This window comes from Gorilla gorilla, chromosome 1, assembly GCF_029281585.2.
Source record: "Gorilla gorilla gorilla isolate KB3781 chromosome 1, NHGRI_mGorGor1-v2.1_pri, whole genome shotgun sequence".
Classification (NCBI taxonomy): domain Eukaryota; kingdom Metazoa; phylum Chordata; class Mammalia; order Primates; family Hominidae; genus Gorilla; species Gorilla gorilla.
The window spans coordinates 49,046,569-49,570,882 of record NC_073224.2 but is presented as its reverse complement, the minus strand read 5'-3'; the positions used below and the strand labels follow the sequence as shown (position 1 = coordinate 49,570,882).

The 524,314-nt window shown below is 39.0% G+C and overlaps 4 protein-coding genes across 23 annotated transcripts; all 4 read left to right on the top strand.

The window, feature by feature from the left end:
• The first annotated feature begins 134,612 nt into the window (after positions 1-134,612).
• On the top strand, positions 134,613-206,952 carry CD55 (CD55 molecule (Cromer blood group)). Of its 19 annotated transcripts, none has more exons than XM_063708900.1 (12): positions 135,194-135,627; positions 136,144-136,329; positions 138,228-138,419; positions 139,289-139,388; positions 140,417-140,502; positions 144,757-144,945; positions 150,328-150,885; positions 150,964-151,044; positions 153,069-153,089; positions 198,565-198,649; positions 198,915-199,099; positions 199,898-206,952. In XM_063708900.1, the coding sequence occupies exons 1-11, from the start codon at positions 135,528-135,530 to the stop codon at positions 198,961-198,963; spliced, it is 1,647 nt and encodes a 548-aa protein (XP_063564970.1). In that variant the 5' UTR covers positions 135,194-135,527; the 3' UTR covers positions 198,964-199,099; positions 199,898-206,952. The 19 variants fall into 19 exon arrangements, with proteins under 19 accessions (XP_004028355.2, XP_004028356.2, XP_018885544.2 ...); XM_063708908.1 differs by lacking the exons at positions 198,565-198,649; positions 198,915-199,099; positions 199,898-206,952 and adding exons at positions 154,064-154,181; positions 179,454-179,601; positions 181,105-192,339 and having other exon boundaries at positions 135,202-135,627; positions 150,328-150,453; XM_063708926.1 differs by having other exon boundaries at positions 135,215-135,627; positions 150,328-150,453.
• A 60,938-nt stretch (positions 206,953-267,890) lies between these two features.
• CR2 (complement C3d receptor 2) lies at positions 267,891-303,518 on the top strand. Of its 2 annotated transcripts, XM_004028313.5 has the most exons (20): positions 267,891-268,061; positions 280,137-280,523; positions 282,141-282,329; positions 282,414-282,513; positions 282,764-282,846; positions 283,309-283,716; positions 284,357-284,533; positions 284,614-284,704; positions 285,040-285,116; positions 286,392-286,799; positions 287,165-287,341; positions 287,421-287,505; positions 287,861-287,943; positions 288,444-288,836; positions 289,855-290,040; positions 291,508-291,693; positions 292,869-292,892; positions 293,590-293,665; positions 299,082-299,190; positions 302,764-303,518. In XM_004028313.5, exons 1-19 carry the CDS (start codon positions 268,004-268,006, stop codon positions 299,170-299,172), a joined length of 3,279 nt encoding a protein of 1,092 aa, XP_004028362.3. In that variant the 5' UTR covers positions 267,891-268,003; the 3' UTR covers positions 299,173-299,190; positions 302,764-303,518. The 2 variants fall into 2 exon arrangements, with proteins under 2 accessions (XP_004028362.3, XP_004028361.3); XM_004028312.5 differs by lacking the exon at positions 287,165-287,341 and having other exon boundaries at positions 267,913-268,061.
• A 6,344-nt stretch (positions 303,519-309,862) lies between these two features.
• CR1 (complement C3b/C4b receptor 1 (Knops blood group)) lies at positions 309,863-434,980 on the top strand. Its single transcript, XM_031014458.3, has 39 exons — positions 309,863-309,998; positions 319,509-319,688; positions 320,318-320,417; positions 325,209-325,294; positions 337,236-337,634; positions 340,376-340,552; positions 340,644-340,746; positions 342,350-342,435; positions 345,825-346,043; positions 347,053-347,232; positions 347,843-347,942; positions 353,354-353,439; positions 355,567-355,965; positions 358,691-358,867; positions 358,959-359,061; positions 360,656-360,741; positions 362,634-362,852; positions 363,939-364,118; positions 364,725-364,824; positions 370,487-370,572; positions 372,706-373,104; positions 375,143-375,319; positions 375,415-375,517; positions 377,065-377,150; positions 379,791-380,018; positions 382,535-382,714; positions 383,812-383,911; positions 402,364-402,449; positions 404,405-404,803; positions 406,791-406,967; positions 407,053-407,155; positions 409,520-409,605; positions 411,687-411,914; positions 413,117-413,293; positions 414,932-415,117; positions 417,025-417,048; positions 418,048-418,123; positions 425,530-425,634; positions 434,415-434,980. The coding sequence occupies exons 1-39, from the start codon at positions 309,863-309,865 to the stop codon at positions 434,425-434,427; spliced, it is 6,135 nt and encodes a 2,044-aa protein (XP_030870318.3). The 3' UTR covers positions 434,428-434,980.
• Positions 434,981-440,249: 5,269 nt separating this feature from the next.
• CR1L (complement C3b/C4b receptor 1 like) lies at positions 440,250-518,256 on the top strand. The gene is given in 12 exon segments (XM_031014464.3): positions 440,250-440,350; positions 472,382-472,561; positions 473,191-473,290; positions 478,850-478,935; positions 489,545-489,943; positions 492,697-492,873; positions 492,965-493,067; positions 494,390-494,475; positions 496,720-496,819; positions 503,370-503,455; positions 512,564-512,791; positions 518,175-518,256. Coding segments are annotated over 12 exon segments (1,710 nt in total). The 5' UTR covers positions 440,250-440,253; the 3' UTR covers positions 518,243-518,256.
• Positions 518,257-524,314: the final 6,058 nt, after the last annotated feature.

The window sequence follows — 524,314 nt, the reverse complement described above, 5'->3', positions numbered from 1 at the left end:
TATGGATATACAATTAATCTGGTACAATTTATTAAAAAGACCATCCTTTCTCCCATTGCTCTGCAGTGTCACTTTGTCATAAGCCAGTTAGCTATGCATATTTGGTGTTTGTTCTTGACTCACAGTTGTTAGCCCTTGGTCTATTTGGCTATCTTATACCAATACCACAATGTCTTCTTTACTACAGCTTCATAATGAGCCTTAATATCTGGCAATGTGGGTCCTTCTCCTATTCCTCCTCCACCGCCTCTTTAGATTACATTGACAACTTTGCTCCTTTGCACTTAAATGAATTTTAAAATCAGCTTGTCAATTTTCACCAAAATTCTTTTGAAATTTTTATTAGAATGCATTTTATTGATGTATGAATTTGGGAGGAATTGATATCTATACAACATTGTGCCTTCTAATCCATAAACATGGTATTTTCCTGCATTTATTTATATCTTTTATTTATCTCTAGCTTTCAGTGAAGAGCTCTTATACATCTCTCATTGAACTTACCTCTAGGCAACTGGCATTTTAAGTTTTACATTTATACAAAAATCTTTTTATATAATTTTTGGACAGTAGATAATTGTTTTTAATTGTTGATATTTTATTTGATAATCAGCTAATTCTAATTAATTTTTTATATGTCTTTGGCTTTTTAAAGTTCCTAATTATGTCACCTGTGAGAAATAACAGTTTGCCTTCCTTCCCACTCCTACCATTTATCTATCTATCTATCTATCTATCTATCTATCTATCTATCTATCTATCTATCTGCCTGCCTGCCTATCTATCTATTTACTTAGCTAACATTCTATTCCCATGAATGGGACCGCAATTCAATGTACAATGGAAGTGAATATAGCAATTGTTCACGTCTTCTTATTGATCTCAAGAGAAAAACTTTTAATGGCTCACTATTATGTAGTATATCTATGGCCATACCACCCTGAACATGCTCGATCTTGTCTGATTGAGAAAGTTTCTTTTCATTCCTAATTTTCTAAGAGGTTTCCATTTTTATCATAAATTGTTGTTGAATTTTATCAAGTATGTTTTCTGCATCTAGCGAAGTTATCAAAAACATTTTTTCTGTTAATGTAGAGGATGCTGTAATGCTATTTGTTGCTGCATAATAAATTACCCCAAAACTTGCTTAGTGGCTTAAAATGGTAACATTTACTTTGTTCATAAATCTGCAGTCTGGGCAGAACTTTGTGGAGGTTGACTTTGCTCTACTCAGCATCAGTAGAGGTGTCTCATAGACTGGGAGCTGGAATCATCTAAAGATTTGCTTACTCACATGTCTGGTATCTGAGCTGGGAAGACTTAACAAGCTGAGGGCTAGAACAACTGGGACTCCTCAGGCATCTCTGCCTTTATGTGATATCTGCCCTTTGGTTTACTAGTCTGGCCACTTCAGAATAGCTCCAACTATCAACTACTATTTTAGGAAATATATCGTATCCTGGCTGGGTATAGTATCCCACGCCTGTAATCCCAGCACTTTGGGAGGCCAAGGTGGGTGGATCTCTTGAGGCCAGGAGTTCAAGACGAATCTGGCCAACGTGGTGAAACCCCATCTCTACTACAAATACAAAAATTAGCTAGGGATGGTGGTGCATGCCTGTAATCCTAGCTACTTGGGAGGCTGAGGCACGAGACTTGCTTGAACTTGGGAGGTGGAAGTTGCAGTGAGCTGAGATTGTGCCACTGCACTCCAGCCTGGGTGACAGAGCAAGACTCTGTCTCAAAAGAAAAGAAAAGAAAAGAAAAGAAAAGAAAAGAAAATATACCATATGCTATAGGTCTATACTCCAAGTTCATAAGGCATTCTTTCTTAGCTTCTTGGGCATTCAGTAGACCATTGCACTCTTTCATAATGTCAGCTGCTTCTGTGAAGGAATACCACATAGGACCAGTGAATCTCAGGAACATCATTTCATTGACTTATATTATTTCATCATCAAGTGAATTCCTTGATCAGAAGTAATAATGTATGTCCTCCCATAACAGCAAATAAAGCATTTAGCAAGTCTGCAGATGGTATCGCTGCAAGAAGCCTTGCCATAGGGATGATAAATTCAAATCCATTCAAGAATCTACTGCTGCAAAGGAAAATCACTGTATCTTCCATGATAGGAACCCAAGTGATTGGCTGGCCTCCCTTGGATATGGTACCAAGATGGATGTTGGCAGATATAAATGCCAGCTTTCTTAATCCACAGGTAGGCAATCTCTGAGGCATGTTCTACACTCTCTACCTGAGGTTCCTTAAGGGGTTTAGCTTCAGTAAACCACAAAGGTAACTTGCTCGCCAATGTAAACTGTATTTATTTTCTTCTCTCCCATTTTTACATCCTTATTCCTTTAATGGTGTATTCTAGGATCTCATAAATTTCATAAAGTTCTTCCCAAGGACTGCATCTTGGTGGGCTAAGGCAAGTTCTTTTACATTCACATACTTTGTTCATTCAGTAGGGGTTGATATGGTTTGACTGTGTCCCCACCCAAATCTCATCTTGAATTGTAGCTCCCATAGTTCCCATGTGTTGTGGGAGGGACCTGGTGGGAGATAATTGAATCATAGGGGTGGTTTCCCCCATACTGTTCTCATGGTAGTAAATAAGTCTCATGAGAGCTGATAGTTTTATAAGGGGAAACCCCTTTTGTTTGGTTTTCATTTCTCTCTTGCCTGCCACCATGTAAGACATGACTTTCACCTTCTGCCATGATTGTGAGGCACCCCCCCTCCCAGCCACATGGAACTGGGAGTCCATTAAATCTCTTTTTCTTTATAAATTACCCAATCTCTGGTATTATCAGCACCATGAAAATGGACTCATACAGGTGTTAATATGATTATTTCATGGTGAGTTGAGCTATAGGAGTAAGGTTTTATATCTCATTATTGTCAACCCAATTTCTGCTTTTCTTGTCCTTTATTTAAGACAATAAATTCCTATTTTTTTGCACTTTATTTTTTCCATTACTGCACGAGCTTAAAATTTCTATACTGGAAATATCATAGAGACCGTTCTAATTCCAAGCTCTTCTTTAAACATATGTGGAGATGAAGGCGTGGGTCACAGTCTCATGACTAAGCCACATGATTCTTGGTAGGTTATATGAGGATTTGGTCTCCTGATAAAATGGGCAGTTCAGAGTCTTTTCCACCGTAGTAAAAGCAGAAAGTCCTTAGGCATACTCTCCTAAGTGATAGGCACAGAGTTCCACATAAAAAAGCTTAGTCTGATTTCATTAAATGCAATTAGTTTGACATAGTGAAAAGAGCTTGGGATTTGAATCAGACTTGGATTCAGAATCTGATTTTGCCACTGATCAGAAAGATTTAGAAAAGTATACTCAGTCTTTCTGAATAAGTTTCCTCTATAAAATACGTCTACTAATATCCATGTTATAGGTTTGCTTTAAGAAATTAAATGCAATAATTTATGTAAAAGTTTGGAACATGTTTAATAAGCAGAAGCTGTTTCTTAAAAACAATATTCTACTTAACTATTTAAATGACCTCTTTTATCTACATAGTCAGATTTTATTTTAGTTCCTGTTTATCAGATGAATCAAACCACATGATGGGTTCATTCGTTTTCCTTTCTTTCTAGGAAGGTTGAAATTCAATTGTGCTGTCAGCAATATTTACAAAGAACTCCACCCATTTATTTCTGGGAAATGTTCCTCTTTATTTTTGAGAGTTAAGCACTTTGGTTGTTATGTGCCTATTATACTCATTACCACTCAGCTTGGTGTTAAAGGTCATTTTTGGATATTTTTTCAGCGTTCATTGTCCTCTGTGGATGAATATTTGTGTATACTCAAGTAACAAATATACACAGCTTCTCCAAGGGGCAAAATATGAAATCCAAGCTGTTATCTTCACATTTTCACTTCATGGAGACTAAAAGAAATAATTCAGGCATATGACTTAGGTAGTTATTAATGGACCAGTCTTAACCCAGATAGTTATTAATAAACTAAGTCCTAGGTTTAACAAATACAACTTATTGTTAACGTTTTACAACTTATCTTTTTGCACTTTTGTCAGAGATATAATACTGGAAGGGAAGGGCCTCTACTTGGATCCAGCACCACTGAAAAGTTCTTAAAGTCATCATGATCCTTTCTATATTTATAATGCTTCATCCTCTACCATTTAATTTTCCACACAGGCTTTATCTATGCTGTACACACCACTCTGAGAAACTTTCCTTTACTTTCCAATTAGTGTGGATGAATAATTAGATATCAGAGATACATCGAGAAAACATAAATATTGAGGGAGTAATTGTTTGAACTATATTTTTGGATTTTTTTTACAATTATAAACTTGCATGCATTCTCTATTCCACTTAGGCTGTGAAGTGTTTAGGAAGAACATTTAACTATAGATTTTTTGAAATTTTTACCTGCCTATTGGGAGATCACAGTAGTGACTGAAGATCTGACACCTCTGGGAGATGGTGTAAAACATGTCTCAGCATCTCACCCTGATACCTGAAGAACATGACACACATCTAAACTGTGCCTTGATTACTTGGAAATAAATGATGTATATACGTAGACAACAAGCAATCAAGTGCCCCTGATAACAAGGGAAAAAAAGACAGTGAGAAAGTCTTGTGGTAATGAGTATAAATATCCACCAAATCCCAGAACTCTCATGTCCAGCTCATATTGTTCCCCCAAGATCTGGAGCTTTATTGGATTGCTCCCTATTGGTCTTGTCCTGAACCTGATCTACCCAACTCTGCCCTGCCCTTCAGTGACTCAAAGCTGTGGCCTTCCCAAGACTTAGTTTCTTGGTTCAGGCATCAATTTACTAGAGATTTGGAGCACCAACTTTCATCTGATTTAGGGTGTCTGAGAATGCTGAGCCCAGTGCTGTATCTGAGATTCTGCACAATGCCTCCCAAGTTGCAGGGAATCTTCCCAGCACTGCCTCCCCAGGGTCCTGTCTCTTCTGTGGTTTCTAGCTGTCCTGTGTGGTGAGTACTGAGGTTATGGGGAAGAAGAGAACAAGAGGGGTAGTTTAAATCAAGATATGGTGAAGAATTCCTGGTTAAAAATTAGTGCAGTATGATCAAATGGCAATAATTTGGTACAATTTTGGAGAAATACAATGAAGTACATTATGAAGAAATATATTTAAATAGTTTTAGTTCTTTTGATATAATCTTTAGTTATTTGGAAAGCAAAATATTATATAAATCTTTGAGAAGCTGATCTAACAAAAACCTTTAGTTTTTATATTAATGTATGTTACATAAAATTATGTTTAAATGGATACTGTCAAATAATTTAAAATTAGCTATTCTAAAGGGTTGATTTTTTCTATTGCATTAATAATTGAGTAGAAGATTTTTGTCATTTAGAAAGGAAAATTTTATGTTGTTACAAATAATGAGTGCATTTACTAAAGTAAAATTATAAAGCATTGAGTAAACTGAAAACATTATATAGGATGTAAGGTATTTTATTGTAATTTAGGGAATAATTCTACCTTACCAAGAGCACTGAAAGAGTCTGTGAGAACTTGTAGGTCCCACTAGCGTAGTGCTGGTTATACATGCACATGTAATTGTTTTAATTTATAAATTAAGAATGCTAATAAAAAGTAATTTTTTTCTTCTGATATGATTTCTTTTTTAAAAGACAACTTTCCTAAAAGTATTAAAAAAATTTTTTACACACATCCCTTATGCCATCTATCAGAACACTTAAAGTAGAGCATTTGCATAGAATTTCAAAATCACTCAACAGAGAAGAAAATACTTCACCAATAGCTATGTCCATCTCTATGGTGACCACATTTCATATTCATGTGCTGTCAGGGATTTTCCCAGTTCTGAAGATAGAAAGATTTTATGCTGATCAGAGAGAATGTGGTGTCCCACAATGCCATTCTGTCATCCTGGCAAAAGCATTGAGATAATTTGTCAAGATTAATTTATCTTTTTCTTTTTTAAATTTCAATAGTCTTTTGGGGAACAGGTGTTTGGTTACACGATTAAGTTCTTTAGTGGTGATTTCTGAGATTTTGGTGCACCCATCACCTGAGCAGTGTACACTGTACCCAATGTGTAGTCTTTTATGTCAAGATTAATTTCTAGTGCCCCAGAATGATCCCATGTTGTTCATCCTTTGAACTTTCTTAATATCACAAGGTGACTTCTGAATTTCTTCTAAGGCGAATTTTAAAATGTTTTACTTTGGAAGAGGTCTCTTTTTATTTTTAATCAAAATAATGGATATTTTAAGGGAAACTCTAAGGTTAAATGAATTCCTTTATCCCGGGTTATTCTTCTCTCCTGGAAAATGAAATGGCTAAATTTGTGATTCTTCCAAAGCCATACTCCACTCCAACCCTCTTACTGTTTTCCCTGGGCACCGTTACCGTGACCTTCCAGGTCTCCTCTTGTTTCTGAGGCAGTGAAGGTAGACTATGTCTAACAGGTCACAGAGAGTTGTTCCTCCGGGTTTCTCCATATTTATCCCCTGTTATTCTAGTTCCTCAAAATCCTACTTTGCCTGCAGTGTCACTTATGCCCAAATCTTTCACAATCTGGTTTCTAAGTTTGCCTCTTTTTCTTCTGTCAATAAAAACTTTCTGCTGCCTTTAAGCCTTTGCCTAAACCATTACTCTAACATGAAAAGCCTACCCACATCTCACCCATTTAAGCAGATTTTAATCTAAACTTCAAAATATATATTTCAAATCTCCTCCAAGAAATGTTATCTTATCCTTTTCTGTGTTGGTTCTCTCTCGTTCCTTCTTTCTTATTATATCCTTCTTGCTGGCTTCCCTTGTCTTTGGATATTACCATAAGCTGACTGGTATTATGGTTTTGCTATTCATGTGGTTATGACTTATTTTCCTTACAGTATCCAAAGATGTGCCTTGATGTCTGCTGAACAGTCTTATGGGGGTGAATTCACGTAAGTGTTTGCTGGACTCATCATAAAAAGACTTTTCCTAATGATGCGTTTGATCTGAGGCTCAGGACATTTCATTTGTGAGCCCTAGACTTATACATAGGTGAACATTTATTTTGAACCTATCATGTCAAAAAGACACAAAGATACTTGAGACATGTTCTCTACTGTCAAAACAGAAAAAAATTATTAATAAGGAGAGTATAACTCAGTTGTTAAATAGCAGATAGACAGTATAGACTGAAGCCATAGAGGATGTGAACTTTTGAGCAAAATAGACCTCAGTTCCAACTCTGTTTCTGTCACTCAGTAGCTGCTTAACATAGAGCAAAGTTCTTCTCCATGGAGATGTTTTCTTCTTTAAAAGGTAGGGAAGATGATAATGAGTATCTGTTAGGGGTATTGTGATCATTGGATGATATAATATATATAAGGTGTTTCAATTATGAATATATTATGTCTATAGTATCATAGTATATATGCTATATGTAGCATACATATACTATGTAGGACATATACAGTGTCATAGAATACACAGTATTCATACTATACATGTATATATATAAAAGATAAGTAATATACATACTATACATTCATATATATAAAATGTGTGATATATGCAATGTAGTATAGACTATAGTAAGATCTCAGCAAGCAGTTGGATATGATATATAATCTCTTCCTAATGACTGCTATAGGAGCTTAGAGAAATAAATGACGACTGCTTGCTGGAGAAGTAAAGAGAAGTCTTCACACAGAGCATTTGGCACTTGAGCAGCAAGGAGAAAAGAAAGGATGGCATTCTAGGTAGGAGAGATGATATGAGCACAGGTACCCCTGTGAAAATGTGTATGATGTATTTGGGGACCAATGGCTAGGTGGATTAGTCTATAAAGAGGACAAATTAAAAAATAGTGATGATTAAGGTTGAAGGATCCATGAGAAAGGCCAGGAGAGGGTTTTCTAAATGCCCATGTGTAGATAAATGTTTTAAATTTTTATTCCCAGTAAATAACAATTCGGAAGGCATTATTACTTGGTTTCAGCCTTAAGAGAAAATTCTTAACTTGGCATGGTACTTTGTCTGACATTCCTGCTGCTCTATTCTGTTCAACTTCCTCATGCAGTGTTTGTGGACCCTGACAGTGTTTCTTTTCAGTGAAGTGCTCTGTGCCATGTCCTATTTATTTCAATGTGCAAGTCACCATTTTTATTATTCCTATAAGTCATTTTCTAAAATATCTTAAAATGCAGTTAAGTATATTCTTGGTGAGGATGAATAAACAGTTTTTTTTTCTAATTTTGTTTTAGTTGCAGGGGTACATGTGCAGGTTTGTTATATAGGTAAATTGCATATGGAGGTTTGGTGGACACATTATTTTATTGCCCAGGTAATAAGCACAGTACCTGATGGGCAGATTTTTTATCTTCTCCCTCCTCCTATCCTTCACCCTCAAGTAGGATCTGGTGTCCATTTTTTCCTTCTTTGTGTCCACACGCACTCAATGTTTAGCTTCCATTTATAAGTGAGAACATGCAGTATTTGGTATTCCATTCCTACATTAGTTCACTTATAACAATGGCCTCTAGCTCCATTCATGTTGCTGCAAAGGACATGATTTCATTCTTTTTATGCCTGCATAGTATTTCATGGTGTATATGTACCATATTTTCTTTATCCAGTCTACTGTTGATGGGCATTTAGGTTGATTTCATATCTTTGCTATTGTGAATAGTGCCGCAGTGAACATACGCATGCATGTGTCTTTATGGTAGAACAATTTATATTCCTTTGGGTATACACCCCATAATGGGATTGCTGGGTCAAATGGTAGTTTTGTTTTAAGTACTTTTGGAAATCATCAAGCTGCTTTCACAGTGGCTGAACTAATTTACATTCCCACTAGCAATATAAGTGTTCCCTTTTCTCTGCATCCTCACCAGCATCTGTTATTTTTTGATTGGACAGTTTTGACTGGGGAGCAATGACTCAGGGATTGTGGATGATGTAACTTTCTCACAGTTTCTCACAGATGCACATCTCTGCATTTAGCTTGCAAGGGACTAAGGGTAGCATGAGTATAATATGACTTCAGGCTGAATCCAGCCTTCATGCCAAAATGGTTCCTAAACAATGTCAAGTTGAGTGAGCTTGTTAGTAAGATGGTGGAAAATGTAAGGTCTATAACTTGAGCCTTTCTACAGTTCCTCAGCCTGAGGCTGACAGGATGGCCACACAAGTATGAAGGTTTAGCCAAGTGATTTTATGGGCAGAGAGGATGGAAGGACAGAATAAAGCCTCCTACAAATAACATGCATTCTGGGATGTGCTATTTTGTACATTCTATAACCTCGTGCTCTGTCACATTTGTATCTCACCATCAAATTGCAGTTTTCCCCCTAGTTTTGCCCATGGGCATCCTAAACAAGTTAATTTATGCAACTGTTTCAAAAATGAAGCTGTATATAAATGTGATGAAGGCTACACTGTGATCGGACAGGTGAAACTCACCTGCATTTCTTCCTGCTGGTCATCTCCAGCCCCTCAATGTAAAAGTAACTCCAGCTCCCTTTTCAGTCCATGACTACGTGGGTGGAACTGTCATTAGAGCACTGAGAGCAAAGTTTCTCCTCTGCTAGAGGCAGCACAAAAACATTCTATTTGATTTATTTTAAATAATTAATATATGGAGATGATACCCAATGCAAAAACTACAAAGGACATCCAGCACCTATATTTCATTTAGGAGTCCCTGAGCAAGCACTCCCAGGCAGAAAACTCATGCAGTGTCTCCCAAACCCAGAAAATGTGAAAATGGTGCTGGAGGTGTATAAGCTGTCTCCAGAGATTGACCTACTGGAACTAGAGATACAAGGGAAGATGATCCACTCTGGAAAAATAACTATAATTTTTCCCAAAAGAGGGAAAAAAAGATGCCTTGTGGCCTTGTTGCTTTCATTCAATATGGATCACTTCTGTTTTGCATCTCTACCATACCTTTAGCTCCAATTTCATGGTGATTAATATTCACATATCAGAACTACTTTGTCTTTGTAATCATTTAAGAGCCCAGCAAATGAGAGTCCTAAAAAACTCACTTCATAAGTTAATACTTTTATTTTACTGTGTAGACCTTAGAAGTGCATACTTGGCTTTCCACCAATATGTGTCCCTGGACTGCCTTTACTCCACAGTTCCACGTGTGCACACCTCTCAGGTCCTCTATGTTCAGACTAAACATTAACACACCCTCAAAGACTCTTCCAATCTTTCTATTTGAGGGAGGCATGCCCTCCCCTGAACTCCTGTGCATGTTGCCTCTTTCATTCATGCCACATCTCAACTGTTGCCTTCCATGAAGGGGATTTTCATTTGTGTTTGACCTCCTTGTTTCAACTCCAAAGAAGGAACTCTAAAATAGGGATGAATATTGTCGTGGGTTGCAACTGGCTGGGGCCAGTCTTGCGGGTGGTAAACAAACTTACCAAGACAGTCTTAGGTGAAGAAAGGCAGGTTTATTACAAAAAATATGAAAATACGAAGATATGTTGCAAGAGAGCAACGGGTGAAGATGGCTGAATAGAAAGAGCTCCGGTCTGCAGTTCCCAGCGTGATCGACACAGAAGACAGGTGATTTCTGCATTTCCAACTGAGGTACCTGGTTCATCGCATTGGGACTGGTTGGACAGTGGGTGCAGCCCATGGAGGGTGAGCTGAAGCAGGATGGGGCGTCGCCTCACCCGGGAAGCACAAGGGGTCGGGGGATTTCCCTTTCCCAGCTGAAGGAAGCCATGACAGACTACCTGGAAAAACTGGACACTCCTGCCAAAATACTGCACTTTTCCCAAGGTCTTAAGCAACTGGCAGACAAGGAGGTTCTCTCCCATGGCTGGCTTGGCAGGTCCCACGCCCATGGAGCCTTGCTCACTGCTAGCGCAGCAGTCTGAGATCGAACTGTGAGGCAGCACCCTGGCTGGGGGAGGGGCGTCTGCCATTGCTGAGGCTTGAATAGGTAAACAAAATGGCCAGGAAGCTCAAACTGGGTGGAGCCCACTGCAGCTCAACAAGGCCCGCTGCCTCTAGACTCCATCTCTGTGGGCAGGGCATAGCTGAATAAAAGGCAGCAGACAACTTCTGCAGACTTAAACGTCCCTGTCTGACAGCTCTGAAGAGAGCAGTGGTTCTCCCAGCATGGTGTTTGAGCTCGGAGAACGGACAGACTGCCTCCTCAAGTGGGTCCCTGACCCCTGTGTAGCCTAACTGGGAGACACCTCCCAATAGGGGCTGATAGACGCCTCATATAGGCAGCTGCCCCTCTGGGACAAAGCTTTCAGAGGAAGGATCAGGCAGCAATATTTGCTGTTCTGCAATATTTGCTGTTCTGCAGCCTCTGCTGGTGATACCCAGGCAAACAGGGTCTGGAGTGGACCTCCAGCAAACTCCAACAGACCTGCAGCTGAGGGGCTTGATTGTTAGAAGGAAAACTGACAAACAGAAAGGAACAGCATCAACAAAAAGGTCATCTACACCAAAATCCCACCTGTAGGTCACCAATATCAAAGACCAAAGATAGATAAAACCACAAAGATGGGGAGAAACCAGAGCAGAAAAGCTGAAAATTCTAAAAATCAGAGTGCCTCTTCTCCTCCAAAGGATTGCAGCTCCTCACCAGCAATGGCACAAAGCTGGATGGATAATGACTTTGATGAGCTGACAGAAGTAGGCTTCAGAAGATCGGTAATAACGAACTTCTCCAAGCTAAAGGAGGATGTTTGAACCCATCAGAAGGAAGCTAAAAACCCTGAAAAAAGATTAGATGAATGGCTAACTGGAATAAACAGTGTAGAGAAGACCTTAAATGACCTGATGGAGCTGAAAACCATGGCATGAGAAATTCATGATGCATGCACAAGCTTAATAGCTGATTCGATCAAAAGGAAGAAAGGGTATCAGTGATTGAAGATCAAATTAATGAAATAAAGTGAGAAGACAGGGTTAGAGAGAAAAGAGTAAAAAGAAATAAACAAGCCTTCAAGAAATATGGGGCTATGTGAAAAGGCCAAATCTATGTTTGATTGGCGTACCTGCCTGAAAGTGATGGGGAGAATGGAACCAAGTTGGAAAACACTCTTCAGTATATTATCCATGAGAACTTCCCCAACCTAGCAAGACAGGCTAACATTCAAATTCAAGAAATACAGAGAACACCACAAACATACTCCTCAAGAAGAGCAACCCCAAGACACATAATTGTTGGATTCACCAAGGTTGAAATGAAGGAAAAAGTGTTAAGGGCAGCCATAAGCCCATCAGACTAACAGTGGATCTCTCGGCAGAAACCCTACAAGCCAGAAAAGAGGGGGCGCCAATATTCAACATTCTTAAAGAAAAGAATTTTCAACCCAGAATTTCATATCCAGCCAAACTAAGCTTCATAAGTGAAGGAGAAATAAAATCCTTTACAGACAAGCAAATGCTGAAAGATTTTGTCACCACTAGGCCTGCCTTACGAGAGCTCCTGAAGGAAGCACTAAACATGGAAAGAAACAACCAGTACCAGCCACTGCAAAAACATGCCAAATGGTAGAGACCATCAATGCTATGAAGAAACTGTATCAATTAACAGACAAAATAACCAGTGAACATCATAATGACACAATCAAATTCATACATAGCAATATTAACCTTAAATGTAAATGGGCTAAATGCCCCAATTAAAAGACACAGACTGGAAAACTGGATAAGGAGTCAAGACCCATCAGTGTGCTCTATTCAGGAGACCCATCTCATGTGCAAAGATGCACATAGGCTCAAAATAAAGGGATGGAGAAAGATCTACCAAGAAAATGGAAAGCAAAAAAAAAAAAAAAAAAAAAAAAAAAGCAGCGGTTGCAATCCTAGTCTCTGATAAAACAGACTTTAAACCAACAAAGATCAAAAGAGACAAAGAAGGCCATTATATAATGGTAAAGGGATCAATTCAACAATAAGAGCTAACTATCCTAAATATACATGCACCCAATACAGGAGCACCCAGATTCATAAAGCAAGTCCTTAGAAACCTACAAAGAGACATAGATTCCCACACAATAATAATGGGAGACTTTAACACCCCACTGTCAATATTAGATCAATGAGACAGAAGGTTAACAAGGATTTGAACTCAGCTCCACAACAAGTAGACCTAATAGACATCTACAGAACTCTCCACCCCAAAGCAACAGAATATACCTTCTTCTCAGCACCACATCACACTTATTCTAAAATTCACCACATAATTGGAAGTAAAGCACTCCTCAGCAAATGTAAAAGAACAGAAATCACTACAAACTGTCTCTCAGACCACAGTGCGATCAAAGTAGATCTCAGGATTAAGAAGCTCACTCAAAACTGCACAACTACATGGAAACTGAACAACCTGCTCCTGAATGACTACTGGGTACATAATGAAATGAAGGCAGAAATAAAGATGTTCTTTGAAACCAATGAGAACAAAGACACAACATATCAGAATCTCTGGGACACATTTAAAGCAGTGTGTAGAGGGAAATTTATAGCACTAAAAGCCCACAAGAGAAAGCAGGAAAGATCTAAAATTGATACTCTAACATCACAGTTAAAAGAACTACAGAAACAAGAGCAAATAAATTCAAAAGCTAACAGAAGGCAAGACATAACTAAGAGCAGAGCAAACTGAAAGACATAGAGACACAAGAACCCTTCAAAAAAATCAATGAATCCAGGAGCTGGTTTTTTGAAAAGATCAACAAAATTGATACACCACTAGTAAGACTAATAAAGAAGAAACGAGAGAAGAATCAAATAGACGCAATAAAAAATGATAAAGGGGATATCACCACCGATCCCACAGAAATACAAACTACCATCAGAGAATACTATAAACAACTCTATGCAAATAAACTAGAAAATCTAGAAGAAGTGGATAAATTTCTGGACACATACACCCTCCCAAGACTAAACCAGGAAGAAGCTGAATATCTGAATAGACCAATAACAGGCTCTGAAATTGAGCCTGGACCAGGACCAGATGGATTCACAGCTGAATTCTACCAGAGGTACAAAGAGAAGCTGGTACCATTCCTTCAGAAACTATTCCAATCAATAGAAAAAGAGGGAATCCTCCCTAACTCATTTTATAAGGCCAGCATCATCCTGATACCAAAGCCTGGCAGAGACACAAGAAAAAAAGAGAATTTTAGACCAATATGCCTGATGAACATGGATGCAAAAATCCTCAATAAAATACTGGCAAACCGAATCCAGCAGCACATCAAAAAGCTTATCCACCACAATCAAGTTGGCTTCATCCCTGGGATGCAAGGCTGGTTCAACACATTCAAATCAATAAATGTAATCCATTACATAAATAGAACTAATGACAAAAACCACATGATTATCTCAACAGATGCAGAAAAGGCCTTCAACAAAACTCAACAGGCTTTCATGCTAAAAACTCTCAATAAACTAGGTATTGATGGAAGGTATCTCAAAATAATAAAAGCTATCTATGACAAACCCACAGCCAATATCATACTGAATGGGCAAAAACTGGAAGCATTCCCTGTGAAAACCGGCACAAGAAAAGGATGCCCTCTCTCACCACTCCTATTCAACATAGTGTTGGAAGTTCTGGCCAGGGCAATCAGGCAAGAGAAAGAAATAAAGGGTATTCAATTAGGAAATGAGGAAGTCAAATTGTCCCTGTTTGCAGATGACACAATTGTATATTTAGAAAACCCCATTGTCTCAGCCCCAAATCTCCTTAAGCTGATAAGCAAATTCAGCAATGTCTCAGGATACAAAATCAATGTGTAAAAATCATAAGCATTTCTATACACCATTAACAGACAGAGAGCCAAATCATGAGTGAACTCCCATTCACAATTGCTACAAAGAGAATAAAATACCTAGGAATCCAACTTACAAGGGATGTAAAGGACCTCTTCAAGGAGAACTACAAACCACTGCTCAACTAAATAAAAGAGGACACAAACAAATGGAAGAATATTCCATGCTCATGGATAGGAAGAATCAATATTGTGAAAATGACCATACTGCCCAAAGTAATTTATAGATTCAATGCCATCCCCGTCAAGCTACCAATGACTTTCTTCACAGAATTGGAAAAAAAAAAACTACTTTAAATTTCGTATAGAACCAAAAAAGGGCCCGCATTGCCAAGACAATCCTTAGCCAAAAGAACAAAGCTGGAGGCATCACGCTACCTGACTTCAAACTATACTACAAGGCTACAGTAACCAAAACAGCATGGTACTGGTATCAAAAGAGATATATAGACCAATGGAACAGAACAGAGCCCTCAGAAATAACACCACACATCTACAACCATATGACCTTTGACAAACCTGACAAAGACAAGAAATGGGGAAAGGATTCCCTATTTAATAAATGGTGCTGGGAAAACTAAACTGGCTAGCCATATGTGGAAAGCTGAAACTGGATCCCTTCCTTACACCTTATACAAAAATTAATTCAAGATGGATTAAAGACTTAAATGGTAGAGCTAAAACCATAAAAACCCTGGAAGAAAACCAAGGCAATACCATTCAGGACATAGGCATAGACAAGGACTTCACGACTAAAACACCAAAAGCAATGGCAACAAAAGCCAAAATAGACAAAAGGGATCTAATTAAACTAAAGAGCTTTTGCACAGCAAAAGAAACTACCATCATAGTGAACAGACAACCTACAGAATGGAAGAAAATTTTTGCGATCTATGCTTCTGACAAAGGGCTAATATCCAGAATCTACAAAGAACTCAACCAAATTTACAAGAAAAAAGCAAACAACCCCATCAAAAAGTGGGCAAAGGATATGAACAGATACTTCTCAAAAGAAGACATCTATGCAGCCAACAGACAGATGAAAAAATGCTCATCATCACTGGTCATCAGAGAAATGCAAATCAAAACCACAATGAGATACCATCTCACACCAGCTAGAATGGCAATCATTAAAAAGTCAGGAAACAACAGATGCTGGAGAGAATGTGGAGAACTAGGAATGCTTTTACACTGTTGGTGGGAGTGTAAATTAGTTCAAACATTGTGAAAGACAGTGTGGCAATTCCTCAAGGATCTAGAACTAGAATTACCATTTGACTCAGTAATCCCATTACTGGGTATATACCCAGAGGATTATAAATCATGCTACTATAAAGACACATGCACACGTATGTTTATTGCGGCACTATTCACAATAGCAAAGACTTGGAACCGACCCAAATGTCCATCAGTGATAGACTGGATTAAGAAACTGTGGCATACATACACCATGGAATACTATGCAGCCATAAAAAAGGATGAGTTCATGTCCTTTGCAGGGACATGGATGAAGCTGGAAAGCATCGTTTTGAGCAAACTATCACAAGGACAGAAAACCAAACACTGCATGTCCTCACTCATAGGTGGGAATTGAACAATGAGATCACTTGGATACAGGGTGGGGAACATCACACACTGGGGCCTGTTGGGGGGTGGGGGCCTGGGGGAGGGATAGCATTAGGAGAAATAACTAATGTAATTGATAAGTTGATGGGTGCAGTGAACCAACATGGTACATGTATACCTATGTATCAAACCTGCACATTGTGCACATGTACCCTAGAACTTATAGTATAATAATAATAATAAAAACAAAAAACCTAAATATGCAACAACAGGTGAATGGATAAGAAAATTGTTTTGTATCCATACTAGAGAATGGCTGATTTTAATGTATGTGATGTCAATGAGTTTGCAGGATTCCTAAACATTTGAAAATTGTCTTTCTGTGAGCTGACTTTCTGTATATGCTGACTGTAGCACACCACTGGATATAATGTATATATGAAAAAAAAAAAGAGCAACGGGCAGTGCAGCTGAGAGAAGGCTGTCTGCCAAGAGGCAGGGGCTGGAGAGAAGTTCTACAGGGTCATGCTGGAGGGGCTATGTGTGGAATGAGGTATTTGGGAATAGGATGTTGTGCCAGAGAGTTGTTTGTGGCTAGAATTTCTCAGAAGAATTGCTCTTCCCCACCCCAGGGCCCCCTCCTCATTGTTGCTAACCTATCTTCTCAGGACTCCACAAAGATGAAGCCCACATGTCAGTCCTGAGCGTATTCCCAAGGCTTCCATCTGATTTAGTCACTGTTCCTTAATATTAAAATGGCTTGAGCAACTGTCATACACATGAGGAGAAACCCTGTATCAATCCTTATGTCTCTCAGTACTCTGGCGTCTATTCCTTCGAGTCATCACTTTTTCTGACTGTTGCTTCCTGTGAAGTCTCTTTCTCATTCTTATCTCAGCTTCTCTGGCTGTCTCTTCTCTCTCTGTACATAGAACTCCATAGGGGAATACCAGCCTCTTTGACTTGATTTCTGCAAACACACTCCATGGAGGCAATGGCGTATGGCAGGCTATCATTGAACCTCAGCTATAACAGAGGGGCTTGAACTGTTAGAGAAGCCCACTTAACATTGAAGCTGTCTGTTTATGGTCTTGAAAGCCATTGCCTGCTCCATCTGCTAGGAATTTTTTTTGTTGTTGATATTTATTTCGGGTTCCCCTGAGACAAGGATTTGTGAGCAACTGGTTTCCTTGGAAGGGGGTCTCAGAAAGTACTGATGGGCAGTAAGATGGGAAAGGAAGGAAAGCAAAAGAGGAAACATTGTTGAGGAGGTTCTCGTACTGCTAAGAGGGGCTCAAGCATGCTGAAAACCCACTGAGAGCTGGTGGCACACTCAACTCTGAGTTGTTCTCCTCAGGATGAAGACCTGGGTATATATCTACCTATTCTCTTCCCTCACTGGTGAAGTCTTGCTCTAGCAGCAATGGCTCCCAGACATGAGGGATCCACACTATTGGTTCGTTGAGCAGGCTCAGAGGATGGGGATCATGGTTAGGCAGACAGACATGGGTAGCCAGTGGCTCCTAATGGGCTCTCTATAGCAACCTCCAGAGTAGGCCAAGGGCACAAAGGTAGGGAAAAGATGGTCTCTTCTACAGTTGCCTTTTCTGTGTGGTCCTATCTGTTGACAGGTTGTTCTAGTCTTCCACTCTCTCCCTACTCATATCTCTCACTTCCCTTTGCCAGATCCCTGAAACATTGTGTTTTTCATTGCCTCTAATACAATTGTAAAATTAAATTGATATAATAGCTTTCATGATTTGAGGTCTGCTTCTGGGAGATATTAATATCTTAGCATTTCTGGCCTTCTCTGTAAGAAGGCAGAGTAGCTGTCAATGGTTCTGGTAAGAGCCTGGTCTAAATGAAGCAGATTTAGGGAAGTTGGAAGTTGTCCAGAGTGTGCTGAAGTGGCAGGGCCCTAATGATATTAACAGGACATTGACAGGGTCTGCTACACACTATAATATACAATGGATGCCCCCAAGTCTGTAGGCTCACCTTCTTGCCCTGTCTTTGCTTCTTGGACTCAAGTTCTCCTCTTTCTTGACTTATTCATTCATTGTACTGGAACACACCCTCCAGGAGCCACCTAAGAAATGATGCACAGGAAGTAAAATTTTGAGCTCCAACATATTTGAAACTGTCTTTATTCTCACACTTGATTGATAATTTGGCTGAGTGTAGAAAATTGGGTTAAAAACAATTTTCTTTTAGAACTTTTAAACAGTATCTTTTTTTGTATTATAGTTTCCAATATTATAGTAGAAAAGCCAGAACTATTTTAATTCTTGATCATATAGGATGTTTTTATCCTTGTTTTTCTGTAGGGAAACTCATATTTTATTCTGAGAAATGTTGTTGGTATAGTTTTTTTTGTCTTCTTTATATTTTTCTCTTATTTTTAGAGAAATCTTACTGGTCAGATATTGATCCTTTTTGTCAATCTAGTAATTTTCTTAAATTTTCTCTCTTTTTCCCATACATCATCTCTGTCTCATCCCTTCCCCACATTCTTTGGGGATCATTTCTTGATTTTGTATTTAACCATTTCAAAAATATTCCCTTCATTTAAAAAAGTATTCTGTTTTTATGGATACAGTGCCTACCTATATTTCTCAGAGGATAGTTTCTATGGAAGTTCTATTCTGCTCTCTGCAAACTTCTGTTGATGATGGTTCTAGGTTATATATTCATTTTAAAGAGTGAGACCCATATCACTGATTATTTAAGTTCTATGTACATGGTGAGATTGGGCAGTGAACTACTTTTTTCTTATTGGCAGTTGTAGCAGAAACTGCTGATTGCTTCCCAGTATCCATTTCCCCTACTTGTTTAGGTAATACAACTACCCTCACCCCTTTGAATATCAGCAGGGTACCTGCTGCTCTGTTAGATGCTCCCTTGGAGTAACTTCCCAATGTGCACAACTTCCTAGTTACTTTCTTAGGAAAGAAGTCACTTGCTTTCTTTTCTTTTCTTTTTTCTTTTTTTTTTGAGACGAGTCTCGCTGTGTCGCCCACGCTGGAGTGCAGTGGCGCGATCTCGGCTCACTGCAACCTCTGCCTCCCGGATTCAAGCAGTTCTCTGCCTCAGCCTCCCGAGTGGCTGGGATTACAGACGCCCACCACCACACCCGGCTAATTTTTTTGTATTTTTAGTAGAGATGGGGTTTCACCATCTTGGACAGGCTGGTCTTGAACTCCTGACCTTGTGATCCACCCGCCTCGGCCTCCCAAAGTGCTGGGATTACAGGCGTGAGCCACTGCGCCTGGCCCCACTTGCTTTCCACTTCCTCTTTCCCCCCGCGGTGGGCTGAAGTGCTGGCAAGAGTGATGGTGAGTCAGCCTCTGCCATTCTGAGGACAGTTCCTGCGGATGCTAGAGTAATGAAAGGGAAAGCATTTGGCCCTTGGATGACCTTGTCAACTTGGGTTAGAGCTCGTGACTGTTCTGAATGCACTTCCATCTCTGGACTGTCATATGAAAAAGAGATAAACTTCTGCCTCGTTAGCCGTTGTGTTTGAAGTGTGTTTGTTATAGCAGCTTAGCCTACGCCCTAACAAATTCAGAGGGATACCCAATATCAGTTTTTACTGGTATCTCTTCTGTTCTGTCCAGTTTCTCTAGAGAATGATTCTCCAGTCTCCTGCCTGCTTATTTATTAACTTGAATTTCTACCGTGCAACAAAGAAGATTACTGCTTCTATTTTCCTGTGGAACTCTGCTTCTCCCTCCACCTAGCACCCTGTTTCTGCTACAACGTTACTTTTGTATTGTCAACTTTAAAGCATTTACATTCTTTCTTGAAACAATTGTTCCTATTTCTAGAAGGCAGAGTCATTGCATTCATCAACTGCTTTTAGGTGACTTGTTTTTCCTTCTATTATGACTAGTTTATCTTTGTATTTGCCTCAGAGGTGTGTATACAGGATGTGCTTAATAATTATATCATGGGCAAACAGTACATGAAATTATGTGAAATACTAACTTGGTACTAATACAGTCCAGCAGAAGGTCAATTACAAAATTTCTGCTGCCAAATATTCTTCTCTGACTATAGCGAAACAAACTGTAAGTATGTGATTCAATCTCTCTCCAGGCTTAAAAAAAGAGCCTAGGAAAAAGGAAGCTGCTTAACTAGAAACTTTCAGATGAAAAATTATATGTGAATGGTGACTACGGGTTGAGCTGCCATTTTGTAATGTGGGAAATTAAGGTTCAAAAAAAGAATAAAGGTTTCCAATCCAGAAATAGCCCTGTGAATAGCTACCAGTCCTGTGTTCACATGACTTTTACCAAATTATCAATTTTCTAGACACTGATAATTTTAAGTTTAAAGATATGATAAATTGTTCCTCATTGTAAATATTAATATATAACCAATAATGGATATTTATACTGAAAAAAATTTTTCCAAATTTTATTTTTCCATTTTTTATGTCTACCTCAGTACCCAGTAGAAGCTTAATAATTTCAAAAAGTTTAAATACATTAGTTTGTAACAATATTTATAACTTAAATGTGCTAAAATAAAAATGGAAAATCAAAGTCATGTAAGAGAGATAAATTTCCCTAAATTTAAATTTATACAGTAATTGTAATTGAGTTTATTTTGAGTCAAATTAAAATGGGAACTATAATGTATCACATATTTACATTGTTTGACAAAAATAAACATATCAGTTCTGCTTACAGGAGAAACATTTTTTCTTGTTTTGAAAATAGAAAGCAATTTTCTTGCATGAGTTATTTTACAAGGGACAGTGAATAACATAATATATAATGCCTTTAACTTCAGTTGATAAGTTCTTCAAAAAGCTAAATATATCAATCCCCTATAAAACTGAGATGATGAGACATGTTGGGGGGTGGAGCCAAGATGGCCGAATAGGAACAGCTCCAGTCTACAGCTCCCAGCGTGAGCGACGCAGAAGATGGATGATTTCTGCATTTCCAACTGAGGTACCGGGTTCATCTCACTGGGGAGTGTCGGAAAGTGGGTGCAGGACAGTGGGTACAGCGCACCGAGCATGAGCCGAAGCAGGGCGAGGCATTGCCTCACTCGGGAAGCGCAAGGGGTCAGGGAATTCCCTTTCCTAGTCAAAGAAAGGAGTGACAGACGGCACCTGGAGAATCAGGTCACTCTCACCCTAATACTGAGCTTTTCCAACGGTCTTAGCAAATGGCACACCAGGAGATTATATCCTGCGCATGGCTCGGAGGGTCCTATGCCCACGGAGCCTCGCTCATAGCTAGCACAGCAGTCTGAGATCAAACTGCAAGGTGGCAGCGAGGCTGGGGGAGGGGTGCCCACCATTGCCGAGGCTTGAGTAGGTAAACAAAGCAGCCGGGAAGTTCGAACTGGGTGGAGCCCACCACAGCTCAAGGAGGCCTGCCTGCCTCTGTAGACTTCACCTCTGGGGGCAGGGTATTGCCAAACAAAAGGCAGCAGAATCCTCTGCAGACTTAAATGTCCCTGTCTGACAGCTTTGAAGAGAGCAGTGGTTCTCCCAGCACACAGCTGGAGATTTGAGAATGGACAGACTGCCTCCTCAAGTAGGTCCCTGACCCCTGAGTAGCCTAACTGGGAGGCACCCCCGAGAAGGGGCAGACTGACACCTCACATGGCTGGGTACTCCTCTGAGACAAAACTTCCAGAGGAATCATCAGGCAGCAACATTTGCTGTTCACCAATATCTGCTGTTCTGCAGCCTCCGCTGCTGATACCCAGGTAAACAGGGTCTGGAGTGGACCTCCAGCAAACTCCAACAGACCTGCAGCTGAGGGTCCTGACTGTTAGAAGGAAAACTAACAAACAGAAAGGACATCCACACCAAAACCTCATCTGTATGTCACCATCATCAAAGACCAAAGGTAGATAAAACCACAAAGATGGGGAAAAAACAGAGCAGAAAAACTGGAAACTCTAAAAATCAGAGTGCCTCTCCTCCTCCAAAGGAACGCAGCTCCTCACTAGCAACGGAACAAAGCTGGACAGAGAATGACTTTGACGAGTTGAGAGAAGAAGGCTTCAGATGATCAAACTACTCTGAACTAAAGGAGGAAGATCGAACCCATGGCAAAGAAGTTAAAAACCTTGAAAAAAATTAGATGAATGGCTGACTAGAATAACCAATGCAGAGAAATCCTTAAAGGACCTGATGGAGCTGAAAACCAAGGCACAAGAACTACGTGACGAATGCAGAAGCCTCAGTAGCTGATTCAATCAACTGGAAGAAAGGGTATCAGTGATGGAAGATCAAATGAATGAAATGAAGTGAGAAGAGAAGTTTAGAGAAAAAAGAATAAAAAGAAATGAACAAAGCCTCCAAGAAATATGGGACTATGTGAAAAGACCAAATCTATGTCTGATTGGTGTACCTGAAAGTGACAGGGAGAATGGAACCAAGTTGGAAAACACTCTGCAGGATATTATCCAGGAGAACTTCCCCAATCTAGCAAGGCAGGCCAACATTCAAATTCAGGAAATATAGAGAACGCCACAAAGATACTCCTCGAGAAGAGCAACTCCAAGACACATAATTGTCAGATTCACCAAAGTTGAAATGAAGGAAAAAATGTTAAGGGCAGCCAGAGAGAAAGGTCGGGTTACCCTCAAAGGGAAGCCCATCAGACTAACAGCTGATCTCTTGGCAGAAACTCTACAAGCCAGAAGAGAGTGGGGGCCAATATTCAACATTCTTAAAGAAAAGAATTTTCAACCCAGAATTTCATATCCAGCCAAACTAAGCTTCATAAGTGAAGGAGAAATAAAATACTTTACTGACAAGCAAATGCTGAGAGATTTTGTCTCTCAGGCCTGCCCTAAAAGAGCACCAGGCCTGCCCTAAAAGAGCTGCTGAAGGAAGCACTAAACATGGAAAGGAACAACCGGTACCAGCCACTGCAAAAACATGCCAAATTGTAAAGACCATCGAGGCTAGGAAGAAACTGCATCAACTAATGAGCAAAATAACCAGCTAACATCATAATGACAGGATCAAATTCACACATAACAATATTAACCTTAAATGTAAATGGGCTAAATGCTCCAATTAAAAGACACAGACTGGCAAATTGGACAAACAGTCAAGACCCATCAGTGTGCTGTATTCAGGAAACCCATCTCACATGCAGAGACACATAGGCTCAAAATAAAGGGATGGAGGAAGATCTACCAAGCAACTGGAAAACAAAAAAAGGCAGGTGTTGCAATCCCAGTCTCTGATAAAACAGACTTTAAACCAACAAAGATCAAAAGAGACAAAGAAGGCCATTACATAATGGTAAAGGGATCAATTCAACGAGAAGAGCTAACTATCCTAAATATACATGCACCCAATACAGGAGCACCCAGATTCATAAAGCAAGTCCTTAGAGACCTAGAAAGAGACTTAGACTCCCACACCATAATAACGGGAGACTTTAACACCCCACTGTCAACATTACACAGATCAACGAGACAGAAAGTTAACAAGGATATCCAGGAATTGAACTCAGCTCTGCACCAAGAGGACCTAATAGACATCTACAGAACTCTCCACCCCAAATCAACAGAATATACATTCTTCTCAGCACCACACCGCACTTATTCCAAAATTGACCACATAGTTGGAAGTAAAGCTCTCCTCAGCAAATGTAAAAGAACAGAAATTATAACAAACTGTCTCTCAGACCACAGTGCAATCAGACTAGAACTCAGGATTAAGAAACTCACTCAAAACCGCTCAACTACATGGAAACTGAACAACCTGCTCCTGAATGACTACTGGGTACATAAAGAAATGAAGGCAGAAATAAAGATGTTCTCTGAAACCGAGAGAACAAAGACACAACATACCAGAATCTCTGGGACACATTCAAAGCAGTGTGTAGAGGGAAATTTATAGCACTAAATGCCCACAAGAGAAAGCAGGAAAGATCTAAAATTGACACCCTAACATCACAATTAAAAGAACTAGAGAAGCAAGAGCAAACACATTCAAAAGCTAGCAGAAGGCAAGAAATAACTAAGATCAGAGCAGAACTGAAGGAAATAGAGACACAAAAAACCCTTCAAAAAATCAATGAATCCAGGAGCTGGTTTTTTGAAAAGATCAACAAAATTGATAGACCACTAGCAAGACTAATAAAGAAGAAAAGAGAGAAGAATCAAATAGACACAATAAGAAATGATAAAGGGGATATCACCACCAATCCCACAGAAATACAAACTACCATCAGAGAATACTATAACCACCTCTACACAAATAAACTAGAAAATCTAGAAGAAATGGATAAATTCCTTGACACATGCACCCTCCCAAGACTAAACCAGGAAGAAGTTGAATCTCTGAACAGACCAATAACAGGCTCTGAAATTGAGGCAATAATTAATAGCTTACCAACCAAAAAAAGTCCAGGACCAGATGGATTCACAGCCGAATTCTACCAGATGTACAAGTAGGAGCTGGTACCATTCCTTCTGAAACTATTCCAATCAATAGAAAAAGAGGGAATCCCCCCTCACTCATTTTATGAGGCCAGCATTATCCTGATACCAAAGCCTGGCAGAGACACAACAAAAAAAGAGAATTTTAGACCAATATCCCTGATGAACATGGATGCAAAAATCCTCAATAAAATACTGGCAAACCGAATCCAGCAGCACATCAAAAAGCTTATCCACCATGATCAAGTGGGCTTCATCCCTGGGATGCAAGGCTGATTCAGTATACGCAAATCAATAAATGTAATCCAGCATATAAACAGAACCAATGACAAAAACCATATGACTATCTCAATAGATGCAGAAAAGGCCTTTGACAAAATTCAGCAGCCCTTCATGCTAAAAACTCTCAATAAATTAGGTATTGATGGGACGTATCTCAAAATAATAAGAGCTATCTATGACAAACGCACAGCCAATATCATACTAAATGGGCAAAAACTGGAAGCATTCCCTTTGAAAACTGGCACAAGACAGGGATGCCCTCTCTCACCACTCCTATTCACCATAGTGTTGGAAGTTCTGGCCAGGGCAATCAGGCAGGAGAAGGAAATAAAAGTATTCAATTAAGAAAAGAGGAAGTCAAATTGTCCCTGTTTGCAGATGACATGATTGTATATCTAGAAAACCCCATCGTTTCAGCCCCAAATCTCCTTAAGCTGACAGGCAACTTCAGCAAAATCTCAGGATACAAAATCAATGTACAAAAATCACAAGCATTCTTATACACCAATAATAGACAAACAGAGAGCCAAATCATGAGTGAACTCCCATTCACAATTGCTTCAAAGAGAATAAAATACCTAGGAATCCAAGTTACAAGGGAAGTGAAGGACCTCTTCAAGGAGAACTACAAACCACTGCTCAATGAAATAAAAGAGGATACAAAGAAATGGAAGAACATTCCATGCTCATGGGTAGGAAGAATCAATATCATGAAAATGGCCATATTGCCCAAGGTAATTTATAGATTCAATGCCATCCCCATCAAGCTACCAATGACTTTCTTTACAGAATTGGAAAAAACTACTTTAAAGTTCATATGGAACCAAAAAAGAGCCTGCATTGACAAGTCAATCCTAAGCCAAAAGAACAAAGCTGGAGGCATCATGCTACCTGACTTCAAACTATACTACAAGGCTACAGTAACCAAAACAGCATGGTACTGGTACCAAAACAGAGATACAGACCAATGGAACAGAACAGAGCCCTCAGAAATAATGCCGCATATCTACAACCATCTGATCTTTGACAAACCTGACAAAAACAAGCAATGGGGAAACGATTCCCTATTTAATAAATGGTGCTGGGAAAACTAAACTGGCTAGCCATATGTAGAAAGCTGAAACTGGATCCCTTCCTCACACCTTATACAAAAATTAATTCAAGATGGATTAAAGACTTAAATGTTAAAGACGAAAACAATAAAAACCCTAGAAGAAAACCTAGGCAATACCATTCAGGACATAGGCATGGGCAAGGACTTCATGCTGAAAACACCAAAAGCAATGGCAACAAAAGCCAAAATTGACAAATGGGATCTAATTAAACTAAAGAGCATCTGCACAGCAAAAGAAACTACCATCAGAGTGAACAGGCAACCTACAGAATGGGAGAAAATTTTTGCAATCTACTCATCTGACAAAGGGCTAATATTCAGAATCTACAATGAACTCAAACAAATTTGCAAGAAAAAAACAAACAACCCCATCAAAAAGTGGGCAAAGGATATCAACAGACACTTCTCAAAAGAAGATATTTATGCAGCCAAAAGACACATGAAAAAATGCTCACCATCATTGGCCATCAGAGAAATGCAAATCAAAACCACAATGAGATACCATCTCATACCAGTTAGAATGGTGATCATTAAAAAGTCAGGAAACAACAGGTGCTGGAGAGGATGTGGAGAAATAGGAACACTTTTACACTGTTGGTGGGACTGTAAACTAGTTCAACCATTGTGGAAGTCAGTGTGGTGATTCCTCAGGGATCTACAAGTAGAAATACCATTTGACCCAGCAATCCCATTACTGGGTATATACCCAAAGGATTATAAATCATGCTGCTATAAAGACACATGCACACGTATGTTTATTGCGGCACTATTCACAATAGCAAAGACTTGGAAACAACTCAAATGTCCAACAATGATAGACTGGATTAAGAAAATGTGGCACATATACACCATGGTATACTATGCAGCCACAAAAAAGAATGAGTTCATGTCCTTTGTAGGGACATGGATGAAGCTGGAAACCATCATTCTCAGCAAACTATCACAAGGACAAAAAACCAAACACTGCATGTTCTCACTCATTGGTGAGAATTGAACAATGAGAACACATGGACACAGGAAGGGGAACATCACACACCGGCGCCTGTTGTGGGGTGGGGGGAGGGGGGAGGGATAGCATCTGGAGATATACCTAATGTTAAATGACAAGTTACTGGGTGCAGACCACCAACATGGCACATGTATACATATGTAACTAACCTGCATGTTGTGCACATGTACCCTAAAACTTAAAGTATAATAATAAAAAAAAGAACAGGAAAAAAAGTAAAACTGATATAGTAAAGCATCAGTCAGCATTTATATTTTTGTAAAACATTCAGCTATTGAGATCCAGGCAGGTGCATACTGGATATCTAATTTTATAACAAAGATAGATCCTGGAATACAGAGAGCAACGAATGAACAGTATCTCACTTAAACTAGAGGTCCCAAAATTGTCTAGTTTTACATTTATGTCCATGAGCCATTTGAATTAATTTTTGTATGTGGTGAAAAGTAAGAGTCAAGAATCTTTTTTCCCCCTTATATGGACATCCAAGTGTTCTGGCATCATTTGTGGAAAAGACTACCCTTTTTTATGGAATTACCATTGCAATTCATCTATAACCAAGTAACCTTTTATGTATTGGTGTATTTCTCTAGTCTATTTTTTCCATTGACCTATATGTCCATTCCTATGCCAGTTTCAAAATGTCTTGACTATTGTGGCTTTATAAATAAGCCTTCAAATCAGAAGTGTGAGTTCTTCAGCTTTTTTTTTTTTTTTTTTTTTTGCAAAATGTTTTGGTTTTCCAGGTCTTCGGCATATCCATGTACATTTTAGAAATAGCTTGTCAATTTCTACATAAATATCTACTGGGATTTGGATTAGAATGCTTTGACTCTGTAGATCAATTTGGGGAGAAGTGACTTAATAATATTGTATATAAATCCATGAACATGGCATATTACTCTATCTATTTTCTTTGATTTTTTTCATGAATGTTTTGGAGTTTTCATCTGCCATGCACCATAAAAAGCTTTAATGTATGTCCTTTTAAAAACTTTTTATTTTGAAATAATTATAGATTCATAGAAAGTTATAAAAATAATATAGAGAAATCATATATATGTGTCTATATAATATATATACATATAATATATATAATACATACATATATAATATATATGTGTATATATAATATATATACATATATAATACATACATACACACACATATATATATATATATATAAAAATACAGAGAAATCCCATGTACCCTTCACCCAGTTTCCTCTCTTTGGTTATATCTTATGAAACTATAATATGATACCAAAACTAGAAAATTGACATTGGTTTAATATGTGCTTATGGTTCTATGCTATTTTATCACATGCATAGACTCATGTAACCACCACAGCAATCAAAATACAGAATTATTCCATCACCACAGAGATTCCCCCTTGAGCTACTACTTTAAAATCACACCTGGCCCTCTCCCCTGGCCCACCATTCCTAACTCTGGCAATTAGTAATCTCTTCTCCCTCTCTATCATTTTGTCCTTTTGACAATGTTTTACAAATGAAATCACACAGCATGTGACCTTTTGAAATTTTATTTTCACCCAGCATATTGCCCTTACGATGGCAGTGCTTTTTAAATTTCAAGTTCCAATTGTTCATTGCAAGTGTATAGGAATATAACTGATTTTTGTATATTGATCATGTATCTGTGGCCTTATTAAATTTTCTCATAAGTACTATTAGGTTTTCTATAAATTCTCTGGGATTTACTACATAAATGATCATGTTGTTTGCAAATAAAAGGTTTTATTTCTACTTTCCCAAACTGCATGCCTTTTATTTATTTTCCTGCTTTATTGCATGGGCTATATATTCCAATAAATGTATTGGTGAGAGTAGAGATCCTTGCCTTGTTCCTAATCTTAAACATCTGTGTTTCAGCATAAAGTGATATTATTTGTAGATTTTCTGCATGGAGTTTCCTACCTCAATAGTTCTTTTTCTAAAGGTCAGGGAATTAATGTGAGTGTCCCACCAACTACTCTACATTGGGAACCATGGAAATGACCACCAGGTGGGCCATAGACACAGTGGAGATGGACATGAACTATGAATCCTTTTTTGCCTGGCCCCTGTAGCTCCTACTTGAACTATCTTACTTTCTTTTCCCAGGTACCACAGGTAGCTCAAATCCAACAAGTTTCTAAAAAGCACAGTGACCAATTACTTAAATCAATTACTGAAGGTTCCATTGCGGAAGGACCAGAGAATCACTACTATGTATACCTACTGTGGGGTTGCACAGTGCTTCCTCATATGGACCTGTTCTCACTTACTGCTGAGGAAATTGTCAGAAAAAAAAAGGGCAATCAGCAAGGTAAAAGGCAAGAGATCATGATTTTCTATTCTAAAAGATCTTAGAATCTTCTCTTCTAAGAGATCATGAGCCTGGAGTGGCCAGCCTCAGTCTTTGGATTGTTCATTCTTGATCTCTTTTTACATTAAGCAATCACCAGACTGGAGGGCCCTTGCCCTTAGGAACACCATATACTGTAGCCTTCTTCAAAAGACTCCCACAGGTCAGGACATCCTCACCCTCCCAGGCTGCAATCCCACCTTACTGCCCTAAATGCTTCACTCTTAAGGAGGCACTCACTCACAGTGTCATACAAGTGCAGAATCAGTACTTGCACAACCCTGAGAGCAAGTGCCTCCTTAAGTTTTGCATCCTAGGCACATTTTTTGAATCATGTCAGTCCTGACTATGCTGTCCAAAACAGGATTTTTCACCCACCTTTTGCTTCTGAAGATTAAGTAACTGCTATAAGCCCTGCTACTCTGGAATCTGTTATCCTCATTGCTATTGGGCAGGCAAATTTGGTAATAGCCCATCCTACCATAAGACGCAGCCTACAGAGGGCCAGCCACTATTGAGTTTTGCAGTGATGTTGGTCCCTGTCATGGGTGCATTCCTTGTTGGCTTGTTAAATGGTACATCCTCAGGGTTCTCATGAAGAAAATAGCTGGTGGGTCTATGGCCTTATAAAATAGATAGTTCTAACAAAATCTAATTCTCTGACACTGTGATTTCTTCCGACTTAGTTTGCCATGGCAGTTCTGGCATCTCTATCCCATTTAATATTGACCATCATTTTTCTTAAGCATCATATTAGAACTGACTCCCAGGGCACTTCCCAAGGTGTTAAATCCTGTGATATGGGAGGTTGCCCCTATGCTGAAAAACTCTACCTTATCTAGCTTTAGGATCCACTCCCAGGCATACTCTCCCAGTTCCTCAAGATCCATGCCCAGGAATAATCTCCCCGTTCCTGGCAACACATGCTAGCTAGATCCCATGGCTCCTGGGTTTAATTTCTCTCTTCTTTTAGCAGGAACAGCACTTTCTCAGTCAGTTCACACTGAGATTTGACCCCAGCTATTGGCCTGGTGACTAGTGATAAGGTGGGGACAGATCTTGAGGAGGGCAATTATGGCCTTATATAGCACTTGCTTAATTTGATCCTCTGCATAGTGTATAAGCATGGGGAAAGGACACTATTATAACAAGGTAAAATGGGCCAATTATCCATCAATTAGACAGTAGGAATAAGGTTTTTATTTGAAATATACTGCACAGTGTGGTGAATATAGTAAATAATAATGTAGTGTATATAAGGGCCCTGAGTTTCAGTAGGAGACTTGGAAAGGCTAAGAATTCATCCTTTGTTGAGGTCCTGCTGTTCTTTTTAGGTAAGGTCCTGAGCCTGGTCCTCAGCATAATTAACCCTCAGCTACCTGAGATAAGAGTTTCTTTTGATAGCAACAAGGAGACCTTCTGGCTTTCACTCTTGTATTTGCATTGTGATTGATTGCTTTGTGCCTTCATTTTCAGTTAAGGGGTGCTACTCAGCCACCCAATTTCACAATCCCTATTATTGCCATTTCCATCCTACCTCTCAAATGCCAGAGACATGGCACAAGCCAGTGCATCTTCCCCATCTATGTTCCGTGACAGCTCACCGGGTAAAAATGTGAATAGTTGCCCTGCTACAGCAAACGGGGCTATCGATACCCCACCTTTTACAAGTGATGGGGTCTTGATTGCCAGTTGGCTGGTGGGTGATACAATTCAAGAATCCCATCCTTAGAGTCTGCTTCCTAGTTCCAGGTGCATGTGACTTTTTAAGAATGTGCCCTTCAGGAAGAAAAATAAAATTTAAAGAAATGAAGCAGCCAAATAGGGAGGGGAAAGAACTGAGCAAGAACATGTTCACAGGAAATGCATAGCCTACACCAAATCAACAGGGGCTTGAGTACAAATTGCATCACAGGGTCATACAGACTTGAGTCAAGGGATTAGGGCTCTTGTACCCCAATACCAGTACGACATTGGTTGCTTCTTGGGGGGTGGGGCATAACTTCCTTGGTACATCAGGATTACATGGCTCCTATTATAACAAGGCATTCTCTGCAGAATGTCACAGGTATAACCCCTTAACTGCAGCACCAGCAGCAACTGGAGGGTGAGCATATCACTGGGTAAAACCCAACTGTGTTCATTTACTCCCAAGTGGCCCAGTCAGCAGACTCACAGGTAGTCATTTTGGCCAATGAGTGAAAATTATTTTTGTATAATGAAAAATCTTGGATTTTGGAATCATTCTTGGGCAGAATTTGGCTTAGTCACTAAAATATCTGAGAGATTTAGGGCAGCTTACATAATCTAGCTGAACCTGTCTCCTCATCTATGCAATGAGGAAGATTAGAGCCATGTCACAGGGTTGTTTGAGATCAATTATGATAATTTATGTAAAGTTCTGGTACATCTCATGCTCAAAAATTAAAGCCAGGTTAACAAACATTCTGGTTAATCATTTAAATTACTTATTTATTTATTTATTTTTTGAGACAGAGTTTCGCTATGTTGCCCAGGCTGGAGTGCAGTGGTGTGATCTCACCTCACTGTAAACTCTGCCTCCCAGGTTCAAGCAATTCTTGTGTCTCAGCCTCCCAAGTAGCAGGAATTACAGACTTTCACCACCACGCCCAGCTAATTTTTGTATTTTTAGTATAGACTGGGTTTTTCCATGTTGGCCAGGCTGGTGTCAAACTCCTCGCCTCAAGTGATCTACCCGCCTCAGCCTCCCAAAGTGTTGGGATTACAGGCATGAGCCATTGCACCCCGCTAAACTACTTTACTGTGTTCCTCTTTCTAAAGGAAGAAACCACTTAGTGGATTTGTTTTCTTTTCTCTCTAGAAAGTTGAGATTTAACTGTGCTTTCATCAATATTCCAAAGACGTTTGCTCAGTTATATTTGGTAGTTCTATTTATTTTTGAGAGATAAGCATTTTGGCTATTATTGGTATGTAGTAGTCATTCCAACTTAACTGGGTAATGAAGACCACTTTGGGACAAATTCCAGAATTTACTCTCTTGTTCGAACAGCAATCTTTGTCTCTTACAGGAACAGAAACCCACGACTGGTGGGCAAAAGATACAACTCAGATTGGTGGTTTTGTCTGTCTCACTTTAAGAGACTAAATTTAGGAAATGGTCTGGGTGAATAGCTAGGTAGTTGCAGATAGCTAAGAGAAATTTTGTCCTGTGGTTATCTTCCCGTGAAGAATAACAAATGTGCCTTTCAAAAACATATCTTTTGTTGCTTACAGGCAAAATGCTGGGTTTCACTCTGAACAAGCACCATTGAGATATTCTGTAGGTCACAATAAATCTTCCTTTCTTCCTAATTTATCATCCTCAAGCATTTAAATTTCAGGGCAAGCTTTTTCTGTGCTGCAAGCGCAAACTAGAATAGTTTTCAGAGTAAGACAGTATCACAGAGTGAATCATTTGGTACATCAGAAATTCCAGGAAGTAGGAAAACGAAGTTCCCACTTACGTATATTTCTTGTAAGAGTAATTATTGTTTGAACTAGATTCTTATTTTTAAAAGTAGAGACTTGTTTTACTCATTCTGGCTGGACTGTTTAGAAAAGTTTAACTTTGCAAACTTTAAAAAAAATGTTCATTCTTCTATGGGCAGTTTATCTGCCTCGGTGAGGATATTGCTTCCTGGACAGGAACTGCTTCTCAGCCTGGCCTTTCATGCTGCGACCTCTCCTTCCTGGAGACCCACCACTTACCCTGTGTGACAGGAGCTGCAGTCCTTTTGCCTTTTGCTCTTGTTCCCTCAGAGAAGAATTATGCATATACCCAGAAAGGGACTCATCACTGGCTCCACCTGAACAGTGATAAAGTCTCAGGGAGATACATACAGAATCTCAGAGGGTGCCCCAGACTCTTCTCCCCAAGAAAGGGCCATATCAGCTCCCCTCTGTCAGAACTGTGCTCAGCATCTGGTCTACCAGTCACACTCCTTGCCCCTCCCTTTCAGTGACCCATTGTTGGGACTTTGCCAACGCTGAACTCCTTGGCATAGGCATATTTCAATGGTTAGAGAACTTTTCTTCCTCTTGATTCAAGGTATCGCAGAAGGCCCCATTGTGTCCCCTCTGAGACTCTGCCATGTCCCTCAAGTTGCAGAGCATTTTCCCAGCACTAGGCTGGGAAATATAGTCAAATGGTGGTAGTTCACAAGATTTTCGAGAGAATAAAGTGACTATGTTATTAATAAAAATGAAGAATCTTAAAATGTCAAGGAAATTGTTCTAATTTAGATAGAAGCTGTTATTGGGTCTAAAACAACAAAGTGATCATATGCAAAAATCTTTGCAGAGCTGCTTTAGAAAGGAATAACCTTTAATTTTTAAATCAATTTCTTATATTTAAATAAACATTCCTAAATGCTTAAGACACAATTATTTTCCAATTAAGTTTGTTATACCATCTACAATCTCAGTTACTAATTGATCAGAAAAAATTTCCATCCTCAAAGCACAATATACTGCCTGCTATCACAAATTCTGAGTGAATTTGCTGAAGTAAAATTTGAGCACTTTGTAAACTATAAAGCCTTATACAAATGTAATGAGGCAGAAATTTAAATAATAATAATGATAATAAGTACTGCATTTATTTACTTTAAAAAAAGTAAAAGCTAAGGCCCAAAATGTGGCAAGGCAAGGGTTAAAAAAAAAGTTTTCCTTTGTCTAGCAGCTTATTTTAAGGATAGTTATAAGATAATGCTGTCTGAATAGCCAAGGCCAAAGGAATGGGTTCCAAACACCCCTCCATTTTAGAGCAAGGTTAAAGGAAAAAAAAAAAAAAGACAAATGCTTTTACTGTTACTCTTTTCCCAGGCTTCTTGAGCATTATGTTTCACAAATGTCTATATTTAGCCAGTTTTTATTTTTCTTTCGATGCAGCTACAAGGTCACCAGCTATGCAAGATCGCAAGTTATGTTATAAATTAAGTGACCTGTCACTGTATAATTAACTGCTTTTGTTTTGCTTTGGTAAGGCCGCTTATAAAAATGCCGCTCTATTTTTATTCAATGCACAGCTTTTTGGATATAAATCCTCTGAGCCGGTGCATACCTAAAAATAAACAAATCCTCCTGTACTCCGTATTGGTCTCTCCGTTCCTCAGTTTACCACAATGTTTATGGCAATCACGAAGGGACTGAAGACTGCAGGCTTACTGTCTCCTTTGGGTCTGGGGGTTGGAGCCTGGGCCTTGGGAAACCTGTGACCCCAGGCGCTGCTAGGAGAACTTCAGCCCAGAGGGGAGATCAGCTCTACCGTGACCTGGCGCCCCCTACCTAGCCGTGCAACAGAACCTAAAAGGAGCTACAGGACGATTTCAGAAACCGGACGCTTCAGGAAACGTGGTAAGGTTTTGGGAGCCCAAGGCAGGACCCGTCCCTTGGATGGAAGGGGAGCCTGATCACCTCCTGGGGTATGCCGAATAGTCCGACCCACAGGGGCTGGGGGCGAGGGGAGTGGCTGGTCAATTCAGATGAAACTCACACCCCGCCAAGACAGGACGAGAGTGGCTTGCTAAATCAGCTAGGAATCTGGAGGTGGCGAGAGTGGCTCACCACCCCAACTAGGAATCTAGAGGTGGCGAGAGTGGCTCACCACCTCAGTTACAAACATGGGAACTAAAAGTGTGTGAAAGTGTGTAAATGGAGGGGCCTAGTTAGTCACAACAGCTGCGAAGTGGGGAGTCACAGATCTCTTAATGTGGACTGTGTGCTCCAAGAAAGTGTGGGGCCGACTAAGACTAGTGTCTATCTGCATAGGGCTAATAGGAGCTGCGCTACAGCTCAGAGTTGTAGCAGGAATAGGGAAGTCTCCAAAGCCAAGCAGCATCTAAAAGTTTCTCCGTTCCTCAGTTTACTGCAACAGTAACACATTGTTATTCAAATATAGGGAAGTTTTTACGAATGAATGAGAAATGTATGAGATTGAGAGAACTTGCCAGAACTGGTTGAAGAGCTGTTGTTATGGAAATTAATGATTGTTATATTATTTAAATGGAATGTCCTTTTAGCAAAGTTGTAGTTTTCTCTGTCATTAGCCAACATTGTTTCTTGAGAGAACTAATTTTTATAACATGTTAAAGTATTTATAAACATATTCCCTGAAACAGCTATTGTAGCATCAAAAATGGAGGATTTGGATGGCTTAGGGGGGAAATCTTGACCCAAAAATAATAGCTGGGTGCTCTTCTGAGAGCTGGTAGATTGATATAAAGTGCGGAAGCCATGCTTTTTTGATCATTGAGGAAGAAAGCGTGATTTATTAAGGAAACAACTGTATTTGGAAGATAACTCTTCACATCAGAAGCATGAAAACTATTGAGGGATGGTGTTAATTTAGGTAACAGTGTCAGTACCGGATAAAGAGGCCAACTCCACCTCTGAGTTCCCTTCTTATATTCTGAGGAAATGGAGGAAGACTTTCTCCAATCTGTCAACAAGTCTTTGAATTATTTCTCCATGTTCCTATTTATTTTTTCTTTTATCTTCTGGTCCCTCAAATCTTCACATTACTTCTGATCCCAGCCCCCTGAAAGGGTGTTTAATGTCTTGTCAACCTTAGCCTCCCTTTCTGATCCTACCTCCCACTTCTCTTGCAACAGCAATCTGATGCCAGAGTTGCCTATTGCCTCAGTATATTCTATCTCTCCCATTTTTTTCAATGACTCAACTTTACTCACCCTTGAAGATGTACCTCCCCCTTACTCTGTGAAGCCTTCCCTTGACAATCCAGTCCTCTGTTCTGTCACCACCTTCTCCTATAGAACTCCTTTTCTGTCCTAATCTTCTGGCACTTGTGTGACTGGTTCTATGGTATGACTATTTATATGGCTATAGTTTAACTTTTCAAATACATCACAAGTATGTCCCTTAATATTACCCAAAAAGCCTAGCAAAGAGCTCTACATATGTATTTATTTATTTATAAAAATTAAAAGCTATGTTTTCTATTTCTATGGAGGTGTTTAATATGAGGGTTAGGAAACGCTGTGTGGAGGCTGTGGACTTATATACAGGTGAATTTCTATTCCTCGCTACAAAAACAAACATTTCCTTTGGACTGACTGTTGCTATGCTTTCTGAGCTCCCCTGAGTTGAAACTTTGGGAGAAGAAGTGAGAGAAACAATGTTTGACTTGAGCTAATCCTTGGCCTCCTGGGTGCTTCTGACTTGCTCTTTCTCTTGTGTTTTGTGTGTGTGGAGGGGTGGGGATGGGGTCCTCTACCATCACTGAGGATCTGTTAACAATTCCCTGGGTGTGGTCAAACCCATCTCCGATTCTGGTTGACCACTTGCTTTTTCCTATCTCCTCGATATCTGGTGACTCCTAGAGGTTTTGTTTTTGTTTTATTTTGTTTTTACTGAGGTCTTCCTTCCACCCTGGTGGCTCTTTTAGACACCTGAAGACAACTCCACCATGAATTACTTTCTCATGCATCTGATTTCTAATCCCCTGGAAGTACTCACCCCTCCATTTTTCTGAATAACGTCTGGAGTATAGGTTATTATACAATCTCAAAGCAGCAGAGATCTTTCATTTGTTCCCACTATCAGAACCACTGGACAGCCCATCTTTTGCATTTTAGATTTCCCTGGCAGGAGTCCAACACCAATCCACTGTGTCCCCCTGTCCAAACTGAGAGGAGCCATATTAGGCTTTTTCAGTGGGCTCCTTAGAGTCCCTCTCTCAATGTGAAGGAAAAGTGCACCCACACATTTTCCTCATGCAAGTGATGGAATGGGGCTCACAGGAAAACAAATGCTTCACTACAAAAAAAATCCTTCCCAAATATCCTTAAAATATCTTCTGTTTCTGTCATTTCAATGTTTTTTATTCAGGTGAGGGAGATAAGAGCTTTCTAACCGGTTATGGGTCACCTACTTCATCAGTGAGAGAGGGTTACTTGACTTTGCAAATAACAAGAATATTGTTTTTCAGCCAAAACTTCCATTTTACAGCCTTTTACACCTCTGAAGCTGCCACATAAAGTACTTACCCAATGCTTTCTATAGAGAGCAGAAAATAGTAGTATTCTAAGAAGGAGCAATGGGTTTTGAACTGATAGAAGCCTGAGTTTAATCCCTAAGTTTCATTCATGTCACTGGCACTTAGTAACTGTGATCTTATGCAGAGTAACTGACCTAAGGCTGTGTTTCCTTTTCTGTAGAATAAATATATGATAAACATATATAAAATGCAAGTGGCTAAGAACTCAAAATATCATTCCTATTGAGAGCCATAGGCAACCACAGGCAGGAATGATCACCGCGTGCCAGGATTGCATGTGGAGAAAGGTAGAGAGCATTGTAGTAGGGCAAATGGCAGAAGAAAAGGCACAGAAGTGAGAATGCACATGGCTTAATAGGAGAACACTGAACCGGTGAGAGTGCCTGAGAACAGTGCACACATGAAGGAGTAGTTCTTGGTGAGGATGGAGTCCATGAGAAAGGAGCCAGCAGTTTTAATTTGCTTTTTAGCAAATAAGTTGGAAACAGCTTTAACTTAGATTCAGTCCTTACAGGAAATCTTCCCTTAGTGTGGTGTTTATCAACATACTCAATGCTCTAAATTTATTAAATTGCACTAAATCTTGTCTGCAAAACTTTTGGCACTATAGATCATTCCTTTACTGACAGGCTAACTCAACAACTCAACATTGCATCTTTCTTTCTTTCTTTCTCTCTCTCTCTCTTTCTTTCTTTTTTTTTTTGAGGTGGAGCCTTGCTCTGTTGCCCAGGCTGGAGTGCAGTGGCATGATCTTGGCTCACTACAACCTCCACCTCCCAGGTTCAAGCGATTCTCATGCCTCAGTCTCCTGAGTAGCAGGATTATGGGTGTGCTCCACCACACTAATTTTTGTATTTTTAGTAGAGACGGGGTTTTGCCACATTGGTCATGCTGGTCTGGAACTCCTGACCTCAAGTGATCTGCCCACCTCAACTTCCCAAAGTGCTCTTTGCATATTTCTTACTTCCAAATATGCCATTGTTTTGCATTGTTTCAACAAACCTCTCTCCAAAAATTGCAAAATGATAAAACATTCTCTTTGTGGAGGGGGTGGTAGTTGGAAGAGGTGGGGGGACTCAACCGGATTCATTCACTCTTTACCCATTTTCAAAGATAATCAACTCTTTTTAAAAAAGCTTATTAGAATATAATACACATATAGAAAAGTATACAAAGTGAAAATGTACAGAAACATGATTCATCAAAAATCAAACACTTAATGAAAATATCACCCAGGTAGAGATGTAGGACATTGCCAGCCCCCAGAAGTCCCATGGAAGCCCTCCCATTTACTACTTCATCCTTCTTCAAATGTAACCATCATCCTGATTTGCAGAGTAATCATTTCCTTATTTTATTTATACTTGTTCTGTAGCTTAGTTTTGAATTTTTAAAAGCTTTAAAAATGGAATAGAATTATACATTAATGGTCTGTCTGCTTTTGCTCAATGTATTTGTGAGATTCACCCATTTTTTTGTAAATAGTATCTCATTCATTTTTATTGCTGTCTAGTACTCCATCAGTTGAATGTACCATAATTTGCTTATCTGTTCCAGAGTTGATGGATTTTTAGGCTCTTTCATGTTTGGTCACATTACAAATAATGTTGCTGAAAACATTTCTGAGCTTGTCTTTTAGTGCACATGTTTGTGTATTTCTGCCAAGAAAATATCCATGATTGTAATTGCCAGGTTCTAGGAGATTACCACAAACTGTTTTTGGAAGTGGCTGTACCAATTTATATTTCCTTAGGTAGTTCATTGGAGTTCCATTGTGTCCTACTCATAAAAACTTTGGTATTATCATAGTTTTCAATTGTAGACATTCTGGTGAGTGTGTAGTGATTTCTCATTGTGGCTTTTATTTGTATTTCCTGATGACCCATGTGATTAAGCACCTATTAATATGTCTGTTGACAATTTGTATAGCCCCTCTATAGGAACATCTATTCAAGTCTCTCAGCTGTTTTTAAATTGCACTGTCTGCTTTTTGAAAATTAATTTGTGGCCTTTCTTTTTATTTAGCCTCATGATTACTGAATATGATTCTGTTTTGGAGTAACTCCCTGTGGCTAAATTAATGTTTTTGTACCCAGAAGTTCATGAACAGTGTAAAAGTTTACTGATTTTGTCAAGGAGATGAAACGTACATCAGCAGTACAATAAGTTAATGACCTAGTTCTGCATAACGAGAAGGGTCGCTCACTGAATTGTTCATTAAATGAAACTCTAGCTCATTCTCCTCTACCTTCTCTCTCACCATTCAAGTTTGCAGAATGGTTCCTCCCATTGGCCATGGGTCCTATGAAGATGTGAGATCATTTTTTATTCTCTACTACTCTGGTGCACTGTCACTGTGATGATGGATATGTTCTAATTGGAGAGGCTGAAGTCACCTGCAGAAATTCACATTGGTCAGCTGCAGCCCCTCAATGTAAAGGTTAACTCCAAACTTACTGAGGGCCCTTGCTAAGAAGGTAGAGCCTCTATGACAGGTCAAACAAGAGTCTCCTCCTAGACAGAGGCAGCACTTAGAAATTTACACTTTACTTATTTATTTAATTTGCATAATTAATATATACACATGGTACAATATTTTAATAGCATGAATGATCACAGTTTATCACTCTTGAACACTACTGCTATCAATGTATCTTTCAGAGGTCATCTGGAAGGCCACTTTTTGCTTGAATAAAAGTTTTGATTTAAATATAACATACTACAACACTGTGTCCAAATCTTAGGTGTACAGGTCAATAAATTATCACAAAGTGAACCCACCGTGACAAACTACCACTCAAGTCAAGAAGCATCACCACTACCAGCATCCCAGAAGTGTTCCGTGTGCCCTCTCCTAGTGACTCCCCAACTTTCCTTCCCAATTAGTCTCACCTCTAGCATCACAGATTAGTTTTATCAACTTTTTAGCATTATATTTAGATTGGTGCAAAAGTCACTGCGGTTTTTGCCGTTACTTTGAATATAAAGGAAATCATGTATGTATTCTTTTGTGCCTGCCTTCTTTACTCAGTATTATGTTTTTGAAAATCATCTATGTATTCTTGCATGGGGTGATAGCTTATTCATTTTCATTGTTGTATAATCTTTGGATAAACATAACACATTTTATGTATCTTATAAAAGTTTAGGATTTTCATGTTATAGGCTATTATGAACAATGCTCTTATGAACATTCTTGCACATGACTCTTGATACAAATGTGCAAATATTTCTGTTGGGAATAAACTTAAAAGTGGAATTGCTATTTCATAGAGTATGCATCTATTCATCTCTTTTGTTTTTTTTTTTTTTGAGACAAGTTCTCATTTTGTCACCCAGGCTGAAGTGTAGTGGCGTGATTATAGCTCACTGTAACCTCCAACTCCTGGGTTCAAGGGATCTTCCTGCCTCAGTCTCCTGAGTAGCTGGGACTACAGGCATACACCACCATACCTGGCTAATTTTTAAAAAGTTTTTTGTAGAGATAGGGTCTTTCTTTGTTGCCCAGGTTGGTCTTGAACTCCTGGGCTCAAGTGATCCTCCTTTACCTGCCTTGTCCTCCCAAAGTGTGGGATTACAGCTGTGAGCCACCACACCCAGCCATATATTCATCTTTAGTAGATAATGCCAAATTTTGTTCAACGGTGATTGCAACAATTTAAATTTCCACAAGCAGTGTATGAGTGTTCTAATTTTGATAAATAGAAGTTCTAAGTTCTAATTTAGTTCTATTTATAATTTTTTTCCTTGATGTTGGCACCTTTCATATCCTGTTTAAGAAATATTTGCCTACAGCAAGGTCACAAAAAATATTTCCTTATGTTATTTTCCAGAGCTTTATTGTTTTAACTTTTCACATTAGTATCTCCAAATCACTTGGAATTCCTGTGTGTTTATGGTGGAAAGTAGTGGTTAAAATTTGTTTTTCTCCAACGGCTATTCAATTAATCATATACCACTTATTTAATAAACTATAGTTTCCACACAACTCTGCAGTGTGACCTTTGTTATAATTCAAGTGTCTGTATATACAGGGTTCTGTTAGTGGACTTAGAGATACAATTTTTAATTTGAGAGTATCAGTGAGGATTTGGCAAAATTTTAGTGGGCATCTACTTAAGTTTAAATGAGGAATCCTGTGGGTAAATTCCCAACATCTTTGAAGTATTCGATGTCTCCATTAGAACCCATGCATGCTCCCACCTTCTCATAATGAAGTTGACCTGATAGGAGATTTTTGGTCAACCACAAGGATAGGGTCAACCTTTTTTTTTTTTTTTTAACTAATCTATTAATAGCAACTCAAGGAGCTAATTCCCCACACTGTCTCCATTTAACCAGCAAGATATTAAGAATATGAGAATAAAAATTATATACTTAGGACCATGAAAAGATCAAGGTTTGGAAATACTGTACTAATTTTGAAAACTCTGACTCTAGGACCGCAGTGCCTAGGTTTACATCATAATCATGCCACCCAACGGCTATGCAATATTAGACAAGTCACATAAACTATCTGTACCTAATTTTTCTCTTTAGCAAAATGGAGGTAATAATGTTTTGCACTAGTACTTACGTTGACATATAGTATGTGCAATAACATTATTAGCATTATTATTAATCTTATTGTTATAATCATAAATAAATGGAGGTAAAGAACAACTCTCAGCATCCCATCCAGGTATAATTTATCAGTGTTTCATAACTCTCAATATTCTTACTATTATAAGATCTTATTCTGAGAATCATAGGATGATCAAAATTGTGTTTCCATTATAGCTCTGTGTCTGAAACCAGAGACAGAAAATGGAAAGCTGTCTGGGTAAGGATCTGTATGTTGAACTTGAAAATGTCACCATCCAGTGTGACTCTGGCTATAAAGTGGTTGGTTGGTCCTCAAAATACCACTTGATCAGAGCACAGAACATGGCAGGCACCCAGAGGTGCCCAGGTGTGAGTGGGTAAGTGGCACACATTTCAGGGCATCCTATCCCATTCTAAAAATGATAGTCTCCTCCAGAACACTGTCCTAGCCAACACCAGCGAGATCTGACTTTTGGCAAGATTTATTTCGGGCACATCACTTACAGAATTAGCACCGTCACCTTCGAAGCACTTTGGTGTGCTTGTTAAGGTAAGCTCAAGAAGGACCACACCCCTAGATAGGAAGGTCTCACAGATCCAGCTGACTTGACCCCCAGCCTCATACTTTCTATAATAAATGCTATGCTTTTGCTTCATTTCAGATGGGCCCATCGGAATTGTCCCTTCTGTCGCCCCTAACGAGGCCCCCTGGGTGTTGTCTGCAGCGTTGTTCCTTCCCTGCTTCACCAGCTACTGATTGCTGCCTGACAGCCGAGGGAGAATACTTTGCTGAGACCCTAGTTTCTTCGGGATTTTATTCATCTGTCCTGAGGAGGGTTTTGACATTCCGGTTTTGTGGTCATCAGTGATACATCCAGAAGAAATCTTACATATTCGGATTTCATTTGGAGAGAAGCCTCTCAAAAACTATCGCTTTATTTCATTTAGGTAATCTCTGAAGGTTGTGAGCAAGTGCTCACGGGTAGAAAGCTCATGCAGTGTCTCCCACACCCAGAGGATTCGAAAATGACCCTGGAGGTGTATAAGCTGTCTCTGGAGATTAAACGACTGGAATACGTGTGAGACTTGAAGAGGAACAATGCCAGTTAGAAACCAGTTAGGAAGGATTTTCCTTCCCTTTCCCCACAAAACAGAGAAGCAGTTATATTTCTCTCTTTAGCAATTCTGTGTTTCTCAAGTACTATTATTTACTGGGGAAAAATATCTGTGTTTAGGAGAATTCACTAATATTCTTAGTGGCACCGATCATATGAAACAATTCATAATTTTTGTCTTAGTTCAGTTTAAGTTCCTGCTTTCCTGGATTTGGTGGACTGGCTGAATAAATAATTACCTATCAAAAATCAAATTATCTTTGTTTTCACTTTGATTTCTGAGTAATGAAAAATTAGGGCTCTCTGCAAGTAATTTTCTGATGTTTCTCAGATTAACTTACTTTTCTACTTTATTGTGTATGTTGTCCTCAAAAAACACATACTTGCATCCTTTATCTGAAATATCTTTATCCTACATTTTCATTTCCTACTCTTCCTGACCTGTATCAGATCAAATATGCCATCTTCTTCTGAGTCTCCTCCATTCTGATTACTAGTATTTCTCTAGAGTAACTTCTTGTTTCCACTTTATACTTAAGGGATATTTGGTTTTGTTTGATATCCCTTTCACCCAATAATAACAAGCTTGAAAGTTATTCAAGCCATTCAAGATGGCTTGGCCATCTGCAAGCCAAGGAGAGAGGCTCGGAAGAAAACAAGCATGCTCATACCTTGATCCCAGACTCCCTGCCCCAGAACTGTGAGAATAAGAAAAACCAAAACTCTGTTGTTTAATCCCCCTAGTCTTTGATATTTTGTCATGGCAGCCCTAGAACACTGATATGGACACCAGTAAGAGAGTGAAAGGCAAGCTGCAACCTGGAAAGCACTATTTGCAAAGCTCATGTCAAACTAAGGGCTTGTGCCCCCCAAATATAAAGAACTTTTACAAATAAATTTAAAAAGATAATCAACCCACCAAGAGAATGGAAAAAGACCTGAAGAACCTTCACAAAAAATGATATCCAATTGGTTTTATAACCAAGACATAAGAAAACTTGGTTAACTTCATTAGTCATTAGGTAAATTAAAATCAAACACAAAGTACAATTTCAGAATTCATACTCAGAAGAATAGCTAAAATGATAAAATATCAAGTATTAGTAAAAATGTATTCCAACCGTAACTCTGAAAACCTGCTGGTGAAAGTATAAATTGGTCCAACTGCCTTACAAAATTCTTTGGCAACTAAGCTGAACATATGTCTACTCTATGATCCAGCAATTCTACCCCTAGAGATTACCTCTCAAAAATGCATCCATATCTATTCACCTATGGACATGTGTTAGAGTGTTTATAGCAGCCCTATTTACAATAACCCCAAACTGGAAATGATCAAAATGCTCATGAGTAGTAGAGGATAAATTAATGGTGATACATCATATGATGAAATATACCGCAACAATGAAATGAACGATTATACAGATGAATTTCAAAACAGAAAGTGTTTAGTGAAAGATGCCAGATACAAAAGGTGTACATACTGTTTTGTTTCATGTATGTAATGTATAAAAACAGGCAAAAGTAATTCATAGTGTTTAAGTCAAAATAGCAGTTTCCCCCGGGATAGGGGTATGAGGAAGGCTTTGGAAGTCCTGGTAATGTTTTGTTTCTTCATCTGGGTGATGTTACATGGGTATGTTCAGTGTGTGAAAAGTCAACTAGCTCTGCATTTGAGACAATGTGCTTTTTTGCATGTAAAATATTCTTCAATAAAAATTAAATTAAAAATTGTAAAGAAGGTGAGTCTTCTTTTTTTTCTTTTTTTTTGAGACAGAGTCTCACTCTGTAGCCCAGACTGGAGTGCGGTGGTGCAATCTCAGCTCACTGCAACCTCTGCCTCCTGGGTTCAAGCGATTCTCCTGCCTCAGCCTCCCAGGTAGCTGGGATTACAGGCACGTGCCACCACACCTGCCTAATTTTTGCATTTTTAGTAGAGACAGGGTTTCACCATGTTGGCCAGGCTGGTCTCAAACTCCTGACCTCAAATGATCTGCCTGCCTCGGCCTCCCAAAGTGCTGGCACTACAGGCGTGAGCCATTGCACCTGACCAAGGGTTTTCTATACCCCACTGATCTCGGGGCGGGGTAATGGCTGGTCTTCCCATTGACGTAGAATATCCTTACCCATAATGCAGTCAGATATAGGAGAAATTGCTATATTCCTTACAACAGGATTCATCTTTTCAGTGCTTATATTGGCCATATTTTTTTTTTGTTTACAACTACACCTGATATCCCCAAGGTTACTCTGTCCCCAGTTAGGTGGAAAATGTGAATAAGTCCCAGAATCTGTAAGTTTCATCTACACTGTTTTGGCTCCCTGCAGGAAAGAATAACCTAGGTGTTAGATTTTGTTGGTTTTTTGTCTATATTATTCCAATACTATTTCTCTGGACTAGATTCTTGGAAGCTAAAGGTATAGTTTTCATGCCCCATTGGTAAGGTCTACTTCCATCATGCCTCTCAAAGTGATATGGTTTGGATTTGTGTCCCCTTTGCCTTCCACCATGACTGGAAGTTTTCTGAGGCTCTCTCAGCAGTGCTTCCTATACAGCCTGTGGACTGTAAGCCAATTAAACCTCTTTTGTTTGTAAATTACCCAGCCTCAAGTTTTTTCTTTCTTTCTTTTTTTTTTTTTTTTTGTGACAGAGTTTCGCTCTGCTGCCCAGGCTGGAGTGCAGTGGTGTGATCTCGGCTCACAGCAAGCTCTGCCTTCTGAGTTCACACCATTCTCCTGCCTCAGCCTCCCGAGTAGCTGGGACTACAGGCACCTGCCACCACACCCGGCTAATTTTTTTTTGTATTTTTAGTAGAGACGGGGTTTCACCATGTTAGCCAGGATGGTCTCGATCTCCTGACCTCATGATCTGCCCACCTCGGCCTCCCAAAGTGCTGGGATTACAGGCATGAGTCACCGCGCCCGGCCGGTCTCAAGTATTTCTTTATAGCAGTGCAAGAACAGACTAATCCACGGGCTTTAGCTATCTCATAGTATCACATCTCTCCCCTTCATTGTCCTGTTTCCTCACAGAGACTTGGCTATAACGGGCATGGGGTCTTGCATGAATCCCATTGTCTATGCAATGATAGTATTTATAGTATTGACAAACGACAAGAGGAGGCTCTGATGGATGGGGACATCAGATGCTTGGGTATATCAAAAGATACAGAAATATGGGAGGACATTATCAAGGTCTGGATACAGGCAGAGAGATTAGTCACATTTTCCAGATTAGTTTCCAGGCAAGTTTCCAGCCTTCAAAATCTTCACAGCAGATTCACAGTTGAGATGATTTTATCTGAATGAGTGAGAGCCTCATGAGAACTTTGGAAATGCAAATATTCCCTTCTAAGCATTGCCTTATAAGACTAGAGCAATTCTAGACACGGGCTGCTTTTGATATAGGCTAAGCCAACTCAGCCAGGTCACGTGTACCTCATCGATATACACAATGACTTCAGGTGTAATGACTCAGCTTTCCTGGCTGATATAGCCCACACCCAGTACACTCCTTACCTAACACTGGGTAGTTACTCAAATGTCTCTTGACATCAGACTGATAGCCCATTAAGGCCTACCCTATATTTATTATCTGTACCTGAGTCATTATGTGTTTCTTAAATTGAACCAATGTCTTCAAGCCGGAAAACCACAGTTTCTTCACATCTTCTCTTTTCCTTGTATCTAATCACTCATTTAATTCATTTCCTTCTTACTTTGAAATGTTTTCGAGAGAATGGAAAAATGTTTGTGTTAGAATTATGGGATAATTTCTACAATATAGGTCTATTTTTAAAATTTCATTTACCCCAGTTCCAACTATTATTTGACCCAAAATGGATCTTCATCCAGTCCTTTGACTCTTGTACTTCCATTATTCTTCACGTCTCGTTTTACCAAGAAGGGTTAGAAATCTTTCAAACAAGCATGTTCAAGAATGATTTTTAAACAGGAGGTTGAGAGCCCATGCAAAGAAATGACTATAGAAATCAGTGACATAATCTAAATATATCCCCAATTCTGTCATTTCTAATCACATTTACACTATCACCCTGGCCTAAAACACCATCACTTCTGGACTAGATTACTACAATAGGCTTCTGGCTTTAGGCTTCTTCTCTTACTCCTTCATAGCAGTCATGGAGAGCTCAAGTGGTTGTTCCTCTACTCAGAATTCTTGATTAGTTTTTTCTTGAAAGACGAATTTTATATATTATTTTCTGACTTCTGTCATTTCTGAAGAGAAGTCAGCAGTTATTCAAAGTATTCCCTGTATGCAAGCACTGTCTTTTTCCTGGATGCTTTTAAGATTTCCTCTTTATTTTTGGTTTTCAGCAGTTTGACTATAATATTCCTAGGCATGGTTTTCTTCATATTTGTTCAGCTTGAGTTTCACTGAACACCTTGAACCTATAAATGTACCTCTTTTCTCAAGTTTGAGAAATCTATTTTTTCAGATAATTTTACTACTTCATTCTCTTTTTCCTCTTATTATGGAACTCCAATGACATGTTCATTTGGTTATCTGATATTGTCTTATAAGTCCCGAGTCTCTGTTTTTTATATAAATGTTTTGTCTTTCTCTACTTCAGATTGGACAATTTCTATTGATTTATCCTTAAGTTCATTGGCTCTTTCCTTTCATTTCCATTCAACTGCCAAGTTCCTCCACTGACATTTTTATTTCAGAGGGTACATTTTAGTTGTAGAATGTTTTGATGTCTTTTTTTTTTTTTTTTTTTTTTTTTTTTTTGAGATAGAGTCTCACTCTGTAGCCCAGGCTGGAATACAGTAGCGCGATCTCGGCTTACTGCAACCTCCGCCTCCCAGGTTCAAGTGATTCTCCTGCCTCAGCCTTCAGAGTAGCTGGGACTACAGGTGCATGCCACCATGCCTGGCTAATGTTTTGTATTTTTATTAGACACGGGGTTTTACCATGTTAGCCAGGATGGTCTCTATCTCCTGACCTCGTGATCCACCTGCCTCGGCCTCTCAGAGTGCTGGGATTACGGGCTGTGCTTGGCCAATGCTTTTTAATATTTTATTTTCTACTGAGATTTCTTATCTACCTATTCATTACCAAGCATATATACCTTTACATCAGTGAGCGTATTTATAATGGCTGTTTTAAAAAACTTGCCTGCTAATTCCAACATTTGGATCATCTTAAAGACAGTCACCATTGACTTTCCTTTCCCTTAACCGGAGTTCAGATTTTCTAGTTTCTTCATATGTCCAGTAATTTTGAATTGTATCCTGGACATTATAAATGGATTCTATTATATTCTCCCCAAAAAGAAAGTTATTTTTGTTTGTACTGTTTTTTGTTTTTCATTTAAACAGACAACTAACTTACTTGCATCCAACCTGAAAACTCTCTCTCTCTGGAGCAGCCCAAATCTCAGTTTACTTCTTTTATCCTTAGCTGCTCTGTTTTTAGTCTGTCCTGCTCATGGGTGATTCAGAGATCAGCCAGAGATTTGGGCAGAGTTTATACACAGGATGGGCTCTTCTCTTTGGTTCTTTAATTTTTAGGACCCCCATAATTTTCTAGTGGCTGTTGCTGCCCAAAGCTCTGTTTTTTTCAAACCAGGAAGACTTGGTTTTGTCTCAGAGTTTTAGCCATGCCACATCATGCCAACTTCGATATTCTCTCAGGCTAAAAGGCATAACAAATGGGAAGTTTGATCTATGGTGTCCTCTTCTTCTAAGACTTATTGCTCCTTTAGAATGTGTGGGCTTTTGTTCACTTTCTGGTTCCCTAAGGTAGGATTTTTGTTGTTTTCTTCCCTATTTTATTCAGAGTTTAGAATTGCTATCTGTGGGAGGGTGGGACCAGTAGACACTTACACAGCTATACTGAAAATGGAAGTCTTCATCCTCTTACCCATATTCAGTCTTTTGAGCTTGCAGAACATGATGTTCCCTCTTCAGACAAAACTTTTCTCCTTGGTATTTTCATGGCTCACTCCCTCACTCAATTCAGGCCTTTACTCTAATGTAACTTATTCAGAGAAGCCTTCCTTGACCATATCATCTAACGTGTGCTGCCCATCCCACCTCACACCTTACCACCCAGCACATTACTCTGTGTTATTTTTCGTCATACTACTTCTTTCCCTGACCTTGTATATATTTATTTATCTGGTTTATATTTATTTTTCTCACTAGACTATAAGCTCCTTGAGTATGGCATTTTTTGTCTGCTTTGGGTAGTGTGGCATTCCCAGCACCTAGAATATTGCTTGGCTCATCGTAGGGGCTCAAGAGATATTTGTTCAATGATTAGCTCATATTAGACACTTAAAAATACATCTACACACAAACATGTACAACCAATTTTTTATGAAGGTGCAAATGTAAATCAAAGGAGAAAGGATAGCATTTTTGAGAACAACTGAACATCTACAGGCAAATAAATAAATAAATCTTGATGTAAACCTCATACCTTATATAAAAATTAACTCAAAATAAATCCTGGACTTAAATTTGAAACATAAAACTAGAAAAAGAAAAAAAACACATGAGAAAAATCTATGAGATCTAAGAATTAAGTGTAAAGTATAAAACTATAGCACTTACAAAATCTTGGGAAATAGCATAGGGGTAGGCAAAGATTGTTTAGATTTGACACCGAAAGCACACTCCATTAAATGGAAAAATTGATGAATTGGATCTCATTAAAAGTACTCTGGGGTCAGGCGTGGTGGCTCGCACCTGTAATCCCAGCACTTTGGGAGGCCAAGGTGGGTGGATCATGAGGTCAGGAGTTCAAGACCAGCTTGGCCAAGATGGTGAAATCTCCGGTCTCTACTAAAAATACAAAAATTAGCTGGGTGTGGTGGCACATGCCTGTAATCCCAGCTACTCAGGAGGCTGAGGCAGAGAATTGCTTAAAACCCATGAGGCAAAGGTTGCAGTGAGCTGAGATCGCGCCACTGCACTCCAGCCTCAGGGACAGAGCAAGACTCCCTCTCAAAAAAAAAAAAAAAAAAGTACTCTGGTACACCCATACCCCATACTATGGAATACTATTTGGCAGTAAAAAAGAAAAAAAATGGATGATTGACACATATAAAATCTTAAATGAATGTCATAGGAATTATACTGAATAAAAAACATATAATCCAGAAAGTTTATATACTGTAAGTTTACATACTGTATAATTCCATTTATATAACGTTGAAAATGACAAAATTTTAGATATCAAAACCAGATTAGTGGCTGTCAGAATTAGAGGTGAGGGGGATGGGCATGAGGGAGGTGAGTGCATTATAAAAAGGCAACATGAGTAATCCTTGTGTTGATGGAATTGTTCTGTATCTTGACTGTGATGGTGGATACACCAATCTACGTATGTGATAAAACTGTGTAGAACTGAATGCACATGCAAACAAACATGAATACAAATAAAATGAGAAATTTGAATAATATCAGTGGATTATATCAATGTTAATATTTGTTTATTATTTCATAGCTCTTAATTATTTCCTTTCGTGATGACTTGGGGGGAAGGAAATAGTATCTCTGTTTTCTAGATATTAACCCCATTTCTTATCTTTTTTGTCTCTACCTAATTACCTAGTTTTCTGTGACAGTTATTTACATTATTTTAAAAGTACCAGATTTTAAATTAATGAGATTGAAGCCATAATAAAAAGTCTTCCAGTAAAGAAAAGCCAAGGACCTAATGGCTTCACTGCTGAATTCTACCAACATTTAAAGAAATGCTAATACCACTCATACTCAAATTATTCCAAAAAGTAGAGGACAGAATACTTCTAAATTCATTCTAGGAGGCCAATATTACCTCGATACCAAACCCTGAAAGAGACATGTCAAAAAAAGAAGAAAAAAGAAAAAAGAAAGAAAAAAGAAAACTACAGGGCAATAATTCCAATGAATATTGATGCAAAAATCCTGAACAAAATACTAGCAAATTGAATTCAACAATACATTAAAAAGATCATTCATCATGACCAAGTAGGATTTATTCCAGGGATGAAAGGATGGTTCAACATATGCAAATCAATCAGTGTGATACATCACATCAACAGAATGAAGGACAAAAACCATATGATCATTTCAATTGTTGCTGAAAAGGCACTTGATAAAATTCAACATCCCTTCATGATTAAAAAAACTAAAAAAACTAGGTATAGAAGGAAGACACCTCAATACAATAAAAACCATATATGACAGACCCACAACTAGTATCATACTAAATGGGGAAAAACTAAGAGCCTTCCCTCTAAGATCTGGGACATGACAAGGATTTCCACTTTAACCACTGTAATTCAACATAGTACTGAAAGTCCTAGCTAGAGCAATTAGACAAGAGAAAGACATAAAGGGCATCAAAATTGGAAAGGGAGAGTCAAATTACAATGATTTGCAGATGACGTGATCTTATATTTGGAAAAATCTAAAGCCTCCACCAAAAAACTATTAGAACTGATAAACAAATTCAGTAAAATTGCAGGATACAAAATTCACATACAAGAATCAGTAACATTTCTATATGCCAACAGTAAACAATCAATCTGAAAAAGAAATAAAAAAGTAATTCCATTTACAATAGCCACAAATAAAATTAAATGCCTAAGAATTAACCTAAGAAGTAAAAGATCTTTACAATGATAATTATAAAACACTGATTAAAAAATTTGAAGAAGACATCAAAAAATGGAAAGATATTCCATGTTCACAGACTAGAAGAATCAATATTTTAAAAAAGTTCATACTATCCAAAGCAATCAACAGATGCAGTGCAATTCCTATCAAAATACCAATGACATTCTTCATAGAAATAGAAAAAAACTATCCTAAAATTTATATGAAACCACAAAAGACCCAGAAGAGCCACGGCTATCCTAAGCAAAAAAAAAAAAAAAAAAAAAAAATGGAGGAATCATATCACCTGATTTAAAATTATACTACAGACTGATAGTAACCCAAACAGCATGATACTGGCATAAAAACAGACACATAGACCAATGGAAGAGAAAAGAGAACCCAGAAACAAATCCACAGACCTACAGTGAACTCATTTTCAACAAAGGTGCCAAGAACATACACTGAGGACGACAGTTTTGTCAGTAAATGGTGATGGAAAAACTGGATATCCATTTGCAGAAGAATGAAACTAGACCCCTATTTCTCAGCGTATACAAAGATCAAATAGAAATGGATTAAAAACTTAAATCTAAGACCTCAAATTATTTCACTGCAAGGAAACATCAGGGAAAATCTCCAGGACATTGGTCTGGGCAAAAATTTCTTGAGTAATACCCGAAAAGAACAGGCAACCAAAGCAAAAATGGGCAAATGGGATCATATTACATTAAAAACCTTCTGCACAGCAAACAAAACAGACAAGCCACAGAATAGGAGAAAATATTTGCAAACTACCGATCTGCCATGGGATTAATAACTAGAATATATAAGGAGCTCAAACAACTCTACAGGAAAAAAATTTCATAATCTGATAAAAAGATGGGCAAAAAGGTTTGACTAGACATTTCTCAAAAGAAGATACAAATGGCAAACAGGCATATGAAAAGGTACTTAACATTACAGATCATCAGAAAAATGTGAATCAAAACTAAAATGAGCTATCATCCCCAGTTAAAATGGCTTTTATCCAAAAGATAGGCAATAATAAATGCTGGTGAGGATGTAGAGAAAAGGAAACCCTAGTTCACTGTAGGTGGGAATGCAGATTAGCACAACCACCACGGAGAACAGTTTGGAGGCTCCTCTAAAAATAGAGCTACCATATGATCCAGCAGTCCCGCTGCTGGGTATATACCCCAAAGAAAGGAAATCAGTATATTGAAGAGATATCTGTAATCCCATGTATGTTTTTTTGGCAGTCCTGTTCACAATATCCGAGATTTGGAAAGAACCTAAGTGCCCGTCAACAGATGAATGGATCTATTGAAATGTGGCACATATACACAATGGAGTATTATTCAACTGTAAACAAGAATAAGATCCTATTATTTGCAACAACATGGATAGAACTGGAGGTCATTATGTTAAGTGAAATAAGCCAGGCACAGAAAGACAAACATCACATGTTCTCACTTCTTTGTGGGATCTAAAAAATCGAAACAACTGAACTCATGGAGATAGAGAGTGTAGAAGGATGATTACCAGAGGCTAGGAAGGGTATCGGGGGTGAGCTGGTGGGGGATGTGGGGATGGTTAATGGGTACAAAAAAATAGAATGAATGAATGAATAAGACCTAGTATTTGATATCACAACAGAGTGACTATAGTCAATAATAATTTAATTGTACATTTAAAAATAACTAAAAGAGTATAATTGGATTGTCTGTCACAAAATGGATAAACGCTTGAGGGGATGGACACCCGATTCTCCATGATGTAATTATTACATATTGCATGCCTGTATCAAAACACTTCATGTACCCTATAAATAAATATGCCTACTATGTACCCACAAAAATAAAATAATTCCAACATTTTTAAAAAAGCAAGAAAGGTAAAAGCACTAGGTTTTAGTGGAAAGCACAGATTTGATTCAGATTCGTGAACCAAATAAGTGGCTAAAACTTTACAGATAAGTGGCTGAACCACTTATTTGGGTACAGACAGGCCTGACAAAATTACTCAGACAATATTTGAGTGGGACATTCCTTGTTGTTTTTCCTGATTTACCTAAGTCACCTAATGAGTCACACTTGGTGCCATTCTGATCTGTTGAAAGAGGGAAGTGTGGTGCCTGAAGCACTGAAAAGCATGCAGGAGAAGGTGATAACAAGGCTCAGGTAATGAGGCTCAGCCACTTATTATCTGTAAAGTTTTGGCCAAACGTCACCTACACTTTTCTGAAAAGGTGATTTTAAAAAACCATAGGCTGTCATAAGACTAAATGCACTTATGGAAAGTGTTTAGAACATAGAGGTGCCTAATAGGTAAAAGAGTCATCTAACGAACGCTCTAAATTCCTTGTTTTTTCTAACTAATATTCAGTTATTGTCTTAGATTCTCTTCTAAAGTTAAGTCAATTCATGACGAACTTATGTGCTTTCCTTCTTTTTAGGGAGGTTAAAATTTAATCATGCTGTAATAAATGTTACATCATAATTTACTCAGTTACTTTTGGTAAATGAGAACTAAGTGCTTTGGATTTTGAACTCCTGTAACAGTCTTTGCAGCTGAACTAGGTAGGCAGGTCATTTTCAGGCCTTTCCCAAAACTCATCTTCTTGTAGTAAAAATCAGCATATTTATTATTATTATATTATTATTCAAGTATTATTTCCCATGAAATATAATTATGTACATAAACAGCTTATCTTTTACTGCCTTTTTTCAGAGACATAACACCAGGCTGAGTGTGGCTTTTGGCTGATTGAAAACCATGCAAGTATTCTTCAGGTCTGATGGAATCTTGCTGTCTGTGTATGTTCCCACTTGCAGCCACATGCTCCTGCATGCTTTTCAGTGCTTCAGGCACCACATTTCCCTCTTTTAACAGACCAGAATGGCACCAAAGTGTGACTCATTAGGTGACTTAGGTAAATCAGGATAAACAAAAAGGAATGTCCCACTCAAATATTGTCTGAGTAATTTTGTCAGGCCTGTCTGTATTCGTGAGGCTTTTTTTTTTTTTTTTCCGTATTTCTCTTTCCCCCTCAGGCTTTAGAACTTTTGGAAGGAAATGTAACTTTCTTCATCAATTTTGTTTTGTTTGTTTTTTAATTTCATCCTTCTGTTGGCAGTCCAAACTCATAACTGAAGCCGCACCTTGTCCTAAGTAGGCAGTGCTGCTCAGGATGGCTTTCTCTCACGCTGTGATTTCCTGACTCGAGTGGATCTCACACTCAGACTTATCACACTCAAGGTTTGCTTTAAGGGTGACTGAACCTGCCCACTCTGAACCAAAGTCCTTTTTTTCCATCCCTTATTTGTTTTGTCACTCAAAAATGAATTACTTAAATTCCTAGATAACAATCTCTTTTAAGTACAGCTCCTATCCTGTAAGGAAAAGATTAGCGTTCTATTGCTAAATGGCTTCAGAGTTCCACAAGGTTACTTACTCCTTGCATCAGAACCCCTGATGCTAAAATTGAAGTTTTGAGTGTCCTTTGACTCAGTTGATTCTAGGAACCCTGATTCCACCCTCTTGCCCTGAGCTCTTCCTTAATGCAGAGCTTGGTCTTGACCTGACTTTGCCCCAGGGTGTAGCTGCTACTGGCTATTGGACAGCTGACCTCCAGTTTGGCAGAGGCTGCTGCTAGTTCTCTCTCTTTCCTTTAGTTGTTTCTAGGTGGAATCTGTGACCTTCGGGCTTCTGTCAATGCAGGTCAACACGTACCATGAGGCCTGCGTCAGGGAGCAAACCACCCTCCCATCTCTGTATCTCATGCCTATCCAGCCTACACCGTGAGCCAGGCATTCCTAGTGCACAGGGCCCCAGGAAAGCCTGGGTAAAGTGCACAATCAATGAAAGGAAGGTAGTTTACATCAATCAATTGCAAAGATATTTATTCCATGTTAGGAATTTCATAAGTATGGTCAAATTGTAGTAATTTACACCAATTTGTGGGAGGCATAATAAATTATTTTATTCATGTTATTTATTAACAAATTAATTATTTTATTAATGGTATAATAAATTGTTTATTAACTTCCATTTTATTTAAGGAAGATTTAACTACAATTTTTTTAAGTTTTAATACTTTTAAGTATATGCTAATACCATTACTAGGGGATTAAAAAAACTTGGTTTGTGTATATTCCTGGGGATCTACTCTAGTAAACAGATAAAGAAGAAGTGCAAGCAACTTCGCTTCCTTACATATAAATATAAATATAAAAGTGCTTAAAATTCCTTTACCTCTTAAATGAGTTCATTATCGCCTGCTGTATTTTTGTTTAATAATTGGCTGTCACATTTTACCATCCAGAAAGCAAAAGTGAAATTTTTATTGTTGTCACAAATTCTGAGAAAACGAACTAGAACCTACATTTATAAAGTATGTGTAAAAGTTCTCTGTAAACCATAAAACATTATATAAATACAAGGTTTTATTTTTGCAGTTTGGTAAGTAATTTTCATTATTCAAGTACTTAAATTTTTTTCCTTAAAATTTTTGTTTGTTTGTTTGTTTGTTTGTTTGTTTTGAGACAGAGTCTCGCTCTGTCGCCCAGGCTGGAGTGCAGTGGCATGATCTCAGCTCACTGCAAGCTCCGCCTTCTGGGTTCACGCCATTCTCCTGCCTCAGCCTCCGGAGTAGCTGGGACTACAGGCGCCCGCCACCAAACCCAGCTAATTTTAGTGTATTTTTAGTGAGACGGGGTTTCACCGTGTTAGCCAGGATGGTCTCGATCTCCTGACCTCGTGATCTGCCCACCTCAGCCTCCCAAAGTGCTGGGATTACAGGCGTGAGCCACCGCAAATTGTTTTCTATAAATGCAAAACACAGGGTATTGCTGAGGTTGGTAGGTAGGGAAGTGCTTGTAGATTCTGAGTTTGCGCAGTTCTTGCAAGTTTTCACAGGGCAATGTCTCTTTATCACAAAACACTTCTCAAATAACTTCAGTTAAAAAAAAAAGTCTCCTCTGCTGCTGACTTTATGTCTAAAGGTCCTTCATTGCCCTCAAGTAGCACAGGCAGCAAGTTGTAAAGAACACAGACCATGTGGAGCAAAACTAAACTGACTGCTCCTCACTAGCTGTGTGACTTTGGGCAAGTAGCTTTACCTCTCTGTGGTTCTGTTTTGTCATTTGTAAAATGAGGATAATAATAATGCCTATCTCATGTGGTTGTTGGGGGAGTTTATATTTGTTAAATGGTTAAAACATTACCTGACAAATTATAGTAAGCATTTATACATACGTTTTTATTTACTTATTTATTTAGAGACAGGGTCTCGCTCCGTTGCCCACCCAGGCTGGAGTGCAGTGGTAAGATCTTGGCTCATTGCAACCTCTGCCTCCCAGGTTCAAGTGATTCTCATGCCTCAGCCTCCCAAGTAGCTGGAATTACAGGCAAGTGCCACCATGCCGAGTAATTTTTGTATTTTTAGTAAAGATGGGGTTTCACCATGTCGGCCAGGCTGGTCTCCAACTCCTGGCCTCAAGTGATCTGCCTGCCTTGGCCTCCCAAAATGTTAGGATTACAGGCATGAGTCACTGAGCCCGGCTTACATTTTTAAAATATTTTAAATTATTGAAAGAAATAGTTCTATAGAAGGTGAGAAGTCAATTCTGCTTCCTCCAAATACTTATACACATACCCACTTTCCTTAATTCTTAGCCACGTGGTAATGTGAGGGAAGGCATCCCCTTTGTGAATTATGTTGTGTTATTTTATTGGCAATGGCATTGATTGGGAAGCATAAAAGTCTTCCAATAAATCCCTTTAGTTCTGTGCTGCTTTCTTTAAAGAATCAGAAGAAAACACCCTTTCTCTCTCCCTCCCTCTCCGTCTCTTCCTCCCCTTCTCCCCTCTGCCCTCTGTCTCTCTCACTATCCAAGTTTGCAATTCGCTTCCCCGGATTACATACTGACACTATGAAAATATTAGTGAATTCCTCACTCAGCACTCTAATGCAGTGTGAATGCAAACAAGGATATGCTCTGACTGGAGCAGCTAACATCTGCAAGTTTGCAAGTTGTTCATCTCTAGCTTCTCAACGCAACGGGAATCCAAGCTCCCCAGCCAAAATAGTGCTGAGCAGCTAACCACTACAGAGTGGCTCAGAAGTGACTTGGAGGGAAGTGTTCCTCCCAGCCAGAGGCAGTTGCCATGGGTCAGTGCTTGAGTCTGAGTGAGGTGGGTCATGGTTCAATTTCAAATATCCAAGAAATAGCACCATTACTCCCCAGTTTATATGTAGTCCAAAACCTTTTGTGAGATAGTTGACCTATGGGGTTGATCCCCCACTGTTGGTCAAATGACTGTTATGACAGAATAAGCAAAATATTTCTTAAAAGGTTATTTACATTATTTTACCCAGAACAATTCCAGGAGCTAAGTCATCATCACTGCTTTTATTTTACACAGGGGAAAACCGAGGCAAGAAGAGAAGTCCTGTTGCATAGAAAGAGAGAGCTCAGAAACTGGAATTAGATGCCCTGGGTTCACATCTTGGCTCTGCGTCTTAAAAGGTGCTGTGTGATTCAGCTTCTCCATCCCTCAGCTTCCTTATCTCTACAGCAAATATGCTCATACAGGGTTGCTGAAGGCTTACATGAAATAATGCATGTAATACGCTTGACACGTAGGCTGACATCTGGCAAGTGTTCAGTAAATATCAGCTAGTAAATACCAGCTACCACTCAGCTAGTGGTAATGCTGGTTGACATGATGGGGTGGTGATAGCAGTGGTATCAAGAGTAGCGGAGAAAGAAAAGATAAAATTCAGCAAGATTTCTTATCCCTTTTATTAATTATCAGTGTCCAAATGTGTTTTTTCTGAGATTCATAAGATGCTAAGGTAATGTGTTTTGACTACAGCTCTGTACCTAAAACCAGAAATATTAAATGCAAAGCTGTCTGTGGAGAAGAATTGGTATACCAGTCTTGAAACTGTCACCACCAATATTATGACCCTGGCTATTGGATGTTTGGCTCCCAGAGTGTCTTTTGCTCAGAGAACAAATCTTGGAGTCTGGATGTGTCCAAGTGCAAGAGGATGAATAATATGCATTCAATGAATTTTATATATGATACCTCAAAATAAATGATAGGAAAATGGGATGGTTCATAAAATGGGAAAAGTAGTAATATCTCCTAAAGGATGGTCTCAGTTGTTGCGGTTAATTTATAAGGTGTTTACAGGTACTGGTTCTTTCTACCTTGAAGCATTGTGATAAATCTGTGGTGGTAGCAAAGTTTATTGCATTTGTTTTACAGGAAGTCAGCAGAGTCTTATTAAACAGTTGCCCTGGCCCTGGGCCTCAGTATTTCTCTATTATTTGATGTGTTTTTCTGGTGAATTAGTAGAACTGGATCCCCCTGCAGCTTAAGCTTCCTCTTTGTTTGTGCTGATTCTGATTATTGCCTAAGAACAGATATAGATTCAACTCTCAGGGAAATATTTTGCTAGGATCCAAAGTAATTTTCTGGAGTTTCCGGCCCATGCATCCTGGGGTCATTCCTTACCTTCTAATCCTCCTGTCACAAGCCTTCCTGAAAAGCTTTGATTTCCTCTTTCCATTCATTTCATTTCATTTTGATTTCCTCTTTCAGAAAGTCTCTGAAGGCTGTGACATAGTCATGGCAGGCAAAACCCTCTTACACCATCTCCCAGGTTGCAGGGTCTCAATAGTGGCCCTACAGTTACATACACTGTCTCTACAGATGGAAAAACTGAAGCAAGAGAGAGACAAGGAGAAAACCATTTAAATATATTATACCTCTATTCCCAAGAAGATGGAGAAAGGATTTGCTTTTCTATACAGTTCTTGAGAGAAAACCTCAGTTTATCAACTCCATTTAAGTATCATTATTTATGGCAATAAATAACTTTGGCAAAACTTGCTAATATACATGTGACCTTAGAATGTGAAATTATTAATTTATATCAGCGTAATTCAGCTGAAGATTTTACTTTTCTGAATTTGGCAGGCTAACTGAAATAAATAATTACCTAATAAAATCAGTTTGTCCTAATTTTCATTTGAATGTCTATGTCATATAATGTCAGTGCTCTATACAAGTTCACTCCCTAAAGTTTTTCTTTTCCATTTTATTATATCTCAGTGGTTGTGAAGGGTGATGAGTTACATAACAGTGTTCATGTGATTCTCTCTCTCTCTAGACATCAGTGCAGAGTTTAGTAAATCATATTCCTTAGTTCATAAGAGGCTATTATCCTTGGTCAAGGTAAAAGCCCTTCTCTGCTTTCTTCCCTTATCTCTTGACTGCCATTCTCCATTTTCCTCTCTCCACTCCCATAAGTACCTACTCTAATGTGTGTGATACATGACGTTTAGTGTGCACACAGATTGTGAATGTGTATATGCTTTTCACCTTCCTTGCTCCCAAGTACTACATAGTATTCTAATACATGCATCCTCCATATTTTGTTTATCCATTCCCCTTGGGATGAACACCTAGGTTGCCTCCAGCTTCCCTTTACTATAAATGACTTTGTGATGAGTATCCTTGTATATGTCTCTTTATAAAACTGCTTGAGGTTTTCTGTTGTATATATGCCCTAGAAAGTAGATGCAGTATCAATTTATTTTGCTGTGTAGAAGAGTTATTTTGTCTCCATTGTCACACAAACATATAGGATTACTTACCTTACTAATTTTTAATATTCTGATTTATTATCATCATTTTAATATCTGTAAAATCTGTAGTAATGCCACTTTTCTCCTTTTCTCATTCCTGAGATTAATAATTCACGTTTCTCTCTTTTTTCTTCCTGCTCAGTCTGTCTATAGGTTTTATAAATATTTTTTGATTTCTCAGATAATTAGCTTTTTGTTTTATTGATTTGCTCTACCGTTTTTCTTTGCTATTTCATTGCTTTCTGCACGGATCTTTATTTCTTCTGCTTACTTTGGGTTTAATTGGCTCTTCTTTCCAGTTTCTTAAGATGGAAACCAAGGTAACTGACTTAGACCTTTGTTTCCTTTCTAATAAAGCACTTTACTGCCATAAATTTCTCTCTGAGAACTGCCATGTGGCATTCCACAAATTTTAATATGTTGTACTTTCAATTTCATTCACTTCAAAATACATTCTAAATTCCTTTTCAATAAAAATAGTTGTTTTATGTTATGGTATGTTGGGATTGTTTTGCAGCAAAGCCAAACAAAAACTTCCTTCTACTTTGCTTGCAATTTGACAGGCTAAGGTAGAGAAAGAACTGCAATGGCACCCAAATTATCAGCCCCAGGCGTCTTGCAGGGCTCATTACATGTGTGACAGGTTCAACTTACAAAGAACTGATCTAGGTTTTGACATGTGAAATACTTCACTTTTTGTTGTTTTGTCGAGGTGATAGTAAGTGTAGCCTTTGTGGTAGACTGTTCTCAAGAAAAGCTGACAGAAATCTTCTAGGAAGAGATGGAGAACTTGACTGAGGATAGAAAGGAATGTGAGAGAGGCTTGTTTTCCTAATGCTGCTACAGACCCTCTGATGTCAGGGAGCTTCTCTTTTTTTTTTTTTTTTTTTTTTTGAGACAGAGTCTCACTCTGTCACCCAGGCTGGAGTGCAGTGGCCCGATCTCGGCTCACTGCAAGCTCCACCTCCCAGATCCACGCCATTCTCCTGCCTCAGCCTTCCAAGTAGCTGGGACTACAGGCACCCGCCACCACGCCCGGCTAATTTTTTTGTTTGTTTGTTTGTTTGTTTTTGTATTTTTAGTACAGATGGGGTTTCACCGTGTTAGCCAGGGTGGTCTTGATCTCCTGACCTCGTGATCCGCCCGCCTCGGCCTCCCAAAGTGCTGGGATTACAGGTGTGAGCCACCGCGCCCAGCCGGGAGCTTCTCTCTTATATGAGTCAGGGAGGGGCTCCAAAGGTGAGAAAGAGGATTTCCTCCACAGTTCTAATGAATCAGACCAAACAAGGAAGCAGGAAACAAGACAGGTGTCTGGGACTTTCCATGCAATGCCCCAGAAAACTGGTTCACAGTGGGGGCAATATGGGAAATGAGGGTATGTTTCAAAATAACTTTTATAATTGCCTTATTCCAGATTCTCTGAAAGCCATTGTATAACAGATTTGTTGGGGTAACAAAATCCTTTTTCAGAAGAAGGTAGCAATGGATAGAGAAATTTTTTCTCAGGAGAAGTCAGTCAGAGCAGATGTGGACAGGAAGGGTCGTACAAGGCTCATATACCTGCTGAGCCCTGGGGGGTGGGGAATGAATGAGGGACCCCACAGGATGCCTTCTTTTGTGATGTGGTCCTACCCTGTGAGTGTATTAGTTGGGAAAAACTAAGTTTATTGTCATGGCAAACAACCCCCAAATCTCACTGGCTTTAAAAATAAAGTGTTATTGGCCAGGCGTGGTGGCTCAGGCCTGTAATCCCAGCACTTTGGGAGGCCAAGGAGGGCAGATCACAAGGTCAGGAGATCGAGACCATCCTGGCTAACGTGGTGAAACCCCGCCTTTACTAAAAATACAAAAAATTAGCTGGGTGTGGTGGGCACCTGTAGTCCCAGCTACTTGGGAGGCTGAGGCAGGAGAATGGCATGAACCCCAGAGGCAGAGCTTGCAGTGAGCCAAGATCGCACCACTGCACTCCAGCCTGGGTGACAGAGCAAGCCTCCATCTCAAATAAATAAATAAATAAAAATAAAATAATAAAATAAAAATAAATAAATAAATAAATACATACATACATACATACATACATACATACATACATACATAAAGCTTTATTTCCTGTTAACACTACATGTCTATCTTGGGTTGCTGGGGAGCAGGGTTGGGATCTGCCCTGGGACCCACACAGCCTCTGCATCGGGGGAAGGAATATGAAAATCCCATGGCTCTTCATAACTTTACATTTTACTGCCAAAAGCAAATCACTTTAACGGAGCTATAAAAGGAAGAGGGAAGAACAACACTATCATGTGCCCGGAAGGAGAAGAATCAGAATCATTGAGGAACCACACTAATGACTAACACACTGCAACTACAGAGATTTCCTGCAAAACTTGCATAATCGCATATGCTCATTACTTTTGGATTTCTTGTGATTAGCAATCAAGGACAGTTTCTCAGCTAATCAGCACAGGAAGAAGAGCCTATGGTAACAGACAATAAAGGAACAGGTAAGACATAGATATAGGAACACAGGCAGGGGGAGTCAACAGGATGTGAGGACAGGGGATGCAGCTGAGAGGGCATGGCCAAGTTGATTTGTAATAGCAACAAACTTAAGACAACCCAAACATTTACCAACAGGGGACTGGTTTAAATATGATGTGCTTACAAACACTGGAATTTACTAATCCACCAAGTGTTCATAGAGAACCTACTCTGTGCCAGACACTGAGCATAGTGCTGTGAACAATAAAAACCCACTAAAATGAAATGTAGTCATGAAAAAATGAGGTATATTTGCATGCACTGATGTGGAAAGATATCTAAAATGTATAAAATGAAAAATGCTTGTTTCAGAACAGCATGTATCATATGATCCCCCTTGTGTAAGAAATTCTTACATATCTAAGTATACTGTTTACATAATCTCATAGTGATTATCTCTGGGGTATGTATTTGAAGAATGGTTAGGAAGGCCAAGAATTTATTTGACACTTTATAATCTTGTGTTCTATTTGTAACCTCAGCATATTTATACATATAACATAGATGATATATAATGTAATAATAGTAATTTTAATTTTTATCTTTGGAATAATAGAAAACAGTAGTATAATTTTAATAATTTTTACAACTAACAATGATATATTTGGCTGCTAAAGAAAGGAAAGACAGGGAGTAGGCAGTAGCTGGAGCAGGACATCAGGTTAAGGGATAAGTTGACTATAATAGACAGGACAGGTGGGATAGGGGAGACTGGGATGGGAGAGTAAGCAGTGTACGTTTTTCCTGATAAAGCCATAGGGGATGAGATTTGGGGCTGAGTTGGGAGAAAATAACCTCAGATTGGATGATGGACATCTCGATTTTATAGAAGGGGGAAAAAGGAAAGAATGGGTATGGGGGCTGTCTGGCTATATAATAGGCATCCTTTATAATGGCTTCTGTTTTCCCACTGAGCTAGAAATAAGAGCACTTCCTCAGAGAGAGGGAAAAAGTAGGAAACTTTGCATTTCAAGAAAGATAGACAAGCGTTGAAAATGTAGTAAATATAAAAACAATCTTACTAAATAAATTTAAAATTTTCAGAGAGTCAGAGTTGAGGGCCCTGCTGAAATTGGTAACCACAAATTTATAGTGGTACCAGTCTGCTTAATTTTATGGGTATTTTTCTAGAGTTCTGCTAACATGAAACAGCAGATTCCTGATTCATTTAAGGCTGGGATTTTATTAGGTGGATATAATGAAGGGTCATAAGGGGCAAAGAAGTTTAAAATATTGATAAAAGGCTAAAATGGTGCCTCATTGCCCCTCAGTTGGGAAGGGAAGAAAAGAAATGAAAAGAAGAGGGGTCGGTGGACGGTGATTTTCAAGAAAAAGTGTTTGATGGCAGGGGACTGTCAAGAAGGAACAAACTTGAAAGACAAAAGGGTGTGGTCACAGAGTGTGGTATCTGAATATTTTATTCTTCAGCTGGAACAGCCCTGGGTAGTGACAAAGTCTAGGATGACCATTGGAGAGGTGCTAAGTGAGCAGGAGGATGTCACTGGAGATGTGGGGCTCAAGGAACTGAAAGGCCAGGCCCTGGCTGGTGTCATGTCCTGACCACATGTCTCCCAGTTAGGAAGCCAGGTCACGGAAGCAGGAATGAAGACCCAGTGATGACAGGGAAGGGAAGGAATATTTGTCAAGGCATAATTCAGGTGTTCCTGAGTCCCCTGGCCATACTGCTATTTATTGCCATCCAAATCCCTGTGTATTATCTAATAATGAGATCTCTGGCCCTCTGGAATCAGAATGCATTGCCTTAGCTTCTGCCTCCTGGGATCTAAAGTTCCATCACTGGCCTGAATGATCAGTGTTCCAGGTGCCCTAAAGGAGAGGGCTCAGAGAATTTGCTGTATATCTCTGTTTCCTTCGTCATGCCATTTGCTAGGTCCAGTTTATGGCCACTGTCTACTCACTGTCCCTGAAAAATATGGTCCCAAGAGAGGATCAAGCTTACTGCCTCCAGGAAGTAGCAGCCCTTGAGGGCTAATTTGCAGAGGTTCTGCAAGAGATATTTTCTCTCTCACACAGGCTCTGCTTTTCATAACCCTCCCAACCCTCCTTGTTGTCTTCCACCCCCCCAGGACTGGCCCTATTCCAAACTGCAGAATTTGTATCAGAGTAATCTAAAGTAATTGTAACTCTTATTATGCAATTTCTATCATTTATGAGTAATATGAGTTCTTGAGATAATTGGAAGACATGGTATTTCTATTGTCCCACCTTCCATGGAAAGTGGAACAAATACATGGGCATCTGCAGGAAACCTAACATTCCGCACCCAAACACACAATGGTTCTGAACACTACTGGGGGTATGTCTAACTTAGACATCTTGGCTAAATCTATCCTTTTTTATTTCTACTAAAGTGGAGAGAATTTTGGTAGCCTGGGATCTGACTGCTTACCCAGAGCTTGTCTAGAGATAATCCAAGCAGTTAGGGTACACTTCTAAGATGTTGAACAAGGCCTATGAGTCTCTGGTGACGTGTCTATAACTGACATCCTTCAATTCACTTGTGGCACAGGTACCTAGACCAGGAATGCATGCACCAGCCTTGCTCATGTGTCCCAGGTAAACAAATCATTGTTATAAAGTCACTCTAGGTTTTATAACAGAGCAACTCTCCTTCCAGCCCAATAATACCATTTTAAAGGTATAAACACCAAAAATGTACTAATAGCCTTAGTTTGACCTAATTTGCTATTCGGCTTCTTCATGTGGAAAGTCAAATAGCTGGATGCCACCTGCATTATTTCATTTAAATTTTTTTTAATTTTTAATTTTTGTGGGTGCATAGTAGGTGTATATATTTATGGGTTACATGGGATATTTTCATACAGGCATACAGCAAGTAATAATTGCATCAGGGTAAATGGGATATTCATCACCACAAGCATTTATCCTTTGTGTTACAAACAATCCAATTATACTTTTAGTTATTTTTAAAATATACAATTAAATTATTTTTGACTGTAGTCACCTTGTTGTGCTAGAAAATACTAGGTCTTATTCATTCTTTCTAACAATATTTTTGTACCCATAAACCATCCCCATTTCCCACTCCCACCCCCACTACCCTTTTCAGGCTCTGGTAACCATCCTTCTACTCTCTATCTCCATGAGTTCAATTGTTTTAATTTTCAGCTCCCAGAAATAAGTGAGAACATGCAAGATTTGTCTTTCTGTGCTGTCTTATTTCACTTAATATAGTGACCTTCAGTTCCATCCATGTTGCTGTGCAAATAACAGGATCTCATTCTTTAGAGAGACTGATTTCTTTTCTTTTGGGTATGTGCCCAGCAGGGTGTTGCTGGATGGTATGGTAGCTCTATTTTTAAATTTCTGAGGAACCTCCAAGCTGTTCTTCATAGTGGTTGTGCTAATTTACATTCTCATCAACAGCATACGAAGGTTTCCTTTTCTCCATATCCTAGCCAGCATTTGTTATTGGCTGATTTTCAGATAAAAGCCATTTTAGCTGGGATGAGATGATATTTCATTGTAGTTTTGATTTGCATTTCTCTGATAATGATATTAAGCACTTTTTCATATACTGTTTGCCATTTGTAGGTCTCCTTTTAAGAAATCTCTATTCAGATCTTTTGCCCTTTTTAACTCAGATTATTTGATTTTTTCCTATAGAGTTGTTTGAGCTCCTTATATATTCGGCTTATTAATCCCTTGTCGGATGGGTAATTTGCAAATATTTTCTCCCATTCTGTGGGTTGTCTCTTCACTTTGTTGATTGTCTTCTCTGCTGTACAAAAGCTTTTTAATGTAATGTGATCCCATTTGTCCATTTTGCTTTGGTTGCCTGCGCTTCTGGGGTATTACTCAAGAAATCTTTGCTCACTCCAATGTCCTGAAGTTTTTGCAGTGTTTTCTTCTAGTAGTTTAATAGTTTGAAGTTTTAGATTTAAGTTTTTAATCCATTTTGATTTGATTTTTTAATATGGTGAGAGACAGGGGTCTAGTTTCATTCTTCTGCAAGTGGATATTGAGTTGCCCAGCACCATTTTTTAAGACTGGTTTTTTCCTAATGTATATTCTTGGCACCTTTATTAAAAGTGAGTTCACTGTAGATGTATAGATTTATTTCCTAGTTCTCGATTCTATTCCATTGGTCTATGTGTCTGTTTTTATGCCACCACCATGCAGTTTTTGTTACTATAGCTCTGTAGTATAATTTGAAGTCAGGTAATGTGATGCCTGCTGTTTTGTTCTTTTTGCTCAGGATGGCTTAGGCTCTTCTGGTTCTTTTGTGGTTCCATATAAACTTTACGATTTTTTTCTATTTCTGTTAAGAATGTCATTAGTATTTTGATAGAGATTGCATTGAATTTGTCAATTTCTTTGGGTAGTGTAGACATTTAAACAATATTGATTCTTCTAATCCATAAACATGGAATATCTTTCCAATTTTTGGTGTCTTCTTCCATTTCTTTCATCAATGTTTCATAGTTTTCATTGTAGAGATCTTCACTTCTTTGGTTTAGTTTAATTCTTAGGTATTTATTTGTAGCTATTGTAAATGAGATTACTTTCTTGATTTCTTTTTCAGAATGTTTGCTGTTGGCATATAAAAATGCTACTGATTTTTGTATGTTGATTTTGTATCCTACAACTTTACTGAATTTGTTTATCAGTTCTAATGGTTTTTTGGTGGAGGCTTTAGATTTTACCAAATATAAGATCATATCATCTGCAAACAACAAGTTGACTCCTTCCTTTCCAATTTGAATCCCCTTTATTTATTTCTCCTGTTTGATTGCTCTAGCTAGGACTTCCAGTACTATGATGAATTACAGTGGTGAAAGTGGGCATCCTTCTCCTGTTCCAAATCTTAGAGGAAAGGCTTTCAGTTTTTCCCCTTTTAGTATGGTACTAGCTCTGGGTCTGTCATATGTCGGCTTTCACTGCATTGGAGTATGTTGTTTCTACACCCAGTTTTTTGAAGGTTTTTATCAAGAAGTGATGTTGAATTTTATCAGCACCAGTTGAAATGTTCATATGGTTTTTATTCTTAATTCTGTTGATATGATGTATCACATTGATTGATTTGCATATGTTGAACCATTCTTGCATCCCTGAATAAATTTCAGTGGTCATGATGAATATTCTTTTTAATGTGTTGTTGGATTCAGTTTGCTTATATTCTGTTGAGGATTTTTGGATCAATGTTCAGCAGAGATATTGGCCTGTAGTTTTCTTTTTTTGATGTGTCCTTGTCTGGTTTTGGAATCAGGGTAATACTGGACTCAGAAAATAAGTGTAGAAGTATTGCCTTCTCCTCTATTTTTTGGAATGGTTTGAAAGTAGAATTAGTATTAGCTCTTTGTATTAGTCCATTCTCATGCTGTTAATAAAGACACATCTGAGACTAGGTAATTTATAAAGGAAAGAGGTTTAATTGACTCACAGTTCAGAATAGCCAGGGAGGCCTCAAGAAACTTACAATTATGGTGGAAGGGGAAGCAAACACATCCTTCTTCACATGGTGGCAGGAAGGAGAAGTCCTGAGCAAAGGGGTAAAAGCCCCTTATAAAGCTATCAGATCTCGTGAGAACTCACTCACTATCATGAGACCAGCATGGAGGAACTGCCCCCATGATTAAATTACCTCCCACTGGGTCCCTCCCACCACATGTGAGAATTATGGGAACTACAATTCAAGATGGAATTTGGGTGGGGACACAGCCAAACCATATTATTCTGCCTCTGTCCCCTCCCAAGTCTCATGTCCTCACATTTCAAAACACAATCATGCTTTTAAAACAGTCCCCCACAAAGTCTTAGCTCATTCCATCATTAACCCAAAAGTCCAAGTCCAAAGTCTCATCTGAGACAATGCAAGTCTCTTCCAACTATGAACCTGTAAAATCGAAAGCAAGTTAGTCACTTCCTTGATACAATGGGGTACAGGCATTGGATAAAGACATCCATTTCAAACAGAAGAAATTGGCTAAAACCAAGGGGTTATAGGCTCCACACAAGTCTGAAATCCAATAGGGCAGTCATTAAACCTTAAAGTTCCAAAATGACCTCTTTTAACTCTATATCTCACATTCAGGTCATGCTGGTGCAAGAGGTGGGCTCCCATGGTCTTGGGCAGCTCCACTCCTGTGGCTTTGCAGGGTACAGCTCCCCTCCTTGTTGCTTTGATGGGCTGGTATTGAGTGCCTGCGGCTTTTCCAGGCACATAGCACAATCTGTCAGTGGATCTACTATTCTGGGGTCTGGAGAACAATGGCCCTCTTCTCACAGCTCTACTATGCAGTGCCCCAGTGGGGACTCTGTGTAGGGGCTCCAACCACACATTTCCCTTCCACAGTGCCCTAGTAGAGGTTTTCCATGAGTGCTCTGCCCTGTAGCAAACTTCTGCCTGGACATCTAGGTGGGTGTTTCCATACAACCTCTGAAATCTAGGTGAAGGTTCCCAAACCTCAATTCTTGACTTCTGTGCACCTACAGAAGCCTACAGGCTCAACAACCACGTGGAAGTTGCCAAGGCTTGGGACTTGCAACCTCTGAAGCAATGGCCCAAGCTGTACATTGGCCCCTTTCAGCCACAGCTGGAGCTGAAGAAGTTTGGACGCAGTGCCCCATGTCCCAAAGCTGCACAGATCAGAGGGGCTCTGCACCCAGCCCAGAAAACCATTTTTCCCTCTCTGTGAAGGTCTCTGACATGCCCTGGAGACATTTCTACATTGTCTTGGTGATTAACATTTGGCTTCTCATTACTTAAGCAAATGTCTGCAGCTGGCTTGAATTTCTCCCCAGAAAATGTTTTTTGTTTTTTTTTCCTATTGCATTGTCAGGCTGCAAATTTTCCAAACTTTTATGCTCTGCTTCCTCTTGAATGCCTTGCTCCTTAGAAATTTCTTCTGCCAGATACCCTAAATCATCTCTCTCAAGTTCAAAGTTCCACAGATCTTTAGGGCAGGGGCAAAATGCTGCCAGTCTGTTTGCTATCACATAACAAGAGTCACCTTTGCTCCAGTTCCCAACAAGTTACTCATCTCCATCTGAGACTACCTCAGCCCAGACTTCATTGTCCATATCAGTATCAGCATTTTGGGCAAAGCCATTCAACAAGTCTCTAGGAAGTTCCAAGCTTTCCCACATCTTCCTGTCTTCTGACCCCTCCAAGCCTCTTGGAAGTTCCAAACTTTCCCACATTTTCCTGTCTTTTTCTGAGCCTTCCAAATTGTTCCAACATCTGCCTGTTACACAGTTCCAAAGTCACTTCCACATTTTTGGGTATCTTTATAGGAGCAACCCACTATCTGAGGTACCAATTTACTGTATTAGTCCATTCTCACACTGTTAATAAAGACACACCCAAGACTGGGTAATTTATAAAGAAAAGAGTTTTAATTGACTCACAGTTTAGCATGGCTGGGGAGGCCTCAGGAAACTTACAATCACGGCAGAAGGGGATGCAAGTACACCCTTCTTTACATGGCAGCAGGAAAGAGAAGTGCTGAGCAAAGGGGGAAAATCCCCTTATAAAACCATCAGATCTTGTGAGAACTCACTATCATGAGAACAGCATGGGGGAACTGCCCCCATCATTAAATTACCCCTTGCTGTGTCCCTCCCATGACATATGGGGATTATGGAAACTACAATTGAAGATGAGATTTGGGTGGGGGTGGGGGCACTTATTGTTATAAACTTTCCTCTTAATACTTTTGCTGCATTCCATGTTTTTGTCTTGGAATCTATTTTGTCTGATATGAGTATAGCTACTCTTGCTCTTTTTTGGTTTCCATCACCACAGAATATCTTTTTCCATCCCCTTATTTTCAGTCTATATGTGTCTTTTTAGGTGAAATGGGTTTCTTGTGTGCAACAGATCATCGAATCCTCTTTTTTTCATTCATTCTGATACTCTGTCTTTTTACTGGAGAGTTTAGTCCATTTACATTCAATATTATTATTGATAAGTAAGGACTTACTTCTGCCTTTTTAAAAATTTGTTTTCTGGTTGTTTTGTGGACTTCTCTTTCTTTTTTCCTTCTTTTCTGTCTTCCTTTTAGTGAAGGTGATTTTCTCTGGTGGTATGATGTAATTTCCTGCTTTTTATTTTTGGTGTATACATTGTATTTTTTTTATTATAGGTTGCCATGAGGCTTGCAAATACTGTCTTATATCCCATTATTTTAAGTTGATAACATCTTAACACTGTTTGCATAAATAAACAAGCAAAAAGAAAACTAATAGAAACTCTGTTTTTTAACTTTGTGCCCTGCTTTTTAACTTCGTGTTGTCTCTATATCTTATTGCACTACGTATTGAAAAGTTGTAGTTATTATTTTTGATTGGTTCATCTTTTAGTCTTCTACTTAAGATAAGACTTGTTTACATACCACAGTTACAGTGTTATCATACTGTGTTTTTCTGTGTACTTACTACTACCAGTGAGTTTTGTGCTTTCAGATGATTTCTTACTATTCATAATGTCCCTTTCTTTCTGGATGAAGTGTTCCCTTTAGCATTTCTTATAGGACAGGCCTGGTGTTGATGAAATCCCTCAGCTTTTGTTTCTCTGGGAAAGTCTTTACATCTCTTCATGTTTGAAGGATACTTTTGCCAGATATACTATTCTAGGGTAAAAGTTGTTTTCCTTCGGCACTTTAAATATGTCATGCCACTCTCTTCTGGCCTGTAAGGTTTTCACTGAAAAGTCTGCTGCCAGACGTATTGGAGCTCCACTGTATATCATTTGTTTCTTTCCTCTTGCAGCTTTTAGGTTCCTTTCTTTATCCTTGACCTTTGGGAATTTGATTATTAAATGCCTTGAGATAGTCTTCTTTGAGTTAAATCTGCTTGGTGTTCTATAACTTTCTTGTACTTTGATATTAATATGTTTCTCTAGGCTTGAAAATTTCTCTATTCTTATCCCTTTGAATAAATGTCCTACCCTTATCTCTTTTTCTACCTCTTAAGGCCAATAACTCTCAGATTTGCCCTTTTGAAGCTATTTTCTAGATCTTGTAGGTGTGCTTTGCTTTTTGTTATTCTTTTTCTCCTCTGACTGTGTATTTTCAAGTAGGCTGTCTGCAAGCTCACTAATTCTTTCTTCTGCTTGATCTATTCTTCTGTTAAAAGATTCTGATACATTCTTCATTGTCAACTGCATTTTTCAACTCCAGAATTTCTTCCTAATTCTTTTTAATTATTTCTATATCTTGGTTAAATTTATCTGACAGCATTCTGAATTCCTTCTTTGTGTTTTCTGTAATTTCTTTGGGATTCCTCAAAACAGGTATTTTGAAAACTTTTCCTGAAAGGTCACATATCTCTGTTTCTCCAGAATCAGTCCCTGGTAACTTACTTAGTTCATTTTGTAAAACCATGTTTTTATGGATGGTCTGGATGCTTGTGGATGTTTGTCAGTTTCTGGAAATTGAAGAGTTAGGTATTTATTGAAGTCTTTGCATTCTGGGCTTGTTTGTGCCTGTCCTTGGGAAGGCTTTTGAGATATTCAAAAGGACTTGGGTGGTGTAACCTAAGCCATGTCTGCATTAAGGGGGACCCCAAATCCATTAATACTGTAGTTATTGCAGACTCATAGAGGTACCACCTTGGTGGTCTTGGATAAGATCTGGAAGATTCTCTGGATTACCTGTTCTCTTTTCTTATTTTCTCCCAAACAAACAGGGCCTCTCTCTTTCCATGCTGAGCTGTCTGGAGCTGGGGTTAGGGTGACACAAGCACCTCCGTGGCCACCATCACTACTGTGCTGGGTCAGGCCTGAAGCCATCACAGCACTAGGTCTCGCCCAAGGCTCACTGTAATGACTACCTTTCTACTGCCTATGTTTGGTGAAGGCTCTAGGGCTCTACAATCAGCAGGTGATGACTCCAGCCAGGCTTGTGTCCTTCTCTTCAGGGAAGCAAGTTTTCCACGCCCTTGGTAGGTATAGAGATGGCATCTAGGAGTCAGGGACTGGAGTTGAAAACCTTAGGAATCTACTTGGTATTCTATTGTCCTGCAGCTGAGCTGACACTCAAACCACAAGACACAGTGCTTCCCGTTCTTCTCTCCCCTTTCCATAGGCAGAGGAGCTTCATTCCACGGCCACCACCACCACAGGCCCACAGTGAGTCCTGCCAGGCTACCACCAATGTTCACTAAAGGCACAAGGACTCTTCAGTTAGCTTGTGGTGAATGCTGCCAGGCCTGGGACTCACTCTTCAGGGAAGTGGGCTCCCCTCTGGTCCAGGGAATGTCCAGAAATGCCATCCAAGAGCCAAGGCCTGGAAATAGGGACCCCCAAGAGCCTGCTTGATGGTTTACCCCTGTGGTTGAGCTGGTATGTAAGGTACACGACAAAGTCCCCTTTACTTTTCCTTCTGCTTTTCTCCAGCAGGAGGAGTCATTCCATAGCCACAACAACTGGGAATGTGCTGGGTCTCACTTGAAGCCAGCATGTCTCAGAGTCTTACCCAAGGCCCAGAGTGTACTACATGGGTCTCACTACTGATTATTCAGGGCCCAAGCCTCTTTAGTCAGCAGGTGATGAGTACTGCTGGAACTGGGTCCTTCTCTTCAAGGCAGCAGTTTCCCTTCTGGCCCAGGGTATGTCTAGAAATGTCATCCAGGAGCTAGAGCCTCGAGTGGGGTCTTCACAATTCTGACTGGTACCCTATCTTACCGTAGCTGAACTGGTATCCAAGATGCAAGACAAAGTCCTTATTACTCTTGCCCTTCTTCTCCTCAAGCAAAAGCAAGAGGTCTCTTTTGGAGCCACGAGCTGTGCTGTCTGAGGTTTGGGGAGGGGTAGCACAAGCCCTGGCTGCCCTGGCTGCCCTGGCTGATGTCTCAGTAGGTCACATGCCCCCCAATTCCACGGGCTCTGAGCCCAGCTCAGAACTAGGACTTGCCTTGGAGTTGCAATCCTTGTGGCCCAGGTTACATTTCAAGTTTATTTAGGCCTCAAAGCACTTTAGCCTGTGGTGGCAAAGCCTGCTGGAACTCAAGTTCCAACTACTGGGATGGGTGATTCCCATCTGGTGAGGGCTCCTCAAACTGCTTCCTCTATAGGTGGGCATCTGCTGAGTTCAGCCTTATTTTGCTTTTCGCTGTGACAGGGGAGCACTGAGGTCAATGCAAAGTCTCACAATTGCTGCATTCTCCCTCTCCCAAGCACACAGATTCTCTCTCTGCCTCATGTGGCCACTGCCAGGGTATGGGGTAGTGGTGTCAGCAATTCAAGACTGTCTTTCCTATTGTCTTTGGTGCCTCTGTCAGCAATAGGAAGTTAAAACCAGGTACTGTGAGTGTTCACCTAGTTTTTGGTTCTCACGAAGATGCTTTTATTGTGTAGGTAGTGTTAAATTTGGTGTTTCTGTAGGAGGGACAATCAGTGGAGATGTCTATTCAACTATCTTGCTCCTCCCCTCTTCCCAGATCTAATTTTTAATTTTTTATTGCTATACTATGGTTGTACACATTTGGGGGTGCATGTAATATTTTGACACATGTATATAATGTGTAATTATTCAATCATTGTAATTGGGATATCTATCACCTTAAACATTTATCTTTGTGTTGAAAACATTACAATTCTCTTCTAGCTATTTGGAAATATACAATAAATTATAGCTAACTATCAAATACCAGAAATTACTCCTTCTATCAATCATATTTTTGTATCCCTTAACCAACTTCTGTTCATCAGTCTCCCCCTACTTCCCTTGCAATGTAATTTCTGACATTCCTGACTGTCATATCTAATCACTTCTAATCAGAATAACAATGACATTAAAAATGTCATTTAGGCCAGGCACGGTGGCTCACACCTGTAATCCCAGCACTTTCGGAGGCCGAGGCGGGCAGATCACCTGAGATCAGGAGTTTAAGACCAGCCTGGACAACATGGCGAAACCCTGTCTCTACTAAAAGTACAAAAATTAGTTGGGCATGGTGGCGAGTGCCCGTAATCCCAGCTGCTCAGGAGGCTGAGGCAGGAGAATTGCTTGAACCCAAGAGGCGGAGGTTGCAGTGAGCTGAGATCACGCCACTGCACTCCAGCCTGAGCGAAAAGAGAGAGACTCCGTCTAAAAAAAAAGAAAAAGCCCTTCAGATTTAGATTTACTAGTGAACCTTTTCAAAGAACCTAAGTATATATTCTAGATGTGGCACAGAGTGAGAAGTCTCCTTATGTGCTTTATATTAAGATTCTGTCAGTTGATGAATAAATATATATTTGTATTACTATAAATATATCCTATATGTACACTACTATGATTAATGATGATTGTTAAAGCTATTTATTGTATGTGCAAAAAAACTTTTTAATATTTAAATAAATAGGAAAATTGTTTCACAGTTAATATAAATATCAATAGTGCATTATTTAGAGAACGTTAAGAAAAACATAATTTTTCTGCCAACAAACATATAACAAAATTAAATAATTGTACATGTCAACATACAAATACCTGTAGCATTTCTATACAACAATATCAAACTAGCTGAAAAGGAAGTCAAGAAACCATTTACAATTGCAACAAAAAAATTAAATACCTAGGAATAAATGTAACTAAGGAGGTGAAAGACATCTATAAGAAAAATTACAAAACACATTGATGGAAGAAATTGATGACACAAAGAATTGGAAAAACATCCCAAGCTCATGAATTGGAAGAATTAATATTGTCAAAATCACCACACTGCACAAAGTAATCTAAAGATTCAGTGAAACCCGAGCAAAAAATATCAGTGATATTCTTCACAGAAATAGCAACAACAATCTAAAATTCACATGGAACTAAAAAAGAGCCCTAGTAGCCAAAGCAATCCTGAGCAAAAAGAACAAAGCTTGAGGCATCATGTTATCTGATTTCAAAATATAATACAAGGCTATAGTAACAAAAACAGCATGGTGTTGGTAAAAAAATAGACCTGTGGAATAGAATAGAGAACCCAGAAATAAAGCCACATATTTGCAGCTAACTCATCTTTGACAAAGCTGACAAGAATTTACACTGGGGAAAAGACATCCTCTTTACTAAATGGTGCTGGGTAAACTGGATTGCCACATGCAGAAGAATGAAACTGAATCCCTATCTCTCACCATATTAAAGAATCAACTCAAAATGGATTAAAGACTTAAATGTAAGACCAAAATCTATAAAAATACTAAAAGAAAATCTAGGGAAAAGTCTCCTGGATATTGGCCTAGGCAAAGAATTTATAACCTCAAAGAACCTCAAAGTACAGGCAGCAAAAACAAAAATAGACAAATGGGATTTAATCTAACTAAAAAGCTTCTACACAGCAAAAGAAAACATCAACAGAGTGAAGAGACAACTTGTAGAATGAGAGGTAATATTATTCATCCAACAGAGGAGTAGTATCCAGAAAACACAAAAACATCAATACAAAGAACACAAATACAAAGAACAGCAAAACCTCCTGAAATAATCCCATTAAGAAATTGGCAAAAGATCTGAATAAGCACTTATCAAAAGAAGACATACAAATGGACCAGGCATGGTGGCTCACGCCTGTAATCTCAGCACTTTGGGAGGCCAAGGCGGGCGGATCACCTGAGGCTAGGAGTTCGAGACCAGCCTGGCCAACATGGTGAAACCCGTCTCTACTAAAAATACAAAAATTAGCTGGGCGTCGTGGTGGGCATCTGTAATCCTAGCTACTTGGGAGGCTGAGGCAGGAGAATCACTTGAACCCAGAAGGTGGAGGTTGCAGTAAGCCAAGATTGCACCACTGCACTCCAGCCTGGGTGACAAAGCGAGACTCCATCTCAAAAAAAAAAAAGACATACAAATGGCCAGCAGTTTTATGAACAAATGCTCAACACCACTAAGCATCAGAGAAATGCAAATCAAAACCACAATGAGATATTATCTCACCCACTTTAAATGACTATTATTAAAAAGTCAAAAAATAACAGATGTTGGCAAGGATGCAGAGAAAAGGGAACTCTTTTTTTGTTTTTTTAGATGGAGTCTTGCTCTGTTGACAGGCTGGAGTGCAGTGGCACAATCTCAGCTCACTGCAACCTCCGCCTCCGGGGTTCAAGCGATTCTCCTGTCTCAGCCTCCCAAGTAGCTGGGATTACAGAGATGCACCACCACACCCAGCTAATTTTTTGTATTTTAGTAGAGATAGGGGTTCGCCATGTTGGCCAAGATGGTCTTGATCTCCTGACCTCATTATCCACCCGCCTGGGCCTCCAAAAGTGCTGTGATTACAGGCGTGAGCCACCGTGCCCAACAGCCACACTGCTGTTGGGAATGTAAATTAGTATAGCCATTATAAAAAACATTATAAAGGTTTCTTAAAAAATTAAAAATAGAGCTACCATATGATACAGCAATCCCACTACTGGGTATTTATCCAAAAGAAAGGAAATCAGAATATCAAAGGGATACTGGCACCTCCATATTTATTACAGCACTGTTCATGATAGCAAAGAGATAGAATCAACCTAAGAGACCACCAACAGATGAATAAATGAATAAACAATATGTGGTGGCCGGGCACAGTGGCTCACACCTGTAATCCCGGCACTTTGGGATGACAAGACTGGTGGATCACCTGAGGTCGGGAGTTCGAGACCAGCCAACATGGAGAAACCCTGTCTCTACTAAAAAATACAAAAATTAGCCTGGCGTGGTGGCACATGCCTGTAATCCCAGCTACTCGGGAGGCTGAGGCAGGAGAATTGCTTAAACCCAGGAGGCAGAGGTTGTGGTGAGCCGAGATCGCGCCATTGCCATTGCACTGCAGCCTGGGCAACAAGAGCAAAACTCCACCTGAAAAAAAAAAAAAAAGAATATGTGGTATATGTGCTATGTGTACACAATGGAATATTATTCAGCCATAAAAAGAATGAAATCCTGTCCTTTACAGCAACACTGAATGGAACTGGTGTTCATTATGTGAAGTGAAATGAGCCAGGCACAGAAAGACGAATGTTGCATGTTCTCACTCATAGGTGGAAACTAAGAAGTTGAACTCATGGAAGTAGAGAGTAGAACAATAGTTACTACACATTGGAAAAGGTTCCGGGAGAAGAATATAGAGAGGTTGGTTAATGGGCACAAATATACAGTTAGACAGAAGGAATAAGTTCTAGTGTTCCATAGCACAGTAGGGTGAGAACAGTTAACAATAATTTCATGTATATTTCAAAATAGCTAAAAGAGAAGATTTAAAATGTTCCCAACCCAAAGAAATGATAAATATTTGAGGTGAGGGATATCCTAAATACCCTGATTTGACGATTACACATTGTATGCATGTATCAAAATATCACATGTATCCCATAAATATGTATAATTGTTATGTATTGTGATGGTTAATATTTGGTGTCAACTGGATTGGATTGAAGGATGCCTAGATAGCTGGTAAAGTATTGTTTCTGGGTGTGTCTGTAAAGGTATTGCCAGAGGAGACTGACATTTGAGTCAGTGGACTGGGAGAGGGAGACAAACTCTCAATGTGGGTGGGCACCATCCAATCTGGCTGCCAGATTGGCTAGAACACAGCAGGTGGAAGAAGGTGGGATATAAGCTGGCTTGCTGAGCCTTCTGGCTTTCATCTTTCTCCCCTGCTGGATGCTTCCTTCCATTCCTCCTTCCCTTGGACATTGGATTCCAGGTTCTTTGGCCTTTGGACTCTTGGACTTAACACCAGTGGTTTGCCAGGGTCTCTCAGGCCTTCAGCCACAGACTGAAGGCTGCACTATCGGCTTCCCTGCTTTTGAGGCTTTTGGACTCAGACTGAACCACTACTGACTTCTTTCTTCCCCAGCTTGCAGACGGCCTATCGTGAGACTTCGCCTTGAGATCATGTGAGTCGATTCTACTTAACCCATTTATGCCTGAGGTTGCAATTTTTTTGTGTGAAAAATCAGACCTTGGCGATGACCTTGTGCTCAAGGATATAAATAACTCCCACATGCTTAGCATTCCAATAATGGAACATTAGGCATATGTAAACTCCCTTCCAGATATACATATATCCTATTAGTTCTGTCTCACTGGAGAACCCTGGCTAATGTATGTATCAATAAAAGTGTTGCTTGTTAAAAATTAATTATACGACACAGAGTAATAGATTAGATATCAAAGTGATAACTTTTACAGAATTTTTTATATGCTGGCACTCATTGTATTAAACATAATGAGCTCTAATAGCTGTATTTTACTTAATTTAGGCTACTATGCTTTTAGAAACTAGTTCTACAGGGATTCATCAAAGCAGAATGGAAAAGAGAATGTCAAATATTATCACCTCAAAATTTGACAAAGGAAAAACTTCCAAATCATATGTAACAATCATGATAAATTGTCATCAATCTGAATATAATACATTATTATAATATGTATAAAGAAATAAAGAAATTATTAAGGAAAAATGAAGCCACAACTGAATAGCTAGCTCTTCCTCTCACCTCAGTTGAAACTGAGGGTTTACAGAGTATCATAAATAAGTGGTATAGCAATCATAAAAGCAATCAAGCAGCTGGCAGTGCTAATAAATTTCTGTTTCTGCATGAGAATATAAAACTTTTAAAATTTGAATATTAAACTTTCATAATATATTTGTAATAATTATTCATCTATTTTGGGTGAGACTTCTAATTTTCTTCCTGCAGCTTCCAAGTGCATTTCATGATACTATTGTAAACCTCATCTTCTACTTTGAGAAAATACTATGCTTTAATACTTGGCCATCTGCTATTAGGACAAAATGTATATTTGGTGCACCTCTAGAGACCTTTTACTAAATGGTCACCTCTAACTTTAAACTTCAAGCTTTTCCAGGCATAGTTCATTCTACTTCCAGGGCCACCTTGCCACTGGTATAAATTCTCTTTCCACGGCTCAAAATTTATATCAAGATTCTTATTTATTTATATATTTAATGGGTACAACATGGTGCTTGGATGTACATATACACAGTGAAATAACTACTACAGTCAAACAAATGTAAATATTCATCACTTTCCATGGTTACCTATGTGTGCTAAGAGCACCTAAAATCTATTCTGTTAGCAAATTTTCAGTATACAATACAATATTATTAACCATAGTCTCCATGCTGTATTTTAGAGCTCTAGACTTATCATCCAATTTAACTGCAAATTTGTACCCTTTGACATACCTCTATTTCCTCCCCCTCCTTACCCCTGGTAACCACTGTTCTACTCTCTGTTTTTATTTAAAACTCCTAGAAGAAAACATGGAAAGAACTCTTTGATACTGGTCTTGGAAATGACTTTTGGCTATCACCCCAAAAGCACAGCGACAAAAGCAAAAATAACCAAGTAGGATTACATCAAACTAAAAAGATTCTGCATAGCAAAAGAAATAACAAAATGAAAAGGCAGCCTGCAGACAGAGAAAATATTTGCAAACCATATATCTAACAAAGGGTTAATATCCAAACATATAAGGGACTCACACACCTCAATAGCAAAAAACCCTCAATAATTCAATTTAAACATGGGCAAAGGAATGAAGTAGACATTTTTCCAAAGAGGGCATATGAATGGCCAACAGGTATATGAAAAGGTACTCAGTATCACTAGTCTTCAGGGAACTGCAAATCAAAACCACAATGAGATTATCACTTCACCCCTGTTAGGATGGCCATTATAAAAAAGTCAAGGAATAAGTGTTGGAGAGAATGTGGAGAAAAGAGAACCCTTAGACACTATTGGTGTGAATGTAAATTGGTATAGCCATTATGAAAAAAACACGGATTTTCCTCAAAAAATTAAAACTAGAACTACTATATGACCAGGCAATCCCTATGCTGGGTATATATACCCAAAGGAAAGGAAATCAGCACTTTGTAGAAATATCAGTGCTTCCATGTTCACTGCAGCATTATTTATGATGGACAAGAAATGGAATCAACTTATGTGCCCATTAATGGATAAATGGATAAAGTAAATGTGATACATATACACAATGGAATATTATTTGGGCTTAAAAAAGAGGGAGGTCCTGCCATTTGTAACAACATGGAGAACCTGGTGGACATTATGCTAACTGAAATAAGGCAGGCAAAGAAAGACAAATACTGCATGATCTTACTTATATGTGGCATCTAAAAACTCAAGATTCCCTTTAAAAGTCCTCTTCAATGCTCCCCACATCTGTGTTGACTGAAAATGTATCAAGTTGATCCTGAAATAACTCCTTCACTGCTTCCCAATGTGCAGGCAATAAAAATTAGGTATCAACTCACCTGCACGGTGTTTTTTCTATATCATCTTTATCCTCTCACCCACAACACACCCATTTTATAAAGTACTGTTTTCATCCTTGACACCACACCAAACCAATGAACACTGCCAAAAACTTCAGCTTCTTGTAAATATGTGATAGATCTTTCTGGAAGATCTTCAGAGCATTTTCTAAAAGGTGAAAGAATGGGATACAATGCATGTTCCTTCAGTTCCTAAGACCCTGAAGAGAAGGAACCAAGTCAGAAAACTCATGGGCTCACCTGCAGATGCATATGCATATGCAAAATGCAACTCTGGTGAGTCCAAAATAGTCCACTCAATGGCTTCTGTTCATGCAGCACCCCGAGTCACAGGCTGAAACCAGGGTGAGGCAAGTGAGGTACTCACCTTGAGCATAAAATGTAAGGGGGACATCAACAACTTGGTAACCAACATAAATAATATTTTAGTGTAATATTTTGAAAAATCAAAATTATTGCCCCCCAAATCATGATGAACAGTTCATGAAGGAATTGATGAAACTAATAAATAGAATTAGACATAAATAAACATGAATTAATAACCAATTAATTCAGTAACCAATTTACGGGGATTAATGATTCTAAATTGTAAATTGCGGGTTGTAGGATAGGAAATGAGGACTGAAAAGAAAAAAAAGAAAACACTAGGATTTCAAGGCTGCCTGAAAATAGCATCATTATCGAGAGAATGGCCATCCAATTTGGGAGTAAATTGACAGTTCAGTTCCAGACCTATAATGAAAAATAAAAGTAGAACTTAGAGAATTTTATATTGAAAGGAAGAAGAAAAACAGGATGTAATATGAGGGGGCACCAACTACCAGCAAAATCGATTTCATGTTATAGAGTGTTTTAAAGTCAATTAGTGATGATAGGTTATAATGGAGGGATGAAACACCCAAAGGAAGACAAAGAGAAAGGAAATAAGAGAGGTATTGTCACATAGTCACAGACATAGAAATAATAGGAGGAAGAAATATGGGTGGGGTTGCACTGAATGCAATCCACTTCCGCCAAGTAGGAGGGTAATAATCCAAGGGTGGATGCAGTGAGAAGGGCAGGGTCATAGCTTGAGTACAGCAAGAAATCATGACCCAGCCCTGTGGAATAAACAGAGGAATCATAAAAAAATGCATAAGCTTTTTGGAATAAACAGAGGACTCCTGAAAATTGCATAAGTCTTGGAAAGTAGATGAACTGCAAGAAAAAAAAGATGAAGAAAAAAACAACGAATTTATATTACAATCCACCACCACCACCACCACAAAATGGCCAAAATGTTTTGTTTTTGTGGTCTGGGCTCTATAAAAGTTGTTTTCCTCCTATTCCTTCCTTCTCCCCTCTTCCACTGTTTCCAATCCTTTCTTAGAAGGTACTGTGTGATAGCAATCAGAACAGAGGACAGTATATGCCAAGGCGTTGTGGGCGACTTTCCCTGTTGCTGTTTTCTGTGGCTGTGCTTTCCTATTTTAGACATTGACCACCATCCATCAATGCTGATTTGCTTCCGGGTAGCCACTGACGACCTGGTGCATTTTGTTACAATGCTGCTCTGGTTATGATTCCCACAGTTCCCATCTTGTTGTATGCAACTGCTTATCATAAGTCCTTCTCTGAGATCCCCAGTTCTCTCCACTCCGAATAAATAAACATTTATTTCCCCATGAAGTATCACATCTTTTATGTCCAATTTAGGTAATCCAACCTCTAAGCAATCATATATCTTTTGATACATAAAAAGGAGCCTTACTTTTTAAAAAGATCTGGTCTCTTCTGTCTATGACCAAATTCCCCAAGACAAGGAAGTCTGAGTGAGGGATATTTGAATTAAACCACTCTGTCATACAACCTGAGCTTTCCTCATGCCTGTGAGCAATGTTAAGGGTGGCCTTCATCTTTTTATGTAGGTTATAAATGTAGGCATCCAGGAGCCTCATGAAGTCAAGACTCCCTCCTCCCTAGCTTGAATTCACATTTGACCATCCTTTGGCTAACTCATGCTCTCTCTCTCTCTTTTTTTTTAACTTTTGTTTTAGGTTTAGGGGCACAAGTGCAGGTTTACTGTATAGGTAAACTTGTGTCATGGAGGTTTGTTGTACAGATTATTTTGTCACCCAGGTACTAAGCCTAGTACCCAGTAGTTATTTTTTTCTGCTCCTCTCCCTCCTCCCAACTTCCACCCTGAAGTAAATCCGTTTCTGTTGTTCCCCTCTTTGTGTCAATGTGTTCTCCTGTTTCACTCCCAATTATAAGTGAGAACATGCAGCATTTCATTTTCTGTTCCTGTGTTAGTTTGCTAATGATAATGGCCTACAGCTCCACCCATATTCTTGCAAAAGACATGATCTTGGTTTTATGGCTGCATAGTGTTTCATGGTATATATATCACATTTTCTTCCAATCTGTCATTGACGGGCATTTAGGTTGATTCCATGTCTTTGCTACTGTGAATAGTGCTGCAATGAACATTCACATGCGTGTGTCTTTATGGTATTAATAAAGACATATTATTAAATATATATGGCATATAATAAAGCCATATACTGCATTTATGGGCATATACGCAGGAATGGGATTGCTGGGTCAAATAGTAGTTCTGTTTTTAGCTGTTTGAGGAATCACCACACTGCTTTCCACAATGGTTGAAATAATTTACATTCCCACCAACAGTGTATAAGCACTCCCTTTTCTCCGCAGTCTTGCCAGCATCTGTTGTTTTTTGATGTTTTAGTAATGACCACTCTGACTGGTGTGAGATAGTATCTCATTGTGGCTTTGATTTGCATTTCTCCAATAATCAGTGATTCTGAGCTTTTCTTTATATGCTTGGGCAAATTTATTCTCAGTTTCCATCAATCTCTATTGGCATTTACCCCAAGGGACTAAATGGTCTGTCTTGGTACCCCAAAGTTCCCTGCAAAATATCTAAATCAGATCCCACTACAACTCCTGATACAAAAAATACTTTAAGCAACAACCAAAGTCTAATGGGAAAATGAATGTTAATTAGATATATTAAGGCATGCTAACTGCTATAACAAGCCCTTAAATTTCAATAGTGTAACACAATAGAGGTTTCTTTCTTCCTGTTGTAAAGTCCAAAATCGTTGTTCCAGTCAGATCTCCTCTAGACAGTGACTGGGGACTCAGACTCCTACTCTTTTGTCTCCACCATTTTTAGCATGTGCTAAAAGTCACCATATTTATCTACATCAAAGAAAAGGAAAGAGAGAGTATAAAGTAGACCTCTTATTAACCACCTCTTTCTGGAAGTAACACACCTCAACTATGTTCACATTCCCTTGCCTTTAAAGCTGTTGGAGCAGCTGCTTCATGGCTAATACTGCTTTCTAAGGAACAGAATTACAGATCTTTGGTAGGCAGTTAGTCATCTCTACCACACATCAAGTGAGTGGGATTTTCACGATTCTAGATCTTTCTTTGGGACTACTATAGCTGGGCCCAAGTGCAGAGTAAATAGACATAGATATGACATGAAGGGTGATGCTGAGTTGGAAAATGGGAGAGCAGGCATGGCAGAGGGTGGGCAGAACTGCCTCTTTGACATCTCCACTTGGGAACTCTCATAGGCATCTCCAATTTAACATGTTCCCAAAGGAGCCCTTTGCCTACTCTGTCTGCCATGCCTGGCCTATAGCTACCAACTCTCTCTTCTCCCCACCATGACCTTGTTAGTAATTACCACTATCAGCTACCCAGGGCCCAGGTGAGAATCCCAGGGATCACCCTTTCTTTCTTTCCCTCTTTTGGATTCTCAATTTAATCTATTCTCAAATTCTGTTGACTCTACTTCCTTCTACACTATATTTAAAATATGTCTGGTTCTTCCTATCTCTTCTGTCATTGCTCTAGTCTAAGCTGCCATTATCTCTAATTCATAATATCTGCAACAGCTTCCTAGTGGTTCTCACTGTGTCTGCTCTTGTGCCCTTTAATTCATTTCCTACAAAAGGAACCAAGAGATCTTTTTAAAGATTTAATCACATTTAATTTAAATGTGATTTATTTAAAAATAAAAAATCAAATTTAATCACATTAACCTGCTCCTGAATCTCTTAATAATGTTCCATTGCACCTAGAACAAATTTCAAATACCATAACATGGGCTAGAAGATTTTTCTAGGATGAGAGTCCTATCTGATCTTCCAACTTCATCCAGGACCACTTTGGGTTTTTTCGAGGTGGGGTAGTGGGGGCGGGTATTCATCCCCTCAAGCATTTATCATTTCTTTTTGTTACAAGCATTCCAATTATACTTAGTAATTTTAAAATATACAATGAATTGTTATTGATCATAGTCATCCTGTAGTGCTATCAAATACTAGATCTTATTCATTCTGTCTAACTATATTTTTGTACCCATTAACTGTCCCCACTTTCCTTCCTCTCCCCACCACCCTTCCCAGTCTCTGGTAACGAGCGTTCTACCGTCTATCTCCATGAGTTCAATTGCCTTAATTTTTAGCTCCTACAAATAAGTGAGTACATGTGAAGTTTGTCTTTCTGTGCCTGGCTTGTTTGACTTAACATAATGACCTCCAGTTCCATCCATGTTGTTACAAATAACAGGATCTCATTCTTTTTATGGCTGAATAGTACTCCATTGTGTATATGTACCACATTTTCTTTATCCATTTGTCTGTTGATGGACACTTAAGTTGTTTCCAAATCTTTGTCATTGTGAATAGTGCTGCAGTAGAAATACAGGTGCAGATATCTCTTCAATATACCATTTCCTTTCTTTTGGGCATATACCTATCAATGGGATTGCTGGATCACATAGTAGTTCCATTTTTAGTTTCTTGAGAAATCTCCAAACTGTCCTCCATAGTGGCTGTGCTGATTTATATTCCCATCAACAGTGTAGACAAGGGTTCCCTCTTCTCCACATCCTCACCAGCATTTGTTATTGCCTGTCTTTTGGATAAAATCCATTTTAACTCAAATGAGACCACACCTCATTGTAGTTTTGATTTGCATTTCTCTGATGATCAGTGATGTTGAGCAACTTTTCATATACCTGTTTGCCATCTGCATGTCTTCTTTTGAGAAATGTTTAGTCAGATCCTTTGCTCACTTCTTTCTTTTATTTTTTTAAAATAATTTTTATTGTTAATGTTGGTGGGTACATAGTAGGTATATATACTTATGGGGTACATGAGATGTTTTGACATAGGCATACAATGCATAATAATCACATAATGGAAAATGGGGTATCCATCTCCTCAAGCATGTATCCTTTCTATTACAAACAAACCAATTGTTACTCTTTAAGATATTTTTACATGTACAGTTATCATTGACTACAGTTACCCCTTTGTGCTATCAAATACTAGGTATTATTCATTCATTCATTTTTTTTTTTTTGTACTCATGAACCACCCCCCACCTCCCCCTCAACACCTAGTCTCCAATGCCTTTCTCAGCCTCTGGTAACCATCCTTCTACTCACTATCTCCATGGGTTCAATTTTGATTTTTAGTTCCACAAATAAGTGAGAACATGTGATGTTTGTCTTTCTGTGGCTGGCTTATTTCACTTAACACAAAGACCTCCAGCTCTATCCATGTTGTTGCAAATGACTGAATCTCATTCTTTTTATGGCTGAATAGTACCCCATTGTGCAAAAGTACCACATTTTCTTTATCCATTCATCTGTTGAAGGACCCTTATGTTGTTTCCAAATCTTGACTATTGTGAACAGAGCTGCAGCAAACATGGAAGTGCAGATATTTCTTCGATAGACTGATTTCCTTTCTGGTAGGTACATACCCAGGAGTAGGATTGCTGGATGGTATGGTGGTTCTATTTTTAGATTTTTGAGGAACCTCTAAAGTGTTCTCCATAAGTGACTGTACTAATTTACATTCCCATCAACAGTGTATGAGGGTTCCTTCTTCTCCACATCCTTGTCAGCATTCATTATTGCTTGTTTTTTGAATAAAAGCCATTTTATTAACTGGGATGAGATGACATCTCATTGTAGTTTTGATTTGCATTTCTCTGATCAATGATGTTTAGCGCCTTTTCATATACCTGTTTGCCATTTGTATATCTTCTTTTAAGAGATGTCTATTCAGATCTTTTGTTCATTTTTAATCAAATTATTAGATTTTTTTCTTCTAGAGTTGTTTGAGCTCCTTATATATTCTGTTTATTAATTCCTTGTCAGATGGGTAGTTTGCAAACATTTTTTCCCATTCTGTGGGCTACCTTTTCACTTTGTTGATTGTCTTCTTTGCTGTGCAAAAGCTTTTTAACCTAATGTGATCCCATTTGTCCATTTTGCTTTGGTTGCCTGTGCTTCTGGGGTATTACTCAAGAAATCTTTGCCCACTCTAATGTCCTGAAGAGTTTTTGCAATGTTTTCTTCTAGTAGTTTCATAGTTTGAAGTTTTTGATTTAAATTTTTAATCCATTTTGATTTGATTTTTTAATATGGTGAGAGATAGGGATCTAGTTTCATTCTTCTGCAAGTGGATATCCAGTTGCCCCACACCATTTTTTAAGACTGTTCTTTCTCTAACGTATATTCTTGGCACTTTTACTGAAGTGAGTTCACTGTAGGTGTATAGATTTATTTCTTAGTTCTTGATTCTATTCCATTGGTCTGTGTCTGTTTTTATGCCACCACCATGCTGTTTTGGTTACCATAGCTCTGTAGTATAATTTGAAGTCAGGTAATGTGATGCCTGCTGCTTTGTTCTTTTGCTCAGGGTGGCTTTGGCTCTTCTGGGTCTTTTGTAGTTCCATATAAATTTTAGGATTATTTTTTCTATTTCTGTGACCAATGTTGTTGGTATTTTGATAGAGATTGCATTGAATCTGTTGATTTCTTTGGGTAGTATGGAAATTTTGAACAATATTGATTCTTTTAATCCATAAACATGGAATGTCTTTCCATTTTTTGGTGTCTTCTTCAATTTCTTGCATCAATGTTTTATAGTTTTCATTGTAGAGATATTCCACTTCTTTGGTTCAGTATATTCCTAGGTATTTTATTTTATTTTATTTGTAGCTATTGTAAATGAGATTACTTTCTTGATTTTTCAGAATGTTCACTGTTGGCATATAAAAATAATTTTTGTATGTTGAGTTTGTATCCTGCGACTTTACTGAATTTGTTTATCAGTTCTAATAGTTTTTTGGTGGAGTAGTTAGTATTTTCCAAAGATTAGATCACATCATCTGCAAACAATAATAATTTGACTTCTTCCTTTCCAAGGAAGGAAAGGGCTTTTTTTGCATTCCCTTTATTTCCTTCTGTTGTCTGATTGCTCTAGCTAGGATTTCCAGTACTATGTTGAATTACAGTGATGAAAGTGGGCATCCTTGTCTTGCTCAAGATCTTAGAGGAAAGGCTCTCAGTTTTTCCCCATTTAGTATGATACTAGCTGTGGGTCTGTCATATATGACTTCTATTGTGTTGGAGTATGTTGCTTCTCTACCCAGTTTTTTTTAAGTTTTAATCATGAAATGATGTTGAATTTTATCAAATGCTTTTTCAGCATCAATTGAAATGATTTTATGTTTTTTGTCCTTCATTCTGTTGATGTGATGTAACACACATTGATTTGCATATGTTGAACTGTTCTTGCATCCCTGGGATAAATTCCACTTAGTCATGGTGAATGATCTTTTTAATGTGTTGTTGAATTCAGTTTGGTCATATTTTGTTGAGGATTTTTGTATCAGTATTCTGATATCAGAGATATTGGCCTGTAGTTTTCTTGTTTTGGATGTGTCCTTGCCTGGTTTTTGTATCAGAGTAATATCAACCTCATAGAATGAGTTTGAAAGTATTCCCTCCTGCTCTATTTTTCAGAATGGTTTCAATAGGATTGGTATTAGCTCTTCTTTAAATGTTTGGTAAAATTCGTCAGTGAAGCCATTGTGTCCCAGGCTTTACTTTGCTGGGAGAATTTTTTATGGCTTTGATATTGTTACTTGTTATGGATCTATTCTGATTTTGGATTTCATCATGGTTCAATCTTGGTAGGTTGTATGTATCTATGAATTTATCCATTTCTTCTAGGTTTTCTAATTTTTTGACATATAGTTGCTCATGTATCTAATGATCCTTTGAATTTCTGTACTATGAGTTGTAATGTCTCCTTTTTCATCTCTGATTTTTTTTTTATTTGGGTCTTCTCTCTTTTCCTCTTAGTCTGACTAAAGGTTTGTTGATTTTGCTTATCTTTTCAAATAGCTAACTTCTCATTTCATTGATATTTTGTATTTCGTATTTCAATTTCATTTATTTCTGCTCTAACCTTTATTACTTATTTTCTTCTATTAACTTTGAGTTTGGTATGCTCTTCCTTTTTCAGTTCTTTAAGATGCATTATTAAGTTGTTTCCTTCTTTTTTATGTAGGTACTTATTGCTATAAACATTCCTCTTAATACTGCTTTTGCTGCAGCCCATAGGTTTTGGTATGTTGTATTTCTATTTTCATTTGTTTCAAAAAATTTTTAAATTTCCTTCTTAATTTCTTCTTTGACTCACTGGTCATTTTGGAGCACAATTTTGGAGCACAATTTCCAAATGTTGATATCGTTTTCAAAATTCCTCGTTTTTTATTTCTAGTTTTATTCCATGTGGTCAGAGAAGATACTTGATATGGTTTCAATTTTTTTTGAATTTTTTAAGACTTATTTTGTGGCCTAACATATAATCTATCCTTGAGAATATTCCATGTGCTGAGGAGAAGAATGTGTATTCTTTAGCCATTGGATGAACTATTCTGTAAATATCTATTAGGTTGATTTGATCTATAGTGAAGATTCAGTCTGATCTTTGTTGATTTTCTATCTGAATGATCTGTCCAATGCTGAAAGTGGGGTGTTGAAGTCTCCAGCTGTCATTGTATTGGAGTCTATTTCTCTCTGCAGCTTTAATAATATTTCCTTTATATATCTATGGGCTCCAGTGTTATATTCTCTTGCTGAATCGACCCCTCTATCAATATATAATGACCTTCTTTGTCTCTTTTCATGGTATTTGCCTTGAAACCTATTTTATCTGATATAAGTATAGCTACTCCTGCTCTTTTTTAGTTTTCATTTACACCGAATATCCTTTTCCATCCTTTTATTTTCAGTCTATGTGTCTTTATAGCTGAAGTGTATTTCTTGTAGGCAGCAGGTGGTTGAGACTTGTTTTTTATTTCCATTCAGCCATTCTATGTCTTTTGCTTGCAGAGTTTAGTCCATTTACATTAAATGTTATTATGGATAAGTAATGACTTACTACCTCTATTTTAAAAAATTGTTTTCTGTTTTTTCTGTGGTCTTCTTCTCCTTCCTTCCTGTCTTCCTTTCTGTGAAAGTGATCTCTGGTGGTAGGTTTTAATTTTTTGCTTTGTATTTTTTGTTCCTCTATTGCAGGTTTTTTGATTTGAGGTTACCAGAGGCTTTCAAATAACATCTTCTAATCAATTATTTTAAAGTAATAAAAACTTAACATCGACTGCAAAAAACTAATAAGCGAAGAGAAAACTAATAAAAATTCTACACTTTAACTTCATTCCCTGACCCCCACTTTTTAACTTTGTGCTGTCTCTATTTATATCTTATTACACTGTCTATATCTCAAAAAGTTATAGTTATTATTTTTGATAGATACATCTTTCAGTCTTCCTACTTAAGATATGATTAGTTTATACACAATTGTAGTGTTATAATATTCTGTATTTGTCTGTTACTATTTCCAGTGGGTTTTGTACCTTCAGATTATTTCCTTTTATTTGTTTACTTCCTTTTCTTTCAGATTGAAAAGCACCCTTTAGCATTTCTTGCAGGACAGATTTGCTGGCGTTGAGGAAATCCTTCAACTTTTGTTTGTCTGGGAATGTATTTCTTCTTCAGATTTGAAGTATATTTTCCCTGGATATGCTATTCTAGGATAAAAGTTGTTTTCCTTCAGCACTTTCAATGTGTCATGCCACTCTCCCCTGGCCTGTAAAGTTTCCACTGAAAAGTCTACTGCCAGACATACTGGAGCTGCTTTATATGTGATTGGTTTCTTTTCTCTTGCTACTTTTAGAATCCTTTATCCTTGACCTTTGGGAGTTTGATTATTAAATGTCATGAGGTAGTGTTTTTTGGATTAAATCTGCTTGGTGTTCTATAACTTCTTGAGTATTGATATGTTTCTCTAGATTTGGAAAGTTCTGTTACTATTTCTCTGAATATAAACTTTCTACCCTGATCTCTCTCTGTACCTTCACTTTAAGTCCAGTTACTTTTAGATTTGCCCTTCTGAGGCTATTGCCTAGATCTTGTAGGCATGCTTCATTCTTTTTCTTTTTTTTTTTTTGACAGTCTTTCTTTGTCACCCAGCCTGGAGTGCAGTGGCGCGATCTCGGCTCACTGCAACCTCCGCCTCCCGGGTTCAAGAGATTCTCCTGCCTCAGCCTCCCAGGTAGCTGGGACTACAGGCATTTGCCACCACACCCACCTAATTTTTTTTTTTTGTATTTTCAGTAATGATGGGGTTTCACTGACTTAGCCAGGATGGTCTCAATCTCCTGACCTTGTGATCCACCTGCCTTGGCCTCCCAAAGTGCTGGGATTACAGGTGTAAGCCACCATGCCTGGCCACTCTTTTTTTTTTTTAATCTCCTCTGATAGTGTATTTTCAAATAGCTTGTCTTCAAGCTCAGTAATTCTTTTTTCTGCTTGATGAATTCTGCTGTTAAGAGACTGATGCATTCTTCAATATCTCAATCGAATTTTTCAGCTCCAGAATTTTTACTTATTAAAAAACTATTTCAGGCTGGGCATGGTGGCTAACGCCTGTAATCTCAGCACTTTGGGAGACCAAGGTGGTGGATCACTTGAGGTTGGGAGTTCGAGACCAGCCTGACCAACATGGTGAAACCCCATCTCTACTAAAAATACAAAATTAGCTGGGCGTGGTGGTGTGCACCTGTAATCCCAGCTACTCAGGCGGCTGAAGCAGGAGAATCACCTGAACCCAGGAGGCAGAGTTTGCAGTGAGCTGTGATCGCACCATTGCACTCCAGCCTGGGCAACAAGAGCTAAACTCCACCTCAAAACAAATAAACAAACAAACTATTTTATTCTTTTCGTTAAATGTATCTGTTAAGATTCAGAATTCCTTCTCTGTTTTCTTGAATTTTATTGGGCATCCTTAAAACAGCTATGTAGAATTCTCTGTCTGAAAAGTCACATATCTCTTTGACTCTGAAATTGACCCCAGGTGCCTTATTTAGTTCCTTTGGTGAGGTTATGTTTTCCTGGATGGTACTGATGCTTGTGGATGGTTGTTGATGTCTGGGCCTCCAATAGTTAGGTATTTATTCTAATCTTTGCAGTGTTGGCAAAGATTAGAATATGATGGATGTTTGTACTCATCCATCCCTCTTGACAAGGCTTTCCAAGTATTCAAAGAGAATTGAGTGTTGCGATGTAAGTCTTTAGTCATTGCAGCCATATCTGCATTATGGGGCACCCCCAAACCCAGTAATGCTGCAACTTTTGCAGACTTCTAGAGTACTGCTTCAATCATCTTGGGTAAGATCCAGGATAATTACTTGAATTACCAGGCAGAGTCTCTTCCCTCACTTTCCCCCAAACAAACAAGAGTTTCTTTCTCTTTGTGCTGAGCTGCCTGGAGTTAGGGGAGGGGTGATGCAAGCACCCCTGTAGCCACCAGCACTGGGACTGTACTAGGTCAGACCTGAATTCAGCACAGTACTGGGTCTTCCTCAAGGCCTGTGGTGACTATTGCTTGACTACCATTGATGTTTATTCAAGGCCCAAGGCTCTTTAGTAAGCAGGTGGTAAATCCAGCCAGGCTTGTATCATTCCTTTCAGAGTGGCAGGTTCCCTTCTGGCACAGAATGGGTCTAGAAATGCTGTCTAGCAGCTATAGGACCTGGAGTCAGGAGCTTTAGGAATTTACTTGGTGCTTTATTTGTGCTGTGGCTGAGCTGTTACCCAAGTTACAAGGCAAAATCCTTTTTACTCTTCTCTCTCCTTTCCTCAAGCAGAGTCTCTCCCCATGGCCACCACAGCTGAGAATGCACTGGGTCACATGGTACTGGGTCTTGCCCAAGGCTCTTGGTAAATACTGCTTGGCTATCCCCGATGTTAATTCAAGGCCTAGGGCTCTTGTCTGCAAGTGATGAATTCTGCAAGGACTGGGTCCTTCCCTTCAAGGAAGCAGGTTCCCTTCTGCCCCAGAGTGTGTCTAGAAATGTCATCCAGGAGCTAGATCCTGGAATGGGGACTTCAGGACTCTGCTTGGTGCTTTATTTTACTGTGGCTGAGCTGGTATCCCAGTCATAAGACAAAGTCCTCTTTACTTTTCTGGAGCTGTGAGCTGCACTGCCTGGAGTTGGAGGAGGGTGACACAGCATTCCCTTGGCCACCCCAACTGGTGTCTCACTAGGTTACATATACGCTGTGTCCATTGGCTCTAACCCCATCACAGCACTAGGACTTGCCCAGGAATTGCAGTCCTTTTGGCCTAGACTGCCTTTCAAATTTATTTGGAGCCCAGAGCCCTTTAACTCACAGTGATGAGACTTGCCGGAACTCAAGGTCTGGCCACTGGGATGGAAGAGTCACCTCTGGCTAGGGCTTGTCTAAATGCTCCCCCCATGAGCACCAGCTGAATTTCACCCTGTGTTGCCTTCTGCTGTAACAGGGCAGCTCTGAGTTTTAATGCAAAATCCCACAGTAACTGTGCTCTCCCTCCTCCACACACCATGTGGCTGCTGCCTGAAGAAGGGGATGAAGGAGGGGTGGTGTAGACAATTTGAGTGTCTGTCCCATACACGTGGCCAGCAAGCATATGAAAAAAATGTTCAATATCACTAATCATTACAGAAATTAAAATCAAAACCACAATGAGATGTCATCTCACACAAGTCAGAATGGCTATCATTAAAAAGTCAAAAAATAACAGATGCTGGTGAGATTGTGGAGAAAAGAGAATATTTATACACTGATAGTGGGAATGTAAATTAGTTCAGCCACTGTGGAAAGCAGCTTGGTGATTTCTCAAAGAACTTAAACCATGCAACCCAGGAATCCCATTATTGGGTATATATACAAAGGAATATAAATCATTCTACCATAAAGACATATGCACACATATGTTCATCGCAGCACTATTCACAAAAGCAAAGACATGGAATCAATCTCAATGCCCATCAATGGTAGACTGGATAAAGAAAATGTTATATACCGTTGAATACTATGTAGCCACAAAGAAGAACAAGGTCATGTCCTTTGCAGCAACATGGATGGCGCTGGAGGGCATTGTCTTAAACAAACTAATGCAGGAACAGAAAGCCAAATACCACATGTTGATCACTTTCTGTGAGCTAAACATTGACTACACATGGAAACAAAGAAGGGAACAATAAATCCTGGGGCCTACTTGAGGGTGGAGGGTGGGAAGAGAGCAAGGATCAACAAACTCTATCGGATACTATCCTTATTACCTGAATGGTGAAATAATCTGTACACTAAACCCCTGTGACATGCAATTTACCTATATAACAACCTGTACATGTACTCCTGAAAGTAAAAGTCAAAAAAAAAAAAAACAAAACTGTCTTTCCTACCCTCTTCAATGCCTATTTCCTTGATAGGATGTTAAAACCTGTTGCTGAGATTGCTCATCTAATTTTTGATTTTCATGAAGGTGCTTTCTTGTGTGCATAGTTGTTCAATTTGGTGTTCCTGTGGAGGGGGAAGATCATTGGAGGGTCCTATTCAGCTATCTTGCTCTGCTTCCTCTCAGAACCACTTTCTTGCTTGCTCCTGCCACACTGGCCTTTCCTGTCCTCAAAATTGCCCAGCACTTTCCTGTCTCAGGCACTACATACATGCTATTGCTCCTGTTTTGTACTCACTTTCTTCTCTCACCTGGTTAATTCCTACCCATCCCTCGCACCTTAGCTTCAATGCCACTTCCTCAGAGGGCACTTCCATGACGCCCCTAATAGACAATTGGTTCCTCATTATTCTCTCTTAGTATTCTTCATAGAGCCTCATTTGTAATTTATTTTGTAATTACATATTTATTTGTACATTTGCTTGTTTATATGGCTCTTCTGTTAGATTGTGAATTTCATGAAGGCAGACATCCTGTCTGGTTTCTTTCTGAGCCACATCCCAGCACTTAGCACAATGCATCGTACTTGAAATGAGTGCCTGAGACATATCTGTTCAAAGAATGAATGTATGTGTGGATTATAGGAAATGATTGAAAAAAACCTGGATTCTGTTAAATTACAAATTGTGTAACTATAACGGATTGAGTGAAAAATTATTGACTGAGACATCAGAGATCCTGTTGACAGTCAAGAGTTGGTTCAGTGGTTATGGCAAAATGGCACCAGGTCAGTAAAGAAAGAAAGAAGCGAGGGGATGGTTCAATAGGGAGATGTGGGGACGGAGTGCTGGGGCTCTGAGATGAGCAGGGTGAGGGTGCACATGCTGGTAGGAAATGCAGATCTGATGAAGACTGGTGAGCTGAGAAACAGGAATTGGGACAAAAAGCTGTCAAAGAAGTCAACACAGTGGATACAAATAGTCTTGGCACGTAGTGGGGTGCTGTATCCATGAAACGAATAATAACAGCAGAAATCCAGATAAAGAGGAAAAATGGGAGAGCATTTTGAATGCTCTCTCATTCTATCCCATGGATTCTACTTTGAATCTATGTTTATGAAGTCTGTGGAGTCAGTGAGTCATAAGACCATATCCTGCTTTTCTCAGGCTTCAGAGACCAAACATGAAAAACAACATCTTTCTTTTCAGCCCAGTTGTCACTATTTTTAAAAGAGGAGGAAGTTCTTACTGTAATTCAACAGATTCTGTTTCCTACTCATTAGTTTTCTAATATTCGTCACGCAGTTAGAATGACTGAATTTATAATGATAAATATGCCTGCCCTCAATAAAAGTCATGAGGATCATGGATTTACATTCTGGAAATAAGTAAATGTAGGGGTCAAGGCTTGGAAAAATTTTGAATAAAAATAAATTGATGGGCTGAAAGGTACAGCAATATAAATTTCTCTTCCACCATAAAACATGTAGGGGTGGAAGGTGGAGATTTTGCAGGAAAGGCAGTGAGGCAAGAAGCATCAAGATAGCTGGGTTTCTGTTTTATCTGTAAAATAAGAGTAAAGGCAAACCTGTCCAACAAGGCCAGGTGTGGGCGTGGACAGGGCAGGGTTGGAGTCACTCAGATTATTTTGAACAGAAAGCAAAGGTGATGGTTTTGATTGGTCTGTTTCCAGTTTTGTTTTTTCAGGTAGTAGGAGTAGATAGCAGACATGAAGGAAACTGAAGGCTTAAGGAACAGGCTGGGAACAAAATTCAGCAGGAGGGCAGGGAAGAAGCAGATAGGGCAATTCCTGTAACTTAAGGGAGTTTGCCCTGAGCAGCATGGAAATGAGGAGTTGATTCATGTAGCCTTGGTTTATTGCAATTAGACACTCCCAAGTTTTAGTAGATATTCAACAGCTAGGCAATAAATGCATTCTAGAACTGTTTCCTTTTCCAATGAAGAGAAACTACTTTGAATCCATGTTTATGAAGTCTGTGGAGTCAATAGGTCATAAGACCACATCCTGCTTTTCTCAGGCTTTAGAAACCAAACATGAGAAATAACACCTTTGTTTTCAGCCAGTCGTCACTATTTTTAAAAGAGGAGGAAATTCTTACCATAATTCAACAGGTTATTTTCCTTCTCATTAGCTTTCCAGTATTCATCATGCAGTTAGAATGACTGAACTTAGAATGACAAATATGCCTGCCCTCAGTCATGACCAAAATATCAAATGCTCTATTTTGGTAATTTGAGCTTGTGCATTGCAAGCCCAGTTTCTCCTGACTCCACAGGTCTTCTCCTTGCAAAGACTCATCCAACCTTAACAGATAAATCCAGGGTTCTGTATAGCCTTGGGCAAGTTGATCTCATAAGAATAGAGACTTTAGTGGCTAAAATCTTATACAAATAAGTCAGTAATAGTCATTTTATATAAAAAGTATAGTGGTAAAAAACTCATCAAGCCTCTTTGCTTCAATAAGCACTCCAATGACGTAAACCCATTGATGAGCTACTGGGAAAGGAAAAACTATGTAGTTCTCAGTGTTAATTTGGGGGAGGGGATGGCTCATCCTGATTTTTACAGGGCAAGGTACAGGTCTTGAACAGCCCCCATCTCCTCACTCACTCTCACCGTATGGACACAGGAATGTTATGTTTATTAATCATTTGTGGTATTTTATATTACTGAACCTCTACAGGATGAAGGCATCTTCTGGTGTGTGGGGTTGAGGAAATTTCACCTAAAGATTGGGGCCATTTATGGCATCAATCATCTGGCTAAAATATGTATTTCTGTGGCCAGAACACTGAAGGAAGCCCTACTTGTGCTGACTGGGGAAGAGAAGAGGAAGGCCCTGATGGTTGTGTGGAAACCAGTCTCTCTTGATCTTCACCACAATGTAGCCAAGATGTCTAGAAGGAGTTTTAGGATGTTCAGATGGTCCCCTCCATAGGAAGCTGAGCCAGAACTTTGGAAGTAAGAACACAGGTACAAGGCTGTAAATTTGTCCCAGCCATTTAGGGTTAAGTAAAACCACTCAGATAGAGCATAAACTAGGACAAGGTCTATAAGCCCTGGGTACACACCACCATATACAAAATCAGAAAATGATAGTTTATATGCCAGAGAGTTTTCATATATTTATATATTTTGTGTTCCTTTTATTTGTTTGTTTGTTTTACTTGGTATAAAAAAAAAAAACCTTTGTGAAAGGTCTTAATTGTGCTAAGGGGGAAACAAAGAAATGAGTTTGTGCTCACACTTTGGCCAAAATTAAAGGGCACAGTGTTCAACTAGGGATCAGTATGAGTGACAGCAACAATTGAAATGTGAGAGCCTTAAGTAGAATGTGGATCTGGGAGACTAGCTGTTGGGTTCCATTTGAAGATTCTCTTATAAAATAGAAGCATAGTCATGCCATGTTTCCTTTTACTGAGGAATTTGGTTTTCACTTTCCAGGTAAAGCCAGACCTTTAAAGTGAAAGCATCATCACAGTCTCAGGAATAAGATTCAATGCTGACCTTTAGCTGTTTTCATTGCAGGATATTAGCTCACCAGACAGCTGGGTGAGATAACCTCTCTTTTAAAATAAAGCAACCCTAAGGGATTGGAGCAGCAATAACTACCCTCTTATTTCTGCAAGAAACATTTATTACATTTGAAGCTGGCCTCATGATAGTCAGTATTTGCTTGAAAAACAGATGTGTCAGTTCCATCTGGACTGGGCTAATGCTTGAATCTTGTCATTAACAATGTATTTGTGTTCATCATTCCTCGTTTTCTGCATATTTTTAAGGAATTTTTCCTAATAAGGGAAAAGTTATCGAGCCACATTTGCTTGTAGCAGATTTTTTTAAGAGTCAAGAATAACAATAAAGAACTGGACAATTTATGTTGGAGAAAGCAATGGAATTGTTAGTGGGAATAGGAGAGTGACTATGTGAGTACATTTAGGACAAACATTACCTACATCCAATATGCCTAGAATTGGCCATAATTGGTTTTTGTGACCAAATTTCTTTTCATTTTGCAAATGGGAATGGCCTTTAAGGTTGAAATCAGAGTGCCACAGGAATATTATTTAACAAGCTTCTAACCCCAACTTTTAGCAAAATTTATATAACTAGCACATTATGTGTTTTACTTAGCTTTCAATGTCACTGCAGTTGGAAAATAAGTTTCGCCTTCTTTCTTCCATGGCCTGCTCTTCCCCAAACAATGCCTGTTTGATTTTTACTGAAGTCAGTCTTGTGAAGATTAATAGCCAGAATCACAAAAACAGTTTGCTAGTTGGGCTCTAGAGTCCAAAATGTTGAGGGAATCAATTTCGTCTGATGGGACCACCAGAAGAGAAGAGAGGAAGAATTGTTCATTAATTAAGCAAGTATTTAATGAGAGTGTAATATGGGCTTATTGAAGCAGATGTCACTAGAACATAAAGGGAAGGCTAAAACAAGGCCTCCACCCTCTCACAATTCAAATCCACTTGAGGAGATGAGATATCAATATCAGAATAACTAAGTGGAAGCAGACAGTATTTTGGTTGAATGTCAGTGCAATGTATAGGAATTTGGGGTCAAGAAAGACCATGAATTTCCTTCCATGGCTGGAAGGATTTGTAGAGGAGGTAAGACTTTACCCTTAAACTTTACACTTAATAATTTCTTCTTTCCCTTGAGTTTGCCTAAGAATTTTGAATAATTTTTCAAGACCCCTATTAGTCTAACTAAGGACAGAAAAAAATCAACATGGCAGGCCTGCGCGTCAATGAGATTTCTGAAAAAAGGTTAGCCGTCACTGACATGATTATTTTACATTTGCTGAACCCTGTTGATACTCAAACCTCAGGAGAAAAGGTTGTTGTCTTCTGTAGGGTATCCAGAACCAAGCAAAAGTCTGCCTTTGTGACTCTGGGAGTATCATTATATACAGCTGATGCTTTTCCATTTCAGTTTCATCCAGTTATGCCTAGAGCCCAGCCAAAGGCATTTTAGGATACCCGGCAGTCTCTTTCCACAGTAGGGAATTAAGATCAGATACTTCTTTTCATTCTTCACAGGAGCCTGTTTCCATGTGAAACTGGGCAGAGTTGAGCCTGCCTAAAAGGCATGCTCTCTGGATGTTGAAGAGAAATTTGCAGAAAAAGGAACGCATCAACTCCACAAGATTTCAAAATACGGTGGGCACAGGGAATGGAAATTCTAAGGATGTAGAGAATGAAATATATATGAAAAAAACAAAAACAAAAACAGAACAAGGACTTGTCCTGCAGAGGGAATGCCCATGAATTCTCTCATACTCATAGAACAATGAGTGCTGTGTGGAAGGTAACGGTCTCAGTGGTATCTTAGTTCTTAGCTGCGCACCTGCCTTTCATCTTCCTGTGTGGCTTTTTCTCTCTAGCTCCAGTAAGGAAGGTTTCTAGAGGTTTGAGTTGTTCAGATGTGTGTAATACACATCCTGCATGGTACACTTTATAAGCACTTTTCCTGAAGCAGCAGGTAGCTCTTGTGTCCCTCTTTCCCCCTTCACTAGCAAATCCTATTTCTTTCCTGCAATATTCTTGGCAAGACCCAGAGAGAGGAGTTTGTCAGGAACTCATTGGGTTTAGCACTGACCAAGCCACTATGAGATGCCTAGTTTAAGGGGCATGGCTGTTTTGGCCAGAATATGCCCTCTCCAGAGCTTCCCACTTTTAGTATTTGCAGTAAGGGATTTCTCAGGCAGTCAGTAAGTTGTTTCCAGTTATGAGAAAATATTAACAGCATCAGTGAAATGAAAAGATGTGGCACTTGGTCAGTAATTTCTTTGTGGCTCAGAATCAACAGTCATCACATTCTCAGCTTTCCATTTCTGGCAGCAAGAATGCAAAGTCTAAAACATAGCTCTGTAAAGTATTTCCATAGACGTAACATGGGTGTGTGTCTCTCTCTTCAGATTCCCTCCTACAGAGCGCTCATTTCTTGTTACTCATCCTCTTTTGGATTTTAGCGTATTTGTTTTAAAGGATTGCAAATGAAAACCAACCCCTCCCCATGAATTCACCATAAAAGTCACAGACTTTTTTTAATGGAAAAGATGTTTTTCCTGCAGATTTTCATCTGGTTCACACATTTAAAAAGACTTGCTCAGCATAATTGTCTTTGGGTGGGCTGGTCACATTCAGGGATTCTACAAGTGAAAGGAGGATGCTATATCTGTTCTGAAATAATTTATATTTCAATGTTGCATCAGCTATGCTTAACGAGAAAATGAATGTTTTAGTGCCATTGGTGTGTATAGCTTCTTTCCTGCTCTAAACTAATAATGCTTCTAGACTTTGTAACAAAATTTATCTGCAAAGCAGATGCTTTGTTGTAGAATGGGGAGAGATTCCAAAGTCATTTATTGCTGATAGCAAAGAAAAACAGCGGCTGCCCGGCATTTGCAAATTGCATTAATCCCCTTAATATGGACTAGATGGATTTGGGCATTTAGAGATGATACCATCATATTATGCCATTCTGTATTCCTAGATCAACAGATAATTTAACAATGTTCCTTCTCCTTAAAGCCCTCCTCTCAAGAAAAAATAAGTTCACTAATGCATTTCCCATTTTTTCCAGGAATATTTTGGGAAATATTCTATAAAAATCTGAACAGTTTGTGGGCCTTGAAGTATCCTAAAGATTTTTAGAAGCTGCTAGTTAATACTGGCATGATACCTTTCAGTGATCTGTATCAGAGATTATTAATGAAATGTGATAATGCTAATAAGTCAAAAAAAGCTCCAATTTGTGATGTGGGCAGTTGCACTTGAAATTGATGCACCAATCTTCCCCGGACACTCACACACACATATGGTGCATTTGAGCCAGTGGTTAAGAGTTTGAATCCATGCATTAGCCTCGGGTTAATCAAAGACAAAAATTGCTTCTCTTGCCCTTAAATCTTCCCCTCAGGCTGCTGCTGAGCAACGTCTGAGGATCCCAAGGGCTGAGGCAGCTAGCTGGGGTAGGGAATCCATTGAGCATTTGTACCACGGGGACTCTGCAAAGAAGTGCAGCTTATAATTCCCAAAGTGAGGGTCCAAGAGAGAAAAGGGAAATAAATAGGTCTCAACTTGAAGCACATTCTAACCAGTCATAGCTCCCTTTGGAGGAAGCCAGCTCAAAATGTCCCTGGGAGTTACTGGAGTTAAGAGTCCAGTGATTACCCCCATGAGAGTACAGCAAACATAAAGGTAAGGTAAAATTTGGGTGACATGCTCTTCCCATGGCCAAGGTCATTTCCCAAATAGGCAATTGAATGGAGACAAGTTTTACAAGTGTGGTCTATGTGTAAATGGGAGATTTACATTTTAGCCTTTAAAAAAATTGTTCCCAGTGGTGACCATCTCAGGAGCCAGACCGAGAGTTGCCAAGCAACAAGAAAAACAAAGGCAAGTTACAAGAAGTTCATTAAAATCCGCAACTGCAGAGCTTTATTCTAATGTTCTCCACCCTGGTGGAAAAGACAACCCAGTCAAAATTGATGCCTCCTGTCTGTTTCCATCCTCCGCCCTTCCTCCTTTGAGCTCCAAAAGCACACTGGTTACACTGTCAACTTTAGCAGAAAATATATTTTCTCTTATACCATAGTTTTTCATACATCTATATGTTTCCCAGTTAGATCACTGACTGTTCTAAGGCAGGAACCATGTCTTATTTGTCTTCTTACTACTAGCTTAGTGCCTAAAACAATTCCTATACATAGTAGGTTGACAATAAATTGAATGTTAACTGCATAGTAACAATCTCTGCCTATTGAAGTTTTAGCTTTTCTTTAAGGCTGATTTCAAATGCTCCATTTCTTCAGAAGCCTTTTCTTATCTCTGTTGTGCTGTCATTTATCCTCAAATTCCTACAGCATCTTTTGTACCTCTTTTGTGAAACTTACTTTGTCTTGTATTACAGACATTCTAGTTCGGCCTTACTTTGTCGGGATAAGAATCAGGTTTTACTTGGCTCCATATTCTTGGATACAAAGTCTTGCACACAGGCTTGCTTATTCATTTATTAATAAAACTGAGCATCAACTATGTGGATTCTGTAGGACTGGGCATATAAAGCAAATTAAGTAGACATGGCTTTTATTCTCACTGAACTTAAAATCTTGTGGGGAATTTGGACAAGCAAATAGGAAATCAAAGCTCAGTGCTTTGATGAAAAGGTATAAAGATCATGGGGTCACTTGACCTAATTCAGGGGATCAGAGAAGACATCCATGAAGAAGTGGTACTCACACAAAGTCCTGAAGAATGAAAAACAATGCATATGCAAAGGCCAGGAACTGGTACATTTAAGGAGCTGAAAGTTCAGAAGTTCTAATGAGCTCAAGTGAAGAATACTTTAAATTTATATCACACCTTTCCCTCTAGAAAACTGAAGTGTAGAGGGACAAGACATAAAAAGGGGAAATCCAAGTTCACATGATGGCTAAACTAGCAAGAAGCTCACATATTTTGTCTTCCAGATCAGTTCTTTTTCCACTAAATATTTGTTTCTGCGTTTCTTTCAAGGCCAAGACCTTCTTTCCTCATTAAGTCATGAAAACCTGCTAATGCAGGAACTACATGCATGCAAGCATTTGATGTAGTTTATTTCTCCCTAAGTCATTCATATATTTCTATGCTGTAGTAAAACAGTGTTGCCTCTGATAGTTCATCCTTAAGAAAGAGAAAAACAGAAGTCCAAGTATGTTGGCTGGAACTCTGCTACAGTAAGTTGGCTCTCTACATGTGGGGAACAACCTCACAGTCTGTGAGCATATACCCCTCAATGTGACTTAGGCAACGCTGGTTATTGGATGGAAATCAGCATTTAGAAGGCTTTTGTTTTGCTTATCTACATAGCTTCAACGAGGAAGGAGGAAATGAGACTATAAGTACCATGACCATATAATTTATTACCCATACTAGAACACTTTAAGAATGAAAAAGAGGACTCAATAATTATGCAAAGAAAACTGGTGTAAACTGGGACCACCCAGGTAAATTGGGACATATGATTATGCTATCTATAACTAAAACACCTTTACAGATTTACACATTAATGTTCAAGGTTTCCCTTTCCTTTGCCTTTATTCTAGATCATTTTTTATAGAAGATGTTCTGTAAATAGTTGATGTTCAAAGAGTCATCTAGAAAGCAGGAGAGCCATTTCACCTTCTCTCATCCCTAGAAAACTGGGTCTTAACATATAATTACAACATTTGTAAATCCTGGCCAACTGCACAATCAATTTTCTTGAGCCTATGTAACTACCTCACAATTTTCTTGAGCTTACATAACTCCCTGACACTGGATCAGCACTGTCCAGTAGAACTCTGCAATGATGGAATGTCATATATGTGCTCTGTCCTACATAGCAGTCACTAGCCACATGAGTCATTGAGAAATGGAAACATGGCCAGAGCAACTGAGAAACTATATTTTAAATTTTGCTTAATTTTTCTTAATTTAAAAATAAATTAAATAGCTACGTGTGGTTAGCAACTAACATAGTAAACATCTCTAGATCATTGGAAGTAAAAAGAGGCACCAGTTGATATGGCTTGGCTGTGTCCCCACCCAAATCTCATCTTGAATTCCCATGTGTTATGTGAGGGACCCAGTAGGAGGTAATTGAATCATGGGGGTAGGTCTTTCCCATGCTGTTCTCAGGATAGTGAATAAGTCTCCTGAGATCTGATGGTTTTAAAAAGGGGAGTTTCCTTGCACAAGCTTTCTTCTCTTGTCTGCTGCTATGTGAGATGTCCCTTTCACCTTCTGCCATGATTGTGAGGCCTCCCCAGCCACATGGAACTGTAAGTCCATTAAATCTCTTTCTCTTGTAAATTGCCAGGTCTCAGGTATGTCTTTACTAGCGGTGTGAAAACAGACTAATACAGTAAATTGGTACTGGTAGAGTGGGGTGCTGCTGTAGATACTCAAAAATGTGGAAGCAACTTTGGAACTGGGTAACAGGCGGAGGTTGGAATAGTTTGGAGGGCTTAGAAGAAGACAGGAAAATGTGGGAAAGTTTGGAACTTCCTAGAGACTCGTTGAATGACTTTGCCTGCCCCAAATGCTGATAGCGATATGGACAATAAAGTCCAGGCTAAGGTGGTCCCAAACAGAAATGAGGAACTTGTTGGGAACTGGAGCAAAGGTGACTCTTGTTATGTTTTAGCAAAGAGACTGGCAGCATTTTGCCCCTGCACGAGAGATTTGTGGAACTTTGAACTTGAGAGAGATGATTTAGGGTATCTGGCAGCAGAAATTTCAAAGCAGCAAAGCATTCAAGAGGCGAGTTGGGTACTGCTAAAGGCATTCAGTTTTAAAAGGGAAACAGAGCATAAAAGTTTGGAAAATTTGCAGCCTGACAATGTGATAGAAAAGAAAATCCCATTTCTAAGAAGAAATCTAAGCAGGCTGCAGAAATTTGCATAAGTAATGAGGAGCTGAATGTTAATCCCCAAGACAATGGGGAAAATGTCTCTAAGGCATGTCAGAGGTCTTCACAGCAGCCCATTCCATTACAGGCCTGGTGGTCTAGGAGGAAAAAGTGGTTTCGTGGGCTGGGCCCAGGGTCCCTGTGCTGTATGCCCCCTAGGGACTTGATGCCCTGTGTCCGAGTCACTCCAGCCATGGCTGAAAGGGGCCAACACAGAGCTCAGGCCATGGCTTCAGAGTGTGCAAGCCTCAAGCCTTGGCAGCTTCCATGTGGTGTTGAGCCTGCCAGTGCATAGAAGTCAAGAATTGGGGGTTCCCAAAGGAACCTCTGCCTGAATTTCAGAGGATGTATGGAAGTGCCTGGATGTGCAGGCAGAAGTTTGCTGCAGGGATGGGGCTCTCATGGAGAACCTCTGCTACGGCAGTGTCGAAGGGAAATGTGGGGTCAGAGCCCCCACACAGAGTCCCTACTGGAGCACCACCTATGGAGCTGTGAGAAGAGGGCCACAGTCCGCTAGACCCCAGAATGGTAGATCCACTGACAGCTTGCATTGTGAGCCTGGAAAAGCTGCAGACATTCAATACCAGCCCATGAAAGCAGCCAGGAGGGAGGTTGTACCCTGCAAAGCCACAGAGGCAGAGCTGTCCAAGACCATGGGAACCCACCTCTTACATCAGCATGACCTGGATGAGGGACATGGAGTCAAAGGAGATCATTTTGGAGCTTTGAGATTTGAATGCCCCACTGGATTTCAGACTTGTGTGGGGCCTGTAGCCCCTTTGTTTTGGCCAGTTTCTTCCATTTGGAATGGCTGTATTTACCCAATGCTTGTACCCCCATTATATCTAGGAAGTAACTAACTTGCTTTTGATTTTACAGGCTTATAGGCGGAAGGTACTTGCCTTATCTCAGATGAGACTGAACTGTGGACTTTTGAGTTAATGCTGAAATGAGTTAAGACACTGGGGGACTGTCGGGAAGACATGATTGGTTTTGAAATGTGAGGACATGAGATATGGGAGGGGCTGGGGTGGAATGATGTGGTTTGGCTATGACCCCACCCAAATCTCATCTTGAATTCCCACGTGTGGTGGGAGGGACCCAGTGGGGGGTAATTGAATCATGGGGGCAGGTCTTTCCTGTGCTGTTCTTGGGATAATGATAAGTCTCATGAGATCTGATGGTTTTAAAATGGGGAGTTTCCCTGCATAAGTTCTCTTCTCTTGTCTGCCACCATGTGAGACATGCCTTTCACCTTCTGTCATGATTGTGAGGCCTCCCCAGCCACGTGGAACTGTAAGTCCATTAAACCTCTTTTGTAAATTGCCCAGTCTCAGGTATGTCTTTATCAGCAGCATGAAAATGGACTAATACACAAGTGAATGTCACTAAGATAAAACCAGAAAAGCTTTCATTTACTTTTTGTCCCATTTAGATGTACACAGAGCTGGGATCCTAGTAGGCCAAGGTCTCAGCCTTTACCTTTGTTTGACTCCACCTCAAGGATCAATTTCATCTCTATTAAATATAGAGAAAGGAAAGAACATAAAATATATATCAAATCAACACCATTTGATTCAAGCAGAACATTGATATGTTAATCCATTTTACTTGAAACACCACAGTAAGTATTTATACTAGTGGGAATAGTAATGAACATAATCACAGGACTTCATTCCATGGTGTACAATGCATTAAAGAAATCCACAGCCTGGCCAACATGGCAAAACTCCATCTCTACTAAAAATACAAAAATAAGGCAGGCATAGTGGTACACACTTGTATTCCCAGCTACTCAGGAGGCTTAGGCAGGAGGATCACTTGAAAACCCAGGAAGCAGAGGTTGCAGTAAGCTGAGATCATGCCACTGCGCACAAGCATGGGTGACAGAGTGAGACTCTGTCTCAAAAAAAAAAAAAATTCAAAATTTCTAAAGAAAGTCCTACTTCTGCCAGAGCCTTCGATAAAGGGATATTAAGGCCCCAAAGCTCTATCTTCAGCATTTTGTATTCCTCTTAATACAAAAAGCATAAGGCCCAAAGCAATTGATATTGGATCTCCTTATCTCATCAAACGTTTCCTTTGTTCTGCCCTCTCATTAAACTATTTGTAACTCCTCTATGGCTCTTATTACTTTCCATTTTGTATTAGCTGTGTAACTAATACAAAAGAGCAAAAAGTGGACACTGTGGTAGACAGGTATAATTTTACTTCTCCTACTGAAGAGTAAGTACTATAAGGACAAATACAGTTCATATACCTGTACTATATTTTCTACAACGCCAGGCACAGTTCTTTACACACAGTAGATGCTCAGGAAATGTTTGCTTGTTTATTTGGAAACATTTTGTATTAGTACCTCGCATTGTGTTAAGAATTAAGTTTCTGGAACCTGAAATGAGATAAAATATAAATTCTTAGGCAACAATGTCAATTCTTATGCAGATAGAGTAACTGAATATAAATTGGAGGGTGTGGTAAGACTGATTTTTTTTTCTCTTAGGATTGCAAGCTGATATAATTATATTGGAAAGCAATATAGAAATTTGTATCAAAAGGCTTGGCTGTAATAATTTTGTATTTGAGACTCCATTCCAATTAAGTTATTTTTAGACTATTACATTGAGGTTATGAATTGACATACAAAAAGTTGTACATATTTAACATATACAACTTGATGAGTTTGGAGAGAAGGATACACCTGTGGAGTCATCATCATAATCAATGTCATAAACATATTCATCATCTCCAAGTTTCCTCCTACCCTCTTTATCATTGTTACTTGTACGTGTGTGATAAGATCACTTAACATAAGATCTACCCTATTAGCAAGTTTTTAAGTATGCAATACAGTATTGTTAACTATAGGCACTATGCTGTACTGCAAATATCTAGGGTTTATCTTGCATATTTATCCTGTACTTACATTTCCACCAACCAGTGTACCTGAAACTTTGTACCCTTGACTAATATACTTCCCCATGACCTCCAGCCCTTGGCAATTATCCTTCTCTACCCTATGCCTCTATGAGTTTGACTATTTTAGATTTCTCATATGAGTGGTACCATGCAGTATTTGTCCTTTTGTGTCTGGCTTATTTCAATTAGCATAATGTTCTCCAGGTTCATCTATGTTGATGAAAATGACAACATTTCCTTCCTTTTAAAGGCAGAATAATATTCCATTGTTTGTATATGCCACATTTTATTTATCCATTCATCAGTCAATGGACATTTAGGTTGCTTTCATGTCTTGGCTCTTGTGAATAATGCTGAAATGAATGTGGCAGTGCAGATATCCTTTCAATACCTTGATTTTAATTCCTTTGGATATATATTCAGATGTGAGCTTGTTGGATCATCGGTAGTTCTACTTTGAATTTTTAAAGAAACCTCCATACTGTTTTCCATAGTGGCCATTCCAATTTACATTCCCACCAACAGTGTACAAGGGATTCCTTTTCTCCACATCCTTGCCAACACTTACTATCTTTTGGTTTTGTTTTAAAAATAGCCATCCTAATAGGAATAAAGTGATATCTCATTGTGGTTTTGATTTTTGGTTCCCTGATGATCAGTAATGTAGAGCACCTTTTCATGTACCTGTTAGCTATTTGTGTGTTTTCTTTGGAAAAATGTCTATTCAGTTCCTTTGTCCATTTTTAAATTGGGTTGTGTTTTTGCTATTAAGTTATAGGAGTTCCTTATGCATTGTGGATATTAACCATCTATCAGATATATAGTTTGCAAATATTTTCTTCCAATCCATCCATAGGCTGCATTTTCATTTTGTTGTTTCTTTTGTTGTGCACAAACTTTTTCATTTGGTGTAGTCCTACTTGTTTATCTTTGCTTTTATTGCCTGTTCCTTTGGTATCAAGTCCAAGTAATCATTGCTAAGACAAATTTCATGAAGCTTTTTCCCCAATGTTTTCTTTTTCTTTTTCCCCAATGTTTTTAAAGTTTCGAGTCTTGTATTTAAGTCTTCAATTCATTTTGAGTTAATTTTTGTGTATGATGTATCCGCCAATGAAATAATTTAAATACTAGGAAATATACATACAGGATGTTCATCTCTGCCTTGTTTATAGTAGTGAAAAACTGGAAACAACTTAAACATCCAACAAGAATGATTAATAAATCACTGACCAACTAGAAATAGACTATTATACAACTATTTTAGAAGAGGTTTTATTTGTTTAAGAATGTTCACAATATTAAGTAAAAAAAAAAAATGAGAGAAAAAAGTTGGGAGGAAATACAGCAGGATACTGAGTGGTCACTTTTGATGGTACAATTAGGATTGATTTTCTCCCTCAGTTTTTCTCTTTTTATTTTTCAAATTTACTTACTGTCAACAATACGAAACCCACATTAGTATGTAATACGTGATTTTGACACTAATTGATTCCTCTATTTCGAGGTAATTCTAACTAGCAGAGACTTAGGACAAAAATCAAACTTTTAGACAGCTAAGCACACCTAGATTAAAGCATGTTTTTTCTTTTCTTTTTTTTTTTTTTTTTGAGATGGAGTCTCGCTCTGTCGCCCAGGCTGGAGGGCAGCGACGCGATCTCTGCTCACTGCAAGCTCCGCCTCCCGGGTTCGCGCCTCTCTCCTGCCTCAGCCTCCCGAGTAGCTGGGACTACAGGCGCCGGCCACCACGCCCGGCTACTTTTTTGTATTTTTAGTAGAGACAGTGTTTCACCGTGTTAGCCAGAATGGTCTCGATCTCCTGACCTCGTGATCTGCCTGCCTTGGCTTCCCAAAGTGCTGGGATTACAGGCGTGAGCCACCGCGCCCGGCTGTTTTTCTTTTTGGTAGAGGGCATGAGAGGTAGCTGGCTTGCCACATGCCGATCCAACATCCTGATTTTTCATCAAGAGGCTGAATAGCCAAGATTTTTGTGGCTAGATGAATGAGAATTGGTCAGAGGTGAGTTCCAAACAAAATTATTAAAAATATTCACACAAAAATGTATCTTAATGTTTATACGATTAATTTTTAAATTGATTTTGTAAAAGCATATATTAGCTCTCTTAGGAAAACTATAGTCAATGCAATAGGATTTATTTATAGCCTATAAATATGGCTATATTCATATCATTATGTGAAACATACTCCAGCATAAGTCATATATCTTCATACCTCTCTATGACAAAACTTCGATTGCTTTTCTGTCCACCAGATTTAAAAAGTGGTCAGTATTTGTGTAGGACATAGGTGAAAAGAAAAAGAAAGTAGCGAGTGGAGAAAGGGAAGTTTGGGAAAGTCCAGATGTAGGTGATGTTGTAGCTCTCTGACAGTCTATTTGGGAGTCAGAATCGGTGTGAGTGCCAAGTTCACTACGCATAGCTTTGCACATAGTAGACAAGTGATAAGTATTAAATGAATCAAAAGCATAGGGGGTTCATAGTTCACCTACTCAGAATATATTCTTTAGAGTTTTTGTTCAGATGGATTCTACCTTTTCTAAAAAGGGGCAATTGAAAGAGTAACAACTAAAAAGGAACTAAATATTGTAGAAAAATCTGAGAAAGGTATAAACACAGTCTTTTCCTGGAGGATTTGCCATTTAAAGCCACAACTGTTTTTAATGCCAAGTATCCTTGGTGGCCAGTGCCTAGTGAAAGTGTAGAAACTACAGAGAGCAGGATTCAAGTGCTCCCTGAGGGCATGGCTTGTAGCTTTCCATTCATTATGGAATCAAGCCTGGAGAGCCAGTCTCCTGTTTGAGCTCATTGGTACTGCTCGCCAGAGAGGGACAGAAGAGGTAAGAGGATCTGAAGAATATAAAATGGAAGATACGTGGATGGTGATAAAATTTAAGGGATTTGGTGATTTACAAATTCATGCCTTATTTGGATATGAAGAAAAAAGCTAGAGAACATAGTTTAGGCCAGTAACTAGCCTAAAGAAAGGAGTAGAATATAAGGTTGAATGAAATTTCCTGTGCAGTGCCCAGGGACTACAAGATATATAATAATTTTCCAGTTCTCTCACAGTTGGTTTTAATATTATCAAAAGGCTCACTCTTTCTTTGCTTTCTCCTGAGTTTTCCTGCACTCATCTCCTAGGTCCCTCGGGGAAATACAATGGTTATTATAGTTATGCCTAACATTTCAAAATCATTTTAACTTAATCAAGCATGTTTGCATGGAAAAGTAAAGGCTGTGGTGCCAGAGAAATTTGAGTCTGGTCCCTACTCCACTACTTTCCAATTGTGTGTTCTTGGGCAGCTCCTCAACCTCTCTGGCCCTCAGCTTCCTTAGGTGGATCAATGCTATCAACTTCTAAGGATTGTTATACACAGTAGCCTAGTACCTGGTGTATAATAACCACATAGTCAAGTTCAGTTGTTACCAAATGCTCTACAGATGTTATGTTTTGGGCTCTTTATTTTCAACTTAATATAGGTTCTTGCCTTCAAAATCAAGGTGAGACCAAAAGGTATGCAAATGCAGTGTAACAAACAAGCCTAGACAATTAAAAAACAAAACAAAAAACCTGAAACAGTAAGACTAACATTGAATAGCAAAGCAATTTAGTGAAGAAAGAGGTTATGAGAGTGAGACACTCTCAAACCTCCTCTTTCTTTTTATGTTAAGTTCCGGGATACATGTGCAGGATGTGCTGGTTTGTTACATAGTTAAACGTGTGCCATGGTGGTTTGCTGCACCTATCAACCCATCCCCTAGGTATTAAGCCCAGCATGCATTAGCTCTTTTTCCTGATGCTCTCTCCCCATTGCCGCTCCTGCCCCCAAGCACCAGTGTGTGTTATTCCCCTCCCTGTGTCCATGTATTCTCATTGTTCAGCTCCCACTTATAAGTGAGAACATGCAGTCAAACTTCCTGTTTCATTTGGACCTCTCTACAATTCTGTGATAGAGGCAGGGGAAGTGATTAACGCATTCAACAAACTGGAAAAAGCAAAGCACAGATGGGTCTCAGCTCCATTACAGCTGCTATAAAATGAAATCATAGGATTAAGAAAATTTTAAAGTTTCTTTTAAGGCTGTAATTCTATTATTCTTTGGCTTTCCTAAAGTAAGCCTACTAGTTAATGTGAGATCTGATACCAGAACTTGCATTTCTTGATTCTCAGCTCAGGACTTTGTGCTAGACTGGGAAGTGTTGGGGACATAAGAGAACCTCGTTTCAAAGAAAAACGAAAATCTCAGCTGGGCAGAAATGCCTTCCTTCCTTTTCTACTGGCAGCATTTTAATACAAGCTTAAAATGTCAATAGAACAGCTTTGGCAATGTTTGCTCAAACATACTCATACCTGAATAATGATTTCCGTCTTCACACATTAGTACTTTCGTTCTTGAAACTGTACCCAGTTCCTGCATACTTACTGCTGCTTCATCAGTTGAAACTCTTCCATACTTAAGCCTTTCCTCATGCCAGAAAAACCACAGCTTTTCACCTCTTAGACTTACTTCATTTCTTTTGAGTTGTTTACTCCATTATTACAAAAAGCCAATCATGCTTTGCAAGATAAATATTTACTCTCAGAGTTCCACTCTTCTTTCAGAAGACAAAATAGACACCTTAGAAGAAGAGCAAATAATGCATGTAGAATACTAACAGTGGAAGCCACATATTTCTATTTGTGGGCACATAAGTGCATATATGCCTCTGGTGTGCTTTGTGGTTGACTTCTTTAGACTCCAATTTGATCTGAAGTCCAAAGTAGCCTCAGCTCCCTGAAGACACTGGGGCCTTATTTTGTTTGAAGAGACAATGCCATGGCAATGTGGTGTTTGCCTGGTTACAAGGACTTCCACAGAGGCCACATATTCCTGGCAAGATGTTAGCGGGTGCTGAATTTGAAATAACTATAGCATCTCTACAATTTGATCCTGCATGCTTTTATTCTATGAATCTGGTTATATATAGTAAATCCCTATTATGTGAATAAGAGGGAACTATACTTGACTAACTGTTTAGAATGCTAGATAAATTACATTTGCAATAACAGGTCGCTTTTATATGTGCCCAGTCATCTTTTTAACTCATTTCCTGTTTAGAAAAAAAAAACTGCAGCTTGCTGCCCATGCTCATTTAATTTTACATAAACATGCTCTTTGAGGCTGAAGCAAATCTGACTGATTTTCAATATCAAAATAAAATATAGAAACTGTTCTTGAAGTTATTTCTAAATAGAACTTGTCTCTAATCCTAATGCAACAGAAATGTATACGATGTTATAAGGATTAGAGACAAGAGTATTCTCAGGGCAAACGGGAAATGGGTTAAAAAATCTACAACTTCATTATATTTATTAGATTATAAGAACCTTGATGTGTGGAACTTGATCTTATTGCTCTCATCTGGCACCTGGTCTAGAAATTGGTACAGAAGAGCTACTACATTGATATGTGATTCACATAGGTGTTGAGAGTACTATGACATACAATAGCAGATTCTGTACTGTGGAAATACTAGAGGCCTCCAAGGTAGTGTTCGGGATTCAGGTTCCTTTACTTACCAACTTTGCAACCTGAGCAAGTCATTAATTTCCTCCTATCTAAAGTTGTGATACAATAACATCCTCAAAGTGTTACTGTGAAGAATTATTGTGAGGTTAAATGAAATTATGCATGGATGTGCCTAGCACAGTACTTGACACATAATAGGTGCTCAATATGTTAAATCTAAACTTATTGAATTAAAAAGAACATACTGAAGAATGGGCATGAGAAGTTTCATGAGGATGAAAGTGCAATTGAAAGAAATAAAGGAGAATGGGATTTTGTAGTCTGCATGAAGGAGACTGGCAGTATCTCAGAGGTAAATGAAGACTGAAAGAAAAAGAAAAGAAGAGGGCAACCTTTAGTCCCAATGAGGGGTTGCAGGAATTTTAAGGAGTCTAGGAATTTTCATGCTTGGTTAAACTATTTTCTGTAGGACAAATTAATAGACTAATACTTATGAAAGTATATGGATGCTATTTTGATTAATAAGCAGAATACATTTAAAAGTATTGTATTTCTGAATCTGTGTTAGCTTTTTATCATTATATATTTTTTAATCAAAGGGCACTAAAAAGTAAACCTACTATTTATACAAGGATCCAGGTTTTGATATTCAAAATGAGTTGTAATACTGGGTTGGAAACCGCTAGTTTAGACTGATAGCAATTGAGGGACTGACTATAAAACCCAATATAAGACCTGTCATGCTGGCCCAGGAAAATCCTTGGATCAAGTTATGAGAGTCAGTGTGCTTCCCAATAAATCCAATAACAATTTTATAACAACATGCACAAATTCTATGTTAACTTTACATATTTATATAGGAAATTTAAAAATTCTCCCATACCAGCAATGTGAAAACGGTGTCACATCATTATTATAACACATAGCAAACACACACAGAGCCACATGTGGAACTGAGACCAAAAATAGTTTTTAAGACAGAGAAAAAATGGAAACTTCAGGCAAACTGTGGTCTAAGAGTGAAGTAATTAGAAAATAGAGATGTTGAAAAGCCCAGAATTCTGAAAAAAAAAAAAAAATCTCTCTTTAAAGCAGATGATTCTCTGTGTCTCTGTCTTATACAGACATAGCTCAGCTAGTTCCTCTGAGCTAAAAGGTTGTTTGTTTATTTTGCACAAGTTCTAGTAGGTCACAGTGGGAGTTTCTGGTCTGACAGTTAGAGCAGACATTTGGGAGCCAAAAGCTATGGGCTCTATTATCATGTATAATGCTGTTACTGACACCCTTTTCTCCATTCCCTTAGTTTATCCATTAGTTAGATATGGAAAAGAATTGCTGCCTCTCAAAATGTTAAGCTTCTTTAATGAAGATGTGTTTGTATGCTACCAGGGAGGGAGTAGTGCTCATAAATTATAGGGGAATGTTAACATTAATTTGTTTCCTGTTGTTCAACTATATATTAATTTACTATTAAGTATAGGGTTGGGGGTAAATGTCAGGAATATAGCACTCTGCAAGGATGATTGATAGGTGGCAGAGTCCACAATTATTCTGCTAGTCATAGGTGGTCCAAGAACTTCAGGGCCAAGAATAAATGGACATTTGTAGGAGGTTCACTTGAACTCCAAAGGAACTAGATGGGAGGCTAAGGAAAAGGAGATGAAGTCAAGGACTGGCTGCATTTGCCATAAGAAAATACAAAACATACTCAATACGTAACTTAGGCAAAGTCAGCATTGAGACTGTCTTCATTATTGTCTTCTTTCTTCGTTGCCTCAAATGCTTATTGAAATCTTACTATCTCTCAAGCTTTGTGCTGGATTTTAGATTAGAAGACTGAATAAGATAGACATGACCTCCTTCCTCCTGGACCTGACAATTCTTCCTTCAAATCACTTCCACACATGCATTGCCTGGGGACGGGGGACTGGGGTCTGGATCCCATGGCCAGACCAAACCCCAAAGGTGGGTACTGGAGCATCCTTAAATTGGGACAGATATTCACACTGCAAAGGTTTGAAGAAGCAGGAGCTCTCGAAAGGTAGGACTGATCTGTAGCTCTGTAGGACAATGGACCAATGCTATTAAATGGGATCTGACCATGAGGGTACCTCTTGAGAATAAGTTGACTTTTTTCTTATTTTCTCTTGGACTATGGTTACCAGTATATTTAGCCAAGTGCTGTTGTTATTGTTTTTATTTTATTTGCATTTTTAATTTCCCTCATATAATAGAGTATCTACCACCAACTCTTCAGAAAAATCTAATACATCAGGATAGCTTTACCTGATACCATTGCAAGGAATAAATGTATGAAGTTTAAAAAAAAAGTGTGGCCTGCCTTATATCCACCCCTCTGCTGAAACCCAGGCAGGACTTTGAGGAGACTGTACCCAGGTATTCTGGGAGGCAGCCAGCAGTAAGGGAGGCTTTTCCTTGATGGAGTTTGGAAAGAAGAGGAGACTCAGGCAATGCATGAAAAACAACTTCCAGAAGCCTGAGAGGCAAAACCTTCCTTCTCCTAAAAGTCTAGGGAAATTAAGCTTTTAAGAGCATGTTTGTAGGAAGGCTGATGCTCGCCTTACATCTGCTAATTAGAAGGGGAAATCTATGGAGACTCAGTGAAAGGTGTATTGAGAGGAAGGGTGGAAACTTGAGAAAAGCGAAAAAAGTGTGAAATAGGTGAGGGGGAGGATGGGACAGAGGGTTGATGAAGAAACATATACTGTGTTCAAAGTTCAGTTAAGATGGTTTAGTGTCCATTTGGTTGTCTTATTTTCTCCAGCAGATCATCTGAAGATTTAGAAATGGGCAACAGTAGGGTTCATCTACCTCTGGTATTTTGCCAGGCAGGTACAACAGAAAAACGAGACAGGAAAGATAAGGGCATTGAAAAGAAGGAGGAAGTGATGGGCCATAGAATGTCAATCTGGAGAGGAAGAAATGAAGACAGACAGGAACTGAGAGGAAGATACAAAGTAAAGAATCTATGAATTGGAAGATCTCAATGAAGACAAAGAATGATAGGTTGAGAGTCATTTGATTAAAGGTTATGCAGAGAGACTGACGTTTGAAAAAATGTTTTTGGAGTTGGAGCAATTCCAGACAATGACATGTTCCAGGGTGTGTCTATGGGAATGACTGGCTGATGTGGAGGAGGTCCATGGAAGTTAGTAAGTCAAGGCAGTAAGTGACCAGAGTATCAAATAAGGATACGATGTCATCCTGAAAATGGGTGGATGTTGGACAGACAGGAGGACTCTGAGGGTGCTGAAGTTTTTATAAATCAAAAGCAGGGTTGAAGAGAGGTCAGTACCTAACAGCAAGCAGAAGGTGTTGAACAGCAGCATTGCTCAATGGAACAATTTCCACAGAAGCTGGGAAACTTTATACGAGAGGGAAGATAAGAAATAATCTGAAACTGACAGAGTGGAAAAAGCATAGAGTTTTCATTTACTAATAGAAACCACAGAACTGGTAAGGCTGGATATCGGGGGAAATTTAGCCAGATATCGGGCAAAATTCACCCCCGATATTTCATGTAGGTTCTTTTCTATATTACCTAAATGTCGGCCGGCCTGATAAATAAAGGGAAAGAGTACAAAAGAGAAATTTTAAAGCTGGGTGTCTAGGGAAGACATCACATGTTGGCAGGTTCCGTGATGCCCACTGAGCCGCAAAAACAGCAAGTTTTTATTAGTGATTTTTAAAAGGGGAGGGAGTGTACGAACAGGGTGTGGATCACAGAGATCACGTGCTTCACAAGGTAATAGAATATCACAAGGCAAATGGAGGCAGGGCAAGATCACAGGACCACACGACCAGGGTGAAATTAAAATTGCTAATGAAGTTTCGGGCATGCATTATCATTGATAACATCTTATCAGGAGACAGGGTTTGAGAGCAGATAGCCGGTCTGAGCAAAATTTATTAGGCGGGAATTTCCTTGTCCTAATAAGCCTGGGAGCGCTACGGGAGACTGGGGCTTATTTCATCCCTACAGCTTGACCATAGAAGACGGTCACCCACCGAAGCGGCCATTTTAGAGGCCTACCCTCAGGGACGCATTCTCTTTCTCAGGGATGTTCCTTGCTGAGAAAAAGAATTCAGCAGTATTTCTCCCATTTGCTTTTGAAAGACGAGAAATATGGCTCTGTTCCACCTGGCTCACTGGCTGTCAGAGTTTCAGGTTATCTCTCTTGTTCCCTGAACATTGCTGTTATCCTGTTCTTTTTTCAGGGTGCCCAGATTTCATATTGTTCAAACACACATGCTCTACAATTTGTGCAGTTAACGCAATCATCACAGGGTCCTGAGGCAACATACATCCTCCTCAGTTTACGAGATGACAGGATTAAGAGATTAAAGTAAAGACAGGCATAGGAAATCACAAGGGTATTGATTGGGGGAAGGATAAGTGTCCATGAAATCTTCACAATTTATGTTCAGAGATTGCAGTAAAGACAAGCGTATGAAATTATAAAAGTATTAATTTGGGGAACTAATAAATGTCCATGAAATCTTCACAATTTATGTTCTTCTGCCATGGCTTCAGCTGGTCCCTCCATTTGGGGTTCCTGACTTCCCGCAATAGCTGGATTGGTATTTTTTAACCATTTCTTTTATTTTAAATGGAATTTAAATAGAATTTAAATTTTAAATGGAAAATGAACTATAATCTGGTAAATGGCATGTAGTTTGTTACCTTGCTTGCATATTTTGTCTTATTTTCTGCCCTTTGAGTTTATGTTAGTCTTAGGCTCTACATCATTCTTCTCTGTGCCTGATAGAATGGTTTGTTTGTACCGCCCTGCAATATATTTAATATTATGATGGGACATATTATGTACTATGCCCAGATCCTATGACTCACAATTAATAGGAAAGATTGAGACATTACTCATTCATTTATAGCTAAGTGACGTGTTATTTTATTGTTTTATTTATTTTATTATAAGCCCATAAGATGATGGCTGTTATGTACATAACACCTAGACCAAGATTGCTAATCAAAGGAAAGGGAACTAAACTAAATCTCTGTTCTTGGCAGTGTCACTCATTGTCCATTCATTCATATGTTTATTGACTCTATCTTATATGTCATGCACTGTATTAGTTGAGCAGTAATATGACTCATTCCTAAGCTTTGTCCTTGAGAGGCCATGGTCTAGTGGCAAAAACAAATAATTACAGATCTTTGTTAAATGTTGTAATAGAATATTGTTCAAGGTGTGTGGGAAGGTTACGGAAGACTTCCTGAAGCTGATAATAGTTAATCTCCATCCTGAAGTAAAATGAGTTAGGCAGGTATGTAAATAAATCACATCTTAGGTAAGGGGCAAAGCAGCTGAGGTGGAAAGGCTGGAGCCTAGGCAAGCAATGCACATCACGTTCTGGAAGCAGCATGCAGACTGCCAGTTTGCACCCTCCACACATCATATCTGCTTATCCTGAAATTACACTGGACTTTGTGGATCCTTCGCAGTAGAAAAGGCTTCACTAAGAAACACTGAAACATATTCAGATTTCAGCTGCTAAATTAAAACTACTGACATTTCTCAAAGAATCTGGTTTGTCCATTAAGTGCAAGCTGATATCATCACAGAAATTTTTTATCTTGGGAGCACCTTTTGGAAACTTAGACTCCAGTTACGTATTTGAAATAGCGAAAACCTTTGTCAAACAGCCCTTCAATCATATGCAAAACCATTAGTGCTTTGTGCACACATTGGGCAAATGTGATCCTTCGGGACTGGCTGCTCTCGAGAAAGAAAACTCCCTATGGGCCACCACACCCCACTACTTTATCCATGGGGAAGCAGCGGTATCAAATGGCCAATGGTCCTAGTTCCTGGCACAAAGTAGAAGCATGATAAACATTAGTGATTAAACATATTAAACATGGAAAACATATAAAATTAGTGATTAAAAATTAGTCTAAATCTACGTCTTACCAGGTGGATTGTTATCTCCAGCAAACCCTGGGCCTTGAATTCACTTTTTGTCAAGGAATTTTATTAAGAAACATGAGTCAAATCTGAATATTTTTAAAAATATAAATTACAAGTTAATTGGCTTTGCAAAAGACATATGTTGATGTACTTTGTTGCATTTTAGGTAGCATTTTGGTTAAGAAGAGCCCCCTCTTTAAGCCATTTAAGAGGGAAAAGCTGATTCACAGTTTGCCTTATTTGCTAGGTATTTCTATCCCAGGGGCAAAGAAGATTATTCAACATATACTTCTGTTCTCTATTTTGACATATCCAGTTTTTCCAAAGTTCCTAGCCGGATGCTAAATTCATATAGGCTGATAAAGGAGTCTCTGTTCTTAAGATGATAATAGAGAGCATTTCATGAAATGGTTAAGCAGTAACACATATACATAGTATATGTATATATATATATAGTGACTTCTGTTGAAAAAATGGTAAGTGACTATTCATATTTATTTCCACTGTTTCTCAAAATGCCACTAAAATTACAGTGTCATTTTAACTAAAATTAAAAATAATTTTTTAAAGGCATAAAAACACAAAAGAATAAATGGCAGAGGAGATGCAGAAAGGTGTTTGAATTGTTACCGATTTAGCAGAAAGTAGAAAGCTAAAACCTTCCTGCCTGTAGCCAGTCTGTTTATGCTGCAGAACCCCAGAAAGGCTCAGAAATTGGAGGCACAAAGAACCTTTGGAGATGAGGAATTAAACTGAAAATAGGAGGATCAGTTGAAAGTGTATATAAAGTTGACAGACCTGAGGGACCCTTCTCATATGCAGAGCATTTAGGAGACTATTATCATGCTTTTACTTTGTGCCAGGAACTAGGACCATTGGCCATTTGATACAGCTGCTTCCCTATGGATAAAGTAGTGGGGTGGGGTGTGGTGACCCGTAGGAAGCTTTCTTTCTCGAGAGCAGCCAATCCTGAAGGATCCCAGTTGCTCAATGTGCGCACAAAGCACTAATGGTTTTGCTTCTAATTGAAGTGCTGTTTGACAAAGAAGGTTTTTGCCATTTCTCCTATCCAGAGAGGAGGCAAGGGGCATTAAATGGAAAAATCAAAATCAGAGTAGTTCTCAACTCTAGGAAAACTGACAGTGAAAGAAGAAGGGTAGGAAAGACAAACATTGAATGGTGAGACCCGTAACTCCCTGGTGAGACTAAGATCCCAGAATGTTGGTAGCCAGGCTTATACCTCTCTGTTCCATTCCAGGTGAGACTTCAGAGGACTTCTTTTTAGGGAAATGAATGAGACTAAGAGAAAATACTTTCAGATGCTAACATATGGGGTTGTTTCCCACACTGTCAAGTTCCCAACCCAATAACCCTACACTGAAGCCAACCAGGAAACACACACAGTTTACAACTAGCTTTTTGGAGTCTCATTTGTAAATATTGAAGGAAACATTATAGATCATAAGACGCTTGAGGAGGCCTCCAACATGAAATACAGAGAACAAAACTAACAAACACGGACAAAAAGAAACTCGGAAGACAGACAATGCAAACAGAAAAAGAAAACAAACCACCGTCAAAACAAAGCAAAATCCTGTATATTTAATATCATCACATATAAAAGAAGATATTATATATGTTAAATGAGTAAATAATGCTGGTTAAAAACATTCAGAGAATAAGTAAGAGTTCATGGAAATTACAAATATTATAGCAATAATAAAAGTTCAACAGAAGCACTGGATAAAAGTTGAGAAATTTTAAGAAAATATAACAAGATGAGAAACAAAAATAGAAAAGATACAAGGTTTAGAGAACTAATAGGAGTTCTAAGATTAACAGTCTGACTAATAAGAGTTCTAAAAAGAGTATACTGAAAAAAATTATCAAAATAATAATATAATAATAGTTTCCAAAATTGGAAGGCACAAATTTCTAGACTGAATGGTTCAGCATAGTGAATGGAAACAGACTAACACAAGGCACATTGTGATTAAAATTTCGGAGTTCCAAGTTTAGAGACAAAACCATAACTTTCAATAGAATAAAAGTGGATCAAACATAAAGAATTAAGAATCAGAATGACATTAATATTCTGAAAGTAATTCTGAAATTAGATGTCAATGGAGAAATGCCTTCAAAATCCTACGGAAAATGGTTTCAACTTAGATTTTAAGACCTGGACAAACTATCAATCAAGTTTGTGGGCAGAATAAAGCCTTTTCAAAATTTAAAAAAATCTAAAAAAGAAAATTACCTCCCCATGCCCCTTTTTTTCTAGGAAGCTATTGGAGAATACACACCTTCAAAATGCAGACAAATATAAGAAAAGGAAGACAAGAGTTCAAGAAGCCAGGCATCCAACAATAATAACTAAAGAGGCAAGGTAATTCTCAGGATGATGTAACAGAAAGTCCAGATTGGTGAATGACAATGAAGAACTACAAGAGGTTTGTACTCTGAAAAGAAGAAGGAAAAAAATGGAACTCACAGTTTGTCTAAAGTTTTTGACCATGTTTCAAGGAAGTATATGGTTCTGTGCAAAGTTAGCAAAAGGTACATTAAAAAAATGAGAAAACAACAAAATCAGGCAATTACCAACTAAAAGTATAAAGAATTTGGTACAAAAAAGGAAATTAATAATACACTAGATGCTAACTTGTTAACAATTTTTACATAGTACCAATACGATAAATACAATGTTAATTTCAAACTGCAATTAATTATGCTGGAAGGATGTGGGAGTGTTAAGAGAGTTAAATTATAATCTTCATAACAGGAAGTCAACAGATAATACCTACTGAATATTCCATCATTTTGGAGGGATGTTGGGTTGGGGAACTACTGTTTCATTTCCTTAAAGTACTATTTGGCTTTTTAAATTGCCTGTGCCCATGCATATGCATACATAGTCTAAAGTTAAATTTTTAAAACCACATATAAAAGCCATGTGGGAAAAGAATTATTGTGAATGCTTAGTAAAAGAATGTATGCACAGCACATAATACAATGTTGATACATCATAGAGTATTAATAAAGTCCCCAAGATTTGCCCGCTTGGGATAGTCTTATTAACAAAAGTTAATCTTGTTAATAAAACAGTCAACAAATATATAAATCTTTACTCATCAGTCCCTAGTAAAATTTTCCAACTGTTGTGGAAGATATAAAGAAATATGAAACATAATCCTTACATTAAAATACCTTCTAATAAGTTATGGCAGTTAATATTTAATTGGTGTTATATGTACAGTAGGCACTGTCCCAAGTTCTTTACATATTATCTCTTTTAATTCTATGAGACAGACATTATTATCTCCATTTTATTATATAAATGAGGAAACTGAGGCACACTAAAATGAAGTAACTTGTCCAGGTCATGGAGCTCATAAGAGAGGGAGGTAGGATTCTAGTCCAAGCAGAAGGCTTGGGAGTCTCAAATTGCTTTATAATCTAATTGAGGGGAAGAAGAAACAGAGCTAAACAACCTTATATGATTTAAGGAGGAGTTCAACATAATACTGGAAGAGATGTCACAAACAAATGCAAGCATACTTTAGGGGAAATCGCTGTATTACACTAGGAGATCAGAAGAGAGTGCAAACCCTTCAGACTGATAGCCAAGGAAGCATTTAATTGGACCAGATGGGTGGGGAGGGCATTCCTTGTAAGTGAATCAACATGCAGAGGTGGTAACCATAGCATGCCAGGGATCAGCGAGGAAGGTAATTTGACTAGAGCATAGCACATTTTGTTCATCCACATATAAAACCTGTGAGAGCAAAGCAGGAAAGGCCTAATAACAAATTATAAATGGCCTTGAAAGCAGACTAAGAAGCTTGGACTTTATTTTGTGAAAACGGGAAGTGATTGCTGAGCATGTGCACTTAATTTGGACATTGTACATGTAATCGACTGACAGGAAGAGAACAAGTAACGGCTTATTGTGGCAGTCTGGATAAGATTTATCAAAATCTCAAACTAGCCTGGGGTAAGTGAGAGTGGAATTGGCTGGATCCTGGATGAGAAGTCCCACAAGGTCTTACAGAAACAATTTGCATTTTATCTTTCTACCAAGGAGAAAAGTTTTTCAAACTACAAAGGCTAGATATAATTAAAAGGGAATCAAATTTCAAAAAGTTCAAGTAAGAGTATCTGCTTTGAAAAAATGAGTTTTTAGGTTTCAACAAGTTACAACATAGCATAATCAAATACTTAACTATTATGATTATGAATTGGCTGGCAGGATTTCTTTTAAAATGAAAGTAAAGCTTTCTAGATGTAACAATAAAGCATGCTCAATATGGAAAAAATATACAAAGAAAAAATCAGTAAACTTATTCACATACCCTTAGTTTGGTTATTTTTTTTCAGTCTTTTCTATGAATAACTTTGTTTCCATGTTGATACAAAGTTACAATTGATCATCATATTATATATAGAAGATATAATTTTCTTCTTGCTTAAACATTTTAATAAAACATTTTTCAGTCTTTTCTTTGAATAACTTTGTTTCCATGTTAATATACAGTTACAATTGAATTTTCTTCTTGCTTAAACTTTTTTTTTTTTTTTTTTTGAGACGGGGTCTCACTCTATCGCCCAGGCTGGAGCGCAGTGACCCGATCTCGGCTCACTGCAAACTCCACCTCGCAGGTTCATGCTATTCTCCTCCCTCAGCCTCCCGAGTAGCTGGGACTACAGGCGCCCGCCACAACACCCGGCTAATTTTTTTGTATTTTTAGTAGAGACGGGGTTTCACCGTGTTATCCAGGATGGTCTCGATCTCCTGACCTTGCGATCCACCCACCTCGGCCTCCCAAAGTGCTGGGATTACAGGCGTGAGCCACCACGCCTGGCCTTGCTTAAACATTTTAATAGAACATTTCATATTTCATTACAAATTTATTTGTATACATAACTAATAATTGCATAATACTTAATAATGTGTATATATGTACTAAAAGGTTTTTAACCATTCCTGTGTAGTTGGATATTTAAGCACATTCTAAATCTCTGTTTACATAAGCCTAATATCTCTTTGCTCAAAATCAATTTTCTGTATTGTGGATTACCTCCTCAGGCCAGCTTTCCAGCTAAAAATCTTAAGAAAAACAATGGAGAATGAAAGAAGTAAACAGTTTAAACATAACTTCTATTTAAGAGGGCATGAAATGGTTAAATTGCAAAACCTTAGTGAGTCACCAGAGTGATTATTTTTAACCACACTGTCCCTGAAGGATGACTGATAATGATATATGGGAAGTAACTATAGTGTAGAAAATATCTAAGTTTTCTAAACACTAGCATAACTAGTGTTTAGTAATTAACATCAGAATGACATTATAGTTTTCATTATTATTAATTTTCCAGCCAGAGTCTTACTCTGTCACCCAGGCTGGAGTGCAGTGGTGTAATCTCGACTCACTGAAACCTCTGCCTCCCAGGTTCAAGCGATTCTCCTGCCTCAGCCTCCTGAGTAGCTGGGACTACAGGCGCCCGCTACCATGCCCAGCTAATTTTTATATTTTTAGTAGAGATGGGGTTTCACCATATTGGGCAGGCTGGTCTCGAACTCCTGACCTCATGATCTACCCTCCTCGGCCTCCCAAAGTGCTGGGATTACAGGCATGAGCCACCGTGCCCGGCCGCAGAATGACATTATAGTTACATCTACACTTGAATGTATTTTATATCGCATTTAAATTTATTTACATGTATTTTAACTTAACTGGTAAAATAGACTTAACTGGTAAAATTCTGAAGCATGGGTATAATTATTCTCTTAATGCACCTTATTTTTTTAAATTTCTGAATTAATGGAATCTGTAGACATTATTAGAAAGATATATCTGAGCCAGTTATATTACTGAAATCACCTTTGCAAAAATTATGACAGTGAGAAAAATATGACATAGGAAAATTATGACAGTAAAGGAAATCTGACCTAACCAACTCCATCTTGGTTCTAACCTCCAAGCTGTCCTTGTTCATTCCTGGGTACAGGCTGAACTAACTTTGAGAGGAATTTAGCTCACGGTTTAACTTTGAAACAAAGATGACAACAGCCTTCCCCAAAACAAATCCCCTCCTTGTTTGGGGACCAGATTGCCTTTGTAAAACTAACAAAATTACCCACAAGATTAGGAATTATGGAGTCATGCAACCAGAGATCACGAGATTCCTAACCTCAATTGCTCTGATAGATAACATTACTGTTGTAAAACCTAAGATTGGTGTTCGAAGCATTTTTCAGACCCTGCATTCTGATAGACCAGCTGGTGCCACCCAGACTGGTAAACTGGCTCATCTGGTTTTGTGGCCCCCACCCAGGAACTGACTTAATGCAAGAGGACAGCTTGGACTCCCTGTGATTCCATCCCTGAGCCAACTTATCACCATTCCCCATTCCCTAGCTCCCTACCCGCCAAACTGTCTTACAAAAATCCTAGCCTCTGAATTTTTGGGGAGGCTGATTTGAGTAACAATAAAACTCCAGTCTCCCATTTAGCCAGCTCTACATGTATTAAACTTTGTCTACTGTAATTCCCATCTGGATAAATCAGCTCCATCTGGACAGTGGGCAAGAAGAATCTGTTGGGCAGTTACATTACCCACTGACAAGAAGAATCTGTTGGGCAATTACATTACCCACTGACAAAGTAAAAATCCGGTGCTTGGAGTGAGCAGACCAAATACACAACACCCTTTAAAATATGGTGCTTGCAGGGATCTGCTTTTTATTTTGTAGTTTATTGTGAAGTGTGGGTGGTGTGATGGGCCAAGCACAAAACCTGCAGACAGTTGATGATGTGGGTTCATGCTTTACCCTGATTATTATTAGGTATATGACTTTGGACTTGTTAGAGAATCACTGAAATTCATTTAGAGGTTAATAATAACACCTATCTCACAGAGTGGATCTGAGAATTAAGTGAGATATTAGTGAAAAACACCCCAGAGATGATAAGTCCTTCATTCATCTAAATTGTTGCTGTCATTATTTCTGTCTGCCACATTATCCTGGCACAAGATTTAGTGGGGATTCATTGAGCAGGTGAGAGGTGATGTGGAAAAGATCCATAAAATTACCTCACTAGCTCTGAGAATCTATCACTAGCTCTTCAGATGGAGCAGTGAGAACAGGCTGGGATCAAACAGTATGGAGAAAAGAATCTCCTTGGTTCTCTTTTCATGGGAAATTGCATCAGAAGTTCCTGTGGATGGCTTGGTAATTGGTGAGCATTCTGATTCAACACTGTGTCTCTCAGAATATAGTAAACAACCAAGTTTACACTATCCACATCAAATGATTAATGCAATATGCTTATAATTGTTTTGTGATTTTGCCAATTTTCTCATATATATATAACAACTCAGTGTTTTGCAAGTCAGCAAAGCCCATTGATATTGTTCTTTATGGGCTCAAATTATTTCACATCCATGGTTAACACTACTTCAAACTGATTGACAAAATTAGGGGGCAAAACGAGAAAAGGTGTATTTGGTTGTGCTATTCTTGACACATAACCCAGTTGATTCACTGTTGCCAAAGCCCACCAACTCCACATCTGAGACCTTTGATTCCATTTTATGATTTTTAATCAACTTCATTGAGGTATAATTTACATAAAACAAATGGAAACATTCAAATTATCCAGTTTCATGAGTCTTGACAAATGTATACACCATGTAACCACTACTCCAATAAATATATAGAACATTTTCCCCCAAAAGTTCCCTTTTGCCATTTTGCAGTAAATTCTCCTACCCTCTTGCACTCCCCACTCCCGATAGTCATTACTTTGATTTCTATCATCATAAGTTGATTTTGCTTGTTCTGGAACTTCATATAAATGAAATCATATAATACCCACTCTATGTGCCTAGTTTCCTTTGCTCAGCAAGTTTTTGAAATTCATCCCTATTGTGTGTATCATTAATTTGTTCCTTTTTAATGTGAAGTAGTATTCATTGTATGGAAGTGCCACAATTTGTTTAACCATTCAGCTACTTATGAATTGTTTCCAGCTTGTAGCTGTTATAAATAAAGCTTCTATAAACATTTATGTACAAATCTTTGTAGACATTTTTATTTTTCCTGGGTCCATACTTGGAAATATAAGGTCATATGGTAAGTGTCTGTTATGTAAGAAGTTACTGAAGTATTTTCTAAATTGGTTCTTTTCCATGCAAACCTGACACACACACAAACCCTGACATAATTATTATAGACCTTTGGGCTAATGGACTAAGTGACATCAAAATGAGGCCACATGCTCTGGAAACATGAGGGGGAAAGGATGTTACAGAAGTAGTAGAGGAGGTGGTATCAGATGGGGGACTTGAGAAAACAGAAGTGTTTTCAACAAAACCTGCAATTATTGTTTGTCTGAAGTAAATTACCTTCTTCATAGCAGAACATTTGGCTATATGAGAAAGTACTATTTATCCTAGATAAATGATCATCATATAGGTAAATGGATTTTATTTGACATCTGAAAGAACAGTGCTAGGAAAATACTCACCGATGAACACTTTGAGAAAGATCGAGGAACCCTTTAGTCTTCATTATGCACCAACAAATAAAAGGTAACACGTAGAGTGGACGGAGCATAATTTTAAATCTCCCCAGAACTGGGTTCAAATTTTGCTTGGCTTTGCCATCTGTATTGTTTTATCCAATCATTTCCCCCTCTGAACCTGTCCCAACATGTGCAATTGTAAGTAATAATAGTTTACTCATGGCACTGCTGGATGGTTAACCAAGATTAAGTCTCAAAGTGAGAGTATCAATGGAAGGTGATCCCTTCAGTGTGAATTTCTTCTTTCTTCCCTCCTTACCCCTGTGCAATTCTAGTAAGCTTAAATTGTAAATCTGCTTAACCTGCAAGCTGTTAAATCAAGGGAAACAAACTGCAGATGGGACTAATTGGAGTTAAAGAATCCAATGTTTATACAATTCTGAATCTTGGTAAATGACCTAATCTTTGCTAAAGGAAAAATACTACTGGGTGGGGAAAGAATAAGGAAAACAACTAAATGATCTCCACATTGCTAATACATGAGAATTTCATATTGCTTTTACAGAATTTTTAAACTGTATGTCATGACATGGCTGTATTTATAGATTTCATGAAAAGTGGCCAAGTCTTGTTATAGGAAACATTCATTCATGTCATCACCCATGATCATTCATTATTGTTAATATTTATTGAGTACTGTGTGCCAAGCAATGGGCCAAATGCTTTACATACATTATTTCCTTTATTCCTCACAAAACCTCTATGAGGTAATATCATTACACCTGTTTTATAAGTGAGAAATTTGTGTTTCAGAGCGGTTGGGTGCTGGACCACACTCTCACATGCACACACACTCTCACATGCTCACACACATTCATACATGCACATACACTCTCACATGCTCATACACATTCATATACATGCACACACATGCTCACACAGGCTTTCATACACACACTCACATGTTCACACACATTCATACATGCACACACATGCACTCATTCATACATGCACACACGTGCTCAGACTTTCATACACACATACATGCGCACACACATTCATACATGCACGCACACTCTCACATGCTCACACACATTCATACATGCACACACTCATGCTCACACATATACATGCACACACTCTCACATGCTCACATTCATACATGCACACACGCTCTCACATGCTCACATTCATACATGCACACATGCTCTCACATGCTCACATTCATACATGCACATACTCATGCTCACACACATTCATATATGCACGCTCACACACGTTCATAATGCACACACGCATGCTTACACACTCATACATGCATACACTCACATGCAAACATATTCTCAAATTCTTGCACACACATACTAAAATGAACAAACTAGCCACAAGATTAAAAATTATGGCTCAGGAGTCATGCAGCTAAAGGCTACAAGATTCCTAACCTTCCCAATTGCTCCTATAAATAATGTTACTATTGCAAAACCTAAATTTGTGTTTGAAGTTCACACATGAACAGTCTCACATGTGTGCACACACACATTTTCTTGTTCCTGCCCCTACCTCCAAAGTGGAGGTAGCAAAAATTCACTGTTGTCTCAGAAAGTTAGATCTTGGCAAGTAAATATTTGCTCACATAAGTCAGGCATTGCATTTCCCCCTGGCTGCTGAGCCTGTTCTCACACACACAGGGAAGTCAGCTGCAGGGCAGGATGCCATTTCATAGGTGAACATGTCACATGGAATTAGACCACTTTTTCCCAGGTCCTGCTGAACCTGCACCTAGTGAAAAAAAACTACTATGTCTGCTGCAATACACTGATACCTTGATTAGTGAATTCCTGAAGAACTCATGTATAAGAAATGGGAGAGTCCACTCATTTGTTTTCATTTATTAAAAAATACCCTTATTCTGTGAAGCAGAATTACCTGCATTTGCAGCTGCATGACAAAAATGCCTCAATATAAAGCTCCCCCCAACCCCCACCCCCCGCCCATTGGCTATTTTAAGATAAGTTGGCAATACATTTAGGCTGAGTTAGAATGTAAATATGAAATAGACTGGTTCCTCAGATGTGAGGCACAGATAGGCACATTACATACTTTGGTAGCATAGAGGAAGGTACCAGGTATGATGCCATGGTAAGGGAGATTTTCTGGAGGAATGATGCCTGGCCAGTCTAACAGAGGTGTTAAGATTCTAAGCACTAGTTCTACTGCCAGCAAGCCATGTGGTTTGGGGCTAGTTTCTTAACTTCCCTAAACACCAGCTGGTTCACTTGCAAAGAGGGTGATAATATTTGCTCACAGTTTTGTATTCCTTGGCTTTCAGGAAATTGCACGATCCTCTTTCCTTTCCGCTACCTTCTCCTTTCCCTTTCTCTGTCATTTGTACTTTCTAACGTGGGGCTCCTCAAGTCTCATACCTTGGGCTTCTCTATTTCCACATGCTATGCTCCCTTGGTTCAAACCTTGCCTGCAGTCACATCTCTACCCACTCCACCTCAATCTTGCCTCCGTTTCAATCGCATGCTGGACATTTCCACGTAGACACTCTGCCAAGGCATTTGAAATTCAACAAGTGTAAAGCTGAATATGGATAGTTCTTTTAAATAGGGCCGCTAATCTCACAAACTCCAAACTTCCGAGTCCTCTTCAACATCTTTTTCCCCACTGTTCCTTATCTAATCAGTTGCCAAATTCTGTGGCTTATTACTTTGAAACTTGTTTGGTCAGAGCAGGAATGGAAATTCAAAAGTCTATAATAATTGTGTCAGGAGTTTTACAGAGCAACAGGACTGGAACTCCTTAATATAGATTTATTAATTTTAAAACTAAAAGACATTTTTGTTCTCTAAACACCTGGACTGTTGTAATTAGCTAAACTGGATCTTTGCTTACACAGCCATTCCCATTCCAGCATCTTAGATGCAAATTCCAAATTACCCAGGTGCTTCCTCCTTACAAGTGTCAACCGTCCTTTAATGCTTCTGAATGGTGTAAAAGCCACAGGCCTTGCCTTTAAGGCTCTCTCAAATCTCTTTCCAGCCTCTCTTACCCTCTTGTTCCATTGCCTCAATTCAGTTCTCCATACTCTCCCTAAACTAAACTCCTTACTACTCCTGGAATCAACAGGACTTTTCCTGACCCCAAACCTTTGTTTGTATCTCATCTCTTTCCCTATTTTTGCCCTATTGCATTGACACTTGTCATATTTAGTTGAATCCCTGGGCCTTTAGCCTCCTCCGCCCCAATTACCACACTCCCTTCTTTCCTTTCTGAAGCCCCATACCACTTTGGTTGTGATATTTGTATAGCATTTATCATGGAAAACCTCCCTACTAGATTGTAGATTCTCAAACACAAGTATTGACACTTAGTGGGTTTCTGTGTACTAGGGAAGTTTATTAAACAGTCTTTGATTTAGTCATTGTATGGTTCCTGGGATAAGAGTAAGAACCGTGGTCCCTTGCTCTGTCAAAATCATAAACCTATTTTCTTTGTATTTTGACCTAATTACATAAGCTTGTTTTGGATTGGAAGGTCTATAGAGACTATTTTAGTGCCAAATGCTATTTAATCAATGCAGAAATAAGCCCTTGAGAGGTGCAGTGACTCAGCTGAGGACACACTGATAGTTTCTGGTAGATAAGTATGAAGCCTTGGAACTACTGCTCATATCATAAGCCCCTGGGTTCCCAAATCACCTCCCCAAGTACCTAATTCATCATCCTCTGTATACAAGAAATTTTTGCTCATTCCAATAAAAAGAATGTAGTATGGCAGGACAGGAGAAGTATAGGTTTTGGAATCAAACTAGGTTTAGATTCTGACCTGGTCGCTAGTTAGTGCATGGGCTTTGGTAAACAGCCTCTCAGCCTGTTTCCTTGTCTGCAAAATATGGATAGTTATCTTCACTTCATGAAGTTGTGTTGGTGAAATGGTATAATGTGTATAAAGCAACTGGAACACAACAAATGAAGCCATTTATTTAAAATAATCTTTAGTAAGTTATAAATTCACATATTTGCTTTTTTCTGAGGAATGCTTAGATTTTATCATAGATCTCTTTTCTAAATTGAGTAAATACATAGTGGATTTCTTTGTTTCCTTCCCCTCAGAATGTTGAAATTTGGCTGATTGTAACTATTACTTAAGACTTTATCCAGTAATTGTTCATAAAATTTCTTTTTTTTTTTTTTTTTTGAGACAGAGTTTTGCTCTCGTCCCCCAGGCTAGAGTGCAATGGTGCGATCTTGGCTCACTGCAACCTCCGCCTCCCAGGTTCAAGTGATTCTCCCGCCTCAGCCTCCCAAGTAGCTGGGATTACAGGCGCCTGCCACCACGCCCAGCCAATTTTTGTATTTTTAGTAGAGACGGGGTTTCACCATGTTGGCCAGGCTAGTCTGGAACTCCTGACCTCAGGTGATCCTCCTGCCTTGGCCTCCCAAAGTGCTGAGATTACAGGTGTGAGCCACCACGCCCGGCCAAAATTTCCTTTTAAAAAAAGTTATTGCCAATAACTAAGTATGCTGGAAGATGAATGCTTAGGACATTTAGTGTCACTGAGCTGCGTGATAGAGATAATATTTTTGACACTTTGCAGAGCTCGTTGTTTTCTCTCCATATAAAGCTATGACATTCACATAATAAACACGTAGAGAGCTTTAACAGACTTCAATGTTAAGTCTTCTAACAGCTGCATAACTGGTCTTGCTTGAACCTGTCTTTTTCATAATGCTACCTCGCCTTTCACACCAATTCTGTGAGCCCAAGCAGGAATGAAGATTACCTATCTCTAATGGCAGGACAGAAGGGAGTGGTGGTTAAGGTTACTGGAGGTTATTGGGGGAATAAATGAAGACCTCATGCCACTTCTAAACACTGCCAGGACCTAACATACCTTGTGTTTTTATATCCAATATGGGAGTAAAGGTTAGATATTTTAACATCAAATATGAGGATGACACTAGATGGTTTTAAAAGCCCCCCACCATAACTTCTAAACTCCACAATGTTCGAATATTGTTAGGTTTCAATGAAATCCTACAGTAGTCCCTTGCTTGGAATCACTGTAGGATTGGCTCCAGCAATGGGCAACACAAGGTTTGGTTCTATACAGTAGGTATGGGTCAAAGAAAATGCTATGATTGAAAAATTGTTGTTTTCCTCCTCAAAAAGCTCATACCAACCAGTAAAGAGCTATCAGAAAACCTTCAGGAAAGAATACCATGATAGGATATAACAAATACCCCCACAGCTGGTCCATAGACCAAAGTATAATTCCAAGTAGGGAATTTCACTTAACGAGGTAAGGCATTTAAGGGAAAAGGAATCTAGGCTAGGACTCTGCTAGCCAGACTCAGATAAATTATTACAGGGAAGCATGTTCTTCAGGCTATTCTCTATGAAGAAGGGCAACCCACCTTGCCATCTATATCCTTTCTGTTTTTGACAGGGGTGGTCCTAAGCTGGATAGATCTTTACTCTGACCAGTACCATATAGGTCTGTGGTTCTCAAACCTGGCTGCACAGTGTGGCACTTTAAGTAATCCTGATACCCAGTCCCATCCCCAAAGATGCTGATTTAATTTGTCTAAGGTGCAGTTTGGGCCTCTGGATTGGAACCAACCCATATGCCCATCAATGATAGACTGGATAAAGAAAATGTGGCACATATACACCATAGAATACTACACAGCCATAAAAAAGGATGAGTTCATGTCCTATGCAGGGACATGGATGAAGCTGGAAACCATCAACCTCAGCAAACTAACATAAGACCAGAAAACCAAACACTGCATGTTCTTACTCATAAGTGGGAGTTGAACAATGAGAATACACGGACACAGGGAGGGGGAAAATCACACACGGGGGCCTGTCGGAGGGTGAGGGTTAGGGGAGGGATAGCATTAGGAGAAATACCTAATGCAGATGTTGGGTTGATGGGTGCAGCAAACCACCATGGCACGTGTATACCTATGTAACAAACCTGCATGTTCTGCACATGTATTCCAGAACTTAAAGTATATATATTTATATATGTATAAATATATATGAATATATAAATATAAATATATATATAAGCTCCCCACGTGATTCTAATGTGTGGCCAGTCTTGCAAACCTCAGGCTATTTATTCTAAAGGGTTTGTAACAAGCCTTCCTCTTAAAATCTACCCCATCACCATTCAGCGTTTTGGGGTCTGTTTGTTTTTGTTGTTATCCCACCCCACACCGCCCCGAGGCGCGCGCGCACACACACACACACACACACACACACACTTACACTGGTGAATTTCTCTCTACAGTCAGTCTGGAGTAATCCCAAAGTGGTGTCTTTGGTAAATAAGGAGAACCCGGGTGAAGAAAATGACTCCCACCCGAACAAGGCATGAACAATGTTCACTCCCTACTGTGTTACTCAACCTGTTTCCCCAGGTCTCTGTTTTCACATTAGAGAGTGTTCTAGGAGATAACGCCCTTCCTCCTTAGTTACTTCCCCTCCTTCCCTAGTTATTTCCCCACCCTCGTGCTGGCCTTTGACAGACCTCCCAGTAGAGGGCCCAAGACCCGGGTAGGGCACCGCGTCTCAGCGCCTGAGTCTCACACCTGCAGGTCCGCTTGGCAGCACTCAAGCGCGGGGATGCTCCGCTTAGACGAACTCACGTTCGGGCAGCAAGGCCTGCGATACTTGAGCACCCCTCCCCCTCTCCCGTTTACACCCCGTTTGTGTTTACGTAGCGAGGAGATATTTAGGTTTCTGGAAGGCAGGTCATCGCAGGCCCCACCCAGCAGTGGAGAGAGTGAGTCCCAGAGGGTGTTGCCAGCGAGCTCCTCCTCCTTCCCCTCCCCACTCTCCCCGAGTCTAGGGCCCCCAGGGGCGTATGACGCCGGAGCCGTCTGACCGCACCTCTGACCACAACAAACCCCTACTCCACCCGTCTTGTTTGTCCCACCCTTGGTGACGCAGAGCCCCAGCCCAGACCCCGCCCAAAGCACTCATTTAACTGGTATTGCGGAGCCACGTGGCTTCTGCTTACTGCAACTCGCTCCGGCCGCTGGGCGTAGCTGCGACTCCGCGGAGTCCCGGCGGCGCGTCCTTGTTCTGACCCGGCGCGCCATGACCGTCGCGCGGCCGAGCGTGCCCGCGGCGCTGCCCCTCCTCGGGGAGCTGCCCCGGCTGCTGCTGCTGGTGCTGTTGTGCCTGCCGGCCGTGTGGGGTGAGTAGGGGCCCGGCGGCCGGGGAAGCCCCTGGGCTGGGTGGGAGGTCCAAGTCGGTCTCTGAGACACGCACAGGGGCCGGCGACTTGGCAGGTGGGGAGCTTGGCCCGCGGTCGTGGTTCCCGCCGTCCTGTGCCTTTAAGGCTCTCGCCGCTCACCAGCATTTGGGGCTCCTGCTGTGTCGGCCCCCAGCTGACTTGGCTTTAGGGGTCGGCGTGGAGGGTTAAAGAGGCCCCGGCTGGGTTTGCGGAGCAGCCAAGCCTGGCAAAATCGAAAGGGAGGGCTCAAAGAGAGTGTATCCTTAACCCCCAAAAAGCTGGTCTAAAAGGATGGGAGGCCAGACCGCTGACCGCTCCCCACTCTCGACAGAGTCCAGCCGTGTGGAGCACACGATGCTGCAAACTTGCATGTCATCTCTTTCAGGTGTGGCATTTCAAGGGGGCATGTGTCTTGAAAACAGCAACTGTGAGGACACTTGATAGTCATTTCCTTCAGTTCTGCTTTTGTCTCCCTAGGTGACTGTGGCCTTCCCCCAGAAGTACCTAATGCCCAGCCAGCTTTGGAAGGCCGTACAAGTTTTCCCGAGGATACCGTAATAACGTACAAATGTGAAGAAGGCTTTGTGAAAATTCCTGGCGAGAAGGACTCAGTGATCTGCCTTAAGGGCAGTCAATGGTCAGATATTGAAGAGTTCTGCAATCGTAAGTTCTTCATCTTTTTAGAAAAGTTCTGGGAATGGAATGTATCTTAAATTTATTTTTATATACCTTTGGAGTGACTAGTAATTGATAGTTCTCTAGCGTTACTAAACCCCAGGGTATACCCTGTTGGCACTTCACACTCCAGCTAGTTGAAGACATTTACCACCCTGAGTAGGTCCTGCTGCTTCATTAAGAGTTTTTCTTCCTAACACTGTACCTCTTGAACGAACTAGTAGAGAAAATAAACAATAGGTATTGTTTGGGGAGTAAACATATAAAATATATTTGGCAATTGCCTTGAGACACATAGCGTAAATGATATGTTTTCTTAAGTATTTTATAAAGTAGGACTTACCAAATACACCTCTGTGGTGGCATTTTTAAAAGCTCTCAATATTTACTTCAAAATCTGTTATACTTGTACATATTTATAAGGTACATGTGATATTCTGGCACATGCATACAGTGTGTCATGATCAATCAGGGTAATTGGATAGCCAGTACCTCAAACACTTGGTGTTTGTGTGGAGAATATTCCAAATCTTCTCTTCTTGCTACTTTGAAAAAATATATGTATATATATATAAATTGGGATATATATATAGGGAGATATATATATATATAATTGGGATATATATATATGGAGATATATAATTGGGATATATATATATAGGGAGATATATATATATAGGGAGAGAGAGATGTATAAACTGGGATATAGACAGGTAGATAGGTTGATTGTTAAAAATGAATAAGAGGCCCAGTGAAGAGTTGTTTGGGGGCTAACACAGTAACCGTGTTTGATACTGATACCTAGTAGAATTAAAAGAAATGAAGATTTCTCGTTTTAGGTGAATATACATACAGTCATCCACACCTTATATGCCCTTTGGTTTCATAAAATATATATTGGCATTATCTTGGAGGAAAAAAATCTGTTACTTACATAGCCCTGTATTAGCTTTGAGATATATGAGTAGAGATAAAGATAAAGAGACCCGATAACCTGACTTTGAACAACTTAAATCAATAGAAGCTACGGTAAATACAGAAATTGGCACAAATACCTTTAGAAGCCATGCGTGAAATAGGCTTTAACTTTTTATTTTTATCCACAATAGAGGCAGTAGGATGAAGTACATAGTCTTTGCACTTGTATCATGTTTTAACTCTTCCCCATGTTATTACTTTATCCAATCCTCCAAACAACCTCATGAGGTAAGTTGGGGCTCTTACACTCTTTTTATGGCGGAGGAGACAGACCCCAGTAGTTTAATAACTTCCTCAAGAGCAGCAGCTTTTACGCCAAAACCAAGGTGTAAACTTGGGTCTTCTGACTACAGATCCAATGATGACCCTTCCACTTGACCATGCCTCTCTAGATTCACATTTGTGGGCAATCTGTTTACAGGTGTAAATACTTTATGTATACAATTGACTCATCCTTGCCCCCAGGGCTCGTGGGAATTAAATGAGTTTGTACGTAAATAAATATTAGCCGCTATTATTGTTGTGCAGGACATTAGTCCAGAGGTCTGGAAATACCCTATTCCTGTACTGTATGGTGCTGTGTAGTTCTTTAGGGCAGGGTAAGGAAACCAACATTTATTGAATGCCAGAACTGGGCCAGGCAACTTAAATTTTTTTTTTTTTAAGTGGGGATAGTGATATGTGTGTACCAACTCTACTTCCTAAGCCTCTAGTAACTAGGAAATAAAGTATACATGTGAATACATTTGCTACATTGCAAGTGCCATGGTGATATTAATACAGTTAAGTACTAAATATGCGCAAAGCAGTAAAGAAAGGGGGTTATTAGGGTCCAGGTAATTAAGTATAGATTATAAAACAAAAATGGATACTACATTTTTTGTTGCTGCTTTTGTTAATACTTTTAGGTAGCTGCGAGGTGCCAACCAGGCTAAATTCTGCATCCCTCAAACAGCCTTATATCACTCAGAATTATTTTCCAGTCGGTACTATTGTGGAATATGAGTGCCGTCCAGGTTACATGAGAGAACCTTCTCTATCAACAAAACTAACTTGCCTTCAGAATTTAAAATGGTCCACAGCAGTCGAATTTTGTAAAAGTGAGTAAAATTTTTTAAAGTATTTTCAATCATGTGGTGTTTGGGGGAAATAGTATCCCTTCCTTCATTCATGCTAGAACTCTATGTGTATATATTATTATATAGGATGTTTCTTGATAGGACCATGAGTGTCAATTTATTTTGAATTAGACTAAATATTTATGTGGTAGGAATACTTATTCATTCAAAAATTTCACATTTAATTAGTTTGAGGTTACCTAAAATAAAACAAGTATATATTCTAAATTCGTTGCTTTTTCAAAACTTATTATAAACAGAAATTAGAATTAAAGAAGTCTAAGGGTCAGGCATGGTGGCTCATGCCTGTAATCCCAGCACTTTGGGAGACAGAGGCAGGTGGACCACTTGAGGTCAGGAGATTGAGAGTAGCCTGGCCAACATGATGAAACCCTGACTCCACTAAAAATACAAAAACTAGCTGGGTGTGGTGGCGCATGCCTGTAATCCCAGCTTCTTGGAAGGCTGAGGCAGGAGAATCCCTTGAACCTGGGAGGCAGAGATTGCAGTGAGCTGAGATTATGTCACCGCACTCCAGCCTGGGCAACAGAGCAAAACTCCATCTCAAAAAAAAAAAAAAAAGTCTAAGGATAAGAAATATCAGTGGTTCAGATGATGAATTTACATATATGTGCTTGATAATTTTTTCAAAATTTTTTCCCGAGCTTTATTGAGGTATAATCGACAAATATTATTTTAGGTGTACAACATGATGTTTTGATATATGTGCACATTGTGAAATGATTAACACAGTCAAGCTAATTAACATATCTACCACCTCACATAGTTACCTTCTTTGTGTGTATGCCTGATAATTTAATTTTAAAGAATCAATTTGTATTCTATTCTAGAGAAATCATGCCCTAATCCGGGAGAAATACGAAATGGTCAGATTGATGTACCAAGTGGCATATTATTTGGTGCAACCATCTCCTTCTCATGTAACACAGGGTAAGTTTGGGCATACTCAAACCCTGTATTTAGGAAATGAGAAAACAAATTAGGACTTAAGGTGAGATTGTTAGTTTCATGACTGGTATTCACAGCTAGTAGCAACTAAAACAATCCCTCTCCTCAAAGACCCTTCATCATGAGCTCATCACAGTTAAATTTAGTAAAATGGGGCAAGAAAGGAAGATTTCTTATACCACCAAAATTCTCTAAATTCTGATTTCAGTAAATATGTGATTCAATATAAAATTTTAAATGTGATTAATAAAAAAATTTGAGATGACGATACTTGCAGAAATAATTCTTCAAATGTTAAATACTAAACCAATCTTTAGTTGACCTAAGTAATGAATTTGCATGAGTTTTTCTGTATGCAAACAAGCTGTTACAAAACAGCACGAGTTAAAGACATTCCTAGTGTGAAAGTATTCTAAGTTCTTTGATAAGTTCTCTGTATAGGGAGAAGGAACTCATTCATTGAGTACCATCAATGTCTCAGACACTGTTGAAAACTTTACATTTATTTTCTCATTTCATATCTGTAAATTAAATAATTCTATTTTACTCTGTGTGTGTCCCTATTCTTTATGAAGTAAAAATATCTATCACTTGTCTCCTATACGAAACACAGATATTGGTTAGGTCATGAACACAAAATCTGGGAAGTACTTTGAACCCTTTAAATATAAGTACATTCTATTCTGTGAAGCCCATATTTAGAACTCAGAAGTATAAAATGTTCAATCATCTATGTCATTTAAAAATGTTTAAAACACTTTTATGCTTTCTAACATATTCCCCATGCAAATAAAAAATGTACATGTCTTATCTGTTTTTACTCTTTGGATGTCACCTTTTTAAACTTAATTTTTCTTTTCCTTTAAACTACTGTGTGGATTTTTATCAACTACTGTTTTATATTCACCTAATTGTGTAGTAAATATTTTAAGATAATAACCTGGAGAATTTGAGGAAAGTCAAATATGTGTGAATGTAACAAACTCTTTTTTCTTCCCCTGTTGCTTTAGGTACAAATTATTTGGCTCGACTTCTAGTTTTTGTCTTATTTCAGGCAGCTCTGTCCAGTGGAGTGACCCGTTGCCAGAGTGCAGAGGTAAGAGTTAAAAAATCTAAGCACTCAGATTGTGAGGCTGAGTACTCAATGATAAATTAATTTCTGCCCCTTAAGAATTAGCAGTGTGTATTTGTAGCAAACCCACCTTTCAATATATGAGTGCTTTGCTAATTTTAAGACCTTTTCTAGTGATGTTCCTTCATTTAGCAGCTGTGAAGATAAACCAGCAAGTTTTCTGAGTCCCAATTCCCAAACTATAGAATGAGGATTAAAAACAATCTTAGGTTTGTATTGCTCTTGGTCATTTATTGTCTAACCATTACTTCTAAAGTCAAGTATGATAGGTAAAAGATTTCCGCCCCACAATTTTATGTAAGAAAATAGTGTCAATCAGAGGGTCTATAAGACTTGACCCTATATCCTGAAACAAGTGGCAATGGAAGGCGTTTAACCCAGGTCTCTTATTTCAAACCCAGCGTTTTTCTAAAATCCATTGTTGCCTACATGCTGCTTCTTAGGATTAAAATAATTAACCGAGATAATTATCTAGAGGGGTTTTAAGGTGTGATATATTCTTATCATTAGAGAGATAAGCTTATACCGTCAAGAAGAAATACTGTGTCTGTATTTGAGAATCTTCTCAAAGAAAGATATGGTGCAGAAATAATATTTTAAATGGATATATATCCAGTCAAATTTATGTCAGTTAGAGACACATGTCTCTTGGAAATTGAGAGGAATAAAATACATGCAACATTTTAAAATGTAGGCTTGCTTTCTTTCCATCCTTCTCTCTCTCCACACACAATGTGCCCTCCTGCAAATGACTTCTGAAGGCCCTATTGTCAAAATTAATAAGTTAAAGTTTTTGTATGTTACTAGGGGAAGAAAACTAGAGTAGATTTAGTGTAATTTATCAAGCATTTATCGATTGACACTCTGGTAGGCAACGTGTAGGGTCAACTGATATGAAGACAAATAAAATGAAGCCGTGCCATCAAGGAGCCTATCCCTGCCACACCCACCATGTGCCCTTCTTTTTGAGATGTCATACTACTACCATTTTTTTCTCATTGTAGTTGTTTTTAAATTTTTCATCATTGCTACCCAGTAGCACCTTTCCCATTTTCGTTGTCCAGTAAGAGACATTGTAAATGATAGTGAATTAAAGATAGAAAACAAGGAAAAGCTGGGCCATATCTTTTGTTTGACCCAGGCAACATGTCACAAAGTTCAGACAAACAGTCTCCCATCTGAAGCCAGTATTTTCACAAGCACCTGCTGTGTCATGAATTTGACAGAAATGCAAACCCACTTTGTCTTCCTGCTTGCACATCTAGGCCACAGCCTTGCTTCCCTATCTGGTGTCTTGAACTCCATGCTGAATATTCTGATGTTCATGTTTTCCTCCTTGACTCTTCTATCCTCTCTGTGACTCAGCAACCACTGACATCTGCATCCTGTAGGAAAGAGCCCCTGTTCTTAAGCAATCCCAGTGCCTTCAAATATCCCTATAAGGCCTTACTTCTTTCAGGATCATTTTGATTTTCCACATAACTTGTTTTGACCATACCAAAAAGATTGAATGGAAAGTAAATTCTTAAACAATGTACTGCTTCACCTCAAGTATGTAGCCCTAGACTATAAACACATGAGGTTGCTTCAATGTCCATGCGTGAATATGGATACGAAGAAGGAAAGAACAGTGGACACATTCACTAATTGTCTATAGTTATACAGAAAACAGAGGTGCTGCTAGTTTACCTCTGAATGGAGCCTCACTGTCAGAGGACCTGTTTGCTTATCTCTCTGCCAATGTTTTCTTTTTCAAAATTTTAGTTGACTGATGGTATCTGCTAACCTAGAATCAATCCCTGCTATATAATGACTATCATGCCAGACCCTTCTCTTTATCTTAACTCCCCACATCTCATCCCTAAATCATTGTGCTTTACGTCCTCAATCTGTTTTTCAAACTTGTGTTTTGCTCTCCATCTGTATACTTCTAGCATAGTTTATTATTCCTCCTGTGGACTATTGCAATTAGGGCCACCCCTAACATTTTCAGGGCCCAGGCAAGAATATAAATGGAGGTTGCTGGCCTAAGACCCACCTTGTTTCAAATAGCCCTTCCTCTTCCCACACTGTATGGGTTCTCTGGTGCACATAAGCGGACAACTCGGCCTACATACCCAAGTCATGTCCACCACATCCACCATAACTTGTATCCACCCTCCATTGTCTGTTGGGTTAGAGGTGAGTATATCAGCAGGATAGACCACCCTCAAGAACATGGACCAGTGGGAGGGACCCTCTCAGGCCCTGGAAGGGGTGTTGGCACAGGGAATTCTGGGTGCTAGTTCCTGGAGCATGTTCTGGAATGGAGGAGAAGTCGTAGGACAGGCTGTCATTGAGTATATGCTATCAGCCTACAAACATCCCACCAACAGGGGAGAAATGCATCCAGAGGAGGGCCAGAGCACAGCCTTTTAAAATGTGGGGTCTGAGGCAGCAATCTTAGTTGCCTGGGTTCAAGAGTGACACTGATAGCAATGGCCTTCTGCCTCCATTCTTTCACTCTATTAATGTTTCATCCATATTTTACCCAGAGCGATCTGAAACACAGATGTGACTTAGACATCTATTTCCTCCTTAGAGCTTATTCATATCTCCTATCACTTAAAAAGCCCAAATTCCTTAGTATAGTATACAAGGCAGCCATGGTCTACCTACTGCTTGACACTCAGGTCTTGCCTTCATGTTTTATGCCTTATACATGCAAACTGCTGTGGTTTCCATGTACCTCTTTTTTTTCTTTTTTTTAAATTGAGACAGGGTCTCACTCTGTTGCCCAGGCTGAAGTGCAGTGGTGCGATCACAGCTCACTGCAGCCTCAACCTCCTTGGCCCAAGTGATCCTCCCACCTCAGCCTCCCTTGTAGCTGGGACTATAGGTGCACACCACCATGCCCAGCTAATTTATGTATTTTTTTGCATAGATAGGGCTTCCTCATGTTGTCCAGGCTGGTCTCGAACTCCTGGGCTCAAGCAGTCTGCCCGCCTCAGCTTCCCAAAGTTCTGGGATTACAGGTGTGAACCACCATGCCCCGCTGCCCCTTCTTTACTTAGCTATATTTTCCTTATTAAGAGTTAGTTCCCTAGCCCATCAGAAAGATTCCCAGGCTGGCTACTTCGGGATGACCCTTGCATTTTTTATTGAAATCATTTCTGAATCTTTTTTCCCACTAGCTTTTAAGACATGGGAACTATATCTTGTTCAGCTTTGCACTTCCAATTATAAAAAAATGCCTGGCGTGTGTTAGGCACTCGGAAAATGTTTGAACTGAACCAATGGTGTGTGTGTCTTTGCACACTCTAAGTTAGTGTAAATCAGAACAGCTTGTTGTTGCTGCTTGTTTTGATCCAAGACCGAAGAGTGATTGATAAATGTGCTAAGTATTTTCTGTGTTCTTAAGTATGTTTGGTGTAACATAATTTGGCATACACACATATTAAATTGCCTTCATTCTTAAAAAAAAAAAAAAGGACAACAACATCATGCCTTTAGATTATGTGGAACCATTGATTTTTTTTCTCAGGGTAACTGCCAGGGAGTGGTCCCTTTTTACACTATAACTAAAAAAACCTCTGCAAGTTCAGCTGCTCAGTAAGACTGTTTTGAATGAAGTCTCTGTGAGTCCATATGTGCTAAAAATTTTTACTCTAGAAGTCAAAATGTAATCCTGACATTTAAGATCTCTGCTCTATCCAAAATGATCTGTACTTAACTCTTAAACATGCTGCTTGAATTTTCAACTCCTTGCATTTGCTAGCGTTTCCCTCTTAGAGTGAAGAGCAATGCTTTCTCCGCTGTTCTCTCTCAAAAGAATGGTACATATTAGGTTTAAACTCAAGTTCTATTTCCCTGCCCAAGTCTTCTCTGACTACACTGCTTTCATCTCTAAAATCCTGCAGCATTCACTTTTCCTAGCACCGTTTTGATATGCACACATCTTACTATAATTTTTCTTTTACATACATGTTCTGAATCTTATTATTTCTATGAATTGGTCTCAAGGTTAGCATTTGTCTTCTACACCATTTGCATTCAAAGCTCCCACATACTACCAATTACTTAATAGGCATTTATAAGCATCTCTTGTTGGTAATGCTGAATTTAGAAAAATGATATTTTGATTTCTTTAAAATATAATCTTTAACATGTTTTGATTTTATTTGTAAAAATACTTTACTAGTTTTATTTATTTAAAAGATGTTGGAATTGTTTTTTAAGAAATTTATTGTCCAGCACCACCACAAATTGACAATGGAATAATTCAAGGGGAACGTGACCATTATGGATATAGACAGTCTATAACGTATGCATGTAATAAAGGATTCACCATGATTGGAGAGCACTCTATTTATTGTACTGTGAATAACGATGAAGGAGAGTGGAGTGGCCCACCACCTGAATGCAGAGGTAATCACTTTGGATAGTTATATTTTTGCTTTATTCTTACCCTCAGGTCTATATGTGGGTTGCAGACATTCAATAAACCCCCTAAGAAAAAAATGTAAAATGTTTACATATACATATTTGTATTTTTCTGTGGGACACAATTTTTCTACAGCTTCTCAGAAGGGTCTATGGCTTGTATACACACATACACACACATATTATGATGTGTATATATAAAATAGGCCTCATATTTTTGGCAAATTTGCTTAAATTTGCTGTTTTATACCATGTTGCTTTCAGTAAGTTAATATAGGTACTTTGTTTATACAAAGAGATATAAAGTGGTTTATTGGAGGGAGAATCTTAGATTGAAGGCTCTAGATAGTGATCATACCTGTTGCAACAACTGAGAAACTCTTGCCATCTGTTGACTTCACTGAATTAACATTCAATTCTTTTCTGCCTCCAGAATTTCTATTATTATCCATTCTCCTACATCCTTCTAGACGTTTTTCTTTCAATGTCTTTTTATACCCAGAAGGTACTCTCAGAATCCGTCGAACTGCTTTTTAAATATATTTTAAAAGAAATATTTAGACGATCAGTGAAGCTGGACTAAACATTGCCTAGTATCAATAGGTGGCGTTTAAGTAGTGGTGAATACCAACATGACTCAAGCATTTGAGTATTTACTTTTATAATTATAATTGAAATTTTATTAGTATGAATTTTAAAAATTCCTTATTAAAATAGGTTTTTATTATAAGTATTATACATAGACATAATGACATAATATTAAAGCCATGGAGATGAGTACAAAATGGGAAGTGAAAGTCTCTTCTCTATCACTAGTCCTACTCGGAGAGGTAACAATTTTTTACAAATTCTTTTGTTTTATTCTAGAATATAAATAAACATACAAATATTTTATATTTGTTATATCAATGGTGTGGGTATTCATTTATCTAACCAGTCCTCTATTGATGGCAATTTAGGTTTTTTGTTCTAGTTTGGTTTTTTTTTATGAACTATTATTACAAATGATGCTATAATATTCTTGTACATCTGTCACTGCACATGTCTGCAAGTACATTTGTACAATAAATTCCTTGTAGTATAATTATTTGTAACAAAGGTATGTGAATTACATTTTTCATACCCGTTAGTAGCACTGCTTTTTAAAAGACTGTACCAATTTAGTCTCCCACTGATACAACATCATTGTGGTGTTTGCACCTTTAATGATAATGATTATTAGGGAGATTTGACAATGTAAATGGTAAAAATTGTTTTTATTTGAATTCATTTAATTATGAAGTTTAGTGTGTGTGCTTTTTTAATTTGGCCATTTGATCCAGTTCATATTTATTTTTCCGAGTTTTATTAAATGATCAGTTATTTAGAGCTTAAAAAACCATGTGGAAGTACCCAGGTAGGTCATGGCAGGCTGATGCTTCCATTAAAACGACTATAAAATCTCAATAGATTACCAAAAAATTATATTTTTTAAGGCATAAGATACAGCTGTGGAAGCAACAAGGTCTGAATGAACTAAAATTCCTGGGGGCAGGTGGTGAAGGCAACCCATCCTGATGTAAGGCAGTTTTCCCTAGGGACCTTTGCTGATTCTGAACCTGGACTAAGGATTCACCTTGACCCAGACAAAAGACCACTTCTAGGAAACAGAAACCAGCAAAGCTTTAATGGTTATGGAGGGATAGGGTAATACACTGGAAATTGAGGCCCTCAAATGCAGAACCAATTTTTCCTAAAGGCCATTTGCAAATTTTGGGGCTGCATGTGAGGCTGGGAAGGTTGACCCAGAGCTTCTAAAGTACAAAATGAAATCTCTCAGAACCTGATGGTATTTGGATAGCATATACCCACCAGAGGAACAGGCTTTTATCTAGCATACCACAGGTCTCCCCTTTAGCACATCTGTGCTCGTTTTGAAACTGTATAGGGAAGGACATTAGATGGCAGGGAGAACTCTGAAGGACAGACCTGGATCTCCTGCCATCTTCCAAAGGTGAAACAACAAAAATCCGCCAGACTTTCAATCAGAAGCCCGGAAGGGCCACTCCCAAGGAACAGAGGCAAGAGCAGAAGTAGATGGAGTCTTACTGAAACTGAAACCCAGCTCAATTCCTAATAGGTTGAAGATATGATTACCTCAATGCAGTCTGCTTATCAGAAAGGCATATCATATCATCCGGATGTTTTATATACAATGTTTGGCATAACAAAAGACTGTTAGATATGGAAGGAAGCAAGAAAATGTGACCAAATCAAGAGAAAACAAAACCAAATAAAGAATATCCAGATAATTGAGTTAGCAAATGAGAACCTTAAAATAACTGATTAACAAGTTTAAGATGATAAAAGAAAAGAGAACTTCAGTTGGAATCTGCAAAAATGGAGTAAAATGAATATTCTACAACTGGAAAATATCTGAAATTAAGAACACAATAGATAGGTTTAGCTATTCAGACAGAGCAGGAAACAGTATTAGGAACTGAAAGATCGGTTAAAAATACCCAAACTGATGCACAAAGAGAAAAAGGAATGTGAAATATAGATAAAACTTTGAGACATTTGAGACATGTTAAACTGTGCTAACACGTTAGGAAAAAGAGAAAGTGAGACAAAAAGGAAGAGGGGAAGGAGGAGGAGGAGAAGAGAAATAGGAGCAGAAGAAATATTTAAAATGATACTTACTCAGAATTTTCCAAAACTGGTGAAGTACATTAGCCAACAGATTCAAGAAGCTCTCTGACTCTAAGCTGAATAAAAATAAAACCACTTTAGCAAAAAATCTAACTCTAAGCTGAATAAAAATAAAACCACTCATAGCAAAAACAAACAACAAAAACTTCAAAGAAGCAACAGTATAACTGATTACTGCTCAGCAAAAAATGATGCAAACCAAAAGACAATAAGAAGAAATCTTTAAAATACTGTAAGAAAATTACTGTTCACCTAGAATTTTATACCCAATTAATATATCATTCAAAACTGAATGCAAAATAGAGATGTATTCAGACAAAAACCAAGAAAACTTTGCATTAGCAGACCGAACATGCACAGAATGAGAAACTAAAGGAAATTCTTCAAGTAGAATGAAAATAATGCCAGGTAAAACATGAAAATACAAAAAAGGAAATGAACATTGACAAGGATAAATGAATACTGAGTTTACAAACAGTGAATGTAATGTCCTGTGGGGTCTGAATTATACATAGAATACAAATGCACAATAACAATGCGAAAGGCAGGAAGAGGTAAATTCATTTAAAGGTTACACAGTTCTAGCAGTACTGAAAAGGTGGTAAAAGTGATAGTTTGCGTAATTGACTTATAGTCTAATAAATATTGTGATCTCTAGGGTTGCTACAAATGAATGACAGAAGAATACATAAATCACAAGCTAATAAAAGAATAATAATGGATATTTAATCCAAAAGAGAACGAGAGAGAGAGAAGCAGAAAGGAACACAGAATAGATGGGAGAAATAGAAAACTAATAAGGTTGTTGATATAAACCCAAGTATGTCAGTAATTATGTTAAGTGCAATTTGACCAAGATTGTCAGACTTAAAAAGATTTTAAAAAGAACCTAGTTCTTTACTATTTACAAGAGACACAGTTTAATTACAAGAACACAGAATAGTTGAAAGTAAAGGATAGAAAAGTATACCATGCAAATATTAACCCTTCAAAATAAGCTGACACAGTTACATTAATATCAATGTATATTTTAAGATGAAACAGTTCATAATGATAAGGAGGCCAACTCAACAGTAATATATCATAATCTGGAATCTATATGTACTTGATAAAATAGCTTCAATCTATATGTAGCAAAAATGGACAGAAAAAATAGACAAATACACACTCATAGTTAGAAAATTCCACACCTATCTCAATAGCTAATAGGACAAGCAACCAAAAATCAGTGAGACTAAAGATCTGAGCAACAATTAAACATACATACATATGAGACCATTGAATCTATTAGGACCGATGACAAGTATGTTTTTTCAAGTGCGCATGGGATATTTACCAAAATTGACCCTATGCTGGGCTCTAAGCTACAATACGTTGCAAAAGATTGAAGTTATTCAGAGCATACCTTCTAGCCACAGTGGAATTAAACTAGATGTCAGTAATGAAAAGATAACTAAAAAATTAACTTCTAGGAAATTTAAACTCTAAGGTAGTATATACATTCTCTGGATCAAAACTGAGAACTAACTTGATAGAACAAAATAATTTAGAATAGTTTTTATATAGGAGGGTCTTAGAATGAAAAGTTCATAAAAAAACTTTACTTATTTTAATAATGATTATCATTGTTTGAGCGCCTGCTAAATGCTGTTACCTGCTGGGCGTTTTACTCAATTTATCCCTTATAGCAGCCTGTGAGATAGGTTAGGAGGCAGAAAAAAATGACCGATACCATCTGAGTTCCTAGGGCATCCCGTGTGTGATGGGGCTGGCAACAGTCATCCTGGATGATGTAATCTCTTGCTTCAGGGACAGACACTGTGAAATAGCTTACTCAATTATTTCCCTTAATCCTTCCTCAATAATAATTACTCAATCTGTTCTGCTTTTATCCTCATTTTACAGATGAGGAAACTATAGCTTAGAAGGGTTAGGGACTTGCTAGAGCTCACTAATACGTGGTGAAATCAGGCTTCGGCACTACCCAATACTGCCTCAACAGGGGACTTTGTATAAGTGACCCAATGGCAGATGGCCTCTGAAGACTGAAAAAGTTGCTCTGCTGTTAGATTTATGCTTTTCAGAATATGTTCTTAATGAAAGTTTCACCTGACTTGTTATCTAGTCTGAAATCTGAAGAGGAACTGGTGTATGGAAAGTTGGTAACCAGCACAAGAGAATTAAAAGGAGTTATTTTTACTCAGACTCAAGTATCACTTTAAACAAGACGTGAAACAAAACAAGTTCTCAGGCTCATTAAGGTTAAGTGATAGAAAAGGCTGTGACTGTCTCTGTTGGCTTAGTTGTTCTAGAACAACATCCTGTTCTTTAGTATTAGCACAAAAGATAATTTGGGAGACAAAATAGAGATGTGCCACAGAATAAGATCACTAGTGACTCTTTGATTTGTTTATTTCACAAGAAGCAGCTTAAGCACCTCAGTATACTTTGGTATAAGTCTTCTTTAGTTACCCATAGGTATAATTTATATCAAAGCAAACACAACTTAGAACTTCAGCTCCTTGAGAAATACTCAATAAGAGTTGGTTTCCTGAAAGTCATACCTAGGTGTTTGTGGGGAGAGAGAAAGGATAGCCACAGAGCAAGCAATGGCTAAGAATGTTAATGTGGCCAGCAATATTTAGCTAACTTGTTTCTCAACCTTTTCTTTCACAGGAAAATCTCTAACTTCCAAGGTCCCACCAACAGTTCAGAAACCTACCACAGTAAATGTTCCAACTACAGAAGTCTCACCAACTTCTCAGAAAACCACCACAAAAACCACCACACCAAATGCTCAAGGTACAGAGACTCCATCAGTTCTTCAAAAACACACCACAGAGAATGTTTCAGCTACAAGAACCCCACCAACTCCTCAGAAACCCACCATAGTAAATGTCCCAGCTACAATAGTCACACCAACACCTCAGAAACCCACCACAATAAATGTTCCAGCTACAGGAGTCTCATCAACACCTCAAAGACACACCATAGTAAACGTTTCAGCTACAGGAACCCTACCAACTCTTCAGAAACCCACCAGAGCAAATGATTCAGCCACCAAATCCCCAGCAGCAGCTCAGACATCTTTCATATCAAAAACCCTATCTACAAAGACCCCTTCTGCAGCTCAGAATCCCATGATGACACATGCTTCTGCTACACAGGCCACACTAACAGCCCAAAGATTCACCACAGCAAAAGTTGCATTTACGCAGAGTCCTCCAGCAGCACGTAAGTCCACTAATGTACATTCCCCAGTGACTAATGGTCTCAAGAGTACACAAAGATTCCCTTCTGCTCATATTACAGCAACACGGAGTACACCTGTTTCCAGGACAACCAAGCATTTTCATGAAACAACCCCAAATAAAGGAAATGGAACCACTTCAGGTCAGTTGATACTGTTCAGGTTTACTGAGTATGGATCTAATGTGCTATGGTGGAAATATGAACTTGACCAAGATTGCAGGATTAAATGGTCTCTAATTTATTGTAGCCAGGGTTTTTCATACTAATACTTTTTACTTTATTTGGAAGCGGACTTGGATTGTACTAGGGCAAATCTTTAAAAAAAGAAACATTTACAATAATAGAGAAAAAGACTGTGGCCCCATTAAAAAAATGCTAAATTAAGATTGGTAAAAAAAAAAAATTCTGTTTTCTGTAGTAGTTTTAGGGAGTCAACAAATTATTCAAGACCCCTTCAAAGAACCAAATATGTACTGTCTTTAAGGCTGAGTCCTGGGTCTGGTTCATTGATAGAGATCCATCCCTCAAAGCATGCTAAGGAATCTTCCCGGATTCCCTAGAGTTGCAGATCTGCTAAAGCATCTCAATAGTATCGTCTAAGTAATTGAAAATACAGAGATCCTTTCAAATAGTTCGTATTATTACAAGGCTCTATAAACGATAGGTTCTCAGTGGCACCAAGTAATTGTGTTTTATCTATAGTTTTACCCATTATGACCGTATTTTCAAAATGATTTTATATATTTCATAATTGTTACCTTGAAGCCTATTTTGCCAGCACCTGGATATTTTTAAGAATTTAAACATTATGGATGTTATCGTTAAAGTTCCCTTAAAACATTTCCCCAGCCCATTTTTCTCCCTCTAAGGCAATTACTGCCCTGAAACTGATGTGCTTACTTCCTGTCTGTTTTCATTCTTATACTCCATGTTTCCATAAGTAGTACATAATAATGTTTCATATTTTTAAAATAATTTACAGAAACTGTGTATGTTTCATTACCTTTTAGCACTCAGCATTGGTTTTGTGGCTTACACTGATTAATTTAGATTTACTATACTAATTTTAATTCTTTATGTGGTTTTTTTACTTCTTTACAATTTTATGACATCTCTTGGTCTAAAATTTCTAGGTTGAACACGTCCAGTTTTTAATAGGGCAAGGCAAAGAGAAATAAGCATCACTTATAAATTTGTTATAGAACTAACTTTATTGACATATTTCCTTCTGTAAAAAGTATAAGATAATTTAAGACATTTAAACTGAACCTGATGAGTCAATTATAATATATCAATATTTGGGATCAAATTTTACTCTTAGGTACAATTAATTTACTCTTTCAGGGCACAATATAAAATGCCATATTTAACTCTTTTTTTTTTAATTGAAAAAAAAATTGTAGCCACCACTTACTGAGTATATACTATAGTGATATGTTCCGTTCACCTTCTATTTGATGCCACTCGTCTGTACCACAACGTTGCAAAGTATCTTCAGATTGATTTTATAGATGAGGAATTAGAGGCTTAGAGATTAATTCATCCAGTTCATATCCAGTGCACAGTTTAATCCTGCACTTTTTCTGCTGAGTAATATTGCTTGTTCTAAATGGCACTCTTGAGTCAATGTGTTCACCTCGCTTAGGAGAGCAGCTTATTTATTGTTATAAATATGCTTATCTGAAAGTAAATTTATTTTTGCAATGCCCCATCCATAGTCATTGAAAGATATAAATAATAAGGTGATATGGCATTTTTGAGTTTTGATACAGTCTTTTAAAAGGGACTTAGTCGTCTTATAGTTTCTTGTTAGTAGGATTGGATCAGCAATTATTTACTGTTTAAGTTTTCAAACATGTTTCTTGCCCTCAAGTCTTATAACCAAATTTAAATGGCATTTGTTTTGGTAGTCAATAACTCTTTATCATAATTTATATTTACAGTGTTGATTCTGTTGAACAGGTATAGACAGTAATGTTTACATTCTACTTGATAAGTTAATAATGTGTAATTGTTTTTATAAATTTATAATTATTTCATTTATGGAAATTTGAGTTGCTTTCGAGTTTTCTAGTGTAGTTTATTGATAGTATATGAAATTGCTAGCAAATCAATGACTTTAACAAATTTTTGTTGTTAATCCTTTTTTTCCCCTTCGTCTGTAGGTACTACCCGTCTTCTATCTGGTAAGTTTGGCTCTCAGGCCATTAAAAGAAATTGTTTTCACTGTGGGATATATAATCCATATTCCTGGGAGATAATATTGTCTTCTTGTTTTTAAAAAAATGTATCCTGCAATTTATTTTTAAACTTTTTAGTATGGAAAACTTTAAACGTCACTCAAATAGGGAAAATAGTACAGTGAATCCTCATATACTCGTTCGGATTCAGCAATTTTCAACTCATGGATACCCACTTCACCCACACTCCCTGGATTATTTGGAAGATAATCCCAGACATCGTATCATTTCCTTCATAAACATTTCACTAAGTAACCTTTATAAAAACATAACCATGTAGCATACCTAAAAAAATCCAGTAATTCCTTAATATCAGCAAATATTTAGTCAATATCCAAACTTCCCTGATTATCTTATAATTTTTTAATTGATACATAATGTTTTATATATTTATGAGGTACGTGTGATATTTTGTTACATGCATGGACTGTGTGGTTCTCAAGTTGGTATTTGGGGTATTCATCACCTTGAGTATTATTTTTGTGTGTTGGAAACATTTTAGGTCCTTTCTTCTAGTGACTATGAAAAATATATCACACATTATTGCTAACTATACTCACCCTACTCTGCTATTGAATATTAGAATGTAATCCTTCTATCTAATTGTATGTTTATACCCATCGGCCAAAGTCTCTTCATCCTCCCTCCTACTCACACACTTTTCTCAGCCTCTGGTATCTAACATTCTTCTCTCTACCTCCATGAGACCTTTTTTAGGTCTCACATGTGAGTAAGAGCATGTGATATTTGTCTTTTTTGCTTGGCTTATTTCATTTAATATAATGGCCTCTAGTTCCATTCATGTTGCTGCAAATGACATGATTTTATTCTTTTTATGGCTGAATGTATTTCATTCTATATATGCTAGATTTGTTTTCTTTCTTTTCTTTTTTTTATTTTTTATTTTTTTTTTGAGACAGGTTCTCGTCCTGTCACCCAGGCTGGTATGCGGTGGTGTGATCGTAGCTCACTGCAGTCTCGAACTCCTGGGTTCAAGCGATCCTTCCACTTCAGCCTCCCAAGTAGCTGGTACTACAGGTGTGTGCCACGACACCCGGCTAAGTTTTTGAAATTTATTTTTTGTAGAGACAGGATTTTCCTATGTTGCCCAGGCTGGTTTCGAACGCCTGGCCGTAAGCGATTTTTCCGGCCTCCCAAAACATTGCGATTATAAGTGTGAGCCACTGCACCTGGCCCCACATTTTCTTTATCCATTTGTACATTGATGGACACTTAAGATGATTCCATATCTTTGCTATTGTGAATAGTGCTTCAATAAATATGTGAATGCACATATCTTTTTGATATATTGGTTTTATTTTCCTTTGGATAAATACCCAGTAGTGGGATTGCTGGATCCTAAGATAGTTATATTTTTTTATGTTTTCAGGAACCTCCATATTGTTTTTCACAGTGGCTGTACTAATTTACATTCTCACCAACAGTATATAAGATTTCCCTTTTCTTCACGTCCTCACCAGTGTGTAATTTTTTGTCTAAAAATGGCCATTCTAACTGAGGTTAAGAACTGATAGCTCATTGTGGAGCTTGATTTGCATTTCCATGATGATTAGTGATGAGCAGTTTTTCATATACCTGCTGGTCATTTGTATGTTGTCTTTTGAGAAATGTCTGTTCATGTCTTTTGCCCACTTTTTAGTGTGATTATTTGTTTTTCGCTAGTAAGTTGAGTTCGTTGTATATTCTGGATATTAGTACCTTTACAGATGAATAGTTTATAGATATTTTCTTCCATTTAGCAGGTTGTCTCTTCACTCTGTTGATTGTTTCCTTTGCTGTACACAAGCTTTTTAGTTTAATATAGTCCTATTTATCTATTTTTGTTTTTATTGTCTATGCTTTTGAGGTTTTAGCCATTAAACCCTTGCCTAGACTAATGTCCTGTAGCGTCTTCCTGATGTTTTCTTCTAGTAATTTTATAGTTGTGGATCTTATGTTTAAGTTTTTAATCATCTCGATTTGATTTTTGTACATGGTGAGGGGCAGAGGTCCAGGTTCATTCTTCTGTATTTTCCCAGCACTATTTATTGAAGAAGGTATCCATTTTCCAATGTATGTTCTTGGCACCTTTGTAAAAAAATCAGTTAGCTATAAATATGTGGATTTATTTCTGGGTTCTCTATTCTGTTCCATTATTCTGTGTGCCTGTTTTTATACCAATACCATGCTGTTTTTGGTTACTATAACCTTATATTTTGAAGTCAGGTAGTGTGATGCTGCCAGCTTTGTTTTTGCTCGGGTTGTGTTAGCTCTTTGGACTGTTTTGGTTCCACAATCATTTTAGGACTTTTTTTGTTCTATTTCTGTGAAAAATGACATTGATATCTTGATAGGGGTTGTACTGAATCTTTCGATTGCTTTGGCAGTATAGTCATTTTAACAATAATAGCTCTTCCAGTCCGTGAGCATGGGATGTCTTTCCCTTTGTGCCCTCTTCGATTTCTTTTATCTGTGTTTTGTAGTTTTCCTTGTAGGGGTCTTTCACCTCCTTGGTTAAATCTGTTCCTAGGTATTTTATTTATTTTTTTAGTCATTGTCAATGGAATTGCCTTCTTGATTTCTTTCTCAGTTTGTTCATTATTGTATAGAAATGTTATTGATTTTTGTATGTTGATCTTGTATCCTGCAACTGTACTGAATTTATGAGATCTAAGAGTTTTTGGTGAAGTCTTTAAGGATTTTTTTTTACATATAAAATCATATCATTAAAAAAGAGGGACAATTTGACTTCCTCTATTCCAGTTTGGATGCCTTTTATTTCTTTCTTTTGCCTGGCTGCAAGTTAATGAAATGAAAACTTGGTTATCTATGAGCCAAATGAAACTTGGTTCTTCAATGAAATGGAAACTAGGGCTTACAGCACTATGTTGAATAGAAGTGGTGAAAGTAGACATCCTTCTCTTGATCCAGTTCTTAGAAGAAAGGCTTTCAGCTTTTCCTCATTCAACAGAATATTAGCTGTGGGTTTGTCATGTATGACCTTTATGATGTTAATATGCTTCTTCTATGCCTAGTTTGTTGAGAGTTTTATTGATTTGTATGTGTCATCCTTGCATCCCTGGTCGAAATCCCACTTGGTCTTGGCATACTAATTTTTTGATGTGGTATTGGATTTGGTTTGCTAATACTTTGCTGAGAATTTTTGTGTCTATATTCATCAAGAGTATTGGCCTGTGATTTTGTTGTTCTTGTTGTGTTCTTGTCTGGTTTTGGTATCAGGGTAATGCTGGCCTTATAGAATGAGTTAGGGAAAGTTTCCTCCTCTTCAGTTTTTTGGAATTGTTTCAGGAGAATTGGTATTAGTTCTCTTTTGTGTGTTTGGTAGCATTTGGCTTTGAATCCATCCAGTCCTGGGCTTTTCTTTGTCAGGAGACTTTTTATTACAATTCAGTCTTACTACTCATTATTGGTCTGTTCAGATTTTCTGTTTCTTCCTGACTCAGTCTTGATAGGGAGCATGTCTCCAAGAATTTATTCATTTCCTCTAGGTTTTCCAGTTTGTCAGTGTATAGTTGTTTATAATAGTCTCTGATATTTTGTATTTCTGTGGTATCAGTTGTAATGTCTCTTTTTTCATTTCTGATTTTATTTGGGGCTTCTCTCTTTTTTTCTTGGTTAGTCTAGCAAGTACTTTATCAATTTGGTTTATCTTTTCAAAAAAACAAGTTTTCACTTTATTGTTTTTTAGTCTCTATTTTGTTTAGCTCTGCTCTGATTTTTCTTATTTCTTTCCTTCTGCTAATTTTGGGGTTGGTTTGTTCTTCCTTCTCTAGTTCCTTAAGATGCATTGTTAGATTGTTTATTTGAAATCTTTCTACTTTTTTGATGTAATCATTTATTGCTGTAAACTTCCCTGTTAGCACTGCTTTTGCTATGTCTGATAAGTTTTGCTACACTGTTGCTATTTCTATTTTTTCAAGAAATTTTTTGTCTAATCCTGAATTTCTCCCTTGACCTAATGGTCATTCAGAAGCATGTTGTTTAATTTTCATTTATTTGTACGGTTTCCAAAGTTCCTGTTGTTATTAATTTCTAGTTTAATTCCATTATGGTTTGAGAAGATACTTGCTACAATTTTGACTTTTTCAAATTTATTGAGACTTGTTTGGTATCCTAACATATGTTCTATTCTGGAGATTGTTTCATGTGCCATTGAGAAAATTCTGTAGCTATTGGGTGAACTCTTCTGTTAGTGTCTGTTAGGTCCATTTGGTTTAATGTGCAATTTAAATCCAATGTTTCTTTGTGAATTTTTTGTCCAGATGAGCTAATGCTGACAGTGGGATGTTGAAGTTCTTAACAATTATTGTATTGGAGTCTATCCCTTTAGATTGGACAATATTTGCTTTATATGTTTGGGTACTCCAGGATTGGGTGCATACATACTTAGAATTGTTATATCCTCTTGCTGAATTGATCTCTTTGTCAATTATATAATGACCTTCTTTGTCTCTTTTTACTGTTTTTTTACCTAAAGTCTGTTTCATCTGATATAAGTACAGCTACTCCTGTTTGTTTTTGGTTTGTGTTAGCATGGAGTATCTTTTTGCATCTCTTTACTTTCAGTCACAATGTGTTTTCACAGATGAGATGAATTTCTTCAAAGAAACGTATAGTTGGGTTGTGTTTTTGCATCCATTCAGCCAGTATACATCTTTTAAGAGGAAAGTTTAATCTGTTTACATTCAGGGTTATTGATATGTGAGGAATTATTCCTGTCATCTTATTAATTGATTTCTGGTTGTTTTGTTCCTTTTGTTCTCTCTTATTATTGTGATGTAGAGTTTTTCTTTCATAACATTTTAGTCTTTTCTCTTCTTTGTGTGTTTGCTCTACCAGTGGTTTTTAAAATTTCTGTGTGTTTTCATGATTGTAGATATCATTCTCTCTTCTGGGTATAGCACTCCCTTAAGCATTTCTTGTAAGCCATCTCATGGTGATGAATTCCATCATGGTGATTAATTCCATCAGCTTTCTTTTGTCTGGGAAAGACATTGTTTATCCTTCATTTATGAAGGATAACTTTCCTAATCCTTGGTTGGTAGTCTTTTTCTTTCAGCGCTTTGAGTATATCATCCTGTTCTCTCCTGGCCTGTAAGGTTTCTGCTGAGAAATCCATTGTTAGTCTGATGGGTTTCCTTTATAAGTGACTAGATGCTTTTCCGTTGCTGTTTTTAGAACTCTCTCTGTCTTTGACTTTTGACAGTTTGAGTATAGTTTCTCATGGAGAAAACCTTTTTTTTTTTTTTTTTTTTTTTTGATTTTGAGACAGAGTCTCATTCTGTCACTCAGCCTGGAGTACAGTGTTGCAATCTCAGCTCACTGCCGCCTCTGCCTCCCAAGTTCAAGCGATTCTCCCACCTCAGCCTCCCGAGTAGTAGCTGGGATTACAGGTGTGTGTTACCATACCCATCTAATTTTTGTATTTTTAATAGAGACAGGGTTTCACCATGTTGGCCAGTCTGGTCTCGAACTCCTGACCTCAGGTGATCCACCCGCCTCGGCCTCCCAAAGTGCTGGGATTACAGGCATGAGCCACCGCACCGGGCCAGAGAAGACCTTTTTAAATTGTATCTACTTGGTGATCTCTGGGCCTCCTGTGTCAGGATGTCTACATTTCTTGTTAGACTTGAGAAATTTTCCTCTGTTGTTTTAGTAATAGATTTTCTAATCCTTTCACTTTCTCTTCACCTTCTGAGACTCCTAAAATTTGAATAGTTGGCCACTTTAGGGTGTCCCATATGTCATGTAAACTTTGCCCATTTTTTTATTCTTTTTTCCTTATTCTTATCTGACTGTGTTATCTCAAAAGACCTGTCTTCAAGTTCTGAGATTCTTTCTTCTGCTTGATCTAGCCTATTATTGATGCTTTCAAGTATATTATGTATTTAATATTTCATCAAGTATATTATGTATTTCATCAATAAATTATTTCCAGAAGTTGTTTGGTTCTTTTATATGTATCTTTTTTTGATAAACATCTCATTAATATCCTGAATTGTTTTTCTGATTTCTTTGTATTTTTTTAAAACAAATTTTAAAGTTTGTATCTCACCTCCCTGAGCTTTTTTAATATCACAACTTTGAATTCTTTTCCCAGAATTTTGTAAATTTACTTTTGATTGGGATCTGTTGCTGGAGAATTATTGTGTTCCTTTGGTGGTATCATATTTTCTTGTTTTTTCACGTTTCCTGCATCCTGAAGTTGATATCTGTGCATCTGATGTGATATTTGCTGTTTCTAATTTTTCAAATTTGCTTTTGTAGGGGAGGACTTTTCCTGAAGATGTATTTATGGTGTCAGTTAGGTGGGGCACTTTGGCTTTGATTCTGGGTGCATGCAGTAGTGTAGTTTCTGTATGACTTTCAGCTGTAAATATCATCAGTGGTATCTGTCATTTCCTCAGTGCTTTAGGATGCAGTTACTAGTGGAGATTTGCTAGGGAATAGGATGCCATGTGGGCCAATCTTCGGACCCAGGTGTTGGCAGTGGTGGGCTGAGTTTGCCTGTCCTTGGGCCCAGGGTGATGTTGCTGGCACCAGTGTTAGCAAGCCCAATCAGTCCAGTTATTGGGTCTCCAGGTGGCTCACTTGCGTGCCAGAAATGGCAGGTGACCTGGTTCTCAGGCTACTTGGCAGCAAGTGGGGGCATGGGTGATGGCAGTAGTAGTGGTGGGACAACCCTGTGGGACACAAGCAGTCTGTGCCAGTGTTGGCTGTGGGTGCGGTGATTGGGTGGATCAGTTTCCAGGTCTGCAGGTGGCTTACCAGCTGTGATGTTAGTGGCAGGTTGAGTGGGCCTGACTTCAGACACCAGGAAGAGTGCTCAGCTGCTATTGGTGGTGGACTGGCTGAGCATCCGGGTACCTAGATGGCAGGCTTGTGTACTGAGAGGGTGAGGCTGGGCCAGATGGACTTGTCCTCAGGCCTCCCTGTGGTGCATGTGAGTGCTGGCTGTGGTAGGAAGAGGTAGAGTATTCCTAGGCTACTGGTGGAATGCTTAGGTGAGGACAGTGTGGCTGTGCTGTGGACCAGCTACTTGGGACAGCAGTGTTGTTTTCAATTGGGAGCAGCCACAGAGAGGTGGCTGGGGCACATGCAGTTTGCTCATGCCTCAGGAGCAGCCATAGCCGCATGCATTGGAATTTGTCCTCAGGGAACCAGAAAATGCCTGGCTGCTCCTCTATTGGGGGTGTCAGGTCGCTCCCAGTGGCTCCTGCTTTGGCTCGGGCAACAGTGGCCACAGAGCAAGATGCAGTCTGGGAGGGGCTGGGCTCTCAAAATAGTCTTGTGCTGTGGCTGCTTAGGACTCAGTGGTTTGTAGTACTCAGTGTGAACTTACTCTCTGGAGTAATGCCATCACACTGTCTCCAGGCAGCTTCCTATGTTAGATCTAGGGCCTACGAGAATCAAGGGACTCCTGTAGCTAGGATTGTGGGAGTCTTCAGAGGGAATGTGGACTGCTGGGGTTCTCTCACTTACTCTTTTCCTGCATTAGGGAGTCTCTCCAGGCTTCCAGGCAATCTCAGCCAAACAGGCTGCCTGGCTTCTGTCTCCTTCCTTGCTTTGGTGCATCCTGTCACTTGTTTGTTAAATTCTAGTGTTCTCTCTTTGATGATCTCTTCAAAATGTGATTATGTAATTCCTGCTTAGGTTTCTCTCCATGGAAGAGGAGAAGACCAGAGGCATCTAGTCAGACATCTTGAAGCCACTCCCTATGATACTGTCTTAGGAAAACAATCAACATGTAGCGTTCATGGATACCAAAGGGAAAATGGGTAAACACATTTTTTTTTTTTTTTTTTTTTTAGACGGAGTCTCGCTCTGTCGCCCAGGCTGGAGTGCAGTGGCGCGATCTCTGCTCACTGCAAGCTCTGCCTCCCGGGTTCACGCCATTCTCCTGCCTCAGCCTCCCAAGTAGCTGGGACTACAGGTGCCTGCCACCACACCCGGCTAATTTTTTGTATTTTTTAGTAGAGACAGTGTTTCACCGTGTTATCTAGGATGGTCTTGATCTCCTGGCCTCGAGATCTGCCTGCCTCGGCCTTCCAAAGTGCTGGGATTACAGGCGTGAGCCACCGCACCTGGCCAGGTAAACACATTTTTTTTCTTCCACCTTTTATTTTAGGTTTGGGAGGTACTGGTGAAGGTTTGTTACATGGGTAAATTGTGTGTCATTAGGGTTGAGTGTACATAATATTTCATCACCCAGGTAGTGAGCTTAGTACCCAATAGGTAGTTTATTGATTCTCACCCTCCTCCCACCTTCCATTCTCAAATAAGCCCTGGTGGCCATTGTTCCCTTCTTTGCATCCATGTGTACTCATTGTTTAGTTCCCACTTATAGATGAGAAGATGCAGTATTTGGTTTTCTGTTCCTGCATTAATTCACTTAGGATAATGGTTTCCAGCTGCATCCGTATTACTGCAAAGGACATGATTTCATTCCTTTCTATGTTTGTGTAATATCCCGTGGTGTATATATATACCACATTTTCTTTATCCAGTCCACCACTGATGTGCATCTAGGTTGATTCCATGTTATTGTGAAAAGTGCTGATGAACATATGTGTGCATATGTCTTTATGGTGGAATGATTTTTGTTGGTTTAGGTATATACCCAATAATGAGATTGCTAGGTCACATGGTGGTTCTAAGTTTTTTGAGAAATCTCCAAACTGCTTTCCACAGAGGCTGAACTAATTACATTCCCACCAGCAATGTATAAGTGTTCTCTGTTTTCCACAACCTTACCAACATTTGTTATTTTTTCACTTTTTAATAATAGCCATTCTGTCTGCTATGAGATGGTATCTCATTGTGGTTTTGATTGCATTTCTCTAATGATTAGTGATGTTGAGCATTTTTTTCATATGCTTGTTGGCCTCATGTATGTCTTCTTTTGAGAAGTGTCTGTTTATGTCCTTTGCCCATTTTTTAAGGGTTGGTTTGATTTTTGTTTGTTGATTTGTTTAAGTTCCTTAGAGATTTTGAATATTAGAACTTTATTAGATGCATAGTTTGCAAATATTTTCTCCTTTTCTGTAGGTTGTCTGTTTTCTCTGTTGATATATATTTTTTTGCCATGCAGAAGCACTTTAGTTTAATTATGTCCCACTTGTCAATTTTTGTTTTTGTTGCAATTGCTTTTGGAGACCTCATCATGAAATATTTACCAACACCTATGTCAGAATGGTATTTCCTAGGTTTTCTTCTAGAGTTTTTATACTTTTAGGTTTTAAGTTTAAGTCTTTAATCCATATTGAGTTGATTTTTGTATATGGTGAAAGGTAGGGGTCCATTTTCAATCTTCTGCATATGGCTAGCCAGTTATAGCATTTATTGAATAGAGAATCCATTCCCCATTGCTTGTTATTGTCAACTTCATTGAAGATCAGATGGTTGCAGGGGTGTGGCTTTATATCTGGGTTTTCTAACCTCTTCCATTGGTCTGTGTGTCTATTTTTGTACCAGTACCATGCTGTTTTGGTTACTGTAGCCTTGTAATATAGTTTGAAATCAGGTAGTGTGATGCTTCCAGCTTTGTTCTTTTTACTTAGGGTTGTTTTGGCTATTTGGGTTCTTTTTTGATTCCATATGAATTTTAGAATGTATATTTTTTAATTCTCTGAAAGATATCATTGGTAGTTTGATAGGAATAGCATTGGATCTATAAATTGTTTTGGGCAGTATGGCCCTTTTTAAAAATTTTGTATTAATTTTTTTTTTTTTTTTGAGACAGAGTCTCACTCTGTCACTCAGGCTGGAGTGCAGTGGCATGATCTTGGTTCACTGCAACCTCTGTCTCCTGGGTTCAAGCGATTCTCTTGCCTCAGCCTCCCAAGTAGCTACGATTACAGGTGCACACCACCACACCCAGCTAATTTTTGTATTTCTAGTAGAGATGAGGTTTCACCATGTTGGCCAAGCTAGTCTCAAACTCCTGACCTCAAGTGATCCACCTGCCTCAGCCTCGCAAAGTGCTGGGATTACAGGCATGAGCCACCATGCCCAGCAGTATGGCCCTTTTAAAAATATTTATTCTTCCTATGCATGAGCATGGAATATTTTTCCATTTGTTTGTATTGTCTCTGTCTTCTTTGTTTTGTATTTCTCTATAGAGATCATTCACCTCCCTGGTTAGCTGTATTCATAGGTATTTTATCCTTTTGTGGCTATTGTGAATAGGATTGCATTCTTGATTTGGCTGTCAGCTTGACATTGTTGGTGTATAGAAATGCTTCTGATTTTTGTACCCCGAAGCTTTACTGATGTTGTTTAACAGTTCTAAAAGCTTTTGGGCAGAGACTGTGGAGTATGCTAGGTTTAGACTCATATCATCTGTGAATAGAGATAGTTTACTTCCTCTCTTCCTATATGGATGCCTTTTATTTCCTTGCCTGATTGCTGTGGCTAGGATTTCCAGTACCATGTTGAATAGGAATGATAATAGTGGACATCCTTGTCTTGTTGTGGTTTTCAAGGTGAATGCTTCCAGCTTTTGCTCATTCAGTATGATGTTGGCTGTGAGTTTTTCCTGGCGGCTCTTATTATTTTGTGGTATGTTCCTTTGATGCCTAGTTTGTTGATGACTTTTAACATGAAGGGATGTTGAATGTTGTCAAAAGCCTTTTCTACAACAATTGAGATGATCATGTGGTTTTTTTGTTTGTAGTTCTGTTTATGTGATGAATCACATTTATTGATTTGGATATGTTGAGCCAACCTTGCATCCCAGGAATAAAGCCTACTTGATTGTGGTAAGTTAGGTATTTGATGTGCTGCTGGATTCGATCTGCTAGTATTTTGTTGAGGATTTTTGCATTTACTTTCATCAGGGATGTTGGCCTGAAGTTTTCTTTTTTTGTCCTGTCTCTTTGCCAGATTTTGGTATCAGTGTGATGCTGGCCTTATAGAATGAGGAGTCCCTCCTCCTTGATTTTTGGCATAGTTTCAGTATGATTGGTACTGGCTCTTGTTTGTATGTTTGGTGGAATTTGTCTGTGAATCCATCTGGTACAGGGCTCTTTCTGGTTGGTAGGTTTTTTAAATTACTGATTCAATTTAAGAACTTGTTATTGGTCTGTTCAGGTATTTAATTTCTTCCTGGTTCAATCTTAGGAGGTTGTATTTTTCCAAGAATTTACCATTTCTTCTACATTTTCTAGTTTATGTACATAGAGGTGTTCAAAATAGTCTCTGAGGGTGTTTTGTATTTCTGTGGGGTTGGTGGTAATGTCCCCTTTGTCATTTGAGATTGTGTTTATTTGGATTTTCTCTCTCTTTATTAGTCTAGCTAGTTGTCTATCAATCTTATTTATTCTTTCAAAAAACCAGCTTTGGTTTTGTTGATCTTTTGTATGGATTTTTGCATCTCAGTTTTATTCAGTTCAGCTCTGATTTTGGTTATTTTTTTTCTTCTGCTAGCTTTTGGGTTGGTTTGCTCTTGTTTTTTCTAGATCCTCTAGAGGTGATGTTACTTTGTTAATTTGAGATTTTTCTAACATTTTGATGTAGGTGTTTAATGCTACAAACTTTCCTCTTGACATTGTTCTGGCTGTGTCCCAGACACTCTGGTATGTTGTATCTTTGTTTTCACTAGTTTCAAAGAATTTCTTGATTTCTGCCTTAATTTTCAGAATGCCAAAAGTCATTCAGGATTAGGTTGTTTAATTTCCATGTTATTATATAGTTTTAAGAGATCTTCCTGGTATTGATTTATATTTTATGCTGTGGCCTAAGAGTATGGTTAGTATGATTTTGGTTTTTTGAATTTGTTTAAAATTGCTTTATGGTTGAGCATGTGGTCAATCTTAGAGTATGTGCTATGTGCAGATGAGAAGAATGTATATCCTGTTGTTCTTGGGTGTAATGTTTTGTAGATGTCTGTTAAGTCCATTTGGTCAAGTGTCAAGTTTAGGTCATGAATATCTTTGTTACTTTTCTGCCTTGATTATGTGTCTAACATTGTCAATGGGGTGTTGAAGTCTCCCACTGTATTGTGTGGTTATTTCCATCTCTTCATAGGTCTTTAAGAACTTGTCTTATGAATCTGGATGATCCAGTGTTGGATCTGAAAAGAGTAATAAAAACATTATCATTACTATCATTATTATTTATTGTGGTTATTTTATATTTTGAATGAACTTCTAAGCTAAAAGATTTATCTTGAAAGATTCCAACTGTTGGAATTCACTTTGTTTTAAATAGAAATAAATGTGTTTCAAATGAAAGTCTGATGATTTAATGATCACAAAAGTGATGAGTTTAATAAATGAGTTTTTTCTCACCTGCTCAATGGCACTCAATGAAGGTTTGAAATGCCTTTTTTTCCTGAAATTCTTTAAGTATTTATACCCTTTGATTTTCTAGAAAACTTCCCTTAGTCTTAGTTGGCATTCCAGCTTGTGTTAAAAAATAAAGAGGAAGTCCTTCCTTCTTAAACTGGACATATGGCAACATTTTTTGTGTGTGATTTCATATTTGTAGGAAATAAACCTGAAAATTATATTCATTAAATTTATTATGTGAATGAGGTTACTCTTCTTTAAAGATAAATTAACTCTACTGCAAGAAAATTGTTTCATCAATTACACTGCAATGTAAGTAAAATGATACAGATGATCTTTGAATTTTGGAAGTATTTGATTTTTTTTTTCCTATTCTGCTAAGGAAGAAAGACTGACTAATGTTACAGAACTTTCTAATTTGCCTTGTAAATGAAGCATGTGTTGTGAATTTTAAATCTATTCTTCCGTTGGCTTTGTATAAGTGTTTCCCAATTTTTTTTTGTGGGGGGTGGGGGGGTGCGTTAATTCTTGCTCTCTCCTCACCAAAGACCTTTTTAGACATTTTTTCTTGATCATCCTCCACCACACATATACTGTAAATCAGTTTATGTATCACATATATATCTGCACTCTGTACTTAAAAAAGGAAAATTTTTTTTTAACTTTCATCAGGTATCACCCCCATTGAGAATGCTTGCTTTCTGTTGGTTTTGTTTTTATTGTTTTTAAAGACAAAATCATATAGAAGAAAGAACTTAACCTCTGGAGTCAAACCAGTCGGATGTTGGTTTGAATCCTGTTTTTTTCACTTAGTAATTATTCAACCCAAGTGATTAACTTAATCTCTCTGAGACTCAGTTTTCTCATGTAAGAGATAGAGATTGTGATTCCTGTGAAGTATTTGAAGCTTAATGTGATTAGTGGGTATGAAAACTCCAAGCACAGTCCTAAAAGTTGAATAAATATTAGCTTAAGGAAGTCACTGCATGCAATCACTATTATTTTCCTAAGCTGGATTTCTGATAATTTCATCACTCCCTCTGGCCACACCAAAGAATAAGAACAGTCTTTTATTCAGGTAATATTTACATGTTTTCTCTGTGGCAAGTACTGTACTGATTTTTTTTAATGTATTATTTCATATTCTTCTCACAACAATCTTATAATGTAGCATTTATACCCCATTTTCAGCTAAGAGAACTGTGGTTTTGCAAGATTTGTAACTTGCCTTTCACAGAGCTAGTAGGCAGTAAATAGAGGCCGATGACTAGTTTCTCTGTTACCAGGTTTATTGTTTTTTTTTTTTTTTTTTTTTTTTGGAGGGGGGACAGGGTCTCACTCTGTCACCCAGGCTGGTGTGCAGTGGTGCAATCTCGGCTCACTGCAACCTCTGTTTCCCAGGCTCAAGTGATCTTCCCAGGTACTTTAAAAGATAGAAAGATGCTCATCCTAGTGACAGACCAAGAGACAATACAACCCAAATTGGACAATTAAGGTGCCGTGATTCCCTACAAGTATTGCTTTATTCCCCTCTGTTGCTAAAGTCCTATACTGAGACATTCATAAGTCCCTCATGGGGACTAATAGATCAATTTAAAGAATAATAAATAAGAAGTCAGGAAATATTCAATGAAATATAGAAAATATTTTTTCTCTATCCCCTAACAATTGTGTACTTATTTATCCTTTAAACTTGAATATGGCATATATTACAGACTAGCCCAAATCTAAATGTACTTTCAAGAGTCTTGACTCTTAAGTAGCTATTTGAAGTTAATAAGATGTGGTTACAGGGGTCTTTATGTCTTATTACATGCCCCTATACATGACAAACTTAAATCCCATTATAAAGTGACATCAGTTATCTGCCTGTTATTCAGGTTTAAGTCAGATAATATAATCATATAATCTTTCTGTGATACGTTTAGTCTGGAAAAGGAAGTATGTGAATTTCCCTTATTAAAAAAATTGAAGAAATACAGAGGTACAGAAAATCCAACGATGATGGCAAGACACTTAAAGGGTCCTGTGGATGTCTCTCTGAGGAAGCAGAGTTGAATCTGCATTTACAAAATGGAAAATTTAAGGGTTACTCAAGCATACTGTTTTTCAAATCATCTATGAAAATCTCTTCCCAGGGTGACTTCACTTGTCCACAGGCCCTTTATTCTGTTACATTAAGTATGATATAAGCAAGAACAAAACCTTTCCATAACTTTTTGTTTTCATAGCACATGCATTGCATTTCCACTTTGTTAGCTCTGCAAGTTAGACCTTTTGAAGTGTCTGGGTCATCCCACATTTCTTCAAAAAAGATGATGTGCATCCTCTAGGTCACTCCAGTTCTTGGAGGTAGGTAGATAGAATTCTAAGTTGGGTTCTTTGGCAGTGAAGATGATACCCTATATATTAATGTAGTATCTGTCTAATGTAAATTTTGTTTGATGAATATCAGGTATTTTATTGAAAATATTTCAAACAGTTACAATTATGGCCTGAATCTGGGGCTAGAAGTGAGTTTTTCTATGGCAATAAACTGTTTGACTTACCCTTTCTTGGTCTCAGTTTTCTTATCTGGAAACAAGATATTAAGTGCAATTTAATAAATATTTGTTAAACACTTTCTACTGTTCTACTGTTTGCCATGCACTGTGTTAATAATGAGAGGTGATCAATGAGATAATAGGTGGCAAACTGCTTTGCAATGTTTTCAACACTGCAATACAGTTCTACATGATGGGGAACCTTACTAAAATACTCCTTTTGTGGGGGAGAAAACCTTTTTCTAACATTATGTTATTTTCCCACCTAAGAGCTCTTCGGTTTAATCTTAGGAACATTGGAATCATAAATATTATTTCATTCATTATTTCATACTTTCATTTTTCCCAAGTTGTATAAATCTTAATGTTGATTCACCTTTGGTTTTCTGTAGATAACAAGTGAATTTTGAGATCATAAACAGTTGCCTTTGAACCTGAAAGTTTTGTTTCTAATTTGGGAGATAATATGCTCTTATTAATTTACTGAGAAGATATGTAGAATTTTGTTTTTCATATTTCTGTGTTTTGCCTTGGTTTTCTGTTAAACCATCAGCCTCTACACTTTCTTCTAGAACTATGTATATGTGTTGAGCATTGTTCTGGGAATAGCCTTTTACTTCTGTCATCCGGATGTTCTAGATCACTCTGAATTTTCTGTCTTGATTTAGTATTCAAATAAAAAGTAAGATATTGAAAATGGTGGAATTAGTGGGAACTGGTGACAGAAAGGGGGAAACCCAAAATTTTTTAGGAGCTGTGATTTATTTCATGGATAATCTTTCTAAGTTAATGATACAATTCTAGGGGATCAGTTAAATAAACTTCTAAAGTAAAATACTGTAAAAACTTACCTGTGGTAGAAATAGCTGTTTTTTAAATCACAATTTTCACATGGCAGTGCAATTGTACAGTGTCTCTATTTTGCTGATTTGGAGCCAAATACACTCATTAGTCATGTTAGATTCAGTTACTATTCTAGTGTCATCTGTCATTTCGTTTGTAGTACAGACCAATAGAGTTGAGTCCAAGGACACTCGGCAGGGTTGGTGGGGGTGGTGGTGGGAGGGGGGCTGTTGGTGAGGAAAGAGAGAATGAGGATGGTGAGAGAAAAGGGCAAATGGGTGCATTTGAGAAGAAAGATTGTGTAAGCTATAAAAATGATTTGATGTTGACCAACTTATTTGGCCAATTATTTGCTGTTGTTCAGCTCAAAATAGTGCTTTGAATCTTAAAAGTGAATATAACTTTTTGAAATGAAATTTAATCTACCATAGACTGAACACTAAAAAGCATATTCTGTAGGCAAAGTAAATATAGTTTGCCCTCCAATCTCAGATGATAATAGTACAGGCATATTTCCTGTGATGGAGAAATGTCTACATATCTGTTATATCTACTATAAACTAGGTAAATGTCCTTCCCATTAACCACATATGTTAATGTTCAACTTCCTTCTGAGACTCAATTTACTCATCTAAAAAATGAAAGTGAGCTCTAAGATGCTTTCTAGCTCTAAAATAACATAATTCTGTCACCATATTTGAATGCTCAACGATCAAAACATTTAAAATCGAGCATGATTGGGTTGAAACACTTTAGAAGCCTCTCAAACCTGTCAAAAAATTTTATTTGAGCATTGTGATACTCTAAATATATTTCTTCATTTTTCTTTCAAAGAAAACAGGACAAATAAAACATGCATTTGTCAAAAATTTGTGACATAAGGAAGCCATATACAAAATGCAATTAATATCTCCTATTTGTAACTCACTTCATAACCAGTATGTATGTCATTGTGAAACTATAATGTAATTTTAATTGCTCATGTTTCTATTAACTGTGTTACCATATCTTTCCCCTTCAAGGATTTCTTGCTGGTACTCTATTAATTACCCTAATTCTAGTCATTGGACTATGGAAAATCAGAGTGAGCAGAAATTCTGATGATTTTTAAAAATTTATTCCCAGTTTATTTCCAGTAAAATTTGGTACTGTATCAGTAGATGACTCTCTTAGCTTTATTTAAATTTTGGCGTGTCTCTGTATTCATTTTTGTCTGTAATTACTATCCTGGATTAACAGACTTCATGGCTATTTTTTCTCAATATATTCAAAGGCGCATTTCAAAGCAAAGTGACTTGAAGTCTCATTTTGTGATCTATTAATCCACTGATTTTTTTTCCACTCAGTGTAATTTATGATAGTATCTAGTGTTGCACAGAAGCAAAGAAATCTAGGAAAAATCAACCTCTAACATACTGTGAAATTGCCTGTGATTAGGGCTTTTTCTCACTTATATTAATAGATGCCAGTCCAGCTCAAAACAGCGCAGTGGTTTAGCAGCAGACAAATGGGGGAAATATAGTACCTACCTCATATGATTGTAATCATATATCAAATGAGTTGCCACCTGTCAAGTGCTTAGAACATTGCTTGGCACATAGTAAGCACTCAGATATTAAAACAACAACAGCACACACACACATCAGTATTATTTAAAATATCTAATCTGCATTGAATATACATAATGTTAAGTATAAATGTCACGATTGGCTCTGATGTGTCCTGTAGACAGAGGGTGATTTAAATTGACCCTCTTCTGTTTTGTAGTTTTAACTGTTCAGAAAACTAGTTGTGGAATTTATACAAACTTGAGTTATTTCTAAGCTGCCCTAATGCCTGTCCATTTTTCCCATTAATAAGAAAACTATTAATTTAATGCTGTTATTAAATTGCCTGTTTTAATTCTTTAGATGATGTGACCTATCTCCTTTTTACCCTCTACAATTTTTCTGCTTAAATTAAGAATATTACTTAAGCCTATTATAAGTTAAAGCATGTAAATATTCTTTAACTCACTAAATGAGTCAGTCTTGTAGAAAAATATTTGACCATTAGGTCCAGGGGAGTGATTAATAATTTTTACAGGCATTTGTTTAATATCAACAAAATATTCTAGCTGTCATGATAGCAAATATAGTAAGACATAACTTTTTCTCCAGATATATCGGAAACGTTTGAGGAATGTGATTTAGAGCCTAGCAAAAACTCACAGTTAGTACTAAGTCATCTGAAGTGAGTTGGTATGGAAGCATCAGCAAAGCTACTCTGAAAAAAAATAAAACCACCAATCTTACGTACTTTCTTGTATTTGTTCCAATTCTCCTTTTGAAATACTGTTATCAGTTTATCAAGTTATAAAGTATCAATGTATAGAGTATTATCAATTTACCAAAGCTACTGCTTTGAGACTCCCTGGATGGGTGGGAATGGAGACTGGGCGGGGGAGGGCGGAGGGCGGAGGGCGGGCGGGGGCAGGGCAGCAAGATGTGATAAGTTTACCAGGTGCTGTCTCTTGGCTTTCATCAGTTTCTTTACATACTTTGGTAAGGTGATTGGCTGTGATACTTGTATGTCCTATTAAGGACATAAAGTACTGGAACATAGAAGGAGGGAATACAGTAATTTCTGCTTATCCTCGGTTGGGGGGCAGGGTGTTTCAAGAACCCCCAGTGAGTGCTTGAAACAACAGATAGTGCCTAACCCTATATATGCTGTGTTTTTTCCTGTATGTACATACCTATGAGATAAAGTTTAATTTATAAATGAGGCACAGTAAGAGATTAACACCAACGAATAATCAATTAGAACAATTTATTGTAGCAAAAGTTATGTGAATGGGGTCTCTCTCTCTCTCAAAATATCTTATTGTATTGTACTCACCTATTTTCAGATTGCAGTTGACTGTGGGTAACTGAAACCACAGATAAGCAGACTAATGTATTTGTTTTGAATTGTATTTTGGGGTTTTGCAGTGAACTTAATTGCTTATTTTCTGAATTAGAGGGAAAGTCATGCAAACTCCTAAGAAAGAATTTGTCTTTTTTATGTGCACATAAAAAACACTCCACTTGCCTTATTTTGGAAACAAGCTGTTGAGGGTAAGAGCTAGCTTTATATATGTTTGGCTAGCCTCCTGATTTCATATTGATTTAATTAAATATTTGATCTTAATTAAGACAGGATATAGTTAATGTGCAAGTGATAATGTGGTTTCATTTAATGATTCTTCATGTTTGCCTATCAGAGGATTGATTTATTTCTTTTAGAAGAGTTAGGTCTGTATGATAAATTTTAGTTTAGGGATGGAAGTGTAAGCAGATGCCTGACTTCGTTTTTTGATTGAAATGACAGTTACATAATTCAATTCAATAGTTTTTTTCTTCTCTACTATTCAGCTCTTATAATGCACATGAGAGCAACAAAGTACTCAATGTTGTGTTTGACCATTTAAGTGTAACTGGTGGTACCTCAGAAATAAGACTTTCTGGTAAATTATAAAAGGTATATATGGTTTAATAAAATTACATTTCTGTATCTTGCAAAATATCCATTAATACCCTTGGCTAGGGGGTTCTTCATGACTTTTAAAGGATAATAGAGGCTTAAGTCTCTGCTGTCACTAGAGTTGTTTTTTTCTTTGTTGAATGAATGACTAATACATTGAATCTCTCATTACTATGACACATCGTCAGTTCTGGACTTGGTAGCAGTAATGCTTATCATCTCATCCTACATTTTGAACTCAGTTTATTGTAACGATTAGATGCTATAATGCCACAAATATTCGGGGGGAAAGGGATGATACATTAGGACTTAAAGAGAATGCCTTCATTATGATAATTTGCATCATGAGATGGTTGACCTACCTTGTATTTTTCCTTTTGCTTGGTGGCTTTTAGAGTTTTCATTGTTTAAGAAAAATTATAGTATGTGCTAAGATATCCTTTTATAGGTCATGTTTATAGATCTTAAAAGACATCTCGTATCTTTATACAAAATTATCACACAAAAATAACTTGGTGTAAATGTATCTGTAAAACTTTCTGAGTGTCTTCATCTCTTAATCTTCTCTTCCACGTGTAGTAGTATTCAGGGGTTTTTATTTATTTTTATATTTTTTTAACATCTCCCACACTTAGGAATTCATTGACTTTTAATCTGAAGGTACCTTAATTCATTCAAGCTTAGCCACTATTCAACTCGAGAAACTAAAAACTCCATGTCACATTTTAGTTGTTGCTGTAGCTGATAAACCCCACCTGTAGAATCTTGTCCATATTCTATTACTCATTATTTTTTTTGTTTTGCACCCCAAATTAACTGATTCTTTTTGGTGATTTATCACATAGTAACTAAAAATTTATATTTATCACTAGTAAATAAAATCATTTTGATTTTAACTTTTTTTTTTTTTTTTTTTTAATTTTCAGGGCACACGTGTTTCACATTGACAGGTTTGCTTGGGATGCTAGTAACCATGGGCTTGCCGACTTAGCCAAAGAAGAGTTAAGAAGAAAATACACACAAGTATACAGACTGTTCCTAGTTTCTTAGACTTATCTGCATATTGGATAAAATAAATGCAATTGTGCTCTTCATTTAGGATGCTTTCATTGTCTTTAAGATGTGTTAGGAATGTTAACAGAGCAAGGAGAAAAAAGGCAGTCCTGGAATCACATTCTTAGCACACCTACACCTCTTGAAAATAGAACAACTTGCAGAATTGAGAGTGATTCCTTTCCTAAAAGTGTAAGAAAGCATAGAGATTTGTTCGTATTTAGAATGGGATCACGAGGAAAAGAGAAGGAAAGTGATTTTTTTCCACAAGATCTGTAATGTTATTTCCACTTATAAAGGAAATAAAAAATGAAAAACATTATTTGGATATCAAAAGCAAATAAAAACCCAATTCAGTCTCTTGTAAGCAAAATTGCTAAAGAGAGATGAACCACATTATAAAGTAATCTTTGGCTGTAGGCATTTTCATCTTTCCTTCGGGTTGGCAAAATATTTTAAAGGTAAAACATGCTGGTGAACCAGGGGTGTTGATGGTGATAAGGGAGGAATATAGAATGAAAGACTGAATCTTCCTTTGTTGCACAAATAGAGTTTGGAAAAAGCCTGTGAAAGGTGTCTTCTTTGACTTAATGTCTTTAAAAGTATCCAGAGATACTACAATATTAACATAAGAAAAGATTATATATTATTTCTGAAGCGAGATGTCCACAGTCAAATTTGTAAATCTTATTCTTTTGTAATATTTATTTATATTTATTTATGACAGTGAACATTCTGATTTTACATGTAAAACAAGAAAAGTTGAAGAAGATAATGTGAAGAAAAATGTATTTTCCCTAAATAGAAATAAATGATCCCATTTTTTGGTATCATGTAGTATGTGAAATTTATTCTTAAACGTGACTACTTTATTTCTAAATAAGAAATTCCCTACCTGCTTCCTACAAGCAGTTCAGAATGCCGTGCCTTGGTTGTCCTAGTGTGAATAATTTTCAGTTACTTTAAAATTATATTGTACTTTCTCAAGCATGTCATATCCTTTCCTATTAGAGTATCTATATTACTTGTTACTGATTTACCTGAAGGCAATCTGATTAATTTCTAGGTTTTTACCATATTGTTGTCATCTTGCCAATTACATTTTAAGTGTTAGACTAGACTAAGATGTACTAGTTGTATAGAGTATAACTAGATTTATTATGGCAATGTTTATTTTGTCATTTTGCTTCATCTGTTTTGTTGTTGAAGTACTTTAAATTTCATACGTTCATGGCATTTCACTGTAAAGACTTTAATGTGTATTTCTTAAAATAAAACTTTTTTTCCTCCTTAACCACAGTTATCACAACTAGCAGTTGTGATAGTTTCTAATTTCCTAATAGTTTCTAATATTAGGAAATTCTTTGAACTTTCCTAGAAGTTCTAAGAGTAGGCACATATCCATCCACCTATTCATTCATTCATTTGTTAAATATGAGGGCCCGCTCTGCCTATTCTATAATAACCCAGTGCTTCCAGGGATAGCAATAACACTGGCTCAGCTATTCAGAAAAAAAGCTGAGTGCCTACTATGTGCAAGTTGTCATATGCTAAATGTGAGCTTACCAAGATAACTGCAAGTGTCTGCCCTCAAGTTGCTTATAGTTTGCCACAGGAAGACCAAAATATATACTTATTGAGAGAAAGAAGATTAAGTTACGAGTGTTACAGCCCCGAATATGGTGGGTGCTTAAGCTGTTTGTTAAGCAGTTGAGTGGCAGGGAGGGAGATATTCAAGGCAGGAAGCTGATTGAGAAAGCAGTAATAGATGAGATTATAATGGCAGGATGGTCGAAGTAGGAAAGGCTTAGAGCAAGGGCTAGACTATGTCATGTGTTCTGTGTAGAAGTGAAAATTGTAAGCTCTAGACTTTTTATTCTGCTCGATCAAATCAGAATCAGTGAGCATAAAATAGGTTTCTAATAGCAAGAACTTGCTATTTAGATAAGGGTAAAAGCGGAAATACTATTAAACAGTCATTTACCTTGAAGAAAACATAAACAGTAGGCTTGCTGAGGGTAAAGATATTTTCTTGTAGGATTTATATTTACCGTGTATCCTGTAGTTATGAGGTTGAGTGGTTTTATTTTTGCTTAAGATAACCTCTCCTGTGAGATTTTACTTTGATTGCAAAGGTTGTATTGCCTTTCCTCTTGAGACTGATGTATTTGTTACAGCAAGTTATACCTGCTCACTGTAGAAATTTGAGTTTTATAATATTTAGCCCACTATCACTGTCACTTTTCTGGGAATACTTGAACATGAATAATTTTTGTCTTGTCACACCCTAGCCCTGTTTGCTTTGGTTAATGTCCAATGTGCAAATGCCTCATTTTCCTCCCACCCATCCTGAGTGTTTTCTTCCTCCTTACCGAAACTAAAAACAGCCCCTTCCCTCAAGGTACTGCTTCCTTTGCAGCCTATTCCAGTGGCGGCTGGTTTATTTTCATGCATATGACTCATTGTTAAGAGGTGGTGGTGGTGTTTTCCTTGTTCCTTTGTCATGTCTTCCATCTCAACCCCCACACACATCTCTTTAAAAAGAGTAAACTGTCCATTCACTCTGGTAGGGTAATTTACTAAAATGTCAAATGTTTTCCCTATAATTCTCCTTGGTGAAAAGCATGGATTCTGGAGACAAATCGGAGCCCTGGCATTTATCAGCTGCAGGACTCAAGGGATGTTCCTTGTCAGTGTACCTTAGTTATCTATGTGTAAAGTGGGCCTAAAATCAGTACCAGCCTCATAGGATTTGCAATGAGAATTAAGTTAATACATGTAGAGCTTAAAATAGTGCCAGCCATGTAGTAAGTGCTCAGTAAGTTTTAGCTCTTTTTAGTGCACAGGTGGAGAGATTGCCTTAGGTGGAAGCATGCAGGGCTTCAGTACATACTAGGAGGGAACTATTGCAGGTGGGTTGGAGATGCCCATGGTGGCAGCTTTTGGAAATTGATTTCACATTTCTTCTGTTTTCTCAGGGACATATACATCAAGGTCATCATAAAAATGATGACACATGAGGAGGTGTTATGTTTGAAGACAGGCAGAGAAGGAAAGGACTAGAGACATTTAGTTAATTAGCAGGCAATGCTAAAGACCCAGTTGAGGTGAGTGCTCATGAATTTCGAGTGCAATCATCAAGCTTGGTTCTGAGTTTTTCTGCAGTCATATTTAGCTTTCTAGATACAGTCTCAGAAAAAACCAGTTGCTTGGATTTAATCATGATTGGGTGTTCCCAAGTGAATTTGATGACGTGAGTTGAGCATGTGCACAAGGGAGTGATTAAAATGATGGACCATAGAATTTAAGCTATGTGAGAAGGGAAGTGAAGACATATGAGTGGTAAGAAACAATGAGTAACAGGATCAATATTTTGTAGACCTTAATGGGGTCATGTCATTGTTAGACTTGGGGTACTATTTAGGATGAACTAGAATGGTAATATGCAGTAGTGAGAAATAAGAATGCGTCAATTGAGGGTAAAACAGAATTGGCAACCAGAGGACAAAGCTTTCTACAAATACACTTCCCCTTCATTTTGGGCACAAAGTTAGACACATTTCCTGGCACTCTTGCAGTTAAGTGTAGACATAGGACTGAGTTCTGGCCAAAGGAACATGATCAGAGATGTGTAGCATTTCTGGGTCTGGCCCTAAAACATCCCCATATGTGATCCTCCTTGCCTCTTTCCCTACACTGAGTTGATGAAAGTGACTGTAGTAACCTAGTAAGTCATGTGCTAAAGATAACAGAACCACAGAAAGGAAGGAGCTTGAGTCATTGCTTTGAGGAGAGCTGTCTGCTGATCAAGAACACCCACTTTAGATTTCATGTGAAGAAGAAATAAACTTCTGTAATGTTTGAGTTCTAACATTTTGGGGATTGGTGTGTTACGTTATTGTGGTTGACATTATCTAAACTAACACTGAAGCCTTCTAGATTTTGGTGATGCAAGGGTTTAAACAGAACTGTGGTTGTGAGAAGTTGAGATAAAATGGTGGACAAAAGTATTGGTGCGGAGGAGGCCATGGAACATCTTAATTGATACTGAAATCACCAAGAAGCATGGGGATTCATGTTAGAGAGTGATACTGAGTCAGGGGCTAAAATCTTCACGAAATGAGTGGCTTGTACATCTGAAGATGATTGCAAACCAGAAGATAGCAGGTGCTATATTCTGATGATACGTGACTCGAAGGAAAGGGTTTTGTGGAAAGGAAGGAGGACTGGTCTGCAAATAGCAATGATGAATAAAATAGGGCACCAACTTCACCTCTATGCCTGGTACTATGTGGAATGAAAGTGCAATGAGATATTTTTGCCTATCAGAGATTTGTTTGCACATTCAAACCCACTGTATGATCCTCTTCCACCCCTTGTTATTGCAATCCCCCTACTTTCTGGTCACCCACCCCTGTCTGTCGAGGGATTTGGAACTGGCTCACTGTCTCCCAACCATCCTACAATCTGGTATTATCCATAATTATTTCACATTGACAAGGATGACTCCTTATAACATCTGTGCCTCTGGTTTTATTGACCTTTTGATTTCTAATGACCTCCTTCACTCTACCTGAGTCACTCATCTCCATGGAACCTTCTTAAATCACTAATTCAGGCATATTTTCTTGCTCAATATAATCTTTTCCGCTTTCTAGTTTAGTTACTGCAGTATGTTCATCAACTCTCCACTTTCTTCCTATTTATAAGTCTCCTACTGTGATGGATATTTTCTGTTTGTTCATCCAGGACCACTCTCTAGCACACTCCCAACTTGCTGTGACCTCAGAGGCTGACCTATAATGGAAGCTGTGGAGGGGAGAGCTGCATTCCTTCTAATTTTTGTTTTGTCTCAAAACACTCCACAACTTCTTATTTTATTTCATTTTTTTTTCTACCATCCTATCACCAATGGATGGCTCCCCTTCCTTTTGACCTTTTCCTCTTTTAGGAACTACACCTTTCAAAGGCTATCAACTCAGATCATATTATGTTTATGGCCCTTTCCTGAAGGTAGTGCTTGTAGTTAGTGCTCTGGTCTACAAGGACACCTTTTCAGCATTTTCATTTTTACGGCAGACTCTTACTTTCTGGCAATGGTTTTGGAGCAATTTGAGGACTTTGCTAGCTCAGCTTTTTTCACTTTCATTGAAGTCTTTCCACAGACTGCCCTTGCTCACCACAGAGGCTTCTAGGAGCAGTGTGAAGGACTCCTGGGTTGTTTTTGTTTTGTTTGTTTTCTTATAGGCAATTTGAAGTAGGTGCTTTGTCTTCTAGTTATGTTGAGAATGTGGTTTTCATGTGACCACACTTCCTATTGGTGTGGCTATGGAAAATCAGATGTTTTTATATATTATTGGTGGGAATGCAAACTGATACGGCCATTTTATAGGGGAATTTTCCAATATCTAAAAAAAAATCCACACATACGCATTTACCCTTTGATCCACCAATCTCACATCTAGAAATGAACTCTGAAGATATACCTCCAACAATATGAAAATATACAGTACAAGGATATTCACCAAAACATTGTTTGTCATTGCAAAAGACTGGAAACCACCTAAATGCTCATATGTAGGACTTGCTCAATAAGCAATGTTATATCCAAACAGTGGAGCATTATGCAGCTCTGAAAAAAGAATGAGGAATATCTCTATGAACTATTATGAAGTATTTCTAGGATATATTATTAAGTGAAAAAAGTAAATACAAAAGACTGGTATGCTACTTTTCATGTGAAAAAGAAGAAATAAAAAATACACATCCTCGTTTGTACAAAAAGAAACATAGGAAGGATAAACTAGAAACAATGAGATAGTTATATACAAGGTGTAGGTGGAAATGATGGAGAAGATGGGAATTCCTTCTAATTTTTGTTTTGTCTCAAAAATTTTAGAATCATTGTCTCACATATTAAAAAGCCAAGTAAATATAAGCAATGAAAATAGGGAGAGAGGGGAGAGAAAAAAATTCAACAGAATACAAACACAACAAATGAACCTTTATATATATATATATATATATATATATTTTTTTTTTTTTTTTTTTTTGAGATGGAGTCTCACTCTGTCGTCCAGGCTGGAGTGCAGTGGTGCAACCCCCATCTCGGCTCACTGCAACCCCCATCTCCCAGGCTCAAGCAAGTCTTCTGCCTCATCCTCCCAAGTAGCTGGGATTACAGGCATGTGCCACCATGCCCAGGTAATTTTTATATTTTTAGTAGAGATGGGGTTTCACCATGTTGGCCAGGCTGGTCTTGAACTCCTGACCTCAAGTGTTCGGCCTCTCAAAGTGTTGGGTTTACAGGCGTGAGCCACCACACCCCACCCCTTACTGTATTTCAAATGAATAACGACCACAGTTAAGAGGGAGCTGTGAGGTAGAATTGAATTAACCTCGGAACACAGTATTTTGATTATACAAACAGGGCTAAAGACAAGAATATGAACAAATGTTGGATTTTGTCTAGTGGGTTTGTTTTTCATAGTAGTATGGGTTAGCAGTTTCAACACTGCATTCTAAGATGGGGTAGGTAAGCAAATATATTGCAAATAATGAGTCAGGATTCTCACTGTTGAAGGGAATTACAAATAAGGGAACACTAGCATGGAGCCTGTGGTATTTGTAATTTGAGTTATCAGTATAAACTCATGATTTGGAACATAACTGATAGAGAAACGTGTATACACACACATACATGTGCATATCTGTATTAGGTTCTCCAGAGAAACAGAATCATTAAGATATATATAGATATATGAAAAGATTTACTGTGGGAATTTGCTCATGCAATTATGGAAACCTAGAAGTCCCATAATATGCCATCTTCAAGCTGGAATCCCAGGAAAGCAGGTGGTGTAATTCTGAGATTGAAGTCTTGAGAACCGGGGGAGTCAATGGTGTAACTCCCAATCTAGGGCTTAAGGCCCAAGGAGCAGGGCTGCTGGTGTGCAGATGCAAATCCTGGAGTTCAAAGGATTGAGAACCAGGAGCTCTGGTGTCTGAGGGCAGTAGAAGATGGATGTTCCAGCTCAAGAAGGGAAAGTAAGAATCTGTCCTTCCTCCACTTTTTTGTTCTATTCAGATGAGCCCTCAATGGACTGAACGATGCTCACCCACACTGTGAGGGTTGGTCTTCTTTATTCAATCCACTGACTTAAGTGCACATCTCTTCTGGAAACACCTTCACAGACACACCCAGAAATAATGTTCTACCAGCCATGGGCCTGTTACTTAGCCCAGTCAAGTTGACACACAAAATTGGCTATCACAACATCTGTGTGTGTATATACATATGTATTTGCATGTGTGTGTATATATATGTATATATATTCATGTGTGTGTATATGTGTGTATGTTGTGACTGGGTGTATACACATCCATATACATAAAATATTTCAATATATTATATTTTGTATATATGTTATATGTTATATATTATATAGTGATATAAAATATATTTATATAAGACATTTTTATAATCTATATTGTTATACATTATATAAATATATGTATATATAAATTATATACTTATAAATATGTTATATGTTATGTATATTATATATGCTATATGTATTATATGTTATGTCACATATAATTTATTGAATATATTTATAGTATATGAAACATATATAGTCTGTCTTCTTGGAAAAGCATACAAACAATGAGACTCCAGATCCAGATTTCTTTTTTTTTTTGAGACAGAGTCTTACTCTGTCACCCAGGCAGGAGTGTGGTGGTGTGATCTTCGCTCACTGCAACCTCTGCCTCCTGAGTTCAAGCAATTCTCCTGCCTCAGCCTTCGGAGTAGCTGGGATTACAGGCAAGCACCACTACGCCTGGCTAATTTTTGTATTCAGATCCAGATTTCTAAATGTCTTTCTCCAGTTAAAAAAAAAAAATAGGGCTCCTGGGAGAAATGGCTGATCTCTGGGCTAGGGTAGGGAAAGTAAAAGATGAACCTGGAATATCTTGTGGTATCACAAATTAAGTGTTCTGAAAATAAGTGCTGAAAAAATTATAGTGACATGTCAAATGGATTCAGAAGCCAACATGAACAAGCTCCCACTGACCAAATCTGAAACAATTACAGCAAATAAATAAATAAATAACGATGGCAATGGATCATAGCACATAGAATAAAATAAGAATTTGAGCCCATACTGATATAATTGAATAATAAAGAGAAGAAAGACACCTTTATAGCAAGATTCCAATTACCTACATGTAGTAAAAATGATGCAATTAGAAAGTCAGCATTTGGCAACCATCACAGTAATAATTATTTCAGGCAAGAATCAATGAATGCTAAATCAGTAAAAGTCTGATGAGAAATAATTATATAGTCTTCAATTTTTTCTCCACAAAATACTTAATTGCAAATAATAACTTTGCAGAAGAAAAACCTGACAGACACTATTTTAGCCAAGTGATCAAAACTAACATCACTGATATTGGGACAAATAACACCTAGTTCCTCCTGATAAGATACATTGAAAAGAACTCTGTCATTTCTGTGGTATTGTTGCCAAAAATCATAATCTGAATCAAAATATGAGGAAGTATCAGAAAAAAGACAACTTGACCGTCATCCTACAAAATACCTCTTCCAGAGTGGAAAGGTAGTGAAAATCAAGTAGAAGAAGGGAAATAAAAATTAATTTAAAAAATTAAGAAATGAAATAATAAAGATAAGTGTAAAAATTAAAATAGAAAACAAAAATAATAGTGAAAATGAAATCAAAAGCTGGGTCTTTAAAAAAATAAAATTGATAAACTTCTATTTAGATGGGTAAAGAATAAAGAGATAAGACAGAAATTGCCACCCATGAACTTTTAGTAATGCAACAGAATACATCACTCACTGCAGAGCATAATCATTGGAAGAAAAATATGAGAATATGGCAGGCAACTTTATGCCAATAAAGTCAATAAACTGGGGATCACGATTATGATCAACATACACTTTTGAAAGGGCCATGGAGGAAAATGAACCAGGAAGATCCTTCCTGGGGCAGAGCTACCACTGAATGAAATGAACAATTCATTGAAAAACACAAATTACCAAAACTAACCCAATAAGCAATATAAAACTTGAATTGCCCTATTAATTCAAGAAATTGCATTTTTAATTAAAAATCTTTCCAAAAAGAAAAATTCATGCCTAAATGGCTTCACTTGTAAACTCTAGCATTTAAGGAAGAAATAAAACCAATTGTACACAAACTCTTTGAGAAAATAGAAAATACTTCCAAACTCATTTCATGAGGCCAAATATATAAAAAAACTACAGACAAATATCCCTCATGAATATAGACACAAATATACTTAACAAAATTTTAACAAAACAAATTAGTGTATGTAAAAGAATACTTATTATACATCATGATGGAATGAGGTTTATCTGGGGAGTGAAAGGTTGGTTTGACATCCAAAAATTAATCAATGTAATTCACCATATTAGAATAAAGAAGAAAATATAATCATTTCAATAAATGCAGGAAAAGCTTTTTGTAAAGTTCAACACTAATTTGTGATTTTAAAAAATCTATCAGCAAACTAAGAATAAAAGAAACATTTCTCTTAATCTAATTAAGGGTATCTTCAAAAACCTACATCTTTCACTGTACTCAATATTGAAAGCCTCAATGCTTTCTACCTAAGATAAGGAACAAGGCAGGGATATCTATTCTGCCATTTCTGTTCAACATTATACTGGAAGTTTTAGCCAGTGCAGTAAGGCAAGAAAAAGAAATGACAGTCAATAAATTGGAAAGGGAGAAGTAAAGTCGTTTTTATTGGTAGATGACATGACCAAGTATTAATACATAGAAAGCTTAAAGAGTCTACTAGAACTAATAAGTGAATTTATTGAGGTCAGAATACAATGTTAATGCACAAAAATTATAATTTTATGTATTAGCAATGAACAATTAGAAAATGAATTTCAAAAACAACTTCATTTCCAACAGCACCCAAAAACATGTTAGAGATAAATTTTACAAAACATGGAAGATAGTTTCTTGTCCTGTGCAGAAGCGCTTTAGTTTAATTAGATCCCATTTTTCATAAAAAAAAGAATGAGATCATGTCCTTTGCAGGGACATGAATGAAGCTGGAAGCCAACATTCTCAGCAAACTAACACAGGAACGGAAAACCAACCACCACATGTTTTCACTCATAAGTGGGAGTTCAACAATGAGAACAGATGGACACAGGGAGGGGAACATCACACACCAGGGCCTGTCAGGGAGTGGGGGGCAAGGAGAAGGAGAGCATTAGGACAAATACCTAATACATGCGGGGCTTAAAACCTAGATGACAGGTTGATGGCTGCAGCAAACCACCATGGCACATATATGCCTATGTAACAAACCTGCATGTTCTGCACATGTATCCCAGAACTTAAAGTAACATTTTTTAAAAATGGAAGAATTCTATTTAAAAAAAAAAAACTATAAATTTTGCTGAGACAAATTACAGACTTAAGTAAATGTTATTAACATCATTTTCATGGGTTGGAACACTCAATATTGTTAAGATAGCAATTCTCCACACATCAATTTATAACTCCAATAGACATTTTTAAAAAGTGATTCTAAATTTATATTAAAATGAATTGCCTCTCTTAAACCTCCCTTATAATTTTTTTAAAAGATTTCAGAAAACTAAAAACTATATTGCACAGACTCCATTGAAGCTAGGAGTCTAGGAGAAAATTTGATGTACAACGTAACAAGCAGTTATGTGATATTTATTTGGAGGTCAGAATTAAGGTATAGGTCAACTTCCTACTGCTGCTTCTATTTCCAGCAAGATAAGATCAGCCACAGGTGATTGTTTGTGGTGATCTTTTTCTACTTTCATTTATCTAGTCATCAACTTTATGGGAATAAAAATCTGAGGTAGTGTGTCTGGAATTGCTGGGTTCTTGGTCTCGCTGACTTCAAGAATGAAGCTGCAGACCTTCACAGTGAGTGTTACAGCTCTTAAAGGCGGTGCGTCTGGAGTTGTTTGTTCCCTTCAGTGGGTTCGTGGTCTCGCTGGCCTCAGGAATGAAGCTGCAGACCTTCGTGGTGAGTGTTACAGCTCATAAAGGCGGTGCGGACCCAAAGGGTGAACAGCAGCAAGATTTATTGCGAAGAGCAAAAGAACAAAGCTACCACACACTGGAAGGGGACCCAAGTGGGTTGCCGCTGCTGGCTCAGGCAGCCTGCTTTTATTCCCTTATCTGGCCCCACCCACATCCTGGCGATTGGTCCATTGTACAGAGAGATGATTGCTCCATTTTACAGAGAGCTGATTGGCCCATTTTACGGAGAACTGATTGTTCTGTTTTGACAGGGTGCTGATTGGTGCGTTTAGAAACCTGGAGCTAGACACAGAGTACTGATTGGTGCATTTACAATCCTTTAGCTAGACACAAAAGTTCTCCAAGTCCCCACTAGAATAGGTAGACACAGAGCACTGATTGGTGTCTTTACAAACCTTGAGCTAGACACAGAATGCTGATTGGTGCATTTACAAACCTTTAGCTAGACATTAAAATTCTCCAAGTCCCCACCTGACTCAGGAGACCAGCCGGCTTCTCCTAGTGGATCCTGCCCTGGGCGGAGCTGCCCGCCAGTCCCACGCGGCGGCGTGGGCACTCAGCCCTTGGGCAGTCCATGGGACCGGGCGCGGCAGAGCAGGGGGCGGCACCCATCAGGGAGGCTCAGGCCACGCAGGAGCCCACCGGTAGGGGTGCTCGGGCATGGCGGGCTGCAGGTCCCGAGCCCTTCCCTGCAGGGAGGTGGCTGAGGCCTGGGAGAATTTGAGCGCGGCACGGGTGGGCCGGCAGTGCTGAGGGACCTGGCGTACCCTCCACAGCTGCTGGCCCGGGTGCTAAGCCCCTCACTGCCTGGGGCTGGCAGCACCAGCCGGCTGCTCTGAGTGTGGGGCCCGCTGTGCCTTACCCACCCAGAACTCGCGCTGGTCTGCGAGCGCGGCATGCAGCTCCTGTTCCTGCTTGCGCCTCTCCCTCCACACCTCCCGGCAAGCAGAGGGAGCCGGCTCCGGCCCCGGCCAGCCCAGAGAGGGACTCCCACAGTGCAGCGGCGGGCTGAAGGGCTCCTCAAGCATGGCCAGAGTGGACACGGAGGCCGAGGAGGCGCCGAGAGTGAACGAGGGCTGCTAGCACGTTGTCACCTCTCAGTAGGAGAGCGATTGTAGCAGCAGCAGATTCCTGAACTCCGTGATTTCAATGGTGTGATCCTGAAGTCAGTTGTTCAGAGGCAGTTCTCTAACATTTCCAGCTTTCTTTCAAAGAAACTAAGGGGGATTTTTGTTTTCTTCACTGAAATGTGGCTAATCCAATATTCCACAACTCTTAACTATTTTTATTTCAGTTTCCTTCCCCTTAGCTAATCAATTAAGTTAATCCACTAAGTTCATCAGTGCCTTCCAGTCCACTGATTCTCTCTCAACATTCACTTTTGAAAGGGCCGTGGAGGAAAATGAACCAGGAAGATCCTCCCTAGGGCAGAGCTACCACACTAGAGGCACACAGTATTGAGTATAATGAGACTTACAGAGAAGAATATAGCAATCTGGGGAAGCAGACCACACTTACTGAAAGTAGCACTGCAGAAGTAGTGTTTATTAATTTAGATTGTAATTTGAAATTGCCACATTATTCATTTCTAAGATTTCAAATTGCTTTATATCTGACAGTTTGTACTTCAGACCTGCCTATTTTTGTTTTACAGGTCCTATTTAGTTACTAATGGATATTTATCCTTTATTTCTCAGATTTGTTTTGATATGTTTATCACATTTTTCTATTAAGAGAAATTCCACTTAGAGTCAGTTCCTTTCCAAAGTTGATTTTGTTGGCTCTCTCTCATGGCATTGCATTTCTTCACATTTTACAGTTGTGATTTGCAAGTTTTTTAAGTAGACTTTTTAGTTTGTTTCATTCTTTGGTAGATTGTATTAATGTTTCTAATTCTTTACTCCTTCCCTTTTACAGAATTATAACTGGACATCTTTTGCCAGGTGACTTTTCAGTGCCTTCCACTATAGTAGATGGAATATACTTCCCCACTCCATTGAGCCCATTTTTTGTTGGCTAACCTATAGTTTTAAGATTGTAATTTTTTTAAATCTAGTTACCTTGATTGCTTTTTAGAGAGCTATTAGTCCCAATAACTTAGACCACCATTATTTAAAAATGGAATTCCTAACCACAATGTATGCACCTCATCATAGGAAGGAACACAAATGGGGGAGTAGAAGAAAACAGAAATGTATTAATAGGCGACAGTGAGTACTTCAGCTTTATGTGTAATGTTTTATTTCTTGTATTACAAAGTAAAAGATATGAAGCATTTGACTAAAAATGTTAATTTATATAATTTGAATGATGGGTACATGGGCAGTTGTTATATTTATATATACTTTTACGTATTCTAAATTTTTTTCTCAAAAAAGAGAAACAGTCAAGCGTTAGTATTGTGTCATCAAACTCATTACAGACCTCAATTCATTTTGTTTTATTTCTGAACAACATAATTTGAGGAAGTACAGCATACTTTAAGGAAATCGGTAGAAGGGCAAAGTAAAAACATTTGAAAAAGTCTCATTACCTGAAAAAGGCAGAGAAAAAAAGAACAAAAGGAAGAAGTGTTCTAGAGGTCTCATCTAGTTTGTATAGGGAAGAAAGTTGAGGTAATACAGCTGTGTGGGAAAAGGGATAGATTCATATATACTTGTTCTTGAGAGCAGACATGTTGTTAACAATGAATGAAATGGAAACACAGCTAATCTTTGAAAGAATGAGATGAACCTGAAAAAAAAAAAAACCACAAAAATAAGAAAAAAAGGAAATAATGATTTAAAATAGATAATGAAGAAACTAAGATACAGACATTAAATAAAATGTAAATGGATTATTTTCTTTCACTAAAGCTTAAAGACGTAGTTTGGATTAGAAAACAAAAGCTGTGTATGAGGGACATGGTGAAATAGTAAAGAAGGGTGGAAAATAAAAGGTAAGCAAAGATAAAATGTAAGGTCAGACCAATTATAAAAGGCAAAGATTTATGAAAAAGGTAACTAACATTCATAAATATGTATATATCAAACTACATGCAACTAGCTAAATACATAAAGCAAAATCATTAGGAATTTGATAAGCCTAATAAAATATAATTATGACTGAAGACTTCAATACATCTCTGCCAAAATCAAACAGATTTTGTAGAGAGAAAGAAACCCAGGACAGGGAAAAACAACCTTATATTATCTAGAGACAATATGTTGGCTTTCCTCTACACTAAGACACTTTGATACTGGTGCTTTCTTGATTTCTTGATCTTACCAGAACATGTCAAGTGAAGGTTATACACAACTACAATGCCACTCCTATGGGCTGACAGCTGTAAAGAGATGCATCCCAATTCTAGAGATGTTAACATGTGAGAAAAATGTTTCTTAGAATCAAAGATATGAGGGGTTTTTCCATATATCAATGAAACATTTGCTCAAAAACGTCATATACTTGGCCATAAAGTATATTCACTTTTTTAAAAGGCCGTGTTGATAAATATGAAAAAGAAAGAAGGTGATCAACAAAATCTTCACCACTTGAAAATTAAGATGCTCCTAGATCACCCTTATATCAAAGATAAAATTTAAAAAATTAAAAACTATTTAGGAAAGAGTGAAAAGAAGAACAATTCACACTAAGTTATTTGGAACACAGAGAACTTTTCAGTGGAACTTGCAAGCTTTAAATGCCTTCATTATTAAGGAAAACATTAAAAATAAAGGAATTTGAACTCATCTGTGGAAACTAAAGAGCAACAAACTAAATAAAAAGTTTTAACATATTAGTCAAGATACATATATAAACATAGAATATCAAATAAAACCTGACACCTCAATCTAAGGTCTGTAAAAAACTTTAAAACAAAGATTGGAATAGTAAGAGTTAAAGAAATATAGACATTTTTGACAATGCAAAAAATGTAAATAATGGATAGAAAGAGTGGAAATAAATTGCTAAAACACAAAAGAGAGATTAATGGTTTGTGTCTATAATAGACAAAAAGCTCTTACATTGATAGGTAAATGACATAAAACCCAATACAACATGGACAGGTATACTGATAGGAAATTTTTAGCAAGGTAAATCAGATTGATCAAGAACATATGAAAAGATGTTGACATTCACTAGGAGTCAGAGTAAAGAAAATCAAAAAAATTTTTTGGAGGTGTGAAGCATTAGAATGAACACAGAATGATGGCATTTCAGGGCTAAGGCTGGAAATGGCCCCTCTAAGTTGCCATGGGAACTGAGTAAACCTGGTCTTAACCATGTATTGGAGAAGGAATCTATCCACAAACCAAGGAGGAGTGTGGGTGTGGGTTGGGACTGGGCAGACCAAAGGCCACTGGAGAGGAGGAGGCCTGGGGATCACAAAACGCTTGAGGATGGCACTGCGCCCTGGGTCTGTACAGTATGGTTTGCAATAAAACTCAAAATCTTCCAGCCGAGATAAGAAAAAAAATAATTACAAATTACATGAATACCTACCTAGACAATCCAATTAAACTCTAACAACATATGTTGGATTTAACAATGGACCTAATATTAGGTAAATAGTGACAATAATAAATTGGATATGACAATGCAAAAATAATCCTGTTTATGAGTGATAATCATCTTAAAATATCGAAGAATGTAGGTACCCAGAAAGATTCTTCAAATATGTGAAGGAACTATTCACATTTCTTTAAAAATTGTAAGAACAGCTCTGAAAATTTAAGGTAAGTCATTTCCTTGTTGAAAAATGTGAAAATAACTAGTCATCACAAATTTAAAAATAAAATCAATGCAATTCCAAACAAATTCCAATGAAGTTTTTGTTGAAGTGAGCTGGACAAAAGATAATGAAGGTTTGTATGTGTGAAAGAAATAATTCAATTGTATTATTGATTATATAAGGAAAATTCATTATTTCTGAAAAATTATAATTTACTTTAATCATTAGCTTTTTAATCATAAGTGTTACTACTATATGAACAAAAACAGGTGAGGTTATTATTCATAAGTCCAAGAAATGACGTTGAATTTTGTTAGTTCTCAAAAAAAAGTAACTTTTAGGAATGAAGTTCATGCAGTGTTCTAATTTATAAAACAAACATTAGTTTTCAGTCAGCCATTGGCATATGATATGGTACCCAGATATTCTAATTGTAGTAATTTTTTAGTGCTACATAATTTGTAATATAGTCTAAGATTGATGAGAAGTAATTTAGAATGACACTGCTTATGTAAATTGTTAATCATTTTAGTTGAGCATATATATTAAATTTACATAAATTCAAATAGTATCATAGATAAGTTATCAAATATTTATGTTTCATTTAATTTAGGCTTTTTTAATGAAAAAAAAAAGTTTTGGCACATACTAAAATCAAGACCAGCTACATAATTTGTAGAGCCCAGTTCAAAATGAAAATACAGAATCCCTTGTTCCTAAATCATTAAGAATTTCAAGATGGTGACCACAGGGCTCTAAACCAAGGGCCCTTGTGAGCATGAGTCCCAGTGTGACTATAAGAGTTGCATGCCCATGAAGCCAGCCCTGACTAACATACCATGCATGCATTTATTTTTACACTGAAACAGCTGAGAGAAGACATAGAGCTTTTTAATACCCCAAATACATAAAACGATACAATTTATCCAAGGGTTTACCTTGATTAAGGTTATGATGAACTTGGACTATAAATGTAATTATTTAGCATGTAAGAGTAAAGCTTTGTAATTCCTGGTTTAAAATACTTATTTCAGAAGTTTTCAGTCTTTAAAGATACAAATTTAGGTTTAAAATTTATTTACCTTTTTACAGAAAAAATGGATGAGAACTTAAATTTCCATTTTTCTTGTTTAAATACTTTCTGAAGGACAGAAAGAGTTTAAATTTGGGAAAATAAATTTTCAATTAATCATTTAGATGTTTTTATGTATAGACTTATGAGTATTTTTCTTTTTTCTTGCCAAAAATGTGACATCTATTTTTAACTCAATATCATTAACTAAAGGGCTTAAAACTCAATTGAATAATGTCCTTTTAAAATGAATTTGGCAGGAGCTGTTTCCAAGGAGAAAAGACTTTTGAGATACAGTTCTCTAATAAATTAGTCTATTTTATTTATAAAAACTACATTGACCTGGTGACTGTAGAGCCTTTACTTTTTCCCCAGCAGGTGTGTTTTCTTATACCATGACCAAATATGAAGAATTAGAAAGTTTTGCTTTGTTTCTTAATTTTTTGCAAATTTTTAGAGTCATTCTATATTTAGACAACTATTAAGTGATTTTTAATGCCAATTAAAGCAGGGATTCCATTATTTAAGGGACTTATCAGAATTATCTAAAAACACACAAACTAGTCTAGATTTTAAAAATCCTCCAACCATAACCTGTACCTACCCTGGAATTATTTCATTTCTGAAGAAGTCTGCAGTAATAGGTGCCTCATCATCAAATGCGAAATCTCTTTTTGGAGTTCTGGGAATTCCCCATTCCTCAGGGAAGATTCCAATTTTGTTGGAACTAAAAATTATACAAATGTTGAGGGGAGGGATAATAATTTTTAAGAAAAAAATACAAAACCATGAATTAAAATTTAGTTTCTACTGCCTTGGAAGGAACCATACAAGGAAAGCCCCCTGAAGCATTAACATCAAGGGTAAACCTTCCTCTGGCCACATCCCACCTCTCAATTCAGGTTGGCATTCATAAAGGGGAGGAGGTAATTACCCTTAATCAATGTCTACAATACTTTTCTTCCACGGAAAATAAAGAACTGTACATATTCTGAACAAGTTTAGGTAAGCTGATAGAAGGTTGTCTTTCTGATTGCCTGCTTGGCACAAGGTTCAAGAGGGAAGCACATACTCGGAAAAAAAAAAAAAAAATCCTTCCATTCAGCTACCCTGAGCTTCCACTTCTGCTCAACCAGACCTTCGTCTGCCCTATTCTCCAGATGGTGGCAGTTCCTTGCAATGAGGAACGCCATCGATCTACTAAGGAGAGGGCTCTGCTTTTTACTGAAATGTCATATTGAGGCAGGAGAATAGAGTCTGGAGACAGGGAGCCTAAGGCCAACCCACTGCTGACTTCTTGGAATTGGACCAAAAGGAAAACCCCACCTCTTCATGCCCAAGTGATAAGGGGCCAGAGGCCCCCTTCTTCTACAAAACCCCCTTTCTCCTTTGTCACAAACAACAAATGCCTCTAATTAGTCCCAGGCCGAACCTTCACTTCAGCCTCTGATTAGTCGGGGATCAATCCTTCATTTGCATAGGGTGTAACCAATTGGAGACCTCTAAAGTGTACCTAGTGGTGTTACCAAATTCTTTTAGCTTAATAAAAACCCTAAAGAACATTGCAATTGGGGCTCTTGAGCTGCTTGTTTGAGCCTTCTCCCGCTCTGTGAAGTGTACTTTCTTTTCAATAAATCTGTGCTTTCGCTGATTCCTTCTTTTATTGCTTTGGTTGTGGGTTTTAATTATTTGTTCAGCCAGCCAAGAACCCAACTTGCAGTCAAGGCTTTCCATCCAGTAACAATATTTTGTTAGCTGGCTTACTTATGTTAAGTGTTGCTCACTTTCAATCCATGAATTTTATTTTACGACATTTTAAGATTCACCAATTTGGCAAATTTTTAAAGTTATTTCCATTTTTAATTTTTGTTAACAAATGTATTTTCACAAAATTCATCTGATGTTTTTCTCTTAAAATTAATTCTGTTCTAGAGTATATCACATGTATTTCTGTCAATAGCTTTTACTTCTCATAATTTTGTTTTATATGTGCATTTTTATTGAATTAATCTTTCATTTTGATAACTATGTACTTAATAATAAAGGACTTTTGGACATTGCTTTTAGTGTATCGTGTTAAAGCTAAATGTCTTATTTATTTATTTTATTATACTTTAAGTTCTAGGGTACATGTACACAAAGTGCAGGTTTGTTACATATGTATACATGTACCATGCTGGTGTGCTGCATCCATTAACTCGTCATTTACATTAGGTATTTCTCCTAATGCTATCCCTCCCCGCTCTCCCCACCCCACAACAGGCCCCCGTGTGTGATGTTCCCCACCCCATGTCCAAGTGTCCTCATTTTTCAATTCCCACCTATGAGTGAGAACATGTGGTGTTAGAATTCGTTTTTTAGATGTTTACTGCTCCTATTGCAAATTAGTATTGACGTGAATTCACAGAGCTTGAAAGACTTCCAAGCTGCATTTTCAGCTTTCGCTCCTCAGCCTGCTCACCAACATCCAAATAATCCTTCAATTTTCATTATTTAGATGTCTGCGTCTTTTCTTTTGTCATTATTTTATATAATGTTTACTGGATTGTGAAAATGAATAAATAATTGTTGAGAAATGATTTGTGGTGCTTTGTTTGATTTCAGTTTCCTATTGAATCATTCGGAAACAATTAAATATTTTGGCTTGTAGTGCCAAAGTAAAATATCTGAAATTTTTCTAGAATTTTGGACAAAGTTCCAGACATTTCTACTAGCATGCACTGATGACACCAGTTCTCTCTGTATAGAATTCAGTGACATTTTCAAATAAATATTTCTAATTGACACAACTTTTTGTTTTAGGAATATTTGTGTGTGTGTGTGTGTGTGTGTGTGTGTGTGTGTGTGAAGAGACAAGGTATCACTCTGCTGTTGGAGTGCAGTGGTGCAATCATGCTCACTGCAGCCTTGAACACCTGGGCTCAAGCAATCCTCCCACCTCAGCCTCCTGAGTAGCAAGGACTATAGGTATGAGCCACCATGCCCCACTGGCTTTTTTATTTTTATTTTTGTAGAGACAGGGTCTTGCTGTGTTGCCCAGGCTGGTCTTGAACTCCTGGCCTCAAGCGATCCTCCCACCTCGTCCTCCCAAAGTGCTCGATTACAGGCATAAGCCACCAAGCACAGCTATCAATACTATTTTTATCAATAAATAAGTATCAATTTTGCTTTAATTCAGATGTTACATTAATTACATTAATTCTAGCACTACCAAATCATTAAATTGCAAGGAATTTTACATTTAAAGTAAGTAAATAAAATATATATTTATGTCAAATAAAATTTGGAAATAGATTCAGTTCTATAAGAGATTTTAATATATGATGAAGAAATAATAGATTATGGTATGGTTTGTTAAATTAATAGTGCTGCCATAATTGATAATTGATTAAAACAATAATCCCTTGCTTTGTAAGTTTTCATAAAAGTTATTTTCTCATTTTAATAGAATGTGTGTTGTGACAAGTGGTCCACAACCCTAGATAACAATGAAAAACATATCACTATTATTTTTTGAAGTGATATTAAGCATTTTACTCTGAAATTGCTTTAGTATTTTTAACTAATCATAGTGTTTAAATTGTGATGGTTTATTCTCAGTTTTAAAATTCATTTCATCAATACATTGATAAAAGATTGTTTCAGAAACTTTATTTAAAATATTTTAAGGTAGAACTTATTTAATATGTGCTTTTAATTATGTCTCTTGATGATTATAACTATTCTTTATTTCAGCATGAGTTTTACAAAATTTTAGTCCTGTTTTGGTGAATCTATGAATGTTCCCACTTTTAAAGATACAACATATAAGTGCCATTTGCATCCATTTTCTTTTTCAGTATTTTTTTCCTCAATATGAAAGGATGCTTAAGAGTTTTCTGGCATTTCCTGATGTTTCTCAGTTAAGACTTTTACTGCACTTTTTTTTTTTTTTTTTTTTTTGAGATGGAGTCTCGCTCTGTCGCCCAGGGTGAAGTGCAGTGGCATGATCTCAGCTTACTGCAACCTCCGCCTCCTGGGTTCAAGTGATTCTCCTGCCTCAGCCTCCCAAGCAGCTGGGACTACAGACGCATGCCACCAAGCCTGGCTAAGTTTTTTTTTTTTCTGTATTTTTAGTAGAGACATGGTTTCGCCATATTGGTCAGGCTAGTCTTAAAACTCCTGACCTCGTGATCTGCCTGCCTCAACCTCCCAAAGTGCTGGGATTACAGGCATGAGCCACCGCACCCGGCGACCTTTTCTACTATATCAGGTGATGTTCCAGGCTGTAGCACACTAATATAATCTTATTTTCTCAGAGATTCAGAAGATTCATATTAATAATAGTAAAAAGAGGAAGATTAAGAAACATTCAGAATTTGTTGGATGTTTATTTTCAATATTAATACACATTATTCACTAAGTATCAAAGTACTACATATTTACTAGTCACATATAAATCTCACTCTAAGAACCATAATATCAAATCAAACTAGTTAGAAACAAGCAGGTATGAGCAAAAGAAGTGTTATGATTTAAATTATCATTAAAAAGATAGTTAATATGCATATTGGATAAATATCCACATTAAAACAATTTTAAGAGTGAGGCAAATCGAGTTTTAAAATTTTTACAAGCTATTATTTTATTACACAGGAATCTTATTCCTGCACCAAGGAGAAAGGAAGCTCAATTAGCTCATTCAGAACTTTTCTTCCTTAAGTTCATGTGACTATTACTTCAATTATATCATGAATTTAAAGGAGGACATCTCAAAAATATTATTCATCGTTAACAAATTCCAGGTCATTGGCATTATTATATGGCTCTGTGTTCAATACAGGTTATTCTATTGATTTAATTTGCTTAAATGTTTTCACTCATTCAAAATAATGACAAATTGAAATTAAATATATCTTATTTGAAAAGAATTGACATATTTCCACTAAGGATTCTTCTTTTCCAAGAACAGGAATAAGGACAACTTGACACTTTGATCTTCTTTACCAATAACTGATCTGTTAAAAATAACTTGGGTACTATGCTTACTACGTGGGTGACAAAATAACCTGTACAACAAACCCCCATGACATGAATTTACGTATATGACAAACCTGCACATGTACCCCGAACCTAAAATAAAAGTTTAAAAAACAAATAAATACTTTGGAAGGCTGAGGCAGGTGGATTGCCTGAGCTCAGGAGTTCGAGACCAACCTGGGCAACACGGTGAAACCCTGTCTCTACTAAAATACAAAAAATTAGCCGGGCATGGTGGTGTGTGCCTGTAGTCCCAGCTACTCAGGAGGCTGAGGCAGGAGAATTGCTTGAACCGGGGAGATGGAGCTTGCAGTGAGCCGAGATCACGCCACTGCACTCCAGCTCTGGGTGACAGTGAGACTCCATCTCTAAAAAAATAAAAAAATAAGTAAATAAATAAAAATAATTGGTCTGGTTACACATTTTTTTCACTTCTTTCATAAGTTTTGGTAATTTATTTTTCTTAGAAAAATTGCTTTTGAATCCATTTTTTCATTTATAAGAATAATTTGTGCCTGTAATCGCAGTACTTTGGGAGGCTGAGGCAGGCAGATCACTTGAGGTCAGGAGTTCAAGACCAGCCCGGCCAATATGCTAAACCTCGTCTCTACTAAAAATCCAAAAACTAGACAGGCATGACGGTGCATGCCTGTAATCTCTGCTACTTGGGAGGCTGAGACAGGAGAATCACTTGAACTTGGGAGGCAGAGGTTGCAGTGAGCCGAGATCACACCACTGCACTCCAGCTTAGGTGACAGAGAGAGGCTCCACCTCAAAAAAGAAAAAAACAAAAAAGAATAATTTGTTATTTTATAATTATTTCAATTTCCTCCCTTTTTTGCTCATTTGTTTTTTCAATGAAAATCTACTGAGGGCATAGCAAGTTTCTAGGTACTGTTCCAATATTTAGTATATATTGGTGAATAAAATGGATGAAGTTTCTTCTATTATGGGTCTTCAATGTTAGTGAGGAAAGACATGGGAAAAAGCAGCAAAGTGATTTCAGGTAGAGTAAGTGCCATAAAGGTAATATAGCAGTGTGATAGGAGAGAGAATAAATGGTAGAAGGAATTTTTTTAGAGTGGTCAGAAAAGGATATTTTGAAAAATTGACATTTAAGCTGAGACCTGAAAGATGAGGAGGAACCAGCAACACAGATGTGGGAAGATCTAGGAAAATAATATCTCCGGAAGAAAGAAAATACCAAAAGCTCTGAAAAGAAAATGAGGTTAAATTATATTTATTTCTATATTTTCTTTGCTAATTCACTGTATTTGTGGTTTGCCTCTTTTTTCTCATTGCTTGTGGTTTAATTTTTATTCCTAAGTCAGAGAATTAGCATTGAATTTGTTTCTTCATTCTACTACTTGTTTTCTTTTTCTTTATTTTAAGGCGTTATTAAAATATGATTGACAAATTGCACTTGTTTAAAATGTACAATCGGATACATTTTTTACCTATTTATACCCCCATGAAATCATCATCTTCTGTTACTATGAAGATACCCTTTGTGCTCTTTTCCTAAGCAGTCCCTCCACTTGGTGCAATCAATGCCATCCACTCTTGCCTACTCCAGGATGTGTTCTTGCAATCATTCCTCCTCTTTCTCCTCTGGAATCAGTTTCTTGTTTCTATATTCTCCTCCACTTGCAGCCCCAAACTTTCCAAAGAAGTTCTCTATTCTCATTATCTCTGCTTTCTCACCTGCCTTTCTCTCTTGAATCCAATCTAATTAAGCCCCCTTTCCCATCACCCCACCCAAAATGGCTCTTGTCAAAATTACTGATGACTTCCATGTTACCAGACTGGATGGCCAATTCTTGAGATTCAACTCTCAGCAGCTTTTATTATATATAAATTTCTTTATTTGTTAGTTGTTACAACGCATAGAATATAAGGTCTTTGTTTTGTTCACTGCTATATTCCTAAAATCTATCATAGTTTGTAGCACATAGTAAGGGCAAGTTAACTATTTGCTGAATGAATGTTAATTGAATCTCCTTCATGTGTAGTTTTCTAGTGTATAATCTTCTCTATAATATTTTATGTTCCCTTTCTCCACTGGGAAGGGGAGGCATGTCAGTATCATTTCATAGGTCACATGAGTTTTTTTTCCTAGTTACTAATATTCTTAAAAAGATAGGATCTTTAGGGCATATACTGAGTGGGGTGAGTCAAGGAGAGTGCTTCAGTATTGTTGACTCTAATCATCTCAGTAATTTTTCATTTGTTTGTCTGAGACAGAGTCTGACTCTGTCGCCCAGGCTGGAGTGCAGTGGTGCTATTTCTGCTCACTGCAACCCCTGCCTCCTGGTTCAAGTGATTCTCTTGCCTCCACCTCCCAAGTAGCTGGCATTATAGATGTGGACCACCATCCCCGGCTAATTTTTGTATTTTTAGTAGAGGTGGGGTTTCACCTTTTTGGCTAGGCTGGTCTCGAACTCCTGGACTCAAGCATTCCACCCACCTCAGCCTCCCAAAGTGCTGGGATTACGGGCATGAGCCACTGTGCCCAGCCTAATCATCTCAGTAATTGGACTCTAGGCTAACAGGAAGTCTTTCTAAGTCATAAAGTATTGTACAGTATGTTTCCTCATGGAAATTTGTATAACAGCTATTTCAAAGCTGTCTGCTCTTCACTTTTTCTCCTTCACTCTAATGTACTCAAACCTGATTTTTGCAAAGAAGGCATGACATTGCTTTTTGTTACTTTTGTTACTGCTAAGTCCTTCTTCCCTTGACACTCCAAAGTCTCAAATAGGCTATCGATACTCCCTACTCCCAATCTATTCTATTTATTTACCTGAAATATTATATTTTTGTTTACTTGCTATTTTACGTATCCCCCAACTAGAACATAAGCATCATGAGGAGCTCTGTTTATTTTATTCGTTGCTGAATTCTTTGTGGCTAGAAAAGTGCCAGGCATGTTATTGGCTCAGTAAATGAATGTATGAATCTACTTAAATATCAGGTGTTATATGTGCCTCAGTAAGGGATATGAAAAGGCCACAGGTGCGATCCATCCAAAATTACTTTCTCTCAGCAAAAATTCCATCTTGGCTTCCATAGGTTTATTGGGGTTTGTTACACATGCATTCTATTCAATACTGTTCATTGAAAAGAAAGCTTCAGTTAGCCTTTCTACCTTCTTTATTATCTGTGAGATTTGTTATAATTCCACTTTGCGGGGAACATGGGTGATTTTTAACGTAATTTGTTACCCATTGTTTTGTTTTCAAAATAATGTTTTCTTTTGTTTCTAGATTTAAAAGGTGTAAATAGGTTGGAGTTTACTAAGAGGAACAATGTATATTTCTTAATGGGGGGAAGAAGAAGACAAAGATACAGGTATGTTTGTGTATTTCATGGTGTGAAAATGAGAGTATTCTTTACTGTTGCCTGCCATTTTCTTAGTGAATTAAAAAGTAAATTATCACCTGGATGTGGAACATCATGGAAAAGAATATGACATATTTTAGAAGAACAATGGCATGATACAGTAATCTAATGAATACCTTAGGACGCGTTGGCAATGCTGAATACCAGTTTAAGGTTTCTAAACATTAATATGTAGTGAAAACAATCAACCCAGATGTGTGGATTTTTTTTCCAGCAATTTTCAGCTGCTAAAGTCCACATACGTAGAAAGAGTAGATGATTGAATTCATCCAGGGTTGGAGCATATGTATGCTAGAGAGAAATTGAGACAACGAATACAAGCAAATTTGCAAGAGTGATTATGACGTACTACACCATCAAAACTGAGAAAGAAGAGTGTGTAGAAGGGACTAATGGATGGTGAGTAAAGTGCTGGAATCAATCTGAAGATCTTATTTAGATTAAAAACATTCTGAGGTGGAAAGTGTTTTAATAAATGAACTGGAAGTTTAAGAGGTAGTAGATGTAGGATGTTTCAGATCACAAGAGGTAAAGAGTCAAGAAACTTTAAGGTCAGAATATTCAATGGATTATTAAGTGAATGGTGATAGCATAAAGATATTTCTTTGTCTGTACACAACCTGTCAAATCTTGCATGTTCTGGCCCCATCTCTCACTCAAGATTTATCTTAAGCTGCCTCATTCTTGCTCCATAAGTTTTAGCCACATCAGTCTGTTCTCAGTTGTTTCACTCCTAAGCGCCTTCTCACAAGATGCTAGTTGTATTGTACAGGTTTCTATCTTAGAGGCCCTTTATGACCTGCCTCTCTTCCCCACATCTTACCTGTCACATCTCTTCTCTCTGTGTTTCTTAATTTATGCTGTATCAAAAGCAAACTCGCACACCCCACACACACTATTTTCTATTCAATATTTTCTATTCAATTACATATCACTTCTTACTGTTATAATTATATATTTTGCTTCATATAGATATTTGTGATATTTATCCTATTTTGTTGTTGACTGCGTATGCTAGTTTTACAGCTGAAATTATTAAAGGATCAGTGAAATTCTTACGGTGGTAAGAATTAACTCATTATTTTATAAGCTAGTTTCATCAGTTATGAGTAGATGTTTAACTGTTACTTTATTTTTATGTGAGATGCTGAATTCTGTTGTTGGTTTCCTGATAAATATTTCTTTCTTATTTTTCAGATTATCATATCTTCCTTTACATTAATTTATCAGACTTAGCCTCTTCTTCTGCTGGTAGTATTAATCTCAAGGACAAAGTCAAAAGTATTTATAAGGATTCAAAGAGGTGCTCATAGAGTATTGAGAATTTTTTTTTAATTTCTTGCTAGCATTTAGAAATATTCCACTTTAAAAGGTAAGATAAATAAAAGAAGAGATGAAAAAGGAGACATTACAACCAATACCACAAAAATTCTAAAGATCATTAGAAGGTATTATGAGCAACTGTATGCAAATGAATTGGAAAACCTGAAAGAAATGGATAAGTTCCTAGACATATATACCTACTGAGGTTGAATCATGAAGAGATAGACCACCTAAATAGGCCAATAACAAGTAATAAGATAGACACAGTAGTAAAAAGTGTTCCATCAAAGAAAATCCCAGAACCTTATGGCTTTCCTGCTAAATTCCACTAAACATTTCAAGAAGAACTAATATCAATCCTACTCAAACTATTTCAAAAAATTACAGAGAAGAAAATACATCCAAATTCATTTTATAAGGCCAACATTACCCAGATATCAAAAACAGACAAAGATACACAACAATGAAAAAACCAAATGCCAATATCTCTGATGAACATAGATGGGAAAACTGTCAATAAAATACTCGCAAACTGAATTCAACAACACATTATAAAGATTATTCATCATAATCAAGTGGGATTCATTCCAGAAAAGCAAGGATGGTTCAATATATGCAGATCAGTAAATGTAATACATCATATCAACAGAATGAAGGAAAAAATTATTTCAATAGACACCAAAAAAGTATTCAATAAAATTTAACATTCTTTCATGATAAAAAAATAAAACTCTCAACAAAGTGGGTATAGAAGGCAAATACCTCAACACAAAAAAGGCTGTATGTGACAAACCTGTAACTAGTATTATACTGAATGGGGAAACACTGAAAGCCTTTCCACTAAGGTGTGGAACAAGACAAAGACTTCCACTTTTACCACTTTTATTCAACATTGTAATGTAAGTCTTAGAGCAATTAGGCAAGAAAAAGAAATGGCAGTTAAATAGAAAGAAAGAAATCGACTTATTCTTACTTGGATATTATAGTTAAAAAAGCCTAAAACCTTCACTAAAAAACTATTTGAACTAATAAACAAATGCAGTAAAGTTACAGGATAGAAAATCAATTCACAAAAATCAGTAGCATTTCCATATGCCAACAGCAAACAAGCTAAAAAAAGAGAGAAAGCAATTCTATTTACCATAGCTACAAAAAAACCCATAGAAATCTACTTAAAGAAGTGAAAGGTCTTTACAATGAAAACTATAAAACTCTGATTCAAGAAATTGAAAAAGACATAAACATATGAAAACATATTCCATGTTCATGCATTAGAAGAATCAATATTGTTAAAATATCCATACTACCCAAAGCAATCCACAGATTCAGTGCCATTCCTATCAAAATATCAATGATATTCTTCACAGAAATAGGAAATACAATCCTACAATTTATATGAAATCACAAAAGGCCCAGAATAGACAAAGCTATCCTGAGCAAAAAGAACAAAGCTGGAGGCATCCCATTAGTTGGCTTCAAATTATATTTCAGAGCTATAGTAACCAAAACAGCATAGTATTGGCATAAAATCAGACATGTAGACCAATGGAACAGAATAGAGAACCCAGAAATAAATCCTTGCATTTACAGTCAATTCATTTTCAAAAAAAGGTGCGAAGAACATACATCGTGGAAAAGACAGTCTTTTCAGCAAATGATGCTAGAAAAACTGGATATCCATATGCAAAAGAATGAAACTAGATCCCTATCTCTCCACATATACAAAAATCAAATCGAAATAGATTAAAGACTTAAATCTAAGACCTGAAGCCGTAAAACTACTAGAAGAAAGCATTGAGGAAATTAATTGAGGCAAAGATTTCTTGAGTAAGAGCTCAAAAGCACAGGCAATGAAAGCAGAAGTGGACAAATGGGATCATATACAGCTAAAAAACTACACAGCAAAGGAAACAGTCAACAAAATGAAGAGACAACCCACGGAATGGGAGAAAATATTTGTAAACTATTCCAGTGACAAAAGATTAATAACCAGAATATATAAGGATCTCTAATAACTCAATAGCAAGAACCAAATAACTGGATTTAAAAATGGGCAAGAGATCTGAATAGTCACTTCTCAAGGGAAGACATATAAATGGTCAACAGATATCTGAAAAAAATGCTCAACATCACTAATTATCATGGAAATGCAAATCAAAACCACAATGAGTTACCCCAGTTAAAATGGCTTTCACTGAAAAGACAAAAAACAATGAATGCTGGCGAGGATGCAGAGAAAGGAATGCTGATACACTGTTGGTGAGAATGTAAGTTAGTACAGCCACTACGGAAATCAGTATGGAGGTTCAGCATGGAAAAAAATAAAAAACAGAACTACCATATGATCCAGCAATCCCACTGCTGGGTATATATTCAAAAGAAAGAAAATCAGTATATCAAAGAGATATCTGCACTCCTATGTTTATTGCAGCACTATTCACAATAGCCAAGATAAAGAATCAACATAAGTGCCCATCAACAGATGAATGGATGAAGAAAATTTGGCACACATACACAATAGAATATTATTCATCCATAAAAATGAATGACATCCTGTCACTTGCAACAACATGGATGGTAATGGAGGTCATTGTGTTAAATAAACCAGGGACAGGAAGAAAAATATTGCATGTTGTTGCTCATATATGGAAGCTAAAAAAGTGATCTAATGGAGGTAGAGAGTAGTCACTGGAGGCTGGGAAGGGTATTGGGGAGGGATGATAAAGAGAGATTGGTTCATGGCTACAAAAATACTGTTAGATAGAAGGAATAAGATACTGAGTTCAGTAGCACAATAGTGAAAATATCGTATATTTAAAAATAACTAGAGAAGTGGATTTGGAATATTCCCAACACAAAGAAATGATAAATGTTTGAGGTGATGGATATACCAATTACCCTGCTTTGATAATTATACATTGTGTTCTTGTATCAAAATATGACATGTACAGTATAAATATGTACAACTATTATGTATCTATAAAAATCAAAACATTTTTAAAAGGTAAGAAATAGTTCTCATTAAAAAATCACTGAGATTATTTTTCCATTATAAATTATGTTTCAAAGAACCCAACACAATAAGAACATTCAAAACTCATTTGCAACTTCTGTGGAGGTTTTATCTCTAACCCTCTCTCATTTATTTTATCATACTTTTCTAGCTTTAAAACATATTTCCTTTAGATGTCCTGGGATAAAAAAGACAGAGGTCATATACCCATTTTGCTTTATATTTAATAAATCTAAATAGAATCAACTGCTAATCATTTCCTTTTACACCTAATGCTTTTATATATACAAAATTATTGGATCAAGGCAAAGGATTCTATAAGGTAGGGAGTGATTCCCTAAGTTGGGCTGTGTATTAGTGTCACTTCTTCAGACATACAGATGCCTGGTATAAAAGTTGGTCACATGAATTGGGTCATTTTTATCATATCCAACTAAAACAGTCAATTGGCCAGGGGGAAAAAGCATTCAGAACACATAACATTGATCAAAGAATGCAATTCTATGCAAGCCTGGTTGCTGAAACTGCCTTCTGTAACCTGAAATTGGTTTTTCTAATTACTGAAACAACCTGCTGTGACTCTAAGACTAGTTTTACCCAAGGCTGTCACTCACCAATCAGAAGTTGCCAGCTCCCCCAAACTTTACTAGTGCCAATAAACTTTCCTACAAAATAATATGCAACATTTCTCGTTTTTGTTTTTGTTTTTGTTTTTTTATAAAACCTCTAACCTCTTTGTTTTACAGACATACCATGGACCACCCAGTCTGTGTGTATGCCCCAAATTATAAGTCTTGCTTCCCAAATAAAACATTTTAAATTTAGAGATTCATCTCTAGTTTTATTTGACTTTGACACTAGTCATAGATCCAGATCACCTGAGTTAGATTTTCCAGCGGTGAAAAATAAAACCCATGATTTGTCACAGGTGACTCACATATAGCCAAGTGTGAGAGCCACTGTTTTAGACATGAGTATATGCACAGAATGAGTAGCTGCTTACATGTAATGAGTATATAATGAATAGCTGTTTAAATGAGTAGAATGTTTTAATGTCTTCTATTAAAGTCTGAAATATTCTGGTAGATTTACCAGAGGTCTACCTACTCTAATTTCTGGATACAAGACGCTGAATTACAATAAATCAGTATTTATGATGTCACTGTAATTGAGTTTGAAATCTAATTAACTTTACATTTTTACATTTTGCCAAGTCTATTTTTAACATTAAATGCTCCTGGCTCAGTGATATGAAGAAAAATAGCATCTTAAATCATTCAGTAAAACCTAATTATAATTTTAATAAATACATTGTCACTTTTATCAAAGTAGGTTATTCACTAAAATTTTAACCTTTATTAGTTTGCTTAGAATCTTAATGAAATAATAAATCAAATGTAGTATTTTACATCTTAAAATTTTTAGTATTTAAAAAATCTTGGAAGCAATTAATAGAAGAAATTTTTATATGTTGACACCAATGGTTTATAATTATTGGATTTTATTTTTCTTGACATGATTATAATAAAAGAAACTTAGTAGTAGTGATCTTCATTGTTGTAGTTGTGGATTTGTTAAAACTCCTTTCTGGTAGGTAAAATAAATCAGCCCATTTTAGCTTTAGGAAAATTCAATGTATATGTATGTGAAGGGTGTTTTATAAGGATATAGGAGTCTCACAGACCCCACTGACAGTACTATAGCTGCCTTCAGATGGGCAGTGGAGCCAGGCCCTGGAAGGCAGTCAGGGTCTTCTCTGCATCTTTCTTCTTTTTTCTCTTTGGGTGCCTGCTTACATTTTTGTTGTTTGTTGTTGTTGGGTTTTTTTTTCTTTTTTTGTCTTTCTTTGGACTGTTCTGCTACATTGTCTGTATACAGCAGGAGACATGATAACCAATTGTTTCCAGGTGTTGCATTTCTATTCAGGAGATACATCCAGACAGAAGCTAGAATCTCTTAGACATAGCCAGATTCCAGGAATTTAACTCTAGTATTGGTCAGTGAAGGGCCAAGCAACCCTGAAGTCAGTTTCTATGGCTAGAGTCATAAGGTCATCATGAAAAAAAATTTCAGCCAGAATCTAGTCTGGTAACCTTGTAGATTGCCTAAGTCAGTTTCCAAGGAAGAAGATTACTGGCAGAAAGTTTAGTAGATGTCCACTTGTATTAGTCTGTTCTCACACTGCTATAAAGAACTACCTGAGACTGCATAATTTATGAAGAAAAGAAGTTTAATTGACTCAGTTCTGCAGGCTTAACTGGAAGCATGACTGGGAGGCCTCAGGAAGCTTACAATCATGGTGGAGGGTGAAGGGGAAGCAAGCACATTCTCACATGATGGAGCATGAGAAAGAGAGCAGGAGCAAGGGGGGAAGTGCCACACACTTTTAAAACCACCAGATCTCCTGAGAACTCACTCTCTATCATGAGAACAGCATGAGGGAAATCTGCCCCAATGATCCAGACATCTCCCACCAGGTCCCTCCTCCAACATTGGGAATTACAATTCAACATGAGATTTGGGTGGGGACACAGCCAAATTATATCACCACTTCCAAGCCTAACTGAACGCATGTGGCTAAAGGGTAACTTTTCTTAATGTTTTGGGTATACTTCATTATTTAATGTACACATTGATGCTGGATTAATATTTAGGGGTAGAACTTCAACAATGTTATTTTTGGAACTTTTAATAAATTGAAGATTTCTCTACTTAAATCTCTTGAACTATCTAGAGAATAAATTTCAGAACCGTATCCTTATTTAATAATTACTAAAATCTGGCTCTAGCCTTCCAATCAAGTACTATTTTGCACTCCTCCTTGTTTCTTCAGCCAAACTGGAGAACTCCTTAATCACAACCCACTCTCCATGCTTTAGCTATCTGTTTAGTTCACTCAAAGGGTCTTCCCACTCATATACTAATATGCCCAAATCTTATACATTTTTCACAGTTGAAATGTCAGCCCCTACAATGACCAACTCCTCACACCAAAAGGTGGCATTATTCTATCATTAAACAGTAACTTTCCCACTGTGTACCTTCACGGCTGCACCAAGGAGACAGTACTGAAGATGATATGCTCCTTTCCTCGAGAGGCAAGTGTTAGCCCTATGAGTATGGGTTCAAAAAAAGGAGCAGCACATGCAAAGCCCTGGGGGTCAGAAGAAGCAAGCATAGCAAGATAAAATGTATGAACCAGGCTACAGAGTAGGTCAGACATGTAAGCAGAAACTATTAATACATAAGTCATTTTAGATAGCCTCTACTTTGTCATGAAGACAATAGTATAATCAATCATAGAATACTTTGATGCAGGAAAGTAAAATGTGCCCTTGCAATGGTTTCCAAGCTATCTACACAAACTAACAATCATGCATATTCTGCAAATTATAGCTTGATCATCACTTTAAAATACTTAATATGAAAATGCTTAATATGCATTATCACAATAACCATATTTATTATTGCAAGAAAAAGGACAGCTGATAGATTAAGTGTGATTTCAAGTGCTATGACTTATCAATAGCTTAAAACAGTCTAAATTTTGCAAAAAGAGTGTTTCATTGACAGTGACCGTCAAGAATATAAGATCTTCATTGAAGGCTCTTGATCAGGAATTATATGGAGCATTTTAAGCACAAAACTGTATATGAAAAGTCACGTAGAACTTCCAATTTCCAGTTCTACATATAAGGAGATGGGAAGTTACCACTTTGTCCCAATAACAAGTAAAACATAATAAATCTAAAAGAATATAAATCATATAATGTCTGCTCTCAGACTGCAGTGGAATTAAACTGCCAATCAGTAACAGAAAGATAGCTAGGAAATCCCAAAATCCCGGGAGATTAAACAACACACCTCTAAGTAACACAGCAAAGGACAAAAATAAAAGAGCAAAAAAAAAAAAAAAGACATCTCAAGGGAAATTTTAAAATATTTTGAACTAAATGAAAATGAGAGTGTGACTTACCAAAAACAAGCCAAAGGCCTTACCAAATGCTTTTACCAGAGAATATATACAGATGGCAAATAAGCATGTGAAAAGATGCTCCACATCATATGTCCTTAGGAAAATGCAAAATCAGACAAGGAGTTGTCATTGCACACCTATGAGAATGGCTGAAATCCCGAACACGGATAACACCAAATGCTGACGACAATGTGGAGCAACAGAAACTCTCATTTACTGTTGGTGGGAATGAAAAGTGGTACAGCCACTTTGGAATATAGTTTGGCAATCTCTTGCAAAACCAAACAATCCAGCAATTGTGTTCACTGGTATTTACCCAAAGGAGTGAAAACTTATATCCACACAAAAACTTGCATACAAATGTTTATAGCAGCAGCTGTTGGAGGCGGAAAGAATGAGGGTTTTGATCAACTCAGTATGCCACTGGAGGCTGTATGAGTAAGCAGCAAACTGTTTCTCATAAATGCAGAATGTTGGCAAACTGACAAACTGCATATGCCACCCAGAAGGAATGCTGAAGGCAGTCACGCCCCTAATCTTGTGATTAAGTACATCTGAAGTCTGTTAGTAATAACATGAACCTGTGATCAATTAAGCAGCTGACCAATCGTTACCTTCTCCTCCCTGCTCTTGCTACCCAATAAATAAGAAGGGCTATAGAAAGCTCAGGGTTGCTGCCTTTGCTCACTAGAAGCGGGGAGCTCTCTTCTTCTTCCTCTGACCCCTGCCTTTAAAACAGTTTTGCTTTTTTTTTTTTTTTTTTTTTTTTTTTTGAGATGGAGTCTCGCTCTGTCGCCCAGGCTGGAGTGCAGTGGCGCGAACTCGGCTCACTGCAAGCTCCGCCTCCCAGGTTCATGCCATTCTCCTGCCTCAGTCTCCTGAGTAGCTGGGACTATAGGCGCCCACCACCACGCCCATCTAATTTTTTGTATTTTTAGTGGAGACGGGGTTTCACCATGTTAGCCAGAATGGTCTCGATCTCTTGACCTCGTGATCCGCCCGCCTGGGCCTCCCACAGTGCTGGGATTACAGGCATGAGCCACCACGCCCGGCCTAAAACAGTTTCTTTTGTCTTAAGTTTTCATTTCTACGTTCGTCTGTCTTCATTCAGTCTTGACGGTCTCAAGTAATAACAGTAGTAACTGTTGTAGTGACAGTTTCAAGAAGTAATTGTGGCAGTCAGCCACAAGCAGCTTTATCCATAATCATCAAAACTTGGAAGCAACTAAAATGTTTTTCAGTAGGTGAATGGATAAACTGTGGGACATCCAGACAATGAAATATTATTCAGTGCTTAAGAAATGCGCAGTGTGGTAAACGGATCCAAATCTTTGAAATGAAGGGTTTTTTTTTCTATCAACTAATGAGCAAAAATGTTGCTTTTCAACCATTTCTGATTTTCACATACTTCACATGTTCCTTATGCATTAATTCAAGAATGGTTAAAAAAAAAAGAAAGAGAAAGAAAAAAAGGAAAGAAGGGAGAAATGAGTTACCAAGCCATGAAAAGACATTGAGGAAACTTCATTAATTTAAAGACGCCAATTCGAAAAGGCTACACGCTTATGATTCCAAGTATATGACATTTTGGAAAAGGCAAAACTATGGAGACAGCAAAAGGGTCAGATGGTGTTCGGAATCAGGAGGCAGAATGAATAGGCAGAGCACAGAGGATTTTTAGGGCAGTGAAACTACTCAATGTGATAATACTATAACGAAGGGCTTGGGTTTACTATCTGGTTTGCATGGTTTTGTTGGATCATTAGCTGTTGTCATGTAGATAAGAGGCTCACATGTCATTACACATTTGTCCAAATCCATAGACTGTACAACACCAAGAATCAACCCTAATATAAACTGTGGACTTTGAGTAATAATGATACGTCCATGTAGGTTCATTGATTGGAACTAATGTACCACTCTGGTGGAGAATGTTGATAATAAGGAAGGCTATGGATGTATAGGGGCAGGGAATACATGGAAACTCTCTGTAACTTCTGCTCAATTTTGCTGTGTACCTAAAACTACTCTAAAAAGTAAAGCTTATTTTCCTTTTGCTATGCAAAGCAAAGAAAAAGTTATATAAAACTCTACATAAGTGAGAACGCTGATGCTTCTCATTTAAAATTTTAAAAATCTTTGGAAATTTTATATAATTCAATATATGAGGCCTTTCCTAATTCATGTTTTTTTAAAATAATGGCTATATGATATTTTTAACGTAATGAATTTTTTCATCAAGCCCCAAATAGGGGCGCCAAAATACTTCCCATTTATCCCAGGATGACATAGACATATCACTGTTTTCTATTTGTGCTCAGATTGAAAACAGTTGAAGTATTTGGGGGAAGAAAGAAATCCAGACCCAAAGGAATATACCATTTCATAAATACAGAATTAACTGATTTTGTTACTGAATAAAGCAAATATGATTCAGGTAGAAATGCATGTAGGTAGCCAGCAAATGGCTACAGATCTACAGAGTATTGTCTGTTTTTTTAATATAAAATTTGAGTTATTTTAATGAACTGAACTCTCACTCATACATAAAATGCCTTTCTCAGGATTCGGAACTCCTGGGTTTTTACACTATCTTTCTCCTTGCTAATTCAAATGCAAGAAAGGTATATTCCTCTGACATCTTGCAGAACTCCTTAGGGCATTGGAATCACAGCAGGTCAAATGGCAAATGCAGAAGCCAGAGGCAGAAGGAAGATGGGTGTGTTCAGCAGCCTGTCAGAAGGCAGGTGGCTGATTGTCTCAGGGATTAGCAGGGAGTGAAATGAGCCCAGGGAGGTGGTAGGGGCCAGTAATAAGGGATCTTGAATGTCACCTTAAGAATTCTGAAAGTGATGAGAAGGCCTTCAAAGTCATGCAGGCAGATGAGCCCTCAAAATTGGGGTTTAACCTAGAAGGGTTCTTGGCTTTGCCCAGGAAAGAATTCAAGGGCGAGCCGGTGGTGTTAGACAGCAACTTGTACTGAGGTAGCAGTGTACAGCAGCAGCAGAGGTATTGCTCCTTGCAGAGCAGGTCTGCTCCACAGGCAGTGTGCCCAGAATAGCAGCTCAGAGGCAGGGCTGCAGTCATATTTATACCTATTTTTAATTATATGCAAATTAAAGGGTGGTTTATGCATAATTTCTAGGATAAAGGTAGTAACTTCTGGGTTGTCAGGTCATTGCCATGGAAAAGTTTGGTAACCGCTGGGTGTTGCCATGGCAATGGTAACTTGATGCACTGGTGGGGTTCTTATGGATAGCTGCTTCCACCTGGGTCCTGTTTTAGCTAGTCCTCAATCTGGTCCAGTGTGTGAGTCCCCACCTCCAGAGTAGATTCCCACCTATTATCTTAAAAGGGATAGTTCCAGGGGGTTACAAGATAACATTTGACTTTTAGATTAAAAACAGGCTGTTCTCCTTCATCATATAGTCCTCAGATGGTGATTTCAGTGTTAGAGGACTGGGTCGCTTGAGGTTGCTATAGTTGATTGTTAGAGTACTGGGAGTAAGGAGGTATTTAGTGGGCCAGTGAGGAAAAAGTAAGACCCTGGTAACAGAATGTGGCTAGTTGAAGACTTTTTTTCCTTACAAACACAACTCCCACCTCTCTTTCTTGTATGTAGGGTGTATCTGTAGATTGGTATCTTGGCCACTTTCTAGTGCCTGCAGAGAAACATAGCTCTGCCAGCACCTTGATCTTGGACTTCAAGCTTCCAGAATTGTGAGACAGTAACTTTCTGCTGTTTAAGTCCCCAGTTTGTAGGACTTTGTTATGGCAGCCCTAACAGATTAATACAGTGACAGCAAACCACAGTACTATTTGCAGTATCTAGAACTTCATCATCAATATAAATCATGGATATTTTCAAAAAATGTTCCAGGTGTTACAGATATTTCAAAATATCATTTATGAGTATCAGTACTTTGAAATCACAGTTAATAAACCACTGCTAAATCATATCATTTAAGGTGTTAGTAAAGGAGTGCATGTATTTTATATCAAATACAATTAAAGCTGCAGTGCTTACACATCATCCTAGTTTTAGTAAATGATCTGCAAATACTTACTTTGCATTAGTAGATATCTGAGGCTTACTCTGGCACTCTATTCTTTTGTAATTCTTTATCAGGCTTGCTCTGACATTCTGTTCTTCACAATTCTTTATCAAAATCTCCTATATTTACCCCTGACAGTGTAGCTAGTCCATATGATTAGTCACAACCTTCAACATTCCTCAGTTACTGAAGGTTAGATTAACCTTCAGTTTCACTACAGAACCACTGTTTGGGGCAGCTGCTCTGAGCCCAACTGCTAAGTGACACAGAAGAACAGGCTCAACTCCCTGACGTGGAGGAGCACCCTTCCCTGGAATGTGTCACAGTTTTTATCCATGGCTTGGTAATTGCCACAAACACTGTAGCCTACTGTATACCCTGAATGAGGTGCCAGCAGCTGCCAGCTTTTGTTGATGTTTTGGAAGAGAGGATGGCTGTGGAAGCCTAGTAGGAATGATGCAGACTAGGGGGAGCTGTAGCTCGAACATGCACAGAGACAGCGGTGAGGAGCCACTCTTCCTGGAGGAAACTACAGAGATTCCCATACTAGAGATGGCAGGCAGGGATTAGGGGACTGGGAAATGGAGCAGAAATCAGGCTGATCAATGAAAGGACTCTCCACAGAGGCTCGATGCTGTGGTTCCCCTTCTCTACCCCAGCAAACATTAGTGGGGTAGAGATGCAGCACTGACTTTTCTGTAGACAGGGCCATCCTTAGGGCATGCAAGGCCCCAGCAAAGTGTGTGTGTGTGTGTGTGTGTGTGTGTGTGTGTGTATTCTTTGTCTATGAAAACAATTTGATTAAAAATGCCTTACACAACTCATGGTCCCATGTGAGGTATAGTCATTTATGAATAAAAATTTTTTAATGAGTATCAAAAGACACTAATTTGTTCATTGCCTAATCATTCCACATGAAGATTCTTCATCGTGTCCAGGCACCGTCTCTTCCTTTTTGGAGTCTAGCTCCTCTGTGTTTTTTATTGTCAAATGTGCACAATATGCTGTTCTTGGTTAATTTTATATCTTCTCCGACCAGACAAAAATGACAACACTGCTATTACAATGCGTGGCCCTTTAGAACCTGTTTATACAAGTTGAAAGGATAGAGATTTTCTTGCCCTTCTGTTTTCTTAATACCATGTATTCATTATTAATTATATCATTTCCCACAGTGTTGATCATCTATTGTACCACCCATGAACAATGGCTTCCTTCCAATGACACTCAAAGGTTGCTTCTGTGCTTCATTGATGATAACCACAATTACAAATATTATCCAAGCGGGAAAAATCTAAATAATATTTCCTCTTCTAGTCTTGTTAAATTTACCATTTGGAATCTATAGTATGTCTTCATCTGAACTCTTTAGGCCATAATCAACACATGGCTAAAATGGGATTTCTTTCCATGGGGCCTGCATCCCTGCTTTCTACCCCTTGTACCCAGTGGGAGGTCAGATCTTATGAGGAGTGATAGAGCAGCTCCATCCCCACAAGAAATGTCCACCCATCTGCTAGCATGGCTTAAGATGAGCCCAGGAGAATGCCGCATTTCTATATGCATTGGAGGCAGGGCATTGAAAGGAGGGGCCCATTGGTGTTTTAGAAATCTCTGGGGAGAGAACAGCCTGATACATGGGCTGGAGCCAGTGGTGGGGGTGGGGTTGGGGGTGGGGGCTGGGAGGCTGAAAGAGGAGGTGACTGGCCTGGGTGCCATAGTAGGAGCACACAGTATAAAGGACATCTGTTACCACCCTCCCCATCCTCATGTGTCATAGTCCACAGGTGCCAGATGTAGCATCACAGTTGGAACACCAGGCAAGGGCTGTCACAAAGGCCCACACATATTTGCAAGCCCCAGAGTTGGGAATGTACAATTGGTAGCCTAGAGCCCTGAACTGGAAACATGTAATAATCTCTAGTAAATCTAATGAAAAAAATAAAAGAATCTCAGTTGCTTTAATACAGTATAATAAAAAGAAATACCATTTCATAAAAACCATACCCCAAATAATTGGACCTTGGTGGATTCAGGAGGAGCTGCCAAATGGAGTAGGGTCATTTCATCATATGTCAAAGTATCACTTGTAAGATGGCTGGGATAGACTGAATCCTGCCCCCCCAAAATTCATATGCTGAATCCTGAATCCTCAGTGTGATAGTATTTGGAGGTGGGGACTTTGTGAGGTGATAAGGCTTAGCTGAGTTCATGAGGGTGAGGTCCTCCTAATGGGATTAATGCCCTTGTAAAAACAGACCTAAGAGCTTTCTCTCTCTCTCTCCCTGCTCCATGTGAGCACACAACCAGAAGGTGGCCGTCTGCAAGCCAGGCTGTCTGTCAATAGCTGTAGGATGCTTAGAACAGTTCCTGGCGTGTAGTAAGCTATGTGTTTATCAAATTAAATATACACAAATAAAAGTAAAGCACCTTTGAACTGTCTTTTATGTGTATATTATCAGTTTAAATATTATTTTTTGATGACAGAAAACAGTTTAGATCTAATGCCTCAGGTGTTAGTTTTTCTCCTTTTCCTTTTCTATACTATTACTCGGTTGTTGTTAATTTATATATTATTTTTCTCTGCCTCGTAATTCATCAGTGATACTGAAGCCTTTATGTCATGGTTGGTTTCCCTTCCCTCATCCAAAAACTTACTAAAGAATAGAAAGCATTTATAATAAGAAAGAAAAATATTCATTAATAATTTAGATTTTCCTATACACCTATGTGTGTGTATTTTATTTTCCCTTTTGTCAGAGTGCAATTTTATCTTTAACCAATGATGTTATCACACAATTGAATAAATCAGCATTTTTATTTAGAAGACAACATTTTTCAAGTACAGAAAACTTGATCCTCTGTATATTCATTTCTTTATCTTAAATAAATAATGGTTATCCTTGCAAACACAGTGATTGCAAGACATGTACTTCTGCTTTCTCTTAACCTAGAGGAGTTTTGTTGTTGTTATTTCATTGGTTTGGTTTTGTTTCATAGATAGCACATTTAGAACATTAGGAATGTTATCTTGATTTTGTCCAAATCTTTGAAGGTCCTCCCAGATTCATATATGCAATTAGTGGCCTTTTTATACTATACTAATACTATGGAAATTGCATTGCATTTGAGAGATATTATTGCCTTTGTATTTAAGAATTAAATATACAAACTGATCTTCATCAACTTTTTCTCTACGGAAACTGGGTTCTATTCAAAATATATCAGGGTTATTTTCAATATACTCATTTCCTATCTCAGGAAATATGGAGATGCCAAACTGCCTCTATGCCTAAAAAGCTACAGCCCCTGTTTAGGATGCCTGGATTTCACTTGGACTCCCCATTCCACATCTTTTAATTCATGGGCTTTTATTTAGTGGGGAAGAACTGATTGCCTTTAGTGAAAGAATTTCACTAAAAGTGAAGCTTCAAATGCTTGGTCAAAGTGGAGGTTATAGCTATCTTTTTTTGTACAAGGAAAAGAAAGAAAAGAGATAGTGTAGTAGCCTGTTCTCACACTGCTATAAAGAAATACCCAAGACTAGGTAATTTATAAATGAAAGAGGTTTAATTGACTCACAGTTCCACATGGCTGGGGAGGCCTCAGGAAACTTACAATCATGGTGGAAGGGGAAGCAAGCACATTTCACATGGCGGCAGGAGAGAGAAGAAAGAAAAGTTCAGGTGAAACTGCCATTTATAAAACCATCAGATCTCATGATAACTCCATCGCTATCACAAGAACTGCATGGGGGAAACTGCCCCCATGATCCAATCACCTCCCAACAGGTCTCTCCCTTAACACCTGGGGATTACAATTCAAGATGAAATTTAGGCAGGGACACAAAGTCTCACCATATCAGATAGGAACCTGAACCACAGCAGGTAGAGGCTGGTCTTGGGAACTGTCCCATCCAGAGCTCCCTCACTTCCCTGAGTGAGCTTTGGGGAACCAGAACATGGCTTTGTATTTATCCACCAGAGGGTGGCCATGCCCTGTTACTGATGGAAGAATCTGGGGAGGTCAGAGATTTGCCTACAGAGCTGCAGGGCTCTGCTGCTGGTCACCCACGCTGCAAAACCCAAACCTCCCTCTACTGGGCCCTCAGTTTGCGCACATAAGGAAACCCATTGCCTTCCTTTAATCGGACTAGGGCTCTAACCTAGTGAACTATCAAAACAGAAACGTAGACCACTCTTCCTTAAGTTTGAAGGTGTGCAGTCTTCCTCCTGTCATTAAAAAAGAAAACCTGTGTCCTAAGGATCCAACCTTGGTAACAACCAGCAACAGCCACACATACGTGAAGTTCTCTTTATTCTCATGGCTCTGCAGATCTTCTCAAGCATGGACAGCTCATTGTCAATGATGTTCTGAGCAGGTTAGGCACAGAAGGCAGGGGGCGCTCCTCCTCCTGAACCACAGGTAGAGGTTAACTTTACCTCTGTTTGTCATTGTATATCCCCATCAGAGCTGAATTATATAGTCCCCAGGCAACTATTAATTTAAAAGAGACAAGGAATATTTAATTCGCCGAATAAGAATCCAACAAAGCAGGGCCGGGTGCGGTGGCTCACGCCCGTAATCCCAGCACTTTGGGAGGCTGAGGCGAGTGGATCACGAGGTCAGCAGTTCGAGACCAGCCTGACCAACATGGTGAAACCCTGTCTCTACTAACAATACAAAAAAATAGCTGGGCGTGGTGGCGGGCACCTGTAATCCCAGCTACTTGGGAGGCTGAGGCAGGAGAATCGCTTGAAACCGGAAGGCGGAGGTTGCAGTGAGCCGAGATTGCACCACTGAACTCTAGCCTGGGCAACAAGAGCAAAACTCCGTCTCAGATTAAAAAAAAAAAGAAAAGAATCCAACAAAGCTATGGATTTTATCTTATCCTTTTTGTTTGTTTTTGTTTTGAGTCAGATTCTCACTCTAACCCAGGCTGGAGTGCGATGTTGCGATTTCGGCTTACTGCAACCTCCACCTCCCAGGTTCAAATGATTCTCTCGCCTCAGCTTCCCGAGTAGCTGGGACTAGAGACGCCTGCCACCATGCCCAGCTAATTTTTGTATTTTTAGTAGAGATGGGGTTTCACCATGTTGGCCAGGCTGGTCTCAAACTCCTGATCCCAAGCGATCCTCCCGCCTTGGCCTCTTAAAGTGCTGGGATTACAGGCATGAGCCACCGCACCGGGCCTTATTTTATCCTTTGAAAATGAGAAAGAAAAATCTAAAGCTTTTCCTTAAATCTAAGACTCACAAGAATTATATCTTTGATGAAACAGATATGTGAATTTAAATATTTTATCCAGGGCTAAAAGTATTAAAACTACCAATCAGAAACCCATATTTTCAGGAGACAGGTTGCCAACGATGGGATGACTTTTACACAGTAGTGGTTCTGAGTGTTTGTAGGAGGAACCGGGAGAAACACATTTTAACCAGGCTAGCATACAGTTAAGCAGCCACTGCAGGCTTTCCCTTACTGGAAGTCCCACTCAGAGAAAAAGGCCTTTGCGCTAAGTTTAGGTAATTTGCAATGAGACAATATGCCACACTGCTACCAAGGAAACAATGATTTATTGTAGGGAAAAAATTCAAATCAAAACAATAGAACTATTCATTGTGGAAAAATTATTAAAACAAAAACCTCTGTGTTATGTTTAGGTTTCAGGAAAAATAGTAATCTTCTCGATTTATAACTTCTGATGCCTCAGAAAGAGGAACAAGTAATAATTGTTCATCTTTACTATGGGAAGTACAGGAATTTTACTAAATTTGAGAGTTCTGTCATTAATTTTTAAGACTACTTATGGTTTTATATCTTTAATTCCTTAAAACAAGATGTCTCAAACTGTAAAATTCAACATAAAGGGTACTGATATATATTTCATAATAGATAAGCCAAGAGTGAAATAATACAAAAACAGATACAGTGCTATATGAAAACTTAATTTAGGATGAACTTAATATCTCAATTTATTAGAAATTAATGTTCTATTTTAAAAATGAGGCCAGCATAAACGTATACAGTTTTGGAAGAAAGATTGCTGCACACACCATTTGTATAAGGAAAATTCAGGTGGACTATATACTAAAACTTAAATACACATATATGATTTTATTCCCTTTTGTGTGTGTGTATCACAGTAAAAATTGAGAATAACAATTGTATAAACTTCAACATAATAAAACTCAGAAAATATAAAGAAAAATAATAATGTAATATTAAAAATTATGTGGCAAAAGTAAATGTAAGCCAGAGAGAAAATATTTGCAACTGATTAATAGTCAATATAAAATGAATTCTACAAACTGAAAAGAAAAAGACAGTCAAATAAAAAATTGGACAAAAATGAAGCAATAGACAATTACAGAGGGAAAATTGCCTATAGCTAACAAATATATGGAAAGAAGTTTAACCTTACAGGCATTTAGAGATATGAAAATAGAAAATTATAAATTAGTCTTTATTAATCAGATTGGCAAAATTTTAAGCATTCAATGTTGAAAAGATTTTGGTAAAACAAAGTATACATCAGTGGTAGAGGTATGAATTTCTACAATGGAAAGTCATTGGAAAGTAATCTGGCAGTTTCTGATAACATTTAAGTATATATAATGCTTAATCTATAAATCTCACTTTTATGATACACATTCTATAAAAATATAGATACATATAAGTGTACACATACATATATGCATGATATAGTCTGGATATTTGTCCCCACCCAAATCGCATATTGAATTATAATCTCTGATGTTGGAGATGGGACCTGGAGGGAGGTGACTGAATCATGGAGCCCGATTTCTCACGCATGGTTTAGCACCATCCACTTGGTAGTGTTCTCATGATAGTGAGTGAGTTTTCATTAGATCTGTCCATTTAAAAGTGCATGGCACCACCCCACCACCACTCTCCCTTTTGCTCCTGCTTTTGCCACGTGACATGTCTTTTCCCCCTTTGCCTTCCGCCATGATTGGAAGCTTCCTGAGGCCTCTCCGGAAGCAGATACGCTATGCTTCTTGTACAGCTTGCAGAACCATAAACCAATTAAACCTCTTTTCTTATAAATTACCCAGTCTCAGGTATTTCTTTATAGCAATGAAAGAATGACCTAACATAGTACATACATAAGTACATCATCACATATATAAAACATTTTCATTGTAGACAATAAACATATAAATAATAAAGGAAATTGTCCCTAGTTTGAAGATAACCTTGAATCTATAGAGTGAATAGGGTCACAGACTTTCAGGCAGAGTTGATAAAGCAAATACATCTACCTAGGATTATTCTGGAAAAAAAAAATCTCTGAATTCAGAGGCAGAAAGTTGTACTTTATAGAAGTTTTCGGTTACTAGGTTTATTAGATCTTTTCATGTTCCTTAATAGAAAATACATTCTTCACACTTATTCTAAAAACTATATATATACTTTTTTACATTATTTTGCTTTTATAACTGACTGTCTTCTGCTACCCAGTTCCAGAGATTTGAGGTATAAATACGCCATCCAGAAAGCACTTGGAACCTTCACAGCTGACAATAGTTCACATTTCTGAAATACTAAAAATTCAAGCAAGTGTATCAAAATATCAAAGAAAGTTATCACATTGTATTGCTAATGAATATGTACTTTTTCATATATGGTTATTGGAGGGTAAGGTATTTTTTTCTTTTAAACAGCTAAGTGGACTTTGATCAGTTATGGCTATGTCTCCATCTAGTGGTAGGTAAGTACTCTAAGGATTTGCACAGTAAGTGAGGCCATTGTCACACTGAAACAGCTGAGGTGCTGAATACATAGGAATTCTGTGGTTTTTATTGGGTACACATCATCAGGGTCACCACAATTTGTCTTTTTTTTTTCTTTTTAAGACAGAGTTTTGCTCTTGTCACCCAGGCTGTAGTAGTGCAATGGTGCAATCTTGGCTCACTGCAACCTCCACCTCCCGGGTTCAAACAATTCTCTTGCTTCAGCCTCCTGAGTAGCTGGGATTACAGGCACCTGCCACCATGTCCAGCTAATTTTTTTTTTTTTTTTTTTTTTAGTAGAGATGAGGGTTTCACCATGTTGGCCAGGCTGATCTCGAACTCCTGACTTCAGATGATCTGCCCGCCTCGGGCTCCCAAAATGCTGGGATTCGAAGTGCAAGCCACCACACCTGGCCTTGCTTTTAATACAGGATGAAATAATATTTTCTGCTGATGATAACTTGCATTTAAATTCCTACTTGCAAATTTAGTAACATCAAGTTTTTGAGGTATTCACAAAGTCTCTTCCAACATTAACTAAAATTCAAAATTTTAAATATATATTTAAAAGACTAGTGGCCCTTATTTATGGATTAGTTAGCTATATAGGCCTCTTATCTGTTCTTCCTGAACTTCAGAGCCAAGACTTCTTATCCACACTTATTTATAGCCCTCAGACCTTTTTAAATATGAAGAGTCCCAGGTATAACATTTATATACCTTTGTGATGACTCTCCATTTACTAACTGAACCTTTTGAGCCTTCATTCTGTCATCTGTAACAATGTCAATAAACACTTCACAAACCTATAATACTTTCTGCATTTATATACATTGTCTCATGTAATCCTTCCCACCACCCCCTGAGGGGGATAGAGAAAGTGTTTACTGTCTCTATCTTATGATGAGGAAGATGTAGTTCAAAGAGATCTTATAACTCATCCAAACTCAATAAACTGGCAAATGGAAGAGCTAGAAATTTATATTAGATTTCTTGATTCCAAGTTCAATGTTCTTTGTAAGATTTGCCCCATTTACAACTATGATGATTAAGGGAGCTAATGTTTGTATAAATGCTTAAGTCCAATAGAACCATAATTTATTGTAAAATTACATAATAAAGATAATGAGGTCCCTGAATGTGAGACACTTATGGGGAGATCAGAGAATCCTTCATAAAAGCATATATATCAGGCTGAATTTAGCTGACCCTCAAAATGAAAATTCTCCAGAAATTTGAAGCCTATATAATCTATTAGATATATATTTTTCTATCTTCCCACTCTCTTTCTGTGGCCATCTTCTTAAAACATTACTGGGTGAATTATTGCTAAGTTTTCTTACATAAATTAGATGAATAACAAGAAAAAAGCTACATAACTTAACAAACTATGTCTTAATAGCAAACAACAACAACAAACCCAAACTAACTGAATGCCTGTCTGTGTTGGTTGTGTGTATAAGGCGCTGTATGTAAGAAGTGTGTATGTTGGGGCTGGAGTCTGCTATAACGAACAGTAATGTCAGATTCTTTCCCTTGAAGTTTTTGTTTCCCCTTCTCCACCACTTCTTTCCCATTTCACTCTATTCCCATCGAAAGGATTCTGACTTGCATAAAACGACAGAACCACAGGAATGGGAAAGGGAAATAAAAACGGAGTCACATTTTTTTGCTTCTGTTTCATGACATCTGCACAAGTCTCCTTCCAGTCTTTAATTTCAGTGGTACCTTTAAGTACTTGTTATATGTCTTTGTAGAAAAGCAGACTTTGAGCATATGCTCTATGTAGAAGGGAAGCTGAATTGCAACCTCAATTTCTCCTAATTTCTGCCTCCTGACCACCCCCTCCCCACCCAATCCATGAACATCTTTACAAGTATCAGAAGCAGGCCAGGCATAGTGGCTCATGCCTGTAATCCCAGCACTTTGAGAAACCAAGGTGGGAGAATTCCTTGAGGCGGGGAATTCAAGACCAGCCTGGACAACATAGAAAGACCCACCCCCCTCTGCCGCCGCCCCACCACAGGAAGTTTTTTCTTTTTCTTTTTCTTTCTTTCTTTCCTTCTTCTTTTTTTTTTTAATTAGCCAGGCATGGTAGTTCACATATGAGGTCCCAGCTACTGGGGAGGCTTAGGTAGGAGGATTGCTTGAGCCCAGGAGTTTGAGGTTAAAGTGAGTCGTGCCACTGTACTCCAGCCTGGGCAATAGAGTGAGACCCTGTCTCTAGAATAATAAGGAGAAGAAGAAAAAGAAAAAAAAGAAGAAGAAGCAAAACCCAAAGAACTAATCTCATACTTGCTCTCTTTCTTTTCTGCCACTACAGAAAACAGAAGAGGACTAGAATTACCTGTGGTCCTAATAATCTAACCAGGCATACTCAAAACTAATCGCAAATATTTCTTTTAGGATGTATACAAGGCCTAAAATTGACTTTGGAAACATTGAGTATCTTCCCTTCCCATCACAGGCAATAAACAAATGTGGGCTGGTGCACATCTTTTCCTGCCCCTGAAAAGGTTTTATTACCTCTAGACAAGTGATTTCCTGACCTGAGGTCAATATTATCTTAATCATATTTCACAGATAGGCCAATGCTTAGCATATTCTCCAAATCACAAGAAATTTTGAGTTGTACTTAGAAAAGACATTAGGTGGAGTGTCAGGAAATCAGATTCCAGCCCCAGCTGTCATTGGCAGATATGATCCTGGGTGGGTCATTTACCACTCAGGACCTTAATTCCCTCTCTTGAGAATTTAAGGACTTAAAGTAGAGAATCTCAAAGCTGTCTGCTAACATGACTATACTTTAAGCAAGAGCTGGAAATGAGTTGCTGACCTTTCTTTCATAGTTCCTGGTAGTGAAATGAATCAATTCTATTGAGCAATCATTGCAGAAGAACCTGCTGTGAAGATAACTGATGCAAGCTTGTTAAAAGCTCTTCCAAGAGTGGATCCCACATTTCCCTTACATTTAACGTGTCATTTAACATAGTTAATCTTTGTTTTCTCAAGAGCCAAATGGATAAACACTCAACTTCAGAGGTGTTTTTTTCTGCCTCTTGAGAATCACAATTATCATTGCTGGTCTTCCTTTTTCTTTTTCTTAGTAAACTTTAATCTAGATTTTAAAGTTTCATGGAAATAGATATTTGGGTTCTTTCAGGTTTTTTTCCAATATACAATTTGAGTTTTTTCCTTTGAGGTACTCTTCTGGGCTCCCTGTCCGAAAGAGGAGTTGCCTATGGATAGAACGTTGCTCTCTGTCCTCAATTAGCCAACAAGGCCCATCAAGGCTGCCCTGCTCAGTGCTAAGGCCATCTCGCTCCCAAAACCTGCCCTCACCCCTTGCTACTTGTCCCTCCAGTGATCCCGGATCCTTTTGGAGACAGGCTGTCCTAAGAGCCCAATAGAGGAATCAGGCACCCGGATCAGTTGTTTCCCTGCTGTGTTCCCTAAGTTAATGTCATGCTCTCCTACACTCACATTTTTGTCCCCTCACACTTTTACAAAAACTCTCAAAAACAATATCCAGAGTGCCATGGTTTCCAACTGATTTATTATACCTTTGCAGAAGACCCCAAGAAGTCCCATCTTCTTCAGGGAAATCTGGGACAATCCAATTGCATAAATTTCCAGCTAGGGGTATCTAGGGATTTTCTTGAAGCAAGGAGTTATGAAGTGCTTCCAACTGCTCCTGAAGTTTCCAACTATGAGGCCACCCAGAGACTCTTTCAGTCCCACACTACACAAGCCCTCTGGGAGATACCCACTCCTTCTGGAGCCATAAGCAAGCAGGAAGAGGTTTTAGGGCACTCACCAGCCCCCACCTCCTTCTCACAGAAGGGTCTTCCTGCCCCTGCATCCCACTCTACTGTGGCTTCAGATTCTGATACTGTCCCTGGGTGGTCCCATGACAGCCACCTGAGAGTACCACCATTCATTTCTCCTCCATTCCTACTCCCATTTATAAGGTTTTGTTTATTTTGCTGGTTGTTATATGTTTATTATATCAGTGTCAATACATCTTTGTATATCTGAATTAATTATAACAAATAAAATGGAAAAGGATTGGAATCACTTTATCATTTTCCACACTAGCTAATGAAAGCATTGCTTCTTCGAGGAGATATAACTTCTTACTGAGTTTTTCTAATGCTATATTTCTAATCGGATTAACAGAGAAAATAAAAAATAGCTTCTAGTCGAGAGATCATTTACACACTTGAATATCTAACAATTATCTTGAGGCAAAAAGGTAAAATTTTGTCTTAAGTTTCATTTTAAAGAAATTAAACAGGTGCAGTGGCTCACGCCTGTAATCCCAGCACTTTGGGAGGCCGAGGCGGGCAGATCACCTGAGGTCGGGAGTTCAAGACCAGCCTGACCAACATGAAGAAACTCTGTCTCTACTAAAAATACAAAATTAGCTGGGAGTGGTGGCACACGCCTGTAATCCCAGCTACTCGGGAGGCTGAGGCAGGAGAATTGCTTGAACCTGGGTGGCGGAGGTTGCAGTGAGCCAAGATCGCGCCATTGCACTCCAGCCTGGGCAACCAGAGTGAAACTCCGTCTCAAAAAAAAAAAAAAAAAGAAAAAAAAAATTAAACTTAATATCATTTCTTGTGTTCTTTTCAACAGATATTCATTCATAACTGTATTAGGCTGGGATTCCATTAGGAGCCCTGGAGCGTACAAATTAAAATAGCATGCTCCATGCCAGTACTTTACAATCAAATAAGGAGATAATAAATTCCTATACTAGCACTTGAAATTTACTTGGGAAACAAAGCATAACATAAATAATATATTCATGAAAAGTTAAAGACTAATGGGAGAAAGTACTTACAAACTATGCATCCAACAAAGTTCTAATATCCAGAATCTATAAGGAACTTAAACAGCTAAACAGGCAAAAAATAACCCCATTAAAATATGGGCAAAGGACAAGAACAGATACTTCTCAAAAGAAGACATACAAGGCCTGGTGCGGTGGCTCATGCCTGTAATCCCAGCACTTTGGGAGGCCAAGGCAGGCGGATCACGAGGTCAGGAGATCAAGACCATCCTGGCTAACACGTGAAACCCTGTCTCTACTAAAAATACAAAAAATTAGCCGGGCGTGGTGGCGGGCGCCTGTAGTCCCAGCTACTCGGGAGGCTGAGGCAGGAGAATGGCAGGAACCCGGGAGGCGGAGCTTGCAGTGAGCCGAGATCGCACCACTGCACTCCAGTCTGGGTGACAGAGCGAGACTCCGTCTCAAAAAAAAAAAAAAAAAAAAAAGACATATCAGTGGCCAAGAAACGTATGAAACAATGCTCAACATCACTAATCAACAGAAAAATGAAAATCAAAACCACGATGAGATACCATCCCATACCTGTCAGAATGGCTATTATGAAAAACTCAAAAAACAACAGATGTTTGCAAGGCTGTGGAGAAAAGGGAAATCTTATACACTGTTGGTGGGAATGTAAATTGTTTCACCCACTGTGGAAAGCAGTTTGAAGAGTTCTCAAAAAACTTAAAACAGAACTACCATCTGACCCAGCAATCCCATTACTAGGTATATATCCAAAAGAAAATGCATAATCTGATCCTGCAACCCCATTACTTAGGTATATATATCCAAAAGAAAATAAATCATTCTACCAAAACACACATGAACTTGTATATTTATCACCATGCTATTCACAATAGCGAAGACATGGAATCAACCTAAGTGTCCATCAATGGTGGACTGGATAAAGAAAATGTGGTGCATATACGCCATGGAATACTACACAGCCATTAAAAAGAATGAAACCATGTTCTTTGCAACAACACAGATGCAGCTGGAAGCCATTATACTAAGCAAATTAATGCAGGAACAGAAAACCAAATACCGCATGTTCTCACATATAAGTGGGAGCTAAATATTGAGTACTCATGGACATAGACACTCGGGACTAATAGAAGGGGGAAGGAGGCAAGGGTTGAAAAACTAACTGTTGAGTATTATGCTCACTATCTGGGTAATGGGATAATTCAAATCTAAGCATTCCATAATATACCCATGCAATAAAACTGCACATCCCTTGAATCTAAAATAAAAGTTAAAATTATTTGTAAAAAGGAAAAAAGAATGTAACCATTAATAATAAAAAAAGAAGTTAAAGACTATCGACAGTTCCTGAAAATGTATGACTCGAGAAATACTATGTTGTACTTAACACTACATATACGTACACATCAAGGCAACATCATGACAAGGCTGACTTTTGAAGCCATCTCATCCCACACAAAATAATTAGAAAAATGGATACAATGAATCCAAATTAATTTTTAAATGTATCACTGAAATATGTAGAATTATGTGTCAATTATAAATTTAAAAATTAATTTAAAAATACATAACTGAGATTGAAATTAAGAAAGAGAAATCCTGGGCCAGTTGTGATGGCTCACGCCTATAATCCCAGCACTTTGGGAGGCTGAGGCAGGCAGAGTTTGAGACCAACCTGAGCAACTTTACAAAAAAATACAAAAAATTAGCAGGGCATGGTGGCACATGCCTATAGTCTCAGTTACTTGGGAGGCTGAGGTAGGAGGATTGTTTGAGCCTGAGAAGTTAAGGCTGTGGTAAGCTGAGATCAGGCCACTGCACTCCATCCAGCCTGAGAGACAGAGTGAGACCCTGTCTCAAACACACACACACACACACACACACACACACACAGAGAGAGAGAGAGAGAGAGAGAGAGAGAGAAGTGGGGGAGAGAGAGAGAGAGAGAGAAATCCTCAGGGAGAGGGAATAAATAGAATATTGAAAATCAATGTAGTGAGTAAGAGCTAAACCCAGTGACTTATGGAGGAGACAGAATGGGGTAAATCCCTAGGAGGGGGGGCCATGATTTTAGCACATACCAGGGTTCTGGATTTGAGTCTAAAGTCCCATGCAACACTGTCACCTAGAAATGGGCTCTTTAATAAATCTGACAGCCAGTCCATAAATGAAAATTAGAATACCCTTACCACTAAGCCAATGAAGCAGCAAAGAAGCAAGTCAGCTACTCTGCGCTATGGGAGAAAAAAAGACACAGGAAGAACATCTCTGAACCTTGCTAAAGCTATTGTATGAATTTACATTATCCTGTCTATGTGGAAAACCCCAACTGAGAAATTCTCATATAAATTGAAACTACTGGGCCCTTGGTAGAATGAAGTGTGCCCCTTGTCACAGGAAACCACCACAAACCAGTGCACTTGATGCCTGTGGAAAAAACTCCCACTGAAGACGAGTTCCTAGAAAAAATGTACAATCCTCAAGAGGAGACAAAGAACTAGGGAAGAGAGAGCTCTGGGATGCAATGAATTAGAGAAACCACATCTAAAGAAATACAGAGAATAGAAAAATACAAAAATGCTTTAAATTAAGGATATCTACAATATTCAAAGAGAAGAAATGAGGAGAAATCATAATAGACAGACATATTGCAAAGGATCGGGCATATTTAAGAAAGAACAGAACAGAAATTCTAAAAGTGAAAAATAAAGTAATTCACACTTCCACATCCAGACAGCACAATTAGAATCAGACTTTCCCTGCTATCATAAACAAATTAACTGGATAAAATATAAAGTGATTGTTTTCATACATTAATTGCCCCAACAATTGTGCTGCTTTCTGCATAGAGATGAGTTTTGGACCACAACCGAGACAGGGAAGACCCAAGCAGAGCACAGTGGGCTCCTAGACTTTAAGAGATAGAGATCAAGGTTCAGGGAGTCTGAGGTGGCAGGACTTTCCTGGGGAAAGTACATAATAGAGCCAAAGACAGAAAGAGCTCCAGAAATCTGTCTAAGGGCCACCTCAAGTCATTGTGTAAGAGGGAGCACAGGACTGTGACCTTAGGAGAAGGAAAATAAACAAGGTGAGCTGCATGCATCACAGGAACAACTCGTTACCTACAGACAGTTACCAGGTTACAGCCCAGAGAGCCAGCAGTCTGGAGTTGAGTGGTCAGAGGCTGGGGTTTGGTGGACAAGGGCAGAAGATCAGAGAAGGAGGTGCTGCACAGAGACCTGCAGAGGGGTACTCTCAAGTTTTTGGATGAGTATATCTACATATGTAGAGGAAGTTACCTGAGGCCAGAGACATAGTCACCAGGAAGACAGGCAGAAAACTCCTGAAGCTCAACTAGGCTGGGAATATTTGGTGTTCTCACTAGCTAGAGTGGAAAGGCCTTATAGCACATGGGGCATCAGGTAGAAAACTAAAGGGGTATTGTCTTAGTACTGAGGCTATGTTCACTCTAGACCAGGGGTGTCCAATCTTTTGGCTTCCCTGGGCCACACTGGAAGAAGAATTGTCTTGAGCCACACATAAAATACACTAACACTAACGATAGCTGATGAGCTATAAAAAAAAATAGCCAAAAAATTTACGAACTTATGTTGAGTTACATTCAAAGCCATCCTGGGCCAGATGTGGTCCACGGGCCGTGGGTTGGACAAGCTTGCTCTAGACTAAAGGCTGTTCTGAATCTCTTTAACAAACTTCAGAACAGGGGAAAAAAAGCTAACATTTAATATTTTTAAACTGTGGTAAAATATATGTCACATAAAATTTAACATTTTAACCATCTTTAAGTATACAATTCTATGGCAATAAGAACATTCACCATGTTGTGAAACCATCACTGCTATCCATTTCCAGAACTTTTCCATTATCCCAAACAGAAATGCTACCCATTAAACAATAAGTCCCTGTTCCCACTGCCTCCATCCCCTGGTAACCTCTACTCTAGGTTCTGTATCTATGAAGTTTCCTATTCCAGCTACCTCGTGTAAGTGGAATCATACAGTATTTGTCTTTTTGTTTCTGGCTTATTTCACTCAGCATGTTTTCAAGGTCCATCCATGCTGTTGCATTTATTAGAATATCATTCTCTTTAAGGCTGAATAATATTCCATGGTACATATGTATCATATTTTAATCCACTATCTGTTTATGGAAATTTGAGTTGTTTCCACTTTTTGGCTATTGTGAAAAATGTTGCTATTAACATTGGTGTCCAAGTATCTGTTAGAGTTCCGCTTTCAATCCTTTTGAGTATATACCTAGAAGTGGAATTGCTGAATTATATGTTATTTCTGTGTCTAACTTTAACTTTTTGGGGAACTGCCAAACTGTTTTCCACAGCAGGTGCACCATTTTTAATTCCTATCAGCAACACATAAGGGTTCCAGTTTCTCCACATCCTTTTAAAAAATGCAAGTTAATTTAAGTGTTTAAATTTTTCTTGTTCAGATAGTGAAAAATTCCATTTCATTCCTTCTTCTGCCCCGCACACCCAACCGAAGGCTGTGTGTCAAAGTCCAAGGGACTTATACAAATTGTTGGGGCTTGAGCCCTTGGGTCCACAAAAGTTATCACTGACATGTTATTTTCTGCTGTCTGACACTTTCCGAGTTGGCAGGTTTCTGTGGCTTCTACACCACACGTGAGACATGAGTCATTCTCATAAGGCAAAGGCACCCAGCACCTGTCAGTTCTACTCTCCAGCTGTAGCATGCTGCCATTTCCCTCTGAGGTCATGCAAGACCCACCACCAGCAAAGTCAATCTCAGGTCCCTTCTACTCTGAAATGCACAAGCCTGTCTCTCAATCCCTGGGAATCATTTCGTTCTCTGGAGGGAGTTTCACTGATCCCCTTCTGTTTCTTCCAAACTCCCAATTTCTCTTAAAAATTTTGAAAACATTTATACTCACAAATAAAAGACCGGAAATCTTGCAGATAACTTCTGCTTTCTTACCAACCTTATGCCTTCCCAGAAGTTATGAAGTGCAGTCACAGTGATCAATTGAATGAGGAAGGAAATGGGGGAAAATGGTAGGGCAGGGGTAAGGAGGTCATTACACTCAAAATACCTAGACAAATAACAAGATTTTAAGCAAATACAAATATAAACACTTAGACCTGTTCTGGGAGAAAACTGGAGAAATGTAGCAAGTATAAAGAAACAGAAATTATTCACAATCACACCACCTGAAGTTAACATTTTGATATATAGTCTTTTAATCTTTTCTCTAAGAACAGAGATGTGCCTTGAAACTTGAAGTTTAGGACAGGCGTGGTGATGCACATCTATAATCCTAGCATTCTGAGTGACCAAAGTGGGAGGATGGCTTAAGGCCAGGAGTTTGAGACCAGCCTAGGCAACATAGCAAGACCCTCTCTCCAAAGAAAATTTAAAAATTAGCCAGGTGTACTTGGCACATGCCTGTAGTCTCAGCTACTCAGGAGGATGAGGCAGGAGGATTGCTTGAGCACAGAAGTTTGAATTTGCAGTGAGCTATTGTAGCAGGACGAGCCATGGACAAAACCTCTCAGACACCAGGTTAAGGAAGGATTTGGCTTTATTTGGCCGGGAGCTTCGGCAGACTCACGTCTCAACGTCCGGGAGCTTCGGCAGACTAGCGCCTCAAGAACCCAGCTCTCTGAAGAATTTATTTGGCCAGGAGCTTCATCAGACTCACGTCTCAAAAACCGAGCTCTCAGACAGTGGGTTAAGGAAGGATTTGGCTTTATTTGGCCGTGTCTGAGAGGTTTTGTCCGTGGCTTGTCCTGCTACACTATGATCATGCCACCACACTCCAGCCTGGGCAACAGAATGAGACCCTATCTCAAAAAAAAAAAAAAAAAAAAAAAGAAAAACAAAAAAAAAAACATACAATATATATTGCTTGTCTTTCAGAGTCACCCTTTCTTAAGTAATTAAAGAAAATATTTTATGTGATTTCCAGAAGCCCAGAGCCCTTTCTACTGGTTTTGAGTTTTCTGAATGAAAAAGAACATGCTTACCTTCTTCTGATTCCTCATTTTTTACCCACTGCTTTTGATTTTCTATAGATGTTCTATGCCCTCCAATACCAAGCCATAAGTTACATGTGGCTATTTAAATTTGAGCTAGTTAAGTCTAAATAAAATGGAAACTTCAGCTCCCAGTCACACTAGCCATATTTTAAATATTCAGTAGGCACATATGGCTAGTGGCTATTGTATTAGGTAGTGCAGATCTAGAACACTTCATTGTTGTAGAAAGTTCTATTAAACAGTGTGTTCTAGCTGACCTTGACTCAATCTGACTCCTCCTATGCACCTGCTATCATTTCCTTTTATCATCTAGCTCCCATTCCTGTATTTCCCCAAATACCAAAAACACATTGCTGCTGGACATGTTTTTTAAAAAGCATTTTTAAAGGTTTAGCAATAGCAGAAGATTATTGCCAAAAGAAAGCAGAAAAACAAGTTAAAAACAAATAGTAGGTGTCAATGTTGCACAAATTTGCTAACCTGCACTGACCTAGTGTATACATCCAACCAACTAGTTAACCAGTTGGGCCTCAGTTCAGCAACTGATAGGTAAGATAATCATTATTTTTTATCCAACCATTACCTGACTTGGAATAACTATCACGCTCTTTTCTTCTAATTAAAAACATCATATAATATGTAGAATATAAAGGTAAAAATCCAGAGCAGCGAGGCGGGAGGATCACGAGGTCAGGAGTTTGAGACCAGCCTGGCCAATATGGTGAAACCCTGTCTCTACTAAAAACACAAAAATAGCCGGGTGTGGTGGCGGGCGCCTGTAATCCCAGCTACTAGGGAGGCTGAGGTGGGAGAATTGCTTGAACCTGGGAGGCGGAGGTTGTATTGAACCAGAGATTGCGCCATTGCACTCCAACCTGGGCGACCGAGTGAGACTCTGACTCAAAAAAAAAAAAAAAAAAAAATCCGGAGCAGGTATTCTCATGCAATTAGGAGATGTTTATTGTCACTACAGAAACCACCTTTCACTGGTCCCTGGCCTACTACAATCTTGTTGATCTTTTTGCTGCCTCTCTTTCCTGATCATGTGCTCCAGCATTCTATCTTTCAGGCCATCAGCGTAAAAACTAAAAACTCTTGTTATTCTGTCACGCTGAATAATTTGGCTCCTGATTTTTTGAAACCTCTCCCTATCTAGACTGGCCTGTGGCCTTGCCTCCCAGAGCAAAAGAACTTCCTTCATCAAGCTTCCCTAAACAAAAGAGCAGTTTTTCCCCAAGAAGAATTTTGCTATTCTGTCATTCTTCTAAAATGCTGAAGTAGCCACTAGAAAATTTGGTTTTATAAATGACTTTTTCTTGTTTCATGCGCTTTTTTACTTCTCAATGTTTCATAAGTATTTTATTATTTTTGTAAAGGCATGTAATAATATTCCATAGATATACCCTACTTTACTGAACTATCTCTTATGGTTGGGTATGTTTGCAGTGGGCTATGATCACACCATCACACTCCAGCATGGGCAACAGAGCAAATCCTATTGGCTTTACTGTTGAAACATGGTAGTAATGATCCACATGAAGATACCTAAATAACTTTGCTACAAACCCTACCTACTTAGCATACAGTGGGCAAAGCTGATTAATCTCATATTTAGAAGTTGTATGAACAAGCGCAACATTGCACCTCCTACAACTGTGAGTAAAATAAATGTTGTTCTCATCTTTGCATCTGCCTATAAAGCTTATTTTAATAGAAATGAAGATAACATAAAGACTATATGGTTTACTGACTGATTCTGAATCAGAGAACTTGGAGAAAGAAAATTATATGATCAAGACTTTAAATTCTCAATTCAAGCTTGAATAAAGAACAAGAAATTTTTTGAAGGCCCCCCCAAAATTATCTCACGTAGCCAATGAGTAAACATTTCTTAAAAGAAAAACAAAACAAAAAAAAGAACTAAAGTTATATCCTGTGGGTAACAGACTTACAATGAGAAATGTTTAGTTTGAAGAGGCTTTAATGAACTTCCCAAAGAAGTTACCTTGGAGGGGAATGCTGATCCTCATCAAGACCCACCTCCAGCAGCTCTCATTGGTTCTAGATCTATAATTATTTTTAAGTTCTCTCAGCTCCCCAGGCTTGATTTTATGTGTGACCTGGGAGGAAGTATTATATACATGGAAAGAATTTCCAGATTTCTCTTATTTATGTCCGTAGAAATCCAGGGAATATAAATGGGAGTGGATCTTAAACATGTTAGATCAGAGTGAAAGAAATATGTCATATGTATATTTTTACCAGGTGAGTGCTAGCATTAGTGCATTTTCAGCATGAGAGCAGTAACAAAAGATTCTGGGTTTGATGCATTAGCTTAGACAACTGGGAGTGGCTCTAAAAATCTGCTCCACTGGTTGACTAAAACCTAAACTCAAAGGTGACCTATGCTGAATAGACTGGAGATGTCAGAGCTTTCTAAGTATATTGTAGAGGAAGGTATCTAACCATAAAGGAAATTTCTGCTTCCAGCAAAGGTGGAAAAGAGGAACTGGGTTTATCCTCCCACCTACATAACAAAAAAATAGATGACATATAGGAAACAATTATTTGAAAGACATTGGACATCAGATAATGAAGGACTGGGATCCCTGTGAGATAGGAAACAAATGATGTAAGACTTATGATTGCCCTACTTTACTGTCTTGAAAGAATCTCCAGACTGCTGCACAGGGAAGGGGAATCAAAGTGGAGGGCAGTGAACTACCTAAGTTGAGACAATACTGAGAGAATGGGGAGATCAAGGAAGCTAGGAAGGTAAAGTTCACAGGACAGAGACATAGAAGAGAACTGCAGAAAAAGAGAACTTTGGAGATCTGCAAAAGGTGCTCTTGAGTATTTAGCTGAATACCATTCAATGCATTCATGTGAGAAAAATATTCATGGTTAGAGAAAAGGATTACTTGTGACAGTGCTTGCCATTCACAAAAGGGCAGTGGTATGGTTTGAATATGTGTCCCTTCCAAATCTCATGTTGAAATGTAGTCTCTAGCGTTGGAGATGGGGCCTGGTGGGAGGTATTTGGGTCTTGGAGGAGTATCCCTCGTGAATAGCTTATCCCATTCCCTTGGTGATGAATGAGTTCTTGTGAGATCTGGTTTTGTAAGAGTTTGTGGCAGTCCCTTGTCCCCCACTCTCTTGCTCCTGCTCTGGCCATGTGAGACATCAACTTCTCCCTTTGCCTTTCATCATAATTGAAAGCTCCCTGAGGCTTCACGAGAAGCCAAGCAAATGCCAACACTATGCTTCTGTAAACCCTGCATGAGCCAGTTATTCCTCTTTTTTTTTCCTTTCTTTTCAGACAGGGTCTCACTCCTGTCACTCAGGCTGCAATGCACTCCTGTCACTCAGGCTGCAATGCAGTGGTGTGATCACGGCTCATTGCAGCCTCAATTTCCCAGGCTCAGGTGATTCTCCCATCTCAGCCTCCTCAGTAGCTGGGACTACAGGTGCATGCCATAATGCCCAGCTAATTTCTTTTGTATTTTTTATAGATACAGGGTTTCACCATGTTGCCCAGGCTAGTTTTGAACTCCTGCACTCGAACAATTCACCTACCTCACCCTCCCCAAAGGGCTGGGATTATAGGCTGAGCCACTGCACCCAGCCTAAACCTCTTTTCTTTATAAGTGATCCACTCTCAGATATTTCTTTATGGCAATGCAAGAACAGCCCCTAACGCAGGCAGAAACTGTGCCTGTTTTCACCAGCTTGACTGAAAATTAACAATTCATGGGGGTTTATGTAGCATGCCAGAAGATTTTGGCTCTGGAATTGGAACAATTATCTCCAGATTGAGCACTGCTCTGGCCTTACCTAAAAAAATATTAAAATCAAGACACCAAAAGATCACATATTTTAGGTAAACTGCACAAAAGCATGAAGTGCAAGAATGTTTACAGAAGTACAAAAATATTCAGCACCCAATAAGGTAAAATTCAGAAAGTCTACTATCCAATAAAAAAATTAGCAGTCATGTGCAGAAGCAAGAAAATACAGTCCACAATGAGGGGATAAATCCATCATTTGAAACCTACTCAGACTGGCACAGATATTGAAGTGAGCAGATAAGGACATTACACAGTTATGACCATAGGTTGTATGTTCTAAAAGGTAAGTAAAGGCATGGAAAGTACAAAAAAAAGACCTAAGTTTAACTTTTGGAAGTGAAAACTACAACATCCAAAATGAAAAATACACTAGATAGGATTAAGAGTGGATTAGACATTTCAGGAAAAAAGATGAGCAAACATGAAGACATAGTAATAGAAAGTATCTAAAATGAAACATAGAAAGAAGAGAAAAAAGGACAGAGCATCAGTGAGCTGTGGGATAATTTCAAGTGGTCGAATATATATATGGAATTGGAGTCCTCAAAGATAAGGAGAGGGAAGGGAAGACAGAAAAAAAAACTATTTAAAGAAATAATGGCCAAATATTTTACTAATTTGTTGTAAACCATAACACACAGACCAAAGAAACTCAACAAATTACAGGCACAAGAAATATGAAAAAAAAGTCACCAAGTCACATTTTAATCAAGTTACTCAAAACCAATTTAAAAAATTATAAAAGTAATCAGAAATAAATATTTATGTACAGACGAAGAATGATATGAGTGAGAACACATTTATTGTCAGAGAAAATACGTATTCATCTGTTCTCACACTGTTATGAAGAAATATCTGAGACTGGGTAACTTATAAAGAAAAGAGGCTTAATTGATTCACAGTTCCACATAGCTGAGGAGACCTCAGGAAACTTACAATCATGGCAAAAGGCAAAGGAGAAGCAGGCACCTTTGTCAGATCCGGGGGTCTGGGTCTAGCCCATGCTGAAGTATGAGGGAAGTGGGTGGATGGGCAGAAAGAACACTCAGGGGGCCTTAGGCAGGTGAATATGGTTTTATTCAGCAGCAGCTCTCATTAACAACTTTCTCACACTAGCTCTTTATGCTGTCTTCCCTGTCTCAGCTGCTTGAGCCAGCGGCTCCCACATACAGCTGCACAGCCGGCTCTGCCCTGCCTTTCGGGTCAGCAGCTTAACTCTTTCTGTCTCTGGGCACAAGCCAGTCGAGCTATGTCCTGGCTCCCTCCTGTTCATCTGCAAGATGGATAGCTCTGACTCTCTCTTTCTCTGGGCACAAGTGCACCTGCTATGTTGAGTCAAGCCGAGCCCACGAGCCCCTGTATAGCATTAGCAGGGCAATTATATCTTTCACAGGCAATAGTGGCTCAGAGCAAAGTACGAACTTATACAAACAGGTTATATAACAAGTGGAGGTTTGCATCTGTGCACCAAACTTGCTGATTCCTGCAGGCCTGGATATCCGCCTTGGTCTATTCTTTGACCAAAGCACATCCGTGTACCTTACGTTCCATCCCCTAGGCCGAGGGAGACATAGGCCTTGGACACACAGGTTTGATACACAGGTTTGGCACACAGGCCTGATATATAAACTTTGGGCATGCAAACCCAATACATACACATAGGCTTGACACATAAGCCTGACCCATAAGCATTGGGCACGCAGGCCCAATGTATATACACAGGTTTGACACATACACAAGCTGTGATAAACTGCCCAGCTATTGGCACAGATTACCATAAGTGTTACCTTCTTGGTGATTACCATTTACATTGCCGTGAGTTTAGCTCATTAGCTACTTTGCATACACTGGTTTTAAACCATATGGTGTCAGTACTAGGCTGGACTGCAACAACAGTCGAGGCAGCAGTAGCACCTTGGCTAGACCCATCTGTATACCATGCCCTATTAGGAATGGGGGGACGCTCTTCCTAATGTTGAAAGCATAGGGTCTAGGGATGCCTTAGGCCCCACAGTCTTATTTTGCATTAGGACTACAGGTCCCAAGACTTTTTGCAACTTTGCTGCTAAGGGACTTGGCATACTTTGCTGCTCCAAGTAGGCACCCCACTTCGCTAAAGTGGATGTCTGTGCCTTCCCTGTCTGGGGGGTTGTTCCCCATGATCACACCCCTCCCGCTACTAGGTAAGTGGCCCATACGATGACTGTAACCCATCCTGCCACACTTTTGTGAGCCTAAAGGGCAGCATATGCAGTTACTGTTTTCCCAGTTGAGGGGGTGGTTACCCATGAACACACCCATCCTGCTGTTACTAACTGCTTCTCTACCAAGAAATACTGGAGCTCAGCTCCCTACCATAGTTGGGACCAAAAGCCTATTGGCATGCTCAGGCACTCCATGTGCTGCTATAAGCCCTAACTGAAACTCATCTGTGGTGACATGCACATCTAGCTTAAATGGGCACCTCTAGTCGACTACCCATTGGGCTTGTGCCTGCTAAATAACCTATGTGCCAGGAAGACTCTCTCAGCCACATCATCCAATCCCAAGCAAGAGTGGTGTTGCCACTTCTAAATCTGCAAGAGAATCAGAGGTTAGCATAACATCATTAATAAGACCGTGATATATGGTGGGGCTACGCATATAGCCCTGCAGCAACACTGTGAAAGTCCATCATCGCCCTCCTATGAAGACAAACTGTTCCTGGCTCTCTGGAGCAATGTTTATTGAGAGGAATGCATTGGTCAAGTCCACCACACAGTGGTACTGTCCCAGTTCTGTTGTCAAGCGATTCATCAAATCTGTGATGGAGGGTACAGTTGCATGCAGTGAGGGTGTTATTTATTCAGTTTCCAATAATCCACTGTCATCCGCCAAGTCCCATCAGGCTTTCTGACCGGCCATACCGAGGAATTGTAGGGGCTATGGGTGCCACGCACTATTTGCACCTCCTCTAACTTCTGAATAGTCTCAGTTATATCGGTATGCCTCCCTGGCAAAAGGTATTGACGAGTGGAGGTAACCCATCGGGGTTGTGGCAGAACTTGGGGCTAATGATGTGTATGTCCCCGCAGTACCAGCTTTGCTCCATGAACTGGGAGTCTGAATTCTCCGGCCATGGTGTATAAGTCCAGACCATGCAAAATGTTCACCCCCAGAATATATTCAGGTATGGGAGAGACATACACAGTGTACAGGTGGGGGGCCAAGCAGCCAGTGCCAAGATGCAGGAACGCAGGTTTCACCTTCACCGACTGGCCCCCATAACAGTGAGTGAAAGCGGCTTTGCCCGGAAACTTATCCGGGTTCCCATAAAGAAGACAGCAGTGTGCACCAGTATCTACCAGTGCTAGGACCCACTGTACATTAGTTGGGGACGAGTGGATTACCAGCTCCACATATAGACTAGGGTCATCAGGCGCCCGCTCGGGCCGGGCACCTGGGCCAGTTCCCTAATCAAACAGGAAAGGCCCTGTATCTCCACCTGTCTGCAAATAGTCCTTGAGTTGCAGTGTCCAGGCGGGAGTAGGTTGAACAACATTGTTTTGTCTCTTCTTGGGCATTCTCTGAAATTGTTGCTCCGGGGACAATTGCCTCCACAGAGCCAACAGCATTCCATTGGGTCGCCTGTCAGTTTTCTCCCAAGCAACCCCAGCGGCAATTAAATCCACATCTGCATGAAAGCCACCCACTGGGGCCCCTTTTTATCTCGTGGGGTGGCTACCGGTGGGGGCGGGGCACCTTCCCCTTCTTTATGGCGCGGACTTTCCGGTTCCACAGACCGCCTTCTGCCTCCCCAAGGGCTGCCACAGCAGTAGTCATTTCATGTATGCAGCGCCCCACATATGGAGTGAGAACAGCAGCGACAGAGCCAAAAGCACTGGGGGGCGCTGAGCCCAGCACAAGAACCCTCATGTGGGAGGTAAAGCGTTCATTATTTGGCCCCTGGGTTTGCAGATCAAACACAGCCTGCCGCATCTCCCTGAGTATCTGCACCAAATCAGTACACGATTGCCGTTTACTCACAGTTTTTGGTATCTCTCCGGCATTATTCTAAAAAGTCCGTATGGCTGCCATTAGCCACTCAATTAACGTGTGGTCACCTTGCCTTTGTGACAACCGTTGGCGCAGCTGTAGCCGCTGATGAAGGGAGGAGTGAGTTGTGATAGAAGCCAGATTCTCCTTCCTGGAGGAGGCGCAAGAAATGCCATCAGCTCCTTCGGACACTGCCGGCACTGTTTACCTAACTCCCACAACTCAGCAGGGGTATAAGCACAATAAGAGGTGTGTTCAGGCGGGCGCGCGTTGGCTCACGCCTGTAATCCCAGCACTTTTGGGAGGCTGAGGCGGGCAGATCACCTGAAGTAAGGAGTTTGAGACCAGCCTGGCCAACGTGGTGAAACCCTGTCTCTAGTAAAAATACAAAAATTAGCCGGGTGTGGTGACAGGTGCCTGTAATCCCAGCTACTCGGGAGGCTGAGGCAGGAGAATCTCTTGAACCCGGGAGGCAGAGTTTGCAATGAGCCGAGATTGCGCCACTGCACTCCAGCCTGGGTGACAAGAGCAAAGAAGAGATGTGTTCCACCACTTTGCTGGGGCGGGCGGGGGCGGGGGTCGTCCCTGGGTTCTCCACTGGGGTCCCATCGGCTGCTTATGTTCTACCTTCTGACGGATTACAGGGTGAGCCCACAGTGGTGGAGGAGCCTTCTCCCTGTCAGCATCAGACGGAACGGGAGTCTCCGGCCAGGAGGACAGGCTCAAGGTCGAGCTGACAGCTGTTTCCATCTCCTGCTTCAGGCTGTTTGTCTGAGCCTCCAAGTGCCCTGTTTGCACCTGAAGGTCCCCCACCCCCAGGTCTTGCTCCAAGCTGTGCACTTGGGGCCCCAGGCGTGGGCTTGTGCCGGAAGGTCCCTTATCTGTGGGACTGGGCATGTACTTCCCTCAGTGCAGTCAGAAACGCCCATCTGACTCTGCCATCGAAGGTGCGTTCCTTCTTGGTGCTGTGTGCTTCCAGCTGCTTTAGTGCTTTATCCACACTCGGGGAAGACCTATCCCACTGCCTTCCTCATTTCTACTGGGGCTCATCCAAGCAGCACCTCTGCCACCGGGTACCACAGCCCACGCTAGTGCCTCATAGCCGACCCAGGAGCCCTCAGGGGCTAAACACCCACTCACCTCATCCTGCTGAAGACTCTAAATGTCAGGTCCACGACTACACCAAATGTCACGCTCAGGGGACTGTAGGCAGGTGAATATGGTTTTATTCAGCAATAGCTCTCATTAACAGGTTTCTCACACTAGCTCTTTACACTGTCCAGCCTGCCTCGGCTGCTTGAGCTCGTGGCTCCCACATACAGCTGTGCTTCTGGCTGTCCCCTGCCTTTAGGGTCAGCAGCTTAACTCTTTCTGTCTCTGGGCACTAGTGGGCCAAGCTGTGTCCTGGCTCCCTCCTGTCCATCTCAAGACAGACAGCTCTGACTCTCTCTCTCTTTGTTTGGGTGCAAGTGTGCCTATCATGTCAAGCCATGTTGCACTGAGCCAAACCCCAAGAGCCCCTGTAGAGCGTTAACAGGGCAGTTATACCTTTTACAGACAATAGTGGCTCAGAGCCAAGTATGAACTTACACAAACAGGTTATATAACAAGTGGAGGTGTGCACCTGAGCACCAAACTCACCAAGTCATGCAGGCTTGGATATTCAACTCGGCCTATTCGTTGACCAAAGCACATTCATGTACCTACAACCTTCTTCACAGGGCAGCAGGACAGAGTGAGTGCAAGCAGTGGAAATGTCAGATGCTTGTAAAACCATCAGATCTCGTGAAACTCACTATCACGAGAACAGCATGGGAGAAACTGCCCCCATGATCCAATTACTTCCACCTGGTCCCACCCTTAACACATGGGGATTATGGGGATTACAATGCAAGATGAGATTCTGGGTGGGGATACAACCAAACCATATCACATATTCAAAAACTGAATTAATCACCAGCAGATTTACCTCACAAGATAATAGTAGTTAAAGTTTTTTTAGGAAGAAGGAAAATACCAGATGGAAATATTGACCTATCCAAAGGAATGAAGAGCACCAGAAATGGTAACTACATAGATAAACATATAAGGCTTTTTTCTTATTATTCAAACACTAAGGATATTGGAATTCTGAAATGAAATATGTTCAAGCTATGCACCTGCCACCTAATTTTGCCCCACCCCATGGAATCTGAAGGCTACAACCTTCCCAAGAGTTTGAGGAATACATTGAGAGGAATTCCAGCATTCTTTAAGTCCGCTGTACTAGATTTCGTTTACAGGCCAGAAATTAGAGTGGGAAATTCTGTCATCAAAAGGCCTTGGCTGCGTGAGGTGGTTCACACCTGTAATCTCAGCACTTCGGGAGGCCGAGGTGGGCTGATTGCTTGAGCCCAGGAGTTCCAGACTGGCCTGGGCAACATGCCAAAACCTGTCTCTACAAAAAAAAAAAAAAAACAAAAACAAAAACAAAAAAAGCCAGTCATAATGGCACTCACCTGTGGTCCCAGCTACTCAGGGGTCTAAAGCAGGAGAATCACCTGAGCCCAGGAGGTCTAGGCTACAGTGAGCCATGATCATGCCTCTGCACTCCAGCCTGAGTGAAAGCACAAGACCCTGTCTCAAAAAAAAAAAAAACAAAAGAAGGAGAGGGGAGGGGAGGGGAAGGGAGAGGAGGGGAAGGAAAGGGAAGGGAAGGGAAGGGAGGGAAAAAACCTCTTTGAATCCAGTGGAGATAATTTGATCCTGAAGGGGTAAAGGCCAAGTGGTAGCACTTACTCAACAGACCAGATGGAGGAGGTTATTGTAATTAACACCCAGGCAAAAAAGCAGTACTCAGAGTGGCTGATCCACAAATATACTTGGCATTGGCTAATTGAGTAAGTTGTCCCTTTGACTGATACAGGTAAATGATGAGTGGGCACATGTGGTCCCTGAACTTTTATGGCTATTTTCCAATTCAGGAATGCATAGTTGGAATACATATGCTCAATAACTTGTAGACTACAAATATTGTTTTCCTACACAGTTTATTTTCCTGGTAGGGAAGGACAATGGAAACCCTTAGAACTTCCTCTACTTACCAAAAGACTAAACCAAAAACAACACTACTTTCCTGGATAAATTGCACAGATTAATGTAATCATCACTTATGATTTCTGCAACATATTCATTCATCTCACCTGCTTGGCCAGTGCAGAAAATGATATTGGCTTAACATTAACTTAATGAAAGCCTGAATCCAATTAGAGCCAATAAGCTGTACCCTTCTACCTGCAATGCAGCTGTTGATTCAAAGTATTTTTCTCTTGACCTATTAATAAAATACACCAGAAACAGTTTCTTTTCACCTGGCATGGTTATTAACACATCTTTTCTGTTCTACTTAGGGTTGTATCAATTCTCTGTCTGTCTTAATCTATCTGTAGGGACCTTGTTCACCTCTTCATTCTAAAGAATATTATAGCCCTACGGCACGACTAGGGCAGAGAGAAACCCAGGAGGATAGTATAAGGAGAGCTACAATGATCATCAAGAGCCCGACAATGCAGCTTCTTGGAACCAAGAACTTTGAGGATATTAAGGATGTTGGTCCATAGCTTAAAAACAATGGAAAGCCTTTAACAATTTTGAAAGCTTCAGGGATAGATAAAATTGTGTGTGCATGGGGAGGGGGGGGTGACTTTTTTTGTGATTTCAATAACGAGGAGGAATTTATTCTATCAAATAGAACAAAATGAGATTTGCATTTTGAAGATATCACTGTCTGTGTGATGTCAAAAATGAATATGAATGGGAGGCACAAAAATTGAAGGGACATCAATTAAAAGAAAAGTGCGTTATTTTAAGATAGAGATGGTAGCTTGGAATATGCTGGCAGAAGATATGAGAAGTATGGATAAAGAGGTATTTTGAACAAAAAATAGATGGATCTCAAAGATGGATTAGATATTGGAGAATGAAAAGCATGAGATATCATGGATGAACCTGAGATTTGTAAATTAGGTGACTGGATGCATGATGGTACTATTCAATGAGATTAGAAACATTGGCAGGAACCAATAACTTTGGAGGGAGTGTAAGAATTAAAGAAAGAGGAAAGATACATGAAAGGTGGCTTGACAGTTAAGGACAGGTTTATTTTAGAGAAAACAAACATGAGAGGGGCTTCTGGCTGAGTTAGGTTAGAGCCTACTTTCTTAGAGACTAAGAGTTTTTAAGGATTCAGGGTGGAAGAGTTTATCAGAGGCTTGTACTGCTTCTGTGTTTCTTTGTTGCACTTATCTGGGAGGGAGAGCTTTGTGTCTGTTCCCATACATCTTCCTGCAGCTGCAGGCATACCCACCCTCCTCCCAAGTCTGCTTTTAGCTTCCCTTAGTGCACTTAAATGGAAAGGAATGTGCTTATTAAGGCCCACTGTTTTACTGGGGCCCATTGTATGAGGGTGAAGTTTGGCAGTTACCCAAGAGACTTCCCCACCACCTCCCTCTGTGCCCCAGCTGTCTTATCTGTATTTTACTGTCTGCTTTTTCTGGGCACTTGTTGTTAGAAGAAAAGTGATTTCCTTGAAATGCATGAGGCTAGAAAAAGAGCTGGAACTTAAAGTGGCAGTGTTTGTCCAAGATGATGGTGCTCCTGCTCTGTCAGGGAGGACTGAGTTTGGTTTTTGACATATTGATGCTGAAGTATCCACATGGAGAGGCAAAATAAGGTATACAGGGTCTTAGGCTTAGAAGACAGGTGTGAGCTCAATTTAGAATTTTTCAAGTCATAGACATAATGGATACATTTGCCTGTGGAGATATAATAGAATGTGAAAAGAGCCCAGGATTCAGCCTCGAGAAACTCCAACATTTAATCACCAGACAGAGGAGGATAAACTGGAAAAAAAAGATATATATGTATAGAGAGAGGAAGAATGACCAGAGAGCTAAGCACATAACCAGCAGATAATGATATCTGGGGAAGACAGCAGAACAAATTGTTTCAAGAAGAAAACAGTGGTTAATGTCAAATTCCACCAAGAACTGAAAAATGTTCATTTGCTTTGGCAATATGAAGGTGATCGTTAGTCATAAGGAGAGAGACACAGGCTAAATCAAAGTAGGTTGAACATTAGTAAAAGGTGTTGAAAAGGACAGGCCATCTGTAACTCTTTCAAGACATTAAGAAATTTGGCTCAGGCTGGGCACAGTTGCTCACACCTGTAATCCCAGCACTTTGGGAGGCCGAGGTGGGGAGATCACGAGGTCAGGAGATTGAGACCATCTTGGCCAACATGGTGAAACCCCATCTCTACTAAAATACAAAAAAATTAGCCGGGTGTGGTGGTGCGTGCCTGTAATCTCAGCTACTTGGGAGGCTGAGGCAGGGGAATCACTTGAATCCAGGAGGCGGAGGTTTCAGTGAACTGAGATCAAGCCACTGCACTCCAGCCGGTGACAGAGCAAGACTCCATCTCAAAAAGTTAAAAAAGAAAAGAAAAGAAAAGAAAGAAAGAAAGAAAGAAATTTAGCTCTGAAAGTGAGGCGAAAGGGTTAGAAGTTGGGGGAAGAAAGTCTTTTGAGGTTTTTTTAGCTCTTTTAAATGTCACGGGGAATGATCCAATGTTAGAACACAGTTGAAAATACAGGCAAGAGTGGAATTGTTTGATAGTTAAATGTTTCTGAAAAATCAGGAAAGAGTAGAATCCAAGACCTCATGTGAAAGAACTGACCTTCAATAAGAGAAGAGAGAAAATGGAAAAAAGAAAAGATGAATGCAGATGGAGGTTCCTAGAGTTGCTAGCAGGAAATTGGGAGACTAGATCTCCGACGGCTTCTCAGTGAAGAAGGAGGTGAGAAGATAGGCAGAAAAGGATCAGTTATGGTTGGAAGGGTGAGGAGTATAAAGAAGATACAAAGTAATGATTGATAAAGTGAATTAAAAAGAGGAAAACAATGGTAAGGTTGCCACACAAGGTTGAGAGTCTATTTGAAATTAGTTATCCTGAATTTATCCACCAGTGCAACCTGCCACGTGGCTCTATCTCAGTGCTTAGGTAAGGAAAGCAGAAAGTAACAATGATTGAGGTTTGGGATTTTCTAAACAGTTGCCATCAGGAAACAGGCAAAGGAGTTTGTTACTGGCAGGAGTGCTGTTGAACTTGTGGTATAGACTCTAGACTGATTAAGGAAGGAACTGAAGAAAGAGTGGGCAAGTAGATTAGAATAAGGGGAAAGGCGACAGAAAGTTCTCATGAAGTCAAACGAAGGTCAAGTAGTTTGTCCCTGAAATCGGTAAGCTGAATGCTGTGGAGGTTGTATGTAGACAGCAGGATGTCTGAATTAGAGATTTTGGAAGTGGTGCCATATTAGGACATGACAAAGTCTAGGGTGTTACCAAGGGGGTATTTTGCTGGAAGTATCTGCTTGAAATCATGTTAAATTTAAACCTCACCCTCCAAAGTCAGTATAATTACACTTATAATTTTTAATCCTGGCATTGGCATTTATACTGTCAAAAATAAATAAATCCAATAGGGATAAGTTTGCATATTCCGTCTCTAAATCCATTCCCACAAATTGCATTTACATGTCTTCAACTGATAGCAACTGTAACAATTTATATTTAGGGTTGCAGACTTCCTCTTGATGACATTCAAATTTTTTACCCATTTATCAGAATTTCCTAAAACTGTGGTTCACAACCTTGGTTGGTTATCAGAATCACCTGGGGAACTTTTAAATTCATAAATTCTCAGCCTGTTCTGATTCAGTGAACAGTGAAACTGATTCAGTAGTTCCCAGGTGGGGCATGTGAATCTGTACATTTAAAAAAAAAGCTTCCCAGGTGATTCTGACAATTGGTCAGGGATGACAAGCATTGCCCTCAGAGATGAGTGAGTATTCCTCAGTTGATCTGCCACTGACTTCTCAATTCCTCAATACAAATTTCTGGAGCTACACATCCCAAAGGAACCAGCTTGAATGCTGGAAGAAGGAACCACAAACTATAAACTAATGGAGCTAAAATTTACCTTTTTAGGGCTAATTTATGGGTTTTGAATACTTTAAAAATATTAAGACAATTCTATTATGTTACCATCTGGTTTTTTTTTAAAGGGGCTACCTATTTCATGATTTCTCTTTTATAAGAGTAACACTTAGATGATAATTTTATTGCAAGACTATTATATTATAATTGTGTGATATACTTTACTGTAAAAATAGTATAATTATTTGTGATGTCAATTGCCAAGTTTTCTTATCTACACTCCCATATCTGAGTTTTGGAAATTGGAAAAAAGAGAGAGAGCTTGGGAAGCTATTGTAGAAGCCTAGGTTAGAGGTGACGATGGTGAAAACTACAAAAATAGCAGAATGGACCCAAAAAAGAGAAAAAAAGTTGAAAGAGGTTTATAAGATAGAATAGAAAAAGTTGGGATTAGGAATAATATCTTCACATTTCTGTAGGAGTTTGAAAACTAACTTTCTATTAATCATATCTTTAAGTGCCACAAAGTAGAAGTCTTTTTAATTTTGGTTTAAAGACAATATATTTAGTCTTATTTCAAGTTATATGATTATTCCTAATATTAGCTTATATTTTAACCAAAAAATAATCAGAGACTTAAAACCAACTTTCAAATTTGCAGTTGTAACAAACATACTTTAACCTAAAAGAAGAATTGAAAGACAAGTGCAATGTACCTTGGTTCCTATTTCCTATGGGAACTTTTGTGAGAATTTAAGACAAAACCCATGGGGGAAGGGAGGAAGTGAATTCAATTATGTAACACAGACAAACCAGAGAATAGCAGATTAAAACAGGTGTAAAATTCACCAACTCTAGGTGAAGGAAATTAAACCCTTTTAAAGTCCATATGTTTAGAAATATAGCTCAACTGCAACAACGCTACTGGAGCCTATGCACGATCTATAAGTGTGTGCATTCATTTTACTTCTAATCTCACAAAATAATTATTCCTAGCAATTGATAGTTTATTCCAAAAAGAAGCCTGACTTTGGCCCTCTCACTGACCTGGAAGAATTTTTGATGACATGTGTGTTAAATGTGTGATTGAGGTGAAGTAGGGATGAATAGCCAGAGCTGGTTAAAAGGATAAGCATCCAAAATAATACTGACCTAGGAAAGCTTTAGGTCAAATCTGCCATATAGAAATACTACAAATATAACTATTTGTTAATATAAGTACTGTTGCATTATTAATTTTATAAAAATCCTCAAATGTTCAAATGTGTAAATTCAATATGGATACCAGGATGGCTTATGAACAGCACATGAGAAAACAACTTCATGATGTAATTAACTCAATGAGTCAATAATGTGATAGAACTGTCTAAATCACTTCTGTCATGTTGGACCACATTAGTACAAGTTCAGTGTGCAGGAAAAAAGAGACGATAATCTCATGCTTTTCTTTGCTGATTGCACTGTACAATATTGAGGTCAGCTTTGCCCCCCACATTTTAGAAGGAGAGTGATCAAAATATGTTGTATCCACCAGCAAGTGAAGAAACTGGTACAAGAACTTAAATCCATAATATAATTAATGAAAGAAGTAAAATGCTTGGCCTATAGAAGGGCATGATAGCTGGTGTCAGATATGGGAATTAGCAAATGACAGGATTCAGTAAGGCCAATGGTTGAAAACAGCAGGTGGGCAAATTTTGTCTCCATGCCAAAACAAGTAAAGAGAGAGGCCGGGTGCGGTGGCTCACGCCTGTAATCCTAGCACTTTGGAAGGCCGAGGCGGGTGGATCACGAGGTCAGGAGATCGAGACCATCCTGGCTAACATGGTGAAACCCCGCCTCTACTAAAAATACAAAAAAAATACAAAAAATTAGCCGGGCGTGGTGGCAGGCCCCTGTAGTCCCAGCTACTCAGGAGGCTGAGGCAGGAGAATGGCGTGAACCTGGGAGGCGGAGCTTGCAGTGAGCCGAGATGGTGCCACTGCACTCCAGCCTGGGCGACAGAGCAAGACTCTGTCTTAAAAAAAAAAAAAGTGAGGAGAGAATGCCTTAACAGATTTCAAGTCAAGAGGGGACTAATAAAGCTCTTTGCAAATAATGTTAAAACAGAGTGTATTGGTTTCAAAAAAATAAAATAAAATAAAAGAGAGTGTATTGCATAAAGCACAGGAAAGACATGTTCAAAAGCCCCAGACATTTTCAAATATGGGTGCCAAGCTGACTATATTAAAATGACCACCTGGAAAATCATCAAAAACACAGGTTCTAGTTCCTTTATCTGGGAGATTCTAAGTTCTTTAGCCTAGATTCAGACACAGAATCTGTCTTTAACATGTTCCCGGGTAATTGTGATGACCAGCCATGTTTAGAAATCACTGAATCATGTTGTATCTAAAATTCTATTCCAATCTAAATCCTGTAATTCCAGTGCTTATGAAAGATTATGCTATTGGCCAAATGGCCTAAGAAAATATTCAATGAGGTTAATATTTGATTTATATTTATTTTATCATGCTTGATTTATAAGAGTATCCTAGAAATATCACCTGAAAGAGAATTTGGAAGCATGAAGAAACAAGAACAAACACTAGTTTGTTTATTGTCTAGTTATTCCACTAGATTGACTAAGAACACTGATGTGTGTCAGATGTCATGGAAGTCCCAGGGTCAAATCTAATACCCCTTTACCATCCTGCAGAAAGCACCGGTCTTTCTTGGTTTGATTAGAGGGATTTTCCAAAAAGGAGAAAAGGGTCTTTTGTCCAAATATCCAGCTGTACTGTCTGATGAGCACTCATTTAAAAAACATATTAGAAAGAACATTGCTTACGATGAAAAGTTTTACAAAGCACAAAAGTCCTTCAGTCAGCATGAACATTAGCCAGTAATGCTCAAGAATTGTTTCTGTGATATTCATTATCTAGTTCTGGATTCTTCTTTCACTGTGTATACTCAAACATGTGGCACTGGATTTTGGAGAGTAATTTGTTTCCTTAGAGCAGGGATTGCTGAACTGAAAAAGCAGGACAAAGGCAGAGTTTCTATGGATGAGGCTGTAGGCCGATTTTCAATAGATCAGTCTCAAAAGTGCTAAGGAAGACACTTTAAAAAATCATAAGACACAAGAGCTGAAACAGCCCTTAAGGATTTTAGAGTTCAACCCCTCCTTTTATAAATGAGGAAACCAAGTCCAGAGAAAGAATGTGAATTGACCAAAGTCCTTCCCTTAGTGATGGAATTGGCACGAGAATGTGAGCCTCCATTCTCAGGCAAGTAGTAGAAGAAATTCCAAGAGTATCGACCTCAGACACCACTCAGGAAAAGGAGCCCCATCAAAGTGAAGGGAGGCAGTGGTGATGGGAGATGTAATTAACAGTTCATTTAGCCTGTGCTGACAGTGAGAACTGGATGGCAATTTGCTCTGCATGTAGAAAACGTGCATAGGATGACAGTGGTAGGGAATCAACGATTGCGGTAATTCATGAGCAAAGCACTGGAGAAAGAAAATGTAAGAAAAGAACTAAAGGCTAAATTCAGGTCATTGGGATAAAAATTAAACCTGGGATCTCTAGATTAGTATTTCCTGAGGTGCTGTTTCTATTATAAATAGAACATAAGAACTAGGAAAAGAACCAGAAACAGCATATAAAGAAGGCAATATTGCTAAGAAAGAGATTTAGATGCATAGAACATGCTGTGGATTCAGGGGAAGCTGCAGAGGGAAAGATAACACCTAGATAGAAAGCAATGGCTTCCCCTCTAACACTACCCTGGGATCACATTATTGGCACGAAAATAACGTAAGGTCAGAAAAATTTTTAAGTTAGGATAAATGTTAGAAGAGTCCTCAAATGAACTCGTGTCTGGGAGGAAATATTATGGCACATATAAGAAGGGAATTGGGACTTTGGTCTCCCTATCAAATTGGAAAAGAACAAAGTCTTGAAAAATAAGACTTTACGGAAGGGATATAAAGCTAAAATTTAACTAGTTGTGATTCAGTTTTTTCTAATAGGAGTCTGGAATCATAGTTAAGCTGGGTAAATGATTAAGTAAATTTTGTTCAGTAGAATATTATGTGATTATTAAAGTGATACATATGAAGATTTTGGAAATACATTAACGAAAATTTATGACCTAAGTGAAAAAAACGTGTATCATAGGGTTATTTTGATAATTGATATGGAAATAATTTTAAATGATAAAGTGTATTTATACTACACAATATATAGAAAATTTATTTTTTCATTGGGATGAAGATTAAGAATCAAATAATCAAGATTAAGGTCACAGAATACATGTAGCTGTTGTTTTAAGAAGAGTGGCTTATGGGCCTAAATTTTTATAAAGTGGTTCAAATAATGAGCATTAAAAATACGGTGAAATCAGATTCTTGGCTAAAATTGAGAACCCATATATAAGGTAAACTTCAAAGTCTTGGTAGAAGGAACTTAATGAATAAAATATGATTTTACTATACCATAAAATATTTACAAAGAATGATGGTTTATCAATAGGAAACATATAGGAAAAATATACATTGTAATTGTGTAATGGGCTTATTGAAAGTGAAGGAACTGTGGAAATTTTTTAGTGAAACTTCTTTAAAGTATAGAAAAAAGATCAGAGAGCACTTGACTGGGAAAACAAAGTAGACTCCCAAACTCCAAATTAGTTTGGAAAGGCTGAGAAAAGTGACAAGATGTAGAATATTGGTTTTGTATGAGATAAATGGCAACTTCCAAAATCAGGTGATCAAAATCACAAGGAAAGAAATTCACGCATGTACATGTTCAGTTTTGCTGAGAGAAGTCTTCTTTCCTTGTCTTCTCAGAATCCTATCACAGTAAATGCTCAGATAGAAGTTTTTGAATAAGAAGTCCTTTACCCATTGCTTGTTTTTGTCAGCTTTGTTAAAGATCAGATAGTTGTAAGTGTGTGGGCTTATTTCTGGGTTCTGTATTATGTTCCATTGGTCTATGTGTCTATTTTTGTGCCAGTGCCATGCTGTTTTTGGTTACTGTGTTCCTGTAGTATAGTTTGAAGTCAGGTAGTATGATGCCTCCAGCTTTGTCATTTTTGCTTAGGGTTGCTTGGTGCTGGGATAACTGGCTACCCATATGCAGAAGAAGATTGAAACTGGACCCCTTCCTTACACCTTATACAAAAATTAACTCAAGGTGGATTAAAGACTTAAGTGTAAAACACAAAACTATAAAAACCCTGGAAGACAATCTGGGCAATACTGTTCTGGACACAGGAATGAGCAAAGATGTCAAGACGAAGATGCCAAAACAATTGCAACAAAAGCAAAAACTGACAAATGGGATTTAATCAAACTAAAGAGCTGCTGCACAGCAAAATAAACTATCAACAAAGTGAACAGACGGAATGGGAGAAAATTTTTGCAAACCGTGCATCTGATAAAGTTATAATATCCGGAATTTATAAGGAACTTAAGCAAATTTACAAGAAGAAAAACAATCCCATTAAAAAGTGGGCAAAGGACATGAACAGACACTTTGCAAAAGAAGGCATACATGCAGCTAACAATCATATAAAAAAAGCTCTACATGACTGACGAATAGAGAAATGGAAATCAAAACCTCAATGAGATACCATCTCATGCCAGTCAGAATGGCGAATATTAAAAAGCCAAAAACAACAGATGTTGGCAAGGTGGCAGAGAAAAAAGAACACTTACACACTTTTGGTGGGCATGTAAATTGGTTCAATTATTATGGAAGACAGTGTGGCAATTCCTCGAAGACCAAAAACAGAACTACTATTCGATCCAGCAATCTCATTACTGGGTATATACCCAAAGGAATATAAATCATTCTGCCATAAAGACACATGCACATGAATGTTCACTGCAGCACTGTTCACAGTAGCAGAGACATGGAATCAACCTAAATGCCCATCAATGGTAGACTGGATAAAGAAAATGTGGTACATACACACTGTAGAATACTATGCACACATAAAAAAGAAGAAGAACTATGCACCCATAAAAAAGAACAAGATCATCCTTTGCAAAAACATGAGTGGAGCTGGAGGCCATTGTCCTTAGCAAACTAATGCGGGAACAGAAAACCAAATACCGCATGTTATAACTTGCAAGTCGTGGTGAAACAATGAGAACACATGGACACATAAAGGGCAACAATGCACAGTATTGGACCTATTGGAGGGTGGAGGGTAGGAGGAGGGAGAGGATCAGAAAAAATAACTAATGGGTACTAGGCTTAATATCTGGGTGATAAAATAATCTGTACAACAAACCCCCATGACACAAGTTTACCTATATAACAAACCTGCCATGAACCCATGAACTTAAAATAAAAGTAAGATTTAAAAAACACACAGAAGTTTTTGGGTTGTCTTGCTCCTACTACGAAAACCCTATGCAGTTTAAACATGACTGAGGACATTCTCCTTTTTAATAATACTTCTCTAAGTCACAGACATCTCAGTGTCCCAAGTTTCTAAATTACCCTTACAAGCTTCTTTCATTAGCTCCTATCTCGCTTTGGGCTCTCCCAGAGGCAGATTTGGGTGTAAGTAGTCTATAGGGAACGCGATGCCGGGAAGTACTGGTAGCGGCATGGTGAAAGTGAGACAGGGAAAAGAAGTAAACTGACAAAGTGTGGGTGCTCGTACTAGTTACCACTGAACACAACTGCTGGCATTCAGCCTTACTGGGGACCTCTGAGGGATGGTGAAGAATCCACCTCATACTTATCCCAAAGGAGGGGCAGAGAAGTGGGAGTATTTTGCCACCAACTTCCCATTTGCCATTAGTTGAGAACTGCTTATGGGAGCATGACTCTCCAGCAGTTCTGACTTGTCCTGTACTGGCCCAACATGCTCCCATGGTGAGGCAGAGGGTCCCAGAGTTTGCCATAAACAGCCTTAGGTGGGTGTGTAGAGGAGAATGCCAAGGGGCACTTACAGCTATCTATAGCATCTTCTGCCACAGCTCCTTTCACAGAGACCAAAGGATATGTGCCAAGACACAACCTCTGTGCTTCTGCTTTTCTCTCTTTATGTGCATTTATCAAGAGAAGTCATTGTATTACCCATCACTTCATTTAGCTTCCCTGTGCTGAAAATTTTTCGTCTGTATTTCATATTCTGTTTTCTCCCCCAGACTGTTTTCACATTCCTGGTTGTCAACAGCATAAGTCCACTTGGATATCTCATTGTCAACCTTCAAAATCCCAAAGACTTTCTCATTGTTATAGGAAAATTTCCATCATTCCACATATATTTTTTGAGCCCTAACTAGGATGCCAGGCATTGCCTAGGTAGTAGGGATATGCCAATCAATAAACTAGATTTGCCTTCACAGATTTTAATGTCTGAAGGCACATATAGGAATACAAGCAAATAAGCAGGTAATCCTAGATCAAAAAGCCCTGGGATATGGGGCAGGCTAGAGTGCTATGGGAGACAGTGGAAGGGCCTATGACCTGTGCATGAGGATTCAGGAAAGCTTCTTGAAAGAAGTGAGGCTCACAGTTCACAATTGCAAATATGTGGAACCAACCTAAGTGTCCACTGACTAATGAATGAATAAAGAAAATGTGGGGGCCGGGTGCGGTGGCTCATGCCTGTAATCCCAGCACTTTGGGAGGCCGAGGCGGGTGGATCATGAGGTCAGGAGATTGAGACCATCCTGGCTAACATGGTGAAAACCTGTCTCTACTAAAAATACAAAAAATTAGCTGGGCGTGGTGGCGGGCACCCGTAGTCCCAACTACTCGGGAGGCTGAGGCAGGACAATGGCGTGAACCTATGTATACACCATACTACTCATACCAATACTACTCAGCCATTAAAAGGAAAGAAAGACTGTCTTTTGCAGCAACTTGGATGGAGCTGGAGGCCATTATTCAAAGTGAAATAACAGAGGAGGGGAAAACCAAAAACCGTATATTCCTACTTATAAGTGGGATCTAAGCTATGAGTATGCAAAGGCATACAGAATGATATAATGAACTTTGGAGACTCAGAAGGGGGAAGGTGGAAAGGAGGCCAGGGATGAAAAACTACACATTAAATACAATATATGCTATTTGGGTGACAAGTGCACTAAAATCTCAGAATTCACCACTATATAATTCATCTATGTAACAAAAAACCACTTGTACCCCAAAAGCTATTGAATTTTTTTTTTAAAAGGCCCAGAGTGACACCAAAAGCATAAACAGAAAGTAGTGATTGTTATCATGGTTATCTTCCCAAGACTCAGCACAGGGCCCAGAGCAGACTAAGTTCCCAATTAATGTTTGACAAATGCATGAATAACGAAAAAACATTTTGGACAGAGAAAAAAATAGATGGGAGACTCAAAGTTTTGAAAGGAAGTGCTTTGCATTTTGCCAAATAGAAGGACTATTTGTTTGTTTGTTTGTTTGTTTGTTTTTTTTTTTTTTTTTTTTTTTTTTGAGACAGGTTCCATCTGTTGCCCAGGCTGGAGTGCAGTGGCATGATCTTAGCTCACTGCAACCTCCACCTTCCGGGTTCAAGCAATTCTCCTGCCTCAGCTTCCCAGGTAGCTGGGACCGCAGGTGCCTGCCACCATGCCCGGCTAATTTTTGTATTTTTAGTAGAGACAGGGTTTCGCCATGTTGGCCAGGCTGGTCTCAAACTCCTGACCTCAAGTGATCCACCCGCCTCGGCCTTCCAAAGTGCTGGGAGTACAGGCGTGAGCCACTGCGCCCAGCTTAGAAGCACTCTTGTATGGATAGGAAATTGATTAATCTTCATCTGGGCTGAATAATAGAGGAGAAATATTCAGTCCAATAGATAGAAATGTGACTGCAAAGTTGTAGCATCCACTGTGCACTCCCTTCTAGCTCCAATAACATTTCGAGCAGTTAAGTAGTAAAAGCACTAATCTAGTCTTGGGGAGTAGAGAAGGATCCCCAGGAAATGTGAGATTCAAATTGAGACCTGATGGATTCAGAAGATGTCCTAAAGAGCAGTGGTGATGGTAGTGGCAGACAAGGAGGTGGAAGACTATCCCAGGCAAGGAAACAACTCATTCAAGGATGAAAGCTCGGAGACTTGGCAAGTTCAGGTGATAATGCAAGCAATTCAGTACTTCGGCAGGAAAGATGAGGCAAGAGGCTGAAGGATCTTGATATTTAGTCTTACAGTTCATGTTAACATATTTGGGGTACATGGAATGATGGGATCAGGTAGAAGAAAGGGTAAGATGGTGAGAAAATCAGGCTGGCTAGTCACCCACAAAAGATTTCTCAAGGTTAACATATGTGTTCCCATGTTCCAAGCCTCATCCCTGTCTTCACAGTGTTAGAAAGTGGCTTCCATCAGCATAAGGACCAGGAATTGTTTTCTAGTGGAGAGATTCACAGAAACAGAACTCCCAAGCAACCATTTTTATAAATCGTATGACTTTTCCAGTGACCAGTACCTTCATGTCTCCTACATGGATCCTCTCCTCTTTTTTCCTAACCAGCAGCTAGGCATCAATCAGAAGGCTACTTCTCAAGTTGGAATCAAAGAAAAGATACAAGGAAAGTATATTGAGAGAAGTTTCACCCAATTTCATGCAAGGCTGTGACTCTTAACCCTGACTGTACATTAGAATCACTTGGGGAGCTTTTTAAAGTTACGGATTCCCCTTCGAAACCAATGATCAGGTTGGTGCAAAAGTAATTGCAGTTTTAATTAAAAGCAATTGCACAAACTGCAATTACTTTTGCACCAACCTGATGGATCAGACTCTCTGAGAGTGAGCCCCAGTTTATTTTTGTGAGCCTCTTCCATGATTCTAATGCTCAGCCACTGATCTCACCAGCAAAGCTGTCTCATCAGGTTACAGCAGCGTCCAGATCAAAACCGCAGTTACTTTTGCACCAACCTGATAATTGGTCTTGGAAGGGAATCGGTAACTTTAAAAAGCTCCCCAAGTGATTCTAATATACCGTCAGGGTTAAGAGTCACAGCCTTGCGTGAAATTGGGTGAAACTTCTCTCAATATACTTTCCTTGTATCTTTTCTTTGATTCCAACTTGAGAAGTAGCCTTCTGATGCCTAGATGCTGGTTAGGAAAAAAGAGGAGAGGATCCATGTAGGAGACATGAAGGTACTGGTCACTAGAAAAGCCATACAATTTATAAAAACGGTTGCTTGGGAGTTCTGTTTCTGTGAATCTCTCCACTAGAAAACAATCCATGGTCCTTATGCTGATGGAAGTCACTTTCTGAGACTGTGAAGTCAGGGATGAGGCTTGGAACATGGGGACACATATGTTAACCTTGAGAAATCTTATGTGGGTGACTAGCCATCCTGAATACACAATGCCAACTTTCTTGTCTCTGGCCCCAGGTTTTCTAGTTTCTGTTGCAAACCACCTCTGTTTCATTGAAATATTCTTTCTTTTTTATTATAAAATATTTCAAATATACAGGAAAATCAGAAGAACAGTGACCAACTATAAGCCCAATACCAAACTTTGCCATGTCTCATCATTTAGTACATGCACTTCAGAATTTTTACAATAAAATAACAGCTATAAAGCCCCTTGTCCAATCCAAGTTCCCTCCTTCTACACTTGGAGGTAAGCACTATCCATAAAGTGGCATTCATCCTTTCTATGAATGTTTTATCATTTTACCAAAATTAGATACATTTTAAAACAAATGCATGTTGTTAAAAATGTATGCAAAACAGTACTGTTTCATATAGTCGTGATTTTTATATAAATGGCATCATCCTTCATGTATCCTGCAATTTGCCATCTTTGCTTCAGTACGACTTTGAGTGCCATGCTAATACATGTAGCTTTAATTCAATCATTTTCACTGATGCATAAATCACTAAAAATTGTATAAATGCTTGAGTTTCTCTTGGGTGTATATAGAGGTGTAATTGTTGGGTCAATACATGTATACATCTTTAAATTTACTAGATATGAATAAATTATTTTCCAAAGTAGTTCTAATTTTATGAAACTCCTTGATAATTCTCAAAATTCTATAACACTTTCCCTTCTACAATATGTGAATGCTGGCAGAAATCATTGATAAAGCAGCATATACAGACACAGAATATTGAGACAAGGAAAGGGACTAAAAGTAAGTTAGCCATTAAAGAAGATGTTATGCTAAGAGAAATAGTGTACTACATTATTGCATGATGAAACTGGAAACTGCCTTTCAACTCAGTGGAAGCATCCTTATTTTTCGAAACAGACTTCAGCAAAGAGAAGTGGAAGAATTATGACAAAATTTACTGACAATTTAATGAATTTTCAACAGTTTAACATTAAACTGAAGTGAGAGAGTGATACAATGTGAGAGTAAATGATAATTAATCCAGTAGAAGAGAGACATAAACAAGCAACAACAATGAAACCTTTTACTGAGCCCTGAAGCAGAGCTTCTTTGTGAGATTATGTGCTTTCCCTCTTCTCAAAAGCTAAGGTAGAGACTGAAGTCCAGTCCAAATTAGGCTTCCCAGCACTGGGCTCTTTCTGCCTGGAGGAAGGGCCCTATTCTAGAAGTTATTGCAAGGTGCTACAAAGTACATCAACAAATTTTCATAACTGCTATTAAGCTTTCAAAACCACCAGACAAAGAAATAGGAATGGATTGTAAATTCCCTAGAGAAAAACTACATGTCTAATTACTTCGAGCAACTCCATGTTTTATTACTTATGGCACTTCTTATACAAAATGCTTTGGAGAAGTAAAATTGTTAGGATGTATGATGGACAATATACTGGGGAATTATTACCTGTAATTTAGGATGGCTGAAAACATTCACTATGTTAAAGGAGAAATAGTTACTAATAGAAGTAGTAAATATCTTTAGATACAATGCTTTCTTAATATTTTCATGCATTATTTAACTTTGACATATGAACTATTTTCTAAAACTTATGAAGGAAGAAAGATTTTCTTTCCTTTGATTGGCCATATACTGGCAGTGGAACTTGAAATGACTACTAATTACCACTTTAAATTATACGTTATCTGGCAAGAATTTATAGATTTTCTAGGAGGCTAATAATTGGGGAATGAAGTCGATTTCACGTATCTTTGCTCCCTGTTAATTGGAATTAAAAGTGATATTGAATGTGTGTAAATGTATTTCAGTATATTGACTAACTATTGTCTTGTGATTATAAGTTACAGACCCTTTCTGAACTTTGACCTTTTCATATATTTGCTATATTTCCAAATATTAGCTGTTATTGTTCTACTTCTATTCTATATATGGTATTTTTATATAAATGGCATACACACACACACACACACATATATATATATATATAGAGAGAGAGAGAGAGAGAGAGAAATCTCAAATTGTTTTGTGTTACCAATGATCTAGAAAGTTTGGAACTGTTTATAAAATAAAGGTTTTATTAGGTATATTGTCGCTGTTGTTTTTATTGCTTTTAAGTTTAGAGGCTTTTTTTTTGTCTTCAAATCATGTAAGCTAAAGTGAATATACTCATTTGGAGCCTTTCCCAATGTGTTAAACTTGCTTTAATAAGTTTATGAACTTTTAATGTATATTGTTACTCCTGTAACAGAGAAATTCTATTTTTAGCTTGGTTAGTTGTGTTGTCACATATTAATAAGTAACTTTACAGCTTATTAATTCTGAAGAAATTCAAAAGTACTTCACTTGATTACACTGTCGTATTTCCAGTATTGAGAATAAGTCTTTCTAATGCCTCTTAATACTCAAATTGAACTCCAACATATGAAAATCATTTTGCTTCCTATCAGAATACCTAGTACTCTTGCACTTTAAAAATGCTTCTGCAAGTTCTTACTTTAGGCTGGGCATGATGGCATGAGTTTGAGGCCAGTCTGAACTACATAGCAAGATCCCATTTCTAAAAAAATTAATTTAATTAAAAAAAATTTTACTTTGTAAAATTGTAAAATTTCACTTGGTAAACTTGTATGTATATTTCAATTAACTACCAATTATCTGTATATCTTGGCAGTGTCTTTTCTCAATCTTCAGTGAAAAAGTTTTTAAAAACTTGATTGCTGATAAATTAGGGAAGGGAAAGTAATTTATTTTTAATAAAATACTATTCTAAATGTTTCAGATTTAGTTTTGTGTCATCACTAAATTATATTAAGTTACATCACTAAAGTAAATTAGTTTATTAAAGTTCTTTTAAACTGAAGTATCGGTAAAGAAGATCAACTATAGGACTTCTCCACGTGTCAGGGAGAAGTAGAAATAAAGATGATGAGACATGACCAATCCTGTGTCTTCTTGAAGCCAAAGATATTTGTTTAAATGAAGATTTGGATAAACTCCAAGGTAAACAAAAGGGCTATTAAGGAAAGGTAGGGAATTCTGGAAGGAGTGTGAAAGGACACCCTCTTCCACTACTTACTGGCCCCTCACTGTTCTTCAGTATCACAGCCACCTCTGGAGGCAGACATAGGATGACCCGATGACAGCAATCCATCTCTGTTCCCAAAGGGTATTCTGCATCCCTTAAAACTGTGAGGGGTCAAGCCTTTGTTTCACTACCTCATAAACACAAAATCTGAAATAAGTAAAATATGATATTCAAATCCATGAGTTTTGCAGGAAGACAGGTCCAAATGGCAGGAAAATCTCTTTCTGCTTTGACTGGAAGGAATGAAAACAGAAATGGTGATGAAAATGCCTGCAAAGCATTAGGCAGTTTGGAAAGTCCCTGCAAATGTCCCTGTCCCCCATCCTCCAGACCACCCCACACCATTATCACGACTAGCAACATGACCAGGTCACACAGATGTTTGACCATTTTTGTGGACTGCTCATTGATTAGCATTATGTGACAGAAGTATTCCGAGGCAGCTTACTGCTTACTGTAGAGGGTGCTGGTTTTCAGCGAAGATAGTCAAGTGGTTTGGAAGGGGAAAGAATTATCTTAGCCAGAATCTAGACACTGATTCTACTCATTCTGATACTACATTAATTCTGCTTTGCAAAGGGGAAAGAATATTCCTTCTTATTTGACTCCTAAATGAACTTCTTTCACTATTTTGAGGGCCCAACATCCCACACACCCCAGGCCAGTGCGGAAACCCCCTAAAGGAAGCAGTTCCTCTTCTTTTTGGATAACTGGCCAGATTTTTTTCCAGGAAATCTCTAGGATTCATTTTGGTTTTTTACATATGACTTTTATGTTGTATTCAAGATACCCAAACTCTAAGTAATGTAAGTTTATTAGATTGCAAAACATTGCAACTGTTTTAAAACTCCATATTAGTGTCATGACAGGAAACCATAACTGATTTTTAAAATACTTGAATTGGGAAAAATTAAGTCTCATGGAAAGTGATTCTCTTCTCTTGCAGCCACCTGCATGGTCTCTACCATGCCCCTACACTTGCTATGTGTTCTTGGCAATACCCCAGGAAGTTCAGACAATAGCTCATCAACACTGAGAACCACAACTTGCAGATGTGGTAGCCCCATTTACACAATGGCAATTGCTTTGTGCTGGAGCAAGGATGTCGTCCACAACCTATGGCCTACGGGTAACTTGTGCATAAATAGAATTCTGCTGTAAGGCAGGAGGACTAGAGATGGTTTAGAATGGCTTGATATCAATCTCCTTTATAATTCAGCAGAAGCTAGGAAGTTCCAAAGTTGATCATGGAAACAGATACTATCTTTGGATAAATCATAGATTGGGAAACATTTTGCTAAGGACTTCTGGTTGGTTCATTCTGGTTGCTGTTGACAGCAAACATACCCTCTCTTCTTGATCTATCTGCAGTAATGGCCCCTTATACTTTTCTAATATTCATCATTACTTTTATTTTTGTCCCTCTGTTTATTCTTGATCATTCTCACTGGTCATCTGACAAATTAATTAGATTTTTTAAGAACCCAACTTGGCTCCTGTTTTTGATTTCACTCATTTTTTGTTTTAATTTTAGTATCTCCTTTCTTCTACTTTCTTTGGATTTTTTTTTCTGACCTCTTAAGAGAATATATCTAATATCTCTTTCTAAAATCCGCATTAGATGTATCCCATAAATTTTAATATGTTTTTTTCTCCTATGGCTCAGTTTGAAAAACACACTAATATATGTTCGTTTCTATTATGATTTTTTTCTGCCCTATGTATAAGTTAGACATGTCTATCTTAATTTTCAAACATACAGTTTTTAAAAAGTATTTATTGATTATTACTTTCTAGCTCAATGGCATAGAGATCAGAGAACATATTCTGCATGATTTCAATCTTTGAAGTTTTTTGAGACTTGCCCTATGATCTAGCTTGCAATCAATTTTTGTACATTAGCTTTCTGTATCTGAAAAAGGATGTCTTCTGCATTTATCAGGTGCAGTGTTCTATAAGTTCCCTATGCCTTGCATGTTAATCATGTACAAATTTTCAATTTATTTGCTAATTTTGTCAACTTATTCTATCAATTATCAACAGATAAAATGTATCTGTGAATTTAAATTTGCATTGTAAATTTGTCTGTTTCTTCTTGTAGTTCTGTTGAATTTGTCTTAAATGTTTTGAAGATACACTATTATATGTAGAAAAACTTAAAATTATTATATCATCTAAGTGAATTGTTCTTAAATTTTCTTTTGTCAACAATTGATATAATTACATATATCTTTTACTACTGTTTACATAACATATCTTTTTCCATTACTGATTTTCAAGTTTTCTTTATCTTTAGGGTTTTTTAAATACAGTTTTATTAAACCATAATTCATATACCATGCAATTCATCCATTTAAAGTATGCAATTCAATGACTTTTAGTATATTTACAAATACATTTAGTCATTACTAGAGTCCATTTTAGAACATTTTCATCACCTGAAGAATACTCTTTTAGTGTCATCCTCTATCCACTCCCTATTATCCATCCTCCCTTTATCCTCCCCTCCGCTGCTAAGCAATCACTGATCTATTTCCTGTCTCTATAGATTTTCCTGTTGCGGACTTTCACGTGAATGGAATCATATAATGTGTGGACTTTTGTTACTGGCTTCCTCCAGTTAGCATAATGTTTTCATGGCTCATCCAAGTTGTAACATATCAGTACATCATTCCATCTTATGGTTTTTTCCGTTATATGGATGTGCACACTTTGTTTATCCATCAATCCGTTGATTGACATTTGAGTCATCTCTACCTTTTGACTGTTATGAATAATGCTGCTATGAACATTCATGTACAAGTTTTTGTGTGAACATACGCTTTCATTTCTATTGGGTATTTACCTAGGAGAGGAATTGCTGGGTTTAATCATTTGAGAAACTACCATATTGCTTTCCAAAGTACCTGCACCATTTGACATTCCCGCCAGCAGTGTACAAGGGTTCCAGTTTCACTACATCCTCATCAGCACTTTTTATTATCTGATTGTTTAATTTCAGCCATCCTCGTGAGCTTTGATTTCTGTTTCTAGCGGCCTGAAATTCTACAAGAATCAAAGCTCAAATTCTCCCACACCCCTAAAATGACCTAGTAGATTTCCACTTTCTCTTTTATGTTGCCCTAATAATTTCACTTATACATTCTGATTATATATATTTATAGGGATATCTAGATAGATGATAGGTAGATAGATATATAGATAGATAGGCAGGATGGATGGATAGATAGGATAGATAGATAGATCGATCTAAACACACACACACACACACACACACACACACACACACGTATTTCAGCACTTAGGGTTGTTTTCAGTGGAATAATTCATCCAGTTAACCTAGGACATAACATTACTGAAAATAGAATTCCATTCTTTTACCCATTTTAATTGGTATATCGTTCCTATGGGTATGTAGCAGTTCTTCACATGTTCTACATAACAGTCTCTTTTTTAGTTATATGTGTTGCAGATGACTTATGTCTTATGTAAGTCATGTGGTTGTGCTCTTGTAATAATATATTTTAACAAATGAAGTTTTTAGTGTTAATATACTTGAATCCATCAAACTTTTCCTTTATCATTTGCATTTTCATGTCTATTATAAGAAATATTTCCTTACCCCAAGGTCATAAAAGTACTCTCATATATAGGTTCTTCTACATTTTTTAATGTCTTGCCTTTCATGTTTAAGCCATCATCCATTGGGAATAGAATTAATATGTATGAGGTTTGGATTGATTTTATGATTCCATTATATGTAATGAATTGTCCCCAAATTATTTGTTGAATAGTCTCTCTCATCTTTCACCAGCAATCTTCAGCACTACCCATGCCATGAAGCTAGTTTCCATATATGAGGTCTTTCTCTTTTTTCTTATTAATCTATTTTTCTACTCATTCATCAATACCACACTATCCTAATATTAAGAATTTAGGTCTTGATACCTACTAGAACAAGTATCAGCAAGTGTCACGTTTACTGTTTGTGTCCCTTTGCTATGATGTATTTTAGAATGACATTGTCAGGTTCCTTTAAAAATGTTAAATTTTGACAAAAATTGCATTGACTATACATTTGATCAGTTTGTAGAGAGCTCATATATTTTTTAATCAAGTTGTCCTATACATGAATGTGCTTATTTCTTGATTTATTTAGGTCACATTCACTTTACCTGAATAAAATGTTATAATTTTCTCCATAAAGATTCTTCAACTATTCTGTTAGATTTATTTCTATTACGCACTTTTAGTAAGCATCCTCTTCTTAAGATTTAAAATGAGCTCAGTTTAAAACAGAATGCTTCTAATATTTCACCATAAGGAAAGATATCTGCTGCAGGTATTTTTTGCAAATATCTTTATAGGGCTAAGGGAACTCTTTTCTATTTCTCTGTAGTTTAAAGGGCTTTTAAAAATCGGTTAAATTTTATTAAATCTTTTTTTTTTTTTTTTTTTTGAGACGGAGTCTTGCTCTGTCGCCCAGGCTGGAGTGCAGTGGTGCAATCTCGGCTCACTGCAAGCTCCGCCTCCCGGGTTCACGCCATTCTCCTGCCTCAGCCTCCCAAGTAGCTGGGACTACAGGAGCCCGCCACCATGCCCGGCTAATTTTTTGTATTTTTAGTAGAGATGGTGTTTCACCATGTTATCCAGGATGGTCTCGATCTCCTGACCTCATGATCCGCCCGCCTGGGCCTCCCAAAGTGCTGGGATTACAGGCGTGAGCCACTGCACCCGGCCAAATCTTTTATGAGTTTATGTTTGTGGTAGATTTTAATCTGTTGAAAACTATCTTTGTAATCCTAGCACTTTGAGGACATGGCAGGAGGATTGCTTGAGGCCAGGAGTTTGAGACCAGCCTGGGCAACAAGGGAAACCCTGTCTCTACAGAAATCTTTAAAAATAGCCATGCATGGTGGCATGTGCCTGTAGTCCCAGCTACTGCGGTGAGGCAAGAGGATCACTTGAGCCCAGGAGTTCGAGGCTGCAGTGAGCTATGATAGTGATACTGCACTCCAAACTGGGCAACACAGCAAGATACTGTCTCTAACAAAACAATACAAAAAAACTGAAGGATGGTTCCTCTGAAGAAGAATGTGTTTCCTTCAGTCAGAAGCCAGAGGACCACAACAGCACTCGGCTTAATTCAAGTATCTTAAGTCAAATTGCCTACCTTATGCAACTCCCTGCATACAAAGCTTAGTCAATTGTAGTAAAAATTAACACAGGACAACCTCCTTTGTGTACACCTACAAATCACTGCTCCAATTTTAGTTCCATTTACCTTTTTTACAAAATTGTCCCCACTGGCACCAACATGTATGTACTCTGGATTTTCTTTATTTTAAACAACTACAAAATCCTTTTGATGTATGTCTAATGTCTTAAGCATATTACAGGATGAAAACTCTGTGCAGAATCCCCATTTTCTCATGAGATTTGTGTATTTATTCATTCAAAAAATTTCTATGAAGTGTCTACCATGGATCAGGCAATATTCATGGAACTAGGGGGTTTGAACATAGAGAAACAGACAAACAAAATATTTCCTTCATGGATCTTACATTGTAAGAGAGACAAACACAAATAAGGTCATTGTAAAATATATAATGTGTTCAATGGAGCTAAGTAGTAAGAGAAGAAAAATAGACCAAAGAAGGGGATATGAATGGAAAGAGAGGTAAAAGTGTAAGAGGATATCTAGGAAAGATCTCACTGAGAAGGTGTCTTCGAGTAAAGACTAGAATGAAATGAGGGAGCTGGCCACTGGGGCTATTCAGGAGAAAAACAATCTGGACAGAGCAAACAAGACCCTCCGAGGGCAAAGGACCCCAGTCAGAGTGCAGAGGGTGAATACTAGAGAAGCAAAGGCCATTGTGGCCAGAGGGAGAAAAGAAGGAGAAAAGGGTCAAAGATGAACTCAGAGAAGTTAAAGGAAAGCAGATCACATTGGACTGAATGGATCATAGTTATGACATTGCCTTCTACTTTGAATGAGATAGGAAATTATTGGAGGGTTTGGAGCAGAAGGCAGTGATTTCTTTTTTCCTGACAAACATGTAAACAGGATCACTGCAAGATACTAGACACCAACACACTCATCTACAGAGGAGTTGAGTTTTTGTGTTGCTGAGAAGTGTTTATTCATAAAAATATATTTGGGAAATTTATGAGGGCAGACAAGAATAAGCATGAAAAGAATCATGAATCTAACTGTAAAATAAATGAAACAATACAAGTGCAAGAAGAAAACATCGATGAATTATTGTGTAACCTGGAGAATGGTTTTTAAAACCATGGCTCCTAATCCAGATGCAATAAAAGAAAAGACTTATCAACTTGACTGCATTAAAACAGACAATGCTTACAAGGCAAAACGATGCCATAAACAAAGTCAAAAGACAACTGACAAACTGGGAGGAAACACTTGCAAAACACATCCAGAATAACAATCCTAATATATATAAATAAGTCTCAAACACTGAGAGAGGAAAAGGCAAATATACATGATAAAAGTATATTTTATAAATGTTCAGCGTTACTCATAGTAGGGAATGCAAATTAAGCTACACTGAGATAAAATGTCTCATTTATTAGATTGACTAAAATTTAAAACCATGATGACAGCACATTAGATTAATGAGCTGCTCTCACACAGTTTTGTAGGAATATATGTGGTACAACTCTTATTAAGGAAATTTGGCAATATCTAACAAACCTACATATGTGTTTACCATTTGACCCAGCAATCCCATTTCTAGGAATTTGAACTGAAGACACGCTTCTAACAGCAGAAAAATAAATATTCACAAAGTTACTCTTTAGAGCATTAAAAACAACCAAACTGTCCATACATAGGGAGATGGTTGAATAAACTATGGCATATCCACACAGTGAAGTATTGCATGCAACTGTAAAAATGAATGAGGAATATTTGAATTTGTAGGAAATAGTGGATTCCAGCATATTTGTTAAGTTAAAAAAGAAAAGTGCAAAAGAATACCTATAGCATGCTTTTAAAATGTAATAAAAAAGGAGAACTAAGAAGACAAATGTGTAGCAGCTCATTTGAGCAAAACTAAGGACAAACCAGAAACTACTGAAATTGAGTACCTATGGTGGAGAGGATAGAGGTGATGGAGAGAAGTGACATTTCCCTTTTATTGTGTCTTTTTATATCAATCTGACATTTGGGACAATGTTAATGTTTTATTTAAGCAAAAAAAATCAAAAAGATTGAGGGGAAACTAAAATAGAATACAAAGAGAAACAAATTAACAGTATTTTGAATGAATAACAATCACACTGAAGAGGGGGAATAATCTGAGTAACTTTTGAACACAACAATGCTGTTTTTATATTTTCGGGTTATAAACAAAATAAAACTTTAAAAACGAGTAGATCTGATTTCCATCATGGTATAGAATTAGCAATTTTAAACTTCTTTCTGTGTATTCTAGGATTAAGCAAATAAGTAAATATATTGTGGATCTAGGTGTCTCACTGTTGAAGAAGGGAGTTACACATGCAGAAAGAGGGAAGGATAGAATGAACTCTATGCTAACGGACTGAAATTGGAAGAATCGCTGTGAATTCATGACATATATAAATATAGATATGGGAATGGATATACATATATATATATAATATATATATATAATACATATCCTTGCTCTGTCTGCTGAGAGGGTGCGGAAACAATGATACTCCAATAAAAATGAACACACTTAGCATCCAGTTCTGGCATCTAAATGCCATTCTCTGCCAGAAAGAACCAGCATTCCTTGGAGAAACAGCAAATTCCAGTGTCAGGTCTAGAGGTGAGTCTGGAGCATTTTTTTGTGTGTGTGCCAGAAAGTAAGGAAGTGCTCAAAGAACAATAAGAACAAGTCAAAATGACATAGGAACTATTTTGAGGGCTCCCACTGGCCCGATCAGGGAGAATTTAAGCATCAAAATAAATAATAGTAGCCATGAATTATGACCCATTGAGTAAATAAATAAAATTCATATTGATATAGTTTATGCTGATATAGATAAATGAATAAATAGAGAAGGGAAAACTTTTATTTACAGTAAAATGCCAACAGATGAATATAGAAGTAATTATTAAATTAGGAAAAAACACCCTTTGACAACCATCATAGTAAAAATTGATTCAAGAAAGGATCATCAATAGACGCTAAAATTTGTGGGTAAAAATTTGATGAAAAATGAGGAATTTACATAGTTTTAAAGTATCTCCCTATAAAATACTTATTAATTACAAAGGGAAAAATACTGAGTCTACACTAAGAAACATGGCAGGCACCATCTTAACTAAGTGATCAAAGTTACCACCACCAGTAATAGGACAAATAGACAACATATGCCTCCCCATAAGGATAAGACATCCTTTCTGGTATTCCTGTCAAATAATTAGATTCAATAACCTGAATCTATCATGAAGAAATGATAGACAAATCCAAATTGTGGGGTGTGATCCTGTCTCCTGACATTACCATCCACGTATACTGCCCTCTTACACTGAAAAGGGCTGATCTGTACAATCAATAGGACATTCTGGAGATAACATATTGTGATTTCTGAGGACAGGTCACAAAGGACATTATGGCTTCTTCTTTCTTGTTCTCAGAGACCCTAGCTGCCATGTCACGAGGACACTCAACACACAAGCAGCGAGCCCTATGGCAAAATCCACGTGGTGAAGAATGAAGCTTCCAGCCAAGGGCTGGTAAGTGAGCCATCTTAGATGTGGATTCGCCTATCCCAGTTAACCCTTCAGATGACTGCACCTCCAGCTGATATCTTAACTGCAATCTCCTGAGCGATCCCAAGCCAGAACCACCTGACCGACCCACAGAAACTGTGAGATCATAAATGTTTATTCTTGCTTTACACCACTAACTTCAGGGTAATTTGTTATTATAATAGATAACGGACTTAAAAGTCATTCTCCAAAAATAATTGTGGTGTATTCGTCAAAAATGTAAAGGTCATGCAATACCAAAAATGCTGAGGATATTTTTCCAGAATAAAGAACTGGGGGTGGGGGGAAGGCATAATGATCAAACACAATACATGATCCTGAAATGATTCTGGACCAGGAAAAACAAAGGTTGGTTTCTATTGTTATTGTTTTTACCATAACACAGGTTATTGAGATGATTGTCAAAATTTAAATACAGATGGTAGCTTATAGTCTTGTGTCAATGTTAAGTTCTTATTTTTGATCATTGCACTCTAGTTATGGAACAGAAAGTCCTTAGTGAACCATTTAGAGTAGGAATAAATGCTAGATGGTTCCAAAGTAATAATTATATAATTATAATTATATAATCACATATATGTACATATATGTCTATAGAGAAAGAATAGAGAATGGTAAAGAAAATATAGTAAAATGTTAACATGCAGAGAATCTGGGTGACAAGTATATGGGAATTCTCTGCAGTACTCTTGAAACTTTTCTGTAGAGATTACTTCAAAATAAAAAACAGAGCAGAAGTGGCTGCTGTTCCTAAATTCCCTAAGTAAACTTACACTGTTTTTTCAAACTGGGAGATGAATCCACTAATAGGTTTTGAAATGAGTTTGGTGGATTTCTAATAAGAATAGGATAGCCTAGCCTAGTCTAGCATAACACAGCACGGCACAGAGGACGAACATTGTAGATTACTAAGGGTGAGTACTAACTTGTGAAAGTTTTGTTGAAGTCCTAGAAAGAGAAACAAGTGAGTGTAGTGGGTTGCGTGGTCAAAAAAGTGGGGAAGCCACCGCAACGAGGGGCGAGTCTGAGCCAAAGAGTGGCTCAGAGCTCCCCGCCCACCTCGTGCCGGGCCGTCCCTCCCGCTTGTCCCACCCTCACCGGCGCCGCGTCAGCCCCCAGGCCGCCTGCAGGTGTGCGCTCAGAACTAGCACGTGTGCCGGACACTATTTAAGGGCCCGCCTCTCCTGGCTCACAGCTGCCTGCTGCTCCAGCCTTGCCCTGCCAGAGCTGCCGGACGCTCGCGGGTCTCGGAACGCATCCCGCCGCGGGGGCTTCGGCCGTGGCATGGGCGCCGCGGGCCTGCTCGGGGTTTTCTTGGCTCTCGTCGCACCGGGGGTCCTCGGTGAGCTGGGAGGGGGAGCACGGAGGTGGGGACGCGTCCCGGGCAGGGAAAGCTTCTGTGCCGCGATGCAAAGCAGGGGGCCAAAAGCGAGACGGTGGGGGCAGTGCTCGACGCGTGTCCGCCTGCCGCTAGCTTTGAGGGACCACTGCAATAAACCGCCTGGTCCTGATTGTCCCCACTGGCTCCTGCGGGAGCTGGGACCTCCAGAATTGGAGGCTGCGCCACAGAGGGGCGCTGTCTGGTCGGCCCGGTGTGGCTGGCGGCGTGCGGGTGCTCGCGGTCTCCTGCCGGGCTCCCCGCCCCCAGGATTCTGCAGGTGCTCATCGCTCTCTGGCCGGCGGTCAGCGCTACCGCTCGCCACGGGAAACCTACCCACTGCATGAGGCACCAGCTAGCCACGTGAGGCCGTTTCTGTACATCCCGAACTGCGCTCCTGCCCAGCAAAAGCGGCAGAACCTCGGCTCCCTTCCCTAAATAAGAGTAAGACCTGGTTCCCAAGCATGGGTCTCAGATTTTCTGAACTCTAATGTGATATTGGTAGAGATCCTAAACATTAACCATCCGTAGTTATTTTTGAGACATGGATTAAAACTATTGTTTTCTTCTTGTTATTAACCTTCTGTAATGGTGTGGACGTCCGCAAAGGTCTCATTCACCGTTTATTATATCTTTTTTTCCTCCAGATTGGCTTGATTCTAAAGAAAGATTATAATTAAGATTAGCGTCTCTTGGCTACAGGATGGGTCTAAGTTTCTAATTATCTCCACGGTACCGTGCATTCCTAGTTTATAAGACATTTACTGTGTGCAGACCTCAATAACTGGGTGACTTTTGGCAAGTCATTTAGCTCCCTGATCTTCAGTTTCTTCATCTGTAAAATGAAACTAGTGATTAACTGGCCTTCCACCTCACTGAGCTGCCCTGAGCACAGATGAAACTAAGCAAAGAAAGTTGGATGTTAGTCGTTACTACTAAATATCAGTAATAAGCCTCCTGTACAGACTTGATTTTATGGAGCCAGCATTTAAGCTAACAAGCTGGGTGTCCAGTTGTTTCTATGGACATCCAGCTTGTTGAGGTGTCTGGAATACAGCACGTATTAGTTTATTACAACTTTTTGCTTTCCTGACATTTTACTGTCTCCTGACCCTTAAACCTTTCTCCAGACCATTATCTTCATCTCTCTTTTCTTTTTCTGCATATTAATTCCCTTTGAACAAATGTATATTCACAACTTTTTCTAAGAGCAGGGTACGTCCCTGACTTCTCACCTATTTCTAAATTTCAGAGAGGATATTATCAACTGAAAATCAAATTCTTCACCAGTCCTGCCAATTCAGGGCCGCAGCAGCAGCATCATGTAGATCACTTAACTGGAGCCCCATGAAATACCAGGTCTACCTATCTGTCAGCCATTCAAGCTACTGTGCTTCTGTTGTTTGTCCATTTCTCATTTTTGTACCAGTATTCCCATCCTAAGCATTATAATTACCTGTGTAACAGCCTCATCTCTTTTAAGAGATTTTGGTTCTCATGATTGGAAAGGTTAAAGAGTGACCTATAGGTCACTTTCCAATTATGAAAACAAAAAATTAAGAAATATATATATTTTCATTATTTCACTCCATTGTTCAAAAATCTAAAAGGCCTCCAGTGGAAGAAAATCTGGTGTCTTCAGCCTTTCTAGCCCTTTGGAATGGGATCTCACTGAAGCTCACACCCCCTGATTTCTCCAGCTGCCTGTCTTGTATGCGCTGCTCATGGTCTTCCCCACCTGTCTCCTATGGCTCATGCTTTGCCCACTCTCCACTGCTAACTTTTACTGCTACTGCGTGCTCTCCACACATCATCTCTTGGCCAGTTCCTGCACTTGAGCGTGCTTAAGAAACTACTAAAGTACCTTTATAAAATGTAGGTTCCTGGTTCCACCTCCCCCTCCAGAGGTTCATAGGTTTGGAGTTAGCACAGGAAAGCTGAGGTTTAACAATCACTCTAGAAGATTCTGCAACAAGTATCTATAGGGCACACTGCTATAAGCAAAGTCAATGGGAGCAAATTTCCTTTTTAGTGTTTTCCTATTTTTCCTTTTGTCTATTTGCATAAACAGATTCAAATTTCCTACACTTCTAGATTTTACTCAAGCCCTCAGTGGCCACCTAACTTTATCCTATGCTGAGAAAACAAAACCATGAAACAAGAATGCTCCCATTTTCTAATCAGCTACAAACCTACCAACTTACAAACTTACCTCCATCTGGAATCAGATTTTGTTCTCCACTGCAGAAAACCTGCTGAGGCCTTCCCGTCACATTAGAATAAAACACATGCCCCTTATTCTCCAATCTGAGGCCTTCTACCTCTCCCTGAAATTCTCTGTACCCCACTCACTCTCTCTGCCCCAGCCACACTGGCTTTCTCTTTATTCTTTGAGCACAATTGCACTAGGTATTCTCTCTTTTGAAATACTCTTCCTACAAATTATTCTTTGCCGGTCTCCTTGACATTCAAGGCTCAGCCCTCTGTTGCGCTTCTCTGACTCTTGTCTGAAGTATCCATATTCCAGGGTACTCTCCAATACAAAACTGTGTTCTATTTTCTAAAGACCACCTATCACCATCTAAAACCTTCTTGCTTATTTATTTACCTGTTTGTTGTTTGTTCCCTCGCTGGAATACAAGTTCCATGAGTGCAAGACCTTAATCTGCCTTATTTCCTGATTTGAGTTCCTATCAATAGCCTGTAATTTGGAATTCAATAAATATGAATTGAAATCTTGGTATGTTTCCTCCTATAATAATGAAAGAGGTATGCTTTCTGCTGACAAATTCAGCTCCTCTTCCTGTATTCATGATCATGTTCCATACCCTCTTGCCTTTGCAATGACTTTACTTCTGCAGATATCTCCTACCTTGCATCATCAATGTACCTCTTTCTGTATGATCATCCCCACCAGCATTTAAGTATACCCCAGGAAATCCTTTATGGACCTTCTCATGACCCACTGGAACTCTCTTTTCCTGTCCCTCTTCTTGTCCTTCTCAGCAAAACTTTTCATTGACTACTTACTCAAATTTCGTTATCTCCTTCTCCACTTCAGACAGGCTTCTTCCCCACAGTCTTCTGAAGCTGTTTCTTGCAATGTCGCTACTGACCCTTATGCTGATAAATCCAATGGTCATTTTTCTATGTTAATCTTTCTCAGTCTTTCAGCAAAAACTGATGACTTCCTTTCCCTTGAAACCGTTATCATTCTCATCTTCCAAACCAAGACATTCCTACCTGTTTTTTCCATACTTCTCTGTTGACTCTTAGTCTTTTTTGTTCTATCTCCAAATATTAGAGGGTCTTGGGGCTCAGCCCTGAGCCTCTTCTTTCTTCATTTCTTCTTCCTAAAAAACCTCAACTCATCTTGTCTCATGGCTTTGAATACTATTTATATGTTGACGACTCATATTTATTATCTATAGTTCTGTCCTCTCTCCTGAGCTGCAAACTTGTACATCCATCTTCCTACTTGGCATCTTGATGTGGATGCCTAGTGTGTTATATATACCAAGTCTGAATGGAAATGATTCTGAACACAATTCCCTACCTCAAGGCCACAACACACACACACACACACACACACACACACACACACACACACACACACACACACACTCCTTTTTCAGGCTTTCCATCCTCAGAACAGGGTAATTCTATCAATTGTGTAGCCCAAGTCAGAAGTCTAGAAGTCAGGAATCCTCCCATTTCCTCAGCCCCACATGTAAAACAGCAAAAAGTCTTGCCAATTCTATTTCTAAAATATATCCACTGCTCAATCCTTTGGTCCAAGCTTCATTTTTTTTTTTTTTTGGCCCTAAACTGTACTCTTTGCTTCTAAAAGTAAGCAGTTCGATCCACTCTCTACCCAATTTCCAGAATATTCCTTTAAAAATGTAAGTCAGGCCTTGTGATTCTCCTGCTTGAACTCTCCAATGACTTCTACTCAGGATAACATTCACATATCTGTGGTCTAAGAAGCCCTTCATGATCCCTCCTGCTGAGTTTTCTGACTTGATCGTGGACCATTCTGCTTTGCTCATTGCATCCCAGCCACACTTGCCTTCTGTCTGTCCCTGGAGCATACCAAATCCATTCCTCCTGTTAGGCCTCTGCCTAAAATGCTTGTACCCAGCAATTTGCCTGGCTGCTTCCTTCTTGTCCTTCAGTCACAACTTAAATGTTGCCTTTTCACAGGCCTTCCTTAACCATCATAACTGAAGTTGCATGCCACCCTGTCCCTTCTCCTTCCAGTGCATTACATTGTGACATATCACTCTATTTCATATTTCATGTTCAGCACCTTCTTATTTATTTCCTGGTATCTATTTACAGTCTGTCTCTTTCTGTTGGGTTATAAATTCTATGAGAGTGGGAACCTTGTCTCTGATTTTCACAGATACGTCTCCTGTGCTTAGGACTGAACTTTGGTTAATATGTATAACTGTTGTTAAACTAAATAACAAACAGGGAAAGACTCTCTAAAAAAAAAAGATATTTGTTTGGGAATAGAACATTGCAATGGGAATATGTGTGTGATTATGAATTGTGTGTATATTCAAGGAAGTAAAAGAAGACAAAGATTTTTAAAGGAAAAATACGAGGATTACATAATTGTTTTAGAATAATTATCCTTGGCTACAAAGACCAATAACAAGGGTGATGGCAGTTTGAGGTTATACAGGCAGATGCCGGAAGGATGTTCTTGTAGGGTTGCAGTGGCTTTTGTGCACGGTTGTGGTTTTTCAGTCTTTTATGATAGTTTGGGTTAACAGGTATACAAGCATGAGAACCCTGTTTTCATGGCCTTCCCTGGCTTTGTCAAGGTGTTTTTTGTTTTTTTTTTTTTTATTACATTAGTGACTCTATTTTGATTCTGACAACTTTCACATCATCATTCAAAACTTGCTTATCAAATAGGCAGGAAACCCAGTATTAAGGTATTTGATTATATGAATTATCAGTCTCGATAATGATTTTCCCTCCTACCTGCTTTCTGACTAAAATTTCAGTTTTATTTTTATTATCCTATATGTTTGTTTTTCATCCATTTCAAATGGATTTCCAAGCCATTCCAGGTAAAGTCCCTGGGCCCAAGTAATTAAATATATCCCTGTTCATTTAACTCAGAAACTGCTTCGCCTGGTAGTTTTAAACATGGTTGGAAGGATATGTGTCTGAATGTCAAGTCACCATCTTTGATCTTCAATCCAGTCATGATCTCCTCTGAGTTTTACTCCTGGCTACAGAAAGATGTGAAGAGGGTCCAGTGACCCTCAAGAAAATTTGTATTACTTGATGGCCCATGGCTTAACCTTCCCTTTTCTGATATGATCTGCCTTGTGACTTGGGACTCTGGCTTTCGTTACTAATGAGGATTGATGTTCCCAAAGGAAGATAGCCCTTAAGTCTCCTTATTGGAAATGAGACCCTCCCATTTTTTATCATCCAGAAAGTGTGATCCGTATCTCCTTTCATCATGGAAAGTTATGCTGTGAAGCACCCTTCTGCTTTTGCTATTTCTGGATCTTCATTCCATCTTCGTCCATGTCATTGCCACTGATTAAATCTTGTAAATTTAAATTGGTTTTCCAGCTTGTGGAGGATAATTTGATATTGTCCTTATTTACATTTGATAATTACAGATTAAGTCACTTGACTAGAGTCACTAGTACAAGTAGTATCAGGATCATGAAGTTTGTCTTCATTGAGGTCAAACCCTGATATTCCTTATAGAATCTTGCTATTTTGCACAGAGTAAGCACTTGGAGACTTTTGTAGTTGTTAATGGAGAAAACTAAAGAAACTGAGGAAATAAATAGAAGGGGACGTATAGTGATATCTGGCTCCCAATAATGATGCCTATTCTTAGAACCAGTCTTTGTGACTTCTCCAGTAGTAGTTTGGGGTCACAGCTAAGGTCTGGCTGTGTTTTGGGAGCTTTGTGTGTGACCTTGTGTGAGTTCATCCATGTTTATACTTTGACTTTCACCCGTACCTGTCTCAGACCTGTTTGAAAAAGGAGATTATAAATTTTATATTTAAATACACTGCTATTCTAGGAGGGCCTTACAACTGAGTACTTTCTTTTTTTGCCTGGACTACCATCTGATCTGGAAGAAGAGTTAACTTCTTGTTTTCTGCTTGTCAGTTTAGGGCGTTGAAACTTGAGCTCGTTCTCATACATAGAAAAATGACTTTTCCAGCTATATCCCTAAGGGTATCATTGCTATAGTTTCTTACCTATCTCCTAGAATAACTTCTGTTCCATTATTAATAATAATATTGTTACTTTAAGTCACAGGAATCTGCGTTGAAATGACTGTCCCTTTATCTAGTTCCCATCAGAAAGTATTTACTGAGTTCTCTTTGGTGGCATACTACTCTACTAGATTAACAGAATAAAATAATGAAGAATAATAAACATTTTCTCCTCTCTAGGCATTAACGGTTTAATAGCTAAGATAGTTATGTAAATTCATTAAAGTAATTTTCAGGATCATATGTGTACTGAGCTTTTACAAGATCTCTTATATACTTTAGTTTCTTATGCTATCCTGGGAAATTTTGTATTTAAAGATTTTTACCTTTTTGTCCCACAAATTCACAAATAGTGTACATTAGTTATGTGCAGTTTTTTGTGTATAAATAATACCTCATTGAAGCTGGGAAAAATATTAATATCCGCTCCCCCTACCACCCTTATAAAAAAAAATCAAAACATATGTACTCATCCTTCAAGGCCCTTGCCACATGCCTTTCCTGTTTTCCCCAGACTCTGACCTCACTGTGAAAAAACAAGCAAACAAACTAAAACCACTAATTTTTACTTGTAAGGGTGAAGGAGATGGAACAATTCTGAGGATTTTCTGAAATTTTATGAAAAATTACTTTCTCCATCTCTGAAGTCTACCCTAAAAATTCTCTGAACCTCTGAGCTTATTTCTGTGTATATTCACCCTTACTGCAATGATATGCATTCTTCATTCCATAAAATATTGCCCTATCTTAGACTTACATTCTAAAGATCAAAGTTTTCAGGATAATTGGTAACAAGGCAGAAGCAGAGAAGAGGTTTTAGCCTCTCTTGGTTTTTATGTTTCTGTAGCCTTTGTCTCAGGTCCTCAGGTCGGGGTAAGTTTCTGCCAAGGTTTCTTTTTGCTAAGCCTAAAATTCAGAGTAACCAATCTTAAGTTTGCTGTTGAGATATCTTGCAAATACAAATGCTTTCTTGGGTATATCAAGAGGCATTCTTTATCACCTCCCTAGAGATCTTCAAGTGGTCAGATGCTCAGCAGTTCTGTAAAGGTGAGTAATCCTGTAATAGAGGCATATTTGGGTCTGTCGCTGTATCTGCATGAGATAACATGTTATGTTTAAGATAAAAGACCAGTAAATTCACATGTCATCTCAAGTGAAGAGGGCTCCTGAGTGCTCCATGCTTCCTTTTACTCCTAGGGGCACTGGGTATGAGGGTTAAGTCATGATAGCTGGCCAAACCTATTCATCCTGTGATCTTTATGACTTTGATCTATGGTATCCATACTGTGTTAGGGTGAGGTTAGAAGTTAGAGACAAGGGATGTTAATATTACCTCATCCTCATCCCATTCAATTCAAAAAATACTTTTAAGTAACTACTAGATACTAAGCTCTAGACCAGACAGTGGGGCCTGGGAGTGACATAAAAAGGAATCTGATAGTCTTTGCCTTTGAGAAACTCCTAAATATATAAAGGCCGACTCTTAAATATATATTGTACTATGAGGTAGTTCTCTTATTTAAGAAGTGCTATGAGGTCATAGAGAAATAAATCATAAATGCTACCTAGAAGAATTAGAGAAATATAGGCCCTCTGAGCAGAGGAAACAGCATTTGCAAAAGCATAAGTGTGCAAGAACATGATGTCTTTGGAAAAAATCAGTGTTGTTGGAGTATAGGCTACAAAGTGAGGAATGGTAGTTGATTAAATGGATTGGAGCTTACTTGTAAAAAAAATATGCATTTTTTCCCTATAAACAGTGATAAGTCATAGTAAGTTTTTAAATGTGCAGAGTGGCATGCCACATTTGTGTTTTAGAAAGATAAATGTGCAGTAGTATAGAAGATGTACCAGCCCAAGGGAGAACAATTAGAAAAGTAAATTATGTCATTCAATGATCCAATGAGAGACTACTGCAATGACAAAATACTTGGTTTGGAGAGAGATTTCTGGAGTCCAGTCACTAAACTTCGGTAAGTAACTGAATGAAGAGAAGAGAGTAGAGGATGAGTTAGAGGATGAGTTACAAAAAGGAAATGATCACTGTGAGTTTTTTAAGGCAGAAGACTTGGTAGATGATATCATAGATTAACAGAATATGTATAAAAATGGAAAATGAAGACTATAAGTTATAACTGACCACAAATAAAGTTGGCATCCATGCACAGAAATGCAGACTGTGTGCATTAAACAAGTAGTGTTCTAGAGTTGACTGATCCGTTGGAAAGTTTTGTAAATGTAAGAATTTCTGTGAGTAAACATAAGCAGGCCTGTCAGCAAGTCCAGTCAGGTTGAGATTTAATATAAAACACAAAAAGTCTCCTGAATCCCAGCCCCAAATTCTGTTTGGGTTGATTTGGTTTTCTTTTATGGATAAATCATGTGTGAGTCCTAGAGAACTCCTTTAGGACTCTGTGATTACACACATGTGTATTGCATTTGGGTCGACAATGACATATTCTTGTAATAAAGGGTGAGTTGGCAGGAGACAGCTCCAGGGTACATGGATACCAGAACAGCAGTTCCAACCAGAAACCATCACTCTTCCAAAAGAGATCTGAGTAATTGCCGCATACTTTTTAAAATAAATAAGCAAAAAGGAATCACCTCCCTGATCCACTCCAGAGACACTGCTTCAAGATTACCAGCTAGAGAGGATCCCTAGAAGAGAAGGAAGTTTTGGCTGCTCTCTTCCAGTTTTAAGTCTCCAGTGCTACTGACCAGGAGCTTGAATTTCATTTGGCTTTAAATTGTATGAGTCCTTAATCTGTCACCCCTGCTTGTCATAAATGATGTTCTATTCTCTGCTATTCTTTCAGTAGAGAAAGAGCTAAGTTTTTCTAAAATGTAAGTCTAGCTGGGAGATGATCACTCTTTTTTATTTTTATTTTTATTTTAAGTTCTGGGGTACATGTGCAGGATGTGCAGTTTTGTTACAGGGTAAACGTGTGCCGCGAGATTTCTCATCTCTTTGTCTTTAGATATCTACTCTTTGGTGACTCATCTGCTACATGTATTATCTCAGACAATATTATAACCTGGGATAATGACATGCCTTTTAATGAATGTAAGTAAAACAATCTCTTTATTGCACCCTATTTAATTCCTCTTGTCCCCTTCCAGAGGGAAATTGAGCATCTGCACACCAAAGTGAGTAGCCAGGAGGGTTTACACTTGGTTTGAGTAGCTGTAGGCACACAGCTATGACTTACCCATCTTCCTCATGGCCCCCAATCCTACCACACTTTCCTTTGTTTACTGTCCTTTGATTATAAGTTATTTCATAGTGAGTAAATGCTTACATCTAAAACATTCCAGGAGATTACACACTGCCAACTTTAATTCATGCAAAAAGTAAGCCACCCTAGGTCCCTTCTATAACAATTTATCTGTGATCTGGGGCGGGTACTGGTGACCAGCTCATAGCTTTTCGGTTTTTATCAGCCAGTTCCATATATCTTTTTGACCTTGCTACTTCCTATTTAGAATCATCTTTGAGATCAGGATACAGAATTTCAACAAAATAGGTAAATTGTAGGCTGAGTTGCAGTTTGGATTGCAAGAATGAAGAGAAAATTCTCAGAAAGTATAATATTCTCTCTTTCCCCACCTACTCCTTAAAAAGGTATTCCTTGTAAGTCACTTCCAGCCATCCCCCATGGGACTTTGACAGCAGCAGCAGGGAGAGGGGTTTGCTATGAAATCATCAGTGCCATATTGGATGTAATAGGGAAAAGCTGTTTGACCTCTTGGATGAGAAGTCAGTGCATTGCACCAGCAAAGATAATCAAGTTGATGTCTGGAGCTCTGGAGCAACCCTCCTCTTCAGTGTATTACTCTTACTTGAATGCTCAATTATAGAAGTTGAAAATGGAGTTGTGGAATCTGGATTATGTTCATTTTGTAAAAATGATACATGATATTTAAGTGTAAGCTTGGTTTTACCCTGAAAGGCAGCAATGTAATATGGTGTCAACTAAACAGCAAACAGAATCCTCTACTGCCAAAGTGCTTCAGGGGTGAGTTGGGCTGAAACTTCAGGATCTAGAAATAAAACAAGGTTTTTTTGGGAAGTAGATATATGGTACCTATGGAAAGAGCAGAAGGAAGATAGTATATGTGGTTGAGTTTTCTAGTTAAAGAGTTTTTTATTGTTGTTTGTTTTGTGTTTCTGTTTTTGGTTTTTTGAGATGGAGTCTCGCTCAGTCGCCCAGGCTGGAGTGCAATGGCGTGATCTTGGCTCACTGCAACCTCCACCTCCTGGGTTCAAGTGATTCTCCTGTCTCAGCCTCCCGAGTAGCTAGGATTACAGGCATCCAACATCATGCCTGGCTAATTTTTGTATTTTTGTAGAGATGGGGTGTCACCATGTTGACCAGGCTGGTCTTGAACTCCTGACCTCAGGTGATCCACCTGCCTCAGCCTCCCAAAGTGCTGGGATTACAGACGTGAACAACCACACCCTGCCTAGTTACAGAGTTTAAAAGTAAACTTTGAAAGTAATATCTAAATGTTGCAGATGTAGGACTTTTTTTTCTTTTGCATTTTGGGGCAGTGCTAGATCTGTGTTATTGTAGGGGAAATTAAAAGATGCTTTTTTAAAAAAGCACATAGCACCAAAGTCAATGATTAGAGATTTTTTCATACATATATATATATATATATATATAATTATCACATCTTATCCATAGGTGTGCTTTGAACATATATATGCCACTCTTCTCTGTCTTCTGGAATGCAGACCAAAGATGTTAAATTGATTCAGTTGAGTATATATTATACAGCAGATTCTATATGTATAAAGACAACAGTTCTCGAAAGTCACCCTTACTGAAACCAAGTATAGCACTGATGTGATGAAACAGTTTGGCTGTATATTCTTATGTCAGTTTTCACTGAAGACCTCCTCTTGGAGCCAAAGGGAAGTTAACTGAAAGTTCTAGAGGTTGGCAATTTTCCCTTTATTCTGAGACTCCCTCAGAAAAGGCGTGCATAACAAAGTAAATGTAAACAATATCCTTCATGGTTATTAGGACAAGTAAGTGAAGAATATGAGGCCATTATTCAAAACCTCTGTTCACTTCCTGTGGCTTTTACAAAGTGTTCCGGCCTCAAGTCAGGAAAAATCACCTGTACTGAGGCTCTAATATCTTCAGCAGCAGGACCAAAAGTGGTCATCTCAGCCTGTACCCCCAGTTGTGTGTTTGAAGCAGCCATTGAATAATTAGTATGTTCCAGGTATTGTACTTTCTCTGTTCATGTACTTTTAGCACTGGATTCTCACTATACCTTATGAAGTAGTTTGCGTTATACTATAGACTAAGAAACTGAAGCTTAAAGAGAGTAAGACTTGCCTGAGGTCACACAGCTATTGAATGACTGTGGGGAGTTGAAACTAGGTTCACTGAGCTCAAATTTCCCTAATCCATGGTACCTCCCCACATGTAACTATCGTGCCACTAATATGTTATTTTCATGTGCTAAATTTGCCTTTTGTTTCATTATTAAAATTGATTAGACTCAGAACTTCTGGATACATTCTTTTCATTATTATTGTTTGGTCAAGATGATTTATGTTGATCTGTTTGCTGAGGATCAAGAAAAAGGTAAGAATTTAGGAGTTTGGGAGTAAGCAGGGAATAAATAAACTATACATATTTCTAAGTCTGTTTCTGAAAAAGTTATGTGATCTATATTTGGATATTTTACCTACATTTGAATATTTTCTCACCATGATCAGTATGCCTACCAAGTTCCTTTTCTACTTTTCAGGGATTTCTTGTGGCTCTCCTCCTCCTATCCTAAATGGCCGGATTAGTTATTATTCTACCCCCATTGCTGTTGGTACCGTGATAAGGTACAGTTGTTCAGGTACCTTCCGCCTCATTGGAGAAAAAAGTCTATTATGCATAACTAAAGACGAAGTGGATGGAACCTGGGATAAACCTGCTCCTAAATGTGAATATTTCAATAAATATGCTTCTTGCCCTGAACCCATAGTACCAGGAGGATACAAAATTAGAGGCTCTACACCCTACAGACATGGTGATTCTGTGACATTCGCCTGTAAAACCAACTTCTCCATGAACGGAAACAAGTCTGTTTGGTGTCAAGCAAATAATATGTGGGGGCCGACACGACTACCAACCTGTGAAAGTGGTGAGTATGAAAAGAAAGCTGGGTTGGGAGGTTGCGGTCTTGCCTTTCTGTGCAGACCACGTTTTGTACCCTCCTAAAAGACAAACAGTATGAACATGTAATGATGAGGGTGGAAGAAGGAAACAAGGGAAAAGGTGAAAATTATGGCTTCTTCATGGAGGAATATAACTGCTCGTTCAAAAAACATCAATTGAGCAAAGGAGTTTAAAGTACATGGAAAAATGTAATTAAACATACCTAATAATTGAGTAGGGTAAGTTTTGCAAGGATGGGGCCAGAGTTTGTTGGGGATGTGGGAATGGGGTGGTTTTCAACTGTATATCTGTGTTACTGTTAAAATGAGAAGAACGGTGGGATCTTATAGCAAAAATACACCCAATGGATTTGAAATTAATGTATAAGTAGCTGCTAATACAGTCTGGCACAGGTGATATCCTGCTCTCTGTGGTCTCTGTAAACATGTTTTGAAGTTATCCACTATTTTCCCAAGTCATCTTCTGAGCCATCACATTTCAAATAAATGCCTTTGAAAATAGGGACCTACTGTAAATTATTCATTCCTTCTCTTTTGGTTTGGTTTATGTTGCTGCTGAAATATAAATCTGAATTTGAATTCCACAATTACAAGAAATGGCAATATTTGACAAAAATTATACTATCAAATTAGGTATTTTCTTAATAAAGAACAATATTGACAAATTTTAAGCAGATTAAAGAGCTGACAAAACTGTTAAATTAGTATAAAATGGGATTCTATTTATTGATCGATTGATTGATAAATAGATAGCCTTGGAGGAAGGAGATCTTAACGATAGTTACAAAGTGTAATGGCTGCTGAAAACAGTTAAGCCTTTGTAACAATTTAGACAGACATATATGTATGGACATGGAAGGATATCGTATACATGTCGCTAAGTAGAGGAAGTAAGGCATAGAATATGTATTAGTTGTACACACACACATAATATAGGTGTATATATGTATCATGCATAGGATCCCAATAAACTATATTGCCAATATCTACCAGGATAGCCCTTGAAATGATAGCATGCTACTTTTGGAACAGAGAATAAGCTTAAGGATAGGGTGAGAATATAGGTGAAAATTGACTTTTTTTGGTAATTGAAATTTTTCACAAGGCAAATGTAATTCATATAGTGTAACTAAAAATGAAAAATAATGTACTATTTATGGCTATTTGTGGCATAAAATGGATACACTTAAACCACACCTGTTTGATCTTTAAAAGACTAGGTTGAAAGTTAATACCAACTGGCTACCATAGATCATGTGTCATTTATTTAAATCCATATCCTAAGTCAGCATCTCGATCAAGCTTGTCCAACTCGCTACCTGTGGACAGCATGTGGCCCAGGATGGCTTTGAATGTGGCCCAACAGAAATTCATAAACTTTCTTAAACCATTATGAGATTTTTTTTTGCAATTTTTTTAGCTCATCAGCTATCATTAGTGTTAGCGTATATTATGTGTGGCCCAAGACAATTTTTCTTCTTCCAATGTAGCCCAGGGAAGCCAAAAGATTGGACCCCCTTGATTCTAGATTGTGAAGGATGCATCATCTGACGGCTTTTTTTTCCTGGTATGTGTGTGTAAAGTTTTCCCTCTCGAGTGTCCAGCACTTCCTATGATCCACAATGGACATCACACAAGTGAGAATGTTGGCTCCATTGCTCCAGGATTGTCTGTGACTTACAGCTGTGAATCTGGTTACTTGCTTGTTGGAGAAAAGATCATTAACTGTTTGTCTTCGGGAAAATGGAGTGCTGTCCCCCCCACATGTGAAGGTACCCTAAATTTACAATCTATTTTAAGAATCTGGGCTGTTCTGTTATTTGCCATGCATTTCTCGTCTTTGGTTTGTTTTTTAGAGGCACACTGTAAATCTCTAGGACGATTTCCCAATGGGAAGGTAAAGGAGCCTCCAATTCTCCGGGTTGGTGTAACTGCAAACTTTTTCTGTGATGAAGGGTGAGTGTCAGGATTATTTATGAGATTTAATTCATTTGGCTTGTGTGTGCGTGGTGTGGACTGTGAAACCTGCAGAAGTCTCCTCTGTGAGGATCTCTGGGCAGTCTGGGGTAGGGTTGTGAGAGGTAATGCTGATAAAAGGAACAGATGCACACTGATTGAAATGAACTTGTCTTGAATTGTAAGTAGAGGCTGCTGTTCTTCAGCACAAACTGCCTAATAGTTCTGAATGACAACCTTCTGTCTCCAGGTATCGACTGCAAGGCCCACCTTCTAGTCGGTGTGTAATTGCTGGACAGGGAGTTGCTTGGACCAAAATGCCAGTATGTGAAGGTAGGCTAGGCAACTATGGTCTGACAGCACTGCATTCTCAGCTTAACTAAAAGCTTTTGGTTCAGTCATTACCTTACAGACTCTTACTGAACACAGAACTCCTAGAGATCTTTAAGGATATGGGCTTCACCAAAGCATCCTTATTTTTTGTTTCCTCAAGTAAAATGGGGTTCCTAGGCTTTCCCTCCTCTGAAAGCTATGTAGACCTTCTAAGTAGGTGGACCACGTGCGTAAAGAAAATAGTGTATTTGGTAAAAGAAATCAAAGGATCAGCAGAGTACATATACTCAGGAATGAAGCTTGAGAATCAATCTTCTAAATTATGTTGCTTTAGCTGCCTTGATTGATTCATTATAGACTCAGATATCACTGTCCTAGGATAGTGGTATCAAGCAGCATCTGGGGCATTCTTTGTTTTCAATACACCTATGATCTTGTCATTTCTTTCCGCAATTTCCCTAGAAATTTTTTGCCCATCACCTCCCCCTATTCTCAATGGAAGACATATAGGCAACTCACTAGCAAATGTCTCATATGGAAGCATAGTCACTTACACTTGTGACCCGGACCCAGAGGAAGGAGTGAACTTCATCCTTATTGGAGAGAGCACTCTCCGTTGTACAGTTGATAGTCAGAAGACTGGGACCTGGAGTGGCCCTGCCCCACGCTGTGAACTTTCTACTTCTGCGGTTCAGTGTCCACATCCCCAGATCCTAAGAGGCCGAATGGTATCTGGGCAGAAAGATCGATATACCTATAACGACACTGTGATATTTGCTTGCATGTTTGGCTTCACCTTGAAGGGCAGCAAGCAAATCCGATGCAATGCCCAAGGCACATGGGAGCCATCTGCACCAGTGTGTGAAAAGGGTGAGTGTTCCGGTACTCAGAAAAGGTGCTTCTGATTCGTTTTCTGAAAAATTAGAAGAAGGGGTTGTGGGCTTTAAGTAGGGCCTTGTCCAGTTTATACTCCCCTCGAATCTACTAAATCTAATCAATATAAATTTTGTAGAGGGCATTCTTATCACTAGCCCCCCACCATTGTTTTATTTTGTGGGAATATGCTTGGAAAAAATGTTAGGAATCACTAAGTTTCCCATTTCTATAGGGGAAAAAATGAGGAGAAAAATGCTTGTTTGTCTTAATAGTGACTTCTTAAAAGAGAAGTCATTCAAGCCCTCATTCCTAGGGATATATCAGAATCTCCCATAAAAAACATACAAGATGATTCCTTACGAAGGGAAGAGGCAGGAGAGGAGTTGCAGCACCCAGTGGAAACTGAACAACATCTGCAGCAGCCTCAGTGCAGAAAACAACAACAACAACAACAAAAGATTGGGAAACTGTGATCTAAAATTACCCAAAGCTGGTCGGCAACATATGTTCTGTATCATACAGCTGACACCAGAGTGGAATTATAGCATGAATATCAATTTCTTTGGCTCAGTTTCTTTCTGTGGTTGTTTACTTAAGCAGTTATGTTATGTTTTGTTTTTGTCCTTTCATTTAGAATGCCAGGCCCCTCCTAACATCCTCAATGGGCAAAAGGAAGATAGACACATGGTCCGCTTTGACCCTGGAACATCTATAAAATATAGCTGTAACCCTGGCTATGTGCTGGTGGGAGAAGAATCCATACAGTGTACCTCTGAGGGGGTGTGGACACCCCCTGTACCCCATTGCAAAGGTGCCAGGCGTCAAATGTAGACATTTTGTTAACTTTAAGATTGCCTTGAATTAAATTCTCATCCTAGTCTCTTTTCTTAGTGGCAGCGTGTGAAGCTACAGGAAGGCAACTCTTGACAAAACCCCAGCACCAATTTGTTAGACCAGATGTCAACTCTTCTTGTGATGAAGGGTGAGTGAAGGCTGACTTAGTCTGACCCAAGTCCAGTGTATTAGCACACACTGCAGGCTCTATGTAAGAGTTTGTATCAGTACCCCCTGCAAGCTCTATGTAAGAGTTTGTCTCATAGGTGCTTGCCTGTCACATGGTCATGGAAGTGTCTATCATACTATTTTTCCATGCATGGAAATTATGCCTGTGCAATGAGAAGTTGGTGCTGATGTTGGCTACATTTTTGTTGCTATTGCTTCTTGGCCTGAAAGTAGTGAGTCTGCTTGGGAGCCATGGCTCTTGCCTAACTTAATGGTCACCTGATGGCAAAATGACATACATGACTCTGTCTCTAGGTACAAGTTAAGTGGGAGTGTTTATCAGGAGTGTCAAGGCACAATTCCTTGGTTTATGGAGATTCGTCTTTGTAAAGGTGAGTAGCAAAAATGATATAGGAGCTGAAATAATGTGAGATCTATACATTTCCTGGGAGATTTTTGTTTTGGGACATGTTATGAGAATTAGAGTATTAGATTCTGTTCTATTGATTTTGCCAATAGTTATGGTTGCACAGTTTTACCGTGTCTTTCTTTTGCTACCTTTTTCTTCATCAATAACTTAAATCTACTTTGTTACTGATTCTATTTTGTGGTTTACGATTATGGGAATAATGACAGCGGTGAGTATATGAGCCACCATCTTAATTTTGGGTATACCACAGTTTAGTGGAGCGAGTAAGGGATAGGTGTCAGATCTGAATTCACATTCTGTCTCTACTGCTTACTAGTGTGAGACCTTGGACCACTTGTACAACTCCTCTGAAACTCTAGCCTTTCTTCTGTAAAGTTTGCATAAGACTACAGACTAGGAGGTCCAGAGAATGTAAATAAAAAGTAAAAAGGACCAGGCACAGTGGCTCACGCCTATAATCCCAGCACTTCGGGAGGCTGAGGGGGGCAGATCACAAGGTCAGGAGATCAAGACCATCCTGGCTAACATGGTAAAACCCCGTCTCTACTAAAAATACAAAAAATTAGCTGTGTGTGGTGGCATGCATCTGTGGTCCTAACTACTTGGGAGACTGAGGCAGGAGAATCACTTGAACCCGGGAGGCGGAGATTGCAGTGAGCTGAGATCACACCACTGCACTCCAGCCTAGGCAACAGCGTGAGACTCCATCTCAAAAAAAAAAAAAGTAAAAAGAAACATAGAAAATTTAAAAAACACTACAGACTTCAAATTATTCAAATTAAATTGTACTATTGCTACTTTCTGGATGAGGAAACTGCCTATCACAAAGTAGGCGCTCATTCAACAATAAGTTTTCTCAGCTAGCCATATAAACCATCATATCACCTCAGCACAGAGTAACCAAGAAAGCATAATTCTATTATCCTGTGTCTTTTATTCTCCTATTGCCTAATTAAAAAGAATTCTTCTTTTAATTAGCAGTTTACTACTGGGCCTAACTAACTCCTAATGTGATGTTGATCAACCACATTCACTTTTAATAAAGATTTTCTTTCCTATGAAATGTGTTTAAATTGAATTTTACATACTTAATGAGCTTTCACACAACTCACATCATGAAAATGTACCCATACCGTCCAGGAAACAACAGATTCATAACCAGCTTCATTTGGTGGTTCTTTGTTCTTTGGTGTCTAATACAGGAACTCAATTCTACAGTATCTTTTCATCTCTCTAGAAATCACCTGCCCACCACCCCCTGTTATCTACAATGGGGCACACACCGGGAGTTCCTTAGAAGATTTTCCATATGGAACCACGGTCACTTACACATGTAACCCTGGGCCAGAAAGTGGAGTGGAATTCAGCCTCATTGGAGAGACCACCATCCGTTGTACAAGCAATGATCAAGAAAGAGGCACCTGGAGTGGCCCTGCTCCCCTATGTAAACTTTCCCTCCTTGCTGTCCAGTGCTCACATGTCCATATTGCAAATGGATACAAGACATCTGGCAAGGAAGCCCCATATTTCTACAATGACACTGTGACATTCAAGTGTTATAGTGGATTTACTTTGAAGGGCAGTAGTCAGATTCGTTGCAAAGCTGATAACACCTGGGATCCTGAAATACCAGTTTGTGAAAAAGGTAAAAACCCAATAAGGGGGAAAAAAGGAGAGATTTACTTAATTATTCTTGTTTATTATCTCCCACCCAAAACTGCATCATGGAAAGAGGCAAGAGGGGCACAGATTACTTTCTGTTTCTTCCATCCTATAATAGATGTTCTCTGTGTTGTGTGTGTGCATGCAAATGCCCCCTTGGATCTGGGATCTATTCAGGGTAGATAATGAGAGAGCCTTTTTAAAGAGCAAACAGCATTCAGTAGTGAATTTGAGCTTCATGATCTTTGGCATCAGAGTTTCAGACTCTCTGTCCAATGTTGTACACTTAGTGTTCTTGAGTAGAAATTCCTCTGTGTTGGTATTTATGTAGGGAGTTTTTCTCTTCAGGCTGCCAGCCACCTCCTGGGCTCCACCATGGTCGTCATACAGGTGGAAATACGGTCTTCTTTGTCTCTGGGATGACTGTAGACTACACTTGTGACCCTGGCTATTTGCTTGCGGGAAACAAATCCATTCACTGTATGCCTTCAGGAAACTGGAGTCCTTCTGCCCCACGGTGTGAAGGTACTTTAAGTTCCAGAGTTGTCCTTCTCTTTGATATGAGACATCTATAAATACTGTAATTCCATCCTTGCTTCTCCAGAAACATGCCAGCCTGTGAGACAGCGTCTTCAAGAACTTCCAGCTGGTTCACGTGTGGAACTAGTTAATACGTCCTGCCAAGATGGGTGAGTATGAAGTGGTCTATTCTGAGAAAAGGTCTCAACCTTGTTTTGTGGATTAACTTGACCTTCAACTTGTCTTGGTGGCATCCTTTAGAGGCTCCTCATTGTCACAGGCATGGAGAATATGAGGTTCCAATGGCCTAAATAGCAACTCTGACTCTTCAGTCATCTCTTGACATGGAAAGGGCTTTGCTTAACTCAAAAGTAGTTTTTTTACTTGGAGTAAAAAAAAGTAGATTTTTACTAGAATTTCAACTCCTCTCTGCCAAAGTTCTTATTTAGAAGTCCCTTTTTGCATGCAGTTTGAAGAGATATGATATTGGGAACAGGAAATGCATTATAATCTGTCTCTCTGTAGGTACCAGTTGACTGGACATGATTATCAGATGTGTCAAGATGCTGAAAATGGAATTTGGTTCAAAAAGATTCCACTTTGTAAAGGTAAGTTAGAAAAAATAAAAACCTGACAATGGTAATGGAGGATTAGAGAGGGCAGGCCACTGAAGAATTAGTCTACTGCTGCTTCAGCAGTCTTAGGCGTCTCCCTCATTGGAGGTTAGATAAGAAAAATTTTATGGTGTTGGTCAGCATTGACACTGAGAAACAACATTGTCAAATAGGTACTGTTTTTCATGCATCTGCTAATTTTGCTAACAATAACAAAATATATAGCCCATATTCCTAGGTCATGGGAACATAGCTGTATTTCTTTCTTCCTTCACACTTTACTCTATTTTCTGAATTTTTATGGAATATATAGTACTCATATAATCACATTTAATAAAGCTGTTTTTAAAAAAAGCATAATCCATATTCCAAAATTTAAGTTATTTTCTAGTTATGTGAAATACATGCAGTTGCATATTGTCATTTGTACCTGAATGAAGACCGCTCACCTTGAGGTACTAGCTGAAGTAGAACTCCCTAAATCTCTTCTGCAGTTATTCACTGTCACCCTCCACCAGTGATTGTCAATGGGAAGCACACAGGCATGATGGCAGAAAACTTTCTATATGGAAATGAAGTCTCTTATGAATGTGACCAAGGATTCTATCTCCTGGGAGAGAAAAAATTGCGGTGCAGAAGTGATTCTAAAGGACATGGATCTTGGAGCGGGCCTTCCCCACAGTGCTTACGATCTCCTCCTGTGACTCGCTGCTCTAATCCAGAAGTCAAACATGGGTACAAGCTCAATAAAACACATTCTGCATATTCCCACAATGACATAGTGTATGTTGACTGCAATCCTGGCTTCATCATGAATGGTAGTCGCGTGATTAGGTGTCATACTGATAACACATGGGTGCCAGGTGTGCCAACTTGTATCAAAAAAGGTAAGATACTTGGAAGGGATAAGTTATGGGATGTTGTACAGAATAAAGAAAAGAGGTTTTGAATCTGCACTTGACATTCTGCCTAAAGAAAAGCATCTAAGAGCTAAGGCAGTTATATTGTTTTACAAGATATCTGCCTTTTCCTATCTTCTCACTTGATTGATTGTTTTCTCCTTCCTTTCTCAGTGTATTGAGCAATAAATAGTACATGAAAGGATAATGGCTAACTTCCAAATTGATAGCATCTCCAAAAATTGTTATTGTTATGACTTTAGTGTAAGAAAAATGCACATACATTTTTGGCAAATGTTTGGCAGTAATATTGCTAATAATTTGATATTTAAGGCTATGTTGCTAGCCAGAAAGAAAACTTTGGGTGTTCTGGAGAATTAATTGGCCCTCCAACCCATTGAATTGTCTTTCTTGTAATTGTAGTTATCATTTGGCAGCCTTATTCCTGTCCATGACTATCTACAGCAGAGGCTGTTTGGCAACGGTTGTCTTTGGCCAGCACAGTAATCTTAAGTGAAACCCATCTTCAGTTTAAGATAAATAGTGAGCTTGCGAGCTACAAGAGCCCCCTTTGCTTCCCAGCAAGGCACCAGTAACTTAAGCTGAGCAGTGGCTGCCACTTTTAGAAGGACAGGGGCTCTCTGACTTGTCGTATCTGGTGGCTTCACTTCCTAGCTCTCGTAGACATTTGAAGGTGTAACCATGTCTGCTATTTAAAGGGAAAAGAAAAGAAAACCGTTGGCTGATGGATTACCACTGTGAACTGTATCCATTAATGTTTCATTATCTTACTTTTTAACATTTTTCTTCAAATCATATTGGCTATCAGTAGGAAATGCAGATCTCCATCCAGTGTTGCTGGTCTGGGTGGAATGAATGAATGTTTTTGGATACCAGTTAGTTGGCTTGTTGCTTCTGGCCTTCCTGTATCGCTGTCACCCAGAGATAGTGCAGGCTATGTGTTCCTTTGTGCTGAGTTAAAGACCCTTTCTTATTGGTGTCTAAGCCTTCATAGGGTGTCAACCTCCGCCTAAGACCCCTAACGGGAACCATACTGGTGGAAACATAGCTCGATTTTCTCCTGGAATGTCAATCCTGTACAGCTGTGACCAAGGCTACCTGCTGGTGGGAGAGGCACTCCTTCTTTGCACACATGAGGGAACCTGGAGCCAACCTGCCCCTCATTGTAAAGGTGCTTTGTCTATTTTTTATTCTTATTTTTATATCAAATTTGTGCCAAATAGATATATTCAGTTGGGTACTTTCAACTTAAAATAGCCAAAGAAATGAATTAACTGTCTGATTACGTTAAAGGCTTTAATTAGATTAATACAATCATTAATCTAAATATCTCAAAATAAGAAAAAATGTCTCAGGCTGTAGTCTATCTGGTGAATGACCACTTATGTAGTCATTTACACATAGAAAGTTGGAGTTATGTCTGTAAATTAAACAACCAAAGCACAGATTGTATTTACACACTGTAGTTACAGTTATGTTAAGTGTGTATTTGATAAAGTACCAATAAAAAGCACAGCAATCTTTTGAGAATATTTACTGAGTGTTGGGATTATGGGTACATTTTTAATAAAAGTTTCAGAAAGTCATTTTCATTGTCATAAACAGTGCATATGAAATATGACTAGTAAATTAGTATCTAGTATTTGTTGAACACTTTTTACTCTATGCCAGACACTGTGCACAGCACCTGACATGCATTATTTCATTTAGTCTTCATGAGAGCCACATGAGGTTGGTGCCATGATTATCCCTGTTTTATAGATGAGGTTTCAGTAGCATGGAGAGATTTGGGACTTACCCAAAGTCACACATCTAGGAAGTACTAGAGCCAGCCTTCAAATCCAAGATCTCACTGTGTTAATCCATTCTCACACTGCTAATAAAGACATATCCGAAACTGGGTAATTTATAAAGGAAAGAGGTTTAATGGACTCAGTTTCACATGGCTGGGGAAGCCTCACAATCATGGCAGAAGGTGAAGGAGGAGCAAAGGCACATCTTACATGATGGCAGGCAAGAGAGCGTGTGCAGGAGAACTGTCCTTTATAAACCATCAGATCTCATGAGACTTATTTACTATCACAAAAACAACACAGGAAACCCCACCCCCGTGATCCAATGACCTCTCACCAGATCCCTCCCATGGCGCATAGGGATTATGGGAGCTACAATTCAACATGAGATTTGAGTGGGGACACAGCCAAACCATATCACTCACACTATTGATGACTACACTGAAAAGAAGAAAGAAATGAGAAAGCATGCACATGTATGCAGAATTAGAGAGTAAAACTAGAAGCAGAAAAAAAAACAGTAATTCAGAATACTTCATAATATTACCCATTCGGCCCTCACCATTTCTCCAAGAAGCCATTAAAATTATCCATCACTGTTTGGATAGAAACTGAAGCAAAAAACACAAATATAATCTGGCTTAAATTACCCAGAGGTTATTGAGATAGAGGGCTGACAGTAAAAGATTGTGTCTAGGATATAGTCTTATCCTATTTCAGTGCAGCTTTCCTTACTGAGAGTGAAACAGGTTGGTTTTATAAATCTTTCTATTAAGGGAAATTTCTGCTTTCTTGGTAAAAGGCCAAAATATGACTGTGCTTGAATTAGATTTCTTTAATTTCAGAGGTAAATTGTAGCTCACCAGCAGATATGGATGGAATCCAGAAAGGGCTGGAACCAAGGAAAATGTATCAGTATGGAGCTGTTGTAACTCTGGAGTGTGAAGATGGGTATATGCTGGAAGGCAGTCCCCAGAGCCAGTGCCAATCGGATAACGAATGGAACCCTCCCCTGGCAGTTTGCAGATCCCGTAAGTACCAAGGGCTTCACCGCCGCTTGTAACTGGCTAACGGAGAGAAGAGAGTGAGAGTTTCCCTCAGTGTGGAGAGTCCTGGGTTTTAAATTGACATAGGTTTGTGACCAGTTGTATAATTACAGAGGAACTTGAAGTCAGTGGTCTATTCTAGAAAAAGCACAGCTTGGCCAGGTCCATGACTTCTGCCTGTGATACCAGAATTTTGAGAGGCTGAGGCAGGAGGATTGCTTGAGCCTAGGAGTTTAAAACCAGTCTGGGCAATGTAGTGAGACCTGGTCTCTACCAAAAAAAAAATAATAATAATAACCAGGCATGGAGGTGTGCACCTGTGGCCCCAGCTACTCGGGTAGCTGAGATAGGAGGATCACTTCAGCCCAGGAGGTTGAAGCTGCAGTGAACCATGATTGCACCACCGCACTCTAGCCTGGGCAACAGAGTAAGACCCTATCAAAAAAAAAAAGAAAGAAAGAAAGAAAGAAAGAAAAATTAAAAAAGAAAAAGGAAAAGAAAAAACACAGCTTTCTTAGGATGGGGAAAGTGAAGAAAAGAAAATAGAAACACTAATTTAAAAGGAGCAAAAATGTGAAACAAGCAACCTGAAATTTTGAAAGGAGTTGCTGCATAGACCACCCTACATGCTGAATCTGAGTTAATAAGCGCTTACAATTTGACAGGGAACTCCAGAAATAGGTTAAATAAATAGTTGTTACAGTTAATATTTGCATTATAACCTGAGAAATCTCTGATTATAAAGTTGAGTGTATTGGTTTTGTCATTGGTGGACTCCCCCAATCTACTTAGAGTGAAAAAAAAAAGGCCAGTGAGTTGCTACATAAGAAACAAGTGGATATAACTCAAGGTTCCAATACGTCTTTTTTATCTGTTGTTTTTTGTTTTTGTTTTTGTTTTTGTTTTAAATAGACACAAGGTCTCACTATGTTGCCCAGGTTGGTCTCAAACTCCTGAGCTCAAGTGATCTTCCCACCTTGGCCTCTCAAAGTGCTAGGATTACAGGCATGTGCCACTGTGCCTGGCCCCAATACATCTTTTAAATCGACTTGGAAGGGAGCTAGAGTGTTGATTTCTGGGACATTACCATGAAACGTGGGGCTACATTGAATTATGACACTATACTGATAATCATTTTCATGATTTTGTACTATTTTTAGGTTCACTTGCTCCTGTCCTTTGTGGTAAGTCTTCTTAAATACTTGAAGAAAAGCTCTTATAATATTTTTTAAAAATATGTAATGCTAGAGGTCCTATATCCTATCTGATGATATATTTAACTCATAGGGAATGTTCTCTTTTTGGTGTTTTAAAGATACTTCAATGTACATGTCACATTACAAAATGTCACTTTGGCATAGAGTTGGATAAATTATATGAACAGCCAGCTCTTTCTTCTTTTTAAATTGATATTTTAGTTTTTATTAACTGTTGGTGTTTGGCTTGATTTGGTCTATTGAAATAGGCAGGCTTCTTCTGCTGTAGAAAAATATATTTCACAGCTGAGAGTTAAATGTTATGCAAAATTATAAGAACCTGGTGTCCTGTGCGCCTAATTTCTATTCTTGAGATTTCTCTCTTGTCACCTCAGTGACAAGACTGTTACTAATAAAACTAAAAGGAACAGAAAAACTCAATGAAAAGTTGACTGGAACCTTGTGGTCATGTGGTTGGTGCTTTAGATTAAAGGTGGACTGGATCAAATCAGAAAAACCTTAAGCTCAACTATGATTATTCAGGAATTCAGCATTTATGTCCAAGAAGAGTTAAGTATGAGTCACATAACATTTTCCCCACCACTAGCAATAGGCCCTACAATCAGTCAGAACAATGTAGGTGATCGTCTTCTGGCATTTGATACTTGCTGGATTTTTCTTCTAGGTATTGCTGCAGGTTTGATACTTCTTACCTTCTTGATTGTTCTTACCTTACACATGATATCAAAACACAGAGAACGGTAAGTTCAAATGCAAATACTTGATTGACCAACATGCACAGATGGTTTTGGCTTCTTGTCTGAAACTAAACACAGAAGCACAAGTTATGTGAAATAAATACTGCAATGTGATAACTAAATGAAGTATCTCGTGCTATACAAAAGGAAGCCCTTTCTGTAGGACTTAAGAGATATCAAACACTTAGCTTATTTTATTGAATGATGTTTATTCAGATAGTATATTGTAAACAAATCTAGAGAATAGGAAAAAAATCCCAGTGGGAACGACTGCAAATACTTGGGTGTATTCTTATCTGATCTTTTTCGTATATTTTTTCTCTCTTTAAACTGAAATTTTGTCATTTTCATCTTCTGTCTTGATTTTTTTCATTTAGACTCATGTTTATGTTTTTATGTCTTTAAGTCATGTTTTCAGTTACTAAATAGCATATTATTCTATTCTGTGTATTTATGTATGTATTTATGTGTTTTAAGTTCCTTCCAAATTTACTTTGATAATATATAAAGATAGGAGTAACACCTTTGGCTAAACCTTTTTTCATACCCACTTATTTCCTTAGAATAGATTTCTAGAATTACTAAAGATAAGTGCATGAGCATTTAATATACTTGATAACTATTGTCAGATGACTTGCCAGGAAGTTTGTTCTTAGTAATATTTAATGTACCGGGATATGTCGTGTTTCTCAACCCCTTTTCCTGCTTCATTGATTTGCCTGTTCCATTACAAACCACTTTGTGTTTAATTAATACCTTTATGTTATTATATCTGGTAGGGCAAGAATTCACACTACAATTTTATAGGACTTTCCTCTCTATTCTCTTCTGTTTGTTCCTATAGGTGATTTTTAGAATCATTTGTAATTTCAAAAAAAAATTGTGATTACATTTAAGTCTATAGATTAATTTGTGAGAAATTGGCATCTTTTCTGTAATGTCTTCTCATTCAGAAACATACTAGGTCTTTCCATTTGATCAAGTAATCTTTTCTCTCCCTTAGTCATTTTCATGATTACTTAATATTAACTATATTACTACGTTTCTATGTTTTGGTATGTTATGTTTTCTTATCCAGAAATTAGATATATTTTTGCATATTATTTTTAATTATTTTTAAACATCTGAATCCATTAGGAATTTATTTTACGGTATGGTAGTTGAAGTAAATCCACTTGTACTTTTTCCCTATATATTCAATTTTTTCAAAACCTATTTTGAGTAAACCATCCCTTCACCATTTGTCATAGTTTTCTTTATCAGATAAATCACACCTATTCAATTCTTATGTACACTGGGGCTTATGTCAGAGATATCTGACATAAATATGCAAGATAGATTATATTCCACTGATTGGCCTGTCTCTATGAGCCAGAGCTACTCTATTAATAAATGTAGCTTTTTCTGAGATGTGTTCCTCCTCTTCAAAACTATTTTGAAATTTTCTTCTATTTATTTTTGCAGATAGGCTATAGAATTATTTGCACCACAACTACACCTCCCATACTCTAGAAAAATAAAATAAAATGTTAGATCATTGATAGGAAGTGCCTTAAACCTATATATTTATTTGGGAAGAACTGACCTCTTCATGATATTCACTGTTTCCTTCCAGAAATACCAGATGACTAATTATTCAGATGTTTTGTTATATCTCAGTTAAAATTTAATAGATTACCTTATATAAGCTACATAGCCATAAAAGTATCTTATTTTTATTGCTTTATAAATAGAATCATTTTTGGTTATGTCTTATAAGTAATTGCAAATGATATCTAGGAAAGTCTATCTTTATACAGTCATTAATTCTAATAGCTTTTCAGTGAGTTACCCAATCATCTAAGTAGAAAACTGTATTTTCTACCAATTATTATTATTGGTAGAAATAATTTCTACCTCATATCTACCGATTATACACTTTCATTTATTTGTTTTTGTCTCATTTTACTGAGAAGAATTTTAAGGAAAATCTTCAGTAATATTAGGGAATATTGGCATATTTTAACCTTTATTTTTAATATAAAGCCTCCAGTGTTTTATCACTAAAAATGATACTGCATCCTTTTTTCTTTTCTGTATTACAAAAAGTGTATTTCTAGTCACAAAAGTTGTTTTTCCCTATTTAAAATCACTGAAAAATCTTGTTTCCCTTCTTTAAACATATTTTTATATCACTATAAATATTTGCATAAGTTTTTAAAATACGAAAGTAAATATGCTTGTTGTAGCAAATTAAATAGTTTATAAAGATACTGAATAGTCTCTTCCACTGCACAACTGCTGGTGCCTTCGAGTCCAACATATTAAGTTGATGGATGTCAGCAATTTGCTGTAGATACTTTCATATGTTGCTCTATCTAGTATATACATGCATGGCTTTTAAAACATTTGAGCAGTAATGTTAGAGAAATAGAAGTCATGCGAAAAGAGGAATGACCACGTCCATCCATTCTTTTCTTGTACAACAACGGCTGAGTGCCTACTATGCCTTAGCACTATACTAGGCTAGAATCACAAAGCCTAGTAGCATATGGCCTCTGTCATCAAGGAGGTCACAGCCTGGTAAAGGAGGACAAGCATGTCGCTAAACAAGTACCATAAAATAATGTCGCCATGGTGGATTATATGATATCTGGTGAGGATGCAAAGCAAATGGTCAATATTTGGGAGTTTTAATCAGGAAAAGTTTCAACGTGGAAGAGATGTTTCATGTGAGCCTCAAGAGAGTGTAGACAAGGAGAGAAAGGCATTCCAGACAGAAGGAGCAGTTTGAATAAAGGCCCAGAGGCTTGGCTTTCCATCAGGTATTGTGAGAACTACATAACCCATTTGAAATGGCTAGGAAATAGTGTGTGTGTGATGGTGATTGAAGGCGAAAGTGGCATAGCTTTAGGTGGAGACATGCCATTAAAGAAAAAAAAAACAAAAAAACCCTGACACGTAAATCTTGTGGAAGCTACAGAATACTAATATGTGCAAAGGATACATTTTTAACAAAGCATACCATCAGGTGTTGGCCTCGGATGTTATGTGTGCATAGGTTCGTGAGTCTTTGTACATGCTAGTGTTAGGGCGTATAATCCAATGAAGTCTTACCAACTCTCAGGTAGCTCCGAGTGGGGAGATGACCAAGTCATGCCACCTAAAACATGTCACCAAAAAGCTCTAGCAAAATTTCTTTCGCGTGCCAAGTCCCCTGCATCTATCATTTACCCTGCCACCAGTGCCATCTGATGCCATGGCTCAGTTATGTAATTCCTAGAATAGGCTCAGACATGAAGAGGTTGCACTGAAACTATGTACTGAGGGTATCTACGAACCTGGGCAGTTTGTTCTAGGCTGGAGGCGGGAGGGTGAGGGCTGCCTATGGGGTTCTGGCTGTCCTGTACAGTTAGTGTGTACTTAGAGTGTAGAGTTTACCAGAGTGTGTACCACACAACCCTGCTTTCATGAATGACTTCAGAAAAAAAGGGTGTTCTATGGCAAATAAGATTTGGACATACTGCACACTGTATTTTTTTCTTGTGGAGAATCACAAGGACCATGAGAATATTTAATAAGAGGTTCTTTGCTATCAAGAGGACAGGACTTCCAGGACTTGGTGACATGCTGGATGTGGGGAGAAGGAGGCACATAGAATGGCTCACATGAAGGTGATGAGGTGGACCCCCTGACTCACTAAAAGAGGAGAGGGGCAGGTTTGTGGGGGAAGATGAGGAGTTCAGTTCTGACCTGGTACTTTGAGGTACTCATGATTTAGGACTTGGGAGAAGGGTCTGGACTCGGGTGGGTGACACTTAAATCACAATGAAAGCTGTGGAACCAAAAAGAACAGAATAGATAAAAATTGGGATGAGAACAGCCCTCAGAAGAACAGTAATGTTCAAAAGGCAGAAAGTGAAGGAAGAGAGGCAGGGGGAAAACTAGCAGAGAGTAGCGTCACAGAATTCAAGGAGAAAAGGGTCTCAAAAAAAATTAGGGATGTCATTTGCAGGGCCTTCCTCATAGGAAGTCACAAGATAATTTCAGCCAAGAGGAATTAGAAACATAAATACATAGAAAATACAGTCTCTATCTCTTTCCTTCATGCTACTGAGTTTGCTATCAGAGCACTGCATTGTATAAAAATTTGCAAATTTGGGGAATGCTTACAAGTGCAAATAATTTATAATATTCCAGTCTAATTACTGTTTATTAATATGGTTATATCATGTACTATACTTAAGTGCCTCGACTGATATGAAGCAAACATACCTGTTTAACCAGATTCCTAGTTGTCATTCATTTATTTCCATTTGCTAACCCACTTCAATTGATTTTCCAATAATTGATAAAGACATTTGAACGGCCTGAAATGCTTTTTTAAATGAGATGAGTAATCATTTAAAAATGAATGTCTAGTGACAATATTAAATATTTTGAAAAGCCATCTAAACACTTGAAAGATACTATGCTATTCTTTTCTAGTCATCTAAGATATTGTAACAAAGCTTAAATCTCACATTGACCTAAAAATTACTGTTTTATAATCTTCTTAACATATCTCCTATACACGGAACTCTTCAATATTCTAGTGAGTGACATGCTGTCAGTGTCTTTAGCAGTATTCTTTCTTCCCCAGTAATTTTGTATTACGTTATTTTAGAGCTTTACATGGTAGTATAATCACATTTTATTGTCTTTTAGTAATTCTGGCAAAGTGGTTTTAGAAGCACAATGAAATATGTGTACTTTCAAAGAAGGAAAGTAAAAACATTCTCTTCAAACTCGTTTAAAGCTTTTAAGTCAGAGTAGAACATTGAGTCCCAAAAGGGTAAAGTTATGATCTAAAATAAGAACTTATTTTTGCTTCTTTTCTTCAATTTGGAAGTTGTAGTTGTTAGTCATTAAGCGTCCTGGATCCTAGGATAAAGCTGCTTAGTGTCAGCCTCTGACTTGAACACTTACAAGCCTAGATCATTAATTTTTTATGTGCCTTTCCAAAAAAATGGAGTTACAGTGTTTACACTTCATAGGATAAAAACAATAAAAATGAAATAATCACAGAAAACCAAACACCGTATGTTCTCACTTGTAAGTGAAAGTTGAACAATGAGAACATGTGGGCACAGGGAGGGGAACATCATACACTGGGGCCTTTCACAGGGTTGGGGGTTAGGGGAGGGATAGCATTAGGAGAAATACCTAATGTAGATGACGGGTTGATGGGTGCAGCAAACCACCGTGGCACATGTATACCTATGTAACAAACCTGCACATTCTGCACATGTACCCCAGAACTTACAGTATAATTTAAAAAAATGAAATCATTCACAAAAGTACTTACCATGTGTTGGGAATTATGGAAAGCAAACAACTGCTACATTGAAACATGGTCAATGAGTAAAGATATTACATTTTTCTTTCTTCTTCTGTTTAGCAATTATTATACAAATACAAGCCAGAAAGAAGCTTTTCATTTAGAAACACGAGAAGTATATTCTGTTGATCCATACAACCCAGCCAGCTGATCAGAAGACAAACTAGTGGTATGTAATGAAATGGAAATATTATTAATTTACATAATAAAATTTCCTTCAACTTGTATTTATCAATAAGCATAGCATTCACGGTGTATATACATGCTTCTTACTATTGCACAAGTCTTCAGTAATCATGCATGGCAATTGTTCATTTACCTACTTCATTTTGCCAACTAATGTTCCAGTTTTTTAATCCATTCATCCATTCAACAAATATTAAACTAAATAGCAAAACAACTAAGAATAAAATCAATAAGATGATAAGCATTATATAGAGACATAATAAAGCAGGCAAGGGGGATAAAGAGAACAGGGTGGTCGCAAGGGGGAAGCTCTTACTAAGAGAATGTCATTTGAGAAAAAACTCAAGGGAAGTAAAGAGCCAGGGCCAGCCTTGGTGGCTCACGCCTGTAATCCCAGCACTTTGGGAGGCTGAGGCAGGCAGATCATTTGAGGTCAAGAGTTCGAGACCACTCTGTTCAACATGGTAAAACCCTGTCTCTACTAAAAATACAAAAATTAGCCAAGCGTGGTGGTGTGCACCTATGGTCCCAGCTACTCGGGAGGCTGAGGCAGGAGAATCACTTGAGCCTAGGAGGCGGAGGTTGCAGTGAGCCAAGACTGCACCACTGCACCCCAGCCTAGACAACAGAGCTAGACTGCATCTAAAAAAAAAAAAAAAAAAAAAAAAAAAAAGCCAGCCATGTGGCCATATGGGGGAGGAGGATTCCAGAAAGAACAGTAGGTGCAAAGGCCATAAGGCAGTGTGTGCCAGCTGTGTTGGCGGCACAGCAAGGAGGCCAGTGTGGCCTAGAGTTGTAGAGATGAAGTCACAGAGATGGGGGTGGGATGTGGGCGAGAGGATAATCGTACAAAGTCTGCTATGTCATTGTAATGGGATGGTGGGCAGGAGAGGATGATTGTATAAAGTGTGCTAGGTCATGGTAAAGAGATTGGTTTTTATTTGGAAGCTTTTAAGGAAAGGAGCAACACATTCACCTTAACTGCTGTGTTAAGAACAGACTGTAGGAAGCCATGGGTGGAAGATGGGAGTCAATGAGGAGGCTGCTGCAATCATCCAGGCAAGAAATTGTCAGTGGCTACCACCAGGTTGTGAGAAGAGGCCAGATTCTGCATGCATTTTTAAGACAGTGACAGTAGGATTTGTTGATAGTTTGTATCAGAATATGAGAGGAAGAGAGCTGTCAATAATGACACGAGGGCTTTTGCCTAAGCAACTGGAAGGATAGAACTGCCATTAATTACATGATTGAGAATGCAAAGAGCAGGACTGGGGAGAAAAATCAGGAGTTCCACTGTGGAGATGTTAAGTGTGGATGTCTAATAGACTTGGCAAGAAGACAGCTGATGTACAAGTCTGTATTTTGGGCAATTGGTCCAGGCTGGAGATAAAAATTTGGGCTTTGTCATCATGTGGATGTACATAACAAGGAGACTGAATAAGATCTCCGAGAAGTGAAAGAGGCTAGCAAAAAGTAAAGGTCCAAGTATTGAGCCCTGGATCCTCCAACATTAGGAGTCATGGAGTGAGAAGGCACCCACTAAGGAGTGAAGGAGCAGCCTCTGATACTATCCAGAGAAGAACCTTAAAGTCAGGCAAAGAAAGAATTTTAGGGAGGAGGGAGTGATCAACTCTGTCCAGTGTTGCTGGTAGGCCAAGAAAATAAGCCCTGAAAACTGACCATTGAAATTCAGTAGCACAATTTTTTTGTTGTTGTTGTTTGAGACAGGGTCTCACTCTGTCACCCAGGCTGGAGTGCAGTGGTGTGATCTCAGCTCACTGCAGCCTCTACTTCCTGGGTTCAAGTGATTCTCATGCCTCAGTCTCCTGAGTAGCTGGGATTATAGGCAAGCAGCACAAAATTTGCTGCTGAACTTGACAAGACAGTTTTTGAAGAGAGGAAGGAGGCAGGAGCCTGACTGGATGGAGCTTAAGAGAGAATGAAAGGAGAGAAATTGCAGCTATCAACTATAGACAACTCTTTCTAGGTTTTTTTTTCTATAAAAAGGAGCAAATAAAGTGCTAGTAAGAGTAAAACATAAAGTCAACAGAAATATTTTTTAAGATTGGAGAAATAGCAGCTATGCCCTATTCCTACATGCTGATGGGAATAATTTAGTAGAAAGGGAAAGAGTGATGGCGGAAAGAGAGAGAAGAATTGCTTGAACAAGGTCTGGGTAAGCTAGGAGGAACAGATTAAGCAGAGGAGCTCCTAGCTGCGTGGGCTTAGTAACAGGAGGGAGGGCAGAATCTGCAGGTGCAGATGAAGGCAGGTTGGGAGCTGTGATGGGGAGTGAACATGTGGAAGTTCTCTTCCGATGATTCAGTCTTCTCAGTGAATAGAAAGCAAATTATTCAGCTGAGAGTGAGGCTCAGAAAGGAGGTATTAGAGAGTTAAGAAGAAAAAGGAAGGCATTAAATCATCAACTAAGAATTGAAGACTGAATTATAGGGAGTACAGAAAGGCCGACAGGCCACATGAGATGTGCACCTGAGTTTCCCATGAGAAAGTGGGGATGAACATTTGAAGGTTTACTCTGTCCGGGGATTATGTGACAGTCTTTTATGCCCTCTCTTACTTAGCCCTCAGTACCACTTTGAAAGGTGGGTGTTCTCCCAAGTTAATACCAAGATGAAGAAATAATATCCAAGAAAACCTTGGGCAAGGTCTCAGGGTCAATCATTGGCAAAGGTGGAATGCAAGCTCATGTCTGAGTTTAAACTGCTTTCTCCTACATAATCTAGAAAATAAAGATACCAGCCGGGAGTGGTGGCTCACGTCTGTAAACCCAGCACTTTGGGAGGCCGAGGCAGGCAGATCACGAGTTCAGGAGATCGAGACCATCTTGGCCAACATGGTGAAACCCCATCTCTACTAAAAATACAAAAATTAGCCGGGTTTGGTGGCATGTGCCTGTAATCCCAGCTACTCGGGAGGCTGAGGCAGGAGAATTGCTTGAACCAGGGAGTTGGAGGTTGCAGTGAGCTGAGATCACGCCACTGCACTCCAGCCTGCCGACAGAGCGAGACTCCATCTCAAAATAAAATAAAATAAAAAAGATACCACCTCTGTCCTCTTGGAACTTATTTTAATAAGATAAATAAGACCCATAGATATCATAGGTAATAATACATACCATAAACAAGGTATAGAAAATCTGTGATGGCAGTTGAGGAAGAAAAGGTAACCTGCTGCTGGTGAGTCATGACAGGGGGACCATACTAGTGACCTCTAAATCCAAACCAGTTGAGGTACAGAGTACACCTAGCACATAAATATTTGTTGAATGAGTTTATGAATGAGAAAGATTAGTACTTTCATTTCTCATTTAGTTTAATTCATGTTTATATGAATGTATATAAAATGTAGTTATTTGTTCCAGAGCATGTTATATGAAGAAAGGCCTTTCAATAGAATGATATCTTCTAATAGACTTGATGCTTTGTTGGTTATACCAGCTGTAACTGGTATGTAAAAAGAATGTTAGCATTATTTAAACTTCGAGTTGCACCACTGCTATTCATGCTGCCTCCTAAACAGAAATGATCTATTTCAGTGTGCCTCATTGCTTGGAATTCAGCGGAATATTGATTAGAAAGAAACTGCTCTAATATCAGCAAGTCTCTTTATATGGCCTCAAGATCAATGAAATGATGTCATAAGCGATCACTTCCTATATGCACTTATTCTCAAGAAGAACATCTTTATGGTAAAGATGGGAGCCCAGTTTCACTGCCATGTATTCTTCAAGGACTTTCTGAAGCCTCACTTGTGAGATGCCTGAAGCCAGGCCATGGCTATAAACAATTACATGGCTCTAAAAAGTTTTGCCCTTTTTAAGGAAGGCACTAAAAAGAGCTGTCCTGGTATCTAGACCCATCTTCTTTTTGTAATCAGCATACTCAATGTTACTATCTGCTTTTGGTTATAATGTGTTTTTAATTATCTAAATAAAGTATGAAGCATTTTCTGGGGTTATGATGGCCTTACCTTTATTAGGAAGTATGGTTTTATTTTGATAGTAGCTTCCTCCTCTGGTGGTGTTAATCATTTCATTTTTACCCTTACTTGGTTTGAGTTTCTCTCACATTACTGTATATACTTTGCCTTTCCATAATCACTCAGTGATTGCAATTTGCACAAGTTTTTTTAAATTATGGGAATCAAGATTTAATCCTAGAGATTTGGTGTACATTTCAAGCTTTGGATGTTTCTTTAGCAGTTTTGTGATAAGTTCTAGTTGCTTGTAAAATTTCACTTAATAATGTGTACATTAGTCATTCAATAAATTGTAATTGTAAAGAAAACATACAACACTTGCCTTATTTTGGTTTTTTTTGGAGTCAATGAACTCTTGGATAACAGAGAGTCTTAGGGCTTTAAAGTCCACGATTTAACAGTTATTCATTCAGGATCCCATCACTTGGTCATTTTAGCCAAACTTTTAACCCACAAATTCAATTTCCTCACCCTCAAGACTTTCTCTTATATTTGTCCAGCCAATACCTTCCCTGGCTCACTCATCCTCTCCCACCACACCCTTGATATATAGCTGTTAATTTTCTCTGTTCCAACATTTAAACTATTGAGAAAATAAAACCTTGCTCACTGGTGACCATAAATTTACTCTGTACCTTCCCCTAGACTAGGTATGCTGTTCAGCATCTTTTTTTTTCTATTTTTTAAAATTGTGATTAAAAACACATAAAATTTACAATCTTCACCATTTTTAAGGGTACAGTTCAGTAGAGTTAGGTACATTCACATTGTTGTAAAGCAGATCTCCACAACTCTTTTTCTCTTATAAAACCAAGACTCTATATCCATTATATAGTAACTCCACATTCCCCCATCCCTTCAGTCCCTGGCAACCACCATTCTGTTTTCTGTCGCAATGAATTTGACTACTCTCAGTACCTCATATAAGTGGAATCATACAGTACCTGTCCTTTTGTGACTGACTTATTTCACTTAGCATAATGTCCTCAAGGTTCATTAATGTTGTAGCATGTGTCAGAATTTCTTTCCTTTTTAAGGAAAGAAAGAAATTCATTGTGTGTATATGCAATTTTGTTTACATTTTGTTTATCCATTTATCTGTCGATAGACATTAGGTTGTGTATTAGTCTGTTCTTACATTGCAATATAGAAATACCTGAGACTGAGTAATTTATAAAGAAAAGAGTTTTAATTGGCTCACGGTTCCACAGACTGTATGAGAAGCATGACACTGGCATCTGCTCAGCTTCTGGGGAGGCCCCCAGGAAACTGACAATTATGGCAGAAGATGAAGAGGGAAGCCAGGCATGTTTTACATGGCAGAAGCAGGAGCAAGGGAGAGAATGGGGAGGTACCACACACTAGAACAACACCAAGGGGATGGTGCTAAACCATTCATGAAGGATCCACCCTCATGATCCAATCACCTCCTACCAGGTCCCACCTCCAACAACTGAGGATTACAATTCGACATGAGATTTGGATGGGAACACAGCATTTTTCTGAGCCCTCCATATTTTTCCAACCTCTGCTTGTTACCCAATTCCAAAGTTGCTGCCACATTTTCAGGTATCTTTATAGCAATGACCCACTCCTGGGTACCAATTTTCTGTATTAGTTTCTTCCCACATTGCTATAAAGAAATACCTGAGACTGGGTAATGTATAAACAAAAGAGGTTTAATTGGCTTATGGTTCCAGGGTCTGTACAGGAAGCATGCTGCTGACTTCTTCCTGCCTTCTGGGGAGGCCTTGGGAAACTCACAACCATGGAGGAAGGCAAAGGGGAAGCAAGGCATCTCATACGATGGGAGCAGGAGGAAGAGAGAGAGGGGGCAGGTGCTACACACTTTTAAACTACTAGATTTGGTGAGAACTCACTCCCTATATGGTACCAAGCTAATCTATTCATGAGAAATCCACCTTCATGATCCAATCACCTCCTAGTAGGCCCCTCTCCAACACTGGAGATTACAATTTGACATAATATTTGGTGGAGACACAGATCCAAACCATATCAGGTTGTTTCCATCTCTTTACTATTGTGAATAGTGCTTCCATGAGCATGGGTGTGCAGATGTCTTTTCAGACATTGCCTCAATTCTTTTGGATCCATACCCAGAAGTGGGATGCTCTTCAGCACCTTTTATTTGTGTACAGTCAGCAACACTTTCATTTCCCCACCATTGTCTGTTCACTCACCTCGAGCCATCTACTCTATTCTACATTCATTCATTCTTCCTTCTATTAAGGGATGATGAAAACATCCGAAGGTAATTCTCTCAACTTCCTCTCCCTCCACCTTCCATCCTATCTACATCCACTCACCCTTACCCTCATGTCTGTCTTCCACTTTTCACAGCCTATATCTTTCTCTCTTCATCCCTTTCTGTCTTTTCCAGGACATTGTTCCTTCAGTTAGACCCTCTCTCATCATTGGCTCCTTCGTTCCACCTCCAAAACTCCTGAAGCCAAGACCTGCTGAGCTGCATGTGACAGAAATCCACCTCACAGTGGCTTAGACCAAAAATGAATTTTGCTAAATCACATGACAGAAAAGTCCAAGCGTGTAGCTGGCTTTTGTCAAAACAGGAATAGTCAAAGCGTGCCTTCAGGAATATCTTCTCCTTCTGCTTTGCCTGGCTGGCTTCGTTCTCTGGAAGAAACTCCCTAAAAACTGGCAAAATATTTACTGATGATGCGACATGCACGTCTCATCAGCTTAGCCTTCCAGTACAAAGAACCTCTCGTCCAATAAGTCTTTCAAAAGTCCCTTCAATAGCTTTCATTCTCCAAATAGGGTTACATGCCCCCAAAGGAAGCAATAACTAGGAGCAGGACAGTGAAATAAACACAGGGCAAGGCCTGAGTTGCCTGCCCAGCCTTGGAGATGGGGGTAGGGTTGGTCTACCTCATTGGTTCTCAGGCGGGATGATTTTGCCCTCCCAAGGATATTTGGCAGTGTCTAGAGACATTTTTGGTTGCTACAACTGGAGGAGGGAAGGGCTTCCGGCCTCTAGTAGGTAGAGGCCAGGGATACTGCCAAACATCCTCCAAGGCAAAAGACAGCCCTCCAGAACAAAGAATTATCTGTTCCACGATGTCAATAATATTGAGGTCGAGAAACCATAGTCTTCCAGAATCACATTGAACTATGGGAAAGAGGGGATTTCCCAGTGGAAAAATCTAGGGGCAAATCCCAGAGGAAGGGACCCATTTAGAGGAACAGATATCCACCTTCACCTCCATCTGAAAAAAAATCTTCCCCCAAACCATCTATGTTTCTCGTTTAAACTACCTCTCTTACACCAAATTTTCTGAAAGACCTTAGCTGTCTCAACCACTGTAGTCATTCATTCAAGTAATAATTATGGAGCTCCTTCTCTGTGCTAAGCATTATTTTAGGTCATGGGATTTGGCAGTGGTAAACTGACATGTTCTCATGCAGCTTTTATTCTAGTGGGAGAGACACACAATAAGCAGATTTTCAGTTGGTAATAAAATGAAAAAATGATAAGTATAATTTTTTAATCTATATAAAACAGGCAAAAAGGAAAGGAAGTTCTGAATTAATGTGCAATTTTAAATAGTGGCCAAGGAAGGCTCCATTAAGAAGGTCTCATTTGAGCCAAATAACTCAAGGAGATGAGGTAGTAGCCATGCAGACAGATATCTGAGCAAAGAGCATTCTAAGCAAAAGGAATATTAAATGGGAGGAAAAAACTGAAGAGAAAAATACACCTGCTGTACTTGGAGAAATAATTTGTTTGCAAGCTGATGGTAAAAATCCAGCAGAAAGAGGTGTATGATAATGCTGGAGGAAGTGAGAATTGCTGGTTTCCTTGAGTGAGTGAGAGCAAATCGAATCTAGGGCACAAGTGGAGAGATCACCCTTAGACTTAGACTATGAACAGTATAATTATATTAACAGGAGAGAAGGAGGTTTCATGGGCCAAATACAAGAATTTGGGTGGAATGATGGTAGAAAATTGTAGATCTATTTGATTTTTCTATTTTCTCAATAAAAAAGAAACAAAGCCATTCACAGAAATTAAGAATGTTGGAGAAGGTGTCAGAAATAAATGTCAAAATAAAAATAAGAAATAGTCATTTAGGAGAATGGGAGAATAAATGGATTAGACAAACAATAGTGGGAATGTCAGGCAGAAGTATAATGGTCCATTTGAAATTATTTGTTACTAAAGTAAGGCTAGTCATTTTGGCTATGTGTCTTTTCCAGCCACATTCAGTTTCACAGGTATGAGAGCAAAATAATGGAGAATTGATTCTAACCAGGAATGTTGTTTTGTCTAATGGCTATAATAACCCAAGAGAAGGGTGAGGGAGCTAACGGTGGGTGCAAGATGGTGATTATAATGACAGAGTATGGAATTTGACCTGGTAGTGATGAAAGTGAAGACACAAAGGAGGTGAGAAGCTGAGAGAGATAGCGGTAGGATCAATGGGCTGCAGGCACTAAGACAGACAAAGATTGCTGGATTCAGTTTAACGTTACTAGGGTAAAAGAGAAGAGTTGGATTGGTGGTTAGAGAGTGGGATCATTGAAATCACTGAGAGGTTGAAAGTGACAAGTTTCCAAGCATGCACATGAGCATTAGAGTCAGAGAAGAGTGGAGGACAAGACCACAGGCAGAGAAGAGGTCAAGGCACTGGAAGGCCAGGGATTTGAAAATAGTATTGCTGTGAATGTTGAAATCACCAGGGACTGTGGCAGAAGTAACAGTGGAGAAGGTGGCCATGAGCCAGGAGCTCAAACTTTCAAGGAATGAGGGGAGAAAGTAGATACTAGGAGATGGATACCAGCAGAAGTGGTAAGGAGTGGCACCTTCTGATAGCATGTGATGTAAAACTGGGGAAATGAGACTTCTCCTCTTCTCTTTTCCTAAGCCTACTACAATCTGGCTGCTACTGCCATTACTCTGTTGAGAATAACTTGAAATGATGATAGCAAATCCTTAAAAGAATGTCACTGGATGTATTAAAAACTGTGATAAGTGATATGATCAAAGTAGACATTTCTTTCACTAGAATTTTGGGAGAAAGCCTAATGGAAACCAATGCACACAGAAAGACAAATCCTGTATGTTATCAGTCATATGTGGACTCTAAAAAACTCATCTCATAGAAGTAGAGGGTAGAATACTGGTTACCAGAGGCTGGGGAAGGGAGAGACAATGGGAGATGGAGAGAGATTGGTTAAAGGGCACAGGATCACAGATAGATAGGAGGAATACATTCATCCTTGAATACTTAACCCTCTGCCCTAAATCTGTCAGTCCTACATCCATATTTCTTATTTCAATAAGTAGCACCACCATTCATTTCTAATCCTGGGGCTAACTTTTTTTTTTTTTTCTGAATCATGTCTCCTTTTAATGGTTAAGGAAAACAAGTTTAACATAAAATTAGCAACAACAACAACAATAACAAAATCAAGGTTTAAACTCAAAATTATTTTAAGGGAAAAACCCAGGATAAGTAGTAAAACAGCCTACCTACAGACAGGCAGTACATGTCAGAAGGACAGGCCACCCCCAATAAAAAAGATAAAATATTATTTTTTTCTACCTTTTTTAAACTTAATTATTTAATTATTTCTTTCTTTTTTCTTTTTTTATTATACTTTAAGTTTTAGGGTACATGTGCACAACGTGCAGGTTTGTTACATATGTATACATGTGCGACGTTGGTGTGCTGCACCCATTAACCCGTCCTTTACATTAGGTATATCTCCTAATGCTATCCCTCCCTCCTCCCCCCACCCCACAACAGGTCCCGGTGTGTGATGTTCCCCTTCCTGTGTCCATGTGTTCTCGTTGTGGAAGCTGGAAACCACCATTCTCAGCAAACTGTCGCAAGGGGGCTAACTCTTGATTGCTTTCTTCTCACCACCAACCTTAAGAAAGGAAGTAACCAAAATCCAATACATGAGCAACTGTTCATTCCATCTCCAATATCTTTGTTAATTGTCCACTTTATCCACCCAGTCAGGGCCGCCATCAAACCTCACTTGGATGTCGGCAAAAGCTCCCTGACTGGTCTTCGCAGTCCATTATTGCCCTATTCTAATCTACCTTCCATACTATACACAGATTTACATTTTTAAATGTGTATCTAATTGTCCCTCCCTTTTAAAAAATCTTACAATGGCATGACGTCTCAATTCAGGGTAAGGAAATTGTTTCTTCACATTCCCTGTACACTGTACACATCGCCTGCAATTGCCCTTCAACACGGAGAGCAGGCATTTCATTAGCTAACTTCCCACACACATTCTTGCAAAGAGGAAAAGTTAAGCAGCGGGTTTGGAGGCGAGCTGCCATCATCCACCGCCTTTGTCTGGAAGCGCAGGGCCTCACACGCGGGATCCATCGGAAGCCCAAGCATTGTCAAGCTCTGCTGCTGCACCTGGGTCAGCAAGGTGGGCGCTGCCAGCGAAACTCGTTAGAAACAATGCAAATGGGGAGTAAACATGACCTCGCCCATGAAGGGGAAGCTGTGGTCAAAAGCATTTTGTCCCGGAACCCCGCAGCCCTCCCCATACTCTGGGCGCGGAGCACAATGATTGGTCACTCCTATTTTCGCTGAGCTTTTCCTCTTACTTCAGTTTTCTTCGAGATCAAATCTGGTTTGTAGATGTGCTTGGGGAGAATGGGGGCCTCTTCTCCAAGAAGCCCGGAGCCTGTCGGGCCGCCGGCGCCCGGTCTCCCCTTCTGCTGCGGAGTATCCCTGCTGGCGGTTGTGGTGCTGCTTGCGCTGCCGGTGGCCTGGGGTGAGACGCGGGCGGGCGTGGGGAGGCGCCCGGGCGGACGAGGAACCCGGGGCCCCGCAGAGAACTCGCGTGCAGCGCTGGGCTGCGCTGCTCTGCGTGCCCGGGTCCGAAGGCAGCGCGATGGGTGGGCTGAGCGCGCGACCCGGCAGGGCGGCGGGTGTAGGATCCTTCTGCTCACTGGAGACCCTCGCTGCTTCTGGGTAAGCGTGGAGTTCCCACGTGCAGGGGCTTAAGCCGTGACCAGCGCAGAGGAAGGCGCAGATGCTGAGCGGGTGCCGCACGAAATTCCGTGCCTTTGTGTATTCACAGTCTAGGCTGGCTATAGCCAAGACGTGGCGTTGATCCTAGCGAAAGGGAACTTGGGGATCCGACAAACCTGAGTTCTGGTCCTAGAAACTTAACTGTGAGGCAACTTAGCACACCTGAGTCTGTTTGCTCTTCTGTAAAATGGGGACACTGGTATCTCTGCATCGTGGAGTTGCTGCCTCAGTGGCATAAAGCCTGTCGAGTATCTAACACAGGGCTATGTGTCCCCGAGTCCATTTCTATCCCCCAACCGTTACCTCTGCACTTTGCTCCCAATGGTGTTTAGACAAGCAGTCCTAGGGATGCAGGTATTACCTGACAACTGCCCCGCATGGAACTGTCCTCGTCCCCCACACCAAGCCACCACGGCCATCATCACCATGCACTTAATCGACAGCATACTTTAAGACAGATGCATGCCAGGCACTTGGGGATTAGAAGAGCAAGGGAAGCCCCAGAACATGCAATGTAACCGTTGCAGGTAGAAGGGACGGTAGATATGTTTACAGTTCGCATTTTAGTGATGTGTTTAGTACAAAATAACGCCTATTATAATTATTATGGAAAGTTTGAGGCCACATCTCTTCCTTTTTCTTAACTTCAAATAGGTAAACATCTTCAGTTAGAACCCTTCTATTATTATTTTTCGGCTCCCCAGAAGTCTTCTTGGTTGCCTAGACTCACTGGCAACATCTCATTTGAAGTGACAGTCTTGGTTGTTTTTGTCCAGCCTATTCCTGACAACTCCGGGTTCGCCCTTCTCTGCCACTAGACATTTTACATTCATTATTTGAGTGTTCCTTCTTCTCTAAAAGAGTAAGTAAAATAAAATAAAATAAAGTAGAACCAAGTCCCGCAAGAGTTATTAATATCTGATCTCCTTAGGCACCGGAAAGTAACCTGTCAGGTGCAGAGATGTGATAAAACGTACAATTTTATTTTTAGGAGAGAAGCATGCCCAGTAAGTTAAGCAATCTGTTGTCAACGCTTAGGAATTTGTGTCGTCTTTGGGAGTACTGGCCCTCTTCTTACTAGAATGTTGTTTTACTTAGCCTATGTTGATTAAGTTACTGTTATAAACAATCCCAGACACTATTAATTGCAAACAAAAAATTTACTGAGGTTATCACAATAACCTCCAAATGTGAAACAGCCTAAACTAAACTACTTAGAAATTTTGTTGCTGACATAATTTAAATTTTAAAATGCTGATGGGTGCTTCCAGTGTGCATGGTCCTTTGGAATTTTAAAGAAGTATAAGAGCTGTGCACCCAAGGTGTATGCATATAGAAGTAGGTGGTGGAGTTTTATGAAATCTACTTATTAGGAAGCCAGCGTTCTGCTTTTTCCAGCCTCTGCTACTTACCAGCTGGTGTCTTGGACCCAGTAAGTTAAGTCACATCACTGAACTTCAGTGTCCACGTGTATAAAATGAGCATAACTGACATCCTGATCTCTGAGAGAGACGTTTTGAAAATCAGGTGGTTTAATGCATGTGACAGTGTTTTGTAATCTGAAAACCCCCATACATGTCTGAAAAACCATGACTAAGAAGTTGTGCAAGACTGCAGGATCACTGAAAAGCGAGAAATCTCAACTCCTATGATCAGGAAAGGATGAGTGAAAGGTATATGGCTTTACTAGCACTTAAAGAGTGAATCCAGAAACAGATTGCATACGACAAAAAATAGCAGAGGAACTAGGATTGTTTTGTTATTATGAGTTACTCACAGTACCCGTAAAGTGATATAGTGCTATTTGAAAGAGGACTTGGATTAGCTGCAAACAGATATTGCAAATGTAGGACAACCACTGAAAAATGTGAAAAAAGAACTGTAATTTATATGTTAATAAGTAAGAGAGAATTGCATCATATAAAATGCTCAGTTAAAACAATAAAGAGGGCTGGGGACAGTGGCTCATGCCCATAATCCCAGCATTTTGGGAGGCTGAGGTGGGTGGATCACCTCAGGTCAGGAGTTCAAGACCAGCCTGGCCAACATAGTGAAACCCTGTCTCTACAAAAACACAAAAATTACCAGGGCATGATGGTGGGTGCCTGTAGTCCCAGCTACTCGGGAGGCTGAGGCATGAGAATCGCTTGAACCTGGGAGGCGGAGGTTGCAGTGAGCCGAGATCGTGCCATTGCACTCCAGCCTGGGTGACAGAGCGCAACTCCAAATCAAAAAAAAAAAAGAAAAAAACAAACAAACAAAACAAAAAACAATAAAGGGCAGGAAAAGAATGGAAGACAAAAAATAGAAACAGAGAACAAGAGAACAAAAGCAACAAATAGAAACCAGTAACAAAACTAAAGCAACTATATCAACAATCATTTTGAGTGTCAATGATCTAAATGCATCATTTGAAACAGATCATCAGAGTGGATCAAGAAACAAGACCCAACTATATACTGTGTACAACAAGACCATTTTAAATATAGACAATATATATTAAAAGTAAATGGATAAAGATATACCATGCTAATGCTAGTCACAGAAAGCAGGAATAGCTGTGTTAATTTCAAACACAGCAGACTTCAGACCAAGAAAAATTATTAGGGATAAAGAGAGGCATCATATAATGATAAAGGGGCCAATTATCGAAGAAGACGTAACAATATCCCATATGTATGCACCTGATGGAGAGACAAAATATGTGAGGCAAAACCCATAGAACTGCAAGGAGAAATAGATGGATTTACTATCATCGTTGGAGACTTCTATGATATCTTTCTGATATCAGAAAAGGTGCTGAAGTCTCCTTATCAGAAATGGGCAGATTCAGCAGGCAGAAAATCCGTAAGGACATACTTGAATTCAACAGCACCATCAATCCACTTGGGTATAATTGACATATATAGATGACTTCATCCACAACAGCAGAGCACATATTCTCCCGCTCACATTCATGGGGATAGACCACATTCTGAGCCATAAAATAGTACACGAATTAAGCTTTACCAGGCAGTGTTTAATATAGGGTGGACTCTGGCGCCCTCACGTGGTCCTCATATAGGATCTGGTTTGGTTATCCCTGCTAGATAAAGGTGCAAGATACAAGGGAAGTTCCAATTTGCTTTCTGTGCTTTGTGGTGTATTTTGGTTTACATATGCTCAGATGAGTGGATGTGTGATTTATATTATCTATTTTAATCTAAAATAACCTTCACATTTGGACAGGTAACATCAAAAGTGTCCTACACAGAAATACTGGGTGAAGATCCCGGTAATAAAACCAACTCCAGAAAACAAGAAAATGGCAGAGTTGACAATCCCTCTCACCCTCTCCGCAAAGACACATGTATACACATTTTTTGTCAGAGGTATTAAGTAGAAGAAATGCTGTCAGTCTAATCACAACTGATCACAACTTGATGAAACCAAAAAACCTAGAAAGTATCATGAAGACTGTCGAAATAAGCTTTACATTCACTATTGTGAACAGAGAGACTCAATGTGACTGTTTTTTGTCCCGTTAGATGTTAGCTAATGATTGTGCTAAGTCATGATGATTAACAAAGCATTTAAAATATTTATCTGTATTTCAAAAATTTATATTGAGGCATATAATTTATGTTTGTGTACATATATAATTTATAAATTTATATTTGAAAGGGCATGCTCTTTTTTTAAACTGATAGAGGTGCCTAAGCAAAGCAAGTATAAATCTATTCCTTAAAAGGTAAGTATGCAGAATGGAAAGCAGAGTGTTCTTTAGGTTGGCAGCTCATATTGCAACAGACATGAAAGTGATGATGTGTTAATTGTGCATATAGCACAGAATAAATCAGCTTGCTTTGAATGGAATATCTGAACCACGAGAATGTGAAAGTGGGCTGAGTCATACAAGACAAAACCCAAAATGAGATAACAATATATACCCACTAGAATGGCTAAAATGAAAAAGATTGACCAAGCCAAGTGTTGGCAATAAGGTGGAGTAACTGGAATTATAATATACTGCTATTTGGCAGGTAAAATTATAACATTAACTTTAGAAAATAGTTCAACAGATTCTTAAAACCTTAGACACACACTCAACATTTTACTCTTAGGTTTTTGCCCAAGAGAAATGAAATCATATGTCCACACAAAGACTTGCACATGAATTTTCATAGCAGTTTTGTTTGTAATAGCCAACACGTGGAAACAATCCATATGTCCCTCAACAAGTAAATGGATAAACTAAATTAAGATATATTTATGCAGTTGAATATTACCCAGCAACTAAAGGAAATAATTTGTATACATGCAGCAACCTAGATGGATCTCTAATTATGCTGTGTGAAGGCTAAACCATAAAAAAAAAACCTGAGTGATTTCCTTTATACAATAGGATATAAATGAAGTGATTTAGGTTATATGAAATTTTAGAAAGTCAAATCAATCTGTAGTAAGAGAAAACCACCTGAGTTATTTCCTTTATATGATAGGATATAAACGAAGTGATTTGGGTTATATGAAATTTTAGAAAGTCAGATCAATCTGTAGTAAGAGAAAACACATTGAAGGTTGCCTAGAGAAGGAAGTGGATGTTTGGATGGATTACAGAAGGGCATGAGGGAACTCTGTGTGGGTGGGATGTATGATGGAAACGTTTATTGTCTTCATTTTGGTGATGGTTTCACAATGCATACGTATGTTATAAGTAATCGAATTGTACACTTCAAATACTCATCAATCATTTTATGTAATACATCTTGATAAAGCTATAAAAACTTTTAAAATTATGGTAGGTCTTCAGTTTGTGGATTTTATATTAATATATTTATCATAGGAACTAGTCACAATTGAGGGATTGGTAATAAAGGAGAGAAAGGAAACTACATCAAGCTTTCTTTGTTGAAGGCTCATATATTCCTTTTTTGAGCTATTATACAACTTTGCTTTTTATAATTACCTATACTATTCATATACTACTATGCAGGTAAGAATATTATGTAATTAAGGGGAAGGAACTTCTTTCCAAGAATGGTTTATTCAATTTGTTTTGTTACTTTAGGTCTCATTCCTTCCTCTCGTTGCAAGCTTTGCTGTGACATTTACCCTCTCTCAATACAGCTTTTGGCGCTAGGCACTTCACATGGAATCTCTTCCTTTGTCCAGCATCAATGGATAAGACAAATATCAAAATTGTATTTCATCCCACATATCAACTAGAGGAAAGGTGAATGCATAACACTGAAAATAACAGGAACTGTTTTACTCAGTTTTTTTTTTTTTTTACAGTATCCTCAAAGTGCTGTTATCTATCAAAATCAGCTGTGAAAATTTTTAAAAATAGACTCCTGGGCCCTAACCTAGACCCACTAAATCAGAGATTTGGGGGACATAGCTTGGATTCTTGATTTTTTTTTAAGTTTTATAAGCAATTCTTCATTTTTTGTTCATTGCAACAAATATGCATTGAGTTCTTATAATTGAGTGTTAAGCACCAGGACTAAGTATTAATTTAGAGGTACAAAAAAACACATCATCTCTTGCCTTTAAATTATGCATATCTAATATCTATTGAGAGAAATAGATACTTCTAAAAGCACACAAAGATAAAAAGCACAAATTGTAATAACAAACAATTATTGATATGAAAGGAAAAGCAAAGGGTCTGACTAGAAATTATTATAGGGTGGGGCAGAGGGAAGTAGTTTAGATTCCAAATCCCTAAGAGGGTCAGGGAAGGCTTCAGATGAGATTGGGTGTGTTCAGGGTGGTATGGCCATAGGCAGGCTGGGGAAGGCTTCGATAAGAAAGTGACATTTTAGCAGATGCCTGAAGGAAGAATTGAAGTCAGAGTGAAGACAAAGGTGCGTCACATAGAAGGAATGTCATAGACGGGAAAAATGTGTGTCTTTGGGAAACTGAAAAAGGGGAAAGGGCCACACCTTGGTGAGGGGACCAAGGAGCACGAGATGAGGCAGGAAACATAGACAAGGGCTTCCTTGCTTAACAACTGCTGGCTTAATAAAGCAAATGTGTGATGACGGATACAGGCTGTCTGGGAAAAATAAGTAAGAAATATGAGCTTTCTTGGAGCATCATCCTTTGCTTCAGTAGAAAGCACAGAGTTAGGCTTCCAATTCTGACTAAAGCCATTGACAACAGGGAAAAGGCAACCTTAGGAATTCTCTGTGTCCGGGGTCCCGTGGGCACTATGATGGAGCTCATGAGATGCAGATGAGAAGTCCCAGGCTGAATCCGGGGCACGTTCACTCAGGAGAGTTGAGGTCACCAGTCACTGAAGTCATCCAGTGCATTCCCGACAGCACAGGCTCATTCCAAGCTAGTTCTGCAAAGGAGCAGAAAATGAACTCTTGGAAGCAAAGCAAGCACTTCCACTTTAGCGGAATAATCGAATTTAACTCTTAGAAGTCCCCCTACCCTTTTCTAAGGGTAATAATCGTAAGTATAATTTATGAAGTGCCTTCTGTGTATGTGGCAGCATATACTGCTTTTGATTCTCCCTGCAAACCTGGTAGGAAAATATTATTCCCTTTATGAAGATGAAACTGAGGCTCAGCAAGATTAAGCGGTTTGCCTAAGACCTCATAGCTATTAAGTAGAAGACATTGGGTTCAAGCTTCAATCTATGAACCCAACACTTTTAATACTATATACCATTCTCTTTTTGTATTAATTTCCTATTGCTGCTGTAACAAATTCCACAAACTTAGTGGCTTAAGACAACAGAAATGTATTCTCTTCCAGTTCTGGAGGCCGACACCTAAAATAGATCCATAGGGCTGTGTTCCTTGTGGAGGCTCCAGGGGAGCAGGGGTTTTCTTGCTCTTTCCAGCTTCCAGGGGCTGCTTCCATCCTTTGGCTCATGGCCTCCTTCCTCTACCTTCCAAACCAGCACCATAGTGTCTCTGAATATCCTTCTTCTGTCTCCTTTCACCCTCTTGCCTCCCTTTTATAAGGACCCTTGTGATCACATTTAAGGTCCACCTAGATAACCCAGGATAATCTGCCCATCTCAAGATTCTTAATCACATCTGCAAAGCCCTTTAGCCATTACAGGTAACATTCACAGGCTTCAGGGATCAGAACATGGATATCTCTGAGAGGTCCTTACTTAGCCTACCACACCTTTCCATATAGATTCTCGAAATTTTAGCTGAGCCTAATAAGGGAGTTCATTACCATTAGGGTCCGGTTTAGTAACAAGTGCTTCCTTTAAGTGAAAAGGTGAAAGTTGTCCACTTAATAAGGAAAGAAAAACATTGTATGTTGAAGTTGCTAAGACCTAAGGTAAGAAGGAATCTTCTATCGATGAAATTGTGAAGAAGGAAAAATAAATTTGTGCTAGTTTTGCTGTCACACTTCAAACTGCAAAAGTTAAAACCACAGTGCATGCTAAGTGCTTAGCTAAGAGGGGAAAGGCATTAAATTTGTGGGCAGAAGATGTGAACAGAAATGTGTTCTAATTGACAGCTATCAGGTTTGGTACTATCTGAGGTTTTGGGTATCGGCTAATGTCTTGGAACATGTCCCCCACAGATAAGTGGGTGACTACTGTATATTCAAAATAAGCATTTATATACTGGGGAGTAAATCTCCCATGTTATTTGTGTTTTATTTGTCCCACAAATAAAGTAAACAAAGTAGAATTTTAGGCAAGATTCATTTCTAGAGGCAGAGATATTTTATTATAATAAAGAAGGTTGCTCTACCATAAAATATAGCAATTTAAATTTTTATAATCCTAATAACCTCAAAATATATAAAATAAAAGATGGACAACATTATAAAAAGAAATAGACAAATGTACAATAAATAAAATATTTTAACACAACTCATTTAGTATCTAGTAAGACAAGTACTCCCCCCAAAATCAGTAAAGTATCTAGAAGATTTGAATAAATATTAACAGATTGGATTCACTGACTGATCTTGTTACAAGAAAGAATTATACATGATGATGGGAGAGAGGAAGCCACAGCACAGGCACTTACTGATTAACTAAATTTTGAAGCTGTGAAATGCACCTTATCCTTTAGTGAAAGATGATATAAATAGCTTAGTTGCCTTCAAACTGGCAGAGACTTTTTGAATGGATGGATGCTGATTTTTTAAAAAGGAGCCCATTTCTGAGGCATCTTTTAAAGCAGGGGTCCTCAACCCCTGGGCCATGGACTGATACTGTCCAGTGGCCTGTTAGGAAATGGGCAGAACAGTAGGAGGTGAGCAGCCAAGCATTACTGCCTGAGCTCCACCTCCTGTCAGATCAGTGGCAGCATTAGATTCTCATAGGAGCAGAAACCCTATTGTGAACTGTGCATATGAGGGATCTAGGTTACATGCTCCCTATGAGAATCTAATGACTGATGATCTGAGTGGAACAGTTCCATCTCAAAACCATTCCCCTGCACCCTCCATTCACGGAAAAATTGTCTTCCTCAAAACCAGTCCCAGGTGCTAAAAAGGGACTACTGTTGTAAAGGAATAAGTCCCTTTGCTATTATCATTGTTATTAAGATGGAATCTTGCTCTGTCACCCAGGCTGGAGCGCAGTGGCACAGTCTTGGCTCACTGCAACCTCTGCCTCCTGGGTTCAAGCAATTCTCCTGCCTCAGCCTCCCAAGTAGCTGTGCACAGGCATGTGTACAGGCAAGTGCAATCATGCTCTGCTAACTTTTTGTATTTTGGGAGAGGCAGTGTTTCACCATGTTGGCCAGCCTGGTCTCAAACTCCTGACCTCAAGTGATCCACCCACCTTGGCCTCTGAAAGTGCTGAAATTACAGGCATGAGCCACCACTCCTGCACCCCTTGGCTATTATTGAAGTGTTCTTTTTCTTTTTTGATCAGATCTATGAAGTATATTGGAGAGAAAGAGAAGGTAGAATGGGAATTTCAACAGGGTCACGGTGGCTCACTCGTGTAATCCCAACACTTTGGGAGGCCAAAGTGGGTAGATGACCTGAGGTCAGGAGTCGAGACCAGCCTGGCCAACATGGTAAAACCCCGTCTCTACTAAAAATACGAAAATTAGCCAGGTGTGGTGGTGGGCACCTGTAATCCCAGCTACTCAGGAAGCTGAGGTAGGGACAATTGCTTGAACCCAAGAGGCGGAGGTTGCAGTGAGCCAAGATAGCGCCACTGCAATCCAGCCTGGGTGATGGAGCCAGTCTCCGTCTCAAAAAAGAAAAAAAAGTATGGTAATTTCTCCATTAACTTTGATGCTGCTATGGTCTTGATCTCCAGGTCAATGCAATGCCCCAGAATGGCTTCCATTTGCCAGGCCTACCAACCTAACTGATGAGTTTGAGTTTCCCATTGGGACGCATCTAAACTATGAATGCCGCCCTGGTTATTATGGAAGACCGTTTTCTATCATCTGCCTAAAAAACTCAGTCTGGACTGGTGCTAAGGACAGGTGCAGACGTAAGTAACTCTGGAGTGGGAACCCGCCTGTTAGTCAAACATCTGTAAGATCTGATTCAATTTGTTCAAATTTTGTAACTGAGTTGCATATGACAATTAGTTTGCCAAGGTGCAATACATATGAGAATTATTCTTGTAGATCATACCTTGTTACTGCTTTGAGTTCCTGGCGCCTTCATTACAAGTTTATTTCATGAGAAACAGTCATTGCGGGACATGATTGAGGGAAAATCCCCATTCACTGGGGGTCTCCCATTTTCATGACTAAAATTAAGTAATGAATGACTTGGGACAAGAAAGAGAAGTGGATTAAATAACTAAAAGATGCGACAGTCTTGGGCTTTGAGATCTTTGGATTATACCAGTTGAACTGAATTACAGATAATAACGAAGTTTACATTTTTCTGGGAGGCATAATATGGGGATGAAACAGATCTGAAAGGAAAGTTTTTTTGAAAGGGAGCTGATCCTGAGGCAGTCTGGTGAGTTTCCTCAAGGTAGCAAAATCTGTGGAACCATCAGAACTGCATGTGTTCCTCAGTAAGCTACAGGCAGGTTGAGACCTTATGTACTAAAAAAAGTTTTTAGTTTACTCTACTTGGCTCCAAAATTCTGTTTCTTTCCTGTAGGTAAATCATGTCGTAATCCTCCAGATCCTGTGAATGGCATGGTGCATGTGATCAAAGACATCCAGTTCGGATCCCAAATTAAATATTCTTGTACTAAAGGGTGAGTTGGCATCTCTTGAACCAACATCTCTTGGTTCAAGAGTTCTAACACAGCCACACTACCTTCTAGTCATATCTCAGAAAGGACAACTAAACTATTACCATCTGCTCTTTAAAGGCTTCAACACAGATGTTTAGCTCCTGACTGAAATGAGCAAAGGTATGACAAGATCGGGGGAAAATCATCTGTATCCTTGCTGGAAACCAAGGCGGAGCATATATGAAAAGTGTGGCATTCATTGGGTGGGAAGGAAGAAAATGGGGGAAGAGTATAGTCAAATCACACAAACAGCCTTAACCCAGAGGGGACATTGCTGGAAGAAAGGGAAGGCCATTGAGCAGCTGTGTGAGAGAAATCTTAATGGTCATAGCACAAGTAGTTTGCTAGGGCTGCTGTAACAGAGTACTCCAAAACGGGTGGCTTAACACAAATGAAGTTTTTAAAATTCTGTTCCGGAGGCTGAAAGTGCAAAATCAAGGTGTTGGCAGAGCCATGCTCCCCTCTAAAACCTGTAAGGATGGATCCTTCTTTGCTTCTTCCAGCTTCTGGAGCCCCAGGCCTTCCTTGGCGTGTGGCAGCAGAACTCCCGTTTCTGTCTCTGTCCTCACATGGCCGTCTTCCCTCTGGGTCTGTGTCCTCACATGCTGTTCTCCTGTCTGTGTATGGCTGTGTCAAAAGTGCTCTCTTTTAATAAGGACACCAATCATATTGGATTAGCGCCCACACTAACGACCTCATCTTAACTGGATTTCCTCTCCAAAGACCATATTTCCAAATAAGATCACATTAATAAGCACTGGGGATTAAGACATCAATATATTTCGGGGTAAGGGGGACACAATTCTCATTCATTGCTGGTAGGAATGCAAAATGGTACCACGACTTGGAAAGATAATTTGGCAGTTTTTTATAAAACTAAACATACTCTTACCATGTTATCCAGCAGTTATCCTTCTTGGCATTTATCCAAAGGAATTGAAAACTCATGTTCACACCAAAAAAAAAAAAAAAGAAATCTGCACACAGATGTTTATAACAGCTTTATTCATAATTTCCAAAACTTGGAAGCAATCAAGATGTCCTTTAGCAAGGGAATGGATAAACTGTGGTACATCCATACAATAGAATATTATTCAATACCAAAAAGAAATGAGCTATCAAGCCATGAAGAGACATAGAGGAACCTTAAATAGTGAACCTTTTTTCACCATCACTAAGTGAAAGAAGCCAATCTGAAAAGGCTACATAACATATGATTCCAACTATATGCCATTCTGGAAAAGGCAAAACTATGGAGACAGTGAAAATATCAGTGGTTGTCAGGGGTTAGGGAAGAAGGGGATGAATCGGAAGAGCACAGAGGATTTTGAGGGTAGTGAAACTACTCTGTATGATGCCATAACAGTAGGTACATGTCATAATAAATCTATCCAAAGTCATATGATGTACAATACCAAGAGTGGACCCTAAGATAAACTATGGACTTGGGGTGACCATGATGTGTCAGTGTAGGTTCCTCAATTGCAAAAAACATACCACCCTGGTGAAAGATGTTTATAATAGGGGAGGCTATCCATGTATAGGGGCAGGGAGTACATAGGAAATCTCTGTATCTTCTGTTCATTATTGCTGTGAACCAAAAACTGTGTTGAAACACAAAGTCTATTTTTTAAAACTGCATAGACATAAATACATGGGCATATGTGCATAAACAGACACGCACACAAATAAGTGCAGGTAAAACAGGAAATTTGAACAAAATTTGTGGATTATAACTGTATCAATATCTTAATGTTGATGTTGCACTATTGTTTTGCAAAATGTTATTATTAGGGGAAAATTGAGTAAATAGTACCTGGGATCTCTCTGTACTATTCCCTGCATGTGAATCTGATTATCTCAAAGTAAAAAGTTTTTTTTTTTTTTAAAGTTCCTACTAAATTTCCAAGGGGATGGGCTTCCCCTCAGATCACTACCCCTTTTCAGGGAGCAATAAAGTAATCTTCCTTGGAATGTAGCAATCTGTAACCAATCAAAATGCTGTAACTATGCATGGTCCCATATGGAAAATATAATCCTGCTAAAATTTCTCTGTCTCTGCCTATGTAAGTGATACCTTACGTCCTCCACTTTGGAGTGCTGACCCCATTCATTTGGAGTTGGTGTCTTCCAGGTGTCTACCCTTAACCTTTGTGCTCAAATAAACTCTATCCTTAAATATATTTTCTGAATCTCATTATTTAAGGTTGAAAATGTGCTAACCTAAATAATTCACAGGATTTGTTTTTTATTCTCATTTTTTCCTAACCTATCCACCTGGTTCAAGGCACATAGATTAAGAAGGAAAATGGAAATGGGACTAATATCCCAGGCTTCACTGTCCCTCTGCGGGGCCCTGGGGAGGAGACTCCCAAAAGTCTAGACATGTTCACCCACATCCTGTATGTGGTTTCTGGAAACGAAATGATCATGGCTTTTCCTGAACCATGGCTTAACTTTGTGAATCCACAACTCTCTCTTCCCCAAGAGATCCAAAAAGGTAGGGTAGGATGTAAAGGCTTCAATCTGTTCAAATGGATATGAGAGTCCCTGGCTCCCCTTACAATAAGTAGCATGGATTTTGTCTCTCTGCCTTACTTCCTCACAAACATTCTGAATGAGAAGTGTTCAAACCATTATTTGTTCAATTGCTTAATCTACTTTGGGACACAAGTTTAATAAATTAAAATATTCTTCTATCTGTTCCCCTTGATCAGTGAACATAAAGTTATCTTTTGACTCATATTTAAAATGTTCAGTATTACAACACTGAACAATAGTATGGAGGAAAAAAAATGCCAACTTAAGTTTGAACTTGCTTCACCATTCCTATCCCAACCCCCATGATTAGAAAATCAAAAAGAACACTTTGAGAAATAACCTCAGTGGGGTCAAAAGCCAGAGGAGCCTCCAGGATCCCTTGTTCCTAAGACAAACAGGCAGGAGGAGGTGCACATATAGGATTGCAGCTCTTCTTCACTTCATTTGTTCACATACTTCATACTTGTGTTTATGTCTGTTGGCAGTGCAATAGAAAATGATTTCATTTTTGGTGGTATACTAGAAGGCACTAAAAAACAAAATAAGGCCGGGTGTGCTGGCTGTAATCCCAGCACTTTGGGAGGCTGAGGTGGGTGGGTTACCTGAAGTCAGGAATTCAAGACCAGCCTGGTCAATGTGGTGAAGCCTGTTTCTACTAAAAATGCAAAAATCAGCCGAGTGTGGTGGCAGGCACCTGTAGTCCCAGCAGCTAAGGAGGGTGAGGCAGGAGAATCTCTTGAATCCGGGAGGTGGAGGTTGCAGTGAGCCAAGATCGCACCATTGCACTCCAGCCTTGGCGACAAGAGTGAAAATCCATCTCAAAAAAAAAGAACAACAACAACAGCAACAACAAAAATCCCAAATGATATAGAAGTCATTAATAATTACATCATAATCACTAGTATAATGTAATAGTGCATCAAGTATCTTCAAAAGCACCCACTGTTGTCTCACTATTTATTTGATCTCCATTTGTCACTGTTTTGTTGTTTGAATAAAGCTTTATGTTGCCAGGTTTTCTTACATACTCATAAAGCAAAGTTCTCAGCTATACCAATAACCGTGACTGTTATTTGACATTGCTTCATTCCTTCATGTATAGTACTATCAAGTTTGACCCTACCCTCACTATGACTAGTTTCACCCAACCATCTATCACAACAGAGAGTCTAACGTGAAGCAAAATAAATGTCATAAATTATTCCAAATTTATGGCACACTGTGAACAGTTTGAGACATACTAATTGAGAATTGCTGACTTTAATATTTTAAGTATAAAATGAGTGTTCAATTCTTTTTGATCAGCCTGGATTTCCTTTGGTTCTAGTTATGAATCCCCTTCCTTCCTTCCTTCCTTCCTTCCTTCCTTCCTTCCTTCCTTCCTTCCTTCTTTCCTTCCTTCCTCCCTCCCTCCCTCCCTTCCTTCCTTTCCTTCTTTCCTTCTTTCCTTTCTTTCTTTCCTTTTTACTTTCTTTTTTTTTGATACAAGGTCTTGCTTTGTTGTCCAGGCTGGAGTGCAGTGGCATGATCAGCACTCACTGCAGCTTCAGCCTCCCTGACTCAAGCGATCTTCATGCCTCAGCCTCCTGAGTAGCTAGGACTACAGGAATGTGCCACCACGCCTGGCTTTTTAATAAATTTTTTGTATAGACAGCATCTCACTATATTGCCCAGGCTGGTCTCGAACTCCTGAGCTCAAGCAATCCTCTTGCCTCAGCCCCCCAAAGTGCTGGAATTACAGGGGTGAGCCACTGTGAAGGGCCTACTTTGACCTTCTTTGATGAATCTTATTGATAAAAGCCCATCCATGCATCCATGCATCCATAATTTTAAGGCAAAGAAATACATACAACAGGACTGTATACACACATATACATGTGTATATATATGACAGCTTCCCTGCACTCAAGAACTTTGTGCTATCTTTTAAAAAATGAAATTTATAGGAAAAACTACAATTCATCTTAGATTTGCATAAAAAAGTGTCATAAGGTAATAAAGAAGAGAAAGCTTATCCAATTGAGAAGGTATGAAAAAGAAAGTCAAAAAGTCCCAAGAAGAATGTGAAACTTGGGAAAGTGATAGATAGTCCTTTGACAAGTGGAAAATGTCCCTCTGAATCCTATAAGAGTGTAATCTCTGGAAGTAGTAATTTAATTGGGTAGTTGACCTGTGTCTTTAGAATGTAACATTCTTATTTTTTGCCTCTAGATACCGACTCATTGGTTCCTCGTCTGCCACATGCATCATCTCAGGTGATACTGTCATTTGGGATAATGAAACACCTATTTGTGACAGTGAGTTGAAATATCCCTTCCTATTTCTTTTACCGACACATTCTAATTTTTCTCTGGAATAATAAAAATCTTAACTGAATTCCTTCTGTGCAATCTGTCCTTCACACGGCTGAAGACAGCGGTAATGTTCTCGAATATTCCTATGGGGTTCCTGGCAACTCTTTCTTTAAGTTCTTCCTTATCCTGGGATGTGTCTTTTCTAATTCCAGAAGTTTAAATACATAAAAGCCTTCAAACTTGATTTTACTTCAATAAACTTGAAATTATGTTGGTTCTACCACCTCCAGTATAATAATCATCTTGCTTGGCAAATCAGTAAAGATTTTTAAAACTGATACTCTTCAAGGTTAGCGAAGCTGTGGAAGAACCTGGACTCTCATGTACCACGAGATCAACACATCCTCTTGAAAGGCCCCATGCACTATAAACCTCAGAAGTGAACATATATTTTAACCTACTTCTTAAAATTTATACTTAGGAAATAATCACACACTTTTTAAAGTAGTTTGGTATAAACTTTTCATTGCAGCATTATTTATATTAGTTAAAATGTTAGAGTAACCTAAATATTTTAAACTATGGTTTGGAAATAATCTACTAGTAGGAAAAAGATGTGTACAAATGACCATTATAAAGAATTCCCTAAGAAACATAAAATAGCTATGCAGAATGAAAATAAGTATATCCATACACTGGCATGGTATTCAGCCATAAAAAATGACAGCATAAAGAAGCACTTAATGACTAGAAAGAGATGTGTTTTATGTGGAAAAAGAATCAGATGAATGGCATATATGGAAAGATCTCACTTTATTAAAAAATAATACACCTATGGAGTGAGGGCCAGGCTGAGGCTGAGAGAAATACAGTGTATAACATCTTTGTCTTACTCTTCTCTTTGGATAACCGGACTTCTTTACTTTTCTTCTTGGTATTTAAAAATGTTACTTTTACTAGAAAGTTTACGAGCTTCAGAATCTAAGTTTACAAATGACATTGGTCACACATTTATTGCTGTTTATCCACTTTAAGAAACAGTTTTGCTATTTTCTAAAACAAATTGGGAAACCTTCCATCTTATTTGAAATCTGTAATAAACATGGAATTGGAATAGGAATTTTCCTGGAAATATGAAAAAGATTAGTAAAATAGAGAAAACGAAAAATATAATAATACACCTATACCTATATCTGTTTTTTATCTCTGTTTCTAGTTCTGTAACCTCTCTGTATCCAAATCCTGGTAAATGGCTTCAAGTCTTCTTGGAAAAGGCTAGGGGAAGATTTACAATACATGCTTTTGACTGCGTAGCATGGTGCTTCCTCAAAAGAATCCAGTCTCCCATCCGTTGGTGCTGCTCTGGGTCTATAAACTATTCAAGTCTAGGAATTGTTGATGAACAATGAACTTCTTTTGCAATAATTCAAGTCAGACTTCAATTCACTTGACCTAAATCTCTTACGCTTATACAAATCAAGTAAAACTTTAGTCGGCTATCCGTCTACTCTGGTTTTAGAGACTCCATGATCAATTAGCCCAATAACAATGTCCTCTTCAATCAAATCATTCTGATTGCTGTTTCAGCTCAAATATGCATTACAAGAACCCCCATTGTCTCTGGCAATTAAGTGCTGCCACTTGGACTCTGCCACCCTGAGGTCCTTTGGTCCCCAAGTGAATTCAGAGAATCCAGTTCAGTGGCAACAGTTCCCATTGTCATTCCTGGCCTACAGAGAATGAACCATTGCAGAGGATGCTGAAACTCCCCATGTGAATGTATTTCTCAAGCCTCTGGTAAAAGGTCTGTCTTCTGAACCCTCCACTCCTGCACTGTGCCTCACCAGCTCTATCCAAGGATACAACTTTCAGAGTGGAATGGCTGTTGCTTAACTTCTGCCTCTCAAATATCAGGCTAATTTCTCATGCTATAACCCTAGTCCAGAACCGTACAGAGAAAGTAAGTCTGGAAAACTTAATTCCAAACTGGCCTGGTTGACACGGTGCCAAACCACCAAATAATTATAATTTTATTTAACTCTTTGTCTTCTTTTCTTTCTTTCCTTCCCTCCCTCCCTCCTTTCCTCCCTCCCTCCCTCCCTCCCTCCCTTCCTTCCTTCCTTCCTTCCTTCCCTCTTTCCTTATTTTCTTTCTTCTTTACCACGCTGGCTAGGACCACCAGTATAACATTGAACACTGGTAGCAATAGATGTCATCCTTGTCTTGTTCCACATCTCAAAGTTAAAGTTTAAAACATTTCACCATTAAGCTGGTGTTTACTGTAGGCTTTTTGTAGATAACCATTTTTGAAATAAGGAAATTATCTTATATTCTTCATTGCTAAAAAATTTTTGTCTTTGAATCATGTTGAAGTTTATCAAACACTTTAGTTACATATATTGATGTAATCATATCTGTTTCTCTTTTTCTGTTAATGCAACAAATTGTTTTGAGTACATTTTTGAAAGGCAAATGATTTTAAATTTCAATTTTACATTCTTAAAATAAATCAACTCAGTCATAATATTTACTCATTTTTATATATGGCAAATATGCTTTTATGATATATTTTAGATGTTTCTATTAAAATATAATTCATGTATCATAAAAGTTACCTTTTTAAATTATACAATTTAGTGGTGTTTAGTATATTCACAAAGTTGTGTGTTATGGTCTGAACGTTTGAGTCTACCCCAAATCCATATGTTGAAATCCTTACCCCTAAAGTGATGACATTAGGAAGTGAGGCCTTTGAAAGATGTTTAGGGCATGAGAGCAGAGCCATCACGAATGGGATTAGCGTCCTAATAAAAGAGGCCCGGAAGAGCTCCTTTGGCCCTCCCACCATGGGAGGAGATGCTGAATCTGCCAGTGTTGGTCTTGAACTCCCCAGCCTGCAAAACTACAAGAAATAAATCTCTGTTGTGTATGAGCTAACCAGTTTATAGTATTTTGTTATAGCAGCCCAAATAGACTAAGACATTGGGCAACCAGCACCGCCAATTAATTCTAGAACACTTTCATCATCCCATTCCTAACATATTTTAGAGATAAGACTATAATTTTCTTTCTTGTAATGTCCTTAATAAGATTTTGATATCAAAGCCATGACAGTCTTATAAAGCCAGCTGGTAGTGTTTCATATATTTGTTTCCTTGTAAGGGTTTATATAAGATTGGCATTATTTCTTCTTTAAAAATAATTCACCAGAAAAGGCATGTGGCCTGGAGTTTACGTTCTTGGGAGGTTTTTTTTTTCCAACCATTTTCCTGTACCATGTAGACTTTTGGCTGAAGTATAACATATATATATACACACACACACACACGCACACACACACACACATATATATATCTATATACTTATATGTATATATATACATATATACATATATACCTATATAGGTATATATACGTATATATACCTATATAGGTATATATACGTATATATACCTATATAGGTATATATACGTATATAGGTATATATGTATATATAGGTATATATGTATATATATACATATATACGTATATAGGTATATATATACATATATACCTATATATGTATACGTATACATATACATATATAGGTATATACGTATACCTATACATATATAGGTATACGTATACATATATACACACACTTATATATATACACATATATTATATATATAGTGTGTATATATGCACACATCTTAATCATGCAGTTCAATGGAGTTTTACAAAGTAAATGTATCCATGTAAGTGGCACTCAGATTAAGATATAGAACATTATCAGCACCCCAGAAGCCTTCCCGATGCCCTTTCCCAGTTATCTTCCCAAAGTAACCACTATTCTGATTTATAACACTAATAGTTTTGTTGCTTCCTAAATTTTATATTAAAGGAATAAAAAAATAGATACTCTTTTGTGTCCAGCTTCATCTCAATGTTATATTCGGAAGAGTCATTTTTGTTTTTGCAGGAAGGATTGTTGGGTCTTCTTTATTATTATGTTGTATTTCATTGATGGTCTTGAGTACCTTTTCACGTTTGTGAAGTGCTATTCCAAACTTTTGCCTATTATTTACTAATTTGTCTATTGTTTTGCAGAAGTTCTTTAAATATTCTCATGTTTTCTAATAAATGTAACACAAATATTGTCTTTCAGGCTGTGGCTTTTCTTTTTTCCTTCTTAATGATGTCTTTTGTTTATGAAAGTTCTACATTTTAATAATATTCAATTTATGAGTCTTCTTTTTTCCAGTTACTGCTTTTTCTATTCTACTTAAGCAATTGGGCCAAGTGAGGTGGCTCATGTCTATAATCCCAGCATTTTGGAAGGCCAAGGCAGGAGGATTGCTTGAAGCCAGGAGTTCAAGACCAGCCTGGGCAGCAGAGTGAGACCCTGTCTCTACAAAAAAATAAATATATAAAATTAGCTGGGCTCAGTGGCACATGCCTGTAGTCCCAGCTACTTGGGAGGCTGAGGTGGGAGGATCCCTTGAGCACAGAGGTTCAAGGCTTCAGTGAGTTATGATGGTGCCACTGCACTCCAGCCTAGGTGACAAAGCCCTGTTTCTTATGGATAGGCAATAGATCTAGTATCATCTATTAAAAAGACTATTCCTTGCATAGTGCAATGCGACAGCACCATGACCATAAGTCAGGTGACCTTATGATCTCATTCCAGAGAGCTTGTGTTTCACTGGTTTATTTGCCATACTATAAGCACTACATTAAGATTTTAATTACTATAGCATTACATTAAGATTTGATATCTGGTGGCATATATCTCCTAACTGTGTGCATCTTCAAGATTTACTTGGTGATTCTTGGCCCTTTGCATTACCATATAAAATTTAGAATCAGCTTGTCAATTTCCACATAAAGAATCCTACTTGAATTTGTATTAAGTTTCTGTTGACTCAGTAGATCAATTTGTGGACAAGTAACAAATTTACAGTTTTGAAGTTTAAAATTATGAATATGATATATCCTCCCATTTTGAGGTCTTCTTTAATTTCTTTTAATAATATTTGTTAATGTACATTACAGAAGTCATGTACCTATTTCATTATCTTTATTCTTACATATTATTTTTAAAATTTCATTATTTAATTATTTACTTCTTAGATATGCACCTGTTTCATCTCAGCTCCAGCAATTTTGTTAAATTTACTTACAAATTGAATAGTTTATCTGTAGATTCTTTTGAATTTGCTGAGTAATTATGTCATCTATGAATCTGACAAAGTTTTTACATCTTTTCCTTTCTTATGTCTTTTGTTTATTTCTCTTGCTTTATTGCATTGGCTAGAACCTCCAGTACAATATTGAATAGAAGAGATGATACAAGGCTTTTAATAGTCATCATAAATCATGATGTATGCTGTAGATTTTTGCATGATATCCTTTATTAGATTAAGGAAACTCCCCTTTATTTCTAATTACTAAAAGATTTATGAATGTTTGTTCTAATTGATCACTGCATGTATTGAGATTATCATGTTTCTTTTTCACTCTGTTAATGTAATATATTACATTGATTGATGTTTAAAAGACAAACACTGAATTCCTAGAATAAACCTATGTTGCTTGTGATGTGTTATAGATGATTATCCTATGTATGGGGGGTATGCGTGTGTGTGTGTGCAGGATTGCTCGTATTTTTATTGTAACATTGTAACATTGATTTAATATTTAAAATCAGTCAAGGTAAACCTCACTTTGATCATTGTATCATCCTTTGGAAATATTGCTGGATTCAGTTTCATAATATTTTGTTCAGAAAATTTGCATTTATATTCTCAAGAGATCTTGGGTTATAATTTGCTTTTATTTTAATGTCCTTATCAGGTTTGGGCATCAAGATTATGTTGGCCTCGTAAAATGTGTTAAAAATTATTTATTTTTTCTAGTGTCTGGAACAATTTGTGTAACATTATTTTTCCTTATATGTTTGGAAGAATTCAGCAGTGAAGCAATCTGGACCTGAGGGTTTGTTGTTGTTGTTGTTGTCAGGATTTAATTTCTTTAATAGCTGTAAAACTATTATTTTATATCTTATTGAATTAGTTTGGGTAAGTTATATTTTTCAAGGAATTTACTCATTTTATTTAGATTGCCTAGGTTATCAGCATAATGCTGTTTATTATAGTCTCATATTAGCCTTTGGATGCCTGTAAGTTCTGTAGTGATACCCTTACACTCATTAATTTCTGATATTGGTAATTTCTTTTGCTTCTTTTTCCTTGATTAGTTTTACTGGGGCTTTATCAATTTTACTAAGCTTTTCAGAAAAACAACTTTTAACTTTCTTGTTTTTTCTTTAGTTTATGACTATTTTCTCTTTTATTGATTTCTGCTTTAAGCTTTGTGTATTCCTCCAGTCCTAAATTCTTGACACTAATTAGTTTCCAACCTTTATTTTTCTAATATGTACATTTAACCTATCAATTTTTCTCTAAAACTGTTTTATTTATTTCCAACATCTTTATGTTTTTATTATCATTGTACATAAAAGCTTTCTAATTTCACTTTTAATATCTCCTCTGACCCATAGGCTATTTAGAAGGGCATTGCTTAATTTCTAAATATTTAGAGATCTTCTAGTTATCATTCTTTCATTAATTTAATCATTTGAGACATGGTTTATTGCCCAGAATATGGATGATTTTGGTAAAATGTTACGTATGCACTTGAAACAAATGTACAGTTATTTTGCTTCATTTTCTAGAAATGTCATTTAGGAAAATGTGGTTTAGAACAGTCTTTTTTTTCCCCCTCCACTTGTTCTCTCAGTTATGGAGAAGCATGTGTAAAATATCTGTATTAGTTTCCCAGGGCTGCTGTAACAAATTACCACAAACTTGGTGGCTTCAAAGAAGAGAAATTTACTCTCTTAACAGTTTGGAGGCCAGAAATCCAGTTAAGATGTCAATAGGATTGGTTCCATCTGCAAGCTGTTCTGTGCCTCTCTCCAGGCTTCCTTCCAGTGGCTGCTGGCAATCTTTGATGTTCCTTGGCTTGTAGATGCATCATTTCCTTCTCTGTCTCCATCTTCTCGTCGCCTTCTCCTCTGTGTGTGTCCTTTGCTCTTCTGTCTCCTATAAAGACACTGGACATGGATTTAGAGGCCACCCTGGCAATCCAGAATGGTCACAGCTCGAGATCATTAACTTGATTGTATCTACAAAGACTCTCCAAATTGGGTCACATTCACAGGTTTCAGAGATCAGGACACAGATATTTTTTAAGGAGGACAGTGGTTATTCAACCCATTACAATCCCCAACTACAACTATGAATTTGTCTGTCTTTCCTCTTTGTTCTAGCAATTTTTACTTTATGTATTTTAAACATGTTATTAAATGCATGAAATTTTTGGTTTATTCTTTCTGCTGAATTGACTATTTTATCATAATGAAATGTCTCTCTTTACCTCTCATAATACTTCTTACCTTAAAATCTACTTTGCATATTAATACAGCTATATAAGCTTTCTTTATTGTTTTTATATTATATGTGTTTTAAATCTTTTACTTTCAGCCCTTCTTTGTCTTATATTTAAAGCTTGTCTCTTATAAACATCATAGAGTAAGGTTTTGTTGTTTTATTCAGTCTTAGTTGTTCATTGGTGTGTTTGGAACATTAAAACTTAATAATAAAAATTAAAAATAAATAAATTTAATATAGTTACTGATATAAAGTCTAAGTCTTGGTATTTGTTTCATGTGTTTGTTCCTTTATTCCTCATTTCTCACATTTTTTAATTCATCAAGTATTTTTATTATTCTATTTCCCCAGTAGCTTTTAAGTTATATTCCATTTTTTATTCTTAAATGACTACTCTAGAGATAGACATCCTTGATTTACTATAGTCTGCTAAAATTGTACTTTTACCACTCTCCAAACAACGCAAGTACCGAAACTATTAATAGTTAATTCCATTTATGTCCTCCCCCTCTTTTTGTATTGTTGCCATACGTTTTGCAAAAAGAAAAGCTTCAGCTGAATTAAATTTAAAAGAGTTTAATTGAGCAATGAACGATTCGCAAATCAGGCAGCCTCCCGAGCCAAAGTAAGCTCAGAGACTCCAGCCCAGCTGCGTGGGGGAAGAGGATTTACGGCCAGAAAAAGGAAACTGACGTACAGAAAACAGAAGTGAGGTACAGAAACAGCCGATTGGTTATAGCTCAGCGTTTGCCTTATTTGAAAACAGTTCAAACAGTTGGCCACATTTGATTGGCCAAAACTCGGTGACTGGCGTAAGAGTAGTCTGCGGTCTGTTTACATCTTCACTTGTTATAGTTTGCAGTGTAGGGAGAAACCTTTAGGCTGAGCTTAAACTACGTTAAGGCTTTAGGCTAAACTTGATTTAACAATTTACATGTATTCTATATTTCAAAGACACTGTTGTCTTTATAAAAACAGTATTTATTTATATTTACACCGTAGTGAATTCTTAGAATTTTTATGTTGCCTCAGCATCCATTTAGAATATGTTTAGCTTTCGCATGCCAGAAGCAGGATTTAGTCACCCTTAATGCCTTTTATAGTTCTGTACCTCCTCCCAATTTTTCAACGTGGTCGAGCCAGATATCTGCCTTATACAACTGCCTCCTGGTGACCACCTCTCTATGGGACAGCTAGATAAAACCTACTTGACTAGCGTCCCTGCCCTCTGTGCCCTGCATGGACTTCGCAGATATGCTGCCGTGACCACCTCTCAGTCGCAGCATGACTGCCTGGAACATGTGCCTGCTTTCTTTAAACTCACCAATTAGAACTCCCCATGGGAGATACCTGAGCTTGTAGATGCAAGATGCTGGGTCATACTCTGGTCCCCAATAAAGGCATTGGCCGATGGATCCCCTTCTCTCTCTCTCTCTACATTCCTCGCACTGACCAACCTCTTTGTGATCTTCAGGCGTGCCATACCCCCAGCCCGTAATAAAATCTTTACTTCCATCTTGTGTTTCTTGTAATGACTGAAGAGGTTTTCTCTATCATAAAGACCCTAAATGAAAACATACCCGCATATGAGCTCTTTCTGGTGTGTTTCCTTCTTATTGCAATTCTGTCAATTCTATATGAAACTATTTTCCTTCAGCCTGAAAAAGTCTCTTTGGCATTTTTGTATTGTAGAGCTTCTGACAACAAATTCTTTAAACATTTTTCTAATTGAGGTTCCTCTGAAGGTTATTGTCCATGTTTCCTGGCTGCTTTTAAAATGGATTACACTTTAAAACAGATTTTTTACAATATTATTGTGTTGTGTCTAGGTAAGAATTTCTTTGTATTGCTTGGGTTTGCACAGTTTTTTTTTTTTGTTTTGTTTTGTTTTTTGACAGAATTTCACTCTTATCACCTGGGCTGGAGTGCAGTGGTGCGATATCTCAGCTCACTGCAACCTCCGCCTCCGGGGTTCAAGTTATCCTCCCACTTCAGCCTTCCAAGTAGCTGCAATTACAGGCCTGTGCCTCCATGCCTGGCTAATTTTTACCCTTTTAGTAGAGATGGGTTTTCACCATGTTGACCAGGCTGGTCTCAAACTCCTGACAAGAGGTGATCTGCCCACCTCGGCCTCCCAAACTGCTGGGATTATAGGCATGAGCCACCACGCCAGGCCTGTATAGCCTTTTGAATCTGTAATTTAATGATGTCTTGCATCAGTCTTGGAAAATTCTCAGTTATTAATTCTTCAAATGTTGTTTATGCTCAGTTCTCTCTCTCTTCTCATCGAGGGACTTCAGTTAAACATGCTAGGCTTTATTCTTCTATGTATTTAGTCTGTATTTTTTAATCTTTTTATATATTGGTGCTTGGTTTTGAGTATTTTCTTCTGTCCTAGCTTCCAGTTCATTGATTTTCTTTCAGAGTCTAACCTGCTATTAATCTCACACAAATTCTTAATTTCAGCAATCATATTTTACTTTTACAATTCTAGACTTTTTATTTTCCAAATCTGCCCTCTTCCTTTTTTTTTTTTCTTTTTTTTTTTTTTTTTTTTGAGACAGGGTCTCACTTTGTTGCCCAGGTTGGAGCACAGTAGCATAATCATAGCTCACTGCAACCTCAACCTTCACAGGCTCAAGCAATTCTCCCACCTCAGCCACCTGAGTAGCTGGGAATGCAGGTGTGCACCACCACACCTGCACATCTGGATTATATATATATATATGTATATATACTTTTTTTTTTTTTGTCGAGACAGGGTTTCGCCATGTTGCCCAGGCTGGTCTCAAACTCCTGAGCTCAAACGATCCACTCTCCTCAGCCTCCCATAGTGTTAGAATTACAGGCGTGAGCCACCACATCCCACCCTGTTCTTTTTAATAGTTTCTAGTTCTTACAAGTTTCAATTATACCCTTGAACAGGTCTGTAGTTCTAATGGGTCAGTTTCTGTCATCAGTAATTGTGTGTGTTATTTTATCTCTCCAAATATCTGATTATCTTTGATTGTGTATCAGGAATTATATTTGAAAACTGTGTCTGTAGAAATAATTTCAAGGCCTTAGATAACCCATCTTCTTCCAGATGGAATTTTTGTCGTTGTTTCTGCAGGCATCTGGGGACATTAGCAATCTAGGACCACTCTAATTCAGTCTCAGGAACTGTGATTTTCCAGGGCCACCCACAGTACCAGTACTTGAAGTACTAGTTCCAGTCTCTGAGACAGCAGATTTATTTTCAGTTAACCCTGATTACCAGGGCCTAGTTCTTGTGGCCTCAGAACACATCAGAAGGTATTACCAGGTCTTCCATTTGGGGCAGGCCCTGGACTTCCATTGTTGTCCCTTAACTTCATGAGAAAATCAAAAGTCTGTTCAGCCTCTCAGTTGCCCTGTCCTGATTCAGCTGCCCATTCCCAAACAATAAGCAGCCCAGTTGCCAAGCCCAAATACCCAGCTCTCAACTGGATTCTCATCTTCTCCTAGATCATGGCCCAGGAATGCTTCACTAGTTTGTTAGCTTTCTGATGCTTTAACAGATAAATATTTTTAATTCTCTAGTATTTCTAGCCTTTCTTGAGGGTGGATGGTTGGAGCAATATTTTATTTGAACTGTTGAGATTACTATTACTAGAAGCACAGCCTGAAAAATTTTTATTTTTAATTTTAATTCATTCATTTCTAAATTTATCCAATTAAATTCACTCAGTTTTAATTTCAAGTGTTTTGGGATTTGGGTTGAAGAAATTTTGTTCTAGTTTATAGCAACACAGTATACTATGTACTACTGCTATATTTTAAAATGTATTTAGGGGTTTTTGTGGACTAATATATGATCACTTTTACACAGATATCATCTTATGATATCAAACTTAGATTTGATGAAATGAGTTGGTAAGCTTCATATCTTTTATATGTTGTGAAACCTTGAAATTACATTTGGAAGTATATTTTTGAATGAATTTTGGTAATTTATATTTCCATTTATATCATTTAGGTTTTCAAAATATTTAACCCCCTGTAGTCTACAGTTTTATAAATATTCTCATATACATAAAAATATGTTTAAATTCTTTTTCCTACTGTGTATATTTGTGTTTTCTCTCATCCGTTATACTTTATCTTTTAGCAAATGTTTTTGTATTTTATTTTTCTAAAAAAGCTAACCTTGGTTAATAACAAAAATGGAAATTAAGAAAGCAAATGGAAAAGAGTAGGAGAAAACTGTATAAATACTATAACACTATGATCAAAGAGCTATTTAAAATGAAAAGAATGTGGATTGAGTTAATACATGCATGCAAATACTATAGGAAATCATATCAGTAAGAAAGGCAGGAAACATCATATTATGCCCATTGAAGCTACAACTTTATAAAAATGTACCTATGTGTTAGCAAAGATTAAAAGCAAATAATGAACGTAAAAATAGCTATAGCTTAGTGACTCATGAGATTTCTGTCATTCATTATTTAAACTCACTGTTATTTATCCTGCTCTTCCTTTTTCCAGGAATTCCTTGTGGGCTACCCCCCACCATCACCAATGGAGATTTCATTAGCACCAACAGAGAGAATTTTCACTATGGATCAGTGGTGACCTACCGCTGCAATCCTGGAAGCGCAGGGAGAAAGGTGTTTGAGCTTGTGGGTGAGCCCTCCATATACTGCACCAGCAATGATGATCAAGTGGGCATCTGGAGTGGCCCGGCCCCTCAGTGCATTATACCTAACAAATGCACGCCTCCAAATGTGGAAAATGGAATATTGGTATCTGACAACAGAAGCTTATTTTCCTTAAATGAAGTTGTGGAGTTTAGGTGTCAGCCTGGCTTTGTCATGAAAGGACCCCGCCGTGTGCACTGCCAGGCCCTGAACAAATGGGAGCCAGAGCTACCAAGCTGCTCCAGGGGTGAGTCTGACTGAGGCCTAGAAGGGCCCTGCCAGTGACATGCATTGCTGTTGGATCAGGAGACTAGTATTTGTTCAGGTGGAGGGATTTGTGCTGAGCAGGGTCGAGGAGCAAATTTTCTAGGTAGTGAACATGAAATTCAGAAGGTGTGTGTACATGCACATGTGCTGAAATTGAGAAGCAAAGCTCAACCTGGGCAAGGGATATGATGTTTCTTTGGGGTTCTTATAAACAGATCTATCAATTACCTTTGAGTATAATAATGGTTGATACAAAATGAGTGATTCCTCTGGTCGGGCACTATAATACAGGCTATGTGTGAATTTTAATCCTTAAAACAAAGTTATTAGGTAGTTACCAGTTGTTCTATGTTTGTCTGTTTTGTTTTGCTTGAGATACTGTCTTGATCTGTCACTCACGTTGAACCACTGTGGTGCCATCATGACTTAGTTCAACCTCTGCCTCCCTGGCTCAAGCAAGTCTCCTGCCTGAGCCTCCCAAGTAGCTGGGAATATAGGTGCATGCCACCATGCCTGGATAAGTTTTTTATATTTTTTTTGTAGGGATAGAGTCTCACTATGTTGCCCAGGCTGGTCTCGAACTCCTCAGCTCAAGCAATTCACCCACCTTGGCCTCCCAAAGTGCTGGGATTATAGGCATGAACCACCGTGCCCGGCCTCTATGTTTTACAGAGAATATGTGCCTTAGACACATCAGATAACTTTCTGAGACAGTAACTTGCAGACAAAACTGGATTGCAAGTCCACCTCACTCCAGAGCCTTGGCTTTGCTAATCAGCATTCAGTCATGAAATCAAAACTTACTCTAGATACTTTCAAGGAGGGAGGGATTTCATGCAGGTTGTATTAGTCTGTTCTCACATTCCTATAAAAAACTACTTGAGCCTGGGTAATTTATAAAGAAAAGATGCTTAATTGACTCAGAGTTCTGTAGGCTGTACAGGAGGCATGGCTAGAGACCCCTCAGGAAAGTTACAATCATGGTGCAAGGTAAAGAGGAAGCACGCATATCTTCATATGCTTGGCAGGAGAGAGAGAGAGCAAGGCAGAGGTGCTACACACTTTGGAACAAGCAGATCTCGAGAGAACTCTATCACAAGACAGCACTAGGGTGATGGTGCTCAACCATAAGAAACCACCTCCATGATCCAGTCACCTCCAACCAGGCTCCTTCTCCAACACTGGGAATTACCATTTGACATGAGATTTGGGAGGGGACATAGAGCCAAACCATATCGCAGCTAATAGGTCACAAAAATGTTAGAAGGGCAGGAAAAGCAATAGGACAAAGGCAAAGTTACGAGAGATCAGGGAGCTGCTGTGGCTCCCAGTCTACAGCACAGGAGCCTGGACTGATGGTGAAATGGCCAGCCCCTCCCACTGAGCAGGCAGCTCCCTGTAAGCTGCTAATGCAGCAGGAGCCACCACGGCTGCCAGAATGCAGCTGATATTGCTGGAGCCAAAGTCATTGGCATCGTTACAATTGAAGCTGTAGCTACTCACTGAAGCCATCTATACTGCCACTGCCCGAGCCACTTCTAGAAGTAGAACAGATTCTGCCATTATCCTGCTTTTTAATTTGGTATATATGCCTCCAACTGGCAGAACCTAACCAGAGCCCAGCTATCAAGGAAGATGAACAATTGTAGTTTTAAGGCTTCCTTTGCTAGCTGTCAAAAGACAGTGCAGAAGTGTGAGGCTGGGGGCCAACAGAAATTTAACCAGCACAGCACCTCAATATTACATGACCAGGCATTGATTAGTCAAGGGAAACACTGGGTGATGAGCCCTGAAAATGGACATTAGAGCATCAGAGTATTTACAAACTCCCTAAAGAAGTCATTTTTCTATTCCAGTCCCCCATTTGATGCTTGAGAAAGCTGAAGTCCAGAAAAGGGAACTGATCTGCTCAAAGACAAACTGAAATTACTTTTTCCATTTTATAACAGTTTTGTGTAATTTAGTTGAGATCCAAATGTGTTCTGATTTCCCAAGATCAGATCAACTATATTAAGAGAGAGCCAGCACTGCCCTTACAATATGTTGCGTAAATACACACTCTCATCATGGTGACAGTAGGTCTTTCAGATTTTGTTCGACAGTTTCCCACCTTCTCACTGAAGTGAAATGAATGACTAGGCAGCACCTTGCTACATAGCATGAGGAGAGGAGACCCATAGTTCTTTACCACCCTATGTCAGGTGGCCACTGAGAGAAGACTTGAAAGGAGATGAGCATAGATATATGGACGCTATTTGTTGCACCAGTGTGATAGGTGATGGAGGGACCTATTAGATGAGACATGGGCAGGGGCACTCCTTCATGGCCTAAAATGCAAGGCTAAATTGGTGATGTATTTCTAGACAGGAAGCATGAAGATATAAAAATCCATCATCCCTCCCAATTTTGTACTGGGTGAACAGTAATTGGAAGCATTCTAGAAGGAACTGTCCATTGCGAAATCTTAGTTGCATACTTTAGATGAAAAACAATGAATTGGGGATACCTCTGTTTTAGTCACAGTTGTGCAATGTGTCAGTTCTGTGACTGATGGCAAGACATCTTCCTCGCCCTGTGTATTTAGTTTATCAATGTAATAAGGCTGTTATTCTAACTTTATTATTATATATAGATTCGTAATTATTATTCCCTTGGCCAGTTTAACAGTGAGAAAAAAGTTGTTTTCACACAATTAGCAGTACTTTGTTTCTGTCTCCCCAGTATGTCAGCCACCTCCAGATGTCCTGCATGGTGAGCATACCCAAAGGGACAAGGACAACTTTTCACCCGGGGAGGAAGTGTACTACAGCTGTGAGCCCGGATATGACCTCAGAGGGGCTGCGTCTCTGTGCTGCACACCCCAGGGAGACTGGAGCCCTGCAGCCCCCACATGTGAAGGTGACTAGACTCTTATCTGGCTTGATATTTTTAGCTTGCATCTTTTTTCTCCACATGCCAGTGATTTCTGTTCATTTTTCTTTTTCTCCAGTGAAATCCTGTGATGACTTCATGGGCCAACTTCTTAATGGCCGTGTGCTATTTCCAGTAAATCTCCAGCTTGGAGCAAAAGTGGATTTTGTTTGTGATGAAGGGTGAGTATGAGCTTGCCTGACCTGCTGGACATTGAAATTGGGGTTGGGAATCAGTCTAAAAAGGGGAGATTTGGTGTGGCTTAAAAGAAAGACACACACACACACACACATTCAGAGAGATGAACTTTCAAAGTACACACAGGAAGAAAGGAAAGAAACATATAGAACTAATAACATGAGATATGAAGAGGAAACTGGAACATATATTAACTGGCAAGTTCAAAGGCAAGTATAACTACTGGTTATGAATATATAAGTAACACATTAAGCAAAAAATATCAGCCAGAAACGGTGGCTCACGCCTGTAATCCTAGCACCTTTGGGAGGTTGAGGCGGGCAGATCACCTGAGGTCAGGAGTTGGAGACCAGCCTGGACAACATGATGAAACCCTGTCTCTACTAAAAATACAAAAGTTAGCTGGGTGTGGTGGCATGTGCCTGTAATCCCAGCTATTCCGGAGGCTGAGGCACCAGAATCACTTGAACCTGGGAGGCGGAGTTTGCAGTGAGCCGAGATGGCACCATTGCACTCCAGCGTGGACAATAAGAGTGAAACTCCATCTCAGGAAAAAGAATCATATTTTACAAGCAAAAAGGAATATGAGTAATTTAGAGAGTCCCAGAAAAAACTGGAAGTAACAAAAGCTTATTATAAAAAGCTAGGATCCTTTAAGAATCATTTCAGTAAATTCTTTAAATCATCAACAGTGAAATTTGTAATAGGACTGAAAATGTAAAAATCAGCAGTTTTAAAAAAAATCCAGCCATATATCATTTGGTTAGTCATGGGCTCTGGGCTCTGAGCTGGGGTCCTGATGGCTGCTGTTAATATTTCCAGCAAGGTCATTACCTTGTTTATGTCCACCTAGTGCTCTTCGCAGGGTGCACATCTCTACACGGGAGCTGACCAGCATAGGCAACAAAGCACCTGATCCCAAAATGTAACACAGAATCTTGGCAGCCTCCAAATGCCAGCACCCAGTAAGAGTTAGGAGGGCATCGGGGTCCAGCAGACATTGAGAATTTTCGACAATTGCATGCAAAAAATAAGTCCTCTCTTCTTTCCTTTTTCCCCTAGAATATTCACGCTTACTCTTCAGCAGCCCAAACTGCCCTTTTGAGCCTTCTTCACGCCATCACAGATGTGGAGATGAAAGGACAATCTGTTCTCTCGCCAGCTATTTCCCACTTTTCCACTCCAAACTGGGAGCTGTTTTACTTGTTGTTCCAGGGTCAGAGTTAGGAAGGCATTGCATTAGAAGACTGGGTTTCTAATAACAACAATGAGTGATTTATCAGGTTATCATGGAGTAATCAGTGAAACTCCAAGCCTGGGTCCTGGGTCAAGGGGATGGCGCCTATGTCATGACCACCTTTTTCAATTCAAGCAGGACTATCATGTGACCAAGCTACTGCATTTTGCCATTCTATATTGTTCCCTTCTGGAGGCTGTGATTTTTCCAGAATAAGGTAGCCTGTGCAACTCTGCCACCTGCTGGCTTCAGGTCCTCATAATCCTGAAATTGGGGCTGGGCGTTAGATTGTGAACTAAGTGTCCTCTTGGCTGAAACAGCTCACTATTCACTCCTATTTTCTTCTTTAGATTTCATTTAAAAGGCAGCTCTGCTAGTTACTGTGTCTTGGCTGGAATGGAAAGCCTTTGGAATAGCAGTGTTCCAGTGTGTGAACGTGAGTAGCAGGAGTAACATTTCAGGCCAGTCTCTCCCCTTCATCTGTTCAGTATTTGACCCATGACCTCCCCTAATGTGGTTCTTCAATTTTCTAGTCTGAATTATTGATTTGAAAATTGCTTATTTTAATAATGTTTGGTTGTGAATCAAATGTATACATCACCTGTCTTTGGAACCATCTGATCTGTCTCTGTCCTTCTGTATTCTGTGTTCTAGTGCGATAAATCCTATGGTAGCGTGCTTCTAGGTCAGGAGAGATTAGATAATGTGAAGGCTTAACAATTTGCTTTCTTTCTCTTTCTTTTCTTTCTTTTTTCTCTTCCTTCCTTTCTTCAGTTCTTTCTTCCCTTCTTCTCTTTGTCTCCCCTTTCTTCCTTCCTTCCTCCTTCTTTCTTTTCCATTTTGTTCTTCCATCAGGTGCAGTCAGTCTACAATTTTTGTATATATTTGATAATACACAAATATTAAACATGGCTTTATTTAATCAATATTTATTGTTCACATACTTTGTGCCTGATGTTCATCTAGCCACTGGAGTTATATCAGTGAACAAGATGAATGAATTCCCTGTCCCCATGTTGTTTCTACTCAGTTGGGGAGAGGGACAAGAAAAAAAAATAAATACAATGCTATGAAGATAGTAGAGCAAAGCATTTAGGCATGAGGGAAAAGTGAGGAGCAACATTAGACAAGGCGAGCAGTTTGAGACTCCTTAAATTCTCAAAACATGTACCTAAATAATTTATGCTGAGAGATTCATAAATAATAAGTCATTTTTAAAAATTTATTATACTTTAAGTTCTAGGGTACATGTGCACAACGTGCAGGTTTGTTACATATGTATACACGTGCCGTGCTGGTGTGCTGCACCCATTAACTCGTCATTTACATTAGGTATATCTCCTAATGCTATCCCTCCACGCTTCCCCCACCCCACAACAGGCCCTGGTGTGTGATGTTCCCCTTTTTGTGTCCAAGTGTTCTCACTGTTCAATTCCCACCTATGAGTGAGAACATGCAGTGTTTGGTTTTTTGTCCTTGTGATAGTTTGCTGAGAATGATGGTTTCCAGCTTCATCCATGTCCCTAAAAAGGACATGAACTCATCATTTTTTATGGCTGCATAGTATTCCATGGTGTATATGTGCCACATTTTCTTAATCCAGTCTATCATTGATGGACATTTGGGTTGGTTCCAAGTCTTTGCTATTGTGAATAATGCAGCAATAAACATATGTGTGCATGTGTCTTTATAGCAGCATGATTTATAATCCTTTGGGTATATACCCAGTAATGGGATCGCTGGGTCAAATGGTATTTCTAGTTCTAGATCCTTGAGGAATCACCACACTGTCTTCCACAATGGTTGAACTAGGTTACAGTCCCACCAACAGTGTAAAAATGTTCCTATTTCTCCACATCTTCTCCAGCACCTGTTGTTTCCTGACTTTTTAATGATAGCCATTCTAACTGGTGTGAGATGGTATCTCACTGTGGTTTTGATTTGCATTTCTCTGATGGCCAGTGATGATGAGCATTTTTTCATGTGTCTGTTAGCTGCATAAATGTCTTCTTTTGAGAAGTGTCTGTTCATATCCTTCACCCACTTTTTGATGGGGTTGTTTTTTTCTTGTAAATTTGTTTGAGTTCATTGTAGATTCTGGATATTAGCCCTTTGTCAGATGAGTAGATTGCAAAAATGTTCTCCCATTCTGTAGGTTGCCTGTTCACTCTGATGGTAGTTTCTTTTGCTGTGCAGAAGCTCTTTAGTTTAATTAGATCCCCTTTGTCAATTTTGGCTTTTGCTGCCATTGCTTTTGGTGTTTTAGACATGAAGTCCTTGCCCATGCCTGTGTCCTGAATGGTATTGCCTCTGTTTTCTTCTAGGATTTTTATGGTTTTAGGTCTAACGTTTAAGTCTTTAATCCATCTTGAATTAATTTTTGTATACAGTGTAAGGAAGGGATCCAGTCTCAGCTTTCTACATATGGCTAGCCAGTTTTCCCAGTACCATTTATTAAATAGGGAATCCTTTCCCCATTTCTTGTTTTTGTTAGGTTTGTCAAAGATCAGATGGTTGTAGATGTGTAGTATTATTTCTGAGGGCTCTGTTCTGTTCCATTGGTCTATATCTCTGTTTTGGTACCAGTATCATGCTGTTTTGGTTACTGTAGCCTTGTAGTATAGTTTGAAGTCAGGTAGTTTGATGCCTCCAGTTTGTTCTTTTGGCTTAGGATCGACTTGGCAATGCAGGCTCTTTAAATAATGTCATTTTTAAAAAATGAGCCCCATATGTTCAATAATCAGTAGACTACTGATTTCTCCTAGTCTCCCCATTTATAATTTCCCCAATAGAAGATAGAAATTTGCTTCATTTCTTGATTCTAATGATTGGGAAACGTGTTTCTTTAGAAAACCATGAAATTTTACTAAAATGTTTATGTCGTTAGAAATATACTTGGACATCTTACAGTGCTTTTTAGAGTAAAATTTTGGAAGAACATAACTTATATAGAGATTCTTGCTGTCTAAGAAATTCAGTGCTCCTTGAAGCAGCATGACAAATTTCTGTTCTACCATCATGAATGAAAGCTCATTGATTGGACTATTCAAGCTTTCTCTTATTTTTCATAACTGTTGCTAGTTAAAGTAGCTTCTTCCAAATTCCAGTTCTAATGAAAAATGCCAATTAGAAATGAGGAAGAAACTGTTCTAAACAAATCAGCAGATGCTAGAAAGGAGAAACAACTTGAAACCTGACCCAGAAAGTTAAAAGAGAAAATAAATCATCAACAGACCTAGACGTTTTCAAAAGCAAAGCCATCTGAATCCATTTGGAGTTTTTTATAATGCCCTGAATATGTTTCAATTCACTGTGACAGGGCTATTGTTATCACTGAGATTGATGATCAATATCAATAAGTAATCAGCAAAAGGTTTCACCTATTTAAGATGATTAGCACATATATATACATTTGAGAAATATTTCCTAAGAACGTAGGCTCCTTCCTCAGCACTGTGTCCCCAGGATCCTGATGAGTGGCTGACACAGGACAAGTGCTTAATTAATATATATTGACTAAATGAATGAGCAACTCTTCAAAATGGCTATTTTTCTTTTTCAAATGTTTTGCTACTTCATTAAAGTTGTAAAGTTTCCATTGTCCAGGAACCATTACTATCCGGAAGATTCAGGATAGACAAGTCTCTTTTGTACTTTGCAATACACTTTCATTGACATCTCATTTAATCCAACTCTTCAAAGTCCTAATGTCTACTGTCATCTCCTTAGCATATTTTCAGCAACACCAATCATAGCACCCTGTAATTGCAGAATACCTCTGGTGAAACTCCTGAATGAAACTTAGAGCTTTTGCGTTTTTTCTAGAAATCTTTTGTCCAAGTCCTCCAGTTATTCCTAATGGGAGACACACAGGAAAACCTCTGGAAGTCTTTCCCTTTGGAAAAGCAGTAAATTACACATGCGACCCCCATCCAGACAGAGGGACGACCTTCGACCTCATTGGAGAGAGCACCATCCGCTGCACAAGTGACCCTCAAGGGAATGGGGTTTGGAGCAGCCCTGCCCCTCGCTGTGGAATTCTGGGTTAGTGCTCATTTCCCCACAACCCTAATGGGTTCAGAATATCTAACCCAGGCCCTCCATATTTCCATAATTACAATGTGGTATTTATTTGTGCATTTGCCACAGTGGAATGCCAAACCAATGATAGATGGTTCTAAGGTAGGTCAACACATAAGATCTTGATGACCTTTGCTGATGGAGGGACTGATGAAAAAGAGGGAGGCGGTGAGTGGTGGGAAAGTCCTTCATTAGAATCATATGAATTAAAAACACATGCCTGTGAATCTCCTTATTGAAATGTTTGGTTTAGAAATCTGACCTAGAAAATCGGTGGCTCCTTCTGCCAGGAAATGTCTTGAGTTCCCTCCCATGCTTGTCAGCCTCTCATTGGAGTTTTGATGACTTGAAGTACAAGGAAACCATACCCGAAAGGTGGAACCTGGGCAGAAAAACTCTTTCTGGCTTCCTAAAAATGTGAAAAATTAAATTGGAGCTATCTTTACATTAAATGATATAAGCATTAGCTGAGCGTGGTGGCAATTGCCTGTGGTCCCAGCTACTCGAGAGGCTGAGATGGGAGTATCACTTAAGCCTGGGAGGCAGAGGTTGCAGTGAGCCAAGATTGTGCCACTGCACTCCAGCCTCGGTGACAGAGCGAGACCCTATCTCAAAAACAATAAAAATAGGCTTTGGGAGGCCAAGGCTGGTGGATCACTAGAGGTCAGGGGTTCCAGACCAGCCTGCAAACACAGTGAAACTCCAACTCTACTAAAAATAGAAAAAAAAATTAAAAATAAAAATAAATTATATGAGTAGAAAGACCAGATAGCAGGCTAGTCTTCCAGATAATATACTTCCTTATAAGCCTATGCTAATGGAACTTTCCTTTCTATTTTACAGGGAAGTTTTTTTTTTTTCATAACTAAAATTTTCTTTTCTTCTGGCATCAAATCTACCAAGGAAGAGAAAAGAGGAAACACATTGGGTATCTTTTTATTAACTCAAATATTCTTGATTTCTTGGTCTCTAGGTCACTGTCAAGCCCCAGATCATTTTCTGTTTGCCAAGTTGAAAACCCAAACCAATGCATCTGACTTTCCCATTGGGACATCTTTAAAGTACAAATGCCGTCCTGAGTACTATGGGAGGCCATTCTCTATCACATGTCTAGATAACCTGGTCTGGTCAAGTCCCAAAGATGTCTGTAGACGTGAGTAAACTTGCGTTGGATCTTTCCCATGTCTGCAAAAGCTTCTTATGGAATTATTTCAAATGTGGGATATGAGAAACCTTTTCTGAAAAGTGTTCGGATAGATGGATGTAAGAGTTTTTCTTGTAGGTCATCCTTGATTGTTGCTTGAAATGTTAACTTCATGAGAATGTTTCAAGAAATAGTTATAGAGAAAATCTTCATTCCCTATGGGAAAGAAAATAATAAATGACTAGATCAGGAAAAAAAATGGTGTAGGAAGACAAATTCTGTTTGAATTATAAGGTGGGAAGAAATCCTTTGCAAACTTTGAAATATATTGATAGTAAATAATGCCATAAATGACCTTTACATTTTGATAAGGGATGCAAGGTCTCTGCACAGATCTAAATCTAGATCTAAATAGATCCGGAGGGAAGGTATTTTTGAAAGTGGGGCTTAGTAGGTGGCTGATCCTCAGCACTCTGATGAGTTTTCTCAAGGTGCCAAAATCCGTGGAACCGTCAGAACTGGGTGTTTTCTTCAGGAAGCTACATGCAGGTTGAGACCTTACGTACTGAAGAGAGTTCAGATTACTCTACCTGGCTCCAAAATACTTTCTTTCCCACAGGTAAATCATGTAAAACTCCTCCAGATCCAGTGAATGGCATGGTGCATGTGATCACAGACATCCATGTTGGATCCAGAATCAACTATTCTTGTACTACAGGGTGAGTTGGCAGCAACATCTCTTGGTTCAAGAGTTCCAGCACAGCGATAGTACTTTCTAGCCACATCTCAGCAAGGAAACTAGGCTATTGCCACCTGCTCTTAAGAGGCTTGAACACAGGTGTTAACTCTTGATTGAAATGAACAAAGATAGGAGAAGATTAGGGAAAAAATCTGTATCCTTGCTGGAAACCAGGGCAGTGCACATATAAAGAGTATGCTGTTCACTGGATGGGAAGGAAAAAAAATTAGAAGTGTAGTAGTCAAAGCACACAAACAACCCTAACCCAGAGTAGACATTGCTGGAAGAAAGGGAAGACCATGTAGCAGCTGTGTGAGAGAATGAATCTTAATGATAACAGCATGATCCCTTGCTAGGGCTGCCATCAACAAGTACAGGCCTTCCTCGTTTTATTGTACTTCGCAAATGTTATGCTTTTTACAAATTGAACGCTTGTGGGAACGCTGTGATAAGCATGTTCGTCGGCATCATTTATCCAACAGCGCATGTTGACTTCGTGTCTCTGTGTAGCATTTTGGTTATTCTCACAATATCCCAGATGTTTTCATTATTATCATGTCTGTGATAGTGATCTGTCATCAGTGATCTTTGATGTTACTATTGTCATTGTTTGGGGTCCCTACAAACCGCACCCATATAAGACAGAAAACTTAATCAATAAATGTGCGTGCTTTGACTGCTCCATGGACTAGACATTCCCCTTCTGTCTCCCTCTCTTCAGGACTCCCTAATCCCTGAGACACAATAATACTAAAATGAGTCCAATTAATAACCCTACACTGGCCTTTAAGTGTTGACATGAAAGGGGGAGTCATGCATCTCTTACTTTAAATCAAAAGCTAGAGATGATTAAACTTACTGAGGAAGATATGTTGAAAGCCAAGATAGGCCAAAAGCCATTCTTTGTGTGCCAAACAGCTAGCAAGTTGAAAAAGGCAAAGCAAAAATACTTGAAGGAAATATAAAGTGCTATTCCAGTGAACATATGAATGATAAGAAGGTAAAACAGCCTTATTGCTGATACGGAAGAAGTTTTAATGGTCTAGATACAAGATCAACCTAGAAACATTTCTTGAAGCCAAAGCGTAATCCTGAGCAAGACCCTAACTCTCTTCAATTCTGTGAAGGCTGACAGAGATGAGGAAGCTGCAGAAAAAAAGCTGGAAGATAGCAGAATTTGGTTCCTGAGGTTTAAGGAAAGAAGCCCTCTCTATAACATAAAGGTCCAAGATGAAGCAGCCAGTGCTCATATAGAAGTTGCAGCAAGTTATCTAGAAGATCTAGCTAAGATCACTGATGAACGTATTACACTAAATAACAGATTTTCGTGTAGACAAAACAGCCATCTATTGGACTTTCATAGCTAGAGAGGAGAAGACAATACCTGGGTTCAAAGCTTCAAGGGACAGGCTGATTTTTAGGAGCTAATACCGCTGGTGACTTTGAGCTGAAGCCAATGCTCACTGACCATTCTAAAAATCCTAGGGCCCTTAAGCATTAAGTTAAATATACCTTGCCTGTGTCTATAAATGGAATAACAAAGCCTGATGACAGAGGTATGTTTGCAGCATGGTTTACTGAATATTTTAAGCCCACTGTTGAGATCTAGTGCTCAGAAAAACAGATTCCTTTCAAAATATTACTGCTCATTGACATTGCACCTAATCAGCCAAGAGCTCTAATGGAGATGGACATGGAGATGAATAGAATTTTCCTGCCTGCTAACAACAGCAGCCATTCTGCAGCCCATGGCTGAAGGAGTAATTTTGACTTTCAAGTTTCACTATTTAAGAAATACATTTTGTAAGGTGAGTCCCCACAGACAGTAATTCCTCTGATGGATCTGAACAAAATAAGTTGAAAACTGCTGGAAAGAATTCATCATTCTACATACCATTAAGAACATTCGTGATTCATGGGAAGAGCTTAAAATATCAACATTAACAGGAGTTTGGTAGAAGTTAATTCCAACCCTCATGGCTGACTTTCAGAGGTTCAAGACTCCAGCGGAGGAAATAACTGCAGATGTGGTGAAAATAGCAAGAGAACTACAATTAGAAGTGGAGCCTGAAGACGTGAAGAGTCAATCAATACAGCAATCTTATTGCTGTCTCAGCTTAAGAAATTGCCACAGCCACCCCAGCCTTCAGCAACCACCATCCTGATCAGTCAGCAGCCATCGACCTTGAGGCAAGACCCTCCACCAACAAAAAGATTACAAATTATTGAAGGTCAGATAATCTTTAGCATTTTTTATCAATAAACCTTTTTTTAAAGTATGACTTTGTTTAGACATAATGCTATTTCACACTTAATAGACTACTGTATAGTATAAACACAACTTTTAGACTCACTGAGAAATCAAAAAATTCATCTGACTCATTTGTGATATGTGTTTTATTGTGGTGGTCTGGAACTGAACCTGCAATATCTTTGAGGAATGTCTGTAACACGAAGTGGGCGGCTTAATACAACAGAAGGTTTTGGAGTTCCATTCTAGAGACTGGAAATCCAAAATCAAGGTGTTGGGAGGGCCGTGCTCCCTCTGAATCCTGTAGGGTAGGATCCTTCATTGCATCTTCCAGCTTCTGGAGCCACAGGCCTTCCTTGGCATGTGGCAGCAGAACTCCAATTTCTGTCTCTGTCCTCATACGGCCATCTTCCCTCTGGGTCTGTGTCCTCATATGCTGTTCTCTCTGTGCATGTCTGTTTCCAAAGTTTTCCCTTTTAATAAGGACACCAGTCACACTGGATTAGGGCCTACCTTCATGACCTCATCTTAAGTTGATTGCGTCTGCAAAGATTGTATTTCCAAATAAGATCACATCCACAGGGACTGGAGGTTAAGACTTCAGCATACTCGGGGGAGACACAATTCAACCTATAACAGAGCCCCTTTGAAAATGTCAGGCATCAGGTGCTCACAGCACACGGTCCAGCTGTTGGTGCTCACCCTTGCTCAGCACACAGTGGAGGCTCTGCCTCAGTCTCATTCTTCATGGGAACAGCTAAGCCAGGTAGCGAATACGGGTTACGTTTGTGTCACCACAACAGACACTGAAAGGAAGTTTGTGGTGTCCAGCACATTTGCCAGCATAGGCCTCACAGACCACAGCACCTAGAATCTGACAAAAATTAGAATAAATCCGATGTCTCCTTTTCTCTCTTTTTTTTAAGCATTTTTAAATACAATTGGTAAATTTCCTGACTGTACCCTCCTCATCTTGCATTGCTGAATAAGTGAGGAACCTCTCTATGGCATGAAGCAGATAACCATTGAGCTTATGAGAAGAAACAGGAAATACATGTAAAAGAGACCACTCTGAAAAAATCAGGAGAAATTTTACAAAAGAGATTTACTGCCAAGAAACCAGGGAAACTTTCAGAACACTCTCCTTTTCATATTTGTAACAAGATTCAATTGTACAAATACTTCTGTGAAACTAGCCATGAAGTGTGTACATGAATGAATATATGTATTCAGTGTGTTTATATATTTCATTTCATACATGTGATCTATATCATATATATATGTATATCACAATGAATATTGCAGAAAATTAAAGCAAAGAGTAAGAAGAGTTAACCAAATGTTCCCTGAATGCAGTGGGAAAAGATGAAAAGGAGAAGACAGGCAAGCACAGTGGCTCGCACATGTAATCCCAACATATTGAGAGGCCGAGGCAAGAGGATCACTTGAGCCCAGGAGCTCAAGACCAGCCTGGACAACATGGCAAAAACCCATCTCTACAAAAAAGTATAAAAATTAGCTGGGCATGGCGGCATGCGCCTGTAGTCACAGCTAGGCAGGAGACTGAAGTGGGAGGATCACCTGAGCCCAGGAGGCTGAGGCTTCAGTGAGCCTTGATGGCAACCCTGCACTCCAGCCTGGATGACAGAATGAGACCCTGTCTCAAAAAAGGAAAAAGAGAAGACATATGTAACACAGTGTCAGGATTCAAAAATGTAGCAAAAATTCCAGAAGGGTAAGCAAATAAGCTCATACGTAGCCATCACTAGGGAAACTTCTGTGTTTCAGGGATAGAGAAAAAAACTCAGATTCCAGAAATAAAACATGAAAATGTAATACCCGCAAAAGAAATAAATTTATTGACACCACATTGATTCTATATTGTATAAGATATATTGTATAACACTAAATTGTAGAAGGTAGCACTTCTATTGAGCCAAGCTAATATTCACACCTAGAGGCTCCAGGTACACATTAAAGGATAAGCAAAGACACAAAAATTGTACCATTTAAGTATGTTTCCCAGGCAATTCATAAGCAAATTTTTAAAAAGGAGAATGATGAATTCCAAAGGAAATCTCAATGAGATAGGATATAGGTAGAAAGAAAAAACAACGATAAAAAAACATACACACAAAATCTTGGCAATGTAATAATAATTTATTAATAATCTCTCTAAACTCATAGAACATATCAATAAAACTAGAAAATGTGAGACAGCAAGAAAAGATAGGCTAGACTTACATTACAGAAAAGATGAGTAGACTGACTATATAGAGTTTGACTCTAAAATTGAGAAAAGAGGTTTAAATATGTGTCACGTGTATATGTATAATATACATGCACACATATAAAATGAAATTCCTCACTGGAAAAAATATTAAGTTTAATTTCCAGATTATTAGAATGACTAAAACAGTGGAATCTATCTGTTCCATATAGTAATTGAGGGGGAAGGAAAAGGAATAGCAAGGAATCCATTTTTCTCTTCCACCAGAAATAAGCCCCCTCATGTTTGGGTCAGGTCACTTTATTCATTGCTTTCTCCACATCCTCATCATTAGGCATCATGAATTCAATGAAAAAGGCAGTGAAGGAATGACAATGAAAGCTAATCAAATGTATCATTTGTCTCAATACGTTTGATTTAATCTTCTTGTTGAAAGACAAAGTCTCCTAGACAGGATCAAAAGCAACATATCTTGTATTTATAAAAAACATGTCTCAAGTAAAATGACATAGTATTATACACACACACACACATACACACACACACACAAATTAAGGGAAAATGCAGACAAAAAATGACAGAAATAATATTTAGAGAAAGATAGAATTTAAGAAAAAAAATTGTCAAACAGGTCTGCAAAATAATTGTTTTATTTTGGTGCCAGTTACAGTCCGCAATGAAGCCAAGATATTAAGAAGCAAAGTGGGCCAGGAGAAATTAGAGCAGAAATATCTCTTTCAGTAGTGAGAGAATAAGAAAAAGAAGTAGAAAAGCTGGGAACAATAAGTAAAGTTTAGGCTAGGCCTTAGACTTCTCCTGCATTGTAATCCCTCTGGTTTGCCACATATGCATGCTGTCAGGAAGTTGATGAGGTTGGAAAGCACAATTATTTTCCATTTTTTGCCTTTAGGCACCGACTCATTGGTCATTCATCTGCTGAATGTATCCTCTCGGGCAATGCTGCCCATTGGAGCACGAAGCCGCCAATTTGTCAACGTGAGTTGAAATCTCTTTCCCCATTCACCCCACCGTTTAATCCTAGAGTTGTCCTCCTAGAATTACAAAGAATGAATCTCATCCCTCTTGGAAATGGTATCCTTCTGATATTTGAAGAATCCAGTCATATCCTTAAAATGGCTCACAGCATTCCAAACTTCCACCTTCACCTAGAAATGCTTTTTTATTTTTTCTTATCCCAAGGTCTAATTTTTCTTAAACTAGTCTTTAGCTCACTTAAACAGTCCCCCAATTTCATCCTCTGTTGGGTGAACACCTCCCAGTTTGAAGAGCATTTTGTTTAGTGAAGTCAACAAATACAAAGTCAGTGAAAGAAACCCCATATCATCTCTGCAAGCTCTTAGTATCACATCAGATATTCAAGCCATGCAGCTCTTTCTTCCTTCTTATTCTTTGTCTAAACAGGATCGTGCCATCTTCCCTGTGAGTTGTTTGGAAGATGAGCTTTCTACACTTTGGGGAGCAAAGAGGAATGAGCAATTGCAAGCTAACAAGGAATATAAAATGTGTATAATCCTGGGTTTAGCGATGGTGTGAGGAAATCAGCAATTTCAAACCCAGTTGGTGGGAGGATAAGTGGGAACAAACTTTGTAGAAGGCCAATAAACTGGCTGGGCACTGCCCTACAGTAGAGTAGGACACAGTATTCAGTTCTTCCAAGATCAGAAGAGATTGGGCGCATTTAGGGTGGTATGGCTGTAGATCAGTATCCAGTTCTTTTTATTACTTCTGAATCTGTAAGTATTGTGTTTATTATATGTAATATTGTATATTTGTGCTTTGTCTTTGTTAGTTCTTCCAGAGATTTTGTTCTTATTATTTAATAAAGATGTTATACTGAGCCACGTGTGGTGACTCAAACTTGTAATCCCAGCACTTTGGGAGGCCTAGGTGAGCAGATGGCTTGAGTCCAGGAGTTTGAGACCAGCCTGTACAACATGGTGAAACGCTGTCTCTACAAAAAATACAAAAACTAAACAGGCATGGTGGCACATGCCTATAGTCCCAACTACTCGGGAGACTGAGAGGTGGGAGGATTGCTTGAGCCAGAGAGGTGGAGGCTGCAATGAGCCATGATCGTGCCACTGCACTCCAGTCTGGGCAGCAGAGCAAGACCTTGTCTCAAAAAAAAATGCTATGCTGTATGCTTTATTATATTAATATCCAATAGAATAAAGACACATGCCTTCTATATAGAGAGAACTACATTAATAATGGTGAGATAACATAGTTAAATTCTCGTTTAGCAGGAGAAATAAAAACGTAGACTATAGGCTAGGCACAGTGACTCATACCTGTAATCCCAGCACACTAGGAGGCTGAGGTGGGCAGATCACTTGAGGTCAGGAGTTTGAGACCAGCCTGGCCAACATGATGAAACCCCGCCTCTACTAAAAATACAAAAGTTAGCCGAGTTTGGTGGTGCATACCTGAAATCCCAGCTACTCAGGAGGCTGAGGCAGGAAAATCGCTTGAACCTGGGAGGCAAGGGCTGCAGTGAGCCAAGATCACGCCACTGCACTCCAGCCTGGGGAACAGAGTGAGGATCTGTTAAAAAAAAAAAAAAAAAAAAAAAAGTGGACTCTAATAATACATGGACACATTTAGTGAAATAAACTTAACTGAGTAGAGCAGAACTTATAACAGTTTAAAACTGTAAGAACATGTCTGTACATTAGCAAATAGTAGATGAGAATAGTATTTTCAATATTTACTTCTGGTAATTTGGAATTAAAAAAAAAAACTGTTGGGAAAATTTACAACAAAGTATGATTTGAACAAACCAGGCTGGGCGTGGTGGCTCACGCGTATAATCCCAGCATTTTGAAAGGCGGAGGCATGCAGATTGCTTGAGGCCAGGAGTTCAACACTAGCCTGCCCAACATGGCCAAACCCCATCTCTACTAAAAATACAAAAATAAACCAGACATGGTGGTGCATGCCTGTGATCCCAGCTACTCGGGAAGTTGAGGTAGGAGGATTGCTTGACCTGGGAAGTGGAGGTTGCAGTGAGCCATGATCGTGCCACTAAACTCCAGCCTGGGTGACAGAGCAAGACTCTGTCCCAAGGTTTTATTTTGGTTAATTTGCTGTCTCTTTTTCCAGGAATTCCTTGTGGGCTACCCCCCACCATCGCCAATGGAGATTTCATTAGCACCAACAGAGAGAATTTTCACTATGGATCAGTGGTGACCTACCGCTGCAATCCTGGAAGCGGAGGGAGAAAGGTGTTTGAGCTTGTGGGTGAGCCCTCCATATACTGCACCAGCAATGACGATCAAGTGGGCATCTGGAGTGGCCCGGCCCCTCAGTGCATTATACCTAACAAATGCACGCCTCCAAATGTGGAAAATGGAATATTGGTATCTGACAACAGAAGCTTATTTTCCTTAAATGAAGTTGTGGAGTTTAGGTGTCAGCCTGGCTTTGTCATGAAAGGACCCCGCCGTGTGAAGTGCCAGGCCCTGAACAAATGGGAGCTGGAGCTACCAAGCTGCTCCAGGGGTGAGTCTGACTGAAGCCTAGAAGGGCCCTGCAAGTGACATGCGTTGCTGTTGGATCAGGAGATTAGTATTTGTTCAGGGGGAGGGATGTGTGCTGAGCAGGGTCGAGGAGCAAATTTTCTAAGTAGTGAACATGAAATTCAGGTGTGTGTACATGCACATGTGCTGAAATTGAGAAGCAAAGCTCAACCTGGGCAAGGGATATGATGTTTCTTTGGGGTTCTTATAAACAGATGTATCAATTACCTTTGAGTATAATAATGGTTGATACAAAATGAGTGATTGCTCTGGCCGGGCACTATAATACAGGCTATGTGTGAATTTTAATCCTTAAAACAAAGTTATTAGGTAGTTACCAGTTGTTCTATGTTTGTCTGTTTTGTTTTGCTTGAGATACTGTCTTGATCTGTCACTCACGTTGAGCCGCTGTGGTGCCATCATGACTTACTTCAACCTCCGCCTCCCTGGCTCAAGCAAGTCTCCTGCCTGAGCCTCCCAAGTAGCTGGGAATATAGGTGCATGCCACCATGCCTGGCTAAGTTTTTATATTTTTTTTGTAGGGACAGAGTCTCACCATGCTGCCCAGGCTGGTCTCGAGCTCCTCAGCTCAAGCAATTCACCCACCTTGGCCTCCCAAAGTGCTGGGATTATAGGCATGAGCCACCGTGCCCGGCCTCTATGTTTTACAGAGAATATGTGCCTTAGACACATCAGATAACATTCTGAGACAGTAACTTGCAGACAAAACTGGATTGCAAGTCCACCTCACTCCAGAGCCTTGGCTTTGCTAATCAGCATTCAGTCATGAAATCAAAACTTACTCTAGATACTTTCAAGGAGGGAGGGATTTCATGCAGGTTGTATTAGTCTGTTCTCACATTCCTATAAAAAACTACTTGAGCCTGGGTAATTTATAAAGAAAAGATGTTTAATTGACTCAGAGTTCTGTAGGCTGTACAGGAGGCATGGCTGGGAAAGTTACAATCGTGGTGGAAGGCAAAGAGGAAGCACGCATATCTTCATATGCTTGGCAGGAGAGAGAGAGAGCAAGGCAGAGGTGTTATAGACTTTGAAACAAGCAGATCTTGAGATAACTCTATCACAAGACAGCACTAGGGTGATGGTGCTCAACCATAAGAAACCACCTCCCTGATCCAGTCGCCTCCCACCAGGCTCCTTCTCCAACACCGGGAATTACCATTTGACATGAGATTTGGGAGGGGACACAGAGCCAAACCATATCACAGCTAATAGGTCACAAAGATATTAGAAGGGCAGGAAAAGCAATAGGACGAAGGCAAAGTTACGAGAGATCAGGGAGCTGCTGTGGCTCCCAGTCTACAGCACAGGAGCCTGGACTGATGGTGAAATGGCCAGCCCCTCCCACTGAGCAGGCAGCTCCCTGTAAGCTGCTAATGCTGCAGGAGCCACCACTGCTGCCAGAATGCAGCTGATATTGCTGGAGCCAAAGTCATTGGCATCGTTACAATTGAAGCTGTAGCTGCTCACTGAAGCCATCTATACTGCCACTGCCCGAGCCACTTCTAGAAGTAGAACAGATTCTGCCATCATCCTGCTTTTTAATTTGGTATATATGCCTCCAACTGGCAGAACCTAACCAGAGCCCAGCTATCAAGGAAGATGAACGATTTATTTTTAAGGGCTCCATTGCTAGCTGTCAAAAGACAGTGCAGAAGTGTGAGGCTGGGGGCCAACAAATATTTAACCAGCACAGCACCTCAATATTACATCATCAGGCATTGATTAGTCAAGGGAAACACTGGGTGATGAGCCCTGAAAATGGACATTACAGCATCAGAGTATTTACAAACTCCTTAAAGGAGTCATTTTTCTATTCCAATTCCCCATTTGATGCTTGAGAAAGCTGAAGTCCAGAAAAGGGAACTGATCTGCTCAAAGACAAACTGAAATTACTTTTTCCATTTTATAACAGTTTTGTGTAATTTAGTTGAGATCCAAATGTGTTCTGATTTCCCAAGATCAGATCAACTATATTAAGAGAGAGCCTGAGATGCCGTTACAATATGTTGTGTGAAATTACACTCTCATTATGGTGACAGTAGGTCTTTCAGATTTTGTTCGACAGTTTCCCACCTTCTCACTGAAGTGAAATGAATGACTAGGCAGCACCTTGCTACATAGCATGAGGAGAGGAGACCCATAGTTCTTTACCACCCTATGTCAGGTGGCCGCTGAGAGAAGACTTGAAAGGAGATGAGCATAGATGTATGGACGCTATTTGTTGCACCAGTGTGATAGGTGATGGAGGGACCTATTAGATGAGACATGGGCAGGGGCACTCCTTTATGGCCTAAAATGAAAGACTAAATTGGTGATGCCTTTCTAGAAAGGAAGTATGAAGATACAAAAATCCATCATTCCTCCCAATTTTGTACTGGGTGAACAGTAATTGGAAGCATTCTAGAAGGAACTGTCCATTGCGAAAACTTAGTTGCATACTTTAGATGAAAAACAATGAATTGGGGATACCTCTGTTTTACTCACAGTTGTGCCATGTGTCAGTTCTGTGACTGATGGCAAGACGTCTTCCTCGCCCTGTGTATTTAGTTTATCAATGTAATAAGGCTGTTATTCTAACTTTATTATTATATATAGATTTGTAATTATTATTCCCTTGGCCAGTTTAACAGTGAGAAAAAAGTTGTTTTCACACAATTAGCTGTACTTTGTTTCTCTCTCCCCAGTGTGTCAGCCACCTCCAGATGTCCTGCATGCTGAGCGTACCCAAAGGGACAAGGATGACTTTTCACCCGGGCAGGAAGTGTTCTACAGCTGTGAGCCCGGCTACGACCTCAGAGGGGCTGCGTCTCTGCGCTGCACACCCCAGGGAGACTGGAGCCCTGCAGCCCCCACATGTGAAGGTGACTAGACTCTTATCTGGCTTGATATTTTTAGCTTGCGTCTTTTTTCTCCACATGCCAGTGATTTCTGTTCATTTTTCTTTTTCTCCAGTGAAATCCTGTGATGACTTCATGGGCCACCTTCTTAATGGCCGTGTGCTATTTCCAGTAAATCTCCAGCTTGGAGCAAAAGTGGATTTTGTTTGTGATGAAGGGTGAGTATGAGCTTGCCTGACCTGCTGGACATTGAAATTGGGGTTGGGAATCAGTCTAAAAAGGGGAGATTTGGTGTGGCACACACACACACACCTTCAGAGAGATGAACTTTCGAAAGTATACATAGGAAGAAAGGAAAGAAACATATAGAACTAATAACATGAGATATGAAGAGGAAACTGGAACATATATTAACTGGCAAGTTCAAAGGCAAGTATAACTACTGGTTATGAATATATAGGTAACACATCAAGCAAAAAATATCAGCCAGGCACGGTGGCTCACGCATGTAATCCCAGCACCTTTGGGAGGTTGAGGCAGGCAGATCACCTGAGGTCAGGAGTTGGAGACCAGCCTGGACAACACAGTGAAACCCTGTCTCTACTAAAAATACAAAAGTTAGCTGGGTGTGGTGGCATGTGCCTGTAATCCCAGCTATTCCGGAGGCTGAGGCACCAGAATCACTTGAACCTGGGAGGCGGAGTTTGCAGTGAGCCGAGATGGCACCATTGCACTCCAGCGTGAACAATAAGGGTGAAACTCCATCTCAGGAAAAAAAATCATATTTTACAAGCAAAAAGGAATATGAGTAATTTAGAAAGTCCCAGAAAAAATTGCAAGTAATGAAAAGCTTATTATGAAAAGCTAGGATCCTTTAAGAATCATTTCAGTAAATTCTTTAAACCATCAACAGTGAAACGTGTAATAGGACTGAAAATGTAAAAATCAGCATTTTAAAAAAAATTCAGTCATATATCTTCTGGCTAGTCATGGGCTCTGGGCTCTGAGCTGGGGTCGTGATGGCTGCTGTTAATATTCCCAGCAAGGTCATTACCTTGTTTATGTCCATCTAGTGCTCTTCACAGTGTGCACATCTCTACACAGGAGCTGACCGGCATGAGCAACAAAGCACCTGATCCCATAATGTAACACAGAATCTTGGCAGCCTCCAAATGCCAGCACCCAGTAAGAGTTAGGAGGGCATCGGGGTCCAGCAGACATTGAGAATTTTCAACAATTGCATACAAAAATCATGTCCTCTCTTCTTTCCTTTTTCCCCTAGAATATTCACGCTTACTCTTCAGCAGCCCAAACTGCCCTTTTGAGCCTTCTTCACGCCATCACAGATGTGGAGATGAAAGGACAATCTCTGTTCTCTCGCCAGCTATTTCCCACTTTTCCACTCCAAACTGGGAGCTGTTTTAATTGCTGTTCCAGGGTCAGAGTTAGGAAGGCATTGCATTAGAAGACTGGGTTTCTAATAACAACAACGAGTGATTTATCAGGTTATCATGGAGTAATCAGTGAAACTCCAAGCCTGGGTCCTGGGTCAAGGGGATGGCGCCTATGTCATGACCACCTTTTTCAATTCAAGCAGGACTATCATGTGACCAAGCTACTGCATTTTGCCATTCTATATTGTTCCCTTCTGGAGGCTGTGATTTTTCCAGAATAAGGTAGCCTGTGCAACTCTGCCATCTGCTGGCCTCAGATCCTCAAAATCCTGAGATTTGGGGCTGGGTGTTAGATTGTGAACTAAGGGTTCTCTTGGCTGAAACAGCTCACACTATTCACTCCTATTTTCTTCTTTAGATTTCAATTAAAAGGCAGCTCTGCTAGTTATTGTGTCTTGGCTGGAATGGAAAGCCTTTGGAATAGCAGTGTTCCAGTGTGTGAACGTGAGTAATAGGAGCAACATTTCAGGCCAATCTCTCCTCTTCATCTGTTCAGTATTTGCCCTATGGCCTCCCTCAATGGGATTCTTCAATTTTCTAGTCTGAATTATCGATTTAAAAATTGTTTATTTTAATAATGTTTGGTTGTGAATCAATGTGTACATCACCTGTCTTTGCAACCATCTGATCTGTCTCTGTCCTTCTGTATTCTCTGTTCTAGTGTGATAAATCCTTTGGTCGTGTGCTCCTAGGTCAGGAGAGATTAGATAATGTGAAGCTTTAACAATTTGCTTTCTTTCTCTATTTTTTTCTTGCTTTTTTCTCTTCCTTCCTTCCTTCAGTTCTTTCTTCCCTTCTTCTCTCCCTCTCGCCTTTCTTCTTTCCTTCCTCCCTTCTTTCTTTTTCATTTTGTTCTCCCATCAAGGTGCAGTCAGTCTACAATTTATATATATATGATAATACACAAATATTAAACATGCCTTTATTTAATCAATATTTATTGATCACATACTCTGTGCCTGATGTTCATCTAGCCACTGGAGTTATATCAATGAACAAGATGGATGAATTCCCTGTCCCCATGTCGTTACTACTTAGGTGGGGAGAGGGACAAGAAAAAAAATAAATTCAATGGTATGAGACAATAGAGCAAAGCACTGAGGAATGAGGCAAAAATGGGGAGCAACATTAGACAGGGTGAGCAGTTTGAGACTCCTTAAATTCTCAAAACATGTACCTAAATAATTTATGCTGAGAGATTCATAAATAATGTCATTTTTTTAAAATGAGCCTCATATGTTCAATAATCAGTAGACTACTGATTTCTCCTAGTCTACCCATTTATAATTTCCCCAATGGAAGATAGAACTTTGCTTCAATTCTTGATTCTGATTATTGGAAAACGTGTTTCTTTAGAAAATCATGAAATTTTACTAAAATGTTTATGTTGTTAGAAATAGACTTGGACATCTTACAGTGATTTTTAGAGTAAAATTTTGGAAGAACATAACTTATATAGAGATTCTTGCTGTCTAAGAAATCCAGTGCTCCTTGAAGCAGTATGACAAATGTCTGTTCTACTATCATGCATGAAACCTCATTAACTGGACTACTCAAGCTTTCTCTTATTTTTTCATAACTCTTGTTAGTTAAAATAGCTTCTTCCAAATGCCAGTTCTAATGAAAAATGCCAATTAGAAATGAGGAAGAGACTGTTCTAAACAAATCATTAGATGCTAGAAAGGAGTAACAACTTGAAACCTGACCCAGAGAGTAAAAAGAGAAAATAAATAATCAACAGACCTAGACATTTTCAAAAGCAAAGCCATCTGAATCCATTTGGAGTTGTTTTTTATCATGGCCTGACTATGTTTCAATTCACTGTGACAGGGCTATTGTTATCACCGAGATTGAGGATCAATATCAATAAGTAATCAGTGAAAGGTTTCACCTATTTAAGATGATTAGCACACATATATACATTTGAGAAATATTTCCTAAGAACGTAGGCTCCTTCCTCAGTGCTGTGTCCCCAGGATCCTGATGAAGGGCTGACACAGGATAAGTGCTCAATTAATACATATTGACTAAATGAATAAATAACCCTTCAAAATGGTTATTTTTCTTCTTCAGATGTTTTGCTACTTCATTAAAGTTGTAAAGTTTCTACTGTCCAGGAACCGTTACTATCCGGAAGATTCAGGATAGACAAGTCTCTTTTGTACTTTGCAATACACTTTCATTGACATCTCATTTAATCCAACTCTTCAAAGTCCCAATGTCTACTGTCATCTCCTTAGCATATTTTCAGCAACACCAATCATAGCACCCTGTAATTGCAGAATACCTCTGGTGAAACTCCTGAATGAAACTTAGAGCTTTTGCGTTTTTTCTAGAAATCTTTTGTCCAAGTCCTCCAGTTATTCCTAATGGGAGACACACAGGAAAACCTCTGGAAGTCTTTCCCTTTGGAAAAGCAGTAAATTACACATGCGACCCCCACCCAGACAGAGGGACGACCTTCGACCTCATTGGAGAGAGCACCATCCGCTGCACAAGTGACCCTCAAGGGAATGGGGTTTGGAGCAGCCCTGCCCCTCGCTGTGGAATTCTGGGTTAGTGCTCATTTCCCCACATCCCTAATGGGTTCAGAATATCTAACCCAGTCCCTCCATATTTCCATAATTACAGTGTAGTATTTATTTATATGTGTGCATTTGCCACAGTGGAATGCCAAACCAATGACAAATGGTTCTAAGGTAGGTCAACACATAAGATCCTGATGACCTTTGCAGATGGAGGGACTGATGAAAAAAGAGGGAGGCGGTGAGTGGTGGGAAAGTCCTTCATTAGAATCATATGCATTAAAAACAGATGCCTGTGAATCTCCTTATTGAAATGATTGGCTTAGAAATCTGACCTAGAAAATCAGTGGCTCCTTCTGCCAGGAAATGTCTTGAGTTCCCGCCCATGCTTGTCAGTCTCTCATTAGAGTTTTGATGCCTTGAAGTACAAGGAAACCAGACAGGAAAGGTGGAACCTGGGCAGAAAAACTCTTTCTGGCTTCCTAAAAATGTGAAAAATTAAATGGGAGCTATCTTTACGTGAAATTATATGAGCATTAGCTGAGCGTGGTGGCAAATGCCTGTGGTCCCAGCTACTCGGGAGGCTGAGATGGGAGTATCACTTAGGCCTGGGAGACAGAGGTTGCAGTGAGCCGAGATTGTGCAACTGCACTCCAGCCTGGGTGACAGAGTGAGACACTATCTCAAAAACAATAAAAATATGCTGGCCGCAGTGGCTCACACCTGTAATCCCAGCACTTTGGGAGGCCAAGGTGGGCGGATCACTTGAGGTCAGGAGCTCCAGACCAGCCTGTCAACATGGTGAAACTCCAACTCTACTAAAAATACAAAAAATAAAAATTAAAATTAAAATAAGGAAATTATGTGAGTAGAAAGACCAGATAGCAGACTAGTCTTCCAGATAATATACTTCCTTATAAGCCTATGCTAATGAAACTTTCCCTTCCATTTTACCGGGAAGTTATCTGTGTGTGCGTTTTTGTTGTTCTTTTTGTTTTTTTGTTTTACAACTAAAAGTTTCTTTTCTTCTGGCATCAAATCTACCAAGGAAGAGAAAAGAGGAAGCACATTGGGTATCTTTATTAACTCAGATATTCTTGATTTCTTGGTCTCTAGGTCACTGTCAAGCCCCGGATCATTTTCTGTTTGCTAAGCTGAAAACCCAAACCAATGCATCTGACTTTCCCATTGGGACATCTTTAAAGTATGAATGCCGTCCTGAGTACTACGGGAGGCCATTCTCTATCACATGTCTAGATAACCTGGTCTGGTCCAGTCCCAAAGATGTCTGTAGACGTGAGTAAACTTGCACTGGGTCTTTCCCATGTCTGCAAAAGTTTCTTATTGAATTATTTCAAATGTGGGATATGAGAAACCTTTTTTGAAAAGTGTGCAGATAGGTGGATATTTTTCTTATATGTCATCCTTGATTATTGCTTGAAATGCTCACTTTATGAGAATGTTTCAAGGAATATTTGTAGAGAAAATATTCATTCCCTATGGGAAAGAAAATAATAGATGACTCTAGATCAGGAAAAAAAATGGTGTAGGAAGACAAATTCTGTTTGAATTATAAGGTGGGAAGAAATCCTTTGCAAACATTGCAATATATTGATAGTAAATAATGCCATAAATGACCTTTACATTTTGATAAGGGATGCAAGGTCTCTACACAGATCTAAATCTAGATCTAGATAGATCTGGAGGGAAGGTCTTTTTGAAAGTGGGGCTTAGTAGGTGCCTGATCCTTAGCACTCTGATGAGTTTTCTCAAGGTGCCAAAATCTGTGGAACCATCAGAACCGCATGTTTTCTTCAGGAAGCTACATGCAGGTTGAGGCCTTACGTACTGAAGAGAGTTCAGATTACTCTACCTGGCTCCAAAACATTTTCTTTCCCACAGGTAAATCATGTAAAACTCCTCCAGATCCAGTGAATGGCATGGTGCATGTGATCACAGACATCCAGGTTGGATCCAGAATCAACTATTCTTGTACTACAGGGTGAGTTGGCAGCAACATCTCTTGGTTCAAGAGTTCCAGCACAGCAATACTACCTTCTAGCCACATCTCAGGAAGGAAACTAGGTTATTGCCACCTGCTCTTAAGAGGCTTGAACACAGGTGTTAACTCCTGATTGAAATGAACAAAGATAGGAGAAGATTAGGGGAAAAATCTGTGTCCTTGCTGGAAACCAGGGCAGTGCACATATAAAGAGTATGCCGTTCACTGGATGGGAAGGAAAAAAAATTAGAAGTGTAGTAGTCAAAGCACACAAACAACCCTAACCCAGAGTAGACATTGCTGGAAAAAAGGGAAGACCATGTAGCGGCTGTGTGAGAGAACAAATCTTAATGATAACAGCAGGATCACTTGCTAGGGCTGCCATCAAAAAGTACAGGCCTTCCTCGTTTTATTGTACTTTGTGGATGTTATGCTTTTTACAAATTGAAGGTTTGTGGCAACGCTGCGACAAGCATGTCGGTCGGCATCATTTATCCAACAGCGCATGTTGACTTCGTGTCTCTGTGTAGCATTTTGGTTATTCTCACAATATCCCAGATGTTTTCATTATTATCATGTCTGTGATAGTGATCTGTCATCAGCGATCTTTGATGTTACTATTGTCATTGTTTGGGGTCCCTACGAACTGCACCCGTATAAGACAGAAAACTTAATCAATAAATGTGCGTGCTTTGACTGCTCCATGGACTAGACATTCCCCGTCTCACTCCCTCTCTTCAGGACTCCCTAATCCCTGAGACACAATAATACTAAAATGAGTCCAATTAATAACCCTACAATAGCCTTTAAGTGTTGACATGAAGGGAAGAGCCATGCATCTCTTACTTTAAATCAAAAGCTAGAGATGATTAAGCTTACTGAGGAAGATATGTTGAAAACCAAGACAGGCCAAAAGCCATCCCTCATGTGCCCAACAGCTAACAAGTTGTAAAGGCAAAGTAAAAATACTTGAAGGAAATTTAAAGTGCTATACCAGTGAACACATGAATGATAAGAAGGTAAAACAGCCTTATTGCTGATATGGAAGAAGTTTTAGTGGTCTAGATATAAGATCAAACTAGAAACATTTCCTGAAGCCAAAGCGTAATCCTGAGCAAGGCCCTAACTCTCTTCAATTCTGTGAAGGCTGACAGAAGCTGGAAGCTAGCAGAATTTGCTTCCTGAGGTTTAAGGAAAGAAGCCCTCTCCATAACATAAAGGTCCAACGTGAAGCAGCCAGTGCTCATATAGAAGTTGCAGCAAGTTATCTAGAAGATCTAGCTAAGATCACTGATGAACGTATTACACTAAATAACAGATTTTCCATGTAGACGAAACAGCCATCTATTGGACTTTCATAGCTAGAGAGGAGAAGCCAATACCTGGGTTCAAAGCTTCAAAGGACAGGCTGACTTTTTAGGAGCTAATGCCGCTGGTGACTTTGAGTTGAAGCCAATGCTCACTGACCATTCTAAAAATCCTAGGGCCCTTAAGCATTAAGTTAAATATACCTTGCCTGTGTCTATAAATGGAATAACAAAGCCTGATGACAGAGGTATGTTTGTGGCATAGTTTACTGAATATTTTAAGCCCACTGTTGAGATCTAGTGCTCAGAAAAACAGATTCCTTTCAAAATATTACTGCTCATTGACATTGCACCTAAGGAGCCAAGAGCTTTAACGGAGATGGACATGGAGATGAATGAGTTTTCCTGCCTGCTAACAACAGCAGCCATTCTGCAGCCCATGGCTGAAGGAGTAATTTTGACTTTCAAATTTCACTATTTAAGAAATACATTTTGTAAGGTGAGTCCCCACAGACAGTGGGGACTCTGATGGATCTGAACAAAAATAAATTGAAAACTGCTGGAAAAAATTCATCATTCTATATACCATTAAGAACATTCGTGATTCATGGGAAGAGCTTAAAATATCAACATTAATAGGAGTTTGTTAGAAGTTAATTCCAACCCTCATGGCTGACTTTGAGAGGTTCAAGACTTCAGCGGAGGAAATAACTGCAGATGAGGTGAAAATAGCAAGAGAACTACGATTAGAAGTGGAGCCTGAAGACGTGACTGAATTGCTACAACTTCATGATCAAACTTGAAAAGATGAGGATTTGCTTCTCATGAATCAGCAGAGAAAGTGGTTTTTTTGAGGTGGAGTGTCTTCCTGGTGATGATGACATGAGCATTGTGAAAATGACCACAAAGGATATAGAATATTACAAAAACTTAGGTGATAAAGCAGCAGCAGTATCTGGGAGGATTAACTCCAATTTTGAAAGCAGTTCAGAGGGTAAAATGTTATCAAACAGCATTGCATGCTAGAAAAATCTTTTGTGAAAGGAAGAGTCAATCAATACAGCAATTTTATTGCTGTCTCAGCTTAAGAAATTGCCACAGCCACCCCAGCCTTCAGCAACCACCACCCTGATCAGTCAGCAGCCATCAACCTTGAGGCAAGACCCTCCACCAACAAAAAGATTACAAATTATTGAATGCCAGATAATCTTTAGTATTTTTTATCAATAAACCTTTTTTTAAAGTATGACTTTGTTTAGACATAATGCTATTTCACACTTAATATACTACCGTATAGTATAAACACAACTTTTAGACTCACTGAGAAGTCAAAAAATTCCTCTGACTCATTTGTTGTGATATGTATTTTATTGTGGTGGTCTGGAACTGAACCTGCAATATCTTTGAGGAATGTCTGTAACACGAAGTGGGCGGCGTTAATACAACAGAAGTTTTTGGAGTTCCATTCTAGAGACTGGAAATCTAAAATCAATGTTTTGGGAGGGCCACGCTCCCTCTGAATCCTGTAGGGAAGGATCCTTCATTGCATCTTCCAGCTTCTGGAGCCACAGGCCTTCCTTGGCATGTGGCAGCAGAACTCCAATTTCTGTCTCTGTCCTCATACGGCCATCTTCCCTCTGGGTCTGTGTCCTCATATGCTGTTCTCTCTATGCATGTCTGTTTCCAAAGTTTTCCCTTTTAATAAGGACACCAGTCACACTGGATTAGGGCCTACCTTCATGACCTCACCTTAACTTGATTGCGTCTGCAAAGATTGTATTTCCAAATAAGATCACATCCACAGGGACTGGAGGTTAAGACTTCAGCATACTCGGGGGAGACACAATTCAACCTATAACAGAGCCCCTTTGAAAATGTCAGGCATCAGGTGCTCACAGCACACGGTCCAGCTGTTGGTACTCACCCTTGCTCAGCACACAGTGGAGGCTCTGCCTCAATCTCATTCTTCATGGGAACAGCTAAGCCAGGTAGCGAATACGGGTTACGTTTGTGTCACCACAACAGACACTGAAAGGAAGTTTGGGGTGTCCAGCACATTTGCCAGCATAGGCCTCACAGACCACAGCACCTAGAATCTGACAAAAATTAGAATAAATCCGATGTCTCCTTTTCTCTCTTTTTTTTAAGCATTTTTAAATACAATTGGTAAATTTCCTGACTGTACCCTCCTCATCTTGCATTGCTGAATAAGTGAGGAACCGCTCTGTGGCATGAAGCAGATAACCATTGAGCTTATGAGAAGAAACAGGAAATACATGTAAAAGAGACCAGTCTGAAAAATCACGAGAAATTTTACAAAAGAGATTTACTGCCAAGAAACCAGGGAAACTTTCAGAACACTCTCCTTTTCATATTTGTAACAAGATTCAATTGTACAAATACTTCTGTGAAACTAGCCATGAAGTGTGTACATGAATGAATATATGTATTCAGTGTGTTTATATATTTCATTTCATACATGTGATCTATATCATATATATATATGTATATCACAATGAATATTGCAGAAAATTAAAGCAAAGAGTAAGAAGAGTTAACCAAATGTTCCCTGAATGCAGTGGGAAAAGATGAAAAGGAGAAGACAGGCAAGCACAGTGGCTCACACATGTAATCCCAACACACTGAGAGGCCGAGGCAAGAGGATCACTTGAGCCCAGGAGCTCAAGACCAGCCTGGACAACATGGCAAAAACCCATCTCTACAAAAAAGTATAAAAATTAGCTGGGCATGGCGGCATATGCCTGTAGTCACAGCTAGGCAGGAGACTGAAGTGGGAGGATCACCTGAGCCCAGGAGGCTGAGGCTTCAGTGAGCCTTGATGGCAACCCTGCACTCCAGCCTGGATGACAGAATGAGACCCTGTCTCAAAAAAGGAAAAAGAGAAGACATATGTTACACAGTGTCAGGATTCAAAATACATGTAGCAAAAATTCCAGAGGGTAAGCAAATAAGTCCATACCTAGCCATCACTAGGGAAACTTCTGTGTTTCAGGGATAGAGGAAAAAACTCAGATTCCAGAAATAAAATGTGAAAATGTAATACCCGCAAAAGAAATAAATTTATTGACACCACATTGATTCTATATTGTATAAGATATATTGTATAACACTAAATTGTAGAAGATAGCACTTCTATTGAGCCAAGCTAATAGTCACACCTAGAGGCTCCAGGTACACATTAAAGGATAAGTAAAGACACAAAAATTGTACCATTTAAGTATGTTTCCCAGGCAATTCATAAGCAAATTTTTAAAAAGGAGAATGATGAATTCCAAAGGAAATCTCAATGAGATAGGATATAGGTAAAAAGAAAAAACAACAATAAAAAAATACACACAAAAACTCGGCAATGTAATCATAATTTACTAATAATCTCTCTAAACTCATAGAACATATCAATAAAACTAGAAAATGTGAGACAGCAAGAAAAGGTAGGCTAAACTTACATTACATAAAAGATGAGTAGACTGACTATATAGAGTTTGACTCTAAAATTGAGAAAATAGGTTTAAATATCTGTTGTGTGCATATGCATGTGTATAATATACATGCACATATATAAAATGAAATTCCTCATTAGAAAAAATAATAAGTTTAATTTCCAAATTATTAGAATGACTAAAACAGCTGAATCTCTCTCTTTCATATAGCAAGTGAGAGGGAAGGAAAAGGAAAGGAAAGGAATGCATTTGTCTCTTCCACCAGAAATAAGCCCCCTCATGTTTGGGTCAGGTCATTTTATTCATTGCTTTCTCCACATCCTCATCATTGGGCATCATGAAATCAATGAAAAAGGCAGTGAAAGAATGATGATGAAAGCAAATCAAATGTATCATTTATCTCAATACATTTGGTTTAATCCTCTTGTTGAAAAACAAAGTCTCTTAGACAAGATCAAAAGCAACAAATCTTGTATTTATAAAAAACATGTCTCAAGTAAAATGACATAGTATTATACACACACACACACACAAATTAAGCGAAAATGCAAACAAAAAAAGGCAAAAATAATATTTAGAGAAAGATAGAATTTAAGAAAAAAATTGTCAAACCGGTCTACAAAATAATTGTTTTATTTTGGTGCCAGTTGCAGTCCACAGTGAAGCCAAGATATTAAGAAGCAATGTGGGCCAGGAGAAGTTAGAGCAGAAATATCTCTTTTAATAATGAGAGAATAAGAAAAAGAAGTAGAAAAGCTGGAAACAATAGGTAAAGTTTAGGCTAGGCCTTAGACTTCTCCTGCATTGTAATCCTTCTGGTTTGCCACATATGCATGCTGTCAGGAAGTTGATGAGGTATGTACAGGACAATTATTTTCCATTTTTTGCCTTTAGGCACCGACTCATTGGTCACTCATCTGCTGAATGTATCCTCTCAGGCAATGCTGCCCATTGGAGCACGAAGCCGCCAATTTGTCAACGTGAGCTGAAATCTCTTTCCCCATTCACCCCACCGTTTAATCCTAGAGTTGTCCTCCTAGAATTACAAAGAATGAATCTCATCCCTCTTGGAAATGGTATCCTTCTGATATTTGAAGAATCTAGTCATATCCTTAAAATGGCTCACAGCATTCCAAATTTCCACCTTCACCTAGAAATGCTTTTTTTTTCTTATCTCAAAGTCTAATGTATTTTAAACTAGTCTTTAGCTCATTTAACCAGCCCCCAATGTCCTCTTCTGTTGGTTGAGCACCTCCCAGTTTGAAGAGCATTTTGTTTAGTGAAGTCAACAAATACAAAGTCAGTGAAAGAAACCCCATATCCTCTCTGCAAGCTCTTAGTATCACATCAGATATTCAAGCCATGCAGCTCTTTCTTCCTTCTTATTCTTTGTCTAAACAGGATCGTGCCATCTTCCCTGTGAGTTGTTTGGAAGATGAGCTTTCTACATTTTGGGGAGCAAAGACGAATGAGCAATTGCAAGCTAACAGGGAATATAAAATGTGTATAATCCTGGGTTTAGTGATGGTGTGAGGAAAGCAGCAATTTCAAACCCAGTTGGTGGGAGGATAAGTGGGAACAAACTTTGTAGAAGGCCAATAAACTGGCTGGGCACTGCCCTACAGTAGAGTAGGACGAAGTATTCAGTTCTTCCAAGATCAGACGAGATTGGGCACATTCAGGGTGGTATGGCTGTAAATCAGTATCCAGTTCTTTTTATTACTTCTGAATCTGTATTATCATGTTTATTATATGTAATATTGTATATTTGTGCTTTGTCTTTATTAGTTCTTCCAGAGCTTTTGTTCTTATTATTTAATAAAGATGTTATACTGAGCCACGTGTGGTGACTCAAACTTGTAATCCCAGCACTTTGGGAGGCCTAGGTGAGCAGATGGCTTTAGCCCAGGAGTTTGAGACCAGCCTGTACAACAAGGTGAAATCCTGTCTCTACAAAAAATACAAACACTAAACAGGCACGGTGGCACACGCCTGTAGTCCCAACTACTCGGGAGACTGAGAGGTGGGAGGATTGCTTGAGCCAGAGAGGTCGAGGCTGCAATGAGCCATGATCGTGCCACTGTACTCCAGCCCGGGCAGCAGAGCCAGACCTTGTCTCAAAAAAAAAATGCTATGCTGTATGCTTTATTATATTAATATCCAATACCATAAAGGCAAATGCCTTCTATATAGTGAGAACTAGATTAATAATGGTGAGATAACATAGTTAAATTCTCGTTTAGCAGGAGAAATAAAAACATAGACTATAGGCTAGGCACAGTGGCTCATGCCTGTACTGCCGGCACATTGGGAGGCTGAGGTGGGCAGATCACTTGAGGTCAGGAGTTTGAGACCAGCCTGGCCAACATGGTGAAACCCCATCTCTACTAAAAATACAAAAGTTAGCCGAGTTTGGTGGCGCATGCCTGAAATCCCAGCTACTCAGGAGGCTGAGGCAGGAAAATCGCTTGAACCTGGGAGGCGGGGGTTGCAGTGAGCTGAGATCACGCCACTGCACTCCAGCTTGGGGAACAGAGTGAGGATCTGTTAAAACAAACAAACAAACAAACAAACAAACAAAAAACACATGGACTCTAATAATACATGGACACATTTAGTGAAATAAGGTTAACTGAGTAGAGCAGAACTCATAATATTTTAAAACTATAAGAACATGTCTGTACATTAGCAAATATTAGATGAGAATAATATTGTCAATATTTACTTCTGGTAATTTGAAATTAAAAAACAAAACTGTTAGCAAAATTTACAATAAAGTATAATTATTAGAAACCAGGCTGGGCACGGTGGCTCACACTTATAATCCCAGCACTTTGAAAGGCCGAGGCAGGCGGATTGTTGGAGGCCAGGAGTTCAAGACTAGCCTGCCCAACATGGCCAAACCCCATCTCTACTAAAAATACAAAAATAAACCAGACATGGTGGTGCATGCCTGTGATCCCAGCTACTCGGGAGGTTGAGGTGGGAGGATTGCTTGACCTGGGAAGTAGAGGTTGCAGTTAGCCATGATTGTGCCACTGCACTCCAGCCTGGGTGACAGCAAGACTCTCTCCCAAGGTTTTGTTTTGGTTAACTTGCTGTCTCTTTTCCAGGAATTCCTTGTGGGCTACCCCCAACCATCGCCAATGGAGATTTCATTAGCACCAACAGAGAGAATTTTCACTATGGATCAGTGGTGACCTACCGCTGCAATCTTGGAAGCAGAGGGAGAAAGGTGTTTGAGCTTGTGGGTGAGCCCTCCATATACTGCACCAGCAATGACGATCAAGTGGGCATCTGGAGTGGCCCGGCCCCTCAGTGCATTATACCTAACAAATGCACGCCTCCAAATGTGGAAAATGGAATATTGGTATCTGACAACAGAAGCTTATTTTCCTTAAATGAAGTTGTGGAGTTTAGGTGTCAGCCTGGCTTTGTCATGAAAGGACCCCGCCGTGTGAAGTGCCAGGCCCTGAACAAATGGGAGCCAGAGTTACCAAGCTGCTCCAGGGGTGAGTCTGACTGAAGCCTAGAAGGGCCCTGCAAGTGACATGCGTTGCTGTTGGATCAGGAGATGAGTATTTGTTAAGGGGGAGGTATGTACGATGAGGAGGGTGGGAAAGTAAGTTTTGGGGGAAGAAGCATGAAATTAAGAATTGGGGGTGTGCATGCACCCATGCATATGTGTCTTCATTTGGAAAGCAAGACCTTAATTAGCCAAGAAAAAAGCTATTTTGGACTCACCTATTATTTGATTCTCAGGGCAAAGTACCAGCTGCAATCTCTCTCAAGTATATTGAAAAATTATATGGACTTTCTCTGTGATCAGCTATGTGCTAAGCACTTTATATGCATTTTCTCATTCATTATTTACAACAACACTTTGAAATTGTGCTATTGTATTATCCATTTAATAGTGACATCAGCTTGATCTTTCAGAGGTTAAATAAATTAGCTAAGTCACATGTTCTAAGTGAGACACCCAGGATTTTAAAAGGCAAGTGTGTCAGACCCCAGAGTCTGAATGTTTTGGCTCTTGCCATACTTTTATCAGTATCCATTGCTGAAAGAAAGAGACTGGCTTACAAAGACAGAAATCATAGCCTCAGAATAGAGACAAAGACCTTAGAGTTTGTCTATAATGGTCTGCCTCCTACATTTTATTTTTATTTTATTCTATTTAAAAACTATTTATTAGAGTTGACGTCCCACTCTGTTGCCCAGGCTGAAGTACAGTGATACAATCATGGCTCACTGCAGCCTCAGATTCCTAGGCTCAAGTCATCCACATCCTACATTTTATCCCTAGGAGTCTAAGTCAAGAGTGAAAGTAACTTGTTCAAAGTCAGTTAAATATTTCTAAATTCATCTTTAATGAGGTATAGATTAGGTTGATGTTAAAATGGGTTCTGATGCCCTAAGCATGAACGAACAGGACTATAAATAAAGGCAGATGTTGAGTCAAATACTCTCCAAATAATATGCCCTCTCGTGACAAAGGACTGGCTTATTTAAGGGCTTGTGTTTTTGATGGCTCATCTTGTCTACTGATACCACAATAGCTGGCTTAGCAGCTGTGTAGGAGGTGTTATGGTTGATACATAGGGACAGAGAAGGAGCTTACGATTCTTCTACCAACCCATGTTAGCCTTGTGCAACCACTGAGCTGGGAAGATGAACAGATAAAGGAATATAAAGACGGATGTACTGAGGCAGGAGATGGGCAGGGCTTGTGTTCTGGTCACAATCCTGCTGACCAAAACAGGCTCTGGCCCAGACAGGATGAAGTGAAAAAACAGCAGGAACCAGCAGATGGCGATGAAAGCAATTGCTAGCTGCCCTCATAGTCCCATCAGCACCATGACAGTTTACAAATGCCATGGCAACGACCTAGAAGTTATCGCCCCTTTCCTGGAAAGTTCTAAATAACTCGCCCCTCAATCTGCATTGATCCACTCCTTAATTTACATGTAACTGAAACGGGTTTACAGCAGTATAAACACAGTTGCCTGCCAGGAACCCTTATGTTGCTGACTCTGGGTGTGCTGCCTGTGAGTTAGCCCTGCTCTGCAAGAAGCAGTGCCTTTCACTAAAAGATTGCTGTCTAGCACCACTGGCTCATCCTTGAATTCTGTCCTGGATGAGGCAAGAACCCTTCCAGAGTAAGCCCCAATTTAGGGGCATGCCTGTCCCGAAACAGTATGACTGTACTTTAGTCATTGGTGTGCAATCAGAGAAATCGGGGGAAATCTGTAGAACAGATTTGGTCTCAGGTGACAGTCTCATTACCTGAATAACAATGGTACAAATCGGGATTACCTTCCTAGGAAATATGTAGATGGAGAATCCACCAATACTGATAACTTCACATTGGATAGCCAGAGCTAGGAGAAAATACCTCATGCCCTGTAGATTTACAAGTGAATTTGGGGCCTTGTGCTAGGGAGAATTGGGTTTTATTTCTCTACCTCTGACTAGCTATGAGGTCTTCAGGAAGCATAGGAAATTCTCCCATAACTAACAAGTACTCTGGAACTGTCCTTTCCACAGTGTGTCAGCCGCCTCCAGAAATCCTGCATGGTGAGCATACCCCAAGCCATCAGGACAACTTTTCACCTGGGCAGGAAGTGTTCTACAGCTGTGAGCCTGCCTATGACCTCAGAGGGGCTGCGTCTCTGCACTGCACACCCCAGGGAGACTGGAGCCCTGAAGCCCCGAGATGTGCAGGTGCCTCAACCCTCTGGCTTCCAGATTTCTCTCTTTACCCCACACATGGAGGTCTTACTCCTATTTTTTCTTTTTTTTTTTTCTTCTTCTTCTAGTGAAATCCTGTGATGACTTCTTGGGTCAACTCCCTCATGGCCGTGTGCTATTTCCACTTAATCTTCAGCTTGGGGCAAAGGTGTCCTTTGTCTGTGATGAAGGGTAAGTGTGACCCAGAATTCAGATCAGGGACTCAGCACTGGAGAGTGACTCTTGAGCTTAAGGATCAATCCAAAAAGAGGGCTGACCTAGGAAAAGAAGAATCCAGGGAGATTAACTTCTGGAAGTGTAGTTTTAAAATAAAGGTAGGGACTAAGTGGCACTACTATCAGGAGATAAACAGATAAAGAAAAAATGGCACATATAACTGAGTGTCAAGTACAAGCAGAAATACAGTCACCAGTCCAGAAAAGGGGACTGACCTAGTGGAAAAGAAGTACTAGAGGAGACTAATATCTGAAACAATGATTGGAAAGTGTGGTAGGAACCAGCTGGATCCATGAACAGAAGTTTAAAAAGCAAAAAGCTCAATTCATTTGATTTCTCACTTATAGAGGCTCAGAAGTAAAATCATTTTGGAAAACGTGCAGCTTCCAGTAAGGCACAAAGGAAAAACAATGGCAGAAATACAAAAGATCTTGAAAAAAAAAGTGTGTATATATATGTATACATACGTATACATACGTATATGTATATGTATACATACGTATACATACGTATATGTATATGTATACATACGTATACGTATGTATACATATATGTATACGTATACATGTACATATGTATATGTATACATGTACATATGTATATGTATACATGTACATATGTATACGTATATGTATACATTTACATATTTCACACAATTTCAAAGTGTTGTTGTAAATAATGAATGAGAAAATGCATATAAAGTGCTTAGCACATAGCTGATCATAGAGAAAGTCCATATAATTTTTCAATATACTTGAGAGAGATTGCAGCTGGTACTTTGCCCTGAGAATCAAATAATAGGTGAGTCCAAAATAGCTTTTTTCTTGGCTAATTAAGGTCTTGCTTTCCAAATGAAGACACATATGCATGGGTGCATGCACACCCCCAATTCTTAATTTCATGCTTCTTCCCCCAAAACTTACTTTCCCACCCTCCTCACCATACATATATACACATGTATATATACATATGTATATACATATGTATATACATATATATGGAACATATGTATATATACATATGTATATACATATATATATGGAACATTAGATGTTTGAATAAATAGTAATTTGCAGACATGAAGAGATAAATAAATATTCTAGGGGGTTGTTAAGAAAAGTTTGATATATAAGAGAAAGTTGTATATAAGATAAAATAACATGCAAAGATTATTTCACAAAACTTTTAATCAAATAAATAGTGGAATTTGGAATAGGAACGAAAGAGTAAGTAAAAATATTCTAAATTCCAGTTACATGTGATTGACAGCTCTGCCAGCTATTATTGCTTTGTCCTCACTGAAAGCTACACTTTTTCCAAAATGATTTGGCTTCTGAGCCCATCAATGAGAAACTAAGTGAGTTGAGTGTTTTCACCTGTGCTTTAGCTTGAGCAGTAAAATGTTAATTAACTTAGGAATTCTCAGGGAGGAGGTTGAGATCTGTCATGAAGGGAAGAGAGAAATGGTGCATTCATCCAGCCACTACTGCTTTGTTCTTTAGGTTTCGCTTAAAGGGCAGTTCCGTTAGTCATTGTGTCTTGGTTGGAATGAGAAGCCTTTGGAATAACAGTGTTCCTGTGTGTGAACGTGAGTAGATGGAATACTTGTTCAGTCTGGATCTTTCTGTTTTTTTCTTAATGTGGTTTGCCCCATGGGATTATCTATTGTTTGTCCCGCTGTTTGTGCCCGCTTCTGATAGAAATTGTTCTTTGTTGGAATAGATACAAGCAATGTTTTGGGGAAAAATAAACATGAGAATCATGTGTTTTGGGTACCATCCTATAAATATTTATGAGGAGAGTCTGTGCTATAAATAGAGAGAAATGCTTCACAGAAATAAATATATGGCAAGATGCTAGGCTAAATTTTTCTCTTCTTTCCTGTCAAAAGTAATAGTCATACTTCAACTTTTCCGTTCTTCCCTCAATCATCCATTTAGTCATATATTCATTCTTTCAACAGAAAATTATTTGAGCACCTACTATGTGCCAAGCAATCTTCTGGGAACTGGGGATATACCTATAAACAAGACAGATAAGTCCATGTTTAAATTTTTGTGCAAGGATAAAGACAAAAATCAAAGACATGAATAGAAATGTTCAAATGATACTGTTATTAAGAAAATGCTCTTAATTGAGTCAGTGCTGTCAATTGAGAATGTAGCTGAGAACCCAAAAGGCAAGTGTAGCCCAGCAAACCTCTGGGTGCAGCTGAGGGTTCAAAATGGGAGGCTGTTGCAGCAATCTAATCAGAGATGTTGGCCCAGGATAGCAATTGGGAAAGGTGATGATGAGAAGTGATCAAATTCTGGATATATTTTGAAGGTGCAGATGACAGGATTTGGTGATGGTTAGCTTAGATAGAGGGTGTGAAAGAAAGAGAAGAAACATAGCCAGTTTCCAGGTTTTTGGCCAGAGCAACCGCCAGGGTAGAATTTCCCTTAGCTAAAATGCAGGGGACTGCATGAAGTTTGGGAATGGGGGAAATCAAAAGTTAAGCTTGGGACATAACTTTAGTGTTCCTCTTAGATATCCAGATGGATATGTTGGAGAGTCCCAGGCTGCCCATAGATATGTAGAAGCCATCATTGTATCTGCTATGCTTGAAATCAGGACTGAAAGAGATCTTCACCTAGGGAGTCAGTGCTGCTAGAGAACAGATGCATGGACTGAGCCTGGATGTCCAGGATTAAGAGTTGCAAAGGTGAGAAGGAATCAGCAAAGGGGATTATGATGAAGCAGCCACTGCAGTAAGAGAAAACACAGGAGGGTGAGGTGACCTGGAAGCCAAGTATGGAAATTATTTTAAGGGATTAGACTAATCAACTGTGTCAAATTCTATAGAGAGGTCAAATTAGGTAAGAACAGAAAATTGATCTTTGGGTTTAGCAACTTGGAGGTAACAAGTGGAAGTTTCAGTGGAGTGCTGGCAAACACTGATTGGAATGAATTCTAGGGAGAATGAATGGGAGGAACTGTAACAGATCATAGACAATATTTTAGAGAAGTTTTCATGTAAAGAGAGTAGAAATAGGACTATAGCTGAAGAGGGAAATGACAGCAAGAGGTTTGCTTTTGATTTTTAAGAGGGCAGAAAATAGTGTGTTAAAAACAGAAACACTACTATGTCCAATCTATCCATTTACTTCTTCACTAAATCAATCAGGGTATTGCTTCCCCTTCTGATCATAGCTATTAAAAATACATGTTTACAATAGAATTTTGCTCATATGAATACTTTGCCTTAAATCATTTCAATGTCTTGTATTGATTTATATGATGAAAATGATAATTTCATCTTACATTGTTGGAAGTCAGCTATTTGACAATCTTAACTTCCCTGGAATAGTTAAGAAGTATGAAAGAAAAGAAAAAGAAAATACCCTCATGAACCCAACATATACCTGAAATCGCTTACTAGAGTGTAAACATTGGTTAAGCTATTTTAACCTTTGATTAGTTTATCTATAATTCTTTTAAGCTGTAATATCCTCTTCCCAAATTCAAAGCAAATTAGAAAAGGGAAGGAGTGTCCCCAAATAGAGGCATTCCAAGGAATAAATGTGTTTCTTTAATGAAAAAAATAAATAAATAAACCCTTAAAAACCAATGAGTATCTCAAAAAAACCGTAACATTCTTGAGCCTTTTGAAACACATACAGGAGTACATAGCATTTTTTTTTTTCCATTGTGACAGCATTACTGCAATCTTTCATCTTTATTTTGAAAATCATAGCCTGGCATCATCAAGAAAAATTAAATCACTGATATACAAATATTAAATGTATAATATATTTTAGAAAGATGTCTCTAGGATGAAGATTCTTGATGTCAAAGATCATATTTATCCTGTGCTTTAAACAGTACTTGACATACAGCAGATATTCAAAAAAATGCTTGTTGAATTAATGGATGATTCCCCTTTAATGTGACTGTGAAGATTTTTATTTACTTTAAAGGAATATACTCTTTATTATTCAGAAATATTAACTATCTGAAAAATTTAGGATGCTTAATTTGGGAAAGGCTTTTGTAATAAACATTGATTTAGTTGTCATTTCATTTAGCTCCATCTTAGCAGAGGCCTAATACATTAATTTTGCAGTTTCTACTTAAGAAGAAAAGTATGCTTAATTGGCAACACAGTCACAGTATGACAACTGTAGAATCGCCTTGGATTATACTTTAAAATTTTTTATGGAATTGAGAGCTCTTGTTTTCTTTCTAGATATCTTTTGTCCAAATCCTCCAGCTATCCTTAATGGGAGACACACAGGAACTCCCTTTGGAGATATTCCCTATGGAAAAGAAATATCTTACACATGTGACCCCCACCCAGACAGAGGGATGACTTTCAACCTCATTGGGGAGAGCACCATCCGCTGCACAAGTGACCCTCATGGGAATGGGGTTTGGAGCAGCCCTGCCCCTCGCTGTGAACTTTCTGTTCGTGCTGGTCAGTATCCGCTTCCACATATCCTAAGTGGGTTCAGAATATGTGGACCCAATCCCTCATGTTTCTGTAACAAGACTGTGGTATTTGTTTGTGAGCTTAACTTTGTCATAAGTGTAAATGTCAAAATTACATACCATAGCTAAAACAGATGGGTTTCAGCAGGTCCAAGGTATGTTTGAATCTATAAGATGAAAACTCTTCTTGCTGGTGGAGTGGAAGAGGGTGGGGAAAAGGGACTGAGGGGAGGGGTGGAGGGAAGGCAGTAAGGCACAGTTATGTAAATCAGGAAAAAAAATGTATTCACTGGAGAAAACATGAAAACAACTGCCTATGAACACTAACCAGTATCTGTATAATTGACAGACAGTCTCCATAAGTTCATGAGGGGTACATGGGCATGCAAAGTTCAAAATTGGAAATGTGGATATTATTTAGCTAAGGTTTTAAACTAGTGTTCTGCTGCATGGGCTAAGTAACCAAAAAGACTCTCTTTGTCTCGACTTAAAGTTTGTCCATTTGTCAGCTTGCCTCCAGGCTGTCTTAATCTTTGTACTTGAACTGTGCCACTCAGGGGATAAGAAGCAAGGAAAGAGTAGCCCAAAGAAAAGAGTAGGAAAAGGAAGAGGCTATTTCTTCCTGGGAAGAAGTCGCCTGGTCCATCAGGGCAAACATTAGGCCTTTTCCAGAGCAGAAGCTGGAGTAGATTAGGGATGTGGCACCAGCCTTGGAATATTCCATTATCCACAGGGAAGCCCTGAGAGACAAGAGCCAGCCAAGGTGAAAAGGCTAAACCTGATGAAAGGCATTTAACCTTTCTTTGACCTTTACTCTCCAACTGAGTGGTACCCATCAGAATGCAGTAAATTTTTTTAATGTAAATGCCTAGACCCCAGTGCAGCCTTAATGAACAGATGGAGGAAGTCTTCTCCAAAAAGGAGGTAACAGAGTTCAGACTCTATTTGAAAATATGCAGCACATGGCTGGGCACAGTAGATCACACCTATAATCCCAGCACTTTGGAGGCCGAGGTGAGAGGATTGTTTGAGGCCAGGAGTTCAAGACCAGCCTGGCCAACACAGGAAGATCCTAACTCTATAAAAAATAAAACTGAAAAATTGTAAAAACTGTAAAACAAAAAAAGTAAAAATATGCAGCACACAATATACTCTCTCAGAAAGAAGACATAGCTTCTTACAGAAGGCTGATGGCTTAGTCTGTTTTGTTCTGGTTCTTTTTTTGTTTTGTTTTGTGTGTGTGTGTGTGTGTGTGTGTGCTTTTTTTGAGAGAGAGGGTCTTGCTCTTTTGCCCAGGTGGAGTAGAGTGGTGCAATCATAGTTTACTGCAGCCTTGACCTCCCTGGCTCAAGCAAGCCTCCCATCTCAGCCTCCCAAGTAGTTGGGACCACAGGTGCATGCCACCACACCCAGCTAATTCTTGTATTTTATGTAGACCGGTTTTCATCATGTTGCCCGGGCTGGTCTTGAACTCCTGGGCTAAAGCAATCCACCTGCCTTGGCCTCCCAAAGTGCTGGGACTACAAGGCGTGAGCCACCATGCCCAGCCTATTTTGTTCTATCTTTAAATGCCTGGTTTAGCTTCAGAAGAAAAACACTGTATTAGTTTCCTAGGGCTGCTGTAACAAATTACCACAAACTAGGTGGCTTAAAACAAAAGAAACTTATTATTTCACAGTTTTGTAGGCTGAAATTGAGATGTTGGCAGGGGTATTTTTCCCATCTTCTAAGGCTCTGGAAAATAACCAATTCTTTACTTCTTCCATCTGCTGCTGGTTCCTGGGATTCCTTGGCATTCCTTGGTTTGTGGATGCATCATTCAAATCCCTGCCTCCATCATAGCCTTTTCCCCTGTGTCTCTATATGTCAAATCCCTCCACTTTTTCCCTGATAGGGACACCAGTCATTGGATTTAGGGCCCACTCTAAATAAAAGATGATCTAATCTCAAGATCCTAATCTTAATTCTATCTGAAAAACCATTATTCCAAATAAGTTTCTATTCTGAGGTTTTAGGTAGAGATATCTTTTGGGAGAACATCATTCAACTCACTACAAGGGGTATCTGCTATGAAAGGCCAGAGAGGCAGCTTATGCTGGGCACCCTGAGAATGGAGTAGATGGAGAGAGATGATAAAATATGTCTTGCTACTCATGAGTGAATTAGCACAAACACATGAAGATTTGAGTGGTTAACTGAGGATATAGGCACTCCGACAGGAGGTCTGAATGTGAAACTACAAGCTGAAGTTCTTGCTTTGGTGAAATAAGGGAAGAAAGATCAGAAAGCTGAGTGGTCTTCCAAATAGTAAAAAAAATCCTGCTGAGTAGATGCCATTGAAGAGCTTCATCCCAAGGTAACATCAAGGAGAAGAAAATCTTTTGCTATTCTTGTAAGTCTCTCTGTTTCTGTGATCCACCTATCAGCTTAATTGAAGAGAAAAAGGAGGTAGGGTGGAAGTCTCTCTGCTAACTTTGATATTCCTGTGGTTTTTTTCTCCAGGTCACTGTAAAACCCCAGAGCAGTTTCCATTTGCCAGTCCTACAATCCCAATTAATGACTTTGAGTTTCCAGTCGGGACATCTTTGAATTATGAATGCCGTCCTGGGTATTTTGGGAAAATGTTCTCTATCTCCTGCCTAGAAAACTTGGTCTGGTCAAGTGTTGAAGACAACTGTAGACGTGAGTAACCCCTCCCTAGGAACTACTTCATGTCTGTTAAAGCATAGGTGGGACTGGGCTTGGTGGCTCACGCCTGTAATCCCATCACTTTGGGAGGCCAAGGCTGGCAGATAGCTTGAACTCAGGAGTTCGCAACCAGCCTGGGCAACATGGCCAAACCCCACCTCTACAAACAACAACAACAAAAACAACATAGGTGGGATTTGATTCAATTTGCTCAAATTTTGGAAGCAAGATGTCTATATCTGCCCAAGATATTTTGATAAAGGATGGTCTTGTACATCACCCCTTCTTCTTGCTTGTAGTTCCTGAACCTTGACTAGATGCTCATTTCATGAGAATGGCTCTCACAAAAGAATTAGAGAGAAAATTTACATTCACTGTAGATCGTCCTTGATGGCTGAAACCATGAAATGAATGAAACAGGGGTACAAAAGAAATTTATGTGAGTTGCAGTGAACTGCGCTTGGCTAACTAAAAATAGGGGAGACATCCCAAATTTTGAGGCCTTTGATTTTGGCTGGTGGAATGAGAGTACAACACTTTAGCCATAAATGACTTGTTTTGTTTTTGTTTTGTTTCTGCTGTTGTTGTTGTGTTTTTTGTTTGTTTGTTTCTGAGATGGAGCCTTACTCTGTCACCCAGGCTGGAGTGTAGTGGCGCGATCTTGGCTGCAACCTCCTGGGTTCAAGCAAGTCTCCCTGCCTCAGCCTCTCGAGTAACTGGGATTACAGGTACCCACTCCCATGCCCAGCTAATTTTTGTATTTTTTAGTAGAGATGGGGTTTTGCCACGTTGGCCAGGCTGGTCTTGAACTCCTGACCTCAGGTGATCTGCCTGCCTCGGCCTCCCAAAGTGCTAGGATTACAGGCGACAGCCCATACATAACCTTTATTAGGAGATGCAAGATAGTCTTTTTCAAAGTTGTGTTCTGTAGCTACATGATTCTGAAGTTGTCTGCCAAGTTTCCTCAAAGCAGTCAATTCCATGAAACAATTGGAACTGTATATGCTGTTTAGTATGCCACACTCCAGTCTGAACCTTACAAAGGTAAGTTGAACTCTATACTTAATCCCAAATTCTGCTTCTTCCCCTAGGAAAATCATGTGGACCTCCTCCAGAACCCTTCAATGGAATGGTGCATATAAACACAGATACACAGTTTGGATCAACAGTTAATTATTCTTGTAATGAAGGGTGAGTTGAGAATACCATCTCTTGAATATGAGTTCCAGAACAGCAGAGCCAACTTCTGACCCAGTCTCAGACAGACAAACTAAACTATTGCTCCCTTTACTTTAAAAGCAAGCAATAGGACTTATAGATAGAGATGATATCTTGGACATAGCCATATGATCAAAGGAATAAAAAAAGAAGGTACAATATGTATTGTATTGTAAACCAGAGGAGGGCAACATGTTCCTGTCAAAGGTGGTACATGTGAAACCTGGTCAGGCATTCATTGGATGAAAAGGAGCAGCTTACAAATAAGGAAAAGGAAAAAAGGTAGTTGAACCATGTAAACCTCCTTAACTGAGATCCGTAGGTAATACAGCTGAGTTGGAGGACCCTGAAGCAGAGTTTGGGAGGGTAAACATTAATTGTAACAGCAGCTCTGGAAGAGTATGCATCAAAGTGCACACAGAGAGGAGACATTATGGGGTTCTTGCTCTTGACTTCTCCTTGGGACAAGTAACCACACCAAAAGCCATTGCCTCAACTGAGAAGGGGCTTTTAAAAACTCTGGAGTGGACCTCCATCAAACTCCAGCAGACCTGCAGCAGAGGGGCCTGACTGTTAGAAGAAAAACTAACAAACATAAAGGAATAGCATCAACATTAACAAAAAGGATGTCCACATGAAAACCCCAACCAAGGGTCACCAACATCAAAGACCAATGATAGATAAATCCACGAAGATGAGGAAAAACCAGCACAAAAAGGATGAAAATTCCCAAAACCAGAATGCCTCTTCTCCTCCAAAGGATCACAACTCCTTGCCAGCAAGAGAACAAAACTGGATGGGGAATGAGTTGGACAGATTGACAGAAGTAGGCTTCAGAAGGTGGGTAATAACAAACTCCTCTGAGCTAAAGGAGCATGTTCTAACCCAATGCAAGGAAGCGAAGAACCTTGAAAAACAGGTTAGAGGAATTACTAACAAGAATAACCAGTTTAGAAAAGAACATAAATGACCTGATGGAGCTGAAAAACACAGCACAAGAACTTCATGAAGCATACACAAGTATCAATAGCCGAATCGATCAAGTGAAACAAAGGATATCAGAGATTGAAGATCAACTTAATGAAATAAAGCATGAAGACAAAAAAGAATGAAAAGGAATGAACAAAGCCTCCAAGAAATATGGGACTATGTGAAAAGACCAAACCTACGTTTGATTGGTGTACCTGAAAGTGACGGGGAGAATGGAACCAAGTTGGAAAACACTCTTCAAGATATTATCCAGGAAAACTGCCCCAACCTAGCAAGACAGTCCGGCATTCAAATTCAGGAAATACAGAGAACACCACAAAGATACTCCTTGAGAAGAGCAACCCCAAGACACGTAATTGTCAGATTCACCAAGGTTGAAATGAAGGAAAAAAATGTTAAGGGCAGCCAGAGAGAAAGGTCAGGTTACCCACAAAGGGAAGCCCATCAGACTAACAGTGAGTCTCTCTGCAGAAACCCTACAAGCCAGAAGAGAGTGGGGGCCAATATTCAACATTCTTAAAGAAAAGAATTTTCAACCCAGAATTTCATATCTAGCCAAACTAAGCTTCATAAGTGAAGGAGAAATAAAATCCTTTACAGACAAGCAAATGCTGAGGGATTTTGTCACCACCAGACTTGCCTTACAAGGGCTCCTGAAGGAAGCACTAAACATGGAAAGGAATAACTGGTACCAGCCACTGCAAAAACATACCAAATTGTAAAGACCATCAACAATATGAAGAAACCACATCAACTAATGGGCAAAATAACAAATTAGCATCATAATGACAGGATCAAATTTACACATAACAATTCTAACATTAAATGTAAATTGGCTAAATGCCCCCAATTAAAAGACACTGACTGGCAAATTGGATAAAGAGTCAAGACCCATTGGCGTGCTGTATTCAGGAGACCCATCTCATGTGCAAAGACACACATAGGCGCAAAATAAAGGGATGGAGGAATATTTACCAAGCAAATGGAAAGCAAATAAAAGCAGGGGTTACAGTCCTAGTCTCTGATAAAACATACTTTAAACCAACAAAGATCAAAAGAGACAAGAGCATTACATAATGGCAAAGGATGCAACAAGAAGAGCTAACTATCCTAAATATATATGCACCCAATACAGGAGCACCCAGATTCATAAAGCAAGTTCTGAAAGATCTATAAAGAGACTTAGATTCCCACACAATAATAGTAGGAGACTTTAACACCCCATTGTCAGTATTAGACAGGTCAACGAGACAGAAAATTAACAAGGATATTCAGGACCTGAACTCAGCTCTGGACCAAGCAGATCTAATAGACATCTATAGAACTCTCCACCCCATATCAGCAGAATATACATTCTTCTCAGCACCACATAGCAATTATTCTAAAATTGACCACATAATTGGAAGTAAAGCACTCCTCAAAATGCAAAAGAATGGAAATCATAACAAACAGTCTCTCAGACCACAGTACAATCAAATTAGAACTCAGGATTAAGAAACTCTCTCAAAACTGCACAACTATATGGAAACTGAACAGCCTGCTCTGAATGACTACTGGGTAAATAACGAAATGAAAGCAGAAATAAGTAAGTTCTTTGAAACCGATGAGAACAAAGACACAATGTACCAGAATCTCTGGGACACAGCCAAAGAGTGTTTAGAGCACTAAATTTATAGCACTAAATGCCCACTGGAGAAAGCAGAAAAGATCTAAAATCGACGCCCTAACATCACAATTAAAGAACTAGAGAAGCAAGAGCAAACAAATTCAAAAGCTAGCAGAAGAGAAGAAATAACTAAGATCAGAGCAGAACTGAAGGAAATAGAGACACAAAAAACCCTTCAAAAAATCAATGAATCCAGGAGCTGGTTTTTTGAAAAGATTAACAAAATAGACCACTAGCCAGACTAATAAAGAAAAAAGAGAGAAGAATCAAATAGACACAATAAAAAATGATAAAGGGGATATTACCACTGATCCCACAGAAATACAAACTACCATCAGAGAATACTATAAACACCTCTACACAAATAAACTAGAAAATCTAGAAGAAATGGATAAATTCCTGGATACATACACCCTCCCAAGACTAAAACAGGAAGAAGTCGAATCCCTGAAAAGGCCAAAAACAAGTTCTGAAATTGAGGAAGTAATTAATTGCCTACCAACCAAAAAAAGCCCAGGAACAGATAGATTCATAGCTGAATCCTACCGGAGGTACAAAGAGGAGCTGGTACCATTCCTTCTAAACTATTCCAAACAATAGAAAAAGAGGGACTCCTCCCTAACTCATTTTATGAGGCCAGCATCATCCTGATACCAAAACCTGGCAGAGACACAATAAAAAAGGAAAATTTCAGGCCAATATCCCTGATGAACATTGATGCAAAAATCCTCAATAAAATACTGGCAAACAAAATTCAGCAGCACATCAAAAAGCTTACCCACCATGATCAAGCTGGCTTCATCCCTGAGATACAAGGCTGGTTCAACATACGCAAATCAATAAATGTAATCCATCACATTAACAGAACCAATGATAAAAACCACGATTATCTCAATAGATGCAGACAAGGGCTTCGATAAAATTCAACAGCCCTTCGTGCTAAAAACTCTCAATAAACTAGGTATTGATGGAATATGTCCCAAAATAATAGGAGCTATTTATAACAAACCCACCACTAATATCATACTGAATGGGCAAAAGCTGGAAGCATGCACTTTGAAAACCAGCACAAGACAAGGATGCCCTCTCTCACCACTCCTATTCAACATAGTATTGGAAGCTCTGGCCAGGGCAATCAGGCAAGAGAAAGGAATAAAGGGTATTCAAATAGGAAGAGAGGAAGTCAAATTGTCTCTGTTTGCATATGACATGACTGTATATTTAGAAAACCCCATTATCTCAGCTTAAAATATCCATAATCTGATAAGCAACTTCAGCAAAGTCTCAGGGTACAAAATCAATGCAAAAATCACAAGCATTCCTATACACCAATAATAGACAAGCAGAGAGCCAAATCATGAGTGAACTCCCATTCTAAATTCCTGCAAAGTGAATAAAATAACTTGGAATACAACTTACAAGGGAAGTGAAGGACATCTTCAAGGAGAACTACAAACCACTGCTCAAGGAAGTAAGCGAGGACACAAACAAATGAAAAAAACATTTCACGATTGTGGATAGAAAGAATCAATATCATGAAAATGGCCATACTGCCCAAGGTAATTTATACATTCAATGCTATCCCCATCAAATTACCAATGGCTTTCTTCACAGAATTACAAAAAAAAAAAAAAAAAAAAAACTACTTTAAATTTCATATGGAACCAAAAAATAGCCCATATAGCCAAGACAATCCTAAGCAAAAAGAACAAAGCTGGAGGCACCACACTACCTGACTTCAAACTATACTATAAGGCTACAGTAAGCAAAACAGCATCGTACTGGTACCAAAACAGATATATAGACCAATGGAACAGAACAGAGGCCTCAGAAATAATGCCACACATCTACAACCATCTGATCTTTGACAAACCTGACAAAAACAAGCAATGGGGAAAGGATTCCCTATTTAATAAATGGTGTTGGGAAAACTGGCTAGCCAGATGCAGAAAACTGAAGCTGGACCCCTTCCTTTACACCTTATACAAAAATTAACTCAAGATGTATTAAAGACTTAAATGTAAGACCTAAAACCATAAAAACCCTGGAAGAAAACCTAGGCAGTACCATTCAGGACATGGGCATGGACAAAGACTTCATGACTAAAACACCAAAAGCAATGGCAACAAAAGCCAAATTGACAAATGGGATCTAATGAAACTAAAGAGCTTCTGCACAGCAAGAGAAACTATCATCGGAGTGAACAGACAACCTACAGAATGGGAGAAAATTTTTGCAATCCATCCATATGACAAAGGACTAATATCCAGAATCTACAAGGAACTTAAACAAATTTACAAGAAAAAACAACCCTATCAAAAAGAGGGCAAAGGATATGAACAGACACTTCTCAAAAGAAGACATTTATGCAGCCAACAAACATGAAAAAAAGCTCATCATCACTGGTCATTAGAGAAATGCAAATCAAAACCACATTGAGATACCATCTTAGGCCAGTTAGAATGGCGATCACTAAAAAGTCAGGAAACAACAGATGCTGGAGAGGATGTGGAGAAATAGAAATGCTTTTACACTGTTGGTGGGAGTGTAAATTCATTCAACCATTGTGGATGACAGTGTGGTGATTCCTCAAGGATCTAGAACCAGAAATACCATTTGACTCAGCAATCCCATTACTGAGTATATACCCAAAGGATTATAAATCATCCTTCTATAAAGACACATGCACATTTATGTTTATTGCAGCACTGTTCACAATAGCAAAGACTTGGAACCAACCCAAATGCCCATCAATGATAGACTGGATAAAGAAAATGTGGCACATATACACCATAGAATACTATGCAGCCATAAAAAAGGATGAGTTCATGTCCTTTGCAGGGACATTTATGAAGCTAGAAACCATCATTCTCAGCAAACTAACACAGGAACAGAAAACCAACCGCCACATGTTCTCATTCCTAAGTGGGAGTTGAACAATGAGAACACATGGACACACCGAGGGGAACATCACACAGTGGGGCCTGTCAGGGGGTAGGAGTCTAGGGGAGGGATAGCATTAGGAGAAATAGCTAATGTAGATGATGGGTTGATGGTGCAGCAAACCACCATGGCATGTGTATACCTATGTAACAAACCTGCACGTCCTGCACATGTATCCCAGAATTTCAAGTATGATAATAAAAAAAAAAGACTGTGTACTCATTTTTGGTTGCCATGACAAATTCAGAGAGGAAAAACATGATATATATTAAATTTTACTGCAACAACTAACTGCCCCTTGTCATCAGCCTATTCTATCACTAGAGTGAGTCAGTATTCCTCCTTTCTGACTGTCTGAGCCTGGACGATTTAAACTGCTTTTCACACAACCTCTTGCCCAACCTTTTCTCACCTCCCATTGTGAATGAACATAGATTTCCCTATGGTAAATAAAACAAAATATCACCAAATCTAAGGCAAGATAAAAAAATTGAAAATAAAAGAAACCAACCCAAGAGATCAGAGAAATATTCATCTGCACAACAGCTTCCTCCAATAAACAGGGGACAATCTTTAGAAATCTCTCATATGTGTTTGTAACATAGAATCGATGGAACTATATGAGGCATTTATAAGATTTAATGATCTGATATCAGAAAAGTTGAGATTTGAATGAAACACATGGGAGTCTGAAAAGGAGTGATGACTGGTAGATTGGAGGCTGCCCCCAACCCCTGGAAAAAAAAAAAAAAACAAACACCAAAGGGATAATGAAGACAAGATTGAATTCTCCAGAATTCATCAAGGACCAGACTTGAAATGACACATATATACACACAAACACACTACACACAAACACACAGGGATATAATATAGAAATTCCAGAAAAAATAAAAGAAAGCAGAATGAATAGAAGCATTAATTAGCACATAATGGAAGACAATTTCTCAGGCTATAAAGAAAAATACTAAGTTAATCCTTGAAGGCTTACTAAACAAATCAAGATTAACAACAATGGGCCCCGGCCCTACATGGAAGAAAATTATGCCATCCAAATATAAAAAAATACTGCCACTCTCCAGAAATAAACAAAAAAGAAGAAATTCATATTAGCACCAAGCTTCCATTCTGTAACACTAAGTAGTAGAAGTTAGTGTTTGAGAGGAAATATTGTACAACAAAATTTCTGTACTCAGCCAAGCTGCCATTCATCTGCAAGGCACAGATGCATCGTCTTAAATAAGCAGGAATCCCAAACATACACCAGTTAGATATACGGCCTACAAAAAGAAAAACTCCCACAAAGCTGTGGGAGTCTTCTTTTTGAAGAAGAAATCAAAATTCCAAATGGTGTTGTATCAAAGAAATATTAATGAGGCACAAAACTAGTTAAATGGGGTCACTAAAACTGTTTTATTTAATATGGAAATAAAACAAAATATCAAAGCAGGACTAATTCTTGAAAGATAATTCATGTAATATGAAAAGAAGGAGAAACTTGATATAAAAAATAGATTTTATCACTTCAGCTAGGAAGTTAGAGATGAAGTAAGAAAAACCATCATAAACTTATCATATGTAAGGGACACATATTCTTGACATAAAAAATAAAGAGAAAATGGTACTTCACACCAGTATAAAATATATATATATATAATCAAATTTTAAAAGATAATCAGAAGGGCGAAACCACTTGGTCCATAAAACAAAAGAGGGGTGAGAGAAACAAGAGCTAGCAAGCTTTCTGTCTCTTTTTTGGGAAACCAGTGTTATTACGTTAAAGTGAATTAATAAATGTATTTTAATGCCTCAGTTTTTCTTTCTAATATAATATTAACAGATATAAGCTCCATTGGTAAAATCACTTTGAGGTCCTTAATACTTCTTAAAGTGGCCGGGCGCTGTGGCTCATGCCTGTAATCCCAGCACTTTGGGAGGCTGAGGTGGGCAGAACACCTGAGGTTGGGAGTTCAAGACCAGCCTGGCCAGCATGGAGAAACCCTGTCTCTACTAAAAAATACAAAATTAGCCAGGTGTGGTGGCGCATGCCTGTAATCCCAGCTACTCAGGAGGCTGAGGCAGGAGAATCACTTGAACCCGGGAGGCGGAGGTTGCGGTGAGCCGAGATGGCACCACTGCACTCCAGCCTGGGCAACAAGAGCGAAACTCTGTCTCAAAAAAAAATAATAATAATAACAATAACAATAACAAAAATGTTTAAGAGTGAAAAGAATTCTTGAGACCAAAAAAGTTTGAGAACTAGGGCTTGAAGATGTTCAAGCAAAGACAGGAAAAGGCTATTGCAAGTACGGTCCAAAGCACAGGGGGAAGGTTTCATAAGTATATATATTATATATATATATAAAATATATAACATAAAATTCATATATATTATAAAAATAATAAATATGATATAAATTTGATATAAAATATTATATAAATCTGATTTTTAACATATTTTGATTTTATACTGGTGTAAAGTACCATTTTCTCTTTATTTTTTACATCAAGAATATGTATCCCCTACATAGTATAAGTTTATCATAGTTTTTCTTCATTCCTAACTTCCTAGTTGTAGTGATAAAATCTATTATTTTATATCAATAAAAATATTGATATAAATTTTATTTACATGATATACAATATTTAAATATAACATATTTTATATTACAAAATATAATACTATGTATTACAAAAAAAACAAACTCCATTTAGCAGAGCAAGAATGGAGTTTGTTTTGTACAGTGCTGAGTTCCAACCCTTAGAATTGTTAAATAAATAAAAAGGAAAGAACACTATAAGATCAAACTCATCAGTTATAATAGTAAATGTGAATGATTCCAATCCCCCCTTTTGAAAGACAAAGCCTTCTAAATATGGTCAGAATCCTATTTACAGTAGCATCAAAAAGAATAAAATACTTAGGAATCAATTTAATCAAGGAGGCACAAGACCTGTGCACTGAAAACTCAGTAACTGAAAATGAGCAAATGATGTGATAGACATGTCTCCAAGGGAAATATACAAATGCCCAATAAACACATCAAAAGATGTTCAACATCATTAGTCATCAGGGAAGTGCAAGTCAACCTGACTTTGTACTAGGATGTTTTGTATTAGGATGGTTATAATATTTTTAAAAAACAGGAAATAAAAGGTGTTGGCGAGGATGTGGAGAAATTAGAACGCTTATACATTGCTGGTGGAAATGTAAAATGGTGTAGCACTGTGGAAAACAGTTTGGTGATTCCTGAAAAAGTTAAACATAGAATTACCATATAACCAGCAATTCTGCTCCTAGGCATATACCTAAAGAAATTGAAAACAAGGACTGAAGCAGATGCTCAAATACCAATGTCCGTAGCAGCTTTGTTCAAAATAGCCAAAAGGTAGAAACAACCCAAGTATCTACGAGCAGAGGAATGGATAAATGAAATGGAGCTTATCCATTCCATGGAATATTCTTCAGCTATACAGAGGAATAGAGTTCTGATACATGCTACAAGATGCATAAATTTTAAAAATATTATGCTAAGTGAAATGAGCCAGACACAAAAGGATAAATACTGTATCCCACTTTTATGAGGTGCCAAAAATAAGAAAATTTATTGGACCAAAAATAGATTAGAGATAACCAGTGGAAGGGGAGAATAGGGAGTTACAGCTCAATACATCCAGTTTCTCATTGGGATGGTGAAAATTTTTGGAACTAAGCAGTGATAATGGTTGTATAATGTTGTGAATGTCATTGATGCCACTGAATTATACCCTTAAAATGGTTTTAATGGCAAATTTTATGTTGTATCTCTTTTAAAACAATAAGAAAGACAAAAAAATTTTAAAATATATCATGTGATATTAGGAAAGAAAAAACAGATAACAGTATAAGAAAAATAAGAATTTAAAACATATCAAATAAGATTTAAAAATTTTGTTTAAGATATTGATACTTGGTCCAGTGCACAATAAAGACAAGAACTTTTTTTTTTTTTTTTTTTTTTTTTGAGATGGAGTCTCCCTCTGTCACCAGGCTGGAGTGCAGTGGCACCATCTCGGTTCACTGCAACCTCCGCCTCCAGGGTTCAAGCCATTATCCTGCCTCAGCCTGCTGAGTAGCTGGGACTACAGGCGTGCGCCACCACGCTGAGCTCATTTTTGTATTTATAGTAGAGACAGGGTTTCACCATGTTGGCCAGGATGGTCTTGATCTCTTGACCTCGTGATCTGCCTGCCTCAGCCTCCCAAAGTGCTGGGATTACAGGTGGGAGCCACCACGCCTGGCCTGAAGACAAGAACTTTTGAACAAGAGAGCGCTAACTAACGTATTGAAATACATAAAACAAATACTGATATATAGAAGAGCTCATTCAGCTCTTTCAAAGACAGAGCTCTGTAACACATGTACTCTTACCTAAAGAACTGTCTCCCACCACTGGAAAGGAGGTCTTCTCTGACCAAACACACAGCATCTTGGAGTTAGCCAGCATTAACTTGGATCATCTGGCTGGCCAGGAAAGGAGTGCTCAGGGAGAAAGAGGATGGTCACCATCCCAACCAGATCGGCCATTAGATCTATGTATCAACAGAGTGACATACGGGAGAATTAAAATTCTAGTATGCAAAAATATGCCGTATGTTAACAGAAAATAGACTGCAGGGAAATTTGTATTAGGTGAAACCAAGAGAAAGTTAAGAGCACACAACAGTAGATAAGCAATAGACAACCCGATATAAAAATGAGGAAAGAATATGCACAGGCAATTCACAAAAGGAAACATAAAAATGGCCTTAAAAATTGCTAAAATAAATATTTAAGCAAAAAAGCTCAACTTCACTTTGGTTTGGGGAAATGCAAATTAAAGCAGCAATATGTCATGTTTTCACAGTCACATTAATAAAAGTTTAAAAGAGGGAAGTAGAGGTAAATAGGAATTTGAGGAAAAGGAGCCCTCTCATAGTGGTTCATTGGAATGTGAATTGCTGCAGCTTTCAAAAAAAAACTTACACTATCCACAAACAATGAAAGCATAGATATCTTCTTAGCTACTAATCCCACTCCCAGGAAAAGGAGTATTAATTACAATAGGTTCTTTATTGCAGTATTGTTTATATAAGCAAAAAGAGCAAATAACCTTGACATCCTTCTATTAGCAGTAGGTTGAATAAATCATAAGACGTCTACTATGAACTATTTTGCAGCAATCAAGAAGACTTAATTAGATCTCTGTTTAGTGATTTGAATGGGTGACCATGTTGTGATGTCAACAGAAAAAAATAATTTGCAGAAAAGCATATAGAGTTTGTTCTCAGTTTGGAAAAATAATGACAAATTTGGAGGAGATATCCTATACACATATGTGTGTCTGATTGGGTTTGGAAAAATCAGGACCACCTGAGATGGAGGTGGGAGTGACAAAATATACATGGTATACTAAGTGAATATATAGGTTATACAATTACGTTGTTAAATTTCTGAAAACAAGTGCAACTTAAGCATATAACTAAGGAGTAGATGTTAACCTGGACAAATGAAACATAGATTGTTTTGAGCAAGAGACGGCAAAATTTTTTGTCAAGAGCCAGATAGCAAAATTTTCAATTTTGCAGACCATGCAATCTCTATTGCAATTACTCAGTTCTGCCATTGCAGTGGAAAAATAGCCCTAGACAAATGAATGTGTGATTGTATTTTGATAAAACTTCATTTACAAATACGTGCTATAGAATAAATTTGGCCTGTGAGCCATAGGGTGACAATCTCTGGTTAGATGAAGGGATTGAGAGCATTATTTTTCTTCAATTCTTGTCATTATGCAAAGTCAGAGAATTTTCTAAAATAAATAAAAATACAAATTGGCAAAATAATAATAGTTGAAAACTTCAGAATGGGCAAATAAGTGAACAAATAATCATGTTGAGGAATAAGGCTGCTTTGATTCTTGTGTGTTCAACTTTGAAACCTTTATCACAGTTATAAAAACCATTTATAAAAGTTGATATAACTCCACAGAGTATACCTCAATAAATTTGCACATAGAAGAAATCAAAATGGGTATATTTTCTCATCGCAATACACCAAAAACTAGGAATTAATAAGCAAATAATACATTAAAAATTCAAAGTTTTAGAAAACGTAGTACCTTAGATCTTGATCAAAGAGAAATTTAAAAACAGCCATTGCAGATTACCTGGAGAATAACAATCGCTAATGATCCTCGAGTGCATGTGCCTCAAGCATTCTTCTAAGTCCTTTACTTGAATTGATTTACTTAGTCTTTAAAAGACCCTTTGAAATGGATATCATGCATATCCCTCATTGTATAGAAGAGAAAACTGAGACAGACAGGTTAACTAATTTGTCCAAATTCATATGACAGGTTGAGGTTAGAATTAGAATATCGCCAGTCAGCTTCAACAACCTGTAATGGTAAGCCTTACATTATTTATCTTCTTAATTAGGAATGCTGAAACATATATTACTCATAAAAAATTTCTGGGGTGCTGATGCCAAAACTGTCCTCAGAGAAATTTTTCAATCCTTTTTGTTACTTGACAGGAAAAAATTCAAATAAATGAACAAAACATTTCTTAACAATTTTTAGATTATTAAAAACATATATAAAAGGCTACTGGAGTAAGGAATTAATAAAGTAATGAACAAAGAAAAAATCATAGAAATTATAAAGAAATCTAAAAGCAGATTCTTTAAAGTGACCAATTATAAAACAAACAGACTGGGTCAATTGTCATTTCACAAAATAACAATTCTACAATTATACAAGAATGAGAAAGAAGACATAAGCCTGTTGATATTGAAGAGATTTAATACTTGATAAAAATATTATATCTTCTCTATTCTAATAAAATTAAAACTATCCATGAAATGTACCATGTCAGAAGAAAAATACAATTTACCAGGTGTAGTTTAAAATAGGCAGAATTGCTGATAAACCCATGTCTCTTTGAGTCCATATTTTCAGTTCTTTTAGGTATATACCCAGAAGTGGAATTCCTGGGGGATATGGTAATTCTGTTTAACTTTTCAAAGAATTGCCAGACTATTTTCCACAGCTGCTGTACCATTTTACATCCCCATCAGCAATGCACAAATGTTCCAATTTCTCTACATCCTCACCAACACTTGTCATTTTTCTAGTTTAAAAAAATTATTATTATACCACCTTAAAAGGGGCTGAAGTCAGTTTGATTTACATTTTCCTAATGACTAATGATGTGGAGCATCTTTTTTTGTGTTTATTGGCCATTTGTATGTCTTTTTTGGAAAAATGTCTATTCTCCTCCTTTGTCCACTTCGTAATTGGATTGTTTGTTTCATTGTTATTTGAGTTACAGGAGTCTTTTATATGTTCTAAGTATTAAATCCTTATCAGATAGGGTTTTCACATATTTTCTATCATTCTGTGGGTTGTCTTTTTAATCTCTTGGTGGTATCTTTTGTTCTTGACTTGGACTGCAGGACACTTCAGCTCCTCACTACATGGGCTTCTCCAAAGGACAGCTGGCCTCTCCCAGAATGAGCATCTCAAAAAGAGAAGAAAACATTGCAGTGCTTTTTGTGATTAGCCTCTGAAGTTGCACACTATATCATTTCCACTTTATTCTAATCATTAGAATCAAGTCACAAAGCACAGCCCACATTCAAAAAGAGAGGAATTGGGCTCCATCACTTGAAGGGACATGTATAAAATAATTTTTGGACATATTTAAAACCACCACAAAGAAGCACCTTTAAAAAAAGACAATGGCCGAGTTTTGTAACTCTTTTTTAACTTCAAGAAATAGATAATCCAAGTATTAATATTATTTAAACTGTTATGGAACATAGAAATAAAATTATAGCCATAATTAAAGTTTGCCAAAGATTACAAATGAAAATAAAATAAAATATATCTCTGGCTCATTTGCTAATATAAATACTAAAAATCTTAAATTGACTATTAAATAAAACCAATATTAAAAGAATTATGCAAGGGGAACAAGTAAGGTTATTCCAGAAATGGTTCCAAATTAGGAAATCCACAAACTTACAATATTAAAGGGTATAACTTTTCTTAAATGTCATATAAATATACTCTCTAATGCCAAAAAACACAATGAATGGTTAAAATCTAAAAACATGCTTGAATATAATTAAAGTTCAAAGGAACAGAACACTCGGCATCCTTCCTATTATTCAAAGTAGTTGTGGAAATTCAAACCAGTAAAATGACAGCCCCCTGTATTTAGAGAGAGATATATATAGATATAGCTAGAGAGAGAGAGAAGGCAAATTTATTATTAACTGATGGTTGTTTACCTGAAAACCCGAAGGAATTATTTGAAAGGTTATTAGAATAGGAAATGGTAGTGAGATATCGAGTAAAAAATAAATACTTACAAATTAATTACTTTCTTTATATAGGTAACAACCAAATAGAATATAAGAAGGAAAAATACCATTCACAACAAAAACAAAATCATCTAGAAAGAAATTTAACAAGAAATATATAGGACTTATAAGCAGAAGATTTAGAAGAGGGGGACATAGAAAAATACTTGAAGAAATGGAAGATATAATATTTTATTTAAAAGATTTAATGTTGTGGTGATGTTAATTATCCCTGAATTAGTATGCAAATTTAATGTAATTCCTATCAGTTTCAATGACATTCTTTTTTTTAATTTGACAAGATGTCTGTAAATGTCATGAGACCCACCAACAGAATATTCTGAGATAATAACAAGAAGGGTGTTTGATACCAGATCAGAGGTGAGTTTGATACCCACCTCTCAGTGTCTGGTAACCACCTTTCTACTCTCTACTTCTACGAGTTCAACTATTTTAGATTTCACATGTAAGAAAGATCATGCGGTATTAGTTCTTCTGTCCCTAGCTTATTTTGGAAGATATTTTAAGGCACAAATATGTTGTAGTGTAATTATGTTGTAATTTTTCCTGACCTAATGTCCCACGTCTGTAAAATTCTTTTATTGAAGCCTAGGCTCTTTCCCTAGGACTCCCTGTCTGGAATAATAAATATCTTACTTCTGTACTTAACAGAATTGTTCTGTCTGCATGTAGTCCCCACTTTTTCTCCAAGTAGTTTCTCAAACAAATGCACTTCCTTTCCTGAAAGGATGAGTAAAATTTTAACAGCTTTAAATCTTTATATATAGATATATTTTAAACCAAACGACTACACTGTACATGGTTTTATAGCCCTCTTTAATACTTACGAACTATATTGTATAATTATTCTAATTATTATATATTACTCTACAACACCATTTTTAGTGGTTGCATATTGGTTATTACTTGGATAGTCCATAACCTACCTAACAAAGTCCTTAATGTCTGGAATTAAAGTGGTTTCGCATTTCAACTGTTAGCAAAAACACTGCAATGCACGATCCTGCACACATGAAAAGAAATGAGATGAGGACTTCACTAACTTCAAAGACAGCTTAAGGATTCAGATCTTCACATCTACACAAGAGACAAGATTTGCAGATTTGAGTGAAAGGCTATGCACGATTTTAAGCCTTTCAGTACATATTGCCAAAGTGCCCTCCACTAAACTTTGACCATGACCTACGGAGTGAGTCACAACAGTGACTCTTTCTTTGAGTTTATATTACTACTAGGTTTTGTCAATTTGCCAATCTAATGGGCAAAAACGGCATTTTATTTGCATTTTAAAGTGTATTTATCATGTTTATAAGGAAGCTAAACTTTTCATATGTTCATTTGACTACTTCCATTTTTCCTTTGTAAATTATTTGTTCATAATCCTTTACCATTTTTCTACTTGGGTGTTTGCCTTTTTATAATTGATGTATAAGAGTTGTTTTTATTATTTTTCCTCTGTGGTTTGTCTTCAAATTTGTATGTAGAAAGGTTTATTTGTAATTATTCAGTTTTATCAGTTTTGTTCATAGTAGAATTTTTCCTCAATGTATGTCTATAGAAGCCTCAAATCAGAAACACATTTGCCTAAATCACCTAGTTCTTTTATGGTTTTATTTTTGACGTTTAATCTTTGATACACACGGATTTTGCTTTGATGAATGTCATGAGGCAGAGATCTAGCTTAGCTTTTCAGATATTTGTCCTATCAATGAATAATTCAGTTTTCCGTGTCTTGAAATGCCATCTTTATCACTGCCAATTTCTTACAAAAACTTGTATCTATTTCTTGGGCTTTCCCCCATTTTGCTCTAGGGATCTGTGTCTCTATTCCTGCATCATTTCAATTATTTTACATTTTAAATGCATTTTAACATCCCTTCTGTTTTTGTGCCTTAAAATACCTTCCAAAATAAGCTAGGCACAGAAAAACTAATGCCACATGATCTTACTTCCATGTGAAATCTAAACCAGTTGAACTCATAGAAGCAGAGAGTAGAAAGGTGGTTACCAGGCACTGAGAGGTGGGGAGCTGAGATTTGGTCAAACGGCACAGAGTTTCAGTTAGACAGGAGGAGTAAGTTTCAGAGATCTATTCCACAGCATGGTGACTATAGTTAATAATAATGTGTATTTCAAAATTGCTGGCCGGGCACAGTGTCTCATGCCTATAGCTCTTTGGGAGGCTGAGGCATACGAATTGCTTAAGCCTAGAAGTTAGAAACTAGGCTGGGCAAAATGGCAAAACCCTGTCTCTACCAATAAATACAAAAATTAGCCAGGCATGGCAGCGCATACCTGTAGTCCCAGCTACTCGGGAGGCTAAGGTGGGAGAATGGTTTGAACCTGGGAGGCAGAGGTTGCAGTAAGCCAAGATCACATCCCTGCACTCCAGCCTGGGTGATAGATCCAGACCCTGTCAAAAAAAAAAAAAAAAAAAAAAGAAAGAAAGAAAAGAAAAAGAAAAGGAAAAAAATTGCTAGAAGAGTAGATTTTAAATATTCTCACCACACATGCACACACACACACACACACACACACAAAACAAATATGTGAGGTGACGGACATGTTAATTAGCTTAATTTAATCATTTGCAACAGAAACATGTATCAAAACACCACATTTTACCCTATAAATATATACAATTATTATTTGTTCATAAAAATAAAATCAAATTTAAAAAATATTCACTGTGTTTTTTCAGCCATACATAGGCTGGAAGCTTCTTCACGTTTTGGCTCCAACAATCTAGCTTAGTCACAGCGAGCACTTCTAAAACAACCTCTAGGAGGCCAAAAGTCAGAGGACCCCCATAATCCTGTGCTCTTAGACAACTTTTAAATGTATGATAGGAGACAGGCAGAGGAAAACACAGGTAATAATGGGATTATCCGTTTCTTTCCTTTCTCCAGTGGTTCTCAACTTGTTTATTTGCAGCAATTTTTAAGATTTTTTTTCTTGGCACACTTGAAAAGATTTTATACCATAGCCTAAACAGGCTAGCAATAAGTAAAATTCAATCACTACTTAAAACGTAAAAGAGACTCACTGTGTCTACAAAAACATTGACGGTCATTGCCATAGTCACACAGTTCCCTTTAGCTTTCTGTCACTGTTTCGGGAAGAGCTGGTATATCAGTTAGGATTTCCAGCTGTAAAAGACAGAAGAAATAAAATAACAGGATCTCAAACATAGATAGTAGATTACTTCTGTCTCAGGTTAAAAATCACGAAAGTAGGCAATCCAGGGTTTATACGATGACTCCATAATCCACAGAAACCTGGGTTCCTTCCACTTTGCTACTCTGACCTCTTCAAAATGAGAGTCCATCTTATCTCATGGTCTAAACTCCAGCCAGTATAGAGGACACAGGGAAGAAGGGAAGGCCAATTCCTTTAAAGACACTTTCCAGAAGTTGCACAAGACACTCCACTTACATCCTCTGGCCAGAAGTTAGTAACATGGCTATGCCCGGCTGTAAGGAAAGGTGAGAAGTGAAACCTTTATTGCAGGTGGCCAATGGCCCAGTTAAAAATAGAGAGTTCCATTACTAATGAAGGAGAGGAAAGTGGATACTAGGGATGGCACCAGTAGTCTTTGCTACAAATGGTTACTGCCCTGATCACATTTCTTACATAATCAAGAGGAAAAGTTCTTAACTGTTGCAGTTACTACCTCATCATTATATGGCATTCCATTTTACCCTTTAATTTTTACTTGGTCAAGTTTAGGCCTGCTGTACACCAGAACACATGAATAGCTTTGCTCAGCATTCTTTGTGACGTTGCTCACAGTAACATTATGGATACCTAATAAATTTTTTAAAAGACAAAATGTTCTACGTTTTGTGGCCTACTCTGGATGGCTTTATGGCAAAGTGGGTGAGTATCCCTGCCCTTTACATTTCAAGTGTAGGGGTGTTTAGCTGTCTCTTCTGGCTCTCATTTACTGACTCTTCTGGGTAAATCCTTTGTTCTTTCTTTTATACAAGAGACTATCTGAGCACCCAAAACTTGAAAGTCTCTAAGCTAGGTGCTATAGTGTTAAATATTTCAGTAAGATATTTTCCCTGCTTAATCCAGGAGCTTGTCATTTCCTTGCTGGAAGTACACATGGATAAAATAACTGCAAGGTTTCTGAAAGACTTAAGTACAAAAATGTCCCGCAAAGCAAAAGGGAAATATCTCATTCAGTTGTGAGGGATTAGGAATAAAAATGAATTGGAGAGGTCAAAATGTAAGCTTGTCCTCAAAAAGAAAGGACTAATTTGCAGATGGAGATGGGGTTTCTTCCTTCCGAGGTCTGCCATGGTGTAATCTGTCCTGTAATGTCTAATGTCTACCTGCTATTATTTTCTAAATGGTGAGTTAAATGGGAAATATGTGCAGCGTATAACCATTTTCTATCCTTTGCTTTAGGTTTCGACTCATTGGTTCCCCATCTACTACTTGTCTCGTCTCAGGCAATAATGTCACATGGGATAAGAAGGCACCTATTTGTGAGAGTAAGTTGAAATACTTTTCTCCACAAATTCCTCCGTGTGATCCTGACTTGCCCCTGGAGTACAAAGAATAAATTGAATCCTTCTTGCACAAAGTAGTCTCTCAGATATTTGAAAATAGGAGTCAGATGCTTCATGGTCTTCCTGGCTTTTCTTTATCTTAAAAGGTGATTTATCTGAAACTGTGGGCTTGAACCTAGGCAAAATACCCTACTTTCCTATTATAATAGTAAACATTTCCAGTATAGAGAGTGTTGTCCTTAATGAGTACATTTTAAAGGCGTTGGACAAAATTAGATCTGTCTTTGCCAACTCTTACTATCAGGTTACAATTCCACAAAGTAGGCTACTCACTTTCTTGTTATTCTAATCCAAATAATAAAAAGAACTCTTCTTCCAGTTCTTAGCAATTTTCCTAAGCCTCTGATCATTTTGAGTTCTAATCCTCCTTCAATTCTTTTAGGCCCATGTCTTCAGTTGTATTTCTTCTTGATTAGCTGACCCTCCATTTTTCCCATAAGATATTTTTCAATGAATCTCCAAAACTTTAAGACCATGGAAGAATGATTGCAAATTGGCAAAGTGTTATAGCTGTGAAGAAATCGGCATCGCACACAGAGTTGATGGCAGCAAAAGTAGGCACAGACTTCCAGAAAGTTAATGACCAATATAAACAAAAGTAAAGTAAATACCTTCTGACTGACAATTCCATTTCCCAGAATTTAGCCCAAGAAAATAATCATGAAATAGTCCCATGATTTTGGTCCAGAGATACTCAATGCAATAATATTTGTGATAGTGGAAAATGTTACACAACCTAAATGTTCAGCATTGTTTGAAAATAGCTAGTAGAAGAAATAAGGCGTATTTTAATGGCTATCAGTTTTTAAGAAAGGTAAAAAAGTGCACCAGGAGGAATTAAAGGTTGAGATGCCTCATCCAAGTGGAAAGAGTACATCTATGTAGCTACATGACTGATTATTATTCAGCCACCCAATATGGTAGTAGAGAAAATATATCCATCCATACATATGCATGTATCCACATATGTATCTAAGAGGATATAATTAAATTGTTACAAATAGTTATCTTTGAACCATTTTCACTTTCTTCTTTCTCTTTGTCCATATTTTATAAATTTCCTACAATGAATGTGTTCATTGTATTCACTAATATTCCTCCCCCCCAAATTAACATTGACTTTTAAACATTAAATGAATGAGAATATATACAAGGTGCCTCCCATATCTGCCAAGAACTTGAAATTCTATGAAATAATTCAAATTATCAAAGAATTATCAGTTTACTATATGAAGTTTTCAAGGCATGGCACCTTTTGTGGGGGGTTATCTTTCATAAAAAAATTTCCACTTCTACATTTATATGTCAGTGATCATTTAATTGAGTCAATACTGGGTATGTGTGTATATGTGTGTAGTCACTTAGCCAATATGTGAATATTATTATCTTATGATAGAACACAGTATTCATTTATCATTTTATTGCCCTTAAATCTGCCATTATTTCATTTTTCATGCCCTATCTTTTGTATTTCCTTTTCTCTCTTTTTCTTGATAAATAATGCCAGAAGTGGTATATTTAAACTGCAAAGAGGTTATTTTAATAACCTATAGGAAAAAATAGTCCAGCAGTAGATAAGTACCTTAACAATCTGTGATAAAATCACATGTATTATCCACTTAAAATTATAAATATATAAACCCCAAAAAACATGGATTTTTTTGTGAAGTACTTATTATGAGCAGAACCCATACCATACACACCTAAATTTCAACTAGGTAAAAATGTGTGATTATTAGCAAATATTTTAAGAAAATAACAGTATTGTAATTCCATTTAGAAAATCATTGGATTATTTGCATTTGGTATTTAAATTCATAGTAAAATAATTCATTATTAAAAAATCAGCTGTTTTACCACACTCTTCCTTCTCTCAGTCATATCTTGTGAGCCACCTCCAACCATATCCAATGGAGACTTCTACAGCAACAACAGAACATCTTTTCACAATGGAACAGTGGTAACTTACCAGTGCCACACTGGACCAGATGGAGAACAGCTGTTTGAGCTCGTGGGAGAACGGTCAATATATTGCACCAGCAAAGATGATCAAGTTGGTGTTTGGAGCAGCCCTCCCCCTCGGTGTATTTCTACTAATAAATGCACAGCTCCAGAAGTTGAAAATGCAATTACAGTACCAGGAAATAGGAGTTTCTTTTCCCTCAATGAGATCATCAGATTTAGATGTCAGCCCGGGTTTGTCATGGTAGGGTCCCACACTGTGCAGTGCCAGACCAACGGCAGATGGGGGCCCAAGCTGCCACACTGCTCCAGGGGTGAGTGTGACCCATCAAGACTTTGCTGGGTGTGAGGGTACGTATAGATGATAGGAGTTGTTGAAATTAAGGAAGAAGTGTGTAAGGACTATGAAATTGGCATAAACATAATAGTAGCTTCACTGTCTGTTATCTCTGTTAATAATTGTCTCAAAGTAATGGCTTATTCTCTCATCTATAGTAGACATATTTTAGATGCATTTTTAAATTTAACATTTACAGCAAATATATGAAGTAGCTACTATTGGTATCCCCATTTTACTTTGAGAGAACGGAGTCTTAGTGGTATTAAAGAACTTTTCCAAGGCTCTGACTCCAGAGCTTAATCATAATATACAGTGGAATGTATAATGAACAATAATGTGTAATAGTGATGATCATATCTCTATCCCTGGAGTGGGGCAGTAGGCAAGTGAGCCATGAGGACCAAAATGAGAGCATCAAATCAAAAAGGCCTTGGACTTCAACTTTTTCTCATTATAATTGAAAAGACTGAAGCTCAGAAAAAGTGTTTTGCTCAAATCCAAACAAATATATATATATATATATATATATACACACACACACATATACTTGATATATAATTATATATTGTTCAGATTGAGGCTCAAATTCATTCTTTGAGGTTTTTTGATGGTTTGTTTGTTTGTATGTTTGTTTGAGAGAGGGTCTCACTCTGTTGCCCAGGCTGGAGTACAGTTGTACAATCATAGTTCCCTGAAGCCTCTAACTCCTGGGCTCAAGTAAGACCTCTGCCTCAGTCTCACAGGTAGCTGGAGCTCCAGGTGCTCACTACCACACCTGGCTAATTTTTATTTATTTTTAGAGACAGAGTCTTGCTATGTTGCCCAGGCTGATCTTGAGCTCCCGTCCTCAAGCAATCCTCCTGCCTCAGCCTCCCAAAGTACTGGGATTTCAGGCCTGAGCCACCATGCCTAGTTTCAAATGCATTCTGATGCCCTGAGAACACACCAATTGTCCTGTGGATGGAGGCAGCCAACATTTCGGTTAAAATATGGTCTAAGCAATATGTTCTATCACTAAAAAGTCTGTAGCTTTTTTTCCTTTGAGGGGGGGTTGTTCCTTTTGTTTATTTTTAATTTATTAATCTTTAATTTTTGTGGGTACATAGTAGGTGTATATATTTATGGGGTATATGAAATGTTTTGATACAGGCATGCAATGTAAAATAATCATGGAGAATGAGGTATCCATGCCCTTGAGCATTTATCCTTTGTGTTACAAATAATCCAATTACACTTTCATTTTTAAATGTACAATTAAGTTATTACTAACTATAGTCACCCTGTCATGCTATCAAATACTACATCTTATTCATTCTTTCTTTTTTTTTTTTTGTACCCATTAACTGTCCCCACCTCCCCTCCCTACCCTCACCCCCTATCCCCACGATTTTGTTCTTGATGCCTCCTCTTTTCTTAGCTGAAATGACTGGCTTAAAACATGGAGTGGGAAGAATTAGGACTGGTCACAGGGACAGAAAGGAAGCTAACAGTTCAGCCCTGTGCTGACTGAAAGAGGGACAGGGAGTGTGGAAAATGAAGAATAGGTGAAGGTGTCTGTTAGATGAGACCTTGGCAACAGTACTCCTTGCTGATGCCTTACGCATGAGCTTGAGGGACTGCCTCTGTAGGAAGTGGAAGAGTGGCCAAGCCACCCGCACTCACGACTCTGTGCTCCATAACCAGTAGTTGAAAGCAAGAGGAATATGCTGCCTTATAGTCTTTGGAACATGTTTCAGTAGAAAAAACACAGACAAGGTGTTGGAGAGACTTTGATTCTAGTCACAGTTCTGCTTGGTTTCCTTAGTTTCCTTGTTAGTGAGATGTGGCTACTGAACTACCAATCTTCTCTTTTAATAGCTGCACTCTGCAATGACGATTTTTAAGCCCTCTGGCAAGCATAAGATATAGCAAAGGAAATTGCCCCATATCTAACAAGTGCTCTGGAACTGTCCTTTCCACAGTGTGTCAGCCGCCTCCAGAAATCCTGCATGGTGAGCATACCCTAAGCCATCAGGACAACTTTTCACCTGGGCAGGAAGTGTTCTACAGCTGTGAGCCCGGCTATGACCTCAGAGGGGCTGCGTCTCTGCACTGCACGCCCCAGGGAGACTGGAGCCCCGAAGCCCCTAGATGTACAGGTACCTCGACTCTCTGGCTTCCAGATTGCTCTGTTTTCCCCCTCACATGGAGGACTTACTCCTGTTGTTTTATTTTTTCTTCTAGTGAAATCCTGTGATGACTTCCTGGGCCAACTCCCTCATGGCCGTGTGCTGTTTCCACTTAATCTCCAGCTTGGGGCAAAGGTGTCCTTTGTTTGCGATGAAGGGTGAGTGTGACCCAGGGTTGAGACCAAGGACCGAGTGTGGAGAATGACTCTTTTGAGTTCAGGGGTTAATCCAAAAAAAGGAGCTGACCTAGTAGATAAGAAGTACCCAGAGAGATTAATTTATGGAAGGGTAGTTTTGAAATAAGGGTAGGGACTAAGTGGCACCACTTTCAGAAGGCAATGAGAAAATGGCACACACAGCTCAATGTCAGGTACAAACCTAAATACAGTCACTGATCTTGAATACACAGTTGGAACTTGAAATGAATGGGTACGTATTTATTTGGAGGCAAAAGAACATAATTTTATAAGAGGTATGCTAGAAAAAAAATGATGAATAAGACAAAAATTGTTTGCCCCATAAGAAGTAAGGTAGAGGTTGTCTTAAGAAACTTAAAACCAATCAATAGCGGAATCTGTAATAGTGCATGGATAAGTGTGTTTTAACCCAATAATATACCTTCAGGTCAGGAATGGCCAGTGTAATTCTTTTAATGCAGGATTTTTCTCAGCCACTTTGCCAGCCAGTGACTTCCGGCCAGCAATGCCCCTGCCCAGGCCTTGCTTGGGCCCAGGCTCACCGCAGGAAACACCCCAGATACTTGGCCCACTGGGTGGCGTCTGGCTGGTGCTCTGACTGGGACCCCGGGGCCACCATGACTGCACACTCAGCCCCTGGTGGGAGGGGATGTGTGAGTGAGTGAGTGTGGGGTCCAGCTGGCCACTCCCAGCACCTGCACAGGAATGGGCTCTGAGCAGTGCTGGCGGCTGGACCAGGCATGTTGCACTGAAGGGAATGTGGTGGTGCCCAAACAGGGGTGCCCATGACCCCAAAGCCCAGTGGAGGTGTTACAGCACACTAATGGCTCTTAGCATTTGATAATGCCTGCAGCCCAACAGATGGCAGTGTGCTTAACAGCTCTGTCAATCCTGTCACCCCGCATCTCCTGTCGCCCAGCTCTGGCTTGATCTACTGCTGCTTCCTTTCGCGTGGTACAGCTGCCCTCCCACAGCAGAGGGCAGAGGGCCACAGTGTTACAGGCTTCTTTGTACCTGCGTTTGGTGGGTCCTGAGTTGTTGTCCCGCATCCAAGAAGAACAAGGTTATGCTGACAATAGAAGGGTGAGGAGGGTGGAGAAGAGTTTTACTGAGTGACGAAACAGCTTCTCGGCGGAGATGAGACATGAGGGTGGACCCCAGATGAAGTCAGGGGGTCATTCTCTCTCTCAGCGTGGCTGGTTCTGGGGCTTTTATGGACACAGAATGGGGAGCCTGTGCTGATTGGTTTGTGACTATGCAAAAAAGACTAAAACAAAGACACCACTCAAAGGTGGGCACAACAATGTAAAAAACCAATTAGGGAAGCTCAGGTATATGTAAACTAAATGAACAGTGAGGATCAATCAGAGGAAAGCACACCAAATGGGAAGAGAGGTTCTCAAGCCAGTCCATGGATTTACCTGGAACTTGTAGCTAGGCTTTAAACTGTCTTCAGCTTGAAGGTCGGGTTTCACCAGGATCTGCCCCATCTGCCTAGGATTTGTCTGCCTCCTGCTTCTATCAGTTTCAAGTGGTATTATTAGTTGTTTATGTGTATCCATTACTCTTGGTGGTGTGCACTATGAGTCTGGAGGGATAACTAGATTGGGCAATTAAGCAGTTATTTTTAATGATTTTCACGGAATCTTTGGCATTTACAAAGTCCACCACCTAATAATGATTTCCAATTTCAGAATGATTTCAGATTTCAGAAGGCAAGCAGGATTCAATAAGTTGGGCATTTTGGGGTGCAAAGACTCTTCCCCCCTCCCTTCTTTTTTTCTTAGAGCACGTGGTTCAGCATGCTTCTGTGAGCCTCCTCTGGCCTGTTACAGTTGTAGTGGCAAGAAGAACAGTGCCCGTTCTCTTTCTAGATGTTCCTGGCTTTGCTTACCAAATCGAGAGCTGTTCTGCCTCATGACCCACTAATGAGAATAAGTGGGATGTCAGAGAGCCATCAGTGAAAGATGACACCTGAAGGTTATGGCTCTTGTGCCCATGGAGAAGTATGGTTCTGTGTTCATGCCTTCTGTAGGTGATGCTGGGCTATGAAGTTTATATGGCAATTATGCACATCAGCTCTAATTGCTTTGCCAGTCACAGGGTACCATGGTTCTTTAGAATAAATTGGCCGTTGAGTTTCTGCCAGCTACTGAACAATTCAGATCCCTAATGAACTAAGACTTTTAGCTGGGCCTGAACCTAAGACCTAAATGATAGTCAAGGAGGAAATGGTAGTGAGGAAGCTGAGCATCTATTAGCGAAGAAATCAAGGGAGAGATGGGAATTGCTCACACATTTGCTACCACTTTTTTTTTTCTTTAGGTTCCGATTAAAAGGCAGGTCTGCTAGTCATTGTGTCTTGGCTGGAATGAAAGCCCTTTGGAATAGCAGTGTTCCAGTGTGTGAACGTGAGTAGAAAGAGCTATGTAGTTTGGATAGCTCTCCTTATTTTCGTTTTCCAGCATGTTTTTCCGCATGGCATCACCTGTTGTCTAGATCTTTACTTAACTAAATTATGGATAAAAATACTTCTTTGTTGGAAGAACTTCAAGAAGGGTCTTGTAGGTCTTCTCTGACATGTTTTTGTTACTAATCTGCAAATCACTTAGTTTAATGACTGTTTAATTTTGTGGGGAATGTGTGGCAAGAAACTACATGACATAAAGGTGCAGCACATTTTAGTCAGTCATTTATTTTTAGTTTTCTTATCAAGGAGGAATCTTTCTTAAATTTTTATTTTTATTTTTATTTTTTGAGACACTGTCACCCAGGACACAGTGGAGTGGTGCAATCACAGCTCACTGCAGCCTCAACCTCCTGGGCTCAAATGACCCTCACACCTCAGCCTCCCAGTAGTTGGGACTACAGGTGCATGCCACCACACCTGGCTAATTTTTGTACTTTTTGTAGAGATAGAATCTCGCCATATTGCCCCAGCTGGTCTCAAACTCCTGGGCTCAAGCTATCCTCCCACCTTGGCCTCCAAAAGTGTTAGGATTACAAGTGCGAGCCACCATGCCCAGCCAAATTTTTATGTTCTTTTATCCCCTCGCATATCATAAACAATTTAGTCAGCTTGTTTTTTAGCCTGCAGTATTTAATGACATAGGGCTTCCCATGTGCCAGGACTTTCCATGTGTAGAAAAAGCAATTAATAGTTAATGAATAGTGAAGACACCACCCTACTTTCCTGGGATGTATTTTCTTGTTGGGAAACAGACTATGAACAAGGAAATAAATAAGTAAACAAAATTCTAAAAATTATAATATATAAAGTGGTAGTTAAATAGGGATGTTATGGAGAAAATAAAACAGAGTTATATGATAAATTAGTACGGTGGAAGGAGCTGGGATGATGAATCAGTGTCTGAAATGATGAGGTGTCCTAAGTTTCCAAACCATCCGTTTAAATAATATGCCAAAATTCAGAAAAAATTCAGAAACTCTTAGATAAAAGTACATGTTTGACATACCAAGACATTACTGATTGATTCTATTCTGTCTACTAAAGCAAGGCAAGAATTTTTGAAACCTTGTTTTCCTGATTATTAGAAAATGTTTATTTTAATTTGTATTGTGTTAAAATAACTTACAGAAATCAATTTGGATACCTTATGGTGAGTATTATGGTGAAGAACATTCAATACCTGAGGAAACTCAAGTATTCAACAAACTCAACCTTACAGAGACACATAGAGCTGAAAATAAATATATAAATAAACTTAGGAAAACACGAACAGGTAAAATTCAAGCATGAGAAGTCAATCATTGTTTGATGTACTAGGTCTTTTATATACACATAATTCTGATAAACTTGGGTATCTCTTCCTAAATTCATATCAAACTAGAAGCATCAATTGCTTTTAGGGAAGGAACTTTTCTAAGCAGACTAAAAGGAGGAAGAAATGGTGGCTAATAATTGGAAGAAATCAAAAAAGGCTCTTTGGCACCATTTAATCTGAGTAAAAACAGCCTTACTGGTGTCTGATGACACCACTGGAAATTTGGTATTGGTCCTGATGGTAATGGTCTTGAATCACCAAGAAACATTTACATTGCTAAAGATGATAGTTCATGTTTATTAAAGTTCATAGATTTCCTTGAAACTTATGGTCTCTGATGACCAAAACTTTGTCTGTCTTGAACCTCATTGTCAACCCAGGAATCTTACTATGCCTGAGTTAAAGTAGACAATCAAATGGGTGTTTTTAAAAAAAATGAAAACAATTACTTTCCAAATTCATTATGAACATAGGTACCTGGGTGGTCCAGGAACACTGTCTTTGGGCTTTTGCAATAAACTGTAATTTAGGTCTCACTTCAGTTAGTTGCCTCTCAACAAAAGCCTTACAGATTTAAATTCCATCTACCTTAGTTATATTCTTTCTAAAAGTTATATTCTTTCTAAATGCACAGTCACAGGTCACTATTGTTTCAGTCATCTTAAGTGAAACTCTAATAGAACTTAAAGCTCTTGTTTTCTTTCTAGAAATCTTTTGTCCAGATCCTCCAGCTATCCTTAATGGGAGACACACAGGAACTCCCTTTGGAGATATTCCCTATGGAAAAGAAATATCTTACGCATGCGACACCCACCCAGACAGAGGGATGACCTTCAACCTCATTGGGGAGAGCTCCATCCGCTGCACAAGTGACCCTCAAGGGAATGGGGTTTGGAGCAGCCCTGCCCCTCACTGTGAACTTTCTGTTCCTGCTGGTTAGTACCTGCTTCCACATATCCTAAATGGGTTCAGAATATCTAGGTAAGAACCTCCATATTTCTATAGTGACAGTCATTTTTGCTTGTGAAAATGGCTTTGCTGTAACTGTCAGAGACAGAACTACCTCCCAAGTGAATGACAAATGGGTTCTAGATAGGCACGCTGTCTCAATTGTTGGTATTCTGATGGTCCTTCCTATGGGGTGAAAAGTGTGGGATGGTAAGGAGAGAAGGGGGTGGACAGTGAAGAGAATTGGTGAGGTCCAGATTTTGTAGAGAATATTTTCAAAGTACTGAAAACAAATGCTAAAGAAAATACTCTTTTATTCCACCTCTGCTACTATGAGTTATCTTTATCCTGGAGAGATGGATGTGCTGTGCAAAAAGTACACATTGATGATGTAATTTACTTCAGAACTGATAACACTATAAAAGTAATTTGAGAAACTCAGATGTAGGGATTTATACTTTTTATGTTGTTTCCAAGGGTTTGTTCAAGCCACTGACTATGTTTGTTTGGTCCTTCACCTCAACATTAACAAAGGGAACTCAGGAGGCCCTGGAGAAGCAGAGTTTAAAATTGTACTCTTAGCCTAATGGATGCAGCAAACCAATATGGCACATGTATACCTATGTATCAAACCTGCACATTGGGCCTATGTACCCTAGAACTTAAAGTATATATATATATATATATATATGTATGTGTGTATATATGTGTATATATATGTGTATATGTGAGTGTGTGTGTGTGTGTGTGTATATATATATATATATATATATAAAGAGAGATTGTACTTTTAGCCTCCATAGCTCATTCCTTTGATATATTAGACTGGCTTTAAACGACAGTACCTGACAACTATAGGCACATGTGTGGCTGTGACTGCCCACACCAGCTCCATCTTCCAGTAAGGACAGAACAGCACTGAATCGGTAGCTTGTCGATCCCTGTGGTACTCCCCCATCTGATCTAGTTTGAAGTTAGAGACTGTAGAGGATAGTGTTTAAATGTCAAGAGGTCTAGGTTTAGAGAACCTGTCTTTCACTGATCAAATAGGAGGGAGTGGCTTATGACCTGGCTGGTTGAGGTCTTCATGTACCTCTAATAGCCAGAGATATTGGATGTGTTCATGTATTCATATGTCTATGTTTAACTGAGTGTCTTTTCTTGTGTTTGTGTGGGAACTTGTTCTTAGCCTGCCCACATCCACCCAAGATCCAAAACGGGCATTACATTGGAGGACATGTATCTCTATATCTTCCTGGGATGACAATCAGCTACATTTGTGACCCCGGCTACCTGTTAGTGGGAAAGGGCTTCATTTTCTGTACAGACCAGGGAATCTGGAGCCAATTGGATCATTATTGCAAAGGTGACTTATTTCTTGGTATTCCTTATTCTTGCTGGGTTGTATGGAATGCATGAGGCTTGTAAGGCTGAGAGACATTGAAATAAGCTTAATGAAAGGGATAATTTTTTTTCTTCTCGGCAACCGCTTTCTTTTCATTTACATAAAATTTATTTCATCTTATTAACTGTCCTCTTTGCATGGTCGACAGCAGTGCTTCTCCATCCAGAGCATTAACAAAATCACCTTGTTAAAAAGATTCTCAAACTCCATTCCATGGCCTCTGATTCTGTTCTAAAGTGGGGTCAAAAGTCTATTTTTAACAAACTCATCAGAATGCTCTGATGCAGGAAGACCACAGACGACACTTCAAGAAATACCACTTTGCCTTCTTGGTTTGTATCTAGGAAAAAAATATTGTAGGCTTAATTATGAGACTATTACAACTGAAAAGAAGTCTGTGCTTGAAGATGAAGGATGTACTGATGGCTGGGCAGAAAAAGAAAGTAAAACAAAGGATAAGTTAAACAAAATAAAGTAGTCTGGGTGCGGTGGCTCACACCTGTAATCCCAGCACTTTGGGAGGCTGAGGCGGGAAGATCATGTCAAGAGATCGAGACCATCCTGGCCAACATGGTGAAACCCAGTTTCTACTAAAAATACAAAAATTAGCTGGGTGGTGGTGCACGCCTATAGTCCCAGCTACTCGTGAGGCTGAGGCATGAGAATCACTTGAACCCAGAGGCAGAGGTTGCAGTGAGCTGAGATCACGCCACTGCACTCCAGCCTGGCAACAGAGCAAGACTCCGTCTCAAAAAAAAAAAAAAAAAAAAAGGAAATAAAGTAAATTAATTAGAAAGATGTATTAAATTCAGGCTGGGCATGGTGGCTCAGGCCTGTAATCCCAGCACTTTGGGAGGCCAAGGTGGGCAGATCACCTCAGGTCAGGAGTTCGAGACCAGCCTGGCCAACATGGTGAAACCTCGTCTCTACCAAAAATACAAAAATTAATCAGGCATGGTGGTACATGCCTGTCATCCCACCTACCCGGGAGGCTGAAGCAGGAGAATTGCTTGAACCCAGGAGGTGGAGGTTGCTGTGAGCCCAGATCGCGCCACTGCACTCCTGCCTGGGTGACAGAGTGAGACTCAAAAAAAAAAAAAAAAAAAAAGAAAAAGAAAGAAAAAGAAAAAGAAAGATAAATTTTAAATTCACAATCATGATTTACTAACTTCTTTGTTCTATGTGCAGAAATTGGCCAGAATTGTGTATTTAATAAAGAGCAGAGTGACAGTATTTGTTGTGAAGCCAGACAGAATTAACATGGTACTCCTGTTTCCTTACAGCGTGACCCAAGTGGCTCCAGGGCTAGATCACCGTTAGCCTAATTCCTAATCTTTCCACAGCTTTCCAGTTGCAGAGCTGTTAATCAAAAGTGAATGCACAGTACATTCCATATTCTGTTACTTTACATTAAGAAATGGGAGTCAGAAAATGTTAAATCATAAGGTTTTTGGAGGAGGAAGATTAGTAACATGTTTAAAAACATGCTTCCTCTTAGCCAAGGGCAAAATAGGTTTTGGCTATTTTCTCCTATTCTCGCAGTTAAAACGGACAATCAACAATAAAATATCAATTTCCTTCTGATTTGTCTAATTTCAGAAGTAAATTGTAGCTTCCCACTGTTTATGAATGGAATCTCGAAGGAGTTAGAAATGAAAAAAGTATATCACTATGGAGATTATGTGACTTTGAAGTGTGAAGATGGGTATACTCTGGAAGGCAGTCCCTGGAGCCAGTGCCAGGCGGATGACAGATGGGACCCTCCTCTGGCCAAATGTACCTCTCGTAAGTGCAAGTGCAAGGAATGTGGGACCTTCCCGGTCATGGTTATTGCTCATTCATTCATCCATATTGGCATCAAGTGTAGTGTGATGTTTATGGCATATGCTATGAGCTATAGAGTACAATATGAGCATCCACCTATTCCAAAACTCCCATAGTGAGAGTAAGGCCAGACTTCCTCTTCTCATACTTCTCACTTCAGCTCTGCACCTTTTTTGTCTATATCACTTTGTGGTTGCATGAGCCACACGGTAATGATTTATTTACAGCCTATGAGCCTTACAAGAAATGTTTTCAGCATGAATTAGGGAGCACCTTCCAAGCTGCAGAGAGCAGCTGGCCTGTCTCCCTCACCACTGGAGGGGACAGGATTTTAAGCTAGCACAGCTGGATAGAGCAGATTTAGAAATTACGTATCATTGAGCTCTGTAGAAGAGTAGCCCTCTGCTGGCAACTGGAACGTAATGTAAGATAGAAAACTACCCACATCATGGAGCAGATGAGCAAAGTTAATAATGAACAGCCTTTCTTAATCCAAGTTAGTGCTACACTTTCCCTTCTCCCCATCTCTTATGACTCTCCTAATACATGGTTCTACACCAAGATTGTTCAAGATCCAGTTTTACAATTAATCCTGTAAATATGCTAATATGACTCACAGATAATATTTCTAAATTATCAGCTTGACACTCCCTTAATATCAAATTATATTTGCTTTTTTGGCAAAAATCTCACTGGATAACTTACTAAATGCTTTTAGAGTATTCTGAAGATCTGGCTGGGACTGACAGAAAATTCAGGTCATTGGAGAACCAACCACATCAAATGTTAGAACAAAATATAAAGCAATAATACAAAAGTCACTTTGCACCAGCATAAGAAGAGACATACAAATAAGTGGAACAAAATTGATATTAATAAAATAAAGGGGCCAGGTATGGTGGCTCATGCCTGTAATCCCAGCACTTTGGGAGGCCGAGGCGGATGGATCACCTGAGGTCAGGAGTTTAAGACCAGCCTGGCCAACATGGTGAAACCCCATCTGTACTAAAAAATAAAAAAATTAGCTGGTCATGGTGGCAGATGCCTGTAATCCCAGCTACTCAGGAGGCTGAGGCAGGAGAGTCGCTTGAACACGGGAGGTGGAGGTTACAGTGAGCCGAGATCGCTCCATTGCACTCCGGTCTCGGTGACGAGAGCAAAACATTTTTTAAAAATTGTCCATTAAATTAACAATAAAAAGGTTGTTAGGTGAACACCCAATAAAAAGCAAGGATGTGATGAAACTGATATTGTTGTGTGTTGAAGGTACTATTGTAAATTTGCAAAAACTCTTATGAAAAACAATTATGCAATGTATGTGGAAAATAATACAGCTATTCCTGCCAGTTAGCCCTCCTAGAAATTTAATCTAAGGAAATAATGTAAAATATTAAAATATTTTATGCATTTTATTAAGGGTTTCATGAGACAGAAACCTAGAAACAAGCTAAATGCACAATAGAAGTCATTGAATACACTATGATGCATCTACTAGATTATGTTAGTTTGCCTTTGTTGTAACTTATATTTCTAGTATATAATTATGTGAAAACACACATATAAGGAAATGTACCAGAACAGAATGTATCAAAACATTTTTTGGGTACTAGGATTGGGGTGACTTTTTTCTTTAGTTCTGTATTATAAATTTTCTTCTGTAATTGTATTAATAATAATTTTTAAAAGTCTTCTCTGAGTGCAGAAGGTAAAATGAGAGTATGTGAATGAAACCAATGGCTTTTTGCATTAGAAAAAATATTAGACTGAGTCCTGAAGAAAAATCAAGATGACTTGTCACTGGCTGAGAGGTCCTATTCAATCATGTTGCATGCCAGAGTGATGTTTTGTGACTTTTGTCTTCCTTTTAGGTGCACATGATGCTCTCATAGTTGGTAAGTTTTATGAAAGGTTTGCTGAGGAATTCTGGCATCTATAACAGTAAGTACCTACCTATAATGAATGAAATGGAAAAAGAGAGATCAAAATGTCTTGAGTTGTAAAGAGATCAAAATATCTTCAGTTGTAAGTTCAACTAGAAAGAAAATAATGATAAGTTAGGCCACAATATGGTGAAACTGGCATCGTCATATGCATACTAAATAACCTTCATCAAAGGCTCTTTACTGCCTTTGAACCATTACAAATGAATAATCATTCATCAGTGTCAAAAATTCTTTACTTGAATGTGGTGGGAGAATGCAACTTCTTCTTTCAGTTGTAACCTGGAGTATGCTTCCAGATGGTGATCCTGCTCATTTGCACAAATAGAAAGCCATAAGACCAGTCTTCTGAGCCCATATCTGTGATTTGCCTAAATAAGAATAGTTTTGTGATAGAGTTTGCTTCCAAGGGAATACTGTGGCATATTACTCTTACATCCCTTTTTACACATCTGGACACTGAGACACAGAGAGTTAACGTAACTTGCCCAAGACCGCAGAATGGGGTAGCCTGGGTCTACCTATCTGTGGAGACTGTGCACTTTAACAATCAATAAATGGACAAAATGACCTAAATATGTAATTCAACAAGAGAGAGAATTCCAGTATTTTCACAATGAAATGCCTGTGTGTTAAGTCTTAGGCAAGAGACATGGGCAGGGCCATGGAGAGCTGGTGGCCAGCTGCCCCATCACGGTTCTCACTTACTTTTGGAAAAGCTGACATTGGACTAAAGGTTACAAAACGGCTCAGCTCACACCTTAACTATAGTAACCCTGTGGGAGTGAGACTAATGCTATAGAAACCCAGAGTAAAGCAGAATGTATAGTTACATCTTTAAAAAAAAAAAAAAAGCATTTGCAATCTGTAGTGGGACTGGATACTAAGATAGAATTTAAAACCTGTAAGTTATATTTTCTATGCATTTAATTACCTTGTTTTACTGCCTAGGCACTTTATCTGGTACGATCTTCTTTATTTTACTCATCATTTTCCTCTCTTGGATAATTCTAAAGCACAGAAAAGGGTAAGTATAGCCATATTATCCCAAGAAATGTAAACTGTACTTACCCCCTCTTGGAAGTCAAAAGAAAGTAAAAGACAAACAAACCCATTGCTACATAAACAGATGTGGTAATTCTTATAAAGAAAGTCCTTGACACACAGTATAGACAAAGAGGTATTCACACTAAAGGAAGTATATAGGATACTAAGAACAATTAAAAAAAATAATAATAACAAAAAAAAGACCATTTGGCCAGGTATGGTGACTCGTGCCTGTAATTTCAGCACTTTGGGAGGCCAAGGTGGGCAGATCACTAGAGGCCAGGGGTTCGAGACCAACTTGGGCAACATGGTAAAACCCTGTCTCTGCTAAACATACAGAAAATTAGCTGGGCGAGGTGGGACACACACCTGTAATCCCAGCTACTCGGGAGGTTGAAGCATGAGAATTGCTTGAACCCAGGAGGCAGAGGTTGTAGTGAGCCAAGACTGTGCCATTGCACTCCAGCCTGGGTGACAGAGTGAGACTACATCTCAAAACACACACACACACACACACACACACACACACACACAGCATTTTAAGAAGGAATTGAGTTTTACAGAAAGAGAAAGTAGGCAGAAGGGGTTTTTAAAAAGTTGTTCATGAGGCTGTTTGATATCCTAGTTTTGCTAAGACATTGCAGACACTGACCTCTAAGCCCAGATCCTATCATAGCACTACAAGTTAGATTGGGTCACTTATGGCACACATATCATATGGCACACATAGGTTGCCAGTGGGGAAGAATTGAAACTTTCCATTGGGTATTTTAATATATAAACAAATATTTTGTAAACACCATTAACTTTTTTTTTTTTTTTAAGACAGAGTCTTGCTCTGTCACCCAGGCTGGAGTGCAGTGGCATGATCTTGGCTCACTGCAACCTCTGCCTCCCAGATTCAAGCGATTCTCATGCCTCAGCCTCCTGAGTAGCTGGGACTACAGCCATATGCCACTACACCAGGCTATTTTTTGTATTTTTAGTACAGAAAGGGTTTTGCCATCTTGGCCAGGCTGGTCTTGAATTCCTGACCTCAAGTGATCCACCCGCCTCAGCCTCCCAAAGTGCTGGGATTATAGGTGTGAGCCACCAGGCCTAGCCATCATTAATTTTTTTAATTTGAAAGAAAAAAAACTTGCAAAGACTAAGATCTGAATAAAGAAACGTCTTCGACAGGGAAGAGAACCTACACAGCTTTTGTACTGGTTGATTGAATTATAACAATCTCAATGAGGCCAGAATCAATAATATCAATGTTATATGGTTGATGAGCAAATTCCATACCCATAGAAAAACTGAATTTGTAACTTTTAAGTGAACAGTTTTCTATAGCAAATATTCTAAACAAGTGCAGTTTCCTACAACAAGCTTTACAGAAACTGGTTTTGATATTTCACAAAGATGCCAATATACTTTTTAAAAAGTAGTTTGTCATAGTAGATCTTGCTGTAAAGAACCTAGTCAGGAACTCAATTTTATGGAAAAATACTGAATTAGTAGATATTTAAATTTAAATATCCATCCTTCCTAACTAATGTTCTCTGTATTTTACGGCTTGACATATATTCTTTGCTCTTTTCCGTTACAAAAAGAAAAGGTAAGTAGCTGGGCACTTTACCTTAACAAAGTACTTGTGTCAATACATTTTTCCTCTTAAAGTTTCACGTTAAGTACCATATAATTAGTGAGTTAATTTTTAAAAAAATTACTAAGTCTGAATTAAAGGAGTCGGGGCTTCTAATTTTCTGTATCTATATCAGTCTCTAGTTAAAACCACACAGGGGAAATGATTATCCCTTCTTCTTGGAAGTATTCAAGATACTTTAATATCTTGAAGATATTTGAATATCTCCACCCTTCTAACTATGTCATTCTTCATTACTTATGGTCCATTCCTTGTTAATCAACTAGAGGGTCAGATTCCCAAGCCTAACTATTGATTTGTTTCACCTACATAATTTAAGATCATTTCCTCATATTAATCATCTTCAGGCATAAACATGACTCAATATCCATTTCATAAAATTATTTCTTTAGAAATGATTGTCTTGTATAGTCTAAGCAACCTGAGACCATATACTATTTCTTCATGTTTTCCATCTCGTAAAACCTGCCTCCTATTTTTTTCATATTCTTTAAACTGTAATGTCCATGGCACAACCATTCTCTCTCTGACCAGTGGCTACCAGAAATGTGGCAGAAAGAAAGATCATGATCCTTGTTAGACTTAAAGGTCAGGGAGGTAAACCTCCCAAACATCTATGTAACCCACACTAAAACCTATTCTATATGTGTAATCCAGGAAAGTTTTTAAACATTTTCTAAACTTTTACTTTTGACCTGTTTCACTTCTTGGGATTGTAACTGCCTGATGTGTTCTTCCTGCCTGTCATACAGACAAAACCAATTCCTTGAGATCATGGTATATTGCAGTAAAGAAAGAGATGAATTAACACAAGGCCAGTCACGTGGAAGAACTGGAGTTATCACTCAACTCAGTCTCCCCAAGAACACAGGGGCTAGGGTTTTTATAGATCATTTGGTAGGAAGGGAGCTAGGGAATGGGTACTACTGATTGGTTGGGGATGGGGGTGTGGGAAATGTTCCTCATGTGCTGTGTCCACCTCTGGTTGGGGGCCACAGGACCAGTTGAGTCATGAGTCACAGGTCCAGGTAGAGTCAGTCAGTTGCCAAATGCAAAAACCTGAAAAACATCTCAGAAGACCAATCTTACATTCTACAGTAGTGATGTTATCTATAGGAGCAATTAGGGAAGTCACAAATCTCTGAGCAGTAATGGATTGTAAAACCTATGCCTATATTTTAGCAGAGTTCAAGTCCTCTCCTAATCCTAATCTCTTGGCCTTTCATTAGGTTTCAGGTCCTGAGCAAGGAGGGAGCTAGTTTTAGGAAGAGATTGTTATTATCCTTGCTCCAAAGTTAAATTATAAACTAAATTCCTTTCATGGTTAGCTTGGCCTACACCCAGGAATGAGCAAAGCCGGGCCACCTGTGAGGCTAGAAGCAAGATGAAGTCAGCCATGTTAGATTTCTTTCACTCTCAGAATCTTTGCAAAGGTGGTTTCAGGATAGTGAGTGCATTTCTCTAACAAAACACCATGGATTTTCATGTTAGAAATAACACATAGCTAAAATTGGGAAAAAGAAGTAATAAACTTAAATAATCAGAAGGCAGAGATCCCTTCTTTTGGAAGGAGTTGGGCTGATTAATCATGCAGTCATACCTCCTTGAGTGGGTGTGGCCAATAAGCTAAGTCATTGTGGCTATGTGAGAAGGGCTGATTATTCCTTATCTGGAGCTCAAGCTTTCCTCACAGAAAGAGAGGGGCATAAAGGGCCTCATGGCAAAGAAGAAGGAAGCCATGTGGGAAACGCAGACTATGAGTGGAGAGTATCGTAGTGGTCACCAAGTCAGAAGAGCCATTTATCCTGGAGCTAAAAAAGACTGACAGATATAGAATAGTGTAGAACAAGATGGCCTGCTCTATGGGAGAGCCACAGTCACACCAGGCCTAGAGAGGTGCAGGCTGACGTCTACCTCAAACACTGGAGACAATTCAGAAGCTGCATAAGCAATCTGAAGATTTACTAAGAAACTAAAATGAGGCTGGGTGCGGTGGCTCAGGCCTGTAATCCCTGCACTTTGGGAGGCTGAGGCGGGTGGATCACCTGAGGTCAGGAGTTTAAGATCAGCCTGGCCAAGATGGCAAAACCCTGTCTCTACTAAAAATACAAAAATTAGCCTGGTGTAGTGGCACATGCCTGTAGTCCCAGCTACTCAGGAGGCTGAGGTAGGAGAATCGCTTGAACCCAGGAGGTGGAGGTTGCAGTGAGTTGAGATTGTGCCACTGCACTCCAGCCTGGGCAACAAAGGCAAAACTCCATCTGAAAAAAATAAATAAATAAATAAAATAAAATAAAACAAGAAAAGAAACTAAAGTGATAGAGAAATAGAAGGAATACACACACAGAAATGATCTCACCTTCTTTAAAATGCTCCTCAAGGAGGTCTACTTTAACTACCCTAGTAAAGATGACAGGACCCCACCCCCACATTCCCAGTCTCTCTTATCCTGCTTTATTTTTTTATAGACTTATTCTCTTTTATTATAATTAATTAAATAATTACATTCCATGTTTATTCTCTCTGTCCCTCCATGAAGTCGGGGATTTTTGTCCTATCTTCACCAATGGATACATAACAAATCTAAACTGTCCCTGGGACAAAGAGAGTCTCAATAAATATTTATCAAGTGAATGAGTGAGCTACACACCACGAAGAGTGTTACCACAAGGGGAAATTTCTGCCGTAATTCTCTACCAAGTTGAACAGTGCATCTTTAACTTGTCCTAAACTTACTCCAGGTTTCAAGGCTGCTCCTTGTACTAATATACCAACTGTCTCAGTCTGTTGGTATATATACTTGGGCAGTTATAACAGAAACTCCATAGACTGGGTGGATTCAATAAGCATTTAAGCTGGGTGCAGTGGTACTCACCTATATGCCCAGCTACTCGGGAGGCTGAGGGAGGAGTACTGCTTGAGCCCATGAGTTTAAGGCCAGCCTGGGCAATATGGCAAGACCCTGTCCCTAAAAAACATTATTTCATTTCTAAAAACCAAGCATTTATTTCTCATAGTTCTAGTGGGTAGAGAGTCCAAGGTCAAGGCAACTGCAAATTCAGTGTCTGGTGGGTCTCACTTTCTAGTTAATAGACTTCAATCTTTTCTCCGTGTCCTCAAATCAGAGAAAAGGAGTGAAGGAGCTCTCCTGGTCTCTTTTCTAAGGGCACTAGTCCCATTCACAAGGGCTCTGCTCTCATGATCTAATTACTTCTCAAAGGTCTCACCTTTGAGATCCTATAGTCATTAGATCCTATAAATTTTCAACATATAAATTTGGAAAGATACAAACATTCAGTCCATTGTACCAACACTGCATTTGGTAAGCACATATGCTTAAACGATATCACACTTGATTTCATGTGCCTTCTCAATCCTCAGCTTTCCCTGATTAAGAATACCTAATTACTCTGCCCATTTCCTCTGCACCCTCCACCTTGGCCTTTCCACTCGCTATTACTACTATCTCTTGCCTTCTTGGTCTCCACTATACTCCTCACCATCCCTGCTCCCTGGACTATGATCCCCTGTGAGCAGGGACCACCTATATCCACCCAAAACAATTTTTATTTAATGATTTTTTAATCTCTACTTGTACAGCAGTCAAAATTAATAATAAGAGTAGAGATGGTTAATGTATTTACAAAAAGAGTTAACATGTTTATTTATAGGTTTATTTACCATTTATTATCTTCTTTGGTCCTCAAAGCAACTCTGTGAGGTAGGTAGGCCCAATCATATTGTTATCCCAAAGCATAAAACATTCTAGGTTCAAAGAAATTCAGTGGCTTGTTTAAAGCCAGTAGGAAGTCGTTAGGAATTAGGCCTTTAGTCCAGATTATTTAACTGGAAATCTTGAACTCTTTGTGCTAGTATTTTGACAATGTTAGTTGCCATTTCTGAATCTGACTCTATATTACTGAAATTCAGTATCCAGAACTGTACATAGTACAAACCTAAATTATTTTCCTTTTTTCTTTCAATATTCTTTTTCTCCCTATATTTTACTGAGTTTGTTTTAGCTACTCTGGTATATTGAACCAGTATCTTTCTAGAGAACCATATGCAATCTCTCCTTTTTTTACTCTTTATTCTGAGTCATTAGGCTATAAAAAATTAAGGTATTTCTTTAAGGGCATCTTTCCATATTGAGATTTCCTGGCGTTTCACACAGACTTGGCAAGTTCTTCTGTGATTTAATCTCACTGCCTTGTTATTTCACTAGTTAAAAATATGCTGCCTGCACATTTTGATATTTCACTGTGTATTTACAATAATAATTTGTGATAATGTTAAATAAGATAGGTCATAAGGTAGGTCATGCACTCATCAGTGAGGAATAATACTGGTTAGACTTCTTCATTCAGAGCCCATTATTGCCTCTTGTTACTGCCTCGTACCCACTCCCATTTCTACACAAAACAGCCTTGTCCACCGTCAAAATTTCAAAGTTTCCATTGTTGTGATGCTTAGAATGATAAAATACTTAAGGCCATCCTCTGTGAAGTCTCCCTGAATTTTCCTATGTTCACATTAACCACCAGTAACTAACCAAATAGCTCTTCATTGAACATATACTCACCGAGATCATGTTCTCCAAAACCCCATGTACCACTCATCACCCAAGACCATCTTACCACTACTCATCTTACCACTTCACCACCACTCCTTGGAAGGTCATACCACCTGGCTATATACCCCTCCACTCTTCTTCATCCATGGATCTCAAGTGTGCCTTCCCTGTCCTGTGAAAACTCTGCCCCCTGAAGCAGTCTGCCTCTTTTTCTCAGATGATGCTGTCATTCTAATTTCCATAAGAGGGTAAAGAATAACTGAGTGATGAGGAAACAGTGGTACATGTTGAAGTGAGTTAACTCTTCAAGCTTCCATTCTAAAATCCCTAATACCAACTCATACATAAAATCTCCAGGTACTGGTACTGTTTTGTCATTTCATTGATAAAAGATGAAGTGTTTGTTAACCCCCAAAGAGGCAGTGTACCATACCAAGTGAGGGTGAGGGCTTTGCAACCGCTAAGGCCTGTGTTCACAGTCACTCACTCTCTATGAGACCCTGAGCAAGATACTTATCCTCAGTAAATTTCATTTTCCTTGCCTGTGAAATGGAGATAATAATATTTCCTACCTTATTTAACATAATGCCTCATTTATGATGCGTGTCAGAAAATGTTAGCTATTATTTACACATGATTGTTATTACTGATATTAAAAAGTGAGTAAATATTTCTTTTACTGTTAGTTCTTAAATACCTTCATGACAGCTACTGCTGCTCCCCTAATTGTGGATATTGCTTGTACAGAAAACAGAACATATATCTTCACTATAGGAGAAAAAGGAAGCCTCGCGTAACACTGCAGTGCAAAGTCATTCATGTTGTGCAGCTTAAGTGTCAAAATCTCGATGTAAATCCTATTTACTAATCAAAATTATGTCAGAAATAGTGAAATGTGTTAAGGCGTGGACATCTGCCTATAAACAATTTAGAGTATTCTGACAGAAAATATAGGATGATTTTAGTATTATTTTCTAATCTAAGTTTTTGCTTAGTATTAAAAGATGAGATTTGGTTATGATTTTCCTTTCAGACATCTTGAAAAGGTATCAGGAACTTAAGGCAAATAATACCTTAAATTTCAAAATGCAAATTACTAATTTCTTTCAAAACAGATACTTAAATGATTAAGACAGTTTTTCTATTTTTTTCCTCTGCCAATTAGCAATAATGCACATGAAAAACCTAAAGAAGTGGCTATCCATTTACATTCTCAAGGAGGCAGCAGCGTTCATCCCCGAACTCTGCAAACAAATGAAGAAAATAGCAGGTACCTATATACATACTGAATTCAAAATGTTTTCAACAACTCAAATATCAAAAATGGAAACAGGACTTGAATATGATATTGCACTAGGTAGGTCATTGATACCAAAGAATTTAGAAAGTACTTCAGGAGTTGGAAACTTCTTTTTTTTTTTATTGGATCATTATTGTCATTTCCACTGATTTGGGGTGATGACTCTATAAGTCAGTGCAGTCACAGTCACTACTTTTTCAAAGCATTCCTATAATTTCCTGTATTTATGCTATGAAACTTTGAGAAGTAGTATGCTTTTCTTTTCCTTGTGGAACCCAAGAATTTGCTGCCTGCTTGTACCCTCGAAGTCTTCCAGCTTCCCTTAAATGCACAGTCACTTTAATGTCCTCTGGAGACTTTCGCTTTACCTCCCCAGCCTCCAACCCCCTTGATTTCTGACTTCCACTGAATTCTCTACTTCATTTGGCCTCTTTGACTGCTCCTTCTTTTGGTCCTCATTCCCTTGGGCTTATTAAATACCTAACCTTTCATTCTACCTATTCAAAGCAGGCTTACTGCAAGCTGTTGTGTAGTACACGTTGCTAAAGATTTGGGGTGAAAAGGGAAATTATACCATTATCAAAAGTGGTATATATCAATATTAGAAATCACTGAACTGAAAAGTAACTAGTACACCAGGGACCTGAAAACTACCACCTGTGAGCCAAATCCAGTTGGCCACTTGTTTTTGTAAATAAAGTTTTACTGGGGCACAGCCACACCCAATCGTTTGTCTACTGTCTCTGGCTCCCTTTTATATACTACAACAGCAGAGCTGAGTAGTTGCAACAGAGACCCCAAAAGCCAAAAGTATTTACTATCTGGCCCTTTAGTGGAAGACTTTGCTAACCCCTGAACTATATCATACTATGAGAAATTTCTCACTGGTTAGTTCCCCTTTTAACCTGGGCTTTCCATCCTCTTCCTAGGCCTCTCTCTCTCATTGGATACTCCTCTCTTTTGTTCAAATCTTTACTGCATTCTCAGGGTATGCAGTAAATACAGGCATTCAGACTCTCGGGCTTCTTGCAAATTCAAAACTCCATTTTTCTTTAACATTCAGAACAGTTTATTTGGCTCTGGCTTACTTTGGCTATGCCCAAGAATTCTAAAATGTCCTACCCATAGGTGTTTGGAACATTTTCAGGAATAAGATCACCATATGCCCTAGAACAGAATTAGGCCAGTCCTGTAGAAAGCAGAAGCAAAAGCACCACAGTCATTACTAAATTTCCTTTCTTTATGTCCTACCTCTTTCTCATGTACCTGTGCATTAATCTAAACTTGGCATGTTACACCTACATACATCAGAAATCCTAAATTCAACAGAGGACAGTGGAAGGGGCCCCAGGAAAAGTAAAGGAAGTGGAAAAGGTATTTTATAGTTAACCAAAATATACGTAGAAGCAATTCAAACTTTTCTAAACAAAAAAGTACAGATTATGTCCTATTTTCTCCTATAATAGAAATGAATTTGCAATGCCCTGTTTATTATCTGTCTTCCTAGTTGCTTGCTTCTCGCTTATTTGTCATTACTGTTTATGAAAACAAATGAAATATGCATTGCTTTTTTAAAATTCAGAATTGATATTTTACTTTTTGAAGCTTTAATGTTTATCTGGCCTGATCCTTCTGAAATGGGCATTTGTATACACTGGGGGATACATGGCTAATGCTAATATACCAAGGGGATATAAAAATCATAAGATGAAAATGGCATGGTTTCCTAGAGAATATATTTTTCTAATGTTACTCCAATAGTTCAAATAAAAATTGTATTATTTCAACATGAACACAAACACATTTATAAGGGAGCAAAAGACAAATAAATAATGCAGGAAGTTTAAGATAAAATAAGACGGCCGGGCGTGGTGGCTCACGCCTGTAATCCCAGCACTTTGGGAGGCCGAGGCGGGTGGATCATGAGTCAGGAGATCGAGGCCATTCTGGCTAACACGGTGAAACCCCTTCTCTACTAAATACACACACACAAAAAAAATTTAGCCGGGCGTGGTGGTGGGCGCCTGTAGTCCCAGCTACTCGGGAGGCTAAGGCAGGAGAATGGCGTGAGCCCGGGAGGCGGAGCTTGCAGTGAGCCGAGATCGCGCCACTGCACTCCAGCCTGGGTGACAGAGCAAGACTCCGTCTCAAAAAAAAAAAAGAAAAAAAAAAAAAGATAAAATAAGACAGAAAATATTGTGCTTTCAGGGATGCTTTAGACTATGTCTCCAAAGTTCTTGCGTGAGGCATTCATTTTCCTTTACTATCAGAGTGCTATGGGAGAAAAGTCAGGCAGAACTGATTCAGGGCCAGCTGTGTGGCCACTCATTTACAAACAGACAAAATAACAGCAGACTGGAAGAACAACAACCATTTTTACAAGAGTTCATTTTAAAAATATTGCACAATGATAAATTATTTGATTTAGCCTCATTCCTGTCAGATTACCTGCCTAAAACACTTTTCTGCCTTTCTTTCTATCTAAATTCCCTGAACCCAGCTCCAGCTCTGAATTCAATCAACCAAGATGCTCTCCCAAACAACTCTAGTCCAAAATGATGTCTCTCTTTGAAACTCACATTTCCTGACTACACCATTTAAAAAAAACTAATTAATTTTAACAGTAATATCTCATCATTATTAAAAACAAGAAATAGGGGAAAATATAAAAAATATAAAAATTACCTGCAATAATCTCTATCTAGTAGTATTCTTAAGCTTCTTTGCATATTATTATACATTCGCATATACACCTTGAGATTATATTGATTGCACAATATTGAATCCTGTTTTTTTTACCAAATGACAAACATTTCTCCCATCATTATAACAGTACATAACCTATAGTAATTGACATTTCATGTGTTGTTTTTTGCCTGTTAACTCTATTGCATTCATGTAGTTGCTTATTTATTCTTCAAACATTCTTAGCCACTTACAATGTGCCATACGTTGTGCTTATGTGTGTTTTCTTTTCCATGATAAATTAACTTCTGATGAATAGAGACAATTTTTTAAAGATCTCCCCAATCTCTCAGTATAATCAAATGAGAAATGTTCAGTAATCAACTGAGCACGTTAATCAATTGAGAAATTTTTCATGAGCGTCCCTGTGAAGAGATCACCAAACAGGCTTTGTGTGAGCAACATGGATGTTTATTTCACCTGGGTGCAGGCAGGCTGAGTCCAAAAAGAGAGTCAGCAAAAGGAGATAGGGGTGGGGCCGTTTTATAAGATTTGGGCAGGTAAAGGAAAATTACAGTCAAAGGGGCTTTGTTGTCTGGCGGGCAGAAGTGGGGGTCGCAAGGTGCTCAGTCGGGGAGCTTTTTGAGCCAGGATGAGCCAGGAAAAGGACTTTCACAAGGTTATGTCATCACTTAAGGCAAGGACCGGCCATTTACACTTCTTTTGTGGTGGAATGTCATCAGTAAAGGCGGGGCAGGGCATTTTCACTTCTTTTGTGATTCTTCAGTTACTTCAGGCCATCTGGGTGTATACGTGCAAGTCACAGGGGATGCGATGGCTTGGCTTGAGCTCAGAGGCCTGACAAAATTAATTTGTGAAAATTTCATTTATCCTCAACTTTTTGGAAATACTCTTACATCAAAGTACACCTCAAATTGTGTACACTGACTACTGATCACTTTTCAGTAGGTATAAAGTCCTTAAAAATTTTGTTTCAACTTTCCCTTTTAAGATTGGAATTTTGACCACAGTGTTCCACGGGAACAAAGTGAATCATCTGTGGCAAAATATGTTAGTCAAGAAGTGAGTTAGAATCTGTGCCAAGCGTTAAGACCTTGTGCACCCAGGTTCTGGGGCGGAGTAAAGAGGCAGGCTCCAAAGACATAGCTGTGTGTTGGACATGAGAGTATTTTGAGGAATACAGGTAACAGGTGATGCTGGGAAGTCCTGTGAAACGGAAGGAGAACAAAGATGAGGAATCTGGTGGCAGTAATAACCGGGGAACAGATGAGCTGGAGGGCCTCATCAAGAGGTCTGTCCCTTGGTAGCAGGACGCCATTCCCGGCCTTAAAAGGAGAGGCTTCAGCACGGCTGGGGAAGCACGTGGATACCTTGTACTAAATCCACTACTGCAGCTCATTCTTAACTGTAAGTAGAAGAGGAGGACATGCTTTCTGAAGCTGACCCCTCCAAGATGAACAGTTCCTATTTCTGTCCCCTGCTACCACCATGGTGTAGAACAACAGAATCAAAAAAACATTTTTTCTGTTATGGGTGACCTGTACGTTTTCTAGAATGGAAGGAGGCTCTTTATTTAGTAGCTCAACTCTGAGAACACTTTTTCTTTGGACAAAATTAAAAAAGGAAAAGGTCAAGTTAATCATTAATCTCTCTGTTTTCTACTAATGTCTCCATTTACGCCATACTTTCTATGTCCTACATAGCAGCCATCACAGAGGGCAATAAACACTTCTAATGACTGTGTAATTTATATGGAATGCTGAAAGGGTGGGTTGGCCCTCCACACCTGTGGGTGTTTCTCATTAGGTGGAACTAAAGACTTGGAAAAGAAAGAGACACAGAGACAAAGTATAGAGAAAGAAAAAAGGGGGCCCAGGGGACTGGTGTTCAGCATACGGAGGATCCACTGGCCTCTGAGTTCCCTTAGTATTTATTGATCATTATTGGGTGTTTCTCGGAGAGGGGGATGTGGCAGGGTCATAGGATAATAGTGGAGAGAAGTTCAGCAGGTAAACACGTGAACAAAGGTCTCGGCATCATAAACAAGGTAAAGAATTAAGTGCTGTGCTTTAGATATGTATACACAGAAATATCTCAATGCCTTAAAGAGCAGTATTGCTGCCTGCATGTCCCACCTCCAGCCCTAAGGCGGTTTTCCCCTAACTCAGTAGATGGAATATACAATCGGGTTTTACACTGAGACATTCCATTGCCCAGGGATGAGCAGGAGACAGATGCCTTCCTCTTGTCTCAACAGCAACGAGGCGTTCCTTCCTTTTACTAATCTTCCTCAGCGCAGACCCTTTACGGGTGTCGGGCTGGGGGAAGGTCAGGTCTTTCCCTTCCCATGAGGCCATATCTCAGGCTATCACATGGGGAGAAACCTTGGACAATACCTGGATTTCCTAGGCAGAGGTCCCTGTGGCCTTCCACAGTGTTTTGTGTCCCTGGGTACTCGAGATTAGGGAGTGGTGATGACTCTTAACAAGCATGCTGCCTTCAAGCATTTGTTTAACAAAGCACATCTGCACAGCCCTTAATCCATTTAACCCTGAGTTGACACAGCACATGTTTCAGGAAGCACAGGGTTGGAGGTAGGGTTACAGATCAACAGCATCTCAAGGCAGAAGAATTTTTCTTAGTACAGAACAAAATGGAGTCTCCTATGTCTACTTATTTCTGCAGAGACACAGTAACAATCTGATCTTTCTTTTCCCCACATTTCCCCCTTTTCGACAAAACCGCCATCATCATCATGGCTGTTTCTCGATGGTCGCTGTCTCTTCGGAGCTGTTGGGTACACCTGCAGACTAACAACAGAAAAAACAGGCACACAAGGATTAATATGAAATTTATAATCGTAGTACTTCCGATGGTCTTAACCCAAGTGACAGGGTTAAGATTTGCGAGGCCATCAGCAACTCCTGCGATTGCCTCAGTTCCTGGCACCAAATTTAAATGGGCTTTTGATGTTTCAAAAATTTGTTCCTTTAATTTGGAAATGTCTAAAGTGAGATTATCTTCTCTTCCCTGTAGATGGCATCTAACCATGTCCCAGTGATGCTCAGACTCATTATAAACTTGGGGTATAATACAAAAATCTGAGATATTCCAGTCACACTGTAACTGGAAACGATGGTCTAAGTTCATGAGCCTGTCTCCCATCCTGACAGTTTGTCTAAGATCATTAATTTGGTTTGCCAATTTTTGATCAATACCAGATTGTGAATTCCACAATCTTGTAGAATTTTTTTGCCAATCATTAACAAAGTTTACTGACTGAACAGAAGAGTGCAATGCAACTCCTGCTACAGCAGCCGTAGCTGTGACTGCAATTAATCCCATAATCACTGTAATTAAAGTAAAAATGAATCTTTTGGATCTATTTAAAATGGCTTTTAATACTTCAGTCAAAATATGGACGGATGGCGAGGCCTCCCACGGTCGGTCCATGGACACAGAGATCCACATGCCTTCTCTTGCCCTCACCAGCAGAATACAGTGTTGCCAATTAAAAGTTGAATCAATGCAAGTAAACAATCTGCAATTTTCACAGCTTATAGTTTGAGAGTCTGGTTTAATAACTATATTTCCTACAACTAGCATATAAGGGGGCTTTACACAGGTTTGTAAAGGAACTGTTAGACTGGAATTTAGGTTGATAGTATACAATAGCTTACGATCTCTTGTTTCTAAAGTTTGATTTCTAGACCAAATTCTAATGCGGTATGAGGCCATAGTAAGCCTCCATAATTCTGGATGTTCAGGACCAGAAACAGGACTTATTATTTTTGGTCTTGGGGTAGAGATTCCTTTTTCTCCCCATTCCCAAGGGTAGAAAGACTGTAATTTTTTAGCTTATGTTTGTCTAAACTTTGTTAAGTCGCTATCAACAGCTGGACTCACTTGTGCACTGGGACACGACTGAGTTTGTCCTGTGCAATTGTGGTAGAATTGACCTCGAGGTGCCCGATCTATAATAGTTCCGAATTCACTGTTTTGTAATATCACTGCACTATTGGCCACACATTCTTCCCAAACTAAAACTTCTGTATTTTTTGATCTTTTGGGAATTTCCTTGGGGCAAGGTTTCCCTTTAGGTCTAAATTTTAATGATCTTTGATAAGAAAAGTCTTGTAAATAATTTACCCGTGGCCTGAGTGACATCCCGCTTACCGTGTGATAAGTGAATCTACTGATGGGACTGACAGTAGGTACTTGTACCAACCAATTTTGGACTGCAGGCATTAAACATCCTGGTGCTCTCCCTAGGCAGATAGGAGGATAATGATACCCAATGGAAATATTTATCATCATCCCTTCTTCCTCAGGTTTCGCAGGGCAATGATCATCTGTGGGGCCAGGTACCCATATACTATCATTAACATATACTTCAATAGGATTATCCATCCATGTGACTGGTGTTTTCATCTCCGCGGAGGCGCTTTTCTTTGCATCTCCGATGGGTTCATCATAGATCTTCAAATGTCTAGTGGGTGTCCAAACAGGAAGCTGATTTTCTCCTGGTGAAACACAAGCAAAACCTCTCCCCGACGTCACCACCTTCCCTATTTCCCATGTCTTATTTTTATTATCTTTCCACCAAATCAGTTTTCCTTCATGTGGGCTATTCTTTTTACCAGTAAAATGTTGTTCTGCAGAAGTAGTAGTCTGATTTCTATAAATGTTTAAAAAATTTAAAGTATAGAGTGCTAGATTAAGTTGCATCTGAGGAGTGGTACATTCCTTACTGTCTCCCCCTTCTTTTTGCTTAACTAATTGAGTTTTGAGTGTTCTATTAGTTCTTTCAACTATGGCCTGTCTTTGGGAATTATAGGGAATTCCTGTTGTATGTGAAACTTTCCACTGATGTAAGAATTTTTGGAAAGCTTTACTACAGTATCCTGGTCCATTGTCAGTTTTGATTTTTTCTGGAACTCCCATTACAGCAAAACAAGATAATAAATGTTTTTTAACATGGGAAGTACTGTCTCGATTATCTGGCCCTAAACAATGTAAAATCATAATACTTTGATACACTTCTGAGGCTGTGCCTACGCTGACAAGCCCTGTAACAGCCTTTAGTTTAGGCCAATTTTTTGGCCACTGATTTAAAGCAGTGATAGAGACATCTGCTCCAGTGTCTACTAACCCTTCAAACTGTTTTCCTTGAATAATGGCCTTACACACAGGTCTGTTCTCTGAGACCCGACTTGCCCAATATGCAGCCTTTCCTGTTGGATCAGTGCTTCCAAACCCTCCTGTTCTTTTTATCTCACTGTTTCCAACCTTAATATAAGGCAGGAGTAATAATTGTGCAATCCTGTCTCCTGGACTGGCACTCCAAGGAATTGAAGAGCTAATAACCAATTGAATTTCGCCATTATAGTCTGAATCAACCACACCAGTGTGAATTTGAACTCCCTTCAAACTTAGACTTGACCTACCTAAGATTAGTCCTACAGTCCCCTCAGGCAGTGGGCCATATACCCCTGTGGGGACTTTTTGTGGGGGCTCCCCTGGAAGCAGAGAGACTGCCTGTATAGTACATAAATCTACAGCTGCACTGCCGCTTGTGGCGGGGGACAATTGTTGTATTGTGGTAACTGGCTCATTCCCTGAGACACTTGGGATAGTGGGGGTTGTTGTGCCTGAAAACCCTGAGGAACAAAGGGCTGAATTGGGAATGCCCCAGTTTGTTGCGGGGCCTGAGGCTGGCCCCTTTGCTCATTTTCCTGACAATGGTTGCCCATTTCTATCAAATTTAGAATGACATTGACTAGCCCAGTGTTTTCCTTGTTTACATCTTGGACGTAAGTCAGGTGGCTCTTTTTTATTTGAGACTGGGCAATTCTTTTTTAGATGACCAATTTGATCACAATTATAACATTTCCCTCCAAATGTTCTAACTTGTCCTCCTAAAGCAACTCCTGTTATTGTGGAATAAAGTTTAGAAAATATCCAAAGCTTATCAGCCTGTAAATTCTGGGTAGTTCAGTTGTCTACCATGCTGTTAATTAAATGAAAACATCCTGTTATTTCAGGGTCCTTCCTTGACAAAGTACTATACAAGCTGAAGAACATCTTGAATACAATTTTGGTGGGAAAGGAGCCAATTGATTTCAACAGAATCAGATCCGAGCTTCATAAAGTCTTTGAAGTGACTTCACAGAGACGCAGACATGTGCACTTGAAGATGCTGCCCCTTCCCCGGTACCTGGCAAAGCTCCTGCCTCTTTGTGTGCGTCACTGTGAAACCCCTACCTTCTGCCTCGTGCTAAACGCACACAGTATCTAGTCAGGGGAAAAGACTGCATTTAGGAGATAGAAAATAGTTTGGATTACTTAAAGGAATAAGGTGTTGCCTGGAATTTCTGGTTTGTAAGGTGGTCATTGTTGTTTTTTAAAATATTTGTAATATGGAATGGGCTTAGTAAGGAGAGCTTGGAAAATGCAGAAAGTTATGAAAAATAAGTCACTTATAATTATGCTACCTACTGATAACCACTCCTAATATTTTGATTCATTTTCTGCCTATCTTCTTTCACATATGTGTTTTTTTACATACGTACTTTTTCCCTCTTAGTTTGTTTCCTTTTATTTTATAGAGCAGAACCCTAGTCTTTTAAACAGTTTAGAGTGAAATATATACTATATCAGTTTTTACTTTCTCTAGGGAGCAAAATTAATTTACTAGAAAGGCATGAAATGATCATGGGAAGAGTGGTTAAGACTACTCAAGAGAAATATTTCGAAAATAAGCTTTCGATATTTTCTTTTTTTTTTTTTTTTTTGAGATGGAGTCTGGCTCTGTCTCCCAGGCTGGAGTGCAGTGGCGTGATCTCGGCTCACTGCAAGCTCCGCCTCCCGGGTTGACACCATTTTCCTGCCTCAGCCTCCTGAGTAGTTGGGACTACCAGTAGATGGGACTACAGGCACCTGCCAACACGCCCGGCTAATTTTTTTGTATTTTTAGTAGAGACGGGGTTTCACCATGTTAGCCAGGATGGTCTGGATCTCCTGACCTCGTGATCCACCTGCCTCAGCCTCCCAAAGTGCTGGGATTACAGGCATGAGCCACCGCGCCTGGCCGCTTTCGATATTTTCTAAACTTTAATTCAAAAGCACTTTGTGCTATGTTCTATATAAAAAACATAATAAAAATTGAAATGAAAGAATAATTGTTATTATAAAAGTACTAGCTTACTTTTGTATGGATTCAGAATATACTAAATTAACTTTTTAAAACACAACTTTTAAAAAATGTATCAAAATAATAAACGTGTTCTGATATTTTTAAAATAAGTGACCTTGTGTTCTTTAACCAGTCCACATCTTTAGAGAACAAAAATGTGTTATGATATTATGGGCCATGCTAATGACCTCTAGAAAACATCAAAATATTTCTGGATATTTAATAATAGCTTTATATATGACTAATGCTCATTTCTATGTAATTCTGTTTAATAGTTGCTTTAAAGGTGAATTTTGCCACATTTACTTTGACAGCAGTATAAGGAGTGAGATAGACATGAACCTGAATTTCAATTTAAAATCATGGAAGAGAGGGAAAAAAAACCAGCTTAAGAAAAATCAACTGATAAACTGCAAGAAAAAAATGCAACTTACATCACAAAAGCTAATTGCTTTATTATTTAGAGACTACTTAAAAATTAAAGACCAAACTTCTCTCCACCCAACAAAAATGGGCAAAGGACATACAGCTAGGTCACCAAGAAAGAAGGGCAAATAGGTGGTGAGTATATGTAAAGATACTTGATAGGACTTTTGCTTAGTTGGATCTTTAGCAAATCTCTTTTATTTCTTGGGATTCTGAAGAATCCCAAGAGGAGGACTAGAAACTAAGTGATTGGGAATTGGCCTTTTTAGAATCAAAATTTCCCATTACAAGAAAAAAAAATCCTGTGTTCTTTTTTTTTTTCCAGAATGGAGTAGGTCAGTGAGCAATGTGATTAATAAATATTTCAATGCCTGTGACTTTTGATTTATTTTGGAGACAGGGTCTTGCTCTGTTACCCAGGCTGGAGTGCAGTGGTGCTATCTAGGCTTACTGCAACCTCACCTGTCACTTTTTAATTGCAAGAAAGCCGAAAGGTTTTTTTCTATTATATCAGTTATAATGAGAAATACTGTATATACTAACTATGAGTAAAATGCTATATTGCCTAACTTGTATTATTAAGCAATTCGGCTAACCTGTGACCTTACATTTTCATCTGAAAAGCAGGGGCTGGACACCAATTGCCCTATGAAGCTATTGCTAGTCCTAACATTCTTTGTTTTGTTTGCTTTTTTGGCACACTTAAGCGTGTACTATGAAGTTTATGATGCTTTAATGAAATTTTCTGTCTCTACCATTGTAATGAGAAAGGAATAAAATACTTTATTTTGCAAATCTACTTATGGAACATAGTTCTGTACCTGATTGTTTTCATAATCCCTGTGTTGATGTGTAATGCCACAGACATGCTCTTGATGGTAACAGGAAAGAAAATCAGACACAGCTAAACATAAAGGTCAGTTGGCTGGCAGGTGCTTAGCAGGTGTAAATAGAGGCCCATTCATGCTGCTACACTTGCTCCTGAAAAGCATAATGTAAATACAGTATACTAATTAGGAGGCAAAGAACCATCTAACATGGTTCTTTTTTTTTTTTTTTTTTTTGAGATAAAGTCTTGCTCTGTCACCAGGCTGGAGTGCAGTGGCGCAATCTTGACTCACTGCAACCTCCGCCTCCCAGGTTCAAGCAATTCCCCTGCCTCAGCCTCCTGAGTAGCTGGGACTACAGGTGTGCCCCACCACGGCCAGCTAATTTTTTGTATTTTAGTACAGACGGGGTTTCACCATGTTGGCCAGGATGGTCTAGATCTCCTGACCTCGTGATCTGCCCACCTCGGCCTCCCAAAGTGCTGGGATTACAGGCATGAGCCACCGCACCCAGTCCTAACATCAAATTTTAAAAGAGTTGGCCACAGTTTAATGACATCCCTGCACACCAGCCTCCACCCATACTGCCTTTCATAAGCCCCTTAAAAGAGATCCCATAGTTCTAAACCGGGTCCACAAACACACATATCCTCATTCTCTCCTTTTCTTCTCTTTGGCAGTTTGACAAAATCTTTAGAGGGAATTGGAGGAAACATTAATCTCCTAAATCAACTTCATTCAAAGCTTTGGCTTCAAGTTCTACCCGTTAAGGCCTCAGGAAGTTCATTGTCGACATTGAACTCAGTCACTAAAATGACCTCAAGGCTAAGGGATAGACCACAGCTCCACTTCACAAGTAAGCTTGCAACACCTGATTTAGGAAAGTTTGCTGTGCAGACAGTTGTAGCTCATCCCTTTTACAGACCGATCTTGATTTGTTTCCTAGGGTCTAAAATTATTTAAATCAAAATCTCTCAGAAATTTCTGGACATTTAATAAATTCATGCTGGAGGAGAACTGGCAGAGACATGTTAAATGCACTTGACCACAAGAACCATTTATTTCATCCAATATTTACCAGCTATTCATTGTACACTTACTACAGATTTTGGCACTGGAGATATTATAAGAAAACTCTGACCCTGACTTATGGAACTTATCCCAAAAAATAGGAAACAAGGCTCAGAACCATTCAAATGAAGCTTCAGTTAACTCAAATAAAAATGAGTTTTATAAATTTAATGTGAAAGTCTTCGAGTATATTAAGAATGGCTTGATTAACCCCAGGGATAGAAATTTTACTGATTGAAAGAAAGTTTCAATAAAATACCGATCTTTGAATCTAATCTGACACCTGAAACTAGGAAATCAAACACTAGCCATATTTTTTCTTCTATTCTTTATAATAATTTTTCTCATGAGAAAAAGGTATCTTTCTTCCAAGCCTGAAAATAAATGGAGAATTTTTAGTATCTATTGATGTGGAGAAAAATAAATAGACTATCTGCTTTCACAAATAAGTGCTGGCATTGAGCCACAGAACATGTGTGTCATATCGCTCTTTCACACCATACATTAACAGGAATAATAATTTTCCCTCATTGAGTTTCCTATTTACTATCCCCTTAATTATACCTCCTTTAATTACTGTCATAGAGTGTCTGAATTTTATAATCCAAGATACTAAGATGTTTATTTGATATACCACCAGACTCAATGTCTTGTATTCTTTGCCAAAAATTTGAAAATTTTTGGGAAGAGGAAATTCCGTGGTTTGGTGAACCCAGAAAGTCTTCAATACATCTCAGTTATAGAACTGTATTAAATACATTTAAACTCTATAATTCCATAAGACCCATTTTAGGTTTATACACTAAGCATCCAATTCCTCACCATCCTCTCATACAAACCCTGTGTAATACAAGTTCTACTCCCATAATTCTATGAACAAAACAACAATTGATACATAGGTTTGATTTTTAAAATACATTTTCTTTACCTTATTCTAAATGTAACATAGGGTCAACATAGAAAAAGAAAACTGAAAAGCACAAGGAAAGTGAAATATCTATAATCTTATCAACCATTGTTAATTTTGTTGTGTTCCAAATTAGTGTATGTATATATATATATATATCACTTTTGTTTTAATAAAAGGACTGCCAAAAGGCACATGCCAATTTGGACTCTTTTTCCTCTTACAATGATATCATAGTTTCTCACATTTGGTATTCTTTTGCAATAGTTGCTGCATAGAATTCCATCACACAAAGGTAACTACCAGAAATTCCTTATTACTTTTGCTAGACACTTAGGGTTTACATTTTTTTCAAAAATTATAAATCTCTGATCACAGCTCTGATGATTTCTCTGGGAACTGAGAGCCTAACACAAGTCATGTCCACTTTAAGACTTTTAACATTCTGAAAAGTTATGTTACAAACAGAGTGCTGGTCCCCCTGCAACACGTTCACTCACATTGGCTGACGTTTTAATTCTTTGCCAATCTGAGGGGAAGAGATGTCAACTTTTTTTGTTTGCTCTTTTAATGCCAGTCATGTTCCCTTTTTTTCCCCCTTTTACCAGTCATACTGGCTTACTCAGAACCCTACAAATCAATCCTGCTCATTCTTAATTTTCCAACATTGTTCCTGAGATTGTTTCACCAGAAAAGTTCTCCCCCTTATCCACTTCGCCTAACAATTTCTACTCATCCCAATCCTCCTGCATTTATTGCTTCCAGGAATTTGGCACTTAGGACACCCTTGTCCTTACATTGTTCATGCATGTATATTTCGTCTTCAATAAAACATTTAGTTGCTCAAGGGCAACGGTCCCATAGAGTTTCAATATGCTAACGGCCTGGTGTTGCTTAATAATTTAGATTCTGACGGGTCCTCTCCAGGGAGGGGAGCAAAGGGCAAATTATCTTAGGGGCTGGGAGTGCAGAAGCCAAACTTTGAGACTGTGAAAACAAGACGGCGCCGAGACGATTTAGTAGCAGGCATTCAAGCAAGAAAAACTCAAATATTGTTCCCAATAATGCCTGACTAATGCCAAATACCAAGTAAGGGCCCAGGCAGTCCTGACAGCCTGCAGTGCCGCAGGATAAAACTAACCCTGAGGGGTGCTAGCCCATGATAACCCCCAGCCAGGGCTCTGGACACGCCCTGTCTCCTCGAAGGCCAACGGGCTGCCCCTGCGCGCCGAGTCCCCGCTCCGCGGCCCGCCGATTGGCCCCAGCTGCCCCGGCGCTAAAACTCAATTTCACCCTACGCGCCCAGGCCACGCCCACCTGTCATGCGGCCCTGGAAACTTTGTGAGTTTGGGGATTGTTGTGTCCACTAACCGGACTCAGAAGGGACTTCCCTGCTCGGCTGGCTTTCGGTTTCTCTGCTCACCTCCGGATAAATTACGGGGTCTCCCGCGCCGCTCATGGCGCCTCCCGTCCGTCTCGAGCGTCCCTTTCCTTCCCGGCGCTTTCCTGGGTTGCTTCTGGCGGCCCTGGTGTTGCTGCTGTCCTCCTTCTCCGGTAGGACCCCGGGGTGGATTCGCGTGTCCGCGGCAAGGCTAGAGCTCTGCTCAGTCAGTCGGGCAGGAGGCGCGGGGCGAAGCTCACTGCACGTCGTGCCTGCTTGGGATAGAGAGCGAGGCCAGGGTTCTCCTAAGGGTGCCGTGCTCAGATCCCGGGGGTATGTGGCGGGGGATGCGGGAACCACGCAGAAGCTTGTTTGGTGGCGTCGTGTGCGCGGCCGACATTTACGCAGGATCTGGCTGCGTTCCCAAGAGAAGCGTGAATCGTGTTTTCGGGATTGAGCCCAGTCAGCAAGGGGAGGGCTTACTGGGCGCCCCAGGTGAGGCTTGCTCTGGAGTGCACAGGTGCGTGGGATTGTTGCTAGAGCCCGTGCTGTGCCCGTGGTGAGAGTTTGCCCTGTGTTCCCTTGGTGCCTTGGTGAGTAGGGTGTTCATTAGGGCTTGGACAGTACCCGCGGTAAGGGTTGCAGTGCGTCTGCTGTGCCCCATGGGCTGGGCTGGGCGAGCAGGGGCCTGGCCAGGTGTTGCTGGGAGCGTGCTGTGCGCAAGTCGCCTGTGTGCGGAGTTCACTGTGGGCAAGACAGTTCACTGTTTGCTTTGAATGGAGCGAGCGCGGACTCTGGGGCTAGGGAGGGCATGTTGAGTGAGAGCAGGCTCTCAGTGCCTGGGGTTAGAGAGGTGGTAAGGGCGCACCATGCTTTTAGTGCCTTCTGTGAACAGTGTCCGTGTTGCCTGAGAGGTATTGGTCTTGAATTTTAAGTGGCTGCTTTTTTGGGGGGTGGGTGAGCCATCGAGTCATCTTCCTGTTCCCAACCAATATAGACAGTATCTGATTCCATTGCCTAGTGGCTTTTTGACATTGTTTTCCTTCTTTTCATTAGTTTGAGGCATATTTGAGAGATGTGAAGCAACCTAAAAAACACTGGTAGCCAAACCTAGTGAGAAATTAGTATCCTAACAAAGCAAGGCAGATAATGTTAATCTTGTTTTCCCCTACAGCTCATAAACTGAAGCTTAAGGCCTGTCCCACTGTTTTGTATTTCATTGAATGGAATCAATATTTTTAAAAATGCATGCTAGGCCAGGCCCAGTTGCTCACACCTGTGATCCCAGCACTTTGGGAGGCCCAAGTTGGGTGATTGCTTAAGCCCAGGAGTTCAAGATCAGCCTGGACAACATGTCAAAACCCCATGTCTACAAAAAATAAAAAAATTAGATGGGCATGGTGGTGTATGCCCATGGTCCCAACTACTCCAGAGGCTGAGGTGGGAGGATCGCTTGAGCCCAGGAGGAGAAGACTGCAGTGAGCTGTGATCATGCCACTGCACTCCAGCCTGGATGACAGTGTGAGACCCTGTCTCAAAAAAAAAAAAAAAAAGCCAAAAAATACATGCTTAAATACAGGCTTATTGTGCAAAATGAACAAAATAAAAGGACAACTGTTTTTAATATTTTGGTATATTTCCTTCTGACTTTATTGTGTTTCATGTGTATCTATGTCCAAATTATATTTAGGATCTTATTCCATTTACAGATTGTAAGTTGCGTTTCTTCTCTTAGGAACATTCATTCAACGAATATGGGTCTTGTATGTCTGGTGCTGTTACACTGGTAGGTAGTAACAGACAATTCCTATTTTCTTTATCCTTTTTTTACTATTTGTTTACACACACGTACATGCAGGAAGATAAGCAGGGACTTTGTTTTGCTCATTGTTAAGTGCTTAGTGCCGGGAACACAGTAGGCAATCAACAGATGTTTGCTAAAATGTATTGGGAGTGGCAGACATTAACCAAAACATAATAGTAACAAATATATTAACCAGGGAAGTGTTCTGGAGGAAAGGAGTGTAATTTTCTGACAGCATTTAACAAATGACTGGAGGGAGGGAAGGCTTTGCTTCTCATCAAACAGACAAAACTCTGCCACTTTGGGTCATCTGTGCTTGCTGTTCCCTCAGTCCTGGAACATTCTCCCCATGACCTGCTGCATAAATGGGCTCTTTCTTCTGCAAATTCAGCTGGAATGTTACCGCTTCAGAGACCTTCTTGGAACCCCCCAACTCAGGTTGAACACATACAACCCAGTTCAAGTCCCTCTTGTAATCACCCTTTTAAAGTGATCTTTTCTGTTCTCTGTCTCTCCCCATCAGAATGCAGGAATCTTCTGTCTTCCCCCATTTGTGGTTCCAAAAGCCCCATTTGTTTGCTTCTGTATGAACACTAACTCAGTATCCATATAGACATCTGTTAAATATCAGCAAATTAAATATACTATTTGGCTGGGGCTTAGAGCCTAGGAAAAAGTCCCTCCTGCCTCCAGGAGGAAGGTTCTTTAAAGAGCTATGCTCAGGATGGTCTTTGTGTTGTACCTAAAAAGCTAGGGCAGCGGCAGCTGAGGGCCAGAAAGGATCTGTCTCCCCTGGTTATGTTGACTCTGCAGGGCTTCCAGTACTTCAGTCTTGCATCTCACTGATCATTAAAACATTCATTTTGAAGGAGGGTGATGGGATTAGGGAGCAGTGGTGTTAAGAAGAAAACGAAAGGACTTTTTTTTCTTTTTAAAAATTAATGTTTAGAATAGGCTTAGTACTAGAAGTACATACAGCCTGGGCATCACAAGGAGAGCCCACCTCTACAGAATATTAAAAACAAAAAATTAGCCAGGTGTGATGTTGCACGCCTGTGGTCCCAGCTACTTGGGAGGCTGAAGGGCGTGAGCGGGGGAGGATCACCGGAGCCCCTATGGTCAAGGCTGCAGTGAGCCCTAATCATACCACTGCACTCCAGCTTGGGTGACAGAGTGAGACCCCGTCTCAAACACACACACACACACACACACACACACACAGACACACAGAAAAAAAAAAACCTAGAAGTTGAAGAAGATAATGAAAGCAATTTGAAATAGAGGAACATAGAATTATAAAATGAATAGGGTACAACATGGAAGATAACAAAACTAAAAATGAAGAGAAGGAAAAACAAGATTAAGTCTGAGGTTGATAGGGTTAAATCAAGACAGGTATGAAACCTAGAGAAAGTAAAAATGAGAACTCACGATGCTAGGCAGAGAGAATACATGAATTAAAATAAATATTCAATTTTTGGAGCAACTCACTCTCACAAAGATAAGGTTTCGTAAGCAGACAGTGCTGTGCATGGGAGACCTGCCCTCTCAAAGGTAGTTGCCAAATGGTTGGAGATAGCAGAAGGAAACATGTGTCAAATTTCAGGCCAGTCTCATTCATTCCTCCAGAAGAGGAGCTGCTTTTTTGGACAAAACCCCCGATCTCCTGTTGTGTGTGGTCTCTTCTGCCTATTTCAGGTGTTTTCCTTATTTCCAATGAAAGAAGCCAAGACCAATAAGTTCTTATTGCTTCTTAGTTTCCTCACTCAGCATACTACAATGCAAAAAGAGCAGTCCATATCTGGTCACCTGCCAGGATACCAGAAGACTGGGAGATAGGCAGCACAAGAAATGGCTAAATCTTCTTTCTCCATTGTTCTGTAGAATGATTATTTTCAATATGAAATTGATTACAATATATTCTTCACATTGTTTTGTGTTTGACAGCAGTGGACTTTGAGTACCAAATTTTTTTCGCATAGCTACTATGAGGGACATATTGTGCTGGGTGTTGTGGCCACATGGATAAATGGAGTCGGCCATGTTAACTATTAAACTCAAAAGCACGTGATAATTACCTGAGAGATCCATGCAGGGGAGAGTCCAGGGGAAGGCGACTGATCACTGCTTCCCAGGGGGAGGCAGAAAATGCTTCCTGGAGGAGATGATGGGTGGATTAAGGAAGATGAGTTGAGCAGGAGTTGTAGCTACCGGCCAGGGAGGAAGGGTATTCAGAGCAGAGGAAGCAAGGTGAGCAAAGGCACCAAGATGTGATACTGCTGGACTGCCAGGCTATTCAGTGTGGCAGAGTAGGGTAAAGGAGGCAAGAAAGAAGGAAGAGGATTAAATCACAGGGTGAGTAATTCTGAAAAGCAACAGGCTTGTCAGGAATAAACAATCACCATCGTAAACTCAGACTTTGATATTATTCCCTGTCCTTTCAGGGCAGCTTGAGCCCTTTTGTTTGACTTAGCACAACGTGACTCCAAACTAGGGTTGTTTTAATTTCCCCAGACACAGTAGCAGGCAATTTCTTGAGGACCTAATTGCAGATAGAGTTTGTCGGTGTCAGCATGTGGGAGCTCCAGATGAATGGCAGTAATGGGAAGCAGTTTGGTAGTGGTTCAGCAGTGTGGCCTGGGAACCTAGTTGACTGGCCTGCCTCCTGGGTCTGCCACCTAACTGGAATGTATTCTTGGGTTCTGATTGTGATGGGATTTAAAAGTCTCTAAGCTATGTTAGGAAGCCTTAGACATTATCCTGAGGTCATTGGAGAGCCATTGAAAGGTATCTGTCTTGGAAAAGCCTTGATTACTCTGTCGTATAAATACTGCTCTGGTAATATGAAAAATGAATTGAATGAAAGGTGGCAAGATAGGTATGGAGACCTATTTGGTTATGTCGTGGTAATCCAGATAAGAAATGATAGTGGCTTGAATGAAAAGTAAACGATGCCACTACATAGAATAAACGGGCATTTCAGTTGTGGAAACATAACTTGTTTGGTGTGTGTGTGTGTGTATGTGTATGTGTGTGTAGAGTCAAAAGTGGCTCTTGGGCCTCCCTTTATTGTTTGAGATAGAGTGACACATTCCAAGTAGAGCTGTGTGGGGAGGCAATTGAATATGTAGTTTTGGCACCCCAGCTAGAGATCTGGGATGGAGAGATACCCAGCTAGGAGGCAGCTGGTTATCAGTGGTAATGAAGTCACAGAAGTGTATATATTCTCCCAGGGGGACCTGCAGAATGGAATCACAGGAAGTCCTCCTACAGACTCATCAGGGATATTACCTTGGTATGAGCCAGAGGACAAGCTGAAAACCAGAGTGGTTTTCTCTCCTAAAAGCCAAGGAGTGAGAACTCTTCAGGCAGAAGAGAGTGAGGGCAGAGTGATCAGTAGCTCTCGTGTTATCAAGAGGGTAATTCAAACTATTAAGGAAGAGACTGTTAGGAGGAGTTTAACAAGGAGGAGGCCCTTTAATGACTCAGAAAGTAGTTGAAGTAATTTTCATAGACCTAGAAATGAGTGGGAAGTGAGAAATAAAATTGAAATATGTAGATGTCAGAGTTTATGTTTTGTGGAAGCAAAAAAGGTTTTAAATAGATTGGATAGTGGGAGAAGGAGCAAGATGGTCAGGTTTCATTGCCATTTCAGTTGTAGTCAAATACCATGAATTTCTGGTAATACCAATCTGGGCAGGGCTGTAGGTATGCGTGTACATTAGTTAATTTTTTGCAAGCAGGTGTGAATGTACAGAAATTGAACAGTTCAGTGGATCCAGTGTAGGTTTTTTTTTTTTTTTGAGACAGAGTCTCGCTCTGCTGCCCAGGCTGGAGTGCAGTGGTGCAATCTCAGCTCACTGCAACCTCTGCCACCTGGGTTCAAGCAAGTCTCCTGCCTCAGCCTCCCGAGTAGCTGGGACTACAGGTGTGTGCCACTACACCTGGCTAATTTTTTGTATTTTTAGTAGATATGGGGTTTCACCGTGTTAGCCAGGATGGTCTCTATCTCCTGACCTCGTGATCCGCCTGCCTCGGCCTCCCAAACTGCTGGGATTACAGACGTGAGCCACTGCACCCGGCCCAGTGTAGATAATTCACTTTACTAAAACTCACCTGGAACTTTGGGGAAATTTCGGACTGCACCTATCTTATGATATAATGTCACCTACTGTTGAAGTATAGTATTGTAGCTTAATATTAATTATAATATAAAATATCTAGAAAAAATAAGTCAAGATACTGTTTTTCTGGAGGTAGGCATGTTTAGTTTGAAATTTTCCATAGGGAGAAATTCAGTCCTCTGAAAACGTATTGCCAATAAGTGCATTGCAGGACATGAAATATAAAGAAAATATTGGACAGTGTATATATGGAGAATTTTAGAATTTAGAATATGACATGAAATGAAAGTGAGATTTCACTTGGTTAGAGTTTTCTTGACCAGTCTCTCAACCTAAGGCAGGACCGTGACCCGGGAGTAAGAAAAGAAATGCTCCTTGGAGATCAAAATAGATCTATCTACTTTGGTCCTTCCACTATAGAAGAGGCCTTTGCATTCTGTTGGCCCTTTAGGCTTTTACTTGATGTCTCCATTATCTTATTTTACAAGCCCACAGATAATTTGAGGAAGATGAGTTGCTGCAGTAGAAATGATAGGGAGAAAAAAAAAAAAACTACAAAAAACAGAAATAAAAAATTCTAAAACCACAGCAATATAGTAGCTTTATTATAGGACATGCTGGATAAACAATCCAACAGCTACCTCAGGGAGCTTCTGAGAGAATGCATGATGCAATGATCAGTGAGGCAAGATCAAATTGTGTTTGATGTTCAAGAAAGGAAAAACAATTCATGTAAGTCTATCCAAAGTAGTAAATTTTTTATATTTAAGTAGTGTATATTCACTTGTCAGATGCTCAGTTCACTTATCTGAAACCTATGAAATAAAGTCTTATATTTTAGAATATTTGAGTTCATATTTACTTTAATCTATGAAATCCACTACATTTACTTAATAATCACCTCTTACCATAACATTTCTTGAGCACCCACAAGGTGAGTATAGTAGAAAAAGAAGAACATGGTTCTTGACCCCCAGGAACTTGCCTTTTAAGAGAAGACAGCCTGAAGTGACAAGCTGTTATAAGTTAGTGTTTTAAACTATGGAAGAACAATCTGAGCAGAGTGCTCTATACTGTAGATGACTTCTTAGAGGAGAAGTGACTTTTGAAATGAATTTAGAAAAATGTGGAGAAAGATGCATCCGTATATATTTTAAGACCAAAGACATTAATGCTGTCTCTTCAGTTTATTGTCGAATGTTTATTCCCAAACAAACCAAAAGCTAATAGGATGTTACTTAAAACATGCAAGTCCCATTTCCTCCACTACTGTGAGCACTCAGGTAAAAGCATGGAACAATCATTTAAAATCTTGCCAAGGGCCTTTCTATTCTTTCTGTACTACCTGCTGCCAGACCACAGTCCATGGCTGATTAAAGTGATATCAGTACTTCATCTTCATGTTCCTATTCTCTTATCCCTAGATGCCTGTGAGGAGCCACCAACATTTGAAGCTATGGAGCTCATTGGTAAACCAAAACCCTACTATGAGATTGGGGAACGAGTAGATTATAAGTGTAAAAAAGGACACTTCTACGTACCTCCTCTTGCCACCCATACTATTTGTGATCGGAATCACACATGGCTACCTGTCTCAGATGAGCCCTGTTATAGTAAATAAACTAGCCTCTTTTTTTGTTTTCTGCTTGCTCTAGAGATTTGCACACATTTTAGGGTACATATTCCACTATGGAGATGATGATTTTTTTTTCTTGTGAAATGAGGTTTAAGATAGCAATGCATTTTTGCAGACTTTGAGAAATTGAAATCTCCAAGAAATCTTTTTCTTGGCAATAGATTGCCTGGGTGAACATGAAACTGAAATTTGCCCTTATAATAGGTAAATAAAGAAAATAATATTCCCATGCATTCAAAACAGCAATGCAGAATTTTGACCTTGATTCCGATCTGTTTAGAAACTGGATTGAAAAAATCTCAAAATTATTTTCTTTTAGGAAAAACACGTCCATGTATAGCTGATCCTTTACATGGCCAAGCAGTCCTTGCAAATGGGACTTACGAGTTTGGTTATCAGATACACTTTATTTGTAATGAGGGGTAAGTAAGTTGCTCCTTAGAGGAAATAAGGAAAATGTTAGTAATTTTATTTTCGTTTTGCTTCTCTTCTTAAGCATTCATATAAACTTTATTTAATTTTGCTTTCTATGTGACAAGTTATACTTCTAGCCAAACAACTCTTGGATGTTTTATGGAGACAGCAAAGACGTAGAGTAAATAGAAATTGATATTGAAGGAAAGCATAACTACTTGCTATTTCTGACGATAAGTCTGTTGAAAGCATTAAGAACGTAGTAATCATGAGAATTCATCCTTCACAACTGAGTGTCCCCTATTTAAATCTGCAAACTCTTAAAGTAGGGCTCACAGAAATGAGAAATAGAATTGCCAACTAAAGATATGCTTGTATCCAGATGACTCTCTAAAGTGTGACCTGGTTAGCCTTTACCATCATGTTGAACAAAATCTCTCAGTTGAAAAACCTTATTTCTGAGACTGCTACAATGTGAAGCATCTCAAGAACAGGCACTGAGCACTCGGTAATAGCCTTTGTTCTGCAGGACTTTTAAAGTCATAGATATTGGGGATACTGGACATTTAAGTGAAATGTGCATTTAGAGAGTAAATGTAATTTTCATAGATTTTCTATTGCTATAACACAATACGTGAGACTAGATAATTTATAAAGAAAAGAAATTTATTTGGCTTATATTTCTGGATGCTGGGGAATTCAAGGGCATGGCAGTAGTACCTGGCAAGGGCTTTCATGCTGCATCAGAACATGCTGGAAAGTGAAAGGGAAATTCAGCACTTGCAAAAAAGACAAAGCACAAGGGAGGGGCTCTCGCTTTATAACAACCTGCTCTTGTGGTAATGAATCCAAGCCTACAAGAATGAAGATCCACTCCCTCAAGAATTAGTGAAGACCCTCTAGAAAGGCATTATCCCTCTTAATGCCCTAATCATTTCTGAAAGGCCCCATCACCTCTCACTGCTGTTACACTGGCAATTAAATTTCAATAAGAGTTTTGGTAGAGACAAACCAGATTCAAACAATAGCAATAATACACTATAATATATAAACAAAGTGAGTCTTGGAGGAAAAGTGCACTGTGACCATGTAAGGCAGTTTCACTAAGGGTTTTTAAAATTTGGTCAAGTAGAAATATTGGAGTATTCAATTAATAGTTACATAGAGCTTGCTAGGCACTATGAGGGATACCAAAAGTTTAAGACATGGACCCTCCTAAAAGAAGTTCTAACCTTATTGAGAAACAATATATACTGAGAGGTATCAAACCAAAATACTAAATGAGAAATACCAAATAATAGAATTAATCATGATAATTACACTAAGAGTCCAGAAGGAGGAGAGATTCCTGTGAATTGAAATCAGGGAAGATTTCACTGAGTATAAGTGTATACTCAATGAAAGTATTCCTATACTCAATGAGCTACTCCTAGAAAGACATTCTGTTCTAAATAATATTAATAAGAGCTAAAACTCGTGTAGCACTCACTATGTGCCAAATGCTAACTTATCTAATCCCCTAAACAACCCCACGAGCTATGTACTGTTATCCCCTTTTAATCAATTAGGTAACTGAGTGAGAGGAACTTTAAGTGATTTACCCAAGCTCAAGAAACTAGTAAGTTGGGAAGCAGAGACTCTAATCCAGGCATTCCAGCTCTAGGGCCTGTTCTCTCTACGGTCTTGTCCTTACTGAGCAAAGTCGTCTGAGAAAACGCACAGAAATGAATGGGTAATGTGATTGCAGGAGGCAGCAAAGAGGCTGGGTGGAACGGCACAGCAGATTTATTTAGATGTTTTTGCTCTCGGCCAATATACGTTCAAATAGAGAAACTCTTTATTTGATTAAATTGCAGATTTATTTAGCACTTTCATTATATAGTACGTTGTTTAAGAAACCACCCCCTCAAATTACTGCAGCGTAGAAAATAAACCATATAAAAAGTTCCTTCATTATTATGTGTCTTATTAATTGCTATACAAAACAGTAACCCTTTCTTTTCTCATTTAGTTATTACTTAATTGGTAAAGAAATTCTATATTGTGAACTTAAAGGATCAGTAGCAGTTTGGAGCAGTAAGCCCCCAATATGTGAAAGTAAGTAAATTCTTTTTTTTTTTTTTTTAATTCAGACCAGTAGTCCTCAAAGATTTTTTGCCTCAGGGCACCCTTTACATTTTAAGATTAACAAAGATCCCAAAGAGGTTTCTTTTATGTGGGTTATATCTATTGGTATTTATCATATTGGAATTCAAACTGAGAGATTTTTTAAATAATTATTGATTCTTTTTGTTTTTGTTTTTGTTTTTCCTAAGAGAGGGTACCAGTATGTTTCCCAGGCTGGAGCACAGTGGCACAATCTCAGCTCACTGCAACCTCAGCCTCCCGAGCAGCTGAGACTACAGGCATGTGCCACCATACCTGGCTTTTTGTAACTTTTGTAGAGACGTGGTTTTGCCATGTTGTCCAGGCTGGTCTTGAACTCCCGTGCTCAAGCAATCTGCCCCCGTGGGCCTCCCAAAGTGCTGGGATTACAAATGTGAGCCACCCCACCTGGCCTGATTAATTTGTAGGAATAGATGCAATACAAATTAACATATATAACATTTTTTAATGAAAAATAACAATTTTCCAAAACAAAATAAAATTAGAATAGTGGCATTGTTCACATTTTTTGCACATCTCAACACCTAACTTAAAGGAAGACTTGGATTTGGGCTGTTGTGTAATCACACAATATGTAGACTTTGGAAAATATCACTATACACTTCTGCCCGGCGCAGTGGCTCAGGCCTGTAATCCCAGCTCTTTGGGAGGCCGACGCGGGTAGATCGCGAGGTCAGGAGATCCAGACCATCCTGTCTAATACCCTGAAACCCCGTCTCTACTAAAAATACAAAAAATTAGCCAGGCGTGGTGGTAGGAGCCTGTAGTCCCAGCTACTCTGGAGGCTGAGGCAGGAGAATGGCGTGAACCCGGGAGGCGGAGCTTGCAGCGAGCCGAGATCGCGCCACTGCACTCGAGCCTGGGCGACAGAGCGAGATTCCGTCTCAAAATCAATCAATCAATCAATCAATCAATCACTATACACTTGTAAGGATGAGAGTGAAAAAAGACAATATTTTGGTGGTATTGTGAACCACCAATTTAGAAAATGGATATATTTAAAAATTGCAAAGGATTTCTCAGCTAGCGCTCAGTTAAGCATATTTTCTCATTAAATTGTCAGCATTTCTTGTGATAACTAGAAGAAAACTTAGCATGGCCTTGCAAATAAATATAGGCGTATTAGGCCGTTTTCGTATTGCTATAAAGAAATGCCTGAGACTGGGTAATTTATAAAGAAAAGAGGTTTAATTGGCTCGTGATTCTACAAGCTCTACAGGAAGCATGATGCTGGCATCTGCTGGGGGTTTGGGGGGGGGGCCTCAGGAAACAACAACCATTGGGAAAGGCAAAGGGAGAGCAAGGTGTCTCACATGGCAGGAGCAGGAGCAAGGTGGGGAGGACGGGAGGTGTTACACACTTTTAAATAACCAGATCTCCCAAGAACTCAGTATCATGAGAACAGCACCAAGGGGATGGTGCTAAACCATTCATGAGAAATCTACCCCCATGATTCAAACACCTCCCACCAGGCCCCACCTCCAACATTGTGGACTACAATTTGACATGAGATTTGGTGGGGACACAGATCCAAACCATATCAATAGGTATTTACACTTTAAGAAATGAGATTTGTTCTGAAAGTTAGTTACTACATTAATGGTTTGAATTTGGGATAATATATTTGCTCATAGAAACCTTCTTTTAAATCCATATTGAATTCACAACCAGCTTGTAGAAACCCTATACTGACAAATTCATTGAAGACACAGAAATTTTACTAATGCTGTCTTAATCTTTTACATTTCTTTCCTCTTTTTCTTCAATTTTAAGAGATTTTGTGCACATGACCTCCAAAAATAAAAAATGGAAAACACACCTTTAGTGAAGTAGAAGTACTTGAGTATCTTGATGCAGTAACTGATAGTTGTGATCCTGCACCTGGACCAGATCCATTTTCACTTATTGGAGAGAGCACGATTTATTGTGGTGACAATTCAGTATGGAATCATGCTGCTCCAGAGTGTAAAAGTCACCTTTCAATTTATTTCCTTCTTCATCTGTAAGTACTCTGGAAACATTTTGTAAATAGTTTTATCTACAAATAAACAAAGCAGGTGTATGTGCTTCCTCCTCCTGTGTAATTGGATCTAATTTATTTTAATTCAGGTCAATTCAAGCCAAAAAATAGTTCTAGCTAGAGTTCCCTATTTTCACCCCCACATGTTCTTGGCGTTTCATTTCATGCAGTGTGAACTACTGTGTATCTGCATGAATTAGAAGTTTTTGTTTGAAAGACCAAAAAAAAAATAAATCAACAAACACTGGCTTAAAAATAAGAAAGGTGGTTCTTGTATTACAAGAAATCTAACAGTTCTGGCTTTGGTAGTGGTAGACTGTAACAGACTAATGCTCTCACCAATAAAAATGATAAACTCTGGATAAAAAATAATTTTTTTAAAGACCAGAGTGACCGAAAGTATGAAGACTCCACAGGGGACTTGCCCGTTTACAGAAAGAAATCACAGAATAACAGTGATTTAAAAGTATATACTTCCCAAGTATGCATGAAACATTCTCCAAAGTAGACCATATTCTAGACAATAAGACAATTTTCCACAAATCTCAAAAAATCAAAATCATTCAAAATACATTATCTGATCACAACAGAATGAAAGTAGGAATCAACAACAAGGCCAATCCCCAAAGAAATGAAAAGTATACAAGACACTCCTAAATAATCCATGCATAAAAATAGTAGTCAGCCGGGAAATTAGAAAGTGTTTTAAATTGAATCACAACACATCAAAATATCCAAACATGTAGGATACAGCTAAAGCATTACTTACAGGGGAATGTATAGCATAACATATTTACGTTAGAAAAAAAGAAAAGTCTCAAATCAATGATCTAATTTTCCACCTTAAGAAACTAAAAAAGAAGAGCAAATTAAATCCCAAACTAGCAGATGTAAGGAAATGATAAAGATAGAGCCAAAATCAATGAAACTGAGAAGAGAAAAAAAAATAGAGAAAATCAATGAAACCAACAGTTGCTACTTGGAGATCAATAAAATGTGTAAACCTACAGCCAGACTGACAAAGAAAAAAAAGACACAAATTAACCAATACTGAGAATGAAAGAAGTGGTGGCCAAGCACGGCACCCCAGCCAGCTTGAAGACCCTGCCCTCCTGCAGCCGGCAGGGGCAGTCACTCCTGGACTTGTCCTTTTAGAAGCTCCAGCTTTACCACTTGCTGGTGGAGCCCAACCACTGCCGCAGGGTCCTCATCACCAACACGCCTGGCAGATCCAAGAGGAGATGGCCCAGGATGGGATGTGGTGAACAGCAGCACCCAAGAGTGTGGGGTGCGTGTGGCTCCAGTGCCTGGTTTCTGCAGAGATCCTGTGCCAGTGCCATGTGCCCACCACACAGGAGCCAGACGGGGAGCACCATGCCCCCCGCTTTGGAGACTGCTGCACGAAGGGGCCAGGTAGCAGACCTTTGCTCTGTCACCTCAGCACTGGCACCAGGAGCCCTGCAAAGCAGCATCTGGGAGATGGACAGCCAGGGGGAAAATAGAGGAAGCTTTCAGAAGTGGCTAGATGAGATATTTGAAATACTGAAAACTAAAAATCCCAACTGCATGGAAGAGCTGGCCTCAGATGTGGTCAGTTCTTACGACAACCTGGACACACAGTGCTGACCCGCATGATGGGATGCACCAAGCTGGGCCCCTGCAATGCACTTGGAGGCTTGGCCCTGCAGCTGCCCCACCTCCCAGCTCCAGCTACAGTTGCAGTCTGACCTGGTCAAGCAAGAGCACATGGTGGAGATCCTGATGGAGACCTGAGCCACGTGCCAGAGTGCTGGCCAGACATGGAGGATGGGATCCCGCCAAGGGAACTCTGGCCAGCCTGTAGCCCACTGCCCAGCCTTGCTGGCTCCTCTGCTGATTCCTGCATGGTCTGCAGCCCCAGGCCCATTCCCTTCCTTCCCCTCTGCAGAGGGCAAGCCGGAGGCTGGTCTCAGCGAGAGCTAGGGCTCTCCTCAAAGGCTTTCTGACCTTGGGGCAGGCTTGACATCCCCACAGCCCTGCATCCCTCATCCCTTTTCATGTCTACTGGAGGACAGTGAGCCATAGCTGCAGCAATCTTGTTTAAATTTAGGTAGTTGAATTTTTTAGAATTAAGTTTTGTATGTTTTGAGCAATAAATTATCTTAAGATATATATTTTAGGTTGCTTCAAGATAGCTGAATAGGAACAGCTCTGGTCTACAGCTCCCAGAGAGATCAACGTAGAAGACAGGTGATTTCTGCATTTCCAACTGAAGTACCTGGTTCATCTCACTGGGTCTGGTTGGACAGTGGATGCAGCCATGGAGGGCAAGCTGAAGCAGAGCGGGGTGTCACCTCACCAAGGAAGTACAAAGGGTCAGGGGACTTCCCTTTCCTAGCCAGGGAAAGCTGTGAGTGACTGCCTGGAAGAACAGTACACTCCTGCCCAAATACTGTGCTTTTCCCACAGTCTTCACAACCAGCAGACCAGGAGACTCCCTCCTGTGCCTGGCTGGGGAGGTCCCACGCCCACGGAGCCTTGCTCGCTGCTAGCACAGCAGTGTGAGATCCACCTGGGATGCTGGAACTTGGCTTGGGGAGGAGCGTCTGACATTGCTAAGGCTTGACTGGGCGGTTCTATGCTGACAGTGTAAACAAAGCGCCAGGGAAGCCTGAACTGGGTGGAGCCCACCGCAGCTCAGCAAGGCCTACTGCCTCTGTAGATTCCACCTCTGGGTGCATGGCATATCTGAACAAAAGGCAGCAGACAGCTTCTGCACACTTAAACGTCCCAGCCTGACAGCTCTGAAGAGAGCAGTGGTTCTCCCAGCACAACATTCGAGCTCCTATAACGGACAGACTGCCTCCCCAAGTGGGTCCCTGATCCCCGTATAGCCTAACAGGGAGACATCTCCCAATAGGGGCTGACAGACACCTCACACAGGCGGGTGCCCCTCTAGGATGAAGCTTCCAGAGGAAGGATCAGGCAGCAATATTTACTGTTCTGCAACCTCTGCTGGTGATACCCACGCAAACAAGGTCTGGAGTGGACCTCCAGCAAACTCCAACACACCTGCAGCTGAGGGACCTGTCTGTTAGAAGGAAAACAAAGAAACAGCAAGGAATAGCAGGTGGTGATATCCCCTTTATCATTTTTTATTGTGTCTATTTGATTCTTCTCTCTTTTCTTCTTTATTAGTCTTGCTAGCGGTCTATCAATTTTGTTGATCTTTTCAAAAAAACCAGCTCCTGGATTCATTGATTTTTTGAAGGGTTTTTTATGTCTCTATTTCCTTCAGTTCTGTTCTGATCTTAGTTATTTCTTGCCTTCTGCTAGCTTTTGAATGTGTTTGCTCTTGCTTCTCTAGTTCTTTTAATTGTGATGTTAGGGTGTCAATTTTAGATCTTTCCTGCTTTCTTTTGTGGGCATTTAGTGCTATAAATTTCCCTTTACACACTGCTTTAAATGTGTCCCAGAGATTCTGGTATGTTGTGTTTTTGTTCTTGTTGGTTTCAAAGAACATCTTTATTTCTGCTTTCATTTCGTTATGTACCCAGTAGTCATTCAGGAGCGGGTTGTTCAGTTTCCATGCAGTTGAGCTGTTTTGAGTGAGTTTCTTAATCCTGAGTTCTAGTTTGATTGCACTGTGGTCTGAGAGACAGTTTGTTATAATTTCTGTTCTTTTACATTTGCTGTGGAGCGCTTTACTTCCAACTATGTGGTCAATTTTGGAATAAGTGTGGTGTGGTGCTGATAGAATGTATATTCTGTTGATTTGGGGTGGAGAGTTCTGTAGATGTCTATTAGGTCCGCTTGGTGCAGAGCTGAGTTCAATTCCTGGATATCCTTGTTAACTTTCTGTCTCATTGATCATCTAATGTTGACAGTGGGGTGTTAAAGTCTCCCATTATTATTGTGTGGGAGTCTAAGTCTCTTTGTAGGTCACTAAGGACTTGCTTTATGAATCTGGGTGCTCCTGTATTGGGTGCATATATATTTAGGATAGTTAGCTCTTCTTGTTGAATCGATCCCTTTATCATTATGTAATTGCCTTCTTTGTCTCTTTTGATCTTTGTTGGTTTAAAGTCTGTTTTATCAGAGGCTAGGATTGCAACCCCTGCCTTTTTTGGTTTTCCATTTGCTTGGTAGATCTTCCTCCATCCCTTTATTTTGAGCCTATGTGTGTCTCTGCACGTGAGATGGGTTTCCTGAATACAGCACACTGATGGGTCTTGACTCTTTATCCTATTTGCCAGTCTGTGTCTTGTAATTGGAGCATTTAGCCCATTTACATTTAAGGTTAATATTGTTATGTGTGAATTTGATCCTGTCATTATGATGTTAGCTGGTTATTTTGCTCGTTAGTTGATGCAGTTTCTTCCTAGCCTTGATGGTCTTTACATTTTGGCATGTTTTTGCAGTGGCTGGTACTGGTTTTTCCTTTCCATGTTTAGCGCTTCCTTCAGAAGCTGTTTTAGGGCAGGCCTGGTGGTGACAAAATCTCTCGGCATTTGCTTGTCTGTAAAGTATTTTATTTCTCCTTCACTTATGAAGCTTAGTTTGGCTGGATATGAAATTATGGGTTGAAAATTCTTTTCTTTAAGAACGTTGAATATTGGCCCCCACTCTCTTCTGGCTTGTAGGGTTTCTACTGAGAGATCCGCTGTTAGTCTGATGGGCTTCCCTTTGTGGGTAACCCGACCTTTCTCTCTGGCTGCCCTTAACATTTTTTCCTTCATTTCAACTTTGGTGAATCTGACAATTATGTGTCTTGGAGTTGCTCTTCTCGAGGAGTATCTTTGTGGCATTCTCTGTATTTCCTGAATTTGAATGTTGGCCTGCCTTGCTAGATTGGGGAAGTTCTCCTGGATAATATCCTGCAGAGTGTTTTCCAACTTGGTTCCATTCTCCCCATCACTTTCAGGTACACCAATCAGACGTAGATTTGGTCTTTCCATATAGTCCCATATTTCTTGGAGGCTTTGTTCGTTTCTTTTTATTCTTTTTTCTCTAAACTTCTCTTCTCACTTCATTTCATTCATTTGATCTTCCATCTCTGATACCCTTTCTTCCAGTTGATTGAATCAGCTACTGAGGCTTGTGCATTTGTCACGTAGTTCTCGTGCCATGGTTTTCAGCTCCATCAGGTCCTTTAAGGACTTCTCTGCATTGGTTATTCTAGTTAGACATTCATCTAATTTTTTTTCAAGGTTTTCAATTTCTTTGCCATGGGTTCGAACTTCCTCCTTTAGCTCAGAGTAGTTTGATCGTCTGAAGCCTTCTTCTCTCAACTCGTCAAAGTCATTCTCCATCCAGCTTTCTTCCTTTGCTGGTGAGGAGCTGCGTTCCTTTGGAGGAGGAGAGGTGCTCTGATTTTTAGAGTTTCCAGTTTTTCTGCTCTGTTTTTTCCCCATCTTTGTGGTTTTATCTACCTTTGGTCTTTGATGATGGTGACATACAGATGGGTTTTTGGTGTGGATGTCCTTTCTGTTTGTTAGTTTTCCTTCTAACAGTCAGGACCCTCAGCTGCAGGTCTGTTGGAGTTTGCTGGAGGTCCACTCTAGACCCTGTTTGCCTGGATGTCAGCAGCGGTGGCTGCAGAACAGCGGATACTGGTGAACTGCAAATGCTGCTGCCTGATCGTTCCTTTGGAAGTTTTGTCTCAGAGGAGTACCTGCTGTGTGAGATGTCAGTCCGCCCCTACTGGGGGGTGCCTCCCAGTTAGGCTATTCGGGGGTCAGGGACCCACTTGAGGAGGTAGTCTGCCCATTCTCAGATCTCAAGCTGCGTGCTGGGAGAACCACTACTCTCTTCAAAGCTGTCAGACAGGGACATTTAAGTCTGCAGAGGATTCTGCTACCTTTTGTTTGTCTGTGCCCTGCCCCCAGAGGTGGAGCCTACAGAGGTAGGCAGGCCTCCTTGAGCTGTGATGGGCTCCACCCAGTTCGAGCTTCCCGGCTGCTTTGTTTACCTACTCAAGCCTCGGCAATGGCGGGCGCCCCTCCCCCAGCCTCGCTGCTGCCTTGCAGTTTGATCTCAGACTGCTGTGCTAGCAATGAGCGAGACTCCGTGGGCGTAGGACCTTCCGAGCCAGGTGCGGGATATAATTTCCTGGTGTGCCGTTTGTTAAGCCATTGGAAAAGCACAGTATTAGGGTGGGAGTGACCCGATTTTCCAGGTGCCGTCTGTCACTCCTTTCTTTGACTAGGAAAGGGAATTCCCTGACCCCTTGCGCTTCCCAGGTGAGGCGATGCCTCGCCCTGCTTCGGCTCACGCACAGTGCGCTGCACCCACTGTCCTGCACTCCCCAGTGAGATGAACCTGGTACCTCGGTTGGAAATGCAGAAATCACCCGTCTTCTGCGTCGCTCATGCTGGGAGCTGTAGAGTGCAGCTGTTCCTATTCGGCCATCTTGGCTCCTCCCTCCTATTTTATTCTTTTCAGAGTGATCTGTTGACACCTTTACTGAGTTTGTTCCTATTGCAGGACTCTTTCATTTTCTGGAGTGCAACCAGTTTGAGTCTTTTGATGTAACACATTTAAACAGGGAAATTTCTGCTGTCTGCAGAACACGACCTATATTTCTGTCTCTTCCCTGCCTGCAGTCTTCCACACCTCATAATGTTATTCTTTTTTTCTCTTTACTGGGCAGTTTTATCTGGCAATAGCAACTAAATTTTATAGCAACTGAACGGCAGGAAAAGTCCTTATTTACCGAGATGAAATAGAGGACTTTTTGCAGGGACTCCTGATCAGCAGCTGTGCTTATGACTGGAGAGATTATTTTGATATGACGGAAGGGATTATTGTCCTGATTTCATCACTGCTATCTCTGGTTTCACTTTCCTTGCAGCAGAAGCAAGAGACTAATTGTAGGAAGAGCATTAGCCTGCGCAGACTATGCTTAATTAATATCATTTCTGTGGTCTTCAGTTTCCATTTAATTTAATGAGATTGTTGAACTCAAATCTCAATCACTGGATTCTAATTTGTTTATATATTTCCTATCTCCCTAATATTTTAAAGGATCTAGGGGAATTATGCACGTTAACATAGTAATTAGAATACCATTTTATAATTCCTATAAAAGCCTGTTAACTGGTAGCCTCCTTAGTTGAGTCCTGTAGGTTTTGAGGGGCAGGAAGAGATGGTTTTTTTAGTGGACTGATATATGAGCAAAACAAGATTGCATATGAAATTAATACTCAATAAGGTATCCAGGCTTACTCACATGCTCCTAGTGGGTATATGTACTAATACTAAGTTTGTTGATACAGTCTTTTGAAAGAGTTAACTATAAGCATTTCATAAAGTGTTTATAAAACACTGATCTAGCTTAGTGTTTGAGAGCAGAGGAGAGAATTGCTTGTGAGAAAAAGTTTATAAAAAAGAGAAACTACAGGGGTATTTTTTGAAAAATGACAAATCAAAATTCCTCATGGGATTGTCAATCATTTTTTATCGTCAGTTAGAGGAAGACTAAATAGCAAGATAATGATGTTAAGGTAGATCTAAATGTGCTAATGTGAAAAAATGTCCAGGAAGTCCTAAGCGGAAAAGAGGAAGATGTAAATTATGTAGTATAATACCACTTAACAGTTTTTTAAAAAGATACATATGTTTACCCCAAGCACATTACTTTTATGATTTATTACTGGTTATCTTCTAGGATTTCCATTATAAAATATGAAACGTAGTGAGCATTTTTTTGGTTTTTTTTTTGAGACGGAGTCTCGCTCTGTCGCCCAGGCTGGAGTGCAGTGGCATGATCTCAGCTCACTGCAAGCTCTGCCTCCCGGGTTCCCGCCATTCTCCTGCCTCAGCCTCCCGAGTAGCTGGGACTACAGGCACCCGCCACCATGCCAGGCTAATTTTTTTGTATTTTTAGTAGAGACAGAGTTTCACCATGTTAGCCAGGATGATCTCGATCTCCTGACCTTGTGATCCATCCGCCTTGGTATCCCAAAGTGCTGGGATTACAGGCGTGAGCTGTAGTGACCATTCTTGTACATACATCCTTACATACTTGTGCAAATATATATGTAGATTAAATTCTTTTTTTTTTTTTCTAGTTGGAGTCTTGCTCTGTCACCCAGGCTGGAGTGCAGTGACATGATCTTGGCTCACTGCAACCTCCATCTCCAGGGTTCAAGCAATTCTCCTGGCTCAGCCTCCCGAGTAGCTGGGATTACAGGTGCGACACCATGCCAGGCTAATTTTTGTATTTTTAATAGAGATGGGGTTTCACCATGTTGGCCAGGCTGGTCTCGAACTCCTGACCTCGTGATCCACCCACCTCAGCCTCCAAAAATGCTGGGATTACAGGCGTGAGCCACCATGCCTGGCAAAGAATGACACTGGGTGCATTAAAAAGTATGATAAGTGACATGATCACAGTAGACATTTCCTCCAATAGAATATTGGGAGAAAGCCTAATGGAAACCAATGAAAAATAAGAAACACACGTAGCCTTTGGAACATAGCCTTTCTCACCTAGTGGAGGAGGAGCTGAGACTTGAGTAAGACAGTCAGATGAAGTAAGGCAGTATTCGGGAATGTTTGTGTGAGCTAAGACTATACATCCTGAGTGATACAGGTGTGTTGGACCATGTATACATGGGTCTCCATTAGTGAAGCCACACTGAGTAGAGAATAGTTTTCTACCTAAAGCATCTTTACTCCATGATGAATCAGTTATGCATGGAGGAGAAAGAGCTAACGTGTACTGAAATATCTGCTACATTATCTACTCAATCCTAATTCTACTCACCTTTCTACAGCCTTTGATATTTAGAGTTACTCTGTCCTCACACAACTCTTTCCAACTCCAGCACTGGAAACAATTGACTCCTGTTTCTACCAAACTGTATGTCCCAGATTCTTGTCTTAGGAGCCATAGAACTCCAAAGGTTTATGGCTATAACTGTGTTTTGACATAATTGGCTTTCTTTATAGTCCTACGTGTTTTACTTATGCATTACAAAAAACAGCTCTGAGAAGGGATTCATAATTCTGACCAGCCAGGCAAAGGTGTATACATGATACATAAAGATATTAAGAACCCCTGCATGACTATTCACAATAGCAAAGACATGGAATCAACTTCAATGCCCATCAGTGATAGACTGGGTAAAGAAAATGTGCTACATTTCCACCATGGAATACTATGCAGCCATAAAAAAGAATGAGATCATATCCTCTTCAGGGACATGGATGGATCTAGGGGCCATTATCCATTGCAAACTAACGCAGGAACAGGAAACCAAATACTGCATGTTCTCACTTATAAATGGGAGCTGAATGATGAGAACACATGGACAGATGTGGGGGAACAACACATAGTGGGATCTATTGGAGGGTAGAGGATAGGAAGAGGGAGAGGATTAGGAAAAATAACTAATGGTACTAGGCTTAATACTTGGGTGGTGAAATAATCTGTACAACAAACCCCCATGACACAAGTTTACCTATGTAATAAACCTGCACATGTACCCCTAAACGTAAAAGTTAATAAAAGAACCCCTGCATGGATATGGATCATGTATTTCCATTCAGATCTTCCTTTCATTAATTTTACATGCCCCTCTTCAACAGTCTCATTGATTCCTGTGATTTTGACCATCTCCCATCCATTATCTTTTACAAAAGTCCTCTTGTGCCTTTTTTGGAAGTCCATTTTCATAATCAACAAATTACCTATATTCCCAATCTTTTCCTAAACATTCTCACACCTCCTGGCCTTCACTAAACCCCATCTGTCCCATGCCCACATCTTTCTCAGTTTAAAAAACAACAACAATGAAAAACTTTCACTGCTTAACCTTGATGGCGCTATCCGTTCCCCACCCAACGGTTTCCTATTGCTACTGTAACAAATTATTTTGTGGTTTAAAACAACACAAATCTATTCTTTCACATTTCAGGAGATCGTAAGTCCACAGTGAGTCTTACAGGATGAAAACCAAGGTGTTGAAAAGACTGACTCCTTCTGAAAGCTCCAGTGGAGAACCTGTTTCTTGCTTCTAAGGGGCACTGGCATTCCCTAGCTCATGGCAGCAACACTCTGAGCTCTGTTTTCATCATTGCCTTCTGGTCTATTACCTTCCTCTTGTAAGGATCCCTGTGATTATATCAGGTTCACCTAGCTACTCCAAGATACTCTTTCCATCTCAATATCCAACTGCAAAGTCCTAAACTACAAGGTAACACTCACAGATTCCGGGAAGTAGGATGAGGACATTTTGGGGGAACATTATTCAGGCTACCATGCACTCCTCCTTTTCTCTCATTCTTGGATTCTTTTTTATAGTTATTGTTTAAATTGGCTCATAATGATTGTACACATTTATGGGATACAGCAAAGGAAACAACAGAGTGAAGAAAAAACCTACAGAATGTGAGAAAATGTTTGCAACCTATGCCTTTGACAAGGGGTTAATATCCAGAATATCTGAGGAACTCAAACAACTCAGCAAAATAAAACAAATAATATTATTTAAAAGTGGGTGCAAGACCTGAACAGACATCACTCAAAAGAAGACATAGAAATGGCCAACGAATATAAAACAAAATGCTCAACATTCTTAGTCATCAGAGAAATACAAAATAAAACCACAGAGAGATACCACCTCACCCTAGTTATCAGAGCTCTTATCAAAAAGACAAAAGATAACAAATGCTGGTGAGGATGTGGAAAATAGAGACCTCTTATACACTGTTAGGGAATCCAAATTAATATGGCCATTATGGGAAATAGTATGGAGGTTTCTCAAAAAATTAAAAGTAGAACTACCGTATGATCCAGCAATCCCACTACCGGGTATATACCCAAAAGAAAGGAAACCAGTATGATGAAAAGATATCTGCACTCTCACATTCACTGATGCACTATTCACAATAGCCAAGGTATGGAATCAACCCAAGTGCTCACCAATGGACGAATGGATAAATAAAATGTGGTATATATACACAAGGGAATACTATTCAGCCATAAGAAAGAATGAAATCCTATCATTTGCAGCAACATGGATGAATCTAGAGGATATTATATTAAATGAAGTAAATCAGGCACAGAAAGACAAATCCTGTATGATATCAGTCATGTGCAATCTAAAAAAGCTCATCTCATAGAAGTAGAGAGTAGAATACTGGTTACCAGAGGTTGGGGTAGGGAGAGACAATGGGAGATGGAGAGAGATTGGTTAAAGGGCACAGGATCACAGATACATAAGAATAAATTCATCCTTGAATACTTAACCCTCTGCCCTACATCTGGCACTCCTACATCCATATTCATTTCTAATCCTGGGGCTAACTCTTGATTGCTTTCTTCTCACTACTAACCTTAAGAAAGGAAGTAACCAAAATCCAATACATGAGCAACTGTTCATTCCATCTCCAATATCTTTGTTAATTGTCCACTTTATCCATCCAGTCAGGGCCACCATCAAACCTCACTTGGATGTCAGCAAAAGCTCCCTGGCTGGTCTCCCCTCTCCATTATTGCTTTAATCTAGTCTCCATACTATACACAGCTTTACATTTTTTGAATATATATCTAATTGTCCTTCCCTTTTTAAAAATCTTACAATGGCATGACATCTCAATTCACGATAAGGAAATTGGTTCTTCACATTCCCTGTGCACTGTACACATCGCCGCCTGCAATTGCCCTTCAACACGGAGAGCAGGCATTTCATTAGCTGACCTTCCCACACACATTCTTGCAAAGAGGAAAAGTCAAGCAGGGTGTTTGGAGGCGAGTTGCCATCATCCACCGCCTTTGTCTGGAAGCGCAGGGCCTCGCCCGCGGGATCCATCGGAAGCCCAAGCATTGTCAAGCTCTGCTGCTGCACCTGGGTCAGCAAGGTGGGCTCTGCCAGCGAAACTCGTTAGAAACAATGCAAATGGGGAGTAAACATGGCCTTGCCCATGAAGGTGAAGCTGGTCAAAAGCATTTTGTCCCGGAACCCCGCAGCCCTCCCCATGCTCTGGGCGCGGAGCACAAGGATTGGTCACTCCTCTTTGCACTGCGCTTTTCCTCTTATTTCAGTTTTCTTCGAGATCAAATCTGGTTTGTAGATGTGCTTCGGGAGGATGGGGGTCTCTTCTCCGAGAAGCCGGGAGCCTGTTGGGCAGCCGGCGCCCGGTCTCCCCTTCTGCTGCGGAGGATCCCTGCTGGCGGTCGTGGTGCTGCTCGTGCTGCCGGTGGCCTGGGGTGAAACGCTGGGGGGCGTGGGGAGGCGCCCGGGCTGACGAGGCACCCAGGGCCCCGCAGAGAACTCGCGTGCCGCGCTGGGCTGCGCTGGGCTGCGCTGCTCTGCGCGCCCGGGTCCAAAGGCAGCGCGATGGGTGGGCTGAGCGCGCTACCTGGCAGGGCGACGGGTCTGGGATCCTTCTGCGCACTGGAGACCCTCGCTGCCTCTAGGTAAGCGTGGAGTTCCCACGTGCAGGGGCTTAAGTCGTGACGAGCGCAGTGGAAGGCGCAGATGCTGAGCGGGTGCCGCACGAAATTCCTTGCCTTTGTGTATTCACAGCCTCGGCTGGCTATCGATCCTAGCGTGGCGTCGATCCTAGCGAAACGGGACTTGGGGATCCGACAAACCTGAGTTCTGGTCCTAGAAACTTAACTGTGAGGCAAGTTAGCACACCTAAGTCTGTTTGCTCTTCTGTAAAACGGGGACACTGGTATCTCTGCATTGTGGAGTTGCTGCCTCAGTGGCATAAAGCCTGTCGAGTATCTAACACAGGGCCTGTCCCCGAGTCCATTTCTATCCCCCAACCGTTACCTCTGCACTTTGCTCCCAGTGGTGTTTAGACAAGCAGTCCTAGGGATGTCCTGCATGGAACTGTCCTCGTCCCCCACCCCAAGCCACCACCGCCATCATCATGATGCACTTGATTGACAGCATACTTTAAGACAGATGCATGCCAGGCACTTGGGGATTAGAAGAGCAAGGGAAGCCCCAGAACATGCAATGTAACCGCTGCAGGTAGAAGGGACAGTAGATATGTTTACAGTTTGCATTTTAGTGATGTGTTTAGTACAAAATAAAGCCTATTATAACTACTATGGAAATTTTGAGGCCACATCTCTTCCTTTTTTTAACTTCAAGTAGGTAAACATCTTCAGTTAGAACCCTTCTATTATTAGTTTTGGGCTCCCCAGAAGTCTTCTTGGTTGCCTAGACTCACTGGCAACATCTCACTTGAAGTGACAGTCTTGGTTGTTTTGGTCCTGTCTCTTCCTGACAACTCAGGGTTCGTCCTTCTCTGCCACTAGACGTTTTGCATTCATTATTTGAGTGTTCCTTCTTCTCTAAAAGAGTAAGGGGAAAAGAAAACCAAGTTCCCCCAAGAGTTGTTATTAATATTTGATCTCCTTAGGCACCAGAAAGTAACCTGTCTAGTGAAGATATATGATAAAACTTACAATTTTATTTTTAGGAGAGAAGCATGCCCAGTAAGTTAAGCAATCTGTTGTCAGTGCTTACTGAGCTTCTCACAATAACCTCCAAATGTGAAACAGCCTAAACTAAACTACCTAGAAATTTTGTTGCTGGAGTAATTTCAATTTTAAAATGCTGATGGATGCTTCCGGTGTGCACAGTCCTTTGGAATTTAAAAGAAATGTAAGAGAAAGAGCTATGCTCCCAAGGTGTATGCATATAGAAGTATGTGGTGGAGTTTTATGAAACCTACTTTTTAGGAAGCCAGTGTTCTGGTTTTTCCAGACTCTGCTACTTACCAACTGGGGCTGTGGACCCAGCAACTTAAGTCACATCACTGACCTTCAGTGTCCACGTGTATAAAATGAGCATGACTGACATCCTGATTTCTGAGAGAGGTATTTTGAAAATCAGGTGGGGTAGTGCATGTGACAGCGTTTTGTAATCTGAAAACCCTCATGCATGTCTGAAAAACCATGACTAAGAAGTCGTGCAAGACTGCAGGATCACTGAAAAGGGAGAAATCTCAACTCCTATGATCAGGAAAGGGTGAGGGAAAAGAGTATGACTTTACTAGCACTTGAAGAGCGAATCCAGAAACAGGTTGCATAGGACAGTTTATGGGAATATTTATTTATATATAAAAAATAACAGAGGAACTAGGGTTGTTTTGTCATTAGAGGGTACTCATACTACCCATGAAGTGGTATGGTGCTATTTGAAAGAGAACTTAGATTAGCTGCAAATAGATATGGCAAACTTAGGGCAACTACTGAAAAAAGTGAAAAAAAGAAGTACAATTGATATGTCAGTAAGGAAGAGTGAATTGCATCATATAAAATGCTCAGTTAAAACAATAAATGGGGCCAGGCGCAGTGGCTCACACCTATAATCCCAGCACTTTAGGAGGCAGGGCAGATACCCTGAGGTCAGGACTTTGAGACCAGCCTGGCCAACATGGTGAAAACCCATTTCTACAAAAATCCAAAAATTAGCCGGGCATGATGGTGGGTGCCTGTAATCCCAGCTACTCAGGAGGCTGAGGCAGGAGAATCTCTTGAACCTGGGAGGCAGAGGTTGCAGTGAGCCGAGATCGCGCCACTACACTCCAGCCTGGGTGAAAGAGTGAGACTCTGTCTCAAAAATAAAAATAAAATAAAATAAAGGTCAGGAAAAGAATGCAAGACAAAAAATAGGAACAGAGAACAAGAGAACAAAGACAACAAATAGAAACAAGTAACATATTAAACCAACTATATCAACCATCATTTTGAGTGTCAATGATCTAAAGGCACCAATTGAAACAGATCATCAGAGCCGATCAACAAACAAAACTCAACTATATATTGTGTACTCCCTATAAGACCATTTTAAATATAGACAATATATATTAAAAGTAAATGGGTAAAGATATACCATGCTAATGCTCATCACAGAAAGCAGGAGTAGCTGTGTTAATTTCGAACACAGCAGACTTCAGACGAAGGAAAATTATTAGGAATAAAGAGGGGCATCATATAATGATAAAGGGGCGAATTCTCCAAGAAGGCATAACAATATCTAATATGTATCCATCTGACAGAGAAACAAAATATGTGGGGCAAAGCTGATAGAACTGCAAGGAGAAATAGATGAATGCACTATCATAGTTGGAGACTTCAGCACCTTTATCTTTTCTGATATCAGAAAAGATAAAGGTGCTGAAGTCTCTTTATCAGAAATGGGCAGATTCAGCAGGCAGAAAATCCGTAAGGACATACTTGAACTCAACAGCACCATCAATCCACTTGGATATAATTGACATATACAGACGACTTCATCCAACAACAGCAAAAGACATATTCTCCGGCTCACATTCATGGGGATAGACCACATTGTGAGCCATAAAAATAGTATGCTAGTTAAGCTTTACCAGGGAGTGTTTAACATAGGGTGGACTCTGGCGCCCTCACGTGGTCCTCATGTAGGATCTGGTTTGGTTTTCCCTGCTGGGTAAAGGTGCAAGATAGAAAGAAGGGTAATTCCAATTTGCTTTCTGTGCTTTATGATGTATTCTGGTTTACATATGCTCGGATGAGTAGATGTATGATTTATATTATCTACTGTTATCTAAAATAAACTTCACATTCGGACAGGCAACATCAAAACTGTCCTACACAGAAATACTGGGTGAAGATCACTTAATAAGACGAACTCCAGAAAACAAGAAAATGGCAGAATTGACAATCCCTCTCACCCTCCCTGAAAAGACACATGTATACAAATTTCTTTTGTCAGAGACATTAAGAGAAACAAATGCTGTCAATCTAATCACAACTGATCACAACTTGATGAAACTAAAAAATCTAGAAAGTATCATGAAGACAGTTGAAATACAGCTTTACATTCACTATTGTGACCAGAGAAACTCACTGTGGCTGTTTTTTGTCCCCTTAGATGTCAACTAATGATTGTGTTAAGTGATCATGATTAACAGAGCATTTAAAATGTTTATTTTATCTGTATTACATTTCAAAAATTTATATTTAGGCATATACTTTATATATTTGTGTACATATATAATTTATTACTTTATATTTTTGAAAGTGCATGCTCTTTTTTTAAGCTGACAGACGTGCCTAAGCAAAGCAAGTGCAAGTCTGTTCCTTAAAGGGTAAGTATGCAGAATGGAAAGCAGAGTGTACTTCGGGTTGACAGCTCATATTTGCACAGACATGAAAGTGATGATGTGTTAATTGTGCATATAGCACAGAATAAATCAGCTTGCTTTGAATGGAAGATCTGAACCAGGAGTGCATGAAATTGGGCTGAGTCATACAAGAAAAAACCCGAAATGAGATAACAAAATATACCCACTACAGTGGCTAAAATGGAAAAGATTGACCAAGCCAAGTGTTGGCAATAAAGTGGAGAAGCTGGAATTATACTGCTATTCGGCAGGTAAAATTACAACATTAACTTTAGAAAATAGTTCAACCGTTTCTTAAAACCTTACACACACACCTGTCATATTACTCAGCATTTTACTCTTAGGTTTTTACCCAAGAGAAATGAAATCATATGTCCACACAAAGACTTGTACATGAATTTTCATAACAGTTTTGTTTGTAATAGCCAACAAGTGGAAACAATCCAAATGTCCCTCAACAAGTGAATGGATAAACTAAATTAACATATATTTATACAATTGAATATTACCCAGCAACAAAAGGAAACAATTGGTATATGTGCAGCAACCTAGATAGAACTCTAATTATGCTGTGTGAAGGCTAAAACATTTAAAAAAAATCGGAGTGATTTCCTTTATACGATAGGATATAAACGAAGTGATTCAGGTTATATGAAATTTTAGAAAGTCAAATCAATCTGTAGTAAGAGAAAACAGGTCGAAGGTTGCCTAGAGAAGGAAGTGGATGTTTGGATGGATTACAGAAGGACATGAGGGAACTGTGTGGGGTGAAGGGTATGATGGAAATGTTCGTTGTCTTCATTTGGTGATGGTTTCACAGGGCATATATATAAGTAATCATATTGTACACTTTAAATACTCATCAACCATTGTATGTAATACATCTTAATAAAGCTTTAAAAACTTTTTAAACTTATGGTAGGTCTTGAGTTTATGGAGTTTATATTAATATATTTATCATAAGAACTAGCCACAAACTGAGGGATTGGTAATAAAGAGGGAAAGGAAACTACATCAAGCATTCTTTGTTGAAGGCTCATATGTTCCTTTTCTGGGCTACTATGCAAATTTATATTATTACCTATACTATGCATATACTACTATGAAGGTAAGAATATTAGGTAATTAAGGGTAAGGAACTTCTTTCTTTCCAAGAATGGTTCATTATATTTGCTTTGTTGCTTTGATCTAGTTCTAACCTCTCATTGCAAGCTTTGTTGTGACGTTTACCCTCTCTCAATACAGCTTTTGGCGCTAGGAGAGCTCCACTTGGAATCTCTTCCTTTGTCTAGCATCAATGCATAAGACACATATCAAAATTGTATTTCATCCCACATATCAACTAGAGGAAAGGTGAATGCATAACATTGAAAGTCACGGAACTGTTTTATTCGTGTTTTTTTTTTTTTATACAGTGGTTCTCAAAGTGCTGTTTTCTATCCAAATCAGCTGTGAAACTTTTAAAAAATATAGACTCCTGGGCTCTAACCCAGACCCACTAAATCAGAGATTCTGGGGACATAGCGTGGACTCTTCATTTTTTTTTAAGTTTTATAAGTAATTCTTCAATTATTTGATCATTGCAACAAATATGCATTGAGTGCTTATAATTCAGTGTTAAGCACAAGGACTAGGTATTAATTTAGAGGTACAAAAAACACGTCATCATTTGCCCTCAAATTATACATATCTAATATCTTTTGAGAGAAATAGATACTTCTAAAAGCACACAAAATTAAGAAGCACAAATTGCAACCACAAACAATTATTGATATGAAAGGAAACGGAAAGGGCCTGATTAGAAATCATCATAGGGTGGGGCAGAGGGAAGTAGTTTAGATTCCAAATCCCTGAGAGGGTCAGAGAAGGCATCAGACTAGATTGGGTGCGTTTGGGGGTGGTATGGCCATAGGCAGGCCAGGGAAGGCTTCGATAAGAAAGTGGTATTTTAGCAAACACCTGGAGGAAGAATTGAAGTCATAGCCAGGATAAAAGTGCATCACACAAAAGGAATGTCATAGACAGGAGAAAAACGTGTGTCTTCAGGAAACTGAAAAAGGGGAAAGGGCCACCACACCTTGGTGAGGGGACCGAGTGGTATGAGATGAAGCAGGAAACATAGAAAAGGGCATCTTTGTACAAAGCCAAAAGTTGGTTTTTTTAAGTCTAATAAAATTGACCTCTGGCCTCAATCTACCCAATTAATTAGTGGAAGGTGTGGGAAGGAACAGAAATGAAAACAAAACAAACAAGATATTTCCAAAACTAGAGTAAGATGCTATTCTTTTTCAACAGATATATCTTCTTGATTACATACTGTTTGACTCTGTGATTTTTGTTGCTTTAAATTAAATCTACAAGGCCTTAAGGGGCCTAGCTGAGTCTAGTATATAATTTGAAATATCTATGAGAAAATACGTGTTCTTTACGGTAAAGTATAGCTTTAGTTGTTGAGCTTTGTTCACTCTTTGTGCTCAAGATTGATGTGGCGACAGACTTCCAACATTGGTGGCTGCTACTGAGGGCCAAAGAGGAGATGTGTACTCCCACTGAATCTGAGTGTCCACTGAGTGTGAAGGTGGATGGTAAAATGCATGAGTGTATCTTACACTCATACTTTACAAGAAAGTATGATAAATGAGGATGGGAGAGAAGCTACAACACAGGCCCTTACTGATTAACTAAAATTTGAAGCTGTGAATTGCAGCTTCCCCTTTAGTGAAAGATGATATAAATAGCTTAGTTGTCTTCAAACTAGCAGAGACTTTTTAAATGGATGGATGCTGATTTTTTTAAAAAAAAGAGCCCATTTCTAAGGCATCTTTTAAAGCAGGTGTCCTCAACCCCTGGGGCATGGACCGGTACTGTCCGGTGGCCTGTTAGGAACTGGGCAGAACAGTAGGAGGTGAGCGGCCAAGCATTACTGCCTGAGCTCCACCTCCTGTCAGATCACTGGCAGCATTAGATTCTCACAGGAGCAGAAACCCTATAGTGAACTGTGCATACGAGGGATCTAGGTTGCATGTTCCTTATGAGAATCTAATGACTGATGATCTGAGTGGAACAGTTCCATCTCAAAACCATTTCCCTGCACCCTCCATTCACGGAAAAATTGTCTTCCACGAAACGAGTCTCAGGTGCCAAAAAGGTTGGGGACCAAAGTTCTAAAGGAATCAATCTCTTGCTATTATTGTTATTATTGTTAAGATGGAGCCTTGCTCTGTCACCCAGGCTGGAGTGCAGTGGCAAAGTCTTGGCTCACTGCAACCTCTGCCTCCTGGGTTCAAATGATTCTCCTGCCTCAGTCTCCCAAGTAGCTTGGACTACAGGCACATGTCACCATGCTCTGCTAATTTTTTGTATTTTTAGTAGAGACGGGGTTTCACCATGTTGGCCAAACTGGTCTCGAACTCCTGACCTCCAGTGACCCACCCACCTTGGTCTTCCAAAGTGCTGGAATTACAGACATGAGCCACCACACCCAGCTCCCTTGGCTATTAGTGAAGTCTTCTTTTTCTTTTTTGATCACATCTATGCAGTATATTTGAGAGAAAGAGGAAGTAGAGTGGGAATTTCAGCAGGGCATGGTGGCTCACACCTGTAATCCCAGGACTTTGGGAGGCAGAGGTGGGCAGATCACCTGAGGTCAGGAGTTTGAGCCTGGCCAACGCGGTGAAACCTTGTTTCTACTAAAAATTCAAAAATTAGCCGGATGTGATGGCCGGTGCCTGTAATCCCATCTACTCGGGAGGCTGAGGCAGGGAGAATTGCTTGAACCTGTGAGGCAGAGGATCGCACCACTGCACTCCAGCCTGGGTGACAGAGGGAGACTCTGTCACAAAAAAAAAAAAAAAAAAAAAAAAAAAAAAAAAAGTATGGTAATTTCTCCATTAACTTCGATGCTGCTCTGGTCTTGATCCCCAGATCAATGCAATGTCCCGGAATGGCTTCCATTTGCCAGGCCTACCAACCTAACTGATGACTTTGAGTTTCCCATTGGGACATATCTGAACTATGAATGCCGCCCTGGTTATTATGGAAGACCGTTTTCTATCATCTGCCTAAAAAACTCAGTCTGGACAAGTGCTAAGGACAAGTGCACACGTAAGTAACTCTGGAGTGGGAACCCCTCTGTTAGTCAAACATCTGTAAGATCTGATTCAATTTGTTCAAATTTTGTAACTGAGTTGCATATGACAGTTAGTTTGCTAAGGTGCAATACATATGAGAATTATTCTTGTAGATCATACCTTGTTACTGCTTTGAGTTCCTGGCACCTTCATTACAAGTTTATTTCATGAGAAACCGTCATTGCAGGACATGATTGAGGGAAAATCCCCATTCACTGGGGGTCTCCCATTTTCATGACTAAAATTAAGTAATGAATGACTTGGGACAAGAAAGAGAAGTGGATTAAATAACTAAAAGATGCGACAATCTTGGGCTTTGAGATCTTTGGATTATACCAGTTGAATTGAATTACAGATAATAACGAAGTTTACATTTTTCTGGGAGGCATAATATGGGGATGAAACAGATCTGAAAGGAAAGTTTTTTTTGAAAGGGAGCTGATCCTGAGGCAGTCTGGTGAGTTTCCTCAAGGTAGCAAAATCTGTGGAACCATCAGAACTGCATGTGTTCCTCAGTAAGCTACAGGCAGGTTGAGACCTTATGTACTAAAAAAAAATTCAGTTTACTCTACTTGGCTTCAAATTTCTGTTTCTTTCCTGTAGGTAAATCATGTCGTAATCCTCCAGATCCTGTGAATGGCATGGTGCATGTGATCAAAGACATCCAGTTCGGATCCCAAATTAAATATTCTTGTACTAAAGGGTGAGTTGGCATCTCTTGAACCAACATCTCTTGGTTCAAGAGTTCTAACACAGCCACACTACCTTCTAGTCATATCTCAGAAAGGACAAGTAAACTATTACCATCTGCTCTTTAAAGGCTTCAACACAGGTGCTTAGCTCCTGACTGAAATGGACAAAGGTATGACAAGATCAGGGGGAAAATCATCTGTATCCTTGCTGGAAACCAAGGCAGAGCATATATGAAAAGTGTGGCATTCATTGGGTGGGAAGGAAGAAAATGGGGGAAGAGTATAGTCAAAGCACACAATCAGCCTTAACCCAGAGTAGACATTGCTCGAAGAAAGGGAAGGCCATTGAGCAGCTGTGTGAGAGAAATCTTAATGGTCATAGCACAAATAGTTTGCTAGGGCTGCTGTAACAGAGTACTCCAAAACAGGCGGCTTAATACAAACAAAGTTTTTGGAGTTCTGTTCCGGAGGCTGGAAGTGCAAAATCAAGATATTGGCAGAGCCAGAGCCAGATCCATAGCCATGCTCCCTCCAAAACCTGTAGGGATGGATCCCTTTTTGCTTCTTCCAGTTTCTGAAGCCCCAGGCCTTGGCATGTGGCAGCAGAACTCCAGTTTCTGTCTCTGTCTGTCCTCACATGGCTGTCTTCCCTCTGGGTCTCTGTCCTCACATGCTGTTCTCTTATCTGTGCATGTCTGTGTCCAAAGTTCTTTTTTTTTTTTTTTGAGATGGAGTCTGGCTCTGTTGCCCAGGCTGGAGTGCAGTGGTGAGATCTCGGCTCACTGCAAGCTCCACCTCCCGGGTTCCTGCCATTCTCTTGCCTCAGCCTCTCAAGTAGCTGGGACAACAGGCGCCCACCACCACTTTTTTTTTTTTTGTATTTTTAGTAGAGACAGGATTTCACCATGTTAGCCAGGATGGTCTCGATCTCCTGATCTCTCATGATCCGCCCACCTCATGGCCTCCCAAAGTGCTGGGATTACAGGCATGAGCCACCGCACCCGGCCCAAAATTCTCTCTTTCAATAAGGACACCAGTCATATTGGATTGGGGCCCACACTAACAACTTCATCTTAACTTGATTGCCTCTGCAAAGACCGTATTTCCAAATAAGGTCACATTAATAGGAACTGGGGAAAAAGACATCCATATATTTCGGGGGTGAGGGGAACATAATTCTCATGCATTGCTGGTAGGAATGCACAATGGTACCATGACTTTGAAAGACATTTTGGCAGTTTTGTATAAAACTAAATATACTCTTAACATATTATCCAGCAGTTATCCTCCTTGGTATTTATCTAAAGGAATTGAAATCTCAGGTTCACACACAAAAAAATCTGCACACAGATGTTTATAACAGCTTTATTCATAATTGCCAAAACTTGGAAGCAATCAAGATGTCCTTTAGCAAGGGAATGGATAAACTGTGGTACATGCATACAATAGAATATTATTCAATACCAAAAAGAAATGAGCTGTCAAGCCATGAAGAGACATAGAGGAACCTTAAATAATGAACCTTCTTTCACTATTACTAAGTGAAAGAAGCCAATCTGAAAAGCCTATGTAGTATATGATTCCAACTATACACCATTCTGGAAAAGGCAAAACTATAGAGACGTAAAAAGATCAGCAGTTGCCAGGGGTTAGGGAAGAAGGGGATGAATCGGAAGAGCACAGAGGATTTTGAGGGTAGTGAAACTACTCTGTATGATGCCACAACAGTAGGTACATGTCATAATAAATCTATCCAAAGTCATATGATGTACAATACCAAGAGTGGACCCTAAGATAAACTATGGACTTGGGGTGACCATGATGTGTCAGTGTAGGTTCATCAGTTGCAAAAAATATGTACCACCCTGTTGAAAGATGTTTATAATAGGGGAGGCTATCCGTGTATAGGGGCAGGGAGTACATAGGAAATCTCTGTATCTTCTGTTCATTATTGCTGTGAACCAAAAACTTGTGCTAAAACACAAAGTCTATTTTTTTTAAAACTTCATAAAAGTAAATACACAGGCACATGTGCATAAACAGACACGCACACAATCGAGTACAGGTAAAACAGGAAATTTGAACAAAACTGGTGGATCATACCTGTCTCAATATCTTGAGTTTGATGTTGCACTATTGTTTTGCAAAATGTTATTATTAGGGGAAAATTGAGTAAAGTGTACCTGGGATCTTTCTGTACTATTCCCTACAACTGCATGGGAATCTGATTATCTCAAAATAAAAAGTTTTTTTTTTTTTTAAGTTACTACTAAATTTCCAAAGGGATGGGCTTCCTACCAAAGAATTGTATATTGTGAAATTAAATCATTCGAACTTAAAACAATTCAAACTTATAGGTGGGAGAACTTTAAATTATTCTGAGCCATGAGAAGACTGTGGCTATGCAGCCTGAGTCATGCAGCAGGCAGCTGTAACTTCTGCCTTTTTTTCCTGTGAATAGTTAAAACCAAATGGCGCCAGAGATAAGACCCACTCAGATCACTACGCCTTTTCAGGGAGCAATAATCTTCCTTGGAATGTAGCAATATGAAACCAATCAAAGTGATGTAACTATGCATGGAACCATATGGAAAATATAATCCTGCTAAAATTTCTCTGTCTCTGCCTATGTAAGTGATACCTTACGTCCTCCACTTTGGAATGCTGACCCCATTCATTTGGAGTTGGTGTCTTCCAGGTGTCTACCCTTAAGCTTTGTGCTCAAATAAACTCTATCCTTAAATATATTTTCTGAATCTCATTATTTAAGGTTAACAATGTGCTAACCTAAACAATTCACAGGACTTGTTTTTTATTCTCATTTTTTCCTAATCCAACCACCTGGTTCAAGGCACATAGATTAAGAAGGAAAATGGAAATGGGACTAATATCCCAGGCTTCACTGTCCCTCTTCGGGCCCTGGGGAGGAGACTCTCAAAAGTCTAGACATGTTCACCCACATCCTGTATGTGGTTTCTGGAAATGAAATGATCATGGCTTTTCCTGAACCATGGCTTAACTTTGTGAATCCACAGCTCTCTCTTCCCCAGGAGATCCAAAAAGATGGGGTAGGATGTAAAGGCTTCAATCTGTTCAAATGGATATGAGAGTCCCTGGCTCTCCTTAAAATAAGTAGCATGGATTTTATCTCTCTGCCTTACTTCCTCACAAACATTCTGAATGAGAAAAGTTCAAACCATTATTTGTTCAATTACTTAATCTACTTTGGGACACGAGTTTAATAAATTAAAATATTCTTCTATCTGTTCCCCTTGATCAGTGAACATAAAGTTATCCTTTGACTCATATTTAAAATGTTCAGTACTACAACACTGAATAATAGTATGGAGGAAAAAAAATGCCAATTTAAGTTTGAACTTGCTTCACCATTCCTATCCCAACCCCCATGATTAGAAAATCAAAAAGAACACTTTGAGAAATAACCTCAGTGGGGTCAAAAGCCAGAGTCTCCAGGATGTCTTGTTCTTAAGACAGATAGAAGGAGGTACAAATATAGGATTGCAGACTTGTTCACTTCATTTGTTCTCTATTTGTGTGCATGTGTGTTGGCAGTGCAATTGAGAATGCTTTCATTTTTGCTGGTGTACTACAAGGCATTAAAAAACAAAATGAGAAGTGGGAATTGAACAATGTGAACACATGGACACAGGGAGGGGAGCATCACACTCCGGGGCCTGTTGGTGGGTGGGGGGCTAGGGGTGGGATAGCACTAGGAGAAATACCTAATGTAGGTGACGGGTTGACGGGTGCAGCAAACCGCCATGGCACATGTATACCTATGTAACAAAACTGCACATTCTGCACATGTACCCCAGAACTTAAAGTATAATAAAAATTAATTAATTGATTAATTAATTTTAAAAAACAAAATGAGTCCAGGCGCAGTGGCTCATGCCTGTAATCCCAGCACTTTGGGAGGCTGAGATGGGAGAATCACCTGAGGTCAGGAATTCAAGACCACCCTAGTCAACATGATGAAACCCCGTCTTTACTAAAAATACAAAAATTAGCCGGGCATGGTGGCGTGCACCTGTAATCCCAGCTACTTGAGAGGCTGAGGCAGGAGAGTCACTTGAATCTGGGAGGTGGAGGTTGCAGTGACATTGCACTCCAGCCTGGGCGACAAGAGTGAAACTCTATCTCAAAAATAATAATAATAATAAATAACCAAAATGATATCGATGTCATTAATAATTACAACATAATAGCTACTATAATGTAACAACGTGTCAAGTGTCTGCAGAAGGACCCACTGTTGTCTCACTATTCATTTGATCTCCATTTGGCACTGTTTCGTTGTTTGAATAAAGCTTTATGCTGCCAGGTTTTCCTACATATTTGTAAAACAAAGTTCTCAGCCATTCCAATAACCATGACTGTTACTTGACATTGCTTCATTCCTTCATGTATAGTACTATCAAGTTTGAGCCTACCCTCACTATGACTAGTTTGGCCCAACCATCTATCACAACAGAGGGTCTCAGGTGAAGTAAAATAAATGTTATAAATTCTTCCAAATTTATGGCACACTTTGAACAGTTTGAGACATACTAATTGATAATTGCTAACTTTAACATTTTAAGTATAAAATAAGTGTTCAGTTCTTTTTGGTCAGCTTGGATTGCCTTTGGTTCTAGTTATAAATCATTTTCTTTCTTTCTTTCTTTCTTTCTTTGTTTTTTTCTTTCTTTCTTTTTCTTTTTCTTTCTTTCCTTCCTTCCTTCCCTCCTTCCTTCCTTTCTTTCTCTTTCTTTCTTTCTCTCTTTCTCTTTCTCTCTCTCTCTCTCCCTCTGACTCTCTCTCTCTCTCTCCCCCTGCGCCTTTCTTTCCTACTGACAAGGTCTTGCTTTATTGCCCAGACTGGAGTGCAGTGGCATGATCAACACTCACTGCAGCCTCAATCTCCCAGGCTGAAGCGATCTTCCTGCCTCAGCCTTCTGAGTAGCTAGGACTACAGGAATGTGCCACCATGCGTGGCTTTTTAGTAAAATTTTTGTTGAGACAGGGTCTCACTATGTTGCCCAGGCTTCTCTCGAACTCCTGAGCTCAAGCAGTCCTCCTACCTCAGCCTCCAAACGTGCTGGGATTACAGGCCTGAGCCACTGTGAATGGCCTACTTTGATGAATCTTACTGATAAAAGCCCATCCATGCATCCATATTTTAATACTTATAAGGCATAGAAATACATACAACAGGACTACATACACACATACATATGTATATATATGACAGCTTCCCTGCACTCAAGAAGCTTGTGTTGTCTTTTAAAAAAATGAAATTTATAGGAAAAACTGTAACTCATCTTTGATTTATATAAAAATGTGTCATAAGATAATAAAGAAGAGAAATCCCATCCAACTGAGAAGGCATGGAAGAGAAAATGACAAAGTCCCAAGAATGTGAAATTTGGGAAGGTGATAGACAGTTCTTTGACAAGTGGAAAATGTCCCTCTGAATTCTATAAGAGTGTAATCTCTGGAAGTAGTAATTTAATCGGGTAGTTGACCTGTGTCTTTAGAATGTAACATTCCTTATTTTTTGCCTCTAGATACCGACTCATTGGTTCCTCGTCTGCCACATGCATCATCTCAGGCAACACTGTCATTTGGGATAATAAAACACCTGTTTGTGACAGTGAGTTGAAATATGCATTCCTATTTCTTTTACCGATACATTCTAATTTTTCTCTGGAATAATAAAAATCTTAACCGAATTCCTCTGTGCAATCTGTCCTTCACACGGCTGAAGACAGCGGTAATGTTCTCGAATATTCCTATGGGGTTCCTGGCAACTCTTTCTTTAAGTTCTTCCTTATCCTGGGATGTGTCTTTCCTAATTCTAGGGGCCTAAATACGTAAAAGCCTTCAAACTTGATTTTACTTCAATAAACTTGAAATTATGTTGGTTCTACCACCTCCAGTATAACAATCATCCTGCTTGGCAAATCAGTAAAGATTTTAAAAACTGATACTCTTCAAGGTTAGCGAAGCTGTGGAAGAACCTGAACTCTCATGTACCATGAGATCAATACATCCTCTTGAAAGGCCCCATGCACTATAAACCTCAGAAGTGGGCATGTATTTTAACCTACTTCTTAGAATTTATACTTAGGAAATAATGACACACTTTTTAAAGCAGTTTGGTATAAACTTTTCATTGCAGCATTATTTATATTAGTTAAAATGTTAGAGTAACCTAAACATTTTAAACTATGGTTTGGAAATAATCTACTAGTAGGAAAAAGATGTGTTCAAATGACCATTACAAAGAATTCCCTAAGAAACATAAAATAGCTATGCAGAATGAAAATAAGTATATCCATACACTGGCATGGTATTCAGCCATAAAAAATGATAGCATAAAGGAGCACTTAATAACTAGAAAGAGATGTGTTTTATGTGGAAAAAGAATCAGATGAACGGCATATATGGCAAGATCTCATTTTATTAAAAAAAATACAGCTATGTAGTGAGGGCCAGGCTGAGGCTGAAAGAAACACAGTGTATAACATCTTTGTCTTACTCTTCTCTTTGGATAACTTGGGGACTTCTTTACTTTTCTTCTTGGTATTTAAAAATGTTGTTACTTTTACGAGAAAGTTTACGAGCTTCAGAATCTAAATTTACAAATGACATTGGTCACACATTTATTGCTGCTTATCCACTTTAAGAAACAGTTTTGCTATTTTGTAAAACAAATTGGGAAACCTTCCATCTTATTTGAAATCTGTAATAAGATAACATGGAATTGGAATAGGAATTTTCTTGGAAATATTTAAAAAAATTAGTAAAATAGAAAAAACAAACAATATAATAATACACCTATACCTATATCTATATTTTTATCTCTGTTTCTAGTTCTGTAAACTCTCTATATCCAAATCCTGGTAAATGGCTGTAAGTCTTCTTGGAAAAGGCTAGGGGAAGATTTACAATACATGCTTTTGACTGCATAGCATGGTGCTTCCTCAAGAGAATCCGGTCTCCCATCCGTTGGTGCTGCTCTGGGTCTATAAACTATTCAAGTCTAGGAATTGTTGATGAACAATGAACTTCTTTTGCAATAATTCAAGTCAGACTTCAATTCACTTGACCTAAATCTCTTACGCTTATACAAATCAAGTAACACTTTAGTCGGCTATCCGTCTACTTTGGTTTTAGAGACTCCATGACCAATTAGCCCAATAACAATGTTCTCTTCAGTCAAATCATTCTGATTGCTGTTTCAGCTCTAATAGCCATTACAATTGTCTCTGGCAATTAAGTGCTGCCAATTGGACTCTGTCACCCTGAGCTCCTTTGGTCCCCAAGTGAATTCAGAGAACCCAGTTCAATGGCAACAGTTCCCATTGTCATTCCTGGCCTACAGAGAATGAGCCATCGCAGAGGATGCTGAAACTCCCCGTGTGAATGTTTTTCTCAAGCCTCCAGTAAAAGGTCTGTCTTCTGAACCCTCCACTCCTGCATGTGCCTCACCAGCTCTATCCAAGGATGTGACTTTCAGAGTGGAATGGCTGTTGCTTAACCTCTGCCTCTCAAATATCAGGCTAATTTCTCATGCTGTAACCCTAGTCCAGAACCATACAGAGAAACTAAGTCTGGAAAACTTAATTCCACATTGGCCTGGTTGACACTGTACAAAACCACCAGATAATTATAATTTTATTTAACTCTTTGTCTTCTTTTCTTTCCTTCCCTCCTTCCCTTCTGCCTTCCTGCTTGCCTTCCTTCTTTGCTTGCTTCCTTCCTTCCTTCCTCCCTCCCTCCCTCCCTCCCTTCCTTTCTTCCTCCCTCCCTCCCTCCCTCCCTCCCTCCCTTCCTTCCTTCCTTCCTTCCCTCCTTCCCTCCTCCCTCCCTTCCTTCCCTCCTTCCCTCCTCCCTCCCTTCCTTCCCTCCTTCCCTCCTTCCCTCCTCCCTCCCTTCCTTCCCTCCTTCCCTCCTTCCCTCCTTCCCTCCTCCCTCCCTTCCTTCCCTCCTTCCCTCCTCCCTCCCTTCCTTCCCTCCTTCCCTCCTTCCCTCCTCCCTCCCTTCCTTCCCTCCTTCCCTCCTCCCTCCCTTCCTTCCCTCCTTCCCTCCTTCCCTCCTTTCCTTCTCCTTATTTTCTTTCTTCTTTACCACACGGCTAGGACCACCAGTATAACATTGAACATTGGTAGCAATAGATGTCATCCTTGTCTTGTTCCACGTCTCAAAGGGAAGGATTAAAACATTTCACCATTAACCTGGTGTTTACGGTAGGCTTTTTGTAGATAACCATTTTTGAATTAAGGACATTCTCATATATTCTTCATTATTAAAAATTTTTTGTCTTTGAATCATGTTGAAGTTTATCGAGCACTTTAGTTATATGTATCGATGTAATATCTGTTTCTCTTTTTTCTGTTAATGTAGCAAACTGTTTTGAGTACATTTTTGAAAGGCAAATAATTTTGAATTTCAATTTTACATTCTTAAAATCAACTAAGTCATAATATTTAATCATTTTTATATATAACAAATACCCTTTTATAATACATTTTAGATGTTTCTATTAAAGTATAATTCATGTATCATAAAAGTTACCTTTTTAAATTACACAATTCAGTGGTATTTAGTATATTCCTAAAGTTGTATATTACGGTCTGAATGTTTGAGTCCACCCCAAATCCATATGTTGAAATCTTTACCCCTAAGGTGATGACATTAGGGAGTGAGGCCTTTAGAAGGTGATGAGATCATGAGAGCAGAGCTGTCACGAATGGGATTAGCATCCTAATAAAAGAGGCCCAGAAGAGCTCCTTTGCCCCTCCTGCCATGGGAAGAAATGCTGAATCTGCCAGAGAGGTTGGTCCTGAACTCCTTAGCCTCCACAACTATGAGAAATAAATTTCTGTTGTGTATGAGCTAACCAGTTTATAGTATTTTGTTATAACAGCCCAAATAGACTAAGACATTGGGCAACCAGCACCGCCAATTAATTCCGGAACACTTTCATCATCCCATTCCTGTTTTAGAGATTAGACTGTAATTTTCTTTCTTGTAATGTCCTTATAAGATTTTGATATCAAACTTATGACAGTCTTAAAAAGCCAGCTGGTAGTGTTTCATATATTTGCTTCCTTGTAAGAGTTTATATAAAATTGGTATTATTTCTTCTTTAAATGTTTAAAAGAATTCACTGGAAAAGCCATATAGCCTGGAATTTACTTTGTTGGGAGGTCTTTTTTTTATTCCAACAATTTTCTTGTACCATGTAGACTTTTTGCTGAAGTATAACATATATATGTAGTAAAGTGCACACATCTTAATTATGCAGTTCAGTGGATATTTACAAATTAAATGCATCCATGTAAGTGGCACTCAGATTAAGATATAGAACATTATCAGCACCCCAGAAGCCTTCCTGATGCCCTTTCCCAGTTATCTTCCCAAAGTAACCGCTATTCTGATTTATAACACTAATAGTTTTGCTGCTTCCTAAATTTTATAAAGGAATCAAAAAATAGGTACTCTTCTGTGTCCGGCTTCTGCTCAGTGTTATATTTGGAAGTCACTTTTATTGCTGCATGAAGGATAGTCAGTTTTTTTATTATTATATTGTATTTCACTGATGATATTGAGTACCTTTTCATATGTTTGTGAAGAGCCTATTCCAAACTTTTGTCTATTATTTACTGGTTTGTCTATGATTTTATTGTTTTGTAGAAGTTATTTAAATATTCTCATGTTTTCTAATAAATGTAACACAAATGTTGTCTTTCAGGCTGTGGCTTTTCTTTTTCTTTTTCCCTTCTTAATGATGTCTTCTGTTGTAGGAAGTTCTACATTTTAATAATATTCAATTTATGGGTCTTTTTTTCCAGTTACTGCTTTTTCTATTCTACTTAGGCAATTGGGCCAGGTGAGGTGGCTCACGTCTATAATCCTAGCACTTTGGGAGGCCAAGGCAGGAGGATTGCTTGAAGCCAGGAGTTCGAGACCAGCCTGGGCAACAAAGCGAGACCCTGTCTCTACAAAAAATAAAATAAAATTAGCTGGGCTCAGTGGCACATGCCTGTAAGTCCCAGCTACTTGGGAGCCTGAGGTGGGAGGATCCTTTGAGCACAGGGGTTCAAGGCTTCAGTGGGTTATGATGGTACCACTGCACTCCAGTCCAGATGACAGAGTGAGACCCTGTTTCTTATGGATAGGCAATTGATCTAATATCATTTATTAAATGTTGCACCATGGCCATAAGTCAGGTGACCTATATGTGGATGTCATTCCAGGGAGGTTCTGTTCCATTGGTTTATTTGCCATACATTGTGTTTTTGTTTGGTTTGGTTTTTTGCCATACTATAATGGCAAAAAAAACTGTAGCATTACATTAAAATTTTAATTACTATAGCATGACATTAATATTTGATATCTGGTGGCATATATCTTCTAACTATGTGCATCTTCAAGATTTACTTGGTGATTCTTGGCACTTTGCATTACCATATAAAATTTAGAATCAGGTTGTCAATTTCCACAAAAAGAATCCTACTTGAATTTGTATTGAGTTTCTATGGACTCAGTACATCAATTTGTAGACATTAACAAATTTAGTTTTGAAGTTTAAATTGATGAACATGATATATCCTCCCATTTTTGAAGTCTTCTTTAATTTCTTTTAAAAATATTTGTTAATTTATCTTATAGAAGTCGTGTACATCTTTCATTATCTTTATTACTACATATTATTTTTAAAATTTTATTCTCTATTTACTTCTTAGATATGCACTGGTTTCACCTCAGCTCCAGCAATTTTATTAAATTTACTTTTAAATTGAATAGTTTTTCTGTATATCTTTTGAAGTTGCTGCATAATTATGTCATCTATGAATCTGACAAAGTTTTTAAATCTTTTCCTTTCTTATGTCTTTTGTTTATTTCACCTGCTTTATTGCATTGGCTAGAACCTCCAGTACAACATTGAATAGAAGAGATGATACAAGCCTTTTAATGGTTATCATAAATCATGATGTATGCTGTAGATTTTTGTATGATATCCTTTATTAGATTAAGGAAACTCCCCTTTCCTTCTATTGCTAAAAGATTTATCATGAATGTTCATTCTAATTGATCACTCTGCATGTATTGAGATTATCATGTTTCTTTTTCACTCTGTTAATGTAATATATTACATTGATTGATCTTTAAAGGGCAAACAAACTCTGAATTCCTAGAATCAACCTATGTTGCTTGTGATGTGTTATAGATGATTATCCTATCTATGAAATGTGTGTGTGTGTGTGTGTGTGGTGTGTGTGTGTGCAGGATTGCTCATATTTTTATTGTAACGTTGTAACATTGATTTAATATTTAAAATCAGTCAAGGTAAACCTCACTTTGATCATTGTATCATCCTTTGGAAATATTGCTGGATTCAGTTTCATAATATTTTGTTTAGAAAATTTGCATTTATGTTCTCAAGAGATCTTTGGTTATAATTTGGTTTTATTTTAATGTCCTTATCAGGTTTGGGCATCAAGATTATGTTGGGCTAGTAAAATGTGTTAAAAATTGTTTATTTTTTTCTAGTCTCCGGAATAATTTGTGTAACATTAATATTATTTTTCCTTATATGTTTGGAAGAATTCAGCAGTGAAGCAATCTGGACCTGAGGGTTTGTTGTTGTTGTTGTTAGGTTTTAAATTAGTGATTCAATTTCTTTAATAGCTATAAAACTATTATTTTATATCGTATTGAATTAGTTTGGGTAAGTTATATTTTTCAAGGAATTTACTCATTTTATTTAAATTTTCTAGGTTATTAGCATAATGCTATTTATTATATCCTCGGAAATCCTTTGGATGTCTGTAAATTCTGTAGTGATACTCCTTTGCTAATTAATTTCTGATATTGGTAATATCTTTTTGCTTCTTTTTCCTTAATTAGTTTTACTGGGGCTTTATCAAGTTTACTAAGCTTTTCATATAAACTACTTTTAACTTTCTTGTTTTTTCTTTAATGTGTGACTATTTTCTCTTTTACTGATTTCTGCTTATTTTCTTCTACTTTCTTTAAGCTTTGTGTACTCCTCCACTCCTAAATTCTTGATATTGATTAGATAATTTGTTTTCAACCTTTATTTTTCTAATATATACATTTAACCTATACATTTTTCTCTAAAACTATTTTACTTCCCACAATCTTTATATTTTTATTATCATTGTACATAAAAGTTTTCTAATTTACCTTTTGATGTCTTCTTTGACCCATAGGCTATTTAGAAGGGCATTGCTTAATTTCTAAATATTTGGAGATCTTCTAGTTATCATTCTTTCATTAATTCAATCATTTGAGACATGGTTTATTGCCCAGAATATGGATGATTTTGGTAAAATGTTACATATGCACTTGAAAAGACTGTACAGTTATTTTGTTTCATTTTCTAGAAATGTCATTTAGGAAAATGTGTTTTAGAACAGACTTTTTTTCTCCCTCCACTTGTTCTCTCAGTTATGGAGAAGCATGTGTAAAATATCTGTATTAGTTTCCCAGGGCTGCTGTAACAAATTACCACAAACTTGGTGGCTTCAAAGAAGAGAAATTTACTCTCTTAACAGTTTGGAGGCCAGAAATCCAGTTAAGATGTCAATAGGATTGGTTCCATCTGCAAGCTGTTCTGTGCCTCTCTTCAGGCTTCCTTCCAGTGGCTGCTGGCAATCGTTGATGTTCCTTGGCTTGTAGATGCATCATTTCCTTTTCCGCCTCCATCTTCAAGTCGCCTTCTCCTCTGTGTGTTTCCTTTGCTCTTCTGTCTCCTATAAAGACACTGGACATGGATTTAGAAGCCACCCTGGCAATCCAGAATGGTCTCAACTCAAGATCATTAACTTGATTGTATCTACAAAGACTCTTCAAACTGGGTCACATTCACAGGTTTCAGAGATTAGGTTAGGACACAGATATTTTTTAAGGAGGACAGTGGTTATTCAACCCATTACAATCCCCAACTATGACTATGAATTTGCCTGTCTTTCCTCTTTGTTCTAGCAATCTTTAAGCAATCTTTACTTTATGTATTTTAAACATGTTATTAAATGCATGTTTAAATAACATGCATTTATTAAATTTTTTGTTTATTCTTTCTGCTGAATTGACTGTTTTATCATAATGAAATGTCTCTCTTTACCTCTCATAATACTTCTTGCCTTAAAATCTACTTTGTACATTAATATAGCTATATCAGCTTTCTTTCTTGTATTTATATTATATATATTTCAAATCTTTTACTTTCAGCCCTTCTTTGTCTTATATTTAAAGCTTGTCTGTTATAAACATCATATGGTAAAGTTTTGTTGTTTTATTCAGTCTTTCTTTGTTGTTCATTAGTGTTTGAAACATTTAAATTTAATAATAAAAAGTTAAAATATAAATAAATATATAAATTTAATCTAGTTACTGATAAGTCTAACTCTTGGTTATTTGTTTTCTATTTGTTTCATCTGTTTGTGCCTTTATTCCTCATTTCTCACATTTTTGAATTCATCAAGTATTTTTATTATTCTATTTTCCCCAGTAGCTTTTAAGTTATATTTCATTTTTTATTCTTAAATCACTACTCTAGAGACAGACATCCTTGATTTACTATAGTCTACTAAAATTGTGCTTTTACCAGTCTCCAAACAACGCAAGTACCCAAACTATTAATATTTAATTCCGTTTGTGTCCTCCTCCTCTTTTTGTATTGTTGCCATACGTTTTGTAAAAAGAAAAGCTTCGGCTGAATTAAATTTAAAAGAGTTTAATTGAGCAATGAACGATTCGCAAATCAGGCAGCCTTCCAAGCCAAAGTAAGCTCAGAGACTCCTGCCCAGCTGCGTGGTGGAAGAGGATTTACGGACAGAAAAAGGAAACTGATGTACAGAAAGCAGAAGTGAAGTACAGAAACAGTCCGATTGGTTATAGCTCAGCGTTTGGCTTATTTGAAAACAGTTCAAACAGTTGGCCACATTTGATTGGCCAAAACTCGGTGATTGGCATAAGAGTAAGCTACGGTCTGTTTACATCTTCACTCGTTATAATTCGCAGTTTACAGAGAAACCTTTAGGCTGAGCTTAAACTATGTAAGGCTTTAGGCTAAACTTGATTTAACAATTTACATATATTCTATATTTCAAAGACGTAATTGTTGTTGTTGTCTTTATAAAAATAATATCTATTTATATTTACACGGTAGTGAATTCTTAGAATTTTTATGTTGCCTCAGCATCCATTTAGAATATGTTTAGCTTTCTCATTCCAGAAGCAGGGCTTAGTCACCCTTAATGCCCTTTCTAGTTCCGTACCTCCTCCCAATTTTTCAACGTGGTAGAGCCAGATATCTGCCTTATACAACTGCCTCCTGGTGACCACCTCTCTATGGGACAGCTAGATAAAACCTACTTGACTAGCGTCCCTGACCTCTGTGCCCTGCATGGACTTCGCAGATATGCTGCCCTGACCACCTCTCAGTCGCAGCATGACTGCCTGGAACATGTGCCTGCTTTCTTTAAACTCACCAATTAGAACTCCCCATGGGAGATACCTGGGCTTGTAGATGCAAGATGCTGGGTCATACTCTGGTCCCCAATAAAGGCATTGGCCGATGGATCCCCTTCTCTCTCTCTCTCTACATTCCTCGCACTGACCAACCTCTTTGTGATCTTCAGGCGTGCCATACCCCCAGCCCGCAATAAAATCTTTACTTCCATCTTGTGTTTCTTGTAATGACTGAAGAGGTTTTCTCTATCATAAAGATCCTAAATGAAAACATACCCGCATATGAGCTCTTTCTGGTGTGTTTCCTTCTTATTGCAATTCTATCAATCCTATATGAAACTATTTTCCTTCAGCCTGAAAAAGTCTCTTTGGCATTTTTGTATTGTAGATCTTCTGACAACAAATTCTTTAAACATTTTTCTAATTGTGGTTCCTTTGAAGGTTATTGTCTATGTTTCCTGCTGCTTTTATGGATTACACTTTAAAATAGATTTTTTACAATATTACTATGTTGTGTCTAGGTAAGTATTTCTTTGTATTGCTTGGGTTTATCTTGTCGCACAACTGGAGTGCAGTGGCGCGATCTCGGCTGACTGCAATCTCCACCTCCCAGATTCAAGGAATCTTCCCACCTCAGCCACCTCGGTAGCTGGGATTACAGACCTGTGCCACTATTCCTGGCTAATTTTTGTATTTTTAGTAGAGACAGGGTTTCAACATGTTGGCCAGGCTGGTCTCAAACCCCTGACCTCAGGTGATCTGCCCACCTGGGCCACCCAAAGTGCTAAGATTACAGGCATGAGCCACCACGCCAGGCCTGTATAGCTTTTTGAATCTGTAATCTTGCATCAGTCTTGGAAATTTCTCAGTTATTACTTCTTCAAATGTTGTTTATGTCTATTATCTCCTCTCATGGCAGGACTTCACTTAAACATGCTAGGCTTTATTCTTCTATATCTTGGTCTGTATGTTTAACATGCATTTAAGGAGTTTTTGTGGACTAATATATGACCACTTTTACACAGATATCATGTTATTATATCCAACTTAGATTTGAGTAAATGAGTTGATAAGTTTTATACCTCTTGTGTGTTGTGAAATATTGAAATTACATTTGGAAGCATCTGTTACTTGAAAGTTCAATAGAACTTATCTTTTTTTTTTTATTCTTACATGTTTGTTGGGTAATTCTAGCTTTCTAAATCTTTTTGAATGAATATTGGCAATTTATATTTCCATTTATATCATTTAGATTTTCAAAATATTTAACCCCCAGTAGTCTACAGTTTTATAAATATTCTCATATTCATAAAAATGTTTAAATTCCTTTTCCTACTGTGTATATTTGTGTCTTCTCTCTTCCCTTATACTTTATCTTTTGGCAAAGGTTTTTATATTTTATTTTTCTAAAAAGGCTAACCTCAGTTATTAACAAAAATGCAAATTAAGAAAACAAATGAAAAGAGTAGGAGACCACTGTATAAACTCTATAATACTATAATCAAAGGGCTATTTAAAATGAAAAGAATGTGGATGGAGTTAATAAATGCATGCAAATATTATAGGAAATCATATAAGTAAGAAAGGCAGGACACATCATATTATGCCCACCAAAATTACAACTTTGTAAAAATGTACCTACGTGTTAGCAAAGAATAAAAGCAAATAATGAATGTAAAAATAGTTACAGTTTAGTGACTCATGAGATTTTTGTCATTCATTATTTAAATTGACTGTGCTCTTCCTTTTCCCAGGAATTACTTGTGGGCTACCCCCCACCATCGCCAATGGATATTTCACTAGCATCAGCAGAGAGTATTTTCACTATGGATCAGTGGTGACCTACCGCTGCAATCCTGGAAGCGGAGGGAGAAAGGTGTTTGAGCTTGTGGGTGAGCCCTCCATATACTGCACCAGCAAAGATGATCAAGTGGGCATCTGGAGCGGCCCAGCCCCTCAGTGCATTATACCTAACAAATGCACGCCTCCAAATGTGGAAAATGGAATATTGGTATCTGACAACAGAAGCTTATTTTCCTTAAATGAAGCTGTGGAGTTTAGGTGTCAGCCTGGCTTTGTCATGAAAGGACACCCCCGTGTGCACTGCCAGGCCCTGAACAAATGGGAGCCAGAGTTACCAAGCTGCTCCAGGGGTGAGTCTGACTGAGGCCTAGAAGGGCCCTGCCAGTGACATGCATTGCTGTTGGATCAGGAGATTAGTATTTGTTCAGGGGGAGGGATTTGTGCTGAGCAGGGTGGGGGAGCAAATTTTTTAGGTAGTGAACATGAAATTCAGAAGGTGTGTGTGTGTACTTGCACATGTGCTGAAATGAAGAAGCAAAGCTAAACCTGGGCAAGGAACGTGATGTTTCTTTGGAGTTCTTATAAGCAAATCTATTAATTATCTTTGAGTATAATAACTGCTGATAGAAAATGAGTGATTCTTCCAGCCAGGCACCATAATACAGGCTACATGTGAATTTTAATCCTTAAAACAAAGTTATTAGGTAGTTACCAGTTTTTCTAGGTTTGTCTGTTTTGTTTTGCTTGAGACAGGGTCTTGATCTGTCACTCAAGTTGGACTGCAGAGGTGAGATCATGGCTTACTGCAACCGCCACCTCCCTGGCTCAAGCAATTCTCCTGCCTGAGCCTCCCAAGCAGCTGGGACTACAGGTGCATGCCACCACGCCTGGTTAAATTTTTTATATTTTTTTATAGAGATCGAATCTCACCATATTTCCCAGGCTTGTCTCGAACACCTGAGCTGAAGCAATCCACCCACCTGGGCCTCCAAAAGTGCTGAGATTATAGGCATGAGCCACTGTGCCTGGCCTCTATGTTTTGCATAGAAAATGTGCCTTAGAGAAATCGGATAACTTTCTAAGATATTAACTTGCAGACTGAAGACTGAAATGCAAGTCCACCTGACTCCAGAGACTTGGCTTTGCTAGTCAGCATCCAGTCAGGAAATCAAAACTTACTCTAGATACTTTCAAGGAGGGAGGGATTTCATGCAGGCTGTATTAGACTGTTGTCACATTGTATAAAGAACTACCTGAGACTGGGTAATTTATAAAGAAAAGAGGTTTAATTAACTCTTAGTTCTGAAGGCTATACAGGAGGAATGACTGAGGACTCCTCAGGAAACTTACAATCATGGTGGAAGACAAAGAGGAAGCATGTATATTTTCATATGGCTGGCAGGAGACAGAGAGCAACTAGGGAGGTGCTACACATTTTAAACAAGCAGATCTCAAGAGAACTATATCACAATACAGCACTAGGGTGATGGTGATAAACCATTAGAAACCACCCCCATGATCCAGTCACTTCCCACTAGGCTCCTCCTCCAACACTGGGAATTACAATTTGCATGAGATTTGAGTGGGGACACAGAGACAAACCATATCACAGCTAATAGGTCACAAAGATGTTAGAAGGGCAGGAAAATCAGGCAGCCTCCCTAGCAATAGGATGAAGGCAGAGTTACCAGAGATCAGGGAGCTGCTGTGGCTCCCAGTCTAGAGCACAGGAGCCTGGAGGGATGCTGAAGTGGCCAGCCCCTCCCACTGAGCAGGCAGCTCCCTGAAAGCTGCTAATGCTGCAGGAGCCACCACGGCTGCCAGAATGTAGCTGATATTGCTGGAGCCAAAGTCATTGGCATCGCTAGAATTGGAGCTGTAGCTGCTCACTGAAGCCATCTATACTGCCACTGCCTGAGCCACCTCTAGAAGTAGAACAGATTCTGCAGTCATCCTGCTTTTTAATTTGGTATATATGCCTCCAATTGGCAGAACCTAACCAGAGCCCAGCTATCAAGGAAGACAAATCATTATAGTTTTAAGGTTTCCATTGCTAGCAGCCAAAAGACAGTGCAGAAGTGTGAGGCTGGGGGCCAACAGAAATTTAACCAGCACAGCACCTCAATATTACATCACCAGGCATTGATTAGTCAAGGGAAACACTGGGTGATGAGCCCTGAAAATGGACATTACAGCATCAGAGTATTTACACACTCCCTAAAGAAGTCATTTTTCTATTCCAGTCCCCCATTTGATGCTTGAGAAAGCTGAAGTCCAGAAAAGGGAATTGATCTGCTCAAAGACAAACTGAAATTATTTTTTCCATTTTATAACAGTTTTATGTAATTTAGTTGAGACCTAAATGTGTTCTGACTTCCTGAGTTCCGATCAACTATATTGAGAGAGCCAGCGCTGCCCTTACAATATGTTGTGTGAAATAGACACTCTCATTATGGTGACAGTAGGTCTTTCAGATTTTGTTCGACAGTTGCCCACCTTCTCACTGGAGTGAAATGAATGACTAGGCAGCACCTTGCTGCATAGCGTGAAGGGAGGAGACCCATAGTTCTTTACCACCCTATGTCAGGTGGTCACTGAGAGAAGACTTGAAAGGAGAAGAGAATAGATGTATGTTTGTTGCACCAGTGTGATAGGTGATGGAGGGACCTATTAGATGAGACGTGGGCAGGGGCACCCCTTTATGGCCTAAAATGCAAGACTAAATTGGTGATGCCTTTCTAGAAAGGAAGCATGGAGATATAAAAATCCATCATCCCTCCCAATTTTGTACTGGGTGAACAGTAATTGGAAGCATTCTAGAAGGAACTGTCCATTGTGAAATCTTAGTTGCATACTTTAGATGAAAAACAATGAATTGGGGATACCTCTGTTTTAGTCACAGTTGTGCAATGTGTCAGTTCTATGAGTGATGGCAAGACATCTTCCTCGCCCTGTGTATTTAGTTTGTTATCAGTGTAATAAGGCTGTTATTCTACCTTTTTTGTTACATATAGATTTGTAATTATTATTCCCTTGGCCAGTTTAACAGTGAGAGAAAAGTTATTTTCACACAATTAGCAGTACTTTGTTTCTCTCTCCCCAGTATGTCAGCCGCCTCCAGATGTCCTGCATGGTGAGCGTACCCAAAGGGACAAGGACAACTTTTCACCCGGGGAGGAAGTGTACTACAGCTGTGAGCCTGGCTATGACCTCAGAGGATCTACGTATTTGCACTGCACACCCCAGGGAGACTGGAGCCCTGAAGCCCCCAGATGTGAAGGTGACTAGACTCTTATCTGGCTTGATATTTTTAGCTTGCGTCTTTTTTCTCTACATGCCAGTTATTTCTGTTCGTTTTTCTTTTTTTCCAGTGAAATCCTGTGATGACTTCCTGGGCCAACTTCCTAATGGCCGTGTGCTATTTCCACTTAATCTCCAGCTTGGAGCAAAAGTGGATTTTGTTTGTGATGAAGGGTGAGTATGAGCTTGCCTGACCTGCTGGACATTGAAATTGGGGTTAGGAATTAGTCCAAAAAAGGGGAGATTTGATGTGGCTTAAAAAAATACAGACAGACAGACACACACACACACACACACACACACAATCAGAGAGATGAACTTTTGAAAGTATATATAGGAAGAAAGGAAAGACACATATGGAACTAATAACATGAGATATGAAGAGGACACTGGGCCATATATTAACTGGCAAATTCAAAGACAAGTATAATTACTTGTTATTAATATATAGGTAACACAGTAAGTTTAAAAAATCCTATTTTCAAAATTTTAGAATTTCAAAACAGCAAATAGAATATGAGTAATTTAAGAGTCTCAGAAAAAATTGCAAGTAACAAAAAACTTATTCTAAAGAGCTAGGATCATTTAAGAATCATTTCAGTAAATTCTTTAAACCATCAATAATGAAATTTGTAATAGGACTGAAAGTGTAAAAATCAGCATTTTAAAAAAATCCAGTCATATATCGTCTGGCTAGTCATGGGCTCTGGGCTCTGAGCTGGGGTCCTGATGGCTGCTGTTAATATTTCCAGCAAGGTCATTACCTTGTTTATGTCCACCTAGTGCTCTTCGCAGGGTGCACATCTCTACACGGGAGCTGACCAGCATGGGCAACAAAGCACCTGATCCCAAAATGTAACACAGAATCTTGGCAGCCTCCAAAAGCCAGCACCCAGTAAGAGTTAGGAGGGCATCGGGGCCCAACAGACATTGAGAATTTTCAACAATTGCATACAAAAATCATGTCCTCTCTTCTTTCCTTTTTCCCCTAGAATATTCACACTTACTCTTCAGCAGCCCAAACTGCCCTTTTGAGCCTTCTTCACGCCATCACAGATGTGGAGATGAAAGGACAATCTCTGTTCTCTCGCCAGCTATTTCCCACTTTACCACTCCAAACTGGGAGCTGTTTTACTTGCTGTTCCAGGGTCAGAGTTAGGAAGGCATTGCATTAGAAGACTGGGTTTCTAATAATGACAATGAGTAATCAGTGAAACTCCAAGCCTGGGTCCTGGGTCAAGGAGATGGTGGCTATTTTGTGACCACCTTTTTCAATTCAAGCAGGACTATCATGTGACCAAGCTACTGCATTTTGCCATTCTATATTGCTCCCTTCTGGAGGCTGTGATTTTTCCAGAATAACGTAGCCTGTGCAACTCTGCCACCTGCTGGCCTCAGGTCCTCAAAATCCTGAAATTGGGGCTGGGCCTTAGATTGTGAACTAAGGGTTCTCTTGGCTGAAACAGCTCACTATTCACTCCTATTTTCTTCTTTAGATTTCAATTAAAAGGCAGCTCTGCTAGTTACTGTGTCTTGGCTGGAATGGAAAGCCTTTGGAATAGCAGTGTTCCAGTGTGTGAACGTAAGTAATAGGAGCAACATTTCAGGCCAGTCTCTCCCCTTCATCTGTTCAGTATTTGACCCATGACCTCCCCTAATGTGGTTCTTCAATTTTCTAATCTGAATTATTGATTTGAAAATTTCTTATTTTAGTAATGTTTGGTTGTGAATCAATGTGTACATCACCTGTCTTTGGAACCATCTGATCTGTCTCTGTCATTTTGTATTCTATGTTCTATTGCGATAAATCCTATGGTAGCGTGCTTCTAGGTCAGGAGAGATTAGATAATGTGAAGCTTTAACAATTTGCTTTCTTTCTCTACTTCTTTTCTTTCTTCTCTTCTTTCCTTCCTTCAGTTCTTTTTTCCCTTCTTCTCTCCCTCTCTCCTTCCTTCTTTTTCATTTTGTTCTCCAATCAATGTGCAGTCAGTCTACAATTTGTGTATATATTTGATAATACACAAGTATCAAACATGCCTTTATTTAATCAATTATTTATTGATCACATACTTTGTGCCTCTGTTCATCTAGATACTGGAGTTATAGCAATGAACAAGATGAGTGAAGTCCCTGTCCCCATGTTGTTTTTACTCAGGTGGGGAGAAGGACAAGGAAAAAAATAAGCAGATTAAATGCTACGGATAATAGATCAAAGAAATGAAGAATGAGGGAAAAGTGGGGAGTAACATTACACAGGGTGAGCAGTTTGAGACTCCATAAATTCTCAAAACATGTACCTAAATAATTTATGCTGAGAGATTCATAAATAATAAGTCATTTTTTAAAAATGAGCCTCATATGTTCAATAATCAGTAGACTACTGATTTCTCCTAGTCTACCCATTTATAATTTCCCCAATAGAAGATAGAACTTTGCTTCATTTCTTGATTCTAATGATTGGAAAACATGTTTCTTTAGAAAACCATGAAATTTTACTAAAATGTTTATGTTCTTAGAAATATACTTGGACATCTTACAGTGCTTTTTAGAGTAAAATTTTGGAAGAACATAACTTATATAGAGATTCTTGCTGTCTAAGAAATCCAGTGCTCCTTGAGGCAGCATGACAAATGTCTGTTCTACTGTCATGCATGAAAGCTCATTCATTGGACTACTCAAGTTTTCTCTTATTTTTCATAACTCTGGTAGTTAAAATAACTTCTTCCAAATGCCAGTTCTAATGAAAAATGCCAATTAGAAATGAGGAAGAGACTATTATAAACAAATCAGTAGATGCTAGAAAGGAGTAACAACTTGAAACCTGACCCAGAAAGTAAAAAAAGAAAATAAATCATCAACAGACCTTGACATTTTCAAAAGCAAAGCAATCTGAATCCATTTGGAGTTTTTTATAATGGCCTGAATATGTTTCAATTCACTGTGGCAGGGCTATTGTTATCACTGAGACTGATGATCAATATCAGTAAGTAATCAGTGAAAGTTTTTACCTATTTAAGATGATTAGCACACATATATACATTTGAGAAATATTTCCCAAGAACGTAGGCTCCTTCCTCAGCACTGTGTCCCCAGGATCCTGATGAGTGGCTGACACAGGATAAGTGCTAAATTAATAAATATTGACTAAATGAATGGGTAACCCTTCAAAATGGTTATTTTTCTTCTTCAAATGTTTTGCTACTTCATTAAAGTTGTAAAGTAAGTAAACTTGCATTGGATCTTTCCCATGTCTGCGAAAGCTTCTTATTGAATTTTTTCAATTGTGGGATAAGAGAAACCTTTTTTCAAAAGCGTTCAGATAGGTGGATGTAAGAGTTTTTCTTGCAGGTCGTCTTTGATTATTGCTTGAAATGCTCACTTTATGAGAATGTTTCAAGGAATATTTGTAGAGAAAATCTTCATTCCTTATGGGAAAATAAATAATAAATGACTCTATATCAGGAAATAAAAATTGTGTAGGAAGACAAATTCTGTTTGAATAACTAGGTGGGAAGAAATCCTTTGAAAACTTTATTGGTAGTAAATAATGCCATAAATGACCTTTACATTTTGATAAGGGATGCAAGGTCTCTACACAGATCTAAATCTAGATCTAGATAGATCTGGAGGGAAGGTCTTTTTGAAAGTGGGGCTTAGTAGGTGGCTGATCCTGAGGCTCTCTGATGAGTTTTCTCAAGGTGGCAAAATCTGTGGAACTATCAGAACTGCGTGTTTTCTTCAGGAAGCTACATGCAGGTTGAGACCTTACGTACTGAAGAGAGTTCAGATTACTCTACCTGGCTCCAAAACATTTTCTTTCCCACAGGTAAATCATGTGAAACTCCTCCAGTTCCAGTGAATGGCATGGTGCATGTGATCACAGACATCCATGTTGGATCCAGAATCAACTATTCTTGTACTACAGGGTGAGTTGGCAGCAACATCTCTTGGTTCCAGAGTTCCAGCACAGCAATACTACCTTCTAGCCACATCTCAGGAAGGAAACTAGGCTGTTGCCACCTGCTCTTGAGAGGTTTGAACACAGGTGTTAACTCCTGATTGAAATGAACAAAGATAGGAGAAGATTAGGGGAAAAATCTGTGTCCTTGCTGGAAACCAGGGCAGTGCACACATAAAGGGTATGCCGTTCACTGGATGGGAAGGAAAAAAAATTAGGAGTATAGTAGTCAAAGCACACAAACAACCCTAACCCAGAGTAGACATTGCTGGAAGAAAGGGAAGGGCATGTAGCAGCTGTGTGAGAGAACAAATCTTAATGATAACAGCATGATCGCTTGCTAGGGCTGCCATCAAAAAGTACAGGCATTCCTCGTTTTATTGTACTTCACAGATGTTATGCTTTTTACAAATTGAAGGCTTGTGGCAACGCTGTGATAAGCATGTTGGTCGGCATCATTTATCCAACAGTGTGTGTTGACTTCGTGTCTCTGTGTAGCATTTTGGTTATTCTCACAATATCCCAGATGTTTTCATTATTATCATGTCTGTGATAGTGATCTGTCATCAGTGATCTTTGATGTTACTATTTTCATTGTTTGGAGTCCCTACGAACTGCACCCATATAAGACAGAAAACTTAATAAATGTGCATGATTTGACTGCTCCATGGACAAGACATTCCCCTTCTCGCTCCCTCTCTTCAGGACTCCCTAATCCCTTAGACACAATAATACTAAAATGAGGCCAATTAATAGCCCTACAATGGCCTTTAAGTGTTGACATGAAGGGAGGAGTCATGCATCTCTTACTTTAAATCAAAAGCTGGAGATGATTAAGCTTAGTGAGGAAGATATGTTGAAAGCCAAGACAGGCCAAAAGTCTGGCCTCATGTGCCAAACAGCTAGCGAGTTGTAAAGGCAAAGCAAAAGTACTTGAAGGAAACTTAAAGTGCTATTCCAGTGAACACATTAATGATAAGAAGGTGAAACAGCCTTATTGCTGATATGGAAGAAGTTTTACTGGTCTAGATACAAGATCAAACTAGACACATTTCCTTAAGCTAAAGCCTAATCCTGAGCAAGGCCCTAACTCTCTTCAATTCTGTGAAGGCTGACAGAGGTGAGGAAGCTGCAGAAAAAAAGCTGGAAGCAGCTGGGCACTGTGGCTCTTGCCTGTAATCCCAGCACTTTGGGAGGCAGAGGCAGGTGGATCACCTGAGGTCAGGCATTCAAGACCAGCCTGACCAATACGGTGAAACCTCATATCTACTGAAAATGCAAAAATTAACCAGGCGTTGTGGCGGGTTGCCTGTAGTTCCAGCTACTCGGGAGTCTGAGGCATGAGAATAACTTGAACCCAGGAGGCAGAGGTTGCCGAGATTGTGCCACTGCACTCCAGGTTGGGTGATTCCTGAGGTATAAGGAAAGAAGTCATCTCCATAACATAAAGGTGCAAGGTGAAGCAACAAGTGCTGACATAGAAGCTGCAGCAAGTTGTCCTGATGATCTAACTAAGATCATTGATGAAGGTGTTAAAATAAATAGCAGATTCTCCATGTAGACAAAACAGCCATCTATTGGACCTTCATAGCTAGAGAGGAGAAGCCAATGCCTGGGTTCAAAGCTTCAAAGGATAGGCTGACTTTTTAGGAGCTAATCCCGTTGGTGAGTTTGAGTTGAAGCCAATGCTCACTGACCATTCTAAAAGTCCTAGGGCCCTTAAGAATTACGCTAAATGTACCTTGCCTGTGTCTATAAATGGAACAACAAAGTCTGATGACAGAGGTATGTTTGCAGCATGGTTTACTGAATATTTTAAGCTCACTGTTGAGATGTAGTGCTCAGAAAAACAGATTCCTTTCAAAATGTTACATACAGCTCGTTGACTTTGTATCTAATCAGGCAAGAGCTCTGATGGAGATGGACAAGGAGATGCATGTAGTTTTCCTGCCTGCTGACAACAGCAGCCATTCTGCAGCCCATGGCTGAGCAGTAATTTTGACTTTGAAGTTTTAGTATTTAAGAAATATATTTTGTGCCAGGCATGGTGTAATCCCAGCATATTGGGAGACCAAGGTGGGCGGATCATGAGGTCAGGAGTTCAAGATCAGCCTGGCCAACATAGTGAAACCCCATCTCTATTAAAAATACAAAAATTAGCCAGCATGGCAGAATGTGCCTGTAGTCCCAACTACTCGGGAGGCTGAGGCAGGAGAATCACCTGAACCCAGGAGGTGAAAGTTCCAGTGAGCCGAGATTGTGCCACCGCACTCCAGGTTGGGCAATAGAGGGAGACTTCGACTCAAAAAAAAGAAAAAGAAAAAGAAAAGAAAAGAAAAAAAAATACATTTTGTAAGGCTATAGTTCCCAGAGACAGTAATTCCTCTGATGGATCTGAACAAAGTAAGTTGAAAACTGCGGGAAAGAATTAATCATTCTACATACTGTTAAGAACACTCATGATTCATGGGAAGAGGTTAAAATATCAACATTAACAGGAGTTTAGTAGAAGTTGATTCCGACCCTCATGGATGACTTTGAGAGGTTCAAGACTTCAGCGGAGGAAATAATTGCAGATGTGACAGAAGTAGCAAGAACACTACAATTAGAAGCAGAGCCTAAAGATGTGACTGTATTGCTACAATATCATGATCAAACTTGAACAGAAGAGGAGTTACTTCTTATGGATGAGCAGAGAAAGTAGATTTTTGAGGTGGAGTCTCTTCCTGGTGAAGATGCCATGAGCATTGTTAAAATGACCACAAATTTAGAATATTACATAAACTAAGTTGATAAAGCAGCAGCAGTATCTGGGAGGATTGACTCCAATTTTGAAAGCAGTTCAGAGGGTAAAATGTTATCAAACAGCATTGCATGCTACAGCAAAATCTTTTGTGAAAGGAAGAGTCAATGTGGCCACTTTTATTGTTGTCTTAGATTAAGAAATAGCCACAGCCACCCCACCTTTCAGCAACCACCACCCTGATCAGTCAGCAGCCATCAACCTTGAGGCAAGACCCTCCACCTTGAGGCAAGACCCTCCACCAGCAAAAAGATTATGACTTATTGAAGGTCAGATAATCTTTAGCATTTTTTATCAATAAACCATTTTTTAAAGTATGACCTTTTTTTCACATAATTCTATTTCACACTTAATAGACTATAGTATAGTACAAACACAACTTTTAGACTCACTGAAAAATCAAAAAATTCATATGACTTGGTTTGTTGTGATATTTGTTTTATTGTAGTGTTCTGGAACTGAACCTGCAATATCTTTGAGGAATGTCTGTAACACAAAATGGGTGGCTTAATACAACAGAAGTTTTTGGAGTTCTGTTCTAGAGACTGGAAGTCCAAAATCAAGGTGTTGGGAAGACCATGCTCCGTCTGAATCCTGTAGGGTAGGATCCTTCATTGCGTCTTCCAGCTTCTGGAGCCCCAGGCCTTCCTTGGCGTGTGGCAGCAGAACTCCAATTTCTTCTGTTGCTGTCCTCAGATGGCCATCTTCCCTCTGGGTCTGTGTCCTCATATGCCATTCTCCTCTCTGTTCATGTCTGTGTCCAAAGTTTTCTCTTTTTATAAGGACACCAGGCATACTGGATTGGGGCCTACCTTAATGACCTCATCTTAACTGGATTGCATCTGCAAAGATTGTATTTCCAAATAAGATCACATCCGCAGGGACTGGGGGTTAAGACTTCCCAACATATTTGGGGGACACACAATTCAACCTATAACAGAGCCCCTTTGAAAATGTCAAGTGTCAGGTGCTCACAGCGCATGGTCCAGCTGTTGGTGCTCACCCTTGCTCAGCACACAGTGGAGGCTCTGCCTCAATCTCACTCTTCACGGGAACAGCTAAGCCAGGTAGTGAGTAGGGGCTACGTTTGTGCCACCACAACAAACACAGAAAGGAAGCTTGTGGTGTCCAGCATATTTGCCAGCCTAGGCTTCAGAGACCATACGACCTAGAATCTGACAAAATAAAATTGGAATAAATCCAAAGTCCTCTTTTCTTTTTTAAGCATTTTTAAAAATACAATTGATAAATTTCCTAACTGTTCCTTCCTCATCTTGCATTGCGGAATAAGTGCGAACCTCCCTGCGGCATGAGGCAGAAAACCATTGAGCTTATGACAAAAAACAGGAAATACATGTAAAAGAGACCAATTTTAAAAAATCAGGGGAAATTTTACAAAAGAGATTTACTGCCAGGAAACCAGGAAAACTTTCAGAACACTCTCCTTTTCATATTTTTAACAAGATTCAGTTGTACAAATAATTCTGTGAAACTAGCCATGAAGTTTGCACATTAATGAATATATGTAGTCAGTGTGTTTATAGATTTCATTTTATATATGTGTCATATATATGTGTGTGTGTATATATATATACATATATATAAAACACTGAATATTGCAGAAAATTAAAGCAAAGAGTAAGAAGAGTTAACCAAATTTTCCCTGAATACAGTGGGAAAAGATGAAAAGGAGAAGATAGGTGGGCACAGTGGCTCACACCTGTAATCCCAACACTGAGAGGCTGAAGCAAGAGAATCACTTGACCCCAGGACCTCGAGACCAGCGTGGGCAATAAGGCAAAACCCCATCTCTACAAAAAAGTATAAAAATTAGCTGGGCGTGGTGGTGTGTGCCTGTAGTCACAGCTACACAGGAGACTGAGGTGAGAGGATCACCTCAGCCAGAGAGGCTGAGGCTTCAGTGAGCCGTGATGGCACCCCTGCACTCCGGCCTGGATGATAGAATGAGACCTTGTCTAAAAAAAAAAGAAAAAGAGAAGACGTATGTAAGACAGTGTTAGGATTCAAAATATGTATTAAAAAAATTCCAGAAGGGTAAGCAAATAAGCCCATACCTAGCCATCACTAGGGAAATTTCTGTGTTTCAGGGATAGAGAAAAAAACTCAGATTCCAGAAATAAAATGTGAAAATATAATACCCGCAAAAGAAATAAGTTTATTGGCACCACATTGATTCTACACAACACTAAATTGTAGAAGATAGCACTTCTCTTGAGCCAAGCTAATATTCACACCTAGAGGCTCCAGATACACATTAAAGAATAAGAAAAGACACAAAAATTGTACCATTTAAGTATGTTTCCCAGGCAATTAATAAGCAAATTTTTAAAAAGGAGAATGATGAATTCCAAAAGAAATCTCAATGAGATAGAAAAGTGGTAAAAACAAACAACAACAACAAAAAACCATAAACACAAAAACTGGCAATGTAATCATAATTTAGTAATAATCTTTGTGAAGTCATAGAATATATCAATAGAAGTAGAAAATGTGAGAAAGCAGGAAAAGGTAGGCTAGACTTACAGAAAAGATGAGTAGACTGACTATACAGAATTTGACTCTGAAATTGAGAAAATAGGTTTAAATATATGTATCAAGTGTATATATCTACAATATACATGCACACATATAAAATTAAATTCCTAATTGGAAAAAATATTAAGTTTAATTTCCAAATTATTAGAATAACTAAAACAGCTGAATCTGTCTGTTCCATATAGTAAGGGGAGGGAAGGAAAAAGAATAGCAAGGAATGCATTTGTCTCTGTCATTGGAAATAAGCCCCATCGTGTTTGGGTCAGGTCATTTTATTCATTGCTTTCTCCTCATCCTCGTCATGGGACATCGTGAAATCATGAAAAAGGTAGTGAAAGAATGATGACAAGGCCAAGCACAGTGGCTCATGCCTGTAGTCCCAGCACTTTGGGAGGCCGAGGTGGGAGGGTCACCTCAGATCAGGAGTTCAAGACCAGTCTGGCCAACATGGTGAAACCCCATCTCTACTAAAAATACAAAAATTAGCTGGGCATGTTGGCGCATGCCTGTAATCCCAGCCACTCAGGAGGATGAGTCAGAAGAATTGCTTGAACTCGGGAGGCAGAGGTTGCAGTGAGCAGATATTGCACCATTGCACTCCAGCCTGAGCGACAGAGCCAGACTCCGTCTAAAAAAACAAACAAACAAACAAAGCAAATCAAATATATAATTCATTTCAATCCATTTGGTTTAATCTTCTTGTCAAAAAACCAAGTCTGCTAGACAGGATCAAAAGCAACAAATCTTGTATTTATAAAAAACATGCCTCAAGTTAAATGGCATAGTATTACACACACACACACACATATTAAGGGAATACGCAAACAAAAAATGGCAGAAATAATATGGGAAAAGACAGAACTTAAGAAAGAAATTGTCAAACAGGTCTACAAAATAATTGTTTTATTTTGGTGCCAGGTACAGTCCACAATGAAGTCAAGATATTAAGAAGTAAAGTGGACCAGGAGAAGTTAGAGCAGAAATATCTCTTTTCAATAGTGAGAGCAGAAAAAGAAGTAGAGAAGCTGGGAACAATAGGTAAAGTTTAGGCTAGGCCTTAGACTTCTATATTGTAATCCCTCTGTTTTGCCACATATGCATGCTGTCAGGAAGTTGATGAGGTTGGAAAGCACAATTATTTTCCATTTTTTGCCTTTAGGCACCGACTCATTGGTCACTCATCTGCTGAATGTATCCTCTTGGGCAATACTGCCCATTGGAGCATGAAGCCGCCAGTTTGTCAATGTCAGTTGAAATCTCTTTCCCCATTTACCCCACCATTTAATCCTAGAGTTGTCCTCCTAGAATTACAAAGAATAAATCTCATCCCTCTTGGAAATGGTATCCTTCTGATATTTAAAGAATCCAGTCATATCCTTAAAATGGCTCACAGCATTCCAAACTTCCACCTTCACCTAGAAATGCTTTTTTTCTTATCTTAAGGTGTAATTTACTTTAAACTAGTCTTGAGCTAATTTAAATAGCCCCCAATTTCATCCTCTGTTGGGTGAACACCTCCCAGTTTGAAGAGCATTTTCTTTAGTGAAGTCAATAAATACAAAGTCAGTGAAAGAAACCCCATATCCTCTCTGCAAGCTCTTAGTATCACATCAGATATTCAAGCCATGCAGCTCTTTCTTCCTTCTTATTCTTTGTCTAAACAGGATCATGCCATCTTCCCTGTGAGTTGTTTGGAAGATGAGCTTTCTACATTTTGGGGAGCAAAGAGGAATGAGCAATTGCAAGCTAACAAGGAATATAAAATGTGTATAATCCTGGGTTTAGTGATGGTGTGAGGAAATCAGCAATTTCAAACCCATCTGGTGGGAGAATAAGTGGGAACAAACTTTGTAGAAGGGCAATATACTGGCTGGGCACTGCCCTACAGTAGAGTAGGACACAGTATTCAGTTCTTCCAAGATCAGATGAAATTGGGTGCATTCAGGGTGGTATGGCTGTAGATCAGTATCCAGTTATTTGTATTACTTCTGAATCTGTAAGTATCATATTTATTATATGTAATATTGTATATTTGTGCTTGCTTTGTCTTTATTAGTTCTGCCAGAGCTTTTGTTCTTATTATTTAATAAAGATGTTATACTGGGCCAGGTGTGGTGGCTCACACCTGTAATCCCAGCACTTTGGGAGGCCTAGGTGAGCAGATCGCTTGAGCCCAGGAGGTCGAGACCAGCCTGTACAACATGGTGAAACTCTGTCTCTACAAAAAATACAAAAATTAAATGGGCATACTGGCACACGCCTGTAGTCCCAACTACTCGGGAGACTGAGAGGTGGGAGGATTGCTTGAGCCAGAGAGGTCGAGGCTGCAATGAGCCATGATCATGCCACTGCACTCCAGCCTGGGCAGCAGAGCAAGACCTTGTCTCAAAAAAAATGCTATGCTGTATGCTTTATTATATTAATATCCAATAGAATAAAGACACATGCCTTCTATAGAGAACTAAATTAATAATGGTGAGATAACATAGTTAAATTCTCATTTAGCAGGAGAAATATAAATGTGTACTATAGGCCAGGCACAGTGGCTCACACCTGTAATTCCAGTACATTGGGAGGCCCAAGGTAGGTGGATCACTTGAGGTCAGGAGTTCAAGACCAGCCTGGCCAACATGGTGCTACCCCATCTCTACTAGAAATACAGAAGTTAGCTGAGCATGGTAGTGCATGTCTGTAATCCCAGCTACTTGGGAGGCTGCAGCAGGAGAATCATTTGAGGCCAGGAAAGGAAGGTTGCAGTGAGCCAAGATCATGATAATGTACTCCAGCCTGGGCAACAGAGACTCTGTCTCAAAAAAAAAAAAAAAAAGGAAAAAAAATGCTCTATAATAATATATGGACACATTTAGCAAAGTAATGTTAACTACGAAGAGCACAACTCACAATATTATAAAATTGTAAGAATATATCTGTACATTAGTAAATATCTATAGATGAGAGTGATATTGTGAATATTTACTTCCGGTAATTTGGGATTTCAAAAAAGCTATTAGCATAATTTACAATAAAGTATAATTTTAAGAAACCATGCCAGGCACAATGGCTCATGCCTGTAATCTCAGCATTTGGAAGGCAGAGGCAGGTGGATTGCTTGAGGCCAGGAGTTCAAGACCAGCATGGCCAACATGACCAAACCCCAACTCTACCAGACATACAAAAATAAACCAGATACAGTGGTGCGTGCCTGTAATCCCAGCTACTCGGGAGGTTGAGGGGGGAGGATTGCTTGACCTGGGAAATTGAGATTGCAGTGAGCCATGATCGTGCCACTAAACTCCAGCCTGGGCGACAGAGCAAGACTCTGTCCCAAGGTTTTGTTTTGGTGAACTTGTGGTCTCTTTTCCCAGGAATTCCTTGTGGGCTACCCCCCAACATCACCAATGGATATTTCATTAGCACCGACAGAGAGTATTTTCACTATGGATCAGTGGTGACCTACCGCTGCAATCTTGGAAGCAGAGGGAGAAAGGTGTTTGAGCTCGTGGGTGAGCCCTCCATATACTGCACCAGCAAAGATGATCAAGTGGCCGTCTGGGCGTCAGTGCATTATACCTAACAAATGCACGCCTCCAAATGTGGAAAATGGAATATTGGTATCTGACAACAGAAGCTTATTTTCCTTAAATGAAGCTGTGGAGTTTAGGTGTCAGCCTGGCTTTGTCATGAAAGGACCCCCTCCCCGTGTGCAATGCCAGGCCCTGAACAAATGGGAGCCGGAGCTACCAAGCTGCTCCAGGGGCGAGTCTGACTGAGGCCTAGAAGGGCCCTGCCAGTGACATGCATTGCTGTTGGATCAGGAGATGAGTATTTGTTTAGGGGGAGGGATGTATGTTGAGGAGGGTGGGAAAGTAAGTTTTGGGGGAAGAAGCATGAAATTAAGAATCTGGGGTGTGCATGCACCCATGCATATGTGTCTTCATTTTGAAAAGCAAGACCTTAATTAGCCAAGAAAAATGGTATTTTGGACTCACCTATTAATCAATTCTCAGGGCAAAGTACCAGCTGCAATCTCTCTCAATTATATTGAAAAATTATATGGACTTTATGGTCAGCTGTGCCCTAAGCACTTTGTATACATTATCTCATTTATTATTTACAACAACACTGTCTTATTTAAGGGCTTGTGTTTTTGATGGCTCATCTTGTCTACTGATGCCACAATAGCTGGCTTAGCAGCAGAGTGGGAGGTGTTATGGCAGATACATAGGGACAGAGAAAGAGCTTACAATTCTTCTACCAACCCTTGTTAGCCTTGTGCAACCACTGAGCTGGGAAGACAAACAGATACAGGGATATAAAGACGGATGTATTGAGGCAGGAGATGGGCAGGGCTTGTGTTCTGGTCATAATCCTGCTGACCAAAACAGAATCTGGCCTAGACAGGATGAAGTGAAAAAACAGCAGCAACAGGCAGATGGCGATGAAAGCAATCACTAGCTGCCCTCATATTCCCATCAGCACTGTGACAGTTTACAAATGCCATGGCTATGATCTGGAAGTTACCACCCCTTTCCAGGAAGGTTCTAAATAACACGCCCCTCAATTTGCATTGATGTGCCCCTTAACTTACCTGTAATTGGCTGGGCATGGTGGCCCATGCCTGTAATCCCAGCACTTTGGGAGGCCAAGATGGGCAGATCACCTGAGGTCAGGAGTTCGAGACAAGCCTGGCCAACATGGTGAAACCCTGTCTTTACTAAAAATACAAAAATTATCTGGGTGAGGTGGCTCGCACCTGAAATCTCATGAGGCTGAGGCAGGAGAATCACTTGAACCCGGGACGTGGAGGTTGCAGTGAGCTAAGATCACACGACTGTGCTCCAGCCTGGATGACAGAGTGAGATATCACCTCAAAAAAAAAAAAAAAAAACACAAAAAACAAGAAACAAAAATAATTTACATGTAATTGAAGCGGGCTTACAGGAGTATAAATACAGTTGCCTGCCAGGAGCCCATATGTTGCTGACTCTGGGCACACTGCCTGTGAGTTAGCCCTGCTCTGCAAAGGGCAATGCCTTTCTAAAAGATCGCTGTCTAGCACCACTGGCTCATCCGTGAATTCTGCCCTGGGTGAGGCAAGAACCCTTCCAGAGTAAGCCCCAATTTAGGGGCATGCCTGTCCCGAAACAGTATGACTGTACTTTAGTCATTGGTGTGCAATCAGAGAAATATGGGGAAATCTGTAAAACAGACTTGGTCTCAGGTGACAGTCTCATTACCTGAATAACGATGGTACAAATCGGGATTACCTCCCTAAGAAATATGTAGATGGAGAATCCACCAATACTAATAACTCCACACCGGATATCCAGAGCTAGAGAAAATACTTCATGCCCTGTAGATTTACAGGTGAATTTGGGGCCATGTGCTAGGGAGAATTGTGTTCTATTTCTCTACCTTTTACTAACTATGAGGCCTTCAGCAGGCATAGGATATAGCAAAAGAAATTCCCCCATAACGAACAAGTACTCTGGAACTGTCCTTTCTACAATGTGTCAGCTGCCTCCAGAAATCCTGCATGGTGAGCATACCCTAAGCCATCAGGACAACTTTTCACCTGGGCAGGAAGTGTTCTATAGCTGTGAGCCCGGCTATGACCTCAGAGGGGCTGCGTCTCTGCACTGCATGCCCCAGGGAGACTGGACCCCTGAAGCCCCCAGATGTACAGGTGCCTCTCTTTCCCCCTCACATGGAAGTCTTACTCCTGTTGTTTTATTTTTTCTTCTCGTGAAATCCTGTGATGACTTCCTGGGCCAACTCCCTCACGGCCGTGTGCTGTTTCCACTTAATCTCCAGCTTGGGGCAAAGGTGTCCTTTGTTTGTGATGAAGGGTGAGTGTGACCCAGTGTTGAGACCAAGGACTCAGTGTGGAGAATCACGGAGTTAATCCAATAGAGGAGCTGACCTAGTAGATAAGAAGTACCCAGAGAGATTAATTTATGGAAGGGTAGTTTTGAAATAAGGGTAGGGACTAAGTGGCACCACCTTCAGAAGACAATGAAAAAATGGCACATACAACTCAATGTCAGATACAAACCTAAATACAGTCACTGATCTTGGGTACACAGTTGGAACTTGAAATTAGTGGGTACATATTTATTTGGAGGCAAAAGAACATAATTTTATAAAATGTATGCTAGAAAAAAAGATGAATGAGATGGAAATTGTTTGCCTCATAATAAGGCAAAGGTTGTTTTAGGAAACTTAAAACCAATCAATAGTGGAATCTGTAATAGTGTATGAATAACTATGGTTTAACCCAATTACATATCTTCATGTCAAGAATGGCCAGTGTAATTGTTTTGATGCAAGATTTTTCTCAGCCACTTTGCCAGCTGGTGACCTCTGGCCAGAAACATCCCTGTCCAGGCCTTGCTCTACCCAGGATCAATGCAGGAGACACCTCATCTACTTGGCCCACCCAGGCCGTGCCAGGCTTGTGCTCTGATGCAGAGCCCATGGCTGCCGTGACTACATGCTCAGCCTCTGGGAGGGGGTGTGTGAGTGAGCAAGTGTGGGTTCCAGCTGGCCGCGCCAAGCACTGGCACAGGAGCGGGCTCTGTGCAAGGCTTGCGGCTGGACCAGGCATGTCACACTGAAGGGAATGTGTTGGTGCCCAAACAGGGGTCCCCACAACCCCGAAGCCCAGAGGGGGTGTAACAGCATGGTAATAGCTCTTAGCATTTGATAATGCCTGTAGCCTAACAGATGGTGGTGTGTTAACAACTCTGTCGGTTCCACCGCCCCGCTCAGGCCTGCATCTCCAAGGCTGACTTGGCCTGCATCTCCAAGGCTGACTTGGCCTGCATCTCCAGGGCTGACTGGACCTGCTGGTGCTTCCTGTTGCATGGAATAACTGCCCTCCCCTAGGAGACGGCAAAGAGCCACTGTATTACAGCCTTCTTCATACCTGCGTTTGGTGGGTCCTGAGTTCTTATCCCGCATCCAAGAAGAACAAGCTTATGCTGACAATAGAAGGGTGAGGAGGGTGGAGAAGAGTTTTGCTGAGTGACAAAACAGCTTCTCAGCGGAGAAGAGACACAAGGGTGGACCCCAGATGAAGTCAGGGGGTCGTTCTCTCAGTGTGGCTGGTTCTGGAGCTTTTATGGACTCAGAATTGGAAGTGTGTGTTAATTGGTTGGTGAGTATGCAAAAAAGGCTAAAACAAAGCCACCACTCAAAGGTGGGCACAACAGTGCAAAAAACCAATTAGGGAAGAGCAGGTATATGTGAAATAGATGAAGAGTGGGGATCAATCAGAGGAAAGCACACCCAACAGGAAGAGAGGTTCTCAAGCCAGTCCATGGATTTACCTGGAACTTGTAGCTAGGCTTTAAACTGTCTTCAGCTTGAAGGTCGGGTTTCACCGGGATCCGCCCCATCTGCCTGTGATTTGTCTGCCTCCTGCTTCTACCACTGTCAAGTGGTATTATTCGTTGCTTATGTGTACCCATTATTCTTGGTGATACAGTATGAGTCTGGGGGATAACTAGATTGAGCAATTAAGGAGTTATTTTTAATAATTTCCAAGGATTCTTTGGCATTTACAAAGTCCACCACCTAATAATGATTTCCAATTTCAGAACGATTTTAGATTTCAGAAGGGAAGCAGTACTCAATAGTAAGTTGAGCATTTCAGGGTGGCAAAGACTCCTCCCCCGACCCTTCTTTTTTTCTTAGAACACATGGTTCAGCATGCTTCTGTGAGCCTCTTTCTGGCCTGTTACATTTGGAGTGGCGAGAAGAACAGATATTCCTGGCTTTGCTTACCAAATCAAAAGCTGTTCTGCCTCATGACCCACTAATGAGAATAAGTGGGATGTCAGAGAGCCATCAGTGAAAGATGACACCTGAAGGTTATGGCTCTTGTGCCCATGGAGAAGTCTGGTTCTGTGTTCATGCCTTCTGTAGGTGATGCTGGACTATGAAGTTTATATGGCACTTCAGCTCTGATTGCTTTGCCAGTCACAGGGTACCATGGTTCTTTAGAATAAATTGGCCTTTGAGTTTCTGTCAGCTACTGAAGAATTCAGATCCCTAATGAACTAAGACTTTTAGCTAGACCTGAACCTAAGACCCAAATGATAGTCAAGGAGGAAATGGTAGTGAGGAAGCTGAGCATCTATTAGTGAAGAAATCAAGGGAGAGATGGGAATTGCTCACACATTTGCTACCGCTTTTTTTTTTCTTTAGGTTCCGATTAAAAGGCAGGTCTGCTAGTCATTGTGTCTTGGCTGGAATGAAAGCCCTTTGGAATAGCAGTGTTCCAGTGTGTGAACGTGAGTAGAAAGAACTATGTAGTTTGGATAGCTCTCCTTATTTTCATTTTCCAGTGTGTTTTACTGCACGGAATCACTTGTCTGGATCTTTACTTAACTAAATTACTGATTAAAATACTTCTCTGTTGGAAGAATTTCAAGAAGGGTCTTGTAGGACTTTTCTGACATTTGTTACTAATCTGTAAATCACTTAGTTTAATGACAGTGTTTAATTTTGTGGGGAATGTGTGGCAAGAAACTAAATGACATAAAGGTGCAGCACATTTTAGTCAGTCATTTATTTTTAATTTTCTTATAAGGAGTAATCTTTCTTACATTTTTTTTTCTTTTTTGAGACAGTTACCCAGGACAGAATGCAGTGGTGCAATCACAGCTCACTGCAGTTTCAATGGCCTGGGCTGTAGTGACCTTCCCACTTCAGCCTCCCAGTAGTTGGGACTACAGGTGCATGCCACCACACCTGGCTAATTTTTTATATTTTGTAGAGATGGAGTCTTGCCATATTGCCCAGGCTGGTCTCAAACTCCTGGGCTCAAGCTATCCTCCCACCTTGGCCTCCAAAAGTGTTAGGATTACAAGTGTGAGCCACCGTACCCAGCCAAATTTTTATGTTCTTTTATCCCCTCACGTATCATAAACAATTTAGTCAGCTTGTTTTTTAGCCTGCAGTATTGAATGACATAGGGCTTCCCATGTGCTAGGACTTTCCATGTGTAGAAAAAGCAATGAAGAGTAAAAGAATAGTGAAGCCACCTCCCTACTTTCCTGGAGTATATTTTCTTGTTGGGAAGAAGATTCAAAACAATAAAATAAGTAAACAAAATTCTAAAAATTATAATATATAAAATGGTAGTTAAATAGGGATGTTATGGAGAAAATAAAACAGAGTTATATGATAAATTAGTACAGTGGAAGGAGCCGGGATGACGAATCAGTGTCTGAAATGATGAGGTGTCCTAAATTTCCAAACCATCCACTTAAATAAAATATCCCAAAATTCAGAAAGAATTCAGAAACTCAGATAAAAGTACACATTTGACATACTAAGACATTACTGATTTACCCTATTCTGTCTATTAAAGCAAGGCATGATTTTTTTAAACCTTTTTTTCTTATTGGAAAATGTTTAATTTGCATTGTGTTAAAATAACTTACAGAAATCAATTTGGATATTTTATGGTGAGTATTATGGTGAAGAACATTCAATACCTAAGGAAACTCAAGTATCCAACAAACTCAACCCTTACAGAGACACATAGAGCTGAAAATAAATATATAAATAAACTTAGGAAAAACACAAGTAAAATTCAAGCATGAGAAGTTAATCATTGTTTGATGTACTAAGTCTTTTATATACACATAATTCCGATAAACTTGGGCATCTCTTCTCAAATTCATATCAAATTAGAAGCATCAAGTGCTTTTAGGGAAGGAACTGTTCTAAACAGACGAAAAGAAGGAAGAAATGATGGCTAATAATTTGGAAGAAAGAAAAAAAGTCTCTTTGGCACCATTTAATCTGGGTAAAAAGAGCCTTACCAATGTAGTCTGATGACACCATTGGAAATTTGGTATTGGTCCTGATGATAACGGTCTTGAATCACCAAGAAACATTTACATTGCTAAAGATGATAGTTCATGATTATTAAAATTCATAGATTTCCTTGGAACTTATGGTCTCTGATGGCCAAAATTTTGTCTGTCTTGAACCTCATTGTCAACCCAGGAATCTTACTATGCCTGATTTACAGTAGACAACCAAATGGGTGTTTGTAAAAAAATTAAAAAAAATACTTTCCAAATTCATTATGAACGTAGCTACCTGGATGGTCCAAAAACACTGTCTTTGGGCTTTTGCAATAGACTGTAATTTAGGTCTCACACCAGTTAGTTGCCTCTCAACAAAAGCCTTACAGATTTAAATTCCATCCACCTTAGTTATAGTCTTTCTAAAAGAAAAAAAAATTATATTCATAGCACAGTCTCAGGTCACTAATATTTCAGTCATCTTAAGTGAAACTCTAATAGAACTTAAAAGCTCTTGTTTTCTTTCTAGAAATCTTTTGTCCAAATCCTCCAGCTATCCTTAATGGGAGACACACAGGAACTCTCCTTGGAGATATTCCCTATGGAAAAGAAGTGTCTTACACATGTGACCCCCACCCAGACAGAGGGATGACCTTCAACCTCATTGGGGAGAGCACCATCCGCTGCACAAGTGACCCTCATGGGAATGGGGTTTGGAGCAGCCCTGCCCCTCGCTGTGAACTTCCTGTTGGTGCTGGTCAGTATCCGCTTCCACATATCCTAAATGGGTTCAGAATATGTAGGTGAGAACCTCCATATTTCTATAGTGACAGTCATTTTTGCTTGTGAAAATGGCTTTGCTGTAACTGTCAGAGACAGAACTACCTCCCAAGTGAATGACAAATGGGTTCTAGATAGGCACGCTGTCTCAATTGTTGGTATTCTGATGGCCCTTGGGGTGAGGAGGGTGGGATGGTAAGGAGAGAAGAGGGTGGACAGTGAAGAGAATTGGTGAGGTCCAGATTTTGTACAGAAATTTTTGAAAGTACTGAAAACAAATGCTAAAGAATGTACTCTTTTATTCTACCTCTACTATGAGTTGTCTTTATCCTGGAGAGATGGATGTGCTGCACAAAAAGTACATGATGATGTAATTTACTTCAGAACTGATAACGCTATAAAAGTAATTTAAGAAATTCAGATGTAGGGATTTATACTTTTTATGTTGTTTCCAAGGGTTTGTTCAAGCTGCTGACTATATTTAGTTGGTCCTTCACCTCAACATTAACAAAGGGAACTCGGGAGGCCCTGGAGAAGCAGAGTTTGAGACTGTACTCTTAGCCTTCATAGCTCCTTCCTTTGATATATTACTCTGGCTTTAAAAGACAGTACTTGACAACCGTAGATGCATTTGTGGCTGTGACTGCCCACACAAGCTCCATCCTCCAGTAAGGACAGAAGAGCATTGAATTATAAAAGGTGTTGACTTTTTAATGTGTTCTTTTGAGATGGAGTCTTGCACTGTCTCCCAGGCTGGAGTGTAATGGCACAAACTCGGCTCAATGCAACCCCCGCCTCCTGGGTTTGAGCAATTCTCCTGCCTCAGCTTCCCAAGTAACTAGGATTACAGGCACCCACCACCACATAAAAAATTTTTGTATTTTTTAGTAGAGACAGGGATTCACAATGTTGGCCCGGCTGGTCTCTAACTCCTGACCTCAGGTAATCCACCTGCCTCGACCTTCCAAAGTGGTGGGATTACAGGCATGAGCCTGGTGCTGACTTTTTTGACCTGTTGGCTAATTGGACTTAGAATTTCTGTATGTTGAAAAATAAATAACACAGTAGATAGATGAGAAATATATGGGAAACACAGCAAAGGGTTAATAGTGTTATCTTACAGGTAGCAGTAGTGGTGGTTGTGGTACTAGTTGTAAAAGTTAATATATAATGAACACTTAGTACCACTGTTAGATAGGCTGGACATGGTGGCTTATGTCTGTAATACCAGCACTTTGGGAGGCCAAAGTGAGACGATCACTTGAGCCCAGGAGTTCAAGTGCAGCCTGGGCATTATAGCGAAACTCTGTCTCTACAAAAAATAAAAAAATTAGCTGGGCGTGGTAGTGCATGCCTGTAGTCACAGCTTCTTGAGAGGCTCAGGTGGGAGAATCCCAAGCCTGGGAGGTCGAGGCTGCAGTGAGCTGAGATCACAACACTGCACCCCAGCCTGGACAACAGAGCAAGACTCTGTCTCAAACACACACACACACACACACACAAGATAGCTTCTAATTTAATTACACAACAACCTATGAGGAGGATAGTATTCTTATTGTCTCATTTTATAGGTGTAGAAACTGAGACACAGAGGGTTTAGGTAACTTGCACAAGACCACAGAATGGGGTAGCCTGGGTTCAGCCAAGCAATCTACTTATCTGTAGAGACTGTGCACTTTAACAATAAATAAATGGTCAACGGACCTAAATATATAATTCAACAAGAGAGAATATTTAAGTACTGTCATAATGAAACAGAAAGCTATCAGGCAAGGTCCCAAACACCAGATAATGGGCAATTCTTAAGTTGGATGAAGGAGATACATACAAAGAATTAGAATGGGCCAAATAACTATTAACCAGCAGGTTCTTGGAACTCAGAGCTTAGTGTAAACTCCTCGTGAATTGGGCTGAACAACATAGGAACTCCTTTTGTCTCTCTGAACTAAGACTCAGACTAAAAGCAGTCCCCTTTGCCTTCTTGTTCCTAGTCTCTTTACCCTATCTAGTCTTGGCCTTTGACATCTTACTGCTTTGTAGTGAGAAGAGACAAAGAAAATTTCATGATCTTAGAGACTATCGAAACAGAAAAAATTAAACCCAGTATTTTTTCCCTAAGACTTGGGATAGATTGCTTAAGATACCAGTCCTAGGCCTTCCTAAAATGGAAGATGAGGAACTAAACTGGGGCGGTGGTCCAGGCTTGGAGTGACATGCCATAGAGGGTTTTGAGACAGAATAGCAATCCAAAGAGAAAAAGGAACCTTTGAGTACTAGGATCAGAGCAGGAAGAATATCTTGGGATACTCAGATCCCCTATCTCCCCATTTCAATGGCCCAGTTACATCAGAGGCCTGATTCATTTCAAAACCTTCCTCAGAGCAAGGGGTAATTGCCAGGTACCGTTTAAAGCCAGAATTAATACATATAACCCATATTTACGCTGTCTCAAGACTAATTAGCATGGTGTTGCATGCTAGACAAATAAGTTCAACTCCAGAAAACATGTAAAAACTAACAGAAGTTTCTACTTGAATATCTTAAGAGAGGCTTAAAGAAAAATTAAACTATGTGACACTCATTAAAATGTCCCCAAATCGTCTTTACCCATTTCCATTACCCAGTGTCCCATTCATTAAAGCAACTGCTTTCCTAGAGCCTAGCTTCTCTCAGTTCCACCCAGACTGTCTCTCAATAGTCTCCCCACCTTCTGGACCTTCTTAGTTCACAAGAAGTCTCCATGCCATTTCTAAGGTAAATGGAGTTTCTTCAGTTCTGCATAGTTTGATGCAACACAGCCTTGAAAGTTTCTGCAGGGAAATGCAGAAGCTATCTTAGGATGCAAGATTTAGAGAAAGGGTGTAAATATCTTTCTACTTTGGCACATAAATATACAGAAACTGTTTAACCTCACTAGAACTAAAGAAATGCAAAAATAACAAAGTACCCTTTTTTTATTATACTTTAAGTTTTAGGGTACATGTGCACATTGTGCAGGTTAGTTACATATGTATACATGTGCCATGCTGGTGTGCTGCAACCACTAACTCGTCATCTAGCATTAGGTATATCTCCCAATGCTATCCCTTCCCCCTCCCCTCACCCCACAACAGTCCCCAAAGTGTGATATTCCCCTTCCTGTGTCCATGTGATCTCATTGTTCAATTCCCACCTATGAGTGAGAATATGCGGTGTTTGGTTTTTTGTTCTTGCGATAGTTTACTGAGAATGATGTTTTCCAGTTTCATCCATGTCCCTACAAAGGACATGAACTCATCATTTTTTATGGCTGCATAGTATTCCATGGTGTATATGTGCCACATTTTCTTAATCCAGTCTATCATTGTTGGACATTTGGGTTGGTTCCAAGTCTTTGCTATTGTGAATAATGCCACAATAAACATACGTGTGCATGTGTCTTTATAGCAGCATGATTTATAGTCCTTTGGGTATATACCTAGTAATGGGATGGCTGGGTCAAATGGTATTTCCAGTTCTAGATCGCTGAGGAATCGCCACACTGACTTCCACAATGGTTGAACTAGTTTACAGTCCCACCAACAGTGTAAAAGTGTTCCTATTTCTCCACATCCTCTCCAGCACCTGTTGTTTCCTGACTTTTTAATGATTGCCATTCTAACTGGTGTGAGATGGTATCTCATTGTGGTTTTGATTTGCATTTCTCTGATGGCCAGTGATGATGAGCATTTTTTCATGTGTTTTTTGGCTGCATAAATGTCTTCTTTTGAGAAGTGTCTGTTCATGTCCTTCACCCACTTTTTGATGGGGTTGTTTGTTTTTTTCTTGTAAATTTGTTTGAGTTCATTGTAGATTCTGGATATTAGCCCTTTGTCAGATGAGTAGGTTGTGAAAATTTTCTCCCATTTTGTAGGTTGCCTGTTCACTCTGATGGTAGTTTCTTTTGCTGTGCAGAAGCTCTTTAGTTTAATTAGATCCCATTTGTCAATTTTGTCTTTTGTTGCCATTGCTTTTGGTGTTTTAGACATGAAGTCCTTGCCCATGCCTATGTCCTGAATGGTAATGCCTAGGTTTTCTTCTAGGGTTTTTATGGTTTTAGGTCTAATGTTTAAGTCTTTAATCCGTCTTGAATTGATTTTTGTATAAGGTGTGAGGAAAGGATCCAGTTTCAGCTTTCTACATATGGCTAGCCAGTTTTCCCAGCACCATTTATTAAATAGGGAATCCTTTCCCCATTGCTTGTTTTTGTCAGGTTTGTCAAAGATCAGATAGTTGTAGATACGCGGTGTTATTTCTGAGGGCTCTGTTCTGTTCCATTGATCTATATCTCTGTTTTGGTACCAGTACCATGCTGTTTTGGTTACTGTAGCCTTGTAGTATAGTTTGAAGTCAGGTAGTGTGATAAAGTACCCTTTTTTTAAATTGTCCATTAAATTAACGACAAACAGGTTTTTATGTGAACACCCAATAAAAAGTAAGGATGTAATGTAACGAATATTGTTGTATATTGAAGGTACTATTGTAAATTGGCAAAATCTCTTATGAAAAACAATTATGCAATGTGTGTGGACAATAATACAAATATTCCTGCCAGTTAGCCTCCTAGAACTCCAATCTAAGAAAATAGTGTAAAATATAAAATAGTTTATGCATTTTATTAAGGGTTTCTAAACTAGAAATAAATGCACAATAGAAGTCATTGAATATACTATGATGCATCTACTAGATTATATTAGTTTGCCTTTGTTGTAACTTATATTTCTAGTATATAAATATGTGAAAACATACCAGAAGAGAATGTATCAAAACACATTTTGGGTACTAGGATTTGGGGTGATTTTTTTCTTTAGTTCTGTATTATAAGTTTTCTTCTGTAATTGTATTACTTTTATGAGAAAAATATTAATTTTTAAAGTCTTCTTGGCAGTGGCTCGCGCCTGTATTCCCAGCACTTTAGGAGGCTGAGGCGGGCAGATCACGAGGTCAGGAGATTGAGACCATCCTGGCGAAGATGGTGAAACCCCGTCTCTACTAAAAACACAAAAATTAGCTGGGTGTGGTAGCACGTGCCTGTTTTCCCAGCTACACAGGAGGCTGAGGCACAAGAATCCCTTGAACCCAGGAGGCGGAGGTCGCAGTGAGGTTGCACCACTGCACTCCAGCCTGGCGACAGAGTGAGACTTTGTCAAAAAAAAAAAAAAAATCTTCTCTGAGTGCAGAAGGTAAAATGAGAGTATATGAGTGAAATCAATGGCTTTTTATAAAAAATATTTGTCTGAGTCCTGAATAAAAATCAGGATAAATTGTCACTGGCTGAGAAGTCCTGTTCAATCATGTTGCATGCCAGAGTGACATTTTTGTGACTTTTGTCTTCCTTTTAGGTTCACATGATGCTCTTATAGTTGGTAAGTTTTATGAAGTGTTTGCTGAGGAATTCTGGCATCTTTAACAGTAAGTACCTACTTATAATGACTGCAATGTAGAAAGAGAGATCAAAATATCTTGAGTTATAAATTCAAATAGAAAGAAAATTATGATGAGTTTAGGCCAGGATATGGTGAAACTGGCATCGTCATATGCCAGGTTATTGAGTAACCTTCCTCAAAGGTTCTTTACTATCTTTGAACCACTACAAATGCATAATCATTCAACAGTGTCAAAAAGTATTTATTTGAATGTGGTGGGAGAATGAAACTTCTTCTTTGGGTTATAACCTGGAGTATGCTTCCAGATGGTGATTATGCCCATTTGTACAAATAGAAAGCTACAAGACCAGTCTTCCGAGCCCATGTCTGTGATCTGCCTATGTAAGAAGAATAGTTTTGTAATAGAGTTTGCTTCCAAGGGAATCTCTATGGCATAGTATTCTTACATCCCTTTTTATACATCTGGACACTGAGACACGGAGGGTTTAGGTAACTTGCCCAAGACCACAGAATGGGGTAGCCTGGGTCTAACCAGGCAATCTACCTATCAGTGGAGACTGTGCACTTTAACAATCAATAAATGGACAAAAGGACGTAAATATATAATTCAACAAGAGAGAAAATTCCAGTATTGTCACAGTGAAATGCCTGTGTGTTAAGCCTTAGGCGAGAGACATGGGCAGGGCCATGGAGAGCCAGTGGCCAGCTGTCCCATCGCACTTCTCACTTACTTGTGGAAAGGCTGATGGTGGACTAAAGGTTGCAAAAGAGGTCAGCTCACCCCTTAACTATAATAACCCTGTGGGAGTGAGACTAATGCTATAGAAACCCAGAGTAAAGCAGAATGTATAGTTACATCTTTAAAAAAAAAAAGCATTGGCAATCTGTAGTGGGACTGGATACTAAGATAGAATTTAAAACCTGTGAGTTATATTTTCCATGCATTTAATTACCTTGTTTTACTGCCTAGGCACTTTACTTGGTACGATCATCTTTATTTTAATCATCATTTTCCTCTATTGAATAATTTTCAAGCACAGAAAAAGGTAAGTATAACCATATTAGCCCAAGAAATGTAAACTGTACTTACCCCCTCTTGGAAGTCAAAAGAAAGTAAAAGACAAACAAACCCATTGCTACATAAACAGATGTGGTAATTCTTATAAAGAAGGTCCTTGACACACAGTATAGACAAAGAGGTATTCACACTAAAGGAAGTATATAGGATACTAAGAACAATTAAAAATAATAATAATAACAAAAACCCAGCATTTTGGCCAGGTACAGTGACTCATGCCTGTAAATTCAGCACTTTGGGAGGCCAAGGTGGGCAGATTACTAGAGGCCAGGAGTTCGAGACCAGCCTGGGCAACATGGTAAAATCCCGTCTCTACTAAACATACAAAAAATTAGCCGGGCGAGGTGGCACACGCCTGTAATGTCAGCTGCTTGGGAGGCTGAAGCACAAGAATTGCTTGAACCCAGGAGGCAGAGGTTGTAGTAAGCTGAGATTGTGCTGTTGCACTCCAGCCTGGGCGACAGAGTGAGACTACATCTCAAAACACACACACACAGGCACACACACACAAACACATAGCATTTTAAGCAAGAATTGAGTTTTACAGAAAGAGAAAGTAGGCAGAAGGGGTTTTTAAAAAGTTGTTAATGAGGCTGTTTGAGATCCTAGTTTTGCTAAGACATTGCAGACACTGACCTCTAAGCCCAGATCCTATCATAGCACTAGAAGTTAGATTGGGTCACTTATGGCACACATAGGCTGCCAGTGGGGAAGAACTGAGACTTTCCATTGGGTATTTTAATATATGAACAAATATTTTGTAATTACAATTAACTTTTTTTTTTTTTTTTGAGACAGAGTCTTGCTCTGTCACCCAGCCTAGAGTGCAGTGGTGCGATCTTGGCTCAATGAAACCTCTGCCTCCTGGGTTCAAGGGATTCTCCTGCCTCAGCCTCCCGAGTAGCTGGGACTACAGGCATGTGCCACTACGCCAGGTTAATTTTTGTATTTTTAGTAGAGACAGTTTTGCCATGTTGGCCAGGCTGGTCTCAAACTCCTGGCCTCAAGTGATCCACCCGCCTTGGCCTCCCAAAGTGCTGGGATTGCAGGCATGAGCCACCATGCCAGGCTACCATTAACTTTTCACACTTGAAAAAAAATTCCAAAAATTAAGATCTGAGTAAAGAAATGTCTTTGACAGGGAAGAGAACATACGCAGCTTTTGTACTGGTTGATTGAAATATAACAACATCAATGAGGCCAGAATCAATAATATCAATGTTACAAGGTTGATGAGCAAATTCTATACCCATAAAAAACTGAGGGCCAGGCTCGGTGGCTCACGCCTGTAATCCCAGCATTTTGGGAAGCTGAGGTGGGCAGATCATGAGGTCAGAAGTTCGAGACCAGCCTGGCCAACACAGTGAAACCCCCATCTCTACTAAAAATACAAAAAGTTAGCTGGGCATGGTGGCGTGTGCCTGTAGTCCCAGCTACTCGGGAGGCTGAAGCAGGAGAATCGCTTGAACCTGGAAGGCGGAGGTTGTGGTGAGCTGAGATCGCACCACTGCACTCCAGCCTGGGCAACAGAGCAGACTCTGTCTAAAAAATAAAAATAAAAAAAACTGAATTTGCAACTTTTAAGTGAACAGTTTTCTACAGGAAATATTCTAAACAAGTACAGTTTCCTACAATGAGCTTTACAGCAACTGAAGTTTTCGTATTTCACAGAGATTTCAATACACTTTTTTAAAAGTAGTTTGTCATAGTAGATCTTGCTGTAAACAACCTAGTCAGGAACTCAATTTCATGGGAAAATAGTGAATTGGTTGACATTTAAATTTAAATCATTATCCTTCCTAACTAATGTTCTCTATATTGTATGGCTTGACATATAGATGTTCTTTGCTCTTTTCTATTACAAAAAGAAAAGATAAGTAGCTGGGCACTTTACCTTAACAAAGTACTTGTGTCAATACATTTTTCTCTTAAAGTTTCTTGTTAGGTACCACTATAATTTGTGAGTTATTTTTATTTTTTTTTTTGAGATGCAGTCTCGCTCTGTCGTCCAGGCTGGAGTGCAGTGGTGCATCTCGGCTCACTGCAAGCTCCGCCTCCCGGGTTCACGCCATTCTCCTGCCTCAGCCTCCCACACAGCTGGGACTACAGGCGCCCGCCACCACACCCGGCTAATTTTTTGTATTTTTTTAGTAGAGACGGGGTTTCACCGTGTTAGCCAGGATGGTCTGATCTCCTGACCTCGTGATCCGCCTGCCTCTTTTCTATTACAGAGACAGTTTTGCCATGTTGGCCAGGCTGGTCTCAAACTCCTGGCCTCAAGTGATCCACCCACCTCGGCCTCCCAAAGTGCTGGGATTGCAGGCATGAGCCACCATGCCCAGCCTGTGACTTTTTTTTTTTTAATTTACTAAGTCTGAATTAAAGAAGTTGGGGCTTCTAATCTTCTGTATCTATACCAGTCTCTAGTTGAAACTACACAAGGGAAATGATTATTGGGAAAAAGAAGTAATAAACTTAAATAATCAGAAGGCAGAGGTCCCTTCTTTTGGAAGGAGTTGGGCTGATTAATCATGCAGTCATACCTCCTTGAGTGGGTGTGGCCAATAAGCTAAGTCATTGTGGCTATGTGAGAAGGGCCAATTATTCCTTATCTGGAGCTCAAGCTTTCCTCACAGAAAGAGAAGGGCATAAAGGGCCTCATGGCAAAGAAGAAGGAAGTCATGTGGGAAACACAGAATATGAGTGGAAAGTATCGTAGTGGTCATCAAGTAAGAAGAGCCGTTTATCCTGGAGCTAAAAAAGACCTGCAGAGATAGAATAGTGTAGAACAAGATGGCCTGCTCTATGGGAGAGCCACAATCACACCAGGACTAGACAGTAGCAGGCTGATGTATATCTCAAACACTGGAGACAATTCAGAAACTGCATAAACAGTCTGAAGACTTACTAAGAAACTAAAATGAGGCTGGGCGCGGTGGCTCAGGCCTGTAATCCCTGCATTTAGGGAGGCCTAGGCGGGTGGACCACCTGAGGTCCGGAGTTGGAGACCAGCCTGGCCTACATGATAAAACCCCATCTCTACTAAAAATACAAAAAATTAGCCAGGCATGGTGGCGGGCACGTGTAATCCCAGCTCCTCAGGAGGCTGAGGCAGGAGAATCACATGAACCAGGGAGGCGGGGTTGCAGTGAGCCGAGATCGTGCCACTGCATTCCAGCCTGGACAACAAAAGCAAAATTCCCTCTCAAAAAAAAAAAAAAAAAAAAAAAAGAAAGAAAGAAAGAAAAAAGAAACTAAAATAAGACAGAAATAGAAGGAATTCACACACACAAATCATCTCACCTTCTTTAAAATGCTCCTCAAGGAGGCCTACTTTAACGATCCTAGTAAAGATGGTATGACTCGTATGACCCCCACCCCCACATTCCCAATCTTTCTTATCCTGCTTTATTTTTTTGTATACTTATCGTTTATTTTAATTAATTAAATAATTAAGTTCCTTGTTTATTGTCTCTCTCCCTCCATGAAGTCGGGGATTTTTGTCCTGTCTTCACCAATGGATACATAACAAATCTAAACTGTCCCCGGAACAAAGAGAGTCTCAATAAATACTTATCAAATGAATGAGTGAGCTAAACACTACTAAGAGTGTTACCACAAGGGGAAATTTCTGCTCTAATTAATTCTCTACCAAGTTAAACAGTGCATCTTTAACTTGTCCTAAACTTACTCCAGGTTTCAAGGCTGCTCCTTGTACTAATATACCAACTGTCTCAGTCTGTTGGTATATATACTCGGGCAGTTATAACAGAAACTCCATAGACTGGGTGGATTCAATAAGCATTTAAGCTGGGTGCAGTGGTACTCACCTATAGGCCCAGCTACTCGGGAGGCTGAGGGAGGAGTACTGCTTGAGCCCATGAGTTTAAGGCCAGCCTGGGCAATATGGCAAGACCCTGTCCCTAAAAAACATTATTTCATTTCTAAAAACAAGCATTTATTTCTCATAGTTCTGGTGGGTAGAGCGTCCAAGATCAAGGCAACTGCAAATTCAATGTGTGGTGGGACTCACTTTCTAGTTAATAGACTTCAATCTTTTCTTTGTGTCCTCACCTCAGAGAAAAGGAGTGAGGGAGCTCTTGCGGGTCTCTTTTCTAAGGGAACTAGTCCCATTCACAAGGGCTGTTTGAGAAGTAATTAGATACTATAAATTTTCAACATATAAATTTGGAAGGATTCAAACATTCAGTCCATTGTACAAACACTGAATTTGATAAGCACATCTGCTTAAATGATATCACATGTGTTGATTTCATGTGCTTTTCCACCTTTGTTTCTAAATTCCGTTAACCCATCTCTGAATTCATTCAACCAAGACTCTCTCCCAAACAACTCTAGTCCAAAATAACGTTTCTCTTTGAAACTCACATTTCCTGACTATACTATTTTAAAAATAAACTGGGAGGAGCCAAGATGGCCGAATAGGAACAGCTCCGGTCTACAGCTCCCAGCGTGAGCGACGCAGAAGACGGGTGATTTCTGCATTTCCATCTGAGGTACCAGGTTCATCGCACTAGGGAGTGCCAGACAGTGGGCGCAGGTCAGTGGGTGCACGCACCGTGCACGAGCCGAAGCAGGGCGAGGCATTGCCTCACTCGGGAAGTGCAAGGGGTCAGGGAGTTCCCTTTCCTAGTCAAAGAAAGGGGCGACGGATGGCACCTGGAAAATCGAGTCACTCCCACCCGAATACTGCGCTTTTCCGACAGGCTTAAAAAACGGCGCACCACGAGATTATATCCCACACCTGGCTCGGAGGGTCCTACGCCCACGGAGTCTCGCTGATTGCTAGCACAGCAGTCTGAGATCAAACTGCAAGGCGGCAGCAAGGCTGGGGGAGGGGCGCCCACCATTGCCCAGGCTTGCTTAGGTAAACAAAGCAGCCAGGAAGCTCGAACTGGGTGGAGCCCACCACAGCTCAAGGAGGCCTGCATGCCTCTGTAGGCTCCACTTCTGGGGGCAGGGCACAGACAAACAAAAAGACAGCAGTAACCTCTGC

Bases quoted from the DNA above. Each gene is read 5' to 3' on its own strand.
- CD55 (XM_063708891.1), top strand. From the start codon at position 135,528: ATGACCGTCGCGCGGCCGAGCGTGCCCGCGGCGCTGCCCCTCCTCGGG. The intron at 136,330-138,227 runs GTAAGTTCTTCA...TAATACTTTTAG, and splicing joins TATTGAAGAGTTCTGCAATC to GTAGCTGCGAGGTGCCAACC. The intron at 154,182-179,453 runs GTGTGTGCCACG...TTTTTTTTTGAG, and splicing joins CCAAGTAGCTGGTACTACAG to ATGGAGTCTCACTCTGTCGT.
- CR2 (XM_004028313.5), top strand. From the start codon at position 268,004: ATGGGCGCCGCGGGCCTGCTCGGGGTTTTCTTGGCTCTCGTCGCACCG. The intron at 286,800-287,164 runs GTAAAAACCCAA...TTTTCTCTTCAG, and splicing joins AATACCAGTTTGTGAAAAAG to GCTGCCAGCCACCTCCTGGG. The intron at 287,944-288,443 runs GTAAGTTAGAAA...TCTCTTCTGCAG, and splicing joins AAAGATTCCACTTTGTAAAG to TTATTCACTGTCACCCTCCA.
- CR1 (XM_031014458.3), top strand. From the start codon at position 309,863: ATGTGCTTGGGGAGAATGGGGGCCTCTTCTCCAAGAAGCCCGGAGCCT. The intron at 320,418-325,208 runs GTGAGTTGGCAT...TTTTGCCTCTAG, and splicing joins AAATATTCTTGTACTAAAGG to ATACCGACTCATTGGTTCCT. The intron at 342,436-345,824 runs GTGAGTAGCAGG...CGTTTTTTCTAG, and splicing joins CAGTGTTCCAGTGTGTGAAC to AAATCTTTTGTCCAAGTCCT.